This window comes from Lissotriton vulgaris, chromosome 8, assembly GCF_964263255.1.
Source record: "Lissotriton vulgaris chromosome 8, aLisVul1.2, whole genome shotgun sequence".
NCBI classification, from domain to species: Eukaryota; Metazoa; Chordata; class Amphibia; order Caudata; family Salamandridae; genus Lissotriton; species Lissotriton vulgaris.
The window spans coordinates 168,378,725-168,889,118 of NC_141696.1; the positions used below are offsets into that span (position 1 = coordinate 168,378,725).

At 47.3% G+C, this 510,394-nt stretch overlaps 1 protein-coding gene, 1 non-coding gene and 3 pseudogenes across 2 annotated transcripts; all 5 read left to right on the top strand.

Annotated features, from left to right (window-relative positions):
* Positions 1 to 44,762: 44,762 nt before the first annotated feature.
* On the top strand, positions 44,763 to 46,410 carry LOC147696817 (uncharacterized; annotated as a pseudogene).
* Positions 46,411 to 116,425: 70,015 nt separating this feature from the next.
* Positions 116,426 to 348,371, top strand: AQP11 (aquaporin 11). The gene is given in 4 exon segments (XM_086933893.1): positions 116,426 to 116,491; positions 116,494 to 117,091; positions 305,849 to 305,965; positions 347,944 to 348,371. Coding segments are annotated over 4 exon segments (861 nt in total). The 5' UTR covers positions 116,426 to 116,440; the 3' UTR covers positions 348,039 to 348,371.
* A 109,393-nt stretch (positions 348,372 to 457,764) lies between these two features.
* Positions 457,765 to 458,428, top strand: LOC147696819 (18S ribosomal RNA; annotated as a pseudogene; the record flags this gene model as incomplete).
* Positions 458,429 to 459,277: 849 nt separating this feature from the next.
* Positions 459,278 to 459,431, top strand: LOC147696820 (5.8S ribosomal RNA). Its single transcript, XR_015299474.1, has one exon. It is a non-coding gene; the product is annotated as a 5.8S ribosomal RNA (ribosomal RNA).
* Positions 459,432 to 459,851: 420 nt separating this feature from the next.
* On the top strand, positions 459,852 to 461,704 carry LOC147696821 (28S ribosomal RNA; annotated as a pseudogene).
* The last annotated feature ends 48,690 nt before the right edge of the window (positions 461,705 to 510,394 follow it).

The following is a 510,394-nucleotide window of genomic DNA, read 5'->3' on the forward strand; positions in this document are numbered from 1 at the left end:
TGTTAGTAGCCCCTGAGTGTGGTCTGGCCTGTGTGCCCAGTGTGTCTTGTCTCTTGACCTTATTGATTCGGTTTGTAGCTTTCTGCAAGGAGCCTTCGGTGTAACCCCTCCTCCGGAAGCTATTTTGCATCTCATGAAGGTTATGAGTGAACCCATCATCGCTGCTACAATTCCTGCAACCTCTGAGGAATTCCCCATAAGGTATTGCCTCTTTCTGGTGTGGTGGGTGGGAACTGGTGGCATGCAGTATGGCATTGCATGCCGTGCTCTTTCTGAAAAGTTTGCTTTGCAGGGTCTCGTTCTAAACGTAAATTTCAAGGTCTAGAAACTCCACTTTGGTGGTACTAGATTCAATAGTAAAGTTCATTGCCCATGTACTGTTGTTAAGATGCGTGTAGAACGCATGTAAATGTTCCTGAGGGCCTGATCATAGGCGGATGCAGTCATCTATGTACCTCTCCCACAAAATTATAGAATCTACAAAAATGGCACCTTTGGGTCCCCAAATTAAATCTTGTTCCAAAGCGCCCATGAATAGATTAGCAAAAGATGGGGAAAATTTCGAGCCCATGGCTACACCTCTTTTTTGCCTGTACCAAGTGTTGTCAAACATAAAGTAATTGTTGTCCAGAATGAGCTTCATCATTGATATCAGCATATTAGTGTGCTGCCACAAAGGTGCAGGTCTGTTCTGTAATATTTTGGTGACCACCTCCATTCCTAGATCTGGTAAGATACTACTGTAAAGAGCAACAACATCTAAAGTTGCTAGGATGGTTCCAGTTTGCCACTGTAGATCTGAGAGTGTGTTCAGAATATGTTTGGTATCCTGGATATAGGACGGAAGATTCCGTACTAGGTGTCCCAGGAAAAGGTCCACATACTCGGCCAGCCTTTCTGTGGGACCACCAATGCCTGATATGATAGGTCTTCCAGGTGGATATGTGTATAACCACGGATACGAAGGTCTAGATACCTTGAGGTATAGAAATTCATCCTCGCTGAGTAACCCTGCTTCTTTCCATGTACCTAGTTTTTTGTTTATCTCAATAGTTAATGGTCCCGTAGGGTTATAGTTGAGTTGTTCATAGCACGAATGGTCTAGTAGTTGACCTAGGATTTCCCCATGACAGTCATTTTTATTCAATATCACTACGTTGCCACCTTTGTCGGCCTCGCGTATGATGATGTCTGGATCATTGGTAAGTAGATCAAGCGCCACCCGTTCCCCTGGGGTGAGATTGTCTTTATACTTGAAAGTCTTGAGATGTTTCTTATTGTCAATTTTATCAATATCCTCCAAAATCCATTTGTGGAAGTTGTCAATGGCATTCCCCCCGGCAAGGTGGGAATCCACTTTGATTTGGACCTAAGGCCCCTAAAAACACTGAAATCAGACTCAATATCTAGTTCTTCCAAAAGTCTGTCCATATCGTATGGTGTGTGTTCTTGATCAGTTAGAGAAAGCAGTAAATGAGTAGCTTGTATGTCATTAATGCTAAGTGTGTCAGATTCAAAATGAGTCGGGATATTTTTTGATGCTTTATTCATTGACAAATGGTTAGAAAAATGTTTCTTTCTCCAGACGTGGATTGTGGTTAGCTTTCAGGGGGAATCTCTAAGATGCACTCTGTGGCGCATTTCTCATTAAATCCCACACTGGCATCAGTGTGGATTTAATGTGCTGAGAAGTTTGATACCAAACTTGTCAGTCTTCAGTGTAGCCATTATGGTGATGGGGATTTCGTAATGTCGACTTCCCAGCACCATATACTCTTAATGGCATCACTGAACTTACAGTGCCCAGGAATGGCCCTGGGTACTGTAGGGGCACAGGGCTCATGTCCCTGTGCCCTCACCACTGGCATAGGGCACCCAGCTAGAGCGGTGACTGATGTATGTCAGGGCAGTGGGTTTGTGGGCACGGCACACAGGGATGTGTGCCATGTCGACTCTTTGTTTAGTTCTGTACTGAGGCACTCAGCCTGCAAAGGCAGTGTGTGGGTGCCCAGGTACAGCGCCCCTAAGGGTGGCGCAATAAGTGCTGCAGCCCTTAGGGGTCTTCTCTGGTCGCCATGCCCTGGGTACCCAGGGTACCATTTACTAGAGGCTGACAGGTGGCCAAAACTGTCAATTGGGGTTTAGTTTCAACACAGTTTTAGGGAAGGAACACAGGTCCTGGGTACCTGGTTGGCAGGAGCCCAGGGCATACTCAGTCAAAGCACATCAGCAGTCAGAAAAAGGTGGGGGCATATCAATGCAAGAAAGATGGCACTTTCTCACACAACCCCCCTCACCCCCAAACGAAAGGTGATGAGACTAACCTTGCACTAGGGAGTCTTCAATGTTTAAGTGGAAGAACTAGTCCGCGCTATGTAAAACTTTATAAATAAATAAACCTGGAAAGTTCATCTGCATTGGCATGGGCAGTGCCTTGTCGGTGTTCCACTTCAAGTCCATTCCCTGTAGGGAGATGGACCATCTCAATATTTTTGGATTTTCCCCTTTCATTTGCATTAGCCATCTGAGAGGTCTGTGGTCAGTTTGAACCAGGAAGTGAGTTCCAAACAAGTAGGGCCTCAACTACTTCAGGGACCAAACCACAGCAAAGGCCTCCCTCTCAATGGCACTCCAATGCTGCTCTCTGGGGAGTAGCCTCCTGCTTATAAAAGCAACAGGTTGGTCTTGGCCTTCCTCATTGATCTAGGAGAGGACTGCTCCTATCCCCAGCTCTGAGGCATCAGTCTGCACTATGAACTGCTTGGAGTAGTCTTGTGCTTTTAGAATGGGTGCTGAGCACATTTCTTCTTTCAGGGTGTCAAAAGCCTTTTGGCAGCTAACAGTCCAGTTTACTTTCTTAGGCATTTTATTGGATGTGAGTTCTGTGAGGGGAGTCACAATGGACCCATAGCCCTTCACAAAATTCCTGTAGTAGCCAGTCAAGCCAAGGAACACCCTGACTTGGGTCTGGGTGGTTGGAGTGGCCCAGTCCAGGATACTCTGGATCTTGGGCTGTAAGTGCCCTGCCCTATCTGGCATTTGGATGCCTTGATAGTCAGTCCTGCCGATTGCAGGGCTTGTAGAACCTTTCCAAGGTGGATCAGGTGATCCTGCCAGGTAGAGCTAAAGACAGCAATATCATCAAGATAGGCTGCACTAAAGGACTCTAATCCAGTCAGGACTTGGTTCACCAACCTCTGGAAGGTGGCAGGGGCATTCTTTAACCCAAAAGGCATTATAGTGAACTGATAGTGCCCATCAGGGGTGGAGAATGCTGTTTTCTCTTTGGCTCCTGGGGCAATGCCAATCTGCCAGTACCCTGAAGTTAAGTCAAAGGTACTGAGGAATTTGGCTGCCCCTAGCTTGTCTATCAACTCATCTGCTCTTGGGATGGGGTGAGCATCTGTCTTGTTGACAGAGTTGAGTCCCCTATAGTCCACACAGAACCTCATCTCTCTCTTTCCACCCTGTTGATGAGGTTTGGGGACCAGAACCACTGGCTAGCCCAGGGGCTTTCAGAGGGTTCAATCACCCCTAGCTCCAGCATCTTGCTGACTTCAGCTTTGAGGCTTTCCTTGACTTGGTATGATTGTCGATAGATTTTGTTTTTGACAGGGTTACTGTCACCAGTGTCCACATCATGTGTACACCAGCTGGTCAGACCAGGGGTCAAGGAAAAGATGCTAGCAAACTGTTGCAAGACTTGCTTGCAATCATCCTGCTGTTGGGGAGAGAGGGTGTCTGAAAAGACTACTCCATCAACTGACCCATCTTTTGGGCTGGAAGAAAGGAGATCAGGGAGAGGTTCACTCTCCGCTTCCTGTTCCTCTTCAGTCACCATCAGCATGGTGAGGTCAGCCCTGTCATTGTAGAGTTTAAGGCGGTTTACATGGATAACCCGTGTGGGTGTCCTGCTGGTGCCTAGGTCCACCAAGTAAGTGACCTCACTCTTTTTTTCCAGGATAGGGTAAGGGCCACTCCATCTATCTTAGAGAGCCCTTGGTGCCACTAGCTCCAAAACCCACACATGTTGTCCAGGTTGAAATTCAACCATGGCAGCTTTTTGGTCATACCAGTGCTTCTGCAGCTCCTGGCTGGCCTCAATATTCTTGGATGCCTTGTCTATGTACTCAGCCATTCTGGAACCTTAAGCCAAGCACATAGTCCACAATGTCTTGCTTGGGTTCTTGGAGAGGCCTCTTCCAACCCTCTTTCACCAGACAAAGTGGTCCCCTTACAGGATGACCAAACATAAGTTCAAAGGGTGAAACCCCCACTCCTTTCTGTGGCACTTCCCTATAAGTGAAAAGCAGGCATGGCAACAGGACATCCCATCGCCTTTTGAGTTTTTCAGGGAGTCCCTTGATCATACCTTTCAATGTTTTGTTGAATCCATCAACAAGGCCATTGGTTTGTGGGTGGTATGGGGTAGTAAACGTGTACTGCACACCACACTCCTTCCACATGTGTTTCAGGTAAGCAGACATGAAGTTGGAACCTCTGTCCGAAACCACCTCCTTAGGGAACCCTACCCTGGTCAAGACACCCAGGAGGGCCTTGGCTACTACAGGGTCTGTAGTAACCTTAAGGGGAATTGCTTCAGGGTACCTAGTAGCATGATCCACTACTACTAGAATGAATGTGTTCCCTGAGGCTGTGGGAGGTTCAAGTGGACCCACAATGTCCACTTCTACCCTTTCAAAGGGTACCCCCACCACTGGTAGTGGTATCAGAGGGGCCTTTGGTTTGCCCCCTGTCTTGCCACTGGCCTGACAGGTAACACAGGAGCTCACAAACTCCTTCACCTTTTGGTTCATCTGGGGCCCAGTAGAAGTGGCTAATTAGCCTTTCCCAAGTTTTTGTCTGTCCAAGATGTCCAGCTAGGGGGATGTCATGAGCTAATGTTAGGAGGAACTCCCTGTACTTTTGTGGCACTACCACCCTCCTGGTAACTCCAGGATTGGGGTTTCTTGCCTCAGCATACAGTAATCTCTCTTCCCAATAAGCTCTGTGGGTACCACTGATATATCCCTGTGCTTCTGAAACAGCTTGCTGCCTCAGGCTTTCAAGAGTGGGGCAGTCTCACTGACACTGGCACAGCTGTTCCCTAGTGGGTCCCCTTGGGCCCAGGAGTCCAACCTGGTAAGGCTCAAGCTTCATGGGCTCAGTTCCCTCTAGGGTTTCTAAGTCTCCCTAAGGAGAGGGGTCCTGAGAGGTTTTCTGTGTAGAAGCTGGTCCCCGAGTCTTCTGGCTTTTTCTCTTGGTTGGTTGGGCCATACTGTCATGCTCCAAACCTACTTGTTCATCCTTCTTTTTGCTCTGTGCTCTGGTTTGCACACACACCAGTCTAGGGATACCCAGCATGGCTGCATGGGTCACTTGCTCAACCTCAGACCAGGCTGAGGTTTCCAGGTCATTTCCAACCAGCATTTCCTTCACCATAGTGATACTGGCACCTGTATCCCTCAGGGCTTCTACTCTAGTTCCATTAATGGAGGGGTATTGCAAATACTTTTTACAGTACGGTGGCCAACCAGCTATAGGGGCAAACTCCATTTCCCCCAAGGAGGCTAGACTAACTTGAGTGTATTCCCATATTTGCTCTGGGCACTCCTCTGATCCCATCTGTAAACTCACTATCCCTGGAGTGGCTGTATTGGGTGCCCGAGGGGCTTTATTGTACGGCTAGTTTTTGTCTACAGTTAAATGTCCCAACTTCTTACAGTTGTTACAATAAGCCTTGTTAGGATCAAAGTTCTTCCCCCTGTAGGAATGAGGCACATAGGGAGTAGTTTGGGACCCACTCACCTGTACAGGTCTTTGGGGCCCTTTTGAAGACTCAGACTTTTTATCTTGGGGATTCTCACCATTTTTCCCCTGGGGAGGTTTTGTACCCACCTTATTTTGGTCACCCCCAGTGGCTGTCCTTGTCACCCTAGTCTTGACCTAATGGTTGGCCTTCTTTCCCAATTCTTAGGGAGAAATTAGACGTAGGTCTACAAAATGCTGATGCAACTTTTCATTTGTGCAATTACTCAAAATGTGTTCCTTCATAAACAAATGATAAAGTCCAGTAAAATCATGCACATTGTGTCCAGTTAACCAACCATCCAGTGTCTTTACTGAGTAGTCTACAAAATCTATCCAGGATTGGGTCTGGGTTTTGTGAGCCCCCTGAACCTAATTCTATACTCCTCAGTAGTGAGCCCAAATCCTTCAATCCGAGTTTTCTTCATGAGGTCATAGGTAAGGTAATCTGGCCCAGAGAGGGTCAGAAGCCTGTCTCTGCAGTTACCAGAGAACAGTTCCCACAGGAGTACACCCCAGAGAGATTTATTTAATCTTCTGATATCACAAGCCCTCTCAAAGGCTGTAAACCACCTGGTGATATCATCACCTTCCTCAAATTTAGGGGCAATCCCTTTGGGTATCTTAGGATCATAAGATTGCTCTTTGTCCTTAGTATTGGTATTGCTGCCACCAGAGATGGGAGCAACTTAAACTTGCGTAGCCAAAAGTACTTGATTGCTACGGAAATAAGTAACCAGGTGTTTTCATTGAAGGTTCCGCAGTAGATGGATGGCTGGAGAGCAGCCAGTCATTACGTGGTCGCTTGTGTGCTTTGTAAGTATAGCATCAATGGCTCCCAGAAGTCTCTGGGTCTGGAAGCCAGCGGTATCTCTTCCGCGTATGCCTCCAATGTTGTTCTGCAGTACGTCATATCTATGATCTAGTCCATAAATCTGGGCGGCCTCTTGCTGCCCCACCTGATCGCTATTCTACATTTCGCCAGTAGCAGCGCCACTGCCAGAAACTTCCTCCGTCTGGCATGTTTACGTTTTTAGGTTTCGACTGCAAAAAAGCTGCGCAAGCAGCTTTTGCGCAGGAGAAAGCTAATGAGTTACAGTATGTTGCTCGGGAATCCGCCCTCTGTTCCATTGGCTAACTCCATAAATGGAGGCTAGCCATTGGAACAGAGAGGCGTCCGTCATGGCCGGACCAGATTCGGGGGCGTTCCCGAGAATTTTTGGCTTTTGGCGATGTCATGCTACGTCAGCCAAAAGCCGGGAACGCCCCCGAATCTGGTCCGGCCGGGCCGCAAGCATATCGGCTTTGCCAATGCCTGGTTGCTTAAGATGTGGTTTCCATAACGGAGCCAACTATTATACTAAGTAATAACGTATTTAAAACAGTTAAAGCAATTCAATCATCATAAAGTCTTTGCCCCCTCCTGCCCGCTGTCCATGTCTTTGCCCCCTCCTGCCCGCTGTCCGTGTCTTTGCCCCCTCCTGCCTGCTGTCCGTGTCTTTACCCCCTCCCACCCGCTGTCCGTGTCTTTGCCCCCTCCCGCTCGCTGTCCGTGTCTTTGCCCCCTCCCGCCCGCTGTCCGTGTCTTTGCCCCCTCCTGCCTGCTGTCCGTGTCTTTGCCCCCTCCCGCTCGCTGTCCATGTCTTTGCCACCTCCCGCCCGCTGTCCGTGTCTTTGCCCCCTCCTGCCTGCTGTCCGTGTCTTTGCCCCCTCCCGCCCGCTGTCCGTGTCTTTGCCCCCTCCCACCTGCTGTCCGTGTCTTTGCCCCCCCTGCCTGCTGTCCGTGTCTTTGCCCCCTCCCGCTCGCTGTCCGTGTCTTTGCCCCCTCCCGCCCGCTGTCCGTGTCTTTGCCCCCCCTGCCTGCTGTCCGTGTCTTTGCCCCCTCCTGGTTGCTGTCCGTGTCTTTGCCCCCTCCCGCTCGCTGTCCGTGTCTTTGCCCCCTCCCGCCCGCTGTCCGTGTCTTTGCCCCCCCGCCCGCTGTCCGTGTCTTTGTCTTTGCCCCCTCCCGCTCGCTGTCCGTGTCTTTGCCCCCTCCCACTCGCTGTCCGTGTCTTTGCCCCCTCCTGCCCGCTGTCCGTGTCTTTGCCCCCTCCTGCCTGCTGTCCGTGTCTTTGCCCCCTCCCGCTCGCTGTCCGTGCCTTTGCCCCCTCCCGCCCGCTGTCCGTGTCTTTGCCCCCTCCCGCCCGCTGTCCATGTCTTTGCCCCCTCCTGCCTGCTGTCCGTGTCTTTGCCCCCTCCCGCTCGCTGTCCGTGTCTTTGCCCCCCCGGCCCGCTGTCCGTATCTTTGCCCCCCCCTGCCTGCTGTCCGTGTCTTTGCCCCCTCCTGCCCGCTGTCCGTGTCTTTGCCTTTGCCCCCTCCTGCCCGCTGTCCGTGTCTTTGTCTTTGCCCCCTCCTGCCTGCTGTCCGTGTCTTTGTCTTTGCCCCCTCCTGCCTGCGCGGGCTGCGCATGGGGCCGGGAGGGCTGTGAGAGCAGGGCAGCTGCGAGCGCTGGCCGAGGGACCGGAGATGCGGGAGCTGCTGCTGAAAGTGGGCGTCCGAGCCCTGCTCTTCAGGTCTTCGTGTGAGTACCGGGCGGGAGGGACTCACTGCTGTGGGGAGAGGGAATACTACGGGTATGAGTGAGTGAATGAATACGTCTGAAGTCGCAGCTCAACAGCTGGATTCACTGAAGGAGCGAGTGAGACTAGAGAGGGGCAGTGCGACGAAGGTGAGACTGGGGCCACTGCTGTGGTAAGTAGAGAGCGCAGACACCTAAATGACACAGAGGTAGGCAGTGAGAGTGAAACTCGGTTCCTGGCGGGCAGTGAGAGTGCGACTCAGGGCACTTGTGGGCAGTGAGAGTGAGACTCTGGGACTGGTGGGCCGCAGGGGGAATGAGACTCGTGGGCTGTGAGAGTGAGACTCAGGGCTCTCATGGGCAGTGAGAGTGAGACTCTGGCACTCGTGGGCAGTGAGTGCGACTCAGGGCACTTGTGGGCAGTGAGAGTGAGACTCCACCCCCTCCCGCCCGCTGTCCGTGTCTTTGCCCCCTCCCGCCCGCTGTCCGTGTCTTTGACCCCTCCCGCTCGCTGTCCGTGTCTTTGCCCCCTCCCGCCCCCTCCTGTGTCTTTGCCCCCTCCTGCCTGCTGTCCGTGTCTTTGTCTTTGCCCCCTCCTGCCCGCTGTCCGTGTCTTTGTCCCCTCCTGCCTGCTGTCCGTGTCTTTGCCCGCTGTCCGTGTCTTTGCCCCCTCCCGCCCCCTCCCCGTGTCTTTGCCCCCTCCCGCCCCCTCCCCGTGTCTTTGCCCCCTCCTGCCCGCTGTCCATGTCTTTGTCTTTGCCCCCTCCTGCCCGCTGTCCGTGTCTTTGCCCCCTCCTGCCTGCTGTCCGTGTCTTTGTCTTTGCCCCCTCCTGACCGCTGTCCGTGTCTTTGCCCCCTCCCGCCCGCTGTCGTGTCTTTGCCCCCTCCCGCTCGCTGTCCGTGTCTTTGCCCCCTCCCGCTCGCTGTCCGTGTCTTTGCCCCCTCCCGCTCGCTGTCCGTGTCTTTGCCCCCTCCTGCCTGCTGTCCGTGTCTTTGCCCCCTCCTGCCCGCTGTCCGTGTCTTTGTCTTTGCCCCCTCCTGCCCGCTATCCGTGGCTTTGTCTTTGCCCCCTCCTGCCTGCTGTCCGTGTCTTTGTCTTTGCCCCTCCTGCCTGCTGTCCGTGTCTTTGTCTTTGCCCCCTCCCGCCCGCTGTCCGTGTCTTGGCCCCCTCCTGCCTGCTGTCCGTGTCTTTGTCTTTGCCCCCTCCCGCCCGCTGTCCGTGTCTTTGCCCCCTCCTGCCTGCTGTCCGTGTCTTTGCCCCCTCCGGCCCGCTGTCCGTGTCTTTGCCCCTCCTGCCCGCTGTCCGTGTCTTTGTCTTTGCCCCCTCCTACCTGCTGTCCGTGTCTTTGTCTTTGCCCCCTCCTGCCCGCTGTCCGTGTCTTTGTCTTTGCCCCCTCCTGCCTGCTGTCAGTGTCTTTGTCTTTGCCCCCTCCTGCCCGCTGTCCGTATCTTTGTCTTTGCCCCCTCCTGCCTGCTGTCCGTGTCTTTGTCTTTGCCCCCTCCTGCCTGCTGTCCGTGTCTTTGTCTTTGCCCCCTCCTGCCTGCTGTCCGTGTCTTTGTCTTTGCCCCCTCCTGCCTGCTGTCCGTGTCTTTTTCACCCACCCGCAGTTGTTGCTGGACACTTACAAAACAGTGGTCTCCAGTCTGATTCACGTTTATGGAGAGAGTTGCTCGGAGCTGTCTAAAACTGCCTTACCTTTTGTGCTTTTTGCTTTCTAATGTAAGAAGTTGATTCGGTGTTCGGATGTGTGGGCAGTGCAAAATGTTTTGTTTGTTCGTTTTTTCCCCTCAAAGCACATTTCTGTAACGGGGAGGCTAGTGTTGGTAGCAGGTTTAAGGGAAATTCTGGTGCTCAGAAAATGCACGACAGGACCTTTTAGTATCAGTTTTCAAACGACTTGAAAACATAGCATCTGAATTTGTCCTCACTTTTTTTTTACTCCAGAGGCTGCCTCCCCCAGTGGGAGTGTTGCCCGTTTCCCGCGCTGCTGTGCTGTGTTTTCATCCTCCTTTGAAGCAGGTCTCTCTGGGGATTTCTCGGGTGACTGTCTTTTGGCCAGTCTTAGATGGTAAAGCTATTGGAACTTGTGCATTCTGTTTTTATTCACGTTTAACATGCCTGTTTTTCAGATCTCCTGGTCCCCTCGTTGTTTTCCGAGTCTTACTGAAACGTTATTTTTATGTGTAGCACTTAGATGCGTTTGTAATCAAACCAGACTTTCAAAATTCCCATGCGTGGGCATTTTCTTGCCTTACTTGTATGGAATTGTATACAGAAACGTGCAAGAAACTGGTATGAATTTAAAGGCCCGGTGTCCCTTATTCTGGCGTTTTTGAAGTGTGCACTGCCTAGGTTTAATACTATGTGCTGCCCTGTGTTCTCACCGTAGCACGAGCCTCGGGATGTAAACAGGCGGTCGCAGGAGGAAGAAATACTGCTGGGTAGGTGCTCCGGACTCCTTTAAATAGAAATGAATCTCCCCCCACCCCTGGTGTCCGGTGTAAATACGTTCTCTTAAAGTGCCTGGTAGGTTCACGAGATTCATGTGGATGAACCAAAACTTGGGGATACATGTAACATGGTATGAAAAAATGTATCGTGATATTCTGTCAATGCAAGTAGGAGGGCGGAGGTGGTACTGTTTATCAAGTAATGAGCATGGGCGGGAGGTTTTTAGGTTTCACGTGTGTGTGTGTGTGTGTGTGTGTGTGTGTGTGTGTGTGTGTGTGTGACTGCTCCTGGGTGTGTGTGACTGCTCCTGTGTGTGTGTGTGTGTGTGTGACTGCTCCTGTGTGTGTGTGTGTGTGTGTGTGTGTGTGTGTGTGTGTGTGTGTGTGTGTGTGTGTGTGTGTGTGTGAGTGGGTGTGTGTGTGGGTGTGTGTGTGTGTGTGTGTGTGTGTGACTACTCCTGGGTGTGTGTGTGTGTGTGTGTGACTGCACCTGGGTGTGTGTGTGTGTGTGACTGCTCCTGGGTGTGTGTGTGTGTGACTGCTCCTGGGTGTGTGTGACTGCTCCTGGGTGTGTGTGTGTGTGTGTGACTGCTCCTGGGTGTGTGTGTGTGTGTGACTGCTCCAGGGTGTGTGTGTATGTGACTGCTCCAGAGTATGTGCGTGTGTATGTGACTGCTCCAGAGTGTGTGTGTGTGTGTGTATATGTGACTGCTCCAGTGTGTGTGTGTGTGACTGCTCCAGTGTGTGTGTGTGTGTGTGTGACTGCTCCAGTGTGTATGACTGTTCCAGTGTGTGTGACTGCTCTAGTGTGTGTGTGTGTAACTGCTCCTGTGTGTGTGTGTGTGTGTGTGACTGCTCCAGTGTGTGTTTGTGTGTGTGTGTCGGCTCCAGTGTGTGTGGGAGGGGCTTTGGGTGTGGCTGGCTCTGGGTGTGTGGGGCTGGGTCTGGGTGTGTGTGTGTGTGTGTGTGGTAGTAATTGCTGTCTGCTGAGGTCGTCCGTAGGGTACAATAGTTCTCACATTTGCGAGAGGTTAAACTATTGGCAATGTAAATGACAATGCCATTTATTTATTTGTTTTCAAAACCAACACATAAATAAAAATGTTGTCATTTACAATGCCAATAGCTCTAACTTCTCCAAAGGTGAAACCGTTGCATTGTAAATGCTTGTTTAAGTCCCAAGAGGCACATCTGAGGCGTGTTTTCTGGATATGTTCCGCGAGCATGGTGTGTAACCCATCCGTGACAGCGCGCCAGTAGGCTTGTAGGTCCCGGCAAGACCACGCCACGTGCAAAAAATCTGCGCAAGCTGAGCCTCAGCGGCGGCAGGAATCAGTGGCCCTAAGTCCCAGACGGTGTAATTTTGCAGGCGTGTAGTAGGCCTGGTGGAGGAACTTAAAGTGTATCAAGCGTAGATTACAGTTTGACGTTAGGAGCGTGAGCTGCGTGCAGCTATATTGCCAGTCCTGTTCATCAATTGATGTGCCTAGCAGCCTCTCCCATCTATCTTTCGGTGCCATGAACTCCCCCGCGCCCTCCCGCTGGGCCGTGGTGTATTACCAAATGAGTTTGTGATGGAGCTACAAGCAGTGCTTGCAGTGTCGCCAGTTGCTCCGGTTCCTCGGGGAACGTGGCGTACAGTGCTCTCATGGCCGCACGAAAGCGCAGATATGCAAAATGTTTCATCGGCGTCTGGTGTGCACATAGGGCGGGGTCGGACCGGGGTCGGACCAGTTAAGAAATGGGTTGTGTGGGAACGCCTGGCCCAGAGTTCGGAAGCCCATTTCCTCTAGTAGTGCCTGCATTTTGGTTTCTTGCGTCACCGTGAGCTTAGGGTGTTGTGCAGTAGGGAGGCAGTGCGTATATCGGTAATTTATCCGCTCTTCGCGCCAGTGCCTGCCATGCTCTGAAGGTGTTCCTTTCGTGTGTATCCTGTCCCTTGGGGCATATCGGATAGGCTCGGCCAGTAACGCCATCAGCGATTCTGGGGAGACGCTGCCCCTTTCTACTGCGACTTGTGGTATGTAAGCATGGGGCTGTGTCCAGTAGTGTGCGTGCTGAGCCTGTGCGCAGAGATAATATAATTGCAGATCAGGTGCCTCGAATCCACCCAAGTGATATGGCTGGGTGAGGACCTTCCAACTCACTCTGGCATGCCGTCCGGCCCATGTCAACCTCTGGAGCACTGAGCGCAAATTATTAAAGAATGCGTTCGACAGCCAAATAGGGACGTTCCATTACAGATAGAGAATCTAGGTAGGACAATCATCTTCTGAAGGGTTATTTTGTCTGCCATGGAGAGGGGCATTTTAATCCACCTGTCCACTTGCTCCTCTAATCTAGTCAGTGCCGTTCCATAATTTTCCCTGATGACTATCTCTGGGTCTCTGTGAATCCATATCCCCAGGTACTTAACAGGGTCAGTGCACCACTTTAAGGGATAGTCCAACTCTGGTTCTGCAGTGGTGATGGTGAGCAGGATCACCACCGACTTGTCCCAGTTGTTACTGATGCCGGCGTATTGTTCATACTGGACATACTCTCTAATGAGCGGGTTCATGTTCCTATTAGGGTATGTGGTGTAAAGGACCATGTCGTCAGCATACAATGAGATACTAATCGGTCGCCTAGTGAAGCGCAGCGCAGTGTCGGGGTGCCTCTGACGAATCTTGCAGGCCAGCGTCTCAAGTATTAGAGCAAAGAGCATGGGCAACAATTGGCACCCTTGTCTTGTGCCCCTGGCGATTGGTATGGGAGCTGAAGTCAGACCATTAATGCGTATTTGTGCCTTCGGTGTCGTATATAGCAAAAAAATCCATTTCAGAAACGGTTCGGGGAACCCCATTTTACGCAGTGTCACGAACATGAAACCCCATTCCACGGAGTCAAATGCTTTAGCAGCGTCTAAGAGGGCCGCTGCCACTGGCACCTCCGGGTCCAGTTGATGATAAAGGGAAAAAACCGTGCGAAGATTTTGAGCTGTGGATCGCGTTGGCATGAAGCCTGCCTGATCCAGCAATATCAGGTTGCAGAGGAGTGGGTGTATTCTATTCGCTATTATTTTTGCCAGGATCTTCGCGTCCATATTAATTAAGGATAGAGGCCTATAGGATTCACATTTAAAGTGGTCTTTGCCCGGTTTTGGAAGCGATACAAGGAGCGCCTCCATAAGAGTGTTTGGCAGCGTGCCATCCAGGTACGCATCCTCAAGCATTTCTGCAAAGTGGGGGACCAGAATGTCGCGATATTCTCTATAAAACTCGCCCGGGAGTCTGTCCAGGCCAGGGGCCTTGTTGTTGGGTAGTGAGTTAAAAGCCTCAATTATTTCATCTCTGAAGATTGGGAGACAGAAATACTGTCTATGTGTATCGGACAGCCAGGCTAACCCTATATCATCCAGGTACTGCCAAATGTCCGAGGTGGGGAGTGTTGATCGCGCCGTATATAATTGGGCATAAAAGTCAGTGAAGCAATTTCAAATAGACGGCGTGTCATATACGTGGGTATTCTGTGCCGTTTTTAATTCTGTGATGTGTGTCGTGGTTTGTGAAGGCTTGAATTTGAATGATGGAGCCCTTCCAGGCCTACCTCCCTCACCGTAAGCACGCGCCACGTACCTGCGTGAGAGGTATTTTACTTTGTCCGCAGCTAATTCATTGTATCTATCTATATGTTGTCGTATCTCGACTAGAATAGAGTCTGCTGGGCCCTCTTCCAACCTTAGTTCCAAGATCTGTATGTCAGTTTCGATTTTTCCCAATTGGGTCTGGATGTCCCTCAAAATCCCCACATGAGTGCTAATGCAATAGCCACGTATGGTCACCTTAAATGCTTCCCACAATTTTTTTGCGCTCTTAACAGAGCCCGTATTGTGCTCAAAGAAGCTCGCTATGGCCTGCCTTAACCCCTCTCGAAACATCTGATCCTGTAATGCGGTGGGTTTCAGTCGCCAGGTGAACTGTCTCGGTGTATGCGTTGGTAGGTTTAGTTTGAGTCCGACTGGTGCATGATCTGACAGTGTCTTGGGCATGTGTGCCACCTCTGTAGTCCAAGTGCAAGCGTCTTGAGTTACTAGCCAGTAGTCAAGTCTAGACCATGTGAGGTGTGTGGACGAAAAACATGTTCCTTCCAGTGTATCCGGGCTCCTCTGCCTCCACACATCCAGCATATTCCATTCAGACTTTCCCTCCCACAGCACCCTCGCCGAGCGTTTGCCGTATCTGTCCAGGCCAGTCGATCGATCTAATGTTGGGTCCAGGCAGGTGTTAAAGTCCCCTCCCAGAGTATGGTGCCTGGTTGCAACTCCCTCAAAGTCGACCAGAGTTTAGTATAAAAGTCAGGGTCGTCTATGTTCGGGCCATATACATTCACTATGGTCAATACAGAACCCCCGTAGTCACCCTGTAGTATTTCAAAGCGCCCCTGATCGTCACAAAGTGATTTGAGATGAGTGAAGGGGACATTGCGTTTTACCCATATAAGAACCCCCCTAGCGTGGGACGAATAGGAGGATGCCAGCCTATACGAGGCCCACCGTTTACCGAAATGTTCCCGAGTGTCGGTGAGGTGCCTTTCCTGCAGGCAGGCTACGTCTATTTTGTGCCTGTCTAGATATGCTAACAACCTGCGTATCTTTTGTGGGTTGTGCAGGCCCCGTACGTTCCATGTAAGGAGGTTCAGAGGCCTGTAGTCATTAGAGGGGCCACCCATCGTGCACAGTCCAGCGTAGTGGCAACCCTCCATGTGTTCGCCGTCGGAATGTAACAGTCTTGAATGTGTCAGTCTGTAGTCTGACAGTCAGAGTTTTTGGTTCCCCACTCCCCACCCCCACCCACTCCACCGCCCAGAACTAGTGGAGACATCCCTCAAAACTTTCTTCATCTTGTCCCACAGTCAACGTAACAGGAAAAACAAGAAATACAGAAATCAAAAAACTGTGCGATTCACGCGCGGGGGTCAGAGCTGCCTACCCATTTCCTGTAACCAACGTTACATGAGTCTGAACCCTCTACATCACAATAATAACTCCCCCTCCCCCAGTATTTCCGAACATTTTAGCAAAAGCCACGGGGTAACAATATAGAGCATCGGGGCATCGCCAACAGCAGTCCCACCGTTGTTGCATGCAGCAGACCAAACACAAGGTAGATATATTAAATAGTCACTTATCTGGATACGTTGGTCGCTGCAGTCCCATAGCACCGGTGCTAATGCCCAGTTTCTGTGAGCCCCTGCGGCACGCCATCAACACCCCAACTCCCCTCAGCCCCCATGCAATGAATACAAACTATTCTACATCGGACAGTGCGGGGGGGATCCCCATGCACACTTCTTGGCGATCTTCTCCGCTTACTTTGCTTCTCCTTTTGATTCAGGAATGTCTGCACCTCCTCTATGTTGTTAAATATTCTCGATTTACCCTCAGTCATGATTTTGAGCCGCGCAGGGTACAACATTGCGTAGGGTATTTGGAGCTCACGTAGTTTTGTCTTCGCGTCCAGGAACTTCTTCCATGCCTCCTGCACCGTTGAGGTGAAGTCCGGATATATTGAAATGTTCATCCCTTCATGAGTGAGTGTACCTAGTTCTCTGGCTTTCCGTAGCGCCGCATCCCGGTCTCTATAATTGAGGATTTTAGCTATAATGGGACGCGGCCTGAAACCAGTTGGTGGTTTTGGCGCCAATGTTCTATGTGCCTTTCTACGACGAAAACTTCAGAGAAGGTGTCCCGGCCAAGCATGGTGACAAGCAAGTTCTCTACATAGCGTTCCATTGGGCCCATGTTGGTTGTCTCGGAAACACCCATCAGACGGATGTTACTCCTTCTGGACCTGGCTTCCAAATCCTCTGTCTTAGATGCCATCAACAGTAGTTGTTTCTCCATCCTTGTTTGCTTCGTTTCCACTTGTGTATGGGAGTCTTCGGCCTCGGAGATCCGTCGCTCTGCCATGTCTAGTCGCTCCGCATGTTTATCTAGGCGCTCGGACATTCTATCCACCCTATATGTTAAGGAGTCTATCTTTCCATCAATGTTCGTGAGTGAGGTCTGTATGGTATGAAACATGTTCTGTATGGCCTCATTGGTGATCCCTCCTGTGTCCGACCTCTGTTGCGTGGGCGGGGCCTGTGCCTCGGCGTCGGCATCTTGCTGTTTTTTGGCCTGGTCAAAGGTTAGTTTTGGCTGGTTGCGGTCGGGTTTCCCCATGACTTCGTCCTCGCGGTTTGCGATGGGTCAGCGCGAGCGGTCACTGGGGCGTGAGATCCCGCAAAGGAAAGGCGCACTCGCCAGTGCTAAGTCAGGGATCCGGTCAGGATGTTAGCTCCAGGGTGTGGGTGTTTCGATGAGTTAGCGTGTTAGCAGTGCCGCTCAACCCCTACCACCACACCGGCGTCCGCTTGTGTGCGCCACTCCTGCCCAGCAGGTGATGGTAATCTGCTGCACACCACGCCAGGGTCCACGTCAAGCTCGCTGCGGTCTTGTGTGATTTCAGCTCGGGGCCGCCGCGGTGCCAGGCAATAAATAGCAAGTGCTGCACTGCAAGTGTGATTCCCGCTGTCACCACAATCTCCTGGTCTCTTCTGCAGTGTCAGCTAGGCAGCTAGTGCCAATGTAGGCGGCCACTGGCGCCCCCCGGCCTCTCACCCCTCAGTTGTGTGGCTCCCCTGACATGTGCTTCCCATCAGCGCGTCCAACGTGCTCAGGGGTCAAAATTGCCGAGCTGGTACCGGGGCGGGGGAAAGTCCAGCCCCGATGCGCTACCCCCAGGGGTCCACTGTAGAGACCGGGGTGGGAGGGGGACGGGAGGAAGCGCCGCTTCAGCCGCCTCAGCTCTCGGCCGCACTTCCAACCACGGGCCTACCTTACCGCCGACGGGACGAGTCGCAGGGCATCAGACCCCCTCCCCCCCCCGAGGCCCGCGATCTCTTCCACAGACTCCGGTCACTCCGCTCAGGTGCTTGGGCCCAGCAGGCAGGGCGCACCAATCACCGCGGACGCCGCACATGACTTGCGTCTCGGGTCCCCGCTCACGCGAGGACGGGGCTCAGTAACACCGGCAGGCCTCCCCGCCCAGAGGGCTCAGATCCAGGGTTCTGTGGCTCCGATCTGCGGGATCCGGCCAGTCGGCAGCGTCGCTGGGTCACCCACGGCTCTCAGGTCGTGATTCTGTGGGGTCGGATGGGAGGAAAGGATAGTTTTTGAAGGATATTCAGTGCTCAGGCGAGGAGCTCGCTCAAGTGGCGGTCATCTCGCTTTGTGGCTAGCTCCACCCCGCCGTACTCATGTATAGTTGATGTATATGCTGGTGTGACCATGATATGTAATCAACTTTGTCTTGTTCCAGTACACATGTTACATATGTTCATTTGCATCGGTCCCTTTTTAGGTCTCGGCTAAAGACGCGCGGAAGCGCGTCTCCGCCGAGATCTTATGTCAGCGAGTGTGCTTCCCAGGAGACACTCCTGGCCGCACGCAGGCGAATCTAAACTGGCACGCGCATTAGTACGAGCGCTGCGCGAGGCTCCCACACAACACACGCATGCGCATACCTAGAAACAGAAGCGCTCACGTACGCACATACATACAGAACCCCCCCACTCATACACACACACACACACACGCGCGCGCGCGCGCACCGGCCCCCCCTCTCCCCTTTAACTTACTGTGGCAATCTGGGGGACTCCGCTCTCCGCACCGGCAGGGAGAGTTGACGCTGCGGCTCCTATCCCGGGACTCCCTCTTGGTCAAGGGAGCCCCGCAACACGTGTGCAACGTCCTGTTGTCGGCCCCGGGGCTCTCCACGCTCGCAGGAGCCCCGGGCCGCTCCACGCATTTCCTCCGCCTGCCTCCTCTTCCGGTCCGGACGCGGCTCCGCCCCCGTCACAGGCGACCTTGCCTGACTTCCGGTGCGGCCGCGGCGGAATTCCGGGGGCAGTAAGAGTTATTGTATATTTGGCTGCTAAATGAAAGCGTGTCCATCTTATTTGCATGTAGACGAGACTCACAACGCCACTCTAACAACGACACTGGCTTTTGTTCTGTTTGCCTGTTGAGTTCTAGTTGCTAGTGCAATATGTAAAGATGGGATAAGCCATTCTGTCTTATTTCCGTGCTGTGTTGGATTAATTAGATATCTCTTTCTCAAGTGTTCTCAGTGTTGAGCTGGTGGAGAGATTTAGCGTGTTGCTTGGTGTCTCTTTGTAGCATGTTTGCTTTGAAAGGTCACGTGTGCTTTAAACTCCTGGTTTGCTGTATCCATTTGGCCATGTATTTATGTGAGGGAAGGTCGTGTTTGCTATGACTACAGTACTTGGTTAGGTAATGCTCTGTCTTTATAATCTTACTTTTATGTATAAATACTGTCATACGCTTGTTTTGACTGTGAGGAATTTGTGCTTTTCTTTATTTGTCTGTATCGATTCCTCTTTGGCTACAATGGGGCAGTGTTGACATGGTCCTGCCACCCTTTGTAGCTGCAGTGTATGGCTTTGCACTACATTAGTCTTCTTTGCTCCTGCGACAGCCTTTGGCATTGAGTTGGTGCAGTTGCTGTAGAGTTGCAGCCACAGTCCTGCAGTGAATCACTGTGACATCCTGTGAGCTCTTTTGTAGTGAGACACACCTTTGTGTTTGCTTGTGACTGCAGGACTGTGGGATAGAGTTGCCATCGTATTCTGTTTTCCACTCCACAGTGCTGTGTCCTTCCCGCTCACTGCACATCTCGGATTGCACATTGCACGTCATATTAATAGATAGTGGAGCAGCTGCCTGAAGTAAGATTGAGCTGAAAAATCAATACCAGTAATTGGTCCTAGACAAAGCGCTTCATTCATCCTATGATGCCAATGGGTGGCTCTCTACAGAGACAGGGTGAACGGGACAAGAACAGAGTAGAATACATGTAACGGGCCTTGCATCTTCAAGGCATGCTGGGAACAGGTGGCCCAACCCTACATTTATTGGTAATAACAGTTTTCAGTTTCGATCTCATATTCCGAGTAGTGAGTGCAGAGTAGTGAGTGCAGAGTGCAGAGTAGTGAGTGCAGAGTAGTGAGTGCAGAGTAGTGAGTGCAGAGTAGTGAGTGCAGAGTAGTGAGTGCAGAGTGCAGAGTAGTGAGTGCAGAGTAGTGAGTGCAGAGTGCAGAGTAGTGAGTGCAGAGTAGTGAGTAGTGAGTGCAGAGTAGTGAGTGCAGAGTAGTGAGTGCAGAGTAGTGAGTGTAGAGTAGTGAGTGCAGAGTAGTGAGTAGTGAGTGCAGAGTAGTGAGTAGTGAGTGCAGAGTAGTGAGTAGTGAGTGCAGAGTAGTGAGTGCAGAGTAGTGAGTGCAGAGTAGTGAGTGCAGAGTAGTGAGTGTGAGTAGTGAGTGCAGAGTAGTGAGTGTGAGTAGTGAGTGCAGAGTAGTGAGTGCAGAGTAGTGAGTGCAGAGTGCAGAGTAGTGAGTGCAGAGTAGTGAGTAGTGAGTGCAGAGTAGTGAGTGCAGAGTAGTGAGTGCAGAGTAGTGAGTGCAGAGTAGTGAGTGTGAGTAGTGAGTGCAGAGTAGTGAGTGCAGAGTAGTGAGTGCAGAGTAGTGAGTGCAGAGTAGTGAGTGCGAGTAGTGAGTGCAGAGTAGTGAGTGCAGAGTAGTGAGTGCAGAGTAGTGAGTGCAGAGTAGTGAGTGCAGAGTGCAGAGTAGTGAGTGCAGAGTAGTGAGTAGTGAGTAGTGAGTGCAGAGTAGTGAGTGCAGAGTAGTGAGTGCAGAGTGCAGAGTAGTGAGTGCAGAGTAGTGAGTAGTGAGTGCAGAGTAGTGAGTAGTGAGTGCAGAGTAGTGAGTAGTGAGTGCAGAGTAGTGAGTGCAGAGTAGTGAGTGCAGAGTAGTGCGTGTGAGTAGTGAGTGCAGAGTAGTGAGTGCAGAGTAGTGAGTGCAGAGTAGTGCGTGTGAGTAGTGAGTGCAGAGTAGTGAGTGCAGAGTAGTGAGTGCAGAGTAGTGAGTGCAGAGTAGTGAGTAGTGAGTGCGGAGTAGTGAGTTCAGAGTAGTGAGTGCAGAGTAGTGAGTGCAGAGTAGTGAGTGCAGAGTAGTTAGTGCAGAGTAGTGAGTAGTGAGTGCAGAGTAGTGAGTGCAGAGTGCAGAGTAGTGAGTGCAGAGTGGTGAGTGCAGAGTGCAGAGTAGTGAGTGCAGAGTAGTGAGTGCAGAGTAGTGAGTGCAGAGTAGTGAGTGCAGAGTAGTGAGTAGTGAGTGCAGAGTAGTGAGTAGTGAGTGCAGAGTAGTGAGTAGTGAGTGCAGAGTAGTGAGTAGTGAGTGCAGAGTAGTGGGTGCAGAGTGCAGAGTAGTGAGTGCAGAGTAGTTAGTGCAGAGTAGTGAGTGTGAGTAGTGAGTGCAGAGTAGTGAGTGCAGAGTAGTGAGTGCAGAGTGCAGAGTAGTGAGTGCAGAGTGCAGAGTAGTGAGTAGTGAGTGCAGAGTAGTGAGTGCAGAGTAGTGAGTGCAGAGTGCAGAGTAGTGAGTGCAGAGTAGTGAGTGCAGAGTAGTGAGTGTGAGTAGTGAGTGCAGAGTAGTGAGTGCAGAGTAGTGAGTGCAGAGTGCAGAGTAGTGAGTGCAGAGTGCAGAGTAGTGAGTGCAGAGTGCAGAGTAGTGAGTGCAGAGTAGTGAGTGCAGAGTAGTGAGTGCAGAGTAGTGAGTGCAGTGTGCAAAGTGCAGAATAGTGAGTGCAGAGTAGTGAGTGCAGAGTGCAGAGTAGTGAGTGCAGAGTGCAGAGTAGTGAGTGCAGAGTGAGTGTGCAGAATGCGGAATAGTGAGTGCAGAGTAGTGAGTGCAGAGTAGTGAGTGCAGAGTGAGTGTGCAGAATGCAGAGTAGTGAGTGCAGAGTTGTGAGTGCAGAGTACAGAGTAGTGAGTGCAGAGTGCAGAGTAGTGAGTGCAGAGTGCAGAGTAGTGAGTGCAGAGTGAGTGTGCAGAATGCAGAATAGTGAGTGCAGAGTAGTGAGTGCAGAGTAGTGAGTAGTGAGTGCAGAGTAGTGAGTGCAGAGTGCAGAGTGCAGAGTGCAGAGTAGTGAGTGCAGAGTGCAGAGTAGTGAGTGCAGAGTGAGTGTGCAGAGTGCAGAGTAGTGAGTGCAGAGTAGTGAGTGCAGAGTAGTGAGTGCACAGTGCAGAGTAGTGAGTAGTGAGTGCAGAGTAGTGAGTGCAGAGTAGTGAGTAGTGAGTGCAGAGTAGTGAGTGCAGAGTGCAGAGTGCAGAGTAGTGAGTGCAGAGTAGTGAGTGCAGAGTAGTGAGTGCAGAGTAGTGAGTGCAGAGTAGTGAGTGCAGAGTAGTGAGTGCAGAGTGCAGAGTAGTGAGTGCAGAGTTCAGAGTAGTGAGTGCAGAGTAGTGAGTGCAGAGTATTGAGTGCAGAGTGTGCAAAGTGCAGAGTAGTGAGTGCAGAGTGCAGAGTAGTGAGTGCAGAGTGCAGAGTAGTGAGTGTGCAGAGTAGTGAGTGTGCAGAGTAGTGAGTGCAGAGTGAGCGTGTAGAGCAGTGAGTGCAGGTGCAGAGTGGTGTGTGCTGTTGAGTGCAGAGTGCTGTGTATTGGCAATGCCATTTATTTATGATTTAAAGAAAAAAAAAGAAATGTCATGCTATACCTTTAATGATGCCGAGACCATTGCATTGCAAATGCTTGTTTATCCTAGTCGGTTAGGCTTTGTCTCAGATGGATTTGAAGGAGAGAGGGGCCTGTGAATAATCAGCAACGCGGACAAGCAGAATAAACATCCTCACAGTGTCCACTTCATACCTGTGAACTCCCTTGAACCTCTGTGTCTTCTCATCTGCCTATCTTCACCATGGCGCAACACACTTTCACTGTCATTCACATTCACCCTCACATTCACGTGTCACATGCGCACCTCGCCGCACCCACACACATCCAGGATCAACCCATCCGTGACCATCCCACCTGTTGGACAGGCCACATGAAGGGCCGCTCTCCCCCGGCTCAACCAGGCCCGAGCCCAGTCACGCAAGGACCACACACCACCATTGCACGTCCTCCGTCCCCTCAGGGACCCCTGCCCTCGAACATGTTAACCTCGTGGGTCCGATCCTCTGCCGGCCCACGCGCCCAGCCCGGGCCGCCATCTTGGACACTTCACCACGAGGCCGCCTGGCCCCCGATCGACCTCAACCCTGGGCCTAGCCCGGCCTCAGACATTCCGGCACCACCCTCCACCCAGGAGGTGAGCGGGCTACTTGGCAAGTCAATGGGAGAAAGAGGTGCCGATGGCTCTCCCCCGCCCAGTGCCGCTCGCCCATCGCCTCCCCGGGCGCTGGCTCCACCCCCCTGCTGGGTGTCTGGACTCCCTCATCCCGGACCTCCCGACCTCCAAGTGCGAGGGTCCGGACATCAAAGCACACCAGCCCTATAACTGGGGCAGCTCCAGAGCAGGAAGGCAGTTGTATCTTGGAGTCGAGAGACGTAAAGAGGAACTCATCCTGGACGGACTACTGGCGCTGCCGTAACTCTGTCCTGTGCACCATCGTCCTGCCTGTTGGCGCTGCCACAGCCGTCGTAACCTTCATCTTTCATCGTCGTCGGGACCTGCTGGCGTGGCCGCGGACCGTTGTAACCGTCATCTTTCACCGGGACCTGCAGGCTCCGCCGCGGACCGTCGTCCTTCCTTCATCCATCTCGGGACCTGCTTGGCTCCTCCACGGCCCGATCATCTAGAACGCCGAGCTCGAGGATTGAGAGCTATTTTGTACTCATTGGTAACTAAGACTGTCCCGCTACCCTTTTCCTCAGCCAGAGATCAGAACCGAGGGGACCCCTGAGTCCAGACCTCCTTGTATCATACCATCGTAACCTAAGAATTGCATATAAAGTCTCGTTAACCTTCATCCTTGTGTGGTGTCCGTCTGTGGGGGGGAAGTTACTTGTCTGTACAGTCGTTGGAGACGGCTCTCCCTGGAGACCTCTCCCCGTAATCTCGGCCGACCCTCCCGGTCCGTCTAACATTGGTGGCCAGCGGCGCGATCCGAATCACCGCATAACGTACAGAGAGTAGCTCACCCCACAACGAACCACAATGACAACTAAAGAGAGCGGATCAACTGAGAAGTTCCAAATGGAAAAACTAGAGGAGTACAGCCATCGTGAACTAAAGCAGTTCTGCATCGAACTAGGTATCGCTACCACCGGACTAAGCACCAAGGACGATTTTAAGCATGCCCTAGAATCTTGGGCAGAGACCGGGGATGTCGAAGCCCCTGAGCAAAGCACCGCGAAAAAGACCAACACGGCCCCGGAGGGGCAAAGAACCAGTCTCTCGCAAGACGAGATCCAAGAAAGAGAAAAAACCCGACTACACGAACTAGAAATGGCCCGACTCAAGATGGACGTAGAACTCAAGTTGGCCGAACAAAAAATAAACTTAGAGCACCTGCGTCTCCGAGAAGAAAGAGAGGAGAAACAGAGGCAAAGGGAGCTCGAGGAAAAGAAACTAGCGTACGAGCACGAACGGAACCTAGCCGAGATCAACCTGCGCAAGCAGAATAAAGAGTTAGGGGTGCCCGACAGACCACACACCCCAGGGACCACGGAGAAAAAAGTACACATCCCCAAGGATGTTGTCCGAGAATATTTTCGAGAAGACGACATCCAGCAATGGTTTAAGGCCTATGAAATCGCGATGACTGCACACCGGATCGATAGAAACGATTGGGGAGCCGGCCTATGGGGCAAATTCCTCAATGAGGGTCGCGATACCCTGTTACAGCTCCCAGACCACCAGATGACCTCCTACGACCATATGAAAGCGGCCCTCCTCACCCGCTATGGCCTCACGCCCGAGATGTACCGTCAGAGGTTCCGAGACTGCACACGCATCCCGGGTACAACTTGGGTGGACTATGTAACGTACTTTAGCCGAGCCTTCGAAGGCTGGATCAGAGGGAACAACGTCACGACCTACGAGCAGCTGTTCAATCTGATGGTATGGGAGCATCTGTCCAACAATTGCTTCATTGAACTACGCCAACACCTCCTCGACAGCAAGTTAACCGATCCCCGGCAGCTCGCAGCCGAAGCTGACCGGTGGGAGATCACCAGAGTGGGCCGGAATGGGTCCTACGAGCAGAACCGGAACAACAATGGTCACCACCGACCCAGAGGAGGAGGAGGGGGCCAAGGACGAGGAAGAGACAACACTCCGGCCGCCCCCGCTACCAGCACCACCCCCCCGGCCAACCGGGGCAGCACCCCGGCGCGACCGGGGTACAGAGCCAATGTTACATGTCACCGATGCCAACGAGTCGGCCACTATGCAAACGACCCAAGCTGCCCGCAGTATCAGAGTCCAAAACCCCGCCATGTGGCCGCCGCGGCACTAGGGGAAGAACAGATCTCCGAGGAACAAGAAACAGACGAGCAAGAGTATCAAGAGTGGGAGCCAGCCGCCATGACTCTCGCGTGCTTAGGGGGAAGAGACATGGTCCCGCGGGTCCCCCTACCCGCTAACACCCAGAAGTACGGCCAATGGGTGAGCATCAATGGACAACGGGCCGAAGCCCTTCGGGACACCGGGGCCAGTGTGACAGCCGTCCGCTGTCATCTGGTGACCCCAGAACAATATCTACCGAACATTCTCTGCCCTGTACGATCAGCCGACAACTCGGAAAGTCTGTGTCGGATGGCCTGCGTCCCCTTTGAGTGGGGAGGGGTCTCCGGCATGTTGAAAGTGACGGTCCGAGACGACGCCCCCGTGGACTGCCTCCTCGGAAATGACCTGGAAAGCTCCCCGTGGGCAGCCGTGGAGCGAAAAGAACACTTGGGGATGTTGGGCGTCCCGGACTGGGCGTGCGTCACCACCCGGTCCATGGCCGCCCGTGCCAACCATCACCCGGAAGAACCAGAATGGCCGGCGCCACCGCCTCCGGTCGCCCCAGCCGAGACCCCCGACCATGACATCCCCCTCGACCTTGCTCAACCTTCCGACCTCGCTAACCTTGACCAGTGGGCTCAAGAAGGGGGACCCACACAAGAACAATTTCGTCGGGAACAGAAGACCTGTCCCTCCCTCGAGGGACTCCGACAACAAGCGCTCGCCCAAAGCGCAGGGGATACCTCCGGAACTCATTGGGTCTACTGGGACAATGATCTGTTGTACAGCGAGCAACGAATCGCCGAGCTGGGGGCCAACCGAGTACTAGTAGTGCCCCTCCGCTTTAGAGACTTCCTGCTGAATCTGGCCCACGATGTCCCCCTGGCAGGGCACCTGGGACAGGATAAAACTTACAGCCGCCTAGTGACCCACTTCTTCTGGCCCAAAATGAGAAACGATGTGCACCAGCATTGCCGATCTTGCCCCACGTGCCAAGCTAGTGGAAAGAGCGGCCGCAAACTAAAGGCCCCCCTGCAACCCTTTCCAGTAGTCACGACCCCATTTGAGAGGGTCGGAATAGACATTGTGGGACCCCTGGACCCGCGTACAAGACAAGGCCATCGCTTCATCCTGGTACTAGTGGACCACGCCACCCGCTACCCTGAGGCTATTCCTCTCCGGACCGTGACAGCCCCAGTGGTCGGCCGGGCCCTGATGGGGATCTTCTCCCGTGTGGGGTTCCCCCGAGAAGTCGTCAGCGACAGAGGCACGAACTTTATCTCTAAATACATGAAGTCCCTCTGGCAACAGTGTGGGGTCACCTACCGCTTCACGACCCCCTATCACCCCCAAGGAAACGGACTTGTTGAGCGGTTCAATCGCACGCTAAAAGGGATGATCGGGGGATTGGAAGAGCCCCTCCGTCGCCAGTGGGACGTGCTGCTGCCGTGCCTCCTCTTCGCCTACCGGGAGGTCCCACAGAAGTCCCTAGGCTTCAGCCCATTCGAACTGCTATATGGGCACCCAGTGCGGGGGCCGCTCAGCCTGATCAAAGAAGGCTGGGAGATGCCTCCGGCCAAGAGTCCTCCAGATGTCTTCCGGTACCTCCTCACCCTCCGCAACCAGTCCCGGCGGTTCAGAGACCTAGCAAAAGCCAACCTAGAGGCCAGTCAAGAGGACATGAAAAAATGGTATGACCAGAACGCCTCATCCATTGAATTCGAGCCGGGGCAACAGGTATGGGTAATGTCCCCCACAGAGCCATGCGCTCTCCAAGACAAATGGACGGGACCCTTCAAAGTAATCGAGCGCAAGGGTCCTGCCACCTATCTGATCGATATGGAGTCCTCCCGGAATCCACTCCGAGTCCTCCACACCAACCGACTGAAGCCCCACTTTGCACGAACAGAACTCAGCCTACTGATGGCCACAGACAATGGGGTTGAAGACGACTCCGAGCCTCTCCCTGACCTCTTGCGGACCCAGGAGCAAGACGGCTCCGTGGATGGGGTCCGACTCTCGGAGACCCTCACCAGAGAACAACGCCAAGAGTGCCAAGCCCTCCTGTCACGGTTCGCCAGTCTGTTCTCCCTCACCCCAGGTGTCACTTCCTGGTGTGTGCACGATGTGGACACCGGAGACAGCCCTCCTATCCGCCACCGGGCCTACCGCGTACCTGATCGGGTACGGGCCTGCATCCAGGCAGAAGTAGCTAAGATGCTCACGCTCGGGGTCATCGAGCCCTCAGACAGTCCATGGGCCAGCCCGGTCGTACTGGTCCCCAAAGCAGCCGCCCCCGGAACCACACCAGAACTCCGGTTCTGCGTCGACTACCGGGGCCTGAATGAAGTCACCAGAACGGACGCACATCCCATCCCCCGGGCAGATGAACTGGTCGACCGAATGGGAGCTGCCCGCTACCTCAGCATCTTCGACCTGACAGCAGGTTATTGGCAGATCGGCCTCACACCCCGAGCACAAGAACGTTCTGCCTTCTCCACCCCCGATGGCCACTATCATTTTACGGTCATGCCCTTCGGCATGAAAAATGCCCCAGCGACTTTCCAACGGCTCGTCAATCAGGTCCTGGCGGGGCTCGAAGAGTTCAGCGCCGCCTACCTGGACGACATCGCTGTGTACAGCCACCATTGGACCGAGCACCTCCACCACCTCCGAGCAGTGCTGCAAGCCCTTCAGCGAGCTGGCCTTACGATCAAGGCCAGCAAGTGCCAAATTGGACAAGGGTCTGTGACCTACCTCGGACACCAGGTGGGAAGCGGCCTAGTGGCCCCTCTACAGCTGAAAATTGCCGCCATCCAGAACTGGCAGCCCCCTATCACCCAAACCGAGGTGCGAGCCTTCCTGGGCCTCACGGGCTACTACCGAAGGTTCGTGAAAGACTATGGTACCATAGTGGGGCCTCTCACCGAGCTCACGTCAAAGAATCAGCCCAAGAAGGTGAACTGGACCCCAGAGTGTCAAGTGGCATTCGAACAGTTGAAGGCCGCCATGTGTTCCGCTCCTGTGCTCCAGGCCCCAGACTACAGCCGGGAGTTCGTCGTCCAGACGGACGCCTCCGACCAGGGCATTGGGGCAGTCCTGTCTCAAGTGAACACCGAAGGCCTTGATCAACCGGTGGCCTTCATCAGCCGGAGACTCCTACCACGGGAGCAACGCTGGAGCACCATAGAGAGGGAAGCCTTCGCTGTGGTATGGGCCCTCAAGAAACTCCGGCCCTACCTTTTTGGCACCCACTTTCGGGTACAGACTGACCACCGACCCCTGCAGTGGTTGATGCATATGCGGGGGGAAAACCCAAAATTGCTACGCTGGTCCATCTCCTTGCAAGGTATGGACTTCACAGTCGAACACCGGCCTGGGTCAGACCACGCCAACGCGGATGGCCTGTCCCGGTTTTTCCGCCTCGACGAGGAGAGTCCCCAAGAGGATGGGTAACTCTCCCCGCCTTCAGCTGGGGGGGACGCATGTTGGACAGGCCACATGAAGGGCCGCTCTCCCCCGGCTCAACCAGGCCCGAGCCCAGTCACGCAAGGACCACACACCACCATTGCACGTCCTCCGTCCCCTCAGGGACCCCTGCCCTCGAACATGTTAACCTCGTGGGTCCGATCCTCTGCCGGCCCACGCGCCCAGCCCGGGCCGCCATCTTGGACACTTCACCACGAGGCCGCCTGGCCCCCGATCGACCTCAACCCTGGGCCTAGCCCGGCCTCAGACATTCCGGCACCACCCTCCACCCAGGAGGTGAGCGGGCTACTTGGCAAGTCAATGGGAGAAAGAGGTGCCGATGGCTCTCCCCCGCCCAGTGCCGCTCGCCCATCGCCTCCCCGGGCGCTGGCTCCACCCCCCTGCTGGGTGTCTGGACTCCCTCATCCCGGACCTCCCGACCTCCAAGTGCGAGGGTCCGGACATCAAAGCACACCAGCCCTATAACTGGGGCAGCTCCAGAGCAGGAAGGCAGTTGTATCTTGGAGTCGAGAGACGTAAAGAGGAACTCATCCTGGACGGACTACTGGCGCTGCCGTAACTCTGTCCTGTGCACCATCGTCCTGCCTGTTGGCGCTGCCACAGCCGTCGTAACCTTCATCTTTCATCGTCGTCGGGACCTGCTGGCGTGGCCGCGGACCGTTGTAACCGTCATCTTTCACCGGGACCTGCAGGCTCCGCCGCGGACCGTCGTCCTTCCTTCATCCATCTCGGGACCTGCTTGGCTCCTCCACGGCCCGATCATCTAGAACGCCGAGCTCGAGGATTGAGAGCTATTTTGTACTCATTGGTAACTAAGACTGTCCCGCTACCCTTTTCCTCAGCCAGAGATCAGAACCGAGGGGACCCCTGAGTCCAGACCTCCTTGTATCATACCATCGTAACCTAAGAATTGCATATAAAGTCTCGTTAACCTTCATCCTTGTGTGGTGTCCGTCTGTGGGGGGGAAGTTACTTGTCTGTACAGTCGTTGGAGACGGCTCTCCCTGGAGACCTCTCCCCGTAATCTCGGCCGACCCTCCCGGTCCGTCTAACACCACCTCTAGTATGGGTGTCTCCAGAGCACTGTAGAGCAGCGGCGGATGCTATAATAAAATGATCATAAAGCAGTTTTATTATCATTTTATTTTTCATGGTTAGAGCCGAGTGTTGAGGGCAGGGCCATCCTCTGACAGCAGCATGAGGAGGAGTAGAGCACACTGCAAGTGTGCATGACGGTTCGGCCAGCTCTCTTAGGACAGCCAAACCGCCAGGCTATTGCATGAGAACAGCAAACATGGGCTCCCAGTACCCTCTGGGAGGTGAAAAACCAGCCCGCTCCTCCCAATCCCAGTGCTTCTCTCATGCTGAGAAATAGTTTTACCATCATGAGAACAGTACCTTGAATGGTGCAGGGGAGTCTGAGAGCCTGTGATCAGGAGCAGAAGAGCTGAGTCCCACAGGTAGTACCCAGGAAAATGAAATTCCCCTGGAACCATATAACAAATGGCATCGAGAGAATGAGTGCTGCACGCTGGCGAAACGGAACCAAAACCTTCCCTTTTAGGGTTTCTGTCTCGTTTCTTTCTACCACATGTATTCCTTTTCATTCTTTCTCTGCTTTTTTTCCCTTTATGTTACATGTCTTACATTTGCTCCTTCTTTATTTCTTATCATTTTTTTTATCCAATTCTGCCTCTCCTCCTCGTCCTCTTTTTATGATAGAATGTCATTGGCTGGGATAAACCCCCCTGCAGGTGCTTAAGCAGGTAGTTCACTACGCCCTTGCTCCCGCTACTTCGATGGCTTGGTCATTCCTGCTGTATTCCTTTGGGGCCACCAAACCTTCCAGGATGTGTGTTATTCCTCCTGTCCCTGCACCATAGTGAATGATTGTTCTGCATGAAGAATTGTGGTAGATGAGGGTGTGGGAGGACTACGGTGTGAAAGAGCTGATCACTGGGTGCAGAGTTGGACTGGTTTAATGGACCTGCCTTGGTCAGCAACACCCAAGGCATGCAGCTGTAGCATCCATCCCTGTGAAGGTCTCTGGAAGGATAGCACAAGAGGTAGCCCTGGCCCACCAGGAAAACGGTTCCTCCACTGGACCACGTAGAAGGCCAGAGCTTGTAGGGTGACCCTTACTCTTGGGAGGATGTACAAACACCACAGGAAGACCCACCCAGCTCCATGGGCCTTGCTGCCTGGTTTGAGGTGTGCCCACATGCCTGCATGCACCCCCTTTCCTGCACGGCATGGACGTTAAAATCCATGCCGTGCAGGAACGGGCTTTGGGGCTCCAATTGAGGTGCCTTTTTAACAGGCACCACTGTGGGAACTCCAAAGGACCGCCTGCCAGACCAGGAGAAAACTGCTAATTTGACGGGCCGCCAAATTTGTCCCTTAGACGGTTGCCTACCTTAATCACATCTAATTATTCTCAGACTCTTACTATTACCCATGGCTCTTATTCCTTCCGCTTCATTCTCAAGGTGTCAAAGTGTAAGACCGAAAGGTTCCATCCAGGCCTTCACATAGTTATTGACCATTTCATGTGCAAGTAATTTACCCTAAGATATAAGGTTTGCAGTATTTAAATTTCAAACATGTGGAATGGCACTCAGAAAAGATTAAATGACCATCTTTAAATAAAGTATTCAGACCAAGTCAATCATAATGCAATAACTAATTGACTTCAACTGGTTCAGTATTTGTTTTATATTAGTGTATGAAAAAGGTGCCAGATAGGCTTGAAAGGTTCAATGCTCTTGTATATTTTGTTCGTTTTAAATTGTGAGTTCCAAAAATGCGATGTCTGTCCCTCAACTTTCTATTTATGATATGCAATACCACCATATTTCATGCCGCCTACCAATTTCCCTCTTCTCTGATTATTTTCCTGTGGCACTGGCATAGTGGTAGCTCTGAGCCCAACCTGCTGCAGTAGCCCAACCACTACTGCACCAAACACAGTAAGGGTTGACTACAGGGAATAGCCTAGGGCCAGCGTATAACCCCAACCTGAGGAGGCAGCCAAACAAACACTCCAGTTTTGTATTTTAACATTTTTATTTTGGATACACCTGAGCCCACTTCCTGTGATGGTGGCCGTCAAAGATTTAAATCTGTTGCGACCAGCCAGTAAGAGAGCTTTGGATCCACAGGCACAAAATGGATAAATGAAGAAAAGCTTCCTCATTTATTTTTTTGACTCTGGATCCATTGATGTTCTGCGACCCTGGGTTCACGGACCTCCCCAGACAAATGGTCCAAGTATCTCTAACTCCTGAACAAATTTATATCAAATCAAACAAAATCAATCCCTTTAGTAATGTTCTGCTTTCATGCCAAGCTTGTGGTAATTCCATTCAGTCTTTTTTCTGCAGCATTCAGCCGAGATCCTTCTTTTTGTTACCCCCTATTTATGGTTCTACCCCTCTCCCCTGAAAGATCTAAAAAAAATTTGCCTAGCCTAACTCAAATCTGAAGAACATTTTTTTTAAGTTTCATTGAAAGGTAAAAGTTTCTTGAAGATTCATTGAACGGCACCAAGTTATTAAGAAAGTAAAAAAACAAAGGAAATTCTGATATAACCATAATTACTACACTCTGCCTACTGTCAGAGTGTCATACTACTGTTTCATGGTTTAGGTGCACTTTCCCCTGAAATGGCATTTTTTGTTTGACCCATAACCATGTAGTTCCCCATTTTGGTTCACACAGAAAATGTGCTCAAAGCTAAATAGATTCATGATAAACTTGGTATGAAAGTGGTGTGCTGTAAATCCATTCAGTAGTATTTGGGATTTAGCATTTGAAAAAGGTGCCGAGTGGGCTTGAAAGGGTTACTATTTTTGTATATTGTGGTAGCTTCAAATGGAGAAGGAGGAAAATGAGAAAAAGAAACAAAACCTGAAAAAAATGCAGTTCTTACCGTAAAATTACTATTATTTCAACAAAAAGGGCATGGTTGAGAGAAGATCCTGACAGGATGTGCTCGCAGATGCTGCAGGTCTGGCCGAAGGCGAGCCCTTCAATCCTAGCCCCACTATGCATAACTAAAGACTAAGTGCACTGGGAGTTGGCTGTGTGTGGCAGACTGCACTCAGGGACTAGCTGGCCATGGCGGGTTGGAAACATGTACTGGCTATAGTCAAGGCTCTGCAGCCAGTCCTTGCTGCTTGTCGTCCAAGGCCATTAGCAATGGGGTTTGGCCGTGCATGGTGAGTAAGGCGAAAGCCCAAATCCTGCTGCACAGAGTAAAGGCTGTGCCCAAAGTGCAACTTGAACATGGCAGGTGAATACAGTACATCAAAACAAAACACTTAAAAAATCACTGCACAAAGCACAGCTAAAGCCTAGTTACGGCTCTGAGAACACAAACCAGAAAAAACTCTGAAATTCCACAGTTGTAGTATGCAACACTCTCAACACCAGTGACACTCTAGATCTGCTCACCTCAAATGTCTGTTTTTCTATCAAAGTCTTTAAGCATAGGATTAGCACAGTGCCACCCACGCCGAGATAGAAAAGGACAAAGTCTTTTGCCATTGCTACAGCAAAGTCTTTAAGATTAGGACTAGCTAGTACTATATGGTCATTGAACCAGCCAATCCATAGGAATGACCGAATGGAATATTGACAAAAGCGGACCTATTCAGAACATTCGCTGGATCAACAGGCACGCTAGCACTTTCCAGGAACTATTCTTTAGTTGATTTGTAAATATTGTATCTTCTTACTGGAGCTCCATATGACATAGGTTTGGCTACATTCCATAGAACTCACATTTTAGTTTACATCTCACTTGCAACAAATGATTACTAAGTTGGATGTCAGCAATAACATATGGGTTCCCCCTTACAACTAGTGGCATGTGCTTATGTAGGCATTATTTGTACATTTGAATGAGCACAGAGACACTTTAGCTGGATTGTCATTGCTGCTCCTAATAGCGTCATATACTCTAGGTTTTAGGGATTGAAGAACACACCGAGGGAATTGTCTATGCTTCTCATGATAGCGTCATTGGTACCTACATACTGAATATGATCTCATATGGTCTTTACATTGGTTAAGGAAACCTACATGTAAATTGACAAGTAGTCATGCTTATGTAGGTGCCATTTGAGCAACTTAATTAGCATGGATACACTTTATATAAATTGATTGCTCTACCCTAAATAGCGTCATTTGCACATATTCGTGGAAGTAGGGATTGAAGAAGATCCTTTACTGCCTGGATTAACATAGGTGCCATTTTAGCACTTGGATTAGCACAGAGGCACTTTATGTAGATTAGTTATGCTGCTCATAAATAGCATCATTTGCACCTATGTATTGCATATGATATCATAGTGTTTTACAGTGTTTAAGGACACCTATATGTGAATTGACAAGTGGTTGATTTTACCAATTGGTTCCCTCTGCAATGCGTTTGGACAACGGACTTATGTACAAAGACAGCAACTCAACCAACTTGAACATGTGACATTGATGGTCATCACCGTCATCTTTTGCATCATTTTCAAATAATTAAGATATAGATATACAACATGCTTTTTCAAGGGCTATCTTTGTTGCAACAGGTAGCCTTCTACAATGTATTTTATGACATCATATTTTAGTCTGGGTTACCAATTGACCAGTTAGCAAACTGAATTACGCAAAAATAAAGATGTTACATAGAGGTAGTACACGGGCAGTAGATGATAGATATGTTGAGTAGATGGCCATTTTGGCTGAAATTTTTGTGTGCATTACAAATTGTTGCATATGTAACCATGTCATGAATGACGTAATATGTGACTTCATCAGCTGTGCATTGAGGGGCGCAAGTTAGCTGAACTAACTACAGCAGCAGAATTTCTGTGGTTTTGTACGAGTGAAATATCAAACTAACTATGACGTCCCTAAAATCTATGGTTTTTTCAGTGAATTTCAAAGGTTTTTTAAGTGCTAATTTGTAACTATAACGTCCCTGAAACCTACGTTTTTTTCAGTGAATTTCAAAGGTTTCCTAAATGCTAATTTGAACTATAACGTTCCTGAAACCTACATATTTCGACAGGGTATTTCATAAATGTTTCATCTTTTGTTCCATCCACCTACACTGCGAACAGCAGGGCTCACAATTCACATCAAGTCGCAATAGCAGATGACGCTGTCAATAGAGAAGAGGCATTGCTCCTAGTACGGCTCCCCAGACCACGCATAATCGCTGACTGCGCACATGCTGAATGCTTCCGATGCCCCTACATCAGTGGAGCACAACTCATGCACCCTTTCTGATACAATATTTTGTGTATAATTTCACATCTGCTGTCCTACCTCAGTGTATCACAAGTCATGAACCCTTTACGATACAATCTTTTCTGTATCATTTCATATTTGGTACCCGTACCTTAGTGCAGCACAAATCATTGACCCTTTATCATTGAATCTCTGTGTCTGATCCAATGATTACTAATGTACTTGTTGCCACCACCAACCATTCATGGAGGGTTGGCTTACAATCACCCCACACGCATCCACCACAGACGTCACTGGACATGTGACCCTGTTAATAAAAAGGAGTTGAGCGCACGTGCCTGTACCCAGTTCCACTATCTATCTGTATCTGTGTGTTCCTTATGTATGCAACATTCTGCTGATAGGTTTCATTTTCGATGCCCCACCCATTAGCATTTACATATGCAAGTTAGCATCATGTGTCTAACTAATGAAGTATATACTTATGCTTTTACGCTATTTGTACTCTTCATATGATTATTCATTTATACGTGTGGGGATATTCAGTTTCCTTAGCTTAGCTCGTGTGCCTCCATTTTGAGTATTTGTCTGTGTCTGCGAGTCGCACTCGCTCATTCCCCCCTCCCGTAGGAATAAGAAAAACCCTAATGCAGCAGTTTTCGTTTCACAGCTAGCTGTGGCCGAAACTAACAAGTTCCTTATCAGTAGTGTTCTCATGCACCAGAGACGCTGAGGCCTGGCTCCGCGGCCTTGGGCAGAGATAGCCAAATGTTGCCTTTGCAGGTGCAGATGCCTCTTGTATGATGCCATTGTTCCTCTCTCTGGGGTTCAGTACTTTTCCAGAAGGGGCGTGTTTTGATTCACTGTACCATGTTATAATGTATTGCTGTGATGATATGAGTTAGTCCTCTTGGCGCACTCTTAGGGGTGAGGTCGGACAGGGCCCTCTCATATGGGAGTTTGTGGCCTAATAAAATTACCTTGTTTATTCTTCTCCACTGTCCGGCTGACTTCTTACTGAGTAACTATAGGTGAGTGTGGTAACTCACTCGGGTGGATTTGAGCCACGCTTATCAGATGGCGCCCGAACTGGAACCCCGCGATAAGGATCTTTCTCACCCGTAGGTGGGTAGCAGAAGACCCGGGACCCTCTGGTCGGCACGGTGGGTCTGGGTACCCACATTGATGCCGAGCTTGGTTCTCACAGCGCTGCCCCACCTTGCTGATCGGGAGAGGTCCCGGTTCGGATCCTACGCCGGGGTCCGGAAGGCGGAACTTGGAGCTGACCGTGTTGGTCCTGGCAGCCGGAGGTGGAGAACGGTAGAGGTCGGTACCGCATACGGAAGGTGAGTGGTCCGCCTGTTGTTTGAAGGAGCTGGAGTGCTCCGAGAGACTGGGGTGTCTCTAACGGTTTGAGGAGCCGGTGTGCTCCTGGGGCTAGGGTGCTCCGGGGAACTCAGAGTGCGAGTGGCGCTCTGACAGACTTAATGGGAGGTGTGGGGAGGTTTGTTTGCGGTCATCCGACCAGGTGGCACTGTGGTGGAGGCGTGGCTCATTGCGGCGGGTCCCGGACTTCACCCCGAATGCCTACGGCTGGCGATTTGGTAGGTGTGAGTTCTGGGCCTCCTGCGGTAAAGTGCGCAGCGATCCGTAGTGTCACACGAGTAGTGGATGTGTCCCCTAGCCTCAGAACAGTTAGTATACTGTTCAGTCTGCGGATGCTGCTGTCGTGCATCGGATTCTAGACTGGCCGAAAGCCAGCCCGCCCCGGTGGAGGGCTTCCCTAATTTCGATATGTATGTGAAACATGGATTGCCTCCGATTTTGTTTGGTACTTTATGGCACAGATATACCAAAGATAATGTGGATTTGCAGTGGCCTTTAACAGGTTCTTTTGATGTGGCTAAATTAGACTATTTACAAGACAAATTGTTCACTAGACGTAGTCGTCAGAGCATGTTTGACTCATTACGGATGTGGCAGAAGAAAGTTAAAGAACGTCAATTGAGGGAGGAGAAGGTGGCTCAGAAGAGGGCGGCGCAGACGATGGCACAGAATGCGAGGGAGCATACAAAGAAAGAGAATGAGCAGCGGATCGAGCGCGCAGATAGGCTTTTTAGGTTGAAGGAAAATAAAAGTTATGTTGTGCGAGAGGATGAGCAGGATGAGATGGAGGATGTTTTGAGTGCCCGACCCCCTCCCCCTTATGCACCGCAGCCACTATATCCCACGTTGCCGGTTCCGGCTTCCTCCGGTGGGGTTTCGGACCCGCAAGCAAGTGCCCCACACCTGTCTGATGCGGCGTCTTCTGTCTCCCCATCGTTGCCAGCCCCCCTTGTTTCTTTGCTCGCGGCAAGCTCACCCGCTCCCTCCCAGTTTCCCTCAGCACTCCCTGCTGTCTCTGCTAGCGCTACTCCCAGTCAGGGGTGGTTGACACCGAATAGAGGTATGGGGAGTGGGTTGCTCTCCCAGGTGCGAAAATTGCTTACACGCTCTACAATTGGCTTAGATGAAAAAACGGTGGTGGCTAATCAAGCTTGTCAGTGGGCCAGGAATAATGTTTATTCGGTTGAGGACATTTGGTCCACAATGAAAGATTTTGAACCTCTGATGCAACAGCATGCTTTGTGGCATATGTCGACAACGTTGATAGCGCTATGGGAACCGGGGTTTGGAGGAGCAGCACCCGCAATTTTACATGATATAAAAAATGGAGCCTATAGGGCTAACACTGGGGTACGGGAGGTAATGCGAAGTTTGAGATCCCTGTTAGAGTATAGAAATGAGTTACCATCTGCGGGCACACCCTATTTCCCTGGGATACATCCAATGCGTGAGGTACACCCTATTTTTCACCCTGAAGCCCCCAAAGTGGTAGATCCAGTCACACATGCTGCCACTAGGGCTCGTGTAGACGCCCATTTTCAAGAACAGTGGGTATATACGCCGTGGGAAAGGAGGGAGGTGTTAGCTTTGAAGGCTCAGTTGCCAGATTCCAGAAAAAATCAGACTGCCTATTATAAAGAGTTGACAGAAGCTGCATCCTCGACTGTTATGACTTTAGCGGACATTGAATTATTCTTTGGATTATTAGTCCCGGTGGACGTGTGGAGGCAGGTGAAGGGCACTGATCATGCGGAGGAACTGGGTGGTACATGGGTGGAATTGCAGGATTGGGACAAGGAACGAAAGCCAGGTGAGAAGCCGAAAGCGGAGATTTTGGCTCTGCCGGGGCGGATTATTAAGTATATGCACTCTCTCATCCCCCCGAAGAAAGTGGACTGGGATAAGTTGACAGCCTGTAGACAGAAAAAGGATCAAGCTGTCTCTGATTTTTTTACTAGGGTCGAGGAGACGTTTATGGATTTCAGTGGACAGGACATGTCACAGGACGGAGGGTTACGACTTTTCGTTAACAGGTTCGTAATGAACCTGTTACCGGAAATATCGGCGAGGTTACAGGCATCGGAGAGTACGTGGACGAAGTACACTCCCTCTGGTATCCTCAGCATGGCTCAGTATTATGAACATAGAGAAAATGAGAGTAAGGACAAGCAAGAAAAGAAGGCCAAGGATTTGAAGACGAGGGTTTTGCTACAACAGGTGTCCAAAGGTCGGGCAGAGGTGCTTCACCTGCGGCAGCGGGACGAGGGGGAAGTGGTTATGGAAGGGGTGACAAGAGAGAGCGATTGGGACAGAATCAGTGTGCAAAATGTAAACAGGAGGGGCACTGGTGGAGAGATTGTCCTGAGTTTCAGTCGAATGCTGGCCAAGGCAGAGGGCGAGGCCGAGGTGATTTCCGAAGACATGATGGGCAGTCTGATGGTGTAGGGAGGCAAGGAGGAAATTGTTTCAATGCAAATAGAGATAGAGAACACTTTCAGAGGGAAGGTGGACAGTACTACAACGATGATTATATGATGGATGATTTGACAGGATTTTCCCATAACTAGGACAGCGTAGGACAGAGCGAGGGACCAGTTTCTGTGGATATTGATCAACGAGGACCCTATGTGACTGCAGATTTGTCGGGGTCCCAACAGAAATTTTTGGTAGATACGGGTGCTGGTACACAGACAAAATATCGATTTTTAAATATCGATATACAATTATATCGAAGTTTAAATATCGATGGGACAAAATATCGAAGGTAAGTAATATCGACAGTCTTAATATCGATATTAGTATGATATCAGTAATATTGAAGTTTTAAATATCGATGTCAAAAATATCGAAATAATAACTTCGATGTTACTAATATCAATTTTTAAATAAATTTAGTGTATATTATATTGTATTTAGTATGTTTTATTATTTATTTTTAATGTAATTTAATTAAATATTGTCTATTACTACTGTAGCGGGTTGTGGGTTTATAGGGGAATAGGGTGGGAAGTAATTTAATTATGTTAAATGAATTATTAATTAGTAGGAATTATTAATATATTAATTGAGAATTAATTTTTAATTTATTTTAATTAATTGATTAATTGATAAATATGTTCTGTAGCGGGTTATGGGTTTATAGGGGAATAGGGTGGGAAGTAATTTAATAATAATTAATTAATATATGTTTGTAAATATTTTTATTATTAATTAATTGGTAATTAATTTATATTAATTAGTTAATTAATTAATATAATTTTGTACATATTTTTAATTATTAATTAGTTGGCAATTAATTAATATTAATTAGTTAATTACATTAATTAGAGTAATTTTTTTAATATATAATTTTTTGTTATTCTTAATTAATTAATTGGGAAAAATAATATTAATTATTAAATTAAATTAATTACAGCTAATGTGCTAATATATTTACTTTATTGTTATTGTTAATTAATAATTAATTGGTAATTAAATAATATTAATTAATTTTGGGTAAAGGAGTATTTTTAGGGTTCAGGGTCAGTTTTCAGTTTTTGGGTAAAGGGGTATTTTTAGGGTTCAGGGTCAGTTTTCAGTTCTTGGGTAAAGGGGTATTTTTAGGGTTCAGGGTCAGTTTTCAGTTCTTGGGTAAAGGGGTATTTTTAGGGTTCAGGGTCAGTTTTCAGTTTTTGGGTAAAGGGGTATTTTTAGGGTTCAGGGTCAGTTTTCAGTTTTTGGGTAAAGGGGTATTTTTACGGTTCAGGGTCAGTTTTCAGTTCTTGGGTAAAGGGGTATTTTTAGGGTTCAGGGTCAGTTTTCAGTTCTTGGGTAAAGGGGTATTTTTAGGGTTCAGGGTCAGTTTTCAGTTTTTGGGTAAAGGGGTATTTTTAGGGTTCAGGGTCAGTTTTCAGTTTTTGGGTAAAGGGGTATTTTTAGGGTTCAGGGTCAGTTTTGGGTTTTTGGGGTACAGGGATATTTTTAGGGTTCAGGGTCAGTTTTGGGTTTTTGGGGTACAGGGATATTTTTAGGGTTCAGGGTCAGTTTTGGGGTTTTGGGGTACAGGCATACAGGGTAAAAATAAAAAAAATTACATTAAATCAATTAAATGAAATTAAAAAAAAGAAAATTACATTAAATTATTAAGTGTTTTATTTATTTTAAATGTATATGTATTAGTTTTAATTTTGTTTTAATATTTTTATTTAATATTTGTAAAATTATATGTATTTTAAAATTATTTTTACATTATTATTAATACATTTAAAAAACCGATATTTTTAACTTCGATATTTTTGTACTACAATATTATTTTTTCGATATTTTTGTACTTACCTTTATGAAGATATGACTCCGATATTTTTGATGTCGATATTTTTGTGCCGATATTTTTGTATTTCGATATTCTGTCTGTCGATATTATGCCAGACATTCACGGGTGCTATGAAAAGTTCAGTGGCTCGTTCTCAGGTCCCAGGGGCGGCTCTGTCTGGCAAGAATAATATCTCTGTGGGGTTCTCAGGTACTCCGGTGATTAGCTCCATCTCTAAACCACTCGCTCTTACGATTGGCCCTTTCACTGTAGATTCCCCTTTTCTGTTGACTTCCAATTGCGGCGAAAACCTGTTAGGTTTAGACTTGCTGAAGAGGTTGCATGCCACCATTTATTGTTCTCCGGATGGTGTGTACCTCACATTGGGTCCTACCGTTGCGCGTGCACAGCAATGTTTTTCCAAAGATGAGCCTTTGCCGCCTGAATTTGAAGGGGTCCCAGAGAGATTATGGGCAAACAGTGATACGGATGTGGGAAAAATGGATATTGTTCCTGTGTCCATCAAGGTTAAAGTGGGAGCCCAATTGCCCAGAATACCCCAATATAAGATATCTAGGGATGGCGATAAAGCCCTATTGCAGATAATACAGGATTTGATTCGATCAGGGGTCGTGGAGGAGACGGACTCTAACAGATGTAATAGTCCTATTCTTCCGATTCTTAAAAGACGGTCAGCTGATGCCAAAGATGATACGCCTGATGTCTATAGATTTGTGATTGACTTACGCCACATTAACAAGGTGGTTGAGCCCCAGTACCCAGTGGTTTCTGACATTACAACGATTTTAACAATGATTCCTCCATCGGCTAAATATTTTTCTGTTCTGGATCTGAAGAATGCTTTCTTCAGTATTCCTGTACATGAAGATAGCCGATATCTCTTCAGATTCTCATTGGCTGGCCGAAGTTTTAGATTTAGGAGAATTCCTCAAGGATATACAGAGAGTCCCAGCATTTATAGCCAGGCATTGAAAGCTCAATTGGATGACTTGGAACTACCCGCAGGCAATGTTCTGTTACAATATGTGGATGATATTCTCATTGCATCGGACACCGAGGACGGTTGTCGGGATGCTTCGGTTAAACTATTACATCATTTGGCACACAAGGGCCACAAGGTGTCCCTTCCTAAATTCCAATATTGTCGAACGGAGGTAACCTACTTAGGTCATCTCCTTTGGAAGGAGGGGAGGAGGTTGACACCGGAGAGCATAAAAGCGATAACTAACATGGCTGTACCTAACACGCAGCGAGAGGTGCGCGCGTTTTTGGGCATAACCTCGTATTGTCGCCAGTGGATACCCAATTATGCCTTACTAACAAAACCCCTACTGTATCTGACTACTAAAGAGGCACGCGAACCCCTACCCTGGACTCCCGCATGTCAGGAAGCTTTTGAGTCACTAAAAACTGCTTTATGTTCTGCACCTGTTTTGGGAACACCTGATTACCAGAAGCCTTTTGTGCTTTATGTACATGAGGCGGAAGGTTGCGCGTTGTCTGTCCGAGCACAATGTTTTGGGGGGAAACAGAGACCGTGTGCTTACTTCTCTGCTATGCTCGACAGCGCTGCCGAGCTGCCGAGCTGTCTGCGGGCCACAGCGGCGGCTGCGGTCTCTATTAGACAATCGGCAGGGCTCGTGCTGAGTTCAGACCTCACAGTAATGGTACCGCATGCTGTGGATATTCAATTGAACAGAACGCAGACGCAGCACTTAACTAGTGCTCGCTTTACTGGTTATGAAATGACACTATTCGCACCCCATGTCACGATAAAGCGATGTGCCACTCTGAACCCAGCCAGGTTGCTACCCATCCCATCAGATACAAAGGACGATGAAATACACGATTGTTTGTTTCGGACAGAGGAGGAGACGAAAGGGAGAATTGACTTGACCGATACACCCCTAGATGATCCTGATGGGGAGCTGTATGTTGATGGGTCTTGATTTAAACTTGCAGACGGTACGTCGACTGCAGCATATGCAGTTACGAAATTACAGACAGTAGTGGAGACTTCTAGGATTCCATATCATTCGGCCCAGGCTGCAGAAATAATAGCCTTGTTGCGAGCGTGTGAGTTGAGTGAAGGACTGGATGTGAATATCTATACCGACTGCCAATACGCCTTTGGCGTGGCTCATAGTTACGGGCGACTGTGGGAAGAACGGGGTTTTTTTTACATCACATGGACAGAGAATACAACACGGCCCACTGATATTACGACTACTTACAGCATTGACGCTACCCAGACGACTGGCTGTGATAAAGTGTAGTGCACATAAGGTGGTGGTGGACGATGTAGGACGCGGAAACGCGTTCGCAGACCAAACAGCAAAGGAGACAGCTAGGACGAAACTCCCACGAATGTTTGTGGCAGGACCAGCTAGATGGGTACCAGATGTTAATATGTTTGCAGATACTGTGCAGAGCGTAAAGAACATACAAGAAAAGGCGACTGAGGACGAATTGAGGACATGGAAGGATGGTGGGGGGCGATTGGATTCTGATGAATGTTGGACAGATATGACAGACAAAAGACGATGGTTACTCCCAAACGCATATGTCCTCCCAGTGGTGACAATGGCTCATGGGCCAGCACATATTAGTGCTAAGGGTATATGCAAATTACTGGACCCAGTGTGGAGCAACAGAAATATTTCTAAAGTGCCTACCCATTTAGTACAACAGTGTATGGTATGTTTAAGGCATAATCCAGGAAAGGGAACACCTGTCCCAGTGGGCAATTTCGCTCCCCCCTCTTTCCCTATCGAGGTGATTCAGATGGATTATATTGAGATGGAAAGGGTCAACAACCTCAAATATGTCCTGGTGGTTGTATGCTCTTTTAGCAGGTGGGTGGGGGCATTTCCAACAAAAGATTGTACGGCCATTTCCACAGCCAAGATGTTGATAAAAGAATATTTTTCCCGATATGGCCTGCCTAGAGTGATCTGGAGTGATAATGGCACATCCTTTAATGCTGAATTGATGAAGCAGATATGTAAGGGTCTGCAGATTTCCCAAAAGTTCCACGCGGCTCAACACCCTCAAGCCACGGGACTTGTGGAGAGATTTAATGGAACGTTAAAATTGAAGATGGCCAAAATACAGAGGGGTACAGATGCCCTTCCCTTAGCCTTACTTTCTACCAGAGTGACAGTTAATTCCAGAACGGGTGTCTCCCTTCACGAGGTGGTCTTCGGCTGCCCCGCTAATGTGTGGGGAGTACCGAGACCAAAATGTTTTTCAGAAATTGAGTATCCTCTGTTGATAGACTACTTGTATGCTTTGACTAAAGATCTTCGTTCTATTCATCAGCAGGGAGCAGACACCCTGAAGCCGTTGCCGGAGGGGCCCGGACATGCCATACAGCCCGGGGACTGGGTTGTGGTGAAGAAGTATCAGCTGAAGTCTTGCCTGGAACCGAGGTGGTCGGAGCCGAGGCAAGTGCTCCTGACAACACGTACCGCACTTCGAGTTGAGGGTCGGAAGGCGTGGACCCACGCATCTCATGTAAAGAAGGTTCCACTACCATTGCCGTATGACAAATGGGTGAAAGATGGCGTTGCTGACCAAGAGTGTGAAGTGATACCAAGATACACACCTTTCTCTGATGCCTCACTGAGGGGAGAGGAGCTGAGTACAGTAAAGGGAAAGAAAATAATTGTTGCAAGCTCCAAGGCTCCCGTTGAGAATAGTGATCAGGCATCGAAGGACGCAACACTTGCCAAAGACATCCCCATTTTGTTCACAGATCCTGAAGTGCGAGGGAGCACTCGCTATAATCTGTGGCCCAGAAAGCAGAAAGGCATGAGGGACTAAACACTGGAAGAAGGGCTTAGATAGGGTGCTGGAACAGGTAGAGGTGTGGACAATATCTTACAGAATAAGCTTAGTGATAGGGATGGACTAGTAAGAGCCCTGGTGTTTGGCCGAAGATTCTGTTTTACGAGACATTAGAGTGGTGTCTGGGCCCAGATTAGTGCTCCTGAGTTGCTGAAGCTGTGCAACTCCAACGAGGGATTAGGGAACGAACAATAGAAGTCTACCTGTGAGGCTTTAACGGACACAGGGACGAAGATCCCTTTTCAGGGTTGAAGAACCCCTCTGGCCGGTTTTGGAGTGCCTGGGACTATTTTTTCTAGTTTAGTTTTTCTTTTGGTTTTGGTTTTTTTTTGTAGAGAAATGTACCCCTTTGGTCGTCCCGTCCCCGACGAGGAGCAGCCTTTTGCGGCTCCTCGTAGACCAGAGCCTGATTCCCCATGGTTGGCTTTACCGCGCAAAGGAAAAATAGTGGTCATCGTAATACTGCTTATTGCCTTCATTGTGATTCTTGGAATATTGGTTTTTCTGGACAAAGCCTATCCTGTACATGTGTTTGCCCCCACACCTTCTGCCATTCCCGAACATAACATGATTACTGTTGATTATGGTGAACAAAGTTTACGTAAAGGCTATAGAGATAATGTTTTTATTAAGACTTTACATCATGCTCATGCAGTCTATAATGTGACCGATTGTTGGGTTTGTGGATTGTTACCCTCTGTTGCTTATAAAAAAGATAGATTCCTAGCACTTCCCCTGACACCGGTGAATAGTTGTGTGGGGTGGTACACTTTGATTGGTATGGTCAAATATTTCCAACAACCGGATTTCCTATCTCCCCGACTATCAGACAGAGGATCTACTATGACAATGCGAGTACGCCCTATGCCCACTTCTTCTCTTGGACAGTTGTTTACTGACGGACGTTTTGATCAAACATTTTTAGAGACATGTTCGAAGAAAGTAGGACGATTCATGACTCCCAATGACACTGACAAAGTTCGGGAAAGTTTTCTACAGTTAAATTCCTCTCTGTCGTATAGACACCCCCCCAAAAGGGAATGGTAGCAATAAGTCTTTGATGCCCTTAGCGGTTGTGGGACCGTCCCCATTCTTTTGTATAGCAGGGAGGGGTCCTATAAAGGTTGGGAACAGTTCTTGCAACCTGACTGCATCGATCCGCCTGCCTCTTAGTCCTTCTCTAGTAACGCCCCCCAATATTTACTTTGTATGCTGAGACAATGGGTATCTATGGCTGCCTGAGGGTTGGGGTGGAGTCTGTTATCTGGCCTATATGCTTCCACCTGTGTATGTGGCACCTTCTGACTATCATAAGACTCATCGTAGGTTTACCAGCCCGCCAGAGCAGCGCATAAGGAGGGCACTTCAGGTTGAAGATGTAGATCAGACTAACACCTCTTTACAACAATGGACAGATTTCTCTAAGGGCTTATTGCCATTTTGGGGTCCGATATTTAACAGTAGGGCCATCCGTAGATTGTCGAGGGTGATGGAGAAAGTAGTCAATACTGAAGCAGACATTGCTGCTAATATGTCTGTTGAGATGCAGGCTATGAGATTATTCACGATCCAAAACAGGATGGTGTTAGACGTCATCCTTGCTGATAGGGGCGGAGCCTGCCGCGTCATCGGGACGTCTTGCTGCGTGTATATTCCAGATTCAGCCCCGACAGTTAACTTAGCGGTACAGAAACTCCATAGATTAGAAACTGAACTTCATCAGGATACTGGGACATGGTCACTACAGGGGTGGCTCTGGGGTGTTTTCTCCTCGTGGGGCTGGAAAATACTAATGGGGATAGTAGGAGTAGTGGGTGTACTCCTGACGTGCTGCCTTTGTGTTTACTGCGTTCCCCCTTGTTGCTCAATGTGTGCTAGTAATTTACGGCCCTCAAGAAAGGTGACTGGTCAATATCCTGCTTCTACTGAAATTGAACTTCCAGATATTCGCTGGTTGATGCTTATTGATAATGATATTTTTGATTGAAGTGTGCCCCGCCCCTAGAATGGAATGTAAAGGCGCTACCTTTTTAGCTAATAAAGGCTACGCTCCAGTTAGCCAAATGATGCTAAAAGGAGGGTCTGATAGGTTTCATTTTCGATGCCCCACCCATTAGCATTTACATATGCAAGTTAGCATCATGTGTCTAACTAATGAAGTATATACTTATGCTTTTACGCTATTTTTACTCTTCATACGATTATTCATTTATACGTGTGGTGATATTCAGTTTCCTTAGCTTAGCTCGTGTGCCTCCATTTTGAGTATTTGTCTGTGTCTGGGAGACGCACTCGCTCATTCCCCCCTCCCGTAGGAATAAGAAAAACCCTAATGCAGCAGTTTTCGTTTCTCAGCTAGCTGTGGCCGAAACTAACAAGTTCCTTATCAGTAGTGTTCTCATGCACCAGAGACGCTGAGGCCCGGCTCCGCGGCCAGGGGCAGAGATAGCCAAATGTTGCCTTTGCAGGTGCAGATGCCTCTTGTATGATGCCATTGTTCCTCTCTCTGGGGTTCAGTACTTTTCCAGAAGGGGCGTGTTTTGCTTCACTGTACCATGTTATAATGTATTGCTGTGATGATATGAGTTAGTCCTCTCGGCGCACTCTTAGGGGTGAGGTCGGACAGGGCCCTCTCATATGGGAGTTTGTGGCCTAATAAAATTACCTTGTTTATTCTTCTCCACTGTCCGGCTGACTTCTTACTGAGTAACTATAGGTGAGTGTGGTAAGTCACTCGGGTGGATTTGAGCCACGCTTATCACTGCCCCTAGGCCCTACCACATTACATAGTGCTCTGGACAGCGTATGCAACCATTTGACACTGGGGGTAAACTTTAGTTATGTAACTTTGTCACGGTCATTGTACGTAGAGACTGCATCATTAGAGTACTGCAAGGAGAGTGTATACTGAATTTATAAGTGTGTGTGGATCGTTGAAGTGATTGTACAAGTACATATGTTGGCGCAGCCCAACTCCCACAACAACCTTGTCTCTAATTGGCTGCCCTTCATGTGCCAAAAACTGAAACTTCAACTTACCATGGCCCTGTATTGCTACAGCTGCAACACTCCACTGAATGTGCAATAAACATTCATATCCACACAGATATCTCATGTCCACCATCTTTCTTGTGTGCAACTACAGATGAATATAGGGTAAGTAATTTCCCGTACCTTTCATGTTGGCCATATTGTGAGACTTGTCTCACAGAGATAGCACTCCAACACGGACACCCGCATCCAGTGTTGTCAGACTTTTAAAGCTTTCTATTACCCAAAGCCAACTAAAAAGTAGCCCAAACTAGCCCAATATTGGTACTTTAGGGAAGGAGGGGCAGTGACAGCATCAAGCAGGCGGTGAATGCATTGGAATTGATGTTGCAGCAGTGTGCCAAGTATATATTTGTCTAATAATGCGCTTTAACATACTACTTTGCTGGAGCGTTCTATATATATTTATAATCTGGTAACTAGCAGAAACCAAAATTTTACAACACAACCAGAAAAATATAGCCCAATTGTGCATGATCCAGCCCAATCTGGCAACACTGATGCCACAGCCACTCCCTCACGCCTGGTATACACCCACACCACACACATCCAGCACAGGCGTCTCAGGACACGTGACCCTGCTAACATAAAAGACCGTGAGCACCTGTTCTGCGCCATTTTAGAGTTTAGAGTACGTGGCCTCACTTCTTACTGAGCGGGTGTACAACCTGTGATGATGAAAGGTGCACTAGTATGTCCTCTGCCATGGCCATATCAATACTCAGTAGCAAATGTGAGACCTATTATCATGCATACAGAGCTGCGCGATGTGGAGTGACCGTCAAAAGGTGAGCAGTGAGGCCTTGGTGCCCAGCGTCAGGCAGATAACTCTGGGCGGCGGGAGTGGATGGGGTACAGCACCCTGAATGCAGAAAGAAGGAAGAGCGATTTAGGCATATGCACTTGTATATACTCTGCTACAGCATCGGATTGGTAACGTAGGCACTGGTGTAATGCCCGAGGAGCCGGTGCTGACTTCCAACTATAAGCTCTCACAGCTTGTGGCTGCCTCGCGTCGCTTTGGGAATGTAATGTTTTGAATGTGAAAAGGTTGGAAGGTATAAGTTAAAGGGGGTTCAGTCATTCTTCCTTTACCCTTGCTGCTTACAAAACATTAGTGATAACGGTGGGTGACCCAATATACCCTTGCGGGCTTGGGCAGTCAAAGTATTCTGGGGAAGGTTGCCAGCAAGGGATTTATTTGGCACTTAGAGTTTGACAGTGTAATGCAGTCTATGTTGCTTAGACTTAGCAGCTGAATGAAGCAGCGACTGTAGAATTAATTATGAACCTGTTATCCCAGATCTATGGTAACTACCACACTAGCCCCATAGAGCTGAACTAGTCAGAACAGATTCCGTGAAAACCTTGTAATTTTAAACAATGAATGAGATATTGAACACAATAATGACAGTAAAGCAACACGAAGAAAGTTTGTTTTTAGAAAAAATTATTATTATTTATATTCATCCAGAAACAAATCATCAAAGAAAATGTAGGGTGTACAGTTATTAACAGATGCATATATTTCTTATGTAAATGGAGCTGATGAAACAATCCATATATACAGAAGAAAACAATCCAGTCTAAACGAAATTAAATAAAATTGACTTCTTTGAAAGATGCTGAATAGAGAGTCAAAAGTTGGAGAAGAGACTTGGATTGGATTGTCGACGTTTCGGTCTCAGTGGTGTAATCCAGAGACCATCATCAGGACAGGGAGGTAATGCAATAAGGATGACCCTTATACAGTGTATGAGACCAAGCTTTTAGTGAACTCGCATAAAATTTTAAAAGTTCACCCCTGATTGGATACAGAGTTGACGCTTCGCTCGATTTACTCGTCTTCAAACTATCTTGGATCCTGGGACTCATGCCACAGTTTCCATCAACAAAAAGAATCTTCTGCTGACTAAGACTTTTGGATACAATCTAAGGGCAGACTCGAAGCTTCCTTAAGACAATGAACTTTTAAAATTTTATGCGAGTTCACTAAAAGCTTGGTCTCATACACTGTATAAGGGTCATCCTTATTGCATTACCTCCCTGTCCTGATGATGGTCTCTGGATTACACCACTGAGACCGAAACGTCGACAATCCAATCCAAGTCTCTTCTCCAACTTTTGACTCTCTATTCAGCATCTTTCAAAGAAGTCAATTTTATTTAATTTCGTTTAGACTGGATTGTTTTCTTCTGTATATATGGATTGTTTCATCAGCTCCATTTACATAAGAAATATATGCATCTGTTAATAACTGTACACCCTACATTTTCTTTGATGATTTGTTTCTGGATGAATATAAATAATAATAATTTTTTCTAAAAACAAACTTTCTTCGTGTTGCTTTACTGTCATTATTGTGTTCAATATCTCATTCATTGTTTAAAATTACAAGGTTTTCACGGAATCTGTTCTGACTAGTTCAGCTCTATGGGGCTAGTGTGGTAGTTACCATAGATCTGGGATAACAGGTTCATAATTAATTCTACAGTCGCTGCTTCATTCAGCTGCTAAGTCTAAGCAACATAGACTGCATTACACTGTCAAACTCTAAGTGCCAAATAAATCCCTTGCTGGCAACCTTCCCCAGAATGCTTACAAAACATGTTATGAGAATTAAACCACATCAAGAGAATTACTGTCTCTGTCTTTTCATTCCTATATACTGGTCTTTCCTACAATCACTATTCCTGTACTATGTTTCAGATGTGGTAGCTTGAGGGTGCACTATGTCCCAGGACATGGTTGGAGACATACCAGTGACACAAAGGTGAGCTGTGAAGATTTTCTCCAGTGTCACTCTCTCACTCTCACTCTTTCTCTCCCTCTCTCTCTCTCTCTCTCTCCTCTGATGGACGCATGATGCACAAGCTTATCTTGCTTTTTATCTAACAGAGTCTGATTCACAAATTGACACACCTTCCCCCCCAAACACCACCAGAGCTGAACACGTGTAGAACCTGCGATGATGCGTGGCCATCCTGGCAATCAACACCTAAACTGAATTGTGAGCTCTGTTCACTGCGTGTACTGAGGCTGAGGAGGTTCCTTCGGCATGTGGTCGACTCTCTTTGACACACGCCGGTGGCAGAAGATGAGCAGAGAGGCTTGTTTGAGCAGCAGCGGGCACTCACCGCCGACCAGTGGGAGTGGATGGGGTGCAGCAGCCTGAATGCACAGCGGCAGGCAGTCAGCTCCGGATAGTGGGAGTGCATGGGGTGCAGCAGCCTGGGTGGGCATCGACTGTTATACACCTCTGGGCAGTGCAAGTGTATGGGCTACACCAGACCGGGAACCATAATATCAAGAACGGCGATAACATTATCACCGCTTTAGCGGCAGGAAATTGCCACTAAAGCGGCGATAAGTGGCTTGATAATATGCCCTTGACAATTCTCATAGAAGCCCAGGTTCTGGTGTGAAGGACATCATACCTGGGCTTCTATGGGAATTCACAAGGGCATATTATCAAGCCCCTTTTTACCACTTTTATGGCAGTTTCCCGCCGCTAAAGCGGCAATAGTGTTTTCGTAGGCGGCTGTTAGACACCTCTGTGCAGTGGAAATAGATGGGATGCAGCATCCTGGGTGCCCAAAGCAGAAACAGTGAATTACGTGTGTGCAGTTGTTTATAGTCTGCAATTACAAATTCTATGCAATTACAAATTCTATACTATCATTGAGATAACTATACTTGAGGGTGCAGTATGTCCCGGCACGTAGTTGGAGACACACTGGTGACACAAAGGTGAGCTGCGAAGATTTTCTCCAGTGCAAACACTCCCTCTCCAGCTCTTCCTTTCTCTCTCTCTCTCACACTTTCTTTCTTTCTCTTTTTCTTCCTCTCTCTCTCATTCTTTATTTCTCTCACTTCCTCTCTCTCACACTGTTTTCTCTCTTCCTTGTATCTCACTCTTTCTTTCTTAATCTTTTTCTCTTCCTCTCTCTCACTCTTTTTCCCTCTCTCTTCCTCTCTCTCTTCCTCTCTCTTCCTCTCTCTCTTCATCTCTATCACACTGTTTCACTCTTTCTCTCTCACTCTTTTTCTCTCTCTCTTCTTCTCTTCCTCTCTCTCTCTCTTCTCTCTCATACTGTTTCTCTCTTTCTCTCTTCCTTGTATCTCTCTCTTTCTCTCTCTCACTCTTTCTCTGTCTCCCTCTTTCTTTCTGTCTTCCTCTCTCTCTTTCGCTCTCTCTCTTCCTCTCTCTGTCACTCTTTCCCTCTCTTCCTCTCTGTCATACTGTTTCTCTCTTTCTATCCTCCTTGTATCTAACTCTTCCTCTTTTTCTCTCTCCTTTGCTGGGTGCATAGCACACCATCTTATTTTTCTTTTTCTCTTGCAGGCTGTGATTCACAAATTGTTGAGGGATGATACGCCAGGGCTATACATAGTTTTATTTGTTGTTGTTTTGTTTTAATAAAATGTTTTACACACATAGTTTTATTTGTTGTTCTTTTGTTTTAATAAAATGTTTTATATGTAAATCCATACATGACTAAGATTCTTATTTGTCGAACCTCACAAGCATATCTTTTATTAAAACTGCAACACCAGCCATTTTTTTAGGCTCCACGTCTATAAACCTTCCTGTCACATTTGTTTGTGGGTGATGAGCGGGGATGGCAGACAAGGAGCTGCTGCTGGGGGATGTTGGAGTAGTGTTGGGTGTCCAACCTACATTACCGTTGCCTCCATTGCATCTCTTCTCAGAGACCTGCAAGCCGGTGAGCTGCTAGTAAAAATGCGGGCACGAGAAGTCGCCCCGGAAGAGCTGCAAGCCCACCAACGGTTCGCAGAGGGAGACTTGCGGGCCCAAGAAGGTTGTTGACAGTATGCTGGTGATATGGGAAGAGGGTGCGTTACCTGCTGATGTGGGGAGAGGCAGCGTGAAAAGGGTATCTCTCACAGACAGAGCTCCGGTATGTTTCAGAAATGCCTCGGACAGATGCCAGCTCACAGACTGAATCACAAAATGGCTTTTCAATACTCATATAGTGAGACATATGAACAGTTTGTACCCAGGCTCGCAGAGGGACAACTGTGGCCTGTCCCCTCAACTCACAGAGTCAGAACTACGAGCCGTCCGCCCCCAAAAGAACAGCAGAATAGTAGCTCGCATAGATACGGGGACAGCACCGTACTAGCTCGCAAAGGTAGAGAGCTGAAAGCCAATGGACTGGCTTCTAAAGACATACCTCGGAAGTAGTGATGTTGGGCAGAGGGAGCGTGAAAGGGTTGTCTTCCTAGTAGTGTCCTGGAGTGGAAGTCGTGCTGCCTGGCGCTCACCTGTTTCTCCTTTATCTATACTACTATTATAAAGGAAGAACTTTGAACCTTTGAGGCGGGTAAACTCGGGAACCACAGCGCCAATCCACACACCCGATACATCGTTGTAATTATCAGTGTGTGCAGATGGACATAGGCTATATAAATGAAAAAAATATAAGTTATTTAAAAAATTTACGAGAAAAAAAAGTAGTCCCATGGAAGTAGCGCTGGACGCGACGTGCGTGCTGACATCAGGAGCGGGGGGAGGAGCGGCGTCCAGGTGGCGAGGAGCGGTGAGGAGCGGCGGACAAGCTGGGAAGAGCGGCGAGGAGCGGCGGACCGGTGAACTCAGGAGCTCGGGGAGGTGTGGCGGATGGGGTAAGGCTCCGGGGGACCCACGGACAATGTCGGGGTGGGCGGGGGCCCTGAAGCCAAGGTTGGGACGGGCTGCTACTCCGGGGGACCCATGCACAATGTAGGGGCGGGCAGGGGCCGGGGCGGGCGGGGACCCTGAAGCCTGATTGCTCCCGGACAAGGTCGGGACGGGCTGCTAGTTGTTAATAAATCTTAAACCTTCACTGCGTCCAAATCATCGTTACACAGAGCTCCGCTATATTAAATTGCCCCCGGAACCTTTCTTTTATATTTTCACTTGATGCAAGGCACCAGATGGCTGCTAACACTTCCTGGTTTCAAGTGTTAGCAGCCAATCGGAGGACACATCCTGCTTTGAAGAGTTAGCAGCCAATGAGAGGCACGCTTGTGCTCGGGAATAAGGCACTGACCAGATATATATATATATTTTTCCCTTTAATATCTCAAAAACTACTATATGGATTTACACCATTTCAACAAAACCGCGATTTCTAGACCAAGACCTTTCTCCCTGCCAAATTTGGCGTAATTCCGTTCAGCATTTTGACCTGTAGCCTTGTATAAAGTTTCCTATGAAAAATTAATTGAGAAAACACGTTTTTCAATTTACACCATTTAAAAAAAGGTAGCCTTCTGACCCACGCACTACCTTCGTGCCAAATTTGGGGTAATTCCATTCATTAGTTTCGGCTGTAGCCTTGCACAAAGTTTTCTATGGGAAAATGATTTTTTCCCTCTTATTTTTTTAATTTCTCAAAACCTACTGAATGGATTTACACCATTTAAAAAAAAGGTTGCTTTCTGAACCAAGCTCTACCTTTCTGCCAAATTTAGGGTAATTCCGTTCAGCAGTTCAGGTTGTAGCTTGTCACAAAATTTCCTATGGAAATTAACATGGGGACAACGCGTTTTGGGACCCCCCTTTTTTCTCAGCTCCCGCTTGACGAATCACCCCAAACTTAACGGAGGTGTCCCATTAGCAGAACTGGGTTTGCTACCCACTGAGGATTTTATTTTTAGAAATTTGACGGAATGCTGAACCGCGAATCACACGAGGAAAAAGAAGGGCACTACAAATACCAATAGGCCACGGGGTGGCCACGACCATCTGGGCCTGGTTCGGAGAAGTTCAAAAGTGCCCGGTTAACCTGCTGCTCTGAGCATTTGTCAAGAAGCCCTTAGCCCATGAGGAAGTGCATTCGCACGAAATGTGTCGGGCTTGAAGGATTGTTGCAACGCGGTTCGCTGTTTGGTTACTGCAAACTCCACCAATAAAGCGGCAAATATGACCTTCCTGTGTGGGCTTTCTCATACCAGGCAAACTTGTGGCATGGATGTTAGCGGCAAAAAGTATGATAATTTGTATAATATCCAACTGCCAACAACAAGCGCACAGCACCAAGAAATGATGGATGAAAATACTAGGACATATACAGCAGCCAGTGATTCTGACACTGACACCTCTACTAAAACCACAAGCACTACATCTGAGGTGGAGATTATCACCAAACGGGTGACTTTATTTGGCGAGTTCCGGGTGCTGAAGAGGGTGCGGCAGTCGGGAAGAATAATCCCTCCACCAACATCACCCCAGAGGAGAAGAGGAAACCGTGGAAGAGGAAGAGGCCAAGGAAGAGGGAGGGGCGCAGCAAACAAAGAAAAAAAAGACGGAAACAAAGATCATAGAAAAGGAAAAGAAACAAAGCCAATGGGAACCTGACGTGGTGGCTACAGGAAAAGGAACCAACAATGAATGAGGACAATATGGTAAATAAGACTATTGTTAACCTCTCGAGTTGCCAACTCTCCTTCTTAGAAAAGAAAACCCTATGCCTAGGCCTATCCTTTCGCCCAACAGAATTTGTTTAAATATACCGAAACCCGCATTGACATGTTCAAATTTGTGAGGAAACTTAAACTGACAAAGTGGCACACACTTAAGAATAGTCACAGGAGCCAGAACCTGGAAATCACAGATACTAACAGTCAACCTAATCTCACAATCAGGGATGCAAATACACTACGAACAATGCAAGATCTTGTCCTGAATACTTAATACAATGATGAGAATGTATCAGGTGAGGTCCCAGATCTCTGGGACATCACTACAGACAAATGTGCCAACACTCAGTTCAGACCAAATCTGTCTTTTACCCGATCCTCCCACATGATAACATAGATACTTTTCAGGAGATGGTTACAAAAGCACTTCTTGAATGCAAACATCAACAGTCTAAAGGAAGGCATAAAGAGTTTAACCTCACCATGAAACAAAAAACGATAATTACATCCCTAGCCAAAGATACCAACTTAATAATCCACCCTGCAGACAAAGGGCGGAACGTTGTTTTACAAGACAGCAAAACCTATCTGCATGAAGCATATAGACAACTTAACAATGAGACATATTACTGCAAGTGCGATACATGAACATTCAATGAAAGTATAATAAAGACATGAAGCAGACTTGCAGAGTTGCAGCAGCTGGGTATAATCACATGGGAAGAATATCTGTTTCTCAAGAAAGAATATCCCAAACTTCCTATATTATACTTCCTGTCAAAAATACACAAAGACCCTCTAGCCAATTGTATCATCTATGTCTTTGAGAACATATAAAAATACGTTGACCACTTCCTACAGGAACATGTGACCAGCCTTCCATCCCACGTAATGATACCAAAGAATGTCTGTGTAAAATTGAAAAAAACTGTGTGGGAAGAAGGTTACATGATTTTAACGTTGGATGTATGTTCACTCTACACCATCATAGAACATAAACACAGTATTGAAGCATGCACTAAGTTTCTAGGGGAGAAACATATAATGTACCTGGAACACCCACAAATGCTCACAGAGATGATGGAGATGTGCCTCCAAAACAAAATTGTTATTTTTAATGGGGAGCTGTTTAAACAAAGTACTGGCACTTCCATGGGTACGAGCTTCGCGCCGAGTTTCGCTAATCTGTTCCTTGGAAGGTGGGAGGACAACAGATACACTGATCACTTCAAAAATGAAATCAGATTGCCACGCAACATTGATGACCTTTTTATAATTTGGAGAGGTAGTGAAGCTTAAGCTTTCAAATTTGTTGAGCTCCTGAATCAAAACCAATACAATATTGTGTTAACCACAATACCAGCAGGGATGAGATAGAATTCCTAGATGTGAAGGTGATAGCTACTGCAAACACCTTACAGACCAAGCTCTATAGGAAGGATACAGCGGGTAACAGTATCCTTCACGCTCTCAGCAGCCACCCAGAAATTAAATGGAGCATTCCATATGGGGAGGTGGTGAGAGCGAGACGGAACTGCAGCGTCACCAGCTGGTACCTAGAAGAGGAAAAAATCATGCTTCAGAGATTTAAGGAGAGAGGGTAACTGGACTGGGTCCTGAACAGAGCAGTGTATAAAATCAAGGAAATGGCACATGAAAAAACACTTAAAACCAAATCAGAAGACACCACAGAGGAGAATAATACCAGACTCATCCTGACTTTCAATAGGGACTCACAAAAAGTGCAGAAAATTCTGAATGAGAACTGGAATATATTAAAAAGCGACCGTCATAGGTCACCAAGTCAGTGAGAGACCCAATATCCCATATCAAAGGGGTCTTAGAGACATATTGGTTCATGGAGATATAACTAGCCGCACGGATCGTAAGCGCCATAATCTGAAAGGGTTCTTTCCGTGCGGCCATTGTAAAGCCTGTAAACATAGCACAATGGTGAGAGAATTCAGTATTCCCCACAAGAAAGAAAAACACAGAATATCCCAATTCGTAACATGCAGTACCACGTATGTCATTTACATTCTGCAGTGTCCCTGTAACAAGAGGTATGTGGGGAGTACAACCCTACAAGCAAAAAAGAGAGTGCTTGAACACCTCAGAGCCATAACTAATAATGACCCCCAATACCCCGTGGCAAGACATTTTGCCGAGTTTCACCGATCCAACAGTAGCCTGCTGATATACTTTGCTATAGAGCAGATACATGTGGGACACCGGGGAGGTAACAGGGAACTCAGCCACAGGAAAAAGGAATCAAAATGGAACCTCGATCTCGAGACTAAGCAGCCCTGGGGACACAAACAGGACGAAGAGATGGCAACACACTTGATAGAAGAGTAATCCACAGTATAGAATACGACCATACATTACATGTGCCATGGGTTTTGCTAGTTTGTTTTGTATGTATTCATTTTAATCTGTAAAAGGGTACATGTACTGTAAATGTACTATCATTTTAACCTAGTGTCTTATCTTTTTCTTGTAGGAGAGATGGAAAGGCTTCTTTAGAGTATCAAGAGCAAGTCACGAGCCATCCACCCCATCTTCACCATCACAAAGGATATCACCTAGCAAGATTAGGTAAGGACTTTTTCTCACTTTATTAAGTACACTTTAATTCACTGTAGAAGTTTTGTGAAAAGTAATGTGCGTAATTGGGAGAGCCTGTATCTCTGGACAGAATGCGGCCAGAACACTTTTGGTAAATTACCCCACGAGCACATAGGCACTTGAAGCCACTTGGAGCCAGTATTGAGGCCCACTAGGCGATAACGGCATTTAGGAATTGAGTTTTACGAAATTGAATGACACTGGGCGTGTCTTTGCACTTGCTTTTTGTGCATGTGGAGCTATACCCCAGCGCGAAGGCACTTAGGCAACCACTAGGGTGCAAATGCCAGCATGAGGTTCGGGGTATGATATAAGCCGTCAGTATTATTTTAACCGCTTACAAGCAATTTATTGAACTTTACCTCAGGAATGTACCCCGTTTTTCCTAAACTTTTAAACAATATTGTAAAAACGATTTATTTGGCAATAATGCACTTTAGACACAGTAACGTTTAAAATAAGCTAATTTTTCTATGCACTGTCTAAAGTTCAGTAATGTTTTAAGATGGCCCCCAAGCAAATGTAATCTATGTCTAGCACAGCCAAACATACCAGTCCTCTTTCTATGCACAGCAACATTACTTATATATAGCACCGTTTCACTATCTCCGATGTGTGATCAAGAGAGTGGTTCTCGAAACACGTTACATTGGACATTAAAACTTAGATTTTCCTGCACACTGAGAGCGCGCTATTATTTGGATCGTTGAGACGATATATAAGTGATTTTAATAAATGTTTTCCGAGAACCGAGTGGAGTGCGACTCAAACTTCTTCAATGCTTTGGAGAGATTTAATAATACATGGCGGCGTGGTTCAGCTGCGTGAGTGACGCACAGTCAGAGAGAGCGCCTAGACTACCCCGACAAGGACCATCTGTGATTGTTCGTGAAGACGGAAAAGGGGAAGCGGCTGCCACCAAAGACGGTCTTTGGTATGACTCCTGCATCAGCCTCCAAAGCGGGCTGTCACGGGACACAGAAGTTCAAGCATAATCAAACAATACCCACCGGAGGGTTGTGATGAGCGCAGGCACCATGACTACAGGTTCCAGCATGCCCAGATGTTAACGCCCACTTGAGGGACAACCCACCAGAGGTACAAGATCAGGCAGTGCTGTATGAAGGTGCACAGACAAAGGTGTGGGCTTAAACTTTGAAAAAGTTTGAGAGAGAACGAAACGCGTCAGAATTGCCATCACCTAAGTGATTTTAATAAATGTTTGCCGAGAACCGAGTGAAGTGCGACTCAAACTTCTTCAATGCTTTGGAGAGATTTAATAATACATGGCGGCAAGGTTCAGCCGCGTGAGTGACGCACAGTCAGAGAGAGCGCCTAGATTACCCTGACAAGGACCATCTGTGATTGTTCGTGAAGACGGAAAAGGGGAAGCGGCTGCCACCAAAGAAGGTCTTTGGTATGACTCCTGCATCAGCCTCCAAAGCGGGCTGTCACGGGACACAGAAGTTCAAGGATAATCAAACAATACCCACCGGAGAGTTGTGATGAGCCCATGCACCATGACTACAGGTTCCAGCATGCCGAGATGTTAATGCCCACTTGAGGGACAACCCACCAGAGGTACAAGATCAGGCAATTGCTGTATGAAGGTGCACAGACAAAGGTGTGGGCTTAAACTTTGAAAAAGTTCGAGAGAGAACGAAACGCGTCAGAATTGCCATCACCTAAGTGATTTTAATAAATGTTTGCCGAGAACCGAGTGGAGTGCGACTCAATCTTCTTCAATGCTTTGGAGAGATTTAATAATACATGGCGGCGTGGTTCAGCCGCATGAGTGACGCACAGTCAGAGAGAGCGCCTAGATTACCCCGACAAGGACCATCTGTGATTGTTCGTGAAGACGGAAAAGGGGAAGCGGCTGCCGCCAAAGACGGTCTTTGGTATGACTCCTGCATCAGCTTCCAAAGTGGGCTGTCACGGGACACAGAAGTTCAAGGATAATCAAACAATACCCACCGGAGGGTTGTGATGAGCCGAGGCACCATAACTACAGGTTCCAGCATGCCGAGATGTTAACGCCCACTTGAGGGACAACCCACCAGAGGTACAAGATCAGGCAATTGCTGTATGAAGGTGCACAGGCAAAGGTGTGGGCTTAAATTTTGAAAAAGTTTGAGAGAGAATGAAACGCGTCAGAATTGCCATCACCTAAGTGATGTTAATAAATGTTTGCCGAGAACCGAGTGGAGTGCGACTCAAACTTCTTCAATGCTTTGGAGAGATTTAATATTATATATATATATATATATATATATATATATATATATATATATATATATATATATATATATATATATATATATATATATATATATATATATATATATATATTATATATATATATATATATATATGTGCTCCAAGTCTGCCCAAGCAGTGAGCTGCACTCAGGACGAGCTGACAGCATCAAGCCTTTAATGGGTATATACATTCACCATCTGCCGATACAATAAAACAGCCGTTCCAATGTCCTTCGCCTGACACGTTGGTTTCGAATTCTTTCTACTATAGGAGTACTATCCAGTACTATCCACTCTGAGATAATAATTGACAAAGCCTTTTGCCATTTTTACAGCAAAGTCTTTAAGTATAGAATTAGCTAGTACCATTCATGCCGAACTGTGAAATAACAAATTGGACAGACTCCAGGCACAATATTACAGCTTTGGATTTGTAAAATACCATCCAAGCCAACCGGAGATTCATAAAATAACCACTGACACATGTTTCACTCTTATTAGAGCTCTTCATAGAGGTAGGTACCGCTATGTCCAGACACAAGTGAATCCTAGGCATAAGTCAAAACAATACCCATTGAGGCTTACCAGTGCTGACACATTATGCAAAATAGAAAGCAAGAAACTCTGGGCAGTTCCCAAGTTTAGGTGGAGAGCAGCGCCTGTATAGAGCATCCAACAACACCAGTAACACTGAATCTGCTAACCTCAAATATTGGCTTTCTAGAAAAGTTTTTTAACATAGGATTAACACAGTGCAATCCATGACAAAGACTTTTTCTATTTTTTTCAGCAAAGTCGTTAAGCATAGGATTAGTTAGTGCCATTCACGACGAGCTGTAAAGTGACAAAAGCCTGTTACCTTTCTAGGCAAAGTATTACTGCTTTGGATTGGTAAAATACCATCCAAGACAACCTAAAATTCATAAAATCTACCCCTGACACATGGTTCACTCTTATTAGAGCTCTTCAGAGAGGTATAGCTATGTCCAGGCACAAGTGAATCCCAGGCAGAAGTCAAAGCAATATCCTTTCAGGCTTAAGAGTGCTGACAAATTATGCAAAAAAGAAAGCCAGGAACTCTGGGCAGTTCCCAAGTTTAGGTGGACAGCAGTTCTTATATAGAGCACCCTACAACACCAGCAACACTCTGAATATGCTCAGCTAAAATGTCTGATTTCAAGTAACGTTTTGAAGCATGAGATATGCATATTTCCATCCACTCAGAGCAAGTAAGGGACAAAGCCTTTTGTCATTCTTTAAGCAAAGGATTAGCTAGTGCCATCCACACCGAGCTGTAATGTGATAAAAAGCCTTTTACCACTCCAGGAAAAGTATGATAGCTTTGGATTGGTAAAATGTCATCCATGCCAACCTGAAATGCATAAAAGCAACCCCTGACACATGTTTCAAAAGGTATAGCTCAAGAGTTCTGCATAAATTATGCAATAAAGGAAGCAAGGAACTCTGGGTTGTTCCCAGGTTTAGGTGGAGAGCGGCTCCTCTATAGAGCACCCTGCAACACCAGCGACACTCTGAATCTGCTCACCTCAAATGTCTTTAAGCATTCGATAACTGTTCATGCTTGATGTATTTGAATTGTTACCGGTTATTGGGTCCTATCTGTGAGTGCCATTTCCAGTCATGCAATCAGGTTCACACTGGTACGTTAAACAGAGGCATGAAGAGGGCAATGAGCATGATTGAGGTAGTATGGGGTACTCCCTTAGGTTGCAGAGACTGGAAAAACTGGCTGCCAGCACACACATGGGGACTGGAGGATAAAAACATGTGTGAAAGGGATGGTTTTCAGTTATGCCCCAACCCTAAGATGGGGCTACACTGCTCTGTGTGCATTGTTTTCAACAACTGTGCCCAATATGAGATGGCAACCACCATGGTGCAGTTTCCACGAGCAAGTGATAATGAGCAGAGACACTACTCAAGCCGGGAACCTTTACACGTTGGTGGGTTACTCATGCCTCACTATACTTCACACCCAGCCCCTCTCTCGTGTGCACCTTATTGGTCTTCTAGGATGTCCTAGCAGGTTTTTTGTTTTTAATTCTTAGTTATTGCAATTGCTTTCCCTCCTTTTTAGGTCGAGGGACGAAGCTGCGAAGCAGCTTCCGGTCAGAGAATTAATGTCCTCTAGTGGGGCTTCAGAACCCGCCTCCCTGCACTGTCTCTCCCCATTGGCTGGCTTCCTAAAAGGAGGCCAGCCATTGGAGGAGAGATCAGTCACTCCAATGTAGCCCCGTCCTTTTCGGATTTGGGGGCGTGATTTTTTGCGTTCTTTAGACAGTGACGTTGTCCGTCACTCAGAACAGCAAAACACACGCCCCCAAATGCGAAAATGACCATGCTTTCTCCGAGGCATTTCTGCTTTGCCTCGGAGAAAGACGGTGGTGGTTTCCAGAGCTGCTCTGAGCTGCTCTGCTCGTCCCCCCTTCCCTCCGCTTTCCTTCGTCCAGCTCTGTCCTTCCCTCCGCACGCAGCTCCGTCCAGCTCTGCCCCCCTTCCCTCCGCCCGCAGCTCCGTCGTCCTGCTCTGCCCCCCCCTTCCCTCCGCCCGCAGCTCCGTCGTCCTGCTCTGCCCCCCCTTCCCTCCGCCCGCAGCTCCGTCGTCCTGCTCTGCCCCCCCCTTCCCTCCGCCCGCAGCTCCGTCGTCCTGCTCTGCCCCCCCTTCCCTCCCCCCGCAGCTCCGTCCTCCTGCTCTGCCCCCCTTCCCTCCGCCCGCAGCTCCGTCGTCCTGCTCTGCCCCCCCTTCCCTCCGCCCGCAGCTCCGTCGTCCTGCTCTGCCCCCCCTTCCCTCCACCCGCAGCTCCGTCGTCCTGCTCTGCCCCCCCCCTTCCCTCCACCCGCAGCTCCGTCGTCCTGCTCTGCCCCCCCCTTCCCTCCCCCCGCAGCTCCGTCGTCCTGCTCTGCCCCCCTTCCCTCCGCCCGCAGCTCCGTCGTCCTGCTCTGCCCCCCCCTTCCCTCCGCCCGCAGCTCCGTCGTCCTGCTCTGCCCCCCCCTTCCCTCCACCCGCAGCTCCGTCGTCCTGCTCTGCCCCCCCTTCCCTCCGCCCGCAGCTCCGTCGTCCTGCTCTGCCCCCCCTTCCCTCCCCCCGCAGCTCCGTCGTCCTGCTCTGCCCCCCTTCCCTCCCCCCGCAGCTCCGTCGTCCTGCTCTGCCCCCCCTTCCCTCCGCCCGCAGCTCCGTCGTCCTGCTCTGCCCCCCCCCTTGGAGTAATGTCATGCTAGCTGCTCTCAACTAAACACGTTCAAGAAAGTAGTTGCCAACACTGAGAAGTGATTACACAAATTAAGCACTTGCTATTGACAGTTGTTGGGATTTGCAGATGGCATAATCAACTCGGCCTTTCATCCTTCCAAGGCACATAAATTAAATGCTTTAAATACTTGCGGCAATAGTAAGACGTGTCATTTACAGCTCTTGAAAATGACTCAAAACTGTGAACTAGCGCATTACATAAAAGTAAGGAGATCTTGCAAGATAGGGCAGTGGAACCTACAAAAGTGTTCCGAAGTGAGGTCAAAATATCAATTTTGTTTCATTTGGTTGCAAAAATATTGTCAAAACCAGGTGAGTACAGGGCCGGTGGTAAATTTTCCATCCACGCAAGGTTTACTAAGCTTCAAGCTCAAAATGACAAACCTCACACTCTTGGTTGATGGGTTCGCTGGAGTGCTAGGTAGTTACTGCTGGAACAGGGGAGGGTGCCCAGATCTAATGCCCCTACCTGAAATGTAAATAACCAGGAGACAACACTAAGAGGAGGAATTTTCACTATCTTTGACGACCTAAACCATACCTCATAGCACTATATCTTAGGTATTTGTGACTTTCTAGAAACACACATGGGTCGTAAGTGGATTAAGGGGCGTGGCTACGTTTTTTTACAAAATCACTTCTCTTGCCAATTGATTAGGCGTCACAAGATCAAGCGGGTCAATAGGTGACAAGCTCATGGTAGGATCTGCCCTTTACGCTTCCAAACATGTATACCTCCCATTGTCACCAGAATTTCTTGATTAGATCCTAAGATTGACATTCCAGCTCTCTTCCATACAGATCCTGCTCTCAAATACTCGGAGTATGCTAACCGTTGTAGGAGACTTCAATAATAAGTTTTCACAAGTCTAATCCTTGGAAGACTAGAGGAAATGTGACCGGTACTTGGGAACCCCACAGAGATAGTACCTTTCTCTGAGCCAGTCGACTTAAAGAATGTGTGAAATGATCACAACTAACGAAATCCTGTTTTGCTTTTGTCCAGACATACACTCTGTGTTTCCAAGGCTTGACCCGTTATTTCTACCAGAAACAAAACACGGGCTAGTCGGTATGCATTTCTGCAGGGAAAATGCATGCTAGTTGGTAAGGCTTATTACTTAAGGAAAAAAGTCTTGGATCATATAGTACTTGTAATGCCTACGACTTAATCGATCCACATGTATGAAAACGTCTAGGTCTTGTGGCAAGAGACGATTTCACCTCCTATGGTGTAGAGTAGACAGAGTATGGAAAGTGGTAATGACCAAGAGGGTAGAAACTGAAGCATTTCTTATAATTAGGAGCACCCTTCTTGTATTGACCACCAGAGACCTGGATGAAAGTCTAATGATTTGGGGGATCTATATATCACTAGAGGGAATTCTCACTGGAATGAAGATTATAGGAACAATTCCCCTGAAACATATGAATATCCAAGCAAGTCCAGGAATCAAATGGCATAGCTGGACAGGCACCAGACTGGCAAGGTTCACAAATGATTGAGAAATCAAATCTATTTTCGCAATATTTTATAAATCTGCATATGTTCAGAGCAGTGTGTTGAGGCATATCATGACTCTAAGAGAATTAACCCCTTATGAAAATCAGATTCCAGGACAAAGACCTAGTCAAAGCTGCAGTTTAATGTACGAAAAATGGTACCAACTATGATATTGGTTGTTTCCCAAAAAGCAGCACTCAGATGATGGTGCCTAACTGATGTTCATGGTACTTAGATAAAATGAAGCTAAGGTACATGCGAGGAAGCTATCAAATGGAATTCTGAGGTTCGTGTCTAAACTTTTTGGATGAGATTAACTGTTAGCTAGATGTTGGGTCAACTGACCCCGAGAATATCCCATTGATTACTGTTCTGATTCCAAAAGATTGGTAATTCATTGATCGTAGTATCCTTGAACTCAGAGATCGCCTCCCACTCCATTGTGTTTGGAATACATGCTGAGAAAATGTGAGCTAGATGTTCAAAACATGTCCAAAATTCCACTTAGCGTTCTAGTCTAAGCATTTCTGTGTGGTGCTCTATCAGCAGGGGGAAGAGGATGCAGTGTAGATGGAAGGCTGCATTCTTTGTTGCATTGTTTACCTGTAGGCAAAATAAACAGAGTCTACGTTTATCCTGGGACTACTAACCTAACTGGCTGGTGCTCCAGACTATATTGTTAGTGTACATGCTGAGCTTCTTCACCACACCTGGCACGTGTCACCTGCAGGTCACAAGACGACCCCCGCAACAGGCACATCAACACTCGGAGCTGCTTCACGTTGTTTCAAACGTGGTACCAGAGCAAGTCCATTAACGCTGGACATACCTCCCCAGTACAGTGCCCGGAAGCTTACTGCAGCTAGACTAGATCTGTGCAACAGGTCCCTTAACCCTGTCATCTATCTACAAAGCAGTCTGTTGGTGACGAACAAACTGAGCCACGAATGCGTTACTATAAGTTCCCCTTTGTTTTCAGATTATTTCTGCAGAGTTTATATAAAGTCAGACAATCAGGCGGCAATACTGTGGCTCATATAGGAATGCATTACAACCACTGCATTACAACCAGGGCTGCTTTATCCCTCCCTCTTTTTGGCTCACAACTACCTCACAACTTTACTCTCTATCTCACTCTCTCTCTATCTCACTAGCTCACTCTATTTCTATCTCAATCTCACTCTCACTACCTCAGTATATCACGACTCACTCCCTCAAAAATTCACTACATCACTCCCTCACTAACTCACTCTATATCACTACCTCACAACTTCACTCTCTCTCTATCTCACTACCTCACTCTCTCTTTCTATCTCACTAAGTCACTTTCACTCTCTTTCACTACCTCACTCTCTCTCTATCTCACTACCTCACAAACTCACTCCCTGTTTCTATCTCACTACCTCAGAACATCCCTCTACCTCACTCTTTCACTACCTCAGTCTCTGTCTCTCACTACCTCACTCTATCTACCTCTCTCTCATTACATAACTCTCTCTACCTCACTACACCACTCTATCTCACTACCTCACTATCTCACAACTTCTCTCTCTCAAAACATCACTACCTCACTCTCTTACTACCTCACTCTCTTACTACCTCACCCTCTAGCTCACAACTTCACTCTCTCTCTCTAACTCACTACCTCAATCACTCTCTATCTCACTACCTCACTCTTTCTATCTCACTAACTCGCCATGAAACCCCTGGGTGTCTGTGCGCTTAAAAAGTTTAGAATAACATAACTCACTTTCACTCTCTTTCACTACCTCTCTCTCTCTCACTACATCACTCTATGCTTATATCACTACCTCACAACATCCCTCTCCCTCCCTCACTCTTTCACTCCCTCACTCTCTATCTACCTCACTCTCTCTCACTACCTCACTCTCTCTCTATTTCAATACCTCACTCTCTCTCTCTCACTACCTCACTCTCTCTCTGCTAATGCAATAGGTATCACATATGCAAAAAAAGCTAATGCCGATAGAAATGACAATGCCATTTATTTAGGGATACAAAAAAGATAAAAAAAATAATGAGCAATACCAATAGCTCTACCTATAATATTGCCGAGACCATTGCATTGTAAATGCTTGTTGATGTTATGATGTAGAAGCCAAGGCAACTTATCAGGATGCTCTGAAGAAATATCATAGAGCAATAAATATGGCTTATAAATATTTTATTGCCCTGCCAATCTCTGAGACAGATAACTCACCCAAAGAATTGTTTAAGGTGGCTAGTACTTTCCTTTGGCAACTAATAATAATCGCATGTCGTCAATGGAACTTTGTGCAGACTTTTCAGATTTTTTTCCATAATACAATTCAGGCTATGTATGATCTTTTTCCTCAGCCTTTCACAACCTCCTTGAGTTTTCCTTCCCCTCCTTCTACCCCATTCCTGTCTTGTTTCTCCCCCATCTCTCTTGAAGATTTGGCCAATGACCTGGTCAACTGTAAGTCATGATCCCCACTTGACCCTTGCCCGACCATTCTTAAAATGGCAGTTCCAGTGGTTTATTTCCACTGTGAATAGCTTGCTTAATGAATCTCTTGCTCAGGTGAGGGTTGCTTCTGGTTGGAAGCATACCCTTTCTCTTCCCCTACTTAAGAAGCCTTCTGCTGACCCTAAGATTTTGAGCAACTTTTGCCCATTTCACTTCTTCCCACTATGGCAAAGCTGGTGTAAAAAAATGTTAACCGACTGCTTACACTTTTATTGGAGGAAAACCATCTGTTACATGACTCGCAATCAGGATTTCATCAAGGTTATAGCATTGAGGCTGCTCTTCTTGAGGTCTCCGATCATATCAAAATTAATCTTGACCAGAATTCTTCAGTTATTATAATGCTTTTAGCCTTGTATGTGGCATTTGATACGGTCTCTCATGCTATTCTTCATGAGAGACTGGAAGGCATGGGCATTACTGATCTCGCCCTGTCATGGTTTAACCCCTTCCATGCTGATGACAGAACGGTTCCGTCATCAGCATCGGTTGAGCTGTGCTGAGGACGGAACCGTTCCGTCATGACTCCGCCCGCGCAAGGCGGAGTCAGCACAGGCGGGGAATACGCCCCGCACGCAAGGGGTTAAATCGCAAGCAGGCTTTCTCCCTCCATTTACATCTGCAGTGAAACCTTTGGAATGCAGAGTCCCACAGGGTGTGGCTCTTAGACCTACACTTATTAATGTATATATTGACACCCTTGGCCAATATTTTGGAGTCTTTTGAAGTTAGAGTAGTTTTCCATGCAGAGATGACACACAGCTGCTGTTGGCCTTTCATGAAAATGTTTCTTCATCATTGGGTTCTTTTAAATTATGTCTTAGACTGGACGAATACCAATTTTTTTATTGAACTCAGACAAAACTGAGATTCTTTTCTTTGGTACCAAATCTATCTCAGACTCTAGACTTTGGTGGTCATCAGCGATGGGAATTCCCGCCCCAACCTCCTCCTTCTCCTGTGGTTTGAAGGTTTGGGGTCAAATGTATTGATGAGCTCAATTTGAACCTCAGATAAAAACAGTGTCCATGTTTTCTGATTTTGAGATCCTTGAGACGTATGCTACATTTTATTCCCATGGAACACGCCTTGATCACTTCCAAATTGGACTACTTAATAGTCTGTATCTTGGGCTCCTACATCTTCATATCATTCAAAACGCTGCTGCCTGATTAATTAGTAAAATCTCTCCCCGGGGTTCGATTTCAAGTCACTTGCATCAGCTTGATTGGTTACTGTTTAACAGAAGGATACAGTTTAAGGTCCTTACTCTTGCCTTTAGAATTTTTAACTCAAGGGGATCCCTCTATCTCAGGCATTGGTTCAAGCTGTCCTCTCTGGCACGCTTGCAGCATTCCAACAGCTTCAAATTGTTTCAAAACCCTTGCATTGTTAAATCCAGAAGAGGGGGTCGTTCCTTTGCCAACCTGACAGACAGATTGCGGCATGCCTTAGCTTTGGCCTTGAGAAGCTGTCCATCTGAAATGGTTTTCAGGAAAGGACTTAAAACTCTTCTCTTTGATTCTGTAATAACCTTCTCTTAAGTTTTCCTGTGCCTTTAAACAATGTAGAAATTCTACACACTAGCGCGGCACACCTTGTTAGGTAGCCGTGTGCTTTAGAAATGTATTGTATTGTAATGTTTGCTTTGCCCTCTCCTTCTGTAAGCCTGGTAGATCCTGCTCAATGACTCAGTAGCCTGTACCTCTTCCAGTAACCTGGGGCCAGTTGGACCAAGCCTGGAGGATGGTGAATGTTGTACACAAGTGTTTACTGATGTTGCCTGTACCCTGCTCCTTTCATGCTGTTGATTTTGCATATTGCAACAGAAGCGAGTTCTCTGTGTTGCAGTACTATCTGTACCTCTTTTTCTATACTACCCTTTTTTCCCTGTTTCCACGTGGCTCATCATTTTATGCTTCCTGTCTCAGCAAGTACAGAGCAGCATTGGCTTCCAGGAGGCTGGGGGTTGAGCACGCGAGACCATCCACTTGCTTAGTCATGACATCTATGGGATACATTGTCTGAGGTGTTCTTGTAGTGCCTGGACGTTTTCGGGAGAGTGAAGGCACTATGCCTATCAGTATAGATTCATTATTGGTTCTATGAATTTAATACTCTGTGCAGTTGCTACTCTTCATTATTGGTTATCAAACGCTAACAGAACTGAGGTTGGCTTACCCTTGGAAGCCCAAGAAAGTGAGAACCCCTCCCATGTTTAGCACTGTGCCACTGCCTCAGCAGGGCAATACGAAGGGAAGAGAGATGGGAAAAGGCATGAAGACAGATAACACTTGCAAAAACACCTGTAGTCACAACATCCACTGCTTGCCTTGTCTACTTTTCGTCACCCGGAGAATTCTTTTCTCCACACCACACGCGAGGTGGGTGCAGCTATACATTGTATAACCTATGGAAACACAAACTAGTTGGGGACATGTTTTTCTGTGGCATATGGAAACATGAAATGTTATTACATTTACAATTAACACTAGATTTCAGACTGTTTTGTTATTTGGTTTTCAATTAAAAACATTTTAGGTGGCCTTTTTGGGAGGACGTCATCCACTTTACACAATAAAGTAGCAATAAGATAACAAGTACATATTGACACGCATAGTTGAGCAAGTATAGTATAATGAATCCAATGCATTACCAGGGGAGGAACCACGATTTGCACACAATTTGCATACATGTGCATTTATTATTCTACAGTAAAATGATGTGTTCTAGCCAGGATCTCCACATCTCACAATGCCTGTGAGGGCGTCCCCTGGTCTTTAAAATAAAAAAACGTTATTAGTTTTGGGTGATATCACATAACTATTGTCTTGAAGGAGTTTCAGCGTAATACATAGTGCCATTTTTCCACTTCACGGTTTTTACAATCAGAGATATAAACATAAATTTCAAATACGGTACAGGTAAGTCACATACTACACGCATAAGAATTCGGGAAAGTGAAGAAAGAAACATCATTACAGGATCTATCAGCAGCCCCATGCCTTATAAATAACAAATTCAATTGCAGAGCATCTATTTCTTTCCTTTAGCTATTCCCAAGGCTGGCGTACTTCCAGTAGTTACAGAAATATGGACTTAAAATAACTTTGAAGTCAACATATAGAAAAACATTGAATCCAAAATATTGGCCTACAAAAATATTTAAAGTTAAAAACACCTAAAGTAAAAAAATATAGATTACACTAATATTGACTCTTAAAATTAACATTAAAAATAACACAAATATTGAAAAACAAAATATTGAGTAAATATTATAGAAAATATTTTTTTGAAACATTACGGTTAATTAAAATTAATTTTACATTTTAAAAAGTTGCACTGTTTAAAAAAATATATTTTATTTAATTAATATAGATCTTATAATTAAAGTTTAAAAATGTATGTGCTTTTCATTAAAATTACTGAAAAATAATATGTATTTAATTACAATTAAATTTAAATATTTACAAAATGGCAATACATTTTAAAATATATTTTATATTTTAAAATGAATTTATCTTGAAATTAAATTATAAACATATGTATTTTTAATTAACATAAATTAAAAAGTGGTATAACTTCTACATAAAAAAATATTAAATATACAAAACATAAATAAATCAACTTAAATAATCAAAATATTTTTATAAACATCAGTTTATCTTAAAATAAATATTACATTGAATATCTCACAAATAAATTATTTTTAAATGTTAAAAGAGTTAAATAATTACATATACATCTACCAAAGATAAGCAATTATAATATTTTTAAGGTTTATCTATTATATTATGATTGTGGGTGGGAGGTCAGATTTACTATTTCCACTCCAAACTAAACATCACTGGGGAAAGTTTTGGTCCCTGGCGGTGGAGGGCAGATTTACCATTCACACTCCAAACTAAACAGCACTGGGTAAAGTGTTGGACTCCAGGGGCTGGGACGGGGAGTCAGAGTTACTATTCCTACTCCACACAGCACATAATTGTGGAAAGGGTTGAACTCTGGAAAGGTACAATTTATAATTCTCATTTCAAACTAAGTAACATTATGAGTTAATATAATATTCCCACTCCTAACTAAGCAACATTGGGGAGGGATGATCAGATTTACTATTCTTCCCACTCCAAACTAATGATCGTTTTTATAAAAAAGGAGAAAATGTCAAGTGCTCTAATGAAGCAAATACACCCTTAAGTATAGCAAGGAGGCTTAGTCCCTAACGCTGTGCAAATGCTGTGGCGTAGTGTGGGTGTTATTGGCCCTAAAAGCAAACAAGGAAACTGGCACCTTGGGTTGGTATTAAAATATAAATGAGGGGCAGTGGGCCAATCATACCCCTTGACCCCGGTGGCATTGCGCCTGCTATGATAACGATAGCTACACCCTTGCTTACGGGTCTCCAAGTTCCTCATTCTGTCTGTCTTTCCATCTCATCTTCCTATTGCCATCCCTGTCTCATCTCCTTAATCCCTTCCACACTCTCCTCCCTGTTCCCTTCCTCTGCCTCTCTCTACCCCTCTTCTGACTCGTACTTATCTCTTTCCTCTCTTCTCTTGTAACTTCCTTATTTTGGCCCCTTCCTGCTCCTTTTTCCTTGCCCATTTTACTTATCCTTGTTTCCTTCTTCCATTCTGTCACTTTTTCCTCTCCTTCTTTCCATTCTTTCATCCTTTCATTTTATGTTATATTTTTTTCTCTCTTCTTTATTTGCTATGATCCTTTACTCCCTCTGTATTTCTCTCCCTTGCATGCTCTCTGGAGGGTAAGCACAGACCTAGGCCCCATTCTTGCTCTTGTATTTTCCAAACTCTGAACAGGAAGCCTCTGAAATAACTTCAGCTGGTGTGTAGTGGACTAGGCCCCTCCCAGCTCCAAGTCGCCGTGCCATTCGACCGGCTGTACCAATGGTAGCTATGCCCCGCCCCCTATGCTCACATGTTGCTTATCAGTATGCTCAGGATTCAAATGTAGAGAGTGGCACCTCTTTAATCACCCTGCAAATAAAATATCCAAAACAGGCAGCAATGAGCAACAGGGCATTTATGTGCAGTCTTCTCTTAAACTGGCCAAAGTCCTCCAGACATAACTTATCTACATTTGACAGCACATCGCCACTGATGGATAGACTAATCTACCATCTCATCCTAGGAGAGTATACAAATTGTCTTTTCGGTCCAGACGTCCATGTTCTGAAGCAACAAAATAATTCTATCATTACTTCTCTAGTCAGGAAGGATCCCCTTAATGCCATCATGAATACTCTCTGTAAATAGTATAAGATCAGTGGTTTAAATGGAAATATAGAAGTGCAGGTAGCCAGGTACTCACTATTGAGAGTGCCTGTTTGCTCCTGAGAAGTGCTGGTACTCGCCTATCAAATTGAGTGCAGATATTCGGTACAAAACAGTACCTGACAATTCAAAGCAATGGAATAAATGTAACGTACTGAAAGATACATTGGATAAAGGTCTGCTAATGACTCTGGCCATAGTCCTGGTATCGCTTGCGGATGGATGGGGGCTGTAAACAGATCTTGATGATGGTGATCGAATGAAGTTTATCAACAACTTCGAAACTGCTTGTCCTCTTCAGAACAAACAATGTTTGGGGGCTGGAGGAGTTAGTACAAAAAGAAGGGGCTGTAACTTTCCATGCAGAGATACAATGTGCTCAAGGCTGTACATTGATGCATCGAAGTTCTGTATATATGATGTGCTCCAATGGCGTGACATAGGCCCACGTGGTGCGAGGGGGGCCCCTAGCTTCAGGGCCCCCCTCAGCACAGTACCCTTACCTGAGAGCTCCTGATTACCCCCAACATGTACCTTGCAGGGGGTCCCCCTCAAGTTTCTTTACGCTACTGATGTGGTCAGATATTCATAGACCATGAGTTTGTTGCAATTCCCTGATCTTAAACTAAAGAATACCAACCTTGTTGGTTTCCAACTTCCTTTGGCCATTGTTTCCTACTTCATAGTCAAAACATCCATAGTAAATCTCCGGAACATTGTTGGAAAATGAACCCATGTTTCCGGTGACGATGCTGTTTGAAACTGCTGTTTTTAAGTCTAGTGTACAAAGATTGTCTTTTGCCTTCATTATTATTATTAACGTAAACATCGTCCTATTTAGATGAGTGATGTTTATTTTCAGAGACTTCTATATGTGTATTCATTTCATGTTGTTTTTATTCTTGTATTCTTGTATGATGCAATCTTTTATGGCTTGGAATATAGCCGAATAAAGATTTCTGACTGACATCCATAGTAAGAATGGCCCTTTACAGGAGGACCTTAGGAAGTCACAAAGAGACAGACGTCCCTGTGGCATATATGGTCAGCATCTCTTCCTGAGGACAAGACTGTTATCTTACTTCTAGATTCAGAAAGGCTGGATGGGATGGGGCTTCTGTCCCCAACATTGAACTCAAGATTATTTGTCTTTAGACAATGCAGCAGTGGTACCCCCTTAACAGAGGTGTCACCGTGCAGCTTTGCCACGTGTGAGCTGCCAGTTGCTGCCCCTTGCTTTGCACACAGCTGCTTTTTACTTAATTTAGCAATGTTCATGAAAACTCTACCTTCCTGTTTTTATGAACACTGCCAGTCTACATGAGAGGCCTCTAGGTCGCGTTTCTGTGCAGGAGGAGGATAGGGGCTGATGGGTCCGAGGTACAAACTAACCCTAAAGATATGTTTAAAAACAAAGCACTCTGTGGTGGATGTCTGGAAGGCACATGTCTGAGGGGCATAATTCAACTAAAATCCTCCAAACAGACAAAATCCTTTTTTTAGTAGATATGTTACGAGATAGAGCCCTTTATATACAGTTCAGGGTAGGTTCACTCCCGGTTCGAGAGCTAACTGCAAAATGGAGCGCCCCATACCAAACACCAGCGGTGTGTCCCTGCTGCAAAGCACCGACTGAGAGCGTAGCCCATCTTATGTTTGCCTGCCTCGCCTACAAAAATGCAAGAACGAGATGGCTAAAGCCCATTTGCAGACATTTGGGCATATATGAACATTGCACTGCTCTACGTATTTCAAAGTCAGATGCACTGACCCTTTTTGACTGCGGCGTGGCCAAGTATCTTGGCAGAGTCTGGATAATAAGGTTCAAATTTCTGTGTGGGGCATCCCAATGAACTACTATGTTTTTATGTTATTTTTTAGCCTAAATGTTTTGCACAGCTCATATTGCACTGTCGTCTTTTATATTGCTGCCCTCCTTTTGTAAAATAATATCCAAGGAAAAAAAACAAATGTTTACATTATGCGGGGAGGGCTGGAATCGATTTTAATCCTAGTAGTGTCTCAAGTTTTATCTGTTACAGTTTGCTTTTGTCATTCTTTGGGTAATGAGAATTTAATGAATTTAATGTACTGATGGATTTTTTTTTATACTGTAAATTGGTGCTTTTTGATAACTCGTATTGTTTTTATATATTGGTGAATGTAAGATTGTTAATGCTTTTAAGATACCTGTTATCAAATAAAGCTATTTTGATTGATTGATTGAGATATGTGAGACTGTGCGACTCGCTGGCCATCTTCTTCCACCGCAAGATCGCTGACATCCATGACAGCTTCAACACCACAACCGCCCCGACTACGCCAGACTCCACCTCCCCTGCGAACACCACCAGTGCCATCCGCCTGACCTCCAGGTCCAACGTTAACGACGACGAGACACGCAATGTCATGAACTCCATCCACTCAGGATCTCCGTCAGACCTGTGGCCACACCACGTATTCAACAAAGCAGACGCAGCCATCGCACCCCAACTATGGAAGGTCATCAACATCTCCTTCGAAACAGCGACATTCCCGGAAAGCTGGAAGCACGCCGAAATCAAAGCCCTCCTCAAGAATCCCAAGGCGGGCCCCAAGGACCTCAACAACTTCCGGCCCATCTCCCTGCTCCCGTTCCCGGCAAAGGTCATCGAGAAAATCGTCAACAGGCAATTGGCCCGCCACCTGGAAGACAAAAACATCTTGGACCCGTCCCAGTCCGGATTCAGACGAAACCACAGCACCGAGACAGCCCTCATCGCCGCCACAGACGACATCAGGTGCCAACTAGACAACGGCGAAACATCAGCCCTCATCCTCCTGGACCTGTCGGCCGCCTTCGACACGGTCTGCCATCGCACTCTAAAGACACGCCTCTTAGAAGCCGGAATCCAAGGGAAGGCCCTTGACTGGATCACGTCCTTCCCAGAGCGTCCGCCTCCCACCCTTTCGATCCGAAGCCACCGACATCATCTGCGGTCCAAGGCTCATCCCTCAGCCCGACGCTGTTCAACATCTACATGGCCCCCCTCGCACAAGTGGCCCGCCAGCACGACCTCAACATCATCTCCTACGCCGACGACACCCAGCTCATCCTCTCCCTCACCAAGGACCCACACACCGCCAAAACCAACCTCCATGAGGGAATGAAGGCCGTCGCCGACTCGATGAGGAGTAACGGTCGGAAACTGAACTCGGACAAGACGGAGGTACTCATCCTCGGACACACCCCCTCAGCCTGGGACGACTCCTGGTGGCCAATCACACTGGGAACAGCACCAACACCCACCGACCATGCACGCAACCTACGATTCATCCTCAACTCCTCCCTCTCCATGGCTACGCAGGTCAACGCCGTCTCCTCCTCCTGCTACAACACCCTCTGCATGCTCCGCAGGATCTACAAGTGGATCCCGCCCGAAACAAGAAGAACGGTGACACAGCCCCTCATCAGCAGCAGACGACTACGGCAACGCACTCTACGCAGGAATCCCAGCCAAACACCTACAACGACTACAACGCATCCAAAACGCCTCCGCCCGACTAATCGTCAACGTCCCCCGCTGCAGCCATATCACCCCCCACCTGAGAGACCTACACTGGCTTCCAATCGACAAGAGGATCACCTTCAAGCTCCTCACCCACGCACACAAAGCACTCCGCAACGCCGGACCAGCCTACCTTGACAGCAGACTCAGCTTCTACACCCCCACTTGCCAGCTCCGCTCCGCCAGCCTCGCCCTCGCCACTGTCCCCCGCATCCAACGAACAACCTCGGGCGGCAGATCCTTCTCCTACCTCGCCGCCAAGACCTGGAACACCCTACCTACCCACATACGGCAGACCCAAGACCTACTCGCCTTCAGAAGACTCCTCAAGACCTGGCTCTTCGAGCAGTATCAGCACCCCCTCCCCTCAGCGCCTTGAGACCCTCGCGGGTAAGTAGCACGCTCTACAAGTACTCTGATTGATTGATTGATTGATTAATGTGTTACACGTGCCTCAGGCAGCACAGTATATATGCAAAAATAAGGCTGTCACGGCACACATCAGTGTATCCTTGAGTCCAATGAGGAGGCACACAGAGAAGCAGAGGCAGGATCCTAAGTACTGTCGCAGCTGCTGATAGGGCTGTGTTTCCAGTTCAAGAAGCTGGGAGAGGGGTCTTCCGCGTTTTAAACCCGGCCCCGCTCCTCAGTGTGCCTCCCTGTTGGAAATCATGTATTTTTGGTTCCAATGTCCAGGTCCTGATTCCTGCTCTTCTGCTGCTGCTGCCAAGGAGCCTTCAGGTTGCCAGCAAAGGAGGCCAGGTAAGTAAAGTACAAATAAAAGTGTCTTTTTTCTGCATGCATGAGTGAAGTGAGTGTGTTTGTGAGTGATCAAGGGGAAGGAGACTGAAATGAAATGCAAATCTTTTGTGGGACTGCCTGCTCCAGCTGACAATCCTCTTTGAGTAGAGGAGGTTATAGGAGGACCATCAAGCCGAGGTTTCTCACTCTTTCATGGTGTCACACCTGTGATGACAACTGGAACAGCGCTACTGCTGGTGTGTCTGTAAGCCCCGGCTAGACGTCCACTTCCGCAGCGGCCCCGGTCGCCTGAATTTGTCTTGGGGATGTGTAGACCCCTTCTGTGGCATATTTCTCAATGCACTTTTACTCCAAGTGCTGGGAGCCCAGGGATCATCAAATCCCTACCGCACCTTGTCTTATCTGTATTTGCTGACCCTGCACCTTCCATGCAGATGGCTGCTCATGCAATCTTCTGAACAGCTAAAACTGTTCTGTCTATTCCCAATCACCTGAAAGGGTCACCATTGATTCTTCCTCAACTTCCCAACGTTCAGCCACTTGCAACATCCTTGACCTCAGTCACGCCACCTCAACCCCTCAAACCCACCTCGGCTCACCGTGGCTTTTCTATATTGCAGAGAACCAGGCAATTGCCCTCACCCCTCAAAGCCTTCCACTTTTGCAACCACTTTCCGTGGCCATAAGCTGTACAGCATAATTGAATGTTGCTTCTGCTCTACTCCCTCCACCCCAACTGTACAGCCTACCTTGGATTCACCTCATACTTTAGAGCCAATATGTGCTCTTATGATCACAAAAATATGTTCAAAGTCTTGGAAAGAGAGTGAACTCCTGTGCAGGGAACTGTGTACTTGTGAGGGGCCCTGTGGGCTTCTGCACAGCTTACTTATCCGAGAGCAAGCTCTACATGGCCCAAACACAATAAGATGAAAAACTGCAAAATGCCAAAAAAATAGAGAAAAGGCATCGGCTGGCGTAAAGATAAGGGGGAGGGGTGCGGTAGTGGGGGTCTTCGGAGACATGGGAAGAGGCTAGAGTGATAGGCTGGCAGGGCCGGACTGGGAACCAAAACCGGCCCTGGCCAAGTGCTCGGCCCCCCTCGCCCCCCTTTCCCCTGCGGGGGGTTGGAGGTGCTGCCGAGCTCTTTGACCGGGCCGTTTTTCTGCCGATTTTGTTACAGGGACGATTTTGCAGCTATACTGCGGCCCTGTTACTAAAACGGCCCTCAGGGGCCCAAAACCGACCCCCACCCGTGTGGCGCACCGGGGGATTGCCAGCCTGGCCCTGTAGGCTGGAATAAGAGTGGGGGAGTGGCAGAAGAAACAAAGGAAGAGCTAGCAGACTTTCACCAGCAGACCCTGGCACATTGTAATAATATAGAAATTCAGTCATTCAATGCTACTGACAGGCAGTCGCTCCGGCTAGGTAAGTAAATGAAGCCCAGCGTGGGTAGGCGCGGTGCTCTACCGCCTAATCAGAGGGGGGGTTAACGGTATGAACCCTGAACGGGTGACAAGCCTGTCTGTCTACCTACAGTCCAGGCCTCGCCCTCCTCCTCAGCAGCATTCCCTTGTCAAAACCACAGGGTGTCCCACAAATGTAAAAGGCCAGGAAGGAAGGTAGTTCCAGCTAAAACAAAAGCTAATGAGGCTTCGAGCTCCAATTTAGGCAAGACCGCTTTGTATCAATAAGGTAGGAGAGGGGTAGAATGGGGGGAGTATGAGTGTAAAATGAAATGAAAATTAGGGTCCTTGTGGCCTACAAAGGGGAATTTACCGCACCTTGTAATATGGCATTAATTCCAACTATTCTGTTTTGTTTTTATATTTCTTTATTAATTTCGGGATAGACATACAACATATAGAAATGGAATATGATCCATAATCCTTGCTACGTGTTCCACCAGGCGGAAAGCTAAGATGGAAGCCATAAAATCAAAAAGATAAAGACACAATAAACAACAAAACCTCTCCCCTCCCTAAATCCTCCCTCCCTCACCCTTTGAAGGCTTAGGGCATGTATTAAGGATGTATGATGATACAACGCTTACCATCACAACGCGGTATGTTACATCGCGGTTTTGACAATGCAAGTCATTACATCGACTTGCGCTGGAGGTTGCTGGACTTAGGAATAGTGTGAATTACTATTCCAACTCCAGTCTACGTACAGTAGGGAAGGTGTTGGAATAGTAATTCACACTTTTCCTTAGTCTAGAGTGTCCTCCAGTGCAAGTCGATGTAACCACTTGCGTTGTTAAAACCACGATGTAACCATATCCCGTTGTAATGGTTTTGTGGTAAAGGAAGTCTCCCATGTATTAATGGTGTTTCTGAGCTCACACCCGATCCAAATTGTCAAGTCAAGTCAAGTCAGAGAATTTATATAGCGCACTACATACCCAGAGGGTCTCAAGGCGCTTAGGGAGGGGAGGAGGATTACTTGTCGTATATCCACGTTTTAAGTTGCTTTCTAAAAGCTAGGTGGTTCTGGGTAAGGCGAAGGTAGGTGGGGAGTGAGTTCCATGTTTTAGCTGCCAGATATGAGAAGGATCTGCCTCCCATGGTGGTCTTGTTGATGCGGGGTACAGTGGCGAGGGCTTGGCTGGAAGAACGTAGTTGGCGGGAGGGGGTGTAGAAGGACAGTCGTGAGTTGAGGCATTCTGGTCCGATGTCGTAGAGTGATTTGTGTGCGTGGGTTAGCAGTCGGAAAGTGATCCTCTTATTGACGGGTAGCCAGTGGAGGTCTTTCAGGTGGCCAGAGATGTGTTCGTTACGCGGGATGTCTAATATGATCCTGGCTGAGGCGTTTTGGATTCGTTGGAGTTTCTTCTGGAGTTTAGCGGTAGTACCTGCGTAGAGGGTGTTTCCGTAGTCCAGTCGGCTCGTGACCAGAGCATGGGTGACTGTTTTTCTGGTTTCGGTGGGGATCCAGCGAAATGTTTTTTTGAGCATGCGAAGAATGTTGAAGCAGGATGAGGATACGGCGTTAACTTGTCTGTTCATTGAGAGTGAAGAGTCCAGGATAACGCCTAGGTTCCGTGCGTGGTCTGTCGGGATGGGTGCTTTTCCAAGGGCTTCCGGCCACCAAGAGTCGTCCCATGCAGAGGGGGATGTACCTAAGATGAGGACTTCTGTTTTATCTGAGTTCAGTTTCAGACGGCTTTGTTTCATCCATTCGGCAACTTCTTTCATTCCTTCGTGTAGGTTTGTTTTGGCGGTGCTGTGGTCATTGGTGAGAGAAAGGATCAGTTGAGTGTCATCCGCGTAGGAGATGATGTTGAGGTTGTGTTGGCGAGCGATGGCCGCAAGGGGGCTCATGTATACGTTGAAGAGGGTGGGACTGAGTGAGGATCCTTGTGGTACGCCACAGATGACTTCAGTGGCCTCGGATTTGAATGGTGGAAGGCGGACTCTCTGGGTTCTTCCGGTGAGGAACGAGGTGATCCATTCAAGTGCTTTTCCTTGTATTCCGATGTTTCTGAGGCGTTGTAAAAGGGTGCTGTGGCAGACTGTGTCGAAGGCTGCAGAGAGGTCGAGGAGGATGAGGGCGACTGTGTCTCCATTGTCCAGTAGAGTTCGAATGTCGTCTGTTGCTGCGATGAGGGCGGTTTCAGTGCTGTGTTTTGCTCGGAAGCCAGATTGTGAGGAGTCGAGGGATTTGTTGGCTTCGAGGAAAGCGGCGAGTTGGTTGTTGACAGCTTTCTCAATGACTTTGGCTGGGAAAGGAAGGAGCGATATGGGGCGGTAATTTTTGAGTTCGGTGGGGTCCGCTGTGGGTTTTTTCAGAAGGGCGGTGAGTTCAGCGTGTTTCCAGCTTTCCGGGAAGGTGGCGGAGTTGAAGGAGCAGTTGATGACGTCTCGGAGGTGCGGTGCTATGACGGAGTCTGCTTTGTTGAAGATGTGGTGAGGACATGGGTCTGTGGGGGATCCTGAGTGGATAGAGTTCATCAGGCGGATGGTGTCCTCAGTGGAGATTGGGTTCCAGTCATTAAGAGTGTTCAAGGGGGGAGAATGTTCAGCATATGGTTGGGTGGGTTGGTCTCCGGGTTGGTTGTCGAAGCTGTTATGGATGTCTGCAATTTTGTTGTGGAAGAATAGAGCCAGGGAGTCGCAGAGGGCTTGAGAAGGGGTGATGTCGTTGGAGTTGGCCGAGGGGTTGGTAAATTCCTTGACGATGTTGAAAAGTTCCTTGCTGTTGTGGGCGTTGTTGTCTAGTCGATCCTTGAATGCTGTTTTCTTGGCCTTTCGGATAAGTTGGTGGTGTGTGCGGGTGGCGTTTTTGAAGGCGTCCTTGGTGCTAGTGGTTGGGTCTTTTTTCCAGGCCTTTTCAAGGGAGCGGCAGAGTTTCTTGGACTTCTTAAGATCATCGTTGAACCATGAGGCCTTCTTGCTGCCAGGTTTGCGTTGACGTTTTTTCAGTGGTGCTAGGATGTCGGCGGTGTTGGATAGCCATAGGGTGAAGTTGGCGGTGGCTTGGTCTGGGTTAGAAGAGTGGGCTGGGGTGTAAAGAAGGAGCGATGAGGAGATCTGGTCGATGGTGATTTTGTTCCAGTTTCTTTGCAGAGTTGGTTGGTGGTGGTTGGTGGGTTTCGGCTTGTTGTAGGTGAAGTGAACGCAGCTGTGGTCAGTCCAGAGGAGATCCGTAGTGTGGCTGAAGGAGACATGATTGCTGGAGGTGAAGATGGGGTCGAGTGTGTGACCTGCGATGTGGGTGGGGGAAGTGACCAGTTGTTTAAGTCCGAGGTTGGCGAGGTTGTCCAAGAGGGTGGTGGTGTTGCAGTCGTTGTTCTTTTCAAGGTGAAAGTTGAGGTCTCCCAGAAGGATGTAATCTTTGGAGGGGAGCGCGTGTGGAGTGATGAAGTCCGTGATGTCTTCACTGAATTTTGCGCGGGGTCCTGGTGGTCTGTAAAGGAGGGTGCCTCTTAGTGTGGTCTTGGGGTCGATGTGGATCTGGAAGTGAAGGTGTTCAGAGTTGGCGAGGTTGACGTCAGAGCTGGTTGAGATGTGGATTGATTTTTTATGGACGATAGCGATTCCTCCTCCTGTGTGGCCGGTGCGGTCCTTGCGTATGATCTTATAGTCTTCAGGGATGGCAATGGTGATGTCTGGGGCGGAGGAAGCGTTCATCCATGTTTTTGTTAGGAAGGCGATGTCTGGAGAGATGGTGTCTAGTAGATTCCATAGGTCAATGGCGTGTCTGTGGACCGATCGAGTGTTGAGAAGTATGCATTGTAGGTGGTTGGGGTCGGGAATCTGTGGTGTGGTTGTAGCGGAGATGTTGTCGGTGCCGATGAATTTGCAGGAGTAGCAAGAGAAAGGTCCATGGGTGTGTCTAGGAGCGGCTTGGAAGCAATTGGGGGCGCGACCGGGGTTAAGGGCTAGGAGGGTGGCGGCCTCGTAGGTAATGCGGGAGGGCTGGGCCGCGCGAGGGGCAGGGGGTCTGGCGCTGGGCGCGGTCCAGGCGCGGACGGGCGTAGACGGGCTTACCTTTGGCGCACCTTCGGCGCGGGTTGGGCGCGGTCGCTGCGCGTGGACGCTGGGCGAATCTACAACTGTCATAAGTGGATGGAGAGGGGGGAGGGGCGAGGGGTGGTCAGCAGGGAGGCGGGAGCTGGGCGGGGACTGGTCGGGGAAGGCACATGAAGCAAACAACAACAGCGATCCCAAAATGGCCTCAGCCGATATCTAATCAGAATGGGTCACAGAAGTCGAATTGCGCGATCTGACCAACAAAGGCACCGGTGAGATCAGGCAGACAACAGCGACAGCAGCGCTACAATAGTCTAGATGCCAGGCGATCACCAGCAGCGCTATAATGCAGGCGGAGCGCTAAGACACACCAATGCAGCAGCGCTACAACACTCTAGATGCCAGGCGATCAACAGCAGCGCTATAATGCAGGCGGAGCGCTAAGACACAGCGAGGTTCCTTCCTTAAGGCAGGTAAAGTAGCACTCTGTGGGTACTTGCGTAGGAGCGAGGTGGGGAAGCAGAGGTACTTCAGCAGGCAGACAGGAGCGGGGAGCAGCGTCTGGAGCGACTGTGTCTATTGAAAACAGGACGGTCACAGCGCTGTAGCAGGCGAGAGGGGCAAATGGAGTCAGTGGGAGGGGTGGTCAGCAGGGAGGCGGGAGCTGGGCGGGGACTGGTCGGGGAAGGCACAGGAAGCAAACAACAACAACAACAGCGATCCCAAAATGGCCTCAGCCGATATCTAATCAGAATGGGTCACAGAAGTCGAATTGCGTGATCTGACCAACAAAGGCACCGGTGAGATCAGGCAGACAACAGCGACAGCAGCGCTACAATAGTCTAGATGCCAGGCGATCACCAGCAGCGCTATAATGCAGGCGGAGCGCTAAGACACACCAATGCAGCAGCGCTACAACACTCTAGATGCCAGGCGATCAACAGCAGCGCTATAATGCAGGCGGAGCGCTAAGACACAGCGAGGTTCCTTCCTTAAGGCAGGTAAAGTAGCACTCTGTGGGTACTTGCGTAGGAGCGAGGTGGGGAAGCAGAGGTACTTCAGCAGGCAGACAGGAGCGGGGAGCAGCGTCTGGAGCGACCGTGTCTGTTGAAAACCCTGTGTGCCCAGAGATGACCCATTGTTCGAAGGTACACTCTTCGGCGGGTCCGCCGAACATAGGAGTCTTAAATATTTCGGGCAAGTGGGTTCCTTAAATTCCGAAGTCAATAGCAATAGAATGGGCTTCCACAAATCAAAGAAGCAAGTGAAAGAGAGATTTTTTTTCCATCCCGAGCATCCCCCACAGACTATGCAACCATCCTATATAGGTAAGCGTTGTTGTCTTCCCCCAATGGGATAGGATGTTTTGTAAAGCCGTTCCCATTGCTAATGTTGCTGATGCCATCTGTTTTTCCCTCCTTGATCTAAGTGGGAAAGTAATGAGATTGGACAGGCCTAGGATTGTGTAGGATGGGAAGCAAGGTATTTGAGTTTGAAAATGGGAATCAATGTCGTCCAAAACCTGTTGCCAATAATGTGACAGCTGGGGGCACTCCCATAGTAGGTGGGTCAAAGTACCCAATGAACCACAGGCCCTCCAGCATAAGGCACTACGTGCAGGATTGCCTCTGTGAAGCCGTGGAGGTGTCAAATACCAATATGTTACTATTTTCGTCGCAGTTTCTATATTAGCGACACTATGTGCAGAATGGCGAACCCTGAAGTAAATATCCTGCCATTCCTTCTGCGATAACGTCTTGCCCAGTTCCCCCTCCCATCTCTGCTGACCATGAGTTTTCTCAGTACTGGGACTTCTCCGGATTAGTTTGTAAAGGTCTGTCATCAATCGAGCATCTGTGTGTCTTGTGAGTAACCATTTTCAAATGACGTAAGCTGTCTCTCTGCCCTCCCTTGTACCTCTGGCTGCAGTACCCAATGCCGGATCTGTCGATAACGGTAGCGTTCTTTTTTGGGAAGGTTATGCTGTGCCCGGAGGGCATTAAAAGGCAAAGGCCCTTCCTCTATTGAAGAAGTGTTCTACTGAACGGTAACCTTTTTTCGACCACTGCAAAAAGTTAATTGCACCCATTCCTGGGGTAAAGTCGGGATTATTGACTATAGGCGTGATTGGTGACAGGAACGTTGTGAGCCCTTGTGAGAAAGCCACCCAGTCCCAAGCCGACATGGTGGACTGCGTCACCTTGGATAGGTACAGATTGCACGTTATGCTGGATTTAGTGAGAAAGGGGACCCTCCACAGAGGTTGCTTAGCTAGTGCCCTGTCCATGAACAGCCAGTGCTTCTCGGACTCTGGCGTAGACCATTCGACCAGAGCCCACAACTGCACTGCCCAGTAGCATTCCGGCAGATTTGGGATCGCCAATCCCCCCTCGGTTGGAGCTCTGTAGCCTAAGTCTCTGTGCATCCTGGACCGCTGGTGCTACCGGGTGAAGCATTCTAAATCTGTTTGCAAAGCGCGCAGCACTCCTAAGAGAGGGGCCACAAGGAGGGCTTGGAATATATATATATATGATTTTAGGTAGTACTGTCATATTAATGGCTGCGACACAGCCCAGCCAGGGCAGCGAGTGTGGTCGCCATAGATGGAAGTAGTCGCGGATCTGCCGCAGCAATGCCATATAGTTCAAGGAATCAGTGCTTTGAATGTTGCTTGTAAGTTGCAGACCTAGGTAGGGAATAGAACCCTAAGCCCATTGAAGACGGTGTGCACATTAAAGGGAGTCCAATGTAGCCGGACTGAGAGTCAGACCAAGAGCCTGGGACTTACTGACATTCATCTTAAATCCCAATGCATGTACAAAGCGATCAAGCTCCAGCAACAAGGCAGGTAGCGAGCGCTCTGGTTGCTCCAGTGTGGCCGCCACGTTGTCACCGTACAGACTGATTTTGTGGTCCTCTCCTCCAAACTTACTCCGTAGAGTGAGGGGTTGTCATGCCCTCTTTGCACCATGGGCTCCATGTATAGAGCGCATAAGAGCGGTGAGAGAGGGCACCCCTGTCTTGTCCCTTGCTGGTTTGGGAAGGGGGCCAAGACCAGTCCATTCACCCGGACCTGAGCAATATGGTTTGTGTAGCTGCCAAAGACCCAATTGACAAAACGATCTGGTAATCAAAAGTGATATTATGTAGCTTTGAGATAGGGCCAATGTACCTTATCAAATGCCTTCTCAGCATCTACTGAGAGAACCATGCGCTCCTTCTGGAAACGCTCAGGTTTATTTATTATATGAAGTAGTCATTCAGTATTGTCAGAGCACTGGCGTCCCAGTACAAAGCCCGACTGGTCTGGATAGAGTAGCCCGGGAAGGCAGGAGGAGAGCCTCTGCACCACGATCCCTTTGAATATTTTAAGGTACACGTTAAGGAGGGAGATAGGGCGATAGGATGTGCCGTTCCGCTTGTCCTTCCCCGGTTTAGGTATAACCATGACTAGCACCTCCAGCATCATGGCGGACTGGGAGAAGATGAACCAATTGAGTTGAATACCCTCAGTGGCAATGGGGCCAGGGTAGTACAGAAGGCCTTATAAAAAAAAGGGAGGAGAATCCGTCTAGCCCCGGAGACTTAAGTGGTTTTAATTGTGATATGGCAGATATAACTTCCTCGAGTCTGAATTGTGCTTTGAGGTCCTACACCTGACTAGGAACTAGCCTGGCGGTGTTTACACCCTGCAGATATTGCATAGTTGCCGCTTCAGGAAGTTCCTGCGCTTTGTAAAAGGATGCTTTATATTGTCTAAAGCTATCCGCAATGCCCTGATTGGTGGCCTGCTGCTGCCCAGATTGATCTATAACCATTGAGACATTTGACAATTGTCGCTGCAACCGCAATTTGTTGGCTAAAAGTCTCCCACATCTGTCCCCTTTAGAATGGAATGCGTGCCGAAGCCGTAGTGCAGTGTGCTCGGCCCTATCGGTGCCCAAACCTGCCAGCTGGGATCTTGGGGCTGTTAAATGCTTCCAAACCCTGGGAGCACCAGTTCTATAGTGTATTTGCTCTTGTTCTGCCACCGCGTCTGAGAGTTGCTCCCTCTTTTCTCTCCGGGATTTGTTATCATGCACAGATATGGCTAAAACCTCCCCCCTAACTACCCCTTTCAATGTATCCCACCACATGGCGTTCGGCATATCATTATGGGCCAAGTAATCCACTATAGCCTGAGTAATACGCTGACCACCGTGGGGCACTGTAGCATCGTCTCTCTCTTAACCTCCACGGTCGACGAGAAGGGCATGGACAAGAGAGGGCTAAAGAAATGTGCACTGCTGAATGATCCGACAGTGTGCAAGGAAGTTTCACCTTGACCTGTTGAGTTTGTAGGGATATTGCGTCAGTGGTCAGAATGTAATCTATTCTGGCATACGTCTTGTGAGGGTGGGAGTAAAATATGTACTCTCTTGACGTCCAGTGTTGTGCCCTCCATATATCTGTCAGTCCTGTCTCTGTTAGCATCAGTCTCACTTTATCAGTAAGGGCCCTGGTCTGGTCATACCGCTAGGTTGATCTATCCAGTTTGTGATCAAGGACAAGATTCAGATCCCCTCCTATGATTAGTGATCTGTCTGGGGATTCGACCACTCCTTTTACCAACTCATAAAGAAACTCTTCCTGGCCGGAGTTCGGGGCGTAAACTGTGGCAATGGTTAGCACAAGCTGGCCCAAAGTGAATGTATGCGCCAACAAGCTGCTCTTAATTTCATCCCGTTTGGGACCTATTTTACCTTGGAAGATCGCAGAAACTAATATAGCAACTACAGCTGTTTTGGCCGAGTGGGAAGAGAATAGCTGGTGAGGGAATGCCCTGGCCCGCAGCCTGTGAGTGTCTTGGGCCGTAGATGAGTCTCTTGAAGGAGGCCAATGTGTGTACCACAGTTTTCGAGAAACAAAAGGATGGCCCTCCTCTCAGATGGGCTTTTAAGACCTTTTACATTAAGCAAGACTATTTTAAGGGACCCAGCCATAGGGTAATTTTGAAGGTGCACCTAGCGTGATTATAAGGCCATGGTCAGTACAAGGACCTGGGTCGCTAGAGCACGGAAGCCTGTTGGGTAATCGGGGGCCATCCCCGGTGCAATAACCTTGGTACAGATGGCTTGTGGTGGAGGGCAGAGGGAACCCACAAAATCCCACAATGAAACCCCTAGAAGTAAACATGAAACTTCGAACATTTTTATTGTCCTGGGTGGTCAACCCCATGGAAAGGCGTAAGATGTCAGCAGGATTCATCCCGCCTCCCCGCTTCAACCAGGCCCAATGCAGTAACAACCAGGGAGCGTTCAATTACAAGCTGTTGCATCAATCCCCCCTTCTTTTCAGCGTGGCCAGACCCCTCCTAGTCCGCATTAGCTGTTTCTTCTCTCAGAGAGGCAATAGATGCCTGCCTCTGGTGATAGTCTCAGGGTCTGGTCGGAGACGAAGCGGGTATCGGCCAACTCTCTTCCAGTCTTCGGTTCGAAATTGGTGTTGTCTAGACCCCGATTGTGTAGGCACGTTCAGGTCTTCGTCAGCTAGGCTGAGCAGCTTCTTGGCATCCTGCAGAGTGCAGATCTGGACCAGTGAGCCCTCCCATTTGAAGATTAAGCAAAAGGGATGACCCCAAGGGTAAGAGATGTCTTTGGAGTGCAAATGGGAGGTGAACAGCCCAAACTCCTTTATTTTTTGAAGGGTATACGCAGCCAGATCTTGGAAGACCAGGGGCTTTATAGATCTGAATTCGATTGGATGCTTTGGCTCGGGCCTCTCGGAGGATCCTTTCTTTAAGTTGAAAATCGTGTACGCACGTGAGTATGTCAGGGGGACCGTCGCTGCTCTCTTCGGGCCCACCCGGTGGGTTCTGTCCAGTTTAATCTGTTGCGCCGACGGGGTACCAGGAAGAAGCGGAAAAGTTGCTCCACGAAAGCCTTGATATCTTGCCCTTTGGATCCCTGTGGAACAGCTTGGACCCGTATGTAGTTCCTCCGTGAAAGGATTTCAAGGTATTCAGCGTGAGCCTGGAGGTCCAATTGTTGATCCTGCAGGTGGATGACCTATTGTTGGAGCTGTTCTATCGCCTCATCTTTTGTTGTAGCCTGTGTCTCCAGTGTGTCTACTCTATCACTCAGCGAGTTCAGGTCTCTCCGTGTCTCCCGTAACTCCTGAGTCATCTCCCTCTTCATGGTATGGATGTCGTCCTTCAGGGAGCCAACTAGGGACTCCAAGAAGGCTCGTGTGATCGGGCTATTAGCTTCCCCTGTCTCCGTGTCGGTGCAATAACCTCGGTACAGATGGCTTGTGGTGGAGGGCAGAGGGAACCCACAAAACCCCCAAACGAAAACCCCTACAAATAAACATGAAACTTTGAACATTTGTATAGTGCTGGGGGGTCAACCCGATGGAAAGGCGTAAAGAGTGAGTCTCAGAGCACCTGGCACCAGACCTGAGGAGGAGGTCCTTGACCAACAGATCTTTCTTAATTTTGATGGAAGCCATCTCGATTAGTGCTATGCTCAGACTCAGGAGGCGGACTGTGAGGAGCAGTCAGATGCGATGAGTGTCCACCGTCCTATTTCTCCTGTCCTGTTACCATGGATGCCCCGCAGCTTCTGGACACTGTGGATTGTGTGGCAGCCCCACGACCGGAACCTGATGCAAGGGCCTTTCACCGCTTAAGCCCAGCTTCCTTCGCTTCTAGCCCAAGGACTGTGTCTGAATCACAGGCACCGCATGTGATGGCGCTAGGTGCAGTCTCAATGGCCGGACTCTCACACAGGATTGGGGTGGGGGGGCATTGCGCTTCCTTCAGGCGTCAGGCACAATCCAGGAGGAACAGTGCTGTCAGTTACGGGCATCACAAGCAACCAAGCTCACCGCCTCCTGAGCATCTCCACTGCGTTTCACCAAAGTGTAAGGGGAAGAGGGCGGCGAGGCAGGCGTCGCTCACCTCTCCAGTGCCTACATTCGGTCCTTCTCCATCTCAGCTCCCTCCGGCCGACCAGTTCCTCAATTCCTTCTCACTTCTTCACCGAGGAGGGGGCAAGCGGTTCGCTGCAGCCTCGCTTGCCCAGACCCAGGCCGCACCGGCAGGTCCGCCTTTCCGCTGCTCACGCTGACTCAGGGCAAGTTCACTCACCCCCTGATCCAGGACAATCTAGGCCTCAGCTCCAACCAGTTGGCTTGGGGGAGTTTCGCGCATTTGCAGCTCAGAGTGGAGCCCGGGCCCTCCAGCCTGGACAGGACCCAGAACCAGAGGGGGGGTGGCGGCCCGCTCAACGGTCACAGATATCCTCCACTACTTGCTGTCCCCACCGGCTCCACCGCTCTGCCAGATGGGGCTTCTGCTGCGTGACTCACTGCCTCAGGGGCCACGCCATACGCTCTCCACGGCCACCCAGTCACAAGTCTCCCGGCCGGGTCTCCCGTTCTGAGGGCTTCCACCACTGTCTAACGGTTGTCAGTCGGTCGATCTTCTGCCCCAATTACTTCAGGCACAATCGCCCCCAGGAAGGCCCCTAGCTTTCTTGGCCACCTCGTTTTCTCTGGCGTAGCTCAGAGGAGGACGGCACACGGAGGGGACAACCTCTCCCAGATGCAGGTCAGGCGTCAGCTCCCGGGCACTTTCCTGGCCAGTTCCACCCCCCCCTGTGTCGCTAGATGCAGGGGGTGACAGATCAGCGCTGCTCCCGGTGCTTAGCGATGTTTAGTCGGCGGGGCATAGGTGGTGGTATGGAGAAACGAGCAGGCACGTCCTACTGGGCGCCATCTTGGCCACACCCGCATTCAAATTATTCTTAAAACATGGGAATCATAACACAAATATGATCAATGTAAACAAGAAAAACGGAGGTGCTACTATTGTTATTTAAAGTTCAAGTTCAAATGGGAGGGAGTTCCAGAGTCTGGTTGAGCCGCCCACAAAGCTCCTTCCGCCCCAGTGAGATTTTTTTAATGTAAGGACAACCAGGTTGTGGGCTACAGCTGAACAGAGTTATCTTGACGGAGTGTACCAAAGTAAGCTTTGCCTGAGAAATGCTGGGCCAATGCCTTGGTGTGCGCAGTAAGAAGATGTGTTGCACATGACTGGATATTCCCTTCAAAGCGCTTTGAACCCTGTGCTGCTACCCGCTGAATAAATAATGCAAAACGAACAATTGATGGAGAGAATGCAAAACAATGTCATACATTCACCCCAGTACAGAGATCTGGGCCTAAATCCATCGCTTTTTGCTCCCCGTGGCATTCCAATTTGAACCCAGCCATATGCAAATCAGTCTTGACCCTGAGCCCAATGGGAACAGTCCAGCTCGAACTGCCTGGCCAGGTCCTCCCTGGACTGGAAACAAGCATCCTTGGACCGGTTTCGGGGTTTCACCCCTCATCAGCCAGAATAGCTTGACTCCAGTGGAATGGAGAGCACAGGACCCACGTCTGGGCATACCCGTCCCACTTGGGGTAACAAATGCAAAAAGAACAATTGTGGGCAAATGAACGATGGATTTAACCCAGATCTTTTGACTGGGGGAAAATGTTTGTATTGTCAGCATTCCGTCCATCATTTGTTTGCTGTAACACTTTTCGCCCTAAGTGGAATGGGTATGCCCAGACGTGGGTCCCTTGCTCACTGTGCCACTGGATTTGAGCTAGCCTGGCTGATGAAGGGTGACATACCCTGAAACCGGTCCCAGGATGCTTGTTTCCGGTCCAGCGAGGACCTGGCCTGGCAGTTCAGTCTGCCTGTTCCCATGGGGCACAGGGTCAAGACTGATTTGCATATGGTTGGGTCCAAACTGGGGTGGCGTAGTGGACAAAAGAAAGATGGATTTAACTCAGATCTTTTGACTGGGGGAGAATGTTTGCATTGTCAGCATTCCGTCTATCATTTGTTTGCTGAACGACTGCTTATAGCATCACCTACTTCATCTCTCAATGTACAACACAGACCACATTTGTGCACCACTGCTCATAACACTGCACTTCGAGACGAAAAAGTACATTCCACACCTCACTCTCTCTCTCTTGCTTTCAAATGTACATCCCACACGTTCTGTTCCTGGCAAGGCTGTTCTACTCCGTGACAGCTCCCACTGAAAGACTGCAAGATTACAACAAATAAACCTTTAACAGAAACAAGGCATATGCAGGATGTTGTACATTCAGGCTAGGATAAAATAACACACCAAAGTCAATTAAAATAATGGTAGTCAAAGGTCATCACAGGATGTCAGACCCCAGGAGTGCCTCTAGCACTACAGAATGTGGGCTCTTTTTTGCTGTTTTTAGGCTGGAGGGGCAGTTTGTGCTGTTGATTTTCTTGATATTACCACAAATGTTGCCTGCAGCAAGCTCAAATGCATGCTCTCTTGTATATCATGCACAAAAACCTATACAGCATCAGAGACGTAAATGTAATGTAATGTAATGTAATTTGACTTATATAGCGCACAAATCACCCGAAGGTCTCAGGGCGCTTGCTTAGGGAACCCGTCCTGGTATTCCCCTGTGAGATACCCCGACAGGGTATCCACAAGGTGAAAGCCAGGCATCCCGCCGCGAGGGGCCGTAGTGGAGATTAAGCAAGCTATTGCCCAGAGTCGCAGAGTGTGACCCCGTGAGTTGAGTAGGCACCGGCGCGAGAATTATCGAGTCAGTGGAATTTTGAGCCCAAGACCCTGCCGCGTCGGGAATCGAACCCTGGTCCACGGCCGCTCTCAGCCTCCGGGTCTGCCGCCTCTAACCACTGAGCCACACTTCTCCACATTTCTCCACACAGACGTAGCTTTGCCAATAAGATTGGGGGGGTTTGAGCTTCAGATTTCCCAACAGTCAAGCTAGGATATCTTGTTAAAACACTTTATATGAAAAGCAGGACATGAGGAGGGTTTAAGAGGCAGTGGAAAGAGAGAGGAGGAGAGATTGTTCAGGACACTTAAAACAAAACAGTTTTCACACTAATCAACATTTTTCAAGGCCTTCAAAACGGAGACAATCAAGAGTGTGTGTTTTTGTCAATGTGGGCATGAGAAAATCCCAAGTGAAATCCAACAGACATTTCATCATACCAAACTGAAAGCCGTGTGCCCAATTATTTACAACAGAATGCATTTTTTAAGGAAGTGTAACACCTTGAAGCTATGCTCCTGTACAGCATGTCTTTACAGGTTCAAAACTGTCCCAATTTGCAAACATGGGCTACTTTTTAGGTATCTAATTCACTAATGTTGGCCACTTTTATTTTGGTGCCCAGGCTGATTTTCTGTCCCAGTCTGACCCTTGTGCTTACTCTTGAACCTCTACTAATGTCCACTTACATATATTTGAACATTGGAATGTTTAGTGCTCCATTGTAGACAATGGAGAGCTCCAGGCTTTCACTGGCTATTAGAAGCCTGGAGAGCAACATTCCAATGCTTGTTCACAGCTGTTGCTGTGAACAAAAGGCCTCACAGAGCCCGAGGGGATTTAAACCCTCTCAGGTTCCGAGAGGCCTTGGTTTTAACAAATTAGAACATTCAGACCTCTAGGGGCGGAATGTTCTAATAGCCTTAGAGTCCTCCAATGTGGGCTCTATCGGCCATTTAAAGACCGCTCCCTTGTTAAAGGTCCTCGACTCCGGCTCTGCCCTTTAATGCTGGAGCAGGCCTTTTAATGACCAGTACAGCCTACTACATTGAGCTCTAAGGCTATAATAAAACTGGTAAACAAGTAGTCATAAGATTCATTTCTGAATAAGCTTCTTCCTAAATAAAATATTTTTTAACAGTGTGACTTACACTTAATCTTTTCTGAACAATTTGTAAATTTAGAGGCACTTATTTGATTTGTTTTGATAGCTCCTAAAAGTGTGCTGAATTTTACAACATCCTAGTTTACTTACATCCTTTTTTATATATACATAAAGCATCTAACCAATGTAAGAGACTATTTTACCAGCCTGTATTAATAAACATAGCTATTGAGTCATTCAGCGAGATGGGGGCGTGGAGTTAACACCCACGCTGCAAAGGAAGATTTGCTGCAACAACATGGAATGATAAAACATAAAATAAGGGAGGGGATTTGGATCCGCTGCTTAGTTTTTTTTACCTTGCATAACAAAAGACTGGAATCTAGCGCTTAACAAAAACAATTGTGTGTTTATGGGCATATTACTTCACATCAAAATACAAAACAGAGATGCCTCGGTCCACTGTGTGTGCTTCTGTACTAGTAACTAAGAACCAACAGGGATTATACAAAAAAAGGATGAGTTACCAATCCAATCCAAAAATTCTTTATTTCGGTCATATAGACCATAAAAGATGCAATACAGGAATCATAAAAACATACTTAAAACAAATAAAAGCACATTTCATACGATCTTACAATTAGTTCCCCCCTATACAGGGAAAAAGGAGGTTAAAAACAAGCCATATCAATGTCCACACATTAAAGGTTTTTTTTTCCTGATCTGCCAAACTGCCATTAAATATTTGCTACTGCAAACACAATGTGGGCGAGAGTGCTGGTTTTCATTATTCTGAATGCATGAGAATAATCACTGAACCCCAGGTTTCTGCAGAGGGGCGCTAACCAGTATTTTCTGGGTTTGCTGTAGGCGGGGCAGACAAGCATAATGTGGAGCTCATCTTCCTTATGAGTATTACAGCTTGGACACGTCATATCACCACCATTGTGCCACTTATGGGTAAATGTTCTGGTGGGCAGTGTACCCAGCCTCCATTCTACATATAATTTCCTCGCAAGGATGGGAAAAATAAGGTCCATGAAACTTTCAAAAACATAAGAATTTTTGGATTCCAGAAACCGATCTGTGAGGGTGCCGCTATTTTGTGCATTCAGCAGGAGTGAAAGTCTTTTTTCTTTGTGCATTTTGACCAGATTATTGCGTGAAACCCTTCGACAGCCCTGTTCAGGATCCTCCCAAAGTTCGGATAAATTCATGAGGTGCAGTTCTTTTTTTACAAAAGCGAGCCAAGGGATTTTGTCACTTTGGTTCAGGTTCATGACATGAGTAAGGTCCTGCCTATAATGCTGGAGTTCATTAGTGGACCATAGCCTATGCCAGAACCTCACCGGCTTTGACTCTAACTCTTCAGTAATAGAGGGGAATCCCAAATCTAATCTCAGCGACAAGAGCGGTGTGCCTCGCAGGAGAGCCAAGAGGCGTCTGACAAAGATGTTTTCCACTCTTGCCAATTCTTGGCCAGCTTTATGCCCCCATAATTCGCTCCCATATATTGAAGCTGCCTTAGCTTGGGTTTGGTACAATTCAAGAGCCGGGCTGATGGGCTTATAGGTTGAAGTGTTTGCTACCATCAATATTGCACCCGACAGTTGAGACAGTTTAAGGCGTGATCTCATTATCTGGGGGTCCCAGGATAAGTTTTCCTGCAACGTTACTCTCAGATACAAAAAGGTAGTTACCCTCTCAAGGCTGGCAGTGCCCAGGGTGGGATTAGGTCCAGCTTTTTTTGGAGGATTAAGTATCATGAATTTGGTCTTTTCTGTATTGATCTCTAGACCATGTTGGCTACAGAAAAGACCAAATCCATCCAAAATCCTCTAAATTCCCATTGGGGATTTGGAGAGGAGGAGGGTGTCGTCGGCAAACATAATTGCCGGAACCCCCCTTCCTGCCAGGCGTGGGGCATCATTGTCGTTAACATTTTCTAAATGTTAATAAAGAGGCAAAACAGGGTCGGTGCCAGGACACAGCCCTGCCTCACCCCTCTATGAACAGGGAACCTGGATGACAGTCTACCGTCACCTCCCGCACCTAACCTGTGCATAGTTATTATCGTGGAGCCTGATTATAATATTTAGTATCTGAGTGGGTACCCCTAACTTTTCCAAGACCTCCCAGAGTTTCTTACGTGGGACTAGGTCAAAGGCTGACCTCAGGTCTACGAACACCATGTACAGCCTTCCCCCCTCTACCCTTATCATCTTCCCGTAAAGCAGGACGAGGCGGAAAATCTGATCCATGGTGGACGTATTTTTCCTGAAGCCAGCCTGGAGGGGACTCAGAATATCATTGGCCTCCACCCAATCCAACAGGTGGTTCAGGATGAGACGAGCAAATAGCTTTTGGGGCACATCTATAAGACTGATCGGCCTGTAGTTGGCAGGGAGCAGAGGAGAGCCCTTTTTATATATGGGAACAATCTCTGCCCCCAGCCAAGTACAGGGGATCGCCATACCTCCTAAGATGGCATTAAAAAGGATAAGGAGGTACGGGCCCCAGATCTCAGGATGGTGTCTGAAGAGATCCTCCGGTAGTCTATCTAAACCAGGGGCCTTCCCCAACGCTAGTCTCTCCATTGCAGTCATCACCTCACCAAGGGTAAGTTCCAGGCCCGCTTCCGAGGGAGCAAGGTCCTCGGACACCACGCCATCAGACAATAGAATAGTGTCTTGATATAGTGTTCCGAAATGGGCCTCCCAAACAGAGGAGGTAATATTGGGCTCCACTGCTGATTTAAGTTCCCCTGTCCCATTGTTCACCAGAGCCCAACATTTCCTAGAGTCTTTGGCGTCTAGGGCATCAGAGAGATCATGCCAGCGGTTCCAATCCCACTCTGCCCTAGCTGTTTTCATTGCCACTTTATAATCCCTTCTAAGTTCTACAACCTTGCCCTTATTGGAGCCATCTTTTATTGTGGTAATTAGCTCAGACTTAATCTTCCTACAGGAAGAGTTATACCAGGTCGGAATTTGAGTCTTTTTCCTACGTGATGGTACCTCAGGATAGAAAACCTCAGCAAGACCACTCACAAGTTCCACGTGAATTTGCGCTAATTTCTTGTTATAATTTATGGGTCTCGGTTGATCTATAAGTTCATCCACTTCTTTAAACCTGGGGAGTGCTTTTTCATATAACTTATTCATGCCACCTTCCGCATTTACCAGCTTCCCCCATTTAACGCGACGCCTATTTGTAGTGAGAACCAAGTTCCCAGGGCCATCGCTAGAAGTGGGAATTGAAGGCCCATCTAGAGGTGCAGGGTTTTGCACCTCCAGCAGAAGCGCATTGTGGTCGCTATCTATTCTGGGTAGCACCTTAAAATCCTGGACTTTGGGCCACATGCTAATCTCTATGAGAATGTAGTCTTACCTAGACTCATGCTCTTTCCTATTGAAGGTGCACACTGAGGGGGTATCGGACGGAGTACACCCATTGCAAGCCCTTATTGCAAAATTCAAAGTGAGGGACATGATCTGTACTGCCAGGGGGGACCAGGTTTTGGGGTGTGGAGATGAAGATGGTGGAACTCCCCAGAAATCGTCCTCAGTAGTGAGGGCGCCCTCCTTTAATCCTGCTAGGGGTTCAAAGTGGCAGTTAAAGTCCCCACCCATCACTATCTTGTAATTACCTGGCAGTTGGCCCAAAAAGGATGATAGGTCATCTAGGGTGGATGACTCCTTTGCCACAGCAACGGGCCGCGAGTATACATTGATAATTGCCCAGGTTAATGGACCAGGCCATCTAAGCAGCACACACTGGATGTCCTGCGAAAGCATAGCCATACTTACCGCCTGACACCCAATGTGAGTTGCTACCCAGACCGCCAAGCCACCCGAGGGCCTTCCTATACCACTCCACTTAGCCGGAATTTCGAAAATGTCATACCCCGTTCTACTCAGGGGTTCCCTCGCCCATGTCTCCTGGAAGAGGCAGACATCACTGCCATTTATCAGGAGATCCCAGTCTGTTGTGTTCGCCTTATTTACAATCCCCGCCACATTGCAAGAGAGGACCCTCAAAGGTGGGGTGCCTGATGTTCCTGCACCATCAGATATAGTAGGTCCAGTAGCTATAAGAGGGTCGGGGATGTCTGGAACAGTTGGAGGTACTAGTGTCAAGGGCAGGACACACACGGCTGCCGGAGTCAAATTCGTACCCGTCAATCTCTTTGAAGAATTGACTACTTTTCCCTTAGGGCTTCCAAGTGATATCATTCTCATATTGGGGGAGTCCTGCACCCAGGTGTTAGTGTTGCAAGCTGATCTCATCCCCCCCCCTGCTTACCTCCCCGGTGAGAGTTTTTCGGGGGGTCTGTTGGATAGGGCCCTTTTGTGGTCAGTCAACTTGGTCAGGCAAGAATATCTATTTGGGTGGATGAAATTACCATAAATAGGGAATGCATTATGCCTAGGCCTATATTGTGAGCCGTCCACTGCAAAGCCAACTCTAGTCCAGCCCTCATCCCTCCTCGTGGCAGAATTGTATGCGTTTGGATAAAAATATGAAAGGGCCATCACTTCAATAGAGGTATTACCAGCACTGCCAAGCCGTTTACAAATATATGGGGCAACCTGGGAACTTTTAAAACTAACAATTATACAATCCCCCACACATTTTTTAGGAGTAGACCCGATCCATGGGACCCTTCTGACCATAAGAACGTCTCCTTTTAGATTGGGTGGGAGTGGCCTATGGATATTTAGCCAATTGATTACCTTGTTGCGTAGGGAATCCTGCGATTCCGTTACGCCACCGGTAAGCTCCGGTACTCCCACCAGAATCGCAGTATAAACTACTGCCTCAGGGGGCAGGTTGACTGTTCTACGCCTGGTGTTGGGGCTAATAGAAGAGCCAGTTTGCCCATTGGGTGGTCTCTCCTGTCTAAGTTGTTGTGACGGAGCAAGTTGTTTTGACCTTCTAGGTGCAGGTACCGGAGGCCTCCCTGTTTGGGGCGCAAGAGGGCCCGGTTGGGGGACGGGAGCAGTACTATTTCTAGAGGCCACTCCCGACTGAACTGGTGGGGGATTTGGGGGCTGGGTAGTTGTTACTAGGGACAGATGAATGGTCCTAGCACTATCCCTGGGGGCCCTTTGAGAATTTATGCCCAACCCAGAATCAACGCTATTGGCCGTGCAGAGTTTTTCTATGGCCGTCAATCTGGCCTCTATGGAGTCTAATTTCACAGACAGGGGATTCAGAAGATTTTTTAAGATATCCGTAAGTGAGCTAGTGAGCGATTCTGTGGTATTAGAAGGGACCCCACCAAAAATAAATGGCCCAGTGTACACCGGTAGGGATGGAACTAATGGAGAACTTGAAAGTTCTGTCCCATTCCTCGTTGGTGCAAACCCAGGAGAGGCCGCAATATCTGTGTTGTCATCTTGATCGGGCATTATTGGATCAACTTTAGCCCTTTTGGCGTCTTTTGGCTTCCTTGACCTCTTCCTTTTGGACGGATGGTCCCCCCTGCTGCTCTTGTGTTCAGATGAAGCTACAGCTAGTCCCCCCTCCAGCTTCTCTATCTCTACACAATCAGCTTCGGGGGAGTGTTCTACAACTCCAGAGAGGCGTAATGGTCTCTAACCCTATGGGAGGTTGAAGGTGTCCTCAGTTGTTGTAGGACTGATTCAATAGTCTGATCAATACTGTCCATAAGCGACAGGTGAGTGGCATCAAGCAGTAGAGGTGTGCAAGCATCGATTAAGGAACCTGGAGAAGCTAATAACAAGTTATCTGTACCCTCCTCTGGTTGACTTTCTAGCACAGTAAGTCCTTTATTGACCACAGCATTGGCCTTCGTGAGAAATTTTTCCATAGTGCCAGAGATCTGTTGGGCGGCCATACTTCTAGATTCTCTGCTAGCCATGTATGTAGGGCGCTAGTGGCACACAATCTGGAGACAAAGAGAGAAGAGTGGTGAAAGGGCAGGGCGTTAGAGGAATGGCCCGGTCCGGTCTCTGCCGGCCTCTAACGGCCTAGAACGGCCCGCCCTTTGCCCGGGCTTAGCCCGGCGTCCGCCCGCACGCGTCCCGCGATGCGCGTCTGTGTACTTGGTTTTGTAGCAGGACAGGGCGGGTGGGCGTGCCCAGCCGGGAAGAGTCTACAGGTGCGGCGTTTACTCTGCCGCTTGGGAACCTGGGACTCGCAGTCCCGCTGGCTGCCGGTGCTGTTGGAGGTATCCCCGCTGCTGTCTTCGCTTCCCAGGGCTCAGAAGAGTTCAAGGACCTTTCACCACCTTGCACGCGTCTACGAGCGGCTCCCGCGGAGCGGGGGCCGCGAGTCGCGTTCTTGGCTGCTCGGGGCGGGTGGGCGTGCCCAGCCGGGAAGAGTCTACAGGTGCGGCGTTTACTCTGCCGCTTGGGAACCTGGCACTCGCAGTCCCGCTGGATGCCGGTGCTGTTGGATGTATCCCCGCTGCTGTCTCCGCTTCCCAGGGCTCAGAAGAGTTCAAGGACCTTTCACCACCTTGCACACGTCTACGAGCGGCTCCCGCGGAGCGGGGCCGCGAGTCGCGTTCTTGGCTGCTCGGGGCGGGTGGGCGTGCCCAGCCGGGAAGAGTCTCCAGGTGCGGCGTTTACTCTGCCGCTTGGGAACCTGGGACTCGCAGTCCCGCTGGCTGCCGGTGCTGTTGGAGGTATCCCCGCTGCTGTCTCCGCTTCCCAGGGCTCAGAAGAGTTCAAGGACCTTTCACCACCTTGCACGCGTCTACGAGCGGCCCCCGCAGAGCGGGGGCCGCGAGTCTCGTTCTTTGCTGCTCGGGGCGGGTGGGCGTGCCCAGCCGGGAAGAGTCTCCAGGTGCGGCGTTTACTCTGCCGCTTGGGAACCTGGGACTCGCAGTCCCGCTGGTTGCCGGTGCTGTTGGAGGTATCCCCGCTGCTGTCTCCGCTTCCCAGGGCTCAGAAGAGTTCAAGGACCTTTCACCACCTTGCACACGTCTACGAGCGGCTCCCGCGGAGCGAGGGCCGCGAGTCGCGTTCTTGGCTGCTCGGGGCGGGTGGGCGTGCCCAGCCGGGAAGAGTCTCCAGGTGCGGCATTTACTCTGCCGCTTGGGTACCTGGGACTCGCAGTCCCGCTGGCTGCCGGTGCTGTTGGAGGTATCCCCGCTGCTGTCTCCGCTGTCCAGGGCTCAGAAGAGTTCAAGGACCTTTCACCACCTTGCACGCGTCTACGAGCGGCTCCCGCGGAGTGGGGGCTGCGAGTCGCGTTCTTGGCTGCTCGGGGCGGGTGGGCGTGCCCAGCCGGGAAGAGTCTCCAGGGGCGGCGTTTACTCTGCCGCTTGGGAACCTGGGACTCGCAGTCCCGCTGGCTGCCGGTGCTGTTGGAGGTATCCCCGCTGCTGTCTCCGCTTCCCAGGGCTCAGAAGAGTTCAAGGACCTTTCACCACCTTGCACGCGTCTACAAGCGGCTCCCGCGGAGCAGGGGCCGCGAGGCGCGATCTTGGCTGCTCGGGGCGGGTGGGCATGCCCAGCCGGGATGAAGGACTGGGTTTTTCTAAGACCCAGCGGTGCCAGGGGACAACACCTGAAACCTTCGTGGGTAACCTGTTCCGGCGTACAAATGACAGAGACACGGGACACTTCCTTCGGCGTCAAAGATTCGAGGTTTATTTACTGCAGGGAACACAGAAGTCACAGGAAGTACAGCGTGTGTATGTTCGAGGAGACTGCTTCAAATTGCTACTGTAGGTCGCTCCTTTTATACACATTTCTGTCATACGTTAACATGGTACACAAAGGTTTACAACTTGGTTCCCAACATTATCCCCGAGAGGGGTCGCTTTGATGTATTCAGGGTCCGGAACATAAGTACGGAAACATTTGGTGGTTCCCAACTGTAAAAACCCATCTTCCCACCATTAGTACATTCCAATCAGCAATAAACAGATCGAAGAAGGAACAAGGACAGGTGCAGAGGAAGACGGGACAGTGGGGAGATCGGAAAAGGGTGTAAAAGGGGGTGGCCTCGGGAAACACGAGCTACAGGCATCAAAGGGACGCGCCTAATGAGATGCACGGCTAAGACAATAGACCGGCACGGCAAGATGAGCCTCGAGCGGAGCCATCTGCCTTACAGTATCATCCCCCTCATCATAAAGACACTTTCAAAGGAACATGTGTCTTCCGCAAGAGTCTTGGGAATCCCAGGGTCGCGAAGCGGACAGCGTCCGTTCGCTGGCTACTTGAGGGCAAGAGACAAAATGGATGCCGTATCTAAGATGGAACCCGTGGGCTCGGATGAAGAAACCCACGAAACAAACGAACGGTTTAGGTTAGCACAGCGAAACTGCGCACACTTACTAAACTCGTCATTTGCGGTTCATAGATACCAAACTCGACCATATTCGTACGAGTCGAAAACACCACTTACAATTGTCACGGAACCTCAGACGCTCCTTTTGCCCTCATGTAGGCAAGCACTAGTCGGAATCATATTCGATATTCATCAGACCGTCTAGATGTTGCTGCAACATAATTCTATCCAACTGAGCAGCTTTGGTAACAGGCGGCTGTCTTATACACGTCGTAACACAGAGGCCACATAAGGCAGGTCCACACTGCACACAAAGGCAACACGTGAACAGAAACGCTGCAACAACTCCGATGATCATCAGAATCTTCCAACCCCAAGTCGACATCAGGCCCCAAAACCACCCAAGTAGCGTCCAATCCCCTACGTCCATGTGTATGGACTCAGAGATCTTATGCAACTTTGAGATGGCTTGATAGACAGTCGGAGCGTTATCTGGAATGAAAATACAGCAGCTCGAATGGATCACCTTACATACTCCACCTCGATCTGCTAAAACAACATCTAAAACCATACGGTTTTGTAACGTCATGAGTCTATCCGCCTGAAGTTCTGTGGTGATATTACCAAGGGCACTGGCAATGATATTAGCTGTCGATTCCACCACTCGAGTCATTTGTCTCAGGTTCCTACTATTAACCATAGGTCCCCAAAACGGAAAGAAACCCTTGAAAAAGTCTCCTGCCTCTTGACCGGCAGTGTCCTCTTCGCTAATCACGCCTCTCACAACTCTAGTCTTGTGATAATCTGCATCAACAGTGAACGTCGGGGGCAATAGATTTGCGATATAACATGAGCCCACAAAGTCAGAAGGCAACCATGTATATGCACGATCATGGCAGACAAAGTATGTACCCTTGGCAGCCAGAAACACAGGGGAAGAGAGCATCGGCAGAACATAAAACTCGGAGCAAGCACTCTCTCCAAGACGAACTCTTGCTCTTCGACCACGACCCATTAAGCAAAGATTACCAAGGTGGGGTACGACCCATATCGGGGGCGAGCTTCTAAGCTGTTTTTCACTCACGAGCGCACTATACTCAACCTTACTCAGGACCCTATAGGCTTGTACCTCTTCCTCTGGGATGAGCGACGGGTCATAGATATCCCTATCTAAATCCTCTATCGCGGTAGCCAAAGGCTTGTGGTACGAGCCAGGACCGGAGTAGGAAGAACGTGGCTCTCGATTGGGGTAGGAATCTAGTGCACTTCGAAACATTGTTTGAAATGCTCGAGCTGAACCCTGGGAACTATAAGGAAGGACCAGATACGGAATTCCCTTATCCGTTGTATGTGGCATTAACCCACACACCCAACAATTAGTAGTGTTAACCACTAACTGGTGCTGATGAAGGAGCTGAATAAAGGAATTATTTTGGAATTCTGCACGTCTAGCCTGTTCGTGTTCGGGTAAGATATGGAAGGAATGAGGGGATACAGTGGAGGTACGTTTAGGTTCAGAAGTAGGAGTAGGTATGGCAGAAGGTAAGAAGTACGACATCATGTAGTACACCCCACCCGCCAATAACAAGGAAACAATTAGAAACAGGAGGAACACCTGAAACATAAAGCATTTGGTACGGATAATTTGTTGCAGTTTGAATCTTTGCGCCTGAGCTTTTTCCAAATCCACGATTTTTGAGAACGCCATCCCCTAAAACCGTCCGCAACGTTTCTTGACGCACTTCGTTCTGTGTAGTAGTAGTCAATCCCTAGGAGTTCCTAGGAACCGACGGCCTTCGACCTAGTGTCAAGACCTACTAACCAGAAGGAAGTACACGCACGGCCCTACGGTTCACCTGGATGTAAGGTATTTTATATACAAGTATGTACAAAAGTCTCTCAGCTGTGGAAGCAAAAACGCATGTGGAAAAAACTCAATATTTACAAAAATCACAACAGTACGTGTGTTTAGGCTGATCGTGGCAAAGGGGGTAACGTAGATGTCAAAAGGATAGAAACGAATCTTTTATTAGTCTTTAGGATTGGATCGCAATAAGTATCGCCTCTTTCCAGGACGTGTCTGTTCGTCAAACAAGGGATCCGATGAGGGAACAGAGTTCTGTCGATCAGTCGATTGTTCCGATCTTGAGTCGTGTGATGATGAGCGTTCAACAATGTCTTTCTGCTGCACTGAGGATTCTCCAACAGGCTGTGCGTCGCTAAAAGGTACAAAGGTCTGCAGTCCTTCGGTTTCAGATGAAGCAATGCCCTTCCTCACCCACGAGTCCGCCGGTAAAGGAATAGGTACCTTTTTGGTGTGGGTGGCATGCACCCAGTTTTTGCGTCCCTCCAAGCGGACAGCAGTTCTCGTGGCAAGGAGGACCTGGAAGGGTCCAATGAAGCGAGGTTCCAGATTCTTCTTGCGAGCGAAGTTTCTGGTAACCACCCAATCTCCCGGTTGGAGCTGGTGGCCTGGACCCTCCGTCTGCGTCGGCAATGCTTCAAAAACCTGTTGATGAATTAACCTCAGTTTAGCAGTCAGATCATGAAGATAATCAATCAACATTGGGTACTCAAGATTAGAAAACACACTTGGTCTAGGGACCCCCCAAACATTCGCAGGACGACCGAACACTATTTCATAGGGGCTAAGCCCTACTCTGGAGTGTACAGTCGCCCTTGTTGACAACAAAGCTAAAGGCAAAGCGTCAGGCCAAGAAAGACCAGTCGTGGCCTGAATCTTCGCTAGTTTGAGTTTAAGGGTACCATTATACCCTTCAACCAAACCTGCTGACTGGGGATGATTGGCACTATGGAACTTCTGAGTAATTCCAAGGCCCTTACACACACTCTTCATTACACTTCCTACAAACTCACTTCTGTTATCTGACCATACAGTTCGCGGCATTCCATACCGAGGAAAGTATTCCTTAAGTAGGATTTTCGCAGTGGACATAGCAGTGTTGTCTTTAAGAGGGTAGGCTTCAATCCATCGGGAGAATGCGCAAACCACAACTAAAACGTACTTCAGGTTATTGCATCGCTCCATATGGATGAAGTCTAGCTGGATCACTTCAAAGGGACATGAAGGGGGTGCAAAATGACCAGCGGGTGTAGGGGTTCCCTTACCAGGGTTGTACATCATACATATCATGCAATTCTTCACCAATCTTTCAGCACACTTCGTGATACCATCATTCTTCCACACAGGGGACAACAACTTACAAATACCTTTCGCACTAATATGTGCTAACCCATGTGCCATTGTCACGACAGCTAGCACATATGTGTCTGGCAGCATCCACCTCTTGTGCTCCGACAAATCAATCCAACAACCATTCGCATCCAACTTTCCCGTACTTTCTTTCCACTTCGCCTTTTCAGTCTCGGTGGCCTCATTCTGTATCGCTTTCACACTCTCGATGGTATTCTCACACATACTCGTTTCTGTAGGCCACCTTACCGAACTCGTCACATACATTCTAGTGCTAAGGTTCCAGGCAGTCTCCTTAGCAGTCTCATCCGCAAACGCATTACCACGACCAACGTCATCCGTCACCTTACGATGCGCACTACATTTAACAATCGCTACCTGCTTAGGCAAAGTAAGTGCATCCAAAAGATCATTCACAAGTTGTCCATGCTGAATCTTCGTACCATGCGACGTCATAAAACCTCTCTCTCGCCACAATCGTCCAAAGCTATGCGCAACGCCAAATGCGTATTGACTATCAGTAAACACATTCACCCGTTTCCCTTTCGACAACACACACGCTCTAGTCAGAGCTATCAGCTCCGCAGCCTGAGCAGAATTCTGATTCAATCTCGCAGCTTCCACAACAGTGTTCAAAGTTACCACAGCATACGCAGTCGTGACATCACCATTCGGTAATTTAAAACATGAACCATCCACATACAAAGTCCCATCGGGATCATCCAAAGGAGTGTTTTTAAGGTCCACGCGACCTTTCGTTTCTTCCTCAGTCCTTCGATAACAGTCATGAGCTGTTACTTCGTCTGACTCTGTACTAATTGGCAATAAAGTCGCCGGGTTTAGGACATTACAGCGTTTTATCTGGATGTGACTTGCCAAAAGCGTCAACTCGTACCCAGACAACCTTGCACTCGTCAAGTGCTGAGTTTTCGTACGATTTAAGAGAGTGTCAACTGCATGCGGAACCATCACCGTAAGCATATTATCCATGACCAATCCTGCTGATTGTCGGATGGACACCGCAGCTGCCGCTGTTGCTCTCAAACAACTCGGCAATGCTCTAGCTACCGGGTCCAAGGTCGAGGAAAAATATGCACATAGACGTTGCTTGCCACCAAAAGGTTGCGTCAAGACACTCAACGCACAACCTTCTCTCTCGTGCACGTATAATGTGAACGGCTTACTGTAGTTAGGGGTACCTAACACAGGGGCCGAACACAACGCGTCACGTAACTCAGAAAAACTTTTCTGACATTCTTCCGTCCATGGTAAAGGAGTTGGAACGTCCTTACACGTAAGAGCCACCAATGGTTTCGCTAACAGTGAAAAATTTGGGATCCACTGTCTGCAGTATGACGTGATGCCCAAAAAGGCACGTACATCTCTCTGAGTTGTTGGCACAGTCATCCGGGCAATCGCACCAATTCTCTCTGGGGCCAACCTTCTTCCCTCCTTTGACAATAAGTGACCTAGATAGGTTACTTCTTGACAACAATATTGAAGTTTAGAAGGAGACACCTTGTGATGTAAATCACAGAGATGTTGCAATAACGATACCGTAGCAATTTTACAAATGTCCTGAGTGTCTGCAGCAACCAATAAGTCGTCAACATATTGGATCAAGGCCGCACCAGCCGGCAACATAAACGCATCTAGTTGGCCCTTCAAGGCTTGACTGTATATCGATGGACTTTCACAGTAGCCCTGAGGAGCACGCTTGAACCGGAAGCTGCGTCCACCAAGAGAGAAACCGAAAAGGTCTCTACTTTCCTCAGCAATCGGAATACTGAAGAACGCATTCTTCAGATCGATCACCGAAAACCAAGATGCCGATGCTGGAATTAGAGTCAGTAGCGCCGTGATGTCGGGCACAACAGGGAACTGAGGAATCACAATTTTATTTACCTCCCGTAAATCGATAACAAAACGATAGACAGGTGGTTTCGAAGGATCAGTACGTTTCAGAATAGGCAACACAGGACTGTTGCACACGTTTCCCCGAGTCTCCTCAATAACGTCTTTCTCGATCAAATCATAGATGATCGCCAACAATGCTCGTTCACCATCAAGAGAGATACGATACTGGGGAATACGTGGCAACCGCACATTAGATTTCAAATGGACAACATAAGGGGAGATGTCAAGCAGGCCCACATCATTGGGACCTGTTGCCCACAAAGATGCAGGAAGAGAACTCAATTCCGGTGGAAGCTTATCGAGAGACAAGTACATTGGAGAGATAACTCTCTCACCCAAAGTAAGCTTCACTCCCGCAGGAGAACAATACAAAGTCGCATACAGACGTTTTAGCAAATCCAGACCCAAAGGATTTTCACCACAACCAGTGGTTAGAATCAACGGAGCTTCGAGCTCACGAGGCCAAATTGTAAGAGACAAAGGGCGTGAAACTGGATTGCTAACAGGGGCGCCAGAGAATCCAACGGAAACATTTGTTAAGCCAGACAAAGGTGCGCCAGGGAGTTTCGAATTCATGATGGAACTTTTCGCTGTACCAGTGTCCAACAGAAAAGGCTCAACGACGCCCGAGGTGGCAACTGCGACGTAAAGCCCTCTCTGATCAACCGGAACTGATACCACTCCCTCTCCATGTCTAAGGCTGTCCTAGTAATTACCGTCGTCAGTTCCCTGATCGACGTAATAATCATCTACATTGTACTGAGCAGATCGCCCTTGCGACGATCCACGCTGATCAAAACAATTGTTGGAGTCAGAAGTGTTAGTGGAACGATCGTTCTGAACACCGCGACCCCTACCACGTGATGTCTGTTGAGAACCACCACGACCTCCTCTAGATGTGTTACCACCATAACGCTCATTCAGAACGGGACAGTTGAATTTTATATGACCCTCCTGTCTACAATAGGCACACTGATTGTACCCTAACGACGATCTTTGTGAGGAGGAATCATTTCGTGGTTGTGACCTATTTGATTGAGACTGCGATCTATTACGTTGCTGTGAATCATTCTGATTCGAACGCGGAGGATATGCCTGTTGCAACAACACTTTAGTTTTGAGTTCTTTCGTCTTTTTGTCAACACGATCATTCTCCTCTTTCTCCCTATTCTCATAATATTGGGCCGTAGCCAATATCTGAGCAGAAGTAGAAACAGCCCACGCACTTTCGGAATTTTTTAATTTGTTGCTCAAATCAGGCAATAAATTGGAAACAAATTTGTCCACAAACAACCTCTGACCACCTTCGGTACCCATATCTTGACCGCTGTGATCGATGAAAGCCTCCTCGAATCTCGTGAAGAAATCCGAGACACTCTCATCCTTCTTTTGCTTGCAAGCGGACAGTTTGTCCCAATTTACCCTCATAGCTGGCATAAGCGTTTTCATTAGGGTAATTATTCTCTGAGGGAGAGCAGCAATCAACTGGTCAGGTTTTGCACCACCAACTTGCAAACCATCAGCTGCTATAAGCGCAGCCCAATCGCCGCCTAATTCGTTCGCATGATTTTCCTGACGAATCTTAGCCCATACCGGTTGCGGTACGACATTGCCAAACAGCATATCGATATCGGCAAGATTCATTATCGTAGCATCTACGAGCTGCGACAATTCCTTATAGTACCCTGCAGGATTTTTGCGAGGGTCAGGCAAAGATTGCTTAACCTGTAACACTTCTGATCGTTTCCATGGGAGGTATATCCACACTCTCTGGAAATGTGGCAGGATCGGCGGAGCAGCGCCAGGGTTTCCTGGCATCCACACTGGAGGAACCTCCCCCATGGGGAACTGACCAGGTACATCTAACGGTCCCTCAATGTCCTCTACAAACAACGCTCGAGGCATCATAGAAGGACGAAGGGACAGTAATTGCTCGACTGCACGTCGAACATTGGTACCTATGATCATTCCGCTTGAGAACTGAAGCTGTAGATTAGTCAAGGCAGTCATCACATCATCGGATGCGTCAGCCGATATTAGGTCACGTAAAGCCTTGCACATTTCTTCAAAAACAAATCTTTGTGTCGGTATATTGAATTGCTCAAACGTTTTCAATACCGCACGTGGAGCATTCCTAGCAGGACATCTCACCCAACCCATAGCCATATTACACAATGAGTCACGCTCCCTACCACCAGGAAGCTGACTACGTCTTTGAGGACCGTCCGTACCAGCGGACTCAAGAATAGGACCAAGAGAAGTAAAGAAGTTAGCAGCTACAGAAGGAGTACGACGTCGAACAGACGGAGACAAAGAATAGCCCAGAGGGGTAACAAGAGAAGTACCAGGAACAGAAGGAACGGCAGGGGAAACCAGAACAGTAGAGGCAGCGGGAGCAGGAGTATGAGGAAGTACAAGTGGAGGAGCAGTAGGGACAGAAGCAGGTAGAGGAGCAGGGACAGCGGGAAGTGCAGGGACAGGAGCTGGTTGAGGAACAGGTACAGGAGGAACCACAGGAACTGTGGTATCCTGTGCGTACGGAGGTGGTGACTTCATGAGATAAGACATTAAGGGGTCCTCGATACCTTCCTCCTTTTTGCCCGTATCTGCCGGTAAAGCAGGATAGCACTTATCGACAGACATACGTTGTAATCTATCAAAGACTTCCTTTTCCTTTTCCTCCTTATCTCGCTGAAACTGCTCTGCTTTCTTTACAATGGTAGCAACGCCGTCTCTCTGACTACGTTTTAACAGTCTGATTTCTCTCTGTTTGGCTTCTTTACGCCACAACCGAAAGGCATCAAACATGGCCGGCCTTGACTTTTTCTTAAACAATTTAGTCTCGAGGTTATCTAAGATCGGGGTCTCGAAACTGCCATGAGGTGGCCAACTAAGGACACCATCTTTTTTGGTATAGCGGATCCAATATTTATTAAAAGTAATCGGACCTAGTCCGTGCTTGCTGTAGAGCTCATATGTTGGAGTTCCAACCGGAGGTATCGGACATGAGTCCTCCAGTCGGGAATCCGTACCACAACGGCGAAAACAACTGAACAAAGTACTACAACTAGGCATCTTGCACACTAGCTGAGTTTCACAAACTTCAAGGGTTACGGGATTTACCAAGTCCCAGCAATGAACAAAACCCTCGGTTTTTGGCGTCTGCAGGCGTCAAATATTACAACAAAGAACCAAGTACTAAGAACCACAAATGCAATGGAACCATGCAACAACTAAGCAGCCACAACTAAGGACTCTGGGAGCGACCCACAAATACTTAACTCAAAGATCGATGGCGTCACCAGGAAGGCCCGTCAATCGTCTCGCTGTACAAAGGTCTACGCCAGGCGCCAAAACAGGTCTACAGTCAGGGCAGCAGTCCGTCGCAGCCGTCAGGAGGCGGGAATCTTCGCGGGAAAAGTCGTCGGGCCACTTATTTCGACAACAGGATCGATGAAGCGGGGTGCACCTTCCCTCGGAGATTTCACACGAAGTTCCTCACGATCGTCGGGCTTGGACCGGTACCACTGATGCAGCCCCACATTGGGCGCCAACTGAAGGACTGGGTTTTTCTAAGACCCAGCGGTGCCAGGGGACAACACCTGAAACCTTCGTGGGTAACCTGTTCCGGCGTACAAATGACAGAGACACGGGACACTTCCTTCGGCGTCAAAGATTCGAGGTTTATTTACTGCAGGGAACACAGAAGTCACAGGAAGTACAGCATGTGTATGTTCGAGGAGACTGCTTCAAATTGCTACTGTAGGTCGCTCCTTTTATTCACATTTCTGTCATACGTTAACATGGTACACAAAGGTTTACAACTTGGTTCCCAACATTATCCCCGAGAGGGGTCGCTTTGATGTATTCAGGGTCCGGAACATAAGTACGGAAACATTTGGTGGTTCCCAACTGTAAAAACCCATCTTCCCACCATTAGTACATTCCAATCAGCAATAAACAGATCGAAGAAGGAACAAGGACAGGTGCAGAGGAAGACGGGACAGTGGGGAGATCGGAAAAGGGTGTAAAAGGGGGTGGCCTCGGGAAACACGAGCTACAGGCATCAAAGGGACGCGCCTAATGAGATGCACGGCTAAGACAATAGACCGGCACGGCAAGATGAGCCTCGAGCGGAGCCATCTGCCTTACAGTATCATCCCCCTCATCATAAAGACACTTTCAAAGGAACACGTGTCTTCCGCAAGAGTCTTGGGAATCCCAGGGTCGCGAAGCGGACAGCGTCCGTTCGCTGGCTACTTGAGGGCAAGAGACAAAATGGATGCCGTATCTAAGATGGAACCCGTGGGCTCGGATGAAGAAACCCACGAAACAAACGAACGGTTTAGGTTAGCACAGCGAAACTGCGCACACTTACTAAACTCGTCATTTGCGGTTCATAGATACCAAACTCGACCATATTCGTACGAGTCGAAAACACCACTTACAATTGTCACGGAACCTCAGGGAAGAGTCTCCAGGTGCGGCGTTTACTCTGCTGCTTGGGAACCTGGGACTCACAGTCCCGCTGGCTGCCGGTGCTGTTGGAGGTATCCCCGCTGCTGTCTCCGCTTCCCAGGGCTCAGAAGAGTTCAAGGACCTTTCACCACCTTGCACGCGTCTACGAGCGTCTCAGCCAGATGAGTTACATCTGGCTGAGAAATTCCCATCAGCCCACTCTTCTGGCGGAATCTCATCATGTGGGAGTTGATAAACAATCCGAACACCGCCCAAACCATCAATTGACGGTGCGAATGTGGATATCAAAAGAAACTCTAGCCAGAATGTTGCTCAAAAAGGTGATGCTAATGAAGTGCAGTGCTCTAGTGAAAGTGATAATTAAAATTAACTACTTAGACAAAAAATATGTTTAATGAGGATTGTCCAAGTGTCAAAATTAAAACCACGCCTGGTATACGTTTAATTTGTTATAAACAGAGGTTGCCGGGTGAGGTGAGGTTGGCTCCCACAAAAAGCTGGGTGAGTATTACTGAGAGGTACTTCCTTTCTGTAATAGGGCTATTATCCTCACGATTAGGCGGAGTATATAATACTCACGCAGTGGTGCTGTCTGTACAGTTTCTTTGTAACTATGTGGATATATACATGTAAATATGTATGTTTTCTATGTATTTTTTCAAACAGGGAGAAGGTCAATTTACTTCTTCCAGTGTACATTGGGGCTCCAAGTTCCTGGTCGATACAAATATTGTAGAGTATATTATCTATTTTTATTCACACATTACCATCACATTCGTTTTTCCTTTGCAGTAGCTTACCATCACTAGGGTCCTGAAGAAAGCCGGACAGAGTTTCCATCTAGGCTGAAAAATGTTGACCGTCCTGCACAGCGCCATGGTGTAGTTATAGATTTATACTACCAGGCGTGGTTTTAATTTTGACACTTGGACAATCCTCATTAAACATATTTTTTGTCTAAGTAGTTAATTTTAATTATCACTTTCACTAGAGCACTGTACTTCATTAGCATCACCTTTTTGAGCAACATTCTGGCTAGAGTTTCTTTTGATATCTACATCCGCATCGTCACTTGATGGTTTGGGCGGTGTTCGGATAATTTACCAACTCCCACATGATGAGATTCCGCCAGAAGGGTGGGCTGATGGGAATTTCTCAGCCAGATGTAACTCATCCTTTTTTTGTATAATCCCTGTTGGTTCTTAGTTACTAGTACAGAAGCACACACAGTGGACCGAAGCATCTCTGTTTTGTATTTTGATATGACAATAGGAGGGAAGTGAGATGTCAGGTCGGTAAATATATTCCCTTTGACCCTCTTTAAAGTATTGTATTCATATTACTTCACATCCATGTATCTTACATTTTAAATATTGATGGTGCAAAAAGAAGGAACGTATCTAATACTGTCCTCATTTCACGTGTCCAGTCCCCTTCTTATCACGTTTTATGTAATCTGGTTACAAAAAGACACTCTACACACAACACACTGCTCTACGCACAACACATCGTGATTGAGATTCTCCGGCCACAGTACAAATGCTCTTTACTAAGTATTTCGCTTCTCCTTGGATCTAGATGTATGCAATATAAACTACCAAAAATTAACAATTAGTAGTGATGTGCACTAAGAAAATAGACACATAATGAGAAAAAGCTGAAATTATTACATGTATGCTTGAAAGAAATAGACAATGAATACCGGTATTTAAAAGAACTTGTCCCTAATGTCACACAAAACATTGATTTGTCGATCTGCAGCTTTCTAGGGTGCATCGCAAACAGAGGGTATTTACAAAAAGGAATAATAAACCACATTAGCCTGTCCCTTTTTTTAATTTGTCTTTGTTTTTTTTACAGTGCCTAGAATATACCTTTCCATCACACTCCAGCATTGTCTCATGTGCACATCCTTTGGCTGCAATATATTTACATAAAATGTATACTTCTTAAGGAAAGCTAGTAAATGAACGTTAATACTTTTGTGGGATTCATAAACCTTTGACATAGCCCCACCATGACACCATTCCCTTGATCTCAGCTGAGGTTTAATGAAAGCTGACGTTTTTAAATCCCCATGTAATTTATTATATGATCAAAAATATATTGTAGATATTTTATGTAGAACATAACACGTGTATTTATAAAGCACACATTCACCCTTTGGAGGGACCTTGGTGCTGAATATCATATGTTTATTGTTATCAACCTCATAACCTCAGAATTATGCAAGGCTGAGTGGACCCAACAGGATTTAAACCTGCACCCATATCAAGAATAACTTTACTGGAGTGGATGCAGTGCTTAATTTGAGCCAGTGGTTGCCGGTGAGGGGACACTGGCACTTATTGTTCAGCACCAGATATTTCCTGAGAGCAAAAGAGAGCAAGAAACACACAAATCGGAAAAACAGAGGAAGAGAAAGCAGGAAAAAACGTCACATCGGGAGAAAGCAGAAAAATGCCTAAGTCAGATAAAGGGGAAGGGAGTGTCTGATAGTGGAATAAATAGGCATGAAGTAAAGTTAGGACTACACAGCCTTGGTATTCGCATGCTGATTTTTAATTGCACCAGCCACGGGCTCCCGAGGATGACTTTGGGTACCGGCACTCTTTCTTGTACAAATTAAGGACTAATGGATGGATTAGCCCACTGAGCCACCAGACAAAGATGCTGTGTGAAAACCAATATCTCAATAGATATGTTTGGTTTGAAACTAAATGACCTCATCTTGCAGGCAAACAGTAAACATGCATCTGAATGTTAACCGCATGAACACATGTTTGTGAAAATGCAATTGTATTTTTATCTTAATTTCATCAAACCTGAGAGGTCTTTAAACATATAGCCTAAGCTTCAAGATAAAGATATCTAAAGGGGCCTCTTTATGGCCCATTCTCCCGACAAGCTCCCTGAAGTTTATTAATACCTGCCACACCTCTACTTCCTAAAGTATACATAAAACTGATGGATGGAATGCTTGAATTCATATCAGCCACTGGAAATTACTCAGGCCACATCCCAATCCATTGTTATTTTGCACATCATGTCACCTCAGTTTGGACCCAGCTATATGCAAATAAATCTTGATCCTGCTCCAATCAGAACACTCCAGCTCGAACAACCAAGCCAGGTACTCTCTGAACCAGAACACAAGCAACCCAGGATCAGTTTTATATACTTATTGTGACATCCCTACATCCGACCCCATTGTCTTCAAGCTTGTTCTTGTGAAATGTTCTACTGACACATCCCTATTAGTGCTCCAGACTATAATAGTTACAGGAGCTTTCAGTTGAGTATGGTAAAGTGTCTGTCTAATTTCACCTGGGAAATTTAAATAGTCAGACAAAAACACACACACGCTCGTCTTTACCTTTCCACTGGTCCTTAAGTCCCCCTCATGCGCTGCATCTCATATAACGATTAACAAGGTGTGCTGGAGAGCCCCCTCTCCCCCCACTTCCTTACTGACCAAGCTACGCTCCTGGTCCTGTTACAAGTGTTTTAAACAGAAATATGGAAGTGCTGCTCATCACTATCCAAGAGTACTGAGGTTCTCTTCCGAGAATGGCTGCTGTTCACCTATTAAAAGTATTGTATCGCACCTGACAAGTGCTGACACGTGCCATTTCTAATTTAAACAAGCAAATGGCATAGCCAATAGGTCTCACCTTTGGGGCTTTATATGTATTTAGTTATGCAGCACAATATCCTTCCTGCAACAATATCAACTGTTGCATGGCTAAACACTTATAAGGTTCCAAAGGCGAGACCTATTGGCTATGCCAATGCTTGTTAAACTTACTGATCCATTTTGGATTGGTAAATAAATAAAAAATGGTGACCACGTCATTTGATAGGCATGCATGCAAGCGGCTAAGAAATTTATTTTCGCCTTTTTGTTGTGCTACACAGCATCTCGTCAATGCTGCACAGCATGGCTAAAAGGCAACTGACAATGACAATAGGTCCTAAAGGTGAGACCTATTAGCTTGGTCAATGCTTGTTTTTGTCTCTCAGAAACAATCCTACCCCTCCCATCATTCCCCTCCACACCACACAAAAATAGCGGGGTTGTTTCTGAGAAACAAACAAATGCGAAGGCCCTGACAAGCACGGATCACTCTTACCTTTCTCTGCCCAGGTCCACTATGCCTCAGAAGGCCTTCATAGCGATGTTGTCACTGCACAGGGAAATCCTGATGCTGTGGAGGTGGTGACTCTGTGGCTGATGGGCTACCAGTAAAGACTGGCCGATGGCGGAGGCTACCAGTAAAGACCTGCCACTGGCAGAGGCTACGAGTAAAGACTGCCCACTGGTGGAGGCTACCAGTAAAATAAACCGGTTTACAACTTTGTGATTTTATCACTGACCTGGTCTGGTGACGCTGGAAAACAAAGATCGCAGCAGGAAGCAGTAATGCTATGTTTGTGATAACTTAATTTCCATTTCTGATATTTTTTTTACGGCAAGCTGCTCACAACTGAAGAAAGGCGTGTGTCTGCCATAGTTAAAGTAGTTCAAGACCAAGCACCATTATTAAAGTTAATGTGCAGCATGGCGTGTTGTTGTGGGGAGATAAAGTTGTAAAAGTTTATGGCGGCAAGCCGCGTAGCACAAAAGGAAGGCTTGTTAAATTTGAAGCACAGCGTGTTTCATTGTAAACAGAAATATAATATTTAAAGTGCAATGTTGTAGCAAGCGCTTTTTTAAATATAAAGCGGCCACACAAGAGGTGATGCAACCATATTTTAAGTAAAAGTGCAATGTCATTGTGCGCTTAATTTAAATATAAATCAGCCGATAAAGCGTGACGTCCAAAGCAGTTGTAGGTAAGGAGGGTTAGTGAGCGGTAAACAAAAACAAGCACTGAAACACAAGCGCAGCCCGCGGCTGCAAAAGTGAAATAGCCTGTGAGTGGTGCGCGCTGGGGAGAGCAGTCTGCTCTTTTTGGAAGCACATACTCGTGCTTGTGGCGCACCCCTGGGCACTCTCGCAAAGTGCATGCCGCCACAACCTCGAGTATGGGCTTCCAAAAAGAGCTGAACAATGGCTAAAGGTCTCCTATGTAACACATGCGCGCTGCGTAGGCGAGACCTAAAAAACGTTTATATTCATTGTCTTACAGAATCTACCCATTTAAGGAGTCTACTTATGAAATTAATGTGAATTGCATTAATATACCAGTTGTTAACCTTGCACTCTTTGTAGCCCATTCATTGGTGGCTTTCTAAATACTAAAGAGAAACAAAGTAGCATAACTGTAGCACTGCGTAGCTCTCTGGCATCATAAAGAAACAAGCGCTTCAAATCAACGAGAAACTAAACAAGGAGTTACTGTTGTGCTGGACTTTGACACGTTTCCAAAGCCACGGGAACAGAGCGTGTGTATATACTGTGCAGACAACGCCACCTAGAGGCAGCGCAGCGGAGTGCAGGCGTCTTTCCCTCTAACTGCAGGACGCGCCTCTTTACTGTCCCAGAGGCCCTGGAAGGCTCTTCCTGTCAAGCTGTTGCGTTAGGTTCCCGCCTCCCTGGCAGACCAGGAATGCCTGGGGGGCTCCCTGCTCCCCAGCGGCCTTTCTTCCACGTGTCTTTGTGTTTGCATTTCCCCATAGAGTTCTCAGAGGAGCGCGTTTCCGGCCAGGGGCTGAGGAGGCCCCCATGGCACACCCCCATGGCTGGCCCCGGGCTCAGGAGGGAGGAGGGTAGCATGCACACACGGGCCTCGTGGGCCGCACTCGCCGGCTGACACGGGCCATGGAGGAGGCGCTGGCCCCGCTGCTGCTTCTGGCCGGAACCCTGCTGCTGTGCTCCCTGGCTCGGCGCTGGCTGCGGGCGGCCGGACCCCCCGCCCTGGAGCTGGTGTGCTGCTTTCAGCTCTGCGCCTGCACCCACGAGCTCTGGCTGCTCGGGGTGGTAGGCCGGGCCCCCGCCGCCCTCAGCCTGAGCCTCACCTACCTCATGACCCTGGCGCACACCTGGACCTGCGCCGGCGCCCTGCTGAACCCCACGGGCGCGCTGCAGCTGCTGGCGGCCGACCGGGCCTCGCTGGGGGCCACCGGGCGGGCGCTGGGCTGCCAGATGCTGGGGGCGGCAGGGGCCCGGCTCTGGGCCATGGCGCTGCGAGGGCTGCCGGTGTCTGCGCTGCACGCGAGCGCGGGGGTCCAATGCCCCAGCAACCTCCATACGGGGCCGTGGCACGGGGCGGGCGTGGAGCTGGCCTGCGCCTTCATCATGCACAGCACCCTGTACCTGCTGCCCGCCGCGCGGCCACAGCACCGGCCGCACTTGATGGCACTGGTCATTACTGCTATGGTGTATGCAGGTGGGTGCAAGAGGGGTCCCCGGGGGGCAGAGAAGTGCAGATGCTCCCTCCTCACTCAGTGAAAAGAGACCAGGCTTTGCGGTCTTCCCAGAGGTTCAATAAGTATCCGCACTACAGTAATGGAAAACTTTTAAGAAGTATTCATTTTTCAAAATGAAATGAACACCATGGGCCAACAGGTGTTTCAGGACAATAGTCGCTTCATCGGGGCCAGTCTGCAGAAGCGATGCAATATTCGCGGTGCGCACAAACGATTATGCTCTTTTTTTAAAGTGTATTCGTGAAATACTGTTCTTGGTTCCTTAAGTCATGCAATTAAAAAACTTTTTAACAAGATCTGAAGTAAACGAAACCTGCAGCATTTCACTCCATTGCTGCGCTCCAAATCAGTAATCGCAGCATGATGACCACTGAGTTTAATTCTACAGCAGTCTGTGAACATAGTCTTTTGTGCATACCCGAGTGTTGCATCGTGAAGGGCCTGGTGAAGCAACTATTGTGTAAAAGGCGTGGCCCATGATGTTCCAATATACTTCTTTGAAGTTTTCCATTATTATGGATACTTATTGAATCACTAAGAAGACCTCAAAACCTAGTCTCTTTTTTTGTATCTTTGTGTGAATTGAAGGTTTCTCCTGTAAAAACCTTTGAGGTCAGTGTGTCAAACTTTTTGAAGAGTGGCCTCCTCATCAGTGTAAGTCTTACATCTTCAGCCTCTGCCTTGCTCATTGTATGTAATTCGCACAACTTGCGCGCTATGTTAAATGAGTTTCACACATTCAGCAGTCACCAGGACTTTAAGTGGGCCGGGTCCTGCTGGTGCCCAGCCCCGCCAGTTCTATAAAGCAGGATCGGGGGTGGGTCCCTATCCGACTCCATTTTTGCCCTCACCCACAGGGTGGGGAAAAAAATCTTAGCTCTGCAGCAGTCCCACCCTTCACTGCCTTACTCAGTATATTTCTTTCACAGTCTCAGCATTTCAGAACGGAAGCATTTTCAAGATTATATACAACGAAGCCAATAGTTGTTTCTTATTTATCTTATGCAACTAAAAGCCATTGACGGCACGTATAGTTCTGGCTTGTTGTAGGTGTACTGTATTATATATATCAGCGCTGAGACGCCCAAGGGCAATTGTTCGCGCTTAATTAAATGTCATAAATAAATAAATATCAAGATTCAATGACAGAAGCAGCACAATACCAGTTGGGCCGCACACTGTGCAAAGCACAGATTTTTAGCGTAAGGGCCTTATTACGACTTTGGCGGTATTCGACTGGGACCTCCACCTCTGTGCTCCAAGGAAGACCGCCAAGACTGTGGTGAACCCGTCCGCCGGATTATGACCAGGCCCGGACTGGCCGTTGCAGGCACCGGGCAATCCCCCGGTGCGCCGCAAGAATGGGGGCCGGTTTTGGTATAGGGCCGTTTTTGCAGCATAGTTGCAAAATCGGCCCTGTAACAAAATCAGCCAAAAACCGGCCCAGCCAAAGAGCTTGGTCGCACCACCAGCGGGCCGGCCGAGCACTTTCCCAGGGCCGGTTTTGGTTCTCAGTCCGGCCCTGATTATGACTTTAGTCCAGGGTGGGCAGTGCTGCAACAGTGGTATATTAGGCTCATACAAGAGCCTAACAAGCATGCTGCCACCATGCAAGAGCCTGCAGCACGTTCCTTCACAGTGTGGCATGCACCATGTCGTGATTGCTACACCGTGTAAGAACAAGGGTGCAATTCGAGGAGGTCACATCACATGTCCCACCTGCATGCACCCCTAGGCCCAGAATTAGCTGGGGGCCCTGTTAGAGCCTCCTTACCTGCATGTCTCCCACTCTTTTCATGCAGAGGTCCCGCAATAAAAAAGCAGTCGATATGCAGGTCGCAATATGATCGGCAGGTCCAGCATCGGCACCTCCAGCATATTCAGGCCATGGTCAGAATGCGCCACAGCGGGATCCTTGATCCCGGTGGAGGCGTGCTTCTGTGGTGGTCCCACCTCCACATTCCTACTAGGGTGGACGGGTGGCGGTGGCTTGACCGCAATGGCAAGTACGGCAGTCCCAGGACCACCATACTCATAATAACCCCCTAAGTGTTTTTAAACCATCAGCGCGGCACAAATTTTCGCGCTCTGCTGAACGTTCTTAAGAACGGGCGTGGTCATGACGGAACGGTTCCGTCATGAGCACAGCCCAACCGACGCTCATGACGGAACCGCTCCGTCATGAGCGTCGAAGGGGTTAATTACATCGGCCACACCCGTTTGAGAGACCCTCCTGTTTTTTCAGCCCACTTAAAGCTCTGATTGTCCCGTTCAAGTGGGAGCCTCTCACCTTTGGGGCATCCAATGGGCCACACCTCGCGCAGTGCCCCACTCAAGTGTGATTCTCACGTCTTGGGCGACTACCTTAGTTATGCTTTGAGTGCTACCCTCATTCTCTGTGCACTTTCTCGTTCAGGTTGCTCTCTTAGAACCTTACAGTGATGAACAACATGTTGGTCTCCCTCCCACTCTGGGACACTGTCTCTGATGTCGTTTTCATGCCCGCAGCAATGTCTCGCTGATTGGATGTTGTGGTCATTTATTGGGTGTTATGCATTGGAGCAATCACTCGCAGTGTGAAAGTTTCACTCCTTGTAGCAAGTTCTCACAGGATACAGTGGAGTCAAACTGCACAGTCTGTGGCTCACAGATGAGACCACGTACATTAGTGCAGATTCAGAGTATGTTGCTCACAACTTGTCGTAACACTCACTGCGTGTGCTTCTTGGGGCCCTGTCTCACTTATTGGATACGTCAGACACACTCTCTTTTGTGCAATTTTTTAAAAAAGAGTGCAATTTTAAAAAAAAGTGCAATCGCATACACTTTGTTAGTCTCACACCTTGGAGTAGAGTCTCACGCATGCCTGACTCCGGACCACAGGGTTCACGGTTCGATCCCTGGCTCCTGCGGCAGGTTAGCCCAGCACCGTGTGACTCTGGGCAATAGCTTGCTTAATCTTCCCGACTGACGCCAGCGCCGGGACACCTCCCTAGAGGTAGCTGTGTGCTTTACAAATGCTGGCTTTTTATTTGGGGTTCTCTTGTACATAGGAGCATTCACACACTGTTTGTGAATCTTGCACCTTGAAGCCCAGTGTATTCATCTCTGCATTATTTTGTTGTACATTTCCTTTACAATATTTCATTATTCCACCAGTATGCATTCGTTGCTAATTCCATTATGTCTCAGTGATCACCCTTTTGCAGTTTTCTATAAGGCTCCGTCCAGCACATTTTAATGTTTTCCATAAAGATATGAGTATACTAACTTGTACAACTTTATAATGCTCTTTTCAGCTCAGCACACAGCCCTTGCCTGGCTGTGGTGAGTTGAGCGGTGGCTTTCTGGGGTGTGTATCCCACCTTGCATTCACTCCACTGCCTGGTCTGCTGACAGTCGGAAGGAATCGGCCCTGGTAAGTCAGTGGCAGATAACAGCTGAAGGCAGGAGAAGCTGAGACATTCAGTCTTTCTGTGTCTCATCCTCTCCTAACATGCTCTGCTCGACAGCAGCCACGTGATGGCTCTTGATTCCAGTGGGGACTTCAGCAACAGCTGCCTTTTAGAGATGACAACCTGCCTTTAAAGATTCAGGCTTTGATGCCTCAGACGCTAAGATCCTGAAACGTTTGTGCTTCTTTCAGACAACCCCCCACACCTTACCCTGGAAACAAGTGCTGAGATGATAAAGTGCTGGGGGCAAGCTTAACACTAACACACATGTGAGTGTTCACATACGTGACTTCTATTTCAGCTCTGCAACAGCCTTTCCCATGCCCTGTTTTTACATTTTCTCGCATGTTTGTGTGAGCGCATCTACAAGTGCAAAACCAACTTTTATGAGTGACCATCACAGTTGGTTTTGCACGTTGAAGAAAAGCTATTTACGCATGCAAGTCAACATCACTCAAGCAGATAGTTTTGGCACTGTGGCACAGGAGTGCAGACGCGTCATATTTAGTGTACAGCTCATGGTCGCAGACTTATTCTGGCGTGGTCGGAAAGTATGATTGACCACCTGTGATTTCATGTACAGGTGACAGGAAATAATACATTTAAATTGTCAAAAAAATAAAAGGTGATGATTTGGGAGTAAATGCTAAAACCAGGGGTGATGTCGCAACAAGCAAGGACTATTGGCTTTGTCAGGGGTTGTTAGTTGCATAAGATAAATAAGCATCAACTATTGCTTCGTTGTATAGAATATTGAATCATTTTCAGTTCTGATATGATGAGGCTGTGAAAGAACGAATCTTTCTGAAGTTAAATCAAGGGTGGTACTGATGAAGAGTTCCGATATTGTTTCACCCTGATGGTGAGGGCAAAAAGGGAGAGCCCGATAGGGACCCGTCTCAGCGTCTGCTTTTTAGAACTGCTGGTGCTGAGCACCGGCAGGACCCGGCCCACTTAAAGCCCTGGCAGCTCCTAATGTGTTCTTTTGTACGGGATAACTTTAAGCCCTCTCAAAGGGAATTGACTAAAAGTCCCAAAAATTAAGCTGAAAATTGTGTGTGGTAAATTGTTAAAAAATGGGGGGGGGGGGGGTTAAACGGTGGAAAGGGATCCTGAAGCAGCTGAGGATTGCCAGGGGGATTTTTAAGAGGCGTGGCCAGTTTGGCGCACTGATACCCCAGGGTTTTTTGGCACTATGCGAAATTCTTTAGGCCCCGCGTGCTTTGCTACCACCAGCATTTACTCGCAGTAACTTCCGTGATGTATTCGTGAAGTAGCTGCACGTCGTCCAACATGATCGTGTGCTGCTGGGCCAAAACCCTCACGCGCCACTCTTGTGGACTCTGGAATTCGATCTCTGCTCTGCCTTAAAGGGCGGACTTCAAAATAAAAGCTTGTCGTGCACTTCTAGTAGGAAATCAGTGACTAGCAAACTCAACGTGAGCCGATTTCCGGTAAAGGCGCTTCGTGAGAAATGGCAGACTGTAACAATCAAATGGATTTCAGAATGTAAAGCACTAATAACTATTTTTAAATGTATACCTGTGAACCCTAGGACCATATCTCTATGCTGTATTTCATTCATTTATTTTGAAGTTTTTGTCATAATGCTGCCATGCCCTATGAGGGTTTACATAGCGTTTGTATGGGTTATTAGTCGTATAACATCATTGTGTAGTGGCAGAAAATAAAAGGGCCATATACTACAGACCCCCCAGGTTATAGCGGCATGGATAAGGAAATTTAGCGGCACAAATATGGAAATTTTGCGGCATTTTTGCGGCACTTTATTTTACTCATAATGATTCATTTTCGGCCTTAAATCAATGGAAACTGTTTTAGCAGAGTATTCCACTTTGAATAGGCAACCTGGGATATGGAAAAGAGGTAGCCAAATCGGGAATTTCTTGCTGAAAAATAAAACTAGCACAATGCAACGGTCTCGCCTTTGTTAAAGTTAGAGATATTGGCATTGTAAATGACACATTTTTTATTTATGTGTTGGTTTTGAAAACAGATAAATAAATGGCATTGTCATTTACAATGTCAATAGCTTAATCTCTCGCAAACGCGTGACCTATTGCATTTGCACCGCTAACAGAGCCCCCACCACACACAGACAGAGAGCCCCACACACACAGAGCCACACACACACAGAGCCCCCCCACACACAGCCACACACACACACACAGAGCCTCCCCCCCACACACACACACAGAGCCTCCCCCCACACACACAGAGCCAGCCCCACACACACACATAGCCAGCCCCACACACACAGCCCCGCCCACACACAGCCACACACAGCCCCGCCCACACACACAGCCCCCCCCACACACACAGCCCCCCCCACACACAACAGGGGGGTGGGGGGCAGAAAAGCGAGTACAACGACGCACAGGGGGCTGGGGGGGCAGAAAAGCAAGCACAACAAGGCACAGGGGGAGTGGGGGGGCAGAAAAGCAAGCACAACAGACAGCTGGCCTCATACACTGGGTGCGCCGAGGAGATCTTATTAAAAAACATACGGCTAACAAACCTGTTCTGCCCTTCTCTCACTTTCAAGTCTCATCTCGGGTAGTAAGCGCTATGTTACTACTTACTCCTTGACACAAACACGGTAACATAGGCGACTAGGCAAACTAAAGAACTAGAGAAAGGACTTCACAGCAACACCCCCTGAAGCAATGTTAAACATAGCGTCCATTTTGAATTGGGAACATGTAGACACTTTCCTATATATATTTAGGACGTCAGTCGTCTCTCTGAACAACAGAGCAAAAGTGAAGCAGCGTTCATGCTACTGCAACAGAAGCCATGGAGTTTTCGGCATTTCAACAGATATCAGGTTTCCCAGGTTCGTGAGTTTGCAGCTTATCTATCAAGTTTATGTTCTTGGAATCTGCGAGTCGTAGTCCGGAATTTAAGAAGGGATTGAAAACAGTTGCAGATACCAGAATGAAAGAAAACTCTGGACTGGATAAGTACTCGTGCCTGTATCTGAGAAACTCAACAGCTCTGCATTAGTAATGTAGCAAGCAGGTGGAAATTGACTACATAGGTGGACAGGAGGATGTGGTGTAACGGCTAGAGCGGCTGCCCCTGAAGCTGGAGAACCGGGCTCAAGTCTCGGCAGGAAACTCCACTTCCTGCTGTTCTAGGACAAATCACTTAATCCAATGTCTCTGTGTCTATAACTGAATGAGTTCCTTTCATGTATCTCACCTCACCTTACCTTATCTTCTTTTGCGCTCTAGTTACAGTTGTCTTATTGTATTCTATGATGTTACTTTTATACTTCCCAGATTTCAATATTTGAAGTTAAGCACATTTTGTACAGCACACAATGGTAAATTCTGCCTTCTGTTGTAATTGCTACACGTATCTTCAGACCTCGCTTTTTATCTACCATGAACTGTTGAGGTTTTAAGCCCTATTCATAATGCAAAACCCAAACTGTAAGCCTCAGAATGCAAAGTGCTACTGGATAAAAGACAAGATCGAATGAAATAGTCGAACATTAAATGGGGCCACTAGACATTATTTGAAATGTTCAATGGGGCGCATTCTTAAACTCCACCACGTTTTTCTGAGGCGAAGCAGAAATGCCTCGGAGAAACGCACGGTCATTTTAGGATTCGGATGGGTGTTTTTTGTTCTCTCCCCTTCCCATTGGCTGGAAGGTAAAATCCCAGGTAATGGGAAGAGGAGGAAAGAAAGTAATAAACACCCCCCGAATCCCCAAAAGACGGGGCTTGAACGGAGTGAAGCCCCTCTCCTCCAATGGCTGGCCTCCGTTTAGGAAGCCAGCCAATGGAGAAGAGGGGCGGGTTCAAGCCCCACTCTCTGAAACATCAGTTTTCTCCCAGCAAGAGCTGCGCAAGCGCAGCCTTCGCTAGGTGAAACCTAAAAAAGGAATGTCCCTAACACGCTTTTAGGTTATGAGTGATATTGCCGCTATATTCTTACTCGGGACGGTGTTGAGCAGTTACAATGAAAGTCAGATTTCCTGAAACTTTTTAACCAGTTGTCTTTTGGCGGACCAGTTGCCAGTAGAGGCTTGCGATGGTGTAGTTAATTGAGGCTCTGCTGTCAGAAACCAGGGGGTGAATGAGGTGCGGGAAACTTGAGTCAGGCACCAGGAAACCCACCTAGTTTGGGAGAGTTTCCAATTTCTGACCTACGATGGCCTTAGTGTTTTGCACAAATAAATAGGAAATAGCATGCCGTACAATATAATAGGACACTGCACCACATTTCTTGCTTTTTGTTTTTCATCACCTTTTTGCTCCCCAAAACCATGTGTGGTAATTCCATGAATGAAGGTGGTATTAACTGGGCATGTGTCATACTAAAATGTGTAGAAATATGAATAAACGACTGTTTTGGCACAACCACAGCACTCTAAACGAGAAGGTGGTCTTCTCTCTCGCCTCTTCCCCATCTCTTCAATTTCTGCCTAAATCTGGTCCTCATTTTCTCCCCTGCTCTTTAGTATCTCTCTCACCTTCTCCTAAGTACAGAAAAGCTATTTACGCATGCAAGGCAACATCACTCAAGCAGATAGTTTTGGCGCTGTGGCGTAGGAGTGCCGACGCGGCATATTTGGTGTACAGCTCATGGTCGCAGACTTATTCTGGCGTGGTCTTGTGGTCGGAAAGTATGATTGACCACCTGTGATTTCATGTACAGGTGACAGGAAATAATACATTTAAATTCTGTCAAAAAAATAAAAGGTGAGGATTTGGGAGTAAATGCTAAAACTAGGGGTGATGTCGCAACAAGCAAGGACTATTGGCTTTGTCAGGGGGTGTTACTTGCATAAGATAAATAAGCAACAACTATTGCTTCGTTGTATAGAATATTGAATCATTTTCAGTTCTGATATGATGAGGCTGTGAAAGAACGAATCTTTCTGAAGTTAAATCAAGGGTGGTACTGATGAAGAGTTCCGATATTGTTTCACCCTGATGGTGAGGGCAAAAAGGGAGAGCCCGATAGGGACCCGTCTCAGCGTCTGCTTTTTAGAACTGCTGGTGCTGAGCACCGGCAGGACCCGGCCCACTTAAAGCCCTGGCAGCTCCTAATGTGTTCTTTTGTACGGGATGACTTTAAGCCCCCTCAAAGGGAGTTGACTAAAAGTCCCAAAAATTAAGCTGAAAATTGTGTGTGGTAAATTATTAAAAAAAAAAAAGGTGGGGGGGTTAAACGGTGGAAAGGGATCCTGAAGCAGCTGAGGATTGTCAGGGGGATTTTTAAGAGGCGTGGCCTGTTTTGCACTATGCGAAATTCTTTGGGCCCCGCGTGCTTTGCTATCACCAGCATTTGCTCGCAGTAACTTCCGTGATGTATTCGTGAAGTAGCTGCACGTCGTCCAACATGATCGTGTGCTGCTGGGCCAAAACCCTCACGCGCCACTCTTGTGGACTCTGGAATTCGATCTCTGCTCTGCCTTAAAGGGCAGACTTCAAAATAAAAGCTTGTCGTGCACGTCTAGTAGGAAATCAGTGACTAGCAAACTCAACGTGAGCCGATTTCCGGTAAAGGCGCTTCGTGAGAAATGGCAGACTGTAACAATCAAATGGATTTCAGAATGTAAAGCACTAATAACTATTTTTAAATGTATACCTGTGAACCCTAGGACCATATCTCTATGCTGTATTTCATTCATTTATTTTGAAGTTTTTGTCATAATGCTGCCAAGCCCTATGAGGGTTTACATAGCGTTTGTATGGGTTATTAGTCGTATAACATCATTGTGTAGTGGCAGAAAATAAAAGGGACATATACTAAAGACCCCCCAGGTTATAGCGGCATGGATAAGCAAATTTAGCGGCACAAATATGGAAATTGCTGCATTTTTGCGGTACTTTATTTTACTCATAATGATTAATTTTCGGCCTTAAATCAATGGAAACTGTTTTAGCAGAGTATTCCACTTTGAATAGGCAACCTGGGATATGGAATAGAGGTAGCCAAATCGGGAATCTCTTGCTGAAAAATAAAACAAGCATTTACAATGCAACGGTCTCGCCTTTGTTAAAGTTAGAGATATTGACATTGTAAATGACACATTTTTTATTTATGTGTTGGTTTTTAAAACAGATAAATAAATGGCATTGTCATTTACAATGTCAATAGCTTAATCTCTCGCAAACGCGAGACCTATTGCATTTGCACCGCTAACAGAGCCCCCTACACACACAGACAGCGAGCCCCACACACACACACAGAGCCCCCCCCACACACACACACACACACACACACAGAGCCACACACACACACAGAGCCCCCCACACACAGCCACACACACACACACAGCCACACACACAGACAGAGAGCCCCCCGACACACACAGACAGAGAGCCCCCACACACACACACAGAGCCCCCCCACACACACAGAGCCTCCCCCACACAAACACACACAGAGCCTCCCCCACACACACAGAGCCAGCCCCACACACACACATAGCCAGCCCCACACACACAGCCCCCCACACACAGCCCCACACACACACAGCCACACACAGCCCCGCCCACACACACAGCCCCCCCACACACACAGCCCCCCCCCCACACACACAACAGGGGGGAGGGGGGCAGAAAAGCGAGCACAACGACACACAGGGGGGTGGGGGGGCAGAAAAGCAAGCACAACGAGGCACAGGGGGTTGGGGGGCAGAAAAGCGAGCACAATAAGGCACAGGGGGTTGGGGGGGCAGAAAAGCAAGCACAACAGACAGCTGGCCTCGTACACTGGGTGCGCCGAGGAGATCTTATTAAAAAACATACAGCTAACAAACCTGTTCTGCCCTTCTCTCACTTTCAAGTCTCATCTCGGGTAGTAAGCGCTATGTTACTACTCACTCCTTGACACAAACACGGTAACATAGGCGACTAGGCAAACTAAAGAACTAGAGAAAGGACTTCACAGCAACACCCCCTGAAGCAATGTTAAACATAGCGTCCATTTTGAATTGGGAACATGTAGACACTTTCCTATATATATTTAGGACCTCAGTCGTCTCTCTGAACAACAGAGCAAAAGTGAAGCAGCGTTCATGCTACTGCAACAGAAGCCATGGAGTTTTCGGCATTTCAACAGATATCAGGTTTCCCAGGTTCGTGAGTTTGCAGCTTATCTATCAAGTTTATGTTCTTGGAATCTGCGAGTCGTAGTCCGGAATTTTAAGAAGGGATTGAAAACAGTTGCAGATACCAGAATGAAAGAAAACTCTGGACTGGATAAGTACTCGTGCCTGTATCTGAGAAACTCAACAGCTCTGCATTAGTAATGTAGCGGGCAGGTGGAAATTGACTACATAGGTGGACAGGAGGATGTGGCGTAACGGCTAGAGCGGCTGCCCCTGAAGCTGGAGAACCGGGTTCAAGTCTCGGCAGGAAACTCCACTTCCTGCTGTTCTAGGACAAATCACTTAATCCAATGTCTCCGTGTCTATAACTGAATGAGTTCCCATCATGTATCTCACCTCCCCTTACCTTATCTTCTTTTGCGTTCTAGTTACAGTTGTCGTATTGTATTCTATGATGTTACTTTTATACTTCCCAGATTTCAATATTTGAAGTTAAGCACATTTTGTACAGCACACAATGGTAAATTCTGCCTTCTGTTGTAATTGCTACACGTATCTTCAGACCTCGCTTTTTATCTACCACGAACTGTTGAGTTTTTAAGCCCTATTCATAATGCAAAACCCAAACTGTAAGCCTCAGAATGCAAAGTGCTACTGGATAAAAGACAAGATCGACTGAAATAGTCGAACATTAAATGGGGCCACTAGACATGATTTGAAATGTTCAATGGGGCGCATTCTTAAACTCCACCACGTTTCTCCGAGGCGAAGCAGAAATGCCTCGGAGAAACGCACGGTCATTTTGGGATTCGGATGCGTGTTTTTCGTTCTCTCCCCTTCCCATTGGCTGGAAGGTAAAATCCCAGGTAATGGGAAGAGGAGGAAAGAAAGTAATAAACACCCCCCGAATCCCCAAAAGACGGGGCTTGAACAAAGTGAAGCCCCTCTCCTCCAATGGCTGGCCTCCGTTTAGGAAGCCAGCCAATGGAGAAGAGGGGCGGGTTCAAGCCCCACTCTCTGAAACATCAGTTTTCTCCCAGCAAGAGCTGCGCAAGCGCAGCCTTCGCTAGGTGAAACCTAAAAAAGGAATGTCCCTAACACGCTTTTAGGTTATGAGTGATATTGCCGCTATATTCTTACTCGGGACGGTGTTGAGCAGTTAAAATGAAAGTCAGATTTCCTGAAACTTTTTAACCAGTTGTCTTTTGGCGGACCGGTTGCCAGTAGAGGCTTGCGATGGTGTAGTTAATTGAGGCTCTGCTGTCAGAAACCGGGGGGTGAATGAGGTGCGGGAAACTTGAGTCAGGCACCAGGAAACCCACCTAGTTTGGGAGAGTTTCCAATTTCTGACCTACGATGGCCTTAGTGTTTTGCACAAATAAATAGGAAATAGCATGCCGTACAATATAATAGGACACTGCACCACATTTCTTGCTTTTTGGTTTTCATCACGTTTTTGCTCCCCAAAACCATGTGTGGTAATTCCATGAATGAAGGTGGTATTAACTGGGCATGTGTCATACTAAAATGTGTAGAAATATGAATAAACCACTGTTTTAGCACAACCACAGCACTCTAAACGAGAAGGTGGTCTTCTCTCTCGCCTCTTCCCCATCTCTTCAATTTCTGCCTAAATCTGGTCCTCATTTTCTCCCCTACTCGTTAGTATCTCTCTCACCTTCTCCTAAGTACAGTTTTCTCTCTTTTCACATTTGGGAAACGATTTTCCACCGTACTGTCCCACCTCTCCTCTCTATTTCCTCCACCCTGTACACCATTTTCCTCTGTCTCTCACCTCTCCATCCGCTTGGAACTTTTCTATTTTCTTTGTAGCACCTCCCTATTCTTTTAGTTATCAATTCTTTTTGTTTCACCTGTAAATGTATTTTGCATCTCTTCTCATTTAAACTTTTTTCCTCACTCTGTTCTTTGTGCGCAACCCCCCACTCCTTTCTCGAAACATCTCCATTCTTTTCTCCCTGCCACCAACTACTCTGTTCTACCTCTTTCAGTTTTCTTCACATTACGATTGCAACGTTACCTTTGCTTGGGGTCTCATGCGGAGCACAGACCATTTCAGAGTCTTTCCTCCTGCTCCGGGTCTCTTCAGAGATCCAGGGTCGGACTGGCCAATGATAGGTCAACCGTGCAGTGCCTTGTGGACTAATCTGACAGATCAGTGTATGGGCAGGTTTATGGAGCCGTTTGTGGGCTGCTTTTATGGCTAGGTGGCCTGTGTTTTTATTGTTGATTTCCCTGATATTGAATGTATTGGTGGGGGTATTGCACTCAATTATTCAAAATTCAATCGTTTAATCGATATGTGTGCAGCACTAGATTAGTGCCTGCTGAACCCTTATGTATCTATGAACGTGGCCTGGGATCGCTAGATCACCAGGACTCTAGTGCGCACAACGAGTTATTATTTATACAAATGAAACCATTTATCCAAAACTTGTTTTATCGTTGAATTGGCATGAGTTTAGTTAATAAAATTCATTTTCATCAATTTGAACAATGCATCAAAAATCAAGCATCATTGCGAATAAATCATATACATTTTTCAAAACAATTTTTGTACAACACAATTAAATGTACAACCCAATGCATTTCGGGGTTTGCACCCCTTCGTCAGGGGTCTGAAGGAAAAGAAGAAAAAAGAAGAGGAAACTTAATTAATCTAGATGCTTTAGGAGATATGCGCTGTGTAATCTTGAGTAATTGCGCGAATGTCTTACCCAGATAACTGGTTGTTTCTTAGATGTATATGTCTGTCTAAGAAATAGTGGATCTAAAAGGTCAAAAAACGGGAGAATCAGTAACATGATTCATATGGAAAAAACTATAAGGTTAAATGAAAAGTAGTCCCAGGAATTACCTGAATCTCAAAGTAGAACGAACTTATCTGAAAATAATAAAAAAATTATGTGTCAAAAACTCTCCTTATAGTGCCTGTTTATGTGCTTTTATATGAACTAAAACACAAAGCTCACCTGTAGGTCTTGTGTATGCAGTCGTAAAAATATAGGTTCTATTGGGGTTAAAGCAAAATGAAAGTTGCTATGAGCCTATTGCAAACAATTCACTTTGTTGCAACGTTATTACAGTCTATTTGGAGAAAAGGGGGTTTACCTGCGAGCCTCGATTTTGTGCTTTAGGTTCTCGCTTGTGCCAATGTTTCTCCCATACAGGAGAAAAAATAAACAAATACCGAATTCAGTAAACGGTCACCTTAGTCGGCAGCCTTCACGTATTGAAGCTTTGTGAAGGTCTATACAGGTTAACTTACCGAGAGAAAAGTAAACCAGCTTCGTGACGGCGTTCTTGTTCGAGTGTTTGTGCCGATAGCGGATTCATTTCAAGAGTCCTTTTTCTATATCTGATTATTTGACTCAGCAGTGAAGAGGGACTGAATTAGAAGAATGGCGGCGGCCATTACTGACTGCGGAAATTCGTAGTTTTTAGATATATTGCCAAAAAAACTGGGTTGCTGCTAATGCTTGCAGTGTGTTTCAGTAAAAGTAATAGGCATCAATTTAGATAAAGAGAGAGAGATGAATATGAGCTTTACATTGTTGATCATCAATACAAATACATGCAAAAAACATCAAAATATCTTATTATTATGAATGGTTAATTTAGAAAACAAGAACATTCAAAATAAACAATAAAGTTTACGATTTGTGTTGATCAATAGAATTATGTACAGTGTATGTTATTGTAACCTGTTTCTATGTAACACTGTGTTGATGTCACCCTTGAGAACTCGGCTATGTGTAATTGTACCTGAATTTGTGTTTATAAGAAACACAACATTTCCAATTTATCATTAAGCCCATCAGGGGCCAGAGTCTGTAGTCTGCGAATCCAGAAAGTCTCCCTCCTAAGGAGGATTTTGGCATTGTCTAATCCTAGACGTTGTGGGACCTGTTCAATAATTTGAAAGCGAATTTGTGCTATGGTGTGTCCCATTTCAACCCAATGTCTTGCAAGTGGTGATGTTAAGTTTTTGTTTCGAATTCTGCTCCTATGCTCAGACAAACGTGTTTTTAGTTTCCGATCAGTTTTTCCAACATATAATAGCCCGCAAGGGCACTTTATTGAGTAGACCACATGTTCTGCATTGCAGTTTGCTGAATGTCTTAAGGTAATCCTCTCTCCTGTTCGCGGATGTGATAACGTACTACCCGTGATTACATTATTACAGTTTTTGCAATTAAAGCACTTTGTTGTTCCTTTAGGAGTGACTGCGCTGAGTTCCACGTCTCCTGGTTTACTAAGGAATTCCTTTAAGTTCCGTGACCTTTTATAAGCAAACAATGGTTTTTGTTTGTAGAGTTCTCCAAAATCACTCTCCATTTGTAGGATATCCCATCTCTTACTTATAGTCCTCTTTATGTCTCTTGATGCGGTAGAGTATTTAGAAGTGAACACCATTCTCCTGTTCGGGACCTTTATCTTTTTCTGCAAAAGTTCCCCTCGTGGTATTGCCTTGACTCTTTCCATTTGCATCGTAATGAGTTTTTCTGGATATCCTCTTTCAAGATAGCATTGTTTTTGATGTTCCAAGTTCCTTGCGCATTGCGTTTCATCAGATGATATTCTTTTAATTCTCATAAATTGAGATATTGAAAGATTGTCTTTCAAGCTCATTGGATGGAAACTTCCATATTGTAATGATGTATTCTTATCAGTGGGTTTTTTATACAGTTCTGTGATGATGGTACTGCCGTTTATTCCAACTGAAACATCCAAGAATGGAATTGACGTGGTGCTCATCTGGCTCGTGAACTTTATCCTGGGATTCACAAGGTTCAAGCTGTCAATATTTCTCCTGAGATCTGCGATTGGTTTCTTCCATATTAAAAAGATATCATCGATATACCGTTTGTAGTATAGGATGCCTTCATTCCAGGTGCTGTCTTCCAATATGTATTCCAATTCGAATTTCGCCATGAATATGTTCGCATAGATACATGCTCCCGGAAAGCTCATGGCAGTGCCGCTTAGTTGAGTGTAGTATTCATTTTGCCAAATGAAATAACTGTTGTTTAGATAAAACTCCAACAATTGCATGATCAAGTATTTTGTTTCTACAGGTTTGTCTGTCCTCAAAAGGGCCCATTCCATAGCCTCAAGGCCCAATTTGTGGGGAATCGATGTATACAATGACACTACGTCAATTGTACAAAGTGTTAAGCTCTCTTGTTCTTCCAAGTTAAGAGAAGTCAAACTTCTCAAAAAATGTGATGTGTCCTCCAGATATGTAGGCCAATTTTGTATGAATATTTGCATGTGGGAATCGATGAAAATGCCCAAATTTTCGAAAATTGACGAGCAACCAGATACGATAGGCCTGATGGGGGGGATTTTGCAATTGTTTATGTACTTTTGGCAAAAAGTAAATTTTGGGTCTTCGCGGATATATTTGTCTGAGATATCTTTTTGTTGCAAGGGTAATCCAGCCTAGTTCCTCAGCCTTATCAAGAATCAGATCCAGGTTCTGGGATATCTCATTTGTCGGATCTTGTGGAAGTCTGTGATAAACGTCAACATCTTGCACATGCTCATTTTCTTTTTTAATGTAGAAGTCAGTGTCCATGATAACAAGGCCTCCCCCTTTGTCTGCCTTTTGGATAGTGATTTCTTTATTATTGCCCAGGGCGCGTAGTGCACTTTGCTCTGCTCGTGTCAATTTTTTTAATTTGCTTTTGTACTGGATTTTAGTCATATCTGCCTTGACCAAAGTTTCGAATAAATCCAAACTTTTATGAGAAACCGGTGCCATAAAGTTACTTTTGGGTTTGAACTGTTCGGCTACATTATCTGGTGATTCAATAGGATTTAGAATAGTGAAAAAGTATTTTAAACGCAGTATCCTCATAAATTTGAAAAAGGCCACCTCAGTCTCCAGTTCATTCGTACGATAAGTGCTCACGAAAGTAGGTCCTTTATTTAATAGTTGAATCTCAAATTTAGACAGCACGTATTTGGAAATGTTAATTATTATGTTCTGCTCTGGCTCCGTAGTCCCGATTTCTTCGCTTGCTCTTTCTCTTTCTCTTTTGCCTTGTCCTCTTCTCGTTTTTTGTCGCCAAGTTGTGGCGTTGCTTGGTCCGGAGGTTTGCCAAGATTTGTGCCCTTCTCTAAAAAAGGATCAGTAGAGGATGTAGATGCCAAGTCTATCGTTACAGTTTTTTCAGTCTTTTTTTCGTGCTTGTTCTTGCGTTAAAGGTAGCTTGAGGTACTTGTATCACTATCAGAAACCATACTCTCCTGGGATGAAGTTGTTTGTTGCTTTCTCCCTGCAAATCGTCTTTTTGCATAAACTTCTGCCCAAGTATAGGCCTCATTCAATTTATAGTCTATAGTATCGCGTTTAAATTTACGCAATTTTGTCTCCTGTAATTCTTTGCCGTACTTTTCCAGTTTAATATCTATTTCTTCCAGATATTTGCTCCATTCTTCTTCTTCTATCCTTTCCGATAGTTCTTTCTTTATGTTGTATATTTCCTCCTCTAGATCTTTTATTGTTTTGGCAAGTTCCTCAATAAGTAACAGTATTAAATCCAAGGAACACTTGTTCAAAATCTCGAACCATTTCTCCATAAATTGTGGATTGCTGTTTAATCTGTAGAGCATAGGTCTAATGGCTAGCCTTAATCCTCGCGGGATTCTTCTAACACCGTGATACTGAATGAGGGTAGTTGCGTGTAAACGTTGGTTGAGTTCACGCTTAGACAAATATTCAAGTTGCTTAAGTTGTTGTACAACTGAACCTCCTTGTGCATCAAAAGATTTAGTCTCCTTTATTAATTTATAAATCTGTGTCGCTTCATCTGGCGTATATACTTTGGTATTTGCCCGGTTATCTGTTATTGCTGCTATTGAGTCAAAAGACATTTTATCCGTGGTGCCAATACCTTGTGGGTGCAGTAAAGAATCAATGAATGTATTGGTGGGGGTATTGCACTCAATTATTCAAAATTCAATCGTTTAATCGATATGTGTGCAGCACTAGATTAGTGCCTGCTGAACCCTTATGTATCTATGAACGTGGCCTGGGACCGCTAGATCACCAGGACTCTAGTGCGCACAACGAGTTATTATTTATACAAATGAAACCATTTATCCAAAACTTGTTTTATCGTTGAATTGTCACGAGTTTAGTTAATAAAATTCATTTTCATCAATTTGAACAATGCATCAAAAATCAAGCATCATTGCGAATAAATCATATACATTTTTCAAAACAATTTTTGTACAACACAATTAAATGTACAACCCAATGCATTTCGGGGTTTGCACCCCTTCGTTAGGGGTCTGAAGGAAAAGAAGAAAAAAGAAGAGGAAACTTAATTAATCTAGATGCTTTAGGAGATATGCGCTGTGTAATCTTGAGTAATTGCGCGAATGTCTTACCCAGATAACTGGTTGTTTCTTAGATGTATATGTCTGTCTAAGAAATAGTGGATCTAAAAGGTCAAAAAACGGGAGAATCAGTAACATGATTCATATGGAAAAAACTATAAGGTTAAATGAAAAGTAGTCCCAGGAATTACCTGAATCTCAAAGTAGAACGAACGTATCTGAAAATAATTAAAAAATTACGTGTCAAAAACTCTCCTTATAGTGCCTGTTTATGTGCTTTTATATGAACTAAAACACAAAGCTCACCTGTAGGTCTTGTGTATGCAGTCGTAAAAATATAGGTTCTATTGGGGTTAAAGCAAAATGAAAGTTGCTATGAGCCTATTGCAAACAATTCACTTTGTTGCAACGTTATTACAGTCTATTTGGAGAAAAGGGGGTTTACCTGCGAGCCTCGATTTTGTGCTTTAGGTTCTCGCTTGTGCCAATGTTTCTCCCATACTGGAGAAAAAATAAACAAATACCGAATTTAGTAAACGGTCACCTTAGTCGGCACACAAAAAGGACAAGGCAAGGGCGTCCCCACCAGAAGGACGGTATGAAAGTGTGTCCACTCCTATTGAGTGCACATTATAGTGAGCTTATTATTCAATACGCATGCCATCAATCAGGCGGGAAAGGTAACGTTACAAAGGGTCAATCACCAATACTGACAGTGTATTTCAGCTAAAAAAAGACAATTCTGTGTACCAATGATAATATGTATTTAACTGATGCCACGTGTTTAAAAAGGACCTAATTTTTGGCTATGTATTCAACTCTACTTACGTCATCAAAATCTGCTATATTTAATGAATAACACAATTAAAACAATTAAGAAGAGATGTTTTCCACACCGTAAGTTTGGTAAACCTCTGTTTTGCATTTATTACAATTCAAAAAAACAATTGATCATTATACATTATTACAATTTAAAAAAACACATGTTATACATTTTTGTAAAAAATGAATTAAAAACACAAAGAATCACAAGTCGACGCGGCGTTTCGGTATTCAGTTTGTCTACCTTCTTCAGGACTGATTCTGGATAGATTTAAAAACACAGAGTTACCATTCTTACAGTGGTGCAGATTAAAAATATTTCTCATTGTTAAAACCAATAGATAGTAACAACTATAGGACCTATAACCACAGTTTTTGTGTCTTCATTTTTAACTAACATCTCTTAATCAACGGGCATCATTCTTTAACACAAACAGCCTTCACGTATTGAAGCTTTGTGAAGGTCTATACAGGTTAACTTACCGAGAGAAAAGTAAACCAGCTTCGTGACGGCGTTCTTGTTCGAGTGTTTGTGCCGATAGCGGATTCATTTCAAGAGTCCTTTTTCTATATCTGATTATTTGACTCAGCAGTGAAGAGGGACTGAATTAGAAGAATGGCGGCGGCCATTACTGACTGGGGAAATTCGTAGTTTTTAGATATATTGTCGAAAAAATGGGGTTGCTGCTAATGCTTGCAGTGTGTTTCAGTAAAAGTAATAGGCATCAATTTAGATAAAGAGAGAGAGATGAATATGAGCTTTACATTGTTGATCATCAATACAAATACATGCAAAAAACATCAAAATATCTTATTATTATGAATGGTTAATTTAGAAAACAAGAACATTCAAAATAAACAATAAAGTTTACGATTTGTGTTGATCAATAGAATTATGTACAGTGTATGTTATTGTAACCTGTTTCTATGTAACACTGTGTTGATGTCACCCTTGAGAACTCGGCTATGTGTAATTGTACCTGAATTTGTGTTTATAAGAAACACAACATTTCCAATTTATCATTAAGCCCATCAGGGGCCAGAGTCTGTAGTCTGCGAATCCAGAAAGTCTCCCTCCTAAGGCGGATTTTGGCATTGTCTAATCCTAGACGTTGTGGGACCTGTTCAATAATTTGAAAGCGAATTTGTGCTATGGTGTGTCCCATTTCAACCCAATGTCTTGCAAGTGGTGATGTTAAGTTTTTGTTTCGAATTCTGCTCTTATGCTCAGACAAACGTGTTTTTAGTTTCCGATCAGTTTTTCCAACATATAATAGCCCGCAAGGGCACTTTATTGAGTAGACCACATGTTCTGCATTGCAGTTTGCTGAATGTCTTAAGGTAATCCTCTCTCCTGTTCGCGGATGTGATAACGTACTACCCGTGATTACATTATTACAGTTTTTGCAATTAAAGCACTTTGTTGTTCCTTTAGGAGTGACTGCGCTGAGTTCCACGTCTCCTGGTTTACTAAGGAATTCCTTTAAGTTCCGTGACCTTTTATAAGCAAACAATGGTTTTTGTTTGTAGAGTTCTCCAAAATCACTCTCCATTTATAGGATCTCCCATCTCTTACTTATAGGCCTCTTTATGTCTCTTGATGCGGTAGAGTATTTAGAAGTGAACACCATTCTCCTGTTCGGGACCTTTATCTTTTTCTGCAAAAGTTCGTACAATTGACGTACTGTCTCTCGGTATCAGGGGGGTCTCTTTATGCAGTACTTTAACACAATACTAAAAGTAGAACGTATGTTCCAATCAACAAAAAATGCAAATATGGGGTTTCCACTAACATCCCATGAAGAAAGGCATTGTGCATGAGGCTACGGTGGAAAACATCAGGAATCTAGACTATGTCTCCCATTTTCTAGCTCAATACCTCATTTTGAAAAGTTCTTGGTTAGGCTGAATTGAGCAGTTACGTTTAGTATCAGTGGTTCGTTTGCAGAACCAAAACCAAATATAGAGAGGGGCCAAGTGGATTTTGGCTACCGATTGTATAACATTTTTTTTTATTATTATTATTATTATATTCTTATATAGCGCCAGAATCGACCCCCGAAGGGGTATCTCCGCGCTTGCCTTGGGAACCCGTCCTGGTTTTTCCCTGTGAGATAGCCCCTACAGGGCATCCCCAAGGTGAAAGCCAGGCATCCCGCCACGGGGGGCCGTTGTGGAGATTAAGCAAGCTTAATGCCCAGAGTTGCAGAGTGTGAACCCATGATTAGGTCAGGCACCAAAGCGAGAATTATCGAGTCCATGGACATTTGAGCTCAAGACCCTGCCGCGTCGGGAATTGAACCCTGGTCCCGGGTCTGACCTCTGCTTCAGGGTCTGCCTGCTCTAACCAGTGAGCCACACTTCTCCACTTTGCACCTACATTCAAAGGGTATGTCAAATACTTTGCCTATAGACAAAATGATCGTCCTATATGCCGAGTGATTTTGCCTCTCTGTGATAGGCTGTTTATTCCTCGATGAAATACCCATTTTGGAATCTTGATTTCCGTATCTTCTGCATTAGTAGCCATTTATGTACAGGGGAAGTGGAACGCTCTTGCAAGCCAATAGTGAGACGGGGACATTTTTCATTAGTGGTATAAACGAAAACTGTTTCGATTTTTTTAACACTGTTTAACCCAAAGGTGTGTTTATTTAGCAGTGCTATAGTAGCTATGCTACCCGCCCGTCTGCCACCTCGATCCTCGCCGTCCTCAGGGGCGTTTTCAGGGGTGTGGTTGGACTGTTACACCTCCCTAATAAATGTATTAATTGCTAAATAGTTGGGTACAGGTGCTTTCAGTCGGATATAGTGAGGTGTCTGTCAAGATTTCAACAGGAATTTTTACCGACATTCAGAATAAAATGCCGACACACTTTTCCCTCTCTATTTTGAAAGTCATGAACAATATTGGGTATTTTGCAAAATAATGTGTTTTCTCTCACTTAAGACCCCTACCAACCCGCATTTGTCTCCCTTTCCATTACCCCTTCAGTCATCTCATGCGCCCAGCTTGTCGTATAATGTATTTTAACATTATATGCCAGCGTGATTCTTGGAATACCTGAAGCTAACCCCCCTCCCCTCCAACCCCCCATCTTACTGATCAAGCTCCACCCCTGTACGTCTTCCGCGCTCTCCGGGTGCAGGGGCGGCTCTAGGCTCATGGCGGCCCTGGGCAGGGAGCGTATGTAGGGGGTCCCGGAAGAGGGGGTCCGGGCAGGGCGGAGCACGGAGGCCAGTGAAGAGTGTTTGGAAGTGGAACAGAGCCAGAGGCTGCCAAATCCCTGCCAGGGGCCGCCACGCAAATATGTATCCATCCTCAGAGGATTATTATATTAAGGATATATATTGGCGTGGGGGCCCCTGGGGTTTGGTGGCCCTGTGCAGGTGCACAGCTTGCACATGCCTAAGGCCGCCCCTGCCGGGTGCGAGCAGGCCGAACGCGTATGCACGCGTATGCGTCACGACTTACTGAACGGCAGTGTCCGCTGGTGGATTTCACAACGAGAAATGTATTGGTAAATCTTGCTAGTTGATACAACGAGGAAGCTAATAGAATTCCTTCCAGAGCTAATACTTGAACCGATGCAGAAAAAATATTTAGCAATGTGTAGCAGGCTCAGATAAATAGCATGGTTATGAACACAATGTGCAGCTATATTTACAGCAGTTAATATTATTTTTGGGGGACATTTACAGGCACAGTGTGCTTTTAACGCAATATATATTGTCCTGTGATAATAACCAAACTTAGATTAGATCTTAAGAGCAATTTATAAAAAAGACATGGTCTCTGAAAGAAGAGCTGAAAAACATTGGCAAATTCTCATTTGTAAAGAAAATTGTGCTACAAAACTGGAAGGAATGAACGTTTACCCAGCAAGGTAGCTTGCTGCCCTCCCCTCTACGCTTTTAAGACACTAAGGGAAAAAATATTATCATTCTGCAATACATTAGGCCACGAACATGGTAGAAACATTTAGGGATTCAAATAAAATGTAACAAAGAGCTTTGGGGCACTTTACCACTAGAAACATTTCAGACATTTCGCCCTCATTATGTGTGGTTAGGATAGTTCGGTCCCTGCACAAATGAAACCATCCTTATACCTGGAGTTACCCACTGCTTCAGTTTTCCTCCATTATGCCCAGTTAGCACACCCTGTATTTTATGTAATTCTCCAGCTAGTGCATTACACCGGTTTTGGCAGTGCCCAGTTAGCACACTGGTTTTATTTCAATAACCCTGCTATTCCTTTAATTTCTACATAATTTCTTGGTAAATTTCCCTTGCAATATTTCACAATGCCCAATGCACACTTTGCTAATTTCATAATGTCTCAGTGATCACCCTTTTGCAGTTTTCTATAATGCTCCATCCAGCACGCTTTATTGTTTTCAATAAAGCTGTGAGTATACCAACTTCTTAAACTTCACTGTGCTCTTTTCAGCACAGCACACAGCCCTTGCCTGGCTCTGGTGATTGGCACACAGATGATGGACGGAATGCAAAGCAAATCAAACATTCACCCCCAGTCAAGAGATTTGGGTTAAATCCATTGTTCTTTTGCTCACCATGCTACCCCAGCTTAGACCCAGCCATATGCAAATCAGTGTTGACCCCTTGCCTCATGGGAGAAGTGGAGTCCGAACTGCCAAGCTAGGTCCTCCCTGGACCGTAAACAAGCATCCTGGGACCGGTTTTGGGGTATCATCCCTCATCAGCCGGGCTAGCTTGAATCCAGTGGCACAGTGAGCCAGGAACCCATGTCCGGGCATGCCCAGCACACTTAGGGTGAGAAAGGAAAAGACACACATAGACCCAGCCATATGCAAATCAGTGTTGACCCTGTGCCTCATGGGAACAGTCCAGCCTGAACTGCCAAGCCAGGTCCTGGTGATTGAGCAGTGGCTTTCTGTGGTGTTTATCCCACCCTGCATTCATTCCACTGCCTGGTTTGCTCATAAAGGGGAAGAAATCAGCCCCGGTAACACAGTGGCAGCTTGGAAGGGCCAGTGTTAACAGCTGAAGGCAGGAGAAGCTGAGAAATTATGTCTTTCTCTGTCTCACCCTCTCTAAATAGGCTCTGCTCAACAGCAGCCACTCGATAGCTCTTGAGTCCAGTGGGGACTTCAGCAACAGCTTACTGCTGCCTTTTTAGGTTTTGACTAGCGATGCGCACTTTGTGCGCATGCGCTAAAAACCTTATGAGTTAGAGTGGGGAACAGGGACCCGCCCCACTCTCCAATTGGCTAGCTCCATAAATGGAGGCTAGCCATTGGAAGACACGTTTGTCCGTCAATGCAGGACCAGATTCGGGGGCGTTCCCGAGAATTTTTGGCTTTTGGCGACGTCAGCCGAAAGCCTGTTCTCGGGAACGCCCCCGAATCTGGTCCTGCGTTGACGGCACCCGGAAGAAGTCCAGGTGAGTGCTTGTTTTTTTTTTTGCCAGTTCCCACCCCCTCTCCCGCTCTCCTTGTCTCTGGCCCCGTTCCCGCCCCCTCCCGCTGCCTCTCACGCTCTCCATGTCTCCGGCGCCTGTGAGCTGGACTCTATGTTTGCCTTTGTAGTCGCCCTCGGCTAATGAGGTCTGCCTCCTGCTCCTTCTCCGTGTCTTATTGCCTCCGCCCCCTGTGTGATGTCTAATGGGTCCCTGCTTCTGTCTCACTTCACCGGCTTTGCCCCCCCCCCTCCCACACACAGATTTACTTGACACCCATTCAGAGCGGGGCGGGAGGGCGCGTGAAACGCATTGTCATACCCGGCGGTGACGTCTTGTCAGCTGGCTGCTACCCCAGGGCTGACTGCCCAGTGCCCAGGAGAGCTAGCTCCCTGCAGGGCTTTCATTACCATTGTTGGCGCTATCCTTTCTGCAGCGCTGAGAGACTTTTCTTCGAGGCTCCAGTGCGCTCTCTGGGTGAGTTTTGAAAGATTTTTGATGCAGTCCATTCTTGAAGTAGTTGTCAGGGTTAAGTTAGAGTTGGCGGGAACCTTCCCACGGTGGGGACTTCGAGTCTAGAATGGCTGGGTCACCATTTCTTTCCAGGCACAAGGCTTCTAGCCGCTTTCTGCCGCTAGGAGGCCATAGTGTCCCGTGGAGACTAGTGAATATTTAACGGAAACGCTGTGCAGCAACGGGGTAAGTGTGAATTTAGTTCCTGCGTTCCACTCAGGTAATACCACACACGAGCAATATTCATGCACCAGCAGCTCATCTGTGCACAAGTGCGCCTTGGTTCGCACTCTAAGCGCTACTGCCTTCCAGGATGTGACTTGTGAGAGCTCGAGAAGGGGCCACATTAATCTTATGTAATTATTTTCACGAAACTGCAAACATATCTCTTATCGATTATTTAGTGTTGTGAAAATATTCCTTATTTGTGACCTGTGGTTATGGACCGACCGACCAGGAATCTTATTCATACTTTAGCCCCTCGCCGGACGGTGTTTCCTCAAAATATTCATCAGTCTTCACAGGACACAGACGTCTCACAGCGACAGAAAGCCGGCTAGAAGCCGTGTGCCTGGAAAGCGGTGGTGACGAAACCACCGAATCATCTCCTCTTTGGGAAGGTTCGCGCCAATTCTGCCAACTATTTCAAAAATAGACTTTCCCTCTTTTCACTGTGCACTAATGCACCATAGCCGCACCAAGTCAGAAGTGCACCAGTGTGTGAAAAGCAGGACACAAACTAACAGGCTTTTCCAAGTGCGTTGTACCCATGCTCTGGGGATTCTAGCGCCTATTCAGGAAATACTGAAAGTCGAGGAGCTTGCAAACAGAGCCCGGCAACCGAGTGTGGTGGAATCTTTATGCAGCAAACCATGCTTTCGTCTCTATAGGTTGTTGACGTGTTTCACCACTCACCTGTGTAAAAGTGCGGGATGGCACGGGCATTCAACGTTTATCTCTGGGGAAACACCTGGTTTGTTTCCAAGCTCCTGTGCTCCGCTTTTCCAAGTGCTGTGGCAAAGAAAAATCAGCAGGTGTAGGTCCGATATCTCCAATCTCAAACAGTTCGGAACTCAGAAGCTGTGGGGGTCAAAGTGATAACAGCTCTATGGAGGTGACCAGGAGCACACTGTGTGCTGGTGTGTGTTTGAAGGGACCCAGCCAGGTATTTCACTTGGTGGGGTGCCCTGTCCAGGCATGCAGTGCAGCGCCCCCAGGGGTCCCGCATTTCCCTGCTAGAGCCCCTGCATTCTCCAGTGCACGCACGCCCCAAATCAAAGCCACGTCCTCTTCATTGACCGTGCAGCGGAAGGAGTCACGTGTTCAGACACGTGACATTACAATATAAGGCCCATTGAATGTCATGCGTGCCCTGTGGGCAGTCATCGAGGTACCAGGGCTGCTGGAAGCCTGGGGACGGTCGCATCGCGCGTTTAAAGATTTGTGTGACACTTAGGAGACACTTTTGAAATGTCCTTCAGAGCTCATTTTTGCAGATTTTGGGCCCCTCTGTTATTTTTGCAGATTTTGGGCCCCTCTGTTTGTGGTTGACCTCAATGCACAACATCAGTAAAGTACCGTCCTGCCGGCTGTCAGTCAGTGCGAGCCACTTCCCGCTTCTCGGTGCTTCATTTGTAAATGAATGAATACTGGAGCCCAGAAGTCTGCTCGGAAGCGCGCGGCCGACGCGAGTCAATGTCAGCGCGCCGAGTACCAGGCTGTGCAGGCTTCAATGCACACAAGGAGTTCCCTTTAATTCTCTTCCAGACACTCTGCCCCTTTAGCTCACAATTGTAGGATCCTTTGTGACGTGGTTTCTCTTCCTCCTTTGTGTGATTCTCCTCGATGAGAATATATAAGCGTCGGTGCCCCCCACCGGCTGAAATTAAGCACTGCTGCTTCTATCTTAACCTATGCGTGTCTCTTGATCTGATTCTTGTTCCCACATCACTGTATCTTCATCCTGCGGAGCAGAGTGATTCACTCGGTCTGGGAGCTAAAACTCCCCCTCCCCCTTTCACCCGGCCTAGGAGGACACTTACTGACTCACATCCCTTTAGGAGCCGGGAGCCAGCCTGCGGCGCGCACCGGGTCGGTAGGAACCCTTTCTCGCCTTGAAAACAAGCATGGATTACTTAATGAATGAAGGATACGCTGCAGCCTACGCCGAACCGCCAGGCTGAGGTCTCCTCTTTTAGGACTGGCTGCTGATAGTTTCAACGTCCGCATGTCCGCACACAACACACACAGAAGGAGGCTTTGGGGCAGCCCCCATTGGCTTCTCAGCCCTTCTATTTCTAAAGTGAGATGATTTTACATGTCTTATTTACCTCGTGGACAGAGCTCAGCCATTCAGCTAAGGGCATAATATTTCAATTACTGGGGGAGGACATGGCTAGGGCGGTCGACCTCGAATCTGGAGAACCTGGTTCGAGTCTCGGCAATGCCGCTGAACAACCTGTGATTCTGGCCAAATCACTGAATCTTCCCGTGCCTAAAAAAATAATGAACGTGTGTCTTCATGTAACGCAACTGGTGCTATGTAAAGCGCTCTGATACCTGATACCCGGTCAAGTTCGCGTTATAAAAATCTCCGTAAAGAAGAGAAAAACGCTTCTCCATTCTCAACCAGGCCTTTTCTAATTTGCAGGAGAAACGTGCCCTCAATACACAGCTATCCAGCATTAGTAGACACCTACTGGGAAATGCCTCTAGTTTCTCGCTTAGACTGTGTCCACTGCCTTACTTACTGAGAGCGTTTCTAGCACAGAGACACACCGGTGGTGTAACCAGGCGCTTTCCTGTATTTTTCAAGTTGAATTTCAATTGTCCTGTTATTTATTTATTCATTCATAAATATACATGTTATTTGTCACTCTCAATGGCTCGCTCTATAGGTTTGAAAGTTTTTGCATCGTCCGCAATTATTTCCACCTTTGCATTGTGAAACTCTAGTCGAGGAAAGGCTGTCGAAGCTGTTCTCCCATAGTCATACTTGATTTGATGACTCTTTGTTGTCTAATGTTTGTACACATGTACTGATGCACAGCTTCTGTTTCTGCATAGGTTGTCCCCCGTTTGATCCATTCTTACATGGAATACCTCTTGCACGCGATGAAATATTAATGACCATTATGGTTTTGTGACCGTCCATTTTTTGCATTTTGACATTTCGGTGAACTTTTTAATCCCCTGTTGACGGGAAGAGTGAGTTGTTTAATAAAGAACTGGCTGTGCCAATATGCAGAGCATATTTCTCACCAGCTTTTCTGTCCAATAATCATTAATCAGTCAATCGATTTGTAGAGCGCAGCTTGTCATCCGTGAGGGTATCCGGGCGCTGGCAGGGTCCGGGTGATCAGCCAAAGTCGATCACACGTTTTTGTCCTCCAGTTTTCCGAAGCTGCATATGTTTTGCCATCTCTTGAGAGAAGTGGGAATTATTTTGGGTTCTAGTTAAGCGCTCAGCTCTCATTGTCCAACTAAGCGCTGCACTTTTAAAACTCCGCCCCACTGTCTCCTCTGATCTCAGTCACTGGAGTGAGTACTCATTTACTTGGCCTCAGACTTTGCATCTTTTCACCTGTATTTCTTCTCAGTTACAGGTTGAGCATAACCTGGTTTTGACAGGGCTTAATTTGTGAAACAATAAGTGCCAGGGCTCTCGTTAGGAGGCCACTGCAGCTTGCACCAGTCATTGCCCCTGACATGGTGCCAGTGATAGTAACAACACAACTACTAACCATCGCACTCCTACAAGTGTGACAATTTGGATTATTTCGGGCCCTCAAAGCTATAAGAATGGCTTGGGCGGCAGGTAATAGTCATTTTTAATGTACAATGAATTAATAATTACCTGTTATGTTCATCTATAAATTAGTCTGACAGCGCCACCTTGTGGCAGACTGTCACAAGCGCCGGTGTTGACAATTAAGTGCCAGTGCCAGTTTCCTTGAAACCACTGGCTCAAATTAAGCACTGGGTTTCAAAGATATTTTTTCAGACATCTGCTGCGTCACCTAAAAACAATTGACTTTTGGCTTCATCAAAGTCTTCCGAGATATGTCACCCTTGCAGGAAGTCCCTCCTCCGTGCCTGAGGCTTTGTTGACAAATATTGGTACCTGTTTCCGATTTCAGAACTTGCTACATTTCCAATTTCCCCCATAACAAGGACTAACTTTGTTATGTCAATTAAAGGTGTTAAATCCTTGAGTTCCTAAAAGGGTGTTGTTGTGCAAGGTCCCTCAGAGTCCAGTGTTCTTCTGTCTGCTGTAACATTTCTCTACCCAGGTATTGCAGTTAAGCTGATCTTACAGATGCTGTAAAGTGCGCCCGTGGTTGTAGGCCAAGATGCGCTTCTCAGACTCATTACCTGTCCAGTCTCTTTGTTGCTGTGGTTCCCAGGGGCACCGGTTTCATTACTTCCAATCTACACCGCATGGATCTTCGATTTGTGGGGACACCTTCTAAGTAATCGTTCCTCTCCTCCTAGGGCTTTGAGGGGGGCATTGATGGAGCATCACATTAAATCAGCTCCGTTTTGTATCTAAGCTGTCCTCGTGCTCGGGGAGTTCTGTTTGCTGTAAAGATGGCTGTAGGTTTGGTTTGACACAGGTTCACCTTCTTCCTGCACTGAAGTCCATAAGATACCTGCTGTGGCTGTATGTCAGAACCACACACAGGCATTTTTAGGGTTTGCCTAGCCAATGCGTACGAAGTACGCATGTGCTAGGAAAAACTTAATGATGTCTGTGTGTGGGGACTGGACCGTCCCCACTCTCTCATTGGCTAGCTCCATAAATGGAGGCTAGCCATTGGGAGAAGGCTCTGTCCGTCAATCTCGGACCAGATTCGGGGGCGTTCCCGAGAGTTTTTGGCCTTTGGCGACGTCACGCTACGTCAGCCAAAAGCCCTCAGGAACGCCCCGAATCTGTTCCGGCATTGACGGCACCCGGAAGAAGTCCAGGTGAGTGCTTGCTTTTATTTTTTGGCCGTTCCCACCCGCTCTCCGTGTCTCCGGCCCCGTTCCCGCCCCCCTCCCGCTGCCTCTCACGCTCTCCATGTCTCCGGCCCCGTTCCCGCCCCCCTCCCGCTCTCCGTGTCTCCGGCCCCGCTCCCGCCCCCCTTCCCCTGCCTCTCACGCTCTCCATGTCTCCGGCCCCGTTCCCGCCCCCCTCCCGCTCTCCGTGTCTCCGGCCCCGTTCCCGCCCCCCTCCCGCTGCCTCTCACGCTCTCCATGTCTCCGGCCCCGTGTGATTCACTTGATACCAGCCATGGAAACGGGACAGACTGGAGGTCTCAGGGCCGCTGCAGAGAAATGGGGCAATAGCTCCTCTCCAGACTCCCGCCCCCTAACCTCTCCCCCATACGCTCTTCCATCTGTGCACAGCGCCAGGCTCCACTTTAATGGCAGCGCGGCGCACATCGTGTATAGAGGCCAGAGACGTGCTGTGCTCCTTGGGGTCTCTCCTGCCTCTCCCTCTGAGCACAGGACACTTCGCCACAAAAAATAAAATACACGTGCAGATCGCGTGACCGGGAGCAATCGTCCACCGCGACGTGAGCACTGCACACACCGATGCTGTTGATTTTAAATATATCGGAGTCCACGTTGCCAGGAACGCGCATTGCTGTCGGGAATGCCCGAGACCCAGACATTGGCATCAACGCCCTGCAGGGCTATAAGATGAGCAGTAACCTGCATTTTGTCCTCGAAGAGACAGAAAGCAATGACGGGTACAAATATGCAGAGCTCGTTCTGGAGAAGGGTTTAGACCGAGAAAAACAAAGCCGTCAAGTTTGTATGTGTGTGTATCTGGCCGACAATTTTTTCATTGGCACTAAATGATTTTCTGCTCTGGAGAAAGTGTGATCCAGGGTACTAAGGCAGACCACGAGGAACTGAAACACCTCATTGTTTCCGGACATTGTTGCATACCATGAAGTATTTTCCCCAATGCAGAGTACACAGCGGGCACAGCGGCCAGGACAGCCCTGGCGCAAGTCTTCACCCGCCCCGTGCCCAGTGCGAGTTCCTGACCCAGCTAGTGCTGTGCTTTCGAGTACCCATGGGCGTACTTTTCTGATTCTAAATGCAGCCTTACTTTCACATATAGAAAAGGTACAATAACAATCCTATATTTAGCAAGTCAATGACAACGGGTGGAAGCACACCTGAGGTCAAAGAGGACTCCAGGCTTCTACAACACAACACAGACCCCGCCTCCTCCCACAGACATTGCAGCCTCTCCTGGGAGCAGCTCTTGCTCCTACTAATGGACGTTAATGGGTTTCTCCTCCAGGTTGCGCCTGCATTAGCCCAGCCTGAGCTCTCTGATGGCCGCAGAAATCAGCCAAGGAAAGCGTTTTCCTTTAGAGCCACGGTCCCTGGTTCAATCGGGGTATTTGCTAACAGTTAACACCTCCGTGGCATCTTTCTGGAAGGGGGGGGGGAGTTGGTGTTGTTTACTCATTGCACAGGTCCTATGTATTGTACTCTCTAGGGGCTCGCAGTGTGTGGATGGGGGCTCGCAGTGTGAGGGGGTGCTCTGTGTGTGGGGGGGGCTCGCAGTGTGTGGGGGGCTCTGTGTGGGTGTGTGGGGGGGCTCTGTGTGGGTGTGTGTGGGGGGGCTCTGTGTGGGTGTGTGTGTGGGGGGGCTCTGTGTGGGTGTGTGTGTGGGGGGCCCTGTGTGGGTGTGTGTGTGGGGAGGCTCTGTGTGGAGGGGCTCTGTGTGGGGGGGCTCTCTGTGGGTGTGTGGGTGGCATTTGCGAGAGATTAGGCTATTGCCATTGTAAATGACAAAGCCATTTATTTATCTGTTTTCAAAACGAACACATAAATAAAAATGTTGTCATTTACAATGCCAATAGCTCTAACTTTTACAAAGGCAAAACCGTTGCATTGTAAATGCTTGTTAGAGATGACAGCTTGCCATGAAAGATTCAGGCTTTGATGCCTCAGACCCTGGGATCCTGGAACATTTGTACTTATTCTAAACAACCCCCCCCCCCCCCAACTCCAGCCTCTGAAAACAAGTGCCGTGGGAGTAGCTGGAGCGAGGAAAACTAATTAGAACAGCCTCCTATTTAAAAGAAAATACATGCTTGCCCCGTGTAGCACTACAGTTGTCAGAATTATTCAGCAGGCCACACTTTATGATGCCTGTGAAAAGGTGGCTCATGAGTTGAGGTGAGTGGTAATTCATCACATGTAATAATATCACTATTCTTGTAGGGTCTAGTAAGAGTTTTAGTAATTTAAACCTGTACTCTGTTCCTGCTAGCTAGGGCTCCTGGGTCACAGTGAACACTGGCGGCAGAAAGGCACGTTTAATTTAGGCAGAAAAATGACAACTTTCTAAAAGTGTCATTTTCAAAATAGTAGTATAAAATACGACTTGACCATTAAGTTGGAATTTAAATTACCATAAAAAATAAGTAATTGAATCATTTTTCTAGCTACTCCCAAAGTAAACTTAAGCATTACAAGATGTTCTAATGTAACCCAGTGCTTTCCTAAGGAAGAGTGAAAACGGATGTTGGATGGAGGCTTTTCACCGCCAGGTCCTGTGAACCCTAATATTTCTTACTTTTTTAATGGAATGCATCCTGGCATACAAGGCGTACCTTAGGGGAGACTTAGAAGTATAGAAAAGGAAGGTTTAGACCTGGCAATAGGTTTATTTTAGGCCCAGATGTCTTTACTGGGGTGAATGTATGTCATTGTTCTGCATTCTGTCCATCAATTGTTCTTATTACATTTATCACCCCGAGTGGGATGGATATGCCCAGACGTGGGTCCCGTGCTCTCCATGCCACTGGAGTCAAGCTATCCTGGCTGATGAGGGCTAAAAGCCCAAAACCGGACCTTAGGGGAGACTTAGAAGTATAGAAAAGGAAGGTTTAGACCTGGCAATAGGTTTATTTTAGGCCCAGATGTCTTTACTGTGGTGAATGTATGACATTGTTCTGCATTCTGTCCATCAATTGTTCTTTTTGCAATAGGTTTATTTTACCAAGTCAAATTTGCAGTTTTAAGACTGCTTAACCAGGCTGCAGGGGTAGGCCTGAAGACACACTTTGCATTGTCACTTTAGTTGAGGCTCAATATGTGCTGCATTCCACTGGTAACATTTAACTTAAAGTCCCTGGGTATACGTATGTACCATATACTTGGGACTTCTAGGTAAGTTAAATATGCCAATCACGAGAGCAGCTGATTTCGGCATATTTTAGGAGTCAGACCCCCATGCACTGGGTCCTGGTTAGCAGTGTTCCAGTGCACAGAGCAAAAAACACAGCAGCATCGGTCCAGATAAAATAGGGCTGAACGTGCACAAAGAGGCATTTTCTTACACTGCCGTAAGAAACATGTTCCTTATAAGTTACACACTGGGTACCACTACTTTAGATGACTTTTGCAGTTGCATTTATATCTACTGACAATACAAATGATTGGGTGTACAAAGCAGTTGGTGGATCGGGCCTGCAACATTCAGCGCATTGTGTCCAAACTCCCCAACACTTTCTTGGGACATGTGATTTAATTAAGACCAAATAATTGATTTATCTGTGGGTTGTTTGACCTGGTCCTATAAAAATAAAATTAATACACACATTTTCAAAAGGAAGGAAAGTGATCCCAGTACATTCAGGTGTTGGTTTCTCACTTGCCAACCACTTACCGTTCTTCTGTGGGCAGAATAGAGATGCTGACGGATCAATCACAAATAACTTGAGCTTTATATGGTTTAAATGTAGGTTATCATAATTATGTTAAGAAGAGCTTGTACAGAAATCCTGATCCTCCAGACTTTGGGGCAGATTTACAAAAAACTAACGTGGCGCGGTGCAGCCAGTCATTTTGCTACGCTGTGCTTTGTTCATTTAGAAGCACAGGGATGCAACATATTTACAACAATATGTCGCATCTCTGTGCTTCCCCCTGCGCTGGGGCACAAAATGCTGCCATGGGCCGACGCAGGCACCCTTGCACCATGGTGCAAGGAGGCCTGCGTCAGGGGTAGGATTGTTTATATGCAGGAAGGGTTCCCTTCCTGAACATAAACGATGAGAAATGGTGTTTTACAAATTCTATGTGAGCTGCATTAGCACACGTAGAACTTGTAAAACGTCATTTATTTAAAGGATTGTTTACGTGCAGGAAGGGACACCTTCCTGTACATAAACAATCATTGGAGGTGATTTCCTCTTTCTAAGTGTGCTGCAGAATGCAGCACACATAGAGAGAGGAAAACAACGAGGAGAAACGAATCAATTTCTCCTGGTTGCGTCTTCCCACGCCTCCCTTGGGGAGGCGTAGCATTCAGACGTATTTCCAGATTTACGATTTCTTATAAATGTGGAAATGTGTCTGGTTCCATAGGTGTTGCGTGGGAACACCCACAATAACACACATGGAACTCCCCTTTCATGCAAAGTGCTGCGTGTAAAGGGGCCATATTTACAAGGACAGGAAAAGCCACACAGGGTGGCTTTTCCTGTCCTTGTAAATATGGGGCAGAAAAATGTGCTGCCAGTGCGTCACAAAAAGTGACGCAATGGCAGCGCAAGTGGCTTGTGAATCTGCCCCTTTGTGTGCTAAGGCGTGCGTAAATGTACAGAAGTATAGTCGTATTAAGTCTACTCTTACCTATACGCTGGCCGGAGGAGAAGTAAACCCAAATTCTAAAGAGTCACTTTGATCCATAAGTGAGTGTTTGAATGTGGCCTGTCAGTCTTCATAACAGTCTGCTCCCTTACTAGCCAGACAGAACTCTCAGGTTCTTCTAAAACAACCAAAGGTTGAACAGAGTACAACTGGTGGTTGTACTTTTAATTTCAAGGCCAGTGCTCTCTGTCATTCTGCACGAGAACCTCAGAAGTATGGAACTATAGGAAAGTATTGAAAACATCTTTTCTGGAGCACATGGTAATGGAGATTCGTTGCATGCGCTATATCAATCTAGGATGATTCTTCTGTTTTTACTTTTCTCCCTGTTTTGATTAGCCATGGTTTATTTTCCTCCTCTTTTTAAAGTTGACTACTCGTGCTTATCATTAAAGCCTCAAATGAATACAATGCCAACTTCTTGGTTTAGCAGAAATGTACTTTTGGAGAAGAGCAATTTGTATTTGGTCAATGTCCATAAATTGATCGTAAAATCCTTTTTTTTTCTAAAATGTACAAATTGGGCCATTGTGCTTTTCAGAGGCAGCTGATTCATGATATCACTTCCCTGAAGCTAAAGTTTTTTCTGACTGAATTGCCGTATCATTGTGGATTGCAATTTTAGATGCACTAGATGCACTAGTTGCTGCAAATGTATCCAAGTGCCCTTTTAAACTAAAAACAAAGATGTTCATTTTAATGAGATTCTAGTTGATAGGAGGATTACATGTGAAGATTCAGAAATGATTTCTGGGTTTGTGTAAGGCTTATTCTGTGCTTTCGTGTAAGTACTTTTAATATGTTTTGACGAGTAGCTGAGTAGAATCACTACCATTCGTGCACATGAGCAAAGGATCTATAAAGTGAGTGTTTCAAACCTTCTCAGAGGTGATCAGTGTTTGTTGGGCAAAAGGATGAACTTTAGACCATTCTATAATCTTCAACGTGGGTTCCCTTCGAATCTTCCTCAGAACCCGGCTGCAGCATCCTTTTATTCCCTTGTCTCTTGCCCTGCACGGTAGGTGGGACTTATTAGAACGATTGTTTGAAAGTTATTGAAATCATTTGATGAGTGCACCCTGGGGACGTTGCCACTAGAAGGGATAACGCAAGTCACCCTCATACTCAGGAGGGTCAACCGAGTTGCACCTACCTACAGTCTCACACTACTTACCCTCGTTTACCAGGTGTGCGTTTGCCCTAAATCAGATATAGCTGTTGATTTGCAAACAGTTAAGGAATCGGCCACCAATCCAACCCCACCTCTCCCTAATAAGAACCATTGATATTCGATAGACCCTAAACAATTATACACAGGGCAAAGATAGTTCCCCAATATGAATTTAAACTTATTGCAAATCTGTTCAGTGCTGGCATTATTGAGTGCTACGTAAAGAAGTTCAGATTAAGGTTGCAGGGGCCTGTCACCCGCTGATCCTCACAGTTCTTTTATTTCAGCCCATGTTTTTCTGCGTTTCACCACAGGGGCTGTATCAAGAGAGGGAGGTGTTTCAAGGGCTAAAGCAGTAGCCACAAAAGGAGGGGAAGAGAAACAGGTCTTTCTAGATAAGTCAATCCCAGGGGCATGACTGTGGGCCTCCATGGTAGAGTTCCGGTGTCTTGTGTCAGTGAAATTTCCAGTGTGCATCTGGTAAGGGAGAGACATCTTTCAGCTAATTGGATTTCCTTATCAATAACCCCTACTTCTGCCCAATCAATGAAACCATCCAAAGTCATGTTTTCATTACCCTAGATTCCGCTTCCCCAAAATGACTATGAGGAAAACAAAAGAAAAGGCAAAGGGTTTTTCTTCACTGGTCCAAAACAGACCGACTCCCTATCCAATCAACTCCCAATCCAGTTAGGAATTTCATGTATAAAGTAAAAGAAGCTCAAAAATGCCCAACAGTACCTTAAGAAGTCGTGAGTTGTGAGGTCACAAGGGAGGCGACGATGGCAGGCGAAGACTGGTCCGCTGTTGAAACAAGGTTACTAACCGCATGGTGGAAACCTTGGATAGAAGGAACCTTAGCTGTCCAGAATATTGTTTACTTGGCCTCTTTCCCCTTCAAAAAGCATGAAAAGTAGGCAGTAGATTTCTGGATTTGGCACTGTTGGTGAACAGACTTATTCCAATAGCATGGAAGTCAGCTAAGGCCTCCCCAGTAGCAGATAGCAAAAATCTATAGAGAGATTTTTTAAAAGAGATCATAGTCCCACACAGAAAGGAGATAGAAGTGCACAATTCTGATTGGACATTTGCAGGATGAAGTACTGTTATAATTCTCAACCGAGCAGAAATAAGATGAATAACTGTAATCGGTGGTCAACAGGATTAGAAGAGGCATTGAAACTTGAAGCCGACTAGCTCTGAGGAGTACAATGGGTAAACAGCCTGCATGAAACACCGCCTGCACCACCACAGGTCGATCAGGGATCTCCACTCTGCACACCTCGCCCTCACACAGATACCACATATGCGCGGCTGCTTCTCCGGAGGACGCTCCTTCTTCCACCTCGCCGACAAAGCCTGGAACGCCGTCTCCCTTTACCTCCGCATCGCACGCTCGATGACCCACTTCAGGAAAGGACTCAAGACCTGGCTCTTTGATTGATACCTGTAGCACAGTGCCTGGATGCCCTCTGGGGTGATTAGCTGTGCTATACAAGTACAACTTGATTGACTGAACATCTGCACATGGTGGAAACATCACATACTTGGGGCTCCTCCCCTCCCTGTACTGGCAGTCCCTTGTTATAACTGCGCAGGTACCTAACCCAATAATAATAATTATTGTATAGTTAGTAAAAACCATTACAAAATGTAAATACGACAATATTAAAACACAAAAAATTTACACTGCTGAGTGAATATGAAAAGTTATAAAATGAGAACGTCTTTCAAGTTAGAAAAGTAAAAGTGTTCGGGGCTCAAGACTTTGCCAGTGTTTTTTGCTTTAAGCCTAACCTAATGAATATTAACTAATCCTGGTGACATTTTGCTATACAGACAAAGAGTTAAGTAGTTATTTTCGGTTGTGTAGAAGATAACCAAGTTACCATACTTGCTGAAATAATGCAGCCCTTAGTGACTGGCTTTAAGATGAAGACGAATATCTGTTATTATATCAGAATGTGCCAGGTGATATGTTTATCTCAAGACTCAAATTATTAATTTGTTATAAGAAAAAACTGACCTACAGGGTGACTAGAAGGAAGCTGAAACTTCAGGTACTTTCCAGCACCCTTGTAATTTAGTTCAGTCGAGACTGACCTCCCTCACCTACCGAATCAACAAGGATGCTTGTCTTCTAAGGGCTGTTCATTTTAGCCAATCATTTCATGTATATCGATGATGCATTCCTACTATCCCCAGCTCACAGCGCGCTGCAGCTCCAACTAATATATTTTTTAACAACTTTATAAAATTACGTTTATTGGGGAAGGGTATACACACAAAGAAGACACAATTACTCGCTATATGGATTTTATAGCTAAGAAAGCGAAATAATCGGTAAGCAAAAAAAGAGACATATATGCATTTTTTTACACGGCCAAGTCACATTCTGCTGAGTTGTACATTTATGAGGTCTCATTATAAGTGCTGGGCAGTTCGCATCATGCATCGCTTACTCAGGTCCTGGGGTTTGTCTGGTTATCATCTTTGGAGGAGGATATGTCACAAATGCCAGAGCACCGCAGAGTCTGAGACATTGTATTGTATTGATGTCTTGTAAAGCGCATGAATCACCCCACATGGGGTATCTCCGCGCTGTAGACCGCTGGGGAACCCGTCCTGGCTTTCCCTGTGAGATGGTCCCTACTGGGTATCCGCAAGGTGAAACCAGGCATCCCCGGCATTTGTGTGGGGCCATTGTAGAGATGAGGCAAGCTAATGCCCAGAGTTGCCGAGTGTGATCCCTGGTTAGAGTAGGCACCGAGGCGAGAATTATCGAGTCCGCTGACCCTGATCCACGACCCTGCCGCGTCGGGAATTGAACCCTGGTCCCAGGCCATCCGGGTCTGCCGCCTCTAACCAGTGAGCCACACCACTCCACATTGTCATGGGGATGCCACCCACTCTTTGGTCTCTTTTCATATAAGGGGCAAAACGGCACCACGTTTCCTCGAGGTTGTGGATGCGATCCTGGGTCAGTGCGGATAGTTTCTCCATGATGTAAATGGTCCATACTTTTCGCCACCACATGTTGAGTGTTGGAGCATGTGGTTGTTTCCACAGCTGGGCAATGCGTAGGCAAGCAGCTAGTAATAAGTGGATTTTTTTTTCCTATTGGGGTGTTTGTAGGATGTAATTTCTACTATTAAGGCTCTCCTAGGAGAATTGGGAGTGGGTCCTGGGATGAGGTGACATTTGTCACAGGTTGTATTTATTGTAAGAACCTCATGCCAGCCGAACTGAGGGCATTTGCACCATGTGTGCAGCAGAGTACCTCATTCGCCACAACCCTTCCAACATAGGTCAGGGCTGCCAATCCTCTTATGCAGTCATATTACGGTGAGGTACCATCGCATTACTATTTTATATGCATTCTCCGTATGACTTATGCACTTTGAGGACTTTGCACCTCTCTTTCAAATAGAGTTCCAGGCCTCCACCCAAATTTCAGTTCCCAAGTCTCTCTCCCGTTGAGTAACATAGGCATGTTTCTTATAAGAAGTGAGGGCCAGGGTATGGATGTGAAGCCAGGAAATGCCCCTCCATCTAATATTGTTGCTAAAAAGGGATCTTATAGATACCTCCTCTCTAGACAGTGTGTCTCAGATAGATCTATTCCCAGCCCAATGTAAGGCCTAAGGCCTGTGTGCACGTATATAGGTTAAATTTGTCCAAGCTCATTTCTTGAGGTTTCGCCTGCACAGCGCTTGCGCTGGGCAATTTCTTGTATTTAATATATCTTAAATGGAGCTATTATATGCCGAAGTACTGTGTCCATCTGCTTTTGTGTAGAGCTTCCCCTGACTGCACCCATTAAAACAGTGTTGCAGCCATCGTTGCATGTTGTTTAAGCACAGCATTGTCCCACGACCAATCATCAATGCACGCATTAAAGCGTGATTACACTAACGGCGATTACACGCATGTAAAGCTTTTGTTACATGTGTACTGCTGGCGCCACTTTACGATATGCTAAATTACAGTCCTTCTCAAGCAAACCCATGCACCTTTTTAAAGCTTTGCTTTGGGCAGCAATTACTAGGATATCATGTTACCCTCTCAGCACAAAATTGTCAATGTTTTTCAGAGCTGGAATAATTATTTTGTTTTGGGGCACACTGACTAGTTTTAAGTAATTTAACACGTCTAAATAAAAATCGGGGGTCATACTTGCATTTTGTGGACTTTCTCCGACGACTAATGCACTAATTTAAAGCGTGCTTACACAGTTTTTCATTGGCTTTGTTACACTACTATTCTTAGAAAAAATTGTTCTTCTTATTGAACACTTCTTTAAAATGATGTTTCCTGCTTTATTTTGAAGCAGATTCCTGGTAAACCATGTTTGCATGGATGGACGCATTTAAAGCGTGCTTTAGTTTGCCCAACAATTTCTTCTATCGAATCTTATCCTCTCTACACGCATTACGCATGTTTTTTAAAGCTGTATTATTTATACATTCTTGGGCTGCAATGACTTGTTTTAACAAATGTTAGTGTTATTTAGAAAACACATTTTACGGGATATATTTCGGGAACCACAAATGGCAAAAAAAACTTTGTTTAGCAATTACTTACTATATTTTATCACTTTGTCTAACACGTTTATCACATTACCCTGCACATGTGCTATGTGGATTTAACACTAACTCAACCACAAACACATCCTTCCTTGGTATAAACGTCTCCGACAGTAATTTCATGTTGGCACCACTATACCATATGCTAATTTTCAGTACTTCACAATCTTTACAACCCATTCATTGTGGAGATGTGGTTCGCTTTTATCTAACACAAAAGTCAACACACCTTGGGGCATATTAACAAGACAGGCAAATTGAAATTATCGTCGTTTTTGCGGCCGTTTTCCCCCGAAAAGCGGCGATAATTTCTTCGCCCTATCAGCAAATACACGCTATCGCGTGTTTTGCTGATTTTGCGCCCTTGTCAATAACGCCCAGCTTTGCATCTCTAATGAGATGCAAAGTGGGCGTTCCAGGGCAAAATAATAGGAGAAATGTTGCTAAGCGACATTTCTCCTATTAACAAGCTGCTCGCTAATAAGCAGAGCGTTAGGAAAAGTAGCGCTAACCACAGTTAACGCTACTTTCCTAACCCCTGCTTGTGACCTGTTCTTAACCATGTAATCCAATGGGAGGTTGATTACATGGCTAAGATTATCCTACCCTATCAGCAAGGTTATCGCCATTTTCAACGGAATATCGCTGGAAAACCAGCGATATTCCATTGAAAACGGCGATAATCCCCGCTATCGCTGGGATTTTTATCGCCATGGCGTTAAGCGTTATTAAAACAACGCTACCATGGAGATTATCGCCAGCGATAGCAGGCGATAGATTTCCTCACGCTAGCAGCAGTCAGCGATAATTATCGCTGCTGCTTGCTAATATGCCCCCTTGTTCCCATTGCGCCTGCTTAACTGAAAATGTGTAAATGTGCACAATGGTATAATCTGCAAATGTAAAGGTAGCTCGGAAGCCTGTATTGCCTTTCAATTTTGGAATCACTGGAAGCTTCCGGAAGGCACACATTTATTATTTTATTGGAAAGGTTTCTCCTGCTTTTCTATGGCGTGTGTGCTTTTTAAAGGGATGTAAGACAGGCCCCTGCGCCAAAGGGCCATCAGGGGCCTGATTACGCTCCTAACTATTCTCCACTGCTCCAATCAGCAGTGAATTCCCGCAGTACCCGGGTGGTGAGGCGGGGGAATGGGGGACTTGATGAAAAAAGAAAAAAAAACAATTACGGGAAAACAACAGGCCGCCGCCTTTCCTCTGTCCTCTTCTTCCTGTCTCCGGTCCGGCAACAGAAAGCACCTGGGCTTCGAGGCTCCCCTGAGCCAATCAAATAGTGCAATGCAATGTTGTGATTGGATTGGTCTGAGGGCCGTGGATCGGCGCTCAGACAGGGAATGGGAGTCTGAGCATGTTCCTCGCCAGGCTGCGCATTACAACCTGGTGGGGAAGATGCAAAGTGGGCATGACTGTTTGGCTGGCCCAGGAGGGCCGGCCAAGCAGTCGTGCGCACTTAGGGAGTGTAAACCACTCCTCCCCCTGCACTGTCCAGGCCCGCACCGAGAACCACTTACTGCAATAGGAAAACTAAAATGATAATAAGGATATGTTATTATCATTTATTTTTTTCCTTTTGAGCAGAGGGGCAATGTTCTTCTGCCTTAGCGGAGGAACCGCCACTGAATTCCTGGCACTCTGGTTCCAGGCACAGACCTATGCAATGCTTTAACTAATCGACGTTTCTTAACACTTTCCGTGGGTTGAGCTGTGCTTATTACGAACTGAGCTTGTCATGGCCGTTGGAACGTTCGCACATGGGGATAATTTCCCCTCTGCGCTGAACGTTCCAAAACGGGTGTGGCCGTGACGAGCTCAGCTCGTCATGAGTGCAGCTCCACTGTGCCTCATGACGAGCTCAGCTCGTCACAAGCATAGCGGTGCTGCACGCGGCCCCCCGCACAGCAGCTGAAAACGCCCGCAGCCAAGGGGTTAAAGTACGATGCTGCATTTCCAAATGAGTAACTTAACTTGGATTTATTTTATATTTAAACTGTTATTTTATATGAACATACTTCTAAGTGAAAGACCGAAACAACTGACAGCAGAGTTTTTTAGCCACATCTTTCAACCCATCACCATTATGCACTGTACCACAGTGCCCTTTCTTTTTGGAAAGCACTTCGACGGTAGTGCCCGCATAGAGACATTTTATTTTAACTAATGTTACAATTATTTCTTTAATTCATGTTACAAAATAAATTGGGGGAGGAGCGCCGTTTGCAACAGCTTTTTGCTAAATTTATCCGACGACTACTTTAACTTAAACCATGCTTTAGCACAGCTTTTTGTTGCCTTTGTATGGCGGCAATTGCAAACATTTAAAGCTGCTTACAAACAGTTATTTATTAGTTTTCTTGGGTGTACTACCAGATTTACCTAATATCCCATTTTATAAAAAAACAATTACAACAAAATATGTTGCCTTTCTTAAAAAACAATCCCTAACACTTCAACAGACTTTCAAAAACTTATATTGCAACTACTCACCAAACTTATGTCAACAACTTATATTAATCACATAGGCGAAACCCAATGCATTTACCAAGGCTTGTTTTAATTAAGTCTGCCCTGTTCCAGAGAGCGCCACTGTTGAAGTCCTTTGTGGAGTGGTCAGGTAGCCCTAGTTCCAGGCATGGAACCTCGGATCCGTTCTGCCCGGGGAAAAGTACGGGTTGTTAACCAGCAGGGTCAGAGGGAAAGAGTAGAGAGGAAATGCTTGTTTGTGGAGTATTGTTTGCCAATGCTCCATTAGCTTAATTGCTGTGGGGAGGCTTGACTGGGATCACAGATAAATCTTGCCTGGCCGACATAATAGGTCTTTAAGTGGAATGGCCAAAAATGAATGTTTGACGGGTATCCCAGGTTTATTCTCTGGGTTATGATTTCAGTCTAGGGACAGGCAAATCTGAGCCGCTAGCATGCAGGATGATATGTCGGGAGGACTAAGCCTCCCTCATGTATGGGGCAAGAGGGTAGAGCATGCCACTCTTGGGGACTTGTCATGCCTTAAATGGTCAAGCATTTTTCATCAGATTAGCAGTAGCGTTGTTTTAGGTATGGTGAGGGGAAGTGTTTGTAGTGTATAGAGTTGGCGTGGCATGAAATACATTTTTAGGTTGTTCAACCTGCCCAACCATTACCTTTCAAGTTTACCTCACTGTAATAGGTCTCTCAATAGGGCAGAGATTAGTGGTGTGGATGAGCTCTCAAAAAGTGCCCAAGTGTGTGACGAGAGGTTGCCACTTGGTATCTAACAGCTGCTTCAGTCCGCGTTAACCCCCCTTTTTGGAATGTCTCTAATAGATAGTTGTGTGGGTCTGCCTCTCCTATGCCTTATGATTTCGAATAATGATTTTGAAGCCAGACACTTGTGCAAAGCAGCACATTTCCAATTGTAATGCATGTATCGTCCGTTCTGGGCTGGTCACATAGCAAAGGCTATCAAATGCAAACAAGTCATGTTTGTTATTTCCCACTTTCATTCCATGAATGTTAGGGTTTCTCTGAATATTATCTACAATGGGTTCCATGGATAATGCAAAAATCAAGGGAGTAAAGGGCACTCTTGTCTCATTCTCTAGACAAAAGGGATCTCTGGCGTGTAGTCCCCATTAACCTCAATTTTGGTGGTCGGTTTTTAGTAGTTCGCCTGAATAAATGTTTTCATCTTGGGGCCAATGCAGATTCTATCGAGTAACTTTGATATATACAGCAAATCCACCCTGTCAAAGGCCTTTCTAGTGAAAGAAGGGCCATCGGCTGCGACTGCCTTTCTGCAAAGTCCATGAGCATCACTGCCAGTCTGGTATCATCATTTGCTTACCTATTTTTAATGCAGCTCCACTGTTTAACACAGGGAAGGTCAAGTATGGTGTAGCCTGCTAACTGCTATCACTGTGAATATATTTTCACATCATAGTTTTGGAGATCGATTGGCCTATATCATGTACAAAGTGTCTGAATTTGATTGGGTTTCAGGAGAAGAGTAAGATGAGGTTCCAACATAGTATCCGTCTCCACCCTGTATTTTAGAAAATAATTAAAAGCCTTTGTGAGGGGTTTGAATGATAGGGAGGCATATGCCTTGTAAAAAGAGGTCATAAAGCCATCCGTGCCAGAGGATATCTGAGTGGGCAAAGGCTTTTTTGTCTCTCGTACCTCGTTGATAGAGATCTTCTCTTTTAAGAGGCGTATTTCTGTCTCCAAGTGTGGGGGTGTATAGTTTCATAGACATTCATCTTGTAGGTGCTCATCTAGCTCCTGGATGTGGAATTTGGTTGGAAAACAGAGAGAATCTTTGGGGTTTCTTGAACCATCAGGCCTTCCTTGTTTTCTATTACTTTTATTTGGTTCCCTGTTGTGGCCAATCTAAGGTCGTGTGCTATTGGTCTATCCGCCTTTGCACCCTTTTCGTAATAAGTTTAGTTAATACAGAGTAATTTCTTGTCCGATTCCTATATTTTGATGTGTTCACGTTCCCCTCTAATTCACCATTGTTGTTTTATGCAAAATAATGTTCGATTGTTACTTTGATACCTTCTCTAAGTGTTGTATCTCTCAGTGTCATTTTGTTTATTATCCACGACTTTGGGAATGGTTTCTGCGGTGTAAGAAGACCCACCAGCAACCAGACTGGAGCATGTTCAGACAGCTATTTAACGTTGATAGTTGAATCTGTCGGTCTAAATTCCAGGCTCCTGGAAGGTTGGAAATAATCAAGTCAGAAGTAAATTCTGTGGACATTGTAACCAAACCTATAGTCTTTCTTGCCAGGGCGGTGGTGATGCGAAGAATTTGCTAGATTCAGGGCCGTTATCCCATGACCCAGTGAGTGGGTGGGTGGGACATGTCCAGGGTGGGAACGATATTTCTACGGGTTCATTCAATAGGGCGGTACAGTAGCACCCCAATAAGATAGCGCCTGTAGCAAAATGAGAGATTCTAGGGGGAAAAGCAGCAGAAAAATTATCCTTGTTGGGGCAATAGAGTGAGATAACAGTCAACGGCGACGTGCCCAATTTACTGCGAATACCCACCTGGCAAGCCTCTCAATCTGTGTATGTTCTGTCGATTTGGAAGGTCAGGTCTCTGCATTTAAGGATTGCCACCTCTTGTATTTTAAGCATGTAGGAAGCGTGGAATTACACGAGAGACAAGAAACATAGGAGCCGTTTAGTGCCTGCCTTAAGAAGGCGGGAATTGCTACCTACACAGCTCCGTTGCGAGGAAGCCACTTTCCCTCCGGGTGATGGTGCCAGGTACGCCACAGCTGGGGGTCCTGCATTGCTTCCAGCTGAATCTTAGTTAATGATGGGTTTCATAAGGTTCTGTCACATCGCACAGCGCTCCACCACTGATAAGGCCCTGAGATCACTCCAGCAGAGGTTTGCAAAAGTGTCCACCTCCTCGTCCTATCAAAATTGGGGTAGGACAATGGAGCGGTGCACTCAGCGCCTCAGCCCACCAGGCCTCACCTGCTCCTCATCGCTCTGCTTGCCGTCCAGTAGTTGATCATAGGCTACTCTAGAGGTTCATATGGACTGTGGGAGCACTTGACTCAAGATTCGCCTGTGCCGCCAACTTCAGGAGGGGAGATCTAAAGCTGTAGGGCAGCTTTGGAGAAACGGTGGCCCCCATCTTGGTTGCTCGGCCTTGCAGCTCTTAATTCATGGGACATTTTGAGTGAAGCTGACATCACCAAATCGATTTCACTACCCCCCCCCCCCCACACACCCATAGCCAGGCCAAAGAGTGGAGGCTAAGCTCGCCCATCATGAGAATTAAGCCGCCAATTACAGGGTAATACGGGGCTCAGATTGCGGAGTTCAGGGGAGACATGTCTTAGCTTGTCTTCACCCTGGTCACGTCACCCCCAACAAGTTTGTTTTCATGACTGTGATCAAAAACATATTGTTCATTATATATATATATATATATATATATATATAGATATATATATATATCCACACAGTCCAGGATCCCTATTCGGAATGGCCACACAGAAGCTTGTTAAAACGCTCTTTTATTGCCTCATGCTGGTGAATAACAGGCAGGAAACACTTCAATTTCTTATATCGCCAGCAAAACGCGTTTCGAGAGTCAGGAAGCTCTCTTCATCAGTGGCTTTCTGGAGTAAAACAAAGTTGCTGCATTTTCAAGTTTTAATAGTCAACACCTGCCCCTCACTGGGCGTGGCCGCACTCGGCCCCCAGGGTGTTGTAGTGTCAGTGCTATGTTGTATCCCAGTGGATGCGCACTCCGTACCTTTCTCTAATATTTCAATCCCATGTGGGTAGAGGTGAAGCACAGCCTTCATTCAACCTGCTTTGCCTTCATATCCACTTGGTTTTAATTTGCATCCATTTCGCTGGGAAGAACCCGACCTGATACGAGGACCACAGATCCCAGAAACACCACTGACTGCTAATGCCTAGGGGGCGGGGACTGAGCATAAAGGGGGAGAGTCCCAGCAGGTGATGAATTTGCCACTGACGAAGAGAGCCTTTGCTCTCGAAATGCATTTGGCAGTTGATTAATTTGAATTGCGTCACATTTGTAAACCTGCTATCAAGTTGTTGAAATAAAGGAATTCACTATGGAGTTCGTGTGTGGCTGCGTCCAAATGGGTCTCTGCATTTTGCAGGATATATATATATATATGTATATTACCTACTGGCGGTCGCCAGTAGGTAGTTATATTTAGGATCTACTTCCCATAGGAAATCCGCAACATTCTATTGGGAATAACTTTGGCGCCGGTGGACGAATCTTTGCGAATTTCTCCAAGAAAATGGCCCGCTCCTTCCCTGAAAGTTTGGGGGGGATTCGTCAAGTGGGGGCCGAGATAAAAGGGGGGTCCCAAAACGTGTTTTCCCCATGTTAATTTCCATAGGGCGGTCGGTTTCACTTTTAGCCCGAACGGCTGAATGGATTTCCACGAAACTTGGCAAAATTGTAGGGACTGGTAGCCCGATGTGCCTTTGCTATGTCTCAAGATATGTGCTCCAGTGGATTTTGAGTAATTTAGGTTCAAAAAAATATATATATCTATGGCAGCGCCCCGGTACGCACAACGGGGCGCGCACTGGGCGCGCCACGCGACTTGCGTGTGAAAAGCTGATTGGCTCTCGGGTGTCTGTAAACATTCGAAACAGTCCGGAGCGGCCGCCATCTTGTCTCTCAGTAAAATCGAGACACAAGAGGTGGCAAAAACAAAGGGGGGAAATGACCAGAAGGGGGCAGGGTAGACCCCCCCTGACCTCCTAGGTTTGATGTGGGGGCTATAAAAGGGCCCCGCTGGGCAAAAAAAATAATTTTTTTTAAAAATGTTCGCGGGGGAAGCGCCCGGTACGCGCACCGGGTAGCGTACCGGGGAGCGTACCAAAAAGCATACTATGGGGAAAAAAGAATGACAGTTAAAAAAAATGTAGCTGTTTTAAAAAAAAAATTCTTTTTGTTGTTTTTTCTTTTATTGATTTAAGTACCTACATGTAGGTAGCAATGTAGAGAGTTAGGGGCAGATTTACAAGCCCCTTGCGCCACTTTTGCGTCACTTTTCCCATGTTAAACGTGACGCAAAGGTGGCGCAAGGGGCTTGTAAATTTGTCCCTTAAATTTAATGTACACCTTCTCCTCTGTAGATATCTTGCATGTTGTTACAGAAGTTATTGTGGTATATGGAATCCATACCATAGTCTGTCAAGAAAGCAGAAACAGATACTTTAAGCACTTCCTGAGAAGGCCTAGTGGATGATGGGTAGTGTATCCTGCTGCCTTATGATGAAAAAGAGATGTATATTACACTTTGTAGATAATATAGTGGGAGAAAGGAAGTAACTATGAGCAAACTTACTATGTAACACAAAAAAGTTGCACAGTATACTATATGTCATGAGTGATGTAATATGTGACGTCATCAGCAGTGCATTGCAGGCGCGCAAGTTATAGTGAGTCTAACTAACTATAACGTGGGAATTTCAATGGTTTTATGTCAGTAAAATTTCCAGCTAACTATAACTGGTGTCAAACCTATGGTTTTTTCAGTGAATTTAATAGGTTTTTTAAATGCTAATTCCTAACTATAACTGGTGTGGAACCTCTGTTTTTTCCAGTGAATATATATATATCATTTATATGTATGTATATGTAGCTTAAGGAAAATCGTGGTTGGGAGCCAGGAACAATAGAAACATTATGAATTTCTGAAGTATACACATTCTTCTAACTTCAGTTGTCTGCCTCATGTGTCTAAGGTCTGAAAAATAGCATTGTTGTCTAGGGAGACTCTTTACACACTTGATAAAATACATGCATGGAGGAACTATTAGAAGGAATTCTGTCTTTGCTGTTATATCATAACTAATATTAACTTCAATTAAACACTTTCCAAACGGAGTTGTTTTTTTAAAAGAAAATTGACCATGGAGTTGGAATGTTCTCTGGCTCAGATATCTTTCAAACAAAAGGAAATGTATTACACAGTATTTAAATTTATACCTTGCATAAGAGACATACTCAAAAGTCAGGGAGTTGCACCTGGATTATTTTCTAATATGTAATTTGCATTTTAAATGAGTGTTTTCTGCATTTCGAGAATTCTTTAATATCTTCCTTGTCAGTCCAGTTATGTTGGAACATGTTTTAATTAAATGAACTGCAAAGCACTTCACAACATAGCTTGATGGGTTATTTTGTGTTAGTAAATTAAAGGCCATTGAGCTTCTATATTTCGAAGATAGTCTGCCTGATGTGTTGAATGTTTGATTTATTTTTGGGTGACGGTGAAAAACCACATCCTGAAGAGATTCAGTTTTCAAAGAATGTAGAAGAAATTAAATCATTAGCTCTCCTATTATAATGGATGCTCATTCTTTTAAGAGACTTGGAGGCTGGATTATCAAGGTGTGATAAATTGGAAATGTGTATATTCCTTTGCAAAATGTACTGTTGAAATGTTTTGTGTCGTAATCCCTGGTGTGATAATTTCCTCCAACTACTGAGGTTTGTCCTTTAAGATGGGACATAATTAAGGCTCCCAGTTTCAATTTTTACTGATTTATACAGATAAATACAGACAGAAAAGCATCTATTTTTGTTGGTTGTACTTATGTATATTTAAATATGGATAGAAAACATAAAGGAGGAGTTTTTGGAGTGATTTAAGTGTGGGCAGTCACTGACCAAAGGCTGTGCGGGTTGACTGATGAGGGAGTTAGAAGAGAACGTTTCCTAAAGAGGCTTAATCAGCTGTATAAGTGCCTCCGACTGATACTACAATATGCCTTTCACCATAAGAGTGTTTTGATTTATCAGCTACGTTCATTCATTTCAGTGAAACCTGCAAGGAATTCAAATATGAGTGTACGTTATTGGAGTAAATAAAAGTGGAAATGTACTAGTTTCAACTTCACTTTTTTACAGAGGCTAAAATAAAAACAGATTAACACAGATACATATCTCAAAATATAAATATGGATAAATACAGATGGAAATGGCAAAAATAAATACCATAAAACCATGAGCCTTAGACATAATATTCACATTTTTGGTACTTTCTGCCCCTAAATCTGCATTTTCAGGTATTTACTGTGCTTTTTCCTCCAGCTATATTTTCTCGGGTTTGACCTGCTAGAATATATCTGGGGAAAACTCTGGGGTAAAGAGTTAATTTCATTTGGTATTAGTCGATGTGGTAAACTCTGCATGATGTATAATTCCGACCCTGCACAAACAGAGGTTGAAGCAATGCTGTCCACTTATAATTGGAGCTATAGTATATACAGAGAGTTCAAGTCCTAATATTGACAGTAGATGAGGGAAGGGATGTGAGGACAACAGCAGTGAATTTCATTGGAATTAGCTCCTCATCTAAGCTCAGTTTTTTTTTGGGGGGGGGGGGGGGGGGGTTTGCTCCTTGGTGCAAATTCTCCTAAATAGGATTGTCTCAGTGTGAGGTGAATGTCATTATTGCTGGTCTTCCAAGGGCCGCTGTGGCTTTCCTGAGGGCAGTCTTCATGCAGATTTGTTTTTGCGAGTTTGCGGAATTTTGATCCTGCAGGGCCTGTTGTTACAGGGCACGAACAGGCGCTATTAACAGGCCTCGCAGTAGCCGCAAATAAACACACAGACCACTTACAGTCGCAGTGTGAGCCGGAAGTTACGAGTGACCCCAGCCCATTTATTTAAGCCCTCTGGCCATGCCTGACCAGAAGATGATACATTGTGTGGCTTTGCTTCCGGGCCAGGTTCCGGATCCCGCCTCCGTGGGACTCGGGTCGGTACATCCCTCCCCAAGTTAGTGTTCAAACAAAATTGCGAAGTCAGCAGATAAAGTCTCAGAGCCTTCGACTAGGAGGGGATGTGGTCTCAGATTATACCTCCCTGGCTGGACCGCTTACTCGTTGGCTGACTTTATGGTGATGGTATGACTGTGTCAGCACTTGGCTTGATGTTCATGGCTCGTTCCCATTTGATTGCGATTGCCTCCTTCTCGATTTGAGAGTAGTGTGCTTCGGTCAGGGTAAGGGCTTTACTCCCAAAAGCAAGGGGTGCCCACTTGCCTTGTTTAGTTTTCTGTGTTAGGAGCGCTCCAAGGATGGCATCGACCAGGAGTTCGGTCTTTCGGGCAGGGTCAAAATACGCCATGGTGGTCTTGCCTAATAGCACTTCTTTCACTCTCTGGAATACTCCGTCTTCTTTATTGCCCCATTTCCAAGCAGCATCTTTGTTCGTGAGGGCTCGTAATGGCTCTGCCATCGTGGCCAGATTGGGTATAAACCGCCTGCAGTACGTAGCCATTCCGAGGAAGCTGTGCACTTCCTATGCGGTATTTGGGACCGGTGCTTGATGGATGGCGTTGGATTTCCGGGGGTCAACTTGGATGCGATCTTGGATGAAATCGTGTCCAAATAATTTAATTGTGTTTTGGAAGAATGAGCATTTCTCCCTGTGAAAATGTACTCCATGGTCAGAAAGCTGCTGCAACGTAGCTCGAAGGTGTCAGTGATGTACTTCGATGGTTGCATAATGTATTAGGATGTCATCACTTACATTTAATACTCCTTGAAGGCCTGTCAACATCTCACGCACTGCATTTTGGAATATTTCGACTGCAGACGAAATCCCAATCCTATGTGGGTCTAGAAGGTCGTGATGTACCGGAACTCCTCTGCCAGCTTTAACTGGTGATAGCTGGCGTTGAGGTCCAATTTAGAGAACCATCAGTATCCATTGAGATCGGCGACTATGTTATCAACTGTTGGTGTGATGTGCCTTTCCCTTTTGATCGCTTTGTTGTGCAGGTGCATATCAATGCATAGTCTCAGCTTCCCTGGTTGCTTTGGCTTCTCGGCTATCACCATGGGCGAGACCCACGGGGTCGGTCCGGTAACCTTCTCAATCACTCCTAGTTGTTCCAGACTGTGGAGTTCTTGTACTACTAGTGGTCGTAGGTGAAACTGTATGCATCTGTGCCGCAGTGCTATTGGTTTCACGGCCCTGTCTATATGTAGTTTGACTGGCTGCCTCTTCATGCACCATAGTCCTCTGAACAGCTGGGGGAACCGCTCCAGTATGTCGTCTGTCTGCAGAGCTTTGACGGCTCGGGCGAACTGGATGAGGCCTAGATCCTCTGCTGTGTAGCTACCTACTAGCGTGTCGACTTCTCTGTCTACTATGTGGAACGTTGTTGTGACTGCTTGACCTTCTGATCGTACTGGTACAGTTATCTTGCCTTTCAGGGGCAGCGGTGTTCAGCTTCCGTAAGTGAGGATCTTAACATGTGTAGGGATCAGCAGGGATTTGGGCTTGAGTTATTTGTACTGTTGACTCCCCATGAAGTTCATGGGTGCCCCTGTATCGATCAGTGCAGTGACTCAGGACCCAGCCACATCTATGGCGCACGTGGGTTGTGGGCATCTCCTTCTTTTTAGGTCACTGGCGAAACAAATGAGGTAGCATTCACCTTCTTCAACCGTGAACGAGTCCTCTAGATACAGTTGCTGTGACAGAGTCTTTGCTGTCTTTACGTTTTCAGGTTCTTCCAGGGCCAGTTGTCTTACTGCCTTTGAGGGTGGTCTCCTTCCGCGTGCTCCTCAGACCACCTATGCACGCCACTGTAAAATGGTTGGGGGGCCACATTTTGAGCATGCCCACACTTAAGCAGGGTATTCTTTTTGTGGGTGTTCCTCCCTTCCGCAGTATTCGCATTGTGACCCTGCTGGGCTCTCTGCTGGCCATCGTCCTCAGTTTCCTTTGTTTGGCGTTCAGAGTGCATCTGCACGTTCAGTTTTGATGGTTGTGGATTTTTCTGGTTGTTGGATAATGCCCATATCCATTTCTGTCGCCCTTGCATTTGACAAATCATGTGAGCTTGCCATGATGATTTCCTCCAGCGAGATTCCGAGTTGACTGAGGATGAGGGTTTGAAGGGTCTTATTGCGGCATCCCTGTATGACTTGCGTCCTCACCTCCTTATTCTGATCGTCTTCTACGCATGTGCTGGCTAGCTCCCTTAGGCGTGCATGAATTGTGTCCATGGACTCTCCTCTTTACCGTGCTTGGCGCAGTTTTAATCTATCGTAATTGGTATTCAACTGAGGATCGAAATGTGCATTGAGAGCCCGACAGCAGCGTTGTAGTAATTCGCGGCTCCGGTGTTAGGCAGGTGCGCGTATAATTTTGTATCTCCTTGCTCGCAAAATGCAGTAATAAGGACCTTTTACGATGTCATCTGTCTCCCACGTCGCGGTGAAATAGTTGTCTAGGCAGCAGATCCATATTTTCCACCTTGGAAATGCCATGGGTGGGTCTATCAGTTCGCTGAAGAGTGGTAATGCGTTTATCTGGGTGTGCTGTTTGTTAGGCTGGATAGGCTGATGGCCGACCTATAGCCCTGGTGTTCCCCGTTACGGTGTTGGGGCTGCCTTTGCTGCTGTATCAGTCATGCTGCCTTATATAGTCTTGTTTTTATGTGCTAGCACACTTTGGTGTGGTTCTTTTGTGGGTGCTCTCCTGCAATTCTTGCTACCTTGGTAAAGAGTGTCTCTTATACTATGTTTTTCTTTCTTTCTTGTCTTTTCCTTTCCTTTTTTTTGTTGTTGCTTATTTTTGTGCTGGGCTCCTCTTGTGTTTGCCCTCTATCTCCCAACTCCATGTGTTCTGGGGATGCTGTGCTTGGGCCTCGTGGCAGAGGCTGTGTTGGGCAGTGCTTGATGCAGCTATCCGCACTCTACCATAGCTGAGGGCCTTGGGCAGGAGCGCAGACAGGCGCGTACCTGGGCGGTGTTTCATGCGGGCCGCAGTGTCTTTCTGGCTTGCTGAGCCTTGCAGCCTGCAGGGGCGAGACGTGCGTGTGCGCCTGCACTAAAAGCAGCATGTGCGGCTGCCATACTTCTCCCGCTGGCTTCAAAGATACACTCTCCAGAATCACACGCTGCTGCATGCCTCACGGTGCAGCAGGCAGCGTGTGGGGTCCTTGGCAGTGGAGAATCACTCCAGGAGCAAGCGGCAGGTAGGGACGTCGGTAGCTTAGCGTTTCCCCAGTGCCGGATGGCATGGCACGGTTTGTGCAGGATAGACGGTGTCCTTAACTGCCACCACCATCGTCGCCAGTGTTACAGGGCGCTATTAACAGGCCTCGCAGAAGCCGGCTAGCCGCAAATAAACACACAGATCACTCACAGTGGCAGTGTGAGACAGAAGTCACGAGCGACCCCAGCACCTTATTTAATACCTCTGGCCACTATTTAATACCCCTGGCCACAAGGTGATACGTTGTGTGGCTTTGCTTCCGGGTCAGGTTCCGGATCCCGCCTGCGCGGGACTCAGGTCATTACACCTGTTTTGTTGCCTAAACTCGAATTAAGTCGAAAATCGCTTGAAGAACCTGCAAAGGACCCCGCCCCTCAAAGCTCACCCCCAACTGTAAGCGCAGATAATCTGACAGTATCTGGGGAGGCAGGGTTAGAGGACAGAGCGCTCTGTAAGATTGAAACCCTCGGATGTTTCCAAAGCCGTCACCTTCAGCAGGGCCTTCTCAGATTTTGCGTTTTCCATCTAGAATCTCCTCCAGATGAGTGCACTCTGCCTGACGTCATGAAAAACTTTAAAGCCTCGACGTGGGTATCTTTGTTCCTCTGTCCCGGGTACTGTTTTATTTTCATAAAATAATAAAAAAAAATGTAAATCATTTTTATTGGCATTTTGTTTAATGTACAGTACAGTAGTAACAATGTTACGGGGCGTGGCTTAGCAAGCCACGATGGCAGCTGTGTCCTGCTGAGGCTCCGCGATCGGGCTAGCATCTTGCCCAGTTCCTGGATCGCAAGGAGCCTCAGCTTACCCGATTCCACACTCGGGATCCCCCTGCACACCGGGGCACCCCTTGAGTGACCGGCAGCTTCTGTGGGAGAACGGCATGAGCCAAACTGCTTGCCACCACGGCCGAGGGACGCCTACCCTAGGAAATGGCGGACGCTACTGAGCCCCGCGGACCCGTGACACGCCGAAATCCGGCTTGCTAGAAGACGACCCCAGAAGCCATTACCAGAGACGCCGGCAGTGAGCCGGCGGGAAGGCCAGCGACGACCCACCGAGATACGCGGTGCACAGCGTCTCTCTGAGCTCCGGAGCCCCGACGCACAAGATGGCGGTCGCCGCCCCGGGGCTCCGATCCACCGAGGCTGCATTTATGCCAGAAGCCTGATCGGCTCCCGGACTCGATTTCCCTGCCACCACGCATCACAGGGAGCCAGCGGACACTACACTTTCACGGAGCTGACAGCCCCAGACGCCCGGCACCATTGTTGGGAGCGGTGAGTGGAGATCTCCCCATTCCCCCCTTCCCCCTCTCCCGGGGGTCTTGACTGTGACGCCCCAGCCTCGGCCCCGCAGGCCGCCACTCCACAGAGACTGCGCTGCCATACGGCGCCCTCCTCCACCCCGGAGCTCCGGCTCGCAAGAGGGCGGCGACCACCCCGGGACCCCGGCGCCTTGACGCCGGCTCACTGCCAGGAGCCTGATCGAGCTCCGCGAGATCGGACAGCTGGTCATCGCGGAATACTTTCCCCGGGGACCTCCTACCGGTGCCCCGAAGTTCTCCATCTCACGTCCACCACTGTAGGGAGCCATTGGACACACCGCCACCTGACCAGGGTGCCTGGAACGCGATCACTCCCACCAACGGTGCCTGACCCTAACATGGCGCCCATAGGAACCTGACGCCACGAACGACCGCTCTGGGGACAGGAGCGCCCTACCTACACTCCAGCCGGCACCAGCCCATGCCTCCTGGCCCTGCCCTACCAGTCAACGCGGGCCCCTCCACGCAGAGAAGAGAGGACCCCCACGCGACCGGAATCACCGGCCCCAGCAACTGCGCACCGCCCCTGGCACCCCTGGCAGAGGCCCCTCGAGGTAGAACAGGCCTCGCATCACACCCGACAGGGGCCGGAGGACCTGACTGGCACTCAACTACCGCCCATCCGAGGTTACTGTTTGGCCTACCGCCCTCGAGATACACGACGACCACAGGGGGAACCCCCTCTCCCGTCTAGCAGCACCCATGGGGAAACCGAGGGCCACCCAAACAGTCCCGGAAACAGCTGTCGAGAAGATGCCGCAGACGAGGGCATGGACGCAGACTAATGCATCGCAAACCGACCCTACGCTGTCAGCAAAGCTAGATCAAGTGCTGGCGGCAATAGAAATGTCCCGCCTCTCGATGGAAGAGAGATTGGGCACCTTGACAACGGACATCAGCCTGGTTCGAGATGAACACCGAAAACTGGCAGACAGAGTGAAGGAAGGTGAACGGAACATGACTGAAATGCTACCAGCGGTGAAATCACAGGAAGCAGATATACAGGAGATCCTGCGACGCGTGACGACCCTGGAAGAACGCACAGTGGATTTGGAGGGACGCTCGAGGCGATGTAACATTCGCGTACTGGGCCTGCCGGAGGGGATCGAAAACTCTGACCCCCTGGCCTATATGGAATCCTGGACTAAATCGTTTACCCCAGACTGCGACCGATCGCCGTACTTCTCCATCGAAAGGGCTCATAGAGTCCCAGCCCGGGCTCCCAAGCCTGGTCTCCCACCACGACCCATGCTAGCCAAGTTCCTGCACTTCCGAGACCGGGATGCGGTCCTCCGCGCGGCCCGGACGGCGGGCCCCCTGCAGGTTGAAGACCAACATGTTATGGTGTTCCCAGACTATGCCCGAGAGGTCCAACAGCGACGTTCCACGTTTCTGGAAGTCAAAAGGCGCCTCCGTGCGAATGATCTTCAATATTCCCTGCTGTTCCCTGCCCGCCTTAAAGTGCTCCACAAAGGGAAAGCTCTCTTCTTCGACACGGCAGCGGACGCACAGGACTGGACCGAATTTCACTGCCCGATTATCCCTAAACCAGGACCCCAGAAGAAACGCAACAATGACTCCGGACGATCAAGGAGACGGGGCGCAAGCCGCTCGCGAGCTAGCCACTTCAAGAATCGAGCGTCCTCCCAGGCGGGCTCGCCCGATCTTGCACAAATCATGCAGGAACGACGAGACGCTATACGGGCGGCCACCGGACTACATCAGTCACCCCCAGCTTCGGACCTGGAAGGTCACCCGCACCTGTTCACCCCAGAGAAAGACCGGGACAGTGATGGGACTATGTCAGGATTTGGCCCAATCTCTTCCCCCCTTGTGGTGACGCACACACTGGACGCTGCCCTGGCCGGCCAGCCTACCACTTCTTCGTGAACACCTGGACTGTCAGCTGACATATCCTTTTCATGATTGCCTGCTATAATACGCGACGTCTAGACGCCTAGACTGCTCTACCAGATAACTGCGAGCTCCAGCGAGCGATACACACTTCTCCTGCTAGAGCCCGACCCGCGCACAGGCCCAGCAGCGACACACGCTGCCACCCCCGCGACTTTCTGTTGGTTTTCTCCCCTAGTGGGACACTAGTTTGGATATGCCACCCCCAGTGACGTATCCCCAGAATTGGGACAGTTGCCCACCCAAAGTTCTAGTTGTTGTTAACTCCCCCAGTCCCCCCCCCACGTTTAAGGAAGCTTGGCGCGCAGGAACATACACGACACGCACTCACGGGCGGCACACGGGAACTGCAGGGGTGCCCCTCCCCCAACCACGTCACCCTAGAAATGGCTGTCCCCCACTCTGACGTTAGTATCCTTACACTAAATGTACGGGGCCTCCACACGCCCAGCAAGCGCTATTCTGTATACTCCTACGTACGGCGCATGGCGGCCAACATAACGTTCTTGCAAGAGACGCACATTAATGCCACTGAACTCATTCGCCTACAGGCCAAATGGCGAGGGACCATCTGCGCCACACAATATTCAGCGTTTGCACGCGGCGCATTAATCTGGGTGAGACCTGGCACTCCCTTCCGGGCGCTCCGGCGAGTAGTTGATAGAGAGGGCAGATACGCGCTACTGGAGGGAATTCTTGATGGGCAGGGGGTACTTCTTGGCAGCATATACGCCCCTAATACGGATCAGGACCGGTTTTGGGATCACCTTACGGGCGTCCTGGCCCAGTTCACCACAGTCCCATGGGTGCTGGGAGGCGACTTTAATTGCACACTAGACCCCGCGCTAGACCGCTCACATCCCCCCCCCCGCGCACTCCCCAGCCCCCCGGCAGGCGGCCCTCTTCAGGGCATGGACCACACACTGGGCGCTCACCGATGCATGGCGACACCTACATCCACTGGCACGCATCTACTCCTTCCACTCGATACCACACAACCTTCGGGTCCGCCTAGACCGTTTCCTCTGCTCTGCTCCGATCCTTCCTAAGGTTACATCTACAGATTACCTGGGACGGATCCTCTCGGATCATGATGCCCACATAATACGGCTTACCTGGCGCCCCCCGCATCCACCGGTCCCCACCTGGCGCCTCCCCAGAGACTGCCTAACGGACCCGGTCTTCACGGACGCGCACAAAACCAGCATACGCGACTACTTTATACATAACGAGAACACAGCGTCATCGGTACTAGTGGAGTGGGACGCGTATAAAGTGGTAGCGAGGGGAGAATGCATCAAACAGATAGTGGGGGTCCGCCGCACCTTAGAACGGTCGCTCTTAACGACGGAACAGGCTTTAGCTGCTCTCACCAAACGGCCTGACGACTCGGAGGAACACGCCGTACTCACGGCGGAGGCCAAAACGGAATATCAGTCTGCCTGTGCTGACCTCCGTAAGTATAATTTCAGGGCATACGCCTCTCGGGTACACAAAGACAGAGACAAAACCGGGGCGCTTCTGGCCTGGATGGCGAAGCAGGACACCGAAATTAAACCGATCACGGACATTCTCAACCCGGAGGGTGTACTGGTGCAATCACAAGCTGAGATTCTCCTAGCATTCCACCGCCACTATGCACGAGTGTACGAAGCCCCGGCATGCTGTACCCTGTTTACCGCGGATCAGTTTTTAGACCCTCTGACGCTGCCCACGATATCGGATTCCGACAAGCGCACACTAGACGCCAAGATAATTCCCTCTGACATCACCCGAGCGATACGCGCCATGTCCCGAAATAAAGCACCGGGCCTGGACGGCTTCCCACTAGAATACTACGCAACATTCTCTCCCCTGGTGGTTCCCCGTCTGTCACGGATGTTTGGGGCGTCACTACACCTGGGGAAACTACCCCAGTCGCTGCGGGAATCCGTGATTATCACCTTTCTTAAGCCCCACAGAGATCCGCTTCACATGGGGTCATACCGGCCTATCACTCTCCTGTCGGCTGATTGTAAGATACTGGGGAAGATCCTAGCTGATCGTTATGCGCAGATCATACGCCCGCTGGTCCACCCCGACCAATGCGGCTTCGTCCCCGGGAGGAATACCTCCCAGAACCTCCGCCGAGTCTTCCATATTCAAGATCAGGTACGCGACAGATTTCCCCGCGCTGCCTGCCTTATTATGGACCTAGAGAAGGCGTTCGACACCCTTACCTGGCCCTACCTGTTTTCGGTCCTGCGACGCCTTAATCTCGGCCCGACGCTCATGGCATATACCCGCCTCCTATACACCGACCTCACTACGCGAGTTCGTATTGGGAAACGCATCTCACCGGCGTTTGCAGTCCGACGAGGCACACGACAAGGCTGCCCCTTGTCGCCCCTCTTATTCGCGCTAGCGGTCGAGCCGCTGGCGGTTCGACTGCGTCGGGAGGGTGTGGCCTGGGGAATACCGCTTGCAGACGGGACCCATTGTGTATCCATGTACGCGGATGATCTCCTCATATATGTCCGAGACATTGAAATGGACCTAACCCCCATAGGGGCCACATTGGCGGACTTTGCGACTGCCTCGGGTCTCCAGGTCAACTGGGACAAGTCCGCGGTTTACCCCCTACACCCGGACATGCCCCCCCGGGACATCGACCTCGGACCGCATAGTCTTTCATGGTCCGCGGAAGCTCCCCGATACCTTGGCGTCCGCTTATATCATTCTCCGGCGGACATCCTTGACGGTAATCACCGCACGGTACTCGAGAGTCTGCGCCCGACGGTCGCCTTCTGGAATAAACTACCACTGGCCCCGATTGGACGGATAGCCCTCGCTAAAATGGTGATGCTCCCCCGGCTCCTCTACCATTTCACAAACCTGCCGGTGATACCACCCAGGTCCTTCTTTCGCGACATTGATTCCCTCTTAGGAACTCTCATTTGGGGAGCGGGCCGCCACAGAGTCGCCCTGAAAACTCTTCAACTCCCCACAACACAGGGAGGACTCGGAGCTCCATCCTTCGAGGCATATTTCCTCGCAGCACAGCTCCAGTGGCTGTCCTACTGGACAGCGAACCGTTACCCTCAGGAGACGGTTACTCCTACTGGTAGAATCACAACTCCGGAACTCACCCGTCTGCTTCTCCCGGGCACCAAGCCGCGACGCACTTACCCTCTCCAGGTGACGATAGCGCGCCGATGTATGCTGCGGATACACCGGCTGTCCCCCGCTAGACCCCCATACTCCCCGCTGCTGCCGTTAATAGGCGGCCCCAAGCAGGATTCCTACTTTGCGGCCCCACTACTCGCCGACTGGTCCCGCTGTGGTATCACAGATCTAGAATCACTCTTCAAGGAGGGTCAACTGAAACCGCTGGACCGCCTGATCGCAGAATACGGGCTCTCCCCAGGCCAATTCCTCAGGTATAGGCAACTACTCGACGGATACCGACCCCATTTCAATCTCCAAAATGGCGAGCCAGACACGCATCCAGTAATACATACTATTCTACATATGGGGGTGGGTCGCCACCTGGTCACGTGGCTATACAAATCCATCCGGGAACTCTCATACACCCCCCTAGCGACCCTTCGAGCCACTTGGGAAGAGGACATAGGCCGTGTTCTGCACGACTCGGAGTGGACTAAAGCTCTCGAGGCCCCTAAACGCGTCTCTAGGAACGCCCGCTTCAAAAATATTCAATATTATATATTACACAGGGCATATCTCACCCCAGCGCGATTGCAGAAGTTCTACCCCTCAACGCCATTCCTATGCCCCAGATGCTGTTCCCCGGCTGCGAACTTCCGTCACATGTTTTGGGACTGTCCCAATCTTCAACCTTTCTGGCAGGACGTACATAACACACTGCGGGAACTCACGGGTCTCACTACACTAGCCACCTGGGAGTCCAGTGCATTAGGCATCCTCCACATATCTAAACGTGAACCGGTGCATAGGCGCTTCGTGTCCTTAGCGCTCCTACTAGCCAATAGATGTATAACCATGCGCTGGCGATCCCCAGAGGGTCCCCCCATAGCACACTGGAAGGGAGCGGTTAGCAAATGGGCGGCAGCGGAGGAAGACGCTTTAAGGGAAGAAGAAGCCAAGGGCGCGCGCAAACTTCCCATCTCCATGGAATGGGCCATGCTCCTTCACAGCTTCCGCCAGTCCACGCAGGCTGGAGACCCGCCTGACCCTTCCCCCCCCCCCACCCAAGAAGACCGGTAGCCTTCCCCTGAAGTGAGTCACCCCAGAGTCGGGCCCCGATAACTACCTACGTCCAGGGCGACCTCTCGCATGCCCGGCCATCCGTGGGCTTCTTTCCCCCCCCCCTCCCCCCCTCGACACCCGCCGCCATCATCCCCCTGCTTAGACCCTGCTAGCGCCTACATGCTTCCCTCCCACAGTTCTGTTACCCCCCTGTTCACTGGTAACACTGTTATGTGCACTGTGCAGATCTAGATCCGGCGCTGTTACGGCACGAGAGTGCCCATCTGATCTTATCCGTCGCCCCTATGGCGATACCGTCCCACCACCCCTCAGCCTGCAGGAGCCTTTCCATGATTATACTGCACTGATTCACCGAAATCATGTTTATGTGTACCAGTTCTATATAGCCAGAAAATGTTGCACACATAGCTGTTCGTGGCTGAATGTTGAGGCCACGTCGGCGGACTGTTTAAGCTGTACTGAAATACTTTACTGCAACAATAAAAACAAATTTAAATAAAAAAAAAAAACAGTAGTAACAATGTTACATAGGCCGTATATTTTATTGATAATACATTTACCAAGGATTAGATTAACGTCTTAGAATATGCCCCTCTGATCCAAATTGAGAGTGACAGTATAGACACGGATGAGCGTGTGAGGCTAGGTCTGACCATGCGAGGTAGTGTATGTGCCAGTGGCGGCTGGTGGATTTTGAAAGTGGTGGGGCGAAAAATGTTGTACCCCAATTTAATAAGCGAGCGAGCGAAGCGAGCGAGCCCGAACTGGAAAAGGAGGGTGCGGGGGGTTCTCCCCCCGCAAGAAAATTTTGAAAAAAATGGATTCAAAGGGTGGATTTTGCACCACATATTTACTGCAAATTGTTGAAAAAAAGGGGGAATCCAAATATAGCATTTTGAAGCACGAGTGTGAAGAAAACATTAGAATCAAATCAAAAATGTTCCCAATCCTCAAACTGGTCTGCTTTCAAAATAACCCCCAAGCCAAGCACATACAACCAACGGAAACAGGCCTTCTAAGTGTTTCCTACCTGTAACACATCTCTGAACCACCTCTGTTTTCATTGTATATAATAATGAAAATGCTGCAGCTTGTTCTTATTTATCTTATGCTACTTACAACCATAGACAAAGCCTATAGTCCTGGCTTGTTGTAGGTTTAATGTCACTCGTATTATATATCTGGAGGCAATGACAGAAGAAGCCCAATACCAGTGGGGCAGCACACTATGCTAAGTACAAATTTTTAGCTTAAAAGTTTTAAACCACGCTCGTAATTACATCGGCTGCCCCTACGAGAGACCCCCTCAGTTTTTTCATCCCACTTAAACCCCTGCACACATACTTTGCTTACACTGTTCATGAGAGCCCTGGGAAACTGGGACCCAGAGGTTACTCGCATGTAAATCGGAGAAAGAAAAATAAACACCAAGCTCTCTGGAAGACACAGACTAACATTTGACCTCTGTCTTTGATTGCACAGCAAACGTGACAAGATAAGAACAAGATTTAAAAGCTTGTTTACAGAAAGCGAGTTTGTGGAAAAACACAGTATACAAGATTTTGGCAATGGAAGGGACAATCCCGACTGCCTAAAACACAGCCAGCAAACAGAAAATGTGAGTTACAAACCACACAGCTAATCGTAAGCAGCGGTTGAATGCATTCCTGGGTCAACTTTCTGAATGTCCCCAATGTCTTTAGAAAACCAGACAGCTATGCGGTTTGGTAGGCTGAGACGTAAAAAAGTAGTTATATGAATGTAACCAGTGGAAGGATAGATGTCATCCAGTCAAAGAGATTGTAAAGAAGCTATTTTCCAGGGGAATGACAAACACGAGAGGAAGAAAAGACATCAAGTAAGAAGCAAGCAAACAGGCAATTAGACAGGCAACTAATGATTAGCAATGGGCTGGCACAAAGTCCACTGGAAGTTTTTGATATGGTTCACAGAATGTCTTTTAAGCACAGACAGCTAAAAGGCATCTTTAGGCAAGATCTAAAAATAACAGATGAATGCCAATGCCTAGGTCCTTGCATTGGAGGAATGGGACTATTGGGCTACTAAGGGTTTGGCGGGCTGAAGGGAGAGGGTGCAAATGCATGCGTCTGAGCGAGTGCATAGCTGGAAAGATGAAAGCATGTGTGCATGGATGAAAAGATGAATGTGTGAAATGATGGATGCTTTCCGTTTTCTCCCAATTTTGAGGGCAGAGAAAACAAATGCTTCCCCAGCTCCATGAAACAGAGAAATCTGGGTAGAGGTTGCATTGTCATGGCTATGCTGGGATCAGGGAAAGCCAAATGTCAAGTTCCAGAACATTATGCCATTTTGTTTTGAGTTTAAGTATGGTGCATTGAAGAAAGTATGGCCACAACACAATGGGGATTCCTACACTGAATCCTATGGTGCTCCTGCGGAGGATAATGACCTCAGCGTTCAGAATTTGTAAGTCAGCAAGTTCAAAAAACCAGAAAAGTTCATCTGGATATACTTTATTCCAAAGTTCATATATTGTTTTTCATATAGACTTCGATCAAGTTTAAAGTATGTTCAACGTGTTATTCACCGCCAAAACGATTTCTGAATGCCAAAATCCCAATGCATTTCGGAACGAGGGTCCCTTCGTCAAGGGAATAACGTACTCTGTGAAAGAAACCAAACACTGTTTCAGGGGGCGGACATTGTCTACAATAACGAAAAAATACAAAAGATGGCATAGGGACCTCACCGTTATACGGGTGATTAAAAAGAGAAGGATCATGAGTAACGAAACAAGCTGCAAACAGTGTCAAAAGAAGTCGAGTGGTAGAAGGTGCACCGAAAAAAGGACCGTGAGTAGCAGAAACGTGCTGTAATCAGATGCGAAGGTAATCAGGTAACAGGAGAAACACCGCGGGTACTAGCGTGAATGTGGTCTTTGAACATAAGATTTTGAAGATTCCGGTAAGCACTATGGTTGGGAAATCGGTGGACTTTAATTTCTTTTAATTCCTTTGTGTGTCGGTTAACGGTTTTTCTCGAACTCACATTTGTTGATTACAAAATTCACGCTAGTACCCGCGGTGTTTCTCCTGTTACCTGATTACCTTCGCATCTGATTACAGCACGTTTCTGCTACTCACGGTCCTTTTTTCGGTGCACCTTCTACCACTCGACTTCTTTTGACACGGTTTGCAGCTTGTTTCGTTACTCACGATCCTTCTCTTTTTAATCACCCGTATAACGGTGAGGTCCCTATGCCATCTTTTGCATTTTTTCGTTATTGTAGACAATGTCCGCCCCCTGAAACAGTGTTTGGTTTCTTTCACAGAGTACGTTATTCCCCTGACGAAGGGACCCTCGTCCCGAAATGCATTGGGATTTTGGCATTCAGAAATAGTTTTTGGCAGTGAATAACACGTTGAACATACTTTAAACTTGATCGAAGTCTATATGAAAAACAATATATGAACTTTGGAATAAAGTATATCCAGATGAACTTTTCTGGTTTTTTGAACTTGCTGACTTACAAATTCTGAACACTGAGGTCATTATCCTCCGCAGGAGCACCATAGGATTCAGTGTAGGAATCCCCTGCACTCTCCTGATACTAGTCGTTACTTCAAGTCCCCCAGGAGCCAGAAGGGACAATATCCTGAGGTGCCCAAAAAAGTTTGAACTTGGTTGTAGGATTACCTGTCCTGAACTTGTCTGAAAATCCAGGTGTGCCACACCACCACAAGTCTTTTTGTCACAACACAATGGGGCCACTGACCGTGCACAGACACATACTGGGGAATGTATTATTGCACCAGTGTCTGTAATGATGCGTCAATCGATGCCTTAGAGTGGGAGCCTACATGGATGGCTAAATAGTTATGGACAAGTGCCTGGGTGTGGCTGGATTGATAAAGGAAGGTGCAGATGTGGAGGAGGTCAAGAGCTGGAAATCTAGGTCTATTCATAGCGTTCTCTAAGTAACTGCTTCTAGAAGCCACAAGTTCACAGCTGTAATGTGTGATTTGCAGAAGAATTTCTCCTGAAAAGTAGCAGCAGAAAAAGAAAATCACAAAAGCACAAACAAAGTCCAGGTGCTGGCTAACAGTTCATGGTAAATGTACAGGTTTGTAAATGCTGAACTCTCAGTGGGAGAATGGGCTCTTTTTGCCTCTCACACTCCTCAGGGCATGTTCAGTGGGAGAAGCAGGAATCCTACTAGTGGACAATGAATTTTGTGGGCGCTCACATTTTGATCATAACCCACGTGGTGACAAATTGATTGGCTCTTGAAGACACATGACCTCATACCCAGTATTGATTTAGTTGCACAAGAAATCCTGAGTCACGTAAAATACACGGGTAGAGGAAAGACGTACTTAATTGATTTTATCAACCTTTCTAAGGCTTGGGCTAGAAAGGTGTGTACATGTAAATTGTAAAGAGTGTTCTGAATGACCATAACCCACTTATTTTAGGCCTTAACCTACTGGTGCCCTTGGTATCTATGAATGTGAAGATTTGTTACATCGAATATATGAGAAATAGGGCTGTGCACCGTAAATGGACGGACGATGAACCAAAGGTCTTCTTAGCCCATCTTGTGGAGAATCAGAGGGAGCACTTTGAGCTGTGTCTCAGTGCTGAACCCGATCTGGGGTTGGTGCTAGGGGCCTTTGCCAAAATTTGTAAGAAGCCAACTGAGCAATTAAAATTAACACTATTTAAGCAACACCATGCCAGAGGCACAATACATGGTTTGTTAAGTCATGCTCACCAGCTCATAGTAGCCTCATACAAGCTCTAAAAAGTTGCTGAGGGTTTTGTTAGAAATTAGAAACTGTAGGACGCTCTATAAAGAAGCCATTAGGTTAAGGAAAGCAGAGAGCAGAAGGGAGGCTTAGAAGCATCTCATTGTTGCCTGTGCAAGGAATGATGCGTCTCAATTTTGGAAGGAAGTCAATGCACCTTTCTTTTCAAGTAGCTCCGCAATTAGCATAGATGGCACCATTCCTGAACATGTATGGGTCAAACACTTTACGAATTTCTATGATTCTAATAAACTGGATTATCGTAATTGAGGATTCAATTTGCCTAGGAGGTGCAGAAGAGCTAACAATCTCCCTTGGGAACATAATCTCGGCTCCGAATAGATGCCCAAGCAATAAAGCACTGGTACCAGATAAGTGCCTATTGACCCTTTTAAGGACAGTTTGGCACTTTGTGCCCTAATACTGGTGAATGTGCTTCGGAGTGCGAGCTGTGCTGATCCCCCTAAACCATGGTCTAGGTCAACAATGGTCCCAATTTTTAAAACGGGTGGACAAGCGTGAGGCATTCCCTCACATTCTGACCATTGCTCATGTATTCTGAAGTGGATATTGGGGTCACCAGCAGAGACACAGGAATTGCTAGAATGGTTTTGAAGGGTAGACGGCAGGGGTCATGTGCGCGTCTTAGAGAGCAAGTCCCGGTGCAGACACATGATGACACACAGTACACCACTTGCTTCCCTTTGTAAAATCATAAAGTGAAGTGAAAAAATGGGCCTGGGCCTTACCGTCTGGTGGTGAACTGCTCGAGTTCACATAACACCAATTATGTCTCGTTGATATGCATTGATATAGCTCAAGTCCGCTGTCTGTTCTCTGCAGCCCACTTTACTCAGTCAGTTAAGTGTGCGCTCCTCAAGTGATAAATGGCACAGATCTGTTCCCTATTATTACTGCTCTGTGCTTGTCATGCAGAAGCGCAAGGGAGATCCGTTCCAAACTCAGAGACAATCCACTCCAGTATTTACCAGATGCTCCACGATTCTTACATTTTCAAGATCCTTGCGTGAGTAGCTCGTCTACTCCCGCGTTATCCTGTGCATTTTAGGACTTCTAGTCCTGATTTCCAAATGGAATCAACAGGACTACGCTTCCCAGAACGCAAAGAAGATGGTTGGATCTAGGACCCTAATAAAATATTCCAGATTCATGCCCTCATGTGGTTATAACAAATCATATCCTTATAAAGGCATAAGAATCATATCCATATTTAGTCATAGCCAATGCAGTCCAAATACGGCAAGGCTACTCCCATAGACTCCTAGAAAGTACAACGCGTTCTTTAAACAAACCAAGCCTCCAGCAGCCCGGGAATTCCCCCTGCTTTTGTTTTGATTTGTCCTAGAACTCCTGAGAGTCCTGAAAGAACAGCAAGTTCTTAGTGACGTCTTATGTCCAACCTTACGTCAAACTCGGCACCTTCCAGGTATAAATATACCAGCCCCTGCCTTGAGCAAACACACAGTGGCTTGGAGCAGATCGGCTATCTACTTATCCGAAGCCCAGCTGATGCGAGTGCCGAAGGAAGCCGACCCTCACACTGACGCACTGAGAGAGACGCTGTCTTTTCTCCTGCCGAGAAAATCCAGCTCCAGTATTTCCAGTCACCCTTGCGGGTTGCTGGGAGATCGAGTCCTGAGAAAGCGATACAAGACCTCCTTCATTCTATAACCAAGGTACGGAGCTGATTAGATCCTCAGAGAATTCTTGATTCAGATTCTTGGCAAAAACTAACTTAACTTAAACTGCAGCTCACTTCCTCCTTCCCACGTACTAGGCTTAGGTTAGGTACACCGGGGTAGGCGTATCTTAGAAGCACCAGTTGAGCATGTTTAGTCAATGATTTTAAGTATGTATATATTTTATCCGTTTTAATTATCTTATGGCTCAGAAACCATATAAATACTTTTACAGTATTATTTCATAATACTCCTTTTACTGTACGCACTTTACTTCATGATAAGTATTGCAATTGTGGCAATTCATTTCTCTTGCATGAGAAAGAAGACTGCTCAATAAATAACACCTTTTATTGAAAACACCCGTCTCTCAATTTATCTGCACACCTGGTGAAACTAAGCATGCACGATTGACTGAGTAAAATAGCTATCTATTGTTTTCACACGACTCTGGAGATATACTCCTTATTCTGGGGGGAGCAAAGTTGTCATGTTTTTGCGGTTGTCGGAAACTAATCCCTTCTTGTCTATTCAGGAAAGTTAACCCCTTCCTGTTCACTCGAGAAAGTTTCTAGTGACCTCTGAGCTAGCTGGTATACCTAATTAAGTCTAACATATTCAGTAGAGACCTAGATGACCTCAGTCCTACGTTTAAACTACCGTTTATGTTATTCCAATGCGCAGAGCCTATTGGGAATATAGGAACTGCACTACACTCTTACCACTCTGCAAACTTAACATATATAGGACATGGGTTGTACGTATCGAACTTTAACATATAGAATTACAATATTAGTTCTTTGAAAGCTAACGTGTTCTCTTCAGGCTGAGCTTTTACGAGAAACCTTCTGGCTCCCCTCCTCTTTTCTCTCATCACCCTCTCACAGGCTATGCCCTTTGTCTTGCTCTCCCTTCTCACTCTTCCCACCTCCGACGCTCAGAGATACAGAGACGTCCATCAGCCAAGAGGCTGTGTGTGGGAAAGTGACTATGTAAATGAGAGCAAAGTTTTGTCTGACAATGCAGATGTCACACGATTGGAGGAGCCACCTTTAGTACATGACGTAGTTGTATTGCTGCTTCAGTGGCTCCTATATAAAGAAGGGGCGTATTACGTAAAGGGCATTACACTGCTTCCTTCTACTGTGCACATAAAAGGAAATTAAAGAGTGAAATAAAGAAGTGCAAAGAGAGAATGCAGGATTCATTTGTAAAAATAAAAGAGTCCAAGTGAGAGAAAAGTGATTATACAGAGAGGATAGGGTTGAGAAATTAAAAGAAAGCAGCCATGTAAACATAACTGGCAGTGAAGGTGTGAAAATATTCGCAAACTCTAAAACAAAGGTGACAAGGCGAGCCTTTTTAATGATTTAAGCCTTTCATAAGCGAGGCGGAAAAGCATCTCCCTTGGTGGCAAATGGAAAAGTCAAGTACTTAGCTTTAAATCTGACTAATTACTGTGTTTAAAAGCTGAACCTAGAACATGTATGATAAACAAAGGCCTTGCAGCTAACAAGCACACAGAAGACTGGTAGATCAACATTAAAAAAGGGTCTGCTTGGTATGGTGGCGAACATAGATGTCAGACTGTACATTTATAATACTACTTACCATCAACAGGCAGGACTTGGAACAGTAGTGAAGGTGATGAAAACACTGAATGTGCTGTATGACCAACTATACACCTGCTTCACTGCATAAAATTAATTCATTAACAGTCTGTAATGCACAGTCCTCAGGTTTCTGTAGTTAAGTGGTTGCCAGGTTCACTTCAAGTACACACAGTCCCCGCTTTGAGCTTAAGTATCAAAAATATTTTTTATTTCAATAAAAGAGATTTTCCTAACTAGGGCAGTAAAAGAAAGACTTGATTTAATTAAAGGCATACAACGCAAATATTATGCAGTCCCCAGCCTTGCTACCTTATTCACAGTAGCCACTAACAACGAAAAGGGACTACATCCTCTATAACTCCTATAAGTCTACACTGATTGAGTTATCCAATCAAAACTTTCTATAATGCATACAAACAGGAGGAGAACAACTTCATGTTCATTTAGCCTTACTGACTCTCCAGTGTGCATCCGTAAACTATGCACCTGTAAGCCCATCACTTTTTCACGTGCAAACTCCTTGGGAAGTGCTGTGTCATGAAAACCGAGGCTTGAAAAAACAGGAAACACAGAAACTTGCGAATACAATCACTATAATTATGGAGAAAGAAATGCAACCGTCCCGGGGCTTACACATGATGGCACACCACTTGCTTCCCTATGTAAATAAATAAATCATAAAGTGAAGTGAAAATTTGGGCCTGCACGGGCCTTACCGGCTGGTGGTGAACTGCTAGAGTACACATAACACGGTCTGCAGACTCTGCACACCGTCACGATGTGCACAGCACACGTCCCTCTCCTGACAGCAACCTTTTGTGCCAATTGGCTAGCTGCTGCAGCTTCCCAGCAGTAATTCATACTGACTGCTATCTCGACCAACAAACATGCAGTCAGTCATGCTGCGCAGAAGTAAGTAAGAAATGGTGTCCAGTAACGCGGGAAGAAGCCTCACTCACAAGAGGTCCAGTCTGTGCAGACTCGATCCTTGGGTCCCTGACTGCCACGGCCTTTCCTCGAATCGTCACAGGGGTGTCCCACCCACGCCCGTAAAGAGTCAGGAAAGGGTGGGGTGACAAGGCTCCTCACTCTGTGATTGACGTGGAGGTTTTGTTATCCCGGGCTTGCACTTAAAACGCCCGGTGCAAACTTCACCTCCACGCCTTGAGGGGGTGGAGACTGGGCTTTGAATCACAAATTTGCTAGCATTCGCGACAAGAATTTGCAATTCTATTAAGGACACGGAGGCGAGGATTATGCTTCTCAATCTTTACTAGAAGCTCACAGCAGCCAATGAAAATGCTTGCTTTTCATTTCAATAAAACGTTAAACTGCATATCCCATCATGCTTTACACATAACCACGCCCCCTTAGTCCATAAGAGGCCTTAGCCTGCCGCCATCTTCCTCTTTCTTGCGGCGAACAGCTCCAACCGAACTTTGTAACTCCAGAACTCTTCCAACGGGAAGAACAAGCAACCTCAGGCGAACCATCCTGGCATTCTTCGAGGCTCAGTCACCTTTTTTATCAGAACCTGAAAGAAAGGATAAGAGACCGTAACCACCGTAACCATCTGGGTGGGCAAGCATTTTATAATAACATATACAATGCCGGGTGGGATAATCCTCGCCTCCGTGTCCTTAATAGAATTGCAAATTCTTGTCGCGAATGCTAGCAAATTTGTGATTCTATGTCAGGACCGGAGGCTTCTGATTATGCACGTTTAACACTTATTGAAAACAACAGAGGTAATATCCCCCACCGGCTTATAATAATACGTTTTGAAGGTCGATTCCGACGACCAATCAGCACACTGCATGATATCATGGATGTTGGATCCCAACATGAACGATTTCGATGCCATAGCACCCCTGACAGAGTGCGCACCAAACATGGTGATGTCAATGCCAGCTTCTTCCATCACAAAACGAAACCATCTGGCAATGGTGGCCGCAGCCACAGCTTTGAACGGCTTTTGTAAGGCTATCAAAAGCTGCGAACAGCCCTGAGGCCTAACTGCCGCAGTACATTCCTCATAAGTCTTTAGACATTGAACGACACATAATTTTTCATTCTCCTGAAATGCATTGTAAGATACATGTGTAGACAATGTTTTAGTACGCCTAAAAATCTGAAAAGAAACTCCTTCCGGAGTAAATACTCTACCTGTTATGTCCAGTGCTCGTACGTCCGACGATCTCCTGCACGCTGAAAGGCAAAGCAACATGGCCAGCTTGGCTGAAAGCTGTTTTCTGGAAAGGTCCTTGTTAGCAGGCCATTTGTCAAACAGGTCTAAAACTCGCTTAACATCCCACAAACCAGAATACTTAGGTTTAGGGGGATTCTCAACCCTAATACCCTTCAACAACTTGCACACGACCGGGTGCATACCAATTGGTCTCCCATCCAGCTGAACATGGCCCGCAGAGATGGCCGACCTGAAGTTGTTGACCGACCGATAGGCTAGGCCCTGTGACGCCTTATCCGTCAGGAAGTTTAGCACATGGGGTAAGCCGGCCCCCACGGGATCCAAATGTCGTTCCACGCACCAACCCACCCAGCCTTTCCAGGCCGAGGAGTACCGCTTTGTTGGACAGGCCACATGAAGGGCCGCTCTCCCCCGGCCCAACCAGGCCTGAGTCCAGTCACGCAAGTACCACACACCACCATTGCACGTCCTCCGTCCCCTCAGGGACCCCTGCCCTCGAGCATGTTGACCTCGTGGGCCCGATCCACTGCCGGCCCACGCGCCCAGCCTGGGGCGCCATCTTGGACACTCCACCACGAGGCCGCCTGGCCCCCGATCGACCTCAACCCTGGGCCTGGCCCGGCCTCAGACATTCCGGCACCACCCTCCACCCAGGAGGTGAGCGGGCTACTTGGCAAGTCAATGGGAGAAAGAGGTGCCGATGGCTCTCCCCCGCCAAGTGCCGCTCGCCCATCGCCGCCCCGGGCGCTGGCTCCACCCCCCTGCTGGGTGTCTGGACTCCCTCATCCCGGACCTCCCGACCTCCAAGTGCGAGGGTCCGGACATCAAAGCACGCCAGCCCTATAACTGGGGCAGCTCCAGAGCAGGAAGGCAGTTGTATCTTGGAGTCGAGAGACGTAAAGAGGAACTCATCCTTGACGGACTACTGGCGCTGCCGTAGCTCTGTCTTGTGCACCATCGTCCTGCCTGTTGGCGCTGCCACAGCCTTCGCAACCTTCAAATCTATCATCGTCGTCGGGACCTGCTGGCGTGGCCGCGGACCGTTGTAACCGTCATCTTCACCGGGACCTGCAGGCTCCGCCGCGGACCGTCGTCTTTCCTTCGTCCATCTCGGGACCTGCCTGGCTCCGCCGCGGCCCGATCATCTAGAACGCCGAGCTCGAGGATTGAGAGCTATTTTCCACTCATTGGTAACAAAGACTGTCCCGCTACCCCTTTCCTAAGCCAGAGACTAGAACCGAGGGGACCCCTGAGTCCAGACCTCCTTGTATCCTATCATCGTAACCTAAGAATTGCATATAAAGTCTCGTGAACCTTCAATCTTGTGTGGTGTCCGTCTGTGGGGGGGAAGTTACTTGTCTGTACAGTCGTTGGAGACGGCTCTCCCCGGAGACCTCTCCCTGTAATCTCGGCCGACCCTCCCGGTCCGTCTAACACGCTTCCTTGTGGAAGGAGCCCAGGCTTGCTTGATGAAATCTGCAGCCCTGCTCGAAATCCCTGGCACTTGCCACTGTTGCCTGAAAGCCTCCAGGCCATCAGCCGGAGCCTGCCCTCCATGATCAATGGATGTTTCTCCTGATGAGGGCCCAGCAACAGCATTGTCGACTCCGGGAGGAGTCTGGGTAAGTCGCAGCTCCACTGCATCAGCTTGGGGAACCAAGATTGGGACGTCCACCAAGGTGTCACCATGACCACTTCCGCGTTCTGTCTGATTACTTGCGACATCGTCCTTGGGATCAGCAGGAGGGGGGGAAACGCATAATGAACCCCCACTGACCAGTCCTGGAGAAAGGCGTCCGTCGCCTGAGCCAACGGATCCGGTCTCCAACTGAAGAATCGAGGGATCTGGTAGGTCCGCCTCGATGCAAATAAGTCCGTCTCGAACGGACCCCAAATGCTCTCCAGCCACACAAACATCTTCGGGAGCAACTTCCAATCGCTGAAGTCCCGGAGGTACCTCAAGTTCCAGTCCGCCACCTGGTTGGACTGGCCCGGGAGATATTCCGCAATGACCGAAATCTGGTTGCGGAGGCAATAATGCCAAAAGTCTTTGGCTATTTGCACAAGCATGGACGACCTCGTGCCTCCCAATTTGTTGATGTACCTCACTGCCGAAATATTGTCCAGACGCAGGAGGATGCAACAGGATGTCTGCTGTGGGGACAACGTTCTCACCGCGAACGACCCCGCCAGTAGTTCCAGACAATTGATATGGAGAGAAAGTTCCTCCGGGGACCATCGTCCTCCCGTGGAGATGTCTCCACAACGCGCGCCCCAGCCCCAACGGCTGGCGTCGGACTCTATTGTGACTTCCGGGAGTGAACCGAAGATCGCTCGACCATTCCAAGCGTCGACGTGTCCCAACCACCATTGCAACTCCGTCCTCACCTCTTGCGTGAGGGGAATGCTGTCCGAATACGAGAGACCCTTCTGCAGGTGTCTGATCTTCAACTGTTGCAGGGCCCTGTAGAGCAGCGGGCCCGGGAAAATCGCTTGGACTGAAGACGCTAGAATTCCTACCATTCTCGCCAACGCTCTCAAGGAGACAGATTGGCTGCTCAGCAGTTTCCGGATCTCTTTCTTCAGATCCCGGAGTTTGTCCTTCGGAAGACACAATTGGGCCATCACCGAATTCACCGAGAAACCTAGAAAATCTATAACCTGTGAAGGAACCATGACCGACTTCTTGGTGTTTATAACAAAACCCAGATCCTGTAAGATAGTCGTGGTCAGTTGGAGGTGTCGTAAGAGATTCTGCCGACACTGGTCCACTATCAGAATGTCGTTGAGGTATATAATGAGACGAATACCTCGTTCCCGAAGGTACGCCACTACCGGCTTCATCACCTTGGTGAAGCACCAAGGAGCCGAGGAGAGCCCGAAAGGCAGAACCAAATATTCGTACCATTGGCCTCTCCATTGGAATGGAAGGAACCTGCGGTGCGGGGGAAAAATCGGAATAGACAGATACGCGTCTTTCAGGTCCAGCCGGACCATCCAATCCCCCACCTGCAGTAGATCCGTTAAAAGATGGATGCCTTCCATCTTGAAATGGTTGTACGTCAGGAATTGATTGAAGTCCCTGAGATTTAACACCAGTCTGTTTCCACCCCCTTTTTTCTGGATTACAAATATGTTGCTGCAGAAACCGTGAGGGCAGCGCATACTTGGTGCAATCGCGCGCTTCTGCAGCAAGGCCGCTATCTCTTCGTCTATAAAACTGGCCTCTAGTTGGGAAAAATGGAGAATTGGGGGTACGTTTGCCTGAAAAGGACGTGAGTAAAACTCCAGGTGAAAGCCCTGAACTGTCTGTAAGACCCAAGCGTCCCGTGTAAGGTCCTCCCACCGCCCCAGGCAGTGCTGAGTCCGACCCCCCAGAGGAAGAAGGGAAGTATCTGAAATTCTCACCTGAGCTCTGCTGGTGCTTGAACTTCCCCCGGCCATCTCCGGTTTGATATCTGTTTTTGTTGAACCTCCTACGGGAGGGGTAGAATGTTCCTCCTCGTGTTGAGTCAAAGTCATTTCTGCCCCTTCCGAAGTCGCCTCTGTGGGGGCCAGGAGGACCTCCTCGGCCTGACGAGCGACCCCCGCCTTGTCCGGCCCTGTGAAAAACACCCTGGCTGAGGGCGCGCTTGATGCCCGACTGGGCCTTGTCCAATGCCGTAGAGGTACCGACATATTTGGAGACGTCCTTGACGAACTTGTCACCAAAAAGAAGACCTTCTGCAAGGGGTCCCGGTTCCGCGTCAGCGAGCTCCGTAAGATTCGAATCCATCTTCATAAGCAAAGATTTTCTTCTTTCTGCAGAGACGGCGCAGTTTGCGTTGCCCAAAAAACATATGGCTCTCTGGGCCCATCCAGCTAGCACGTCCGGATTCATGATGACAGAGGTCTCCTTGGCCACAAAGGCCATTTCTAGGATCTTTGCCAAGGGGCCGATGGCATCCAACATTTTGTCCTGACACCCCTTCCATGCCCTATCAAGGCCCCTCTTCGGGTCCTTGGTGAACTCTTCAGAAAGGTGAGAAGGTTAGGGTCAATCTCCGGCGTTTCCGCCACCTGATTCGGGATTTCAGGTCTAGGGCACTCTGAGCGCAGACGGTTTCTCACTTCCCTAGGGAAGGATTTACGCAAATTATCATGAATATAAGCTGTGACCGCTGCAGGCGGCATCCAATCTTGCGATCTGGGATGTACAATTTCCAGTGGATCAAAGGTGAAAGGCGTATCTTCCGGCGCGAGGCTCCTGGGCTGCGCCACCTTTGCTTTCTTTGGAGGGTTGCGATCCTCTGAGGTGTCGGTGTCCGTGTCAGTGTTCGTGCCAGTATCCGTGTCTGTGTCATGGACCCTGCGTTTAGCTGTGGCCTTGGCCCCTGCGTAAGAATGGTCCGCCGTGTCCGGCAGGGTAGCTAGAGCCTGCATGTGAGGCCAAGTGGCAGAGTCCCCTGAAGGACCCGAGGTGGATGCATCACCTTTCTTCTTCTGGGGTTTGGTAAAGCCATGTCTTTTGGCAAAACCCTCTAGTTGTCGTCGGATAGGACGAAGGGCTGTGGCCAGTGCCTGGTGCACTGTCTGAGGAACAGTAGTTTCCATTGCCCTGTTAACAGAGGACTGGACCGAAGCGTCCAAAGCACTGACAAGGTTGTCCTCCAAGGCAGCCGACTGCCTGTTCCCAAATTCCTCCTCCTCATAGTACCCCTCATGAAACTGCTCTTCAGACATTCTGATGCACTGGTAATCCTTTCAAGGTTGAGTTCAGACACACCAGGTACAAGGAGGGTCAGGGGGGGGGGGGTCAGCCCACTAAGCACACAAACTTCTACTATCTTCAACCCCCTCAGCAAAGCTGTAGTCAAAGCGGGCCAGAGACCCAGGCCACTGCAATACCTTGAGCGTGTGCGCGCTCTAATTGGCCTTTGTTTGTATTTTACCACCTCACCAGGCGATCATAAAGGCAGAGGGATCCTTCCTAGCACTCCGACGTGTAAAACGCGATTGAAACACTAAAGCGGGTTCGCGCCGCGACGTGCAGCCCAAGCGCGACTGAATTCTACCAGAAAATAGCCCAATTCAGCGTGCTTTGGGGCGCACGTCGCTGCCGAGAGCCACCCGGCCTGAAGACGCGTCAGCGGCAATTAGGGAAGCCGTCTGCGCATGCGCAAAGCGCGCAAACACTACGGGGGAAACACCGGGCTCAGCAGGCTCAGAAAAACAAACACACAGGTGTCCGTCTGCCTCCGGTCAGCGACCGAGCTACCCTCGCGCCTAATAAACGCGCTCTAGCCACATGAGGAATCGAACAAAACGACGGGCACAAAAGTGCTCCGCCAAAGCACCGCTACTCCCCCTAAAGAGGTAACAACCTCCGCATGCCCAATATATGACAGTGCAAGCAATAACAGCCAATATGAGCAATATATACAGTATCAATTAAGAACAATTCCACATAAACATATGCAATAGAACACAGAGGGAGTAAACACGGTTGTACTTAGCTCTGTGAGCAGCAAAGAAAGAGGAAGATGGCGGCAGGCTAAGGCCTCTTATGGACTAAGGGGGCGTGGTTATGTGTAAAGCATGATGGGATATGCAGTTTAACGTTTTATTGAAATGAAAAGCAAGCATTTTCATTGGCTGCTGTGAGCTTCTAGTAAAGATTGAGAAGCATAATCAGAAGCCTCCGGTCCTGACATAGAATCCAAGTCTTTGCCGAGCGGATGACATCACAGCCTTCAGGGATGTGATGTTGTCCGCCCGACAAACACTTTGTTTTATTCCTGGGCGGGCTGAAAGAAATCTATCACGCCGGTGTCCATGGTGAGTAGTGCAGACAGTGTCTGCCCGACAGTGCTCCGTGTGCAACATAAAAGATGTAAATTACAAAAAGGGGGCATCTTTTAAAATGAAAACAAATAAATGAGCATTCAGCATTATTATTGCTGTATGTAACGGGGGCGGAGCCCCGACGCCCGTAAAGAGAAACCTGTACTGAAAGTCGGGCGGGCGCTCTCATTGTCAGCCCTGCGCTGCAGTGGATGCTATGATTTGAACTGGGAAAAAAAACTGGGGGGAATTTAACCAGGAAACACGGTGTCTCATGTCACGCCACATTATAGGGGCCACCCAGCTGCTACATTCTGGGTAGGTCTCGAGTCTTACATGCTCATGGGTCGGGGTCGGAACCTCACGAAGGATGATGTGCTTAGTATCCGGCCTCTGCCTCTATTCCTGACCCACCCACTGCTGCTTGCTGCCTTGTGTTGCCGCGGGTCGTGCAGGTGCTACGGCGGAGTGGGTGGTCTGGGACCCTGCCTGGCTCAATGGACGTTTCCTGTGTGAAGTAGTAAAGTAGGAGTGCCCATGGCATAGATATGGGATGCTTGCAGATTATCTTGACTTCTTCTGTGCCAAGTACATCTTCCGCAGCTGCGATCTATTTTTTGACTGCCCCCACCCATGCTGCTAAGGCAGGTCCTCCTGGTGCCTTCCAATGCATCGCTATATCTACATCGCTAACATCGCTAACAGCAGACCTGGCTGTTCGAGCAGTAGCGGCACCCCCCCCCCCCCCCCCCCCCCCAAGCGCCTTGAGACCCTACGGGTAGGTAGTGCGCTCTATAAATGTCTTTGATTGATTGATTGATTGCTATGCATCTCTTGGCTAGAAGGAGCGCCAGTTCATAATTAATACTTTTATGCTGGATTTTTTTTACAGTTATTTGCAGTTTGTTGATCACCTTGGCGTTCCCCGTGAATAGCTTGCACCTTATACAAATACACAATATTGTACCTATAGTGATCACACGTTTTGTTGCTTACATCTGACACATTGTGGGCCAGCTATACAGTGAACAAAAGAAAACAAGGTGGTCCCTCTTGCTTACTCAAGAAAAGAGGATAGCACTTGTTTGTATGATGCCACTGTAACTCACGAGATCTTAACAATTAAAGCCACTCATAAATGTTTATAGCAAATTATAAAAATCAACAATACAAGTTAAAAAATCTTAGTATTTTATTAAAAGAATTTTTTACAATTTCAAACATCAGATAACTGTGCCACAATAGTATTAAAAAAGAGTGTCAACATCATACAAAAATAATGTACATCTCTCACAAATACATAATACAAAATATTAAAAACAACGATTGTTAAAAAACCAAGTTGTCGACGCAGCGTTTCGGTTCTTAAGTAGACACCTTCATCAGGACAGGGTTTTTTTATTAGAAGAAACGGACTCGTGTTGTCATCCTCTAGTTCAATTTGTGGGAGACAATTCTTAGTTCAGGGCAGGGCATCCCATGAAGTTCAAACGACTTGAATTATAATTGTAAAAAGGGTCTCCTTATATCTTGATAATTTAAAGGAGTTTTCATTCAATGGAGGAAAAAGGAGCCACCGGTATATTGGACAATTTGTTTCAAAGATTTCCCCCTTTCAATGAGGTACCAACGAGAAATGAAGCACGTGACTGGATAACGTCAGGCTATTTTCGTTTTGGAGGGTTTACTTCCTTATCAGTGTTCTTGGGGTGTTTTTTTCACATTCACCACCCTTATGTCCGCGATTCGGCCTCCCTGCTCCTTTTTTCTCCAGTATCATCCGGTAATACGGATGATACTGGAGAAAAAAGGAGCAGGGAGGCCGAATCGCGGACATAAGGGTGGTGAATGTGAAAAAAACACCCCAAGAACACTGATAAGGAAGTAAACCCTCCAAAACGAAAATAGCCTGACGTTATCCAGTCACGTGCTTCATTTCTCGTTGGTACCTCATTGAAAGGGGGAAATCTTTGAAACAAATTGTCCAATATACCGGTGGCTCCTTTTTCCTCCATTGAATGAAAACTCCTTTAAATTATCAAGATATAAGGAGACCCTTTTTACAATTATAATTCAAGTCGTTTGAACTTCATGGGATGCCCTGCCCTGAACTAAGAATTGTCTCCCACAAATTGAACTAGAGGATGACAACACGAGTCTGTTTCTTCTAATAAAAAAACCCTGTCCTGATGAAGGTGTCTACTTAAGAACCGAAACGCTGCGTCGACAACTTGGTTTTTTAACAATCGTTGTTTTTAATATTTTGTATTATGTATTTGTGAGAGATGTACATTATTTTTGTATGATGTTGACACTCTTTTTTAATACTATTGTGGCACAGTTATCTGATGTTTGAAATTGTAAAAAATTCTTTTAATAAAATACTAAGATTTTTTAACTTGTATTGTTGATTTTTATAATTTGCTATAAACAGTTATGAGTGGCTTTAATTGTTAAGATCTCGTGAGTTACAGTGGCATCATACAAACAAGTGCTATCCTCTTTTCTTGAGTAAGCAAGAGGGACCACCTTGTTTTCTTTTGTTCCCTTCTCTCCTCGTCCCTGGATTGGATTTCAAGAGGAGACCTCCCTTTCTGTTTTACACCAGCTATACAGTGTACACCGCAGATTCATAAAGCCCCAATAGAGGAAGTGTAAGACGGGCATTTATCATGATACTTGAGTCTAGCCCAGACTTTTTTTTCTTCTTCACAACATAAAAAAAATTAAAACAGTCAGGGCTTTATATGTTTTGCTGACAACATACAGAACTTATGCAGTAAAAGGCAATGCAGTGTGTGAGGCGACTCCCTCGCAGTTTTTAAAACATTTTTTATAATGAACTATATTAATTTGCAGCCAGAAAAATCGGCCAAAGTGAACCCAGTGTAAATATTCCATGCACATAACACAGAACAAAGTGTGGTTTATACACCACGCAGGGGGGAGACATCCCGCAGGACAGTCACATTACCCAAGGAGAATGACCCCCAGATCAAATTCATACACAATTAAAGGAGCTGGCCCAACCACTTCCCCACACGTGCCCATGTTTCGGCGTGAAATTGTGCGCTTCAAAGACCACGTGCTCTTGCTGGGCACACAAGTCAACGCTGCGGCGCCTTTATAACATAGTGGGGGGCTCAGGGGGGAGACCACTGCTCTGCGATGTCTCGTTTCGCTACCAAGAGTGCAGTGCCCAGGAATGCCCTTTCAGCCCATGTACCTCCAGATCCCTTGAACACTCCAAGGAGAATCAACAAGGGGTAGAGAAGAACTTCCCAACCCAGCATCTCAGACAGTTCATGGGTCACCTTGGTCCAGTACTGAAGTAGTACCACGCACGACCATAACATGTGGTAGAAGCCTCCTGGGTCAAGTCCACATCGAGGGCATGGGGAGGAGGAGAGCTGGCCTGCCCCGTACAGGCGAAGTGGGGAAAGATAAGTAAAGTACAGGTAATAAGATTGAACCAGCTGTAGCTTGGAGGAAGTGGTGACCTTATGGGAGCCATCGGGGTGTTCTGCCAGTCTGTGTCCTCTACTGATTCCACCCAGCTTTCCCAACTGGCTCTGAGCTTATCGAGTGACCCAGGAGAGTTGATGGCAAGTGTGCGATAGATCTGGGATATTTCACCGCAACCAAGACTTCCCATGAGTCCAAAGGACTAAACTCTGGGAGTGTATCGGCGGGAAGGGAGTGAGCCTGGAGGCCGTGCCTGAGTTGGAGGTATTTGTAAAATCCCTGTGGCAGTTTTTAGGTATCGGCTAGACAGCACATGCCATGTCTCGAAGAGATGTGTAGTGTTAAATCTGTCGGCTTGAGCTCGGCCATAGGCTCACTCCATCGTCACTCTTAAATTGTTTGTTCACATTTGTTCATGATATAATTGTGTCATGCCTCTTCCTGTGTTTGGCCCTCCTTCTGTGCATGGATCAACTACTTGTGTCTATCTACTGCTCCCATTTTGGGAGCTCCTTTTTTCTTTGCCTTGGAGCACTACATACGAGTGCTTGTGTTTTCACTCGCTCCATCTCCTGTGTTTTTTAATGCAGTTTAATATAGCATGAACACCACACAAAGGTATTATTGGAGTGCTTTACAGGAACACTAGTTACTCTACACAAGGGTACATTTAGGCACCTTTCCAAGACTGTACTGACATATACTGTTGTCATATCAGAGGAGGGAGACATATCTATAAAGCGAACACACAGCTCACTTCACTGACTTACACATGCTCTTTGTGGTCAAAGGGATAAATCGAATGAACGGTTGTTTATTGATCACGTTTTCATATAACACAGTTTTATATAGCGCCAACACCACCCAAAGTTATTACTGGAGTGTTTTACAAGCACAATAGTTACTTTACAAAAGGGCACATTCATTTTTGTAGGCACAGTAATTTGGCCAGGATCACAGGATGTTGACCTGACGCCAAGACTAGCACCTGGTTTACCAGCTTCCGAGTTGGCAGCTCTGGCTATAACACCACATCCTCACCCCCTGTTGCTTAGAAACAGTGGCGGCTGGTATCTACAGGGGGGCGGGTGCATACATGCAAAATAAAATTAAAATAGATAAAGCTTACCAAACATTACATCCTCCAGTCCTCTTCTTTCCATAGGAACTGGATGCAGCAACTTCCTTGACCAATCCTGGCGCTGCTCTCATGCAGCATGAGAGCATCGCCCTGATTGGAGGGAGCAGCCTCATGCTGCGCTCCACAGCGCTCCTGGGGGCCTACACTTGCTCTAACTCAACTGTCTTAAGACAGCTGAGTTAGAGAGGTTTAAAGTGTGCATGTGTGGCTGGCCATCCAAAGACAGCCAGCCAAAAAAACATGTGCACTCCAAACAGTGCATCTACAGCCCACCCTTCTCCCTGCTGCTGTCACTAAGCAGCGTCTCTCCCCACCCCCAAACCCCCTCCCCCCGTTGCTCTGATCAGGATGGGGATGAAAAATGAAATGGATCATTTTATTTTTCATCTCTGGGTTTTAGTGGGGGACTTTAAGTGGGGTGACGCTCCAACGGAGGTGCCGCCCCTGCCTAGAAGTGGCCTGAACCTCAGAGTGCACGTGCCATTAATTAACCCTAGACGAAGTACAAAGCTATGCTCGCGTAGTTTGCGAAATTTGCAATACTTTGCACTACGCGAATTGCACGTAGCACAGTGCAAACACGCGTAGTGGTCATTTTTTGCTTGCTCGCGGTCCTCAACGTCAAGTTGGCGACTGCGAGCAAGCAAAATGACATCCCGGCGAGATGTTTTCCTTGTTCGTTATCAGCAACATCAAGTTGCCGATCGCGAGCGTGGAAAATAAACCTCTCAATGCGGGGGGGTCAGGTTTCTCATTGCGAGTGGTCGCGTATGGTTTGACAGCTCGCGGCGAGAAACTGCCAGTCCGCATTGAGAAAGCTGCCGCTCGAGTAGAAATCTACTTGAGCGGCAGAAAATGTCCTCTTGCACTGTGTAAGATGCGGTTTGCACTGATTGCACAGTGCGTAGAAGCATCCGGCACTGTGCAATCAGTGCGAACAGCATTTTGTACAGTGCACTATGCAGTTCGCGTAGCTCGCGTAGTGCAAAGTGCACTTTGCGTAGCTACGTGTAGCGCTCACCGCGAACTACGCCTAGGGTTACCATTAACAAATGGACAGAATGTAAAACCATAAAGAGACCCTGCTTAGTTGTAGGCTTCTAATAGATGGTCTAAAAGATTATTCTTTTGAAAACCGGTGCATTATCAAAATAATCGCCTCCTTTTAGGGTCACCATTCTTTAATTATGTTGTCCTAGTTTTAAATAGTGGTACCCACTAATGTCGTAACGTGCCACTTAACTGATAGTCTGTCTTTTGTGCTTTCTATTAAGTAGAGTGGGAGAGATTCCACCAAACAAAATAAAGTGCTATCAGGGTTTTAGCTAGTAAAACGATTTTGTATTCAGGAACACCCACATACAAGCTTTTTAACGTTTTGAATGAAAAGATAAGCACCTGTACTCTTATCAAATAATCATTGTGATCGTGTTAATATCATGTGTTTTTTAATCGTGATAGTAATGATATTTCTTTATATGTTTTTATTATTCAAATTGGAGGCGGGGGAATTGTAATGATTTTAATTAATCAAACAATAAATTATGACTTGACTTGACATTAATGGTTCAATTGAACGCCTCTGTTCGTGTTCTTTAGAAGCAGGGAACCGAAGATATTGAGATTATGTAATTAGGCCGGACTCACGATGTGTTTGAGGGGAGCTGCCTGAATAAAAATAGATTTCATATGCCCCACGTACACAGCATTTTATGTACCCTTTAAAATATCGTACCGAGCAGGAGCAAGTAACAGAACCGTCCCCATGGCTTCTTCAGGCTGCACATATATTTCTCCAGAAGGTGCATCAACCCACCAAGCTATGTTGTGCTTCATGGTAGGAAGGTAAAGTCACTCCTAGGCGTCAGATCATTGGCATTTGTTGCACTGCCCGGACTCCAGAATACAGATTGCGTACTCAGGGCGGGCAGGGCTGGCTGCCTTAACGCGGTTTGTACAAAACAGAAAATAAACAAAAATAAAGGGGCAAACCCAGAAAACAAGGATAAATCATGTCTTCCCTGCTTAAATTGTGAGCTCTTGGGCTACATCAGAATCTTGTGATTCTGGGCAAATCACGTAATCTCTTTCTGTGCCTCTCAAAATTGAATGTGTCTTGTGTAATGTAACTGGTGCTTGTTTAAAGCGCTCTAATACCTTCAGGTTGAGTTCGCGCTACATAAATCTGCAACAAAACAAAAAACCATTTACCTCTCGCATCCCGAGACCATTTGCCGATACTTGTTTACATGTGTTTGCTTTTTAATTTGGTACCTAATTAACTTATGAGTTTACGACCCATAAGTGTCCTTTCTGGACGGGCTAGCCCTGGCGACTACTCTTCAAACCTTTCCTTTAAAGCCCGACTGTCTGCGCTTGTTTTTCCTGCCAAGCGTCACGCAACAGGTGTGACGCTCACGCATTTCAGTGCGGTGATCCGCATCACCGCACTGAAATGCATTGTCACGCATTTTGTCACCTGCTGCCAGGTGCGCCACCAGCGGCGTCTGTCACTGTACCCGGGCTCTCTCTGCTGCTCCGAGAGAGGTGCGCCTGCTTCCGAGTTCCTAAACAGTTAATCAGAGAGACTGCTCTGAGCTCTGTGGCTGAGAGCGCTACAATGTATTTTCTCTCTCTTCCCTCTGCCAGGAGCTGCCTCCTTCTGTAAACAAGAATGCGGCAAATGGTGCTCCTACTCTCAGACTCATCATCACACACTGCAAGGGGGCCGGGCTGCCCTCTCATTCGATACTGCAGCTGTCAATCACCGACCAGGGGGCCGGGATTAAATCCGGATGTGCACAGCCCACGCCGGGGCGGCAAACCTGAAATGCCAGGGAGGGCCTGTGGTGGCTCACCCCGGCTTGAGCCTGCCTGCTGCAGCCAGCTTTGCAGAGCACAGTCGCTGTCTGCAATCATGGGGCACCATTCGCCACACTCAAGTTCGGATTGACTCTAATCTGCTGCGGCCTCGGCCCAAGTAAGTGCCTGTGTGTGTTAATATAACACACAATGCCGACTGACAGACTCTCCGGTCAGGTTCCTAATACTGATCTATTTTCAGCGAGCTTTTAGAAATGAATTCACCTCGGGTAACTACTCAGCAGAGTGGAAGTGTCTGGGAGATGCAGGCGGCGATGGGAGCTGCTGCCTCGAGTCATGACCAGTAGTGCTTATCTCCCAAGTCATCCCTGTTCGCTGCCTGTACATGTAAAGGCCCAAGTTTCGGCCTCTCCGGGGAGTCCTTGCCCTCACCTCCGAGGTCACTGGCCCAGAGAGCCCATCGATTCCTGCTTCAGCGCCATGTACGAGCCTTGGCTCCTCTCTGTTGGCTTCGGGGTGTTTGTAATTAGAGTGAAGTCAGTCAACCGAAACTTCAAGGGACGTGGTGATTGCCCAGCCTCTTAACATTGAAGGCCCTGGCACCACCCCTGGGCACACGCCTTGGCTGCTTATGTATGCAGGAAAATCACAATATTTTCTTGGGAATGTTGTGGTTTTCAACTTACTCCTCTAATTTAACAGGCAGGGTGGACTATAGGTTGCTCCAGGTACCGAAGTTAATATTGAGCCAGGTCCCTTTGCAAGGCGGCAGCAAATGTGGACAGGCGCACAACAACCATTGGGGACCCCCCCCCCCCCCCCCCTCTGTGAGTCAGCCCAGGCTCAAACAGCTTCCCGGGCTGGCTTCGTCTAATTGCAGCAGAACCCGAGTACTTAAAAGGTCTTTAGAAGACCATTTACTTGTTAATGAGGCTTTTGTTGTGTTTTCACCCCTTCTTAGAGCCACTCTGCCTATGGCTGGAAGAGTTAGAGCCCCCCTATTGTTGGAAGGCGGTGACCCCAGGGGTCAAGAGGACTCTCCTAACCACCTGGAACCTCCTCTCCCACAATTACTGCCGAGTCTTATCGAGGGGGGAGTCCCCACCGGGGAGGACTGATCATACACACTGTCGACACACCACACGTATGAATGGACACCACACCGTGATTCTTTATCAAGAAAGACTTTATCAAGATTAAGGATAAAGAGCAATACACAGCGATCAAGGGATCGCGAAAGTCTCGTAATGAGGGATCGGGGAAGCGGGACAGTCTTAGGAGGCCAGCTGGCACGCAACGCACCCGGCGCACAGTTCTCAATCCTCGAACTGTGGGGTACGGGGGCTGGCGATGGGACTTGCTGTCCTACTCGCTTCTGGTTCAAGATGATCGTGAGGGTAGCGTCGATGGTCCAGCCGGACCAGAGTGTTCGTCAAGCCGCGACGAGGTCCGCAGGGCTTGGTCAGGAGTACTCTGTCGTACTCGTAAGCAGATGGAGCCGCGACAGCGTCAGCAGGGCTCCGAGGGTTCAGGTCTCGTGTTCCGAGAGGGGGCCGCGACAGCGTCAGCAGGGTCCCGATGGTTCAGATTTCTTTTCCTTCGGGAGGGGGCCGCGACAGCATCAGCAGGGCCCCGATGGTTCCGTTCCGTAGGTTCGAGGAGGAGCCGCGACGACGTCAGCAGGGCTCCGTGGGTCAGAGTCTGTTCTCCTCAAAGTCAGCCGCGATCAGATCAGCAGGGCTTTCTTGTCCAAGATACAACTGCCGACTGGATGGAAGGCAGGCTGTCTTATAGTACTGGAGCTCTTTGATGTCCGGACCCTCAGAGGCAGGAGGCCGGAGGTCCAAGGGCCAGGCGCCCGATTGTCTGGGCGGTTGGTTCTTTGATGCTTTGGACCATGCGTCCAGGGAATCCCAGACGCCCATCAAGGCCTGGAGCCAGCTCGCTAGGAGGCCCAAGGTGCGATCGAAACCAGCCCCCAGAGATAGCTGAGAGGTGTGAGGGAAACTAGTTCCTTGGGAGGGGGTTGGAGGTGTGATGGAGGTCTTGGTTTCGGGTACTTGGGGAGTCGTTCACCCCCTGGGCGGATCTGGGCGCTCCGGACGCGCATGCTTGGCTGTAGCCAAGAGTGGCCAGGGGCTGCCAAAAGGAAAGAAGGCGGCCGGCCGGCCGGGGTGGCCAAACATGGAGTCTGATGGTCACGTGTACGGGTGCAGGCACGCGGTCTGGGGATCGTCTCAGGCCCGGGGTAGTAGTGTCGTGTACAGTTCTGGGTGGACGGGAATCAGTTCCACCCGTAGATCTGGAGCTTCGGAGATCAGCGAGGACCACGCCACGAGGCCGGGTCCAACGTGCGTCCCCTCCAGCTGAAGGACGAGGAGAACTACCCATCCTCTTGGGGGTTCTCTTCGCTGAGGCGGAAGAAGCGGGACAGGCCGTCAGCGTTGGCGTGGTCGGCACCAGGCCTGTGTTCCACAGTAAAATCCATCCCTTGGAGGGAGATGGACCAGCGTAGCAGTTTAGGGTTCTCTCCCCTCATTTGCATGAGCCACCGGAGAGGACGGTGGTCGGTCTGGACCCGGAAGTGGGTCCCGAACAGGTAGGGCCTCAGTTTCTTCAAGGCCCAGACTACTGCGAAGGCCTCTCACTCGATGGTGCTCCATCTCTGCTCTCGGGATAGTAGCCTCCGGCTGATAAAGGCTACCGGATGATCAATCCCCTTGTCGTCCACTTGGGAGAGCACGGCTCCGATTCCATGCTCGGAGGCGTCGGTCTGGACCACGAACTCTCGGGAGTAGTCAGGGGCCTGTAGTACTGGAGCGGTGCACATGGCCTGTTTCAATTCTTCGAAGGCCTTCTGACAGGCGGGGGTCCAGATAACCTTCTTGGGGTTGGCCTTGGCTGTCAACTCGGTGAGGGGGCCTACAATACTCCCGTACCCCTTGATAAATCTACGGTAGTACCCTGTGAGCCCTAGGAAAGCCTGCACCTCGGTCTGGGTCGTGGGGGTCTCCCAGGCATTGATTGCGTCTATCTTGGGTTGGAGGGCGGCCACAAGGCCGCTGCCGACCTTGTGCCCTAGGTATACCACTGAGCTTTGTCCTATTTGGCATTTACTAGCTTTAATGGCGAGCCCGGCTCGACGCAGGGCGTCCAACACCTCCCAGAGGTGGTGCAGGTGTTCGGGCCAGTGAGCACTGAACACTGCAATGTCGTCTAGGTAGGCTGCACTGAAACTTTCCAACCCGGCCAGGAACTGATTGACCAGTCGCTGGAAGGTGGCGGGGGCGTTTTTCATGCCGAAGGGCATGACTCGGAAGTGGAAATGGCCATCCGGAGTGGAGAAAGCAGACCTTTCTTGGGCCCTCTCCGTGAGGCCAATCTGCCAGTAGCCACTGGTGAGATCGAAGGTACTGAGGTACTGAGCTGACCCTAGGCGGTCAATCAGTTCGTCGGCTCGGGGGATGGGGTGTGCGTCGGTTCGGGTTACTGCGTTGAGTCCGCGGTAGTCGACGCAGAACCTTAGCTCAGGAACGGTGCCGGGGGCGGCCGCCTTCGGAACCAGGACCACGGGGCTAGCCCATGGGCTGTCGGAGGATTCCACCACTCCTAGGTCTAACATTTTGTCGACCTCAGCCTTGATGCAGGCTCGGATTCGGTCCGGGACTCGGTAGGCTCTGTGCCGTACCGGGGGGCTGTCCCCGGTGTCCACGTCGTGGACGCACCAACTGGTGACGCCGGGAGTGAGGGAGAAGAGGTCTGAGAATTGTCCCAGCAAGTGGCGACATTCTTCACGCTGCAATGGGGTGAGGGAGGAGGAGAGACTCACTCCCTCTACGGAGCCATTTTGATCCTTTGCACACAGGAGATCGGGTAGAGGGTCCGTTTCCTCTTCTTCTCCGTCGTCGGTGGCAAGGAGTAACCCCAACTCAGACCGCACAAAATGGGGTTTGAGCAGGTTTACGTGCAACACTTTCAGGGCGTTTCTGGCTGATTTCGTATCAACGAGGTAGGTGACCTGGCTCTTGCGCTCTATCACCTTAAAGGGTCCAGTCCACTTGTCCTGCAAGGCACAAGGTTCCACTGGGGACATGACCCAAACCTGTTGGCCTGGTTGAAACTCGACCAGAGTGGCATTCTGGTCGTACCAGCGTTTCATCTCCTCTTGGCTGGCTTCCAGGTTGGCCTCGGCCAGCTCGCAAAACTTCCGCATCTGGTTTTGTAGGGCCAGGACGTAGGAGAACACATTGGGGGGTGCGCTCGGGGAGGCTGTCTCCCAGCCTTCCTTGACCAGGCTGAGGGGACCCCGGATGGGGTGCCCATAGAGCAGCTCGAAAGGGCTAAACCCCAAGGATTTCTGGGGTACCTCTCGGTAGGCGAACAGGAGGCAGGGTAGGAGGACGTCCCACTTGCGTCGCAAGGGCTCCTCCAGGCCCATGATCATCCCTTTCAGGGTGCGGTTGAACCGCTCAACCAGGCCGTTGCCCTGGGGATGGTAGGGGGTGGTGAACCGGTAGGACACCCCACACTGTTGCTAGAGGGACTTCATGTACCGGGATATGAAGTTCGTGCCTCGATCGCTTACCACTTCTCGGGGGAATCCCACCCGGGAGAAGATCCCCATGAGGGCCCGGCCCACGACTGGGGCCGTCATGGTCCGGAGGGGGATGGCTTTGAGGTATCGGGTGGGGTGATCGACCAGAACCAGAATGAACCAGTGGCCTAAGGAGGTCCGGGGGTCCAGAGGTCCGACGATGTCGATCCCCACCCTCTCAAAGGGGGTACTGACAACTGGAAAGGGCTGGAGGGGAGCCTTGCGCTTGCCTCCGCTTTTGCCGCAAGCCTGACACGTGGGGCAGGACTTGCAGTGGTGTTCCACATCAGCCCGCATGTGGGGCCAGTAGAAATGGGTCACTAGTCGTTGGAAGGTCTTATCTTGGCCCAGATGCCCTGCCAGGGGCACATCGTGGGTCAGGTTGAGGAGGAGTCCGCGGAAACGTAGGGGTACCACCAGCACACGGGCTGATCCTAGTTCCGCGTCTTCTGTTCACTGTACAGTAGGCCGTTTTCCCAGTAAAGGTAATGGGAGCCAGACTGGTCTCCAGCGGCCTGGGCTGCGGCCTGTCGGCGGAGCAGCCCAGGCCGCCGCGCATCCATAGATCCACCATGGGGAGAAGATCCTTCTCCTACTTAGCAGCCAAAACCTGGAATTCTCTTCCCACCCACCTCCGCCTTACACAGAACCACCTCTCCTTCAGAAAGCAACTAAAAACTTGGATATTAGATAAGTAAAGTACCCCCCCTCCCTCAAGCGCCTTGAGACCCTCTGGGTGAATAGTGCGCTATACAAATTTCCGAACCTGAACTTGAACTTGAGTTAGAAAAAACCAACTGTCACTTCATTGTCTTTTTATTTGTAGCAGCACCACTAACCCCCAAGCAACAGGCTGAAATAGCGCCCACGTCAGTCACAGCGATGAGTACAGGGATTAGGTTTGTGCAGCAGTGCTGCACTTGCAGACTTCAGTAAAGCTCTGATACATAGCTCAGTTGGCTCGCTTCCAGGCACTACTCGCTGCTTTAAATACTGGAGTTTCAAACTGTGGTTGACGTTCTAGTGTCTTTGCCATGGTAGCTCGAGGGAAGTATTCAAGGTGGAAAACATGTTTTCTGGAGCACCAAAGACATTGCAGTTTCTGCACGAATCTCGTGCAAACAGGGCATGACTTTCAACACATTCCATGTACGAACACTGCCTAATTTAAAGTATACAAACATGTGACACTAGAGAGCACTGCTACTCCTTATATATCTGACATTATCTGATATTTTTATATGTTTGCAATGTATATCCCAAGAGTAGCTTCAGTTGTTGCCTTTTAAAACAGGCGGACACTTTCTGTCCAAAGGCTACCTGTGTTTTTGTTTAAGGAAATATATATATTCTGTTAAATCCTGCATTTGTTTAAGTAGTTCCTACACTGTCTCATGAAGTTTATGTGACAGGGCCTGCCTGTTGCCGCTGCTCTAGCTCACCAGATTAGCAAAAACGGTAATTCCTTGAGACTGTGACAGTATATTCTCATAGTTGTACTTGCTGCTATCAACCATACTTATCTAGGCTAGCACACAGTCCATGAATGATCAGATCAAAGAGATTGTCTTCTGAGCAGCTGGAGTGCCTGCCTACCCTCTGATACTGAGAACTGCAGTCATGTAGTCTGTCTCCGCTGAGTACCCTTCCATTTCTGGTGCTTTGCGGCAGTTTCAAGATCTTCTTAGAGATTCTTGTTGCTCAAATTTATGTAAAGTTATGATATTTATATGTTTCCTTCGTCATCATTCCTTGATTTTGCTTGCGAGAAAGTGTCACTCATAGTCATTGAAATGTCACTCATAATTACACTGAAATTATGGAAATGTCACTCATAGCAATTTGAAACTTTGGCAGCTGAATTTGCCCACGTTTCTAAGGTTTGGACAGATATCACTCGCTTACTACCAACAAGTGATATTTGCTGCCATCTGCTGTCCGTACCAAAAAACGCTTTTTCAATAACCGCGCTTCTCAAGATTGATGCAGTACATAGGAAAGATATGGATTTTTCCCATTAGTGCATTTTCAGTAACAGGGCCTTTAACTTTCTGCCCCTCTTCATGTCTTTCTTTGTGTAGCATCAGGCCAATGCACCCTTGATATTTTTCATATTACCCACTCTCCCCTCTTCTGAGTTTGCTTCAGTAGAGTAGAGCAAGAGTGCCAGGGCCGGACTGGGAACCAAAACCGGCCTTGACAAAGTGCTCGCCCCCCCCCCCCCCCCCCCCCCCCCCGGGAAACGCCCGGTGCCCGCTATGGCCAGTCCGGCCCTGGAGAGTGCAAGGGTCAGTACCTGCAGCTGAAACAACTTGAATGAGGCCTCTGTGTGGCCCGGAGCTGCGAGTGGTTACTCAGCAGTGTTTTTGGTGAGTTGTGTAGTTTACCACCGGTGTTCCAGGGCCTCTGGTACCCTACTGTACTCGAGTCACTTTCCTCCCTGCTTCAAGTTTAGTAGGTCGCGCAGTCAAGGTTTACTGGAGGTGGTAGAGAGGTGGCCTTGGATACTGCAGGACACAAGTACTTATGCACAGTAAGTCAAAGCTATTTCTTTGACAAATATGCGGAGCCCTATTCACAAAGGGACTTTCGACTTACAAAGTTACGAGAGCGGAGTGCAATCTCTGTATGGCGCACTCCAGAGCGCGCGCTGTGTGTAGATTCCACCGCGAGTGTGGACAGGCGCGCAATAATCCCCCCCCCCCCCCCTCTGTGTGTCAGCCCGGACTTAAACAGCTTCCCGGGCTGGCTTCGTCTAATTGCAGCAGCATCTGAGTACTTAAAAAGTCTTTAAAAGACCATTTACTTGTTAATGAGGCTTTTGTTGTGTGTTCACCCCTTCTTACAGCCACTCTGCCTATGGCTGGAAGAATTACCCCCCCCCTCCAAATTTGGCTCTAGTTGCCCACCTGAGTGCGGATACTCTGTCCTTAGTGCGGAAACTCCGCACTCTTAACTTTAGGAGTGCTCAGACGCTTGGTGAATAGGGCCAAAGGTGTGAAAGCCATAATAAGAACCAGTTCAACAAAGAAGATAATGACAGGGCCGGCTTTAGGGCAGTGCGACTGATGCAGCCGCACTGGGCTCTGACCTGGAGACGGGGCGCTGACCTGGAGGGGTGGGTGCTGTTTTTAGCAATAACATACGATTTAAAAACAACCTTTAGCTTAGTTCCTTGGGCGTTCAGTTTCAGGAGCAATATAATGTCAAGATAACTCTTGTGATTAATGTTCCTGCTAGAGAGACAGATCAGACCTTTGTCTAGGAGCAAGTTTGACTCGCATAAAGTAAAACCCATGCTGCAAGGAACACGTACCGTGCAGATCACAGATCTGTATTTTATGTGGATAGCTGAGTGGACTGCTGCTTTTGTCATAGAGATCCTTTTGTTACCGAAGTTCATAAGATGCAACCTTAATATAGAACAGTCACTGTTATGAACTGTCATCAGAAAGCTGCATGCAAACTGCATAAAATAGGTTAGGACGTTTTGTTTTTCCCCTCAGTCTTTCATTATCTTTTCCTTATGCTGCTGAAAAGTGTTTGGGTAGATATAGATTCTTGTTAGTAAAGCCAACCTTTACCAGTGCTTTAACCCCTTCGACGCTTGTGGGCAGTGCTCGTGACGGAACCGTTCCATCACGACCACACCCGTTTTCGAATCTTCAGCACAGCGCGAAAATTCGCACCGTGCTGAAGCGGTTAAAACAAATGGAAGGTATGTGTGAGAGGGCCTATGGAGAGATGAGGGGCACTTTTGCCTGGTGGTCCGTTGTCGTTAGGGAATCCAAGGAGATGGGCATGGGGGGGAGTGCCAAAAATGATTGTCACACCGGGCACCAACAGATCTAAAGACGGCCCTGGATGATGATATATTCTTTTGAGGATGAGAAACCATGCCAAGCACCATACTGGCTCTTACGTAGCCAGCTGCTAGCCTACAGTAACCAGGCTGATGTCTGAGTATAGGAACAGTTTTTGGTGTCATTGTTATGCTTTGTGATCCCACGTGTTCAATCAATCAATCAAAGCATTTGTAAAGCGCACTACTTACCCATGAGGGTCTCAAGGCGCTGGGGGGATATGTGGATGGAAATTTATCTTGCGAGGCAGATTAAAACTTTCCTCGAAGGTGAAGGCAAAACAAAAAACGTCATAAGCTGAAGGCACGTATCAGAACTTTGCAGGTATAAACAAAATGATGCATAATCGGTGTAGTCCGGCACAAAATATAACCTTCTCTTGAAGGAGGAATGCGGAGACCAGATAGAGGATCTTAACCAATGCCTGATGTTAGGATCACCCTGTAATGTTTTTCTTATGTGTCTCGCTTGTTAATTTTAAAAATTATTGAAAGGCTGAACACTTTTTAAAGTGGCTATGGCAAGATACTAGGATGCTTCATTGCATGATTGTACTCAACTTTTGATTAAATTGTGGAAGCGGAAAAATAATTGCTTGGGCAGCCTCGAAATGCGCCACTGTGGGTCCTTTCCTGATACTTGAGCATTCTTTTGTGATGAATAGAGAACATTGGCCCTCCAGGCCCTTTTTCTCTTCATGCCCAAAGCAAGAACATAAAGGCTTTTGAAGGACTGTTTCCATTTGAGTAACCCTTTTGTATTGTGCTAAGCAGCCTGGGATTCCGATTACTTGATGAGAAAGAACTGAAAAGATTCTTAATTGCACAGAAAATATGATCATTAGGTGTTTCCTAAGGGCAGGAAAAATGCCAGATGCGAATAGAAGTTGACGGTACATTTGACATCCCAGTTTAAATTTCCCTGCATTGTTGTTCATGTTATGCCCTATGCTTTTCCCTCTCCTTCCACCCCTACCTATCCTTCCCCCTTTCTCTCCACCCCAAAATCTCTCACGTATTTTCTCTAACCTTCACGTGTCTACTCACCCCTCTTTCTCTCATTCCGCTTTAACACTGACCATCTCTCCCCCACTTACCCAAACATCCCCTTCCTCTTCCTTTACTGAGACAACTCCATTCATGACCTCTCCGGCCCCTTCTTTAGAGTACTCCAGATCACAGCAAATCCCCACCCCTGCCATTCACCCAGGCCCCATCCCTCTGTATTCTTTGTTTTGCCATTTGCTGCACTATGAGGGCAGTCCTTTCTGCCATTCAATATTGCTACTTTTCAACCATTCATTAAAATACTTGGGGAATTTATAAAAGAAGCCTTAGAAAATATTTGGGGGTAAAGTTGCTCTTTTCGCAGGTATCTGGGCCGGGTCTGGTGGCTTAGTGGACAAATGCATGCACTGCAGGGTCCTGTGTTCGACCTCATGGTCACAGGTTCAAATCCCTGTGGGTCCACTAAGCCTTTCATTCATCCGTGGTCGATAAAATGAGTACCATTGAGTTGGGTAACAATAAGCATCTGCTATTCAGCGCCTTGAGACCCATGGGTGATAAGTGCGCTTTACAAATACACACGTTATGTTTATGTTGCTGTTCCCCTCATAGCGGGCCGGCTGCCTCCATGAAGCTCCCAAGACACGTGTTCAGCTGTTCTTTGTTTTAGCTCCTGTGTGTCAGTGCACCGTGTAAGCGCACAAGCATACCCTTCTCTCCCCGGGTTGGGGGGGGGGGGGAGGATTCGACAGATGACCACGAGGAAAAATTAAATACATAATTGATTCATTTTCCCTCGTTGTCGTCTGTCAAAATACCTCCTAACCAGGCCCAACGCTCTTACATGTACAGAGCGGTGTGTCTCTCACTCTGCTGTCACTCTCACTCTGCTGTCTCTCACTCTGCTGTCACTCGCACTCTGCTGTCTCTCACTCTGCTGTTACTCTCACTCTGCTGTCACTCACTCTGCTGTCACTCACTCTGCTGTCTCACTCTGCTGTTTCTCACACTCTGCTGTCACTCTCACTCTGCTGTCACTCTCACTCTGCTGTCTCTCACTCTGCTGTCTCTCACCCTGCTGTCACTCTCACCCTGCTGCTGTCACTCTCACTCTGCTGTCTCTCACTCTGCTGTCTCTCACTCTGCTGTCACTCTCACTCTGCTGTCACTCTCACTCTGCTCTCTCACTCTGCTGTCACTCTCACTCTGCTGTCACTCTCACTCTGCTGTCTCTCACTCTGCTGTCACTCTCACTCTGCAGTCACTCTCACTCTGCTGTCTCTCACTCTGCTGTCTCTCTCCCTGAGATATACAGTGATGTCTCACACTCGCACACTTATCTTTCCCTCGCACACACACACTCCCTCTCCCTCAAGCATACCCAGCTGCCTCTCTCCATTACCCATACACAAACAGAGCTGCTGTCTCTCTCCCTCACACACACTGTTCCTATTGTGAAGCTCTCTGACACCTTCGGGTAAAGTCCGCTATAAAAACGCATAAAATAAAAGAAATAAAATAAATAAACGCTGCTGTATCTCCCTCAGACAGACACACCTGCCTCACGCCCACTGCTGTGTCCCACGGTCTGTGGCTGCGCCGGGCACGGACTGCCAGTCATGTGACCAGCTGGATGTGGCGCTGAGTCACACGGGCAAACCCTCCAGGACGGCGGCACCCGGGGTCGGACTGGGACAGTAAATAGACCCGGCACCTAAATAAACGCGGACCATGCAAGTGTTGGAATACACGTTCCTAATGGAGAATTAAAAAGTTTTTAAAAATGCATATGAAATGCAATAACAGTAGCGAGTGGCCATGCAGCACTTTGCAGCTGCTTCCTACTTAAACTAGCGAGACCTAACAAGGCAGCGTGACAAAGCTTCAGATAAGAAACTTCGTCACGACGGCCGTAATGCAGGCTACCATGTCCGGAGGGGACATTCCAAAGCGGACAGGGCGGCAACAGAAAACCCTCCTTTCTAATGGGAAGCCAACATTTACCATGAACGCTGACGCTACCCAATAGAAAGGAGGGGCAAAGCTTAGGCTCCCTTTTTGTTTACATGATCTCTCCGAGGGCGGGGCAGCTTTGCTGCCACACCCATGCGAGACCTAAAAAGGAACATCTTTCGTGCCTTTAACTGCAGGTCAGCCCTATCTACAGTACTATAACCGTGGGACGTAAGACCTTTTTTCTCTCACTGATATCTGATTCAGCCATGCTTTACGGCTATCAAGAGGAACCTTGTTACCACAATGTTATGGGATACTTCTCAAAGATACAGCCTCTAAAGAGGTGGTCCTCGCCAACTCAGATTTTCATAAAGGTTTAAACATCATCTATCAATCTCCAGCAAGGGAGTAGCCAGAAAATTAAAATACTCCCTCTTGAATGATACATTGATTGCACCAAGTATGATAAGTGAGCAAACCAGACTTTTCTTAGATTTCCTTTCACCCCTCTGCCATCTATCAATTCATTCATCCATCCATCCATCCATCCATGCATTTATATGTTCTTTTGTCGTTCGATTCATCCATCCCTTCATATATTCAGTCATTCTCTAACCTATCAATATACCCATGCATCCATACCTTCATCATTTTACCTATCTATCCTTTCACTGTTCCTTCCTCTATTCTTGCATCCATCTGCCTATTTTTCATGTTTCCCTTTGTTCACCTTCCTACTTCACCACAGTATTTGTATCCACTATCTATTTACGCAGTTCTTTCAAATACTTACCCTCAATAGCATTTTTGTGTTTCAATTTTTTATTGAAATGTATAAATAGAAAAAATACATATATTATGATAACTGTATTTATTATCAAACAATAAATATATAAGAACATTGTTATATATATAAGCATATAGTTAAAAAAAAGAATAATTAATTATATTATATAATGTAATAAATACATAAACATATAAGCGCAAGGACAAATATTTGGATTTATATTGATGCCATAAAAAATGGAATTAATGGAAGGGGGGAAGAGAGAGGTAAGGAAAGGAGGGATCACAAAAGAAATTGGTAAGTGAAAAATGTACAAATATGAAGCATAATACAATATGAGTATGTTCCAAGGAGAAAAAGACAATAGACAAAAGACATGGCCATCATCCATGTTTCTTGTGATGGTGGTTGAGGCGATTTCCATTGCCGTAATATACACCTCAATAGCATTTTTATCTGAAAATGGACCTCAGAAATTACTTTCAAACACTAACCATCTGCCTATTTGAACTTCAAACTTGGATGAAATTACTCTTGTAGGAACAATATATGCATACTCAAGAGGCCCGAGGTAGACAGGTTCATGCTTTGGAGCGATTTGTCAAATTACTGATTTTGATGGACAGCAGCCAAGGAGTTTATCCAATATATTCTTGGTGTAGAGAGAGCTCACCATGTCATGGTCCCTTTCCCGGGACTCATACCCAGGGTACTTAACACCCACATCCTATATTTCAGGGACAGAGACACCATCATGTAAGCGTCTCTGCCCCTGCAGTAGCAAGGTGCCACAATAGCCTTCTTCCCAGATTTTACCCAGGCAGTCTAAAACTAAAGGAGAATGCTACCAATAGAGAAGAAAGGAGAACATTGGATGCTATCAAGAGAGAACAAAGGAAAACATTGGATGCTATCAAGAGAGAACAAAGGAGAACATTGGAATATATCAAGAGAAAACAAAGGAAAACATTGGATGCTACTGATAGAGAACTAAGGAGGAAATCTGATGCTAGCGAGAGAGAACAAAGGAGAACATCGGATGCTATCAAGAGAGAACAAAATGGAATATTGGATGCTATCAAGAGAGAACTAGAACAGAAAAGACAAAAATAAATGATCTTCACTGCTTGGCTACGTTTGCTGCCTTAGGAGGAATCCTAGCAATCTGACACTAGACGATGCTTTGGAATGGCTGAACGACTGGTGACAAGTTGGTGGTAGAGAAACATGAAGCGTCCGGCTCTGGAGAGAAAACGCTACCCTAAGATAGATGTGACAACCGAGGAGGAGCGTGAGTCTGAGGGCGTCCTTCAGAGAGCTCAACAGGTGGATAGAGTTGCTAAATATTGAGACACACCACTGAGTCTAGAAGAAAAGTGTGAAAAATTACACTGCCCTCAACAAACTGATTAGAGTCTAGATGGAAGGGGGTCTGTATTAATTTCATTTTACTATCTGGGTTAGTTAAGGTTTGCTAAAAAGGGACCAGTAGATGAGGGTATTATGAGTCTGCAAGTCATCAAATGTTCACGCTCCTGGGGAGAATACAGTTTTTGAAATAATATTCGCTCTAAGTGATTTGTCGGGATGCTCCTACAGGTCCTATTTGTTGAGACTACTCTGTGTAATACAACACATTAGAAATGTGAGATAGAATGGGCTTTTTAAACTTAATCCATAAAATGGCTTGAATACGCTTGTGAAGTATTTAGAGTTGATTTTACTTCGATGGGGTGACACACTGTGATCTGGGGATGTGGGTAGTTTAATACTCGAGAGCAGTGTTTCAGTATAAGGATGTTAGACTGAATGCCTCTTGTGGAATTAAAACAAACTAAAATAAGCATCTATGAGATCCATCTTCACTTGAACCAACGCATGCTGGATGTTCAGCAATCTAATCCAAAATAGTGATCAATATATGAAGTGACACAGGAGGTTCCCTTAATTGGTATCCTGGAATTTGAACTTAATGGGGAATAATATTAAAAGGGAATAGCATCTAAAAGACTACATAAACACAAACAGGAAGTGGTGCACCTGCAGAATAGGCATGTGGTTGGTGGGACTGGCCATATCCTGATATGGGTAAAGCATGGCTCCCTTGTGCATGCAGGCTTGCCATCTGGCTCCAGTAGTGGTACCATAATACTCAGGAGATCCACACCATTTCTGGTTGGGGAGATCTGAGCAGACCCACTGGGATATATTTCAGCAGCCAGGATTACCCGAGCTGTAGAATAGATCACTCTTATCAGTAATCTATTGAAACATTTACATAGCTGTCACTACCACTATGTGCAGCACTCAAGCTAATTCTTACTTTGGTAGCACACTACAATTGTAGGGTATTTGGTTAGAGGAGTGCTGTCTTTGCTTTGATTCTATGTGGAAGTCTTTTCATGTTGTGCGTTAGACCATCGAATTGTGGTTATGTGTTATGGGACACAGAGCTTAGCAGTGTGATGAATGAAGATGTGTGAGAGACACGTGCGCATTTTATGGTTTACAATAAGCTGGCAGCTTTAAAGAGCTCAGCTCTGCTGGTTCCTTTTTGGTATCTTGTATGTTCATAGTCCACTTGGCTGGTTACTGTACTGGGTTGTCCATTCTGAGATATTTTGTCATTGTGAGATGCCATTAAGTGGCTGTATTATCTAGTTAGTTGGGAACTCCAGTGTTGGACTAAATAAGAGTCCTCCATTGGTGAGAGGTATGTGACAGATCTTTTAAGTTATTCTGTACCTGTTCAATTGGTGAAGTGTGGCTTACTGCTGTGGACTGGTGTAGTACTTGATGTTTTGTCTTATGTGAGTGTTTAAGCAATAAAGGGAAATTATTAAGCAGTCTGTACGAACTGCAATAGACTGATTGCTGAGTGTTATAATATTAGTTTTTGTATGGTATATATATATATATATATATATATATATATATATATATATATATATATATATATATATATATATATATATATATATATATATATATATATATATATATATATATATATATATATATATATATATATTACCTACTGGCGGTCGCCAGTAGGTAGTTATAGTTAGGATTACTTTCAATGCAAAATCTCAACATTCTATTGTGAATAACTTTGGCGCCGGTTGGGGAATCTGCCTGAAAATTTCCTCAAATTTGACTCGCCGTGCCCCGGTCCTTCCCTGAAAGTTTGGGGGGGATTTATCAAGCGGGGGCCGAGATAAAAGGGGGGTCCCAAAACGTGTTTTCCCCATGTTAATTTCCATAGGGCGGTCGACCTCACTTTTAGCCCGAACGGCTGAATGGATTTCCACCAAACTTGGCAAAATTGTAGGGACTGGTACCCTGTTGTGCCTTTGCTATGTCTCAAGATATATGCTACAGTGGTTTTTACGAAAATTAACTTTGAAAAAATATATATTGAGGCTGCATTGGGCTAAATATATGTTGGAGCCCAAATGTAGCCCAATGTAGCCCAAAGATGGCCACCAGAGACAAAAAAAAACAAATGTAGCCCAAATATCAGCCAGATGTAGCCCAACTATAGCCCAATGACAGAATGTCCCAGAGTGTTCTAAAGAACAACTAGAACGCTAACAGTCTTACTTATGACAAAAGTATGGCACACCTGAAGTCATCTTGATTGGAATAAAGTGGTAACACTTAATACATTTAATTTGAAAAGGAACAAAATGAGGGGTTTCATTTTGCCATAGAATTTTTTTATATATATATAGAAGGAAAAATCGAAAAATCGAAAAATCAACTTCACATTGAGGATCTACATCTTGCCTGACTACTCGCCTAAAACCCACATTTACAACGATGACATTGTCATTTAAGAACACTGCAAACCTCTGAAAAAAGGTAAAATTAAAATGTGAACTTTCCAGGAGAAAGTGACATCGAACTGACAATGCATTGTGGGACCTGTATTTTGAGCGCAAGGTCACGTGAGGAACATTTTTTTAAAAGGCAGGCACGAATGCACTTTGCAGATTGGGCATTCCTACTTCCTGCTTTGAGAAAGGCTATTCACCGAAACGTTAGCTTTTGGAAGTCTGCTGCGCTGCTGTAAATACCTGAATAAAAGCGCTTTCTCTCCAGTATTGGTCCTCACGAGTTGTTGTACACTGGATGGTGTGTGATGGGTTACTCCGAGCCCATTGTTGTGAGGACGCCTTGAAGGGTCGGGGGCTCCAGTATCGGGAGAACTTGTGTAGCAATCAAAACGAGGAGCATGACCCACCCACGCACCAGAAACCTACAATAGGATGCTACTACAGCGAAAACGTGGTGCGAGGTGGAAAGGATTCGTGAAGGGTGACATCCTTCACGAGCGTGCTGGAACTGAAGGGTTTTTTTTCAGGTGAAGGAAAAATCGAAAAATCAACTTCACATTGAGGATCTACATCTTGCCTGACTACTCGCCTAAAACCCACATTTACAACGATTACATTGTCATTTAAGAACACTGCAAACCTCTGAAAAAAGGTAAAATTAAAATGTGAACTTTCCAGGAGAAAGTGACATCGAACTGACAATGCATTGTGGGACCTGTATTTTGAGCGCAAGGTCACGTGAGGAACATTTTTTTAAAAGGCAGGCACGAATGCACTTTGCAGATTGGGCATTCCTACTTCCTGCTTTGAGAAAGGCTACTCGCCGAAACGTTAGCTTTTGGAAGTCTGCTGCGCTGCTGTAAATACCTGAATAAAAGCGCTTTCTCTCCAGTATTGGTCCTCACGAGTTGTTGTACACTGGATGGTGTGTGATGGGTTACTCCGAGCCCATTGTTGTGAGGACGCCTTGAAGGGTCGGGGGCTCCAGTATCGGGAGAACTTGTGTAGCAATATATATATATATATATATATATATATATATATATATATATATATATATTGATGGAATAAAGCACGTTATCTTTTCCTAAAATCCTTGGTTTGTGGTCTGTACCTGGCTGTGTCCGTTTGGTGTCTTCGGCGCTACAGGATCGTGGATTCTTATATATATATATATATATATATATATATATATATATATATATAACCTACTGGCGGTCGCCAGTAGGTAGTTACAGTTAGGATTTTTTTCAATGTTAAATCTCAAAATTGTATTTGGAATAACTTTGGCGCCGGTTGACGAATCTGCCTGAAAATTTCCTCAAATTTGCCTCGCGGCGCTCCGGTCCTTCCCTGATAGTTTGGGGGGGATTCGTCAAGCGGGGCCGAGATAAAAGGGGGGTCCCAAAACGCGTTTTCCCCATGTTAATTTCCATAGGGCGGTCGATTTCACTTTTAGCCCGAACGGCTGAATAGATTTACACCAAACTTGGCAAAATTGTAGGGACTGGTAGCCCGATGTGCCTTTGCTATGTCTCAAGATATGTGCTCCAGTGGATTTTGAGTAATTTAGGTTCAAAAAAATATATATATCTAGAGCCGCGCCCCGGTACGCGCACCGGGGAGTGCTCAAAGCGCGCCACGCAACTTGCGTACGGAAAGCTGATTGGCTCTCGGGTGTCTGTAAACATTCGAAACAGTCCGCAGCGGCCGCCATCTTGTACCTCGGTAGGATTGAGGTGGTAAAAATCCAAGGGGGAAATGAGCAAAAGGGGACAGGGTACACCCCCCTGACCCCCTAGGTTTGTTGTGGGGGTCATAAAAGGGCCCCACGGGGCAAAAAAATGTTTTTTTTTTATGTGCGCAGGGGGGGCGCCCGGTACGCGGACCGGGGAGCGTACCATGGAGAAAAAATAATGACACTTTTTTTTTTTAAATAGCATTTTTTTATGAATTGGAGGTAGTTCTGAAAAGAACTTTTTTTTTGTTTTTGTTGTTTTATATTTTTTTATACTTTTCAAAACGATTTTATATTTTTTTGGGATTTTTTACAGGAGAAAAACAAAAACAGGGATTCAAAAACTGCTCAACAGGAGCAAAAAAATGAGAAAATTTAGGGACGGGGAGAGCATTGGTGTTCCTGTCTCTTTATTGCAATGAGTTCAATGCTCTGCTCCCCATAACAGAGTAGTTCGTCACAGTCCACGCACAAAAATGTTATGCCTACAAAGACCGGCTGCACATTAGGGACCATTCTTGCACGTGTTCTTCCTGAAGGTGTTGCTCCACCAGTGGAGGTGCTGCCGCCATCTCTTCGTGCATTCTCTGCCAGCTCCCTGACACTCTCCCTGGAATAATTTTTTGGGTGTCTTCTTTTGACATGTCTAATTAAATTGGCATTTCCAAAGCTATATATTTTTTAGAGGATTGCCTCTGGATAAAATACTGCCACATATTTTACAAGTTACTTTACTTGCATTAACTTTTTTTTGTCCTTCAGGGATGTCATAAAATTTCCAGATGAAGTGGTTCTTTGTTTTCTGGTGAGGAGGGTCCTCTTGCACAAAACCATCTGAATCACTGCTGGATGACTCCCTTGCAGCCATTGCTGTAGATCAGGAAATTAATGAGTAGATAATTCACAAAACACCTCTTGCTCTCTCCAAGACCAAATCAATAGTGAGAGAAATGGGTGGGTTTCTCAAAATTTAGAAAGAAATAATTATTGAACCAATGAAAAGTGTTATTTTCAGGTCACATGACTAGGGGCTTCATCATTATGAAACCAAAACTGTTATGAACCAATGAAAAGTGTTATTTTCTGGTCACATGACCCGACGCGCTTACGCGACGCGCCCCGGGGCGCGCCCAGGGGCGCGTCGCGTAAGTGCATCAGACGCCTACGTTGCGCGATCGTATTCGCTCGAGTGCTTCCGGGTGCGTTTACGCCGTGCGTATCAATCACGCGGACGCGGCTACGCGATACGTCGCGATCATGTTTTCGTAGATCAGGAAATTAATGAGTAGATAATTCACAAAACACCTCTTGCTCTCTCCAAGACCAAATCAATAGTGAGAGAAATGGGTGGGTTTCTCAAAATTTAGAAAGAAATAATTATTGAACCAATGAAAAGTGTTATTTTCAGGTCACATGACTAGGGGCTTCATCATTATGAAACCAAAACTGTTATGAACCAATGAAAAGTGTTATTTTCTGGTCACATGACCCGACGCGCTTACGCGACGCGCCCCGGGGCGCGCCCAGGGGCGCGTCGCGTAAGTGCATCAGACGCCTACGTTGCGCGATCGTATTCGCTCGAGTGCTTCCGGGTGCGTTTACGCCGTGCGTATCAATCACGCGGACGCGGCTACGCGATACGTCGCGATCATGTTTTCGTTCGCCATTTTGGCGCTTACGGGGCGCTCCCCGGAGCGCGCCCCGGGGCGCTTTATGAAAGAACGCTCTCGGGGCGCACCCCGGGGGAGCGCACCGGGAGCACTTCATAGCAAAAAAAAATCAAAAAAAAATAAATTGGGAAAAATAGTAGGGATTGGTAGCCCAATGTGCCTTTGCTATTCTCAAGTGGTTTTTATGAAAATTAACTTTGGAAAAAATATATATTGTGTTACATTGGGCTATATATATGTTAGAGCCCAAATGTAGCCCAATGTAGCCCAATGTAGCCCAAATATGGCCACCAGAGACAAAAAAAGCAAATGTAGCCCAAATATCAGCTAGATGTAGCCCAACTGTAGCCCAATGACAGAATGTACCAGAGTGTTCTAAAGAACAACTAGAGCGCTAACAGTCTTACTTATAAAGTGAGACTTATAGTTAGGAATTAGCATTAAAAAAAACCTATGAAATTCACTGAAAAAACCATAGGTTTCACACCAATTATAGTTAGGAATTAGCATTTTAAAAACCTATGAAATTCAGTGAAAAAAACATAGGTTTCACACCAGTTATAGTTAGGAATTAGCATTTAAAAACCTATTAAATTCACTGAAAAAACCATAGGTTTCACACCAGTTATAGTTAGGAATTAGAATTTAAAAAACCTATTAAATTCACTGAAAAAACTATAGGTTTCACACCAGTTATAGTTAGCTGGAAGTTTTACTCACCTAAAACCATTGAAATTCCCACGTTATAGTTAGATGGTCTCACTATAACTTGCGCGTGCAATGCACTGCTGATGACGTCACATATTACATCACTCATGACATGGTCAGTGACATCACTCATGACATCACTGATGACATCTCAAATGACATCACTGATGACAACATCCTTGTGACAAAGTGGCAGACCTCCTATCAGCATAAAATAACCTTTGACATTCAAAAATAGAAACTAACATTTTCTTAAGAAAGGAGAAACCAATACCAATTACAACAACTTATTAGGTAATTCCGACATCTACATACACATCCACTCATTCACCAACAGTTCTATATAGTCACTCATGCATATACTTACTCATCATATGTACTCATACACCTATACATCCTGTTACACACTAATACTCATCCATATAGTGACTCACACACAAATTCACACATGCAAATAAACTATCAAAAAACCCACAAAGCACCATAACAGCCAAGTGGGATAAATAGTAGACATACAGCCTGATTCATTAAGGTGAATAGCGCTCGCAAAGGGCCAGATTCTGAGAATCTGGCCCTTTGCGAGTGAGATTTTTGCATTTGGTATTCATCATCCCAAATGCAAAAATCGGTAATAGCGTTTTCGCAAATTTGCGATGGATTACATTTAAGGAATCTCTATTTGAGATTCCTTAAATGCAATTCATCATCCATTTACTAATTGCGAAATCGCAATTTCGGGCCGCTATTTACCGCGAGGTCAAACCTCGTGGTAAATAGCGAAAACTCAGAAAAAGGCTTTTAAAAGCATTTTTCTGAGTTGCATGTTGCACACACACATGTCCTTTGGACATGTGTGTGCGCAACCCCTGTTCATATTAGCATTTAAGGGGTGCTACAGGGTGTCCTTTGGACACCCCTGCACCCTTTCAATCGCTATCTTATTTGCGATTAGCTAATTGCTAATCGCAAATAAGGAATACTCCCAATTCATTCCTATGGGCCTTTTGGCCCATAGGAATGAATGGGGAATTATTCCTTATTTGCGATTAGCAATTTGCTAATCGCAAATAAGGAATTAGTAGGAATCGCATTTTTTTTTGCATATTCCTACATGAATCCCGTTTTGCGAGCCTGTAATAGCGATTCCTTATGAATCGCTATTAGAGACTCGCAAAACGGGTCTTTCATGAATCAGGCCGCTAGTAGTATGCTCACTTACCGTGAACAAAGCCTGTTCCTAGGCTGAAACGCGTTGGTCTGAGTTGGAGCAATAAATCATCTTGAAAACTGATTTTGAACTGTGTTGTGCCGCATCTCTTGTGTTAAAAAAAAAATAATAAATATATATATATATATATATATATATATATATATATATATATATAGTTCCACAAATGCCCATGCATTAAGAAGCACTCGTCCAACAGCACGTATCAGGCTGCAACTCAAACCACAAACTCAAGTTCTTGAATCACTGGTGCCTGACGCGTTTCCGACTCTCACAGTCCTTGTTCACAGGCAGGGACATCGCTGAAATAAAGCCAGACTGCTGATTAATCACACCTGAATTTATTACCCCAGTGGGCTTCCTGATAAGGCACAAAGCATTCTGGTATCAGCAGTCCTTGAACCGCTTGAGCAGCACGAGTAAGGAACTGCGAAGCGGTTCAAGGACTGCTGATACCAGAATGCTTTGTGCCTTATCAGGAAGCCCACTGGGGTAATAAATTCAGGTGTGATTAATCAGCAGTCTGGCTTTATTTCAGCGATGTCCCTGCCTGTGAACAAGGACTGTGAGAGTCGGAAACGCGTCAGGCACCAGTGATTCAAGAACTTGAGTTTGTGGTTTGAGTTGCAGCCTGATACGTGCTGTTGGACGAGTGCTTCTTAATGCATGGGCATTTGTGGAACTGTATCTGTAAGCGGCAGCCCAGCCGCGAGGAAGCACCTCCGCTATATCAAAAGCGGGCCTGGGGCCTTGTGAGTACGAGGCTCTTGTTGGACCGGCAGCATGGCGCAAGATGTTTGTGCACTCAAGCTATGACTCAACGTTAGCCCACTAATGGCTGGATTGTTTTAAATATTTGAGAGACATTGCGGCTTTAATTTTGAACTGTGAGCAGCACGAGTAAGGAACTGCGAAGCGGTTCAAGGACTGCTGATACCAGAATGCTTTGTGCCTTATCAGGAAGCCCACTGGGGTAATAAATTCAGGTGTGATTAATCAGCAGTCTGGCTTTATTTCAGCGATGTCCCTGCCTGTGAACAAGGACTGTGAGAGTCGGAAACGCGTCAGGCACCAGTGATTCAAGAACTTGAGTTTGTGGTTTGAGTTGCAGCCTGATACGTGCTGTTGGACGAGTGCTTCTTAATGCATGGGCATTTGTGGAACTGTATCTGTAAGCGGCAGCCCAGCCGCGAGGAAGCACCTCCGCTATATCAAAAGCGGGCCTGGGGCCTTGTGAGTACGAGGCTCTTGTTGGACCGGCAGCATGGCGCAAGATGTTTGTGCACTCAAGCTATGACTCAACGTTAGCCCACTAATGGCTGGATTGTTTTAAATATTTGAGAGACATTGCGGCTTTAATTTTGAACTGTGAGCAGCACAAGTAAGGAACTGCGAAGCGGTTCAAGGACTGCTGATACCAGAATGCTTTGTGCCTTATCAGGAAGCCCACTGGGGTAATAAATTCAGGTGTGATTAATCAGCAGTCTGGCTTTATTTCAGCGATGTCCCTGCCTGTGAACAAGGACTGTGAGAGTCGGAAACGCGTCAGGCACCAGTGATTCAAGAACTTGAGTTTGTGGTTTGAGTTGCAGCCTGATACGTGCTGTTGGACGAGTGCTTCTTAATGCATGGGCATTTGTGGAACTGTATCTGTAAGCGGCAGCCCAGCCGCGAGGAAGCACCTCCGCTATATCAAAAGCGGGCCTGGGGCCTTGTGAGTACGAGGCTCTTGTTGGACCGGCAGCATGGCGCAAGATGTTTGTGCACTCAAGCTATGACTCAACGTTAGCCCACTAATGGCTGGATTGTTTTAAATATTTGAGAGACATTGCGGCTTTAATTTTGAACTGTGAGCAGCACGAGTAAGGAACTGCGAAGCGGTTCAAGGACTGCTGATACCAGAATGCTTTGTGCCTTATCAGGAAGCCCACTGGGGTAATAAATTCAGGTGTGATTAATCAGCAGTCTGGCTTTATTTCAGCGATGTCCCTGCCTGTGAACAAGGACTGTGAGAGTCGGAAACGCGTCAGGCACCAGTGATTCAAGAACTTGAGTTTGTGGTTTGAGTTGCAGCCTGATACGTGCTGTTGGACGAGTGCTTCTTAATGCATGGGCATTTGTGGAACTGTATCTGTAAGCGGCAGCCCAGCCGCGAGGAAGCACCTCCGCTATATCAAAAGCGGGCCTGGGGCCTTGTGAGTACGAGGCTCTTGTTGGACCGGCAGCATGGCGCAAGATGTTTGTGCACTCAAGCTATGACTCAACGTTAGCCCACTAATGGCTGGATTGTTTTAAATATTTGAGAGACATTGCGGCTTTAATTTTGAACTGTGAGCAGCACGAGTAAGGAACTGCGAAGCGGTTCAAGGACTGCTGATACCAGAATGCTTTGTGCCTTATCAGGAAGCCCACTGGGGTAATAAATTCAGGTGTGATTAATCAGCAGTCTGGCTTTATTTCAGCGATGTCCCTGCCTGTGAACAAGGACTGTGAGAGTCGGAAACGCGTCAGGCACCAGTGATTCAAGAACTTGAGTTTGTGGTTTGAGTTGCAGCCTGATACGTGCTGTTGGACGAGTGCTTCTTAATGCATGGGCATTTGTGGAAATGTATCTGTAAGCGGCAGCCCAGCCGCGAGGAAGCACCTCCGCTATATCAAAAGTGGGCCTGGGGCCTTGTGAGTACGAGGCTCTTGTTGGACCGGCAGCATGGCGCAAGATGTTTGTGCACTCAAGCTATGACTCAACGTTAGCCCACTAATGGCTGGATTGTTTTAAATATTTGAGAGACATTGCGGCTTTAATTTTGAACTGTGAGCAGCACGAGTAAGGAACTGCGAAGCGGTTCAAGGACTGCTGATACCAGAATGCTTTGTGCCTTATCAGGAAGCCCACTGGGGTAATAAATTCAGGTGTGATTAATCAGCAGTCTGGCTTTATTTCAGCGATGTCCCTGCCTGTGAACAAGGACTGTGAGAGTCGGAAACGCGTCAGGCACCAGTGATTCAAGAACTTGAGTTTGTGGTTTGAGTTGCAGCCTGATACGTGCTGTTGGACGAGTGCTTCTTAATGCATGGGCATTTGTGGAACTGTATCTGTAAGCGGCAGCCCAGCCGCGAGGAAGCACCTCCGCTATATCAAAAGCGGGCCTGGGGCCTTGTGAGTACGAGGCTCTTGTTGGACCGGCAGCATGGCGCAAGATGTTTGTGCACTCAAGCTATGACTCAACGTTAGCCCACTAATGGCTGGATTGTTTTAAATATTTGAGAGACATTGCGGCTTTAATTTTGAACTGTGAGCAGCACGAGTAAGGAACTGCGAAGCGGTTCAAGGACTGCTGATACCAGAATGCTTTGTGCCTTATCAGGAAGCCCACTGGGGTAATAAATTCAGGTGTGATTAATCAGCAGTCTGGCTTTATTTCAGCGATGTCCCTGCCTGTGAACAAGGACTGTGAGAGTCGGAAACGCGTCAGGCACCAGTGATTCAAGAACTTGAGTTTGTGGTTTGAGTTGCAGCCTGATACGTGCTGTTGGACGAGTGCTTCTTAATGCATGGGCATTTGTGGAACTGTATCTGTAAGCGGCAGCCCAGCCGCGAGGAAGCACCTCCGCTATATCAAAAGCGGGCCTGGGGCCTTGTGAGTACGAGGCTCTTGTTGGACCGGCAGCATGGCGCAAGATGTTTGTGCACTCAAGCTATGACTCAACGTTAGCCCACTAATGGCTGGATTGTTTTAAATATTTGAGAGACATTGCGGCTTTAATTTTGAACTGTGAGCAGCACGAGTAAGGAACTGCGAAGCGGTTCAAGGACTGCTGATACCAGAATGCTTTGTGCCTTATCAGGAAGCCCACTGGGGTAATAAATTCAGGTGTGATTAATCAGCAGTCTGGCTTTATTTCAGCGATGTCCCTGCCTGTGAACAAGGACTGTGAGAGTCGGAAACGCGTCAGGCACCAGTGATTCAAGAACTTGAGTTTGTGGATTGAGTTGCAGCCTGATACGTGCTGTTGGACGAGTGCTTCTTAATGCATGGGCATTTGTGGAACTGTATATATATATATATATATATATATAACTATAGAATATTTACTGCCCTTGACGAAGCATTGTTGCATATACCTCCTGCCAACCCTACATATGTCTGTATATGAGTCCATAATATAACTGCAGGTAACACCCTGTTACATGCCTCCAGCCATCATCCCCGCCATCTTATTCGTAGCATCCCCTAAGAGGAGATGTTGCGAATAAAACGCATCTGCAGCACAGAAAATGAATGTAAGCTGGCCCAGAATCTATGCAAAATGCGTTTTTTGGAAAGAAGATATAGCCATAAAATGATAGATGATGCTATAAGGAAAACAACTAAATTGACACGAGAACAGACATTGGGAAGTTATCCTGACACTACAACTATAGTTGAAACTACAGCTGTAACCAATGAGAAAATGCAGTGCAGGGCGATTGTTGCATATAGTCAGCAACATGCTGAGATTCGCAGGATCTTTTCCAAAAACTGGAACCTTGTACAAGGGGATCCAGTGATTGGTGACCTAGTGAAGAGTAGACCAGATATCACTTTTAGAAAGTCACCCTCACTAGGCAGTGCTATTGTCAGTAACACTCTGGACGTTCCCAAGAAATGGTGGGAACGCATTACAGGCTTCAAGAAATGCCAGATCTGCAAGGCCTGTAAGCATGCTATCAATAAGACCCATTATGTAAGTCCCTTCCAAGACAAACTGATTGCTATCAAACAAACGCTGGGGTGTAAAACCGAATTTGTGGTGTATATACTACTGTGCCCATGTGGCTTACAGTATGTTGGGAGTACTCGTCTTCCTGCCCACAAGCGCATCCTACAGCATTTGCGTGCAATCTCAGGGAAAGATCAGTCCTATCCAGTAGCGAGACACTTCGAGAAATGCCATCAGAGCAACCCAGACTTGCTGCAATATTATTTGGTGGACTTTATATTACCATTGAGGAGGGGGGAGATAGAGATGGCAAACTGCGTCTCTTAGAAACCCGGTACATCCTCGAGCTTAATAGCAAGCAGCCTGGAGGGCTCAATAGCAGTGAAGACCTGTACACATGTTTATGATTTAGTGAGGAAACTTCTAATGTACTTTTTTGGTGGATAGTGTCTAGTGTACTCGATGAGTTGCCATAAGATCTATATGAACCCATTCGGCAACCTGCATATGAATGAAATTCTATGATTAATATTTACATTTTTGTTGCACTGTCACTTTAATTTACGTTTACATTAACGACCCCAAAGGAAGTAGCATGTAGCAAGTGAATATGCTACAGATTTCTCTGTAGATTATACATATTGCCTTTACCCATTGGGGTATTATTCTAACTATGCTATCGCATTAATTCGATTTTCAACTACTGCATTAATACTTATGAATAGTAGAATCCTAGTTTTATGAAATACTCAAATGTATGGAAGTTCTTTCTGGGATTCGTGAGGCTTTTTCCATGGTTTTTTATAATATTTATTGAAAACAATATTTAACTATTTATTTATTGTAAATATATGAATTAAGGATTTTTTTAAAAAAATGACTTTTCTAGAATTAATCCGAGATTTTATATTTGTTTGCCTCTTTTGCACATAATATTATAACAACGGCAGTGAAAATATACATGAAATGTTGACATGAAATGATTCGAGTTGATAGCTAAGGATATGAATAATGTGATGGCAGGGCACTGTGCTCTTTATTATACATTGGTGAATATCATTTTAATTTGTGAAGGATGTACTACTGATCATGTGATCACTATTTATGTCACTTCCATTCTCCTCTGCATGACATGTGATCAAGCCTCGGCTGAGGTGAAACGCGTCATGGTGACTGGTGGGCTGTTATTCTTCACGAATAAAATGCACTGAATTAGCACGGAGTTTGTGGCTTTACTCACTTTTCGTCTTCAGCGTGAGCTTTGCTGTGTTGATTTCGAACTTTTGGAAGATATATATTGGGTACTATACCCAGTGAAATGTTTCAAACATATGATGAAAGAGTGGTAACATATGGTACTATACCACAACTAAAATCATTATTTGGACACTGTGACTTTGAAAGATTAGTTAAAACTGTGATTATAACTATAACAGTGTATTGACTAATTACACAATGCTTTGGTACCTAATGCTAACAATTAAGTGCTGAATTTGCTAATGTCATTTTCATGTTAAACAATTCTTTTATTTTACATGAACTACATCCCCCACAATGCACCATAACAGCCAAGTGGGATAAATAGTAGATATAGTAGTATGCTCACTTACCGTGAACAAAGCCTGTTCCTAGGCTGAAACGCGTTGGTCTGAGTTGGAGCAATAAATCATCTTGAAAACTGATTTGGAACTGTGTTGTGCTGCATCTCTTGTGTTAAAAAAAAAAAAATATATATATATATATATATATATATATATATATATACATACATATATATATATATAACTATAGAATATTTACTGCCCTTGACGAGGCATTGTTGCATATACCTCCTGCCAACCCTACATATGTCTGGATATGAGTCCATATTATTGGGGAGGCGAGAGTGACTCCTAATGAGTCCATGCACCTGAAAAGACTTCTTATTGCCCTGAATCTGATTGCTATATGGAGAGAATGAAATCCTGGTAAGATCCCCTCTTCATGTTATTTAGTGGCACAGAATACTTTTTTGAAAGTTCAAGTTACCTCCATACCAACCACGCTTCCATATTCAGTAGGCTGGAAAGTACAATTTCTCCAAATTTAAGAGGCACTTGAGGGTAGTGATGTTTGCCCAATAACCTATTAGTGGCTTCATCATATTAGTTCATAAAATGGCAGCCCAAAGCTGAATGACAGACATACCAACCCACACCTACCATTATATAGGTAACACTTGGTGCGCTCCTACTAGTTGTAGTAGTAGTAGGAAGCTGAGTAGGAAGCTGAGATCGGCCCTGGACCAGGGTTCAATTCCCCGCCTCGGCGGGTCTTGGGCTAAAAATTCCACGGACTCGATAATTCTCGCTCCTGTGCCTTCTCGACTCACGGGTTCACACTCTGCGACTCTGGGCAATAGCTTGCTTAATCTCCACAACGGCCCCTCGCGGCGGGATGCCTGGCTTTCACCTTGTGGATACCCGGCCGGGGTTATCTCACAGGGGAATACCAGGACGGGTTCCCTAAGCAAGCGCTGTGAAACCCACTGCGGGTAGCTGTGCGCTATATAAGCTCAAATACATTTACATTTACATTTACATTTAACAAAACTGCAGTTCCATGAGACAGGCCTTGTCATAGCACGCACACATGATCTGTGTTTACCCATGCCCAAAAAGCATTACCAGGAGTCCAGCTGTTCATGCAGCTGGAGCACTTAGGGCAGAGGTACACATCCGTCACCATGCAGGAAACTTTCCAGCCCCAATACCGTGCTAGACTTGTACAACCATTGGCAATTCTTTTTTTTAAGTAAATATTTTAATTAGATTTTGTTTTGTTCAATAATTTCAGAGTCGACAGATCAAGTAAAGCAGGTGTAGCAGTCGAGATCTTCTGTTTGTGTAATTTGGGGTTGATTGTCCCTCTCCCAGAGTACAATCTCATAATAACACATCCAGGAACCCCATATCTTAAAAAACTTCCTTGAGCACCCTCAGGCTTTATACATCACTTTTTCAGCTGCCATATTAAGGGCCATTCCCCTTTTCCACTTTTGCAGTGTTGGTGGGTTCAGTGCTCTCCAGAGTTTAGCCAAACCCGTTTTGCTACAAGTCCCAGGTTTGTTATGAGTAGTTTGGCCCCCGGGGGTTTCTACCTCTGTGGGTTGCCCAACAATAAGTATCTAGGGTCCATTGGTATTGTCACTTCTAAAACTTTACCAAGCTCTGTTGTCAATATGTTCCAATACATTTGAATGGTAGGGCATTCCCATAGTATGTGTAGGTACGTCCCCCTCTCTGTTTTACATCAGAGGCACTCGGCTGTAGCCGCTCTCCTAAAGCTATGTAGGCGGGCCCTATCATACCACACCCTGTGAAGGATTTTGATATGTATTGTTGAGCAGGAGGCGTCTTTTCTCACCCCACTATTTCGATCAAGAGATTCGATGACCCAACCAGGAGTAGCCTGGTTGTAAGCTTGGTGCTGCCAAGTGGACTCACGTGACTAATGGGTACAGCTGGTCTGGGTGCCACTGATGGATGCTGCTGGCAGCCTGCTGTCAGAGAGTAGGCTCGCAAGGCAAGCACAATGGGGGTTCTCAAGGGCATTCTCTAGGGCACTCCGAGCTCCTTAGGCTCCTACTCAGAGCCCCACCCCAGCCCACTATGCGCCCTCTGTACCCTGCGTGCCTGTGGCGTATCGCTAAACAAGGGCTCCCAAGCTTCCCCGCCCATCTCTGGCCATCCTTGGCTGACAGGATGCCAAGACTGCAAGTGGTCTGTCTGTGTCAGTAGTGGCGACAAAGCTTTAACATGGGTAATTTGGGAAGTGGAGCAGTCGGCCAACTGCTCAGGTTTAGGAAGTTTTTGGGCTATGCCACCATTTTATCTTGGTGGCAGGTGTGTAACTTGTTTTGTTTATTAGAAGGGGCTGAATAAAAACACGTCTTGTGGAGACAGGAAGCAGGTTACAGAAAATCCAGAAATCCAGCTAAGAATATGTAAGGGATTGCACCAGTCTGAACCATCTCTGGGTCCTTGAGTGTTTGCTGTTGGCATTGCCCTCTCAGTGGTACATGTGTGAGGACCGTCCTAGGCTTCAACCCTGTAACCTACGTGTCTCTGTGTGAGTGTGGAACCTAGTGAGCTATCTTGCAGGCTTACCAAAGGATTCAACTAGAAAGAGAAGCCACCTGGGGAAACCCCTGCATGGGGGTGTAGGGAGGGAGGTGAGGATGGAAATCAGTGCTCTGTAGGGACTTGGGTAGCTGGTCCCAAGTTACCACAAAACACCAAAGTACTCGTCTGGTCACATTTTCTGGTAAGATCCACTGACCTTGTGTTTATTTTCTCTAAATCTCCCTAATAGGTGGTCCCAAACGTTAGCTTGTACGCAGAGTACTAACAAGGTTCTTGATCTGAATAAGGCTGGATCGTGGTCTCTTAACCTTTGACAAGTATGCAGTTTGTCTGGTGAAGCTTGATACACCAGGGGATAATTCTTCCGATTGTGGTTGATTGATTATACTATTTGGGGAATTGTTTCTGAAAGTGGATCATGACTGGGTTTTGATAAAATGTCCCTGAAGATGTTGCACATAACTTAAGACATGGCAATGTCACAGGAACCTTGGGAGCCCTCAACTCAGCTGGTTCTAAATAAACTAAGCTATTTGATGTTCACCATCACTTGATCTATTTGTTTCCGTCGTAGTTGGCATCCCAGTGCATCCTGCCTATTCATCCGGCGGTGCAGATTTGCTGTCTTCAAGCTGGCCCATGTCATTTATCGCCTGCCAGGCCTTGCATCTTAGCCAGCGCAACAATGCGTGCTGAGATTTGTATTACAGTAATTGTAAAACAGTATGTCTTAGCTGAGGCACACCACACCTAGTTGCCCCACCCAGATCCCACAAATTCAGACCACACCAAATTCACGTTATGGCAGAATTGAGGCAGCAGTTTATTAGGCAGACAAGCGATCCTTCAACATCCATTACTTTATTCGGCAAGCCTGTGACCTCATTTTCCATAACCAGAAGCACTGTGCCCTACAGTTAGGGCCGGCCTTCATTCACTTCCACTCTGGGCAAGCGTCTGCTTCCAGCACCAACCGGGTGACCTTTGACTTCCAGTGAAACCACACCTTTCATTCTGGGTAAGCATCTGCTTCCAACCCGACCGGGTGACCTTTCACTTCGGGTGCCACCACACATTCCATTCCAGGTAAGCGTCTGATTACCACCCGACCAGGTGACCTTTCATTTACAGTGCAACCACACCTTTCATTTCGGGTAAGCGTCTGCTTCCCACCTGATCAGGTGACCTTTCACTTAAGTACCACCACGCCTTTTCTTCAGGTAAGCGTCTGTTTCCAACCCGAATGGGTGACCTTACACTTCCAGTGCCACCACACCTCCCAACTTCTTCTGGGCCACAGGCTCTGCCCTTGACTGTTTTGAACCCCCAAAGCCATTGCGTTAGCCTGCCGGTATGCTTTGGCTCCTGACTGTCACCTGTTTGTGGTCTGTTCCTCTTCGGCAAATGCCATGTTTATGTAGGATCACTTTGTAAGTACAGCCAAGCCTTGCTGGGAGCTTTCGCTGCCAGGAACGCCTCCCCGCCATAGCTGTGCCTCAATTCTTCTAATACACCAACAAACCATTGCATTAAATGTTGTCCATATGTTCCGTAGAAGTTCATCCATCCCAGCATTCGACAGGCTATCCAGACTGTAATATTATTGTTGACACAAATGATGATGTTTATTGTTGAATCTGACAACTATATACCACCCCTTGAGATGGAGCCCCTGCCAGGGACCTCACGGGAATAATCTCTGAGTATCCCACTTCCATGTCATACATGCTCATGGCCAAGTTAGTGAGGTCCTTCTTTATAATATGAAACCAGTCGCCCCTTCCTATAGCTGGGAAGTTGTTTCCTTCTCAAGTGGAAGATCAAAACATTAGTGTTTCTTGACCGGGTGCGGTATGCTTAAATCTTTGAAGCAGTGCACACTTGTCCGTTGAAAGAGGAATACTGAATTCCTTCCCCCATTGCTGCCAGCTCTGTCTGCAGCCCTCGAAAGGTAACAATGTCTGATCACCCACACCGCTCTGCACTATGTGAAGTAGAACACAAACTTAGCAATGATGAAAAATAAGATCTTAGCAATGACTTTATTATACTGCTTAAGCATTACATTTTTCCATGCCTTTTTGCGCCGATGTCCACATAAAGTTCCTCCTGAACTTCTGGCATCCCAGATTTGTGAGTGAAGAGTTATCCTAGTGATTGACTCCTGCCTGCAGGGTCGGCCTTAGGCATGTGCAAGCTGTGCACCTGCACAGGGTCACCAAACCCCAGGGGCCACCACGCCAATATATATCCTCAATATAATAATCCTCTGAGGATGGATACATATTTGCATGGCGGCCCCTGGCAGGGAAGGGATTTGGCGGATTCCGGATCTGTTCCACTTCCAAACACCCTGACCCCCCTTCCCCCTTTCACTGGCCTCCACGCTCCGCCCCGCCCGGACCCCCTCTTCTGGGGCCCCCTACCTACGCTCCCTGCCCAGGGCCGCCATGAGCCTAGAGCTACCCCTGCTGCCTGTTATTCATGTACCCCGCCAGGAGCCTAACTGGGCAATGAGGGCTGTCGCACTCCATGTTATATACAGTGTCACCTGCTCATTTGAGCTGTTTTGTATTGCCTAACTGGTAAGGCTATGTTGTGCGATCTGATCCAGCTATCCTTACAAAAGGAGACCTGTTGCTTTTGTCACCTTTGCCTGTTGGGTCCAGCTCGATAACCTGGAAAGCCTAATTTTTGGTCTTATTTTCGCATGTGGCCCCTCCTTTTAAGGCTTTCCGGAGAACAAATCTTTTGATTTTGGTATTGCACCCTTCAGCTTTATATTGTATGCTTCTGCCGCCAGATGCTTTGAGATGTAGGACATATATTCACTTGTAACCTTGGCCCACACCACAAAGTGTTTGACCCACACCACCAACTCCTCAAAATTGTCTTCTGAAATGGAAACTTTAGCTGCTTTGTTTGCAAGTCTCTACGCAATGCTGGTACCGTTGCCTTGTTCCAACCGCTAGAGCATTTTCCGCCATGCCCTTTTACTGTGTCCCAATTGCTCTACCCAACTGCTGAACAGTACACCCTTCGCCACCTGACTGAACTCTCTCCTTGCTTAGCACCTATAATGGAAGTCAACCTATTAACATTTACCTTTCCGTCCACATGACCAGATGCCTTTGCACCAGCTGCTCTCTCTCTGACTCTCCTCCAATATTTGTGCCTTCCTACCAGTTATGTCCTTAGAGCGACCCCATGCCTCCTCCTCAATGCTTCCTAGGTTCCTTTTACTATCATTGAAATTATATTTTGGGAGCTGCTGCATGGACTTAAGTTGCTTCCAGTACCCATTGTCCATTGATCTCTGTTTCACCTCTCCACATTTGTCACTGGTGCCATTATGTCCAGGGCGGTTTAGGTTCCCTATTCTCTATTGCCTGATGATTGGAATTTGTTTTTTGTAATACATTCCCAGGAGAAAGAGGGTCCCGTAACACAAGCCTGTGTTTAAATACCCCCAGCCAAATTCTCATGCTTACATTTATGGCTGGAGGAACCCAGTGTGTGTCCTAATCAGCTGCCCAGTAACTTCCCTGCCTTCGCTCCCCTTGCCCCTGCCCATTACAGCCCGGTCCAGCTGCCACAGGGGACCGAACCAAGGGGCAGACTGAAGCAGTAAGTAACGCCGACGTACGGGGCACTCGGCAACTGTAAAGATGGCGGAGAACCAGACCACTCCGTTAAGCAAAGTTTCAACCAAAGACAGCGTCAGTGAACTTCTGGCAAGCGAATTCGCTTTATAAATAGCATTCGTCCAATCGCCACACAGGTGGAGCACCCAAAAGTCGCTGCGCCGTATGTTAGCCAATGAAAACGGCGCAGTCTTACCGTTAGCAGCCAATCACAATGGGTAAATCTTTTGCCGCGCGAGGCTCAACTGTTCTGACACGCGCTTGACCTATTCCAACAGTTTGAACCGCCGGGTCACGCCAGCCGCGCCTGTGAGCGGCCAGAGTGCCGCCCAGGTCAAACATCATGGCAGACTCATGGGACAGCCCCATTACCATGGTCGAGGTCCAGGACGTGTCGCTGTCCTTGATGGTGCTGATGCTCACAGTCATGCTGTGCTATTACGTCAGGGTCAGCCTGCGTGACGTCATCCCGCTGAGCAAGCAATACCTGGCCATGGAGTTCATCTTTACTTTCCAGCTGTGCTTCCTTCTCCACGAGTACTGGGTGCTTTTCGAGGTGGGCAAGATTCGCCTGCCCATCATCCTGCCTTTCCTCTATGTTACCATTGTGGTGCATAGCATGGTCTCTACCTGTGCCGAGTGCAGTTCGGCCATTACCTTGCAATACTCGATGACCGGCAAGACCTCGGTCGCCAAAGCCACCGAGAAGCTCTTCTTCCAGTTTGCAGCCGCCGCCCTAGCTTGGCTGGCTGCCACGAAGCTGCACCAGCTGGGGCTTATCCGGGTGCATAGTGCAGCATCGCCAGAGTGCACCCCCCATCTTCAGACGAGCGTGGCAGAGGGAGCCGCCGTGGAGATGGGCTGCGCCTTCGTCTTCCACAGCATGCTTCATCTGCTGAGCGACACCTGGTACCGTGTGCACCTTATTGGCCTGACCTACGTCGTCCTCATGATACCAGGTGTGTTGATCCTCAGGGTGACCTTGTACTAGTGGGTCCTTGCACATGGGTTCGTGCCTGGTTCAGAAAATGAGCAGTTTGAGGGGTTAACTGGTATTTTGAGGCTTTTACTGCTATTTTGAGGCACGATTTGTAATCCCAGCCTTTGCAGTTTCATATAGCTTGAACTCGACCCAGAGGTATATTGGAGCGCTTTACATGAGCACGTTACATTACATAAGGACACATTCATTTTTGTTATGCACGTGGAGATTAAGTGATTTGCCCAGAGTCACAGGATGTTGAGCCGACGCCTAGACTCGAACCTGGTTCCCCAGGTCCAAGGTCGGCAGCTCTGGCCGTTACGCCACATCTTCTCTAACTTGCTTATTCTTTGCCTCTCACTCCAGAGAACTTTCTAAGTGTCTATCTGCAGATCTGCCATGATTGTAAGGCAATGGAAATACCCTAAATAGTTGTTTGGAACAATACAACCATGTTTAAGAACGTGAATTTATTATAGGCCATATTTATAACTCAAAAGTCAGTGAGCCATATTGAGAAATTTGAAGGCATTTAGTCATGGTAGACGTTAAATGGAGCAATGGTTGGGGGAGTTTAAGCATTCTTCTGGAAATTTAAGGATAATATAAGAAATGCTAGAGAATGTGTCTGACGATGATACTAGCAGATGTGCAAAAGCATTGGGAGTTTTTGGAAGCATGTTTAGTGTAGCACATGGTGTAGTTTGGGGATTATTCCATATTTGGTAGTTCTTGATTTATTGTGAGTTTGGTAATACTGAATCCATTCTGATGTGTTTGCAGTGAATTAAGCCATACGGGAGAGTTTAATGGTACTTTTGACAAATTAGTACTTTTCAAGTTCTTTGGACAGATTAAGATTAATTGGATCAATTTCTGATGTGTTAGGGACAATTGGAATCAATTTTAGTTTTAGGATAAACAAAGCCATATGTGGATGGTTAACTTGGGCAGTACCTGAGCAATAGCTGAGTGTTTGGAGTAATTTGAATTGTATTTGGGTTTTTTAGTTATTTCTGGAGCCATATGGAGTTTAAAATCGAGATAATGTTCTTTCCAGGCTTAAGCTATCTGGAAGTGTATTTCAGTAACTTTGACACGCATGCCGAAAAACCGCGTCCAGGGCTGGTCCTAGGATTTTTGGCGCCCCGGGCAGAAAGGGAATGTGTGGGGTCCTTCTAATTTGCATACAGTGTGAAATCACAGGAAATGACATTACAGGAAGTCCCATGAATTGACTATCATTGATCAGCTTTGCAAGAAGCAATTGTCTTGGTGATTATTACAGTAAAACAATAAAACATAAATATTAAAACTAATAAAACAAGCAGACATATTTTTAAGTTATATACATGGAAATACATTCTATTAGTCCTTTGGTACAAGTCCTGCCTCCCAGTTATCATGTTAGCAAATGCTGGCCCCCTCTGCATAGTGGTTTTTCCCAGAGTCAGTGCTCTGGCGTTCCGCTGGGATGGGCTGCACCAGGCTTACCAGCTAATTTATTTGTTTTGCACCACCTATTGATTATCCTGGTTGCCTACATCAACCCCTTGGTAAGCAAAAACAGTTGGATATGTAGCACCCACAGGAGCTTGCAGAAGGATCCCGGAGAAACATCTAAGATGAAGAACAATCCTGCACCCTGCCACTCTACTTCGGTAGGCCTCTGAGCACTTGACCATGGCTGTGAGGTCAAGGCGAGAGGAGGACTCTCTTGGGCCTTGCAGAACTGGATCATGCTGCGTGGCGCAAGAGAGCGGGAACAGTGGTGTAGCAATGCCATGCACCATTGTGCAAGCAAGGTCAATTGTATCTTTCCACTACCCTCTGGTCACTGATTGGACAGTAAAATACAGCCATAAGTTGTGTGCTTTGGACCCATAACTCTTCTAGTCCACGGTCCCATTGCACTTCCTTCACTAGTGCTAGGGACGCCCTTCAGAGGGCTCCTCTTGCCCTTGGCTTGTAATCCAGAAACCGTGCTGCAAAGCCCCAGGCAGCAGACTCCCTCACTTGGGCCTCCCAGCACTGGGCTATGGTTGTGAGACTTAGGGGAGATCAGCCTTGTCTGAACTCCGCAGCTCTGGATCGTGGCTGTGCAGTGCATGGGAGAAGGAACCAGTGGCATAGTAGTAATGTAGACATCAGCCCTGTTGCAAGAAAATGATTCCAGACAGTAAAACAAAGCCATAATATGGGTGCAATATGTCCCTAACATACTTGAGCCCTGGTGCAACTGCATCTGCTGCACTATTTTTAACTAAACCTGCTGATAGAGGACCCATGGGCCTCACAACCATGGTGTCCAATGCTGCTAAGCTCATGGATGGGTGCCTCCTCCCCTGAGTTTCCAGCCATGGCTGCGAGGACCAGGGAATGGAGGGCCTCTTCCAGGCCTCACAGCTCTGGAATATGGCTGTGAAGCCCATAAAAGAGAGGGAAGAACTACAAAAATAGTGCCATGGTGCAAAGTAAAAGTTAGTGTCCCTTCACCCTCGTCCACTGGCTGCCCAATACAGTAAAGCCATAATTTGGGAACATCTTGACTTTTTCTATCCCTGCGCATGATGCCACTGCACCTGCTGCACTACCGATTGCTATACCCCTCACATAGACCCATGCACAGGGCCAGGGTAAAATGCTGTGAGACAAATACAATTGGGCCCACGGGTGGGGTCCCACACAAACCACCCCCATCTCCTGGGCCTATCAGTCATGGTGTAGCATTGAGAGAATTAGGAGAGGGAGCTCACTACCCAGGTGTCTGATAGCACTGAACCATGGCAGCAAGGCCCAGGGAAGAGGGGCCCTCCGCAAGGTCTTTCATTGCTCCACCATGGCTGCGTGATGTAGGGTAGGAGTCTCCAATCAGTTAGGCCTCGCAACCACAGTCTAGTGATGCAAGATCAATGGGAGGAGACCGAGAATAGGGAAGCCCTCTTCCATGTGCCTTGCAGCAATAGTGTAGCACTGTAAGCCCAGGGAATGGGTGTTCCCTCATCTGAACTACTCCACTATGATCCAGAGTGGCGGAGTGCAGGGAAGGTTGGTCCCAACCCCTTGGCTTAACAGCTGTGGTCTAGTGCTGCAAGGCCCAATGAATGTGGCCTACTGCCCTGGGCATAACACCCATCGTCTGGTGCTTCAAGGCCCAGAAGAGGAGAGTTCCCTTCCCTAGGACCCGCAGCCTTGGTCTCCAGACATTGCTGTGAAGGCCAAGCAGGGTGACCAATTTTCCATTATCACTTCACCGGACAATAGAGGGTGTCCAGTCGCATGGTATATTCATGTAAATGCAATACAGTGGTAAATATATAGTCTTTCCTCAAGTTGGAGTGCAATGCAGTCCTGGGTCTACTAATGTAACCAACTGTTTGATCCTCTGCAATTAATTCTTTCCCTGTGTCTCAGCCACTGATTTGACAATATGGCAGCACTTTGAAACAGGCTTCATGTGTGAAATGGATATTAAGAGCGTACACCCTGGCCAGGTCCTGAGCATGGGTAGAGGAGGGTAGAAGATGGAGCTTGAGGTCAGAGCTGCCGACTTTGGAACTGAGGAATCAGACTCGAGTCTGGTTTTGGCTCAACATCCTGTGATCCTGGGCACGTCACTTAATGTCTCCCTATCTAAATAAGGAATATGTTCTTATGAAATGTAATTAGTGCTAATGTAAAGCAGTCCAGTCCCTTTGAGTTGAGTTGATCTATATAAAAACTTCAGGAAAAAATAGGTTTAATTTACTCGTTCAAGGCTATTTGCATCTAAATAACAGAAGGTGCGCCTGACCCCACAAGGAGTATGACCCCCCTCCTGTGCTACAATGCCTTCCTTTCTGCCAGTGACAAGCATCTCTTTCACAGCTCATCTGCAGCTAAAATAGAGAGAGTTACTTGTCTTTTTAAATGGTTAAAACTGCCAAAATGCATGATAATAGGAGTCACGTTTTGACTTGGAGTAAGAAGTGGTCGGGATCTCCATTCGCAGGCCAAACCCGCCAAATGCAGACGGGCCTCACAGCTACGTCTGGGACTGCTAGGCCCAGGGGAGAAGGGGCCCCTCCCCAGGGTTTAACAGCCACAGTGGAAGTGGGCCTCTTCCCCAATTCCTCGCAGCGCTACACTTGCCTGCAAGGCCCTGGGGAGAGACATCCTTCCCTGGGCCTCGCAGTGCTGCACCGTAGGTGCGAGGCCTAAGACTGCGAAACACTTTTGCAAGGCCCCATTTTAGTGGGCTGAGGACGGGGCCCTGGGCAGCTGCCCATGCCTAGCGCAGGCCCTGGTGGAGAGATACAATTTACCTTGCTTGTACAATGGTTTGATGTAGGCAAGCAGGATCATCAAAAGGTGGTGCAAAAAAAAAATTCGTTGGTAAGCCTGGTGCAGCACATCCCAGCGGTATGCCACAGCACTGACTCTGGGAACAACCACTATGCAGAGGTCGCCAGCATTTGCTAACATGATAACTGGGAGGCATGACTTGTACCAAAGGACTAATAGAATGTATTTCCATGTATATAACTTAAAAATATGTCTGCTTGTTTTATTAGTTTTAATATGTATGTTTGAATTTTTTACTGTAATGCGCACCAAGATAATTGTTTCTTGCAAAGCCGATCAATGATAGTCAATTCATGGGACTTCCTGTAATGTCATTTCCTGTGATTTCACACTGTATGCAAATTAGAAGGACCCCACACATTCCCTTTCTGCCGGCGGCGCCAAAAGTCCTAGGACCAGCCCTGGACTTGGTTTTTCGGCATGCGTGTCAAAGTTACTGAAATACACTTCCAGATAGCTTAAGCCTGGAAAGAACATTATCTCGATTTTAAACTCCACCTGAATTCTTGTCGTTTCCAACATGCCTTCATGGTTCTGCCAGCTGCCTAATATGCTCTACAAAAAAAACTAATGTTAAAGAGGTACTTTTGCTTTATAAAGTTGAGACACAAAGTCTTGTTTGTTTGCCACACTTAAAAACATGCCAAAGCTGGCCATCTCCCCAGGTGCCTAGAGCCTCTCACTAATCGGAAATTTAGTCCTGCTAGAATTATGCACCAAATAATAGGAAATATATATATATATATATATATATATTACCTACTGGCGGTCGCCAGTAGGTAGTTATAGTTAGGATTATTTACAATGCAAAATCTCAACATTCTATTGTGAATAACTTTGACGCCGGTTGAGGAATCTGCCTGAAAATTTCCTCAAATTTGCCTCGTGGCGCCCCGGTCCTTTCCTGAAAGTTTGGGGGGGATTTATCAAGCGGGGACCAAAATAAAAGGGGGTCCCAAAACATTTTTTCCCCATGTTAATTTCCAAATGGGCGGTCAACCTCACTTTTAGCTCGAACGGCTGAATGGATTTACACAAAACTTGGCAAAATTGTAGGGACTGGTAGCCCGATGTGCCTTTGCTATGTCTCAAGATATGTGCTCCAGTGGATTTTGAGTAATTTAGGTTCCAAAAAATATATATATCTATGGCCGAGCACCGGGGAGCGCTCTGGGCGCGGAAAGCTGATTGGCTCTCGGGTGTCTGTAAACATTCCAAACAGTCGGGAGTGGCCGCCATCTTGTGTCTCGGTAGGATCGAGACACAAGAGGTGGCAAAAACAAAGGAGAAAATGAGCAAAAGGGGGCAGGGTTGACCCCCCCCCTGACTCCCTAGGTTTGATGTGGGGGGGCTATAAAAGGGCCCTGCAGGACCCCCAAAATTACGCGCACCGGGTAGCGGACCGGGGAGCGTACCATGGAGAAAAAAGAATGACTTTTTTTTTTTTAATTGTTTTTTTTTTTTAATTAGAGGTAGTTCTAAAAAGAACTGTTTTTGAAAATTCTTTTTGTTGTTTTATATTTTCTTTATTGTTTTTTGAACATTTTTTACTTTTTTTGGCTTTTCTGAACAGTTTTATATATTTTTTGTATTTTTTATAGGGAGAAACAAAAAACAGGGATTTGTAAACGGCTCAACTGGAGCAAAAAAAAAAAACAGGAAAAAATTAAGGCGTCTTTGTGCATTTGTGGTTATCACCAGCAAACATGATGAGTGTAATGCTCTGCTCACCATAAGTAATTAATTTCCCACAATGTACACAAACCATTTTGTATCCCCCAAACTTTGGTTGTATACTTGAAATCAACTGACTTGCTTCTGGACCCGATGGAGTGGGTTCTTTGGTTGTTGAGGTTGTGCCAGATGATTGGGGTAGGTTTTTGCAGAGTTCTCTCACCTCTGCTGCAGAATAGTTAATAGGGTGCAAACGCTGCATGTGCCGAATCATTGTATGATTCCCAAAGGAATATTTTTTTGCAGGGTTCCCACTGGATAGCACAGAACCACAGATGAGACAGGTCACCTTTGCAGCGTTTACTTTTTTGAAACCACTTGGGATTTTATAAAACTCCCATATGAAGTGCTCCCTAGGTTTGTATGGTGGAGTGTTTTCAGGCAGGAACTGCCTTGTCCCTTCCTCCTCTTCTTCCTATTCCTCCTCTTCTTCTTGACCACCAATGAGATGTTCTGGTGATCCTTGTGGTGGTGGTGGGGCAGATGCTCCAGCTGCTGATAGTACTGTAGCCATATCTGTAAGAAAAAGGCAGGTCTTCCTCACTCAAAGAACAAAGTGAGAATGAGGAAAAAAGGTGGGGGCTTTCATCATTTGGAAACCAAAACTGATCTGAACCAATGAAAAGTGTTATTTTCAGGTCACATGTCCCGATGCGCTTACGCTACGCGCCCCGGGGCACGCCCGTCTGAGCTTACGTAGCGCGTTCGTATGCACGTGGGTGCTTCCGGGCGCGCTTATGCTGTGCGTATCACGCGGACGCGGCTACGCGATACGTCACAATGATGTTTTCGTTCGCGGCAATAGCGCTAACGGGACGCTCCCCGGTACGCGCCCCGGGGCGCGCGACAAAATTGCGCTGACCAGGGTGCTCCCCGGTACGCTCCCCGGGAGCGCGCCAGGGAAAAAAATAATAAAATAGTAATATATAAATATACAATATAGGATTCATTATAAAACATATTACATTTCATAGGTTTGAGGCCCTATATATAGTTAAGAATTAGCATTTAAAAAACCTATTAAATTCTCTGAAAAAACCATAGGTTCCAAACCAGTTATAGATAGGAATTAGCATTTAAAAAACCAATGAAATTCACTGAAAAAACCATAGGTTTCACACCAGTTTTAGTTAGGAATTAGCATTTAAAAAACCTAGTAAATTCACTGAAAAAACCATAGGTTTGACACCAGTTATGGTTAGCTGGAAATTTTACTGACATAAAACCGTTACAGTTAGTTGGACTCACTATAACTTGCGCGCCTGCAATGCCTACTGATGACGTCACATATTACATCTCTCATGACATGGTCAGTGACATTACTCATGACATCACTGATGACACCATCCTTGTGATAGAGTGACGGACCTCCTTTCAGTGTAATGTAACCCTTGAAACACATATTCAAAATAGAAACTAACATTTTCAAAAAAATGGATATACGAATACCAGTTACAACAACCAATTCAGTAATACCATCATCTATATACACATCCACTCATTCACCAACAGTTCTATATAGTCTCTCATACATATGTAGTGAAACACCTATACATCCTGTTACACACTGTCAGTCATCCAAAAGTTACTCACACACATAATCACACATGCAAATAAACTATTGAACATCCATTTATTTGCATATACAGCTATACACACACTACCACCTTACTTCTAAGGAAACTTACACATACTTACTCTCTTAAACAATCACTTATAGAAACACATACATATTTAAACAAGAACTCTTTCACTCTCACTCTCACATACACTCACTTATATACATCAATACTCACATATACTAGATTAAAACATGTAGTTACTGATAAAGAAACTAGTCATTCACAAACTAACACACACATATACACACTCATTCACCCATACAGTCCTGCACATATGCTGTCTTTAAAAGACATACAAGCAGTGAGTCAGTCATTAATGCACCTATGTGCTGAGTAATACTCCCACCAAACCATACAGACACTTATACTGATACTAAAAAACACATCTAATAACTCATATACACACACATGTAGCTACTCACCAACCCATGCAGCCACTTATACACAAAGTGAAACATTGATACATATATTTAAATATTTAAAAATGACTCGCTAATATATGTATTCACTAAGATACACTTAATAAGCCAGTTAACCAATCAATTTTCTTTTTAAAAAACATCCATTTAAACACATATTTAAAAATGTATTCTTCCATCGACTTTTCCAAATACATTTGAAAAACATATTTATTTTTCAGAAAGACACACATTCACTGGATGGTGTCATCAGTGATGTCATGAGTGATGTCACTGACCCTGTCATGAGTGATGCAATATGTGATGTCATCAGCAGTGCATTGCAGGCGCGCAAGTTATATGACCCGTACCCTCCAGATATGCCCCCGCCGCCCAACTACCCTAGACATGTAAGATCCCCACATTTGAAATCACCAGAGATTCAGGTGGGGGTTCAAAAAGGCCATGTTTATTCACCACATTGTATAAACATGACAAGCAATAACATGCATATCTAAAATCACAAGTTATAACATAACTACATTTATGAGCATATCATGCTCCATCACCTTCCCAACCCTAAGGGAGGAACACCATCTGGTTCGCATCTCGCAACTGGGTATCCTACGCCAAGTGCCGTGCACCTGCCCCTTAGAGTGGTGGGTCCCGCCCTTCTATCCTTGTCCGCCATTACCGGGGCCCACCTCTCGACCACCAGGCTGCCCAGGGTCGCCCGGGAGGCTCGAAATCTGTCGCCCTAGCCTCCCCAGCTGGTGTTCACTTCCTCCCAGTGGAGAGCTTGCCATATCCCCCCTCAGAGCTGGCCTATGGAGCCCAGGAAGCGGGCTCCCATCCATCTTGTTTAGCCACTATTTACTGATCGCAGGTCTCTTCTCTGCCACAAGGGTGGCCAAGGCCCACAGGTCTGACACCCTCCCCACCTGCATTCAGAATAAATGACCAAAGTTCCCGGATAAAAGTATCAGTTCCATAGTCCGACAAATGTACCCCATCCTGGTGGTACATTGCTTCTCCGGAAATCATCCGGTGCTGGAGGTAGCGCAAGCGGCCCTTCACTGAGCACAACCTTGCTAGTTCGCCGTTCAATCGCCTCACCGAGACGTTCAAAGATCTAGGACGCGCTCTTGGGCCCCATGCCCTGCGTGATATCATGCCAGACCAGACTATTTTTGTCGATGGGAACTCATGCCCCAGCCAGGCAAACTCTGCTAGTAGGGCTTCCTTGACAGCCAAGCGCCCTCTGTCGGCCATGTCGTTGCCACCCAAATGTAGAATCATCCAATCCAGCGATTTGTGCTCTCGTGCCCTGAGCTCCTCGACGATCCGCCTCAAGTGTCGGCTACGCATCCCTCCAACGCCATGCCATATGAATTCGGTCTCGCCCAATGCGGCCGGTTTCACCACCTCTCTTCGCTGCAAGCGCACCGCCGCACGAAAGAGTGCCCGAGTACCCATACCACGGAAGCAGGCATACTAATCAGAAAGGAGAGAGATGAAGCCGTTAGACACTGCACACATATGTTTTTACAACAGTTCAGGCCTCACATATCGCTTATAGCAGTCAGAGGTCCAGCGACCTACACCTTTTACTACGTTGGGGGCGAGACCGGCCCCTGCCGCCAAAGTTGCGGCGCCAATCCTAAAGGAATGAGAAGAATAGCCCACTGCTCCCAGACCCAGTTTCCCCAAGGCCAACCCGAATACTGCTTTACATTGGTATTGAGACAGGCAATCCCCGTTTTCGTGGACGAAGAGAGCCGACCCCCCCCCCCTGCTGGGCGTCGGGCCAAGTACGCCTGCATACGGGATACGGGGCAGGCTGCTATCCCTTGTTGTAAATATCCCTGGGGCTGGCAGCAAACGGATGGTGACCCCCTACCTGTTTGGTCTGTCTTGGAACGTCCCAACCGCAGTACTAGGTCCCCCGAGGAAAGGGAGATATCCCTGAACTGCAACCCTCCCCCATGGTCTACCTTGGAGGCCCCAACTATCTCACCCAGGCGAAAGGCCCCGTAAACGGCTAGACAGAATGCCGCCCCCAGCATGATTCCCTCGAACGGTGACTGGCAAATAACAGGCAGTACCCCCAAAATATCAATCAAGGTCGGGAGATCCTGAGGCCTACGACAGTCCCGCCGTGGCCCGTCCAATCGGACCCAACCCGCTAAGGCCTTCCTGATCAAGAATGAAGCCCCAGGGTCCCGCTCCCCCGCCAGTTTAGCGAAGAAGCCTATCGCTGCCAAGGAGGCCCTAGCATAGGACACGGATTTGCTTTGATCCCGCAGAACCTGTAAGAAGGCACATATTGTTTCAGTTGAGAAGATCCTAGCCTCTCCGGCTTGTTCCACAAATGATCTGTAAACATTAAACTGTGACTGATAGGCACGTTTGGTGCGGTCACACAGAGCGGCACCTACCAGCCCCGCTAAAGCGGGGCTCCAATTTTCCACAGTGACGTAGGGAACGTCGTCATGCGCTCTTGCGCCTGCGGGTGGAACTTCCGGAAGTCCTGCAACTTGGAACGAGACAAAGCGTCAGCAGCATGGTTATCAACACCAGGTATATGCGCAGCCTTAAAGGTCAAATTCAATTTCAAGCATGCCAACACCAACAACTTCAGCAACCTCAGCACATGTGGGCAAGTCGCCCCATGCCGATTGATAACCTGAACCACTGCCATGTTATCCGACCAGAAGGTCACAACCCTGTCCCTGAAGCGCTCCTCCCAAACCGTAACTGCCACCCAGATGGTAAAAAGCTCTAGAAAGGCTAAATTCTTAGTCAAGCCTGCTAAGTGCCACTCCGCTGGCCAAACCGCCCCACACCAGGCAGGGCCCAAGATTGTCCCAAAACCAACACTTCCAGCTGAATCGGTGTATAATCCTAGCTCCACTCTGGACACCGGCGGCGCAGGCCATACTACCCGCCCGTTGAAATCTGCCAGGAAGTCTCGCCACACCTTGAGGTCCTCCTTAACCCCTGCTTTTAACCTCACCCGGTGATGCTTCTGGGTAAGACCCACCATCGCTCTGGCTATAGACCTCGTTAAAGGGCGTCCCATGGGAATGATACGCAAAGCAAAGTTTAGCTGACCCACAAGAACTTGTAACTGATGCAACGTCACCTTTGGGCACGCCAAGGCTACCTCAATGGCTAGGGAAAAGACCTTCACTTTATCCATTGGCAATCTACATTCCCTCGCTACTGTGTCAATTTCGATGCCCAGGAAGGACATGCACGTGTCGGAGCCGACTGTCTTGCTCGGTGCCAGCGGCACCCCAAAATCCTTTAGCATAGCCACCAGCTGACTTAGGGCCAAAGCGCAGGCATCCGACAATGCGGGAACCATTACCATGAAATCATCTAAGTAATGCACCACATCTGTACATCCTGACTTTTGCGAAAACACCCCATGTAGCATGGAGCTAAAGGTCTCAAAGTACTTGCAGGAGACCGCACAACCCATAGGCATACATCTGTCGTAATAAAATTGCTGTTAGACCTGAAAGCCTAGCAAATGGTAGTCCTCAGGGTGTACCGGTAACAAGCGGAATGCTGACTCAATGTCGGTTTTCGCTAACAACGCCCCACGGCCTAGCTCCCTCACTTTCTGAACCGCAGCATCGAAGGACGAGTACGTCACTGAACACACTGCCGGGTCGATGGCATAGTTTACAGATGCACCCTTCGGTGCAGATAAGTTATGGATCATTCTGAATTGTCCCGGCTCCTTCTTGGGCACTACTCCCAGAGGGGAGCACACATAGTTCTCCCAGGGAGGAGCCGGGAACGGGCCTGCTACTCGGCCTAAGGCCCGCTCTTTTTCCACCTTTGTGGCCACTAGTGAGGGATGGGTTCTTGCTGAAACTTGGTTCCTACACTGAGTAATAGGGGGGACATGCGATGCTGGGATACGGAAACCACTGGAAAAACCCTCAAACAACATCCTACCAGCTGCCCTGTCTGGATACCTGTCCAACCAAAAGATCAGCTTCTCAATATCAACAGGAGTAGGCAGTTTAGACTTGGGGAGGCTTGATATCCTTAGAGGCATTACCCCCCGCTCTTTGGATTTCTTGTTGCACTTTGGTTCGGGATGGGACAGGTGACCGCAGTAGGCGCATGCGTGCTTGAACTTGCACTGCCCGGGGGGCCATGTGCACCCTTTGCCATTGAATGCCCAGCATGTACCTTTCTTCCCGCCCGGCCCTCCCTGGGAAGTCCGAAAGGGCTGCCTAGCCGGGTGTTCCCTAGTGCTCATGCTCTCCAACCAGGCATTGACCTCAACCTGATCCCAACAAATGGAGGGGTTTTCCTCCTTCGCCCAGCGAAACTCCCTATCATATGTCAACCAGGCTGAACCACCATGGGTGGAGTGAGCCTTCACGATCTTATTGGTATAAAACACCAGCGGAATCGCCAACTCTGGCCTTCTTTCCAACAACACTGTCATATAAACGTGAAAGCCGCACAACCAATTGGTAATCGTCTCCTCAATCCTAGGTCTCCGATCTCGGAAGGAGTGTTCTTTCCCCTCCCTGTGTTTGTAATCTTCCTCTCTTCGGCCTGATAAGGGAGAATATGTCTACGTAGTCACCCTTCCAAATCTTCTCTCGCATTTCCACACTCACATGCGTAGCTAACATCCCTGACTGGGACAATACGTTCCCCTGACTAACCCCCACTTCGCTGCTCCTTGCTGTAGCGTCACCAGGCTTACCTCCTGTAGGTGTTACAGCTATCGCTGTCGCGGGGGGATGGGCTCCAATCGCTACACTAGGCAGCGCCTTGCGCGACTCGACTAAGAGGGCCAACTGCCTCTGAATGTCCTGCAACGCGCCCTGTTCTGTGGCCAGAGGGGGCCCCCACGGTGCCGCCGCTCCAGCGCTCACTCTATCCAATACTTTCTCCGGAGCTGATAGTTGGCCCACTAATGTGGAAACCGACGCCAGCAAGCTATCCAACGGATCGCCCACGGCTGCCACTGCGGCCACCGGCTGCGGTGGGAGTGAGGCCGGGGGGACCGTGACTACTGGTCCCGGGACTCCCGGGGCCAACGCCTTCAGCGCCTCCCTAATCTCGGACAACACTGAACCCACTGGGTCTACTGGCGCGGGTACATTCGGAATGGGGACAGAAGGGTACACCTGCTCTGCCTCTAACGGAGGCGTGGGGACGGGACCTACTGATCCCTCGTCCTGTTTCCCCCTGACAGGGCTAGGCCTACCCTTCCCCTGCCTGGCTCCCCCTTTCTTTTTAGGTTGTGCCTTGGGTTTCTTCTTTAATGGAGGATCAGCGACCTTTGGTGGCACCCCCCTGCGCGGCCGCTCTACGACCTCGGGCTGATCCCCCTGAGAAGAGTCGCTCTCATCCCGCTATCGGGAGCCTCCTTGCTCAACTTCCTCAGCAGTAATTTCATAATCTGTGCCAATTCAGGCTCAGAATCCTTCCGCTTTTGTCCTCCCTTTTTGGGAGCCATGCTAACTATCTCGCGCTTCGCGCTACCTTGCTATAACACCTAGCGCGCCCCGCGTTCCCTGCTCCCGCACCTCTAAGCACCGTTCACGCCACCCGGCAGGAGCCCGCACCCCGAGGAACCACGCACACAGCCATAAGCCCCATAAGGTAGCAACACTCCTATCCCCTCCCAGCACCCACCGTGACTCACGGCTGCCCACAAGGTCCTCCGAGGCACTCGACCCCTTACCTGGCTACACGAACGATGCTCGAGCCTTCTGCTTCTATAGTTTCGGAAAGCCGGCCCGGATCACGAGAATGGCCAGGTGCCGGCGTGAGCAGTCAGGTATCCCGGAGTGATAGCGGGAACATAGACCCCAGTCACAGGGAGTTGACCCTAAATAGGCCCAGAGTCTCCACCCCCTAACCCTCGGGTCACGCGATATCGCCGGACCGGAAATGGGTCGGCCGGACGCCGATTGGGCCGTCCGCCCGACCAACCACCAGAGATCAGGAGCGGGCGGGGTCCGGAGAAGCCGGGTCGTAAGTGCGCACGTCGTGATTCTCCGCGCTTGTCATAGTGAGTCCAACTAACTATAACCTGGAAATTTCAATGGTTTTATGTCAGTAAAATTTCCAGCTAACTGTAACTGGTGTCAAACCTATGTTTTTTTCAGTGAATTTACTAGGTTTTTTAAATGCTAATTCCTAACTATAACTGGTGTGAAACTTACGTTTTGTTTCAGTGAATATATATATATATATATATATATATATATATATATATATATATATATCCAAAACTAGCAGACCCCACACTTCGGAGTGAACCACACGGAAACAAAATTCAGCTCCTTTTCATTTATTGACAGCGTGCAGACATGAATCCTTCAGGTAGGTGAACAAACATAGAGCCATTTCACAAGCCAGACGCGTTTCAGGTATGAGTCCCTCATCAGTGGCTTCTTTGGAAGGGCAGTGGGAAGCGTGTTGAGGCATCGTTGAACTCTTAATGCATACTCCCGCCCTGATGGGCGTGGCCAACTGGCATTCTGGGAGAGAGAGTCCAAGCCCGTCAAACCTCTGTGGGTGCTACCCCATGCTCAAATGTCCTTAAAATCGAGGCAACCTGTCCTGGAAGTTAGTGCCCCGCTTTGTTGCTGCCAAACTTCGCTGTAAGCAAACACCACTCTGCAAAGGTGTCAACTTTTTTCCGTTCCGCTTCGTGCGGTGCAGTGTAGCGCCGCTGCGGATCTGCTGTTGAAGGCAGCGGGTTTCCTCCACGACCTGGGAAGGCCGTTATCAAATCCAAAACTAGCAGACCCCACACTTCGGAGTGAACCACACGGAAACAAAATTCAGCTCCTTTTCATTTATTGACAGCGTGCAGACACGAATCCTTCAGGTAGGTGAACAAACATAGAGCCATTTCACAAGCCAGACGCGTTTCAGTTATGAGTCCCTCATCAGTGGCTTCTTTGGAAGGGCAGTGGGAAGCGTGTTGAGGCATCGTTGAACTCTTAATGCATACTCCCGCCCTGATGGGCGTGGCCAACTGGCATTCTGGGAGAGATATATATTAGTGAAACACGCTCGCTTCTTGTCACGAAGATAGACGGCACTCTGTGATTTAAAAGGATTTATTGGCAGACCCCCTTCCCCAGTAAGGCTTCCTCAGTGTCAACCAGTGCATAGGAAAAGACACCATTTTATCTCCACCCCCTTCTGGTGATAGAAAGAGGACTAAAGCGCCAAGTTCTTAATGGCAGCCATCTTACAGTGTGTTTTGTTATAAAACATCAAAAACAAACATTACAAAGATAATACAAGGAGAATGGTGTCAATAAAGTGCTTGTGCAGTTAAAAACAATGTGGTACACAACAGACAAAATCATTATACATTTCATTGCCTTGCATATCACACCACAATCATTTAAAAGGGGTAAACCAAAAAATCAATTGCATTTTATTTGAGACGCGAATACACCTATTTACGATAGTAAATGCATGAATTTTGCGTACATCATATAGCCTAAATGAATTTATGTTACAATTTTATATGATGTAAGACATGTTCCTAGGTAGTAGTCCCAATTCAAAGTGGTGATAAGATATTTGGTTAGTAATATATTAGGGACTTCCCCCTTTATTTCGATTTTCTTGGATTGTGATATGCAGTTGTTATGCCGCCCTGTATGGGCATTTGTAGTTGCGTTCGTTATTTAATTTTTTTCATTTCATTCATTTATGCCCCCTCTTTTGGTCTCCCCCTGGATGGGCAAAGATGTCAGTGTGATCTTATATTCAAATCCAACAGTATTGAGAGAGTCGGAGATGTTGGGATGTTTACATTTTTTTCTCCTTTCCGGCCTTTCTACATTTCAGTTGGAATTCATTATTCAGGTTATAACTAGAGGACCCCATTTCCAGTATCCAGGCCCTAGATCTACTTGAGGTGTACCCAAAGTTCCTCATCATTGATCAACCCCCTTGGTTGCATGCTCTGGAGACCAATAATGTATTTAGATTCTAGTGCCCTCAATGCTCTGATTTTGTCCCCACCTCGTTCTTTTCTCTCTAGTTGATCTATGAGGAAAAAAGTCAATAGATCCCTATTGCTATTGTGGTGGGTTTCAAAGTGGCGTGCCACAGGGTAGTTTTTATCTCTGTTCGTTATGGCACACATGTGCTCTAAGATATGCTTTTTTGCCAGGTTGATGGTACTCCCGATTTATCTCTTTGAGCAAGGGCAAACCAGGTAGTAAATTACAAATTCTGAATTACAGTTCAGAAATTTAGTAATCGTTCTGGTGGGACGTGGGTCATTGGGTCTCCCCTCGTATTTGGTCCGCCTTTTGCTGTACTTGCAAGCGCCTTGCAATGCATGCAAGAAAAAAAGCCTGGAATAGATTTCATTTTAGATGATTTAGGGGGTTCCTCAAAGTGACTTCTAGTCAGGTGGTCGCTAAGGGACAGACAACGTCTGTAAGTTACAGATGGTTTGGGGGGTAACTTGTTTTTTAAGACTGTATCCGTTTTAAGGATATGCCAGTTGTTGTTTAAAATTTGGACCAACTCGTTAGACCTCATGTTGTAGGTGGTAATCATTCTTGTCACTGTCTCAGATTCAATTACTTTCTTTTTGTTCTTCAGGAGGTCCCTTTTATCTGTGAGGTCTACTCTGTTCGAAGCATCTGTTAGAGATGCTTTTGAGTACCCTCTATCTCGAAAACGTGTTAGAGCTGCCTCTCTTGCTTCTAAGAAATCGCAGTGATCTGAGCAATTCATCTTGAGGCGGAGCAATTCACCGAAAGGAATGTTTCTTATCATGCTCTTGGGGTGATGACTAGCCGCATGTAGAACGGTATTGCCCGCTGTAGGTTTCCGATAGAGTTTCGTTTGTAGGGAACTTCCTGCTGTGAAGACCTCAAGATCGAGATAGTGAACAGATTTGTCACTGATGGTATTTGTGAATCTTAGATTGAGACTGTTGTCATTTAACGTTGCAACATACTACTCAGCCGAGGATCTGTCACCTCGCCAAATGACAAACAGATCATCAATATATCTAGTCCAGATCATTGTGATCCAACCATTTTTCATTGGTCCCTCCCCAGGCCACGTGCTTCTCCCACCAGCCCACGAACAAGTTTGCGTAGCTGGGGGCGAAGCACGTGCCCATTGCGGTCCCTCTAGTCTGACGGTACATCACACCTGCAAATAGAAAGATGTTATTATATAGGCAGAATTCTGTCATTTGAAGGAGCATGCAGTTATGTTGGTGATACTGCATACTCTTCTTCCCAAGAAACCATTTCACTGCTGTAAGTCCTTCTTTGTGTCCAATACAGGTATATAGATTGGCGACATCTAGGGTGATCAAAAGCAGATCTGATTCCCACCTGATGCCGTCTATTAACCTTAAAAAGTCTTGGGTATCCCTAACATAGGAGGGCAAATCTCTCACAAAGGGGGACAAATAGTTGTCAATAAATCTAGATGTCGCTTCCATAAGGCTTCCTATTGAGGAGACAATAGGTCTCCCCGGTGGATTTTTAATGTCTTTATGCACCTTAGGAAGGTGATAGAATGTGATAATTATTGGGTGCTCGCAATACAGGTATTCAAATTCGTCTTTATTGAGCATCCCTTCATCCCTCCACCCTTTTAATAGTACATGATAATCCATGGTGCATTTTTCAAAATCCTTTAATAATGATCGAGTAACAGTCCTTGTCTTGTAGTTGTCTTAAAGCCTCTTTCTTATATTTAGTTTTACTGAAGATCACAATGTTTCCCTTTTATCTGAGGGTTTAATTTTGAACAAATTATCCTCCTTTAGCGATGTAATTGCTTGCCATTTCATACGTGAGATATTGGAATTCTTTCTTATTAATTCCACATTTTTGGTAGTCATTTTCTCCAGATCCTGCAAGATAGCATCATTAAAGATGTCAATGGCATCATGTGTGACATGCGGCAGAAATCTTGATTTTCATTTGAGGTTACATGGATTTCTCTTTTGTGTTATTTCTTCCCTCCTCAAAGTTTCTATCGAGCTGGGTATTTCATCTAGGCTTGCCAAGGTATGTGTGGTGATCAGCAGAGGCAAGTCATTGTCCGGAGACCACTCCCGAGTTTCTCTGTTTCTTCCAGGATAGACAAAGTTCCTAATGATGGTTTTGACGCAAATATTTTTTGTAATTTTAGCTTGCGCACAAATTTGAAGATATCAATTCTGGTTTGCACTGGATGAAATTTGGCCGCGGGGTAAAAGGTCATTCCTCTGTTTAGGACTGCTTCTTCATATTTTGTCAGCTTGCTCTCTGAGAGGTTCACTATGGTTTTTTCTTCTTGTTTTACCATCTCCCTATATTGCCCGTGCTGCGAGTTGTCATAGGGATGCGGCCTGGGCGTCCCCTCCTGCCCCGCCTGGTTTTCCTCCTTTTTTTTGGAATGATTTTGGTGGCATCTGAGACTGGGGTCGTTGACTGGTTTCCTTCAAAACCTGGAACTCGTCTAAAAAAGGCACTGCAGCGGTGTTCCCAGTGCCTTTTTTCGCGCTTTTGTTGCTCCTGGCTGACTCATCTTCTGAGACCGATGCGTCAGATTCTGCTGTTACTGTTCCAGAAGCAGTCTGAATCCTTTGTGCAAGCCTTTTTCTCGTTGCGTCACATTTTTTGGCAAAGGTGAGTATCCGACCGGTCAAATAGTCCTGCTTATCCCTTTGGAACTTTGTTTGCTTTCTTTTTTTTATCCCATTCTCGTATTCTTTAAGTCTTTTCTGCATTTGCATACGCAGGTCATCTGTGGTTTTGGTGTCCTTGTCTTTAGTAATGGTGTCCTCAAGTCTCTGGATTTCTGCAAGGGCTTTATCCCTATCACTCCATGCGTACTTGATCAACATGAGCAGCATTCCTTTGCTGGATTCCGCGGTGTATGCTGCCCAATCTTTTAGGAGTTGTGGATCTGGGTTTTCATACGAAGGTATAGTGAATATACGTATGCCCCTAGGGACCCTATTGCAATCCACATAGCGTTGGAGCGACGAGGCTTCCCACCATTTTCTTATCTCTCGCTCTTGGATTTTCTCAAGTTGTTGGAATAGCAATTGTAAATTGCTAGCTGGTGTTTGTGGGATTCCCATGCCTTCCGATCTCTTTGTAACAGTGTTTAGGCTCCTGAAGATATCATCCGCTTCTCTCTCTCTCTCCGCTGTTATGGACATAATAGAGGAGGGAGAAAGTGCACACTCGTTTCACGTTGCGTTTATCTGACAGTTTTCAGGGGCTACAACTGCAGTTTCACGGGGGTCTGCCAACCTTTGCTCAATATACGGGACAGAGGTTTGTTAACAATTCACTATAGAATTCGGGGTACTCGTGCGAGCAGCACTTACCCACGCCTGATGTCTGCGGCGGCCAGCCGGCGTGTACCGACCTCACAGGTTTGGCAGGTTGCAAGCGGGTTTCTCCTGTGATGTCTTCGCTCTCAGTTCCACGATATGGATACCTGTTGCGGTCCTCTTTCAAACCTCGGGGCAAACGGCCACATTAACTTCCCGAACAGCACAGTCACCGCCATTGCTCCGACCACGTCCCGGGTGCTTCCGTCTGGCGGTGGTGAGCCGCATTTAAGCGTTTAATTAGTGAAACATGCTCGCTTCTTGTCACGAAGGTAGACGGCACTCGGAGCTGTGATTTAAAAAGGATTTATTGGCAGACCCCCCTGCCCCCAAGACAACAGACGCGTTTCGCCGTTAAGGCTGCCTCAGTGTCAACCAGTGCATAGGAAAAGACACCATTTTATCTCCACCCCCTTCTGGTGATAGAAAGAGGACTAAAGCGCCAAGTTCTTAATGGCAGCCATCTTACAGTGTGTTTTGTTATAAAACATCAAAAACAAACATTACAAGGATAATCCAAGGAGAATGGTGTCAATAAAGTGCTTGTGCAGTTAAAAACAATGTGGTATACACCACACAAAATCATTATACATGTCATTGCCTTGCATATCACACCACAATCATTTAAAAGGGGTAAACCAAAAAATCAATTGCATTTGATTTGAGACGCGAATACACCTATTTACGATAGTAAATGCATGAATTTTGCGTACATCATATAGCCCAAATGAATTTATGTTGCAATTTTATATGATGTAAGACCTGTTCCTAGGTAGTAGTCCCAATTCAAAGTGGTGATAAGATATTTGGTTAGTAATATATTATGAACTTCCCTCTTTATTTCGATTTTCTTGGATTGTGATATGCAGTTGTTATGCCGCCCTGTATGGGCATTTGTGGTTGTGTTCGTTATTGAATTTTTTTCATTTCATTCATTTATGCCCCCTCTTTTGGTCTCGCCCTGGATGGGCAAAGATGTCAGTGTGATCTTATATTCAAATCCAACAGTATTGAGAGAGTCGGAGATGTTGGGATGTTTACATTTTTTTCTCCTTTCCGGCCTTTCTACATTTCAGTTAGAATTCATTATTCAAGTTATAACTAGAGGACCCCATTTCCAGTATCCAGACCCTAGATCTACTCGAGGTGTACCCAAAGTTCCTCATCATTGTTCAACCCCCTCGGTTGCATGCTCTGGAGATCAATAATGTATTTAGATTCTAGTGCCCTCAATGCTCTGATTTTGTCCCCACCTCGTTCTTTTCTCTCTAGTTGATCTATGAGGAAAAAAGTCAATAGATCCCTATTGCTATTGTGGTGGGTTTCAAAGTGGCGTGCCACAGGGTAGTTTTTATCTCTGTTCGTTATGGCACGCATGTGCCCTAAGATACGCTTTTTTCCGGGTTGATGGTACTCCCGATGTATCTCTTTGAGCAAGGGCAAACCAGGCAGTAAATTACAAATTCTGAATTACAGTTCAGAAATTTAGTAATCGTTCTGGTGGGACGTGGGTCATTCGGTCTCCCCTCGTATTTGGTCCGCTTTTTGCTGTACTTGCAAGCCTTGCAATGCATGCAAGGAAAAAATCCTGGAATAGATTTCATTTTAGATGATTTAGGGGGTTCCTCAAAGTGACTTCTAGTCAGGTGGTCGCTAAGGGACTGACAATGTCTGTAAGTTACAGATGGTTTGGGGGGTAACTTGTATAAAAAAAAATAATATATATATATATATATATATATATATATATATATATATATATATATATATATATATATATATATATATATATATATATTACATATTACATATTACCTACTGGCGGTTGCCAGTAGGTAGTTATAGTTAGGATTGTTTTCTTTAGGAAATCCGCAACATTCTATTGGGAATAACTTTGGCGCCGATTGAGGGATCTGCCTGTAATTTTCCTGGAATTTGCCTCGCTGTGCTCCGCTCCTTCCCTGAAAGTTTGGGGGAGATTATCAAGCGGGGGCCGAGATAAAAGGGGGGTCCCAAAACGTGTTTTCCCCATGTTAATTTTCCATTGGGCGGTTGGACTCACTTTGAGCCCGAACGGTTGAATGAATTTCCACCAAACTTGGCAAAATTGTAGGGACTTGTAGCCCGATGTGCCTTTGCTATGTCTCAAGATATGTACTCCAGTGGATTTTGAGTAATTTATGTTAAAAAAATATATATATCTATAAGCGCGCCCAGGTACGCGCACCGGGGCGCGCTATGCGAGTTCGCGAGCGGAAAGCTGATTGGCTCTTGGGTGTCTGTCAACATTCCAAACAGTCCGGAGCGGCCGACATCTTGTGTCTCAGTAGGATCGAGATACAAGAGGTGCCAAAAACAAAGGGGGAAATGACCAAAAGGGGACAGGATAGACCCCCCCTGATCCCCTAGGTTTGATTTGGGGGCCATAAAAGGGCCCCTCGGGGCAAAAATAAATTATCTTTTTTTTTCGATTCGCGCGGGGGGAGTGCCCGGTACGCGCACCGCGGAGCGTTCCGGGGAGCGTACCATTGGGAAAAAAGAATGACAGAGTTTTTAAAAAATGTAGCATTTTTTTATAAATTGGAGGTAGTTCTAAAAAGAACAGTTTTTTTTTATTCTTTTTGTTGTTTTATATTTTTTTAATTGTTTTTTTTGTGGAATTTTTTTAACTTTTTTTGGCTTTAATGAACAATTTTATATTTTTTTTGTAATTTTTATGGTGACAAACAAGAAACAGGGAAATGTAAACGGCTCAACTGGAGCAAAAAAAAACAGGAAAAAATTAAGGTTTGTTTTTGCACTTGTGGTTGTCTCCAGCACGGTTAATCAGTTTAATACTTTGCTCTCCATAGCAAATTGTAGTCCCGCAAAATTTACAAACTATTTTAACATCTCCAAACTGGGGTTGGATCGATGGGGCCATCTCCCTTGTCTCTGGACCCGATGGAGTGGGTTGTTTACTTTGGGAGGTGCTGGGAGAAGATTGGGGAGGGTTTCTGGTCAGTTCTCTGACCTCTGCCGCAGCATAGTTGTTTGGGTGCCGGCGTTGCATGTGGCGAATCATGGTATTGTTGCCAAAGGAATACTTTTTGGCAGGGTTCCCCTGGAAAGTACAGTGCCACAGATCAGACATGTAACTTTCGGAGCATTAACTTTCTTTAGGCCCCTTGGGATTTTAAAAAACTCCCAGACAATGTGCTCCTTTGGCTTATAGGGGGTATTATCTTCAGGGAGGAACCGCCTCTCCTCCTCCTCCTCCTCCTCCTCCTCCTCCTCCTCCTCTTCTTCTTCTCCGCCACTGTGGTGTTGTGGTGGTCCTTGTGGTGGTGGTGGTGGTTGAGATGCTCCTGCTGCTGCTTCTACTGTAGCCATTTCTCTGTACAAATAGGTCTCCAAACAGGTCTTCCCCAGTCAAAGTACAAAGTGAGAATGAGGAAAAAAGGTGGGGGCTTTCATCATTTGGGAAAAAACTGTTCTGAACCAATGAAAAGTGTTATTTTCAGGTCACATGACCCGACGCGCTTACGCTACGTGCCCCGGGGCGCTTATGTAGCGCGATCGTATGCGCTCGGGTGCTTCCGGGTGCGCTTACGCCGTGCGTATCACACGAACGCGGCTACACGATACGTCACTATGGTGTTTTCGTTCGAGGCAATAGCGCAAACGAGACGCTCACCAGTATGCGCACCGGGGCGCGGCGCAAGACTGCGCTTTCCGGTGCGCCCACCGGTACGCGCACAGGGAGGGCTCCAGGGCAAAAAAAAAGAAAAAAAGAAGAATATACATAAAAAAAATAGTATTACATAAATATACAATATAGGATTCATTATAAAAAATATTATATCTCATAGCAATAGAAATTTGCTATTAAAAAACCATTGAAATTCACTGAAAAAACATAGGTTTGAGGCTCCATATATAGTTAGGAATTAGCATTTGCAAAACATATGAAATTCACAGAAAAAAACATAGGTTTCACACCAGTTATAGTTAGGAATTAGCATTTAAAAAACCTATTAAATTCACTGAAAAAACCATAGGTTTGACACCAGTTATAGTTAGCTGGAAATTTTACTGATATAAAACCATTGAAATTCCCACGTTATAGTTAGTTGGACTCACTATAACTTGCGCGCCTGCAATGCACTGCTGATGACGTCACATATTACATCACTCATGACATGGTCAGTGACATAACTCATGACATCACTGATGACACCATCCTTGTGACAGAGTGATAGACCTCCTTTCCATGTAATGTAACCTTGAAACACATATTCAAAAATAGAAACTAAAATTTACAAAAATATAGAGATACCCATACCAGTTACAACAACCAATTCAGTAATACCACCATCTATATACACATCCACTCATTCACCAACAGTTCTATATAGTCACTCATACATATATTCACTCATCATATGTAGTGATACACCTATATACCCTGTTACACACCGACAGTCATCCAAAAGTTACTCACGCACATACTCACACATGCAAATAAACTATTGAACATCCATTTATTTGCATATACAGCTATACACACACTACCACCTTACTTCCAAGGAAACTTACACATACTTACTCTTTTAAACAATCACTTATAGAAACACATACTTATTTAAAGAAGAACTCTTTCAATCTCTCACTCTCACATATACTCACTTATATACATCAATACTCACATATACTAGATTAAAACATATGTAGTTACTGATAAAGACACTAGTGAGACAGTCATTCACTCACTAACACACACATATACACACTCATCCACCCATACAATCCTGCACATATGCTGTCTTCAAAACACATACAAACAGTGAGTCAGTCATTGATGCATCTATGTGCTAAGTAACACCCCCACCAAACCATACAGACACTCATACTGATACTAAAAAAAATCTAATAACCCATATACACACACATGTAGCTACTCACCAACCCATGCAGCCACTTATACACAAAGTGAAACACTGATGCAAACATTTAAATATTTAAATAATACTTGCTAATATATGTATTCACTAAGATACACTTAATAAGCCAGTTAACCAATCAAATTTTTTTTTTAAACATCCATTAAGACACTTATTTAAACATTTATTCTTCCATCGACCTTTACATATACATATATAAAACATATTTATTTTTCAGAAAGACACACATTCACTGGATGGTGTCATCAGTGATGTCATGAGTGATGTCACTGACCATGTCATGAGTGATGTAATATGTGACGTCATCAGCAGTGCATTGCAGGCGCGCAAGTTATAGTGAGTCCAACTAACTATAACGTGGGAATTTCAATGGTTTTATGTCAGTAAAATTTCCAGCTAACTATAACTGGTGTCAAACCTATGGTTTTTTTCAATGAATATATATATATACACATACATGAAACTTTTTCAGGGCTATCATTAGGTCGACAAAAGAGTGATTTTGTTGTAGCAATTCCATGGTGATAATCTGTTAATGGATTTAAAAACAAAACCGATGAGGGGAGGAGCTACGTGCAGGACCAAGTTGGCCGCGTAAGACCTTAGCTCCCTAGAGCCCGCTCCTCCTTTAAGTCTATCCTGTCTTGATCCTGCCACCCGAGAGCGAAATTCGATGGTTGAGTCCGAAAGATAATAGTAGGCGAAAATTGGGACGAAAACGGATGTTTCTACCCCTCCGGAGCGGCATCGGAAGATTCGGGCCTGACACCTGAGTCCGGGAGCTGTGGTGTGCCTCTGAGCCGGATGTTAATGCAACAACAGCGGCCTGCGACACCGGAAGCTCCGGCTCGGTACGGGCGTTGACCTCCCTATCGCCCATTGGAAAGTGGCAGCATCGGAGATGACCGACGCTGCACCACCGACATAGACTGCGTATTGTATGCACGACTGAGGTGTGATACACGGTCCAAGGTGTGAAGTTCTGCTTTGGAACACAAAAGCGGCGGCCATTACGATCCCGCTAATGGCGTCGAAACCGGACAACGAAAAGCCCCCCTCGCTCGGTGGAAGAGGGCTGAAAAATGTACAGTCCAATAAGATGGACAGATACGCACAGGCCAAAGGTTCGCCAGTGGAACAGAGGAAATCTACGCTGCTTGGGGGAGGCTCCTTGGGGGAGTCAGTGGAACCCACGCTGGCCGATGTCATGGTCGCCATAAACAAAGTGCAGACATCTATGGTGGAAAAAATGGGCGCACTGGACAATAAGTTAGACACAGTGAAACTGGAGTTTAACCTACTGAGAGCTGACCATGCCAAGACGAGCGAAAAGGTTAAATCGCTAGACATTAAGACATCCATCCTAGTGGACAACATGGCGGAGGTGCAGAGGGAGGTCCGGGCCTTGCAAGCGGCCCGTGAGGAAATGCGTCGGAAGCTGGTCAAGTATGAAGGGCGTAATAGGAGGAATAATATCCGAATTCTTGGAATACCGGAGAATCGGAGGATCAGGCCCAGATCTATTTGTAGAGAACATTGTGCTGAATCATTTAAAGCCGAAGGGCCTCAGTAACTTTTTCTCGATTGAGCGGGCCCACAGAGTGCCAGGTGGCCAGCCGAGACCCGGGGCGCCTCCTCGCCCTATGATAGTTAGAGTGCTGAACTACAGAGACAGGGATGTGATCCTGCAGGCGGCACGTTCAGCGGGCCCGCTTCGCTTTGAGAACACGACTTTGTCCTTCTTTCCCGACTTCACCCAGGCGGTACCACGGCAAAAACAGAGCTTCCTTCCTGTTAAAAGGAGACTGAGGGAAAAGGGACTACGCTACTCAATGCTTTTTGGAGGTGGATGTGGATGGGAGGGCATGGTTTTTTGATCATCCTGAGGCGGCATCGGACTGGTTGGACAGCACCACACGGCCTCAATCGGAAGAAAGACATGAGGAGGTTACAGAGGAACAGTGAGGCTGGAATTAGCTGATTCATGACTGCTGCAGGGGGAGAGGGGTTTTCAAATTAAACTTATACATGACTGTGAATCGGGTGTTCCTATTTGGAGGGGGGTGAAGGGGCTGAGGGCTGAGTTCCCCCCCATGTACTATCTTTAGTTAATTTGTTAGGGTCGGGCGACGGGCACACTGCGAGTTGGGGTTGGGCACTGTCCTTATGCAGGGGTGCAGGGAGGTGTGAGGGGAGAGGGGGGGATATATGTTTGTTAGTGAGGTTGAGTTTTTGTTTTGGTTTGAGTTGTGTATGTATGTGCGTTTTTTTTACTCGGGTGACTATCCAGTTTTGGTCTTTCTCACGTATGGGTTCGAAGGCACGTGAAAAAAGAGGATCAGGGATGAAAGTGCTGAGATGGAACGTGAATGGTCTAGGAGATAAGATCAAGAGGGGGATGGTTAGTCAACTCATTAGGAGACATTCCCCGGATGTAGTGTTGCTAGAGGAAACCCATCTAATTTGTAACCAATGCAATGCTTTACACAGAGGGGGAGACAAAATGGTGGTGCATTCAGGTTTCACATCCGGTTCCAGGGGAGTGGGTATACTGATCAAAAACTCCCTCCCCTTCTCTGTACAGAAGACTTGGATTGATCAGCGGGGTAGATATGCCGGTGTCCTGGCCAGCTTGGGGGACACACGTTTACTCTTCTGTCCATATATGTGCCGCCAGCCCTTCAGTCCGAGATGTTTAGAGACTTGAGTAACATATTCCTTGCGCTTCCCCTAGGTGGGCTAGTATTGGGTGGAGACTTTCATGCAGTGCTTGATGGTGAATTGGACCGCAGTCCGCCCCGGGTGTTGGCGCAATCACAGAGATGGCTTCCGGAGTGCTTATGTACTTTGGGATTGATTGATAGCTGGCGTGCGCGCAACCCGAGATCCGTGCAGTATTCCCATGTGTCGGCCGCGCATAGGTCCCTGTCCCGACTTGATTATGTCTTAATTGCAGCGGCGCCTTCGATTGTAGCGGTCAGATACTTAGTGAGAGGTATATCAGACCACTCCCCGCTATGGCTTAGTCTCATGCTTGAACTTCCGGCAGCAGGTAGAGTGCTCCTATTGGGGCGTGGAGATTGAAGGACCCCACGGTACGGAAATAAATTCTTAAGGTGGCAGACAGATACTTCCTGGAGAACGAAGGATCGGTTGAATCTGCCGGATCACTTTGGGAAGCTTATAAAACCGTTGTGAGGGGCTAAGTGTTGTCTATTGTTTCGAGGCGGAAGAGGGAAGAGCAGGCGGCGATTACCAGCAAGGAGAGAGAGGTCACGTGTCTAGAGAGTCAGGTCGCAGAATCACCTACAGCGGCAGACCTCCGCCTACTGAGGCTCCGGGAGAAAGAATATAGAGATTTGGCTAGAGAGAGCGCCGTGGCGCAACATAATGCGACACAGAGCCGTATATATGAACATGGCGATAAGGCCGGGAAACTGATTGCATGGTTGGAGAAGGGGGAGCGAGCGTCTAGGTTAGTCCCGGAATTGGTTAGTCCCGGAATTGGATAGTCAAGTGGAGAGTATTATCAGGGGGTTTATGAAGCCGGGAATGACTTCACGGAATAAGACAATGGAGAAATGATTAAAGATATTGTCATGCCAAGCCTTTCCGACGACGATAGGAGCTTTCTTGACTCTGCTTTTACAGATGATGAAGTCGCCCAGGCTATACGGCAAGTTAACTCCGGCAAGGCCTCTGGTCCGAACGGAATACCTATCGAGCTGTATAAGTTGAATGCCAATAGAGTAGCACTGTATCTCCGCACCATGTTTCTCGAGAGTCGAGAGAAAGGAGAGCTCCCATATGATCAGCGAGTGGCTAATATAGCTGTTATTCATAAGCAAGCTAAGCCTAAGACGTGTTGCTCCTCCTACAGGCCCATATCGCTCCTCAATGTAGAGCCCTAGGTCTAGGTATGGAATTAACCATAAAATAAATCTTGGACTTAATTCCTGACACATAAATTAATTTTTAAACTGTGTCCTAGTGATCTATAAATAAAGTTTTTTTGATACACTTGAGACACTTTTATCTTTATTTTTCACTGAAAGCCTTTACACAACTAACCTGCTCCGCAGTAATCCTGGCGTCGCTAAGAAGCAGAAGCATAGCCCGTAGGTGTCCATGCAGCGCTATGTTTGTCTGCCCCAGCCAATCCTATCATTGCTCTTACATGTTCGATTGGCCGTGTTTTTACTGGGTCCAGCCTGACATACTCAATTTAGGTTTCTGCTATCAACAGCGGAAAGGAGCTAAGAAGCAGAGGCACAGCCCAGTACATAGGTGTCCGATGGAAAGCTATGTTTGTCTGCCCCAGCCAATCCTGTCCCTGCTCTTACATATTAGATTGGCCAGTGTTTTCAATGGGGACAGCCTGACTACACAATTTAGACTTCTACAATCAACAGTTGAAACGAGCTGAGCAGTAGAGGGACAGCCCAGCCTGTGAGTGTCCGATGGAGCGCTATGTTTGTCTGCCCCAGCCAATGCTATCACTGCTCTTACATGTCAGATTGGCCGGTGTTTTCACTGGGGCGAGGCTGACATGCACACTTTAGGCTTCTGCAATCAACAGATCAACAGGTGAAAGGAGCTGAGAAGCAGAGGCACAGCCCGTAGGTGTCCGATGGAGTGCTATGTTTACCGGCCCCAGCCAATCCTATCACTGCTCTTATGCTGTTTGGCATTGTAAGCAGCAAGAGAGCAGTACTTGGATTGGCTATGATTGTCCAGCAAGCAGTACGAGGCAGGAGGAACTTCAGGTGGGCATGCGCTGCAGAGGATCATCAATCAATGTAAGTTTATATTATGTTTAATGTAATTTTTTTTATGTTTCCCACAACGTTTAAAAGTAGCAGCCACCATAGCGTATATGGCAACGTTTTTATGCAATCAATCCTTCAGCGAGCTATGTGATTGTGAGACTTGGGGTAGTGGGGTAGTGATTCACTATTCCGGTGTTTATTATTTTGCACACAATAATAATTATTAGTGGCCTTGTTTAAATTATTTTCAGTATCAACATGTAGACATGACCTTGCACTCTTTTACAGAACTGATGTTAATTTTTAAAACCTGTATCTCGTTATCTTTTGGCTGCTTGGATTAGGAGGATACTGACTTTTGTTGGTGCCTGAGAGTTCTTTTTTCACAGTCTTCATTAACTTACCCTGTCTGTGTTTTATTAGTTCCCCTCCCCCCCCCGCACCAACCTTCCCCCACATCTCTGGATTAAGAGAAGACCAGTTTAGGCCGCTTATCTAGGGTAATACCTGCTGGAGACCTTTTTTTCATTTTTGTTTGCTTATTTTACACTAATGCCCTTGCAATTTGTTGCTGATTTTAAGATCCAAGTGATGATTTGCTCTGGATACCTGCTAAGCAAGAGTTATTGGTTATTTGCTAACAAAGGATGGGGAGGGTCCCTTATTGGGAAACACCTAGTAAAATATCAGGGTAGTTTAGTCCTGTGTCCTTTAACCTCTTAAGTGCTGCGTCGGGGCGTTGGCCGACGGCAGCACTACCTCCCCAGTGCCGCGCACGTCCATTGGACGTCCATTCAGCACTAGTTCCAATGGACAGCGCAGCACTGGGGAGGGATATTTGCGCCGTATCTAAGGTGCTAATTGCTTATAGCAACAGGAATGTTGTGTTTTTCGTATGATCAGAGCAGGGTTTAGTGTTGTGTTTAAAAAAAAAAAAGGTTGATATAGTTTATAACCTTAGGGAGGAAGTAATTATTATGTAGGCTTGAAGATGCTCTTTTAGTACTGTTTTAAAATGAGAAAGTGATCTAGCGTCACTAAAGTATTTTTATGATATCCCCTTCCTCTCCTCCAGGTATTGTCACAAATGTTATTGTATGTTTTATCTCAGCCTTATTATATGTACAGTTGTATTATTATCATTGTTTAAAAAAGCTGTATATTAAGATTAGCTGTCAGATTTCGGTATTGCTGGAATTACAGTGCTGATAAAAAAAGAAGGAACAAATCGCTAAAAGCAGATATCGGAAGAGGAACAGGGAATGAAGTGAGAGGTAGAAGTCTAGGATTGGAGCCCACTCTCTGAGGTTTTATCTGTTTCAAGGGATGGCACCACTCTGTCCTGAAGTTATGATAATAGGTAGATCTGACTATCTGGAAGACAAACGGCATTACTTTCTCAATTGGTATTATATACTTGCTAACAACTGAAACAAAGGAAGGAGCTACGCCAGTAGCTCATAAATCCTGATATTGATCCTGAATTCGCACCAGACTCCCGTGTGGCTGAAGTGTTGCTGAGCTTAAAGGTGTAATCCCGAGATTTCCATCTTCTCGAATGACGAAGCTACGCCGTGTTTTCATTCTCGGCCTAACCCAGCGTGGAAGTCGGGGCCTCGATTTCTAACCCATCCGGGTTGGAGTTGAACAACATCGCCTGCTGGACTTGGGCGGCGTCCGGTCTCCCGAAGTGGAGAATATCCTGACCGGTTTGGATGGTGGTACTGTGGTCAGGTTGATTCCAAGGGTACGGCGGCAAGACGCACCGGTTGCTGTGGACGGGGGTCCGTTGCCCGAAGACCCTGCTGAGCCACCGGGGTCGACGGGCCTGGATCCTCGCTGGCGGCGACGGTGTTTAGACCGCGAGAATGACAGATGCCCACCGTTAACGTTGGCCCCGCTTGTGCCTGTTACCCTGGAGTAGTCGACCTCCGGGGTCAAAGATCTGATCTGTCGCTTCGCGAGAGGATAAGGAGCAGATCCTACTGAACTGACTTTGACTTTTGACTTTCTTGAACGTGTTGATTCTCCTGTCGAGATGGAGGTTCGAGCGGAGAGAGCTCGCACGAAAAATCGGACTGGCCAGGGTTGAGTTTGATTATCTGGGTTTGATAAAAAGGCTTCATTTGATATGGGACTCGTAGCCTATAATGATGCGGGAGTCGGGCTGTTCTCACAAACTCCCCCGGTTGTTTTGTAATTGCTGCTTCACAATGTTTTGATTATATTTAGGGGTGGTTTGCTTCTGGCGGGGAGTGAGGGGGACCGGGAGCCTGTATGACATCCCCTCCTCCACTCTTTTCCTTCTTTTAGGTTTTAGTTGTTGGGCGACAGGCACGCTGCTAGTGGGGTTAGGCCGTAGCCATTGCAGGGGTGCAGGGTGGGGGGAATAAGGGGGGGGTTATTTTGTCTTTGTTTAGTTCTATGGCCTTTTTCTTTCCTTTCCCCTTTTTATGAGAGGTGGGTTGCTTATCCTGAGTCGATCTTTTCACATTTTTGGGTATCTACTCTGGTCTTAATTATCCTGAATCGTGGGTGGACGGACCTTGCTGGCGTCAGCTTACCGGGGTTGTGGATCATACTGTTTTTCCTTCTTCATATACCTGTTCATGTTGACGTTCCACACGCTTATTCGCCTACTCCCCGTTGTAATGTACTCTATTGTATGACACCTGATATGTGTAAAATTTCCTCTTGTTTGTCTTCTTTCAATAAAAATATATATAAAAAAAAACAACTGAAACAAAGCTTACCACTTCCAGCAGAGGATGGAGTCTGACCCTGATGAATACTTATAGGCACGATTGTACAAACAAATGGGACAAAAGACAACACTACTGACTATGAAAAGGGAATAAGGGAACTAATGGGAGTTTGAAGGGAAAAAACAACAAACCGTGTGGGATTGGAAAAGAGGTGCAAACTATAGCGAAGATCGCAAAGTCAAAACAACCATGCAACTCTCTGCCAGGCACACAACTAAATCCCCATGGAGCCTAAATAGTGCTCTACCCCCACTGGACCAGAAAATTACCCCAACCCACAAAGTGAGTATGTTTGAGTCACTGAAGAGAGTGGTCTAGTGTTCCTGTCCGTTTAAGCTTTCACTAGCTTGTTCTCCTGTGCCTCCAGCCCCCATGTATAAGTTCTCAAGCCTTAACCTTGGCATTAAGTCACCAGCAGATGAAGCATGTATCTCAGGCTTTGTGGGATTCATGCATGTACTCATTTAGAAGATTAGAGTATCGATTCAGGGGCGAGATAATCGACTTTTTCTCTGTCGAATGAAGAAAGATTTCACATGGTAATAGCAGACGTGAAAAAGGGTAAATTATTGGTGCTACACCATTAAAATAGAGTAATACTAATGTGAGAATATGCATATAATTCAGTACTTTAATACATTTTGCAACTGTTCACCTAATGGACTTAGAGGAACAGCTAAGAAGAAAGAAATGCCCTATTCATGTAATTGATCGTGGTACAGACAAGGTATAATTCCATACACAGATATAATATTGATGAAAGGAGAGGAACGGCATGTGGTCAGTGAGGCCTAGTTTGGTAATCATTGGATTGTGTCACTAAAATGCATGTATTTAGCCAATTTTTTAGGATTTTTAGTCTGTGTACCCATTTGATTTCTTTGGATGTTAAGGTCTTTTTATCGTTTGGTGGCTTCCTTTGTTCCATCATTCGTTCCTGGTCATAGAACATATTTGACATAACCAGTTAGAGATCCACTGAGGGCATCGTTATCTATGCCCTTATCCATATTAGATAGATAACGACTGTGAGAAGTTGGCCCGATATGCAGCGTTCGCTATTCTAACGACCGCTATGTATCGTTCCAACGACCCTTATGGTGATTGGTTGTAAGTCAACCTTAGACCAGCTATCCTAGTAGCGTGGATACGAGCAGTCTTCGGGCTAAACTCTAGAGGGCGTGTTAAGCCAGCTGTTATACCATCGCATACCCCTTGAACCCCAAGTGAAAGGACACCACACAAGTGTTATGAAAATAAACAGAATATTTATTAAGAATCACAACAGCCCATGACTCTTTATGAGGACAGGGTACTAAGCACAAACCAAAACTCTTAGGAGAATACTTCAAGTGCACAATTTAAACAAGTGTCAGGGGACATGGGAAGTTTAGTGGTCTCGGGCGGACCCGATAAGGCAAGTCGGAAGCGAGGGACTCGGGACCCTAGAGTAAGGAGGCTATGCAGGCACCGAAATGCCGAAGTTACCTAGCCACGAGGGCTGCGGCTGCACAAGTCTTACAGGCGTCGGGGTCTTCGCTGACGAGCCAGGAGCCGGAAGAAAAGGAGTTGCTGGCCGGCGACCAGTGCTGAATAGTTCGTAGAGATCCAAGCCTGGATCCGAGATCGTTGATACCTGAAAGCAGAGGGGACCAAGTTCGTACTACTAGCCAGTAGTCAGAGGGTACCAGGAAGGCACCGGTTGGCCGTCACCTCGACTAGGTGAGTGGGCGACGCTGGGCTCTGCAGTCTCACGGACCAGGAGGCGTTGTCGGCGACCAGGATGGAGGTGCGAGCTGTCCCACGGAGGTTGATGCTGTCGGCGTCGCTGGGCCCAGGATTGGGGCAACAAGCCATGGCAGATTTCAGGGCCACGTGGTGGGCCTAAAATGGCGTCTTGAGTGGACCAGGAGGGTCCGGGGTGCTTCTCTCAAAGATGGAAGCAAAGGCCAGTCTGGAGCAACCAGACCAGCAGCGTTGGTTGTCGGATGTCGTCAAAGAAGGGCACAAGCCAGCGGCTAGTGACCAGACAACGTACTGAGCGGCGAGCAGAAGGGCCCCACGCAGATCGTGGAGATGCTGGGAGACTGCACTTCGGTGCTGGAGCAGCTCAGGGTCGGGGCTTCTCGGACCCCGAGCACTCACCAGAGAATTGCTTCGATGGTCGTGCTGATTAAGAAAGCGTGCAGGTTTTGTTGATGGCCGGTCCCTCGAGGTCTCGTCGCACCCACAGATCACAGCTGAGCTGATGACGTGGGTAGAGGTCAGAGGTGCCAGGGAAGCCGGTTCTCGTCGAGCTGGGCTGTCGGATTCCTTGAGGAAGGACTTGCAGCAAACCGCAGAGTTCTTAGATGGTGCGGGGTGACTACTCCTTAGCCACAAGGGAGAAATCTTGAGAAGAGTCTCGAAGTCCTTTCGTAGAAAGTATTCTTGATTCAAAGATGATCTAATTTGGAAGGGTCCCCGCTCCGGCCTTTATCCTAAAGAAAGGGGTGGGTACATGACTAGGTCCTGCCCTAAGGGTGGGACCAGGAAGGGGGGTAGTTACACCCCTCTCCCCTGCCGGACTGTCCCCAGGTCAGGGGCTGGCGCCCCTGGAACTGGTTCTGACCGGCAGATGCGTAGTGAGCACCGGGGTGCCACTCCGCAGTCACCTTCTCGCAAAGCCTTACCTACCCAGAATACACAAACCCTGTCTGGGACGGTGCGAACACCGCCCTTGACAGGAACCCTTTGTCCAAGCTCTCCTCGCTGGAAGGACTCCCAGCAGCAGGAGGTCAGACTCGTGTCTGTGGTGGCAGCATCCATTTTGTGGAGCTGAGGCTTTAGTTAACTTTAACCGGGGTTCACAGTTACATACATGTCGTGTCCCTCTAGAAGGGCGGAAGGCTAACCTCGTCGCCAGAATTGGTGAGGGGGTAGCATCCCGATTCGTATGACACCTTACTCGACATGTCTGGATAACGCAATACCGAAGTTACCGATATGGCACGCGTTATCATGGAACAGCCATTGGGTCTTGGTTCCGCCAGCTGCAACCGGGCTCGGCTCGGGCCAGAACCCAATTCACACGATTCCAAGCACTCTGCCTTCAGGATTGTCAAGGCCTGCCATAGGAGTGTCTGATAGGAACTCGGGTGTCCATTGTGTGGTTAGATATAGGGCTACTATACCTAAAGCAACGAGCGGGTACGCTACGTTGCCCCAGCTGTCGTGCAGCCAGTTGTGTCAGATTTAGATGGCCATCCAGGGGTGGCATAATACATGCTTCAGCCCCTGGTAGGCCCTGGGTACACCGATGCCCTGAGTTACAGGGTCTGACAGGGTGGCCCAGTTCCAATTGGGTAATGCACCTAAGGTACATGCATCAATTTAGAGAGAGAACAGCTAGGCTGTGGGTCTGATTAGCAGGCCCGCAGCCCGAGAAAGTCGTAAACCAGTGAAACAAAAGCAAAAAGTCCGGGTGATCATAGGATTGCAGACCCTACTCTCCTACAACGACTACAATATTCTGAGCAGGATCTTAACATTGAGGCTGTTGCCGGACTGCTGAAGTGGATTAATTCCTTACTAGAATGGATTCATTTCTGATAGAAGCAGTTAAATCAATATTAGATGCTTATTCTGGTAATGGAGGATGCCCCCATATGTCTGGCAATATGCAGCATGTTTGGTACTAGATCAGTATAAAGGCCTTTGGCACCCTTGGGGACGAATATATGTTTGCTTCCTTGATTACATTTAATATGGACCCTAATATACTCCATTATATTAAATTGTTGTGCACAGAATGCATAGCTAAAGTTAGCAATGGTGGGCTTAATTCAGAATAATTTAAAGTGCGTTGGGAACTTGTCACGGATGACTGCTGTCACCTTAATTTTTTGGCATGGCCATGGAGGCACTGGCTCCTAAACTTCTTTTGTTGTTGGTGGTCATTGGGGGATTTCTTTGCAGGTCTGATTCATGCTGTCTTACTATATGGAGACAACGTAATGACATATTTAAAATATGGATGTTCTGGCCACTCTCCCCTATACTGCCTATTTTAGTGGACTTCTAAGTGGCATTGTGCCACTGGTCTAAGTAGTGCCTTTTCCCATTATAACATACATGCCCGGAGCTCATTGTAAAGCTGGGTAATGAGATAATGAAGTGTGAATATTTATAATTCCACTGTTTGGAGATTAACATATCATTTTACCAAGATTTGTTAGATTGTTAACTCGCCAAGGCAATGTCCATCATTTATGTCACAAATCCCCTTTTGGAGGCCCTTAGCTGTGTGCTCAATGGTCAGAATTGACTTGTCTAAAATGATCATACTTTCTTGTTTATTATATAAACATATATATTTCCATATTTACCCAGTGACAGCCTCCACTGGGTAGTTCTAGTTAGGTCAGCGTTTTCATAGGAAATGCCTTATTTGTGTTTCTAATAACTACGGCACACAAATCTTCATAAAAGTTCCTAAGTTTTTGTCTAGTTTGTGACGGAAAGTTTTGTGGTGATCTGTCAAGCAGGGGCCAAGAAAAATGGGGGGGTCCCAAAACGTGAAAATACCCATGCATTTTCAATAGACTTCTCTAGGGCTATAGCAAAAACGGCTGAATGGAATTACAGCAAATTTGCCAGGAAGCTAGATCTTGGTTCGCAGCTTGTGCTTTTGCGATTTGCTGTAAATCTGTTTAGCAGTTTTTGGAAAATTAAGGTTCAAAAGTTAGATATCTGGGCAGTTAGCGTCCATATATGCTCTGAATGGACAATTTAAGGAGGACTAGTCAATCCTGATTGATTGGTTTCAACCAGAATAATATGTTTTGGCAGCTACTTCAGGACTCTGGAACTTGGTCCCTGTGTCCTGTAAATGAATAAAATAAATATTTAAGGGGCCAGGGTGAGCACACCCAGATCTCAAAGGGCATGTGTTGGTTGCCAGTGGAACCCCATTTTTATTGGCTGGACAAAACATGGACAACATGCTACGGCAGCCGTTCCTGGTCTCTGGTACATGGACTTCATTGAAATGCATTGTAGTGAATGACAGGTGTTGAAGGTCAAACAAAGAAGCACATATAAATGGTGATACCAGATTTTAGTTACAATATAAGTAATTTGTTGTTGATAGCATGCTCATTTTAGGAATTATGGTATGTTCTAAGGGGATTTTACCTAGTGAAAAATGCTGAACTTCTGCTGGGATGTCTTGAAGCATGCTTGGGAGAACTCGGTTTTCTCAAAGAGGTTATGGAAGGTGCTCCAGAAGCTAAAAAGAGAGTATATTTTCTGTAGAAAAAAAGTTCAGAATTTTTTTTTGTTTTAATTAATGAAAATCCATAACATAAATACGCTGCTCTGCAAGGCATGCTGTATCCACTCTATGGGCATTCATCCAGCCTCTCTCTTCCCATTGGTTTCTTTGTGTGTGTGTCTAATTTCCCTTCCTTTCTGTGGTTAACTTTGACATTTGTCCCTCCTTTCGGTGGGTGGTTCATGTCCTGGGACAGCCCTGCTACATGTGTAATTGCTCTTCTGTCTAGGAGTGTGGTATACTTTTTTTTTATAATTGCGGCCGCTTTGGGTGGATACAGGCCTGGGGTGGATTCACACACATTAAGAGGGGGCGTACTTGCCAGGATGTCTAACTGAGTTCCATCTCCTTGGGGACATGAATTTATACTTAATGGAGTCATTAAAATTCCATCTGCCTGGTCCCTCAAGACCGTCAGGGGTGGACCCTCCTTAACTCTCTGGTTCTCCTCGATGGAACACCCAGCTGCATTAAAATCTGTTTCAGTAAGCCATACTATATTGTGTAGTCAATCTACATAGTTCAATGGACTGAATCTATTGGCTACGGGTAGATTATATTCAAAGTCCTGTCCACCTAGGTGAAAATAAGTTGGTCCACATTCACCAGGAGCTGATCCCCGTGAATAAAAGTACCCCAGAGGGAGTGGGATGATTGTGCCTATTTGACGAGGACCCCCTCTTTTAAAGAAATAAAAAAATAGCTTTTTAATTACTCTAAATGTTAACTTACCAGTGTTCCCTTTTGTAAACTTGTAGTTTACTTATTTTAAAGGAAAAATCACAATAAGAGACAGCAGATGCGCCTTTTATTGCTACTGTGACCGACTTTCATTCTCAAGAGCCAGGGTCTTGGATCTGTTGGCGGTTTAACATCCTGCAAGTTGCGGTACTTAAATTCATGGCTTTGTGCCTAAAAACAACACAAATGCAGCATGTAACCATGATAAAAATCTTAACCCCTTCGCTAATAGGCCTTTCACCCCACTGTGCTAAGCCTTTTTTTAGGCTATTTAGGGTAGTTTGCGCTTAGGCCAGTAACCTTTTGTCCACATAAGGTATCCACGCCAAATTTGGGTCCTTTTCTTCCAACTCCCTGAGGATTCTAAATGTACCCAGGGTTTATGGATTCCCCTGGAGGGGACCAAGAAATTAGCAAAATACAGCAAAAACATTTTGGGGGTGGGGGGAAATGGGAGAAAAGCGCTGCAGAAGAAAGCGTCTGTTTTTTTCCCTGCAAGTGGTATCAACAAAGGGTTTGTGGTGTTAAAATCACCATCTTCCCAGCTTTCAGGGACAGGCAGACTGTTGTCAGACAACCAACCGTTTCTACACAGTTTTGCCATTTTACTGTGACACCCTATTTTTACAATTTTTTGTGCTTTCAACCTCCTTCCAGTTAGTGGTAGATATGGGTGTGAAAGCCATAATGGATCTGAGAAAGCTATACATTTCAGAAAGCTAGAAACAATTCTGAATTCATCAAGGGGTCATAGGTGTAGATCCTTAAAGGTTTTCCTATAGAAACTAACAGTTGAAATTAAATTGAAAAAAACATCCGTTTGTGCCAACGTCGTCACCTGTAACTTATTCTAAGTACAGCAGATTGGTGAAAGATATATACCGCTACGTCCGCTGAACCCTTCTGGTTGTGGTGATATATAGGACTTTTAGGTTCGCCAAGAACCCGAGGTACTCGAGCCAATAAGTGAGCTGGGTTTTCATCGGACGCACCGAGTGTATAGCAATTCATTTGGTGAAATGTAAAATGTGAAAAATAGCTATCAAGGACACCTATGTATTTCTGAAATGGCAACAAAATGTAGAGTTTTGAAGCAGTAGTTATTTGCACATCTCCAAAATTGTGGATACCAATACATGCATGTGAATTAGAGGACATTTTTCAAAATGACTTCTTTTTTACACATTGTCTTACACTTGGGAGGCAGAAATGCACAGAAAGTCAATAGGTAATAACACTTGTTCTACAATTCTGTGTCACTTGTGTGGGTAGACCTAGTGCCAACGAAAGGAAACGGCCCAAAACGCAACATAGGCACATCACATTTTTCCAGTGAAAACAGACCCCTTTTTTCGCAATGTGTCTAGCTGCACCTAGAGAAACTTAGCAAATTTGTACATTTTTGAAAACTAGTTTAGAAAAACAGGGGCTCTGCATGCAAGATGGCTTGCCAAGCGCTGGCAAAAATGACCAATATTTAGAAAACAGGCTTGCAATATGTTGTCTAACAGAAAGCAGGCAAATTAATTACAATATATCAAATTACTTGAATGACTGTATATACACTTGTCAGATAATATTTTTAATCTTTTATTTATATATATAATATATATATATATATACATATGAAAAAAAGGGTTCCTCCTCAGCTCGCTCTGCGCTCGCAGACACCGCCTCCACGCCAGCAAAAATGAGGATCGGACCAACAAAGTCAGCAAGAATGATGGTTTTATTCAACAGAACCAGCGACGCGTTTCGAGCGAAAAGCCCTTGTTCACGCTACAACATATATATATATATATATATATATACATTTAAAAGTGTGAAATCATCACTTTGATTAAAACATGATTGTGTAATACTTTGTCCTATACAATGATCAATACAATGGATTACACATTTTCATTGGCTATACACATGATTGTGTAATACTGTGTCCTATACAATGATCAATACGATGGCTTACACATTTTCATTGGCTATACACCGTCCGCTTTCTAAACATCTGAGCCATTCCCATTGTGAACCAATTGTTATTGCACTCCGGTTTGATGAATCAATGCATTGTGTATTTAGTCAAATGTGCCCTTGATTAGCACTCTGAGTAGGATTAAATGATTGCTAACTTTGCTACAACGAAAATGTATAATCCATTGTATTGATCATTGTATAGGACACTGTGAGGTATCATATTTATCGGGAGACCAAAGGGAACGCTGTATGGTAAGACATTTCCTGTTGTGGGTACGTGGCCCACCCACACAAATGAGGTACCATTTTTATCTGGAGACCTGGGGGACACTGGATGATAGGAAATTGTGTCGACCCGGTGATCCCAGAACTTTCCCACACAGAAATATGAGAAAAATGGTTTTTCAGCTAAATCTGAGGTTTTCATGGGATTTTGGGTAGGAAAACATTGGGGGATTCACACAAGCCAGACCTCCCTGGACTCACCCAGGTGTCTAGTTTTCAGAAATGCTGCACTAATGCTCAAGTGGTGCTGAACTGGTGGTAAGTGATTCTGAGTTGGTACTGTGCTGAGGTGATGCACTGATACTGAAGTGGTGCTAAATTGCTGCTGAGGTGGGTTGCGCTGGTGATGGTGCACTGATGAAGAGGTGGTGATGTGTTGAGATTGTTCTGTGCTGATGCTGAGGTGGTGCTGCACTGGAGGTGGTGCATTGATGAGGAGGTGGTGCTGTGCTGGTGCTGAGATGGTGCTCTGGTGGTGCTGAGTGAGGGCTGTGTTGATGTTGAAGTGGTGCTTCATTGCTACTGAAGTGGGGTAGCTATTGTGATGGTGCACTGATGCGGAGTTGGTGCTGTGCTAATGCTGAGATGGTGCCGTGCTGATGAGTTGGATGCTGCACTGGCACTGAGGTGGTGCTGTTCTGGTGCTGAGGTGGTGCTGCGCTGGTGGTGCTGAGATGGAGCTGTCCTGATGCTGAGGTCAATCAATCGGGGGTTTTGTAGAGCGCACTAATCACCCATGAGGGTCTCAAGGTGCTGAGGGGGCGTTGTAGTGGTGCTCAGGTGGTGCTGAGGGATATTTAGGCGGTGCTTTGTGATACTGAGTTATGCTGAAGTGGTGATGTTGCGCTGGTGCTCAGGTGGTGCTGAGATGGTGCTCAGGTACTGCTGAGTGATGTTGAGTTGGTGCTGTGTTAAGGTGATGCTGTGCTGATGCTGAGGTGGTGCTGCTCTGATGCTGATGTGGTGTTTCTCTGATGCTGAAATGGTGCTTAATTGCTGCTGAGTTGGGGCTGCACTGGTGCTGTGGTGGGGCTGTGCTGGTTCTGAGGTGAGGCTGCTGTGGTGGTGCACTGATGCGGTGCTGTGCTGATGGGGTGCTGCTGCGCTGGTGCTGGGGTTGTGCTGCACTGATGCTATGTTGTTGCTGCGCTGCTAGTGCACTGATGAGGAAGTGGTGCACTGATGAGGAGGTGGTTCTGATCTAATGCTGAGATGGTGCTATGCTAATGCTGAGATGGTGCTGTGCTGATGCGGAGGTTGCACTGTGATGGTGCTGCACTGATGCTGAGGTGGTGCTGAGCGGGTGCTGTGCTGGTGTTGGGGAGGGTGCTGCACTGATGCTGAGAGTTACAGAGGTGGTGCTGAGGTGGTGGTGTGCTTGTGCAGAGGTGGTGCTCAGATGGTGCAGAGTGATGCTTTGGTGATGCTCAGGTGGTGCTGTACTGGTGCTCAGATGGTGCTGCACTAATACTGAAGTGGTGCTGCTTTGGTGCTAAGTTGGAACAGTGTGCAGGAAAGTGTGTCTGTAAGGGTGGATGCTCTGCATTATGGATGGGTGGAAGGATGGAAGATTCCATGTGGATAAGGGAATGGTGTTCTTGTGAATGCGTACATGGATGGGTGGATGACTTAATGGCAGAGTATGTCTGGAAGGATGGATAGATGTTTGCATGCATGACTAGACGAATGCCCAGGATGATAGAAACCGTTAGATGGACGGATAGGTGTGCATATGGATAACTGATGCATGGATTAATAGATGGTAGAGTGAGTGCAGGTAGATGGATAGATGCTCTGGCCGGTGCTTATTTATTTATTTATTTTAAATAGCTGCTGTTGGTCAAACTCACAACATTGCTTAATAGCTACTGCTGGGTTTGAAGGTGTGGGGTTTCGATGCCCAAAAAAATCACCTGCCAGAAGGTGGGGACTTGGGGCCGGGCTCCCGTTTAGGCTGAGGCAGGCAGCAGCACTGCAGGCAGACCATGGCATTTGCTGCAGACATAACAAAGTAGGCGGGACCAAACATTTCTTGAAGAGCAAAACTAGCGTTGTACAGTGTGAGTCCAGCTGAGCTGACCACAAATGCCTGACTTTGGGTCGGTGGTGGTTATATAAGGTTGGTGGTGGGTATAAAGCATAGAAAGTGAAGGCACTCAAGGCAATTAGGCTAGGGTCCGGGGGCTGCAGCGTGGTAAGAAGTGAAAAGAGTCCTGCCCACCAGCAGAAATGAAGTACTGGCACCAGCAACCACCTGCATAAATGAAGTACTGGCACAGGCAAGCCCCAGCAGAAATTAAAAACTGGTACAAGAAACCACCCCTACAAATGAAGTACTGGCGCCGACATTCACCAGCAGAAATGAAGTATTGTCACCATCAGAAATGAAATATTGGCACCGGCAAACACCAGCACAAATGAAGTACTGGCACCTGCAACCACCAGCAAAAATGAAGTACTGGCTGTAGTGAATGGACGGAATGCACATAGAATTGACAGTCTCTGTAAATCTTCCGTAAATATGTGTCTTCCTCCTTTGTGGTGAGATGTGATGCTGGAGGCAACAAAGGAGGCTGAGACACAGAAAACATTTAATTAAGACTATTTCCAAATGAGAAAGCCCCCCAGCCGTCTAGCCAAAGTGTGGGCAGTAAGGTAGAGAAACAGATATCCACCCACTGGTTGTAACAAGCATTTACAATGCAATGGTTTCGCCTTTGGAAAAGTTAGAGTTATTGGCATTGTAAATGACAAAATTTGTATTTATGTGTTGGTTTTGAAAACAGATAAATAAATGGCATTGTCATTTACATTGCCATTAGCTTAATCTCTGCAGTCGCCACTCTGCACTCCCTAGTCACTCCCTAGTCACTCCCTAGTCACTCTCCACTCCCTAGTCACTCTCCATTCTCATTTTAAGCCTAGATTTTCATGATGTCCACTTTATTGACTGGTCCGAAGTTACTAGTTTTAACTAGGTGCAGGCCCACTACCCTGAAAATCAGCATGCAAACTATTTCAACAATTGTGGTCTGAAAAGTAGAGAATCGGTTTGTATTTTGACCATCCCACACAATATTATAACCTTTGTTAATTCAATTAAAATGAGTACATTTCTCACAAGAATTACAAAGGTATGGAGAATTGTAGGCATCAGCAACAGGTACTGGATATCAGTTTGTGCATGAAGAATTCCGGAAAAGAGTAAGTTAAAACGCTACTCTACTGCCACTGAGAACTGTACCTAAACCAATAACGAGCACTGGCAAAGCCAAAGAGTCTGGCTTTTCTATCCGGCCTTAGCGCTTTTGGCTTTTGCAATGATGGTTTTGTTTGATAGCACTTTATCAGTTTTCTAACCAGGTAAGCCAAAGAATTTTTTCAACACGTCGGCCATCTAGGAACAGTAAAATAATTAAAGTACGGGGGAAAAAAACATTAGGAAAACCATTAAAAAAAGACCAATCCTGCATATGTACATACAGACAGCATGCTCTGAATACTTTGCTAACTTTACCATTCTTTACCCTTCCCAAGATGACTAACGTGTTATGGATCCATGAGTGACCCATCTTAGAACGCAAAATAATTAGAAAGAATTTTTAAAAAAAGTATTCAAAGATAACACCCTATGTTTGCACACCGATGAACAGAGTCTTGATTGCCTGCAGGCTTTTCTTCAACAGTAAGCCTTGTCAGCCACTAACACATATGAAGTTGTAAGGCAGTGATCTATTTAACACTTTCCAATATGCCTGAACACATGTCTTTTCACTTTACCACTCACTAGTGTGACGTATTAACTGGACCACTGCTGCTAACTCCAAGCTGCATTTCAACTAATATTGTAATCGTAAATGTAAATTAAGGAGTGAGGCCAAAAAAACGAACCAGTTATGAGGCTTGCAACCGTAGGATTATTGTGGATACTTTTTTTTTTTATTACTGGTCGAGTCATTTCCTTATTACTCTCTCCATGTATTCGTCCCGTACATGCAAAAGCACAATAAAATTCAGAACTTGCCACCCAAAAGAATCAAACAGCATACATGTTTCCATAGTAGAACTCCTTACAAAGTTGACAAGTGCCATCTAACCTACACAGCAGTCTTTGACACCCTGGAACATACTCAGTGATGAAGGCAGATTATTATAAGGCTCAGACTGACGTATACCCCGATTGTCATAAAAACGCTTGTGTACGCTTAAATAACTGTGAAGGAAATTGATTTTTCTATACTTATGAGCACAAGCAGTGCATACTGTGTTAGTTACAACATTGTTGATCCTTCCACAAACCCCAAACCGGTTTATAAACATCTGGGCGTGAGAAAATACGATTGACTATCCAAGGTGCAAAAAACTTTTGCTAAATCTATTTTCCGAGGGGATGAAAGAACCGCAAATCCCAGCAGACGCCGCTATTCTGCAGCTAGGGATGATGTCATCTACAAGTCGGGCACACGGACAGCGGGGGGGGGGGGGGGCGGACAGCGGCACCGATTTGGAAAAATGATACGGTGGTACCGTATTCCTTCTCAACTGTAACTCTCACCCCTCTGAAGAGTTAGTTCACTTTAGTCATGCCGACTATATAACGATGGCAAGGGCTGTACTGTGCGGGAACAGACATTCACTCTCATTAAGGTTCAAGGCTGCCCGCACAGCTTATGGGGTTTACTTGGACATGGGGGAGGGGTCCAATTTTTGTAAGCAAGGGGGTACAGATACCGGTGAGATGGTGCCAATCTTACAAGTGTGTCACTTTCACGCCCTTAAATAAGTGTGTCTCAATGCACAAATAACATGAACAAATTCATTAAAGAGAATCCCTTTCTTTGAAAACACAGTAAAAACAAACATTTTAGAAACACTTCATTATAAACATTATGCACGATCATCTCACACCCATCTTCCCGCTCCTCGATAGTGGAACATGTTAAAATCGTAAAACATTGACGACATCTATACACAAGCACCATACTTGTAATGGAATCCCTTTAACACAACATGCATTGAGCACTGTTCCGGGGACAGTGCTTACGCATCTCTTATCATAAACCCACCTTCGGCTCAGTCTACTTTATCAGTGGACCACTGTAAGTAAATCGCAGACCCCGGGACGAAAATCCTTGTTCTGATGACCGTCAGCTCAAAGGTAGAGGATCACACACTTACACGCATACGTTACTGCATCCCAGCCTTTATTCTCATTTTACTTAAAATGCAAACCGTCCACACGGGCATTGTTTTCTTCCCGCCGACCACTATCCTCTCACCACCACTCGGTGTTTCTCAAGACCCCTTGAACCGGATGCCAGCTTCCAGTTACCGCCAGACAGGGATGTACTTTGTAGTGAGAATTACAGTACCACCACACACTATTATGAACACTGTCGCACACAGGCATCGAAGGGCCCTTGTACAGCACAACTAAGGAAGGTTCTTCATAACTAGGTGGATTTCAGGTTCACAGATACACAGCAGATTCCGAATGCACGCTCGGTCTATATTTATTACAAGCTCAAAAGCTAAAAGTCTGTTAATCTTTGGTAAAGACATCTACGGCCCGTAAGACTGCTCACTCGCAGACCCCTGATTTACTTCCCCAAACACACACTTTCATGCCATGGCACCCTGCCGTATAAATAATGCTGCAGAGCCCCCCCCCCAATCGTAGAGCATCCTTTACCACCGACTTCGCCCCTACTTCTCCCTCCTCACCTGCAGACTCGCCGGTGTTGATCCAGTCGGGGTTGGCGATGCTCGCGATGGCGAAGATGTCGGCGGCTAGAAAAAGACATCCTGATATGATGGTCAGTATATCCATATCTCGCTCACCGCGGCCTCAGCTCGCCCCGCCACCGCCGCCACTGGGCCTCAGAGCGGGGAGCAGGCAGCGCCGGAGGGGAGAGTCCCCTCCACTGGCCGCGTACGGGAGCCAGCGGCAGAAAGCTGGCCGGAGAGCGCTGGGACGCCGTACCGGAAGTACAAGTCCAGCTCCAGTGCTTCCCGGAAGTACACCACCCCACTGTCTGTTCTCATGAGTGTTAATAATAATCTGATTTATGTTTCAAAACTAAGTGTCTATTTTAAATTAATGTTTTCTGCACGGTAATGCACATTTTACTGCTACTTTATTTTCCATTTAGTGACTAATTAGATAACTGTAATTTCTACTTGTTGCTTTGTGTTCTTTAATGCTGAATTTCTCATATCAAGTTGAATAAATCACTTCAGGAATATTACATTTCCAACCAGAATGTAGATAAGATACACTTCGCTTGCTTTTCACCCAACCAGACGATGGAATCATTATTTGGAGGGCTCAGTCAATGTTTTAACATTATTTTCCTGCAAAATATAATTTCCCAGAGGAAATCCTTTAAGATGTTCCAGACTTCCAAATACAGAGCAGCTTTTCAAGGTACCTTAATCCTGGCATTGGAGCACAGATGAGCTCAATCTCAGGATACACCTTGGATCGGGCCAGAGGCTCGGAGGATCGGGCCAGAAGCTAGGAGGTGAAACCATGAAGGGCAAATGTTCACTCCCTGTCGTCCGAGTCTGGTCCTCTTTACAGGGTCCAGTCTCTACCAGGCCCTGCCTCAAAGAACTGGTACCAAGCCCTGTTGCACTGTTCTGACCTCTCGCTCTGTACTCAAGCCCATAAGCACGGTCAGCATGCGTCACCAAACCCACCTTTGTGAGCTAAATCATGAAAAGAACAATATGCACAGAGCAAGTCAGAGGCACCTTGTAGGTATATAAAGGCAATACTTTCTCAGCGTTGCCAAAACTAATAAATAATGCATAGGTAGTCACAAGATGGATTGGTTATCCCACGATCACATAGGGGCGGGAACCGCACACGGACAACGGGGGGGGGGGCGGGAACCACACACGGACAGCGGGAAGAGGGGGGGGGGCGGGACCGGCACACAGACAGCGGGAAGCAGGAACGGGCACTCACCTGGACTTCTTCCGCTTGCACACATTTTACGGGATGTAATTTCTATCTTCCGAAACATCGGGATCAGCTGCGGCTCGGCTCGGGAGGCGGGGATCTGCTGTGGGGGGGGAGGGGGAGAGCGGAGGCCGTGTTACAACGGCATCGGGACCGGCTGCGTCTCGGGAGGCGGGGATCTGCTGTGGGAGGGGAGAGGGAGGCGGGGATCTGCTGTGGGAGAGGAGAGGGAGGCGGGAATCTGCTGTGGGAGGGGAGAGGGAGGCGGGGAGAGCAGAGATCAGCTGCGGCTCGGGAGGCGGGGATCTGATGTGGGAGGGGAGGGAATGCTGCAAAGACAATGGGACACAAGGGTTGTTTTGCTTCTGTGGGAGAGGAAGGGGACACGGACGGACGGCGGGAAACGTGCACAGGACAGCGAGGAGGGTGGATGGGGGGACGGCGGGAGGAGGGACACAGAGTAAGGCAGGACAGCAGCAAGCACGGCCCGGCCGGACCAGATTCGGGGGCGTTCCCGGCTTTTGGCTGACGTCGCGTGACGTCGCCAAAAGCCAAAGAATCTCGGGAACGCCCCCGAGTCTGGTCCGGCCATGACGGACGCCTCTCTGTTCCAATGGCTAGCCTCCATTTATGGAGCTAGCCAATGGGACAGGGGGGCGTATTCCAGAGTCCTTACTGTAATCAAGAGATTTCTCTGGAGGCGGAGCTTACAGCTCCGTCCCCCAGCGAAACCTAAAAAGGGTAAAACAAATGTTCCAGCCCCTCACCAAAGAAGAACAAGGGCCCGTGCTGCTCTGTTATTGAGAGGAAGTCGCCCCCACATAATGGAAAGGGTTATGTGCATTCACTCAGTAGCAGACATAGCACAGGCAAAACAAACAACGGGGCAGAAGAGGGACGGTGCAGTGCAAGGCAAGGAATCGGACCATAAAAAAACAATTAGCAATATGCCTTGCTACGAAACACCTATTTTAAACGTGTTATGTACGATGGTCACAGACAACACCCTCCGTGTACACACTGAGACCGCGTCATGCTACAGAATTGCACAAATGGTGTGCCAAAGCTCCCGTAGACCTGAGTTAAGTTCTTGCATCTCCTTGTGCCGCTGGGATCCGATGTTCCCCTCGTTCAGGGATACTTGGGCTCCAGGAGAGAGCATGCCAGGCACAACGGGTTCTACACTGGCTGCTTCATGGCCCTTATCGCCTTAACGGATGTACAGCCCCTAGATGTGAAGTTGGATTCGAGGGGGCACACAGACACTCAGTACCAATGCCGCTCTGTTGGGGTGCTGCTGCAGCTGTACCATCAAATGAAACAAATCCCGAAAGAAGCCTCTAATTAACCGACTGCGTGCTACTACAAAACTAAAATATGTTCATCAGGAGGCACCAGTATTTACGGTGGTTCTTTCTGGAAGTTTTAAATACAAAGTGAATTGTATTACTGTCAACTTAAAACAAGCGTTTGCAATGCAATAGGTCTCGCATTAGGAAAGTTTGAGCTATTGGTCTTGTAAATGACAATTTTTTTATTTATGTTTTTCGTTTTGGAAATAGCTAAATTAATAGCTTTGTCATTTACAATGCCTATAGTTATAACTTTTGCAAATCTGGCACCTATAACCTGGGGTTGCGCTGAGTGATGCTGTGGTGGTGCTGAGTGGTGCTGTGGTGGTGCTGAGTGATGCTGTGGTGGTGGTGGTGCTGAGTGATGCTATGGTGGTGCTGTGGTGGTGGTGGTGCTGACTGATGTTGTGGTGGTGCTGAGTGATGCTGTGGTGGTGCTGAGTGATGCTGTGGTGGTGCTGAGTGATGCTGTGGTGGTGCTGAGTGGTGCTGTGGTAGTGCTGAGTGGTGCTGTGGTGGTGCTGAGTGGTGCTGTGGTGGTGCTGAGTGATTCTGTGGTAGTGCTGAGTGGTGCTGAGTGATGCTGTGGTGATGCTGAGTGGTGCTGTGGTAGCGCTGAGTGGCGCTGAGTAATGCTGTGTAATGCTGTGGTGGTGCTGATGAGCACAATAAAAACAAATTAATGAAGTGCACATGTGTAACACGCACACAAACTTAACATAAGCATGCCAATAAAATATGACGACAACGTTTTGTTTTTAGTTACTATTAAATAGGTTTTGTTTTCCAAACTTTGAGGGGCACCCATTTACACCACTGGGTGATGTCACGCACGTCACTGCTCAGCGAGAAGTAGGGCTGAATGTCTATCTAGCTCGCCCGTGGTTGACCTCAAGAACAGCAATATAAATGTGATATTGCAGTGTCCACCGTCGAACCAGCTCAAAATCCAGGTGTCTGGCATGAGTGTAAATGATTAAATAAATCACTGTGCGAAGTACTACCTCCCTTGTGCATAAACATTTCCACATACAGCGCACATTTCCCTGAAAACGCGTATCCCCAACAAAGACCGCAAGGTAAATTGCTTCAGTGAAGGTTAATAATATCCCGTCGACGCGGTAAAAGACTGCGGATATGTATCATCATGACCATTTACGATTTCTAAATAGAGATTTTTAAGGAATCGCTATTTAGAAATCGCAAAATGGTATTTATGTAGGAAATTGCTTCTTTTTAGCGATTCCTTAACATTCCTAAATTGCGATTAGCAAATTGCTAATCGCAATTTAGGAATATTTTCAAGGGTGCAGGGGTGTCACAAGAACACCCTGCTGCACCCTTGAAAATGACATGTGTGGGCATATGGCGCACATACATGCCCTAAGGGCATGTAAGGGCATGTATGAGCGTCATATGGCACCTTTGGATTTTAAATAAATTGCTTTCTTAAAAGAATTCGCAACTCACCACCAACTGGAAGTTGGTGGTAATTTGCGAATCCTTATGGGCATTTTTGAATTAATTTTCCTTTGATACATTGCATTTAAGGAATCGCACAATTTGCGATTCCTTAAGTGCAATCGCAAAATAAGGAATGGCAAATTTTGCGATTCCTTATTTTGCTGCCAAAATGTTTCATACATACCATTTAGCAAATTAGCATTCGCAAAGGCCGAAATTCTGCGAATTTTGGTCTTTGCGAATGCTAATTTGCTTGATACATATGGCCCTCAATTACAAAACCTTCATAACGGTTCTGGAGAAACGGATCTGCCTGCAGTGACAGAAGCTTAAACAAGCACAAAACAGGGAGGGAGGCCAACGCGTCAATCCCCAAAAAGAGAAATGGGAAACAGAAAGCGCACAAAATCCTGTGCAGCCAATTTCTGCTGAGAACAGTGTATCTGATACAGTAGCATAGGCGTCACCGGAGAGAACGGGTGGGACTGGGGGGAGATGGGCGGGGAGAGTGCAGAAGAGGCGGGTGGAGGAGCAGTCAGTAAGCTGGTAAGGTATGCCTCTGCACCGCTTGCAACACGGTGGGTGGAGGGCTGCTAAAATGCGTATCGCTTAGAAATAAATTGAGAAAACACGCAGAAAAAAAAAGAAAAAGGCGCGAGCACAGTGGAGGGCGAAGGGGCAATACAATGACGATACTGCACTGGAGCATAAGCGTAAGTACTTTTGTAAAGTGCCTCTGTTCTGTAAAAATGAGCATTAAAATATATGTCTGCAAAGCCCGCAATTGAAAGGGGCATCAGAACAACAGCAAGAGATATTACAGCCAAGGTACACAACTGATTGTCATTGATGCAGGTTTGCTGAAGCACAGATTCAAAACTTTTATAAAATGCTGAAAGGAGCCTACTTTTTTTTTTAACCAGCGGTGATGGTGGGGAGGGGTGTGGGGTGGGGGCAGCAAGACAGAGATATGCTGGGTGGGAGGAGAAAGGGAGCGAGTGAAAGCATGAGTGCCACGAGAAAAACAAGCTCTTCGCATTGCTGTGGGGGGCGGGGGAGAGCATGCCTTTAAAGTGAAAAAGCAGGGGCGGGGGAGCGGATCCCTTTGAAGCACAGCCTCGCAGCCGTGAAAGTGAAACAGCCTGAGGCCGAGCGCACGCTGGGGAAGCTTCAGATGCAAGTGGGAGGGAGGCTGATGGGAGGAGATGTGGGCGCGCGTTCCGCACGAGTGCACCACACGAACTGTCCAAAATCCGCGATGGTTTCAGACCTTGGTTTGCCCTCTATACTCTCGTCTATTATCCCTTGCGAGATTAATTGGCGAGACCTAAAAAACAAGCAGCTACAAATGGCAGTTCCTAAATTCAACTCCGCTTAAAAACAAAATACAAGATTATCTCCAAAAACAGCAAAACTCTGTCCGGTGGCTCCTGCCCACAAACCAGAAAGTGTAAAAGTAGTCACAATGTTAACTTCTTTGTCTCGCGTAGCACCCCTGGTTCTGCTGCAGGGTGGGGTCACTGGCAAGCATGTGGAAATAAAACAGAGCCCAGTCTGGGACAAGTCTGCACTGATAGCACTATGCTGAGCGACATCAGGCAAATGTGAGAAGAAAAGAGCTATCTTTGCAAGTCATGTTTATGGGGGAAGCCTGGGGCAGTGATCTTGATGCTGCATTCCTCATTTTGTAGACACCACTGGGAGATTAGGTGAACTCCACTGCAAACAGTAAGCCTAGCAGTAAGCAATGAATAAAAAAGTCCCACCAAACACCACATAGCCACACAAAGCTGAATGATACAGTACTCGGCCCCTGCTTCTTGGGAGGAGCGAAAGACAAAAAGTAGGGACAAAGAGGCAGGACTCACTACTAGCAAGCAAGGATTTTTAAAGGACACTGAAGCAAACAAATGAAAAGCAGGGGAGTGGCTGTAAACCCTCAAAGAAGTATACTAAAGTATGCAAGAGGTCTTGAATGCTTGACCTAACAAAGAAGTATACTAAAGTATACAAGAGATTTCGAATGTTTGACCTAAAACGGAATGAAGGTTTCTACATAGATTAAATCTCAACCGGGGTATATTTTCAAAAGGACGGTTTGCTTGACACCGAATAATGCTCTTTAAGTTTATTTCTAGATCATGTCATATATGATAGGTTTTTCGTAAATTGGAGGTTAAGTGAAACTACGTGGTAAAGGTTTTAATGTCTAGACATTAGCTCTTATGTAAGAAAAGTCAAGGCTAAAATGTGCACTCTATTTAAATAACAGTGAAAATAATTTTCACCTTCTTAATGAAATTCAGCATTTCTTTTCATTTAGAAGGTTACAGGGTTAACTGGTGAGGTGTAGTGAGCTTTTTTCTGAACACCGCTCAGAATTTACAGAGGCCCAAGCATGGTTGTGATTGATACGCAACATGATTAGGCCGTTTTCGCACATTTTACTAAGAGGGCAATGATCGCCAGTTGTGTTTTCCGCAACCCCTCCTTTGCGCTCAGCTTGAAATGGAGGTTTCATCTATCAGTATGGTAACCAGTGATGTTATCCACACCCTCCCTCGCTATCCTCGCAAGGGAGTATTAATCTAATCGGCATATTGACCATAGATAATGCCTACTTTGTTTTGCGGAATAAAATTAGGAGTTGGTGAGAATGTGCTCAAAGCATTCAACGTTTTGGTGAAATAGGGTGAATTTTGTAGCCAGTCTCAAATTTGTCATAAACAGGTACTTGAACACACAATTGCACTGTTGTCTGTACAATGCCAGGACTGTTTAACATCACTTTGTTAGATGAACATTTTGTGTGACGTTTGAGGACATTATGCAAAGCAATTGAGGCGCCATATCGGCCCATGCTCACCGAAAACATGCACACAAGTGGACTCCATGGTCCTGCCACACTTTATCCGGTGTTGTCAGCAGTACCTAACATCTTCAAGCAGTTTGTATTTTACCCTGTATTGCCGGTAAGGGAATCGAGGTCCTGCTGACTGGTTCTGCCTTTGGGAGCAATCGGGATACCAGTAGCACAGCTCAGGGCATGTCCCATTGCTCCTTTGCGCATTATTCCCCAGATCCCGCAAGATGTTTATAATGCAGGCTGCCCCGATTTTTCTTTGCGGCTTCGACTTCTTCAGTGTTGTATCCGCTCCTCCTGTTTCCCGAGATCTATCGCCGGCTGGAGGCAGTGCTTGGTTTTATGTGAGAGGGTGCCCTAGCATGAGCTGAGCCACTCTGCAGCTTTCGAAACCGTCTCCTTATAGCTGTTCTATGATGTAGCCATACCATATACTCTTAAGTGCATTATAATCTTCGTGGTTAATGCTAACTTTGGTTTGGCTTTATCAAAACATGTTGTGTAAGGTGTCAAACACTTTGGAATACTACCCTCCCCCCCCACTTCTGATAGCATTCCACCCTTCAGAGGGAAAAGACATGTATGTTCCTGCTTTACCCGGTTTAAGTTAAACAGAGCCCCAGCATCACAAAATGGATGCTGCTGCCACAGACACAAGTCTGACCTCCTGCTGCTGGGGAAAACTCCAGCAAGGGAGGCCTGGGCAGGTTTCCTGTCGAGGGAGGTGCCAGAACCTCATCAGACAGCCTGTAGTGTATTGGGGCCGGGTGGGTTGAATGGAAAGATGCTTTTCCAGACACTGCCTGGGGCACACAAGGTGCTCCATGCATAGCCCGGTTCAAATCAGTTGATGGGGCACTCCAGCCCCACTCTGGCGCGAAACGGGACAAAGGGAAAGGGGTGTAACCACCCCCTTCACAGGTCCACCCATAGGAGGGACCTAGCAGTTAATCCAGCCCATTTTCTTAGTCTAAAGATAGGTGTTGTGTCCCCAGGACTTTAGATTATCCTGGAACGAAACTCTGATACGAAACTCTTGGACCTTCGACGTTCTATTTTGACTAGAAGACTGAAGACATCTCCCTTGTGGTCAAGAAGTGATCACCCTGTGCAAACAGGCACCACCAGTAACTTGCCGGCCTGCTTTGTCGACGCTCCCACCGGAACCCAAAGACTCAGCAACACAGGAACTGGACTCTCAGACTTCTCTAACTCCGACCCACAGCAAAGCTGAGACCCGTGGCGGACACGAGAGACGTGGGAACGGACACCCTGGACATCCTGCGTTTTGCTAACAGTGCAACTACCGAGGCACCTTCGCAGTTGTGCATTGGGGTACGAGAAGCTCCAGACCCGAGCGCCATTTGCACCGAAGCTCAGCCCTCCACACTCCACGAGTGCCGCGTGGGGCCTGCTCTTGTATTTCAGCTCAGCGCCTCTTCCTGGTTGCTAGCCCACTGGCTAGTGAGCCCCCTGAAGAAAAACCTTTGAAACTAAACTGCTTTCCTGGTAGCTCCAGGCTTGCTCCAGCCTCCCTGCAAAGGAGAAGCTCCTCAGATCTTGCTGGTCTGACCCAAAGCCAATCTTCACTTCCTGCGTGGATTGCGTTTGCCAAGGCTTGTTGGGTCCAATCCGGGTATCGACACCGCAGTCAACTAGATCCTTCGTGGGACAGCTCGAATCCAGCTCCTGGTCGTTGTCGACACCTCCTGGTCCTCTTGGCTGCAGAGACAAGCTTCACCTCTTCACCTGAGATCATCGTGACATTGTCTGGTTCCTTCCTGGTCACTGGCTAGTGACCTAGACTCTGTCAATTTGCTTTCAGGTTCTTCACTTCTCCGATCCACCCTTGGATCCACCCGGACACTTTTCCTCTGGTCGCCTGCAGCACTTCTTTGCAGATCTCCATTGAAATCAACGACGAAACCCGACACGTAAAGACACCTATGCACCCGGCTTCCCTGGGTGAGGTAATAAGAGTACTCCGGTGCTCCCGTGGGTCTTGACTCTCGAAGTGTCCTAATTTAAAGGGGTTTTACCGTAGTCCATCCGGAAGTGTCCTTAAACAGTAACTTTGTAGGTTCTTCGTTCTCCATTATAAGTCAATGGTAACTCGCGACTGTGTTTAGACACTGCACGCGTCTCCCGTGGGTCTCCTACTTCTTAACCTTTGGTTGTCTAGTGTAGCCCCAGCGATTCCCTAGGCCTATTCACTATTTCTGAAGTGGTTCTTATAACACTTACTTAGTATATGGTTTGTGAGGCCCCTAGGGCATAACTGTATTTGTGCAACTTATGGTATGCTAATTGAGTAACTTGCGATGTACTTCAATCTCTGACCTCATAAAGAGTGCAGAGGGGTTGTGTTAGAAATAAATACATATATGTTTGAAATATACCTGGTGTGGTGTTGTTTCATTTGGTATTCATGGGATTATAATTGGTAAAACAGCTTGCTTCACATGCTCTCTGAAGTCTTAGCCTATGACAGCTGGTCCATGCTACCACTAGGATAGCTTGTCTATAAGGTTGACTTTACAACCACCATCAATAAGGGTCGTTTAGACTGGTGCAAGGTGCCCACTAGAATAGTGGACATCATATGCCAGGCTAACTTCTCACACGTAGTAATCAAAACATTATCTATGGAAAATCCAACCAAAATACAAAATAATTGACTGAAGAGCCAATCCTCATAGTAGTAGATCTTCAAATCAAATTACACAATTAAAATAATAAAAATGTAACATAAATACATAAAACACCTTCAAATGTGTTACACCACAGACATCCACACATTTCGTTCCTCTCTATAGTTAAATGTCCATAGATAATTATGTCAAACCACTCACACACCATAGTGTATAGTGAGGGTCATCGGTGATCAAATACATTACGTATGGAACAACAAGCCAAAATACTCAAAAGTGAAGAATGTGTGTGTCCTCTTTGGAGTAAATAATCTTGTCAAGTAATACAACCTGAAAGAGTAAATATAAATAAAACGCCTTCAAACGTTGTGTATCAACAGCCGTCCACACGTATTGATCCTCTCTATGAGTTAACTGTCCACAGATAACAATATCAAATACACATGGTGCCGATGAATGAGCATTCACATATTCCTCCTTGTTGAGAGAGCATATATATATGTGGTAGCTACAATCCTAGTGTACCCATTCTTGAAACAATGCTACGCAAGGTCTATCTGTAATAGTTACACTTGACCGAAGAAAAGGGGGGTTCATTAGGTGACCAAATGCAACTGGAGACGTTTTCTAGTGTGTAAACATTGTGTATGTTTTCAACCTAAGTATGCGGGCATATCATCCCTAATTCTGTATTATTGGACACTTTGGGCGCCTAAAATATAGTATAGCTGAATTTAAATTTATGGATCTCACCTTGCTGTTACCGGAAATAACTTTAATTCTTAATTTGAAGTCTGAAAGCCCTTCTCTCGCCACAGTCCCCATCCCCCATGAAAGCACTCACTGACTGTCTGCATTGTGCTGTTCCTAGGGTACTCGAAGTACTTGTTCCTTTTAGATAGGCTTCTGTGCTAGATGCACGTGATTCTAGCGAATTTGTTACTTATAAAACATTAATTGACTAATCCATTATGATTTAAAAACGTAGACTAATCCCAAATGTGATACGTTCTTTCGTTTTGGTTTTTTTTGCCGTTGGTGTCCATAAAGGGAATCTTTGGACTATCCTCTTCGCCCCAGCTTGCAGCCCTACTTATTTCTCATTGTCCTAATCTTAAGTCTTTTCCATTCTTTTCCTTGATGGGACAACAGAAGCTAAAAGGTTGCTGATTAGTGTTGGAGTCCTAGATAATTCTGATTACAGTGGTTTGTTATCCATTGCAGCTTGACTGTATATTTTCTATTTTCGGTACCAGAAATAGACTACTAAGCCCACTTTTCCGTGGCTCGTGCACTGAGTGGTGCCTGGTGTCAGAGCAGATATTTATCTTTTAAAGCAGGGTTATTTATCTCGAGATTTATAAAGTTCTGTTTTTAGCTTGTATCTTACTTCCAGATGCTGGGATTTACAGTTTTGCGCCATTCTTTAACTTCCTGCACCAAAAATAGGCTCTCCACTTGGAAGTAAGCAGCCCTGTTTTGTAATTTCGATTGTCTATTTCTACTATTTATTTTTCTCTCATATATGTTAATCTTCTTTCTGATAATTGACTTTTCACCATGTAACTACATGTTTCCTGCTTGTTTTCTGTCACGAGTAACTTTGTTGCACATTACTACAGGCTTTGTGATCTACGTGGCATCTAAATGAAAAATAGCTTTCCAGGAATAGAACATAGCAGTCATACCACCCTTAATACGACTTGGACGAATTTAAATGCGGGTATACCAGGGACTTAAGAAACCATTCTGTTAAATTCAACTAGCAATGGGGTAATAACCAATAGACCACACATGAATGTGTCATTTTCCACTTGTTTTACCTTGGCACGCAACTGATCGTCTATTTACAACCGGCATTGGGCACACAGTAAACTTCAGCATTGGAGCACTTTGGGACGGGGGTGTCAGGTAGTGCATCTGGGGAACAAGAAAGAGGAGCATCTGGCGTCGGGGCAGGCTGCACTTGTCACTGCAGCCCTTCTTAATGTGTTATTTACCTGGGGTAGTTGCGCAACTGGTAAAACCAGGTCCAGTGTTCCGATACATACCCTATAAACCTGGCCACTCAAAATTGGCCAGAGCACTATTCCCTTTTCCCTCTATAATACTGCTCTGGACAATTCATAAATTAATGAGGACGTTAGTCTTTATTTTTGAATATGCTGTGGCACACTGAGGGTTACGACTTAACATGGAATGTGTAATTATAAGTATATTATTCATAAAATGTTAGTAAACTCTAAAGGTATTGGCTATCATGATACCTAAAAACATGTATTAAAGCACCACGGTGTTTAGAAGCGGTCCATGGGGCGTCTAGTACCGCGAAGATGCCATGAGTTAGCAAATGTGTGTATCCCTGACAAGGCCAGTCTCGGGAACCTAATGGAACTCAAACCAGCACGCCTCTCCCTTCGTCCACTTAGGATATGGCTGTCTTTCCAGCCATCCGTTCTCTCTCCCGCTTTCTTCTTCTCTCTCCGATGGCTTTCTGTCCCTGTTCGCCTTCTCACTCTCTTTCACTCTGTTAAAGACTCCCTGTGCTCGTGGCTGAGTCGCCAAGAGTAGCTCCGGGCTTTCACAAACGGCCTGCAGTTGCTGCAGCCCACCAGTGAAAAACCCGTTCGAATAAAAGGCCTGTTTGGCCCTCCTGAGCTTCGTTAGAGAGACCGAGTGCACTTGTCTGGGTGGTACACAGCGTAACTTCCGTCTGCACCGGGCCAATGAATCAAGAGGAGACTTGGCTGGCAGCTAATCAAAGTACAGGACTCTGCGCGTGCCCTAGACCATCTCGGAACGCGCTCTCGATTTTTGAAAGGTAAACAGCAACTGTCGTGCTGCGCTGGCAGCGTCCATCAGCCCAACTGCTCCTCGGGACCCCGAGTGTCTCCGGGAGGTTACTGGTGGCCTCTGGGGTAAGGATGTCTGAAGATTCGAGCTCACTCCCGAGCATACCTCCGGAAGCGGAAAATGTGCTCAAGACGATGGCTGCTGTGCTCGCCATTGCTGCCGTGTGTGAGGGGGGCAGACGTAGCCTGAGGAATGTCATCCCGCACCGTTACCACGTTTTGGCCATTGAGGCCATATACACATTTGAGCTTTGTCTCTTCGTACATCAACTTATGCTGCTGTCCGACTTTGGTAATGTGAACCTGCCCGTCGTGCTTCCCGTCGTCTACGCAACTATTGTGCTGCACGCATTGTCCTCGTCCTGTGGGCTGTGCAACCCCTGCACTTCCCTCCAGCACCTGCTGATTGGAGAATCGGATTTTGGCAAGACGGCAGAGAAAGTAATCTTCCAACTTGGTGGCGCCATCGGAGCTTGGGTATGCATCAGGCAAGCCCTCCTAACAGGAATCACCAAGCTGTACACCCAAGCGGGGCCAGAGTGTACCAACCACCTGCACACCACCGTGCAAAAGGGTGCCCTGGCAGAGCTGGGCTGTTCATTCGCCTTTCAATCTGTCCTGCAGATGCTGCCTCACTTCGACAGCCGCTACCATGCACACATCCTCGGCTTGACTTGTGCGGGCCTTGTTGCGGCAGGTGAGTTGGTTTTCAGAGTGAGTCTTTCTTGGTGGAGTGGCCCTAAGCTGACTCTGCCCATGGTATAGAGAAGACTTGTCCCTTTTAATATTGTCAATTGCAGAGGATACAATGTTGTTCAAATTATAGCTACGAGTTGACAAAGTATTCATGCCACTATCGACAACAGTAATAGCTTTTCCCAGATTATCTTGATCAATTTGATTTAAATGTACAGCAGCTTCCATTTGTAACAACTTCCAAATTTCAGTATAGGTAGCCTTATTAAATCTTTGACAGTGTGGAGACCTAGGCCCTAGCACACAATCATGCAAAACCATGTCATCTGATAGGAGAGAAAGTTGTTCTTTCACTGCAGATACAGTTGAGTGTTCCAACCATTGCTGGCATCATTTTCCAATGGAATAGGTAGTAACAACGCTTGAGTGTTGAACTGGGTGTAACAAGGGTCAGGTTTGCTAGCATTAAGACCCTGTGAGTAGTTTAAACAACGTGCATAAAAACCATTTGTGTCCACTCGCCACAATAACCACCCGTCATGACCTGAAAGTGTTGAATTGCACAAACCTTTGAGCTGTCACACAGTGTAAATTAATAAGTTTTGCCAATTATCAAAGCTGACAATTGAGGGAATGCGGAACAAATATATTTCTTTAGTTTTGGCTAGGCCCAAGCTTCAATGTCTTGTTCAAGAAAATTATTTGCTTCAAAATCAAGCAGAAACCACAGTTGATGGACAGAATGCAGAACAATGCCATACATTCACCCCAATACAGAGATCTGGGCCTAAATCCATCGTTTTTTTGCACTCCACACCACCCCAGTTCAGACATGGCCTTATGCAAATCAGTCTGACCCTGTGCCTCATGGGAACAGTCCAGCCCGAACTGCCAAGCCATGCCTTCCCTGGACTGGAAACAAGCTTCCGAGGACCGGTTTCTGGCATTCCAGCCGTCTTCAGCCCGGCTTGCTTGAATTCAGTGGTGTGGAGATCGTCTTCAGCCCGGCTTGCTTGAATCCAGTGGTGTGGAGAGCATGGGACTTACGTCTGAGCATACCCATCCCACTCGGGGTGACAAAGGCAAAAACCACAGTTGATGGACAGAATGCAGAACGATGTCATACATTCACCCCAGTACAGAGATCTGGGCCTAAATCCATCGTTTTTTTGCACTCCACACCACCCCAGTTCAGACATGGCCTTATGCAAATCAGTCTGACCCTGTGCCTCATGGGAACAGTCCAGCCCGAACTGCCAAGCCATGCCTTCCCTGGACTGGAAACAAGCTTCTGAGGACCGGTTTCTGGCATTCCAGCCGTCTTCAGCCCGGCTTGCTTGAATCCAGTGGTGTGGAGATCGTCTTCAGCCCTGCTTGCTTGAATCCAGTGGTGTGGAGAGCATGGGACTTACGTCTGAGCATACCCATCCCACTCGGGGTGACAAAGGCAAAAACCACAGTTGATGGACAGAATGCAGAACAATGTCATACATTCACCCCAGTACAGAGATCTGGGCCTAAATCCATCGTTTTTTTGCACTCCACACCACCCCAGTTCAGACATGGTCTTATGCAAATCAGTCTGACCCTGTGCCTCATGGGAACAGTCCAGCCCGAACTGCCAAGCCATGCCTTCCCTGGACCGGAAACAAGCTTCCGAGGACCGGTTTCTGGCATTACAGCCGTCTTCAGCCCGGCTTGCTTGAATCCAGTGGTGTGGAGAGCATGGGACTCACGTCTGAGCATACCCATCCCACTCGGGGTGACAAATGCAAAAACCACATTTGATGGACAGAATGCAGAACAATGTCATACATTCACCCCAGTACAGAGATCTGGGCCTAAATCCATCGTTTTTTTGCACTCCACACCACCCTAGTTCAGACATGGCCATATCAGTAAATGTAAATGTTTTGTACTTGTATAGCGCACAGCTACCCCCAGTGGGTTTCCCGGCGCTTGTACGAATACCGCAAGGGAACCCTTCCTGGCTTTCCCTGTGAAGTGTCCACTCCTGGGCACCCCCATGGTGCAGACCAGGCATCCCTTGCGTTGGGGGGCCCTTGTGGAGACTAAGCAAGCTATTGCCCAGAGTTGCAGCGTGGGACCCATGATCAGAATAGGCACTGAGGCGAGAATATCCTGTCAGAGGAATTAATGAACCCAAGACCCGCCGGGGCAGGAATCGAACCCTGGTCCCTGGCCAGAGCTCTGCATCGAGGTCTGCCTGCTCTAACCATTGAGCCACACTTCTCCACAGTGCTTTATGCGTAGTGCATAATCTGGTATGTGTGTTCTGCCAAAATTGAGGCATCCTAACCAGGATCGTAATTTTCTATGCTGTTTGGTGGTGGTCAAAGGGCACATTTGTATAGGAAATGTAGCGCCAGACTCTTGCCCTCCCTTGATAGCTCATACCCAAAAAATAGGACAATGAGAAACAATTTTTGGTTTCTTGAAATTTAATTTGTAGCCTTGTTCAGCAAATCCCAATACAATGCGATCAACTCTGGCTAAATGTGTGTTCAAGTCATCATCCATTAGAAATATACCCTCAACATTGAACAATGCTTCTGGGTCAATATCATGTAGAATTGTTGTTACTTGGGCAGCAAACAGTCCCGGACTGTTATACCCCTGAGAGAGTGAGCAAAACCAACATTGTGAGCGGAACGCGGATAATGCTGTCAAATCTCTGTTTTCAGGCGCTATATTTTGGCAGAAGAAACCGTCAGATATATCCAAAGTTGTTTTTTATATCGACTTCTATGAAGTAGTCGGCTGCTTTCGCATCCAGAATCTCATGAAGAATCTAGTGAACTATTGTCTCTTCTGGCTCGCTATCTAGCAGTCATTGTATACGTCTTGTTCTGAAGGAGAGTTCTCAATATGTGTGTCATATTTAGCCAAAATTCCCTTAACCACCTTCTTTTTGAATTGGGGTTTTTGTTGTGGAAGTTTCTTTCTTTTTCTGACGTCAGATGAGTGGTGTGAGTCCTTTTTCTGTTTCGTACACACTTTCTTGTCTGCTCTCTAATTTCCCCCAATCTCTCTGATTGTTTGTCTGATGAGTCTTGAAAGGAATTAGGAAGACGTTTATCAGTGTACTGATACCTATTGGCTTGTTTTATTGTATCACAATTATGTCAATTGTAATGTCTGTCAGAGGGCTCCGGTTGCAGAGATCCACCCTGTGATTTAGGTTTTTCTTTATTTCTTTTGTTTGTCTCAGCAATGTTTAGAAGACTCTGGTACTTGTTTGGCATTGTCCTTTTCAGAACTACCTTTAAGCTGTGACTTATTTGGTCTGGCTCCCAAATTATCTCGACCTATAGATGTACAGGTATCCACAATAATTTTTGGTAATTCACACTCATAACCTACTTGAGGTGTTTGCGTGTCACCAATGCTGTTACTTTCCCTTTAATATTGCTTAATAAAATTGAGGATACTGTAGCAAAATTATCAATTAATTTTATCCCTAAATTCAGGGCTGGAGCATCCCAATATTCATTTGAAATTTCTTTTCGCATTTCCGGCAAAACAGCAAATGATGGGGTACCATGTGTTATGGTATAAACTGCAGCAAAACATCTCCCCCGAGTGGCACAGCCAATGAAGGGAACCATCCCAAGTGGCAAGTACATTCTAAGAATTCTATGTTTATTCTGGGGTCCCATATGGGGAAAAACCGCTTCAGGCTAATTTGTTTTTATGCAATCCACAATGGAATTTCCCCCCATCTGGTGGGAATCTTACGCATAATGGCATTGATACATATTGGACTGATTGTAGTCACAGCTAACTGTGGCTGGACTGCTTGAACAGCTATTGCTGGGGCATTTGTTATTTTACGCATAACAAACTGTGTTAGGTATTCATATAGTGGAGGTAAAGCAGTATAAAGAATGCATAGATTACCCACATTAAGCTGTGCTAAAATTGGGAATGATGTGTAACCAGCCAATGCTGACCATGTAACCCCATCATTGTTGAGTGGACCCAGTTGAACATTGTGTGATGTATGTGGTAGGGCACCTTGGAACACATTTTGATGTTCCTGATATGTTAATGGTATTTCTAAGTCATCATAAGCTCTGTATTGGCCTGGTAAAGCAGCTTCTTCGTATGTATGAAATGTTTGTGTGTTAGCATCTATTGCTGGACAAGTGACCTATGTGTAGAATACCTCAGTTCTATAAGTTTTGTGAGACTCCACCACAAATGTAATGTCCACCCACATTTTGTAGCTTATGTAATATTAAATGTGCTGTAACATCAGTTCTGCAATTAGCAGGAATATTGATTGCATTCACCATTATAGTGAATAAAGTTCAGAGAGGGAATAACTATTGTGGGGTATACTTTTAATGGTGCAAGCTTGAGCAACGTACAGACAAAAATAGATACTTCCTATTATGCTGAGGAAGATTTGTCCCTAACACCATGGATGTCTCAGTTTAAAGGTGACTAGGAAACCTTGGGCACACAAATAAACTACTCAGGAGACCTGTTAAATACCTGACAAGTTTTAAAAACATTTATTGGAACAATTGTAATCTTGCAAAAAGAGAACGATCTGGGATTATTGGGCAGATAAAACAAAGCAAAGTAATCAGCATTACAAACATGGTGAACAGAATGAACAGTTCAACCTTGGCAGTCAGATTTCTATATCCCTTGCTATGACTAGCCCTGCTCTGAGAGCATATTGGGAGTACCCTCTGCCTGATCTTTTAGGGTAGCCCGAGACCCCATACCTGGATGGCAAAGTCTGGAGTAGGATTGGCAATCCCTCTCTGCAAGTTGAGGATGGAAGATCAGCGTTAGCAGAGCTGCATGTCAAACGCAGCCTTCATTTCAGAACCCTCATGACTGGAATGCCACTCTGACCTGTAAAGGGACAGTGCACTGTTTATATAATAAAACCAGCTTTGTTAGAGGTACGCCTCTGATGCAGTGATGTTTCTAGGTGATAGAAGTAGAAGGGCAACTAAAACACTAGGGTATCTTGTTCTGTTCTCAACCTTCAACCAAGTGTACAATGTCTCAGGAAAGGCTGCCCTAGATTATTATAAGCATGGGACAGGTAGCGGAGCCTCGGTCCTGTGGCAATATATGTTTAATCTGCATTACCAATTGTTTTTAAAATCACAAGAGGTATTTTTTTTATTATTTTTTTTTGGTGTTTTCTATAGCGCGAACATGACTCTGCCTAGGGTATCAGAGCGCTTTACAATTGCATTTCCAAAACCATTTATGTTTCCAAGTCATCAGTTATTGTATCATTATTAGAACTAAACATTAAGCTTAATATACATATACAAACCCACAAAGGGTTAATGGTCGACGAGAGGTAGCAAGAATACAGGTCCGTAGACAATAGCTAGACTGTTGAAAATTAAGGGAGATATTTCCTGAAATAGAACGATTTTGCTTCCTTTTTGACTGCAGCAATGGATGGGATTCTTCTAATGTTAGGCGGAGGAGCGTTCCAGATTCTAGGAGCTGCACCGGAGAACGCTCGGTCATAAGTTCTTTTCTTACAAAAGCGAGCCAATTTCAGTAGTAGGTCTGCGTGGCTCCTGGAGAACCGGCACCCTCCTGATAGAGTGAGTTTCTGGGCTAGGTAACCTGGTGTTTTGTAATGTATCGCTTTGTGAGTGATACTTGCCAACATGAATTGAAATCTTGCCTCAAAGGACAACCAGTTGAGTTCTTTCAAATGAGGGGAGATATGGTCAAATTTTTTGGATCCAGATATTAGTCTTGGGGCTGCATAAGACAAGCTTTCAGTGGGGCTGTTGAGATCTTGGAGAACCCGGCCAGAGTTGTGCATCCATACTTTAACCTTGATATGACCAATGCCTGAACTGTTGTTTTGAGATCTTTCTTATTTAAGATGGTTTTAGTTTTCTAAGGTAGCTTAAATGGAACCGACATTTCTGGCCATCATGTTGATATGTGCTAACATGTTCAGATTTTTGTCCAGTATAATTCCCAAAGATTTAGTAGACTCAACAATCTTCGGAGTACACTTTAAAGCTGTGATAAGGTTGGTCCGTTCTACTATATTTGATGTGCTTTTCTGGGGTATAATCAGCAGGAATTCGGTTTTATGAGGGTTAAGCTTCAGGTGGTTGATGTTTAGCCATTGGAGGGTTCTCATTAGTGCATTAGTGCCTGGTTCATGGTACTTATCTCTTCTGTCAATGTGACTTTGCTGTACAGCTGAGTGTCATCTGCATACATGTGGAAAGAAATGTTTGCTTTTTGTAATATATCCGTGAGTGGTTCTGCGTATAGGTCAAATAACGCCGGAGATAGTGTTGACCCTTGTGGAAATCCGATTGTATTTCTGGTTGGACAAGACAATGCTTGGTTGACTATGAATTTTTGCGATCTGTTCTGAAGAAAGGAACTAAACCATTGTAGGACTTTTCCCTCTAGCTCTATTCTGTTTTTCATGCGATCCAGTATTTTTGCTTTGTTTACCGTGTCGAAAGCCGAGGAAAGGTCCAGCAGGATTAGGAGACATGTTTCGTTATGGTTGAAGGCAAGTAAAGCCTCATCCACGATGTGCAGAATGCTGTTTCTGTGCTATGGTTTGGTCTGAATCCTGATTGGAAGTCATTTAACAAATTGAATTTCGAAATGTGAAGGCTCAATTGTTGTTGCACACATTTTTCCAGGACTTTGGCTAGCATGGGAATGTTTGTTACTGGTCTGAAATTGTTGGGATCAGAGGGGTTCTCTCTTGTTTTTTTTAAGAGTGGAATGACATGCCCAGTTTTTAGGCAGACCGGTATTTGGCCTTGTGTCAACGAAGCATTGAAGACCTTTGTCCATGACTGGATGCGCAGACGGTTTACAGAAGACCAACACTTTGCAGGTAAAGGATCGTTATAGTGATTGTTGGGTTTAGTGGTCGAAATGATCTTTGCAATGATGCAATCTTTGCAAGGTATGTTGAACAGCGCTCCACTCAGGGGTTCCCCCAACACAGGTTTTAGTGTCTTTCATCTAGATGCATTACAGTACTAGCAGGAAAAGATTTGAGAGGCTTGGTTTCAGAGTGCAAGCATGACACATTTAAGGTGCCCTGCATGCGCAATTTGAGAACAAATTTAGATTCTCTCTACTGGACAGTTCTGCCAATGTTTGCCAGTCACAAAGATGTGGTACAAGGGAATCATGGCTATTGTTTAACAAGCATTTTCAATGCAGTAGGTCTCACATTTGCGAGCGTTTAAGCTATTGGCATTGTAAAAAACAATGCCTTTTATTTATGTGTTTTTAAAAGCAACACATATATAAAAGGCATTGCTATTTTTAATGCCAAGAGTTCAAACTCTTGCAAATGAGAAACCACTTTAATGGTGGCCGTGCCCATCTTAGATGCTACTCGCATATTCAAGTTACAGTGAGCAGTGTCTAAACAAAGGGGCACAGCCAACATTAAAGTGAAAGCATGTTTGGCGCTTTCATACAAAGTGAAAAAAAGAATGAATTTAAAAAGGTTCTGTAGCACGGCCGCTAAAGTTAAAGTGGCCTGCGCTGGTAATTAATAAGCGTGGCCTATAATGTGTAAGCGGACCGCACACATATTAAATCATTAAATAAGCGTGGCTGCTATAGTTAAAGCTTACCTGTCACCTGTTGGGCATGATGGGACACAAAAGAAAGAGTAAAGTTCTCAGAGGCACAGTGCCAATTTTACTGTCATGTATAGTGCAGCCTGTCTGCTAAAGTTGGCCTTCATTTCCTTTTTCTTTTTCTTTCAAAAAAGGTTTGCAAAATGTTTCAGAATGAATGAAGTTATGCCATTTTATGCATATTAAACATATATATATTTACTGAAAGAACCAAAAACCAAACCCCACACTGAGCAGTGCCTTCGGTCATGCTTACTAGGGGAATTGGCCACAAGGCCATGCCTTTGGCCAACCCCGCCCATACAGCCAGCTGTGCGCGATGTGGGATTAATCACAAGGCCTGGAATGCGGCTTGACCATATAGTCTACCCCACCTAAGGCAGCCAATCCCACACTGCACACAGTCTTCGGCAATGAGCTGCCAGGTTGACCACAGGTAGACCCCGTCCACAAGCCCTTTATTTTAGTTTTTTAAAAGGGGAGTTGGCTGTGTGGCCCCCTCTCTGAACTACTGTGGCCCTGGTGACTCCTGGGTCATATACGTTTTAAAACAGGGGGCTCATGGCCCCCTCCCCAATCCTTATTAGTCCCTGGGGACCTCATTCTCCAGGTTTTTTTGCTTTATTATTCTAAGAGCACAAAACCAAAAATCGAGTCGTGAGATTGGCCGTTTTTTCCTTTGAGCCTTCACACTCGTGGGAGTGAGAACCTCCCGCGAAACCCGCAAGAGGGAGCGCTCCGATTGGCTGCCTGTTGGAATGTTAGAAATAAAATGGCCATGATTACTGTTTACTGTGAAAAATTGGAGGTGTTGTGGAAATGAACTAAAAAAAGCTGTGTAAGAGGGCAGCAAAAGGTATGATGTCCCCCTAAATTTAGAGAGGCAGTGGCTAAGGGATAACTACTTTGAAGAAAATGAATGTATGTTATTTTGAAGTAACTTTTACAATCTTGAGGGACTCTTGTGGATCCTCAATAGTAAAAAGGGGTAGATGAGTTCTCAATACACTCTCTTCGTAGTAATGCATATTGTGGTTCTTGTTTTTGAGAGGAAGTGTGGATGAGATAATTACTGTTAGGATTAGAAGGTTTGAATCTTTTATTAAAAAAAACGATCTGGAAAGACTCACAGGATCAGCCCGGAGATACCCCTTTAGGGTGTTTCAAGTGCTATATAAGTCACATAAAAAAAAAATAGGAAGGAGTATTCACGCTCTGTTATGCACACGTGTTACGGTATGAAGGAGTCTTATTGGCGATGGTGTTTAGCAGACTCTACTATTTTTGCTCATTAGTTAGAAAAGAGTTGTGAGTAGAGTGAAGCTTCATCTAAACACCCTACTATGCACACCCTTCGTCTGAAATAGAGGTCTGACCCCAGTCGCTCCCCACACCTACTGCGCACACCCATTATTACAGAGAGAGGTCTTAGCAGAGAGGCCAGTCCCTCTACATATACCACTATGTACACCTGTCATCTAAGAGAGAGTAATGGAAGGAGGGGCCAGTCCTAACCCACACTCTACTACACTCTCATCATTGTAAAGGGCAATCACTCCACACACTCTACTAAACACACCCGGCAACTGAGAGGGAGGACCGAAACGAGGGCCTAGTCCCTCCCCACATCCTGCTATGCACATCCATTGTTACACAGAGAGGTCTCAGCAGAGAGGCCAGTCCATACACACCCTGCTAGACACACCCGTCATTGCGAAAGTAATGACACCTCAAAAAAGATTGCTTAATACATGTCTTGATATCAGAGGAGTGCTGGTAGGCTCCCATTTACCTATTGCTCTGCTCTTTTGAGGTGCTAGTGGTCTCCAATAAAAAGTATTGCACAACTGCTTTGAGGCGCTGGTAGTCTGCATTTATAAGTATTGCATCCCGCTGAGGGGGTGCTGGTAGTCTCCCATTAAAAGCAGTGCACCACTCGTTTGAGGTGCTTGTATTCCCCCTTTAAAAGTATTGCACAGCTGTTGAGCCTTTTTATGCTGCAAAATAGAAAGCGGGGTTCCGAATTAAGTCCTGGCTAAAATATTGATGTTTAATTTAACTTGCATTAAGATGTTGATGGTCTAGCAGGCCACTCCTCTTCAAAAGTCGCATCTGAAAATGGTTGTTTCTTCTAACCCTCCTTTATGGTCCATGGTTCTTGCTTGTCTATTTAAACAAGCCATGAGTATCCAGTGATAAATCAAATCAAAGCTTCTGAAAATTGTTTTACCAAGGTCTCTTAGTGAGATATGATGGATAACTGAAAGTGTTTATTTCTCCATATCACTAAAAACATGTCAATATCTATTCTTGTAAAGATGTAAACCTTTCGTTGTTGTTGTAGAAATTATCACGTGGTTGGTTTTAGTACCTCAATTTGTTTAATGTTTTTCAGCTGGACCACTGACTGGGGCCATGTTCAATCCCGCTGTAGCCTTATCACTAAATTTTTTCTGCAAGGAAACCAACATCTCAGACAACATGTTTGTGTACTGGCTTGGACCTGTTGCAGGTAATACTGTTTCATTCAAATGATGGTTATTTTATATAATTAAGGGTGACATAGTCTTCTTTGCACCTTTTAGGCTTATTTTCGACAAATATTTAAAAAATAAGAAAAATTCACATTGTCATTTTAAAGAACCTTTGTTTTTTCACCCTCTTTAAACTGCAATATTTTACCATGTTCCCTGATTGAGGCAAAACGCGGAAAACAGGGCCAAGGGTGTGTTTTGCCATTGAATTTTGTTGAATTTTTTAACTCAAAATTGAAGGACCTGGGTCACATATCACATGTGGCGCAGTCTTTTAGAAAATTTTACCCCACGCGTCCCTGTTTCCTCCGTCCCTGTTAAAAGCAGAAAGGTGGAGAGAGGGCTTCTGTTAATTTAAAGCACTGGTCTTTACTCTGAGTACACTCCAGTTCATGCCTCTCCATTACAGAAGTGAATTAACTATGTGCTCATCAGTCTTGACTCTTTCTCAAAAGGGTCAGTCTAGCCCAACTTGCTTGACCACATATCCTCTGAACTATAACTCAAGCAGCCACCTGGTAGAGGCAAAGATCAGAGGAGGCTGGTCCCCGGCGTAGTCTGGGCTCCATATTAACCTATTGGAGCTTTGGACGATTCGCCTGGCACTGAAGGCATTCCTTCTCTCCCTCCCTCCCTCAAAGGGAAGGCAGTGCAGGTGTTCACGGACAACATCACTACCATGCGGTACTGCAACAAACAGGGCGGGGTGGGGTCGTGGACCCTATGTCAAAAGGCTCACCACCTTTGGACATGGCTGGAACGTCGGGCTTAACCCTGGTTGTTTGACACCTGCCAGGTTCCCTGAATGCCAGAACGGATAAACTTAGCCGTCAGTGCCTGGTGGATCACAAATGGCGTCTTAACTTGGAGGTGGTCCGAGCTCTCTTTCAGCAGTGGGAAGATTCTCGGTTAAATCTGATCGCCACTGAAGAGAGCACGCAATTTCAGCAGTTCTGAGCGTTGGAATTTTCAAGGCAGCATTCGTTCGGGGATGATTTTAGTTGCGAGTGGGACTGCCGCCCCCTGTATGCCTTTCTGTCTGTACCACTTCTGCCCCGAGGGCTGAAGAAGATCAAGCGCGACAGGGCCCAAGTCATTCTTGTGGCACCGAACTGGGCACGAAGAGTCTGGTACCCAGAGCTCCTGAGCATGGCTATCGATCCTCCGACCAGGCTGCCCCTTCGGGAGGATCTTTTGTCACTGCAGTAGGAGACGGTTCTCCACCCGAACCTGTCCAGCCTCCACTTCCTTGCGTGGAGATTGGGTGGCGACAGTTGAAAGCTTTTGACCTTCCAGCCGAAGTTTGTAATGTCATCTTGGCAGCCAGGAGTCCCTCCACTAAGACGGTATTTGCCTGTCGATGGGACAAGTTTGTGGCATGGTGCACAGCAAAGGCTGTGGATCCTCTTTCTGCCCCTCTTTCTGAGGTTCTTTTGTTGATTCTCTCTTTAGCTCAGCAGGGCTCGGCTCTGGCCACTCTTAAAGGCTTTCTGGCAGCCATTTCTGCTTTTCTCCGGCTAACAGATCAGCTCTCTATGTTCCAGTCTCCTATTTTAAGTAGGGTCTTTCAAGACATTATTTATCTTTCCTCCATCTCCTTTAATAATGCCTCAGTGGTACTTGAACCTTGTTTTGACTTAACTTATGTGCACTCCCACCGACCCTCTTCACAACTGTCCTCTTAGGCTTCTCACACTGAAGACTACTTTTCTTTTCTGATGGATACATCTGCCAGTGGATTCCTCACCTTGTGAATATCCCCCTGCATCAGCAACGTTCGGAAAATTCTTTTGTAGCACGCCGGCGTGGACGACGTCATAGGAGTACGGCATTGCGCGCGACTCCGACTGATGTCACTGACTCCCTATTAAGCCTACGTCGGCGTGATGACATCAGTTCCCTTTTTTCCGCGTCGTTGACGCTAACGGTTTCGGGGAACCTCTGTAGCTGTTGGTAACTTAGTTACTGTTTTTCTCTGTTTGGCTTCTTGCTTCTTTGTTTCTCGCAGAGGATGTCGAGTAAGAAGACCGGGTTCAAGCCTTGTGGGGAGTGCGGCAAGATGATGTTGATTACGGACCCGCACGAAGATTGTATCTGGTGTATGAGTTCGGACCACGATGTCAAAGGCTGTTCTTCGTGTAAGAAGATGAACCCGAAGGCTCTTCGAGAGAGGGAAGCAAAACTTCTGGTGGCGAAGTTGAAAGGTAGAAAAGAGAAGAAGACTTCAAGTTCGAAGTTGAGGTCGAGTTCCAGCACGGCGTCGCTTTCAAGGTCGTCTTCAGGTCATGCTTCGAAGTCAGCGAAGAAAAAGCATAAGAAGCGAAAGCATGGATCTCGTCATCACTCCGGTAAGGACTGAGTCGAGGCCGAAGTCGCCTAAGAGGAGGCATAGAAAAGATGAGGTGTCTCCTTCGCTTGGTGTTCCAGAAGGTGAGGCTTCGCTTCTTGGAGTCGCCGGTGCATTCTCCGGCTCCGGAGTTGGTTCCCTCTACGGCGCCGTCCCCGGCTCGAGAGGAAGAAGAGGCTCCTTTACAAGAGGGCTCGGTGACTCCAGTCAATCCGCCTGTGGAAGAAGAGGTGAATTCGGAACCTCCGAGAGGGCATCCTATGGGTTCTTACCCGCCCTTCCCAGCTCCAGGTTAAGACCCTTCTTCGTTTTTAAATGCGATGTATGGAGTCTACTCGAGAGCTTTGTATCCCTCTGGTGCACCTTCGGGTCCCATGGGTCGTTTGGCATATAATTTGGGAGTTCCTCACTCCTATGCTCCAGCTACATTTATGCCGGCGCAGGCTTCGCCTTGGCTTTTCTCGGCGTCGTCGAAGCCGATTCCATCGACGCCAGCTCCGACTCGACCTCGTGAGCAGCAACTTGTGCTTCTGGATTCGATTTAGACGCCGGCTCTGGCTCCGGAGTCGGTTACGGATCCGTTGGCACGGCTTGTGAAGGAAAGACCGAGGCGGGAAGCTCAGCGTCTTATAGAGGAGCAAAGATATAGATAGACTGAGGCTGAGATGGAAGATGGTGAGCTTCAGGAGGACTATTTTGATGATTTGAGGGAAGCTTGTGGCTTAGAAATTTCCCCTGAATGGGAGCTGTCCTCTGTTTCTGATGCTCCTTCAAAGGACGCTGCACCATATCATGTGGTTATTAAAAAGGCTGCGGCTCTTTTAAATTTGACTTTGCCGACAGCTGAGTTCAAGGCTAATATATTGACTGAGGTCCTTCATTCCCCATCATCGATTGTAGAACAATTGCTTCCTTTTAATGAGGCGTTAACAGAGCCTATATTGGAGGTTTGGAACAGGCTTCTTACAGCTCCTGCAGTGGCTAAGGGTGTTGCAAGGAGGTATAGGGTAGCTCCTGGTGATCCTGAGTTTCTATCCTCGCATTCTTCGCCTGAAAGTCTGGTTATACAGGCAGCCTGTTCGAAGAAGTCTGTTGGTGCTTTCCCTCAACTGCCTGGGGATAAGGAGTCCAAGAAACAGGATCAGACTACGAAGAAGATTTTCTCTTCTGCGAGTATGGCTCTAAAATCTACCAATGCCGCATGTCTCATGGCGAGATATATACATGCTCTGATGGACTCTGTATGGCAGTTGGCTCCAAAGATTCCTGAGGACAGCAGGAAGGATTTTGATGAGGTGTTGGCTGATACACAGGCTGCTACACGTCAAGTGATTCAAAGTGGACTTGACACTGCTGATTCAGTTGCTTGCATTATGGGAACTTCTGTTGCCTCTAGAAGGGCTGCTTGGCTGAAGTCATCTGACTTTTCTGCGGACGTTCAGGCAGCTTTGTTGGATTTGCCATTTGATAGTACTGGATTATTTGGAATGAAAGCTGATGCAGCTTTAGAAAGATTTAAGGACAGTAGGGCTACTGCCAGATCTTTGGGGCTGAAGTCCAGAGGCTCTGCAACTAAAAGGTTTAGAGGTTTTGGGCGTGCATTCTTTCAACCCTACCGTCAAGTACAACAGCAACAGCAAAATCCACTATATAAATCCTATAGGGGCAGACAAAGAGCTTGTCCTCGAGGACGTCAAGCCTCCTCCTTTGCTACCCAACCCCCTTTATCATCAGCAAAGCAGCCCTAGATCCGCCATTCCGGATCATGTTGGTCCTGTAGGGGGTCGGCTTACACATTTTCTATGGGATTGGGAATCGGTTACATCAGATTTTTGGGTTCTCAATCTCGTAGAGAATGGGTATGCTCTTCCCTTTCGGGAATTTCCTCCGGATTACCCTCCTTGTCAAGGTTTTTGCTCGGAGGACCACCTACTTCTCCTGCAGCAGGAGGTCCTGTTACTGTTACGAAAAGGTGCCATAGGGGTGGTTCCGGAGCAGGAAAGGGGTCAGGGATGCTACTCGCTGTATTTCCTGGTCCCCAAGAAGGATGGCAGACTTCGTCCAATCCTGGATCTCAGGATCTTGAACCTATACCTGAAGCAGGAGAAGTTCAAGATGCTCACCCTTGCGCAGGTTCTTCAAGCTCTGCTGGAAGAAGACTGGATGGTGTCGATCGACTTGCAGGATGCATATTTTCACATCCCAATCCTGAGGTCGCAGAGGAAGTATCTCCGTTTTACGGTGGGTTCACAGCATTACTAGTTTGTGGTCCTTCCGTTTGGTCTAACTACTGCACCTCGAGTCTTCACCAAGCTGATAGCTGTGGTGGCTGCACCTCTCAGAGTCAGGGATTCCAGTATTCCCTTATCTGGACGATTGGCTGATCAAGGCGGAATCTCCTGAGAGAGTGCTCCATCATCTGCAAGTCACAACTCAGTTGTTGTACAGGTTGGATTTTTCGATAAATGTACCCAAATCTCACCTAGTGCCCTTCCACCTGTTCATTGGTGCAGTACTGGATACAACTGTATGTCGGGCATTCCCTCCTCCACAACGGATTTGAGTCATACAGGAAATGATTCCTTTGTTTCACAATGGAGCGGTTGTTCCAGTCTTGTTCGGTCTGATGGCTTCCTGCATTCTGTTGGTCAACCATGCACGCTGGCACAAGAGGGCACTCCAGTGGTCTCTCCGCAGGCAGTGGTATCAACACAACGGAGATCTCAGGGAGTCTGTGAGGATCTCCAGAGAAGCTGCGGCGGATGTATCTTGGTGGGGTGTGGAAGGCAATCTGTCTCAAGGAAAGCCTTTCCATCTACCTCCATCGGTTGCCACGGTGATAACGGATGCATCCACTTTAGGGTGGGATGCTCATCTGGGGGATCTGGAGATCAAGGGCCTTTGGTCTCCAGAGGAAAGGTTGCTTCACATCAACCTTCTAGAATTGAGGGCAATAAGTCTAGCACTCAAGGCCTTTCTCCCTTCCCTTCGCGGGCGGTCGGTTCAAGTCTTGACGGACAACACCACCACGATGTGGTATGTCAACAAACAGGGAGGAGTGGGGTCGCAGTGTCTCTGCAGAGAGGCTTTGTGTCTCTGGTCCTGGGTTCAGGACCATCAGATTTGTCTGATGGCAAATCATCTGGCCGGAGTTCTGAACGTGGGTGCAGACCGTCTCAATCGGCAGTTCTCAGCCGACCACGAGTGGAGGCTTCATCCATAGGTGGTTCGTCACGTCCTCCGGACGTGGGGAACTCCTCAGGTGGACCTGTTCGCCACTCACAAGAATGCTCACTGCCTGTCATTCTGCAGTCTCCAGTTTCCAAAGCAGGGAGCCTTGGGGGAAGTGTTTCAGTTGAGTTGGGACTCACAGCTCATTTACGCGTTTCCTCCCATACCCTTGATTCCTCTGGTTCTGAGGAAGATTCGCCAATACCGTGCCCAAGGTATATTGATCGCCCCGGATTGGCCAAGATAGGTTTGGTACACAGATCTTCTCCACTTCTCCTCGTGCCCGCTGCTCCGTCTCCCTCTCAGGGCAGATCTCCTCTCTCAGATGGAGGGGCAGGTTCTACACCCCCACCTCCAGACTTTACACCTTCATGCCTGGAGATTTAACAGGGCAACCTGAATTCCTTTTCTCTCCCACATGATGTGGTGGATGTCATTCTATCGGCCAGGCGTGATTCCACCAAATCTATATATTCTTACAGATGGTCTAAATTTGTGACATGGTGTGGGGAGAAGTCCATTGACCCTTTAAGGGCTTGTTTGTCAGATATACTTCTATTTGCTCTTTCTTTAGTGCAGCAAGGGTTTACTGTGGCTACAGTTAAAGGTTATCTTTCGGCGGTGTCTGCATTTCTCTGTGCCTCAATGGGACTTGAATCTGGTCTACTTATCTAATGAGTTCACCTTTCGAACCTTTATATAATTGTCCCTTGAGGTTGTTGTCTTTCAAGACGGTTTTCCTAGTTGCAATTACCTCGGCAAGGGTGGTAAGTGAGCTTCAAGCTCTTAGTTCAAAGCCCCCATTCTTGACCATTCATGCTGAACGAATGGTTCTTAGGACCAGGGCTGCTTTTCTGCCTAAGGTGGTAACTCCTTTCCATCCAAGACAGTCTATTACTCTTCCTATCTTTTATCCTCCCCCTCACCCTTCCAAAGAGTAAAGCGGCTTCACCATTTGGACCCTAAGAGGGCGGTGAGCTTTTATCTTGATAGGACAAAAGACTATCGAGTGGATGACCAGCTGTTTGTTGGATTTGCTGGCTGCAGAAAAGGAAGAGCTGTGCACAAGCGCACACTTTCAAGATGGATAATACTATGCATCAAGATCTGCTACGCCCTGGTTGGTAAAGCACCTCCAGAGGGTATAAGAGCCCATTCTACTAGAGCAAAGTCTTCAATATCTGCTTTGTCTAGAGGTGTTCCTGTTGAGGACATTTGTAGAGCGACAACTTGGGCCTCCCTCCACACTTTCGCAAAGCATTACTGCTTGGATACTGAGGTGAGGAGAGGCGGCCACTTTGCGCTTTCTGTCCTCCAGGATTTTCTGGTATAGGAGAGTAGACACCCTCCTCCGGGAGTGGGGACTGCTGTGGTAATCTATTCACAGGGTGAGGAATCCACTGGCAGATGTATCCATCAGAAGAACAAGTTACTTACCTTCCGTAACGCTTTTTCTGGTGGATACAGTATCTGCCTGTGGATTCCTCACATGCCCACCCGCCTCCCCGTTGCCCACTCTTCTATACCTGTGTTTATGACATTATTTTAATGTATTTTTATATTTATATTTGTATATATATTGTGCTTTTCATACCTTGGCTACACACTGTGTGTAATTTTGGATATTATGTACTTTGTACACTGTATATGTACATATCTACTGTCATTGGTCCGTCCCGGTGCCTGGAAGGCACGGAAAAAAGGGCGGAACTGATGTCATCACGCCAACGTAGGCCTAATAAGGAGTCTGACGTCAGTCGGAGTCGCGCGCGATGCCGTACTCCTATGACGTTGTCCACACCGGCGTGCTACAAAAGAATTTTGCGAACGTTGCTGACGCAGGGGGATATTCACAAGGTGAGGAATCCAAAGGCAGATACTGTATCCACCAGAAAAAGCGTTACCGAAGGTAAGTAACTTGTTCGTTACCATCACCTCTGCTCACAGAGTTAGTGAGCTTCAAGCTCTTTCTTCTAAGCCCCCTTTCTTCTAGTTGCATCCGGACAAAGTGGTGCTTCGAACGAGGCCCTCATTCCTACCTAAAGTTGTCACTCCTTTTCATATCGGACAGACAATCAATCAGTCATTTATCGAGTTCTCTAATCAAGGTGCTGAGGGAGGATGGGGGGTGCAGCTACTGCTCAAAACAGCCAGGTTTTGAGGAGTCTCCTGAAGGACAGCAGGTCCTTTGTCTGACGTAGCTGTGTGGGTAGGGTGTTCAATGTCTTGGCGGCGAGGTAGGAGAGGGAGCTGCCACCAGTGGAGGTCCTGTAGATGCGTGGGACAGCGGCGAGGGCGAGGTCGGCGGATCGGGGTGTAGAAGGTGAGACGTTTGTTGAGGTATGCTGGTCCGGCATTGTGGAGAGATTTGTGAGCGTGGGTGAGCAGTTTGAAGGTGATCCTTTTGCTGACTGGGAGCCTGTGCAGGTCCTTCAGGTGGGCGGTGATGTGGGTGTGGCGGGGGATGTTGAGGATGAGGTGTGCGGAGGGTTCTGTATGCGCTGGAGTATTTTCTGGAGTTTGGCTGTGGTTCCTGCGTAGAGAGCGTTGCCGTAGTTCAGTCTGCTGGTGACGAGGGCCTGGGTGACCGTCCTTCTGGTTTCGGTGGAGATCCACCTGTAGATCTTGCAGAGCATGCAGAGGGTTTTGAAGCAGGAGGAGGAGACAGCGTTGACTTGCTGGGTCATTGAGAGCGATGAGTCTAGGATGAACCCCAGGTTACGTTCGTGGTTGGTGGATGTGAGAGCAGCTCCCAGGGCAGCTGGCCACCAGGAGTCGTCACAGGCGTGGGGGTGGAGCCCAGGATGAGACCTCTGTCTTGTCTATGTTGAGTTTCAGGTGGCTGTTCTGCATCCAGTGGGCGACGGCCTTCATTCCTTCGTGGAGGTTGATTTTGGCGATCGCTGGGTTCTTAGTGAGAAAGAGAGAATCAGCGGAGTGTCGTCAGCGTAGGAGACGATGTTGAGGTTGTGCGAGCGGACGATGTTGGCGAGCGGTGCCATTTAGACGTTGAAGAGGGTCGGGCTAAGGGATAATCCTTGGGGTACTTCGCAGATGATCTTGGTGGCTTCCGAACGGAATGAGGGAAGCGAAAGGTCTGGGTTCTGTCGGTGAGGAAGGAGGTGGTCCAGGCCAGAGCTTTGTCGCAAATTCCCGCGTCGTGTAGGCGTGTGCATATGGTGTGGTGGTCGGCGGTGTCGAAGGCAGCAGAATGGTCCAGGAGGATGAGGGCCGCGGTTTCACCGTTGTCCAGTTGGGTCCTGATGTCGTCTGTGGCAGCAATGAGGGCGGTTTCGGTGCTGTGATTGCTGCGGAATCCAGCTTAGGATACTTGACGATTATTTTGATGACTTTTGTTTGTTGGGAACGGAAGCAGGGAGATGGATTGGAAATTCTTGAGGTCCTTTGGGTTCGCTGTGTTTTTTTTTTTAGTAGGGCGTTGATCTCTGCGTGTTTCCAGCTTACCCGGAAGGTTGCGGTCTCGAAGGAGCTGTTGAGGATCTTCCAGACGTGAGGTGCGATGATGTGGTTCACTTTGTTGAAGATGTGGTCGGGACAGGGGTCGGATGGTAAGCCGGAGTTGATGGTGTTTATGGTCTTGATGGTGTTGTCGTCGTTGACGTGGGTCCAGGAGAGCAGGCGGTTGGTGAGGCTGGCGGTAGGTGAGTCTGCAATGTCGGCGGCTGTAGTAGATGGCTGGGCGTTGAAGCTATTGTGGATGTCAGCAATCTTGCGGTGGAAAAAGGTGGCTAAGCAGTCGCACAGGTCTTGTGTCGGCGGGATGTCGTTGGAGCTGGGGTTGGAGAGTTTCTTCACGATGTTGAAGAGCTCTTTGCTGTTGTGTGCGTTGGTGTCGATGCGTTCCTTGAAGGAGGTCCTTTTGGTGGCTCAAATGAGTTGGTGGTGCTTGTGGTTGGCTTTCTTTAGGGCAGCATGGTTGTCCGGGGTTCGTTCATGGCGCCACTTCTTCTCGAGTCCTCGGCAGAGCTGCTTGGATTCCTGGAGGTCGGTGGCGAACCACCTGGCCTTTCTGTTGGTGCTTCTGTTTGTGGGTTGTTTGATCAGGGCAAGGGTGTTGGCACAGTAGACGATCCATTGCCTGAGGTTGCAGGCGGCTGTGTCGATGGTGGTGGTGTCTGTTTGTTGGTCTCGGGCAAGAGTGGTGGTGAGCTGGTCTTCAGTGACTTTGTTCCAGCTGCGGTAGGGCATCTGTTGTAGGTGGTGGTGCGGAGTGGGTTTCAAGAAGGTGAAGTGGACGCAGCGATGGTCGGTCCAGTGCAGTTTGGTGGTGTGGCTGAAGGAGACGCGGTTGCTGGCAGAGAGGATGGGGTCGAGTGTGTGTCCGCAGTGTGGGTTTGGGGTCGTGACGAGCTGTTTGAGTCCGAGGTTGTCAAGCAGAGCGATGGAATTGCTATTGTCAGTGTTCTCGAGGTGGAAATTCAGGTCTCCGAGGAGAATGTAGTCTGTGGAGGCAAGAGCGTGCGTGCTGACTATGTCTGTAGACGAGTGTACCTCTGAGGGTGGTGTTAGGGTCCGTGTGGATCTGCAGGTGTTCGGCGGTGCAGGAGGTGTCTGTTGTGCTTCTCGTGACTCTGAGGGTGTTTCTGTAGACAATGGCCGTTCCTCCTCCAGGTCTGTTGATGCGGTCCCTTCTGGTGATCTTGTAGCCATCTGGGATGGCTATGGCAATGTCGGGTGCCGAGGAGGGGTTTATCCAGGTCTCTGTTAGGAAGGTGACGTCCGGGGAGGCTGAGTCAAGTAGGTCCCAGAGTTCGATGGCGTGCTTGTGGACGGAGCGGGTGTGCATCTGAGGTGGTTGTGTTTTGCTCTGGCGGGTGGGGTAGGGCATGTGGGTGTCTGGCGGCTGGTGAAGCTGCAGCTACAGCAGGTGAAGGGTCCCTTGGTGAGCTTGGGACTGGCCTGGAAGCAGTTGGATGATCGTCCGGTGTGGAGTTCGGGGAGGAAGTTATTGGCATTGGGTGTTGTGGCTCTCCCAGGGGCCATGTGGTCTGGCGCTGGGCGCGATCCAGGCACGGACGGGCACAGACAGGCTTGCCTTTGGCACGCCAGCAGTCGCCATATGAAGGGTAGGGGGGCGGGAGCAGAGGCAGGCAGGCGGTAGCGGCTGGGTCGGAGGGCGGGGCAGCAGCGGCGGGAAAGCTGCGGACAAAGGCAAAAACAAAGAGAGGAAAACGCAACGCAACACATCACAATACTACAACAAAATGCAATCAGCAACAGAAGGGAAGCAATGACTGGTACCGGAAAGCAGCCGGGCAGACCCTGACGCGCAGTGCCGGGTAGCTGTCTCGAACCCTGCAGGGAGATGGTCTCAGTCCTGGCGGCGGTGAGGCAGAGTTGCTGGGGAGAGTGCTGGCCTTGGCCCGGAAGTCAAGGTCTCACCTGTCTCAGTCTGCCCACCTCCACACCCTTCTAAAGAGGAGGAGAGCCTCCACCTTCTGGACCCGAAACGTGCGCTGTTCTCCTACCTTGACCGCACGAAAGATTTCCAGGTAGACTATCAACTCTTCGTTGGCTATGTGGGTTCCAAGAAATGTCCAGCTGTCCCAAAGTGTACTGTCTCAAGATGGGTTCTCCGTTGTAGAAAGATTTTTTAAGCTTTAGCAAAAAAGGAACCCCCAGTGGGGCTGCGGGCGCATTTCACTAGAGCTATGACAGCAACTACTGCTTTGTCACATGTAGTCCAACTTATTGACATCTGCCAGGCCGCCACGTGGGCATCCATGCACACCTTCACCGGACATTACTGCCTGGTTAGTCAAGTCCATAGGGACAGCTACTTTGTCCGTTCTGTCCTCCAGGACTTTGAGTGAACTTGGTTTGCAGACCCTCCTCCGGGGTTGGTATTGTTGAGGTATCTATTTTAAGGTAAGGTATCTATAACTAATGGTCTCTTTCAGATGAACAAGTTACTTTGGTAACGATGTATCTGTCAGAGACCTTTATTTGTTATAGATTCCATACCGCCCCACCCATCCTCCCTACTGTGCAAACTGACTTCTAGGGATCGGGACTCCCTTGATGGGTGCTAGTTGTGGATCACCAGTAGTCAGTGTCTTCCATGGCTCTGCGCTTCTGGTGTGGAAAGTGGTGTCAGAACTGACGTTGGCGCGTAGAGGCGGCGTCTTAGTAGATAATGCAACTCTATCCCGGCAACCACGACGACGGATGCGGAGTCGACCGACGCCACCTACCGACGCGCAGGAGCACTGCTGAAGAAAAAAATCTCTGAATACAGTCTAATGCCTGGGGTAATTCTAAGGTAAGAAATCTATAACTAATAAATGTCTCTTACAGATACATCATTTCCGAAGGTAAGTAACTTGTTCTTTACAGCCATTCAGCTTGCTTACATTTGCTAAGGTGCATTAGGGAGAACTATGTACACCTTCACAAAGTACCATTGTTTGCTTGTGCCGTCCAAATCCCAGGTGTTGTGGGATATGCGGTGCAGCAGAATCATGATAAAGTATGTTAGGAATAACCTTTAAACCCCCATATGACAGAGAAAAAGAAGGAAAAGGGGCATGTAGGTTAAAAGTATCTAACGTAGAAAAATATGAACTGCTCCATTAAGGGTCCTAGATGTTCCATCATCCATAATGCACTGTACTGGCAATTTGCTTTACTGTTTCAGTTTTTTCCAACTGGCGCAGTGTGCAGTACCAAACACTTCAGTTGATTTTACCCTATTTTTGAGGATTCTTCAAATTTGATTTCTTTAGTTTTTCATTCTACTTCTTAATTTGTTTGAAGTTTTTTTCTTTAATTTTTTTTACCTTCTTTGAAGGGATTATCTGCACAAATGCTTTCACTTTTTTTTAATTTACCCTCTTGAGGTGGTGGGAGGAACAAGACTGCCTCTGACTCACATTCCGTTTCTCTGATGAATTTACTCTTCTCACATTGCATCAAAGAATGTGGTCTTATAACAAAAAATGAGGAAAGTAGCACTTAAAAACATTGGGGCAGATTCACAGAACTAATCTGAGACAAAATCCTAAACTTACTACTTTTGGTATTCTCAGAAGGCATTTATTTAGTAGTAGTAAAGTTAGGATTTTGTCTTAAATTAGGATTGTGTCTTAAGTTAAATTTAGGATTTTGTCTTAAGTTAGGATTTTCTCTTAAGACCAAAACTTAAGACAAAATTCTAACTTTACTACTAATAAATGCCTCCTGTGAATACCAAAAGTAGTACGTTTAGGATTTTGTCTCAGATTAGTTCTGTGAGAAGATTCATTGAAGAGGAATGCTGAAAGATTTCAGAGTGGAGGAGGAAGGAAAGAGACACCATAAGCTATCCAGCAATGTTGCCACCTGTTCTGAGACCGTGCATCCCCTAGAAATGTGTCTTAAAGAGAAAAATTCAAAAAGAAAAACAGGTGGCATAGTTTCCACGTCCTACACCCCCACCCCATTGCTGAGAACACCAGGCTACATCAAAGCATCGCTCAGCACCAACCTCTTCTCTTTTTGAAGTCCAGCCTGGTGGCATATAAGAGTTTGATGCCGAAATAGAGGTTCCATCAGGCAAGCTCTCATTTCCCAGCCCCCCAACATCGGCACATACGATGTTGAAGCATTTACTGTCACCATCGAAAAGATGGTGTTGTCAAAACATTTGTCAGCAAAAAGATAAGTATTGAGACACGCCTAGGTGATCAACGTTGAGGTGTTTGCTGTTGAGATGATTGCCTTTGAAGCACTTGACAGCGGTATCATCCTTGTCGTCAGTGCTTCTCATGTCCATGGATCTTTTGCTCCTTTAGATCTTCCACCAAGACCAGTCATGATTCCCAGGGTGTAGGAAAGTAGGATTTGCTTTCAGGGTAAACCCCACTTTTTGCTGGTGTCATTTTGTTTTACAAACTAGTCTGACTTGGATCCTGCTAATCGAGACCCCAGTATCTGTGGTTCTCTCCTCAATTGGACATGGTGAGTACTTGGGTACACCCCAAATTGGCTACTGGTGTACCCTTGTAAGTCCCTAGTATATGGCACTAAGGTACCCAGTGCATAGGTACACCAGGGGTCCACCACGGGCGAGGCATATATTATGCCACCCATGGGGTACCACTCAAATGGTGACTACAGGCCTGCCATTGCAGCTTGTGTTAGCTGGTTCTAGCACCACTTATGACAGATTTAAGTTTTCTTATATCTGAGGTCACTGCACTTAAAACCTATGTCACCCCTAAGGCAGCCCTTTCAATCCTGAAGGCAGGGCGCTTGGTTATAAGTGTGAGGGTGCCCCTGCTTGAGCAGGACACCCCTTCAACCCAAAGAGTCCATTCTCCTGTGTTGTAAGTGCATCAGCCAATACGATACATAGTGGCCATGCATCATTACACAATGGCTAACTCTAAACTGGCTGTAACAAACCCGTTCGTGTTTGGTATAAAACATGTTGGAATCCTACCTCCAACACCGTTTATGGTGTTGGGGGTATGATTCCACGTACTTAAAGCTCCTCTGGGAGGCCCTCAGTGCTCTCGTTACCAGTCTTCTGGACTCAGACAGCAAACTATGGCTGCTGCCTACCACAGAAACGATTCTGCCCTCCTGCTGCTGGGCCATGCTCGAGCAGGGGAAGGCAGGGCAATAGGTTTCCTGTCGCAGGGAGGTGTGACTACCTCCCAGACAGGACTTTGTGTATTGGAAAAAGGGTAAGGGTGCTTGCCAGCGCCACTAGACTGCTTTGATGGGCACGTTTGGTGCACTCCTTGCATACTCCAGTTGGAACCAGTTTAGGGAGTCATTGGCTCCCGCTCTGGTGCAAAACTGGACAAAGGACTTGGAAGTATCCTCCCCACTGTCCAGACCCTCCTGTGGAAGGACCCCTGAATCATTACAGCCTTTTCCTTATGATACTTAAGGGCATACCTGTGGGTGGTTCCTTAGATTATTTTTGGTGGGCACGTTTGGTGCACTCCTTGCATACTCCAGTTGGAACCAGTTTAGGGAGTCATTGGCTCCCGCTCTGGTGCAAAACTGGACAAAGGACATGGAAGTATCCTCCCCACTGTCCAGACCCTCCTGTGGAAGGACCCCTGAATCATTACAGCCTTTTCCTTATGATACTTAAGGGCATACCTGTGGGTGGTTCCTTAGATTATTTTTGGAGCAAGATTCAGATCCGAAACCACTTCATCTTCAACCGTCTGGGCACTTTGGACTTCGCTTTGGCAGCCAAGACTGCAACTAGGAAGACCCCTGCTGCTCCTGATCTCGTCCTACTGCCAGTCTTCTGCGTCGTCTGTGCCAGTGCTCCATATGGGTTCTTCTACAGGCCTGTGGACATCCAAGACACCGGAAGGAATCTCCCTTGGAGTGAAGGAGTCACTTCCCTGCACCTGTAGGTACCGCAACAAAGCTGACCGGTCTGCTGTTCCTGAGCTCCTACAGACTCCGAAAGGTTGAGCAACACAAGTGGTGGTTCTGCAACTCCCTCGAGGCCCGCACTGTCTTCACTGCAAGTTTGAAGCCAGTATCCCTCGTCAGAACCACTGGAGCAGTACCCTTGTGCACCGTGTCGACTTGCCGTTGTCAAGGCTTGTTGACTCTCTTCACCAGAGATCTTCTGGCTCCAAAAAGCTCAAACATCTCCTGCAGCCAAGATCTTTGCCTGCACCGCATCCTCTGCATCGTGAAGCTTCATCCTTTGTTCAGCTGCTCGAGGTCCTCTTGCAACTCTGTGCCTCCGGCTTGTGGGTCCTCTGAAGCGTCTTCTTTGGTTCCAATGGGCTCCTTGGCTTGCTCTGTGCCTACTCTGACTTATCTGTCGTGGTGAGTCATTTGGACCTTGCTGGTCCTGACACTGCACCTTTTTCGAATACTACGTTGGTTGCGTTGCCAAGGCTCGTCGGTGCCCCTGCCAGACGCAAACCCCCTGGCTCTTGACATCCGAAGGGGCAGAGCTTGTGAATGACTCCTGGTCTTTCACACCGTTGCCTGGTCTGCACAGCTGCAACTTCAAGGGCACCATCAACTCTCCTGCATCTCCGACATCGGTGGGCATTCATCTTCTATGCCTCCTGGTCACTCCTGAGTGGCATAGACGGTCTCTTCTGCTAGCAGGTACCTCTCAACTCGAATCCACCTGTGGGTTGCACCGGACTCTTTCAGCTTCTCCACCAGCAGCATTTTTACTGAAGTCATCCATTTTGGTCTACAGCGGTTTCCGACGTCAATTCGCACCTATGCACCCGGCTTCCCTGATGTAGATATTCTGGTTCCTTGGGTATCCACGGGTGGGGTGACTCTCCAACCTTCCATCTTCCATAGGGTTTCTTTGAGGTCCTCTGGGAAGGGTTATTTTTCTTTAAAATTGCAAACACGACTTACCCATTGACTTGAATTGAGCATGCAGTCGTGTTCCCACTCTGCACATGGCCTCTGTGGGGTTCCTGGATGTTTTCTTCGGGTCGTTCCTTAGGTCCCCTGCTCTTCTATGTCTTCTGGGTCTCCTGCTCTTTTATGTCTTCTGGGGCCAGTCTCGACTTAGGTCGTGGTTTGCACTCCACTATTTTGGTATATGGTTTGGTCTCCCACTGGGGACCACTGTGTATTTGTGCTACTTACTTGTTCTATTATCAGAGTATTGTGGTTATATCTCCAGATAGGAGATATTGCAATGTGTTAGTGAGTGTTTATATAAATAAATATTTGTATACCTACACTGTGTGGTTCTGTTTCATTTAACCTACACTATATGGAATATTACTGGTAAAATAAGCTGCATTACATTCCTTCTGGACTAAGCCTGAAGGCTGCATTCCACAGCTACCCCTTGGAGAGCTTTCTGTGGCTGTCAAAGACTACTAAAATCACCATAAAAGTTGACTGGATTAGTGCAGGGTGCTTCACTTACGTAAGTGAGCACCATATACTAAACCAAAGGGGATATAGGTACATATATATATCACCAATGCTAAAACGTAATTCATCTCCAATGCACCTCTGAATCGCCCGGCTACTCCTCCTGTATCACCTCTTAAGATATATAAAACAAGACCTTTACTACTTCAAGACAACACTCCCCTATACGTCATACACTTCTATGTTACCATCATGTTCATCTATACGCTCTTCATCCATAGATGACTTCACCACGGTCCATGATGTGCTTCTATGCAGAATGCTGAAACTTAACAGCCAAGTTGGAAGTTTCTCAGTGCACAGTTTAGGTCATCAGGGAAACCTTGACACCTAGATCTTGCCTAGGATTCTGGTTTTGTGGAACTTGTGGAGGGGAAAAAACAGTTTTTAGTCTCAACAAAAATGGCGACCCAGAGACTACTTAAAAAGTGTAAGATCAAGACCTGGCATTTTTAAGCTAAGAACTTAAACCATAATTGGCTACAGTCTTGGTGATCAGAAAGGAGCATGCTGCTGCGCCTCCAGTTGAAGAGACTGAATGTATTCGTGGTTCCACATCCACAGCATTTTAAACAGCAAGCACAATTGCCTTTCTGGGGAATTATAACAGAGCCTTTTTGGAGTTCCTGTTCCCCTTCAATGAAAAACTCTTAAAATAGCTTGGAGAGAAGACAACTTTGAGGCTAAATTTTTCCAACCAAATATTCAGTTCTTCTATTGATTCTGCATATCTAGCCATCATTGAACTTTGTGGTGGTATTTGCCTCCGATGTGAGTCCTGTATGCGATAGACATCTCTGAATCTATTTAAGGTTTTTTAAAGCGCGTGGTAACCCGTAAGCATCCCAGCGCTAAGATCAGGACAGTCAAGAGGATGACGTAAGGGAGGAGATTAGAGGAACAGGTGAGTTTTCAGACGTTTTCTGAACCGGAGGTAGTCTGGTTCCATCCTAAGATTACGGGGGAGGGCGTTCCACAGGCGGGCTGCGTTCACAGAAAAACGCCGTCCGCCAGTGCGTGCTCTCTTCACTCTGAAAGTAGTGATAAGGTGTTCGTGGTCAGAGCGAAGGGATCTTGTGGCTTTGTATGGCCTCATGAATTTCTTTAGGATGGGGGGGCCTTTGTCCTGCAGGAGTTTGTGGGACAGGCAGAGAGCCTTAAATTTGACTCGCTCTCTCACTGGGAGCCAGTGAAGATACTTCAGAGCTGGTTTGGCCGATGATCTGGCCGGAGTGTTGGTAAGGATCCGGGCCGCGGCGTTCTGGATCCTTTGCAATTTCTTGAGGGTTGCTTCGGGGGCACCCAGATAGATGGCATTGCTATAGTCCAGCCTTGAAAGGATGAGGCCTTGGATGAGTAATTTCTGGGAGACAGGAGGGAGCAGGGGCAGAATTTTCCTGATAGATTTCAGGAGCCCGAAGCAAGTCCCAGCGATTTTATTTATTTATTTATTTTTGGCTTGGGTCTTGAAGGACAGGTCTTTTTCTATCCAGATTCCCAGGCTCTTGATCTCGGTTTTGGGGACTGGTGGTTCACCCAAACAGGGGGGCCAGATGTTAGGGGGAAGGGAGAGCCCCTTTTGGCCAAGGAGTAGGATATCTGTCTTTGATCCGTTGAGTTTCAACGACAAACAGTTCATCCATCCCTGAATTTCTGATAGGCAGCTATGGAGGTTAGATGGTTCCTGGTTGGGATGTGACAGAGACACAACTAATTGCGTGTCATCTGCGTAGCTGATGATTTCCACTCCGAACGGGATGACCACCTCCTCCAGTGGGGACATGTAGACATTAAATAATGTCGGGCTTAATAACGAGCACTCCACACTGGAGGGGGGTTACGGGGGAGCGGGTGTCGTTCTCCCATACCTGGAAGGAGCGATGGTCTAGGAATGAAGCAAACCAGGCCAGGGCAGTGCCATCCACACCGATGTTTTTGAGTCACTGGATTAAGACCTGGTGGTTAACAGTGTTGAAGGCCGCACTGAGGTCCAGGAGGATCACTGCCACTGATCCTTCTGCGTCCAAAATGATTCTGGCCTCCTCCACTGCCGCAAGCAGGGCGATGTCTGTGCCCTGACCTGGGCGGAATCCGGTTTGCGAGTATCTGAGCAAGTTATTGGACTCTAGAAACTGCGAAAGCTTTTTGTTGACTAGCTTTTCAGTGATTTTACTGATTCCAGGGAGGAGGGAGATTGGCCTGTAGTTGGCCATGTCCAGGGGATCAAGTGAAGGTTTTTTAAGGAGCGCCTTTACAACGGCCGCTTTCCAGCTGGGGGGGACTATTCCCTGGAGCAATGATGAATTGATGAGGTCCGTTAGAGGAGAGGCGATCGTAGGGGCACCGGGTCGCACGGGGAGCCGCTTTTGATTGTAGCTAGCGTTGTTAGGACCTCTTCAATAGTTACCGGGTCAAGAGAATTTAGGTGGGTGGTGGCTGGGTCCGAATTAGTGCAGCCCTCATTGATGAGACTGAGGTCGACAGGAGGTAGGGAGGCGAGAATTTTTTGAATTTTCTCGTCAAAGAATTTGGCCAAGTTGAGGCATTTCTCTTCAGAGGTGTTGGCGTCTGGAAGTTTCTCTGGTCGCGGCTCTGGGACTTTAAGTAATTCTTTTAAAATGATAAAGGTTTCCCTGACGGAGCAGGAGGAGTTTTTTATCCTTTCATCAAAGAATGTGCTTTTGGTATTGCGAAGGGCGAGTTTGTAGTTTTTTAAGGAGGTGCGGAATGCGGCTTTTTTACCTATGGATTTGTCCCTTCTCCATAAGCGCTCTGTTCTTTTGCACTCCTGACTCGTTTTAAGCTGGTAGTTTCTGATAGATACATCTGCCGTGTGGATTCCTCACCTTGTGAATATCCCCCTGCGTCCGCAACATTCGGAAATTCATTTGTAGCTTCGCGCCGACGTGGACCCGGACGTCATAGAGGCACGGCATCGCTCGCGACTCCGCTGACGTCACCGACGCCTATAATAGGCCCACGCCGGCGTGATGACATCAGTTCCCTTTTTTCCGCGTCGTCGACGCTAACGGTTTTCTGGGATCGTCTGTAGCCTTGGCTGTAACTTTGTTACTTGCTATTTGTTTCTAGTCTCTTTGTCTTCACTTTCTTTCGACATGTCCTCGAAGAAGACCGGGTTTAAGGCCTGCGGAGAATGTAATAAGATAATGTCCATCACAGATCCACATGAATGCTGTTTGTGGTGTCTGGTACAGATATGGTGGTCCTAGACACAAATTTCACACACAATGTTTGATATTATTCCAAACAAATTTTCTCAATTCTTATTCCATGTGCGAGCTCAATCCTGTATTGAAGAATTTGGAAATTCTTCAATACAGGATTGAGCTCGCACATGGAATAAGAATTGAGAAAATTTGTTTGGAATAATATCAAACATTGTGTGTGAAATTTGTGTCTAGGACCACCATATCTGTACCATTGAATACCCAGGTCCTAGGACTTGTTTTGGGTTACCCCGTATGTAATAACGGTTTGTGGTGTCTGAGCTCCGACCACGACGTCGAGGACTGCCAATCCTGCAGGAAGATGACTCCAAAGGCCCTCCGGGAAAGAGAAGCAAGACTTCTGGTTGCCAAGTTTAAAGAAGGAAAGGGAAAGAAGAAATCAAGATTGCGGACTCGACGCTCGAAGTCAAGGTCTCGCTCGAGGTCGCGATCGGATTCGTCCTCAGCCCATGCTTCAAGGTCTTCGAGAAAGAAGCATAAAAAGAGAACCCATGAATCCCGACATCGATCGAGGAAGGAGTCGGGTTCCAAGCCGAAGCCGCAGGTGAAGCTGGTCGAGAAGGTTGTGGTATCTTCGGCTTCGGAGGAACAGGATGCCGAGGCTGAGGCGTCGCATGCGAATTCCCCGAGTTCGCCGGAGCAGAAAGCTGTTCCATCTCCGGACCCATCCCATCCTTCAGGTCGGGAGGATGAAGGTGAGGAGGAGGTGGTTGGAGAGGGAGAGGCTCCGTTGCCCGAAGGTCCGTCGACTCTGGTGCACCAGCCTGAAGAGGAGGTCGGCGCCGCTTCGACTCCGCGCCCTCGAGATCCTCCTGGGGGTTCGTATCCAGCCTTCCCAGGTCCAGGTCAGGATCCTTCGCATTTCCTGAATGCGATGTTCGGAATTTATTCAAGGGCTATGTATCCCTCTGGGGCTCCTGCTGGTCCCATGGGTCCGATGGCATATGGTCTGGGTGTTCCTCAATCCTATGCACCTGCGCCCTTTATGTCGGCTCCGACGCCGCATTGGCATTATCCGAATCCGGCGAGGCCTTCGACGCCGAGGTCGGCGTCTCCGATTCCGTCGACGCCAGTCCCATCAACTTTAAAGCGGAACCCTGATCGACGTCGTGGATCTCTTCCTCGTCCGACGTCTGGTTCGACGCCGGCTCCGGCTCCGTCGAAGTCGATTGCGGATTCGTCGGCTTCGAATGTGAAGCAAAGATCAAGGCGTGAGGCCCAGAGGTTGATGGAGGAGGAAAGATATCGTGAGGAAAATCTGGAGGAAGGCGAACTACAGGATTCTGAGGACCCTTTTGAGGACCTGTCTGTGGCTAGTGGCCTAGAACTGTCACCTGATTGGGAACTTGCTTCGGTTTCTGATGAGCCCTTAAGGGATGTGACGCCTTATCATGTAGTGATAAAGAAGTCTGTAGGTTTGTTGAACATTGCTCTACCAACTGCAGAATTTAAATCTAATCTGCTCACGGAGGTCCTTCATTCTCCTTCTTCAGTGACTGAGCCGTTGCTGCCTTTTAATGATGCCTTAAAGGATCCAATTTTGGAGATTTGGAAAAAACCTGTATCAGCTCCTGCTGTATCTAGGGCTGTAGCTAGGAGGTATAGGGCAGCTCCTGAAGACCCGGAGTTTTTAACCTCTCATCCTCTACCAGAGAGTTTGGTGGTGCAGGCTGCCTGTTCCAAAAGGTCTACGGGTGCATTTCCGCAGGTCCCAGCGGAAAAGGAGTTGAGAAAGCAGGATCAGGTTGCTAAGAAGGTTTTCTCTTCTGCCAGTATGGCTTTAAAATCCACTAATGCTACCTGCTTGATGGGGCGTTATATCCACGCTCTTATGGACACTGTGAAGCAGTTGGTGCCCAAGGTATCTGAGCAGAATAGAAAATACTTCCAAGAGGTCATCTCTGATACTCAAGCTGCAGCAAGGCAGGTTATTCAAAGTGGATTGGACACGGCAGACTCTGTGGCTAGGGTCATGGGTTCTTCCGTAGCCACAAGAAGAGCTGCAAGGCTGAAGTCAAGTGAGTTTTCCACAGATGTCCAGGCGGCATTGATGGATCTTCCATTTGACGGGTCTGGATTGTTTGGGAAAAAAGCGGACACTGCTTTGGAACGCTTTAAAGACAACAGGGCGACTGCGAAGTCGTTGGGCCTTCAGACCAGGGGCACTTTTGGTAGACGTTCAAGAGGATTTAGCAGATCTTCTTTTCGAACCTATAAGTCAACCCAGCAGCAGTAAAACACGTTGTATAGATCTTATAGAGGCAAGCAGAGGTCCTGGGCTCGGGCCGTAACGCTTCCTCTTCCCCTTCCCAGCCCCCAGCCTCCGCAGCCCTAGATCCGCCATTCCGGTTCATGTGGGCCCAGTGGGGGGCCGGCTTACCCATTTTCTTCAAGATTGGGAATTGATAAAATCGGATCTTTGGGTTCTCAATCTTGTAGAGAATGGGTATGCTCTTCCCTTTCGGGAGTTTCCCCCAAATTATCCTCCTTGCCAGGGTTATTGTTCGGAGGACCACCTGCTTCTTCTGCAGGAAGAAGTCCTGGCACTGTTTCGAAAAGGTGCGATAGAGGTGGTTCCGGAGCAGGAGAGGGGTCAGGGATGCTACTCCCGGTATTTCCTGATCCTCAAAAAGGATGGCAGGCTTCGGCCGATTCTGGATCTCAGGATCTTGAACCTTTACCTAAAACAGGAGAAGTTCAAGATGCTCACCCTTGCTCAGGTTCTTCAAGCGCTGCTGGAAGAAGACTGGATGGTGTCGCTCGACTTGCAGGATGCGTATTTTCATATCCCAATCCTGAAGTCGCACAGAAAGTATCTCCGTTTCACGGTTGGGTCGCAACACTACCAGTTTGCGGTCCTTCCGTTTGGTTTTACTACTGAGCCTCGAGTCTTCGCCAAGGTGATGGCTGTGGTGGCAGCACATCTCAGAAGGTCAGGGATACCTGTGTTCCCATATCTGGACGATTGGCTGATCAAAGCGGAATCTCTGGAGATAGTGCTCCATCTGCAAGAGACAACTCAGTTGTTGCACAGGTTGGGTTTTTTGATAAATGTACCCAAGTCTCACCTGGTGCCCTCCCAGCGCAACCTGTTCATAGGTGCGGTACTGCACACTACTGTATGTCGTGCATTCCCTCCTCCTCAAAGGATTCGCGACATACAGGAAATGATTTCTTTATTCTTCAATGGAGCGGTTGTTCCAGTCCTGAAGGTCTTACGTCTGCTCGGTCTGATGGCTTCTTGCATTCTGTTGGTCAACCATGCACGCTGGCACATGAGGGCACTCCAGTGGTGCCTCCGCAGGCAGTGGTATCAGCACAACGGGGATCCCAGGTAGTCAGTGAGGATCTCCAGAGAAACTGCAGCGGATCTATCTTGGTGGATCGTGGAAGGCAACCTGTCTCAAGGGAAGCCTTTTCAGCTGCCTCCTCCGGTGGCCACGGTAATATCGGATGCATCCACTCTGGGGTGGGGTGCTCATCTGGGGGACCTGGAGGTCAAGGGTCTTTTGTCTCCGGAGGAAAGGTTGCTTCACATCAACCTGCTGGAATTGCAGGCGATACGACTGGCGCTCAAGGCCTTCCTCCCTTCCCTTCGCGGGCGGTCAGTTCAGGTCCTGACGGACAACACGACCGCGATGTGGTACATCAACAAGCAGGGAGGAGTGGGGTCGCAGTGTCTCTGCAGAGAGGCTCTGCGTCTTTGGTCCTGGGTTCAGGACAATCGGATTTGTCTGATGGCAAATCATCTGGCCGGAGTTCAGAACGTTCGTGCCGACAGTCTCAGTCTGCAGTTCTCTGCCGACCACGAGTGGAGGCTTCACCCGGAGGTTGTTCACGACATCATTCAGATGTGGGGGACTCCTCGGGTGGACCTGTTTGCTACTCGCGAGAATGCTCACTGCCTGTCATTCTGCAGTCTCCGATGCGAGGAGCTTTGGGGGACGCGTTTCAGTTGAGTTGGGACTCGAAGCTCCTTTACGCGTTTCCTCCCATACCCTTGATTCCTCGGGTTCTGAGGAAAATTCGCCAAGACCGGGCCCAAGTCATATTGATCGCCCTGGATTGGCCAAGAAGGGGGTGGTACTCAGACCTTCTCCACCTCTCTTCTCACCCGCCGCTCCGTCTCCCTCACAGAGCAGATCTCCTCTCCCAGATGGAGGGGCAGGTTCTACACCCTCACCTCCAGACCTTACACCTTCATGCCTGGAGATTGAACGGGGCAACCTGAGTTCTTTTTCTCTCCCGCCTGACGTGGTGGATGTCATCTTGTCAGCCAGGCGTGACTCCACGAAGTCCATTTATTCTTATAGGTGGTCTAAATTTGTCACTTGGTGTGGAGAGAAGTCTATAGACCCTTTGAGAGCCCATTTGTCTGATGTTCTTCAGTTTGCCCTTTCTCTGGCGCAACAGGGGCTTGCTGAAGGGCTATCTTTTCTCTGCTTGCCTGACCAGCCTTCTTTTTTTAAATCTCCTGTGGTTTTAAGGTTTTTGAAGGGCCTTACGAATAAGTTCCCTCCTACTCCTTTTGTTGTGCCTCAGTGGGACTTAAATCTTGTTTTGGCCTTTCTGATGGGTGCTTCCTTTGAGCCTCTTCACAAATGTCCTATGAGGCTTTTGACCCTTAAGACAGTTTTCCTTGTTGCAATTACCTCGGCAAGGAGGGTTAGTGAGCTTCAAGCTCTTAGTTCCAAGCCCCCTTTCTTGTCCATTCATGCTGATCGAATGGTTCTTAGGACCAGGGCAGCTTTTCTGCCTAAGGTGGTAACTCCTTTCCACCTTGGTCAATCTGTTACCCTCCCTACCTTTTATCCTCCCCCACACCCTTCCAAGGAGGAGGAGAGGTTGCACCGTCTGGACCCCAAGAGGGCGGTGTCCTTTTACTTGGACAGATCTAAAGACTGTCGGTTGGATGACCGGCTCTTCATTGGCTTTGCTGGCTGCAAGAAAGGAAGAGCGGTCCATAAAAGAACTTTATCAAGATGGATTGTCCTCTGTATAAAGATCTGCTACTCTTTGGCCGGTAAGGAACCTCCAGAGGGTATAAGGGCTCATTCTACAAGAGCTAGGTCGTCAACCTCTGCATTGGCTAGCGGTGTTCCTGTAAAGGATATTTGTAGGGCGGCAACTTGGTCTTCCCTCCACACTTTTGCGAAGCATTACTGCTTGGATTCCGAGGTGAGGAGGGACGGCCACTTTGCACGCTCTGTCCTTCAGGATTTCCTGGTTTAGAAGAGTGGACAGCCTCCTCCGGGAGTGGGGACTGCTGTGGGACTCTATTCACAAGGTGAGGAATCCACACGGCAGATGTATCTATCAGAAGAACAAGTTACTTACCTTCGGTAACGCTTTTTCTGGTAGATACAATATCTGCCTGTGGATTCCTCACTGACCCACCCGCCTCCCCGTTGTCCACTCTTCTATGCCAGTGTTTCTATTATGTATTTATGTTATTGTCAAATGTTTTATTGCATTTACTTCACACTGTGTGTGTTACTTTGATATTGGTACTGCGTATACTGTGTTTATGTCTACTGTCATTGGTCCGTCCGTGTGCCTCGAAGGCACGGAAAAAAGGGCAGAACTGATGTCATCACACCGGCGTGGGCCTATTATAGGTGTCGGTGACGTCAGCGGAGTCGCGAGCGATGCCGTGCCTCTATGACGTCCACGTCGGCGCGAAGCTACAAAAGAATTTCCGAATGTTGCTGACGCAGGGGGATATTCACAAGGTGAGGAATCCACAGGCAGATATTGTATCTACCAGAAAAAGCGTTACCAAAGGTAAGTAACTTGTTCTTTAGGGAGGAGATCGTCCAGTGAGTGGGTGAGCCAGGTGTTGAACTGACTGTCCGCAGTGACTGGGTCGGAGGCCGGAGGGGGAGGAGTAACCCTGAGTGTAGCGGCCCATTCTTCTGGCGAGAGTTTGTGCCAACGCCGATCGGTGACCCGGGTTTAGACGGAGGGGTGGGTGGGATAAAGAAATGCCAATGAATGGGTATAAGGAAATCGTCTGTCCAGGGTAGGGGAAGAGGAGTGTGGGTTTTGAGGTCAGGGATGTTGGTGAAAATGGGGTCTAGGAGGTGTCCTTTTTCATGGGTCTGAGTTCACTAGTCGGATGCCGTGGGACATGAGGTCAAGGAGAGGTTCGGAAGCAGTTATATCCTTGGGGTCTAGTAGGTGGAGGTTCAAGTCCCCCAGGATTAGAAAGTTGGGAGCAGTGGTAGCCATCTGGGTGACTGTGTCAGCAAGAGCGCCAGGGAATTTGGCTGGGTCTCCCGGCGGGTGGTATATCAGTAGACCAGAAAGGGAGGTTGAATCCTGACTTTCAGTTAAAGATCATAAACCTCCCATTCACTGTATCAGTTCTGTTTAATTCTCACAGCCACAAGGCAAGGGTAAGGCCAACACCAACAACTCTCCTTCTATTGGACTTCTCAATATCATTCAAGAGAATGACTCCCCTTCACCACCACCACCACCGCCCCCTTCCTTTTCTCTGTTTACTACGATGGTTGGAGGGAATATCTCAATTCATTTTCGAAAGTGGAAAAAGTTAACAACTAACACATGGGGCCTACAAATTATACATAGTGGCTACAACCTTCAATTAAAATCTCTGCCTCCATGAATCCCTCCAAACCCTGTGTCAAAACATCAGCTGCATTTACTAAGATGGAAGATTAATTTCTTACAAAATGTTCAGTAGAGCATGTCCCCTCTCTTTAAGATAAAAAGGCATGTATTCAAGGCATTTGTGGTCCCTAAAAAAAGGTACCAAACAAGAATTCAGACTATTTCTCTGAGACAAAACTGACAAGTGGATTAAGAAACAGAAGTTCAGAGTGTTAGCTCTTTACCAGATGTACCCTTTGTTCATTAAAAGGTACTGGATGTACTTTGTGGACCTACAAGGTTCCCATTTCTGCATTTGACAGTCAAAGAAGCATAGAAAATTTCTGAGGTTAACAGAAGGCATATTTCATTACTAGTACCCAGTCCTTCCCATCAGCTTGAAATCCGCTCCGCAAATCGTTTCAAAATGCATGTATATGTTAGCAGTTCGTCTTTGCAAACCAAAATTTATATCTATTCCTTCCTTGATTGCTGGGTGATAAAAACCCACTTCAACATCACCGATGCGTTGCTGCATACACGAGGTCTTCACACCAACCAAGCGAATCAACTTTGACCCCTCTGAACAAATTCCCAACTATCTAGGAGCAACATTAGACACAGAACGAATGTATCCTTCAGAGGAGAGAGTATCTACCATTGTTCAAAAATACCATCACCTTCATAGAACACCCTTTCCTTATTCCTCCTGAGATCAATGCCCTCGTTTGTCTTCCTTTTACCCAATACAGGGCTTCTCATGAGACCTCTACAACAATGCTTAAGTGCTAAATGGTCTTAGTTGAAAGACAACTGACAGAGCAACATTATACTATCCCAGTAAACCATTCTCTCAAATGGTGGTGCAAGGCAGCCAATCTTCAATAGTGAATTCCCTTTCATCAGGAGCTCCCAAAGGCATTCCTACATATATCCATCCCTGATGGGGTGGGTTGCCCATCTACAAGATCTGAGGGTGTAGGAATTGTAGTAGGAGCACAAAGACTGCATTATAGCAGAGTTCAGGAACTAAAGGCACAGAAGGCCTTTTTTCACTTTCCTTAACAGTGAACAGACTCCTGATTCTTACAGACATGACCACAGTACATAACCTCAACAACCAGGATGATAAAGATTCAGAGTTCTATTTCTGGAAACTCAAATGATGTGGCACTGGCTCCTATCAGGTAATATATCCATTCAAGCTGTGCTTCTTATGGGCCTTGCAAATTGCCAGACAAACCTTTTGAGCAAATACTTCATTTACACCCACAAATGGGTTCTTAACTAGAACGTTTTTTGGGGTTTTCTCAAACAGTTCTGTTTGCCATTTGCCAATCTACAAAATGCCCAAGCTTCACGTCCAAGGTTGGGAAGCAGGATTGATGAGCAATGATCTTTTGGTTAATTGTTCTAACAATTTTCGTAACAACGTTCTCCCAATCTTGCTGACCGTGTAGGTCTTAATAATGATGAAAAACTCAAATGTGACAACTATACTCATTGCCCCTTGGCTGAGATAGTTGTAGTCCACAGTTTCTTCGTATCCATAGCACCTCACAGTAATCTGCTGTGGAAACCTAGCTGTTGTACCGGATGCAAGGGAAAATGCTTCTTCCTACAGTGCAATCCGTGCAATTTGGCACCATGGCTCGTGAGGCTTTGCAACACAGCCATCTGAACATATGCCAGGATTGTATGAACATTCTCAAGGAAGCTACGTCCATCTGCTATGTAGATGTAATAGAATATTTGATGCCTTTAAAATATTTATTGCCTGATTTCCTGCCAAGAGAATGTAGTCATTGCTTATCTCCCTCACCTCAAAAGGACAGTCACTCAGTTCTAAACATTCATTTGCATGAGAGTCCCCTGGATAGGGCTAACACTGACCTACATTGTGATTCAATAACCATACTAAAAGGACAGTATAATGTACTTCCATTTCTATGGGAGCGTAAGTGGGAGTTCCAGGTTGGTGGTTTAGGAGGTGGGTGGCGGGAGTTCTGTTTTGTGTATTCTTGACTTATCTGATACTCTCTCTCAACACCAGGGGACTATTATTTCAATATTTTTGCTACAGCATTGCTACTATCAATTAGCAGGTACCACTGGCCGAGTGATATTGGCGGGTGTATGTGTACAATAAGCCAATAAAACAGTTAATCCTATAAGTTAATTTGGTTGCCATCATAATATACAGAATAGCACCTACATAAAGATCCTTCTTCACAATTCATATTGTAAAGTTATTTTTGTAGGGTTTAAAAAAGAAAATTAATTTTCTCCAGAATGGCTGCCTTCTCCTCCTTGGTAACTTAATTTGGTTCCTCTTTTCGAACCCATACATAAGGCCTCATTGCACACCATACATGGAAGGTAACTTTCGTAATGGTAGTTATATCTACCAGGCAGATTAGGACCCTTCACGTTCTTTTACCATGAGTACTGCACACAATTTTTATCATAACAGACTCGTTTTAAAGGAAATGTTAATTGGAATTCTAGGTATCCCAACTGAAGTTATAAACAACCCGTCCTCCACCCCAGTTGTCATTTAATACTTGCACTTTTAGTATTGTGGTAATTTCCTTCAAAAAGAGATGAAGTATTCTAAGATCCCCGTACACTGAGTGGAATACTCTACGATTATGACTTTGGAGAGGATATCTATGATGTAGTACCAGTATTATTAGTAACATTTCCATATTCATATGAGACTCTACATCCTCACATTTCTAATGACAGTGTATTCTTTTTGCTGTGGTTATGACTATCTGAGCAATGGATGGAGTATATCTCAAATCCTCCAAATGAGGGTTTTCATCACTACTCCTCCACATTAACTACTGTTGATTACTGCAGTAATTTAGGTATGTGAATATATGAAATATACCAAAGTGTGATTACTCAGTTATAGGTAAGTAACTTTTCTTTTTGAACAATGGAACATTGGAAATTGTTATGTGGTGTTGTGAAGACTTTTGGGTGATATTAATTAGGGTTTTTTAAATCCCTTTTCGAAATGTAAAATGGCAGCCCCACATTTCATTAACAATTTGCCAGCTGCATGAGAGTGAAAAGTGTTTTTCTGTTGTAGGGACTTTCCATCTATAGTCATAAGCAGTTGAATAGTCCCGCTCATACAATACAATATACAATAAAAAGTGCCGGTACCCAGGAGCGCTTCTTTAGATAAATCTTCTTAAGTGGATATTTTTCGCCTTTGTTCAGGAAGGCCTGCAAAGTCACTTAAGAGATAGAAAAGACAATAATGCAGCCTAACTAAATAGGCTACAATGGCTAAAATCTTGAAGATAAAAAGAAAGCCGGTATACTATGTTTTGTGAATTTTTTTTATGGTGTTTAACACACCGCCAACTCCCCTTCACAAAACTCCTTTTTTCATGATAGAGATAAAAGGATGGGCCAGAGTAGCCCCATAGGCTGCCATTATATGTCTATAACTAGATGCTGCGCCGTTAAGAAAAGTCCAGAGACCACAGGTATCCATGATGCACAGCCAGTGGCAGTTACTTCAGTTGCTTTTTTTCCGGCTCCTGCTATCAGAACCCTGGAGCATTAAGCTCTACCAAATTTTTTTTTTTTTCTTGAAATCTCTTCAGAATATTACTCAACATCTTTGGCCTTTCTCTACCTTTTTCTGTCTTTTCCTGACAGGAATTACCACAGTTTCATTCAAAAAATTGATAAGTGTCCAGACTGTGGAAGGAACAAGGCCACATAGAGTGTGCTTTATTTGCCTGACTACTACTCGTGTTCCTGATTCCTGTTCCATCTGTAAATACTTTTCCAGACGCACCCTGCATGACAGGGAGAAAATTTGACTTCAATGAGCAGACAAATTAAGAAAACCGCATATCCAGTCATCAGGAGGGACTTGAGGGCGAGTAGAGGGTCAGTCGTCTACCAGGACTCGGTCTTCAGCCTCTGGGAGGGCTCCCCAACAGAAGAAAGGCTGGAAAACGGCGTCGGACGACGTCTAAGGTTACGACGTCCAGAGGAGTCACAGCGGCAACCTATTTGCCATCGACTGAGGGCTCTGGCTCAAAACGACGCTGACGTTGAACTTCGAGGAGAAGATCTTCGGCGGTGGCTATGCCACCGGCAATTCTTTGTTCGGTGTTGAGAAGCCCACCGCAGACGGTAACAAGATCGGAGTCTAGAACGTCTCATCACTTGACGTCGACTCATCACCGTCGATCGACATCGACTCATCACCGTCGATCAACACATCACCGCACGTCGACATATCCCCGTCGATAGACGTCGACACATACCCGTCGATAGACGTCGACACATCACCGTCGTTCGACGTCGAGAAAACACTGCCGTTCAACGTCGAGAAAACAAACTCAATCACGGACTCGGTTGACTTCTAGAAGTCTGCAATCGATGTTGAGAGGAAGGTCCCCGTCAACAAGTAGATCAACGTCAAGGGTGGAAAGATGGGTCTCCTGTGAAATCTGCGGCTCCTTCTTTACTCCAGAAGGTTCGGAGAAAGAGGGGACTAATCTACTCTTCGGATTTGGAGTATTCCCGAACATACTCTCCATCTACGACCATATCACCTACTCATTCTCCTCCTCATCTTCCAGATGATCAACCTAGGCCACCTACATTGCCGCCTCCTCAGCCTACTACACCTCCTCCGCCTACTACTCTGCCTCCTCTACGGAAGGGGAAGGTCTAAGTCTCACACGACGGATCGTTCTCACAGCCATAGACGTTCCTCTACTCGTTCCCACCGCCAACATCGCAGTGGAAGATCTTGTTCTAGACACTCCAGGGACATTTCCTCTACAAGTACAGGAAGATATCCTCCTACGTTATCTGATTTTTCTCCTCAAAGGATTTTGCCAATTGACAATATTTCTCCTTTTCAAGAAGTTTTGGTGGAGGTGGCTTCCAAATTGATCATTCCAATATCCACTCCGGCGCCATCAACTTCTGTGATATTCGACACTCTTCAACAGAGACAAGCATCTTGTCCCTTGCTTCCTTTGGTGTCGGGCCTCTTGGAACAGGCAATGGAGCTTTTTCTAACACCCTCTTCCTTTAAGCCAGCTCCATCCAGGCTGCAAAAGAAGTATCGTCCTCCTGAACACAATCCCAAATTCCTATGGGCGGATCCAGCCCCAGATTCGGTTATTATGGTGGCAGCTAAAAAGCAACATACTACGGATCCAAAATCCACAGTTCCACCAGACAAAGAGAGCCTTAAGATGGACACAGTGGTAAGGAAAGTGTCCAACACACCAGCGATCACGATGAAACATTCTACTGCTACAGCTTTGTTAGTTATGACGAGCACTGTGGGAGTCGCTCCAACAGTTTGCGGAACATCTACCTAGAGATAAAAGAGAGGATTTTGACGAGATCTTAATGGAAAGACTTATGGTATCTAACCAAGTAATTAGCACTGCTGCAGACACATCTCTTCTGGCTGCACATGGATATTGTCATGGAGTGGCACTCAGACAGCATTCATGGCTTCGCTTGACTTGCCTGAAGCACAACAGCGCATCCTGAGTCTTCCGTTCTCAGGTACTACACTTTTCGGCTCTCATGCAGACGAGGAGATGGCCTGAATGAAAGCTGCGATGGAAACCTTAAAAGACACAAAAATCTTTCCGTCCTTTTTCAAATCCAATATTCAACACAGAGAGTTCAAACCCCTCTGTGGTATCAGGGTCGACGGTCAGGCACACAGCTATCGTATCAACAATCCTTCTAACCTTACCAAAAGCAACAACCAAGAGGAAGGTCAGGACAACAACCTTCACAAGGAGGCAAGATGCCTACTGGTTCCAAGTCCTGTATCCTGTCTTCCCCTCTTCTGGTACACCCTCCGGTAGAGAGAAGCATTCAAAATTTCTTGGCAGAGTGACAAAGAATCGCACAAGACATTTGGGTTCTCAATATTGTGCGCAATGGATATTCTCAACGATTCATCAGCCTCCAGCATCAGTGTGTCCGAAACAGTCAAGATTCCACCTATCACAATTATAAGCAGAAAGGGACATTCTCTTATGGAAACAGGCAGAGGAGCCTGTTCCTTCGTTACAACGAGACAAAGGGCTTTATTCAAGATTCTTTCTCTTCAAAAAGAAAGACAAGAATGAGTTCAGACCCATTCTCGATCCAAGAAATGCCAACAAATGGATTTGGGGAGAAAGATTCCGGATGTTCGCATTATACCAGATCTATCCTCAACTCCAATGAGGGGATTGATTATGCGCAATAGGCCTACAAGGCGCATACGTCCACATCCCCATCATGAAGAAACATCACAAGTTCTTGAGGTTTGCAGTGGGAAACCACCACTACCAATACTGTGTACTTCCTTTCGGCCTGAAGTCAGCACCCAGGACCTTCTCCAAGTGCATGGCCGTATTAGCTGCCCATCTGATGAAACACAAAGTGTTTGTCTATCCCGATCTAGACGAGTGGCTGATCAAGGCACCCACGTGTCAGGAGGCTCAACTACATTTCAATTAGACCTCCAAAATTCTCCTTCGATTGGGACTTCACATGAGTCATACAAAGTCGACCTCGAGGCCTGTACAATGCCTACAATTTCTGATAGATACATGTGCCATGTGGATTCCTCAGCTTGTGAATATCCCCTTGCGTCAGCAACATTCGGAAATTCTTTTTGTAGCCTCGCGCCGACGTGGACTTGGACGTCATAGAGACACGGCATCGCCCGCGACTCCGCTGACGTCACCGACGCCTACAATAGGCCCACGCCGGCGTGATGACATCAGTTCCCTTTTTTACGTTGACGCTAACGGTTTTTGGGATACTCTAGGTTCTAGTTACTCTGTAGCTGTATTTCTTCGTTGTTTCCAGTTCTCTTGTCACTTTGTTCGTTATTATGTCGACAAAGAAGACGGGTTTTAAGCCCTGCAGGGAATGTGGAAAAATTATGTCCGTTACGGACCCGCACCAGTACTGTATTTGGTGTTTGAGCTCCGACCACGACGTGGATGGGTGTTCCTCGTGTCAAAAAATTAATCCTAAGGCCCTGCGAGAAAGGGAGTCTAAGCTTCTTGTGGCTAAGCTGAAGGCCGATAAAGAAAGAAAATCTTCGAAGTCCCATTCGAAGAAGTCGAGGTCGAGATCGAGGTCTCGGGAGGCGTCGGCTTCGAGGTCTTCCTTGGATCATGCTTCGAGGTCGCGAAGGAAGCACAAGAAGAGAAGACATGAGTCCCGACGTCATTCGGGTGATAAGTCTGGCTCGAGATCACCCAAGAAGATTAGATCCAAGGTAATTCCTCCACAAGAGGTTTCGGATTAGGAGGGCGAGGCTTCGCCTTCGGAGTCGCCAGTACATTCACCGGCTCCGGCACCCGATCCGACTCCGGCTCCGTCTCCGGCGCAGGAAGAGGAGATTGCTGTGGAGGTTGAGGGTTCGACTCCTGTTGTTGAGACAGATTCGAATCTCCCTCGGGGTCGACTTGAGCATCCAGCTTTTCCGGCTCCAGGTCAGGATCCTTCGGCGTTTCTTAACGCTATGTATGATGTTTTCTCTAAGTCTTGGTACCCCTCTGGAGCGCCTTCGGGTCCTATGGGTCCAATGGCATTTAATTTGGGGGTGCCTCATTCATACGCCCCGGCACCTTTCATGCCGTTTTTGCCGGCTCCGACCCCGCTGTGGCAGTACCAGGCTCCACGAGGTCGACGCCGGCTCGTCCGAAGTAGACGACTCCAGCACCGGCGTCGCCCGCTCCAAGAAAGTCTTTGGAACGTCCTTCTAAGCCTTCGGGTTCGGTTCCGACGTCGGCTCCGGCGCCGTCGGAGTCGACAGTGGATCCGGCTGCACTCCGAGTTAAGCAGAGATCTAGAAGGGAGGCTCAACGTCTGCTAGAAGAGCAGAGGTATTGTGAGTCTCATTCTGACTTGGAAGAAGGTGAGCTGGATGAAAATTATTTAGAGAATCTAGCAGAGGCTAGTGGACTTGAGTTTTCTCCAGAGTGGGTCTTGCAGTCAGGCTCTGATGTGCCGTCTAAGGATGTTCAGCCATATCACGTGGTGATGAAAAAAGCAGCGGGGCTTTTAGGTTTAAAATTGCCTACTGTTGAGTTCAAATCGAATCTGCTTACTGAGGTTCTTCATTCTCCGAGCTCGGCAGGGGAGCCCTTGCTCCCTTTTAATGATGCTTTGACTGAACCCATTATGGAGGTGTGGAAGAAGCCTCTTTCTGCTCCTGCAGTCTCGAAAGGTGTGGCTCGGAGGTATAGAGTGGCTCCTGAGGACCCTGCCTTTTTGTCGACACACCCTTCTCCTGAAAGTTTGGTGATCCAAGCGGCATGTTCCAAGAAGTCAGTAGGTGCTTTTCCCCAAGTTCCTGGTGACAAGGAGGCTAAAAAGCAGGATCAGGTGGCCAAGAAGACTTTCTCTTCCGCGAGTATGGCGTTAAAATCAACAAATGCCACTTGCCTTATGGGAAGATATATCCATGCTCTTATGGACGCAGTACGTACGTTGATCCCAAAGGTTCCTGAAGACTGCAGAGGTGACTTTGAGGAAGTTTTATCTGACACTCATGCGGCAGCTCGTCAGGTTATTCAGAGCGGCCTTGATACTGCAGATTCTGTGGCGAGTATCATGGGCACTGCTGTTGCCACAAGGCGTTCAGCATGGTTGAAATCCTCAGATTTTTCTGCTGATGTGCAATCTGCTTTGCTAGATCTGCCTTTTGATGGAGAAGGACTCTTTGGCAAAAAGGCGGATTCGGCCTTGGAGAGGTTTAAGGACAGCAGGGCGACTGCTAGATCTCTTGGTCTGCAAGTAAGAGGCTCTACGGCCAGGAAATTCAGAGGCTTTGGTCGCTCTTCCTTTCGTACATTTAGACTAGGACAGCAGCAGCATCAGCAGCAGCAGCAGCCAAACACCTTGTATAAGTCGTACAGGGGAAGGCAAAGGGCGCGTCCTCGAGGGCGTCAGGCCTCTTCCTCTTCCACCTCCTCCAACCCCCCAGCCACAGAAAAGCAGCACTAGATCTGCCATCCAGGATCATGTGGGTCCGGTGGGGGGTCGGCTTACTCACTTTCTACGGGATTGGGAATCGGTTACATCAGATCTTTGGGTTCTCAATCTCGTAGAAAATGGGTATGCCCTTCCCTTTTGGGAATTCCCTCCCAATTACCCTCCTTGCCAGGGATATTGCTCAGAGGAACATCTGCTACTCCTACAGGAGGAAGTTCAAACTCTGTTGAGGAAGGGTGCGATAGAGGTGGTCCCGGAGCAGGAAAAAGGTCAGGGATGCTACTCCCAGTATTTTCTGATCCCCAAGAAGGATGGCAGGCTTCGTCCAATTTTGGATCTCAGGATCTTGAATTTTTATCTAAAGCAGGAGAAATTCAAGATGCTCACCCTTGCTCAGGTTCTTCAGGCTCTGCTGGAAGAAGACTGGATGGTGTCGCTCGACTTGCAGGATGCGTACTTTCACATCCCTATCCTGAAGTCGCACAGGAAGTATCTCCGTTTTACGCTGGGATCGCAGCACTATCAGTTTGCGGTCCTTCCGTTTGGAATTACTACTGCGCCTCGAGTCTTCACCAAGGTGATGGCAGTGGTGGCAGCGCATCTCAGAAGGTCGGGGATTCCTGTATTCCCTTATCTGGACGACTGGCTGGTCAAAGCAGAGTCGGCCGAGAAAGTGCTCCATCACCTGCAGGAGACAACCCAGTTGTTGTTCAGGTTGGGTTTTTCAATAAATGTGCCAAAATCTCACCTGGTGCCATCCCAGCGCAACCTGTTCATAGGTGCAGTACTGGACACAACTGTATGTCGTGCATTCCCTCCTCCTCAAAGGATTTGCGACATACAGGAAATGATTCCTTTATTCTACAATGGAGCAGTCGTTCCAGTCCTGAAGGTCCTTTGCCTGCTCGGTCTGATGGCTTCTTGCATTCTGTTGGTCAACCATGCACGCTGGCACATGAGGGCGCTCCAGTGGTGCCTCCGCCAGCAGTGGTATCAGCACAACGGAGATCTCAGGGAGTCAGTGAGGATCTCCAGAGAAGCTGCGGCGGATGTGTCTTGGTGGGGCGTGGAAGGCAATCTGTCTCAGGGGAAGCCTTTTCAGCTACCTCCTCCGGTGGCCACAGTGATTACGGATGCATCCACTCTAGTGTAGGGTGCTCATCTGGGGGACCTGGAGGTCAAGGGTCTTTGGTCTCCAGAGGAAAGGTTGCTTCACATCAACCTTCTAGAATTGCGGGCGATACGTCTGGCGCTCAAGGGCTTCCTCCCTTCCCTTCGCGGTCAGTCGGTCCAAGTCCTGACGGACAACACGATCGCGATGTGGTACATCAACAAGCAGGGAGGAGTGGGGTCGCAGTGTCTCTGCAGAGAGGCTCTGCGTCTCTGGTCCTGGGTTCAGGACCACCAGATTTGTCTGATGGCAAATCATCTGGCCGGAGTTCTGAACGTTGGTGTAGACGTTCTCAGTCGGTAGTTCTCTGCCGGTCACAAGTGGAGGCTTCACCCAGAGGTGGTGCGTCACGTCTTTCGGACGTGGGGGACTCCTCAGGTGGACCTGTTCGCTACTCGCGAGAATGCTCACTGCCCGTCCTTCTGCAGTCTCCAGTATCCGATGCAGGGAGCCTTGGGGGACGCGTTTCAGTTGAGTTGTGGAAATCGACTCCTTTACACGTTTCCTCCCATACCCTTGATTCCTCGGGTTCTGAGGAAGATTCGCCAAGACCGGGCCCAAGTCATTTTGGTCGCCTCGGACTGGCCAAGAAGGGTGTGGTATACAGATCTACTCCACCTCTCCTCTCACCCGCCGCTCCGTCTCCCTCTCAGGGCAGACCTTCTCTCTCAGATGGAGGGGCAGGTTCTACACCCCCACCTCCAGACATTGCACCTTCATGCCTGGAGATTGAACGGGGCAACCTGATTTCCTTTTCTCTCACACCTGACGTGGTGGATGTCATCTTGTCAGCCAGGCGTGACTCCACTAAATCTGTCTATTCGTATAGATGGTCTAAATTTGTCAATTGGTGTGGTGGGAATTCTATTGACCCTTTGAGAGCGCGTTTGTCTGACGTTCTCCGGTTTGCTCTTTCTCTGGCGCAGCAAGGACTTGCTGTTGCTACGGTTAAGGGTTATCTTTCGGCACTGTCGGCTTTTCTTTGTTTGCCTGACCAGCTGTCTCTTTTTAAGTCTCCTGTAGTTTTAAGGTTTTTGAAGGGACTCACAAATTTGTTCCCTCCTACTCCTTTTATTGTGCCTCAGTGGAACTTAAATCTTGTCTTGACTTTTCTGATGGGTGCTCCCTTTGAGCCTCTTCATAAATGTCTTATGAGGCTTTTAACTCTAAAGGTGGTCTTCCTCGTTGCAATAACCTCGGCAAGGAGGGTAAGTGAGCTTGAAGCTCTTAGTTCCAAGCCCCCTTTCTTGACCATTCATGCTGATCGGATGGTTCTTAGGACCAGGGCTGCTTTTCTTCCTAAGGTGGTGACTCCTTTCCACCTTGGTCAATCCATTACCCTCCCTACCTTTTATCCTCCCCCACATCCTTCCAAGGAGGAGGAGAGGTTGCACCGTCTGGACCCTAAGAGGGCGGTGTCTTTTTATTTGGACAGAACTAAGGACTGTCGGTTGGATGACCAGCTCTTCATTGGCTTTGCTGGCTGCAGGAGAGGAAGAGCGGCCCATAAAAGGACTTTATCGAGATGGATCGTCCTCTGTATAAAGATCTGCTACTCTTTGGCCGGTAAGGAACCTCCAGAGGGTATAAGGGATCATTCTACAAGGGCTAAGTCGTCTACCTCTGCATTGGCTAGAGGTGTTCCTGTGGAGGACATTTGTAGGGCGGCAACTTGGTCTTCCCTCCACACGTTCGCAAAGCAATGCGAGGAATCCACACGGCAGATGTATCTATCAGAAGAACAAGTTACTTACCTTCGGTAACGCTTTTTCTGGTAGATACTATATCTTCCTGTGGATTCCTCACTGACCCACCCGCCTCCCCGTTGTCCACTCTTCTTTACCAGAGTTACTGTATTGTATTATGTATATATAATGTAATGTTAAGGAGTTGTTTCGATTGCATTTGCTTCACACTGTGTGTGTTTCTCCTTGACTATTGTGTATTATGTATACTATGTATTTTTCTACTGTCATTGGTCCGTCCGTGTGCCTCGATGGCACGGAAAAAAGGGCGGAACTGATGTCATCACGCCGGCGTGGGCCTATTGTAGGCGTCGGTGACGTCAGCGGAGTCGCGGGCGATGCCGTGTCTCTATGACGTCCAAGTCCACGTCGGCGCGAGGCTACAAAAAGAGTTTCCGAATGTTGCTGATGCAAGGGGATATTCACAAGGTGAGGAATCCACAGGCAGATATAGTATCTAACAGAAAAAGCGTTACCGAAGGTAAGTAACTTGTTCATCTGGGAGCATCCATCGATACTTGCACTGAAAACGTGTATCCTTCGGAGGAGAGGCGTATCAATCTTTTAGAAGGCTCAGGCTTTCATGACAATGTTGCACCCGACTGTGAGGAAGGTCTCCTCTCTTCTGGGCTCCATGGCATCTTGCATATTCCTCACAACAAATGCACGTCTCCACATGAGACCCCTGCAGGAATGTCCGGAAGACCAATAGGACCAGCAAACAGGAGATTGGGAAGACCGGATTCAACTGTCTCAACATGCCCTCTGGTCCATCAAATGATGGTGTTTGCACACCAATCTCCTACAAGCAAGTAACTCCTTTTAACAAAGATATACCGACTCAAACTATAGTCACTGATGCATTTCTCCTGGGATGGGAGCCCATACAAATCACCTTCAAATTCAGGGCAAATGGTCACGCAAGGAATCCACTAGAGCTATGAACAGTTAATTTGGCTCTGAAATCTTTTCAGCTGTCATTCTGTGCCAGCTCTCTGCTTGTACAAACGGGCAATACAACAACAATATTCTACCTCAACAAGCAGGGAGGCTCGAGATCCAGACCATCATCTTGAGGAGCCCAGACAATCTGGAAGTGGCTTCTAGCCAGAAACCTGACCATAACAGCAACTCACCTCCCAGGTGTTCAAAATGCTCAGTCCGACTCTCTAAGCGGACTCCTTCATAAAAATCACGAGTGGGTCTTAAAGGACGACGTGGTACAAGATAAATGGGGTACTCCGGAGGTTGGTTTGTATGCCACCGGAGAAATCACCAAATGCCAAAGCTTTGCCTCAAAAGTCTACCAAGGTCTAGGGCAACCCTCTGGAATGCCCTATGGATCAGGCAGATTTCTCTTCGCCTTTTCTCCAGTTCACCTGATCCTGGCAGTCCTCATCAAGCTCTCTCAATCACGGGTCAAGATGATTCTCATAGCCCCGGAATGGCCATGTCAAAGTTGGTTCACTGCCTTCCTTCACCTGTCTATACGTCCACATCTCAGGCTGAAATGCAAATACATTTACTAGCAAAGTTCAGAGGACAGATGATGTACCCCAAGGTCTCCTCTTTGAATTTGGCAGCATGGCTCTTGAGCCAATGCAGTATGGACACTTGAACTCACCTCAAAACTGCATGGACATTCTTAAGGAAGCTAAGCGGGCATCCACACGCTCCACTTATGCTCATAAATGGAAGAGATTCTGTATTTGGGTCTCATCGAGGAATAAGGACCCCACCACTTGCCAGGAAGATGTCATCCTTCCATACTTGCTTCATCTAGCACAATCTGGCCTCCATTTTTCTTCCATTAAGGTTCACTTGGCAGCCCCAATTGCTTACAGGAAATCCCTAACTGCTTACAGGAAATGCCCTTAACAAACTTTCTTTTCAGAATTCCTGTCATTAAAGATTTCTTCAAAGGTTTGAAAAAGGTTTTTCCTCCCATTAGAAGTCCTTTCCCTCCTTGGGAACTTAATGTGGTTCTTTCTCAGCTAATGCAAGAGTACTTTGAACCCATTCATAAGGCTACTCTTCAGCATCTTTTTGGAAGACAGCTTTCCTTGTGGTTATCTCTTCCGCCCGCAGGGTTAGCGAAATCCAGGCATATTTGCTGTAAAGAACCATACACATACATCATTTCCATACATCTAAAGTGGTTATGAGGACTCATCCGTAATTCCTCCCTAGGGTAATTTCGGATTTCCATATGAACCAAACTATTTCCTTGCTTACTTTTTTCTAGCATCCATCTTCTCTAGCGGAGAGATCGCTTCATTCCCTCGATGTTTGCAAGGTTTTAAAATTCTATTTGGACAAAACTAAGGATATAAGGAGAGCCGATCAGTTATTTGTAAATTATGGCTCTCTACATACAGGTCTAGCGACTTCTGAACAATCAATTTCCAGATGGATTGCCCCTTGTATTTTACTCTGTTACCAAAAAGCTAACAAATCCCTTACTAGTAAGTCTAGGGCTCATTCTACCAGAGGAAAAGCAGCTACTCTGGACTTGCTTTTTAATATACCCATTTTGTCTGTTTTATAGGGATGGGCTTGCTAATCTATTCAAGTGCTTGTAACTATACATAGAATTCCCCTACAAGAGAAGGAATAGTTTCTATCTGTAACTCAAGTTCTCTTGTAGGGATAGTTCCATGATGTCATAAGCAATCCTCCCTCCTCCCCGGTGGAATAGACAGACGTATCCATTATACAGAATAGGCATTCACGTTTCATCGCCTTCAAAAAGAGCTGAAGTAACTGCCACTGGCTGTGCATCATGGGATACTGGTGGCCTCTGGAGTGAGTTTTCTTAAAGATGCGCCGACTAGTTTAAGACATATAATGGCAGACTATGGGGCTACTCTGTCCCATCCTTTCATCTGTATCATGAAAAAAGGAGTTTTGTGAAGGGGGTTTTCTGTGTTTTAAACACCATAAAAAGTTGTACAAAACATAGTATACAGGATATCTTTTTCACTTTAGGAGGATGTTGTGGCCTTTGTAGCCTATTTAGTTAGGCTGCATTATTGTCGTTTATATCTCATAAGTGTATTTGCAGGCCTTTCTGAAGAAAGGCAAACATATCCACTTAAAAGGATACATCTAAAAAAGTGCTCCGGGGTCCCGGCACGTGGGCGGGACTATTCAAGTGCTTATGACTTATCATGGAAATACCCCTACAAGAGAACTGGAGTTGCAGGTAAGAAACGACTCCTTTTGTTTTGACAGGTTCAAACATTTTTAAATTCTTTGCCCATCCCATCTGCTCCCATGATGCAGTCACCCATCTAACCATCTGTATTTGCACCCCCCACGTCTGTTGATTGATCTCATTTAAGCACCTACCTGAGTAAGCTTATGGTTTTGTTGTCTGTGTATGTATATATGTGCCTCTTTGTATGTAGTGCATATAGATCCATACTAACGTATAATACAACAGCTGCAGCCATCACAACAAAAACTGTCACTTAAAATTGAGCCCTGCTGGATTTGTTATTGGTTATTCTTTGTTCGGGTTTTTCACATTTTACATTCCTGGAAAAGAAACCCCCTTGGTGTTGATTGTGGGTGTGCTCCTAAAGTGGAAAGGCAGAGAAAATGTAGTTAAGAAAATTTGTTTTATTGAGAAAAGCATTAGCTTACAGTAAATTCTTATTTCTTTGTATTTTTATTTCAGGAATGATCTTGTCAGTGGCACTATTCGATCATATCTTCCCTACTCTAAAAAGGTTAACTGGAGGAGGAGGAACTGTGACAGTGAAAATGGATTAAGGAATGAACAAGTGGGACATTGAATTCTAATGTGATCTTGATTGAGTGGAAACAACTAATGGCTTATTTACTGGAAAAAAGGATCAATTACAGAAGAACAGCATTATTTGCACTCAGGTTTTAGAACAAAGCAAAAAATGGTCACAATATTCAAACACAAAAGTTTAAATGCTACTGTACTTGTATTAAATTAACCGTCACTCAAATTATTTTGCCCACCGTACAGAAATATATTTAATACACTAATATTCATTTTCAAATGTGTAGCGAAATAATATTTTATGATAAAAATGTAATTTATTCTTATTAAAATATTTTAAATGATTTAAAGAAGTTTCAAGTTGTTTGAATTTTTCTTATGTAAAAGTCCTAAGAAATAAGATTTTACTTGTCAATCTGCTTTTTTTAAGTTCAAAGACCATGCCACTGTTTTACATTTGCAAAAAAGAGTGACTTGGTTTAGGTTTGGGAATGATGGCCCTAAAGTTTAATATTCAAGTTTTGGGAAGTTCAATTTTATTAACATGTAAGGGACCTCTAAACGATCAATTGTTATAGAGATGCACACTATCACACTCTCTATTTCAGCATTGTCTGCCATTTTCTGCAAGAGCAAGCTTTGTGGCTGCTGTGGTTTAGTCTTCTTTTTTATTGTTTCGGTTTCTTGTCCCTTGAGTTCCACATTGCGGCCATTTTTATAGGCTAGATTTTAATTTGTGGTTTTACTGCTGCTTCTCTTCCCTAGCTGTCTGAGAACTTCTGTTACACAAGCAGTCAAAATAAGTTTTAAAAAAAATGTTTTATTTTTTTTATTTCAGTCCATGGTTTATATTGCAAGTCCATTGCTGCATTTCATCGAGATCTAGTCAATTTCATTGCCTCTTGGTTCATCTTCCTTTTCTCAGGCCTTACAGATTGAGCCCCAAGAGTTACTTGGCACAATAAACAAACACTCAAAACACCACACATCCCAACATCAAAGTAAATGCCCAGAAACTGCTCTGCCCTTCCTAATTTTTCTGTCTTAGAAAGCGAATGAATCTTACCTACGCTCAATAATTGGTATACTTCGTTACATTGTTTGTTTCTTTTGGGCATTATGAAGGATAAAATGTACACAACCAAGCACAAACATCAGGAGTGTTCTGAGGCTGATGCTTAAATTGTTCTAAGAGAAAATGCAGCTAATGCTCTTTCTGAACTTCCATAAATCGCTTAGTTGCAGAAAATGATTGACAATTCAGTTGCTGCTGTTGTACAGTCTGAAGATAAAGAGAAATAGATGATGGATAGAATGAAGAGCAAATCAAACATTCACCCCCAGTCAATAGATCTGGGTTAAATCCATTGTTCTTTTGCTCACCATGCCATCCCATTTCAGTCTTGACCCTGTTCCCCATGGCAACAGCCCAGCCCGAACTGCCAAGCCAAGTCCTCCCTGGACCGGAAACAAGCATACTGGAAACGGTTTCTGGGCATGACCCCTCATCAGCCAGGCTAGCTTGAATCCAGTGACACAGTGAGCCCGGGACCCACGTCTGGGCATACCCAGCACACTTATGGCGAGAAAGCAAAAGACATACAGATGACCTGGCAGTTCAGGCTGGACTCTACCCATGGGGTGCAGGGTCAAGACGCTGATTTGCATATGGCTGGGTCTGAACTGGAATGGCATGGCGTTCAATAAAACCATGGATTTAACCCAGACCTGTGACTATGGGTTAATGTTTGATTAAATTAGCATTCCGTCCATAATTGTTTTTTCTTGCATTTGTTTCCCTAAGTGGGAAGGGTATGCCCAGACGTACACCCCATACTCGCAATGCCACCAGATTCACACTAGCCTGGCTGATGAGGGGTGTTACCCTGAAACCGGTCCCAGGATGCTTGTTTCTGGTCCAGGGAAGACCTGGCCAGGCAGTTCGGGCTGTATTATTACCAGGGGAAACCGGGTCAAGGCTAATTTGCAAAAGGCTGGGTCTGAACTGGAAATGCGTGCAAAAAAATTATGGATTTAACCGAGATCTGTGACTGGGGGATTATGTTTGAATAAATCAGCATCCCAGCCATCATTTGTTCTTCTTGCATAGTTTAAAGATGTTTCTACTTTTCCCAGAAGCCAAGATGGTAGACTGATACTGCTATTGTTATGACTACATACACAACAGGATGATGATGATACAGAAGACTTCTTTCAGCAATACCAGTGAAAATAACTGTTAAAGCTCCAACTGCACACTGGATGTAAACTCTTGTCAATGGAGTGGAAAGAAGTGGAAAAGCTACATTTTCCAGGATTCGGGTCGAAATATTTGTTTCCTCCTGTTATAACGGTAGACTACTTTATCGCTGGATTGTCTTCACAAGGCTCAATACTCTCAGAGGGTGCATCCTCTTCAGAACCCATGGCCAAAAACGTAGAAGTCTGAATCAAAAGATCACATTTTGAATCACATTTCTCGATTCACACTAACAGCTATGCAACATATGTGTCTCAGTCTCTTCTCTGAGATGTTCAATCTTTAGCTGAGTGAATGCAACAACGTTTTGACTGTACACCAATGTTGTCACACATGGAGCAATAAGTGAAGTTTCTCTCAGGTATTTTGATTTGACCAGATGTGCAGCTTCATTTGGTGATTTGGTAGCTGCACAGCAGAGAAAAACAGATGTACATTTGGAGAGTGGACAGTTCACAGACAACTCTGATAAGGCATTTACTTTTTACTGGGCAAAATTGTTTGGTCCTCAGTTTGCAGGATTAGTAAAAATATCAGCAGAAGTATCAAAATTGATGGCGCTTATTTGGCCTTTTTTTCCGAGGTGGTGCCCAGATTCTAGGGGAGCTTTTGGTCCTTTTCCAGAAATCAGAATTAGCCTCATTTCAGGAAAGGGGAGGGGTCTACTTCTTGACAAAGTCAAGCTTCAGCCCACCTCCACTGCTCCCTGTCAGTCATGAGAACTATCCAAAGATGGTCCAGTTGGAGGTCTCTGAAGAGGTTTTCGAGCGTTTGGCAATATTCAGTGTCAAGACGTTTGCATTCTTCAGACAAATGAAGGATACAAGATTATCTTCACAGAGGCGCCTACAGGTCTCATCTCCGCTCCCCTTGGTCCTGTGTTACAGAACCTTACTACAAGGAATTCAAGAGCTACTATAGAAGGCAGCCATATCCAACCAAGTTACAGAAGAAAAATGTAGGACTAATCCTGTTTTTAGTTAAAAAAACAGGCAGATTTCTGCCTAGTTATAGACTTTGAAGGAAGTTAATACTTTTAACCTCATAATCCATTCAAAATGGTAACAGACAATCAATCCTGCCTTTGATTTTGCCAGGAGACTACTTGGCATTTTAAGACCTCAAGAGCACACATTTACAAATGATTCAGAAAAGGGGGTGGTGATGAACAGAGTGTCTGAATCAAGCAGACCACTCTTACCCAGTCCAAAGATCAGGGCTTGATCCATCACCGTTATTTATCTCACTGCACCATCCCAGCTCAGAACCTGGCTATATGCAAATCAGTCTGTCCCTGGCCCAGTGCATCATGGGAACAGGGCAGACTAAACTACCAAGCCAATTCTTCACCAGAAAGGAGACAAGCTACCGGGGACCGGTTTCTGGCATTTCAGCCGTCTTCGGCCCGGCTTGCTTGAATCCTGATGATGCAGTGAGAAAGGGACTCATGTCTGAGTATACCCTGCCACACCTATAGTGGCCAAAAACGATTCAGAAAAGGGGGTGGTGATGAACAGAGTGTCTGAATTAAGCAGACCACTCTTACCCAGTCCAAAGATCAGGGCTTGATCCATCACCGTTATTTATCTCACTGCACCATCCCACATTTACAAATGCCAATGTTTCCAGAGTCGCAGAGATTTCTGTGCTTTTGCGTCCTCGAACTCCACTACCAATTCACCTTCCTACCACTTGGCCTTGTTTCAGCTGCAGGGGTATTAACTAGTAATTTAGGGCGAGATGTACGAAGCCTTTTTGCAGTTGCAAACCAGTTTGTGAACGCAAAAAGGCCTTTTATGTGTATCAAACTCAACTTGCTATTCAGTAAACAATTACCAAATCACATTTTGAGTTTGCGACTTAATAACAATTTGGTATTTGGAAGAGACGTGTTTGGGTGTCCCTCCTATATACCAAATTAGAGTGTTATGCACTAATGTTTTGTGACCGAAATCACAAAACATTTGTACTTCGTCACCAACTCAAAGTTGGTGTTAACCCATTTGAAAGTGGGAAGCCTTACCCTTTGAAAATGTGTAAAAAAAATATTTTTACGAGTAGGCAGTGTTCCAATGGACCGCTCCCTACTCTTAAAAATAAAAATGTATTTTTTATTTTTAAATGCATCCCGTTTTCATTTAAGGAAATCGGGCTGCATTAAACAAAAATAAAATATTGCTTTCTTTAAAAGCAATTACAGACAATGTGGTCATGTGGAGGTGGGCACAGCCCTACTTACACTTAAAAAAGCTGTGTCCTACCTCAATAAAAATGATATACCTGGGCGGAGGTGTATGCCCAAAGGAGGAGAAATCGTCCCTACACCCAAAACACTGATACTTCATCCTCAGGCAGTGGTACATCTAATAGATCCCAAAGAGGAAAAATCCAAACAGTAGTTACAGCAGGTACAACACCGCAAACTGATGCTGTACAAACATCAATAGCGACAACCAGCACTTTTTTAGAGGAAGGCCAGTCAGAAAAAGGAGACCCAGGAGGGGAAAAAGGAAAAGAAAAGGAACATCCCAACACAAGGAGTACCACTGCACCAAAAAAGGACAAGGAGAAAAAGAAAACAATTGTGAAGGACAATCGAAATTTGCCTAGCTTAGTAACGGAAAGTTTCAATTCTATTAAGGACCCGGAGGTGAGGATTATGCTTATATCCTTTCTTCGCAAAAACATAAGGAATGCTTTATAAATACCCAAACAAGGTGAAAAAGCATTAAACAGTAAGAACAGAACGTTTTCCTGTGTCCAACAAACTAAGACTCCCATCATGCCATCCAAGCAGAGTCCAACATTAGTCCTTCAACAGTGTCCATAATATGTAGAAAGTCCCTCCATCTTGAGTACTCCTCCTCTTTCTTCGCACGAGTTACGCTCCCATCCTATTGAGCCTACCGGAAAAAGAACAGCGTAAGCGTTTGGGAAAGGAACTTTCTTGAAAGCATGTAAACTGCATCAATGCACACTGAACCGACATCATCAGAAATATTAAGACTCAATTACTTACTGAAGTACGGGTGGGAAGTCTTCCGAAAGAGGAATCGGGCGGGATAATCCTCGCCTCCGCGTCCTTAATAGAATTGAAACTTTCCGTTACTAAGCTAGGCAAATTTTGATTCTATGTCAGGACCGGAGGCTTCGGATTATGCTAGTTCAAAGCTTACTTACCACCAAATGTGCAATATCCACCACCGTTTTAAAATAAAACCTCTTAAAGGTGGAATCTGAAGACCAATCAGCCGCACGCATTAAGTCTTCTAACCCCGCTCCTAGCGCAAAAGCCTTGGACGCCATGGCTCCTCTAGCTGAGTTTGCTCCAAACAGGCTAGTGTCAATACCTGCCTCTTGCATGACCCATCTCACCCATCTAGCAATGGTGGGTGAAGAAACAGCCTTGTGTGGCTTTCTTAAGGCAATGAGCAATTGACGCTCGCCCGGAGGGCGAAGTTCCAAGGTCATGTCTTTGTACGCCTTCAGGCATTGAACAACACACAACTTGGGAGTGTCCACAAATGCCGGGTAAACAATGGTTCTAGACGCAGATTTTGTGCGATGACCCACAGTAAACGTGACCCCGTCTGGGGAGAAAACTCTAGCTGAGACATCCAAAGCCCTGACATCTGATACCCTGCGGCAAGACACTAAACATAACAGCATAGCCAGCTTAGCTGACAACTCTTTCAAGGAGAGATATTTGTTAGGCTGCCAAGATAAAAACAAATTCAAAACAACATTAACGTCCCAAAGGACTGAGTAACGAGGTTCTGGGGGTAACGAAAGACTTATACCCCGAAGGAGTCTACAGACAAAGGGGTGTTCCCCCTCCGGCGATCCCTCAACTGGTGAATGCGCAGCTGAAATCGCCGAACGCACCGCTTTAATGGTGCGGTAGGCTAGTCCGTTCGAGGCCAGCTCGGCCAGAAAGTTCAAGATGGGAACGACACCCGCGACCACGGGATCCAGGTCCCGTTGAAGACACCAACGCACCCACCTATTCCAGGCGGAAAGGTAGCGTTTTGCGGTACTACTGGCCCAGGCCTTGGACATAAAGTCTTCAGCTGGTCTCGAAAGGCCTGGGAGCGACCAGTGTCGCCTGAAAGACGCCATGCCATGAGTTGAAGAGACCCCTGAGTTATGAGGGGATGCGGCTCTTCGCCCGGATTGAGTAGAAGGTGATGAAATCGGGGGAGTAGGATTGGAAAATCCCAAGAAAGTTCCAGAAGAACCGAAAACCAGACTTGAGACCTCCAAACTGGCGTGATCACTGCCAGCTCTGCTCTCTGACGGCGCAGTTGGGCCGCCGTTCGTAACACCATCGAGAAAGGAGGGAACGCATATGCCTTCTCCTGACTCCAATCCTGTAGGAAAGCTCCGTGGCCTCCGCTAGAGGGTCCGGCCTCCAGCTGAAGAACCAAGGGAGCTGATGATCCAAGCGGGATGTGAACAGGTCCACTGAAAAAGGACCCCAGAGGCCGCTCAACCAGCGGAACACCTCGACATCCAGCTTCCACTGGCTGGAATCCCGCAAATGCCTCGATTGCCAATCCGTTATCTGGTTGGCCCGGCCCGGTAGGTACTCCGCCGTCCCGGAAACATGGTGGTTGAGGCAGTAATCCCAAAACTCTTTTGCCAAGTCCGCCAGAGCTCTTGATCGTGGACCGCCCAGGTAGTTGACGTATCGAACCGCCGAGATATTGTCCATCCGAAGAAGAACACATGAATGTACTGAATCTCTGGTCCAGCAGCGCACTGCGAAGGAACCCGCCAGTAACTCCAAACAGTTGATGTGCAAAGCTTGCTCCTCTGAGGACCAGGCGCCGCCTTTGGAAAATTCTCCGCAGCGGGCGCCCCAACCTGACCTGCTGGCGTCGGACTCGATCACCAGATCTGGGACGGACGCAAAGATTGCTCGTCCGTTACAGGCCTCCATGTGCGTGAGCCACCAAGACATCTCGTCCTTCACCTCTGCGGACAGGGGAACTAGCTGATCGTAAGTCAAACCCCTCCTGAGGTGATGCGCCGTGAGACGCTGGAGAGCCCGGTAATGGAGGGGCCCGGGAAGATTGCCTGGATGGAGGAGGACAGAAGTCCCACCACCCTGGCAATCTGGCGGAGGGAAGTATGTGATTTGGCCACCGTCTGACGTGAAATGTGTCTGATCCTGGCCATCTTCCGGGAAGGAAGGCTCAAGGAGGCCTGCAATGAATCTACTACGAAACCTAGAAAACTACTTTCTGAGAGGGAGACAGGACCGACTTGTCCTTGTTGATAACAAAACCCAGACCCTGAAGAAGGGAAACTGTCTGCTGAAGCTAAAGGCTCAGCTGCTTCGGGCACTGGGCCATCAAGAGAATGTCGTCCAGGTATACAATCATCCGTATCCCCTGGCTCCGAATGAATTCCACTGCCGGATGGAGCAGCTTGGTGAAGCACCAAGGAGCAGAGGAAAGACCAAACGGAAGGACTGTAAACTCGAAGACCTGATCCCTCCAGATGAATTGGAGGAAACGACGATGAGGAGCATGGACGGGCACCACCAAGTACGCATCTTTAAGGTCTAGGCGCACCATCCAATCATTCGTGAGGAGAACATCCCAAAGGAGGTGGATTCCCTCCAACTTGAAGTGTCGGTAGACCAACCATCCATTGAATTCCTTGAGGTTGATCACCGGTCGCCTGCCTCCGTCCGCTTTTTCCACTAGAAAAATATTGCTGAGGAAACCTGCAGGATGCAGAACAGATCGACAGATGGCCCCTTTGTGAAGCAGTTCCGCGACCGCTCCGTCAATCAGTTGTGCATTTACTTCTGAGAAAACGATAGGCCACGAGGGCCTGGCTTGGTAGGGGCGATCGTAAAACTCTATGTGAAACCCGCGGATCGTTTGCAATACCCAAGCGTCCGCTGTGATCGCTGTCCACGCCTCGGCAAAAGCGGCTAAACGGCCGCCAATGCGCATCTGCTGCGCAGGGATAACACTTACCGCCGGAATTGGTGTTGCCGGAATTCTTCCTGAAGCCTCCTCGGCCCCTGAAGCGTTGACCCCTGGTGGGGTAGAAGTTATTATAGTTGGCTGAGGTGTTGTACTGTCCTCGCCCGGAGCCTTGACCCTTGTTGAAGTTTTGACTGCCTCGGCCGGTCGCGAGGCCCCTTCCGCAACCGGCCCCACGAGAAAAACGCTGCTGGAAAACCCTTTTGATGCTGGACTGGGCCTTGTCTAGGGAGGTAAATGTGGATACAAACTTGCCTAATTCTTTGATGAAAGCATCTCCAAAGAGTCCCCCTTGGGCTACCGCTCCTGGCTCCGAGGAGGCCAAATCTCCCAACTTTGGGTCCTGTTTAATTAAAAGGGAGCGTCCGGACGAGAGGGCGCAGTTGGCGTTCCCTAAAAAGATGACTACCCTCTGCGCCCAATTCGACAGGACGCCTGGTGAGATCGTGGCCCCTGTCATTTTCGCCTCTTCCGCCATGTCGAGAATTTTAGTGATGGGCCCTATTGCGTCCAGCAGTTTATCCTGACAGGAGTGCCAGGAGCGATCTATGCCCTTGCGGGGATCCTTTACAAATTTCGCAAGGAACGTGGCCATCTTAGGGTCCAGTTCCGGTGTCATGGCCACCTTCCCCTCTAGTGTAGGCCGAGGACATTCCCCCCTCAGGCAACTCCTTGCCTCCATCTCGAGGGGCTTGCGAAGACGGCCCGCCACAAACTTAGCCACCTTGTCCCCGGGAGCCCAGGCCGCGGACCGCGGGTGAATGATCTCATCCGGGTCCAGCATACCGGAACCATCCTGCGGCAAGGCGGTGGCTGAGGTGGGCGGTCTCCAAGAACGCACTGAGTCCTCGTCCTCGTCAGTATCCGCCTGCGTCATCACCCAAGGTGACGAGGGAGCCGTGCCCAAAGGCCCCGAGGGTTCTGGGCCCGACGGAGGCGCCGGGGTAGAAGTGGTCGCCTTGGCTAAAAACGCATCACGCAGGCGTTCAAAGGCGTCCCTGTCCACACCCTGCGCCCCCGCAGAGACCCCTTCCCTGCAGGGCTTCTTCGGGGCAGGAGGCTCCTCCCCCACAGGGGCTGGTAAAGTCCCCGGCGAAACAGCGCGTCCCTGCGCCATTTTTGCGCATTCCTCCACAATACCGGCGGATAAGTGGTCCTCCATAGGGCCCACTATCTCCGTGACGCACCGGTAGATTGAACTGTCTACCGCGTTATAGAATTAGTCATCATTCAGGTATTGATACTCCTCCTCCTCATAGAACCCCTCCTGCTCCATGCCTGCTAGCACGAACCCTGTAGGGCCTGGCCAAGGGGAGCGTCAAAACTAAGCACCAGGAAAGGCTGGGGAAGGCAGTCTGCAATAGACCAAATTAGTTTAGGCCAGAGACCCACAACAAAAATACCCGGCCAGAGACCGGCATAGAAGGCAACACTCCCTTCACAGCACGCAGACCCTCCCAAGGACCGTGTCTTAGCCGCCTCCCAGCGTGCTTCGTAAGAGCCTGTCCCTGCTTTTCCACAAGGCACCACTTTGCCTACAGGCCCAACGCTGCAAAAAACCGCAAGTGTTGAAAAAATGTGCCCACAGGCGTTTAAAGCGGTAGAACCGCGATACGGACCCCACACGGGCGTTTGAAATAAATATGGGGCTAATTACAGACCCAGGATCTGGGCGTTATGTTATGTTATGTTATATGTGGTTTTGTAGCGCGCTCCGATAGTCAAGACTGTCCTGGCGCGGGAGAGAAACTGAAACAGAGTGGGAAAGGAGTATGCTATTCATGAATTTGAAAGAGGTGAGTTTTGAGCAGTTTTTTAAAATTGGTCAGATTGGGAGCGTGTCTAAGAGCGTCTGGCAGGGCGTTCCACATTTGAGCTCCCTTTACCGTGAGGGATTGTCCGCCCAGGCGGACTCTTCTAAATCTGGGGATGACCACCTGCTTTTTGGAGGTGGATCGCAGCTGACGGGTTGGGAGGTAGGGTGTGAACCTTTTGGCTAGATAGGAAGGGCACGGTCCATTGAGGGCTTTGTAGACGATGACCAGAGTTTTAAAGCGCACTCGTTGTGCCACAGGAAGCCAGTGAAGATCCTTCAGCTGTTTGCGAACGCTGAGTCTCCTGGGGATGTTGAAAATGAGTCTCACCGTGGCATTCTGGACAACCTGTAGCTTTCTGATCATATAGTCGGGAGCCCCTAAATAGAGGGCGTTTGAGTAGTCCAGCCGGGAGAGTACCAGAGCCCTGGCAACCGTTTCTTTCGCCGATTGAGGAAGGAGGGGAAAGAACTTGCGAAGAGTGGTCAGAGTTCCAAAGCACGTTCCCGCCAAGCGTGAAATCTGGTCGCGGAAACATAAGTCGGCTCCGAACCAAATTCCCAGGTTCTTGGCAATCCCGTTCTCTCCCTTAGGGCATGTTGATTCACCGGGCCAGATGGACTCCTTAAAGTCACTGGGGAATTGGCCGTAGAGCAGGATTTCAGTTTTATCCTCGTTGCATTTGAGGCATGATTTGGCTAGCCAGGCGAATACAGAGGAAAGGCATTGGCGTACTCCAGAGGTGCACAAGTTCTCCTTTTTCCAGGTGAAGAGAAGCTGGGTGTCGTCGGCGTAAGCCATTATCTTGGCGCCCCAGCTCTCTGCTAGCCGGACAAGAGGAGTTAAATAAATATTAAATAAAAGGGGACTTAAGGTCGACCCCTGTGGTACGCCAGTTTCTACCCTTCTGTTAGAGGAATGATATGGGGGAAGCCAAATCTGTTGGGTACGGTCCGATAGAAAAGACCTAATCCAATCTAAGACCGTGCCAGAGATGCCTATATCCTTCAGTCTGGCTAAGAGCTGGAGGTGGGGCACCGTGTCGAATGCGGCAGAGAGGTCCAAAAGAATAAGGGCCGCTCTGCCGCCTCCGTCAAGGCATTCCCTGATGGCCTCAGCCACTTCCACCAATGCAGTTTCCGTACTGAAAGAGGTGCGGAACCCTGATTGGGCAGGATGGAGAGCTTCAGAGGATTCCACGAATCTCTCCAATTGCCGGAATGCCGCCTTTTCACAGACCTTGGCAAGGGCTGGTAGGAGTGATATGGGTCTGTAGTTAGAGGTGATTGACGGATCTGCGGTAGGTTTTTTTATTAGAGGGAGAAGTTTGGCTTGTTTCCACTTGGTGGGCACAGTTCCTGAGGATAGGGATTCATTAACCAGTGCAGTGACCATGGGGGTGATTACTTCAGCTATTCCATTTAGGACCCTTGCAGGGCAAGGATCTATAGGTGACCCAGATTTCAGAGTTTTTAATATGGCCATCAAGGTGAGGCGGCGGGGTCAAGGCTCCAACGTGACTTGCTCCTCAGCGCGGCTCCTCTATGTGAGGAGAACCGCGCCGAGGAGCAACGAGACGCCACAGCACCCCCTAGTGGCCACACAGGCCACAATACAGGCAAAATCGCGTGAGGAACAACGGATCGTTCCCGCGATCAAAAGGGAATCTGTGGGGGCAAAAACAGCATGAAAGTCAACAATTGACACCCCGCAGAGCCCCCCTAGCACAAAAACCTGCCAGGAATTAATTTAAAATCGTAACAAGAAACCCCACAAGAGATAAATAAAAGGGGCACTTAACTGGCTGCAAAGCAGCGAAGAAAGAGGGGAGGAGGACTCAAGATGGAGGGACTTTCTACATATTATGGACACTGTTGAAGGACTAATGTTGGACTCTGCTTGGATGGCATGATGGGAGTCGTAGTTTGTTGGACACAGGAAAACGTTCTGTTCTTACTGTTTAATGCTTTTTTACCTTGTTTGGGTATTTATAAAGCATTCCTTATGTTTTTTGAGCTGCTGTGATATTTTGATAATAAAGCAAAGAAAGGATATAAGCATAATCGGAAGCCTCCGGTCCTGACATAGAATTAGTGATCAACATATCTGACTATGCTTTAACATCAGATGAGAAACGTTATTGCAAAAAGGAACATCATTCGTTCCTACTACGGATACGGATCCACCAGAACTGGAAGTAAGCTTTTTCAAGCTTATGAGAAAGTAAATATTTACAACAAGGGGTGGTGAGGGACAGAGTCTCTGAATTAAGCAGAACGCTCTCACCCAGTCAAGAGATCAGGGCTAGATCCAACACCGTTTTTTAGCTCACTGCACCATCCCAGTTTCAGAACCTGGCTGTATGCAAATTAGTCTGTTCCTGTCCCAGTGCATGATGGGAACAGGGCAAACCAAACTACAAAAGCCAATTCTTACACTGGGAAGGAAACAAGCTCCCGGGGACCGGTTTCTGGCATTACAGCCGTCTTCGGCCCGGTTTGCTTGAATCCTGATGGTGCAATGAGCAAGGGTCTCACATCTGAGAATACCCTTCCACGCTTAGGGTGGACAAAAATATTTACAACAAGGGGTGGTGAGGGACAGAGTCTCTGAATTAAGCAGAACGCTCTCACCCAGTCAAGAGATCAGGGCTAGATCCAACACCGTTTTTTAGCTCACTGCACCATCCCAGTTTCAGAACCTGGCTGTATGCAAATTAGTCTGTTCCTGTCCCAGTGCATGATGGGAACAGGGCAAACCAAACTACAAAAGCCAATTCTTACACTGGGAAGGAAACAAGCTCCCGGGGACCGGTTTCTGGCATTACAGCCGTCTTCGGCCCGGTTTGCTTGAATCCTGATGGTGCAATGAGCAAGGGTCTCACATCTGAGAATACCCTTCCACGCTTAGGGTGGACAAAAATATTTACAACAAGGGGTGGTGAGGGACAGAGTCTCTGAATTAAGCAGAACGCTCTCACCCAGTCAAGAGATCAGGGCTAGATCCAACACCGTTTTTTAGCTCACTGCACCATCCCAGTTTCAGAACCTGGCTGTATGCAAATTAGTCTGTTCCTGTCCCAGTGCATGATGGGAACAGGGCAAACCAAACTACAAAAGCCAATTCTTACACTGGGAAGGAAACAAGCTCCCGGGGACCGGTTTCTGGCATTACAGCCGTCTTCGGCCCGGTTTGCTTGAATCCTGATGGTGCAATGAGCAAGGGTCTCACATCTGAGAATACCCTTCCACGCTTAGGGTGGACAAAAATATTTACAACAAGGGGTGGTGAGGGACAGAGTCTCTGAATTAAGCAGAACGCTCTCACCCAGTCAAGAGATCAGGGCTAGATCCAACACCGTTTTTTAGCTCACTGCACCATCCCAGTTTCAGAACCTGGCAGTATGCAAATTAGTCTGTTCCTGTCCCAGTGCATGATGGGAACAGGGCAAACCAAACTACAAAAGCCAATTCTTACACTGGGAAGGAAACAAGCTCCCGGGGACCGGTTTCTGGCATTACAGCCGTCTTCGGCCCGGTTGCTTGAATCCTGATGGTGCAATGAGCAAGGGTCTCACATCTGAGAATACCCTTCCACGCTTAGGGTGGACAAAAATATTTACAACAAGGGGTGGTGAGGGACAGAGTCTCTGAATTAAGCAGAACGCTCTCACCCAGTCAAGAGATCAGGGCTAGATCCAACACCGGTTTTTAGCTCACTGCACCATCCCAGTTTCAGAACCTGGCTGTATGCAAATTAGTCTGTTCCTGTCCCAGTGCATGATGGGAACAGGGCAAACCAAACTACAAAAGCCAATTCTTACACTGGGAAGGAAACAAGCTCCCGGGGACCGGTTTCTGGCATTACAGCCGTCTTCGGCCCGGTTTGCTTGAATCCTGATGGTGCAATGAGCAAGGGTCTCACATCTGAGAATACCCTTCCACGCTTAGGGTGGACAAAAATATTTACAACAAGGGGTGGTGAGGGACAGAGTCTCTGAATTAAGCAGAACGCTCTCACCCAGTCAAGAGATCAGGGCTAGATCCAACACCGTTTTTTAGCTCACTGCACCATCCCAGTTTCAGAACCTGGCTGTATGCAAATTAGTCTGTTCCTGTCCCAGTGCATGATGGGAACAGGGCAAACCAAACTACAAAAGCCAATTCTTACACTGGGAAGGAAACAAGCTCCCGGGGACCGGTTTCTGGCATTACAGCCGTCTTCGGCCCGGTTTGCTTGAATCCTGATGGTGCAATGAGCAAGGGTCTCACATCTGAGAATACCCTTCCACGCTTAGGGTGGACAAAAATATTTACAACAAGGGGTGGTGAGGGACAGAGTCTCTGAATTAAGCAGAACGCTCTCACCCAGTCAAGAGATCAGGGCTAGATCCAACACCGTTTTTTAGCTCACTGCACCATCCCAGTTTCAGAACCTGGCTGTATGCAAATTAGTCTGTTCCTGTCCCAGTGCATGATGGGAACAGGGCAAACCAAACTACAAAAGCCAATTCTTACACTGGGAAGGAAACAAGCTCCCGGGGACCGGTTTCTGGCATTACAGCCGTCTTCGGCCCGGTTTGCTTGAATCCTGATGGTGCAATGAGCAAGGGTCTCACATCTGAGAATACCCTTCCACGCTTAGGGTGGACAAAAATATTTACAACAAGGGGTGGTGAGGGACAGAGTCTCTGAATTAAGCAGAACGCTCTCACCCAGTCAAGAGATCAGGGCTAGATCCAACACCGTTTTTTAGCTCACTGCACCATCCCAGTTTCAGAACCTGGCTGTATGCAAATTAGTCTGTTCCTGTCCCAGTGCATGATGGGAACAGGGCAAACCAAACTACAAAAGCCAATTCTTACACTGGGAAGGAAACAAGCTCCCGGGGACCGGTTTCTGGCATTACAGCCGTCTTCAGCCCGGTTTGCTTGAATCCTGATGGTGCAATGAGCAAGGGTCTCACATCTGAGAATACCCTTCCACGCTTAGGGTGGACAAAAATATTTACAACAAGGGGTGGTGAGGGACAGAGTCTCTGAATTAAGCAGAACGCTCTTACCCAGTCAAGAGATCAGGGCTAGATCCAACACCGTTTTTTAGCTCACTGCACCATCCCAGTTTCAGAACCTGGCTGTATGCAAATTAGTCTGTTCCTGTCCCAGTGCATGATGGGAACAGGGCAAACCAAACTACAAAAGCCAATTCTTACACTGGGAAGGAAACAAGCTCCCGGGGACCGGTTTCTGGCATTACAGCCGTCTTCGGCCCGGTTTGCTTGAATCCTGATGGTGCAATGAGCAAGGGTCTCACATCTGAGAATACCCTTCCACGCTTAGGGTGGACAAAAATATTTACAACAAGGGGTGGTGAGGGACAGAGTCTCTGAATTAAGCAGAACGCTCTCACCCAGTCAAGAGATCAGGGCTAGATCCAACACCGTTTTTTAGCTCACTGCACCATCCCAGTTTCAGGTAGCTTGTCTCCTTTCTGGTGAAGAATTGGCTTGGTAGTTTAGTCTGCCCTGTTCCCATGATGCACTGGGCCAGGGACAGACTGATTTGCATATAGCCAGGTTCTGAGCTGGGATGGGGCAGTGAGATAAATAACGGTGATGGATCAAGCCCTGATCTTTGGACTGGGTAAGAGTGGTCTGTTTAACTCAGACACTCTGTTCATCACCACCCCCTTTTGTAAATCGTTTTTGGCCACTATAGGTGTGGCAGGGTATACTCAGACATGAGTCCCTTTCTCACTGCTCCATCAGGATTCAAGCAAGCCGGGCCGAAGAAGGCTGAAATGCCAGAAACCGGTCCCCGGTAGCTTGTCTCCTTTCTGGTGAAGAATTGGCTTGGTAGTTTAGTCTGCCCTGTTCCCATGATGCACTGGGCCAGGGACAGACTGATTTGCATATAGCCAGGTTCTGAGCTGGGATGGGGCAGTGAGATAAATAACGGTGATGGATCAAGCCCTGATCTTTGGACTGGGTAAGAGTGGTCTGTTTAACTCAGACACTCTGTTCATCACCACCCCCTTTTGTAAATCATATGAGAAAGTAAAGACTAAGGCATTTTTTTGATAACATCCTACCCCAAAAGGAAACCACAGAACCAGACCAATTGATCGGATTGAGACCGACTAGCATGTTCCAAGCTCCTATGAGTCACAAAACTTTAGACCTTTTTGAGAAGTTGGTAAGGCAAGACTTGAAGAAATTGAACTATAAGAGGAAAAACAAGAAAAATGTGACACAAAAAGACCTGGGTACAATAAAAAGATTGTCAAACAACAACACAATAACTTGTGTTAAGTCTGACAAAGAAGGAGCGTTAGTAACCATGAGTTCATTAATGTATGAAACTAAAGTCAAGGAACATCTATCTGATTCTGATAGATATATGAAATTGGAGAGTAATCCTACGATGAAATATGCAAAGGCACTCATAGCCATAATTGACAAAGCATATGAAGCTGGGGTGATCAACGAAAGAACCAAAAACTTCCTCATTAAACAAAACCCGAAAAGCCCGGTGTTTTACATGATTCCCAAAATTCATAAGAACTTGAAGGATCCTCCCATGAGACCGATAGTTTCGACATGTGGCAGTCTATATGAACCCATAGGTCAGTTTTTGGACAGATATCTACAACCCACAGTTAAGAGCATGCAAACCTACATAAGGGATACCACTGACTTTCTATTAAAACTTTATTCAATTAATGTGGAAGAGAATGAGGAGCATATATTATGTACAGCCGACGTTAAATCGTTGTACACATCGATCCCATCATTCTTCTGGAATCGAAGCAGTGGAACAGGCCTTAGTTAACTCCAATTTAGATTTACCAATGCAAACTTTTCTCATGGAACTAATGTTGTTTACTCTGTACCAAAGTTATTTTAAGTATAACGAAGAATGGTACCAACAGCTTGTGGGTACTTCTATGGGCAATTGCACCGCACCGGCGTATGCTAACATTTTCATGAAGGAGTATGAGCAACAACACATTTTTTCAGACAAGGAGTGGTATGACAACATTAAACGAATGATTTTGTATATTGATGACATTTTTATCATTTGGAAGAGTACTGTTGACAAACTAGAAACAGCTTTAACCCTCCTTAACCACATGGCTGCTAGGCGTTTTCCCGTCCTGCGCTAAAAAACCACAATCACCATAATTCATGACGAGCTGGCCTTGTCATCCGCGCACGGCAGATAAGCGCCATGACGAGCCCAGCTCGTCATTAGCTTCGAAGGGGTTAACACTCCTAATGAACAAATTCAATTAACTTGGGAAATTTCCAAACAAATGGTGACTTTTTTTAGATGTTGAAGTTACACTGACAGAAAGAGGCCTGGAAACAGACATATACCGTAAACCTACTGATCGGAACAATATGCTACACTTTGCAAGTTTTCACCAAACGTCCTTGAAAAATCACCTCCCTTTTTCACAAATGTTAAGAGTGAAAAGAATCATATCAGATCCCCAAAAAGTACAACAAAGACTAGATGAAATGGGTGACAGATTTCTAAATAGAGGATACCCGGAGCAAACTATTGATGAAGCAAAGAAACGTGTTAAAAAGAAAAGGAGATCTGACCTTTTAACCCCTTCACTGCGGCGGCTATTCCGCCGCAGTGCTAAGGGGGCGGGTGGAAGAGCTGCGGGCGCCTGCTGGTGACGGAACCGCTTCGTCACCAGCGTCGGTTGCGCTGTGCTTATGACGGAGCGGTTCCGTCATGGCCCCGCCCGCTTAATAGAACGCCCAGCGCAGGTGCGGAATTTGCGACGCGCAGGTGCGGAATTCGCGCCGCGCAGATGCGTCGGGCGGGCCATGACGGAACCGCTCCGTCATAAGCACAGCGCCACCGCGGCTGAAGATGGAGCGGTTCCGTCATCAGCAGGGGAGGGGTTAAAAGAAAACCAAAAGATTGACAACAATAGAATTGTTGCAGTTTCTAAGTTTTCTACTTTGAGTACACGGTTTAAGAAGGTGATTAGAAAACATTGGACTATCTTAAACCTTGAACCAGACTTCAATGAAATCTTTTCCATGCCACCTTTATTTGCCCATACAAGGGGTAGAAACATAGGGGAAATGCTTAAACAAAAAACCAAGGACATAACAGGGCACAAAGGAACAATACCCTGCCATAATTGTGGCAATTGTAATAACATCATTAGTGGAAACGTGATATCACATCCGATGAAAGGTTTCAAAATAAAATTGAAAGTCACAGCCACCTGTGACACTTCAAATGTGGTCTACGCATTGAAATGCCCGTGTGGCAAGGTATATGTAGGCAAGACTGAAAGGAAAATAAAAACACGAATTACTGAACATAAATCAAACATTCGTACAAAAAACATGAAGTCCTCAGTTGCGCAACACTTTGTTGAAGAGCACCATAACATTTCATAACTAAAGTTCATCATATTGGAATGTATTGAGAAATATGAAGGAAGAGACAATAATAAATATCTTCTACGGAGAGAGAATTTTTGGATTTATAGACTGAACTCGATCAAACCAAATGGTTGGAATGATCGCATTGAATTTGCTTGTTATCTATGATGCATACAATTCCTGATAATATATTGTATATACTGATTATTTCCTGCATTGCTGAACTGTTTAGAGCCAGTAGGCGACAACTCCTTGGCTCGTTTAGGAGCTAACTGTGTGTTTGATTTGATTATCCATTGTGTACAGATATGGTTCCTTTTTATTGTTATTTTTGTTTTGCAACCTTCGTTCACCTAAGAGCACTATATTAACACACGTGTCCCTTTACACTCCCCCGTCTCATTTTTTATTCCAATTTTTTATTCCGGTTTTTATTCCCGCTTTTATTAGATTTCATTTCTCTTTATATTTATTATCCATTATTTTTTATCTTATCTTTCATATCGCCCCTGAATTTAGCATCGCAAGTTTATTAATTTTTTCTTTATTCGGGAACATGAACGGTGCAGTCTTTCTTTCTTTCATGCCTATCCGTAACTCTACGCACGTGATGCGGAAGAGGTTTCGCGGCTTTCTACACTGCTTTCGTTGATATGTGCATGGAGACGTGGTTGGGCGTCCCGGTGAACTTCTTGCAGAACGTCACGATAGACTTTGTTTCAGACTCTTCGGATTTACATGGTGAGAGTCATTATGCTATACTAGCTTACGGCTGTTTACTTCAATATTTTTTCAACGTTAAAATCCTTACCTTGCTCTTACTTTCGTCTTTAGGATTATTAAGGCAACGATTGACTATACTGATGTAAGTCTGTACATCGCGTATTTAGCGCGATTTTTCTCTACATCTCAGGTGGCACAATTTGGTTGCACACACGGCACAATCTCGGGTATTACACGTTCGTCCTTCACTCGGCATGATCTAACGTTCACATTTTTGCACATGGCGGTTATAAGGCACTATGAGTTTTGATTATATGTTATGATTATATGTTATTAATATTGTAGCCTTATGTACATATTCTGTATTTACAGTGATTGCTCCCTGAGGAAGGGCTATTTTAGGCCCAAAATGCATTGGAGCCAAGATAAAAATCATGTGATGTTATAAATGCAAGAGAAAGAAGCAAGATAAAAGGATGAAATGATTAAATAATTTCATTTATGAACTATTGAGAATAAAACTTAAACGATACTGTTGGACTTGGCCCTTATGGCAGGTTCACCCCTAATCTTTTTACTTTTAATATGTGATCTGTGTTGATGAAATTTGGTCTCTGCGCACTTTTTCCCTGTGTCCCAGAGTAAAGTGCGTGTGTGTAGTAAGGCTGGCCTGCCCTCCCATAGGAATGCATGGGGAATGTCTGTGTCCCTGTTAGTTCCTGATGCGTGGGGAGTGCAGGCTCGAGTTTGGTATGTGCGGACTCGTGTGCTTGAATGCTTTGCAATGATGTATGTGGAATGATTGTGTCTTGTGTGGAAGTGCCACTTCTAGGAGTTTACACAAAACAGAGCCACCCAATATTCCCAAAGGGACTGGGTATTATCAGTAACAATATACACAGATGTCCCTGTAGGAATTGTTTAATCAATATTCAATACATTTCAATGTTGCCACCAAAGTGGTCAATTATTAAACAAAAGCAAGGAAAAACAGATTTAAACTGTTTTTTATTATTCAAAATATTCTTTTTATCTTTTTTTCTCTTCTTTTTTCATGCACAAGTGTAAAATATGGCAACAAAAATACTACTATGTTGACAGAAATGATTCTCAGTAGTATATGGTAACTTTTGCTATACACATGGAAAAATAAATACCATGTACAAAAAGGTACTTATCACAATACAGTCATTTAGCAATCAAATGATGATACAAAAATGAGCAAAACGTTGTCAAGCGTCAACGTTTCGGTCCTTAGTTGGTTATAACAATCCATAGGACCATCTTCAGGACCATGCGCTGCACATATTAATCTAAAAACAAATACATATATAAATATAATAACCTTGCCAAAACAGTATCGTCTACCTATTCCAAAGGAAAATGAAACTGAAATTGTGACACACACCTCAAATGTGACACTTGGAATATCAACCAGCACCAAAAGACACCAGCACAAACGTGCCACCAACAGTGAGCACACTGCGTTAAAATGACAAAATCTGGACAGCAAAAAAGCTTACCCAGGACCTCCAGCCGGAAGTCATAAGGTTTTGCACTGCAATAACCTAATGTCTGTAGAGAGAAACCAACATAAATGCCAAATCAAAACCAGCTTACCTCACTAAGAGCTGCAAAGTAACACAACGTGTCATAACACCTACTTACAGATGATGTAAAAATCTCCAGCAGTATCGTTTTATGCACCAAATGAAAGTTCGAGCGTTTGTCAGGAATAATCACGTCACCTACAAATCAAAAACCTCCGTCAGTGCTGATAACGTAGGTCTAATGCAAGCTCTAATAGACATATTCCCTGAATACTCTAGTTCGATAGTGTAGACATAAAACCAAACTTACTCAATGGCGTGAGGGGAGCACCGCCGTTGTGGTAAATAAATTTACCGAATCATTTTTCCATATAATTATCAATACAAGACAGCTCATTCAAATGAGAGGCAGAGTCCGTGGGATCTGAGTCATACGGGCTTTAATGGAAAATCCTCGAGGATTGGACATCATGTTCCATCACCACTAAGGTTCAGGAAGGGACATTCAACTTTTTATTAACAGTACACATTATATATAGTAAAATGGTACAATTGAATTCAATACAGTAGGCGTAACAGGTGAAAAGAGAGAGATAAGAACACATGTACGTAACAGGAGGCGTGTAAGAAGGCGTACACATGGGCGTGCACTTAACATGTCAGAGAAACGTAACATGAAACGTCACAAGTGGGTGTATGCTTAATGAAAGTTTGCAGAGCCGGCAGAAACTTCTAGCCTATATGCACGCGCAGCTGAGCATGACGTGTAACTGGGGAGAACTGGGGGCTTTGACATTTGCACGAGTAGAGGAGACTAATGTCTGGGGTGTCAGAACGACCTGCACCTATAGCGTATCTGGTATCTCATGTTTGGAGGATGTAGTGTCTGAAGTAAAAGGTCTCTCGGGCAGAGGCCGTTCATCACTGAATGCTCGTATGTGCAAAGGGATCTTCATGTAGAGTGCGGGGGCCATGGGCCTACCATGGTAACGGGAGCAGTAAATTACTTGCATGGAGACAGGAAGGCAGGGCCCTTTGCTCTGCAGCCGGGAATATGTTTACCTATTTCACTAGACTGGAATGTGTTTTCGCGGAGGCTGAACAGATAACTGTAGGCAAAATAACGTTTTGGCAGGTGAGCAGGCCGAGCCGGGCACCGCTCGTCTGTGCAGGATGTAAGGTAGAGGTCAGGGATGCATACAGCTTTCAGAGACAGGAGAGATGAGACTCGGGGCCTCGTTTAAGGGCCTAGCTCGACTGGGCCAGGAAAACATGGAGAAAAACGTGTGCTGAATTCAAAAGTGCCCCATGTAAAGACGTTGGCACCATAGGTTTAGAAACTTAATGAACAGGATATTCATGCATGACTGGATAGCTAACATGTTAAGGTTCGACGCAAATCCATATGCGTCTTTCTAGCATGAACAGAACAGAAGTTACACGACATACAAGGAACACGGGTGCATGGATAGGGTGTGAGTGGGGGGACATTGGCTACCTGAAAAATTTCTATTACCTCATTCCCTCCTTGGCCCCTACTTCACCCTTTAGGATATATCTATATTCATGAGACCATCTATCTGTTCATATAACATCATTTGCTCTTCTTTTTTTATTCGGGAACGGGAACATGAACTTGGACGGGGAATGCAAGCTGTGGCGCACAAGCCGCAATCGCTGGCCCACATTGCAGACATAGACAACAACTGAATACAATAAGCAGTATCATTCCTAAGAAGGATAGCAATCTCCATCCCCAGGCGGACAACACACTCCAGAGCCAACCGGACCAAGTCCAGGTGCCTGGATTCTGGTGAATCAGATGAGCTATTTCGTGAGGCCTAGTAATAGCCTTATACACGGATGGCGCGTTATTTGGAATAAAAATGCAACAACTGGATCCGATGACTCTACAAGCCCCGCCCCTATCGGCCAGTATGACGTCAAGGACAAGGCGATTTTGAAGAACTACGAGTCTCATAGCAGATTGTTCTTCAGTCAGGTTACCTAAGGCAGAGGTAGTTTCGTTCACTACCGCTTCAAGTGTTCTTGTTAATTTGCGTATTTCTTTACTATTCTGGACAGGACCTACAAAGAAAAAGAATCCTTTATTGAAGTCTGTATATTGTTCCCATGTGGTCTCAGTCTGATCGACAATCGGGGTCTTGATCTCCCTTCTATGTCTTATATTCACAAGGCGTGAATTTCGATGATAGTCAGGCGGAGCTAGAAAAACAGGTGGCAATAGGAACGCAATATAACACGTCCCATCCCAATCAGGGGGCAGATGAACATAAGCTGTATGTCCACAAATAAAATAAGAATGGCGTGAGGCTTTGAAAGTAGACTTTCCTTTATCACTGAACTCGACCACAGTATCACAATCACTGTGTCCTAGATGTACTGAACCATTCTTTTTAACACATAGTTCACCTTTCACTGGTAAAACTGTTATAGACGGTAAGTTCGAATTAGTCTCGGACTGGACGTTCAGGATCATGAGATTGAGGGAAAAATTGATTAATGCATACACTTCATTTTCTAGATCGGTCCCTACCCTTTGTGGGAGACCGTCTGCGTCTGGGAAACATGCTTTATTCATGACTGTATTCAGGTTCCCCCATATCCAATTGCCTTGGGAAACATGGGACTTACTATCTAGGGAAGACATTAAAGCAAACCATGCACCGCATGAACCATTATGTGTGAACGGGTAAGGAAAGAGAGGCAGAGCTCCCTTGTATTTCTGATAAGGTGGCAGTCGGCCGCATACCCAACAATTTGTGGCATTGCTGGTCTGGTGAGTATGATGTAACATACAAATGAATGTATTGTTGCGCATTGCTAATCGATAGGATAGTTCGTGTGGAGGCAGGTCGCTGAAAGTGTGCTCTGCGGAATCATTAGAGGAAGCATGTACATGTGAATTGAAAGGAAAGAAATCATGTAACACTGGGAAGGAAACAAGCTCCCGGGGACCGGTTTCTGGCATTACAGCCGTCTTCGGCCCGGTTTGCTTGAATCCTGATGGTGCAATGAGCAAGGGTCTCACATCTGAGAATACCCTTCCACGCTTAGGGTGGACAAAAATATTTACAACAAGGGGTGGTGAGGGACAGAGTCTCTGAATTAAGCAGAACGCTCTTACCCAGTCAAGAGATCAGGGCTAGATCCAACACCGTTTTTTAGCTCACTGCACCATCCCAGTTTCAGAACCTGGCTGTATGCAAATTAGTCTGTTCCTGTCCCAGTGCATGATGGGAACAGGGCAAACCAAACTACAAAAGCCAATTCTTACACTGGGAAGGAAACAAGCTCCCGGGGACCGGTTTCTGGCATTACAGCCGTCTTCGGCCCGGTTTGCTTGAATCCTGATGGTGCAATGAGCAAGGGTCTCACATCTGAGAATACCCTTCCACGCTTAGGGTGGACAAAAATATTTACAACAAGGGGTGGTGAGGGACAGAGTCTCTGAATTAAGCAGAACGCTCTCACCCAGTCAAGAGATCAGGGCTAGATCCAACACCGTTTTTTAGCTCACTGCACCATCCCAGTTTCAGGTAGCTTGTCTCCTTTCTGGTGAAGAATTGGCTTGGTAGTTTAGTCTGCCCTGTTCCCATGATGCACTGGGCCAGGGACAGACTGATTTGCATATAGCCAGGTTCTGAGCTGGGATGGGGCAGTGAGATAAATAACGGTGATGGATCAAGCCCTGATCTTTGGACTGGGTAAGAGTGGTCTGTTTAACTCAGACACTCTGTTCATCACCACCCCCTTTTGTAAATCGTTTTTGGCCACTATAGGTGTGGCAGGGTATACTCAGACATGAGTCCCTTTCTCACTGCTCCATCAGGATTCAAGCAAGCCGGGCCGAAGAAGGCTGAAATGCCAGAAACCGGTCCCCGGTAGCTTGTCTCCTTTCTGGTGAAGAATTGGCTTGGTAGTTTAGTCTGCCCTGTTCCCATGATGCACTGGGCCAGGGACAGACTGATTTGCATATAGCCAGGTTCTGAGCTGGGATGGGGCAGTGAGATAAATAACGGTGATGGATCAAGCCCTGATCTTTGGACTGGGTAAGAGTGGTCTGTTTAACTCAGACACTCTGTTCATCACCACCCCCTTTTGTAAATCATATGAGAAAGTAAAGACTAAGGCATTTTTTTGATAACATCCTACCCCAAAAGGAAACCACAGAACCAGACCAATTGATCGGATTGAGACCGACTAGCATGTTCCAAGCTCCTATGAGTCACAAAACTTTAGACCTTTTTGAGAAGTTGGTAAGGCAAGACTTGAAGAAATTGAACTATAAGAGGAAAAACAAGAAAAATGTGACACAAAAAGACCTGGGTACAATAAAAAGATTGTCAAACAACAACACAATAACTTGTGTTAAGTCTGACAAAGAAGGAGCGTTAGTAACCATGAGTTCATTAATGTATGAAACTAAAGTCAAGGAACATCTATCTGATTCTGATAGATATATGAAATTGGAGAGTAATCCTACGATGAAATATGCAAAGGCACTCATAGCCATAATTGACAAAGCATATGAAGCTGGGGTGATCAACGAAAGAACCAAAAACTTCCTCATTAAACAAAACCCGAAAAGCCCGGTGTTTTACATGATTCCCAAAATTCATAAGAACTTGAAGGATCCTCCCATGAGACCGATAGTTTCGACATGTGGCAGTCTATATGAACCCATAGGTCAGTTTTTGGACAGATATCTACAACCCACAGTTAAGAGCATGCAAACCTACATAAGGGATACCACTGACTTTCTTTTAAAACTTTATTCAATTAATGTGGAAGAGAATGAGGAGCATATATTATGTACAGCCGACGTTAAATCGTTGTACACATCGATCCCATCATTCTTCTGGAATCGAAGCAGTGGAACAGGCCTTAGTTAACTCCAATTTAGATTTACCAATGCAAACTTTTCTCATGGAACTAATGTTGTTTACTCTGTACCAAAGTTATTTTAAGTATAACGAAGAATGGTACCAACAGCTTGTGGGTACTTCTATGGGCAATTGCACCGCACCGGCGTATGCTAACATTTTCATGAAGGAGTATGAGCAACAACACATTTTTTCAGACAAGGAGTGGTATGACAACATTAAACGAATGATTTTGTATATTGATGACATTTTTATCATTTGGAAGAGTACTGTTGACAAACTAGAAACAGCTTTAACCCTGCTTAACCACATGGCTGCTAGGCGTTTTCCCGTCCTGCGCTAAAAAACCACAATCACCATAATTCATGACGAGCTGGCCTTGTCATCCGCGCACGGCAGATAAGCGCCATGACGAGCCCAGCTCGTCATTAGCTTCGAAGGGGTTAACACTCCTAATGAACAAATTCAATTAACTTGGGAAATTTCCAAACAAATGGTGACTTTTTTTAGATGTTGAAGTTACACTGACAGAAAGAGGCCTGGAAACAGACATATACCGTAAACCTACTGATCGGAACAATATGCTACACTTTGCAAGTTTTCACCAAACGTCCTTGAAAAATCACCTCCCTTTTTCACAAATGTTAAGAGTGAAAAGAATCATATCAGATCCCCAAAAAGTACAACAAAGACTAGATGAAATGGGTGACAGATTTCTAAATAGAGGATACCCGGAGCAAACTATTGATGAAGCAAAGAAACGTGTTAAAAAGAAAAGGAGATCTGACCTTTTAACCCCTTCACTGCGGCGGCTATTCCGCCGCAGTGCTAAGGGGGCGGGTGGAAGAGCTGCGGGCGCCTGCTGGTGACGGAACCGCTTCGTCACCAGCGTCGGTTGCGCTGTGCTTATGACGGAGCGGTTCCGTCATGGCCCCGCCCGCTTAATAGAACGCCCAGCGCAGGTGCGGAATTTGCGACGCGCAGGTGCGGAATTCGCGCCGCGCAGATGCGTCGGGCGGGCCATGACGGAACCGCTCCGTCATAAGCACAGCGCCACCGCGGCTGAAGATGGAGCGGTTCCGTCATCAGCAGGGGAGGGGTTAAAAGAAAACCAAAAGATTGACAACAATAGAATTGTTGCAGTTTCTAAGTTTTCTACTTTGAGTACACGGTTTAAGAAGGTGATTAGAAAACATTGGACTATCTTAAACCTTGAACCAGACTTCAATGAAATCTTTTCCATGCCACCTTTATTTGCCCATACAAGGGGTAGAAACATAGGGGAAATGCTTAAACAAAAAACCAAGGACATAACAGGGCACAAAGGAACAATACCCTGCCATAATTGTGGCAATTGTAATAACATCATTAGTGGAAACGTGATATCACATCCGATGAAAGGTTTCAAAATAAAATTGAAAGTCACAGCCACCTGTGACACTTCAAATGTGGTCTACGCATTGAAATGCCCGTGTGGCAAGGTATATGTAGGCAAGACTGAAAGGAAAATAAAAACACGAATTACTGAACATAAATCAAACATTCGTACAAAAAACATGAAGTCCTCAGTTGCGCAACACTTTGTTGAAGAGCACCATAACATTTCATAACTAAAGTTCATCATATTGGAATGTATTGAGAAATATGAAGGAAGAGACAATAATAAATATCTTCTACGGAGAGAGAATTTTTGGATTTATAGACTGAACTCGATCAAACCAAATGGTTGGAATGATCGCATTGAATTTGCTTGTTATCTATGATGCATACAATTCCTGATAATATATTGTATATACTGATTATTTCCTGCATTGCTGAACTGTTTAGAGCCAGTAGGCGACAACTCCTTGGCTCGTTTAGGAGCTGACTGTGTGTTTGATTTGATTATCCATTGTGTACAGATATGGTTCCTTTTTATTGTTATTTTTGTTTTGCAACCTTCGTTCACCTAAGAGCACTATATTAACACACGTGTCCCTTTACACTCCCCCGTCTCATTTTTTATTCCAATTTTTTATTCCGGTTTTTATTCCCGCTTTTATTAGATTTCATTTCTCTTTATATTTATTATCCATTATTTTTTATCTTATCTTTCATATCGCCCCTGAATTTAGCATTGCAAGTTTATTAATTTTTTCTTTATTCGGGAACATGAACGGTGCAGTCTTTCTTTCTTTCATGCCTATCCGTAACTCTACGCACGTGATGCGGAAGAGGTTTCGCGGCTTTCTACACTGCTTTCGTTGATATGTGCATGGAGACGTGGTTGGGCGTCCCAGTGAACTTCTTGCAGAACGTCACGATAGACTTTGTTTCAGACTCTTCGGATTTACATGGTGAGAGTCATTATGCTATACTAGCTTACGGCTGTTTACTTCAATATTTTTTCAACGTTAAAATCCTTACCTTGCTCTTACTTTCGTCTTTAGGATTATTAAGGCAACGATTGACTATACTGATGTAAGTCTGTACATCGCGTATTTAGCGCGATTTTTCTCTACATCTCAGGTGGCACAATTTGGTTGCACACACGGCACAATCTCGGGTATTACACGTTCGTCCTTCACTCGGCATGATCTAACGTTCACATTTTTGCACATGGCGGTTATAAGGCACTATGAGTTTTGATTATATGTTATGATTATATGTTATTAATATTGTAGCCTTATGTACATATTCTGTATTTACAGTGATTGCTCCCTGAGGAAGGGCTATTTTAGGCAAAATGCATTGGAGCCAAGATAAAAATCATGTGATGTTATAAATGCAAGAGAAAGAAGCAAGATAAAAGGATGAAATGATTAAATAATTTCATTTATGAACTATTGAGAATAAAACTTAAACGATACTGTTGGACTTGGCCCTTATGGCAGGTTCACCCCTAATCTTTTTACTTTTAATATGTGATCTGTGTTGATGAAATTTGGTCTCTGCGCACTTTTTCCCTGTGTCCCAGAGTAAAGTGCGTGTGTGTAGTAAGGCTGGCCTGCCCTCCCATAGGAATGCATGGGGAATGTCTGTGTCCCTGTTAGTTCCTGATGCGTGGGGAGTGCAGGCTCGAGTTTGGTATGTGCGGACTCGTGTGCTTGAATGCTTTGCAATGATGTATGTGGAATGATTGTGTCTTGTGTGGAAGTGCCACTTCTAGGAGTTTACACAAAACAGAGCCACCCAATATTCCCAAAGGGACTGGGTATTATCAGTAACAATATACACAGATGTCCCTGTAGGAATTGTTTAATCAATATTCAATACATTTCAATGTTGCCACCAAAGTGGTCAATTATTAAACAAAAGCAAGGAAAAACAGATTTAAACTGTTTTTTATTATTCAAAATATTCTTTTTATCTTTTTTTCTCTTCTTTTTTCATGCACAAGTGTAAAATATGGCAACAAAAATACTACTATGTTGACAGAAATGATTCTCAGTAGTATATGGTAACTTTTGCTATACACATGGAAAAATAAATACCATGTACAAAAAGGTACTTATCACAATACAGTCATTTAGCAATCAAATGATGATACAAAAATGAGCAAAACGTTGTCAAGCGTCAACGTTTCGGTCCTTAGTTGGTTATAACAATCCATAGGACCATCTTCAGGACCATGCGCTGCACATATTAATCTAAAAACAAATACATATATAAATATAATAACCTTGCCAAAACAGTATCGTCTACCTATTCCAAAGGAAAATGAAACTGAAATTGTGACACACACCTCAAATGTGACACTTGGAATATCAACCAGCACCAAAAGACACCAGCACAAACGTGCCACCAACAGTGAGCACACTGCGTTAAAATGACAAAATCTGGACAGCAAAAAAGCTTACCCAGGACCTCCAGCCGGAAGTCATAAGGTTTTGCACTGCAATAACCTAATGTCTGTAGAGAGAAACCAACATAAATGCCAAATCAAAACCAGCTTACCTCACTAAGAGCTGCAAAGTAACACAACGTGTCATAACACCTACTTACAGATGATGTAAAAATCTCCAGCAGTATCGTTTTATGCACCAAATGAAAGTTCGAGCGTTTGTCAGGAATAATCACGTCACCTACAAATCAAAAACCTCCGTCAGTGCTGATAACGTGGGTCTAATGCAAGCTCTAATAGACATATTCCCTGAATACTCTAGTTCGATAGTGTAGACATAAAACCAAACTTACTCAATGGCGTGAGGGGAGCACCGCCGTTGTGGTAAATAAATTTACCGAATCATTTTTCCATATAATTATCAATACAAGACAGCTCATTCAAATGAGAGGCAGAGTCCGTGGGATCTGAGTCATACGGGCTTTAATGGAAAATCCTCGAGGATTGGACATCATGTTCCATCACCACTAAGGTTCAGGAAGGGACATTCAACTTTTTATTAACAGTACACATTATATATAGTAAAATGGTACAATTGAATTCAATACAGTAGGCGTAACAGGTGAAAAGAGAGAGATAAGAACACATGTACGTAACAGGAGGCGTGTAAGAAGGCGTACACATGGGCGTGCACTTAACATGTCAGAGAAACGTAACATGAAACGTCACAAGTGGGTGTATGCTTAATGAAAGTTTGCAGAGCCGGCAGAAACTTCTAGCCTATATGCACGCGCAGCTGAGCATGACGTGTAACTGGGGAGAACTGGGGGCTTTGACATTTGCACGAGTAGAGGAGACTAATGTCTGGGGTGTCAGAACGACCTGCACCTATAGCGTATCTGGTATCTCATGTTTGGAGGATGTAGTGTCTGAAGTAAAAGGTCTCTCGGGCAGAGGCCGTTCATCACTGAATGCTCGTATGTGCAAAGGGATCTTCATGTAGAGTGCGGGGGCCATGGGCCTACCATGGTAACGGGAGCAGTAAATTACTTGCATGGAGACAGGAAGGCAGGGCCCTTTGCTCTGCAGCCGGGAATATGTTTACCTATTTCACTAGACTGGAATGTGTTTTCGCGGAGGCTGAACAGATAACTGTAGGCAAAATAACGTTTTGGCAGGTGAGCAGGCCGAGCCGGGCACCGCTCTTCTGTGCAGGATGTAAGGTAGAGGTCAGGGATGCATACAGCTTTCAGAGACAGGAGAGATGAGACTCGGGGCCTCGTTTAAGGGCCTAGCTCGACTGGGCCAGGAAAACATGGAGAAAAACGTGTGCTGAATTCAAAAGTGCCCCATGTAAAGACGTTGGCACCATAGGTTTAGAAACTTAATGAACAGGATATTCATGCATGACTGGATAGCTAACATGTTAAGGTTCGACGCAAATCCATATGCGTCTTTCTAGCATGAACAGAACAGAAGTTACACGACATACAAGGAACACGGGTGCATGGATAGGGTGTGAGTGGGGGGACATTGGCTACCTGAAAAATTTCTATTACCTCATTCCCTCCTTGGCCCCTACTTCACCCTTTAGGATATATCTATATTCATGAGACCATCTATCTGTTCATATAACATCATTTGCTCTTCTTTTTTTATTCGGGAACGGGAACATGAACTTGGACGGGGAATGCAAGCTGTGGCGCACAAGCCGCAATCGCTGGCCCACATTGCAGACATAGACAACAACTGAATACAATAAGCAGTATCATTCCTAAGAAGGATAGCAATCTCCATCCCCAGGCGGACAACACACTCCAGAGCCAACCGGACCAAGTCCAGGTGCCTGGATTCTGGTGAATCAGATGAGCTATTTCGTGAGGCCTAGTAATAGCCTTATACACGGATGGCGCGTTATTTGGAATAAAAATGCAACAACTGGATCCGATGACTCTACAAGCCCCGCCCCTATCGGCCAGTATGACGTCAAGGACAAGGCGATTTTGAAGAACTACGAGTCTCATAGCAGATTGTTCTTCAGTCAGGTTACCTAAGGCAGAGGTAGTTTCGTTCACTACCGCTTCAAGTGTTCTTGTTAATTTGCGTATTTCTTTACTATTCTGGACAGGACCTACAAAGAAAAAGAATCCTTTATTGAAGTCTGTATATTGTTCCCATGTGGTCTCAGTCTGATCGACAATCGGGGTCTTGATCTCCCTTCTATGTCTTATATTCACAAGGCGTGAATTTCGATGATAGTCAGGCGGAGCTAGAAAAACAGGTGGCAATAGGAACGCAATATAACACGTCCCATCCCAATCAGGGGGCAGATGAACATAAGCTGTATGTCCACAAATAAAATAAGAATGGCGTGAGGCTTTGAAAGTAGACTTTCCTTTATCACTGAACTCGACCACAGTATCACAATCACTGTGTCCTAGATGTACTGAACCATTCTTTTTAACACATAGTTCACCTTTCACTGGTAAAACTGTTATAGACGGTAAGTTCGAATTAGTCTCGGACTGGACGTTCAGGATCATGAGATTGAGGGAAAAATTGATTAATGCATACACTTCATTTTCTAGATCGGTCCCTACCCTTTGTGGGAGACCGTCTGCGTCTGGGAAACATGCTTTATTCATGACTGTATTCAGGTTCCCCCATATCCAATTGCCTTGGGAAACATGGGACTTACTATCTAGGGAAGACATTAAAGCAAACCATGCACCGCATGAACCATTATGTGTGAACGGGTAAGGAAAGAGAGGCAGAGCTCCCTTGTATTTCTGATAAGGTGGCAGTCGGCCGCATACCCAACAATTTGTGGCATTGCTGGTCTGGTGAGTATGATGTAACATACAAATGAATGTATTGTTGCGCATTGCTAATCGATAGGATAGTTCGTGTGGAGGCAGGTCGCTGAAAGTGTGCTCTGCGGAATCATTAGAGGAAGCATGTACATGTGAATTGAAAGGAAAGAAATCATGTAACCAGAAGCTTGCACATATTATCAAAATGCTCAGAAGGAACATAAGAATTAATGTTATCACACAACGACTGTGCAAGTTTTTACAATACTGTTCTCTCTTTTTGGTACGCCTATCTCTCTGACTACTGGGGTCTATCTTATTCATGTCAGAAACCTGTCTAACCGCTTCACCCAGGGGGGGACTTAAACAATTAAACGCTGTCTGACTTACTAGACCTTAGCTTTAAACAGTACTCCTCTTTGGGAGTTTTCTCTATCAGGGGAAGTTTAGATTCAGAGTCCGAAAGGGGGCAGTCATTATTCAGAGTGTCTGGGCACAGTCCATGAATCTTCTTTATGTGGCTGGAATGCAACCACCCCTTCCTGCCTTCCAGCTTTACAGCGGTCCTCGTCGTCATCAACACCAACTTAGGCTGCTTCCATCTGGGTTCCAGCTGACTTTTCCTGTCGAAGTTCCTCACGAGGACATGCTCACCGGGGACAACGTCATGCGGTTTCACTTGGGTGTTGTCTGGGAAAGCAGCCGCGACCTGTGAACGACAAGATTGTAGTGCAGACATCAAGGAGGCCAAGTAATCTGTCAGCATAATACTGTCAACATCTGTGATTTTCTTCGGCATTGGCGTACCCCACATATTGGGAGGCTGCCCCAAAAAAACTTCATAAGGTGACAATCCTGTTCTGGAATGAGCTACCATACGCATATAGAAGAGTGCAACTGGCAGTGCTACGATCCAATCTACACCTTTTTCTGCACATATTTTGGCTAACCGGGTTTTCAGGGTCTGGTTGTGTCTTTCGACCAAACCAGCTGCTTCGGGATGTCGTACACAGTGGAACTTCCACTGGTAACCTAACAGGAGCGATACCTGTTTCATGAGCTCGGACGAGAATGGCTGTCCATTATCTGAGTACACGACACGGGGCAAGCCGTATTGCGGGAAAAATTCACGAACCAGTTGCTTGGCAGTGGTCGCGGCAGTGTAATCTGGGACTGGATATGCTTCTGTCCATCTGGAAAGGGCACATACAACTACAAGGACATATTTGAATCCTCTACATCGGTCCATCTGGATATAATCCATCTGAAGGACTTCAAAAGGATGATCGGGAGGGTGGAAACCACCTTGTTCCACAGGAACACCTTTGCCTGGATTGAACTGACAACAGATCATGCAGGTACGCACTTTCTGTTTTGCTGCTGCTCGTAAATGCTTTTTTGAACCATAGATTCTGGATGCTGTCTAACATAGCTTTTTCTCCTAAGTGTGCTGGACTATGTGCAGTGTTAATGATAACTTGAACCATAGAGTCGGGGAGGAACCATGTGGCTCTTCCCTTCGTCATCCATCCCTGATCTGTTTGGATCCCTCCTTGTTCAGCCCATTTCTTGATTTCGTCTGGTGTGGCATGTGTCTGTATATCGAGTACTTCTAGTATGGGATCCTTCACTGTCATACAATGTGTCTGTGTTGGTACTATGGTCTTTGTCGGGTTTGTCTGAGTCTGAGCTGTAAGTTTAGCTGTTTGATCTGCCAGGTCGTTACCCTGGGAAATAGTATCAGTAACTCTCGTATGTGCTTTGCACTTCATGATAGCAATGGATGCAGGTAAGTGTATTGCTTCTAACAGAGCTTTAATAAGGGGACCATGCTGGATCTTGGTACCGTGAGAAGTTAAAAAACCTCTTTCTTCCCAAAGAACACCGAAGTCGTGAACGACTCCGAATGCATACTGTGAATCTGTGTATATGTTTACTTTCTTGTTCTTGGCTAGTATATAGGCTTGGGTCAGAGCGATGAGCTCTGCTGCTTGGGCAGACAGTGTGTCAATGCGATGTGTTTCTATGACTTCAGTTTCAGTGGTCACTGCATAGGCGGCCACTAACTCTCCTGTGTTTGTTCTCATACATGAACCATCCTCGTAAAGTGTCAGGTCTGGATCGGGTAATGCAATGTCTGTCAAGTCTTGTCTGGGCTTCGTTACAGTATTGATGACTTCTACACAGTCATGTGGTGTCGGGTCAATCGTGCTCGAGGGTAACAATGTGGCAGGATTTAGTATGTTGCAGCGTCTGATTTCTATGTGTGGCTGAAACAATGTTAATTCATATCCAGTCAGTCTGGCTATGGTCAGGTGTTGAGTCTGGGTTCGGTTCAAAAGAGCTTCCACAGAGTGTGGAACTTGTACTGTCAGGGGATGTCCTAACACTATTGAATCGCTTTGTCTGATCGCTAGAGCTGTTGCTGCAACTGATTTGAGGCACGCAGGCAGAGCCTGAGCCACTGGATCTAATGTACTCGAAAAATAAGCACAAGGCTTATGGTGTCCTGCTTGATCTTGTGTGAGCACAGACAATGCTGTGCCATCGCGTTCTGTAACAAAAAGTGTAAAAGGCTTGCTATAACATAGTGTCGCTAAAACAGGTGCTTGACATAAGGCTTTCTTTAACTCGTCAAAAGCTTGTGTGTGTTCCTGAGTCCAAGGGAGGACAGTCGAAGTCGCTGCCTCCTGTGTTGTCAACTGTATGAGTGGTTTGGCTAGATATGCATACTGAGGGATCCATTGTCTGCAGTATGAGGTGAGGCCAATAAAGGCCCGTACCTCCTTTTGTGTCTTGGGTTGTGGCAGATGTGCAATTAACTGGATACGTTCTGGTGTCAGTTGTCTCCCCCATTTGGACAGCAAGTGCCCAAGGTATACCACTTGCTGGGCACAGAATTGTAGCTTCGAATGGGACACTTTATGCCCCTTTTCGGCCAAGAAATATAGGACAATCAGTGACGCGTGCTCGCAGTCACGTTCGGTCCGTGCAGTTATCAACAAGTCATCTACATATTGGAGCAGAGCAGTGTCAGCAGGCATGTGAATACTGTCTAGTTGTCTTTTCAGGGCTTGACTGTATATACTAGGACTTTCCGTGAACCCTTGTGGTGCACGTGCAAATGTAAAACTTCGGCCATTTAATGAGAATACGAATAAAAATTGGCTTTCCGGATGGATGGGGACACTAAAGAAGGCGTTCTTAAGATCAATTACAGTAAAGAACGCAGCTTCGGAATCAATGGCAGTCAACAAAGAAGATATGTCTGGCACTACTGGGTACTGGGGAACAATGCATTTATTTAGCTCGCGAAGATCAATCACCAGTCGGTAAACTGGCGGTGCATTTGGTTCAGTTCGTTTAAGAATCGGAATGATTGGAGAATTACATACATTGGAGTCGGTTTCTATAACTACTCCTTGGGTAATCAATTCGTCAATAATTTTCAATAAGGCTACTACAGCCTCGGGGGGCAATTTGTATTGTCGGATTCGGGGCAGTACAACACCTTGCTTGAGAGTGACACGATAAGGTGTAATGTGCATACAACCTACATCAGTTGGACCTTTTGCCCATAAATGTGCTGGTACATTTCGCAATCTGGAATCAAAATCTCGTAACACATAGTGACCCTTAAAGTCACGTAAGAACAATCTCACTCCTTCCGGAGAACAACATATCACTGCTCCTAAAGCTTTCAATGTTTTAATACCAAGCAGATTTTCAGGACATGCTTTCGTAAGTAACAGGTCAGTAGTGCGTGATAATGGACCAACTTCTAGGGAAACTGGCTTTGATACTTCATTAACAATAGGCTTTCCTGAAAAACCCAGGGAAACATTCTGTGAGCCTGAGAGGGGTGCCCCTGGAACTTCGTCATGACTGATGGTCGTTCTACTTACCCCTGTGTCAATCAAAAATGTTCTGTCTTTCCCCAATACCTGACTATGTACATAGGGACCATCTTGATCTACAGGAACCTCAATAAGAGGCAAGCCAACCTCCCTCTCTAGGCTGTTTCATGTGTACTGCTGATAATCGGGGTAATCTGACAGTGCATACTGGTACATTTGTTGCGTGACATGTTGAGTGGCAGCAATAGGCTGTGGTTGAGGTTGGGGTTGGGGTACAGCTACTGTCTATTGTGCTTGCTGTGGTGGCTGAGTATTCTGGGCGACATGCTGTGGAACGTGTTCCTGTCTAGGAGGACGCGGTCTTTCTTTCGTCCTACCGGTAGCAATATTGTGTTTCAAAACGGCACATTCATTTATATAGTGACCTGGCTGTTTGCAATAATTGCAATTCCCTTTAACGGGAGCTGCAGACTGACCTGGAGGTGCTGTACCCTTTCTTTGACCATCTGCTGGAACAGTCTGGGCTACTAGTACTTTCATTTTCGTATCTTTCATACGTCTTTGTTCATGATCATGTTCCTCTCTAATTCGGTTCTGGTGGTACTGTAACATTTGCAACATTTGGGAAGGTGTATTTGCTTGCCATGTGCTCTCGACTTTCAGGACCCTATTCTTGACTTGGGGTATGGAATTTTCAACTAATTTGGTCACAAAAAGATGTGGATAAGATTCACTACTTGTTTTCAGGCCGCTATTAATAACAAAACATTTCTGAAATCTGGAATAAAAATCACTAGTGTCTTCATCCTGTTTCTGTTTGCAGGCTGAGATTGCATCCCAGTCTTCCTTTTTAGTGGTCAATAACCTCGGCAAAACCTGTACTAATAATCCTGGTAATGCTTTAGTTTTGTCCCCAAGACCTAAACCTGGGGTACGTCTTGTTTCTTCGTCTTCTAATTCAGTCCAGTTAATCTTTTTATCTCCCACCTCCCATTCTTTTTCTTTGAGTTTTTCGTAAATACCTGCAGGCAACAGTACTTTTAACATTTTCATAATATCGGGATATGTGTAATCTCCCATGAGTAACATGTCTTTTAATTCACGGTGAAACCCTGCTGGATCTTTATCATGACAAGGCACTATTTTCTTCATTTCCAATAATTCCATTTTACTTAAGGGCGTGTATACAAATACGCGTTGAAGCGTACCTCCTGGAGCCTGGCCGGGATGAACTTCTCGTAGGGGATTCTGTCTGTCTATGGGAAAAGGCTGTCTTACTGGGGGTGGAACGGGAACAAAATGTGGAGTCAAAAATGTTCTGTATTTATGGCGTTGTTCAAGAATCACATTAATCAAATCGGTACCTAGGCCTCTCCATCTATTCAGGAGTAATTCATCTAATATATTGTATAGGGGACCTGGATCAGAATGCTGACTCTCATATAGCATAATGATATGCTGGATCATGTACATACCAGCTAAACGCTGTTCAGTTGGAGTAAGACTCAAAAATGCTTGCGCTACTGAATCATCTTTATATACGCAGTTATTATCAGCCCACTGTACTGCGGACCGTGCTAATTCTTGTTCACGCATTGTACTAAGTTCGTTGTAACCTACTCTGTCTTTCAGGATTTTATCAGTGGCTTGGAATAAATGTTCAAGAGAACATTTTTCTGGTATGGGAGTAAGGAAACGTCTTTTGTTTTCTAGACGTATAGGTCTGTCGAAAGGTCTATCAAAAGAATACTGTTTAGGGAGTTTCACTCTACCTACGTACGCTATCGTCTCTTGGCGGTCCTCTGACTCTTCTAACTCATCCTCTTCTTCCTCGGTTGCACTCCCTTTATCGGCTCCCCTGGCTTCTTTCTCTTTCTCGTGCATTATTACTATGTCTTTGCGAATCTTTCTGTACATGGCATCTATGCAATTTTGTTTATCATGTTTACAATCTGCAATATTATTACTCCATTTCATCAACAGGTCCATCTCTTCTTTGACAGCACCTGGCTGATCTCGTTCCCTTATCAAACAATTAATCAAAAACCGTAAGATCATACTTTGTGTCTCAACCTTCTGGTATGCCATGGCCTCGCGAATACTTTCTGGTCTCTCCCCTGTTCTAATAAAATGATATATTTTATCTAGATGGTTAGTCATTTCTGGTAAAGGCATCAAATATCCTGTAGCGCGTCGTAGACGTAACGAGACTAACATCATGTCTCCTTCCTTACCGGGTACTGGGTCATACCTACAATCTGTCAGGTATTGTCTAAGGGATTCGAATGTAGCTGCTTTTGGCGTACGTTGCATTGCGAATTCTCTGGCTGTCATTCGTTTAACTTGAGGCGGGGTGCGAAGGTAGCCTTCGGCACCTCCTGAAGCAGAACCGTGGGCATGTACTGACTGGGCAGTGGCTGCAGACGACGTAGCGGGTAAAGGTGGCAATTGTAACGGATGTGCACTCTGTGTCACATCTGTCGCGAAAGGATTATGGGGACCAATCGTAGGTGGGACAGTAACAGTAGCAGTAGCAATAGGGGAAGTAACAGATGCGGGAAGCGTGACTTGGGAACATGGAGGGGTCGTGGCTTGAACAGCAGGTTGAACAGCCGGAGCAGGTTGCTGTGCATTGTTAACGGGTGGTACGGGTATATTAGTATATGCTGGAGCTACATCATCTAAATAGGAAGAAAGGAAAATGTCTGCTGCGGTTTGTTTATGACGGAGTTTAGTCGGAACCAATGGTGGTGGCAAGTTACGTGGTACTTCCGGGGTCGCCTTGGGCAGGCCTTCGGCTAGAACTGGATACAGTCCTGTAATAAGGGCGTTTCTTTGTCTGTCTTGTTGTTCTATTCTGACTCGTTCTCCTTCTTCTAGTAACTCTTTTTCTCTAGCTTTTTCGGATTCTTCTCTACTTCTTTCTGCTTTCCTGATTTCCTTTTCATTTCGTCTATGCGCTTCTTTATGCCACAATTCTATGGCATCTTTCTGGGATTTTCTGGCTTTCTTTTTCCACAATGCTTCTTCTACTCTCATGATGCAATCAGCATCCCATGTCCCCGAGACAGGCCATCTATACTTTTCTTCCAGACCCTTGGTATAATCAACCCACAAATCTAGGTACAGTATGGCATCTAAGCCATGCTTATTATACATAAAATGTCCAGGAGTGTCCCTAGGCGGGACGGGAACTGCTTCTTCGAGTATCCCTTTCCTAGTTCCTATCTGACTTAACTTAGAGAATAACGGCATATTAAGACTGATTTGAACGTGAACACAATAAACACAGTAATGAATTGCAAACAATAATTCATACCACGACATGAAACACATTAAAACATTTTCGAACAGTTACATGAAAACACAATACTGGATTATTCTCGAAACTCTAGAATACTAGATGCACTGGATTTCTAGATGCACTGCTAAAACAGTACAGACCGGTCCCATAAAGAGACACGTGTTGTCGTATTTACCTAAATAAACACGTCCGGACCAGGTCTGTGTACCCAGACCTGTCTTGAGCGGGCACAAATTAATGAACCCGTCTAGATGCGTTCCCAATAACGGTACTCACCGGGAAGCAGAAACTGAAGGCCTCGGAAACTGGACTGGACTGGACTGCGTCAGGTGACGATTCTCCTACGCATGCGCTTCGGAACAGGTGGGCCTCTGGACACCTCGGACTTTGCTCTCTCGACTAGGGGCTCTGGTCGGGATCCTCCGCATTCCTCACCGCCTCGTCTGGATGCTGGGCCGCAGTCACCGTCTCCTCCGTAGGCCCGAGGGAGAATAGCAGGAAAACCCGCGGAAGTGCACTTGTTCCGTCGCAGCCGCAGAAGGGGTCAAGGCCTGCGGGTCATCACCGGCGAGTGGGGAAGGGGGGGTCCCTATTCGGGCGCCAAATTATGTGGTAAATAAATTTACCAAATCATTTTTCCATATAATTATCAATACAAGACAGCTCATTCAAATGAGAGGCAGAGTCCGTGGGATCTGAGTCATACGGGCTTTAATGGAAAATCCTCGAGGATTGGACATCATGTTCCATCACCACTAAGGTTCAGGAAGGGACATTCAACTTTTTATTAACAGTACACATTATATATAGTAAAATGGTACAATTGAATTCAATACAGTAGGCGTAACAGGTGAAAAGAGAGAGATAAGAACACATGTACGTAACAGGAGGCGTGTAAGAAGGCATACACATGGGCGTGCACTTAACATGTCAGAGAAACGTAACATGAAACGTCACAAGTGGGTGGATGCTTAATGAAAGTTTGCAGAGTCTGCAGAAACTTCTAGCCTATATGCGCGCGCAGCTGAGCATGACGTGTAACTGGGGAGAACTGGGGGCTTTGACATTTGCACGAGTAGAGGAGACTAATGTCTGGGGTGTCAGAACGACCTGCACCTATAGCGTATCTGGTATCTCATGTTTGGAGGATGTAGTGTCTGAAGTAAAAGGTCTCTCGGGCAGAGGCCGTTCATCACTGAATGCTAGTATGTGCAAAGGGATCTTCATGTAGAGTGCGGGGGCCATGGGCCTACCATGGTAACGGGAGCAGTAAATTACTTGCATGGAGACAGGAAGGCAGGGCCCTTTGCTCTGCAGCCGGGAATATGTTTACCTATTTCACTAGACTGGAATGTGTTTTCGCGGAGGCTGAACAGATAACTGTAGGCAAAATAACGTTTTGGCAGGCGAGCAGGCCGAGCCGGGCACCGCTCGTCTGTGCAGGATGTAAGGTAGAGGTCAGGGATGCATACAGCTTTCAGAGACAGGAGAGATGAGACTCGGGGCCTCGTTTAAGGGCCTAGCTCGACTGGGCCAGGAAAACATGGAGAAAAACGTGTGCTGAATTCAAAAGTGCACCATGTAAAGACGTTGGCACCATAGTTTTAGAAACTTAATGAACAGGATATTCATGCATGACTGGATAGCTAACATGTTAAGGTTCGACGCAAATCCATATGCGTCTTTCTAGCATGAACAGAACAGAAGTTACACGACATACAAGGAACACGGGTGCATGGATAGGGTGTGAGTGGGGGACACATTGGCTACCTGAAAAATTTCTATTACCTCATAACCTAATGTCTGTAGAGAGAAACCAACATAAATGCCAAATCAAAACCAGCTTACCTCACTAAGAGCTGCAAAGTAACACAACGTGTCATAACACCTACTTACAGATGATGTAAAAATCTCCAGCAGTATCGTTTTATGCACCAAATGAAAGTTCGAGCGTTTGTCAGGAATAATCACGTCACCTACAAATCAAAAACCTCTGTCAGTGCTGATAACGTAGGTCTAATGCAAGCTCTAATAGACATATTCCCTGAATACTCTAGTTCGATAGTGTAGACATAAAACCAAACTTACTCAATGGCGTGAGGGGAGTACCGCCGTTACTACCCGATCCGCATCAGCGTCCGAACCAAGCATCAGGACACTTCCGTGTGTATACGCTAAAGGCGTCATGACATCACACGTCACGGGGCGCCATCTTGGTATAGTTTGAAGCCATGAAAGTCAGTAATACTATAGCGGACCATGGTAAAGAGGTATAACGATCGCGTATCAAGAGAGAGAGAGAGAGGACCAGAAAGCTAGTCCATATCCCCGGGTTTATATATAGTTAATCAAAAAGAGACTAGCTTATGTATATAAGGTTAACAAAAATTTAAGTTAACAAAAATTTAAGGGCTCAAGTATGTTTCGTCAGGGGGTAGGAGCACCTGGTGAGTGTGCTCATGAAGCCCTCACCCACCAACCTAGTTGGTGGCATGCTTCATCATCGGACCCACCCAGTGACACCGAGCGTGTCCCGGGTGTGCTTCGACGCCTGATTACAGCGGAGCAGGTATGTCGCTGAGTGTGCGGTGAAGAGTGTTATGAATGTGAATTTTAAACGGCTTGGCGGGGTTCCCAGTACCCAGAGGTAAATTAAACTTTAATACCTGGGCCACCGTCAGCGGTTAAAAATAAGGCTGTCGGATGTTAGAGGCGAGTTACGACCTCCTACATCCTTTAGTGGGTCAACATGTTTCAGCCAGTGCCTTATGAATATGCTGGCTTTCTTCAGGACGAAATTAAAAATAAGTGTGTGTGATTAAACTAGTGGGTGTGTAATTCAGACTATGTGTATACACGCCCTAAAGTGTTTTTCTATGTGTGAGAGGGGGATTCACTTCTCAAAACACGCTAGTTCAAGCAGTATTATGCTCCAAGGTTGTGAAGTGGCAAGGGGTTGACCAGCTTTTCTGGGCAGAGCCTGCTCTGGACCTGTAGTGCCTCCTTCGCAGAACCGGTTCTGCGAAGGAGGCACTACAGGTCCACACATAGAAAAACACTTTAGGGCGTGTATACACATAGGCTGAATTACACACCCACTAGTTTAATCACACACACTTATTTTTAATTTCGTCCTGAAGAAAGCCAGCATATTCATAAGGCACTGGCTGAAACATGTTGACCCACTAAAGGATGTGGGAGGTCGTAACTCGCCTCTAACATCCGACAGCCTTATTTTTAACGGCTGACGGTGTCCCAGGTATTAAAGTTTAATTCACCTCTGGGTACTGGGACCCCCGCCAAGCCGTTTTAAATTCACATTCATAACACTCTTCACTGCACAATCAGCGACATACCCGCTCCGCTGTAATCAGGCGTCGATGCACACCCGGGACACGCTAATTGTCACTGGGTGGGCCCGATGATGAAGCATGCCACCAACTAGGTTGGTGGGTGAGGGCTTCATGAGCACACTCACCAGGTACTCCTACCCCCTGACGAAACATACTTGAGTCCTTAAATTTTTGTTAACTTAAATTTTTGTTAACCATATATACATAAGCTAGTCTCTTTTTGATTAACTATAAAGAAGTATAACGGTCACACCTTGCACAGCCTATAATCGGAAAATCATGAGAGCCGGTAATTCTATAGAGGACCATGGTGAAGGGGTATTAAGGTCAAACCTGGCACAGCCTATAATCAGAAACCTTAGACCACAAAACTAACGTCAAAGCAGCCATCTTGGAACGGAGCCACGTCCATATATATCTGTAAATAGAATCTCCAAAGAGGCCGTATTACCACACACATACCCCTCCTCTATACTGAAGTAGTTATAAAATTCTTGTCACATAATAGGATAAACATACCAGAACTTCTTAACTCACAGGGTGGCCACAGTATGCCATTCAATAAGAGAATTCAAGCCCCTATCCACAGTGTCACAAGTCCAGATCCACTTATTCTCCCTTAGGGTAAGCAGGCGATCAACATTCTGACAACGCTTGGTACCTTTAATGACATCAATTACAAACCACTGCATTTCGTTAGGCATGTGTAATTTCTGCTAATAATGTTCTACCAGCGGGGCAGTTGTAACATTACATCTTATTCTGGACTGATGTTGTAACACCCGATTCTTAACTGCCTGTGTAATTTTACCAATGTATGACAACATGCAGGGACATTGTATGCAATAAATAACGTTCTTAGTGTTACAATTTGAGTGGTAATACAGTTTGATGTCTTTGCTATTCACAGTACCTGGGTCCTGAATAGGGCTGGGGTTTTCCCTACACAATGCTGACTCCGCCCCCTGTGGTGCGTCTAACGACCCTAGCCTCCCTAGTGAATAGAGTGAGGGGCTGAGCACATCAAGGGTGCTCCAAAACCAGCTGTGACTGGTTTCTCCCCCACCCTGCACCCTGAGACAAAGGATTTTACAGTATAAGAAGGGGCTGTGTCCCCTTACATGTTGTTCTCTTTCAGGATCCTGAGGGGGTTGCTGCTGTTGCTGGGGCCAGGAGGACCCCCACTTGGATTGTCTCCCTGCCTGGAGACCCAGTGAGCTGGCTCTGGGCCCAGCCTTGCCCCCCTGCCTGCCTCCCGACCTTGCTGGAGCTTTATCCTTGCCCCTAGCGCTTGGGAGCGCTTTTCCTTGCCCCTGGTGCCTGGGAGTGCTTTGTTCTGCTTCCAGTGCTTAAGAGCGCTTTATTTTTGCTTGTAGCGCTTGGGGAGCGCTTTATTTGCAGAAGCCGGTGACCACCCGGCATTTGTCCTGTGTTGAAATCACTGCCGTAGCCCAGGAGACCCTGCCGGGCTGCCGCGCTGCCTACGGTGACCCGGAAGTCCCGCCTCCATTCCCCCAGTGCCGCGCTGCTATTGGCTGCAGCGCGACCCGGAAGTGTTGCCGCCTGTAACCGGAAGCGGACGGGAGCCCACCCTGCGCTCCGGTGGAAAGAGAGAGCCGGCGCCTGGTCTCCCCCCCCCCAGGACTCCCAAGAGCGATGGAGAGCCCCAGGGAGAGAGGGAGAAGTGTGGAGAGAGCCCCTGAGGAGCTGGAGCTCTCGTGAAGAGCCGCCGAGAAGCAGTCCCGACGAGGTGCCCCCGCTGCAGCAGCCTGGTGAGTGCGGGTTCCTCTGAGGGCAAGGGTTGGTCCCCGAGTCCCCTGAGCGGGACTCCGACCAGTGGGGGCTCTGGTGCAAGAGCTCCAGGGCATTTCTAAAGAACCCACGAGGCTCGTGGGCATTGTGATATTTCGAGTCCCCAGGGAGGGGACTCCGACGATCCAGGGGGCTTTTTTCCTGATTAGTAGAGCGGCCCCGGAAGGCAGCGGGCCGCTCCTACCTTGCCCCCCTTTTTGTTCTAGAGCCAGAGAGGCTCAGAGGGCCATTCTGTGATTGAGAGCTCAGCGAGGCTCTTGAAGGACACCAGTTAGTCGGTCAGAGCCCGAGGCTCCCACGCTGTGTTTTGCCCCACCATTGTGTTCTTGAGCCCACGAGGCTCCAACGTTGGCATCATCATTGTTTACAACTGCCCAGCACTTCGTGGGCAGTTGCCACGTTTAGGTTTGTTCTTTGCTGCCTGCGCAGCCTGCCCTGACATTTTGGACTAAGGGCATTTCAGCCCTTGCGAGGCCAGTTGGCCTGGGGAACAGTTCTAGGGTTGTGCCATGTGCACCTTGCGCATTTATGGTTTATCTGCTAATATGATTCTTGCGCATTTATGATTTAGTTGCTAATGTGACTTCCTGTGCAATTGTTATTACCTTTGCTAAATGTGACCTGCTTAGGTGATTGTTTTATGCTTCTTTCCCTTTGCTAAATGTGACCTGCTTAGGTGATTGTTTTATGCTTCTTTCCCTTTGCTAAATGTGACCTGCTTAGATGATTGTTTTATGCTTCTTTCCCTTTGCTAAATGTGACCTGCTTAGGTGATTGTTTTGCCTTCTATAGGTCCTGATAATAAGGTCCTAGTTCCCTGCGTGATTTTCCTAAGGTGGTTAGGGTTGCGTAGGAGGTATTTACCCTTACCAGTCATTACTGGTTGTGTGCTACATGTACTATTTTGAGGCTACAGCTATTATAGGTTCTATGTGCTAAGCGTTATACCTACAAGTATTATTATACCTACAAAGTGCTAATTACAACAAGTGCTAATTCTAAAAAGTGCATACCCCTGACAGTGGTCCATGTGGCCCTGTCCTGTACATAATCCCCTGTAAATTGTGCCCGTGCCTGTTGGCACATTGTAAAGTGGGTGTTTAACTAATGTGTTTTTGCTATAATACAAAGGCTACACATCGCCTCCAGGATTAGCCTTGCTGTTCGGGTCACGTTACCGAGAGGGTGAGCAGGGGTTATGTTGGTGTGTAACTCCCTTGCCCTGACTTGGGAATGGTGATCTCTGACTGACTTTGGCTAGGGGTCCCATTTCTAACATTGGTGGTAAGCGGAGCGGATTGGACTTGCGTTTGCGCTGTACCACAGTGGCGACAGGCCACACTACAAAGCTCTGCATTTTTAGATAACTACATTTTGGGGATTATTGTTTTTTGGGGAAGTCCAGTATTTCTTCTCCTGAAAGGTGTCATTTTGTAATTGTGTCCAGTACAGTTGCTCCCCGCCCTGCTCCCAGAGTTTGGTACCTGTGTCGCTTATGGTCAGGTTGAGAAATCAGGGGTGGTAGAAACTGCCTTACCGAGGGGAGGGTGTGTGTGAATGAGTGGTGTGTTACACTGGACAGAGGAGTGCGAGTTCTCCAAGATAGGGAGCTTGCTGGATTTTTTTAATTGTGTACTCCTGTTAAGCTCAGACCCCGAGGTTCCCTGTGTCAAACTTTTCTTTAGAACGTCCGCCAAAATGGAGCCTGCTTTTGATCTCTGTGGTCTTTTTAGGTACAGTAGGTTAGAGCTGGTCAGATTCTGTGAAGAGGGAGGCATGGAGGTGAGTGAGTCGGATACTCAGTCCCAGCTGAGGGACAGCCTGATCCAATGGCAAAAGGGTCAATGGGATCTTGAGCACAGTGAGAAAGATAGGGCCCGGGCCGCACGCCATGAGGGTGATGAGTCTGTGGGGAGCCCTGAAGAGTATGACGTTGATGAGGATGACAGTGAATGGGCACCAGCAGATAGTGTGTGGACCCCATAGGTAGGGAGTCCCTTGCTGGGTCCAGTGTCAGTACCAGCGCCCCATCCCTTGTCCTGTCCCCAGAGGAGTGGGAAGATAGGGAGAAAGAAAGGGAGCATCAGCTAGCGATGGAACAGCTCAGGTTAGAGCATGCCCAGGCATGCGCAGCTGGGTGTTACGAAGCAACAGCTAGAGATCGAGAGAGTCTTAGCGCAAGAGAGGATAGAGGAGGAGAGAAGGGCCATCATCCGAGAGAGAGCAGCCCTAGAGGATAAACTAACCCCTGCGCACAGTTTTGATTTTCTGGACCCCTCAGGGAGGGTTGAGTCCAGTGGTGACAGCTTTTTAAATTTCAGGGTAGAAAGTCCCACTCTCAGTTCCCCGAGTATGGTACCTGTTTCCCGAGAAGAGGAGTATCGGTTGAAGTTCAGGAACCTTAGTAGACTGCCTCACCAGGATTGGGAGGATTATTCCGATGATTGTGAGGATGCACTGATTGATTGGTTAAGGGTTCACGGGGAACCTCAGTTTGACGGACTGTTCAACCTAGTTATCAGGGAGCAACTGCTCAATTGTTTTGCACCAGAGTTGCGCCGACACCTGTTAGGGTGTGGATTGTCTACAGGATGTGAGCTTGCAGCGGAAGCAGACCGCTGGGAAAGTTCAAGAGGTTCTCTGGAGTCATTAGTGAGTGATTACAACAATAGTGGGTCAGGTGTCCTCCAGCCCAGCGTGGTGGAGGAGGGTGAGAGTAGCCCAGCTAGGTCCCAGTACAGTGAGGAGGGTGTAGGGGCTTACTACCTGTCTCAGTGGAGCGAGAGTGAGTGTGTGACCGAGAGTCCCCAAGCGCCCGAAGCCCTGCCGCAGAGCCTGGATGGTTTCTTTAGGGAACACCAGGATGGGAACCTAAGCTTAACTGTTAGTTCACTTGAGGGAGATCTCCCAGTGTGTAGAGGACCTGGAGCATCTGTAAGCGGAGCTTCTATGGTTCTAGAGTCTGGCAGTACCGCTCCAGTAGTGAGGGTACAGGAGTGAAGCGCAAGGAGTGATTGGGGAATAGTATGTGAGTCCCCAGAAGTCCTGGAGTGCCAGGAAATTATTCCACTAAAGGTTTTAGACCAGAGGTTGGAAGGCCAGGTTCAGGATCAGCCTGACCTGAAGGGTGGGACTACTGTAATCCGTGTCCTGACCAGTTCTTCTTCCAGAGGTACCGCCCCGGTTGGGAGGGAGCAGGACTCTGGAAGGGGGTGCAGAGGGGGGGGGAGCCCACCTCTGACCCCGGTGCAACCTGAGGGGTTAAACCCTAGGTTGGGAGAATGGTGTTTTGAGGGTACCCCTCGCAGGAGGAAGAGAACCCTAGGAGAAGAGGTAGGGGGAGGAGAGCCTTCCCTGAGACTCCTGGTCCGCCTAAGGTTGTAGACCCTAGGCTGGAGAACCAGTGGCAGTCTAGCCCTGTCTTGCAGACATGAAGAGTGGAAAATGGCTACTATGTGCCAGGGGTTACTACCCCCCACTTTGTGAGTAGGCAGGAACCAGTGGCACCTGGGTGGCCTAGGGCCCGGTCCTGGCCGAGGACAGCTGGAGAGTACCAGTGGGGTAGCCCAGTTAGTCCCTACAGTAGTTTTAGAAGGAACCCCAGGGGTTCACGGTGGCATAGAACAGGAGGGTGTCCCTGCAGTTGCGGACCCGCATCCGTGTTTTATCGCCCCAAGCAGGGAAGCCCATCACAGTGGTGATTGGTCTGCCCTGCGTTTTGGCTGTAAGGGGGTTGTGTTGGACTTGGCCCTTATGACAGGTTCACCCCTAATCTTTTTACTTTTAATATGTGATCTGCGTTGATGATTTTTGGTCTCTGCACACTTTTTCCCTGTGTCCCAGAGTAAAGTGCGTGCGTGTAGTAAGGCTGGCCTGCCCTCCCATAGGAATGCATGGGGAATGTCTGTGTCCCTGGTAGTTCCTGATGCGTGGGGAGTGCAGGCTTGAGTTTGGTATGTGCGGACTCGTGTGCTTGAATGCTTCGCAATGATGTATGTGGCATGATTGTGTCTTGTGTGGAAGTGCCACTTCTGGGAGTTGGCAAATTAGTGTAAAATGTGCCTGGAGTGTGATTGGCTGGAACTGGCTGGTGAGCCTGGCTCCAGGAAGTCTGGATGGGTCTGCCCAGTGGTGAGTGTGCAGATTAGCATGCTCATGTGAGGGAGGGGTGCACCTGGGTCCTGAATAGGGCTGGGGCTTTCCCCACACAATGCTGGCTCCGCCCCCTGTGGTGCGTCTAATGACCCTAGCCTCCCTAGTGAATAGAGTGAGGGGCTGAGCACATCAAGGGTGCTCCAAAACCAGCTGCGACTGATTTCTCCCCCACCCTGCACCCTGAGACAAAGGATTTTACAGTATAAGAAGGGGCTGTGTCCCCATACATGTTGTTCTCTTCCAGGATCCTGAGAAGGCTGCTGCTGTTGCTGGGGCCAGGAGGACCGCCACTTGGATTGTCTCCCTGCCTGGAGACCCAGTGAGCTGGCTCTGGACCCAGCCTTGCCCCCCTGCCTGCCTCCAGACCTTGCTGGAGCTTTATCCTTGCCCCTAGCTCTTGGGAGCGCTTTTCCTTGCCCCTGACGCCTGGGAGCACTTTGTTCTGCTTCCAGTGCTTAAGAGCGCTTTATTTTTGCTTGTAGCGCTTGGGGAGCGCTTTATTTGCAGAAGCCGGTGCCCACCCGGCATTTGCCCCGTGTTGAAATCACCGCCACAGCCCAGGAGACCCTGCCGGGCGCCGCGCTGCCTACGGCGACCCGGAAGTCCCGCCTCCATTCCCCCAGTGCTGCGCTGCTATTGGCTGCAGCGCGACCCGGAAGTGTTGTCGCCTGTAACCAGAAGCAGACGGGAGCCCACCCCACGCTCCGGTGGAAAGAGAGAGCCGGCGCCTGGTCTTCCCCCCCAAGGGCTCCCAAGAGCGAGGGAGAGAGGGAGAAGTGTGGACAGAGCTGCCGAGGAGCGGGAGCTCTCGTGAAGAGCCACCGAGAAGCAGTCCCGATGACGTGCCCCCGCCACAGCAGCCTGGTGAGTGCGGGTTCCTCGGAGGGCAAGGGTTGGTCCCCGAGTCCCCCGAGCGGGACCTCGACCAGTGGGGCATTTGGTGCAAGAGGTCCGGGGCATTTCTGAAGAGCCCACGAGGCTCGTGGTAATTGTGATATTTCGAGTCCCCAGGGAGGGGACTCCGACGATCCTGGGGCAATTTTCCTGATTAGTAGAGCGGCCCCAGAAGAAAGCGGGCCGCTCCTACCTTGCCCCCCCTTTTGTTCTAGAGCCAGAGAGGCTCAGAGGGCCATTCTGTGATTGAGAGCTCAGCGAGGCTCTTGAAGGACACCAGTTAGTCGGTCAGAGCCCGAGGCTCCCACGCTGTGTTTTGCCCCACCATTGTGTTCTTGAGCCCACGAGGCTCCAACGTTGGCATCATCATTGTTTACAACTGCCCAGCAATTCGTGGGCAGTTGCCACGTTTAGGTTTGTTCTTTGCTGCCTGCGCAGCCTGCCCTGACATTTTGGACTAAGGGCATTTCAGCCCTTGCGAGGCCAGTTGGCCTCGGGGACAGTTCTAGTGTTGTGCCATGTGCACCTTGCGCATTTATGGTTTATCTGCTAATATGATTCTTGCGCATTTATGATTTAGTTGTTAATGTGACTTCCTGTGCAATTGTTATTACCTTTGCTAAATGTGACCTGCTTAGGTGATTGTTTTATGCTTCTTTCCCTTTGCTAAATGTGACCTGCTTAGGTGATTGTTTTATGCTTCTTTCCCTTTGCTAAATGTGACCTACTTAGGTGATTGTTTTATGCTTCTTTCCCTTTGCTAAATGTGACCTGCTTAGGTGATTGTTTTATGCTTCTTTACCTTTGCTAAATGTGACCTGCTTATGTGATTGTTTTATGCTTCTTTCCCTTTGCTAAATGTGACCTGCTTAGGTGATTGTTTGGCCTTCTATAGGTCTTGATAATAAGGTCCTAGTTCCGTGCGTGATTTTCCTAAGGTGGTTAGGGCTGTGAAGGAGGTATTTACCCTTACCAGTAATTACTGGTTGTGGGCTACATGTACTATGTTGATGCTACAGTTATTATAGGTTCTATGTGCTAAGTGTTATACCTACAAATATTATTATACCTACAAAGTGCTAATTACAACAAGTGCTAGTTCTAAAAAGTGCATACCCCTGACAGTGGTCATGTGGCCCTGTCCTGCACATAATCACCTGTAAATTCTGCCAGTGCCTGTTGGCACATTGTAAAGTGTGTGTTTATCTAATGTGTTTTTGCTATAATACAAAGGCTAATTTTTATATAACCTTGTGTGGAGTTTCCTTTGTGGTTGGCCTTGGGTGTTGTTGCTGGCTGCGCGCGCAAACGCTTTACACATCGCCTCCGAGATTAGCCTTGCTGCTCGCGTCACGTTACCTAGAGGGTGAGCAGGGTTTATCTTGGTGTGTAACTCCATTACCCTGACTTGGGAATGGTGATCTCTGACTGACTTTGGCGCGAGCCTTGGCCAACCAGGGGTCCTGTTTCTAACAGATACCATTTTTGGTGTCCTCATTGAAAGGAACCCTAAACAGTATGCCCAAAGGGGATGCAACTAATGGTTCATTAGAAGCACACTTTGTCTATTCAACAAAAATGATTACATACCCCCCTGTACTTAGTCTGGAGCCAGGACTGAGAAGGCGGGATGTCTGGGGACCTAAGGGAAACCTCTAAAAGCTTCTCCCAACTTCCATTGGAAGGGCACCAGGTATAAATATAGGACCTCACTAGCAGAGCTTGCCTGGCTCCAAGATGTGCGCTCTTGTGTGAGGCTCTGAGATCCTGGTTACCTATCCTTCAGGATCCTGCCGCCTTCTGCAATATAAACTGCCTGCGAAAAGATCCTCACTGAGGACAGGTTCCTGGGCTGCAAACAGTCCCAGGAGTGGTGATGAGGAGTGAAGAACTTGGGACGGGCCTGGCGATGAGGGCCGCGTCCCTTGGGGTGTATGCACCACTGACCCGCCCAACACTATTTCGCCTCGGCGTGCAGCCCCTTACCTACCCACTGGGGCTCTGACTGTGCCTGAAGACTCCCGTGGTCACCTGCTCTGTGTGATCGATGCGAGGACCGGCCCAAATGAGTCAGCAGAGGAGGTGAGCATCTAGAGGAAAGGCCGATGGGAAGCAGCAGAGCCGGGAGGTGCTGACTAGATGGTATCTGTACTGCAGCATCATTTGGGGCTAATAGGCCCCAAATAACAGGTCGTGAAGGCCCCTCTCCTTGAGACATGGGAACCGGTTGTGAACACGCTACAGTGCCAGCCAGCTGGGGATATTCAGAGACTACAGGACTAAACAGCCAGGTACCATCACGCCCTGATTCAGAGGTTGGACTTGAGAGCAGTCAGTGCAGTAAGCCCTAAACAATTAAAGATACCTACAGTCTGTCTCCTTCGCTCTGACAGTGCCTGTGACCTCGAGATACTGATGAGTAGGAGAGACAGGCGAGTTGGTCCTGGCAAACAAATAGGGGCACAGTAATCCAACACAACCTAGGATGTGCATTGGCGTGGAACATAGTGCTAGACTTACCATGGAACCTGGTGCTGGGGAATCGGAAGCAGGCGATAAGTACACAAGCAAAGTCTGCGCTCCCATCAATAGTAATCGAACTCGGATGCCCTAGCAGGGTCTTGCCACCACCCAATAGACAGCCTAATACAACGACAAGTCCAGCACCTTGGTGGAGTGGGCCATTGTTTCCGCACAAGATGGGTAAAATGGAAAAGCAACATCCCAAGCTCCAGTTTGACTCACGGAAAAGCTTTGTCGCAGGGTTTCCGTTCTCTCACAGAACTGTGCTCAGAGACCTAGAACCTGGGTGAGTCAGGGTGACCCAAAACTCACCTATGTTTCAGAAATCCCCTTACCAGGCTAGCTACAGTATCTCATCGGCAGTAAATACTTCCCGATGTCTTAGACAATCCAGAACATGAACTTAGAATACCTCAGGTATCGTGGAACACATGAACACTCTTTCGTTATATTATCATTCCAAACCGAAACTGGGAGGCAATGAGAACACGTGCAAGTTTGAAATGTTTATTTTTTCAATGCAACATTCTCAAACGCAGTATCTTGTATAATACCAACATACATATTATAAAAATCAGAGTCAGCAGCATAGTCACTAATCCATAATAAGCAAACTGTGATAACATGTTATGATGCAAAATCTATAGAATTCTGTATCACCTATATTTCGCGCACCCTAATTAGCATATTATAATATATCTAAGAAGGTCTCATTTGGGCTTTAGCTGGGCGAACCCATACCTCAAATTCTCAGTAGTAGGAGATCACATCAACAGCTACCAGCTCTCAGCATGTCCAGCATCAAGTGTGTGTAGCATTTCCTGTAACTGTATCTTGAACTCACGTAGAGCCCAAAGTTGGCACAAACATTATTTGTGTTATGACTAACGTAGTGCGAGGATCAGGCCTACAATAACCTTGTGTTAGAGTGTGCAGCTCTCAGTGTGCAGACAGTTGTTCCAAATGTTCCAGGCACGACTGATATCAGTGCAATAATATATTATTCTGAAGTAAATCAAATCCTTCTTCTAGGTTAAAAGCTGTAATAACAAGTAGGTGTCGTGTGCAAACCGAAGCAGAAAGAAAAGATGGCGTTTAAACTTTTAACAAGCACATGCTAACTTAACACAACCTATGGGAACGTAATAACCATATGACACCCCCCCAATGGTCCGAGGACGGTCAAAAGACAAATATATATATAAGCCATTACACTATGAGAGGCAAGACTTGAAAGCAGAGTTCAATGATATTGAGCCAAGCTAAATGTATGTAATGCATGTAAAATTTAAAATTACAAAAACTATGTATGAATGCCTATAGTGGCCACACAAAATATGAAAAGTCGAACTTGAGGCCTAAATATTATAAACAGGCCTTTAACATATGAAAAAATTTGAATGTTCGCATTGAAATTGGCACCATTCAGAATTACTAAAAAGTCACGTGCCATATAAATGGAAGTATTCAAAGTCATCCCTCGTTGAATGAATATGCAAAATATGTAGCAACAGCTTCCAACATGAAATCACTGTCATCATCCGAAAACAGTTCAGCCATCCAATTAAGCAATGGGAAAGAACATACGTGCTCCTCCAGTACTGAATCCTCTAGCATCATCAGAGGACAACTCAGTGGGTTCTCGAGAACGCTTTGTGCCAGAAAGTCATGCGCTGCTGCGAATATGTCCCACTGACCCATTAGTCCATGCATCGCTGCCACAGCCATAACCCTTTCGCCAGAACAGACCAACTCATGAGCCACTACGGGGGACATCAGCTGATCAAAGTCGACGTCAGGAGAAGTCGGTAAACAGAGACACAAATCAATGGCCCAGTCGAAACCACAGCTCAGGCAATGAAACACAGGCTGGACACAGGTGAAATAGGAAAATCTGAAAGATAATCCAAAAGCCGTGCTTAAAGTCGCAAGCGGCAGGGATCCATAATAATCAAGCATCCGGTTGCGAAACTGCATCAGTAGGTGCTGTGCGTTTCCTTGCGCAGGATGGGCATCCATGTTTTATGAAATAAAATATCACCAGAACGCCTGCAGCCAAAGCCAGCAAAACAGGAAATCCTCCAAACAGACTAGCGAATATAGAATGAAAGAACGCAGGGATTATACCAAATACTTTTTCAAATGTAGTCACAAGACCACTGCTAACCATTTTAAAAAAATGAGCGAGGTTGGATGTGGAGGAGGCATTAAAGATCTGATGAACCAGCTCGCAAAAATGAAACGGCAAATCAGTACTTAAAAGAGCTTGTACTTCTGTGCGTGTGTTTGCTATGTGAAGGACATAAGTTTCACGGGCAGAGCTCAGGGCCACCTGTTTTTGAGAAAAAAGGGCTCTTATACGGCCTAAACCATTGAATTCAGCTCTCAAGGTTGGTATTCTCGGCCAAATTAAAACTTCTGAATTCCCATGCGTGGGTGGATACAACACATTCTTACAGCAAACGACTCTTTCAGACACTGTAACCACATATCCGATTCCAGCCTCTAACCCACAACAAAACTCGTTATTTAAAAGTAAATAACTACCGTTGGACAACAACGTGAACGTGGGAACTATTGCTGGAACTGGGGTCCCTTTCAAAACACAGGCCAAATTCGGTTTGTCCTGATTGCAAGAACCATGCAATTGGATGTGTCTGCAAATAAGAGAGCGGTCTGGGGACTGTGTACATTCTTCACCATTCAGATTCACTTCATTCCCATCCTTAAGACATCTGTAAGTGTATGGTAAAGACCATGTCTCATGGAGGAAAGCACTGCCTAATGGTTCATATCTCCCAATGGCAATATATTTCATACAATTTGTAAATTTATACAAAGCAAAAGGTAACGTTATAACACCATGAATAAGCCATGTTGCTGCAGTTACTTCAGCCACCGAAAACGGCAGGGATTCTAATTTTTCAATATGTAACATAGAAAATGTAGCATCTCTCATTGACAACATGCGCTGTTTTTCAGTCAAATTAAAAGGGGCAAATAATGATGAGATGTTCAAAAAAGTCCATGGCACTCGACCAGACTTAAGAGTCTGTAGTGTCTATGCAAACTGCATCACAGAACGCAATTGATTTTGACCATGATACAACACGGACACTTCATCATGTACTATGTCGACAACAGAAGACACAATATTATTTAAAGTGTAAATTCGGGAAGAAAGCGTGTTAATGCTGTTATCAACCACTGCAAGCACTTTTTCCAAATTAGCTTGATCAATAGCCCTTAGGCGTTTAGCAGCCTCAACCTGGTTAACTTTCCAAATTTCATTGTAAATTGCATACAGGAATCGCTTAGATCTACCTTTAGCAGGGCCTTTTATAAAATCGTTTAAATCCACATTATCATGTAATTGAGACAAATGTAGTTTAACTGCAGCTAAAGTAGAATGTTGTAACCAATTTTGACACAGCTTACCCACAGAATAAGTCGTGACAGACTAGTCTCCCTCAAAACGTGGATCGGGCCTGAGTTTTGTGAATCCCTCAGCCAAACCCATAAAACGGCGCTGGCAAGAATCAGCACTTTTTTGCCATACCAGCCAACCCTTGGAATCCAAACTGGAAATGTCAAAGGATGAATTGTGTAAAAGAGTTTGCAACTCTTGAATGGAGGAATCAGTGAAATTACCCCAACCAGTATATTCATTTAAATCTGGGATTGTCGGTGTATTTAATTTTTTAGAAGTAGCCAATCCAAAGCATGTTGTCTGGAAAATGGTAGAATTTAAAAACAACATGTGATTCGGGATGAGACATGCACGGTGCAAAGCCTCAGTGCCTTGTACCTGCCAATCTTTGGTACCCCAAACCGATTTAAGGTCAATTGTTCCTTTCCAGAACTCGTAGCCATCTACAGCCAACCTGTCTAAAAAGGACTTCGAATACAGCAATTTTGTATCGGTAAGTCTAACTTTGGAAATGGGCTTTTGTGTCATTTTAAAATAAAATGACTCGGGATTAGACTGATCAAAGTCTGTAAAATATGTATATTTTTTCAGAAATGTATTGGAACTGCCACTGAATGGAGCAGGGCAATGTTCCCATTGTGTATAATTCACAGCAACCCTCCTGGAATTTGTCTTATGTAAAAAATGATTACCATAGTGTTGAAAACAAAACAAATCACCATAATTAATAGAATCAGTATACAGATCCTCAGCATCGAAGGCAGCATAATACTTTAAATCAGAGAATAATGCTTCTACGGCCTGAATATCCCAATCATCAGAACGTACATTTTGTTTAATCACATCTCCCATGTTTACTCTAAGCACATTTGGAACATTAATCACTTCAGTAGGCCCATGTATCTGAAACCTAACCGCATCCCACACAATCCCGTCAAGGACAGGCCATGCTGTAATGTTAACTGCCTTTAAGTTTCGTTTCTGTCTGAGCGCAGAATGTGAAGAGGAGAGAGGGTTCAATGTTCCATTAAGGTACCGAATTCCTGTTCTTTCTTTAACGTAGTGACCATCGATCAGGCGGAAAAAATAAAACACAAAACCAATTGACATAAAAAGATAGAATGAAAATAGGATCAACCAAATGTATGTCCAAGGCGGAATTAAAAAATGTTTTTTGAACAACGTGGCATATCTTGCAATGTTTGTGGGTTTCTTTGATGTTTCCGAAACAGAGTAAAAAGAGAATCTGGACTGGCCTGCCAAACGGGTCTGCAAATCAGGCATCGATAAATCAGCAGGATAAGTGTAGGTTAGCTCATCAATGCTAGTATCAGGAATAGTATTTAATAAAGGTCTGGATATGGCAGGCATCTCGAGGGACACCTCCTGTTCTGCACCAGATGTGATAGCCAGCACAGAGTGCCTCACCATGGAAGGACAGGATACAGCCGGTGTCATGCTATGAAGAATCGGCCACCCTGTGTGTCTTGACATTGTCAATAGAAATAAATCTGTTTTCCTTACGACCTGGAAGTGGTGGTAAAATGACTGTCCTTGTGCCCTTCACTCCAAGGACTCGGACTGGTGCTCGATATGAGGGACCAAACTCTTTCTTGTTATCGATCTTCTCTCAAACCAGTTCTCCAACTTGGGGTAGCCAGCCAACTACCGGGATCTGCAACGCATCATCCGATGTGGAGGGCAAATGTTCCTTTGCAAGACTGTCTCTGGTCTTTTGTAGATTCTGTAAAACATTGCAATGTTCATCTACGTCAAAGGCCCCGGCCTGGGCCTTGTAGTCCGGCCCATCAAGGTCAGGTACATACATCTTGATACCAAAGAGCATTTCGTATGGGGTCCGCCCACCCAGAGACCTTCTAGGGAGATTATTAAGCGCACGCTGCACGCCTATGAGGTGGGCTAGCCAGTTTCTACCAGTACCTATAACTCGGGCTGTCAAAGATTGCTTTAAGTCGTGGTTCATTCGTTCTACTACACTATTACCCTCGGGTCTGTAGGGGCTTGAAAACTTGACTTGGACTCCCAACGAAACCATAGCAGCCTTATATGCCTTAGAGGCGAAAGCCGGACCCTGGTCCAAATGGAAAGTACCACAGGCAAAAATTCCCACAAAGACACGCAAATCCTTAATGACAGTCCGTGAATCAGCGCTTCGATGCGGCCATACCCATACAAAGCGTGTGCATGAATCAACTGCTACTAAGATGTACTTAAACGCAGTATCAGAAGAAAAAGGACCGCAGTGATCCAAATAAACGCATCCAAGTGGTTTATTAGAGATGTACAACTGTGTCTGAGGCGGACGCGTAGCAGTAGAAGGCTTAATCTGCTGGCAAATGTCACATTGAAGAACATATTCACGCGTCTGTTTGTACAGACCCCGCCACCAGAATCTTTGTTGTAGCTGAGTTACAGTGGCCGAGACGCCCGCATGCGCAGACGCCACACCTTCATGCGCCGCTGTAATCAAAGCCGCTCTGCGATCCGAGTTGGGAACTAGACGTTCGCCAACTTCAGGAATTTTCACATAAGGAACCTTATCGGGACTTAAGTGGTATGTGTATTTAGAAGGGAATCCCGCAGGATATTTACTTCCCTTCTCCGTTGCAGCTACAGCTGCCAAGATGTCATCATCGATTTTGCTTTTGGACCTCGTGACTGCTGCAACCAAGTATTTTGATACCGCTGACTTCGCTGCTTCATCAGCAAGCGAGTTGCCAACAGCGTGCACCCCCACGCGCTGATGACCGAGAGTATGAATCACAAACACGAGTGGCAGTTTCTCTTTAAGTTCCGCCACTCGGACCCAGATAGTTTTATGTTTTATTGTGCTACCTTTGGAATCACGAAAATCATTCTGAATCCAAAAGAACAAGTTTTCATTGTAAGACTGGACACAGTAGTAAGAATCGCTTACGATTAAAGTCGTCACACTTGGATCTGCGTACTCCAATGCAAGCATCAGAGCACGAAGCTCTGCCAATTGTGCGGTGCAGTCTCCAAGCGTCTGCGTGTGCACGACACTGGACTTGAACTCATCGTTCACCATGGCACCGACCACAATGGCGCAAGCGGAAACGTAGGCATGTTTAGAGCCATGCGCAACCTGCGCCGAACCATCAGTGTAAATGATGCAATGGAAATCCTCCAACGGCCGCATCGCTAAAGGAGCAGGATGAACAAATTCATACTGTAAATACTCCTGCGACCGTAAAGTGGCGTCAAAAATAAACGTGACATCCTGGGATGCCAAGGATGCAGCCCATTGAATCCACCGAGGGTGCAAAGCTTTGGAATTAGGTACACTGGCTTTCGTAACCGCCTCTAAGGCAGGGCACGGGGTAACAACCAACATGCGCTTTCCCTGTGACAGGGCACGTTCCTTAAGAATTGCCATCTGCACAGCCGTTAAAACTTTCTCCACAGTGGAAAAACGCAATTCAGCCGAAGTGTACAAGTGTGACTTGTAAGCAATAGGTACTGTATCTCCTTCATTAAAAGTCAGGTACGTGAAACCCACCGCCCCAGGGATAATTCTTATCACCAGGTTGGTCTGGTTATCACGAGTCTGTAAGTATTCAGAAGCGAGCAAATCAGCCTGCAAAGACTGCAGAATTGCTGAATGCTCTGGCAGCCAGCATGATTTGGAAAAAGATGGTTGTATCAAAGCATACAAAGGCTTGATACGCTGGGCATATTCCGGAATGTAAGTCCTCCCGAAATTCAGAAAACCCAGAAGAGATTGTAATTTTTTCAGTGTTGTCGGAGAGCACAACTGTGCACATTTCTCCAGGAAATGGGGTGCTAAACCCTTCCCTTCATGGTTAAGCTCGTAACCTAGAAACAACACTGTGTACTCTGCAATGTGCGACTTTGCAAAGTTAAACTTGTAACCCACATCAGCAAAGTTACAAATTATGCTATTTACTCGACACAGATGCTCCCAAAGATCGTCGTCTGTGAGATAAATATCATCCACATACGAACAAGCAACTGGGTCGAAGCTCTCCAAAAGAGAGACTATGCGCGCGGAAAAAACTCCCGGACTGTTCTTGTAGCCCATTGGGAGTCTTTTAAACATTTTTTGCACGCCGCCGCACGTAAAACTGGTCCATTGAGAACTTAGACCATCTAATCTATGTGCATAAAAACCATTGGAAATGTCAAGCGTGGTTTTGAACCGTTTACGCTCAAGACTATTCACTAACGCAGAGCCGTGCGTATTCTGTACTGCACAGTTACGGCAATGCGAGTTCAAATGCCTATAATCTAAAACCAAACGATATGACCCGTCCGGTTTGTTTACAGTAAAAAGGGGGTTATTCATCGGTGACACACACGTTTCAATTACACCTTGATATTCCAATTGTTCAAGGATAGCTGCGACTGAAGCTTTCGCTTCACGCCGTATGGGATATTGGGGTTGAGGCTGTGGCTGTGACCGTAAAGGAATCTCATGGCTTGGTGACAATTTATCCCAGCCACACTGATTGCGGTACACAGCCGGCGCAAGCGCCAGAGCCCACTCTTCTGCAAAATGCAGCGCCTCCACCCTCGGCACCGTGTGCGCGAAGCTGGGGAGGATTACCTCCTCCCCTCGCGGAGCTGCGAGAACAAAAGGTGGGGGCCAGTCAGCCTCCGAAAGCAAAATGTCATACGTAGACGATAGATTTTCCCAAAATACCCCTTTTACAGTTCGCTGCATGTCACCTTCAATTAACAGGACAATTTCAAAAAGTCTTTCAGGGGGAGCAACATGCGTATCTGCAGTTTCAATCACAACAAAAGTTTCAGTCGCTGTCACCTTCAACAGTGGACGGAGGGCCTCTCTCACTATGGTAATCTCTGCAGCGCTGTCCAGCAAGGTCAGAGCCCACGTCAGATTCCGAAGCCGCGTTCTCACTATCTGGGGCATAACGATGCGCGGTCAGGGCAGCGACTTTCTTCGTAGTAAACTGAGGTCTCTTGGGCGTAGAGCCTTCCTGCTGATCTCCACTGGAACGCGGGCGGGGCTGACCACGTCCTTGTTGGCCACCCCGGCCTCTGCCGCCCCCTCCACCACCGGTTGACGGAGCCGATGAGTCCTGAAAGGAACGAGGAGAGCGTTGTTCAGAAGCCTGAAACCTCTCAGGCGATTTAATCATCGCGCGGTCGCGCAAATCATAAACACGATCCGACTGCGCAGGCAATGGAGACGCAGGAGTTGAAACCTGTGTTTGTTGTTGTTGTTGCTTACCCTGATTCTGTTTTTTAGGCCAATTTTGTTTCTTGGACTTTTGTTGACCACTAGTTTCCGATGTCTGACTCTGGGGCTGTTTCTTTTCCTTTTCAGAAAAAGTTTTAACCCCCTTTGCATTGCGGCTCAACCTTGCGTAAGCATGCACAATAATCTTTGCTAACTGTCGGGGCCTGTCGGGCTCGGGAACCAACGCTAATGCGTTAGCAACTTGAAAGTTCACTGCATCACCCTTGACATTCGCAAGGATCACACCGCAAACCACTTCAAAGGAGCCACACAGGCGCATGCCCAATTCAACAGCCGCCTCCGGTCCATGTTCATCCTGAACACGTTTAAGGACCCCACCTAGGTTGGTCACAGACGGGGAGCCATAGCACCTCGAATAGACCGCCGCAAAAGTTTTTCCCCAGGTTTCACAGTCAGCAAGGTCAGGAGCCAGATCCTTCGGTAAACTTAGTGTAAGAATCCGATGCTTATCACCCGGACTCGTATTAGGAAACACAGCCTCCAGCTGGCCGAATTTCTCAGCAAGCCAGAACGGAAAATCGTCCTTTTCTAAGGGCTTTTTACCCATCACGGAATTAACCATGACCGGGTTGATTTTCAGACCAGCATGTTCTGCTCGAAGCTGTGCGCCTCTAGGGGCCGCTTCCTGAACATTACGGCCAATGTAATGAACAAGCGCTCTAATTACTCCCACCGCGACATCATGAAGCCGCCGCAGATCAGCTACGTTACAAGTGGCACGTTGAGGGTGAGGAGTAAAACCACCCAAAGCAGGCCAAGCAGTGCCCGGAATGGACAAAGGACCTAACCTCGGAGCGGTTAAAGCGTGCGGTAGGGCGCCACCAAACCAAACTCCATGCTGCCAAGCGTCAATAGGAACCTCCAGTGCTCTGTACGGAGCGTACGCAGCCGGTACTACCGTAGCTGTGTATGTGTGGAACACACCAGTATTAGCGTCCACTGCTGGAAATGTCACCCACGAATAAAACAGTTCGTACGGGTAAGCATGTTCCGCGCTCACCACCAGAACCACAGCCAAGCCATCTAAAGGGACATCATATATCCGCAAATGGTCACGCACCGCAATGCGACTATGCTGCGGGATGTCCACAGGCTGAGCCATGTTAGCACAGGAATTAGAAAAAACAAAGTATACTTTGTAGCACAACTGGGTAGTAATTCAAGGAAACCGTTTTAGATAGATTCAAGCTTGAAAACAACCTATTTCAAAAATAGGTAGGTTTTTCCGACACTGCCGTTTTCCGGAAACGGGAATGTAGGCGTTAAGGTTTGAATGATATACTACTCGAGTTTCATGTTATAGGGCCAACCAACGTATGGGCGCCATGTCGCAGGGTTTCCGTTCTCTCACAGAACTCTGCTCAGAGACCTAGAACCTGGGTGAGTCAGGGTGACCCAAAACTCACCTATGTTTCAGAAATCCCCTTACCAGGCTAGCTACAGTATCTCATCGGCAGTAAATACTTCCCGATGTCTTAGACAATCCAGAACATGAACTTAGAATACCTCAGGTATCGTGGAACACATGAACACTCTTTCGTTATATTATCATTCCAAACCGAAACTGGGAGGCAATGAGAACACGTGCAAGTTTGAAATGTTTATTTTTTCAATGCAACATTCTCAAACGCAGTATCTTGTATAATACCAACATACATATTATAAAAATCAGAGTCAGCAGCATAGTCACTAATCCATAATAAGCAAACTGTGATAACATGTTATGATGCAAAATCTATAGAATTCTGTATCACCTATATTTCGCGCACCCTAATTAGCATATTATATTATATCTAAGAAGGTCTCATTTGGGCTTTAGCTGGGCGAACCCATACCTCAAATTCTCAGTAGTAGGAGATCACATCAACAGCTACCAGCTCTCAGCATGTCCAGCATCAAGTGTGTGTAGCATTTCCTGTAACTGTATCTTGAACTCACGTAGAGCCCAAAGTTGGCACAAACATTATTTGTGTTATGACTAACGTAGTGCGAGGATCAGGCCTACAATAACCTTGTGTTAGAGTGTGCAGCTCTCAGTGTGCAGACAGTTGTTCCAAATGGTCCAGGCACGACTGATATCAGTGCAATAATATATTATTCTGAAGTAAATCAAATCCTTCTTCTAGGTTAAAAGCTGTAATAACAAGTAGGTGTCGTGTGCAAACCGAAGCAGAAAGAAAAGATGGCGTTTAAACTTTTAACAAGCACATGCTAACTTAACACAACCTATGGGAACGTAATAACCATATGACAGCTTAAAGCCATGCGAGACAGACACAACATCTACAGAGACTGGAGTGGAGTCCATGATCCTCCCACTGAACCCGAACTGAAGCAGATCCTTGCATTTATGCAGAGGAGTTTAACCAGGATCGATATTAAAATAGATGCTCTCACATTCCACATGGACAGAATGTCGAAACGACTGGATAATTAATCAAAAAGAGACTAGCTAGGAATGGGGTTAGCATGATATTAATATTATAACCATCATGGTGACTCAGTATTGTTTTGTCAATTGGTGGTGGCACCTGCTGGGTGTCTTTAGAAAGCCCTCACCCACCAACCTAGTTGGTGGCATGCTTCATCATCGGGCCCACCCAGTGACACCTAGCGTGTCCCGGGTGTGCTACGACGCCTGATTACAGCGGAGCAGGTATGTCACTGTGTGTGCGGTGAAGGGTGATAAGTTCATGAGTTTAAAACGGCTTGGCGGGGGTCCCAGTACCCAGAGGGTAAGGACACTTTATTAAATGAGCCTCCGTCAGCGGTTAAAAATAAGGCTGTGGGACGTTAGAGGCGAGTTACGACCTCCTAATGTGTCAACATGTTTCAGCCAGTGCCTTATCAATATTCTGGCTTTCTTCAGGACAGATAAAAGGTGTGTGTAGTTAAAACTAGGGGGTGTGTAGTGCAGGCTATGTGTCTACACGCCCTAAAGTGTATCTAACTGTGAGAGGGGGGATTCCCTTCTCAAGATCACGCTAGTTTTTGGTTGGTTTAGCTTCAAGGTTATTGAAGTGGCAAGGGGTTGGCCAGGATTTCTGGCCAGCACCGGCGTTGGACCTGTTGTGCCTCCTCCGCAGAACCGGTGGACGACAGAACGACTGGATAAACATACGGAGAGGCTGGATGAGGTGGAAAAGAGAGTGTCTGATGTGGAAGACGTGTTAACAGCAGTCAGCGACACACAAAAAGATGGAAAAACTGTGCACTCAATACAGATCAAGGCGGAGGATTTGGAGGATCACTCCAGGAGAAATAATATACGCATTTTTTAAATAACTGAAACCACCAACACAGGCAAAATGGAGCAGTTCATGGAACGCCTGCTAACTACAGTGCTGGGGAGAAGCCTTGTCAAGAATATTCGTGGAGGAGCTGGCCCATCCTTCACTAGCACCCTGGCCTATCCCTGGAGGGAGCCCCCAATCAATAATAGCTTTACTCTCAAATTACAGGGACGCAGTGCTACACAAGGCCTGGGACCTCAAAACGCTACAGTACGAAGGAATGAGCTTGTCGTTGTCAGAGGAAAAGGCACATTTCTTCACTGACCCACAACGTGACTCATTTCCTTAAGCACAGGGAGGGAAGCAACAATAGAAGGAAATCCCCACGTGGTAATGAAGAAGAGGCTGAAGGTACAGAGGAACAGGAAGATCTAGAATTACAGGAGTGTTAGAGCAATAAGGGGGCAGAACTCACAATCTACCGGACTACGAGTGTGGGACACGTGGAACTTGAGCCAAAGAACAAGGGGACATCTCTCCCTTTGGGGTTTTCCCCTTTCTATCCTAATTCCAACCCCTATTGCTGATGGCCGAGTTTGAAAAGGATAGGCCATATCAGGTGGACACAGTAACTATTGCCATGGTAAGGCAGCGTCCAATATTAAAGATGCAATTATTTGCTGGGGCAATGTTTGTTACTCTGATTATAAATTGGCACGTCCCTCTTGCAGTGTTGGGTCTGTTATTTGGTGCCTTATGGATGCAATACTGATGGCTGAACTATGCGAGGGGACTGCGGGGGGTCAAGGATTACACATACTTCTTGTTACCATCTCTGTTAAGTGGATTGGGGCTGAATTTCTTTTTTGCACAAACTGGCTGCGGCCGTATTTAAAGACCCATCCTTCTTCTTCATTGGATAGGGAGGCTGGGGTGATCATGGGTCTAAAAAATTGGTACCATCCACCCCTGTGTGTGCACCACCTTATGTATTAGTTTGTTTTTAGGTCGAAGCCTGCATTGCAGGGCATGGCCCTGCTGCAGGCAAAGAGATATTGTGAGCAGGGGATTTCAGTATGACATGAAGCCACGCCCCTTTTTTCCATTGGCAGGCCTCTTGAAACGGTGGCCTGCCATTGGAAAAAGCTCCTGTTTAGCAGATTTGTCTGCTCTGAATCCCACCTCTCGAGGACTCCATGACCTGCCTTACGGTAGCACGGCAATATTTTCAGAAATATTGCCTTGGCAACCATGAGGCAGGTAAGGGAGTCCTGGAGGGGCGGGAATCAGTATTGTGCGCCACAAGTAACAATTATCACAGCATGAGACCCCACTTATCACAGCATGTCAACAGGCGCCCCAGGCTGCTGGAGCACTCAACTATAATTAACCCCTTCAGCGCGGCGCGAATTTTCGCGCTGTGCTGAAGGTTCTAAGGTTCTAACGGGCTCATGACGGAACGGTTCCGTCATCAGCACAGCTCACCCGTAGCTGATGACGGAACCGTTCTGTCATCAGCATGGAAGGGGTTAATGTGCAGTTGAGTGCTCCAGCAGTGTGGGGCGCCTCTCTGCATGCTGTGATATTTATCACTTTGGGGCCTCATGCTGTGATAATTAGGGCGGCATGCTCTATTTGCAGCACTGAACATTTTCAAAGAAGGCGAAGCAGCGACATTCATTGGAGACACTCGCCCTCATGCCCTCACCCCCCTCATTTGCCCTCACCCCCTCACACCCCCTGACCCCTCACACACCTCCTCACCCTCACACCCCCTCACTCTCACACACCCTCACCCTCACACACCCTCTCACCCTCACACACCCTCTCACCCTCACACACCCTCTCACCCTCACACACCCTCACCTTCACACACCCTCTCACCCTCACACCCCCTCACCCCGCCTCACCCTCACACCCCCTCACCCTCACACTGCCTCACCCTCACACCCCCTCACATACCCTCACACACCCAAACTCACCCTCACACCCCCTCACTCACCCTCACACCCCCTCACCCTCTCACCCTCACACCACCTCACCCCCCTCACTCTCACACACCCTCACCCCCACATCCCCTCACCCTCTCTCACCCTCACTCACTCTCACCCTCACACCCCCTCACCCTCACACCCCCTCACCCTTACACACTCTCACCCTCACACCCCTCACATACCCTCACACACCCTCACTCACCCTCACACCCCCTCACTCACCCTCACACCCCCTCACCCTCTCACCCTCACTCACCCTCACACCCCCTCACCCTCACACCCCCTCACTCTCACACACCCTCACCCCCTCACCCTCACACCCCCTCACCCTCACACCCCCTCACTCATTCTCACCCCCTCACCCTCACACCCCCTCACCCTCTCACCCTCACACACCATCACCCTCACTCACCCTCACTCACACACCCTCACATACCCTCACCCGCATAGCATGACAAAACATAGCATAGCATAACGAAACACAGCATAGCATAACAAACAAAAGCATAGGATAGCAAAACAAAACATAGCAAACAAAGCAAAACATAGCATAGCAAAACACAACAAAGCATAGCATAACAAAACACAGCAAAACAGTATAGCATAACAAAACATAGCAAAACAAAACATATCATAGTAAAACAAAACATAGCATAGCATAACACAACAAAACATAGCAGAACAAAACATAGCATAACATAACATAAAACAAAGCATAGCATAACAAAACATAGCAAAACACAGCAAAACATAGCATAGCATAAAAAAAACAATAGCATAACATAACAAAGAATAGCAAAACAAAACATAGCATAGTAAAACAAAACATAGCATAGCATAACATAACACAACAAAACAGCAGAACAAAACAGCATAACATAACAAAACATAGCATAACATAACATAAAACAAAGCATAGCATAACAAAACAGCAAAACACACCAAAATATAGCATAGCGTAAAACAAAACATAGCATAGCATAACATAACACAACAAAACAGCATAACATAACAAAACATAGCATAACATAACTTAAAACAAAGCATAGCATAACAAAAAATAGCATAACAAAACATAGCAAAACACAACAAAATATAGCATAGCATAACTAAACACAACAAAACATAGCATACATAACAAAACACAGCATTGCAAAACATAGCATAGCATAAGAAAACACAACAAAACATAGCATAGCATAACCAAACACAACATAGCATAGCATAACAAAACAAAGCTTAGCATAACAAAACATAGTATAACAAAGCAAAGCATAGCATAGCATAACAAAACATAGCATAACAAAACAAGGCATAGCATAATAAAACACAACAAAACATAGCATAGCCTAACAAATCATAGCAAAACACAACAAAGCATAGCATAACAAAGCATAGGATAGCAAAACTAAACATAGCATAGCATAACATAACAAAACAAAGCATAGGATAGCAAAACAAAACATAGGATAGCAATACGAAATATAGCATAGCATAACAAAACATAGCATAACAAAACACAACAACACATAGCAGAACAAAACATAGCATAACATAACAAAGCATAGCATAACAAAACAAAGCATAGCATAACAAAACAACACAACAAAACATAGCATAGCGTAACAACATACAACAAAACATAGCATAGCATAACAAAATACAACAAAACATAGCATAGCATAACAAAATACAACATAGCATAGCATAACAAAACACAACATAGCATAGCCTAACAAAACAACGCTTGGCATAGCATAACAAAACATAGCATAACAAAGCATAGCATAAAAAAGCATAGCATAACAAAGCATAGCATAACAAAACATAGCATAACAAAACACAGCATAGCAAAACAAAGCATAGTATAATAAAACAAAACACAGCATAGCATAACACAAAATAGCATAACAAAGCATAGCATATCAAAACACAACAAAGCATAGCATAACAAAACACAACAAACCATAGCATAGCATAACAAAACAAAGCATAGGATAGCAAAACGAAACGGAGCATAGCATAACAAAACAAAGCATAGGATAGTAAAACAAACATAGCATAGCATAACAAAACATTGCATAACATGACAAAACATTGCATAACATGACAAAACATAGCATAACAAAACACAACACATAGCATAACAAAACAGCAAAACACAACAAAACATAGCAAAACTTAACAAAACACAACAAAACATAGCACAGCAAAACAAAACATATAATAGCATAGCAAAACATAGCATATCAAACACAACAAAACATAGCATAGCAAAACAAAACATAGCATAATAAAACACAAAACATAGCATAGCATAACAAAGCATAGCATAGCAAAACACAACAAAACATAGCATAGCATAACAAAACAAAGCATAGGATAGCAAAACATAGCATAGCATAATAAAACAAAGCATAACAAAACATTGCATAGCATAACAAAACATAGCATAGCAAAACAAAACACAACACATAGCATAAAAAAACATAGCAAAACACAACAAAACATAGCATAGCATAACAAATCATAACAAAACACAACAAAGCATTGCATAGCATAACAAAACAAAGCATAGGATAGCAAAAAAACATAGCATAGCATAACAAAACAAAGCATAGAATAGCAAAACAAAGCATAGAATAGCAAAACAAAACATTGCATAGCATAACAAAACATAGCATAACATAACAAAACATAGCATAGCATAACAAAACACAACACATAGCATAACAAAACATAGCAAAACACAACAAAACATAGCGTAGCTTAACAAAACAGAACAAAACAGCATAACAAAACAAAACATATCATAGCCTAGCAAAACATAGCATAGCATACCAAACACAACAAAACATAGCATAGCATAACAAAATATAGCATAGCAAAACAAAGCATAAAAGACACAACCACACACACACAACCACGCACACACAACTACAACCACACACACAACCGCACACACATCTATCTATCTATCTCCCTCACTCTATCTGTCTATCGATCTATCACCCTCACTCTATCTGTCTATCTATCGGCCTCACTCTATCTATCGCCCACACTCTATCTATCGCCCTCACTCTATCTATCTATCGCCCTCACTCTATCTTGGTATTGCCCTCACTCTATCTATCTATCTATTGCCCTCACTATCTATCTAACGCCCTCACTCTATCTATCTATCTATCTATCTATCTATCTATCTATCTATCTATCTATCTATCTATCTATCACCTTCACTCTATCCATCGCCCTCACTCTATCCATCGCCCTCACTCTATCTATCGCCCTCACTCTATCTATCTATCGCCCTCACTCTATCTATCTATCTATCTATCTATCTATCTATCTATCTATCTATCTATCTATCTATCTATCTATCTATCTATCTATCTGCCTCACTCTATCTATCAATCTATCTATCTTTTGCCCTCACTCTATCTATCGCCCTCACTCTATCTATTTATCACCCTCACTCTATCTTGCTATCACCCTCACACTATCTATCTATCTATTGCCCTCACTATCTATCACCCTCACTCTATCTATCTATCTATCTATCTATTGCCCTCACTATCTATCGCCCTCACTTTATCTATCTATCTAGCTATCTATCTATCTATAGATCTATCTATCTATCTATCTATCATTCTATCTATCTATTTATCTAGATACTGATCGCCATCACTCTATCTGTCCAGCTATCTATCGCCCTCACTCTATCTATCGCCCTCCCTCTATCTATCTATCGCCCTCACTCTATCTATCTATTGCCCTCACTCTATCTATCTATCTATTGCCCTCACTCTATCTATCTATCTATCGCCCTCACTCTATCTATCTATCGCCCTCACTCTATCTATTTCACTCACTCTATCTATCGCATCACCACAGCATTACTCAGCACCACCACAGCATCACTAAGGGGCACAACAACATCACTATGCGCTACCACAAGATCATTGAATGCCACAGCATCACTAGTCGCCACCACAACATCACTCAGCGCCACCACAGCATCAATCTGTGCAACCATTCAACAACAACTGGGTTAAATATGTTCTCTCAATGTTTCAAGCTTTACTACAAATGTCACAAAAAGAGGTTAGTATTTCACTTCTGTTCTTGGATTTTTGTCACAATAAAATACACTGATCATATTCTTCACAAAAGTTATTTACAAAAGTTTAAGCTATTGCCATTATAAATTACAATAACTTTTATTTAAGTATTAATTATTAAAAAAATTAAAAGCCAATGTTATTTGTATTATCAATACATCTAAGTCACGTGAATACAACACATATTGCATTACAAAGGCTATAGGTGTCATAAGTTATAACTATTGGCACTGTAAATGACAAAGCTATTATTTTTGCTATTTTCAAAACCAACACATAAATAAAAAATGTGTCATTTACAATACCAATAGCTCAAACTTTCCTAATGCGAGACCTTATGCATTGCAAATGCTTGTTATTGTTTTCTGTCTGGGGATTACAGAGGTGGACAAGGGATGGCATTGTTTTAGCTATGTACAGTTGGGGGTCCCATAGCATGGGCGGGAAATGGGATTTATGTTTGGCAACAAGGTGAGGGTGAAAAAAGAAACACAGCCATTAGTACAGCAACATCTAAAGCCAATGCTGTGATGGCACAGATATAAGAAGCTGCTCAAGTACAGTCTGGCCCGCTCAATAGGGAAACATTGCGATTTATTACTTGGAATGTGTGTGGTCTGAATGATCTGTCGTGTTCTAATCTAGGACCCCGATAAATACTGTGACCTTATGCCCCTATACGGCTATAATCCATTTATACCCCTATAATGGCATAAACGATCAAGAACGATATTTCAGAAACTCGTCTCTGGCCTAACACGATCAGAGCCACATTTCAGAATCTCTTCCTCTGCAGCTCATTAGAGCAGATGACACAGCAGAAGCCACTATCTAAGATTCCTAGATTACACTCCGATTCCTTCAACAAGATAAAACTCAGCAACCTGGGAAAGCCCCGCTTGCTATGTTTTGATTAGTAATAGAACTCTAATGAGCACTGAGAGATGATCACTTCCTAGTGACATCTTTATTGACGTCTTATGTCCAAAAACTTACGTCAAACAAGGCACCTTTCAGGTATAAATATTACCAACGTTGCCTTAATCAAACGCTGCCTCAACGACATCGATGATAGCGATGGTGTGGTGAATACAGGAGCAGAACAGCTGTTCCCTACAGAGCCCAGCAGATGCAAGCTGCCCACCGACGCTGCCCCTCCTCCTCCTTGGCGCGCTGAGAGAGACGCTGTCTTTTCCCCTGCCGAGAAAATCCAGCTCCGCGTTTCCAGCCTACTCTTGCGAGTGACTGGGATATCGAGTCCTGGAAGGAGATACACGACCTCCAACATTCTATTCCAGAGGTATGGTGTTGACTAAACCCTTAGAGAGAATTCTTGAAGTAAACCTTGGCAAAACCTACTTAACTAAAACTGCTACTTACTTACTCCCTCCCAAGTATTAGGCTTAGGTCAGGTACACTGGGGTAGGCGTAGTTAGAAGCACCAGTTGAGTACTTTAGCTAAATGTATATATGTGGTGTGGTGTGGTGTGGTGTGGCTCACTGGTGTGGTGTGGTGTGGCTCACTGGTTAGAGGCAGCAGACCCGGGAGCAGAAGACTGCCCGGGACCAGGTTTCAATTTCCAATGCGGCAGGGTCGTGGACCAGGTCAGCGGACTTGACAATTCTCGCCTCGGTGCCTACTCTAACTCTGGGCATTAGCTTGCCTAATCTCCACAACGGCCCCATCAACGCCGGGGATGCCTGGCTCCACCTTGGGGATTCCCAGTAGGGACCATCCCACAGGGAAAGCCAGGACGGGTTCCCCAGCGGTATACAGCGCCGGGACGCCCCTTTGCTGGGGCAGCTATGCGCTTTACAAGTATACGACATTTAACATTTATGAATGTATATCATATATTCATTTTAACCATAGTATGGCTAAGAAACCATATCAATGCTTTTACAGTATTATTTCGCAATCCTCATTTTACTGTACGCACTTTTTATAATAACTAGTCTTGCAATTGTGGCAATTCATTTCTCTTGCATGAGAAGAAAGACTGTTCAATAAATAATACCTTTTTATTGAAAACGCCCGTCTCTCTATTTCTCTGCATCTTGGTGAAAGTAATCTGCACAAACTGACTGAGTAAAATAACTGTCTATTGTTTCACACGACTCTAGAGATTGACTCTTATTCTAAGGAGCAAAGTTGTCATGTTTATGCGGTTGTTGGAAAACTGAATCCCTTCTTGTCTGTACCAGGGAAGCTGATCACTTCCTATTCAGTCAAGAAAGTTTCCAGTGACCTCTGAGGTAGTTGGTAACAAACCCAATGAAGTTTAGCATAGTCAGTAGAGACCTGGAAGACCGCACTTCTACGTCTATACTGCTGTTGATGTTATTCCAATGCGCAGGGCCTATAGGGAAAATAGGAACTACACTACATGGCGCCCAACGTTTGGTAAGGTGATAAAACTAACGCAAGACGTTAGAGTAACTCAGTCGTGCATTTTTCACACAGACCCCTTTCTACCGTAAATACTCCAATAGACGTCTGGAGTGGGTGAAAGGTTAAAATCCGCCCGAACTTAGTAGGAAGAGATTCCTATGTAAAGCTCTGGTTTATTCAACGTTGAAGGATACAGTGTTCCAAAATATTGTGCACCTAATCTTTGTCTCCTTGGAGACCTGCTCTGCAAAACCTTTCTGACAAAAATAAAATGTCAGACAATGAAAACGGAACCGCTGCAGTAAATGCGACTGAGCAGGGTCCCGACGGTGTTAATGAACCGGGTGCGATAATCATCCCGGTCAACATAAGAAAATCTATAACGTCAAAACTTATAGAAAATGGACTGACCACACAAGGTGGCACAGTCGTCTTTGTGATAGAGGCACACGAATATCGGCAGACAGATGTATTCTATTCTTGGATAAAATTTCCAGCGACAAACACCGCAACACACGAGTTCCACTATTACAAAATAGGGGATCCACCGGAAGAGTACGCTCCTTTCGAGGAGATTGAAATCCCATTAAAATTCCAAGAGCATCTACTTTGGTTTAAAGGCGCCCTAAAACACAATGATCATATTACCAGGCTCGGTCCACTAGGCAGACCAGGAGCAACGTGGCTGGTTCTAGCCAGCTACACACCACATCCAGACATTGATAAAATGTCAAGTGAAGAACTCTTAGTTAAAATAAGAGAATTTACAAAGGCATATAGAGAGTTAGTTCAATTGACAATGGAGGATAAAACGATCCGCCAGAAGTTGAAGGAAACAGATATAACAGATCAACCAATTGAGCTTGCCAGAATTATAGAAAAATGTTATGAAGAACTACGTAGAGACAGCTTGGGTGGAAAACCAGTAAAACCCCAACTGCTCGAAAATCCTGAAAAATGATTTATTAAAAATAATTCAAACACTCCTAAAAAGAGCTGGGATGGAAATAAACAATCCACTCCTTAAGAAAACGTTTTCCAGTCCAGAGGAAGGTCTCCTCGACGGAGGGAAAGAACTCCAACTCGAGAACACCAGTCTCCCCAGAGGGAGCCCTCTGAGAAAAGATATAACCTTAGAAATAGGGATAATTTGAAGAAGCCTGATAGATATCAAAGTATTGATGCACGTCCCTCTCGATCTTTTTCGCAGAAATCGGAAAGAAGAGGACGGTCAGACCCAGGAGAGCACACCAAGTCCAAAGACAACGAACCTGCTCAAAATAAAAAAATCTCAATTTCCAAGAAAGAAGGTAGCCAGTATTAGAGTAATCGAACATGCCGAGAATACTGAGGACACAGTTGAAAAACGGGGAGTGGGCACAGACAATGTTAGACAGTGCAGCAGAAATCACCATAGCTCGCAAGATCCTGATGAGTCATCTGGAGACAGTGGACACAAATGAATATATTCAGGTAGAAACTGCCGACACCAGAGTTAGCGAGCCCCACAAGATATACGAAATAACACTGCGTATATAGGGTGATAAGACTAGGAAAATAAGGGGTCTATTTTGGGATAAACTCTCAAAAGGCTATGACATTCTGTTAGCTGAAAAAGATTGGCCCCCAGAGTTTGTCAGGGAGTGCCCTCGTGGCGAAGAAATGATTATGCCTGCCTTCTCGAATCACATTCCGATTCACACTAAATATATATATGCAAGGAAATGGGCAGTGGCCCAGGCACCAGCATTATATAAAAATCATGTAGGATGGGATGAGGACTCTCCTCCTCACAAAATCCAGTTAAAAAGTCAACCGACTGCACAAAGGCAGTATACCATTAAGCAAGAAGCTAAAAAACAAGTCAGGGAGATTTTAGATCAACTTGAATACCAGGGGGTGATTGAAACATGCACCTCTCAAATGAACAATCCTTTGTATCCAATCTCCAAACCAGATGATTCATATCGTTTAGTTTTGGATTACAGACACCTTAACGCATGTTGCAAAACATTTGCAGTACAAAATTCGCATAGTGCTGCACTAATGAATAACATAGTTAGGAAAAAATTTAATACGACATTAGACATTTCAAATGGTTTCTTTTGTCAAAATATTGCACCAGAAAGCAGATACTTGACCGCTTTCTCAGTAATGGGGTCTCAGAAAAATTTCTGTAGGCTCCCACAGGGATTCAAGAATAGCCCAGGACTATTTTCAGCCAGAGTAACAGAGTTACTACAAATGTATGATGATGAGGCATTATCTTATGTAGATGATATCTATCTCACAGACGACGACTTGGAGACTCACTTGAAAAGAGTGAACACCATAATACTTGGGTTAGCAGCAGAGGGTTACAAATTCAACTTTAAAAAGTCTCGAATTGCCCATCTGACAGTATTATTTTTAGGATACGAATTATCAAGTGAAGGAAAAAGACTAGCGGACAACTTCTTAGAGAAGTGCGCTGTGCTCCAAGCACCAAAAACGCTGAAGAACTTACAATCAATTCTAGGTTGTCTGAATTTCGAAAGAACTTACATCCTAAATTATGCGGAGAGGGTTAAACCTCTCTACAAACTAATTAAACCTGATTTTAAACCAATCACATGGACTCAAAAACACACAGAAATTTTGAGATCACTGCAAACAGACATGTTAGCAAAAACAAAATTAGATACACGTGACAACACACGCAATCTTGTCATCCGAGTCATCCCAGGAAGATGCGGATTCACGTACCTGACCTCTAATGAGGGAGAAAAGGCACCAATAGCTTACAAATCACACTTGTACACAAAAGCGGAAAAAACATTCAGTCCCACAGAAAAAACTGTGAAAGCAGTAGAAACTGCATTAGCGAATGAACGAGAACTAGCACATGGCAAACGGATCAATATCCTCACAGCGGAATCCGCCTTCGAGGCGCTATTCAGCCCAGTAAATCTGCCTACAGTGTCACTGGATCCGAAATGGATACAGTGTGTAAATTCTCTTGGAGCGGAAGATGTGAAATACTATTTCGCCCCGCAACTCGAAAAACTGAATGATTTGACTTATGAAGAAGAATATCCTCTGCCAATCGAACTTCTGCCTCTCCAACAATACTCCTGTATAATCTATACAGATAGATTTGTACAGCATTTCAACGTAGAGAACAAATCCTACGATGCAGCCTGCGCGATTGTTAAAGGTCGCTGGCTGTGCGGTAAATTCAGACCGAAAATAACAAAAACTGAATCAGTTAGAAACTGTTCGGCTCAGAGAGCTGAAATTACATCTTTAAAGATGGCGCTTGAAAATGCCGATCGTGAATTCCCGACACTAATTGTGTGCGATTCGCATTTTTGCGTCAACTCTTACAATAATAAGTTACAGAGCTGGATTCTAAATGAATACAAAGATGACACAGGTGCCACAATCAAGCATAAAATGCTTTGGAAACAGGTAGTTCTTTTACAGAAAGAACTACAGAAGACTCACGTGATACACACTCTGAGTCATCAACGTGATGGCGTTCACGTTGCAGGGAATTCATTGGCTATTACAGCCACAACAGAAGCAACTAAACCGGCTTCCTTAGCCACAAAAAAGCGTTCAGAAAAATACATAGACGGGAAAACCATGCTGGCAGTAAAGACGTCCGTAAAAGGCGACTGTGCAGCACTACCCGTGAACTATCCACTCAATTATGCATACGTAATTGATGCAAACTCTGTTCCTTTTGCTCGAATCCCTGGAGTGGGGGATAGGGTAATTCCAAACATGAAACGGAAAAAGTTATTAATAGCAGACGCACACATGGGTGAAGGTCCGAGGCACAAAAAGATAAAGGAATCTCTGACTGAATTACAATCAGTATACTGGTGGCCAGGAATGAGCGTGCAACATCAAATATATGTAAAGAACTGTCCCGACTGTGACAGGGATCGCAGTAATGAACGGATCCAGTCTGTTGCCCAGATACCGTTTATAGACAGGGTAAGGCTGTCTACATGCCATCCAGCGTCCTATTAAATATTAAGACTAAACACACTTAAAAAATGTGGCCCCAGCGCTCGGCGGACACCAGAACGGTTATAAAAGATCTACTAGTCTTTATCGCCACATACGCAATTGCCATGTTCCATTCAGACCAGGGTCCTGCTTTCAGCTCTCGAGCTTATAAGGAGGCCATGGCCAGCATGGGCGTTGGCTTGCGATACTCTTGTCCATCACACCCCGAAGGGAACAGTGTAGTGGAAAGAAAAAACCGAGACATAAAGCAATCTATAACAGCGAAGGTATTAGGTTCGGGTGATGGGTGGGTCAAACATTTAATAAGTGTCCAGCTCAGTCTTAACAATTTGCAAAGGAATTCTCTAAAAGGTTTCAGCCCATACAAACTAGGTATCAGTGGTAAAAGATAAGAATAAAGACTTTGACATCAAAGATCGTTTGGCTGTTTTACAGGACTTGAATGAAAGAAGAAAATCCTTAAGCAACATAAAGTTAAAGCAACAGCCAGCTACCACTGAAGAGGTACCACCAGCCCCAGCAAGGCCTGTCTGGATTCCAAAGATTGGGGATCTAGTCAGAGAAAAAATAGCGGTGAAGAAGGAATTTGGGCCTTCTTACAGAAAAGCAGTACCTGTCTTAGCAATCAACGGAACAAGATCAGTAGTACTACCGCCCCTTGCTGGTAAAAAGGAGAACAGAGTTGTATCAATCGACCTGGTAAAACCACAAGCATGTGGCCTATAATCAATAGTAGGCCCAGTGGACTCCCGAGAAACAACAGAATACCCAAACTTGCAACAATTCAAGAGGTTCAAACTGAAAGACCAATCACATTTGATAAACCTGCAGTGCACAGAGAGGGACTACGCAATAATGCCATGGAACTCGTGCCTCTTGAAACACATATTGAAACAGTTTGTCATTAAACACCAGTCTACAATGACGTGGCATCAGAATGTGCTACCGAAAGACAAATTGAGAGAACAATTCCAACAATTGACAGAACTGCCTCTGGCTACTTCATCAATTTCGATAACTTTTCTGAGGATCAAAACGATGCCGAAGTGATGCCAGAAACAAAGACTTTTAAAGAAAAAGCAACAGAACTCTTTCATCAACTCAAGGAAATTTACCTTATCTCTCCATGGTTAGAGTTCTGGTTTGGTCTAGGTGTATTTTTCCTCCTGCTTTGGCTCATCATGGTACTTTGTTTGGGAAAATTCATTGAGGGAAAATACAGTTCAATGGACACAGCAAGTCAGAACATCAACTTAGTCCTCAAACCACACAGATCATCCCACGTGAAGAAAAGAGAACTGTCAACAGTAAATGTCACAGCCATTCCAATACCCGGCGGGGTAGTATGGGACAAAACTGACTATGAAATATATGGTCCGGTCGAAATCCTGAAATATCCTCACCAGTTCAAGGTTTCCTTAAGTGACTTTGTAAAGCCAAGTACATTTTCTGATGATTGGGATTTTGAAAGTATTAATAATATGATGTCTGATTTACTGTTGTCAGCAAGATTTACAGAACATGATTATTTACAAGGTTCGTCTAGTTATGAACAGATGTACTGCTTCTCACATTACGGAGATCATTACTTACATAAATCTGCACAACCTAGAAATGTTTTTAAATATAACCAATGGGAACATTGTGCTACTCCACCTAAAAGCAGTTCTAAAACATTCTATGAGAAATTTCAGTACTTCTCAGGGTTTAACACCAGTGATGCAGAAACGTTTTATTATAAACTGTTAGATAAAACAGGATTGAAAACAATGTTGACAAATACTAAATTGATATTTTCAGAAGCATTTTATGAAAGAATGATGACATTTGGTTTTGATTATTGGTAAAATAACATTGAAACAAAAACAATCTGGGGTACAAAAGATTGGCAGGTACAAGGCATAGAAGCATTATTTCGAACCTGCATGATCCCAGAACAATTAATGTTCTTAAATGACACAATTCACCAAACAACCTGTCTTGGCCTAGCTAAGATTAAAGACCTTAACAAACCGTCTATTCCGAAGCCAATACCTGATAATGCAACAACTGATATTGAAATAGACGTATCTAAAATGTTACATCTAAACAGAACACATCCTGATTGGAAAAAGTGGTTAATCTGGCCTACTGACACAAACAACTGTCAAGATAGATTCCTGAATAAAACACAGGGGTTAACAATGACCAGACCAGACCCTAGATACTCCCAGACACAACATCCAGGGATAGTAACAACATACAGTGTAGGGAAACTTTGCCTCGAATGGCTAGAAACATCCACACTGGCAGAAATTAAGCAACACTTACTTAAAGATGGTGCTGATTTGCGCAATTTCATTCTTGGACCAGGCAAACAGCGTCAAAAACACGCTTCATAGCGACCAGTATATATGCGGCTTACAACGAGGCTTGGAAAGTCACACAAATTGAAACAGCTGAAAAAATACGAGAAATTGATCGTATTAATTTGGAAAAATCACTTTCTGTTGTGGGCAATGGGTTAATGACTCTGTCCTCCAGAATATATTCACTGGACAGTATTGTATCATCTGCCATAGATATAATAGACAAAGACTTGCTAATGTTACAGCATGGCCAGTCGCAATTGCGTTCTATTGTACAGTTAGGCTGGACGCTGCAAAATCTTCGCTCAGGCTATGTGCCATGGCGTTTAATCAACACAACGTCATTGTTTTCCATCTTTAACCTTACTGATAAACAAATCAGCTTGGCACAGAAAGGAGCAGACTATACAATCCTGAGCATCGAAAAACTTGAGAGATTACCTTTGACAATGTCAGAAAGTCCTGTCATTGAATGGATAATACACAGGATTATCACAATTCCGATAACAACTTTCCGATTTAAAAATTGCCTTGAATACATACCGACTGGCCAGTATGAACGTTTGGGTAAAGGATACATTAAGTCAGCATGGAAATTACCATACACAAACACATGCTATAGTGACAGCAACAAAAATGTATTTCTTAGTGGTGAAAAGTGTAAACATTCACTAAGCGGTATACTTTTGTGCCAAGGTATTAATTTACACGGAGCCTGTGAAGGAAATTCTAACAACCTTTCGTGCCACCAACATGTCACACCTGCGACGCAGATAGAGCCTTTCTTTAAGCAACTCTCGAATGGGAGTTACGTTCTAATAACGGATCACAGCTGTTGGGGCCTTTTGCCAGGGAAAGCATATCTCGTTCAAGTAACTTCCATGGTCAAATGCTGTATGCAAGCATTGTTTCCAAACGGCCCTGGAGACTCTGAGACTCCCATATGGCCTCGTTTGAATGTCTCTTCTATACGAATTGATACTTTAAGCAGAATGAAGTCTGTGCTTTTGCAGACAACAGTGCCCATCACGTCATCAAAAGAGACGTATTATCTCCTAGTTGCAAGGACAACATCAGAGATTCATGACCTTTTATCAACAAATTGCCCCGTGCATTTCACAGAAATTCTTAGCCAAATTCTTAACATGTCGAGTGCCGTAGACATCCCAGGCGTATTTAAGACCATTTTTACGGGACTGTTAACACCATTCAAAGCAATTCTAGGAATCATTCCTAATTTTGTCCATTCAGTCTTTGGCGGCATACCCCTGATTTTGGGACTTGTAGCAGGCATTTTATTTTTGACCCTCCTGCTCCAATATGGCAAGCCAAAACTCAGACATGACTCCGACAAGGATGGAAGAAACGATCCTAGCAATACGCTACCGGGACCGAATAACTATAGTCCTTGGATTGGCCAGGCTGAGAGATCTGAACATGACCTGGTTTCTTTCATTCAGACCTATATGGCAGACCTGCATCTTACCTGTGCTTCGATGTATGCTATGCGGAGATGAGTGCGTGTTGGACATCTGTCTTGCACTTCCATCAGCAGTACCAATGGATATTGATACTTTGCTAAGTCCTATAACGGCTCACGCATTGTGTTGTCCCCAGCGGCTACCAATCCTGATGACGGCATTCGTTGAGACTCCTGTGCTACGACTAGGTGGTGACAGTGGAGCAAGAAATAAAAGCAACATCACCCAGGTACGACCTTCTGTGAGCATTGCTGATCCAGACTTTGATGATAGCAATCATTCTCACACCTGCCAAGTTACAGCACTATCGAACTTGGTCAAACTATCACCTGATTTTGTAGACCTATTCTTTGAGAGCCTGTCTGATATGATGTTCTCCCCTGAACAGAAACAATACATTTTGAAAAGCATTCCGACACACAGCGTTACCGTGAACTCTGAATTCGGCCTTCAGTTTTAATCAACAAAAACTACTGAAAAGCGTTGGAACTCTATACCCCCGTTCACCATGAAATTTTTTTGGGAATTGAACATTTTTTCAAAATATTTACCTTTTTTCTGGCACAAATTCTTTGCTTAAAGTAGAACTATTCATAAAGAACAGAACTTCTATTTTTAGGTATTTCTAGAGAATTAATAACTTTACATCAGCCTCTAGCACATGTTACAGCAATTGCATTTCTATGTGATGAAATTATCTCGCCCTTCTTTTCTGTATAAAGAGATATTTCATGTGTAATTTTTTCGCAAAATCGTTCACTGATTACATTTGTTATAATTTTGAATGATTTCTATGCTTAAAGACGTACAGTACAAATATTTCCATGTATTTCAAATATGCCATTTCAAATGCAGATATGTATTTTGGGGTGGGTAATGTTACACATGCATCTTTTGCTATAGTTTTTAGTAATTTAATGGACATAAATTTGTGGAGTGGGTGTCGTGTTCTAATCTAGGACCCAGATCAATACTGTGACCTTATGCCCCTATACGGCTATAATCCATTTATACCCCTATAATGGCATAAACGATCAAGAACGATATTTCAGAAACTCGTCTCTGGCCTAACACGATCAGAGCCACATTTCAGAATCTCTTCCTCTGCAGCTCATTAGAGCAGATGACACAGCAGAAGCCACTATCTAAGATTCCTAGATTACACTCCGGGGGGCATATTAGCAAGGAACCTCGTTAAAATTATCGCTGTTTTATCGGCGGGAAACTGCAGATAAAACAGCGATAATCGGCTTGCTAATATGCGCTATAGAATTCCTATAGAATCCCAGGTTAGATGTGCGGGACATCATACCTGGGATTCTATAGGAATTGAATAACGCATTTTAGCAAGCCCATTATCGGCGTTTTATCGGCAGTTTCCCGCCGATAAAACAGCGATAATTTAACGAAGTTCCTTGCTAATATGCCCCCGAGTTCTTCAACAAGATAAAACTCAGCAACCTGGTAAAGCCCCGCTTGCTATGTTTTGATTAGTAATAGAACTCTAATGAGCACTGAGAGACGATCTCTTCCTAGTGACATCTTTATTGACGTCTTATGTCCAAAAACTTACGTCAAACAAGGCACCTTTCAGGTATAAATATTACCAACGTTGCCTTAATCAAACGCTGCCTCAACGACATCGATGATAGCGATGGTGTGGTGAATACAGGAGCAGAACAGCTGTCCCTTACAGAGCCCAGCAGATGCAAGCTGCCCACGGACGCTGCCCCTCCTCCTCCTTGACGCGCTGAGAGAGACGCTGTCTTTTCCCCTGCCGAGAAAATCCAGCTCCGGCGTTTCCAGCCTACTCTTGCGAGTGACTGGGATATCGAGTCCTGGAAGGAGATACAAGACCTCCAACATTCTATTCCAGAGGTATGGTGTTGACTAAACCCTTAGAGAGAATTCTTGAAGCAAACCTTGGCAAAACCAACTTAACTAAAACTGCTACTTACTTACTCCCTCCCAAGTATTAGGCTTAGGTCAGGTACACTGGGGTAGGCGTAGTTAGAAGCACCAGTTGAGTACGTTAGCTAAATATATATATGAATGTATATATTTTATTCATTTTAACCATTGTATGGCTAAGAAACCATATCAATGCTTTTACAGTATTATTTCGCAATCCTCATTTTACTGCACGCACTTTGTATAATAACTAGTCTTGCAATTGTGGCAATTAATTTCTCTTGCATGAGAAGAAAGACTGTTCAATAAATAATACCTTTTTATTGAAAACGCCCGTCTCTCTATTTCTCTGTATCTTGGTGAAAGTAATCTGCACAAACTGACTGAGTAAAATAACTGTCTATTGTTTCACACGACTCTAGAGATTGACTCTTATTCTAAGAAGCAAAGTTGTCATGTTTATGCAGTTGTTGGAAAACTGAATCCCTTCTTGTCTGTGCCAGGGAAGCTGATCACTTCCTATTCAGTCAAGAAAGTTTCCAGTGACCTCTGAGCTAGTTGGTAACAAACCCAATTAAGTTTAGCATAGTCACTAGAGACCTGGAAGACCACACTTCTACGTCTATACTGCTGTTTATGTTATTCCAATGCGCAGGGCCTATAGGGAAAATAGGAACTACACTACAGATCACAGCAAAATCTGGAAGGTTGTAGCATACCTTAAAAGACAAAAAGTAGATATTGCGATACTTGAAGAAACTCACTTGCCTTTAGACAGCGATGTGTTAACCAATCTGCGATTACAGGGACATTATTATGCGGCCGGATTCTCCACACACTCACAAAGAGTCTTGATATGGGCGGATAAAAAATCAGAGGTACATCTAACGCATGTGTTCCCAGACCCAGGGGGTAGGTACGTGATCGCAACCTGCTAGAAAGGTGCTTTGAGGGTGGTGCTGGGTAGGGTTATAGGTTCCCAATCATGATGACCCTAAGTTCTACCAGTCCCTGAGTGCCCGCCTGTTACAGTGGGGTGACCTTCCACAGCTTTGAGGGGGTTGATTTCAATTGTCTTAGATTCTTCATGTGATCGCTCGAAGGGTTCTCCCCGCCGCCCATCCTTTGCTGCTAGGGCACTGAGAAATAGCAGAAACTACAGGGTTAGTGGACATATGGAGACACCACTGCCTGGGAGATGGAGAATAAACTCATTACTCCTCAGTGTATGACATACTCACCCTCATAATTTACTGGCTAATATCCATGATCCCCTATACCTAATAGGGAGGATAGCGCTCCTAAAAATGATAGTCTTCCCTCGATTCCTTTATTTCGCCACAACTAATTACCGTTGCCGAAGTCATTCTTTACAGAGCTATGGTCTAAGCTATTTCTGCTAGTTTGGGCTGGAAAACAAGCCAGAGTTCAGTGGAAGATCCTTACATTGCCGTATGATATTTGCGGGATTGAATGACCCACTCTTAGAACTATATTATAGGGTGGCGCAGCTGCGTACCACTGGCTGCATGAACCACAGGATTTGCTGCATTTGCACATAGAAAGGGAAGCTGCATAGCCATTTATGCTCCTGCAGACTGTTCCTCAACCTGTCCAGACGCCATATCATTAGGACTCTCCTAATTCAGTAACACTTAGCCTTGTGGCAGCCACTCAAACAACAGGCAGGGGCTGTATTATATTCCCCACATGCTTCAATTGAATGGTGTTACAGGTTTCCACTGAGTCGGCAGAGGGGGGTGGTAGTGGCGCTGAAGGAACTGGGGGAGACCTCATTCGGGTAGTTAATCCAGAATGGGAAGGTTAAATGGTGGGACTCATTTCAAGACAAAGAAGACACCCTCTTTCAATATTTTAGAACACGACATGCACTTAGGGAATTTCTTGGGGATGATATGTTGGAGCCCCCTCCACTTACGTCACTGATACAGTTGACCAACCTAAGCGGGCTAGTCTTGAAGATATGCACACTCGCACAAGAGGAGCGCAGGCCAGGAGTAGCGTGTGCTAGGCAGGAGTGGCAGAGGGACCTACATAAAATCATTGAGGACAAGGATTGGCAATTCTGTTGTTCAGTGATTAAATCAATATTACTTAACGGGCGACATAGGCTCATACATTTCAAATATGTTAACCGGGTGTATTGTAATCTAGAACTACTACATTAGTATGGATTACAGGACACTCATGATTGCTCCAGATGCGGGATGGAAGTAGGAGACTTTATGCATGTATCGTGATTGTGTGGTGAGTTAGCTGGGTTTTGTAGAGAAGTGGTACGTGAACTGAGCGAGATCACCAGTACTACATTGGGACCCAACCCCATGTTAGACCTACTGGGATTTGATAGGAGCATAGGCAAAACAATTTGACCTCTGGTGGCTATTGGGTTGCTGCTTGCTAGATGCCGGATTACAATGCCCTGGGATAGGAGCCCATCCCCCACTCTGATTGAATGGCATGCAGATATGGTCTACTGCAACACAGTCAGATGTATGTAGTGAGTTGCTCCCTCCTCAGGCGTCCAAGGAATCTCTAGGCCCTATACCATGCTTACCTTGAGGGAAAGGAGACAGGTGAGTCTGAGGGAGAATGAACCCAGAAATCACACAGTATTAGCGAACATGGATTGGAAAAGGTGTACATGCATACATTGTTAGTATATGGTGTGGACGGGCTAGTCTCACAAGGGATGAAGTGCACGTAGTATAGTCCAACATACTAAAATAAATATGGAATATGCGGATTGCCGGGAGTTGTTAACCATGGCAAACTAAATGTATAACAGATGTAAAATTGTCAATGTAAAATGTAACTTCTGTTATTCCTAACTGTGGATTCGAAGTGTGACTACCTCCTCCATCCCCCCTAACAAGCATTCACAATGCAATGGTCTCGTCTTTGTTAAAGTTAGAGCTATTGGCATTGCTCATGACATTATTTTTTTTAAAAAACATATAAATAAAGAACAAGTTTCTTACCTTCGGTAACGCTTTTTCTGGTAGATACAGTATCTGCCTGTGGATTCCTCACCTTTTGAATATCCCCCTTGCGTCAGCAACGTTCGGAAAATTCTTTGTAGCACGCCGGCGTGGACGACGTCATAGGAGCACGGCATCGCGCGCGACTCCGTCTGACGACAACGACTCCATATTAGGTCTACGTCGACGTGATGACATCAGTTCCGCCCTTTTTTCCGTGCCTTCGAGGCACCCGGACAGACCAATGACAGAAGATATATACAAATACATTGTACACAGTACATAAATTTCAAAATTACACACACATAGTGTGTAGCCAAGGTAAGAAAACCTGTTTCAAACATAAACACAAATATACAAAAATGTACATACACACAGGTAAAGCAGAGTGGACAACGGGGAGGCGGGTGGGTCAGTGAGGATTCCACAGGCAGATACTGTATCTACCAGAAAAAGCGTTACCGAAGGTAAGTAACTTGTTCTTCTGATAGATACATCTGCCAGTGGATTCCTCACCTTGTGAATAGAGTCCCACAGCAGTCCCCACTCCCGGAGGAGGGTGTCCACTCTGCTTTACCAGGAAATCTTGGAGGACAGAGCGCGCAAAGTGGCCGTCCCTCCTCAGTTCGGTATCCAAGCAGTAATGGTAATAGATTGACCTAGATGGAAGGAAGTTACCACCTTAGGCAGAAAAGCAGCCCTGGTCATAAGAACCATACGTTCTGCATGTATGGTCAGGAATGGGGCTCACTTACCCTCCTTACCGAGGTGATCGCAACTAGGAAGACAGTCTTAAAAGACAAAAGCCTCATGGGACACTTGTGTAAGGGTTCGAAGGGAGAACCCATCAAGAATGTTAAGACAAGATTTAAGTCCCATTGAGGCATGATAAATGGAGAAGGAGGGAACTTATTAGTGAGGCCCTTCAGAAACCTCAAAACCACTGGAGATTTAAAAAGAGACGGCTGATTCGGCAAACATAGAAATGCCGACAACACCGAAAGGTAACCTTTGACTGTGGCGACAGCAAATCCTTGCTGCGCCAAAGAAAGAGCAAACTGTAAAATATCGGACAAGCAAACCCTCAAAGGGTCAATAGACTTCTCCCCACACCAAGCAACAAATTTAGACCACCTATACGAATAGATGGACTTGGTTGAGTCACACCTGGCCGAAAGAATGACATCCACCACATCGTGCGGGAGAGAAAAGGAAATCAGGTTGCTCCGTTCAATCTCCAGGCATGAAGGTGTAATGTCTGGATGTGGGGGTGTAGAACCTGCCCCTCCATCTGAGAGAGGCGATCTGCCCTGAAAGGGAGACGGAGCAGCGGGTGAGAGGAGAGGTGGAGAAGATCCGTGTCCACACCCTTCTTGGCCAATCCGGAGCGACCAATATGACTTGTGCCCGGTCCTGCCGACTCTTCTTCAGAACCCGAGGAATCAAGGGTATGGGAGGAAACGCGTGAAGGAGTTGACTTCCCCAACTCAACTGAAAAGCTCCTTGCATTGGTTACTGGAGACTGCAGAATGAAAGGCAGTGAGCATTCTCGCGAGTGGCGAACAGGTCCACCGGAGGAGTTCCCCACATCTGAAAGGTGTCGTGAACAACCTTTGGGTGGAGCCTCCACTCGTGGTCGGCTGAGAACTGCCGACTGAGAATGTCTGCATGTACGTTCAGAACTCCGGCCAGATGATTTGCCATCAGACAAATCTGGTGGTCCTGAACCCAGGACCAGAGACGCAGAGCCTCTCTGCAGGGACACTGCGACCCTACTCCTCCCTGCTTGTTGACATACCATATTGCAGTCGTGTTGTCCATCAGGACTTGAACCGACTGACCGCAAAGGGAAGGGAGGAAGGCCTTGAGCGCCAGACGTATAGCCCGCAACTCTAGAAGGTTGATGTGAAGCAACCTTTCTTCTGGAGACCAAAGACCTTTGACCTCCAGATCCCCCAGATGAGCACCCCACCCTAGAGTGGATGCATTCGTTATCACTGTGGCCACCGATGGAGGAAGTTGAAAAGGCTTTCCTTGAGACAGATTGCCTTCCACGCTCCACCAAGACAAATCCGCTGCAGTTTCTCTGGAGATCCTCACTGACTCCCTGAGATCTCTATTGTGCTGATACCACTGCCTGGAGTGCCCTCATGTGCCAGTGTGCATGGTTGACCAACAGAATGCAGGAAGCCATCAGACCGAGCAGACGAAGGACCCTCAGGACTGGAACAACCGCTCCATTGTAGAATAAAGGAATCATTTCCTGTATGTCGCGAATCCTTTGAGGAGGAGGGAATGCACAGCATACAGTAGTGTCCAGTACCGCACCTATGAACAGGTTGCGCTGGGAGGGCACCAGGTGAGACTTGGGTACATTTATCGAAAAACCCAACCTGTGCAACAACTGAGCTGTCTCTTGCAGATGATAGAGCACCTTCTCCGGCGACTCTGCTTTGATCAGCCAGTCGTCCAGATACGGGAATACAGGTATCCCCGACCTCCTGAGATGTGCTCTCACCACTGCCATCACCTTGGTGAAAACTCGAGGCGCAGTAGTAAGTCCAAACGGAAGGACTTACCGTAAAACGGAGATATGGAGATACTTCCTGTGCGACTTCAGGATGGGGATGTGGAAATAAGCATCCTGCAAGTCGATCAACACCATCCAGTCTTCTTCCAATAGCGCTTGAAGAACCTGCGCAAGAGTGAGCATCTTGAACTTTTCCTGTTTCAGATACAAGTTCAAGATCCTGAGTACCAGGATTGGACGAAGTCTGCATCCTTTTTGGGGATCAGGAAATACCGGGAGAAGCACCCCTGACCCCTCTCCTGCTCCGGAACCACCTCTATCGCACCCTTTCTGAACAGGGCCAGGACTTTTTCCTGCAGGAGAAATAGGTGGTCTTCCGAACCTGAAAAGGAAGAGCATACCCATTTTCTACGAGATTGAGAACCCAAAGATCTGATGTAACCGATTCCCAATCCCGTAGAAAATGAGTAAGCCGACCCACTACCGGACCCGCAAGATCCGGAATGGTGGATCTAGGGCTGCTTTCCTGTTGTAGGTGGGGGTGGGTATTAGAGGAGGAAGTAATGGAGGAGGAGGCTTGACGTCCACGGGCACGACCCCTTTGTCTACCTCTGTATGACTTATACAAAGGGTTCTGTTGTTGCTGCTGTTGTTGGCTTTGTTTAAAGGGACGAAAAGTGGACCTCCCAAATCCCCTGTACTTCCTGGTGGAAGAGCCTCTAGATTGCAGGCCCAAAGACCTAGCCGTCGCCCGGCTATCTTTGAACCTCTCCAATGCCGCATCCGCTTTCTTTCCAAAGAGGCCAGTGCCGTCAAAAGGCAAATCCATAAGAGCAGCCTGAACGTCTGCTGAAAACTCAGAAGATTTTAGCCAAGCGGCTCTTCTGGTGGCCACTGAAGAACCCATTATCCTAGCCACAGAGTCCGCCGTGTCCATGCCACTCTGAATAACCTGGCGGGCTGCCGCCTGAGTGTCAGAGAGAATCTCATTGAAGTTCTTTCTATCTTCCTCCGGAAGCTTAGATGACAACTGCTTAACCGAATCCATTAAGGCATGCACGTATCTGCCCAGCAGGCAAGTAGCATTCAGAGCCATGCTACCTGAGGAGAAAACCTTTTTAGCAGTTTGCTCCATTTTCTTTGAGTCTTTATCTCCAAGTTCCTGGGGAAAAGAGCCTGCTGACCTGTTTGAACAAGCGGCTTGCACCACCAGACTCTCCGGCGAAGGATGGGAAGTCAAGAACTCAGGGTCACCAGGTGCCACCCTATATCGTCTCGCCACTGATCTGGACACCCCAGGAGCAGACAAAGGCTTTTTACAGACTTCCAAAATTGGTTCAGTCAGAGCCTCAGTGAATGGCAGAGTCGGCTCAACAACTGAAGAAGGCGAATGTAAAACCTCTGTGAGGATATTGGATTTGAACTCCAATGTAGGCAAAGTCAAATTTAGCAGCTCAGCAGCCTTTTTAATAACCACATGGTATGGCGCCACATCCTTAGAGGGTGCATCAGAAACTGCAGGCAACCCTAATTCTGGAGAAAGTTCTAGGCCACTAGCCCTATGGAGATCCACAAAAAAATCCTCCTGCTCCTGAAGTTCTCCTTCCTTCACTTCAGGGTGCTCATATTCCTTCTCCAGGAGACGCTGGGCTCTACGCCTCGACCACTCCAGACGAATCGAAGTCCTTGGATCGGGTAATGACTCCGACGGAGTCGGAGCCGGCGTCGAACGAGGAACCGGAACAGCTGGAGGATGGGAAGCCAGAACCGGCGTCAAGCCCCGATCCAAACCCCGAGGTCGCTCCGGAGCCGGCGAAGCCGTGTGCGGAGTCGATGACCTCGGCGGCGCCGTACCGAGCCAAGGTGGATATGGCATCGGAATAAACGGCAGAAAAGGCACCGGAGCATAAGCTTGAGGGACACCCAAGGTAAACGACAATGGACCCATGGGACCCGCAGGTGCTCCAGAGGGGTACATTGCCCTCGCATAGACGCCAAACATTGCATTAAGGAAATGCGAAGGGTCCTGACAGGACCAGGAAAGGTAGAGTACGAACCCAATGGCTGCTCCGAAGGAGGCTGCTCCGGATTTGGCTCCTCTTGACCCTCTGGGTTATCCACCGGAGTCGGTGCCCGAGGAATCTCCACGTCTTCTTCATGCTCCGAAGACTGACACGAATCCGGATTCGGTTCCAGCTCCGGATCCGGAGAATTCTCTTGAGATCGTACAGGCGAGGCACCACCTTCAGGCTCACAAACAGGAGAAGTAGACACAAAATCCTTATGATGTCTTCGAGAAGAAGACTTCCTCTTCGAGTCCAATGACCCAGAATGATGTCTTCAACTATGCTTCTTCCTCTTGTGTTTTTTCTTCGAGGAACCCGAAGCATGTCCCGAAGCCGACCTCGACGCCGACTCCGATCTGGCCCTCGACCTCGATCTCGACCTCGATCTCGACTTCGATGTTGACTTCGGCTTCGATCTCGAGCGTCTAGACCTTGACCTCGAAGATCTCTTGGCTTCTTTACCTTTCACCTTTGCCAGCAGAAGTTTTGCCTCCCGTTCTCGCAAAGCCTTAGGGTTCATCTTAAAGCAGGATCGACAGCCTTTGACATCATGGTCTGAACCCAGGCACCACAAACAATCGTGTGGATCTGTCATCATCCGGGCACACGAGCCGCACTGCTTAAACCCCGTCTTCTTCGACGACATCTTCGACAAAGAACAGAAACACAGTAACACACAAATAGTAACAAAGTCACTATCTGAATCACAGAAGATCCCAGAAACCGTTAGCGTCGACGACGCGGAAAAAAGGGAACTGATGTCATCACGCCGACGTAGGCCTAATATGGAGTCGGTGACGTCAGACGGAGTCGCGCGCGATGCCGTGCTCCTATGACGTCATCCACGCCGGCGTGCTACAAAGAATTTTCCGAACATTGCTGACGCAAGGGGGATATTCACAAAGTGAGGAATCCACTGGCAGATGTATCTATCAGAATAGCATTGTCATTTCCAATGCAATAGCTTAATTTCTCGCAAATGCGAGACCTATTGCATTTGCACACACACACAGAGCCATACACACAGCCACAAGCACCTACACACACACACAGATCCCCATCAGAACAGACCTGAAACCCTGCAAAGTCTCGCTGCACAGCTGCCAACCTCAGCATAACTGAAGCGGTGCGAAGCCCCACAAAGCCTCACTGCACTGCTGCCCGCCTTTTCGGAACTGTCGCCTGGAAAAGCTTAGCTGCACTGCTGCCAGCTTCCTTGGAACAGATACAAAGACTCACTGCAGAGCTTTATCAAAACTGACGCCGGATAATGCAAAGTCTCGCAAAGCAACGCAGTGCAGACCGCACACCAGTATTTAAGGTACTGTGTTCAGCAGACTTAAGTGGGTCTCTATAACTAGCCTGCGCTCCATCATGGTCAGCCTGAACTTTGTCCCGGTCCAATATACAATGTGAACAGATGACCACAGTTACTGAAATCTTTGGGCCAACATATCCCCGCTTTCTACTGATTAGATGTTTGGTGTTTTTGTCTTGTTTTATTCATTAAAAAATACTGTTTTTCTAAACTAGTATGGGCTCCTTTTGTGATGTGTTTTCACTGTGTTGCTGTTTGAAGTGTTGCACAAATACTTTTCACATTGCCTCCTAGTAAAGACTGCCTGCTCTGTGCCTACCTACCCAAGGGTTGAGCACTGATTTATTTAGGGTGTGCTTGTGACTTCACCTTGAGTTGAGTTCCAGTCGAGGCCCAAAGGCAATTCCTCATCATGACCACTGTTTACATCAATGAATTCTGATGGACCCTTCTAATCGCAGATTCCCCACCTTATACCACCCCCAGGTTCTAGCCTAGATCCGCAGAAGTTTATAGCTGTGCTCAAGCATGCAGATAGGTGGGGTCATGCGGCTGTACTCTGACTGCACAGCACCTCCTAAGTGACAAATCAGAGAAGCATATAACCATTATCACTGTGCACTGCTGTCCATTCCTTTCCTCAACTACTGACATGAATCCAGAGCTTTGCTGGATAACCTTGTCAATCCTCTGACCACTCCAATCTTTTACACAGTGTGCTAGGTAACAATGTACTCACTGAAAACAACTGGATTCAAGCCTTGCTGCAACTACAGCAAGCACAAGATGTGCCTTTGGTGTTTTTTCTCTGTACAACACTCAGAAGGTGAAGTTGTATGTTGCCAAACACAAGAAGTAGTTATCTTTGCACAGTTCCTGCTCTATGTCATGGATCTAATTACCGGGCCAATACAGTAACCACCCCACTTACTATTCAAAGTCCAAGCATCAGCATAGGAAATTGAATTGGAACTAGATCCCACCCCTCTTCTCAGAGTTCAAAAAGGATGTAGAAGGGTTTCAAGTTGTACTCCATAAGGCCACTGACAACAGAACCAATTCCTCCATTGGTCCCATTTTACCACAAGTTTCTCATGTTGTCTTCACCCATACGCAGATCGAGGCCTTTAAAGCCCCACAGAAATGCAGGGCCCTTCAGTCCCGCTACCTCTGGCGGGTCCCTCCCTAGCCCTATCTGTTTTTTTTTTATTTGAGGTTTTATATAGCGTGAATATGACCAGTTAGGGTATCAGAGCATTTTACAGGGATAAACACGTTGAGTACAGTATAGGCATAGGCAAAATACAAGGATGGGGTTAGGGAATTGACTACAGTAGGATAAAAGTCAGAGCTATATACAAAAAACAGTAGAGTACCAAAATCAGCGAGTGACATGTCAGCAATAACACAAGGGGAACAATTTATATATGGAGGGCCAAGCAATACAGGAGATTATGTGCTGAAACAGGCCATGAGAAGGGGAATGTGCAATAAAGGAGAGTTAATGGAGGAATTTGCTCATTAGGAAGGTTTTCGCTTCCTTTTTGAAGCGTGACAACGTAGGAATTCTTCTGATGGAGGGAGGTAGCGGGTTCCAGATTCTTGGTACGGCCCCAGCGAATGCTCGTTTTTTTTTTTGCATTACGGAAGCGGAGTGGCTGGAGCACACTGTCTTTGGCGGACCGGGAGTTTCTGGTTCTCCCAGATAACACAATTTTCTGGGCGAGATACTTTGGGGCGTTTGTGTATAAAGCTTTGTGAGTGATGCAGGCCAGCTTGAGCTGGATACTGCCTTCAAGAGGAAGCAAGTTCAAAGCCTTCAGATGTGGTGAAATGTGGTCAAATTTTTTTGAGCCAGATAAGAGTCTAGCTGCTGCTTTGAGGCAAGCTTTTAGCAGAGCAGTCGAAGTCCTTTGTAGGCCAGATAGGGTGGAGGAGCCGTATTCAATTCTGGAGATAACTAACGCCTGAACTGCGGTTTTTAGGTCAGCAGTATCAAGGAATGGTTTTAGTTTTCTCAAGTAGCTCAGATGGAACCTAGCGGTTTTGGCCATCGATTTGATGTGTTCACACATATTCAGGTTGCTGTCTAAGGTTATCCCAAGCAATTTGGCAGAATCCACAATGGTTGGCTTGCAGAGTGCTGTTATCGAGTTAATCCCTTCAGGGATGTAATTTGATTTTTGTGGAGTGGGGGGAGATGAGAAGGAACTCCTTTTTTTAGGCATTCAATTTGAGCTGGTTGTTGGCGAGCCATTGAACAGTCTGAATCAGAGCATCATTCAGATAGGTAATCTCAAGAGAAGAGATCATGATGAATATCTGAGTGTCATCGGCGTATTTCAGCTAGTGATTCAAGGTAGAGATTAAAGAGGGTAGGGTACAGAGTACAGCCTAGAGGGACACTGATAGAGATTGGGGAAGGACCAGATAGGTTGCTGTTAACTAAGAATCTCTGGGTGCGGTTCTGGAGGAAAGAGCCAAACCATTTGATGACAGTACCTCCTAGGCCCATCCTGTGTTCGAGGCGTTCAAGATGTTTCTCATGGTTGACTGTGTCGAAAGCTGAGGAGAGATTCAGAAGGATCAACAGACAGGTTTTGCCTTGGTTAAGGGCTAGGAGAGCATTGTCTATGATGCGAAGAATAGTGGTTTCAGTTCTATGCCCAAGCCTGAACCCAGATTGGAAATCGTCAAGTAACGTGAAATCAGTAATGTGTTGGCTTAGTTGTAGCTGCACACATTTCTCCAGCACTTTTGCAAGAAGAGGAATATTCTAAATAGGTCTGAAGCTGAATGGAATTTCCGGGTTCAGAGTGTTTTTTTTTAGGATGGTGATGACTTACCCGGTTTTCAGGGAGTCAGGTATGGACCCTTGAAGAAGGGAAGCGTTGATAATTGTAGTCCAGATGGGAACGACGAGTGGGGAGGTCGCTGCCAAGCAGTTGGCGGGGAGAGGGTCGTTGAAGTGGGTGTTCGGTTTTAAGGAGGCTAGAATTTTAGGTTTAAAGCATTTTTATTAAGACAAAAGAATACGGGGGGAGGGAGCAGGTGGTTAGGGTTGCATACAGTACAATAAAGAAAAAGAAAGGCGCAATGTCAGGAGCGAATTCAAGGAACAGTTCGACAGTCCAGAGGAGAAGCATCGGTAGATGAAGATACAAAATGCAATTTATAACTCCACTCGGCACATATCCATCACCCCAAGGCTAAGCAGGGAGAGCAATGAGAGTAACCCAGAAAGAACAACCCGTCCCCTCCCGGAACCCCCCCCCCCAAGAAAAGGGAAACAACACCCCAACTCCCCCCAACCCCCCGTCCGAAAGCCCATTACTAATACTACCAGCCCACAAGCAGCGCCCCCCCCCACCCCAGAACCCGCCTCCCACTCATCCTATTCTGCCGGGGTCACCGGCGGCGTCAGCCTCAAGAGCCTGAGGTACCTCGGGCAGGTGAGCTCCCTGAATTCGGTGGTTAGCAGCGCAAGGAAGGGTTGCCACAGCTCATCAAATTGGTCTACCTCCCCCGCCACCGTGAGTGACAGCTTCTCCATTCCCAACACGTGCCAGAGCCTATGCAACCAACCCGTAATGGAGGGGACAGTGGTGGTGCGCCAATGGATAAGGATATTCTGGACCGCAGACCCTAGCGCGATTGCGATCTGCCTGCCCCTGCGGGACTTCAGTGGATACATTAAGCCATTGGGAAGGCCTAGTAAGACATACGGCGGAAAGCGCGGGAGCTCGATTTCAAAGTGCTTATCCACCTCATCCAGAACCTCCTTCCAATAGGCGGACAGCAAGGGACAATCCCAAAGAATATGCGAGAGGGTCCCCACCTGTCCGCAACCTCTCCAGCACCCCCTGTCAGTGTGCCTATGCATCTCATACAGTCTCTCTGGGGTGTAGTACCAGTACGTGGACACCTTGGTAAATGTCTCCGTAAGGCCGGTATGGTAAGCAGAGTGTTGTGCCCGGTGTGCGATCTGGTCCCATTCCTTGTGGCTGAGAGTCCTACCCAGTTCCCTGTGCCAGCGTTCCCTCCCTGGGTTATAATAGTGGAACGGCGGTGGTTGTAGATGCTTGTAAAGATCAGTGATCAATTTAGCGTCAGAGGTTCGGGTCACAAGCCACTGCTCATACGGTGTAATTTGACGATCGGCGGTGTCCCGCACCTGAGGCTGGAGGGCCCAATGCCGGACCTGCATGTAACGCAGTCTGTCCCACTCCGTCAGGCCGAAGTCTTGCCGAAGCTGCTGAAAGGGAACCACGCCTTCCGGCCCATAGACCTGGAAGAGCGCCCTGCAACCCGCCGTCCTCCAATGGGAAAAAGCGTCCGGTTCCATCCCCGGGGAGAAGTCAGGATTACCCACTATGGGCGTAAACGGTGAAGGGAAGGTGGTAAGGCCCCGAGCCTCGCAGACCGCATCGCACACCCTCAAGGGGACCCGCGTAACAAAAGAAGCGTAGAGGTTGGGGGGCGATGGGCACGGCGCAAAAATGGAACCTCCTGTAGGGTGCGGCCTGCCACCGCCTGGTCTTGAAAAAGCCAGTGTTTGTCGGACTCCCACCTGCTCCACTCTACCAGGTATCATAGCTGCGCCGCCTGAAAGTACTTACGGAGGTCCGGAATACCAAGGCCCCCGCCTCCGGGGCAAGCATGGAGAGCACCCTCTTCATACGCGGCTTGCGACCCTGCCAGACAAAGCGGGAGATGTCGGCTTGCGTTTGCTGGATCCAGCCCACTGGAGGCTGAAGAGGCAGGGCACGAAAAAGGTATAATATCTGAGGCAGTACAGTCATCTTAACCGCCGCGATCCTGCCCAGCCAGGACAGCAGGCCCTTACTCCAGCGGCCAAGCTCCTCCCTGATCTTTTTACTGAGAGCAGTGTAATTGGCCGTCACCATCGCTGGCAGCGTGGGTGCTAGTAGGATCCCTAAGTATGATACAAGGGATGAAGACCACTGCATAGGGAAGAGTCTCTGGAGGTCCCTCCTAGTGTCCGCAGCCAGAGACACATCTAAAGCCACCGACTTACTCATGTTCATTTTGAAGCCGGCTACCCGTGCGAAGGCATCCAACTCTTGGATGCAGGCGGGTAAGGACCTCCTAGGGTCGTCCAGGGTCAGCAGGACGTCGTCCGCATAGAGGCTTACCGTGTGGACATACTGGCCCATCCTGATCCCAATAGCGTCCGGATTGTGGCGGATCCTTTGAGCGAACGGCTCCATGTAGAGAGCAAACAGGAGTGGAGAAAGGGGGCAGCCCTGCCTCGTGCCGCGCTCGATTGCAAAACCACGGGAGCTGCAGCCGTTGACACGCACAGACGCCGAGGGATACTTATAACAGTTGAAGACCATGGTGCGGAATTTGTCACCAATTCCCAGTTTCCTGAGAACTAGCTCGAGATATGGCCAATGCACTCTATCAAAGGCCTTCTCCGCATCAACTGCCAGCAACATCCGCTCTCCCGGGACCCGCGAGGCCTTCTCTAAAACGTGCGTCACCCGCTTGGTATTGTCGACCGTCTGCCTGCCGGGCACAAAGCCAGCCTGGTCCGCCTCAACCAAACCGGGGAGGTGTAGGGCCAGTCTGGACGCCAGAATCCCCGTGTATAGCTTGAGGTCGACATTTAAGAGCGAGATGGGTCTATATGAGCTGCATAACGTCCTGTCCTTCCCGGGTTTCGGGATCACCGAGACCGTCGCACTCAGGAGATCCTGTGGGATGGCTCCCGGGTCGGAGAAGGAATTAAATAGCCGAGTCAAGACAGGGGCCACAGCCGGGCAAAAAGTCTTATAGAACAGGGACGTGTATCCGTCCGGGCCCGGGGCCTTCCCGTGCTTCAGCCGAGCAATAGCGGAGATCACTTCCTCAACGTGAATATCCCGCTCCAGATATTCCGCCTGAGCGGGATCCAGCACCGGAAGGGGCACCGACTCCAAGTATTCCTCGGCGTCCCGCGGAGAGAAAGGTTCCTCAGCGTACAGCGCCTCATAAAAACTGCAGAAGGCTTCCGCCACTTCCTCATCTCCGGAAACGACCACCCCGTCTGTACTCACAAGTTCCTTCACCACGTTCCGCTGTTGCGCGACCCGGAGCCGATGTGCCAGGAGTTTGCCGCACCTGTCCCCCCCAGTGTAATAGGCATGCTTCAAGCGCAAAGAAGCGTACTCTGCTCTGTCCAGGTCCAGCGCCGACAGGAGCTTCCTTGCCGCTTTCAGCTGCCTCCAGACCCTCGGAGCACCCGTGCGGCGGTGGACCTGCTCAAGCTCTCGAACCTGAACAGTCAGTTCATCCCTCTTCCGCTGCCGCTCCCTATTTTCGGCCGAGGAGATGGAGATGAACTCCCCCCGAAGAACCGCCTTCAATGCAGCCCACTGTGTCGCCACTGAAGTGTCAGCATTACTATTGTGAGTCTGATAATCCCGTATGACCTCTTCAATGCGTTTCACCACCGTCTTCTTGTGTAAAAGGGTGTCTCTGAGGCGCCACATCCCCCGAGAGGGGGAGGCCGCCGGCCATGCAAACGCGCCAGTAACCGGCGCATGGTCAGACAGAGTCAGGACCCCAATGTCCGCCTCCGTAGCGGCGGCGCGCATCGGCCCACTAACCAGGAGGTAGTCCAACTTCGCGTAGGTACGGCGAGCATGCGAAAAGTAGGAGTAGTCCCTATCTGTGGGGTGCATGGAGCGCCAAAGGTCGTGTAAGTCCATGTCCGCAATCCGGGCCTTCACAGCCTGGGAGAGTTCTCCAGTCTGCGGAGACCGCTGCGCCGACCTGTCCAATACGGAATCAAAGACGATGTTAAGGTCCCCCCCTAGGATAACATGTCGGTCGGGAGAGGCAGTAACATCCACCAGTACTGAGTCCAAGAAGCGTTCCTGGTGGTCATTTGGGCTATAGACAGAGCCAACTGTAAACGCTATGCCTCCCAGACGGAGGCGGTATGCCAGAAGCCTCCCCTTCTGCTCCGCATATTTATATAGCACCTCCCCCCTAAAGGAGCTCGCTATGAGAATGGCCACCCCCGCGGTCTTGGTCGCTGCAGAGGAGAAAAACTGGGTGGGGAACTTAGCTGAGCGCAATCTATGGCAGTCACGGGACAACAAGTGGGTCTCCTGCAAAAGGCAAATGTCAGCCTGCGTCCCCTCAAGCAGAGACAAAATCGCCCTGCGCTTAACAGGATTATTCAGACCCTTAACATTAAGGGTCACCACCTTAAGGGACGACATGTCTCCCAGGGACCAGGATCGCTATGCTGCGGGGAGGGAACCAGGGGGTGAGGGGCGCGGGGCGGCAGCGTGGGACAGGCCAGAGCAGGCCAAGCGTGGGCATGGACAGCATCGGACAGGACTTTCCCAACTCTAGAACAACTCCCAACCCCACCCCAAACACACCCACGGCAACTAGCCAAAACCCAACTCAAACAACCCATTGTCTCAGTCAAGCCCCAAAACGGGCAAGTCCGTAGAAAGTAGAAAAGTGGACGTCCAGCCACTCACCTCCACCCGCTCCCCCCCATCCCTCCCAGCCCCAAACCTGGCATCGAAGAAGCTATGTGCGTCTCCCCCCGGAGTGAGTCTAGGCCGTCAAGGCCACGCTGTTGGAGCCGGTCAAGTCCCCGGCAGCCGCCCTCAAGGCACCGGCCATGTCCGCTCTGATAGTAGGGGAATCAGGACGCCCAGCGCTCGCTGTCGAACGTCTCCTCGCTGATCTCCGTCGGCCCCTTCTCTCTGAGCGCCTCCACGACGGCGTAGCTCCATCCTCCTCTGTTGCAGTGAGCCCTAGGACGCCGCAGATGTCCTGCAAGGAGCGTAGTTGATGCAGCACTCCGTTCCATCGAAAGATCAAGCGAAAGGGGTGCCCCCAGGAGTACGGCGTCCCCTGTTCGCGCAAGAAGTCGGTGGCAATCCTGAAGGACCTGCGCTTCTGCAGGGTGATGGCGGACAGGTCCTGGTAGAGCGCAACAGGCTGCTCCCGGAAAGTCAGTGGCTGTCGCCTGCGGGCCTCAGACATGATGCGCTCCTTCAGCGGGAAGTCGGGCAGGAAGGCCAAGATGTCCGGGGGGGCGCCGAAGACTGGCGCTGTCGACCGACTCTATGAGCTCTATCAATGCGGACAGGGAAATCCGCGGCCTCCCCCAGGATCTCCCGGAACAGGTCCTGCAGATAGCCCACTAGGTCAGTCCCTTCGTCCGCAGACGGCACACCCCGCACTCGAATGTTATTCCTCCTTGACCTATTCTCAAGGTCCTCGGAGTGGGCCTGGAGCTCAACGCACTGCTCCCGGAGACGGAGAACGTCTTGTTGCAAGTGGACAATCTCGTCGTCCCGGCGTTGGGCCGCCGTCTCCACCGTCTCGACCCGTTCGCCGAGGCCCTCCACTTCCCTTCGGACCTCCCGGACCTCGCTAGCCACCTCCCGTTTCAGTGTCTGGAAGTCCTCTTTGAGGGAGTTGAACAGCTCCTCCATGAAGGATCTTGTGACAGGGGGTTCTCCTCCAGACGCGTCCGCCGAGGCCCGGGAAGACCCCGGCGACGGCTGTGTCCTGTCCCGTAGCTGTTGGGCCCAGCCAAGCATGTCCGGCAGGGTACGGTCCCCCTTCCTCGAGCCACCTCTTCCAGCCATTCCAAGCGCTTCAACTGAAAAGTGGGCACAGGCCCGTCCGCTCCGGGGAATGTCCAACCACTAGCAGGTCCTCGATATGGGGAGCACCCGGCAGAACCGGGGGGCTGCGTCACAGACGACAAAATGGCGGATCAGTCCGGGCACCACCAGCCGCGGGCGTCCAATCGGGACGGCAGCTAGAACCTATGCTGGGGGGGTCCCGGCCAGAGCGCTTCACAGGGAGCCAGCCGTACAAAGGCGGAGGGCGCAGGAATCCGCCGTCCAGGGACTCCGGGGAAGGCCCACGACACCGTCCTCTCGGGGACAAAATGGCGGCGGGGTGGGGCCAAGGAGATCGCCCGAACCCGGCGACACCACCGGGGCACCCCAGAAACCAGGCAATCCGTAAAGTTCCACAGCCGAGACTGCACTATTACTTAGAAGAATCGGGAGAGATGTCCCCGATGTCAGGCCGGTCGCTCTTCAATCCCGGGGCCGAGGCCCTCGCCATACAGGGTGCCACCGCCTCAAGTCCGAGCGCCAAATCGCGCAACCAAAGTCCTCCGTGTATCGGGCCCCCCAGCCTGTAGTTCTCCTCCGATCTCCGTCGAGCGCCGGGACGTCCTCCACCCAGATCGCCAACTTTCAGCACTAGGCCTGGCCGAGGCTCACGGACAGCACTCCGATTCGCTCCGCCTCCCGTGCGCTCTGTCGTCCCTCGATCTTCGATCGGTTAGTTGAGGCGCTTCCACCGGAGCGATTAGGGTCAGAGCGACATCAATGCGTGCTCCAGGTACTCCGCCACACTCCTCTCGTCCGCTGAGCCTCAGCGGGGGGAGAAAAGCTGAAGAAAAGGGCTCGAGCCTAGTCGGGCTGGAGGAGCTGCGGGAGGAAGCGTCCGCTCACCCCGCCATCTTGGCCACGCCCCCGAGGCTAGAATTTTAGAGATGGACTGATCATCAAAGTTTGAAGTTGGACCAGTGAGCCTTGTGTTTTGGTGTTGTTTGGGAGGGATGAGAGGGGAGAAGGGCTCCAGTAGAAGGGAGAAGGGCAGTTTGAGGGGGCATTGAGTTTGTTACCTAGCGAGTTGATTTTGGTTGTGAAGAAGGAGAGCTCATCGCAGGTTTTTAGGGATTTTGTTGTTTCTTTTGATGACTTCGCTAGTTTGTTTGATTGAGAAGTTTGACTATTTTGAAGAGTTTGCGGGGTCTGTTCTTGGCATTTTCCAGTTCTGATTTGAAGAATTATTATTTGGACAAGAGGATATTCTTGTTGTAGGTGTTTCTGGCCTGGCAGAGAAGTTCAAGATGGGAGGCTGAGAGATGCAGCTTCCAGTTTCTTTAAGTCAGACAGCTCTCCTTTCGCTATTGAAGGGTCAGATGAACCAGGGGTTTTTGTCTTTGATTTGGGACCTTTTGAGCTGTAACGGGCCAGGTCATCCAAAATATTAGTCATAGTCGAATTGTAGTGCTCTGTGAGGTTGTTGACCCTAAAAAGATTGGGGGGTTGAAGGTCGCTCATGCAGCGATATGTCAGCTTCTCGAGGTCAAGGCTATTAGTGTCTCTGAGCCAGCGTTTTGGTTTCACCAGTTCCCCAAGATATTTCAGGCGGGAGGCAGGTATTTTGAAGGTGATGGCGTGGTGGTCTGACCAGTCGCATGGCTCAATTGAAATCAGGTTGACTGCTGATGCCTTAGCAATTATCTAATCCAAAGTGGCGCCTTGTTTGTGGGTGGGTAGGATGCATGCCTCGGTGAGTGATTGGTCAGCGAGGAAGACTTTGACATCATTGACCTGGGAATCATTGAGGTCATTCCAATGCAGGTTAAAGTCACCAAGGAAAATGTAATTGGAGTGGGGGGAGACCTTAGCAGTGAGGATTTCCAAGAGCAGATCTGTGAAAGTGTTGTTCTTGCCTGGGGGGTGGTAGAAGATGTGCAATTTGCTTAACTGAGTAGTGTTGTTGCAAAGGGAGAGAGCCAGATATTCACAGGAGTCAGTGGGTACTGCATGGAGTTCTGTGACAAGGAGTTCTGAGCAGTAGATGCATGCAATGCCTCCCCCTTTTTTATCAGTCTATTAAGTCTAATGATGTTAGAGCTAGGTAGGACCAATAAATGAAGGTATGGAGATGAGGAATCCTAGAGCCACGACTCGGTGAGGATAGCTACATCTGTTTTTTATGGCTTAGGATGAGGGCGGCGATGTCCGAGTCGTGTCTCGCAGCTGAAGGACAGTTTAGAAGGAAGCCAGAGAGTAGAGCATCGGTACAAGTGTTGTAAGAACGAGGAGGTTAAATGTACTTGTGTTAAGTTGTTGCTGTTTACTCCTCTATTACGGAGAGATGATGATCTATTGGTGTTGATTGTGATAGCGGGAATCAGGCAATTGACATCCTTGTTACGAGGACAGGGGGCGTCAGGTGAGTTCATGTAGTATGTAAGGAGGGCTAGAGTTACCTCCTCCGAGAGGTAGTTTGGAAGTTTGCGAGGCCAAATTTGTCTGCTGGCCAATGGCATAGGCTGGAGAGTGGGAACAGTGAGCGGGGGGAGGGCTGAGTTAAGGGAGGGCTTGAAGGTGGCCATAGAGTGTTCAGTGAGGAGAAGGATGTTCTTCAAATCAAATAGTGATATCTGGATTTTCTGAACTATGATGGGTGCTCTGGTGTTCAGGGTTTCAAAGTCCAGAGGTGTAGGCTGTGCTTGCGGGCAAGGGACCAGAGGGACAGGACATGGTCTGGAGGCACGAGCGGTCGGGCATGCAGGGGAGCTCGACACCCCCTATTGCTAGGCTAATTGGAGGAGGGGGTAGAGGAGAGCTAGGCATGCTCAGAGATGAGGAGGTTCTGGGACTGTTGCGGGGAAAGTTTGTTGAGCTGGAGGTGAGGTGAGGTGATTGTTAGTTGCTAGGCGGGGGGGCGAGGGGGCGAGGAGCGAGAATCGGAGGCGGGGGAAGTGGCAGAGACATATTGATGGATGCTAGGGGATGGGGGAGTGGAAGGGAGTTCTCTAAACATAATAGGGGAGATACTGTCTCTGGATTTGGACTGGTTGAAGAACACGCTGGGAGGGTTTGTGCCAATCCAACCTGTGGGAGTGAGAGAGGGAATGGAAGGGGGAGTAGCAGAAGCCTTAGTAGGTTTAGATAGGGGGCCCTTACTCGTGGAGTTGGAGTTGAGTGGACCGGTGCTGCAAAGGGAGTCAGGGGGTGACGGCAGGCCTTGGGGGTGTGTGGGAGTATGTGGAGGAGTGAAGTACTTGTTTCTTAAGGATGGGGAAGAAGTCAGCGAATTTCTTGAGATCCATGTCAGATGCTTGGATCATGATGAGGCCATTTTTGTAAGCGGTAATGTTAAGGTCAGCTCTAAGGGTTTGGGAAGGCACAATCATGAGTTTGGACCCATGGGAGATGTTCCTGGCATTGTGTATGCTAAGTACGTTAAGTATGGTAGTGTGACATTGCGATGTTTTCCTCGTATAGAAAATAAGGTCATTGGTAATGATCCCCCTGTCCGCGTTGAAGTACAGGTCAGAGATCAGAGTCTCAGGGTATCTTCTCAGGAGGGAATGTTTAAAGGATTTGTGGTGGACTTGGAAAGGTTGGGAGGGTAAGTGATGGTGAAGGAATTGCATCCAGTATCAATCAGGTCAGATCCAGCCATCATGGGAGGATGGGCTGACAAGGCCAGGAGGGCCCAGCGATGCAGATGTGGTGATCAATATCTACTCGGGGAGCGGACAGTACCGGCAGAGAATCTGAGGGCAATGATGCCCAAAGGCTGCAACCCAGAAGCTATGCGGAGGCCAGTGGTATGGAGCGGGTCCCATTACAGGTAGGCATCAGGAAGATGTAGGGTACCAAGGCGCACTGAAGGAACAGTGGCTGAGTCACTCTGGCAAGGAATAGGAATAGGTGGACAGCAGGGGGCAGCGGGAGATAGAGAGTAAGCAGTCCAAGCAAGACATAGGAATCTGTTGCTTTGGGATCCATTTGCAGGCCTGTACCGTCTCCTGTACAGACTTCTACTCTAGCTCCAGGTCCTTCCACGCTGGTTGATAATGTGGTTCTGACATTCATGTTGGGTTCCAAACCAACATCCGCTCGAGCTTAACCTGTTTTGGACTACAAAAATTAAAAAAATTGCAACCAGTTGTCATGCACCCCAATAATATCCCTGCACACCTACTGTACTGCAGCTATCAGCAGAGGCTGGATTACGAATCTTCCTGTGCCACAGCGGGGTGCACCACAAGATAGTGATAATGGTGAGGTTGATGATTTGCGCCCCCCTCATTACACTGACCATGCCTTATCAAGCCTACAAACCACCAGTAGGCTTCATAACTCATGAGATATAGTTCAACTCCCAAATTGGCCACAGAAGGAAGAAAGTGCCTCATTTGCAGTGATAGTTCGAAGGGTAGAACAGATGCTAGAATTACATCTACACTCCAGTGAGACTAACACAAATGTTGTGATAGAAATTCTAGTTTAGGCTAGCACCATCTGTGCCTTTGCACTCAATTAAGGCGCTGGGCATTTGAGTGGGTGGTACGGAACATATCTTATCGCTGTATGCAGACGATGCTTTGGTATACCTGCACCAGCCGACCCAGTCATTGCCATTATTGTTTGCTGCCCTGACTCACTTCGCTGGAGCCTCCGGGCTTTAGATTAATAAAGTAAAATCACAACTATACGCGATTGGGTCAGCAGACGAGTGGGACAGAGTCCAGCTCCCTGAGATGGGACTCCCTTGGGTAGCAGACACACTGTACTATCCTGGGACATGGATAAGTAGAGATGAGACCACCTTTTACCAGCACAATATGGGGAGGATACTTAGGGGTCTCCGGGGCAGTATTACCATCTGGAACACACTCAAACTCTCATTGATGGGGAAGATTGCCTTGATAAAGCTGGTGGTTTTGCCTAGGTGTCTCTTCACAATGCAGGGTTCCTTCTTTGAACTCCCACATCGGGTATTTAAAGAATTAGACGCACTGCTCATACAACTGCTATGGAACGGGAAACGCTGTCGGGTTAGCCTAGAGGTCATGAAGCATAGGTGGGGCAGAGGAGGTTTAGAAATAGGGCTGGGCGTAGTTGGTATAGCGCCACTAGGCAGAATTTTGGAAAACAAAATTTGTGGAAAACGAGCGCATGTCCTGAGGGTCTGTGTGCCCGAGACAGGGGTCCCTCATGCCTGGGCAGGCTCCCCAATCTCCCCGGCCTGGCTGGGTTGAAAAGCAGGGACCGGCCCTGAGGCCTGGGTTTCGGTCAGGGCCAGGGGTTTGGGAGCCCCCGTCCTGCGTCCTGCCAAGTGTCCATCTGCCCGGGACAAGGCTCTCTAGTGCAGAGCCCCGGAGACCTGCAAGACTCTATGGATCCCGGGCAGTCCTCTCCAGGCTTCTGGGCCCGGGACCGCCTGCGGGCCTCCCCATGCCTGAGGCTCAGTGTGGGGTCTCCAGGCCTCCTGAGCCCTGCAGCCCCGGAGCCCTGCAGCCCCAGATCCCAGCAGCCCCCGTGCCCTGCAGCCCCAGAGCCCTGCAGCCCCTGAGCCCTGCAAGGGCAGGCGGGAGCCTTCCCGCGAAGGCTCGGGGCAGGCAGATTGGCGTTACTTTGGTCCTGTCCATCTGGTCGCACCTCTCCCCTCGGCCATCTGGTCGCATGCAATGCTTTCCAATGGGGCAACCAGATGGCCGGGCCGACCTGGAAGTCCTGATGAAGGCTCATTTGCCTCCTGAAACCCAGCCAGGGCTCCAGGAGGTCGGGCACGTTCGCGCCTAGGGTCCACTGAGCCTCGCGGTGTGCATGGGTTCCCAGAAAGAGGGGTAGCCTTCCTCCAGATTACTAGGGGCAAGGTATGCCGGGACAGATGGGCTATGCCCGGACAACACCTCCCTAGGCGTCCGGGGCTCCCTCCTCCAGCCCACGGTATGGCCAAGTGCCCAGGACGGGCTCCATGGGTATCGGGCAGTCCTCCCCCAGGCGTCCAGGCCCAAGAGCTCCGGTGGTCCTCCACATGCCTGAGGCCCAGCCAGGGTCCCCGAACCCCCGGGAAGTGGAGCCCCTGAGCCCTGCGTGGGCAGGCGGGAGCCCTACCGCGAATGCTCGGGGTGGGCAGATGGTAGTCCTTTCGATCCCGGCCATCTGGTCGCTGCTTTACCCTCGGCCATCTGGTCGCACGCAATGCTTTCCAATGGGGCGACCAGATGGCCGGGCTGCCCTGGAAGTCCCGAAGAGGGCTCATTTGTCTCCCCGATCCCAGCCAGGGCTCCAGGTCAGCTGCGTCCGGGCCTATGGTCCCATGAGTCTCTCAGTGCGCACGGGTTCCCAGAAAGAGGGGTGGCTTTACTTTGGATTTATAGGGGCAGGGTATGCCGGAACACCACTTCCCCGGGCTGGTGGTACTTTGCAGGGGACCAGATGGTCAACACCTCCCCTCCGTCCGGGGGCTCCCTCCTCTGGCCCACGGCCAGAGAGCTCCGGTGGTCCTCCCTGTGCCTGAGGTCCAGCCGGGGTCTCCGAGCCCCCGGGAAGCAGAGCCCCCGAGCCCTGCTTGGGCAGGCAGGCAGATGGGCGTCCTTTCGGTCCCGGCCATCTGGTTGCACCTTCCCCCTCAGCCATGTGGTCGCACGCAATGCTTTCCAATGGGGCGACCAGATGGCTGGGCCGCCCTGTAAGTCCCGATAAGGGCTCATTTGCCTCCCTGATCCCAGCCAGATCTCCAGGAGGTCGGGTGCATACACGCCTCGGGTCCCCTCAGTCTTGCGGTGAGCACAGGTTACAAGAAAGAGGGGAAGCCTTCCTCCGGATTACTAGGGACAAGGTAGTCTGGGACCCCTCTCGGCCTAGCGGTCCTCAGCCGGCAGCTGGACGGGCCAGGATGCCGCCCCAGCCCTGTGTCTGTCTGTGGCAGGCTGCCCTGTATGGGGTCTGGTGGGCTAGGGCAGCCTCCCTGCTGGGCTGGGTCCAGGGACCCCAGGGAGGGCGGCCTCCCCACCGCAGGCTCTGTCCTCGGTCCTGCTACGTGGCAGGGTGCCAGAACGAGGTGCAGCGGGCCCAGGGAGGCTTCCCCTTCGCCTATGGGCCTGGGAGCCCCGGCTTTATCCAGGGGCCCGGCGGGACCCGGCTCGGGTGCTCCAGCCCTGGGCCCCGTCCCCCGGCCTGCTGCCGTGCCAAAGGCCCGGGACGGGGTTCCATCATGCCCGGGGAGCCTCCACTTGCTCAGCAGGGTTCAGGGGCTCCCTGTGGCCCCGGGGAGAGTGGTTTCCCCACCTCGGGCTCCATCCTCAGTCCTGCCGCATGGCAAGGTGCCTAGGATGGTGTCCGGCAGGCCTGGGGAGGCTTCCCCTGTGCCTCTGGGCCTGGGAGCCCCGGCTGGGTCCAGGAACCAGAAATGAGCAACCCAATATACCCTTGAGGGTTTGGGCAAAGGATATGATAGGGTATAAGTACCTTCAAGGGATTTTGTTATTATGTATTTCAGACAAAATTTCAAACAGTACTTGACGGCCTTGTACACATAAGACCGATAGTGCAAAGCAACAACCACAAATATTCAGTCAATTTACGTAAGTCACTTCAAGTGATCAAAATGGAAGAGAGGGAGAGGGTGTGTGTGAAAAATTGTATTTAATACTCAAAAATCGATTGGAGAAAAGGGTACAGAATAAATAACAATGTTATAGGAAGAATATTACAGAAATAGCAATCAAAAGAAAACTCTCAATAACAATTGTATGCGCTTATCCGCCTGTTCACAGTTGATCTATTAGTTAAGCAGACAAAGCGTATATGTCGACGTTTCGGTCTCTAATCTTGAATTGATGAGACCATCCTCAGGACATATGAATCATATCTTGAAAACCCTGGTAGAATGAAGTCTTGTTGTCTTCAAAAAATAATGGTGTTTAAAAAGGCGATCAATGATGCCTGCACAATAAATATCACAGGAAATCTTCCGCCTGGCCCCGGGCCGGGTGCTCCGGCCCCAGACCCCGTCCTGCCAGCCCACTAAAGGCCCGAGACGGGGTTGCAGTGTCCCTGGGGAGCCTCCCCCTGCTCGGCTGGTTTTGGCAACCCCCAGGGAGGGCTACCTCCCCGCCCCGTCCTCTGTCCTGCCGCGCGGCAGGGTGCCTGGGACTGGATCCTGCAGGTCCAGGGAGGCTTCCCCTGCGCCTCTGGGCCTCGGAGCCCTGGCTGGGTCCAGAGGCCCCGCCAGGCCCGGGGGCGGGTGCTCCTGCCCTGGGCCCCATCCCCTGACCTTCCGCTCTGCCAAAGGCTGGGGACGGGGTTCCGTTGTGCCTGGGGAGGCTCCCCTTGCTTGGCTGGGTTCAGGAGCTCTGGTCAGGGCCCGAAGGCCACGGGGAGGGTGGCCTCCCCACCCAGGGCTCCCTCCTCGGTCCTGCCACGTTGCAGGGTGCCCGGGATGGTGTCCGGCGGGCCCAGGGAGGCTTTCCATGTGCCTCTGGGCCTGGGAGCTGGGTGCTCTAGGGGTTTTGTTGTGCCTGGGGAGCCTCCCCTTGCTTGGCAGGGTTCAGGCGCTCCAGCTGAGGCCCCTGAGGGCCCTGTGGAGGGCAGCCTCCGTACCCCAGGCTCTGTCCTCGGTCTTGCCATGTGGCAGGGTGCCCGGGACGGGGTCTGGAGGGCCCTGAGAGGCGTTCCCTTGTCTCTGGGCTTGGGAGCCCCGGCTGGGTCCAGAAGCCCTATCAGGCCCCGGGTTGGGTGCTCTGGGCCTGGGCTCCATCCCCCGGCCTGCAGCTCCACCAAGGGCCCAGGAAAGGGGTCCGTCGGTCACATGCAGGCCTCCCCCTGCTTGTCAATGTGTCCGTGGACACCGGGTCGGAGGGCCTGTTGGGTCCCCCTTGCAGCCTCCATAGCTGGGGCTCACTCACTCTTCCGGTGGGGGCCAGAGCGACCACATGGCTTCCCTTTTTGTGCCCGGCCATCTGGTCGCACCTTTCCACTCGGCCATCTGGTCGCACGCAATGCTTTCCTATGTGGTGACCGAGGGCTGAGCTTCCCTGGAAGTCCTGATGAGGGTCCATTTGCCTCCCCGATCCCAGCGAGAGCTCCAGGAGGTCGGGTACTTTCGCGCCTTGGGTCCCCTCTGTCACCTTGTGTGCACGGATTACAAGAAAAGGGGGTAATTTCCCTCCGGGTTACTAGGGAGAGGGTCAGTCAGACATCCATGAGGTCCGGCGATTCTGAAACAGGGGAAGGCAGAACCCGGGCACGGGTACGCACCTGCCTCTCAGCTCCTTGCCACGGTGATTCCAGCTCCAATAGCGTATAATAAAATTGCTGCAGTTAAAAAGCTTGTAGTTGGATCTTGGGATCAAGCTGGTGGTCTGCCGCGAGGCGAGCTAACGCCTGTCCCAGGCCCCTGCCTCTCGGCGTCTTGACTGAGTGTCCTGGGGATCTGAAGCCTTTACTTTGGAAAAATTAGAGTGCTCAAAGCAGGCCGGTCGCCTGAATACTTCAACTAGGAATAATGGAATAGGACTCCGGTTCTATTTTGTTGTTTTTCGGAACTGGGGCCATGATTAAGAGGGACTGCCGGGGGTATTCGTATTGTGCCGCTAGAGGTGAAGTTCTTGGACCGGCGCAGGACGAACCAAAGCAAAAGCATTTGCCAAGAATGTTTTCATTAATCAAGAATGAAAGTCAGAGGTTTGAAGACGATCAGATACCGTAGTAGTTCCGACCATAAGCGATGCCGAGTAGCGATCAGGCGGCGATATTCCCATGACCTGCCGAGCAGCTTCCGGGAAACCGAAGTCTTTGAGTTCTGGGGGGAGTATGGTTGCAAAGCTGAAACTTAAAGGAATTGACAGAAGGGCAGCACCAGGAGTGGAGCCTGCGGCTTAATTTGACTCAACACTGGAAACCTCACCTAGCCCAGACACGGAAAAGATTGACAGATTGATAGCTCTTTCTCGATACTGTGGGTGGTGGTGCATGGCCATTTTTAGTTGGTGGAGCGATATGTCTGGTTAATTCCGATAACGAACGAGACTCCTCCATGCTAGCTAGTTACACGACCCCCAGTCGGCGTCCAACTTCTTGGAGGGACAAGTGGCGTTCAGCCACACGAGATCAAGCAATAACAGGTCTGTGATGCCCTTAGATGTCCGGGGCTGCACCCGCGCTACACTGAATGGATCAGTGTGTCTACCCTTCGCCGACAGGTGCGGGTAACCCGCTGCACCCCGTTCGTGATAGGGATTGCAATTATTTCCCATGAACGAGGAATTCCCAGTAAGTGCGGGTCATAAGCTGATTAAGTCCCTGCCCTTTGTACACACCACCTGTCGCTACTACTGATTGGATGGTTTAGTGAGGTCCTCGGATCGGCCCTGCCGGGGTCGGCAATGGCCCAGGCGGAGCGCCGAGAAGACGATCAAACTTGACTATATAGAGGAAGTAAAAGTTTTCCGTAGGTGAACATGCGGAAGGATCATCAACAGCGGAGCGGCCCGAGTGACTGACTGTGCCAGCCGAAGCCCTCGGCCACCTCCTGCAAGCACGCACCGTAGGCACAGGGCCCGGGAAGACCCGACAGATGTGCGAGGGACCAGGGGACAGCCCCCATCCCCCTCTCTGAGACAGAACCCAAGCTCACCCGGCACGACCCTCCCAGCAGTAAGGAGGGAACCGAATGGCAGTGCATCCCCGGGTGGTACCGCCCCACCCTCAAAAAGGCCCTGGCGCCGGTTGGGCCCTTCCGCATGCGAGTCCCGGCCCGATCGGGTTCCGGGCGACCAAGGAGTGGCCCTTCTCATGCAGCAGGCAGGCCTGGAAGAGAATGGGGCTGAGGGCCTGCAAGGGGACCCCGGCTCCTCTCGGTGGGAGGCATGTGGGATGGGGAGCCGCCTGGCTCTTCCCTTCCGGCGCCTTCGACCTGGGCGAGGGTGGAGGTGGGCTGATCGCCAGTCCGGCTCGGCCCACCCGGGGAAGTGCAGGTGGGGCGACTCTCCCTCGCTGCCAGGTCCAATGTGGCCGAGGGGTTTGAAGACTCACGAGTTCCCTCCCGGGTTACCCCGGGAGGGACCGGCAGCGCAGGGCTGCCTGCTCCAGTCGCTCTTGGTGCCCCCTCACTGGCCACTATTGGGGGTTGCTGACTCCGGGGCAGAGCGCCTGGCAATGTTTTTTTTTCAACCAACGGTGTAGTCTGACTCCCAGAGGGGAAGCCTTGAAGGGGGCACCCGGGCCATCTTGGCGTGCGGGCGGAGGACGGACGGCGTCACCTTCCTCCCACCTCTCCTGCACCCGCAGGTGGGCAAACGTTTTGAAAAGTTGCCTGTGACTCTTGGCCGGGGTTCACTCGGCTAGCGCGTCGATGAAGAACGCAGATAGCTGCGAGAATTAGTGTGAATTGCCGGACACATTGATCATCGACACTTCGAACACACCTTGCGGCCCTGGGTTCCTCCCGGGGCTACGCCTGTCTGAGGGTCACTCGATCGTCAATCGCCCCAGGGCTTCCCCGGGACGCGGCTGGGGCTGTCGCAGGGTTAGCTCCGCTTACTCTTCAACAAACCCTCAAGTTCAGACCCCCGATCGGGTCCTGCTACAGAGGTATGCCGCCAGTGCGCCTGGCCCCGAGAAGGGGCCTGGTGACCGGTCCGCCCCGGGGCGGCTAATTGCGTGCCTGTCTGTGGTGTCCCACTGGCTGCCCGCGCGCACGTGCCTCGGGTGCCCACCTCCGCGGCTGGCTTCCCGGCGAGGGCGAAACCGCTCCAGATGCGATCCGGGGAAAGAGGGCGTGCGCTGCCGGGATGCCAGGCCCCTGACTGGCAGGGGTCTGGCCTTCCCCGGCAACCCCCTTAACGCTCCGGCGTTATTCTTCCGACTACGACCTCAGATCATACGTACTGACCCACTGAATGTAAGCATATTACTGAGCGGAGGAAAAGAAACTAATCAGGAATCCCCCAGTAACGCCGAGGGAAGAGCCCAGCGCTGAATCCCCACCTGGCAGCAGGCGCGGAAAATGTGGCATACAGAAAACCAACTCCTCGGCGTCGCTCAGGGGGCCCAAATCCTTCGTATCGAGACTCACCCCACGGACGGTGTTCAACCGGTACCCTACCCGACCCCCGCAGGGTGCATTTCCTCTGCGGAGGTGTGCCAAGACCAGCTCCGGGTTGGCTGAGAAGGCTTCAGGGTGACAGGTAGCCCTCTTCTCCTGGCAGCAGCTTTGCCGTGTCCGCGGGGCCGAGGGAGATTCAACTGCCTCTGCGCTCACCCCCGGGCACCTGTTACCAGCCACCCCTCTGGGTGCGCTGGGCGGTTGAAGGGGGGACAGGTGCCCCTGCTCCCGGCGTGACTGTCGACTGGGGCGGACTGTTCTCAGTGTGCATCGACCGGGTCGCGCCGCTGGACGGGGAGGCCCAAGCCAGGCACCAGGGGTCCTGTATCGATGCCGGTTGCCCACCAGACCCGTCTTGAAACACGGACCAAGGAGTCTAACATGTGCGCGAGTCAGAGGGCCGAGCGAAACCCTGTGGCGCAATGAAGGTGACGGCTGGCGCGCGTCGGCTGAGGTGGGATCCCGCCACGCTTCCAGTGGCGGGCACACAACCGGCCTGTCTCCCCCGCTCTGTCGGGGAGGTAGAGCATGAGCATGCGTGATAGGACCCAAAAGATGGTGAACTATGCCTGGGCAGGGGGAAGCCAGAGGAAACTCTGCTGGAGGTCCGTAGCGTTCCTGACGTGCAAATCGTTCACCCGACCTGGGTATAGGGGTGAAAGACTAATCGAACCATCTAGTAGCTGGTTCCCTCCGAAGTTTCCCTCAGGATAGCTGGCGCTCAAATGCCCCAGTTTGATATGGTAAAGCAAATGATTAGAGGTCTTGGGCCCGAAACAATCTCAACCTTTTCTTAAACTGTAAATGGGTAAGAAGCCAGGCTCGCTGGCGTGGAGCCGGGCATGGAATGAGTGCGCCTAGCTAGCCTTTTGGTAAGCAGAACTGGCTCTGCGGGATGAACCGAACAGTGGGTTAAGGCGCCTGATGCCGACGCTCATCTGACTCCAGAAAAGGTGTTGGTTGATATAGACAGCAGGACGGTGGCCATGAAAGTTGGAATACGCAAAGGAGTGTGTAACAACTCATCTGCCGAATCAACTAGCCCTGAAATTGTATGGCTTGGAGCGTCAGGCTCATACCCGACCGTCCCCAGCGCTGAGAGCTGCGGGGCTAAGCCGCGAAGAGTAGGAGGGCCGCTGCGGTGAGCACGGAAGCCCGGGGTGAGGTCCCGGGTCTGAGCCGCCTCGAGTGCATAGCTTGGTGGTAGTAGCAAATATTCAAACGAGAACTTTGAAGGCCAAAGTGGAGGAGGGTTCCATGTGAACAGCAGTTGAACATAGGTCAGTCGGTCCTAAGACATGGCCTCCGTTGCCCTCGGCCGATCAAAAGGGAGTCAGGTTCAGATCCGGAATCTGGAGTGGTGGAGACGGGCGCCCTCGCGGTGTCCAGTGCGGTAACGCAAACTATCTTGGAGAAGCCGGTGGGAGCCCCGGGGAAGTTCTCTTTTCTTTGTGAAGGGCAGGGCGCCCTGGAATGGGTTTGCCCCGAGAGAGGGGCCAGAGCCTTGGAAAGCGTCGCGTTTCAGGCGGCGTTCGGTGAGCTCTCACTGGTCCTCGAAAATCCAGGGGAGATGGTGTAAATCTCACGCCGGGCCATACCCATATCTGCAGCAGGTCTCTAAGGTGAACAACCTCTGGCATATTGGAACAATGTAGGTAATGAAGTCGGCAAGTCAGATCCGTAACTTCGGGGTAAGGATTGGCTCTAAGGGCTGGGTCGGTCAGGCTGGGGCGCGGGGCTGGGCGCAGGCCGCGGCTGGACGAGGCATCTCGCTCCGGGGCGGCGGCGACTCTGGATGAGTGCCGGCCCTTCCTGTGGATCGCACCAGCTGCGGTGGTCGCCTCTCCCCGTGCCCCCTCCCCGGGGGCACAGTGCTGGCGTTCTGCCTTGGCCGGCGACTAGCAGCCGACTTAGAACTGGTGCAGACCAGGGGAATCGACTGTTTAATTAAAACAAAGCATCGCAAATGCCCGAGGAGGGTGTTGACGCAATGTGATTTCTGTCCAGTGCTCTGAATGTCAAAGTGAAGAAATTCAATGAAGCGCCGGTAAAGCAGTGTTACAGGGATTCTGCTCCTACACAGAACTGTGCTTAGAGACTTGGGACCTCGGTGAATTAGGGTGTGCCAAAACTCACCTTAGTACTCAAAATCCCCTACCAGACTAGCATCAGTGTCTCATTAGCTCTTAGTCCTATAGCAAAGAAACCAATGATTAGACAACCCAGAACATACAACTTAGGTTACCTCAGGCAATGTGGAAAACAAAAACACTCTTTCATTATACTCTCATACCAGTCCAAAACAGGGAGTAAATGGAGACACGTGCACGTTTGAAATATTTATTTCTAACGCCGTGTTCTCATGCGCATTACCTTAGCTAATACAAGCAGACATATTATTAGAAACAAGATTGTCAGCATAGTTACTATTCCATAAAATACAAAGGGAGAAAGCATGTTATAATGCTAAATGCAAACAGGTTTAAAATATACCTATATTTCACCCTCCCTTCCTAGTAGGTTATTTTCTAACTAAAGAAGGTCTCTTAGGATTACATCGGCGGCCCCATACCTCTGGTATTTAGCAGAAGTTGATCACATCAAATTTTGCACAAGCTCTCAGCATACAAATGTTCTCCAAGTGTGTGTGATCATGCTTACGCAGTGCATTATTAAACGCGCCAATATCAGAGGTGGCCACAGCTGCATATGTGTTATGTCTAGAACGTGCGCTGATCAGTCCAAACAACAACCACAGTGCTGAAATAACCTTGAAGGCCTCGGCACTCACTGTTCAGACTAAGCTTACCAAGCAAGGCTACTAATGTAGAAAAACATGTTATTCTCGTGTGAAGCAAAACACTCTGCTAAACTCTAATTAATAAAATGTGTGCTGTTTGCAAAAGGCAGCAGAAAGGAAAAATGGTGTTTAAACTTCTAATAAGCTCATGTCAACCTAACACTGTTTAAATGCAAGGCTCAGCCCCATGACACCCTCCCTTGATCTGAGCATGGATAAGAAGGGGCAAATTTGGAACGCAGATTTGAAGTTCAAGAGTCACAATCAAGTTCAAATTGCCACAGTGAAAAACAGGAGCAAACTCCAGATTTGGAAAATACTTCAAATCAAGAATCACTTTAATGGGCACAGTAAAGTCAATGGGCCTGGAAAAAAATCAAGATGGCAAAAATAATAAACAAATTCGATGTCCAACATGTGACGTCGGCCACAAAAGGGGGAGAAGAGGAAACGCATCTCATTCCAACAGTGTATATCAATCAATCAATCAATACATTTATAGAGCGCGCTACTCACCCGTGAGGGTCTCAAGGCACTGAAGGGAGGGGGTGCCACTACTGCTCGAATAGCCAGGTCTTGAGGTGTTTCCTGAAGGTGAGGTGTCTTGGCGGCCAGGTAGGAGAACGATCTTCCTCCGGTGGTAATTCTGCGAATACGTGGGACGGTGGCGAGGGCGAGGCTGGTGGAGCGGAGCTGGCGGGTCGAAGTGTAGAAGGTGAGGTATTCTGGGCCCATGTCGTGGAGCGCTTTGTGTGCGTGGGTGAGAAGCATGAACGTGATCCTTTTGCTGACGGGGAGCCAGTGCAGGTTTCTTAGGTGGGCAGATATGTGGCTGTGGTGAGGGATGTCGAGGATGAGTCGTGCAGAGGCGTTCTGAATGCGCTGAAGTCGTTTCTGAAGTTTTGCTGTGGTTCCTGCATTTAGGGCGTTCCCGTAGTCCAGTCGGCTGGTGACGAGAGCCTGGGTGACCGTCTTTCTGGTTTCGGTGGGGATGCACCGGAAGATTTTCCAGAGCATGCGCAGGGTGCTGAAGCATCAGGATGAGATGGCGTTGACTTGTTTGGTCATCAAGAGTGAGGAGTCCAAGATGAATCCTAGGTTGCGTGCGTGGCCCGTGGGTGTTGGTGCGGTGCCCAACGCTGTGGGCCACCAGGAGCCGACCCATGCAGATGGAGATTGTCTGAGGATGAGGACCTCCATCATGTCTGAGTTCAGTTTCAGATGACTGAGCTTCATCCAATCCGCGACGTCTTTCATTCCTTCCTGGAGGTTTGTTTTGGTGGTGGCTGGGTCCTTGGTGAGGGAGAATATCAGCTGGGTGTCGTCGGCGTAGGAGATGATGTTGAGGTTGTGTTTGCGTGCGATGGTGGCGAGGGGGCTCATGTAGAACGAGGTGATCCAGTTCAGGGCTTTTCTTTGGATCCCCGTGTCGTGGAGGCAGGTTATTAGGGTGCGGTGGCAGACGGTATCAAAGGGAGCTGAGAGGTCTAGGAGGATGAGAGCGGTTGTTTCCCCATTGTCCATTAGGGTCCTGATGTCGTCGGTAGCTGCGATGAGGGCGGTCTCTGTGCTGTGGTTGGCTCGAAATCCGGACTGGGATGGGTCGAGGGAGTTGTTTGCCTCAAGGAATGTAGTCAGCTGTTTATTGACGGTCTTCTCGATGACTTTTGGTGGGAAGGGAAGGAGAGAGATGGGGCGGAAGTTCTTGAGGTCTTTAGGGTCCGCTGTGGGTTTCTTTAGAAGGGCGTTGATCTCTGCGTGCTTCCAGCTCTCGGGGAAGGTGGTGGACGTGAAGGAATTGTTTATGACATTCCGGAGGTGGGGTGCGATGATGGTGTCAGCTTTGTTGAAGAAGTGGTGAGGGCATGGGTCCGATGAGGAGCCAGAGTGGATGGTGTTCATGACGTGGGTGGTGTCTTCAGTGCTGATGGGTGTCCAGGCGCTGAGGGTGGTGGTGGGGGCGTTGGTTTGCTGAGTAGTGGCGGAGTTTGGGCGCCGAAGCTGTCGTGTATATCGGTGATTTTGCGGTAGAAGAACATGGCGAGGGAGTTGCAGAGGTCTTGCGACGGTGTGATGTCATTGTTGCTGGCGCTGGGGTTGGAGAGCTCTTTTACGATGCTGAACAGTTCCTTGCTGTTGTGTGTGTTCTTGTCCAGCCGCTCTTTGAACAATGTTCTCTTGGTGGTGCGGATCAGCTGGTGTTGTTTGCGAGTGGCGTTCTTGAGAGCTGTCACGTTTTCTGTTGTTCGTTCCTGGTGCCAGGATTTCTCGAGAGTTTGGCAGGATTTCTTTGATTCTTTGAGAGCGTCGGTGAACCATGTGGTTTTCCTGTTGCCGGTCTTGCCTGGGGGTTATTCAGTGGAGCAAGGTCATCGGCGCAGTCGGTGATCCACTGTGCGAGGTTGCGGACTGCGTCGTTGGTGTCAGAGGTGTCGGTTGGTGGGTTCTGGCTCAGTGATGTGGTTAGCTGGTTTGTTGTGACTTTGCTCCAGCTTCTGCGGGAGATCTGTTGCGGGCTGTGGTGGGAAGTAGTCTTCTTAAAGGTGAAATTGATGCAGCTGTGGTCGGTCCAAAATAGTCCGGTAGAGTGGCTGAAGGAGACGTGGTTGCTGGCGGAGAAGATGGGGTCGAGCTGGTGGCCGGCATAGTGGGTGGGGGTGATTACCAGTTGCTTGAGTCCGAGATTGGCGAGGTTGTCGTGCAGGGTGGTGGTGGTTTTGTTGTTATTGTTCTTCAGGTGGAATTTCAGGTCCCATAGGCTGATGTATTCTGATGTGGCGAGGGCGTGCGGGCTGATGAAGTCGGCGATGGTTTCGCTGAAGTGTGGGCGCGGGCCCTGGGGTCTGTAGATGAGGGTTCCTCTGAGGGTGGTCTTGGGGTCGGTGTGGATCTGGAAGTGTAGGTGTTCGGCGATGGTGAGGGTGTCTTCGGCGTTGGTCGTAATGCTGATGGTGTTCCTGTAGATGATGGCGATGCCTCCTCTGGTTTGGTTGATGAGGTCCTTATGGGTGATCTTGTAGCCGTCCGGGATGGCTATTGCGATGTCGGGGGCTGAGGAGGCGTTCATCCAGGTTTCCGTGAGGAAGGCGATGTCCGGTGCTGTTGTATCAAGGAGGTCCCAGAGTTCTACTGCGTGCTTGTGGATGGAGCGGGTGTTGAGTAGGATGCACTTGAGGTGGTTGTTGTTGTTGCTTGGTCCGGAGGGTGGGGTGCATGTTTGGCGGCAGGTGAATTTGCAGGCTTGGCAGGTGAAGGGTCCGGGGTGCGCTTCGGGGTGGCTCGGTAGCAGGCGGATGGTCGGCCGGTGTTGAGTGCGTGGAGGGCGGCCGTTTCATATCTCAATTGGGGTTCCGGGGGGGCCAGGGGTCATGGCACTGGGCGTGGTCCAGACGCGGACGGGCACAGACGGGCTTGCGTTTGGCGCTCCAGAGGCGCATCCGCTGCGCACGTCCGCTGCGCGGCCTCCATATAAGGGGGAAGAGGGAGGGAGGAGCAGCTGGGAGGCGGGAGTGGGGCGGCGAATGGGGAACCAGGGGGCACAAGATACGGCGGGGCAGGCACAAGACAGGCAATAACAATGGGAACACAATTAACAGTAATGAAAACAAGAACGAGCAGAAATTAAATTAACCAGGGGGACGGGGCTGCAGGGGACACAGCGGCAGGAGAGAGCGAGGGGGGAGCGGGCGGGTGGCACAGAAGGAAAGAGGGCACAAAAAACAGGCACACATTTAACAGAAATGAAAACAAGAACGAGCAGAAATTAAATTAACGCGGGGGACACCCAGTACGAACCGGGGCACAGCGAGTGGCAGCAGCAGGGGTAGGGTCACACAGGAGAACCGTGTGGTGGCTGAGGGGGCGACCTACCTGGTGACAGAGTCAAGGGTCACTCCCTTTACCACCGTGCTGCCTCTATATGAGGGGAACAGGGAGGAAGGAGCCGCTGGGAGGCGGGAGCGGGGTGGCGAATGGGGAACCAGGGGGCACAAGATACGGCGGGGCAGGCACAAGACAGGCAATAACAATGGGAACACAATTAACAGTAATGAAAACAAGAACGAGCAGAAATTAAATTAACGCGGGGGACACCCAGTACGAACCGGGTGTAGGAGAGTAGGGTCTGCTTCCTATGGTCACCCCCACTTTTTGCTTTCCTTTACTGGTTTTCGACTTAGATATGGCTGTGGGACATGGTGTGAATTTAGCACAGATGCACACTCTCTAAATTCACACCATGTACTCTAGGTACATCCACAATTGGGAATTGGTTCACCTTGTCAGCCCCTCTAGAAGTGTACCATAGGTACTCAGGGCATAGGTGTAACCAAGGCCTACTAGGGGCTGCAGCATGTATTATGCCACCCCTGGCTGGCCACTCAAATAGACACAAATGGCTGATCACTCAGCTGGGGCAAGGTTGTGTAATCACCCCTTGCTAAGATGTAGTATTCCTATACCTACTTACATATAGACACATAGTAACCTATAAGTCACTCCTATGGCAGGCCTTAACAATCCTCAAGGCAGATTGCTTAGTTATGTGTGAGATGGTGCTCTAGCATGAGCTGAGCCTGTCTGCAGCTTTCGGAACCATGTCCTTATAGCTGTTCTATGATATCGCCATACCATATACTCTTAAATGCATTATAACCCTTGCGGTTAATGCTAACTTTGGTTTGGCTTTATCCAAACATGTTGTGTAAGGTGTCATACACTTTGGAATACTACCCCCTCACCAATTCTGGCAACCGGGTAGCATTCCACCCTTCTAGAGAGAGAAGACATGTTAAGTCAAACGATCCCGGTTAAAGTTAACCAGAGCCCCAGCATCACAAAATGGATGCTGCTGCCACAGACACAAGTCTGACCTCCTGCTGCTGGGAGTCCTTCCAGTCACGGAGGTTTGGACAATAGGTTTCCTGCTTGGGGAGGTGCGAGCACCACCCCAGACAGGAGGATGTGTATTGGGACAGGGAGGGCTGAATAGATGGAGACACTGCCTGGAGCACACGAGGTGCTTCATGCGTACCCCAGTTCAAACCGGTTGCTGGGGCACTCCAGGCCGAGCTCTGGCGCGAAACTGAACAAAGGATAGGGGGTGTACCCACCCCCCTTCCTGGTCCCACCCATAGAAGGGACCCAGAAACTAATCCAGCCCCTTTTAGTTGCATAAAAGTAGGAGCTGTGTCCTTAGACTTTAGATTATTCCTGAAATCGACTTGAAACGAAACTCTGGACCCTTCGACATTCACGTGAGCTGAAGACTGAAGACCACCATGGGCAACCAGGCACCAACCAGCAACTTGACGGCTTGCTTTGTCCCCGTTCCCGCCGGAACCCGAGCACAGAGCCTGACAAGACCCCGACTTCCAGACCTCTCTGACCCCACTGCATGACTCCAGCACAGCTGAGCACCGTGGAAGGCGTTGAGACACGTGGGACCGGACGTCTTGGAAAGCCTGCAACTTGCTAACAGCGCAGCTCCTGAGGCATCCTCAAAGCTGTGCACTGGGGACTGAGACACCCCGACACCGAGCTCCACCTGCATCGAAGACCAGCCCTCCACACTCCACGAGATCTGCGTGGGGCCCTTCTGCTTGTGTTCTGCTCGACGCGTTATCCGGTTGCTGGCCCGTTGGCTAGTAGCCCTGTGGCGACTATCCTTTTAAAAATCCATCACTGGTCTGGTTGCTCCAGACTGGCCCTAGCTTCACTGAAAAGGTGAAGTACCTCAGACCCTCCTGGTCTGCACCAGAAGCCTTTTGTATATCCTGCATGGGTTGCCTTTGCTTAGGCTTGTTGGCTCCGATCTTGAAGTCGACCCCTCCATCTGCGAGAACCTTCGTGGGACAGCTCCTCTCCAGTGCCTGGTCGTCCTCGACGCCTCCTGGTCCGCATGGCTGCAAAGACAAGCTTCACGACAGCACCTGATTGCTCCTCGACGACGTCTGGTTCCTTCCTGGTTCCACCCGGTCACTGGCTAGTGACCTAGACTCTGTCCCCTCGGCTTTCAGGTCTTCTTCAACTCCGATCCACCCTTGGATCCACCCGGACATCTTCCTCCTGGTCGCCTGCAGCATCTTCTTCCAAGGCTCCATAGGAATCAACGCGGAAACCTGACACACTTTGACACCTATGCACCCGCAGCCCGTGGGTGAGGTAACGCAAGTACCATGGTGACACCTAACTTTGTGGACCCTGATCAGATCATACTAGGTGAGAAGTACCTAGTGACCAATGCTAGCAATGCCACTACCTCCTATAGTGTGGCAGTTATTAACTTCTCCTGGGGAGGGGTAACTGGCCTCAAGAAAGTTGTTGTGAGTTCAGACCTTCCAGTAGAGTGTCTGTTGGGAAATGATCTTGAAGCCTCAGTTTGGGCTGAGGTGGAGTATAGGACCCATGCAGAATTGCTGGGAATATCAGCACATGTCCTTGCTGTCACCAGGTCACATGCCAAAACGTGCTTACCTGAACAGGTGCTGGATCTTGGAACAATAGACCCGACACCAACCAAGAGCAAGAGGGTTAAGGCTGTGCCTTCCCCCCTGCCTCAGGTTGAGGATCAGCCCTCCCAGGAGGATGATTCTGAGATCCAAGAAGGAACTGTCCTAGAAGAGCTTGAACCTGATCAGGTTGAGTTTCTTGGGACAGGGGGACCTTCCAGGGCAGATCTGAGGCAGGCACAATTAGATTGTTCCTCTCTTGAACCCATCAGACAGCAAGCTGCTGCTGAGGCTGCTAGGAATGCTCAAGGTACCCATAAAGTGTATTGGGATGATGGGCTCCTTTATTCAGAGGCTAGGGACCCCAAGCCTGGTGCTTCCAGGAGGTTGGTCATACCTCTGCAATTTAGGGGCTTCCTTCTTACCTTGGCCCATGAAATTCCCTTAGCAGGACACCTGGGTCAGAACACGACTTGGGACAGACTTGCCCCTCACTTTCACTGGCCCCACATGTCAGAAGATACCAAGGATTGTTGTTGCTCCTGTGTTACCTGCCAAGCCAGTGGCAAATCAGGTGGCACAACAAAGGCCTCCCTCATACCACTACCTGTGGTGGGGGTATCCTTTGAAAGAGTGGGGATAGACATTGTAGGACAAATGGACCCCCAAACAGTATCGGGGCACAGATTTATACTGGTGGTAGTGGATCATGCCACCAGGTATCCAGAGGCTATTCCCCTGAGGACCACAACAGCTCCAGTTGTGGCAAGGGCCCTACTTGGAGTCTTCTCCAGAGTGGGGTTTCCAAAGGAGGTTGTTTCTGGCAGAGGTGCAAACTTCATGTCAGGATATTTGACTGCAATGTGGAAGGAGTGTGGTGTCAACTATAAGTTCACCACCCCCTATCACCCACAGTGCAATGGGCTTGTGGAGAGATTCAACAATACCCTCAAAGGGATGATAAAAGGGTTACCAGAAAAGCTGAGGCGAAGATGGGACATCCTTTTACCCTGCCTTCTGTTTGCTTACAGAGAGGTCCCACAAAAGGGGGTTGGCTACAGCCCTTTTGAGCTTTTGTTTGGGCATCCCGCAAGGGGACCCCTATGTCTTGTGAAGGAAGAATGGGAGTTACCTCTCAAAAAGCCTAAGCATGACATAGTGGACTATGTACTTGGTCTCCGCTCCAGGATGGCTGAGTACATGGAGAAGGCTTCCAAAAACCTTGAGGCCAGCCAGGAGCTCCAGAAAGCTTGGCATGACCAAAAGGCTGTGCTGACTGTGTACCAGCCAGGACAGAAAGTGTGGGTGTTGCAGCCAGTGGCCCCAGCAGCAATCCAGGACAAATGGTCTGGACCCCATACAATAGTTGAACAGAAGGGAGAAGTCACCTACTTGGTGGACCTTGGGACTCCCAGAAGCCCCCACAGGGTGCTTCATGTCAACAGACTTAATGCATTTGTCGACAGGGTAGACATGGGCTTGCTCATGGCTACAGATGAGGGGCAGGAGGAAGAGAAGGACCCTCTCCCAGACCTGCTGACTCAGAACCCTGATGATGGTTCAGTAGATGGTGTAGTCTTTGCAGACAGCCTCTCTGAACATCAACAACAGGACTGCAGACAAGTTCTTCAGTCCTTCAGACATCTGTTTTCCCTGACCCCAAGTCAGACAAGCTGGTGCACCCACGAGGTGGACACTGGTGACAGTCTGCCTGTCAAGAGTAAAATCTACAGGCAACCTGACCATGTCAGGGACTGCATTAGGACAGAGGTCCAAAAGATGTTGGAGCTGGGAGTTATTAAGCCCTCAGAGAGCCCTTGGGCCAGTCCTGGTGCCAAAACCTCACACCCAAGATGGTAAGAGAGAAGAGGTTTTGTGTGGACTACAGAGTTCTCAATGCTGTCACTAGGACAGATGCCCACCCCATCCCCAGGGCAGATGAGCTCATTGATGGATTGGCTTCTGCCAAGTTCTTGAGCACATTTGACATGACAGCAGGCTACTGGCAAATCAGGTTAGCTGAGGATGCAAAAGCCAAGACAGCATTTTCATCCCCAGGAGGACATTATCAATTTGTGGTAATGCCCGTTGGTTTGACGAATGCACCTGCCACTTTCCAAAGGCTGGTGAATCAAGTTCTCACAGGACTGGATGACTATTGTACAGCTTATCTAGATGCTATTGCTGTCTTTAGCTCCACCTAGGAGGATCACCTGGTCCACCTGAGGAATGTTTTAGAGGCCCTGCAAAAGGCAGGCCTCACTATCAAGGTTACAAAGTGCCAGATAGGGCAGAGCAAGATTTTGTACCTGGGCCACCTTGTAGGTGGGGGTCAGGCTCAGCCACTGGAGAGCATGATCCAGACCATCAGAGACTGGACTCCTCACCAGACACAGGTCAGAGCTTTCTTGTGCCTGTCTGGGTACTACAGGAAGTTTGTGAAAAACTATGGGTCCATTGTGACACCACTGAATGACCTCACTTCCAAAAAGATGCCAAAGAAAGTTCAGTGGACAGTTAGATGTCAAAAGGCATTTGATGACCTGAAGCAGGCCATGTGTACTGCACCTATTCTGAAAAGTCCAGATTACTCCAAAGGGTTCATAGTCCAAACAGCTGCTTCTGAGTTGGGTGTGGGAGCTGTACTTTCACAACTGAATATAGATGGTCAAGACCAGCCTATTGCTTTCATAAGCAGAAGGCTGACCCCTAGAGATAAACGTTGGCCAGCTATAGAGAGGGAACCCTTTGCTGTGGTTTGAGCCCTGAAGAAGCTGAGGGCATACTTGTTTGGCACTCACTTCAAGATTCAGACAGACCACAAGCCCATCCTATGGTTAAATCAGATGAAGGGGTAAAAATCCCAAACCTCTTAGGTGGTCCATTTCCCTACAGGGGATGGACTTTACAGTGGAACATAGACCTGGGACTGACCATGCCAATGCAGATGGACTCTCCCGATATTTCCACTTAGAACATGAAGACTCAACTGGTCAATGTTAGTTTAATGTCACTAAGTTTGGGGGGGGTGGGTGTAGGAGAGTAGGGTCTGCTTCCTATGGTCACCCCCACTTTTTGCTTTGCTTTACTGGTTTTCAACTTAGATATGGCTGTGGGCCTGCTAATCAGACCCACAGCACAGATGCACTCTCTCTAAATGTACACCATGTACTCTAGGTACATCCACAATTGGGAATTGGTTCACCTTGTCAGACCCTGTAGAAGTGTATCATAGGTACTCAGGTCATAGGTGTAACCAAGGCCTATCAGGGGCTGCAGCATGTATTATGCCACCCCTGGCTGGCCACTCAAATAGACACAACTAGCTGATCACTCAGCTGGGGCAAGGTCGTGTCATCACCCCTTGCTAAGGTGTAGTATTCCTATTCCTACTTACATATAGACACATAGTAACCTATAAGTCACTCCTATGACAGGCCTTAACAATCCTGAAGCTAGAGTGCTTGGTTTTATGTGAGATGGTGCTCTAGCATGAGCTGAGCCTGTCTGCAGCTTTCGGAACCATGTCCTTATAGCTGTTCTATGATATCGCCATACCATCTACTCTTAAATGCATTATAACCCTCCCAGTTAATGCTAACTTTGGTTTGGCTTTATCCAAACATGTCGTGTAAGGTGTCATACGCTTTGGAATACTACCCCCTCGCCAATTCTGGCGACGGGGGTAACATTCCACCCTTCTAGAGGGAGAAGTCCCGGTTAATGTTAACCAGAGCGCCAGCATCACAAAATGGATGCTGCTGCCACAGACACAAGTCTGACCTCCTGCTGCTGGGAGTCCTTCCAGTAACGGAGGTTTGGACAATAGGTTCCCTGCTTGGGGAGGTGCGAGCACCACCCCAGACAGGAGGATGTGGATTGGGACAGGGAGGGCTGAATAGATTGAGACACTGCCTGGAGCACACTAGGTGCTTCATTCATACCCCAGTTCAAACCGGTTGCTGGGGCACTTCAGCCCCAGCTCTGACGGGAAACTGAACAAAGGCTTGGGGGTGTAACCACCCCCCTTCCTGGTCCCACCCATAGGAGGGACCTAGAAACTAATCCAGCCCCTTTTAGTTGTATAAAAGTAGGAGCTGTGTCCTTAGACTTTAGATTAATCCTGAAATCGACTTGAAACAAAACTCTGGACCCTTCGACATTCATCTGAGCTGAAGACTGAAGAATCTCCCTTGTGGCCAAGGAGAGACCACCCTGGGCAACCAGGCTCCAACCAGCAACTCGACGGCTTGCTTTGTCACCGTTCCCGACGGAACCCGAGCACAGAGCCTGACAAGACCCCGACTTCCAGACCTCTCTGACCCCACTTCACGACTCCAGCACAGCTGAGCACTGTGGAAGGCGTTGAGACACGTGGGACCGGACATCTTGGAAAGCCTGCAACTTGCTAACAGCGCAGCTCCTGAGGCATCCTCGAAGCTGTGCACAGGGGACTGAGACACCCCAACGCCAAGCTCCACCTGCACCAAAGACCAGCCCTCCACACTCCACGAGATCTGCGTGGGGCCCTTCTGCTTGTGTTCTGCTTGATGCGTTGTCCGGTTGCTGGCCCGTTGGCTAGTAGCCCTGTGGCGATGATCCTTTTGAAAATGCATCACTGGTCTGGTTGCTCCAGACTGGCCCTCGCTTCCCTGAAAAGGTGAAGTACCTCAGACCCTCCTGGTCTGCACCAGAAGCCTTTTGTGTATCCTGCGTGGGTTGCCTTTGCTTAGGCTTGTTGGCTCCGATCTTGAAGTCGACCCCTCCATCTGCGAGAACCTTTGTGGGACAGCTCCTCTCCAGTGCCTGGTCATCCTCGACACCTCCTGGTCTGCGTGGCTGCAAAGACTAGCTTCACGATAGCACCTGATTGCTCCTCGACGACGTCTGGTTCCTTCCTGGTTCCACCCGGTCACTGGCTAGTGACCTAGACTCTGTCCCCTCTGCTTTCAGGTCTTCTTCAACTCTGATCCACCCTTGGATCCACCCGGACATCTTCACACTTTGACACCTATGCACCCGCAGCCCGTGGGTGTGATAACGCAAGTACTTCGGTGCTCCTGTAGGGATTGACTATCCTAGTGTCTGGTTTTGTTATTTGTATCTTCCTAGTCAGACTGGAAGTGTCCTAAATCTCCATTTACTTACCTTTAAAGTACTCATTGACTTTCTATTGACTCTTGCGTGAGTCTACTGTTGCTGCATAGTGAAGCCCCAGCGATTCCCTAGGCCCTAGGCCTTTTCCTTTCTCAAGTCGTGGTTCTTATATCACTTACTTAGTATATGGTTTTACGCGCCCCTATGGCCTAACTGTAAATTGTGCTATTTAAAGTATTTCTGAGAGTAACTTGTTATGTGCTTTTGCCTCTGACCTCATAAAGAGTTCAGAAGAGTGTGTTAGTAAATAAATACATATATTTTTTATATATATCCTGTGTAGTGGCCTTTTATTTAGTATTCATGGGGTTACATATGGTAAAACAGCTGGCTTTACACGCCCTCAAGAGTCTTTTAGCCTAAGACTGTTCTGTCCACGGTACCTCTAGGATAGCTGGTCTATAAGGTTGACTTTAGAACCATCACCATGAGGTTTGTTTGGACTGGTGCAAGGTGTTCACTAGAATAGCGAGCATCATATACCAGGCCAACTTCTCACACCGGGGCACAGCGAATGCAGCAGCAGGGGTAGCGTCACACAGGAGGACCGTGTGGTGGCTGAGGGGGCGACCTACCTGGTGACAGGGTCAAGGGTCGCTCCCTTTACCATCGCGCGACCTCCATATGAGGGGAAGAGGGAGGGAGGAGCTGCTGGGAGCGGGGCGGCGAATGGGGAACCAGGGGGGCGGGCCGCAGCGGTGGGCGAGAGCAAGGGGGGAGCGGGCAGGTGGCACAGAAGGAAATAGGGCACAAAAAACGGGCACAAGATACAGCGGGGCAGGCACAAGACAGGCAATAACAATGGGCACACAATTAACAGAAATGAAAACAAGAACAACCAGAAATTAAATTAACGCGGGGACACCCAGTACGAACCGGGGCACAGCGAGTGACAACAGCAGCAGGGGTAGCATCACATAGGAGGACAGTGTGGTGCCTGAGGGGGCGACCTACCTGGTGTATGTGCACAGTACATTGCAACAGCCTCCAACAGGAAGTCATTATTCTCATCCGAAAACAATTCAGCCATCCAATTCAGTAATGGGAAGGTACATACATGTTCCTCAATAACTGGAGCCTCTAGTACCATCAGGACAACTCGGTTTTCTTCAATATAACTGCGTGCCAAGAAGTCATGCACAGCTGCAAAAACATTCCAACGTCCCAGGACTCTGTGCATCGCTGCAAAGGCCATAATCCCGTTGCCAGAACAAAGCAGTTGCAGAGACACAAATCCAGGGCCCAGTCGAAATCGCAGCTCAGGCAATGAAAGACAGGCTGGACGCATGTGAAAAAGGAAAATCGAAACGATAATCCATAAACTGCACTCAATGTAGCAAGAGGCAGCGCTCCATAATAATCAAGCATTCGGTTGCGGAGCAGCAACGGCAGTGGCAGATTGTCTTGTAATACAAGACGTGCATCCATTTTGATATAAATCAAGTAACAGAAGCACTCCTGCAACCAGAGCGAGCATCAAGAGAAATCCACCAAACAGGCTGGAAAAAATCAAATTAAAAAATGCTGAGAAGACACCAAATATAGTTTGAAAAGAAGTCACAAGGCCACTACTAACAACTTTGAAAAAGTGAGCCAGCCCCGTGTTGGAGGAAGCATTAAATATGGTCTGAATTAATTCTCTGAAATGCAAGGGCAAATCCGTATTTAATAAAGCATGCACTTCTGTATGGGTATTTGCCACATGAAGGACAACTGTTTCACGAGCAGATGTGAGGGCGACTTTTTTGTCAGACAAAATAGCTCTTATGCGACTCATCTTGTTTAACTCTGCTTTCAAGGTCGGAATCGACGGCCAGATGGAAACATCCAGCTTCCTATGTGGAGGAGAAAACATTACGTTTTTACAACAAACTGCACGTTCAGAGACGGTAACGATGTAAGGAATTCCAGCTTACATCCCACAACAATCTTCATTATTTAAAAGTAAATAACTACCGTTTGCTAGTAATGTGAATGTGGGTATGAAAGCAGGTGTCGGTGTACCTTTCAAAACACAGGCTAAGTTAGGCGCGTTCTGGTTGCAAGAGCCATGCAATTGGATAATCCTAATGAGTGATCTGGTGTTGTTGTACAATTCTCACCATTCTAATAAACCTCTTTTTCCTCCCTAAGGCACCCATAGGTAAAAGGCAGTGACCAAGCTTCATAGAGAAAAGTGGTGCCCAGCGTTCATATCTGCCAATTGCGTAGTACTTCATGCAATCTTCGAATTTGAACAAAGGAAAAGGTAATGTTATTAACCCATGGACGAGCCACACAGCAGAATTTGTTTCGGCCACAGAAAACAGCAAAGGTTCTAACTTTTCAATATGTAACATAGAAAAAGTTGCATCTTTCATAGACCTAAAACGTTGCTTGTCAGTCAAGTTAAAAGGGACAAATAAAGATGATGTGTTCATGTAATGCCAAGGCACTTTACCTGCCTTCAACATGTGCAAAGCCCATGCAAATTGCATAATGGAACACAATGGATTTTGACCATGGTACAAAACAGAGACATCGTCTTGCACAATATCAACAACAGAGGAAACAATATTATCTAAAGTGTAAATGCGGGAAGAAAGCGGGTTAATGCTGTTGTCTACAACTGCCAGCACCTTTTCTAAATTTGCTTGATCTATAGCTCTTATGCGGAAAGCAGCCTCAATCTGGGACAGTTTCCAAACTTCGTTGTAAATAGCATATATCCACCTTTTGGATCTGCCGGAAGCAGGGCCCTTGACAAAATCATTCAGATCAACATTGTTAGTCAATTTAAATTAATGAAGCTTAACTGACGCTAAAGTGGAGTGTTTGAGCCAATTCTGACAGAAAATGCCCACAGAATAGGTAGTCACAGAATGATCACTCTCAAAACGGGGATCCACCCTAACCTGTGTGTAGCCAGGGGCTAAACCCAGAAAACGATGTTGACACAAATCTGCACTTTTGTGCCACAACAACCAACCATTAGGATTCAAACTGGATATGTTAAAAGTAGAATTCAGAAATAGGGTCTGTAATTCTCTGATAGAAAAACTAGTATTATTATCCCAACCGTGGTATTCTTCCATTTCTGGAAAAGAAGGAGCATTTAATTTTTTAGTAGTAGCCAATCAAAAGCAGGCCGTTTGCGAAATAGTAGAATTCAAAAACAACATATGGTTCGGGATGAGACATGCACGATGCAAAGTCTCAGTGCCTTGCACTTGCCAACTTTTAGAACCCCAAACAGATGTTAAGATCAATAGTATATTTCCACAGTTCATAGCCCCCAATAGCCAATTGGTCAAGAAAGGACTTGGAATATAACAATTTTGTGTGGGTAAGTTTATTTTGGAAGTGGACTTTTCGGTCACCTTAAAATAAAATGTATTGGGATTTGACTGATTAAAATCAGTAAAATAGGTGGACCTCTTTAAAAGAGAACTGGATCTGCCTTCAAAAGGAGTGGGGCAATGTTCCCATTGCGTATAATTAACCATATTCCTCCTGGTGTTTGCCTTATGCAGGTAATGATTGCCAAAGTGTTGATAACAAAACAAATCACCATAATTCGCCGAACCTAAATTTAAATCTTCAGCATCAAAAGCAGCATAATATTTCAAATCTGGAAACCAAGCCTCTACGGCTTGAACATCCCAATCATCAGAGCGTATATTTTGTTTAATAACCTCCCCCATCGAAACTCTTAGGCCATTCGGGACATTTATAACCTCTGTGGGACCATGGATTTGAAATCGAACAGCATCCCATACAATCCCATCTAAGACGGGACCAGCAGTAATGTTTACAAAAGTCAGGTCCCTCTTCAATCTGTGTGATGAGGAATGGGGTGTCAATGTTCCATTAATGTGTCGAATAGACGTTCTCTCCTCAACGTAGTGCCTGATTACAAGGCGGAAAAAATACACCAAAAATCCAATTGACATGAACAAAAAAATTGAAAAAAGTACCAAACAAATGTAGCTCCAAGGAGGAATCAAAAAATGTTTTTTAAACCACATAGCAAATACAGAGATTTTTGAAGGGGACTTTGATGTGGTAAAGTTAGTGTCAAATGAAAATCTGGACTCATTTGCCAAATGTGTTTGTAGATCAGTCATTGATAAGTCTTTGGGGTAAGTATACTCAGTATTATCAAGATGATCATCAGGTGGGGTACTCAATAAAGGACTTGAAACAGCAGGCATCTTGATGGCAACGTCAGGCCTGGTGTTAGGAGTCAGAGCCAAAACAAAATGTCTCAGTATAGATAGACAAGAGACCGCAGTGTCATGGGGATGAGCCTTGCATTTACACTGTGTTAAGTTGGCATGAGCTTATTAGAAGTTTAAACACCATTTTTCCTTTCTGCTCCCTTTGCACACGGCACACATTATTATAAATGTTTAGAGTTTAGCAGTGTTTTGCTTCACACGAGAATAATATGTTTTTCTATATTAGCAGCCTTGCTTGGTAAGCTTTGTCTGAACAGTGAGTGCAGAGGTCGTCAAGGTTATTTCAACACAGTGGTTGTTGTTCGGACTGATCAGCGCACGTTCTAGACATAACATATATGCAGCTGTGGCCACCTTTGATTTGGCGCATTTAATAATGCACTGCGTAGGCATGATCACACACACTTGGAGAACATTCGCATGCAGAGAGCTGGTGCAGAAACGGATGTGATCCATTTCTGCTAGGACCAGGGGTATGGGCCGCCCTTGTAATCCCAAGAGACCTTCTGTAGATATAAAATAACCTACTAGCAAGGGAGGGTGAGATATAGGTGTATTCTAACCTGTTTTCCATTTAGCATTGTAACATGCTTTCTCCGTTTGTATTTTATGGAATAGCAACTATGCTGATAATCTTGTTGATTATAATATGTCTGCTTGTATTAGCTAAAATACTGCGCATGAGAACACGGCATTAGAAATAAATATTATAAACGTGCACGTGTCTCCATTTACTCCCCGTTTTGGACTGGTAAGAGAGTATAACGAAAGAGTTTTCATGTGTTCCACATTGCCTGAGGTAATCTTAGTTCCATGTTCTGGGTTGTCTAATCATTGGTGTTATGGAAAAACCAATGAGACGTGATTGCTAGTCTGGTAGGGGATTTTGGCTACTAAGGTGAGTTTTGGCACACCCTAATTCACGGAGATTCCAAATTTCTATGCACAGTTCTGTGTATGAGCAGAATCCCTTCTACATGGCGCCCATACGATATAGTGGTCTTATTACATGACGCTTGAGCAGTGTTCCCTCGAGCGTGCGCGCCCGTTCGCACCTCAGTGCCCCTGAGCAGGCAGTGCTTTGTATTGGCGCGCACACATCCCTGAGAGCATTCGAGCCACCACTGCGAGAAAAACGGGCATTTCGATCTTGCATATGAAAAGGCATTTAGCAAGTGCTCCAGGGAGGGAGCACTTGCTAAATGTCTTCTGTTTTTTAGAGTGCGTATCTAGGGCTCATTGTGTGTGCTTATGTTTGAGTATTCGTGTTAATTGCAGAGCCCATAAGGAGCTGCGATTAACATGAATGCTTTGAAGAAAAAAAAAAGCACGCAATCGGCCCTACAGCCACACTCAAGAAAACAAAAGAAATGCAGCACCAAACACAGCGTGTGCTTTTAGATTCACCAAAAAGCACACCTTGTGTTTGTAGACTTGCTGCATTTCTTCTCTTACTAGTGCTGGGCTGCGGGGTGATTGTGTGCCTTTTTGGTAAAGTTTTCAGGTTAATTACAGGTCATGAAGGGCGCTGCCATTAACACGAAAACTGCAAAAAACACAGTTGATGGAAAGAATGTAGAATAATGTCATACATTCATCCCAGTACAAGGATCTGGGCCTAAATCCATCGTTTTTTTGCACTCCACACCACCCTGGGTTAGACACTGGCTATATGCAAATCAGCTCTGACCCTGTGCCTCATGGGAACAGTCCAGTCCGAACTACCAAGCCATGTCTTTCCCAGACCGGAATCAAGCATCCAAGGACCGGTTTCTGGCTATCAGCCTTCATCAGCCTGGATAGCTTGACTCCAGTGGTGTGGAGAGCCTGGGACTCACGTCTGAGTATACCCAGCACACTCGGGGTGAAAATTGCAAAAAACACAGTTGATGGACAGAATGTAGAACAATGTCATACATTCATCCCAGTACAAGGATCTGGGCGTAAATCCATCGTTTTTTTGCACTCCACACCACCCTGGGTTAGACACCACTGGGCAATCCTTGCTGAAGAAAAGAACACATGAGAGAAATATCTCGGCAAATACAGCTTCGGGGCATTTGACTTCAAATGCGTCTCCTGGAAAAAGACCACCTGAGGATTAAAAGTTATTACCCATTTCAGGAAAGCTCCATACTTCTGCTTATTCAGCAATCCAGTCGCATTAATGGACAGGATGTCACATGAATTATATTTCATCTAGAAGCATGTAAAATCTCCTCCAAATTCCGTACCAACCATTAATAGATTGGAGCAGAAGAAATGTGTCTTTTTGCTCTTGATGTGTTTAGTGTAGTTTCTGCGTGCTGCCTTGAGTTGATCACGATGGAGGGAGGAGGGATTATTCCTCCAGGTTCTTTCTAGGGTTCTGAGGTGTCTTCTTTCCTCATTTATGTCTGTGGTGAACCAGGACCTGGAGGGGGTGCTTCTGGGTTTTTTTAGTTTCAAGGGCACCAGCCGGTCCAAGGTGAGCGCCAAGTTGGAATGGTAGAGCGAGGTGAGTTCAGTGGTTGATAAGTGCTCCGCCGTGTTTTGGAGGAGCGTGCCGAGTCCTTATTCTAATTTATTGTTCCTAACCCTTTTAGGAGAGGCCTGAATAGGGAGTTGGGATAGGGCCGGTTGGTTGATATGAAAAAGTATGATGTGGTATTCGGATGGGTCCACGGGGATGATGTAGTCAATAGTGATTGAATTTTTGTCTGCAATGATTGTATCCAGGATCGCTCCTCTATGGTGTGTTTCCACTGAGCAGTGTTGGATCATATTGTTATCTAGCAGGAGGCTGTTGAGAGATTGGATGAGCAGGTTTTTTGTTTCGTTCCATCTTAGGTTGAGGTCGCCCAGAATTATGCTGTTGTCATTGTTGAGTGCGGATTGGGTGATCAGGTCTGACAGCTGTACTCCAAATTCGTTAGTTGCCTGGAGGGTATTATAGGAGGTGGCATTGTAGTGAACTATTTGTGGGCGATTTGATGTTGACCGATAGGCATTCAAAAGAATTATAAAGGCAGGAGGGACTTTCTAAGATGGAGATGTCACTTTTGTTAATAATTGCAATGCTGACACCTTTGTGCTCGGGTCTGTCTTTGTGGATAATTGAGAAACCGGGCGGTACCAGCAGGTCCATATTGGGGTAGGACAGGGTGTTCAGCCAGGTTTCTGTGATGAAAGCTACATCCAAGTCGTGGGAGAGGATGGCTTCAGCTATTTCCGTTGCGTGTTTGACAGCAGATCTGCTGTTGATAAGCATACAGCTAATGGAAGGTTTATCTTGTGTTTTCAGATTGCCAGGTTGGGCTCTGGGTATGGAGGATAGATATGTTGGGGGTCTGGTGGCTCTTCAGCGGGGAGGGTCTCTACCCATTCTGTAATGACTTGGATCAAGGAAGTGGGAGTAGAGCTCAACGGCGGGGCCTGAGCTAGCTGGTTAGTGGGGTGTTCGTATGTAAAGGCAAGTGCGGACGCTTCTTTGGGGGGGGGGGAGAGGATGGGATTAGTTCTTCTGGGTCGGTCTGCTCGTGACCCAGTCCAGGGTTTGGTGAGTGATGGCCGAGAACCTGGGGGTTAGGGTCCGGTTGGGGGGGAGGCAAGTCATTCCTTCTGGGTAGCGGTGGGATGGGGGGTGTTGCAGAGTGAGGGGTGGACCGATGGATTTTCCCTAGGGAGGATAAGGTTTCCTTCAGGTCATGAATCAGGGTTCCGAGCTGAGCTTCCAGCAGGTCAAGGCGTTGCGTCAGCTTGTGTGAGGGGGTGAGGAGGGGAGGATGGTCGGAGCTGAGCCCTAAGGGTGAGGGGCTTCAGGTCGTGTCAGTTCTGGGGGGGTTTAGAGAAGGAGGGGTGCTGACTCTGGCTTAGAGTTCGACTGTGGTAAGGCTGGAGGGAGGAGGGGGGTTGTGGCCCAGTTGGGGATGGGAGTAGTGTTCCTCTCTGGGGGGGTGGCTGTGTACTTGTAGAGTAGGGGTTGGCGGGGGTGGGAGGCTGTGAATAGGATTTGCTTGGGAGTCGGGTTTCTCTTTGGACGGGTGACTGAGTTCTGGGAGTGCTCCGGGTGATGTGGGACTGAGGATCAGTTGTGGTTGGGAGGAGGACTCAGTTCTGGGAGGGTGAATGAGATGCTTGGCGGGTGGGGGGGTTGGGTGATAGGAGGAGCTATGGATGAGGGTGACGCGGGGCTAGCGGATTGACGAAGCGCGGGGGGATGGGCTCACGGCGCGGGCGTAAGCGGGATCCGATGACTTGATAGCATTCTTCGGCCGAAGTTGTGCCATTGGGGGACTATTTGCGATTGTACCTCTACGTGTTATTTACCACTGGGACAGGCGCAGGTTCTAGTGCTTTAAATGCTTCAAGTCCCAGTCCATTGAAATCAAGGTTTTGCACAACCCTCAGGCCTCTTCCCCCCTGATGCCAGCACACTCTGCACTGCCCAGATTTCCACCTCACTGTTATTGCACGCTTTGCAAGGAGAAGTGCTAGGTCAGCGAACCACGAGTGTACCTTCTGCGATTTTGAACGCTGATGCATCCCAAGTACGCAGTTTCCAACTGTCTCCTCTGTAGGAATGCCCATCACCGTTCTTGTGCTTCGGACGACATCCATCCAAACCTCCGAAGCACGGGGCAGGACCACAACATGTGTAGAAAGGTCAGCATCCTCCACCTTACATATGGGGCAATATTGTTGCATGTGCTGTAACATATACTGAAAGCGGTGTGGAGCGAGATAAGCTCTATGGAGAATCATATGCTGGATAAATTTAAATTTGGCATTGTGTGATACCTTTTAAAGGTATTCTCGAGGGGCGGTCCATTCCCTATCCGTTAGGTCCCTTTCCAGGTCAACGGACCATCTGTTACGTAAATCAGTGAGTGAGATTCCAGCGTGTGGCCAGATACCTTTGTAGAGCCATTTTGTGAGATGACGCCCCTCACCCATTAGATACATTGCTTGTACTAGTTCATGTGTTGGAGGTTCTTCTCTTGTAGGGGCCCAATACCTCTTAACGTACGCGGTTAGTACTGCATGTGTCATATATAGATTGCCCGAAATCCCATTTTCCCTGGCAAAGTTCTTGTGATCCATGAGAGAGCCGGCACTGAAAAGTGCCCCTACTGTAGCGACTCCTCCCTCAGACCAACTGCAGGTGTTTCGTTTTGTAATGAAACCTGTGGGTGTAGGGATACCTAGTAGTGGTTTGTTTGAGTATGGGGTACGCTAGTGCATGTACTTTGGTGCTTTCCTCTAGTACATCAGAGCTGTGCACAAAAGCGTTGGGGCATCCTGGGAGATCTGGGAATGAGGTAGTAGGAGTGTATGTAGGATCCCATGGGTTGTGTATCCCTGTTCGTGCAGGTTATACCCTGCCAGTCAGAACAAGAGCCACTGTCGTTGGCTTGCATAGCAATATGCACAGAGGTCAGGGGCTCCCAGAACTCCTTTGTCGATCTCCAGCTGCAGTTTGGCTAGACCCACTTGTCAGTGGCCATTACCGCAGATCAGATCAGATAATAGCATCTCAAGTGCCTTGAATATAGGTGCGGGTATCCTCACTGGGAGGTTTGTAAAAAGTATACTACTCTTGGGAGAACCACCATTTTGGAGATCGCCACCCAACACATTACGGATAGCGCAAGTGATTTCCAAAAGATCACCTGAGACCAGAGCGCCCTAATCGATCTGGTCAGGTTGCCCTCTATTAGGTCTTACGGACCACTGTATGTAGAGGTGCCTATTTGAATGTGTGTTGCGCTACTGTTAGAGAGACCTGCCCAAATTGCAACATGTCTGGGCACACACCAGGGGGGAAAAAAGAAGGCTTACGATTTAGCCTCATTGATGGCCAAGCCAGAGACCAGTGCAAATGGTCTAAAAATATCTGGCATCAGCCCTAGGATATTGGGTAGGTCTCTGGCGTATACATTTATATCATCAGCATATACTGATAGCATATATATATCATATTGCCCGGTCTGATCCCTATTTGCTTTGGCTCTGTCCGCAGTTTGATGGCCAGGGGCTCTAGCGCGAGCACAAATAACAAGATTGATAGTGGGCACCCTTGGCTGGTACCTCTGCCTATTGGGTATGCGTGCAATATGTGATTCCCGGTGCGGACCCGCACCATGGGTGCCGTGTACAGTAGTTGTACCCATTTCAGATATTCCAGCGGTATGCTAAATTTTCCAAGTGATCTGACCATGTAATCCCATTGCAGGGGTATCAAAGGCCTGTCTACGGTCTAATGTAATGCAGCCTGCATTCTGAGTGTCGGCTGGGATGGACCCCCATCCCATGGTAAAGTCTTCAGATATTGAGAGACCTGCTGTGCGCAGGAACAAACCTGCATTGATCCGCATGTATGGGTTTGTGTAGGTACGGGAGTCAGCGGCATGCCACTATTTGACTAAATCTTTATTTTCCGTGGCAAGCGGGGAAAGGGGTCGGTACCCTGAGATATCCTAGGCGGAGCATCCCGGTTTAGGGATTGAAACAACTAGTGCTTGCATTGTGGTGAAGGGAAGGGTCCCTGTGTCCATCGCAGATTGGTACAGCTGTTCCAGACGGGGAATCATAGCATCTGAGAAGGAGTCAAAAAATTCTATAGGCAGACAATCTAAGCCAGTAGCTTTGTTGAGCGTTAACTCCAGAATAACCTCACCACCATCATCTTTGTGAACACCCGTGGGGCGCTGGTGAGGCCAAAGAGGAGCAATGCAAATTGAAAGTGCTTGTGACCCACCATGAACCACAGGTAGCAACGATATGCAGGATGGATGGGAATATGAAAGTAGGCATCCAGCAAGTCCAGCGCTAGCATCCAGTCTCTGGGGTCCAAGGCAAACAGGACCTGAGCAAGGGTGAGCATCTTGAATGTCTCCTTTTTGAGGAAGAAGTTGAGGGCTCTGAGGTCTAAGGACTAAGGTCTGCATCCCTACTTGGGACCAGAAAGCAGCGGGAATAGAAACACCTGCCTACTTCGGGCCCGGGAACCCTCCCGATGTACCCTTAGCCAAGGGGGTTGTGAATTCCTCACGGGGCAAAGCAAGGTGATCCTCCATCAGCCGATCGTACACTGGAGGCATAGATGAAGGGGCAGTCTCAAAGGGGAAGGGGTAGCCCCTTGGTACTATTTGCAACACCCACCTTTCCAATGTAATGTTTGCCAGTGGTGGAGATGATAGTGTATTCCACCACCAAGAGTGATCTTGGAGGATCGGACTAGTAAGGCTTTGCAGTGGAGGAGGGGATGGTGGTTTGGCTCGACTTCTGGTTTCCTGACCCACGAGCTCAGGGTGAACCGAGTCCAAAGCCTCGCAGAGGTTGCTGAACTTGCGGCACCCTCTGGTCGGAATAGGGTTGGCGCAGCTGGTAGCCCCTTCCATAGCCATAAAAGGAGCAAAAAGTGGCTAAAGCCCTGGGGGTGGTGGTGAGGCCCAAAGACTTGCCCGTGGCAGTGGGTCTTTAAAGCGATCAAGGGCAGCATCCTCCTTGTTTCCGGAGAGACAGGAGCCATCAAAGGGCATGAACATGAGGTTAAAGCAAACACAAGGAGATGATGAATGGAGAGCTGAAACTTTTAATACACTCACCCCCAGTCACAGATCTGGGTTGAATCCTTCATTCTTTAGCTCACTTTGCCACCCTAGTTCAGACACAGCTATATTCCCTGGACCGGAAACAAGCATCCTGGGACCGGTTTTGGGGTAACACTCTTTAATCAGCAAGGCTAGCTTGAATGCAGTGGCAAAGTGAGCAAGGGACCCACGTCTGGGCATGCCCTGCCAACTTAGGGCGAACAAAGCAAACACAAGGAGACTGGTCCCAGGATGCTTGTTTCCGGTTCAGGGAAGACCTGGCTTGGCTAGACTGTTTCCATGGGGCACAGGGTCAAGACTGATTTGCATATAGCTGGGTCTGAACTGAGGTGGCGAAGTGAGCTAAAGAACAATGATGGATTCAACTCAGATCTGTGACTGGAGGTGATTGTCTGAAAAGTTTTACCATTCAGTCCTTCATCTCCTTGTGTTTGCTTTGTTCGCCCTAAGTTGGCAGGGTATGCCCAGGACGGTCCCTTGCACACTGGATTTAAGCTAGCCTGACTGATGAGGTGGGTATCCCCGAAACCGGTCCCAGGATGCTTGTTTCCGGTTCAGGCACGAGCTGGCTTGGCAGTTCGGGCTGGACTGTTCCCATGAGGCAAAGGGTCAAGACTGATTTCCATATAGCTGGGTATGAACTGAGGTGGCAGAGGGAGCTAAAGAACGATGATAGATTCAACCCATATCTGTGACTGAGGGGGGAGTGTCAAACGTTTTGGCACTCTGTCCATAATCTCCTTGTGTTTGCTATGTACATGAGATAAGCATGGACAACCCCCGAAAAACCAGACGTTCTCAGCCAGGCATTACAACGAACGGCCACCGTCGTGGAAATCGCTCTACCTAGCGAGTCTTTTGTGTCCAAGCCACATCTGATGAAGAACTTAGCTGCGTCCCTCCCATCTGAGATAGCTTGGGAGAGTAGAGCCCGGTCCTCCTCTGAGAATCTGGGCAGCACCTGCGCTACCGTATCCCATATGGAATGGGAATAACAGTCCAACAGGCATGCAGTGTTAATCGACCACAATGCCAGACTAGGGGAAGAAAAAACATTTTCCACCAAAGTTCTCCTGTCTCTTGGATTTCCTGTCCGGGTGTTATGATGGGATGCACCACGAGAGGTGGAAGTTTGGACCACCAAACTTGGTGGGGTGGGTGGTGAGGAAGTGGGTTGCCCGGTGCAGGGCAATGGCGGTGGGCAATCGTCCTGTTCTCAGGAGCTCCTGTGCTGGGTTTGGACCAAGTTTCCAGAAGGAAGTCTGTTGATGCCTCATTGAAGGCCAGTAGGGGTTCCAAACTCAAGACCCCAGGCTGCAGGAACTCTGTGAAGACATTAGTCTTGACTGCCACCGTCGGATGCCGCAGGTTGAGGACCTCTACAGCACTACACACCACCATGGCAAAACATGCTCCCTCCTCCGTATCCAGGCTGGGAGGGGAAAGCATGCCAGTGTCTCGGGAGGAGTCCAGGCCATTGGCGTCACCCAGTTCCTCATACCAGTCCAGATCTTGTTGATGCAGGATTTCTAAGGGATCCTGCTCCCCCTCTCTCCCTTCAGAATAGGGCAGGGTGAACGGCATGAAGCCATACGGCTCCGTTGGCACCGGTCTCAGGTTTGGAGGATGCCAGACAGGCTCTGTGTCATCAGGAATGAGAATCAGGGATGCGCCGCCAAGGATCTCAGCAGCGGACGAGATGCCCGAGAAGGTTGCAGAGGAGGTGCGACCGGCGTCAGTCCGGACCCAGGCACGGGTCCACTCGGACCCCATGGGGCCTGGACCGGAGTAGGCGGCATGGGAATCAGAGGGGCCGCTCCATTATCTGAGCCTGCAGGCTCTGAAGGCGCACCGGCAGGGTCAGGCCGCCCACATATGGCACACATAACATCATAAAATGCCTTCAGCTGGGTAGGTGTTGCTCCCTGCCCCAGAAAGAGAGAAAAACGCTGAGCCAACGCAGGCACCCCCTCGGCAGAGAGGGGCCTTGAATGCAAAATGTTCCTCCGCCGTGCCACGAGATGGGATGAAGTCGAAGCAAGTTTCTACTTCTTGTGGTGCCTCTTACCAGACTTTGACAAAGAGGATTTCAATTCACCGGAGCGGTGCTCGGCCCATCTTCTAGACTGAGATCAAGACCGACGAGGCGACCTCCACGATGCAGGACGCTGGCCTGAGAGAAGCTTTAGGGACTGCTCCCTCAAAGCCTTCGATGCCATAGCCCGCCAGCCAGAGCACGACTTGGAGTCATGGTTGCGCTCCAGGCACCAAAAAAACTAAATGGGGTACCGTGCCCGGCATGTCCTGGTGACAGGCGCCGTACGGCTTGATACCCGAAGTGTTCTTGCTTGACATGACGTCCTAACAAACCATACTAAGTCAAAAAAAGTCAAAAAATGACAGTGGGTAGCTCTCTTTAAATTGGAGCGGAAATAAAAACTGGCGTCAGCGCACCGGAGTGGCGGTTATATTGGCGACGCAGATGTCACGACGAGGATAAACACATCGCCAACTACGTCACACGGTACTGCTAAGAAAAATCTTCTGCATCCAGCCTTACGCCTGGAAGTTCAAAGGTAAGGAATCTACAGCTAGATGTCTTTATCAGATAGTCTCAACACCCAGCGATCATGAAAGACAAAGGCGGCGATACTTTGAAATCTGTCGTTTAAGGACAGCCCCTTACTGAAGCTAGAAAGAGCTTTTCCCTGGAGGTAAACACCAGAGTGTCAACAGGGAATTTAAAAAAACGTATTTTTGTTTGCAGGAGTGGCTTAGTTTTTTTTATTTTTTTTAGTGCAAGTTACACAGCAACACCTTATGCAATCGCTCTGACAGCAAAATGTCGTGGTGAAAGAGGATGTCTCGTCACAACCCTCGATCCTTGAAGTACGGATTTAAAGGCCCTGACACACACTAATTGGAGGTGTGGGCCAGGAGGACAACATGCAAGTTAAAGGGACAGTGAGCTGGTGACAATTGGAAAGCAACATAGAAAGTTTTAAAAGTTGAGTTGGGCGACCACGAAGAACAAAAGAAAGGTGCGCTGCTGCCATTGTTAAAGATAAAATTTAGCATGGAGCAATGCATATAAAAACATGGAAGGTTTTAAAAGTAGATTTGGGGGAGCTGTGCAGAACAACAGAAAGGTGCGGCCGGGCATTTTAAAGATGAAGCACTGTGTGCCATGCTGCAAAAATAAAACCTAGAATGTTGGCTTGCATGCACTCTTACGAGCATTGCACTCTAAGCAACTGAAACAAAAAACTACGACTCAAATTACACGAACTTGTCGGGGAAGTGCGGTTAGGGAAGTACATAGCTGTCATGCCTGCAACGCCAGCTACGATGAAGAAGTCATTAACAAAAGAATGCTCAGAAACTGTAAATAAAAGTGCAGAGTAAAGTCCCATGTAACAGGGGCAGTCCTCATGGGAAGTTACAACAGTAGAAAAGGAGGGCTTGCTAAAGAAACTAACCAAAGAAAAAGAAGCATTTCTAAAAGACAAAGGAGCCAATTAAAAACATGGGCTAATGTGGGCGGTGATTAAAGCCCATATTCTGAATGCATCTTGCCTGGTAGAGACAGCACAAGCGCTGCCTAGGCGAAACCTAATAAATACTGCTTTATGTATACCACGCTTGGATAAGGAATTGAATGCATCATGGCAGCATGCACACATTCAAATAAAGGCCAAAGGAACAGCCAATAGAAAGTAAGACAAAAATACTCCTGCGGGTTTAGCCAATATGTGATTGACAGTGCCTCAGGCCAGTGGCAAAAGGTCCTTGAGCCAAAGAAGCCAGAGGAGACCGAACCAAAGCCCATTAGAGTATAAGACAATGTTTTGCATGAAATGTGAAGAGTGACTAAAAGTGAAACGTAAATAAAATAACCATTAGCAAGGCCAATTGTTCTGGCATTTTGTGTTTTTTGTTGTACATCTTAATGTGTGTGGTGATCTCTTATTTTACACTCTGCATAAAGTGGAGCACCATAGTAAATAGAGACTGGCAAAGAGTTCTATGTAATGATATATGGGATAAATTACCCACTGCCGTACATTCTCAAGATACTGCAAATCACAAAAGAGTTCCGCTATCATGAAGAGGTACGAAGCCGAAGGCAGAGTTCCTCTACAAGATCACAGAACTCCGAGGTGACTTACAGTATCCTTCAAATGTACGGCAGAGGAAATTGTATTAATTATAACACATGGTCGGACATCACCATTTCCTCAAACCACTTACATCCTTGGTGTCTTGTTCTTTTGTATTGCAGAGATAGTAAAGTCATAGACAAGAAGAAAAAAAGCAGAATATACTGTGAAATGAAACAAGTAAAAAAACAGCTTGTAATTTGCTGTAAAAAGATATTAGAATTAGTTTAATGTCATATTAAAACAATTATGGGGGACACACAATGTGCAGATGAATGCAGAGATATTTACACCTAGATGACTCCATTTATGCTAAAACCATTAGAAGTCCAACAAATCAAATTGATTTTAAAGTCTGTAAGTTATAGGCAAGAATTTCTCTGGAGGCTGTAAGTGGAACAATCCGAATACATTTACATAAATGTAGCTAGTCTCCTGTAACAGACTCAATCATGAAAGATTGGGGGGGCGGAGGGGTGGGGTCATGGGAAACTAGACACTTTTTTCACCAAAAGAAGTCAATGGAATTTTCAACATTCTCATTCAATGTAGTAGGCCTCACTACCATAATCCACTGGACTAAATTCACAAGTAGTTTGCTGTGGCTTGTTTTTGTAGTACTCCAAGTTCTAAGAGTAAGCCAGGATTAGCTGCGACTTACTCATGAAAATCATGAGTTAATCAGAATGCAGGGGTAAATCACACCACCTTGTACATCAGTCTTTGTGAATGGGGCAAACTGTGAACAGCCTGGATTTACAATTTTGTTGACGCATTGTTAATGCACTTAAATAAGTGTATTCACACAGTTACAGAAACATTTTCTTTAAAAAAACGTACTGCTGGTGCGGTACGAAATTGTTAATCTAAAGAAATCATTTTTCCAAATGCCCTGAGGAGGTAAAAGGGTGTTTATTTTGTTACAATATGTGCGTATAATGCAGAACATTTGCTTTTATGGTCCATACTTTGTCACTTACCTTATTAGCTGTGGCAAACTGTTTCTCCGGAAGTACCAAATCGCATGATGTTGAACAACACTTGCTGAATCAATAGTTGGGCTTACAATTAGAAATTGTGTTTTCTTTGAACGAGAAAATGTTGCGCAAGTGATATGGTAAGCATTTCTACCAGTTAAGAACCTGGAGATTGCAATTGCACTCCAGGAGAGTGAGAGCAATACCATTTATTTTTAGTATGGCTCGACAGTTGTCGACAGAAAATTATGTGAGCATCACTAGAGAGGCTTTGGCTCCACCTATGTTAGGAGCAAGGATTACATTTTTTGATGGGGCAGCAGTTGTGTGCTTACACAAAAAAGCATTTGCAATGCAATAGGCCTCGCATTAAAAAATTTGAGCTATTGGTATTGTAAATGACAACTATTTTATTTATGTGTTGGTTTGAAAATAGCGAAATTATTAGCTTTGTCATTTACAATGCCAATAGTTTTAACTTTTGAAAACGTGACACCTATAGCATTTGTAATGCAATATGTGTTGTTTTTACATGACTTGGATGTATTAATATTACAAATAACAATGTGTTTTTTTTTAATTAATACTTAAATAAAAGTTATTGTAATTTATAATGGCAATAACTTAAACTTTTGTAAATAACTTTTGGGAAGATTATGTTCAGTGTATTTTATTGTGATGAAAATCCAAGAACAGCAGTGAAATATTAACATCTTTTGTGACATTTGTACCAAGTAGTAGTTGTAGAGATAACTTAATATCGTTTCCAAGGGATTAGTTAACGTTTTCAAGTTGGGGGGAAGGGAGAAAAAGAAAAGTGGATACAAGGAATTCTTGTTGAATGATCACAATTGTATTTATACTGCATATGGGTTGACACCACTTTCCTGACTCATGCCGCCCAACCTCCGGGTTGTGGGCTAAATGGCCGTGTGCTGCAATTTTCAGTGACATGTGCGTCGCACATGCCGGACGCTGGACTGTTGATCGTACTAGATATACACTGTACTACTCTGCAATAAAAATATATTTAAAAAAAACAAACATCTTTTTGTGACATTTGTAATAAAGCTTGAAACATTGAGAGAACATTTTAGAACCAGTTGTTGTTGAATGGTTGCACAGAGTGATGTTGTGGCGTTCAGTGGTGCTGAGTGATGCTGTGGCCTTCAGTGGTGCAGAGTGATGCTGTGGCCTTCAGTGGTGCAGAGTGATGCTGTGGCCTTCAGTGGTGCAGAGTGATGCTGTGGCCTTCAGTGGTGCAGAGTGATGCTGTGGCCTTCAGTGGTGCAGAGTGATGCTGTGGCCTTCAGTGGTGCAGAGTGATGCTGTGGCATTCAGTGGTGCAGAGTGATGCTGTGGCATTCAGTGGTGCAGAGTGATGCTGTGGCATTCAGTGGTGCAGAGTGATGCTGTGGCATTCAGTGGTGCTGTGGCGTTGAGTGGTGCTGAGTGATGCTGTGGCCTTCAGTGGTGCTGATTGATGCTGTGGCCTTCAGTGGTGCTGAGTGATGCTGTGGCCTTCAGTGGTGCTGAGTGATGCTGTGGCCTTCAGTGGTGCTGAGTGATGCTGTGGCCTTCAGTGGTGCGGAGTGATGCTGTGGCCTTCAGTGGTGCGGAGTGATGCTGTGGCCTTCAGTGGTGCGGAGTGATGCTATGGCATTCAGTGGCATTCAGTGGTGCTGAGTGATGCTATGGCATTCAGTGGTGCTGTGGCCCTCAGTGGTGCCGAGTGATGCTGTGGCCTTCAGTGGTGCAGAGTGATGCTGTGGCGTTGAGTGGTGCCGAGTGATGCTGTGGCGTTGAGTGGTGCCGAGTGATGCTGTGGCGTTGAGTGGTGCCGAGTGGTGCTGTGGTGTTGAGTGGTGCCGAGTGATGCTGTGGCCTTCAGTGGTGCTGATTGATGCTGTGGCCTTCAGTGGTGCTGAGTGATGCTGTGACCTTTAGTGGTGCAGAGTCATGCTGTGGCCTTCAGTGGTGCTGAGTGATGCTGTGGCCTTTAGTGGTGCTGAGTGATGCTGTGGCCTTTAGTGGTGCTGAGTGATGCTGTGGCCTTCAGTGGTGCTGAGTGATGCTGTGGCCTTCAGTGGTGCTGAGTGATGCTATGGCATTCAGTGGTGCCGAGTGATGCTGTGGCCTTCAGTGGTGCCGAGTGATGCTGTGGCCTTCAGTGCTGCTGAGTGATGCTATGGCATTCAGTGATGCGGTGGCCTTCAGTGGTGCCAAGTGGTGCTATGGCCTTCAGTGGTGCCGAGTGGTGCTGTGGCGTTGAGTGGTGCTGAGTGATGCTGTGGCCTTCAGTGGTGCTGAGTGATGCTGTGGCCTTCAGTGGTGCAGAGTGATGCTGTGGCCTTCAGTGGTGCAGAGTGATGCTGTGGCCTTCAGTGGTGCAGAGTGATGCTGTGGCCTTCAGTGGTGCAGAGTGATGCTGTGGCCTTCAGTGGTGCAGAGTGATGCTGTGGCCTTCAGTGGTGCTGAGTGATGCTGTGGCTTTCAGTGATGCTATGGGATTCAGTGGTGCTGTGGCCCTCAGTGGTGCCGAGTGATGCTGTGGCCTTCAGTGGTGCAGAGTGATGCTGTGGCGTTGAGTGGTGCTGAGTGATGCTGTGGCATTGAGTGGTGCTGTGGCGTTGAGTGGTGCTGAGTGATGCTATGGCATTCAGTGGTGCCGAGTGATGCTGTGGCCTTCAGTGGTGCCGAGTGATGCTGTGGCCTTCAGTGCTGCGGAGTGATGCTATGGCATTCAGTGATGCTGTGGCCTTCAGTGGTGCCAAGTGGTGCTATGGCCTTCAGTGGTGCCGAGTGGTGCTGTGGCGTTGAGTGGTGCTGAGTGATGCTGTGGCCTTCAGTGGTGCTGATTGATGCTGTGGCCTTCAGTGGTGCTGAGTGATGCTGTGGCCTTCAGTGGTGCTGAGTGATGCTGTGGCCTTCAGTGGTGCTGAGTGATGCTGTGGCCTTCAGTGGTGCTGAGTGATGCTGTGGCCTTCAGTGGTGCCGAGTGATGCTGTGGCCTTCAGTGGTGCCGAGTGATGCTGTGGCCTTCAGTGGTGCCGAGTGATGCTGTGGCCTTCAGTAGTGCTGAGTGATGCTGTGGCCTTCAGTGGTGCTGAGTGATGCAGTGGCCTTCAGTGGTGCTGAGTGATGCTATGGCATTCAGTGGTGCTGTGGCCTTCAGTGGTGCAGAGTGATGCTGTGGCGTCGAGTGATGCCGTGGCGTTGACTGGTGCCGAGTGGTGCTGTGGAATTGAGTGGTGCCGAGTGGTGCTGTGGCATTGAGTGGTGCCGAGTGGTGCTGTGGCGTTGAGTGGTGCTGTGGCGTTGAGTGGTGCTGAGTGATGCTGTGACCTTGAGTGGTGCTGAGTGATGCTGTGGCCTTCAGTGGTGCTGAGTGATGCTGTGGCCTTCAGTGGTGCTGAGTTATGCTGTGGCCTTCAGTGGTGCTGTGGCCTTCAGTGGTGCCGAGTGATGCTGTGGCCTTCAGTGGTGCTGAGTAATGCTGTGGCGTTGAGTGGCGCTGAGTGATGCTGTGGCGTTGAGTGGCGCTGAGTGATGCTGTGGCATTCAGTGGTGCTGTGGCGTTGAGTGGTGCTGAGTGATGCTGTGGTGCTGAGTGATGCTGTGGCATTGAGTGATGCTGTGGCCTTCAGTGGTGCTGAGTGATGCTGTGTCCTTCAGTGGTGCCGAGTGATGCTGTGGCGCTGAGTGGTGCCGAGTGGTGCCGAGTGATGCTGTGGCGTTGAGTGGTGCTGAGTGATGCTGTGGCATTGAGTGGTGCTGTGGCGTTGAGTGGTGCTGAGTGATGCTGTGGCCTTCAGTGGTGCTGAGTGATGCTGTGGCCTTCAGTGGTGCTGAGTGATGCTGTGGCCTTCAGTGGTGCCGAGTGATGCTGTGGCCTTCAGTGGTGCCGAGTGGTGCTGTGGCATTGAGTGGTGCTGTGGCGTTGAGTGGTGCTGAGTGATGCTGTGGCCTTCTGTGGTGCTGATTGATGCTGTCACCTTCAGTGGTGCTGAGTGATGCTGTGGCCTTCAGTGGTGCTGAGTGATGCTGTGGCCTTCAGTGGTGCTGAGTGATGCTATGGCGTTGAGTGGCGCTGAGTGATGCTGTGGCGTTGAGTGGCGCTGAGTGATGCTGTGGCGTTGAGTGGCGCTGAGTGATGCTGTGGCATTCAGTGGTGCTGTGACGTTGAGTGGTGCTGAGTGATGCTGTGGCATTGAGTGATGCTGTGGCATTGAGTGATGCTGTGGCTTTCAGTGGTGCAGAGTGATGCTGTGGCCTTCAGTGGTGCCGAGTGATGCTGTGGCCTTCAGTGGTGCCGAGTGATGCTGTGGCGTTGAGTGGTGCCGAGTGATGCTGTGGCCTACAGTGGTGCTGAGTGATGCTGTGGCGTTGAGTGGCGCTGAGTGACGCTGTGGCGTTGAGTGGCGCTGAGTGATGCTGTGGCATTCAGTGGTGCTGTGGCGTTGAGTGGTGCTGAGTGATGCTGTGGCATTGAGTGATGCTGTGGCCTTCAGTGGTGCCGAGTGATGCTGTGGCCTTCAGTGGTGCCGAGTGATGCTGTGGCATTGAGTGGTGCCGAGTGGTGCTGTGGCGTTGAGTGGTGCAGAGTGGTGCTGTGGCGTTGGGTGGTGCAGAGTGGTGCTGTGGTGTTGAGTGGTGCAGAGTGCTGCTGTGGCGTTGAGTGGTGCAGAGTGCTACTGTGGCGTTGAGTGGTGCTGAGTGGTGCTGTGGCGTTGAGTGGTGCTGAGTGATGCTGAGTGATGCTGTGACCTTCAGTGGTGCTGAGTGATGCTGTGGTCTTCAGTGGTGCTGAGTGATGCTGTGGCCTTCATTGGTGCTGAGTTATGCTGTGGCCTTCAGTGGTGCTGTGGCCTTCAGTGGTGCCGAGTGATGCTGTGGCCTTCAGTGGTGCTGAGTAATGCTGTGGCGTTGAGTGGCGCTGAGTGATGCTGTGGCGTTGAGTGGCGCTGAGTGATGCTGTGGCATTCAGTGGTGCTGTGGCGTTGAGTGGTGCTGAGTGATGCTGTGGTGCTGAGTGATGCTGTGGCATTGAGTGATGCTGTGGCCTTCAGTGGTGCTGAGTGATGCTGTGTCCTTCAGTGGTGCCGAGTGATGCTGTGGCGCTGAGTGGTGCCGAGTGGTGCCGAGTGATGCTGTGGCGTTGAGTGGTGCTGAGTGATGCTGTGGCATTGAGTGGTGCTGTGGCGTTGAGTGGTGCTGAGTGATGCTGTGGCCTTCAGTGGTGCTGAGTGATGCTGTGGCCTTCAGTGGTGCTGAGTGATGCTGTGGCCTTCAGTGGTGCCGAGTGATGCTGTGGCCTTCAGTGGTGCCGAGTGGTGCTGTGGCATTGAGTGGTGCTGTGGCGTTGAGTGGTGCTGAGTGATGCTGTGGCCTTCTGTGGTGCTGATTGATGCTGTCACCTTCAGTGGTGCTGAGTGATGCTGTGGCCTTCAGTGGTGCTGAGTGATGCTGTGGCCTTCAGTGGTGCTGAGTGATGCTATGGCGTTGAGTGGCGCTGAGTGATGCTGTGGCGTTGAGTGGCGCTGAGTGATGCTGTGGCGTTGAGTGGCGCTGAGTGATGCTGTGGCATTCAGTGGTGCTGTGACGTTGAGTGGTGCTGAGTGATGCTGTGGCATTGAGTGATGCTGTGGCATTGAGTGATGCTGTGGCTTTCAGTGGTGCCGAGTGATGCTGTGGCCTTCAGTGGTGCCGAGTGATGCTGTGGCCTTCAGTGGTGCCGAGTGATGCTGTGGCGTTGAGTGGTGCCGAGTGATGCTGTGGCCTACAGTGGTGCTGAGTGATGCTGTGGCGTTGAGTGGCGCTGAGTGACGCTGTGGCGTTGAGTGGCGCTGAGTGATGCTGTGGCATTCAGTGGTGCTGTGGCGTTGAGTGGTGCTGAGTGATGCTGTGGCATTGAGTGATGCTGTGGCCTTCAGTGGTGCCGAGTGATGCTGTGGCCTTCAGTGGTGCCGAGTGATGCTGTGGCATTGAGTGGTGCCGAGTGGTGCTGTGGCGTTGAGTGGTGCAGAGTGGTGCTGTGGCGTTGGGTGGTGCAGAGTGGTGCTGTGGTGTTGAGTGGTGCAGAGTGCTGCTGTGGCGTTGAGTGGTGCAGAGTGCTACTGTGGCGTTGAGTGGTGCTGAGTGGTGCTGTGGCGTTGAGTGGTGCTGAGTGATGCTGTGACCTTCAGTGGTGCTGAGTGATGCTGTGGTCTTCAGTGGTGCTGAGTGATGCTGTGGCCTTCATTGGTGCTGAGTTATGCTGTGGCCTTCAGTGGTTCTGTGGCGTTCAGTGGAGCCGAGTGATGCTGTGGCCTTCAGTGGTGCTGAGTAATGCTGTGGCGTTGAGTGGCGCTGAGTGATGCTGTGGCATTGAGTGGCGCTGAGTGATGCTGTTGCATTCCGTGGTGCTGTGGCCTTCAGTGGTGCTGAGTGATGCTGTGTCCTTCAGTGGTGCCGAGTGATGCTGTAGCGTTGAGTGGTGCCGAGTGATGCTGTGGCGTTGAGTGGTGCCGAGTGGTGCTGTGGCATTGAGTGGTGCTGTGGCGTTGAGTGGTGCTGAGTGATGCTGTGGCCTTCAGTGGTGCTGATTGATGCTGTGGCCTTCAGTGGTGCTGAGTGATGCTGTGGCCTTCAGTGGTGCTGAGTGATGCTGTGGCCTTCAGTGGTGCTGAGTGATGCTGTGGCGTTGAGTGGCGCTGAGTGATGCTGTGGCATTCAGTGGTGCTGGGGCATTGAGTGGTGCTGAGTGATGCTGTGGCATCGAGTGATGCTGTGGCCTTCAGTGGTGCCGAGTGATGCTGTGGCGTTGAGTGGTGCCGAGTGGTGCTGTGGCATTGAGTGGTGCCGAGTGGTGCTGTGGCGTTGAGTGGTGCAGAGTGCTGCTGTGGCGTTGAGTGGTGCAGAGTGCTGCTGTGGCATTGAGTGGTGCTGTGGTGCAGAGTGCTGCTGTGGCGTTGAGTGCTGCTGTGGCGTTGAGTGCTGCTGTGGCGTTGAGTGGTGCTGTGGCGTTGAACGGTGCTGTGGCGTTGAACGGTGCTGTGGCATTGAGCGGTGCTGTGGCATTGAGTGGTGCTGAGTGATGCTGTGGCATTGAGTGATGCTGTGGCCTTCAGTGGTGCTGAGTGATGCTGTGGCCTTCAGTGGTGCTGAGTGATGCTGTGGCGTTGAGTGGTGCCGAGTGGTGCTGTGGCGTCGAGTGGTGCTGTGGCGTCGAGTGGTGCTGTGGCGTTGAGTGGTGCAGTGGCGTTGAGTGGTGCAGTGGCATTGAGTGGTGCAGTGGCGTTGAGGGGTGCAGTGGCGTTGAGGGGTGCAGTGGCGTTGAGGGGTGCAGTGGCGTTGAGGGGTGCAGTGGCGTTGAGGGGTGCTGTGGCGTTGAGGGGTGCTGTGGCGTTGAGGGGTGCTGTGGCATTGAGGGGTGCTGTGGCATTGAGGGGTGCTGTGGCGTTGAGGGGTGCTGTGGCGTTGAGCGGTGCTGTGGCATTGAGTGGTGCGGAGTGATGCTGTGGCATTGAGTGATGCTGTGGCCTTCAGTGGTGCTGAGCAATGCTGTGGCCTTCAGTGGTGCTGAGTGATGCTGTGGCCTTCAGTGGTGCCGAGTGATGCTGTGGCATTGAGTGGTGCCGAGTGGTGCTGTGGCGTTGAGCGGTGCTGTGGCGTTGAGCGGTGCTGTGGCGTTGAGTAATGCTGTGGGCGTGGAGTAATGCTGTGCGCTAAGTGGTGCTATGGCGTTGAGTGGTGTTGTGGCATCAAGTGGAGCTGTGGCGTTGAGGGGTGCTGTGGCGTTGAGTGGTGCTGTGGCGTTGAGCGGTGCTGTGGCGTTGAGCGGTGCTGTGGCGTTGAGCGGTGCTGTGGGCGTGGAGTAATGCTGTGGGTGTGGAGTAATGCTGTGCGCTAAGTGGTGCTATGGCGTTGAGTGGTGTTGTGGCATCAAGTGGAGCTGTGGCGTTGAGGGGTGCTGTGGCGTTGAGGGGTGCTGTGGCGTTGAGGGGTGCTGTGGCATTGAGTGGTGCTGTGGCGTTGAGTGGTGCTGAGTGATGCTGTGGGTAGGTAATAAGGAGGATAGATAAAGGGTAGGTAAGAGAAAGGAGAGAAGAGGGGTGAAAGAATGGTTGGCGTGGAGATGCAGAATGATGAGGTGAAAGATCAGTAAAGGGGTGTGGACAGCACACATACCATCTGATGTACATATACATTGTTCTAAAACGTTGTGCTGATTGCTTTACTAGGATGGCTTAGCATGTGGGCACTTGACCCAAGAGAGGGGCGCTCATTACAATCACCTATTATAAGTTATTGGGTAGACCAGCATGCCATTCACTATACATAAGTTATTTTGAATATTTGGGAGCTACGATACTGCCGAGGTCACAGGTTAACGTAGCCAAAAATATGTTTGTTCAGACAGCACGACTTTGCCATGCACTGTCAGCATTGTTTAGCACTGGGCAGCTGCCCATGAAGAACGTGAAATTACATCAAGTCAAGGTAAACTATAAGGCATGCTCAGAGCGATTAAAAAAGTGTTGCCAAATCTCATATTCGTGTCATGAGTGAGATCAAGCGTGACTCTGTGAGCAAACAAGTACTTTGAAGCATAACTCAATGTGTGTCTAAGTCTGCAGCTCCCAATTATTATGAGCTACATTAACTGTCCAAATGTTGTGCGCAGTGTGTGAGTGAGAGTGTGAGAGAGAAAGAGTGTGTGTGTGTGTGAGAGAGAGAAAGAGTGTGTGTGAGAAAGAGTGTGTGTGTGAGAGAAAGAGTGTGTGTGTGTGAGAGAGAGAAAGAGTGTGTGAGAGAGTGTGTGTGTGAGAGAGTGTGTGAGAGAGAGTGTGCGTGAGAGAGTGTGTGAGTGTGAGAGAGTGTGAGAGTGTGAGAGAGTGTGAGAGTGTGAGTGTGTGTGTGTGTGTGTGAGTGTGCATGTGAGAGAATGTGTGTGAGAGTGTGTGTGTGTGAGAGTGTTTGAGAGAGAGTGTGAGAGAGTGTACGAGTGAGAGTGTGAGAAAGAGTGAGTGTGTGTGAGAGACAGTGTGTGTTTGAGAGAGTGTGTGTGTGAGAGAGTGTGTGAGAGAGAGAGAGTGTGTGTGTGTGAGAGAGTGTGTGTGTGAGAGAGTGTGTGTGTGTGTGTGTGTGAGAGTGTGTGTGTGAGAGAAAATGACATCTAGAATTTTGCCAGCTGTAGCGTATTTTACTTTGACAAAACCAAGCGAGTGCAAAAACCTGATATTTGTAAAATAATCTTGAGCATATTATATTTTTTACCATGTGGTGGCATCATGAAGCCAGATGTAAGGGGCTAGCTATCGATGATCGAGCTATGACACTCCTACGTTGGTTAAAAATGGACCTTGTTAGCAAGTGATGGAATTCTGGCCTTTACGTTGTGGGCAGTTGCCAGCTTTTCGAAGCGGCTGAACCACCGGCTTTATTTAGAGCCCTTCGCAATCCCCCTGTATGCAGTACCTGTCCCTCACGTGCAGGTGGCAGTACACATCTATGAAACTGCAGAGGGAACTAGACAGTGACAGAAATGTATAAAGTAAAGTTTGATTCCAGAACCGGGCTTGCAATGGTTATACTGAATCTTTGTGTGTTTAACTGGTCCATAACCCCGCTTCAGTAAAAGTAGCAGTGCACGTCACCCCATTTGCTAGTTTTTTACTGCTGAGCTTCTTACCCGACCTTTAATTTGGTCCAGGCGCACTTTAACGTAAATTCATTTTGAAAGGGCTTTTTGACAAGTATTCACTAAAGGCGAAGGTTGCCTTGTGCAAAAGTGCATGTATCGTGTTAGGTTTAAAACTGTACCCACCAGCACTGACGGTGTAATTGTTTTAAGTTCATGGTTTCTCATACCTCCGTGGTGGGCAGCGAAAGTGGGGACCCAAATATTATGGAACTGTGTTGGTAATTTTGGGCATGGAATTTCAAAATGTAAAGCGCAGCATACAATACGACAGGTGCTGTGTGAGACAAGAAGTGGTGAATTTTTGACATCCAATAGGCCCTGGTAGCAGTGAACAGAAAGTCCCCTAGCAAGTAGACTCGGTGAATACATTCTGGTGAGTAATGGTGTGAACACGAGCTGTGACATTTTTTATCAAAAAAGTACAATAAGCCGCCTACTGGCCAGTAAACTTAAGGCGAAAATTGTCCGGTCTAAAATCCCAATCATTCGCGAGGATGGGGGCGGGGGGAGCTCCGGGAGGACGACCGCATTGCGGAGGCCTTTAGGTCATTCTACGCCAAACTTTACAAGGCCGAACCACCTTCGGATGCCGGGGCAGGCACAGCACATCTAGATGAAGCTAAGGTAACAGCCCTTAATGATGCAAATGCCCAGGCTCTAGATGCCCCCATAAGATTGGAAGTGATCTCCGCTATTGCACGTCTCAAACCGCTTAAAGCGCCAGGCTCGGACAGCTTCTCTGCGGGCTTTTATAAATCCTTCTGCCCCCTCCTGGCCCCCGTACTGACGAAACTGTTCAACTCTTTTCAGGGTCCGGGGTCAATCCCACAAGAGATGCTGGAGGCAGACATAGTCCTGCCGAAACCAGGCAAGGGCACGTCCCAGTGCGCGGCATATCGGCCGATCTCACTCCTCAACATCGACTTAAAACTCTTTACAGGGATTCTGGCTGCAAGGCTGGGCCCTTGTCTCCCAGGTATAATAGAACCAGACCAGGCGGGCTTTATACCCTCCCGTCAATGCGCAGACAACACCAAACGCTTGATGCATGTGATTGATAAAGCACACTACAACGACACGGATGCGGCCCTTCTGTCGGTCGACGCCGAAAAAGCGTTCGACCGGGTGGACTGGATCCATCTGGACAGGACGCTGGCGAGATTTGGTTTGGGCGACAGGTTCAGGGCCTGGGTGGCGAGCTGCTAAGCCGCTCCCCAAGCAACAATCAAAGTGAACGGGACGAGCTCCACGTCATTTGCCATTCAACGGGGCACGAGGCAGGGCTGCCCGCTCTCACCACTGCTATTCGCCCTCTATATCGAACATTTCGCCCAACGCGTACGAGACAACCAGGCCAGTTGCGTCACTAGGGGGGTTCGGGGGATGCGGACCGCACCGGGTGACACCATCAAAAGGGGTGACACCATGGTCCGTGTTAACAATAATCTTGGCGGGCGGCCGGGTAAGGTTCGACAGACAGAAATATTATTTTGCATTTTGGTGTCACGGAGTCCGTGACGCCAAAATGCAAAATAATATTTCTGTCTGTCGAACCTTACCCAGCCGCCGGCCAAGATTATTGTCCCAATTAGACTATGACTACGGCATCTGGACGTCAATGACGTTCGAAACGTCACTCACGTCGTCGTGACGTTACTCCCGGACCTGACGTTTTAAAAATCTATCTGCTTCTTGTTCTTAACAGATAAGTCCGCCACCCGTTGCAAACACAATTTAAATTGCCACGCCTGGGGTCCGAGTCTCTCTCTAGCACACTCTGTGCCTGAGCTTCACCCCGCTGTGCAGCAGCCCGGGGCTGCCAGCACTGCCAAACTTACCAGGCTGCCGACCGAGAGCGGACTATCCTGCAGTGGACTGAGGAGGTGGGCGCCAAACAGAAATGATTGTCGCCCGTGGGGGTCCGTTGCTCAGGGCCTGAGGAGCCTGGCTGCTGTCTTTAATGAACCCTGGTAGCTGAATAAAAAAAACAAGCCTGACATTGTAAGTACACTTTGTTAGTAAAATGTGTGCAGGCTGCAAGAAACTGAGAGCTGATTTGGGGAACTGGAGCTGATTTTTTAACTGGAGTGCCGTTAAGTTATTCGGAATCGAATTTTGACATGATTTACTAGTTTTATGGTATGAAAAACTTCGATCTTGTATATTTTATGGAACCGTGCTTCATAGGAAAAAATGCATATTACGGTCATTGTTTTTTCTTTTCACGAACTGCAGAATAACAATATCTACTACATTACATTTCATTTTTAAGAATGCAGTCTTGGCCCTAGCCAAAGTAATGTTACTATTATTTTAACTCATTCTGCTCACATACGTTTATGTGCACTGCGTTTTGCCATATGGAGAGGCATCGACTGACACCATGTCGAATCATTTTATACATTACCAGTCACAGGTTTTTGAAAACATGCCAATATGGGAATAGCGACTCAAAACATGTATTATCCAGATATTACCGTCCTGCATAACCCAGATAGAGATCTCCTATGAAAAGATGATCATACAGACAAATAACATTATTATACCTTAACATCAAAATATATGTGAAAATCCTGGCTGATAGACTTACATTGTTCCTTACGTAAATAATACACACTGACCAATCAAGCTACATCGGAGACAAACATTTGGTATTATTAGGAGGGCATTTTGAGTTGAGAGACACAGTCCCAGTGCCTGCTGCAAAGTGTTGAACAAGTAAGTAGCAGCCACCCTGAGAGTGTGCCAGACGCATTAATGGCAGAGTGGCGGGATCAGTCAGCTGCCATTCAGAGTGGGTGCTCACTAAGGAGACCGGCATTTATGATGTAACTCACTGTTCATGGATGATGTTGTTGGGTCACCTCTTAGGTTACAAGGGCACTAGATTACTACCTCCATTTCTGGTGTTTTGGAGCAGTTTTAAGATCTTGGAGTTTCTTGTTGCTCAAATGGGTGTCATTTCTGATATTTATATGTTTCCCTCGTCTTCATTGTTTGATTTTGCTCGCGAGAAAGTGTCACTCATTGTCATTGAAATGTCACTCATAATTACACTGAAATTATGAAAATGTCACACATAGAGATCCAAAACCTTGGCAGCTCTGCAAGTGTAAACAGCGCGGGCTGCTAATGCTCTCCAGAAGCCCGGCCTCCTGGCTCATCGTGCCAGGCAACGAGGGCTACTGTTTCCTGCCCTTGGCAGTCGGAGCACACAGCAGCATATTGTTCTGGGAGGCAGAATGCAGAAGCAGACGCAGAGCTGCCCATGCCTTTCTCCACGCGCTGCCCATGCCTGTCTCCACAGTGATGATGGATGGCTTTCTCCTGCCTCTCCTAGTCCTAACGCTCCAGGGGGAGACATTCAGAGGGCCCCTGCCCCAGCCCTTCCTGCAGAAGCCGGTCCTCGAGCCCCAACAGTTTATTTATGCGTTTCTATATAGCACAGACTTTACCCGAAGGCGCCAGAGCACTTCACAAGAGAAACCGTAATGATACACGAGGAGAAAATAACACGTGAACAAATTACAAAAACAGACGTTAAGTTACATGTGGCAAAAGTGACAATTGTGAGCAAACAAAATACATGAGGTAGCAAACGGTGCATTACAGGAGGAAAAAGTGACGTGTGCAGGTTACAAGAGAAAACAAAGTACAATTAGAGGTATAATACTGCATCATATGACAGACACTCAAGCACAAGAATAAACGTTACCTAGGCAATGGTGGCACTTGTGCAAGTATCAAAAGCAAACAAAATGTGAGAGGTAGTAAACAGTGTGTTACAAGAGAAAAGTGGCGTGCTAAACACTCCAAGGCCTCAAAAATCTTACCCGACCCAACACCAAGAAAGGGGAGGATGGATTCCGCCCCTGAGATTCATGCGATGCAGGCAAGAGGAATCATTTCAGAAAAACCAAAGGAAAAAGAAGTCCCTGCAGGCTGAACTCTGGCAACCGACCCGGGGAAGTGAACCAGGGTTTTGCAGTGCCAGGTGCACGCTTGTCTTCCTCTGCAGCTAAGTTTCACCCCCATTCTTCCCTTCGCTGTGTTTGAAAGTATACCCTTTGGCGATTACAACTTGTGATCCTTGTGTCTGAGCGTGCAATATACCCAGTAAACTGCTTTGGTCTGTAGTTGCGCTATTGTGTGCAAGTGTAACGTACTTCCCACTGACTAGGAGTTGCACGTGGGTGTCCCGTTTCCATAAGTTACTGTGCGCATCTTTCTGAGTCCGTGCAGACTTAACATGCTATGCCCGTAAACAGTGTAGCCCTGAACATGCATGTAGGGTTCTTGTGCTGCCAGTAAACATGTGTCTAATTGGGCAAGGGTAGACTGGTGCCATGCGTAGTGTGTGTGTCCTGTACTGTCCAGGACATGTGTGTAGCTGCACATGACAAGCGGGTGCCATGTGCATTTTAGAACCTGTGTAAAGCCGTGAAAGGGTATCTGGGGGCATCATGGATTCATGATGTAAGTCGTGAGGGGGTGACACCATGAGTTACTCGCACTGGGTGACACCAACCCTAGTGACGCCACTGAACCAGGCTATTAAGGGCGTTACCTTTGGGGGCGAAGAACAAACTATTAGCTTATACGAGGACGACATTCTGGTCGCCGTAGACAACCCCGGGACCTCAATACCCGCATTTTTAGAGGAGATGGAGCGGTTCTGGAGGGTATCAGGCTTCAAGATGAATGTCGGAAAGTCAGTGATTCTCCCTCTGGGGAGTAACACCCGTCAGGCCAACAGAGGCTCCCAACCAATGGGAGGTTTGTCCACACAAATGGCACTACCGTATCTGGGTATCGATCTGACGCCTACCACAGCTCAGACAGTCGAACTGAATTACACCAAGCTTCTCACGCGCATTAGAGGAGATATTCTGAGATGGCGACAGCAGCCGCTCTCCTGGCTACGCCAGGTAGCCGCTGTCAAAATGACCCTACTGCCAAAAGTACTATACCTCTTTCATACCATCCCTGTCACCCCCCCTATAGGGATGATTAAAAAACTGCAAGACACTATACAGCAGTACATATGGGCCGGAAAACGTCCTAGGATGCGGCGAGACCTGACAACGCGGGCTCCAGCGGAGGGAGGGCTGGGCGTACCCGATTTGCAGCGATACTTTCGCGCAACGCAGCTGCGATACCTCTTGGAGTGGTCCAGGCCGACCTCGGAGAAACGCTGGTTGTTTCAAGATAGGGCAATGGCGGGAATGCCGCTCTGGAGAATCCCATTCCTGGCGCGTCCAGATAGACCGGCGTACATTAGAAAGTCACCCATCACCAGGACCCTCCTCCAGGTGTGGAACGCGGTGGCGGTAGCCAGAGACCTTACGTCCTTCCAGTCACCGATGACGCCCCTATTTGGTAACCCGGCGTTCCCACCCGGGATGGTTCCTGGTTCCTTCCCGCAGTGGCGACGGACGGAAGGACACAATCCCACATGTGGGCCGCTTTCTCAAGCCCTACAAGAAGTGGCTCCTGGCTAAGTCTACAGATAAACGGGCGATCAAGGAACTGTATCAGCTGTTGGCCGCTGACCCCCCCCCCGCCAGTAACTAGATCGTCGGGGCAGAGACGGTGGGAACGAGAGTTAGGATGCGCGCTCTCGGACAAGGAATGGCAGGACATATTCTACCGAGCGCACCACACGGCTCGCAATGTGGCCAGTCGGGAATCGGCTGTCAAAGTGGCATATTACGGTGGCATATTCCCGAACGGCTACACCAGAGCAACCCTAGTCGTGATCCCATGTGCTGGAGGGGATGTGGGCACACAGGGACCATGCTTCGCCTGTTATGGGAATGCCCCGGGGTGCAGGACTACTGGGAGGAGGTCCTCCGAGACATAGATAAGTATTTTGAAACTGAGATTCCTCGCTTCCCCGCGTATACGATCCTCGGCCTTCCTAACAAACTCACTTTCCCGCTCAAGTCCATTCGGGGGAGACAAATGGGGTTAGCGATGGGGGCAGCCACACAACATATCCTCTCACTTTGGGGCACTCCACGGAAACCCACACACACAGGGTGGCTCCACCGGCTATGGTATGTAATGGGTATGGAGCGGATACAAGCTTCTCTCACACAAACCACAGATACCTTTAGAGAAACTTGGTCTCCCTGTTGTCCCACGAATTCCACGAGCTTACATGCCCGAAATATCTCAGGGTTCTCAGACTAGCAGATGAGTTCCACACACCACCTAGAGACAAGAAACAGAAGGTATGAAGAAGGTCCAACCGAATGCCTTGCACCGAGTAACACACCGGAGGGGGTGGGAAGGGGAGCAGGGGGAAGTTTAGGGAAAAGGGCAGTTGGGATTAGGGAGGATTTAGATAGGGGGTTTAATATAGGAGCTCCGATATGCAGAATTTTGAAAAGTATTGCCCTCACCAGCATACATGGACAAATGGCATTCATCCCAAGAGATCGAATTCCGGATCGGACACATGGGGTGACAGAAGCACTTTATGTTGTGATTGTAATGCTATGTCTCAATGAAAATAAAAATAAATTTGATCTAAAAAAAAAAAAAAAGTACAATAAAACCAGTAGAGTGGATCAAAGGATTGAGTGAAGTTCCCTCAAAAGTAAAAATAAAAACGTCACGACGTTCCAGAGAGTCGAAGATTCAACAAGGGATATGGTGGACATGCATCAATAAAGTTTAATTGAAAAGTGCAGTCGAGTCAGATGAAAAAATAGGAGAGTTATGAATTTACATCTGTGCAATTCACGACGATAGTTGGAAAATACAAGTGAGGAACCCTAAATGGTGAAACCCAGAGCGAGAGCGGTAAAGTCAAATGCCTGCGGTGAAACATGCAAACTTACAAACGCTGTGCTTTCACAGGTATTATTCTGATCGATGGTATATCAAACACTTTGGGAACAGCTGGACAGAAATAAAAATTTATCAGCCAGTGTGTCAAAACGTTGCTAAATCTAAGTTGTCCGTGTTAAAGCAACAGGGGCTTACCCGAGCTGAAATCATCCCGGCTTGAACGGCCATTCCCAGTGTGAGCGTGGGTGAAAGATGGAAGTCGCGTAAGCTTTACAAGGGTGAAACCCGGAAGGAAAAAGGTAAAGAAGTGAATGATGGTAGCGGCGAACTGCAGTGGTGGAAAAAAATAAAGAACAGGCACCAAAAAATAATACTTGGTGAGTTTTGCCTGACAAGTGTCAATGAAATGTAAAATAAAACATGAGAAAGTGTAAAATGAACGCTAAATAGGAAAACATAAACCAGACTTTCCAGAAGGTTATAAACAAACAGAATGTAACTTTTTCCAATGAGTTATATATGACATTTAAAAAAAAAAAAACGTTCAACACCCCTTCTAAATAAAGTTCGATTTACAGAAAGCAACTGAGTTGGTTGGCTTTCTGAGCAGCAAATTTGACACAAAAGAATGCATGTGCCACGAGCGCTGTGAGGGGGCTGGGCAAGCATGCCAGCATTCACGAGCAGATGGTCCTGTTTATGACCTGCGGATCGCGTGAAGTGGCTGGTGACAAATGGACTCAAAGCGACCAGTCGCTTTGATGTTCTTGGCCTGTCTTGCTTGGTGGGGGAGCGGATTTCTGTGCACGCACTTCTCACATGAACTGCATGGAATCCGGGGAGGAATTCGCTTGTTCAAGAGTGTGGTTTTCCCTGCAATAGTTCAGAGCAATAAATAGCTCGACCAAAAAAGGTGCTTGTCCTCCACACAGCTGTGATCATTTATCCAGCTGCCGACCTTGAACTTTCAGGGGCTCACACATGACACTAATGCTAGTAAAGTGTCTTCAATAACTAGAATGTATGGTGTTTTTCTCTGGCTCCAGCACAGATGGTAAGAGGTCAGTCCTTAACCTACATCAATGTTTAGGTCTGGCTTGACAGTGCAACTGCACCTGACCTTTTAACCTACAACAATATTCTACAATTCTTTACTTCCACACAAATACATATCCATTCCCATGCTATTTACTTGTAATGTTTCACATTACCATACAACATTCCTTTAGAGCCAGACCTACTGCTTGTTCTAGTTCAAGATTTGTATAGCGCACTGCTCACCCAGAGGGTCTCAAGGCGCTTGAGGGAGGGAGGGGGGTACTTTACTTATCGAATATCCATGTTTTTAGTCGTTTTTTGAAGGAGAGGTGGTTCTGTGTAAGGCGGAGGTGGGTGGGGAGAGAATTCCAGGTTTTGGCCGCTAAGTAGGAGAAGGATCTTCCCCCCATGGAGGATCTATGGATGCGAGGAATTGCGGCGAGGGCTAGATTGGACGATCGTAGTTGGCGGGTGGGGGTGTAAAAGGACAGGCGCGTGTTGAGGCATTCGGGTCCTAGGTCGTAGAGGGCTTTGTGTGCGTGGGTGAGGAGGCGGAACGTTCTTCTCTTGTTGACGGGGAGCCAGTGAAGGTCTTTCAGGTGACCGGAAATGTGAGCTTGGCAGGGGATGCCTAGTATGAGTCTGGCTGAGGCGTTTTGGATGCGTTGGGAGTTTTTTCTGTAGTTTGGCTGTGGTTCCGGCGTTAAGGGTGTTTCCGTAGTCCAGTCGGCTTGTGACCAGTGCGTGGGTGACCGTCTTTCTTGTTTCGGTGGGGATCCAACGGAAGATTTTTTGAGCATGCGTAGGATGTTGAAGCATGATGATGAGACGGCGTTGACTTGTCTGGTCATCGAGAGGGAGGAGTCCAGGATGAAGCCCAGGTTACGTGCGTGGTCCGTAGGTATGGGTGCGCTTCCCAGGGCCGGTGGCCACCATGAGTCGTCCAATGAGGAGGGGGATGAACCTAAGATGAGGACTTCCGTTTTGTCCGAGTTCAGTTTTAAACGGCTGTTCTTCATCCACTCGGCTACTTCTTTCATCCCTTCGTGTAGGTTGGTTTTGGCGTTGTTTGGGTCTTTGGTGAGGGAGAGGATCAGTTGGGTGTCGTATGCGTAGGAGATGAAGTTGTGTTGTCGCGCGATGGATGCGAGGGGACTCATGTAAACGTTAAAGAGGGTGGGACTGAGTGATGATCCTTGTGGTACGCCGCAGATGACTTTGGTGGCCTCTGATCTAAAAGGGGGAGGTGGACTCTCTGGGTTCTTCCGGCAAGGAACGAGATGATCCAGTCCAATGCTTTTCCTTGTATTCCGACGTTGCTGAGGCGTTGTATAAGGGTACTATGACAGACTGTGTTGAAGGCTGCAGAGAGGTCAAGTAGGATGAGGGCAGCTGTTTCTCTGTTGTCCAGTAGTGTTCGAATGTCGTCTGTTGCTGCGATGAGGGCGGT